Genomic DNA, 575,504 nt, shown 5'->3' with positions numbered 1-575,504 from the left:
GGCATGGCGCGCAAATATCGAGACAGAAAACCCACCAATTACATTTTGGTCTGAAATGTGGAAGCAATCTGGGCTCCCTGTAAAACGTGTGCATGGAAAAACTGTTGCGGCTTGAAAAAAAACACGCAGCCTAATTCAATTACTCCTGGGATAGTTATGGCTACCTGGAATTTACATATGAATTTACGTTCTGCCATTAAAGTTATTTTCGCGAAATGCAACGGACTAACATCACATGCTTTACCGGTTACTGTGATGCAGGCTGTTACTCTCTTTAATACTTAAATATCAGTATTATTAATATTCTTTGTTCATGGTCACATGACATCTTAAATGTATTGTAAAGTTCACTGATAAACTGCTTGGCTGTATGCCGTTTACTTTGCTATTCTGTTTTTCGCTGCTGTCATTTATGATCCATCAAGTTGGCTGTGTATAGCAATAACTGGACGAGGACCTGGGGGCTGGACGTCCCGGACTTGGGTTCGATGGTGAGGCCCAGGGTGATGCCCCCGTTCATGGCCTTCTTCAGGCTCTCCTTGACCTCGGTCAGCTCCAGCTCCAGGTTCACCCTCTCCTCCTCCTTCACTTTGCACTCATCCTCCACCTTCTTCAGCTTCTCCGCCAGCGTTGCCTGGGACCGCTTGCCTGGGACCGGGCATCGGGGAAAAGCGGGTCACCATCCTGCTTCTGCGTGAGTGTTTGACGGCTCCATCAGAGGCCACCCCCGGCCCCTCCCTCGCCCCCACCTGTGTTGGTCTCAATGGCAGCACGCAGGTCTTTCCTCTCCTTCTTCAGCTGGGTCAGCCGGTTGCGGATGTCCTGCTTCCTCTTCATCATCTCTTCCTCCTTGGCCTGCAGCCTCTTGGCGTCGGCCTCTACGCGGTTCTTCCCGTACTTATACTGCTCGGCGCCTTCGGTGGGGGGAGGATCAGGGATGGGTTGGGGGTGAAGAATGAGGATACGCTTAAATTCAGCAGGTGTTTGGCACACATATTTGTGCACATCATAAAACACACATCTTAAAAAAAAACTGAATTTTAGACCACCCATGTATTTCTGAGCCATAACCTGTAAATCTAATATACCCTGATTACAAGCGACACAGACCTATTAATCAAGTCCACTGCTAAAAACCCGACACGTTTTATCATTGTGTAGCTTCTGAAAAGCCTGCCTGTGCAGAAGGTTGGCCTGCGGGCGATGGCTTTACCAGAGTGCCGGCCTGCATGCCACATCCCTGCTCCTGCAAGGGCTATAATTTCACATTCCGCCGTCATCCACATTTCTGTGGATTTTCCTAGAAAGCAATTGGCGGCTCCCTAAACTGAACGCCCAGCCTAGACACTGTGTCTATGCCTCCTCAGCATTACGAGCTGCTTCTCCCCTCGCGTGAACCCGCCGTGGTCGTCATCATTATTATATTTATGAGTGAGGAGGCGCGGATTCTGGTTTAGCACTTACTGGAGTTGGTGCGTTTCACAGGTAGGGTACCGTTCGGCTTCTTGGGCTGATTCTTGTCCAGCTTCTGCTTGGCCGCCGTCCCGTTGATGATTGGGCCTTTTTTTCCCTTCAGCTGATTGGTGGAGAGAGAAGGGCAGATGAGAAACCACACTGCCACCGTAGCGAATCGGGAGTCTGATTCAACAACACGTGAACATTGTGGGGAGGAGCCAAGAGCTGGTACACATTAATTCATGAGAAAAGCTTTGTTATAGTTCTATGTAATGTATAGTTTTTATAGCACTTTTAAAACAGTTTTAGCACCATCAGTTCATTGGTTGCACATTTCTGGAAGGGTCAACTAAAATCTGGGGGGCCCTTAGACCGACTATGGGTGTGTCTGGAATTGGCATTTTTCTGAAGATGTGATGTCAGAGCTTCCTCAACCTAAATTCCTACAGACAGAGTGAAAAGTGTTAAGGAAAGCCCACAGTAAAATGAAGAATCTGGGAATGCTACCCATGGACCGAACTCACTCTCACGTCTCGACCAAATGCGCTCATGCCATTTCTACCGTAGTCAAACCTTAAATGCAAATGTTTGTTTTCCTTCTCCTGCCATCTTTTATCTGGAAATAGCTTGAAATGTCAAGAAAATTTATGGATGCCTTAATCCAGTTCTACCCCCAGACTCTCTAACCAGGCTATTTCAGAATGTCAACACAATTGGTTAAAAGCTGTGTCATCAAACAGTTAATGGGTTTTATGCAAAATGCATGGAATTAATTTTTAGTGGTTTTCAGTAAATCCTATAAAAGCAAAAAAGTATTAAGTCTAAACCGCCACTTTTCTTGGTTTTAGTGCATCTGTTTCTGAAGAAGACAAGCAGTCGTTAGTTCAAAATGAAAGTGTTTTGTGACTAATATCCTCTGCCTCCACAGCTAGTCTTGCTCTGTAATTTATGAAATACAAAATCCACTGTTTTTCCACTGAGCTAAGCCCAGGGAACCATTTAGTTAAGCTACTTTATATTTAGCTAATACCTCTGAATCTAACCAGCATTCCTGTGAGAGTTTTTAGCGTTACGTCGCTAATCTTTTTTAGCGAGCCAGCCCTGTGACCGTGCCGTCATTTACAGTACGTCACCAGTCGCAGTCAACACCAAGCTAAGAGTTCCCAAATGTAACGGAAAAACTAAATAAATCCACTCTGGATTTATCCTATGCTTGGCACAGTGAAGGAAAAACAGCTCCCTTGTACAAGCTCTAGCACCCAGCTCCAGCAACCTCTGCAAAGTACGCTAAGCTTATTAGGTAATGTTTGAGTTCCCGCTCCGAACCTCGCAGGTGGCGTGTGACATCTTTCGCAAAAAGAGTCCTGTCAGGGGTTGAGTAATCGGCGCTGAGGGAGCCCCCTGTGCCAACACGCCTGGGCAACCACACATTAAATACACGCCGCATTCCAAATTACAGCCACCACAGTCTCACGCTAAGGGATTTGCCAAAACCGGGGGGAAAAATCCCCGGGAAATCTCAGGGACGGACATGCTGGTTTTACAGTATGAGTTATGCTACTACACGCTGAACAGTGCGGCAGAGTGTAATTTGTGCATTAAATCTGGGTCCCCCTGGGGGCCTGATAATTCACTGCGCTGTGTCGTGAGGACAGGTAGGCCAGACGCTGTGCTATTGGCAGAGTGGCAGGAGCGTTAATCACCTGAGCGGCCGTGCTGCGCCCAGACATGGCAGTATTAGTGACAGGAGCCAGAGAGGAGGAAGAGGAGGAAGAGGAAGCTCGAGAGGAGAGGCTCCTGGCTGAGACGGGCGTTTTGTAGTGGCTGGCAGAGGTGGCGGTACCACCAGGTTTGGGAGAGGAGCGGGTGGCCAGCTTCGGGGACGGCACATTCTCGTAAAGGTCCACATTCTCATAGAAGGCCTCCTCCCTACCGGGGCGCCTCCCAGAGGTGGGGGAGGAGTATGCGGCCTCCGGCTCCTTCAGAGGGAGACCCAGGAGGAGAAGGTGGACAGGGTTAGAGAGGTGTTAGGGGAAACCAAGCGGGACAGAACAGCCAAAGCTTTGTTAAACAACTGGAAGTTATGAATCAGAGCAAGAGAGAAGGAATGAGAGACGGACGTTGGTGATGTTTGTCAGCAGTGGCACGTTATATGCAGCAGGTGAAGAAATCAGAGGAATGAAAACAGCACACGCCGGCCTTACCTCACAAATATTCATCAACCCTACGACTCCTGGCTGTCAACATGCATTCACTTGTGCTGTCACGTATTAGATCTATCGTAACCAGAAACTAAAGGAAAACCTTCGCTATAATTTCTACACAATGCTCACCTTTATTAAGTATTTTGGGGCCATATGTATTTGTTTATATGATTTTTATTAATACCTATAATCCATAACAAACTAGTATCTAATTATGTAATGCTTGGTAAGACACAGGGATAAGATTAGAAGAGCATGTGACACTGGTAGAGCATCATGGGAAGATGGACAGGTAAGCTTACCGTTCCATTGATGGGCACATCATCGTAGTGTAGCGCCACTCCGGAAGGACAGGCATAGCCATTGACAGGATTGTCCAGGTACGGATTGGGCGACACCGCACGCTTGCTGGTAAAGCTGGTCACACGCAAACAGGATAGGAGATCACAGTTAAACATGATGCCAAACACAAACACTACAGGCAGTTTACATACACTTTTGTACTGAGATTGATCATTCATCAACAATGTTAACTGCCCTCCATGTCACCTCTATCAAATATCCAAAAATACTTAAGTCAGCAGAGGCTAGAAAAAGCCTGACAGCATGATGTACATCCTCCTTGCCATGTAGTCCGTAGCCACTTTCTCCCATTAACTATCAATCCAGCCTGGCTGAAAGGTTGGGAGGGTTGATGTCCTCTGACAGGCACTGAAATAAACACCCCAAAAGGTCCCTTTGGGATCATTCAAACAGATGCTACAGCCCAATAGCATTGGAATAGTCTGGCTGCTCTGGGAAGTAGGTTTTCTTTCAGTTATCTGCAACATGTCCAGTGTGAGCAGGAAAACCTACCCTCTATAAGCCTCAGCAAGTTGGTCAGCCTGCACAAACACTTTCTCCATTCTTTTTCCTCCAAAGGAACAAGTATATAGCAGGTCTACTTTACTCTTTTGAGAAGTGTATGTGGGATTTTCATTCCAAAATATCCATGTAAGTCACTAAATATGCATTAACCTTCACTGGAAAAAAAACAAGCCATACTTCTATAAACATAAAGGCTTTTCTGACTCTTCCACAACTTATCTGAAGTGGTTTTACTTTTTTCCCCAAATGCAGACAGAAAGAGTCACTTGCTCTATAAAGCATAATTAATTCATTGATGAGGTCTGGCCTAGAGCCTGCAAACATCGTGGGCTGGCTAAACAAGAGCTGCTACACCCAGAATTCACTAGCAGTGTCAAAACTTTACTTTTTTTCATTTGAATGAATTTGCTATGCTGAGTGTATATGGTAAGTGGTGTTTCATAGGATTTTTCTTAATAGGTTAAATTCACCTCTTGCAGTAAGACAGATGTAGAAAAAGCTAAAGAGTAAAGTGCAGGATTCGTGTATAAATCAATCATCTGCTGCCTGGGGAGGTTGTCTAATTCCCTCCCCTTCCGCCCCCAGCTCCACGCCAGAGGGATCTGGGAGCTCACCAGAATGACTGCTTGGCCAGCTGGATGACGTTGGCGGTGGTCTCCACGTCGATGTAGTCATAATGCAGTGCAGCAGGATCCGTTGTGGAGCCCGTCTCAGCCAGGAGGACACCCAACCAGCGGCCCATGTTCTCAGAGGACGATGCCTAAGAAACAAGAATTCAACATTCTAGCAATCTAATGCAGTGTCTACACGATGGAATTCTTCCTATGTTCACTCCTGCAAAGGCTACAAAGTAATGAGAAAAATAATGAGAACATAAAATAGCCCAGTAGATACAATACAACCATATAAAATATACATTGGTGCAGGGCTTCGCACTTTTGCCTTGCACCTCTGGGAGCCGGGTTCGAGTTCGGGTTGCTTCCTGCCTTGCACCCATAGTTTCAGGGATAGACTCTGGAGCAAACTCCCAACCCTTATTAGGAGAAGTGCTGACTGAAAATGGATGGATGGATATTCATCATACATAAAAATATTAAAGGAAAAAAAAAGTAGCTAATAGTGTAAAATATACATATGAATATCGATAGAGAATGTGCAGCATCTGGTACATATCAGGCCACTACGACATAAACTATACACATCTAAATAAGAGGGTGTGACAGGGGTTTGTAGGGTGGGGGCAAATGTAGAGAACTTTGGAAGGGAGGGAAGGAGAAGGAGGAAATAGGGGAAGAAGTCATCAGGAAAAAGGGAGAAATGAAAACGGCCAAAGGACTGCAAGACAAAAGCGTTTAGTGGGCTAAAAGTGGAGTTGAGTAAAAGTTAAGAAGAGTGAAACCGGAGTACGAAACAGGACATAGAGAGAAAGCGGTTTAAAGGACAGGGTGAGAGAGAACAGAGGAAAACTGAGAAGGACAGAAAAACAAACTCCACTTCAATGGTGGCCACAGAAACCACATAACTCGAGTGAGCTGTGCTACAAGTCGGCACCAAGAAGAGAGGCCCCACTGTCATTACCCATCCTAGTGGTGGACATCTGCCTCGTCGCGGGTACATTCAGCGCTGCGGCTCACGCCCCTCCCATAATCCTCCAGCTGAACAGCTAAGATTCCTACTGCACGTATCCCCAACCACCACATCTCAACCAGTGGTGAGACGGCACTCGAGAGTCCGTCAGCGAGGTGCAGCCATTTGGCGCCGAGTGGAGAGGGGGGATCAGTGCGGCCGGGGAACATAAATCGCTCTGACATATGCGGAGAAGAATAACCATTATGACACGACTGAAACGTCTGCAGTGTAGTTTTTCAACCCATGGAGGAATGTGGCCTATGTGGTATGAACAGGCTTTCCCAGTCAGAGACAGAACTAGGAGTTGGTGGTCAGGGGGCTTCAGATCAGACCAAGGTATAAGGGTACCTACCTCGAGCACAGCCACCTCCTGACCGTTGCGCAGCAGTCGGAAGGCGAAGGGGTGCTTGGAGTCCAGCCCGGGGATGACCTCACAGCCCCGCAGCGGCAGCGAGGCCATGTGGCTCTTCAGGTCGGCCCGGTCCTTGTGCAGAAGCAGCTGGTTGTCCTTCAGCCGGCACCAGCGCTCCCGCCAGCGGTTGTTGGACAGGACGTTCAGGTACCCTGTCAGTCATCAGGGAAATCAGCCACTTACACGTCTTAGAATGATTTATCCAGCCCACTGGGTGCTATAAATGGCTGACAGCAGCAGAGTAATTGAGACTCCCATATCGAACAGAGCAGTGCAGTGGAGAGGAAGTGTTTACGTGAATAATCACAATGAAAGGTGAGGCAGTGGACCAGTGTTTCCCAATCTGGTCCTTGGGGACCCCAAGTTCCATATTTTTGCTCCTTCCTATGTCCCGGTACATGGACTATCTGGGGGTTCCCCAAAAACTGGGTTGGGACTACACACCCTCCTCAGACTCTCCCAAGGCCCCCTACCACAGGTGGGGACATCTTCTTCTGCTGAGGAGGTCTGCTCGTCGGTTGATGGCTTCTTCTTCCCCAGGCTGATGATCTTGGTGATCTTCTTCCCTGTCACCTTGCCCACGGCACCCTTCTGATCCACCTTGGCATTCTTCTTCCCTTTAGCTGATGCGTGAGACAGGAGCATGTGAAGGACAGAAGACAACCAGGGTGGTGTGTGGTTCAGCAGGTTAGGACAGTCCCAGGTCAGAAGGTTGTTGGTTCAAGTCCTGTGGCCAGCAGGGTGATGGCTGACTGTTGGGCCACAGAGCAATGGCCCAAACTAAACCGCTCCAAGGGTGCTGGATAAATGACTCTGTGATCTGACCCCAAGCTGCTGACCACAGCATTTGAACTAGCAACCTTCCGATCATGGATACATCAGCCTAGCCTTCTGCACCATTTGCCAAGTGGGACATGCAAAAACCTTACACACATGATCCACATCATTCCCAACAAAAGAGTGAAGCTGCTACAGGTACATCCAGAAGTCAGAGCAGTAATGCTGATCCGGTTGCACCATCATTCGGATTCTGTTGCAATCATTCATAAGGAGAGGATCTTCTGGACAGCACTGACCCTACGGGCGGGCCTTTGGGTGAGCGGTGGGCCAATGGGGTGGCAGGATCAACACAGCATTCAGTAAGGGCTGCCTTTAGTCGTTAAATCAGCCATCTCTGCTACCTCACACTGATACCAGTAAAAAGCATGGAGTCTTGCCCTGGGTCTTGTGTTTGCCACATGTATCAAATGGGACCAAAGGACTTTCTTTAGCTTGTATACTTTACTGATTTAAACGACATGCATACAGCTATAATCAGAGGTCTCTGGCTTCTGAACAGAGGGAGATGCTATGGAAGCTTCAGGACAACATATGGAGCTGTGTCAATACATGATTCAGGCCTGGCGGGTGGCTTCCAGGAGCCGACATCCTGACAGGATTAAGCAGACAGGACACGCCTGCTGTCGCCTTAATGTGCGAATCTGCAGCCATTCCTACATCCTCCTCCCATTTCTGATGCCACGCTGTCCAGTCATAAAGAAGAAACCAGACCCACATATGTAAAAATGCTTGATCTGTAAGGGGAAAATGTATGATCTTGCTAATTTAAATCCAACAAATTGGAACAGTTACCAGCAATGGAAAGTATGTCTATAATCAGAGAATTATCCCAACCAAGAGGGGGGTCAGCAGGCCTACTTCTGAACAAGTCCAGGCCCACAGTGTTGGCCTGGTTTGCTGGTGGCATGCAGGTTTGGAAGGCAGGCGCATGTGGTGCAGAGTGGAGATAAGAGATCCGTCATTGGTGATGGAAAAGTGCTACCAGACTCTCTGGAATCTCAGTCTTTACACATGGGGATATAAAATCTTCTCAAACTCTATAATTATCTGCCCAGCTCTAACAGACATGGTATGTCTGTGGGAAAGTCGAAATACTTTCTGAATATCTGAATACTCCAAACAACAAATAATCCAGGCAAACCCTATCCAACTAGCTAGACGGTTTTGTTTACTCGAAACCACAGATCTACCTTCCGAAGTGATAGACCATTATTTTCAAGTAATTTAAGAAAAGTATAAAACACCATTCAAAGTGGATAGATGCAGTATTTTTGATTTAGCGACCCATGCAAGGCTAGATTTCAGTGTAGCTGTGAAATTTACTTCAGACACTGCAAGCACAGAACAGGCCATCTTGATAAGAGCAAGGGCTCCGGATTCCTGAATGCTGAGGACAGCACTTTCAGCCTGTTAAACTAAACTCTAATCCCCACAGAGGACCGCCCCTCGGGCAAATAAATTCTAATGAAATCCCCTGACTTTTCAGTGAGGATCATGTGTGGATACTCTTTGTTTGATTCTGGCACTCCTAGAATAAAAAAAAATAACTTTTTTTTTAACTTGAAGCTGCCCCAAATTCTACAAGAGGATTCAGTCGTGTTACCAGAAAGTGGTACTCTAGACACCCACATGCCAAACACTGGGAGCTACTGACATCAGGAAGTACACTGGTATTTTATACTGGTATTGATAGTTCGTCTTGAAGCAACAGGAAGTGGAATCAAATAAGCCATGAATGGACGTCAGTGCTTTGTAAACTCCAGAGGTTTAATGTATGACCAAACTATCACAGTCCTGTAATGCCATTGACAGGTTTCACCCACGCTGCTTAACCATAAGAATAATCTTTGAGGAACAAAGGACAGCTTACTCTCATCACTATCTCTTACGGTTCTCCATGCGACGCCCTGCTCACAGTCTCGTACTACAGGAATTACCTTGCTCTTTGGTGTCTGTCGTTCCATTTTCATGGTTCCACTCGCCATCAGAGCTGGGTTTCTCACAGGATAGCTTCTACAAGAGGAGCCAGATCTCAAGAATTACAACACTGTCCTTGTGTTTACAGAGTAAAACACCCAGTGTTGAATTAACACCGGCAGTGTTCATGAGTGCAACTGGTTTCAAATGAACACTGTAAGAGCCTAAAAAACATTGTACAAGTTAATGCTGGATTTTTGCTGGACACACACATACAAAGGTAAATGGCACAGGAACTGTAAAAAGTAATTATGAACCAACAGGTCTGGAATCTGAAAATTATTCATTTCTGGGATGTCACTGGATATTTTAAAAGTATTGCTTTCTGTTAAAATATGCAGTTTTACTACAGACATCAATCTAGTGGTCAATATCCTGTACAAATTTTTTGTAATAAAGCAGTATTTGAAATCTTATAAACTGATATTTTAATAGTCAGGCCGCTGGTCGGTGTGGTTTCTAAACCTGGCACATTGCAGTGGATCTTGGGCTTTAGCCGAGGACTCAGTACTTGCCTTTTCTAGCTCAGTTTTGTGGACTGGCGAGCCAGATCCCACCCCATCACAATCAATGGCTCCATTGCTGCACACTTCCTTCATAACCTTGAGCACAGAAAACCAGTGTTACTATGGCGCCTGAAGCCCCTAGTCCTAGTCCTGGTTCCGGTCAGCTAGTGTCCCGGTTTTCACAAAGTCATCTTGAGAACGGATGCAGCTCATGATGCAAATGCAGGAGGGATCTGGGCCAAAAGGAACAACTAGCTGCCCAGGACAAAGACCTGGACCTCCATCCAGTAGAATCACACACTATCACTTTCGCATCCATACTGTGACGACATTCAGCACCACTTTAAGCAGCCACGCCATCACTGGCCAAAGGATTACGCACAGCCTGCACACAGCACGGCGACAGTGGGCGCTACGGGCTATATTAGTAGCAGTCTCATGGGAGCGCAACGGCTAATCATCGCAAATGAATGACTCTGCCACGTTGTGTGGGTGGGGCACAGGCAAGCTTGACTGATGCAGAACTGAGACTTTGAACCTAGAGCCCAGGATTAGAAGTTCAGCTCCTTCCAAAAACCTAACAGTCATCAAGGCCAGCTATGTCACAAGAGGTCAGCAAGGGACAACTGCGCATTCTTCAAAGTCTTGGGCACATCCCAGAGCAGAGCCACCAGCAAACTACAGGGCTGCGAAGGCCTTCTCAGCATTGTCAGTAAAAGCTGCCAGTTGGTTTTGGCTCATATTGATGCTGAAACTAATAGACCTTGCAAGGAAATTACAGCCACTGGGCCTGTGGTTTGGCTGACATCATAGCCAGGCCTGGTATGTACCAGTGCTCAGCCAGTTTGTGGATCTGTCCTCATTCACATGAAACCCCACCTCCTCCACTCTCTAAGTGTCCTCACTATTGATCTCGTGAATTTATCCCCAATCATTAAAGTTACTTTGGGAGTACAGCCTTCTAAGAGGAACCCTTGGCTGAGTGGCAGATTAGGGATTTGGAAAGTCAAGAATGCAAGTCGCCTTGGTACCAAAAGCTGTAGGTTCAAATCCCAGGAGTCGCAAGCCTACACAGACTCATGAAACGTCTGGCTGAACCATGCATAGATTTGATAAGGCATAACCCAAAAAGTGACTTTACCAGAGCACACAGATAACGAAAATTAAAGCCACAAACATGGTTACTTGACGTTGCTCTGAGCAGAATCCACACATGGACCTTCAAGAAACGCCTCAACAACCATTTGTTCCAGGAATTCCTTTACTAACCCGATGCCTCTTCATGTTCCTTGAATGCTCTTATGTTGCACTGTTGACCCTTGAATAGTATTATTAAGTTCTTGCTTTGTTATAAGTTGTTCTGTAGTTGTGCAGTTGTTGTGTAGCTCCTGCTGTGATGCACAACCTAACTGCACCTATGCCTAGTTGACTACTTGACAGCATAAATGTTTGCAATATGTTATGTGCCTCACTTGTACGCTGCTTTGGACAAATGTATCTGCTAAATATATAAATGTAAATATGAAAAAATGAGGCTGATTCCTACTTTAAGCTTAAACTCATTTTAAGCTGACTTAGGTGCCAATTCAGCTATATTTATTTGAGAAGTTCCCACTGGAGATCAGAGAAAGGATGGAAACTGCTTGAATGGACAGACAACCCTGACAGGTTTGGCACTATCACACCAAGAACACTTTCATTGATCTTTGTAAGTGGGATTACCTGGTGCTGAAACACACTGCTCCAACTGCAAACTGAAACACACTGCTCCAACTGCAAACTGAAATGCACTGTAAAAACCTGCAACCTACAATGAACCTAGCCCAGACTGCAAAGCAGTGATGTGGGTAATAATCATCCAGGGACCCCACGGACTGAGAATTACAGATTATGTTACACGGGCAACACAGCACCAGCACAGGCAATGGCGTCTGCTCAGCACAACGTCTCCCGAGGCCACGTGGGTCTCACCGGGCCAGCACGCCAAGCCCCCAGAGCCGGACCCACAAAGAGCGAGAGGAAGGAGGAAGAGGAAGAGGGAGAGAAGGAAACGAGGGCCTCCGTCCCGCCCGTCCCAGGTAGAGGAAGGAGGCCAGGCCTAGATGAAGGGTGGAAGAAAACCGAAAGGAGCATGGAAGGAGGAGAGAAGGAGAGAACACAGAGTGGTGAGGACGTGGCAGAGACACAAAAGAAAAAACGTGGTGGAGATGTAAACAGGAGAAGTCATTATTATAACAGTCTTAAAAACACTTCTTGTAATGTTGCTGTCTTTTATATTATTGCAGAGCATGCAGCACAGCAGCACAGCAATGGATGCTGGATTCCCTGTTCATACACACAGTGCCCAGTCAAGAACTCTGTTGTTGCCTTAGCAGCCACATCCAAACGCCCTTTAATCTTTTAGCCTAATGATGCACTGCAGTATCCCAAGGCCTGCACTGTATTCAGAGCTTGCTTGGAAGCATATTCTTGCTGTACATTTAATTGTACGCTGGAAACACATGTGCTATGAAGTGTACCCCCGTAAAACTGGAGCCAGCTGAACAGTAATTGGCTACCCTGATTGCGGAGTGTTGTTCTGTACAAGAACAGGCACGTGTTTATCCCACACTACCACTTACTGTTTCAATGTGCTCTCAGTAAGCAAGCACCTGACTGAATATGCAAGGCCTTCCTGCCAGCCTTGATGCTTACGGACCATCACTGTTGATCCCTTCCTTTGTTCAGGTGGAAAGTTCAGGTCTAGAGAGTACAAATCCAGACTAAGGTTTTGTTTCCACCAACCAACTGATTAACCTGTGACTGTGATTCTTTATACTCAACTGGTCGGCTGAAACAAGACCTTGGTCTTGGTTTGTACTTCCTGAACCTGACCTTTCCACCTGTACTGCCAGCTGACTTTGGCATATCTTTTACAGATCGTGCAACTTGCAGGTAACCCCAAATCTGGGTATGCACCCCCCCCCCACCCCAACTGATCAATCAATAGACCATCACAGCAGAGTAACAGTATAAATGAAGAGTACACAGAATCCCTAACAGAAACACGAGCGTTTACGAAAGCAAACACAATCAACGCTACGTTCGTCTGATGGCGTCTGTGTGAGGAGTCTCAGAGGCACGCGTTTTCACGGGCTCCTTGGAGACCCATCTACGTGCATCGCAAAGGTTTTTGATGAGGCGGTATGGATCCAGGCAGTGTGTAAAGGTGCTCGGAATTGCAGCACAGGGAATTTCACTGCCACTGCTGTGAACAACGAAACCTAACAGGGAACAAACCTTAAAATAGCACACAATAGGTTCGAAAGATAAACAAAATCTCGACGGAAATCTCTCGAGGGAAGTGAGTTTCCTTTGAGCTCTAACCTCAACACCAGTCCTTCCATTTTTCAAAGAGTAATTCAATATGTCAGAGGTACACGTCTCATGGAAACAAAAAGCGGAACCGAGCTGGGTGTCAGGCGGACAGAACCCTCTGTAGATGTTTTTCTTTTTGAAGTTTTAGGGTACGATTTAAGAAGGCGGTCTGAAAACAGTTCAAACTAAACATCCTAGCTGATATGAGAGGTTTGGGCACCTGTTCCAAATAACCGTGTGACCCTGACATAATATCAGGAAAACAACATCAGTAAAATCGCTGCTTTCTGTTTGATGTTGCTAGATGGTTATATTCAAAGGACTAAACAGCAGGCTTAGGAGTATGTTTTATGTCAACAACTGGATGTAATCTTTACACACACATACAAATGCAGGTTTGTAATTATATCTTTGTGGGGACTCTCCATTAATTTCTATGTAGTAAACTCTAATCCCAACATCATGACCGTAATCCCTACCCAGCCGTAACCCTGGCCAAGCTAAATAGCCAAACTAAATATGAGAATTATGGCATTTTTATTTTTATGATTACAATCACAGATCTTTGTGGGGACCTGAAAAATTGTCCCCACAACATAAAAATAACAGGTTTTTATCACAATGTGGGATACATTTGGTCCCCACAATGTAATATAAATATAATCCACACACACACAAACACGCACACACACACAGCTATACCTTGAGCCACTCCTCTGCCTGCTCCTTGCTCTGTACAGCCAGTACCAGGGCATCTGCCCCCTGGTGGACAATCTTCAGCTCGTGCTTCTTCTTCTTGCCGTCTTTCGGGACATGCGTGATGCTGCACTCAGCCAACGGAAGATCCATTTGTGGGACCTGGTCCTTCGAAGACTTGTAGCACTACCAGGAAAGTGTGGTACAGAGGCAGAGTCAGACGAAGAATTACGAGGCAGAACTGTGCACAGTACACAGGACTATAGGAGCTGAAGATGCACATTAATATGGCAGCCTGATATGAGCCTCTATTATACAGATAGAAGATCTATGCTCACTGAGGGCTGAGGCAGAAGAAGCTCACTCAGGTGTTTATATGGTACTCTCTGAACGAATGTCTGGTTTTGTCACCATTTCTGTAGTCAAGCAGTCTATACTGATGCTTTAATCATTTTTTTATCCAAAGTAACTATCAATCCTGACACTTCATAAAGATAAACATGTTGTTCTAAGCTAAGCCATGTTGCTCGGACGCCCAGCAGAGTCTCCTGTCAGGACCCTGCTGTTGCCCACTGTCTTGCATTAACACTTTCTTGCCTATTGCTGCCTGCATTACAGCTTGTTCTTCCTCATCATACCTCACTGTACCCAGCATGCCCCATTTTCCATGTTCTACCCCATTTGGTCCTACATACCAGGAGCCTGTTGTCCTTGATGACACAAAGAAGCTTGGTCCATTGGCCGAAGCGCTTCTTGCGCAGCAGGAAGGCGCAGATGCGTGCGTCCTTCACCAGGTCCATGGAGGCCTCCTCTGATGGCCATTGGTGCCTCATCTTCTGGCCCTTTCCGTCCTCCTCCTCCTCATCATACGACTCATATGAGCTGCTCATGGCATCCGAGTCGTAGTCTGAAAGGTTCCAGATATTTACACCAGCTGACACTTGCTTCTCAGATGGACAAATGAAATTACGAAACTTTAGAGCTGGTTATACAGACCAGTTACTTAATCCAATCAAAACACTGGGCATTAGGCCATTAGGTCAGGGTGGGGGGAGATTACACAATTCAGGAGACTCACGAGATGTGATGTACTCAGGGGCCTTGCCCGGACCAAGGGGCACTGCCTCTTCATAGTAGCCCTCCGGCAGGGACGAGCTGGGCAGGGGAGGTGGCCCGTTGTCTGGAGGCTGGGGGACAGATCAACAGTAACATCAGGCTAACGTTCATGTAGAACTGCCCTGTCGAAACAAAGACGCAGTTTCTCCAGAGCGAACAAATGATGGTGGATTACATGTTCTGATGCAGGGTTCACTGTAGCATTGCTGACACTGAAAATTTGCAGTATCAGCCTTTAGCTGTTAGGCACTTAACCTAGATCCCAGCATCCAACTAGGTTAATGAATAGAAGCTAAAATTCTTATGCAAGCTGCTGCAGACTAAACATCTGTCAAAAGCATAAATATTGACAGAAGCAGGGACATGAGTGAAACGTACAAATGCTCGGTTCTGTAAATGGTATTGTGACTGCGCAGTGTCAACTGCGGTCAGCTCACTGGCACTGCCGATCTTAGCGGGGGAGCGACGAAAACATTCAACGCGACTGTTTCCAATCACGCATCCCAGACGGAGAGCAGGCCTGCGTCAGCCGAGTCTCTGAGCGCAGGCAGGCTATCAGGGGTGACCATCGGGGGACAAAGTCAACTCGCTAATCAGCCTGGCTGCCATGATCCTCAAAGAGCTAGGTAGCATGCCTCGCGCTAACGGTCTGCTGTCAGGTACCAGCTTGGGGAGCTATTACACAGAGAAGGTAGGCAAAAAGATTACGGAAGGAAAAAATAAACAGCTTTAGCTTAGCATCTCCTGCAATCTGCAATCTGGGACCAAACTTATCGAGTAAATAGACTGAGCTTACGCTGGGTGCCTTGGCTGATGGTTTTAGCCAAATGGATTTACAAAGCTTGTGCAAGTATACAGCTGGATATTTTCAAGGGACAAGTAAAAATTCAGGGTGGCTCAGTGAGCAGTACTGTTGCCTTATACCTTCTGGGATTGGGATTTGAATCCCACATCCACACAGCTCAGTATTGCATAAATCCCAAAAGGTAACAATTCTTTGGGTTATGAAACTGATGTGTTTACAGGTGTTTTTGTAAACTGAGACATTAGCCATCGTAAATGCACAGGGGCAAACTATCATCATGACGGTAAACCCCACTCGGGCTCCAGCAAGTCGCCACCCCCTCCCTCGGAAAGTCCTCATCTCTTCCACATTTATTTTCTTTATGGGCATTATGTGTCATTTTTTCCCGTCTGTGGAAACATGGGGGAAGTCCCCCAAAGGCCACCATTAGGGAGCTGGCACGAGTGCAGCAGTCAGTGATGGAGACACCCCTGTCACCGTGGCAACGGAATACACACGTAAAGGAAAGAACCCCGGACCAGGATCCAAGGCATACAATCACTACTCTCTTCAAGTCCATAATCCATTGAATGCAATGCTTTGCCCTAAACATTCTGCACTTGTTTTACCTTGATTGTTATTTTTATTGTTATTTCATTTTCTTTTTTAGTATTACGTTTTCCTTTGTATTGCACATTTCCTTCAGCACAATCCAGAAAGCAGCCAGAAAATTATCTCACTACAAAGAATTACAGTGTATGATTGCGTATGTGATAAATAAAACTTGACGGAAAAAAATGCATCTCTTCATTACTGCATGATCATTAGAGGAACACAATTACAGATATCAAAATCAGGTGTTGTGGGTTTCGAGTTTCATATGTCACACACACAAACACAGTGCACATGTGTATTATGTTATATAACCAGTTAAATAAAATATGACAGTGAAGTAACCCATGAAAAAGTGTTAAGAATAAAGTGGTAAGTCAGGTCGTCCTGTCCATTTTAAGAAGGGAGGTGGGTATGCTGGTTCTACTTCCAGAATTGGGTCATTGAGCCAGGGCGAGTAACTCATTATACCCCGATGAAAGATGCAAAGATGCTCCGGGCTTTTCGTTGGCAGGCAGTCCTTAATTACCCTGCGTTCCTGTGCCGGCTCCCACCTCCTGCCAAGATTTTCCACCAGCAATGTCATTAACCACCACCACCGCCCCCCCCCTCCCCCCTCAGTCCTGCATTCACAGCTCAGGCTGTGGCTGCACCCCAAAGCCTTATCGCATTTCCCCTGAGAGTGATACTGCTTCGTGAACTAATTCTTGGCAAATCCATCACCCGCCGCCCCCATCGCCAAAGCCCAGGCCTGCCCCCACATACACACAGGCTTCCAGCACCCTAGTCTGCATGTCTAAGAGAAGCAAAAGAGATGGTGTGGCACAGTAATCCGCCGGCCCGGTCCTCTGGGGCCCCGAGACCCTCCCAGCTCCCCAGGGATCTAAAGCATGGACTGTGTGGGGGTCCCCGAGGACCGGCTTGGGAAACAGTGGTGCAGCATATCTAGGGGGTAGGCAAACACTGACGGCTGAACAATGAAGGCAGTTCCTGCTCACTTCCCATCTCGTCTCTGTTTCCGCTTTCTCCCAGTTGATGTTGGAAGGCCACGCCGGTTATCATGCCATCAATGTATGTTTGCTTTCTGTCTGGAAAACTGTTCCTGTACCGAATGCCGTGTGTTCACGCGCCAGGATTTATGAGGCCGTCACAATGTGCACGTACACTCCAAGAGGCTTTTATTTCTTATCTTTAGCAGAAAGATGGAAATTAATGAATCCTGCTTCTCTGCCACAAACTGGAGGCATGTTGTGACCTCACTGGTGTGGCGACGGACCCTGAAGCCTGGGGCTCTGAGTCCCAACTCGGGGGCCTCTGTGAAAAAGTGCTTATCTGTGTTTCAGTGTTCGGGAGGGTCAATGAGGCACTGCTCCCCTTACCCCCTATTGACAGAACCCTGGAGAGATCGATATATCTCCATCAGCTGTCAGCGTGGCTGAGAAAGTCTTGCATCATCTCATAAAGCACATCTGAGCGCATGGCTTTTGGTCAGCCGCCTTCCCACAAACACTTGCAGTTTAGCATCAGTCCGCGTGGTTGAAATTAAGTGTGAACTAGATCCGAATGACAATCCAGAGCCTAAAGTGCAACGTGAAGAAACAAACACAATCAAGTAATGAATCAAGTTGATTTCAGTAATGTATAATAGCCCATTTCCTCACATGGATATATAATGGGGAACAGGTGGCTATTGCAGACTAATCTCACGTAACAAAAACCAACCGGTTAACTGTTCTGGCACCAAGAGTTACGTTTCCAGGTAATTATAACGACTGGAAATGACCCCCAGTTAATGCCGGGTTTTCTGATTGGCTGATTAGGCTGCCAATAACAAGTGCCCATTGCCATTACACGGCAGACTTATGCTGTCAACTTCACTGCATGTTTGGAAAGCTGTTAGAGCTGTTAACATAAACTTTGTTTCCAATTTATATTGCCGGCCAGTTTGCGAAAGGATGGAGGAAGTTATCTGGAAGGTTGATGGTCTTTAATAATAGCTGTTTTGTTACATTCTGGTGCCAGACTCAGGCGAGTCTTACAGAGCTGCAGGATCTGAAGGATATGAAGGTGCCTAGGGAAGAGATCATCACCCTGCCAGGAAATCAGCCTGGCTGCTGTGGATGCTTCCTGGACACCCCAGACAAAGCATTAGGGTCAGGTTCTCCATATCCAGTCCATGATGTTCTCCAAACCCACATGGTCCAGGACACCAGGCCCATCTCGGGCCAGCTGCAGAATCGGCTCTGCCGCCCTTCACCAAGCCCCTTCTGCAGCGACCCTGTTATCGCTTCAAACTCACTTCCCAAACACACATTTAATATTTCCCAGTCTTAAGCATGTTAGTGGTGGCATTCCAGCAGCAGAACCCAGGGTTTATCAGTGCATCTAGATTTTACAAGGGAAAATTCCTTCAGAACCTGAGGTTCTGGAACCAGATCTGAAATTCCACTCCTGGTTTGAAGATTTAAGTATTTATACAATACAATGAGCCGGCCCTGGCCAAGCACAGCAGAGCAGCAGACACATGCACACAGGCATGCACAGCCTGTGACGGGGCAATCTGCTAGCAGCAAAGATAACAAGAGCCGGGACCTGGGGGGGCTGCTGCTTTACCTCTTTGAGGCCCGATCTCAGCCCTCTGGAAGTGACCTTGCCGCCAGAGCTTAGTGAATGAACCATTGTACCTGGAGAGAAAGTCAGCCTGGACTCGGCGTCGGCTCTCAGCAACCCCCAGCCTGGCCAAAAAATAATGACCAGCAGATGGAGTAGCGGCTAAAGAACTTCCACTGTGTATAAAAATTCTAAGCCCAATTGCAGAACTGTATCAGCTTGGCCCGCTTGTGTAAAAACGGCACCAGGCGAAGTCTCGCCCAGCCCAGGGAGCACAAGGGCGGCTCTGTGTCCCGAGGCCCGTTTTCCGAGAGGCACGTCCAGCACTATTTTTATCTGCTCTGCCTTCCCTTCCGCCGCCCACACAGGTGAAACGTGTTCATTTGGCCAGAACAGGAGGCCTGTGATGAGCAGGGAGCAGAGATGCCCCCTACTGGTCCATATGCAGAGCACGCTACTTGTGTAGGTGCACTGACTGTCCGTCAGGGTTATTATCGTGAATGAAAAGCATCACAAAATTGAAAACTATCAGCAAAAAATTCTCATTAACTGAAACAAAAATATAAACAACTGTTTACCAAAAAATTCTAAACTAAAATTAACTGTTCAATACAAAACAATTGTATACAAAGCAAAACCACATAGTCCATAAAAGAGATCCTACTAAAATCCATATCATGCTAGAGATTATAAACACCCAACAGGTGGCAATGAATTTTATAAGTGAAGGTTGAACTCAAGTCCTACTTCAGACTAACCAACAAATTACAAACATACTTTGCATACAAACTGATGAAAATGAGATAAAAAAAAAGAAAGTTCAATATGGGCCTACTTTGATTATGACGTTGTTTCTGACCAAAGCAGGTATCTTATTGTGATGCATTACTTAAGGAGAAGAAGCTTATATGAAGAAGTTTACTTAACGTTCAAAGGAAAGGTGAAGGACCAAGAGAGATTATCCAAAAAAACATTTCTGACCAAGGCATGAGCCCTGCAATTCACTCCCAGCTCTCCCAGAGTCAACACATTCAGCTAACTCTACCTGAGGTCCGTGAAAACAGCTGAACACCGGCAACATGAAGAGGCTTTGCTGTGTATGTTTATAGAGACAGGAATGTCAACAACACTCTTCAATGACAATAGACTCACACAATTTTGCAGCACACTAAAGCCCAGGTGTACAACACCAGGACAGGCCAGGGCTGAATTTCTACAAAGATGAACACAGCAATTCAGAAACTTAAGAGAATTGTTGGTGAGGCAAGAAAGTTAACTTTGTGTGTCTGTGAATGGCGATCCTCTTGTCAGTAAGACATGCTCCTCCTAAAAGGGTCTGTGTGGGTCAGGAACAATGGCTGATGTTTGTAAAAGACTCCGATGCATTTGGTATTCAAGCAGTAGGACAAGTACTGTGCGTCACAGTCCGCCATTCTATTCCCAGCAAAATAAAAACATAATGAAGTGTTCCAGTTAAAGCATCCAGCTGTGAAAATGACTAAAGATACTGTTAGACACAGTATGCCATTTTTCGGGGGTATGGAATTGAGAAGGTGTGTGGTAGGTAAATACCGAAATACAATGGTCAGATCTTTCTGGAAAATACTCTCGGTGTTAGTCACGGTGCCGGCCAGCCGCAGCCTGAGCTCATGTCCAAACGGCGTAGGAGAGCGGTGTCACACATCTGCGCGCGTCCACGTCTGAGAAAGAGTCGGAATAGCTTTCCCATCCTCGTCCGACATTTCGAGACGGTCCCGTCTCACTCCAGAGAAGTTTCCAGATGCCGTGGCGTCACGGGGTGGCCGGCGTGACCGCAGCGCCACGCTCGTGAAGTTATGGCAAAAGGTACGGCGTCATTACATCCTAGTATGACTGCTACCATAGCAACCAAGGGCTCCCTTATGACATACAGTTACTCATTAAATAGAGTCGATTTCCATTCTTTTGTTCTGGGCGCAATGCGAATTAAGTCACTGGATTCCCTGCAGTGGTAACCCTAATATTAGTGGTCGAACATCTGCACAGCGTAGTGGCATAAAGCAGACATAAGGCTTTGTGGCATCCAAACAATTAGACACCTTTAAGGTGTAGTATATTGAATAAATTAATCAAACTGCGCATCCTGTCTTTTTATGAGGATTTTACAGTGTAAACAAAATAAAGATAAACTTGTTAGTATAGGAGCATCTAGCTCAGATTTTTGCCGTAGGGTTTAAAGTCGAACCATGTATAACTATATAAAACAAATGAAATGGTAAGGGGGAGTATTTTTTTACTTCATTATGGGACAGTCAGAGGGCTGTGACATCAGAGTCACACCAGAAATTCCTCAGTGAGGGTGACAGGACTGGCTGTGACATCAGAGTCACATCAGAAATTCCTCAGTGAGGGTGACAGGACTGGCTGTGACATCAGAGTCACACCAGAAATTCCTCAGTGAGGGTTACGGGTCTAGCTGGGACATCAGAGTCACACCAGAAATTCCTACGGGTCTGGCTGTGACATCAGAGTCACACCAGAAATTCCTCAGTGACGGTGACAGGACTGGCTGTGACATCAGAGTCACACCAGAAATTCCTCAGTGAGGGTTACGGGTCTAGCTGTGACATCAGAGTCACACCAGAAATTCCTACGGGTCTAGCTGTGACATCAGAGTCACACCAGAAATTCCTACGGGTCTGGCTGTGACATCAGAGTCACACCAGAAATTCCTCAGTGACGGTGGCGGGTCTGGCTGTGACATGTGACATCAGAGTCACACCAAAAATTCCTCAGTGAGGGTGACGGGTCTGGCTGTGACATCAGTGTCACACCAGAGATTCCTCAGTGAGGGTGACGGGTCTGGCTGTGACATCAGAGTCACACCAGAGATTCCTCAGTGAGGGTGACGGGTCTGGCTGTGACATCAGAGTCACACCAGAGATTCCTCAGTGAGGGTGACGGGTCTGGCTGTGACATCAGAGTCACACCAGAGATTCCTCAGTGAGGGTGACGGGTCTGGCTGTGACATCAGTGTCACACCAGAGATTCCTCAGTGAGGGTGACGGGTCTGGCTGTGACATCAGAGTCACACCAGAGATTCCTCAGTGAGGGTGACTGGTCTTTTCTTTAGAAGCAGCTTCTTGTTGCTTCTCCCCAGCAACAGAATTCAACCTCCCTATGTATCTCTTCTGAATATATATAAAAAAGAAAATGCCTTGGAAGAGTAATTCAACATCTGGAGTGACAGGGGAACATGAGCACTATATGGAAGTAAAGAAGAAAGCCTTAAGTTAAGTACAGGCAATCAGACACGGAGCTCTGGCAGGCTCCTCCAGGATGTTGGCGGGCTGCTGGAGGGAGGAAATGAAACACAAATGGAGCTTGTCTGACTCAGAGTCCTCTGTGTTATGGGTTGGTTAGTCAGCAAGCTGGATAGGCGGGGGTGTATGTGCTGCGGTGTGTGTGTGTGCGTGTGTGTGTGTGTGTGTGTGTGTGTGTGTGTTGGGAGGGTGGCAAACCCGCCAACATCAACACAGATGGAACTCATTTTGGCCTCAACGCCTGGTCACCACAAGCCCTCCAACAGTTCCGATGCTGCTCAGTGCAAATGGGCCTGACCGACCTGTCAGGAGATATGAGCACTGAACTGTACAAGGTCGGTCTTCACTTGGGATGGTCTATACCTGGAATGGCCTACACACTGGATGGTCTACACCCGTGCCTGGACATGCTCCTATCAATTCTGCAGCCTTGAGGCTGGCCAGCGGCCCTTCGGTTTATCCTCATGCTGCTGGTATGCATGAACTCACCATGTTACGTCACCAAAAAACAATGACAAGACCAACAACAATAGCCCGCATGTCACATGGTTTGTATCTTCCACCAAAGGACTAGACTCCTCAACTTTCTCTCAATACCACAGCTAATAAACAAGGTCTAATCAATCAAACTCCTCTTTGTTTAATGTCTACCAAAGAACTCCTCACGTTGCTGTGAAGTTAGCAGGAAGCTACGTGTGATGACAGCTACAGGCACCATGTCCACCTCGTACTGTGGGTCAAACACACCACAGCTGGTACATCTACACCTGAGGAGCAGGCAGTGTCTCTGGATGCCTGTGGAGAACCCCTGGCATAATAGATAAAAGACAGAACTAAAAATCAAATGCATGAGTTTTAATGATCTTTAACTGATATGGACAGATGAATAAACAGAAAGTAACTGTGTCCAAGACTTTTGTTTCCTCTCATTCGTTTGCATTTTAGACCAAGCTGCTTAGAGGGCTGCATTACCACTCCTGTTCAAATCAAAAAACGCCTTTTGTTCATGAACAATGTGTCATGATGTTAACAGCACATCCCCTTAAAAAAATCCTAGCAGCACCGCTTCACTGGGCCAAGAAAAGACAGGTTTGAAAGGGGGAGTCATCACAGAACCTTCCATCAATGACTGTGACCCACCAAGGCAGTATCAAGGATCTGCTGCCAGCTGTCGGGGTCTTAATTCCATCCAGACACGGCGGTCTAGCAGAGCTTGTAAATGGTCCTGAGCTGGAACAGCTCCTCATGTCCAATCCCCATTGGGAAGGATCAGCCTCGAGATAAGGGCCAATTAATCACTGTCCCGATACAATCTGATCCATGCCTGGACTTGTGTTGTGGCAAGTTCACACGAAACGACTGTATCCCGGGTCAAGTTGAGGACACGGCACTTCCTCTTGGTAAATTTGCCAGACAAGCGCTCTTGTTCAATGTTAACAATTTCAACATGACATAAGAGCTTTGAGTACAGTTTGAAAGGCAACCGCTTTAATCTAAAGCCAATTTTATTCCTTCTGGCCACAACTTGAAATTCTATCAGACCATGGGTACAAGGTTCTCCCACTATCCAACGCTTCAGAACTCTTTCTGAATGGATAACGCAAGCGAATCTGCTTCAAAAAAATTCTGTGTGACACATATTGACTAACTGCGGAGAGCAAACACACAAAATTTTGTTCTCCGATTACCAGACATCCTGTGGGATCCTTTGGGTTGATATGATGACGGAGGCTTGAGGAAGGGCCAGAAAAGTAACCTATTTGGTGCTTTCACTGCTTTGTGTTCAACAAATGAAAGAATTGCTCTTATTTTCATATTGGGAACATCTTCCTACAATGTAGCCATGTCCTTCATGTTGTTAACACATTTGTAGGATAAAGTTTTGTGGTGTCAGGGATGACACATGATGCAAAGTCAGCCCTCTTAAAGCGGCGCCACGTGACACAGCATAAGCTTGCGGGTCTGTAGACCCACGCTGGCCTATTGCAAGACTTTCGACTTGACTTTTGACCGCTTCCTGTTCCACCCACCCATAGCCTCCCCTCCCACAGCTGGCCTCTCCACCAGGCCCAGCTTAGATCTGGTCTGGCAGTGAGACAACCTAAAGGAAAGCTTGACCGCTTAAACACAGAGACTCAGACTAACACGAGTTTGACCCAAAGAGTCACGTAACTGAAGAATAAATAAAAACTTAGTGTGCCAGAGGTCTGTTCTGCCATGTAATGATTAGTAATTTCAGAGAGGAGGCCTACCACCCTACATTCCAGGAAAGGAAGCCAAGGTCCAGGCCTCAGCAGCCAGGAAACTCCTGGATCTTTCCAATCAGAAGAGACTCCGCTGCTACACGAGCAAAGCTTATAGCTCCGCTGAGGATTCTGCATAAATACTGTTGAAATATTGGGTGATAGAGGCTCTGTGGGTTAGCTGGAGTTAATGGAATAGAAGCTCACAAACATCAACTGAGGTCGTGCCTCCAGCTCCTTGCTTAAAAACTTGACCACACCACATCCCATGTTTGACAGCTCAGTGTGAAGGCCATCTTTCAAGCTCTTAGTTTATTCAATTAATGTATTTTCTGTTTTATTTGTATAGTGCATTTTCGCCACATCATCTCAAAATGCTTTACATTACTGCCCTACCTGAAGCCCCCAGTGAACAAGCCAAAGGCGGAAATTTCCTCACATATAAAAAACAGTCTTTTTTAGAAGCAGATATGTTTCCTGTCAAATATGAGGGACAGACACAAACTGGTTATGAAGCTCCTGGAAACTGACAGGCATGAAAACATTTACAGCTATAGCTATTCACATTAGTAATTACAGCTAATAAGCCCACCATCAGAAAAAGTAGGGTATGGAAGGAGTAACTTAGCATAGTATAGGATGCCATGGAATCTGCAGTCATATGACACAGTTTGGGGTGATGTAACAAGGTATAGCAATATGGCATAATATCACACACTGCAATGCAATATCATACCAATGACATGCTATGTATCATATGTGTTGGTATGTGACATGGTGTCCAGTGAGAATGCCTTACCAGCCAGGGGTGCGGGATCTCCGGCAGGGGCATCTGTGGAGGGGCCGGAAGGCTGCTGTGGATCTCAGCCTTGAGGGTGGGCTCTGCAATCCCACAAAAGAAAGACGGGGGCGCTGTCACACACTGCACACTGCACACTGCACACTGCACAGGCCGCAACCAAGCAGGACTTTCGTACAGAAACTCGACAGTGAGAAGATGCAGTAGCATTTACGAAATACATCTTGTTCTCAGCCTGCAAGTTTTACATGAAGGCTAATTCTCTACAATTTACTATATAATGGTCTACATGTTAATGTTCTGATGAGAATAATGCAAAATGCCTTTGAAGGTCCTAAGCCTGATACAAACCGGTACTAACATACCATTTCCTTAGTAACCTGTAGATATATAATCTCACTCTTTGCATTTGCACAGTGTTGTGTAACCTTATCAAACATTTGACCAGCAGGACGCATACAGCAGCACTGGAAGGTGTCACTGGATCACTGATCAGTGAGGGGCACGACTGACCTTTGGCTGCCAGCACCCTGTGCAGGATGTTGGAGATGTGTAGCTTCTTCTCCCGCACGCCTGCGCTCAGATATTCCCGGTCCAGCAGCTCCAGGAAGAGACGGAGTTCCGACACCAGCTCCTCCATGGCTGGGAAAAACAGAGAGAGACCATCAGAACCAACAAAATGATCTCAATTAACTGACTCCACGGCCCCGCTGTTCCTCGAGGGACATGACTGTTGCAGTCAACTTGGCGGGACAGACGGAGACAAAAGAGGAGAGGAGGTGTTAGTCTGAGTGTTTGTATGAATCTGTATGTGTCACTTGTTAACGAATGCAGGTTCTTAGAAGACATCCTACTTGAGTAAAAAGTTGTGAACAACCTAAATAACTCCGTTAAAGGGACCCTGTTATGCTCATTTTCACACTTCATGATTTTATTTTTGGGGTCTACAAGAATAGATCTACATGCTTCAATGTTCCAAAAACATATTATTTTATTTTATATATCTATTCACCCTCTGTCTGAAACTCTCTGTTAGAGCTTTAAGCCCCACCAGTGTGCTCTGATTGGTCAGCTTGCCCTACAGGTTCTGCCCCTGTCTTGCAGTCTGTAAACAGATCCTTGCAGGTAGGCAGCCAATAAGGGTTGTGTTACGAGGTGACCTCACCATGTCACGGAAGAGCTAGAATTCCAATGAGGCGTTTCAGGCAGATTAGAAATGAGTGGTTTCTGTGGTGAGAGTTACTCCTTTTGGTGTGTACGTTGGGCCTTAAGACTTTGCAGACCATTTATATACACAAAAAAGCTATATGACACACTAAAGGAAAGGGAAAAAACGGGAAAAGTATAATAGGCCCCCTTCAATCTGAGCATCAAGATGCTTTGATTTATATATTTTTTTTTTCATCACATATTTGCCTGAGAAACAGATCCTTATAAAAAAAATTCTGCGTGATCATTCCAACCACTTGCAGGGTAGTTGCTGGAGTTCCCATGTTGGCACCCTTTCATATTAAATCTCTTATCTCTCGCTTTATCTCCTCATGTTGCAGTGAGGCGTAGACATCAGCGGCACGGATCAGTCCCTGTGTGAAATGCTAGATCTTCAAATGCTCCCAGGGAAACCGTGAACCATCATAAGACATGCAGAGACCGCCGTCCCTCTCACTGCAGTCTAAAGACAGATGTGGTTCAGGGGATACCGACACCAGCGACCTCACTTCTGGCCCTTGACGAGGTGTTCGGGGGCCGTGTGCTGAATCGTAAAGGGGGTGTCAGCAGGAAAACAGTCCTGCTGCTTTCATTGCACCTCGAGTCTCAAACTACCCTGCCCCCCCCACCCGCCCACCCACCACTGCATTTAATACTGCTGCCAAATGCCGTATGTAACCCGAGAACCCAAAAAGTGGGCTGAAATAGTCAAAAACAAAATTGGGAAATATCAGGGGATGTCAAAACAGCATAACTCTCACAAGAACTCGGCCAATGTACAGCCAAGGATGACGAGAGCGTGCAGAAAGGTGGAAAGCGGCAGACGTGTAGAGACGGTACACCTGACATTCCACAGAAGCCCGGCAAGCCAAGGAGCAGAGATGGAAAACAGAAGTTGGCAAACGTACGATTTCAGAAACTAACCAGCGTGACTTATGGCTTTAGATTCTGGATCCAGAAATACAAAGGATACTGTCCATAAATGCATAGTTGAAGGTATACGTAAGGCCCACACAATGAAAGATGTAGAGTACGTGCTGTTCTTTGCTGAAAAAATAATATGCACACAAAGGCTGTAAGCTAAACTTCATGATGAAAGCTTTCTAGCGGAACAAAGACTGAGTGAGAATGAGATTAAGAAGGTTGAGTGTGTCGAGTAAACACTGGTAAAATTTTTTTGGAAATTTCCTGCTTCGGACCTGGTAGGACCACAGTGTGGCCAGTCGCTAGACATAAGCAGAGCAGCTGCCTCTCGGATCATAACCCCTAATGTGTGAAGAGACTCATTTACAAAGCTAAGAACAGCACTGGAGTGAATGTGAGGCTTCGCTTTCCAAGTAGCTTGATCTATTTCTAACATAAATTCAGAAGATCTTTATGATACACGGATCCAGCTGCTCCCAGCTATGATGTACATCCCTGAGCGAGCACTGCGGCACGGTCCATATCCTTTCTGAGACTGCAAAAGCCCCTCCATACAACTGGCTGTGTCAAGATCCAAGATCTTAGATATCTGCACTCGCTGACAACATCTGCATGAGGATGACAATTTATGCAAGCAGTGGCCGGGGGAGGGGGGGGGAGAGAAACCTCAGAATCACCACAAACCTTGAGCGTCTATAGTAAAGCAATACACACGTAATCTGTAGGGTTAAGTAATACACTTTAAGGACTGTCTACTCCACCAACCAGACAGCGGATGACAGCTCAGAGACATGGATCTTTCCTGTGTTCAAAGAGAGTAACAAACACTCACAAGCTGACACACGTAGCCTGACAGCTAAGCTAGTGGAGATATCCTCGCCAATCTCCCTCAGCAGAAAGGTGACGTTCTGACTCTGGTGAGATTATGACAAGCCATTACCTAAATGATGTTTACTGGCCATCCTGTCTGGCAAACATCGAAACACAATACTAAAAAATGCAATGCGTATGCGACGACTGCATTCCTCTGCTCATCTCGAGTGGAAGCCCCTCAGCACTGAAATAACAGGCTGGTTTATCAGCAGGGGTGAGTAATATGAGAGGGAAGTGGCCAACAAAGGAAACAAAACAGAGTCGTCCAAATTGCACCAAATCGTGCATTGTGTGCAAAGTAGTAAAGTGGACCACCCTGAAACCTCCCCGAGGTAAGAACATTAAACCATGCAAAGAAACCTCCCACTTGGTGGGTCGATGACCCGCGCTCTCACCAAGCACAGCACCATACAAATCAATAGCCAAACTCTGGCAGTCACATGACCCCGCATTACTGTGTACAGGCACAAACCTCTCAGCAAAGCAATGTTCACACCTTAGAACAGGCAACCCCTGGACCTGTTAGCATCTGTGGCAAGGGGGATAAGTTACATTGCCCTGGGATCAGCAGAAACAAGGAGATAAGGCAGTAAAGAGATATACAATAACAGCAGGGGGAACTCAAGTGAGACAGTATGTGACACCAATGGTATCCTGCCAGAAAACATCATCTGCTAATGTCCTCCATTCAGAGATAAAACATACATTATTCACAACCTATTTGTTATTATTTCTTTGGCTTACAGCTTACTCAAAATCAGAGCAAACATCACAAGTGACAAAATAATCTCTCCTAGAGTTTATCCAAGGTAAGACTCCAACATCATGACGCTTATTTCTTTAAAGCACAGTAAATCGCTCCGGGCCAAACTTTCCTCCGGAATATGGGTTAATGTTTAAAACTCACTTTAGGAGACAACCTGTCATTGCACGATTTTTCCAAAGGTCAAAATAAACAATATGGAAAAGTGTCGGGTAATTTCTCATGCCTGTGGAGACGAATGAATAGACTGTATAAATGAGTAGGACATTCCACATTCAACTTTGAATACTGTTTTTTTTTTTGTTTTTTTTTAAAAAACCAGCAAAGAAATGTAAGAACTGAATGTCCAAGTATCTGTTCCTCTGTGGTCCCTACCTGTGTTCTGGGTTGGGAGCTCTGAGCTGGAGGAGCTCTCTTACCTGGCACATCTATCTTCCACTTTCCTGCCTGGCTGGACCCACACTCCCCTACCGAAGAGGTCACCTCTCAGCTCCTCAGAAAGCCAGAGAGCAGAAACAGACAGCTGCTCCATCTCCCAGCTCCTGAGAAGCAGGAAGGTTAGGCAAACAGGATGGACCAAAATTTATATGTAACCATAACAAAAATAAATGATCCTTTCTCATCTCCAGCTGTCTCTTAGAGTCTCCTCTGTCATTGCAGCTCCAAACCCATCACCCTAGACTGGCCTGCGCCAGAGAAGCTACTGTCAGTTCTTCCTTCAGTCCACCAAGATGGTCCAGCTTTTGCTAAAACCAATGTCCAGCATTACAGTCTTACCCCTCTAAACACAAGATGCAAATCAGATCCTTATGCTTCAGCTCAAATCCTGAGCAAAAAAACACAGTACATCCAGCAGGGGGGATGTCACACAATTTACACCACTCCAAATAAAGTGGCGAAGAAAGTCCTTTGATCTGTCTGGATGACAAGTGTTCTGGGAAATGCTGCTAATTCTCCACAGCATCCTGGGTAGCAGGGAGAGTCGCACTGTATCTCTGAAAGGTAATTACAGAGCACTCTACTGGAAAACCACTGGGAGGAGAGTGTCAGGGAGCGGAGAGAGGGCAGCGGTGCAGATCCTTAAGTGGTGGTTGGCTTTCCTTTGGAGCAGCCCGTGGAGACCTCGCATGCACTCATCTGCTCATCTGAGCATACAGTACTGAACCTTCTGCCATCCCAGTGCAACCAGGTCTCCCAGTCCTGTCCAAAGGTCTTTGCATCTCAGCGTTAAATTATTCTGACTCATTGCTTTCGACACTTCATCTTCTGCAGAAAGCAAACTCCACGCCTATTAGATCTAATAATGGGTCCCAACCCAGTTTCTTCTTTTCCCCAATTTGGAGGGTGGATGTGGCTGTGAAGGGGGATGGGAGACCATGTGGTTCCCATCATCCTCTGCCCCATTCAGCTGGGCTCCAGGGTCGCCGTGGCACCGGGAGCCACACCCCATATACTGAGCTTGCCCCTTAACCGACACCCTGTCATTTACCCCGGTCCGTGACCAGCCAGAAAAAAAATCACTTTCAGTAATGCCCTGTCTTGGGAATGGGAACAAGGAGGAGGCGGCAGGAACAACACCAAGTCCTAAGAACACGACGGCCACATCAAATACCCACACAGTGCCAATTACGGAGGAACACGACAATAAAGCAGCCATACGCACATTAACACTTCTTCTCTAACCCTATAGAATATATTCTGTGTTATGTATAAGTTGCAGTCATGGAGTAAGATTCACTCAAAGCGGTGCCTCCCACAGAAAAGTCTAGTTTTATTTTGCTCCATTTTTATATATATATAAAATAAAGTCACTGACATATGTGCTGTTCTATACACTGTTACTCCTCAATAAAAGCTACGTACTATTGTACTACATGTAGTTCCATGACCTCAGTTTATGGTGTGGCTCTGTAGGGTGGGTGTCTGTTATCGGAAAGTCACCAGTTCAAATCCCACGGCTGGATCTTTCAACAAGGAGTTCCCCACTTATTCCACTGACACTGACTGATCTTCCAGCTTCACTTGTATTCTTTGAATTAAAGTATCTGCTAGATAAATTGGGTATTTGCCAGAAACATTTATAAATACACTACCTGTTGGGAGAACACAGATTAAAATGTGGGAGCAGCAGAAAATGCGTTGTAGCAAAGAAACATGGGTTACTAAACTAGCTGTTAGTCAATAGTAATTCACCAATGAATATACCGCTTGTCGTTTTGCAGTATAAAGCAACCGCAGCCGTCTCGCGCGCATGCGCAGCACGAACACCAGAAGGTACCACGTGTATAAGCTCAAATAAACAAAACGGCATTCATCCAGCGGCTGGGGGCGGGGTGGAGATGTGTTGCTGTTCCCCCCCAACCTACTGTATGTCAGCAAATGAGTCAGGTGTAAGCTGTGGAGCGCCGGTATTAGATAAAAACATGACACGGGTGACGCGTGTTTTCGGGAAAATCCGGTGACTATGATACGATAACAGACAGAGGAGCAGTATTCATCTGCTGAACGAGGGAAGGGGGGAAGCAGAGAGAGAGAGAGCGGTCTCAGGTTGCAGGAGCTACACCCAAAGTATAACTCCGGCTAAGCACCTAAGGACCCTGCCGATGCCGCCGAAAGGCAGCGGTGCGAGGCTGCCAGTCAAAAGCTCTTTGCGGCCAAAGCTATGCAGACAACCAGATCAGGATACTTAGAATATTACAAATTATTAATGGAAGTTCTATCTTAGTGTTTAAGAATAAAAATGAGCATGAAATATTCTACACCACATGCGAGATCGAGTTTAGGTTTTTATATCCCAATTTCTACGAGATTTTCAATGTAAGTTACCATATAAATAATCCAGACCGTGATGTAAACATCTTAAACTATTTCAAAAGATGTTTTCAGGGAAAGAGATGATATTTTTCAGAAATCAAAAAGAGAAGACTTTGCGAAACGTCGTAGCGCGAAATGCAGCGCGAGCCCGGGCGAAGGAGGGTTACGCGGCACAGCACCATCCATCAATTATGTGAAAAAACAGGCTAAATCAAGTCAGCACTCCGCAATTTTCAAACGGATCCCTGCAGTGTGTATTATTATCACATCAATAAATGTCAAAATCCAAGGTTTTCATCAAAATCCTCTCTAGGATTGATGTCTTTCCCTGTACTTTCCCTCAGCGCCTTTTTCTATCGCTTTTCCTCTGCACTTCCCCAGCTTCAAAAGTTTTGTTAATTCAAATCACAGAGGATGGTCACGCCATGGCACACATAACCGCTGCCTTTATGCTCGTACACACATGCTCGTACCCCCAGGGAGCGCGCATGCGGGCACACTCACCCCTCGAGGCGAAGAGAACGGGTTCACTCCGCATCGTGCGGCGAAATGCGCGTCCTCCGGGGCGACTCAGCGCAGCAGACTACTCAGTCTCATTAACGCCCGGTCTACCTCCGATGGGCAAAGACGGCGACAAACGCGAAGCTTCTGCCGTGCTGAGATCGCAGCTCTCAGCCCCCGTCCACGGATCACAGAGCGGCTGGCTCGCTGTTTCCTCCCGCACTCGTCTTTTTTCCTGCTTTCCTCCGTTCCGATTTCGCTGTTTTCTACTTTTCAGATGACCCGCATCATGTCGGCGCTAAGGAGCGGCTCACGTCTGCCGTGTCGGCCGGTCTTCAGGCTCGCCGTCCCTCCTGGAAGCGCACCGGGCAGGAGTAAGCGCTCAGGTCCCGTGCGGACTAGAAGCAGTGGGCGCTGAAAGCTGAGACGGCGGGGGGGCTCCGCTCGTCAGATTCTAGGGAGGAACTTTGCTGCTGAGTCCAGAAAAAAAAATCAGCAAAAAAGCTGTCCAATTCTCCCGTTCCCAGCGGCAGATGGGATCCCTAACTGGCTCCTCCTGGGAGGAGGCGATCGGGGGTTTATGGTAATGAACGACAATTATGGCAGAACCTGGCCTCGGACGAGGGTGTGTGCGGGGTGGGGGCGAATCTTACGCGGCTGGGTTTTGATGGGAAACAAAGACAACCGTGACACTTATGAAATGGAAGAATGCCGCTTCATGCATCATACGGCAGCTGGACTCCTTATCAAAATACAATCCAAAGAGAGAAAAACCGAGCAAACAGTGTTTCGCCATTTAGCACTGTAATACAAAAAATCTAAATTCAACAGCACAACGAAATCTTGCGAGGGATATGTTATATATCTACGAATCATTTTCATATACAAAAATTGTGTATAGGATGTACCATACCAAAATCAACTAATTACGTTGCAAAAACTGAACATTTAATTTAAAGCCTTGTATGTTTGTATTGCCCAGCCTTTTTCCATCAGCATTATGTATTGCAGCCTAATACGTGCTTTGCATTGATTTTTTTTTTGCCTGTGATGAAATAGGTCTTTTACAACAAAAGTTTATGTAACGAAATATATTTTGTGTTTTGACCAACCATGCATGGGCAAATCCCCTCAGCAAATCAATGGTCACACAATGTTGGTACTTTATAAGTCTCAGGACAGAGGTCTGTCAAAGCAAATGCTCTGTAATCCACAGGAAAAAAAACCTCCAACATTTAGATGACTCACAGCAAAGCCTTTCTCCAAAACAGATACCCCACAGGTACCTATCGGTTTCTCTTGGTACTGAACAAATTGGAGGATGTACTTTTGGAAAGTTGACACTGCAGCAGGTATTTGAAAGAGAGTCTAGACGGGGTCCCGGTGAAAAGAACAGAGGAAGAAAGTGACTCTAAACACTTCAGGCTGGTGGGTAGGGTGGGGAGAGAGATCAAAGGACAGAGTACAGAGCTGCAGATGTGGAGGAGGCCACGGGGGAGGGGGAGGGGGGTGTTGAGGAGTCGGTGGAGAGTTTCCTGTGATCTTCTTTGCCGCAGTCACATCACACCCACATTTTGCATCATTCCCGCAGAATTTTCTCTCAACTGAATCCAAACATTACCTCTTGTGTTGGGCACTGCCCCCTACAGTAAGGGAGGAGAAATGGTGCTGCTTTGTCATTACGGCATGTGTGTTTTGACAAGACGCTTGGCTCTTGCATGATGTATTCCTGTCCATGCGTGTGGCATCCAAATGAGACTTGTGCGCACATGTCGTAATGAATATGTTGGCTTTTGTGGAGGCATCACTCGCAGGTTTTCTTGGCAAGAAGAAGCCAACAAACTAAACCGATTGTACATGATGAGGCCCACTGGGAAATAGTCGTCATAGCATAGGATTTGTGAATTCAACATGAGAATGAACACGTCTATCAACAGATTCTGCTGTTCCAGTCCAGAATAAGAGTATAATAATAATGCACTTGTGACAGCTAGGCTGAGCAGCCCCACAGATTAAGTGTAAAGAAACAAGAGGCTGAGGATAGTAGATGGGACGATCTCCAGTTGACGGCTTGGCATTGGCTGATCGGAGCCATCGACGGCTGAAGCGATGCCAGGTTCATGCAGACTCTCGACAGCTGGCATAGGCGGTGATGTCAACACTGGGATTCCCTGCTGTCACATATTCACTAGGAGACAGACTCACGCCGGAGATTGGCGTCTGTTTGAAAACCCTGACACTGGCTGACGGGAAAGTGGAAACCACTGGAGAAATAAATGAATAAGAATATGTAAGGTCCATCTTCCATAACCAATTATCCAGTGCAGGGTGGCTGATAGCAAGCGGCCTGTTCCAGAAAATACCAGGCATGCGACCGGGGACACCCTGGATAGGATGCCAGTCTACCGCAGGGCATGCACTTACACAATATGGGTGATTTAGCGACACTAATGCACCCAAACCACAGAGGAAACCCACGCAAACCCCAGGGAGAGCACACAAAGTGGATCAACACGGCACCAGCCTGTTTCGAACCTGTTTCAGCAGCGCAGGCGTGCCCCTCACCCATTGTGCCACCCTACAATAGAACATTATCTGTTTTATTATAAAAACGTTTTGCGTTTTACACCATCTAACAAGAGAGATATACGAAAAACATTTGCTTGAATACAGCAAAGATGATTATCATAACCAAGCAAGTAATCAAAAAGCCTTAGTGAACAAAGTGTTTCTGTTTCTGATCAGCTGTCATTGTTAACATGACTCTGGTAGAAATCACGCATGAATATAACTATTGTTAGCTAGTTACGTTGTATTAAATTATCCTGCTTCTAAGTTAAACCTGATGTCAAAAGTGCCTTTTGGTGCCATTGCTCATGTAAATGTAGACAATAAATCATACATAAAATGATGAAATAGCCATGCAACTGTAAAGCCAGGCATCCCTGTTCTAAGATACAGCCGGTGTCTTGGGTATCAGGTTCATCGTAAGTATTTTCACTCATTTGCACTGCAGTCATAATCAGACTGCTGGACATCACACAACAACTTTATCAGAAAGAGCCCCTCCCTTTTCGCAGAACTGAATCAGGATATGTTTCACGGACTTGCACAAGACCGTCCTCATTCTTGCGGTCTCCACGGCAATGGCCGAGTGTAAATCAGCGCGGGGTCATGTTCACACTGCCCCACCCAGACTGACTGCCTTCAGCCCCGAAATCATTCGCAGAGCTTGTCTTAGGAGCAGTGAGGATTCAGCAGGGCCAAGGAAAACGTCTAGCTGGGGTAGGTATTTCTCTTAGGTGACTGAATCCCAAACAACCTTCATAGCTTACAATTCATACAGGCAGACATTTGCCTGAGCTAATTCACGCTTTTATTTAATACGACAGTTTGGTTCCTTTTTTTGTGCTTGGCCTACAAGCCTCTGGTGCAGGGTACAGGCTGTAAAGCTATAAGCCTCCCCGCCTTGAATGGCGCTGAGCTCATCTCCTTGGCTGAGCAGCTCCAGCTGAACAAATGGCCTGAAATGTGAAACATCTCAGCAATGTTGGTAGTTCCTGAACGAGGAGGGGGGGCACCAAGCAAACATACAGGCCTGCGTGGGGGTAAAGAAACACTGACTCCTTTCTGGGGACCAGGTGACCCTTCCTGTTATTCCAGACACGCCTGTCCTAACAGCCCCCCCCCCAACGCCCCCTGGCATCTGGGCCGTGTGGACCAGCCAGACTGGGGGGATGAAGCTCTGCAGTTTAGGAGTCTGTACCCATAAACAGAAGGTCACAGGTTCAAATCCCGTGGCCATCAAAGTGGTCATATTGCTTGCGCGAGACAAACGCCGACGCTGCTCCAGGGCTGCTGGGTAAATGTCTGACCCTCCGCTCTCACCTGTGTCTGTGTGTCTCAAACAGGGAAAAAAATTGGATGTATCCGTACTTGTACAATGGCAACATAAATTGACATCATCCATCCAGCTGCTTATCCTGATCAGGATAAGTCTGGCCGTACACTTTGGCTGGGATTGTGAGGGTGCCTCTAACAAATATTAATTATGATGTATTCCTTCCATCCCGCTTCAAGTCCCTGCTCTGACATAAGGGATGGGTCAAAGGTCAACATGATGTCATGTGATAACAACAAAGCCAGCAGCATTGTGACTATATTACTCACGGCTCCCTGCTGATGATCACATAATGCTGTCCAATCTCACAGCATTAAGGAGCTGCTTACCAGATGGTTTCTTCAAGCATGAAGCATCTTGCAATTATGCAACTGATACAGCTGGATATGCTAACATATCTATTTTATACTCAGGGTTACAACTGCAGGATTTTGCTGAACCCATAACTGGTCACTAGATGAACTGTCAAGCCCACATGCTACTTGCTGTCTCATAAGACGGCTTGGCACAGAGCAGCGGCGCCCCGACGGTGCTGTTTTCACAGAAGGAGTTTGCGGATTTAAGCCTGTAAGTCTAGACTGAATACTTAAGCACGTTGAAGCAAATCCCATTTGCATGTAACTCGGGTATATAGCGAGAAACAGATCCACTGCAGATTATCTCATGACAGAGAAGTGGTGAGTGACTGTCAAGTGCTGACAATTTTTGGCTAAAATATGACATCAGACAAGGCTAAGCGTGGGCATCTCTAGCAAACATGCTCAGTTGTGTTTAAGTTTGTATGGATCCTGGGCTTCATCTATTCACCCACCTGCTGATTCCAATAAGGAAACTGCCATTGTTACAGAGGGACTGTAACATCTGTTCCCAGTATATGTCCGTAATTCCTGATTAGCCAGAGGCTCCTCCTTGGTCCTAATCCAGGCTCTATCCATCTCTAGGCCCCACTGTGAAAAGAAACGGAATCCCACCATTTTCAGGGCACACAATGCAGCCTTCAGCGCAATGAGGATGGTCCAGACCAACTGTCCAGAGGGATTTTCCCATTGCCATGAGGGCATCAAAATAAGCACAAAATCTCTTCTTTTTACATATGAGCTAAAAGCAAACTCTTTGCTCCAGTACTGGCTCTCTCTCAGACTAATGGGTCAGTTTTGCAGTTGGGCTTATCATGTTCTGTGGGGTTTCTCCGGGCCCCCACCAGATGGGCGGGTGGGGATTGTCATGCTCTCTTCATCACACGAGCCACACCCAGAAGACACCATCATTGTTCTCATGAGCTACAAATCCTCTGCTACAAATGGTACAGTCCAATCAGGGCTGAGCTCTCCCCGTGTCAGGGGTTTGAGCACCAGGGTGCTATCATGTCCTTAGCCTGGAAGATTGTGGTGTCCTGGGTGGGGGGGGGGGGGGGCACTGATGTTTCCAATTTACTGCATGCATCAAGGAGAAAGCAAATCATGACTCATTCTCCCCAGGACCGATCCAGTGACACCCAGGACAATGTGTATGACAGAGAGCAGGCCGGCCTTCCAAACTGTACAGGACCCAAGCAACGAGTATGTCACCAAACACAGAGTATTTACCATCATTCATCACTCATACGAAAACACAGATGAGGTTTCAAATCTGAGCTACTTTTCAGCACCAGAAGTCATTTGATAAGCTGGAATATCATGGAGCAAGAATTGTGGTATATGGTGGAAGAAAGCCTTGAAGTCAATGCTGGTGGTCGTGGCATCAGGCGCAGAATCTCCCACACGGAGCCCCCACTCGCGTCACATCCAGAGCCAGCCAGCTGACAGGTTCGGCGGAATGGGGGTGTGTGAGTGCAGGACCCCCTGAGTGTGTGGGGGTGTGTGGGGGGGCTCCCGCACAACAGCACCCCAGCAAACTCCAAATGACAACACCTTACTAACGCAGCACAAGTAAACACTGTTATCCTTATGACTGTGGTGAAGACCGACCACAAAGGATGTCGCATTATGCGCAAAGCCAGGCTGTCTGTCTGAGAGGGTGGTGTGTAGTTCAGCAGATTTGCCATCCACCCTGTCCCTGCTCAGAAGATTGTGGGTTCAAATCCTCTGCCTGGCAGTATAATCATATTGCTGTTGTGACCTTAAGCAATCCAGTCCTTAAATGCTTCCTTATGTCTCTGACATGTAATATCTGGGCAGTATAGTGGCAGGTATGGTGGGGGCTCAGAGTAACTTTCTTTGGATTAATGTTCCTCCATGATGCTTACGGATGTGTGCACCCCCGCCCCTCCCAGCACGCTTGGCCTTGTCTTGCATCTAGCCTACCCCTCCCCCCCACGTCCCCACAGATGGCAGCGAATGGCTAAAGCTGGTCTGGGTGAGGAGCCCCCCTACCCGTTTAAACAGCAGTCCCACCATCTCGCCATCTGGGCCAGCTCCCATCTCTGATGACACTGACCACAGCACCTTCCTGGGTTTCATGTGATTTTTACAGTGCATCTGTTCTGTCGGGGGGGGGGGGGATCTAGACTCATTAAAGATGCATGAGCCTGATTCAGGCGATGATCCCCCCCGGCAGGAGGCACCTTGCCAGCACCACTGAGTCACACAGCTCAACTGGGGGCCACAAGGGGGCTTCTCACTGCGCAGAGACAGGAAGTGACCTCAATGCTGCACTGCTCACTGAGTGCTGTGTTTCATGGAGCGGAAGCTGAGGACTGTCCACCACCCCTGAATGCCGTTCCCTACCTCCTGGCCACCTCTGAGCTTCAGGGCCACCTCTTCACCCCCAGGTTAGTCCTTCTTGTCACGTTGCCCCCTGTGGGCCATCCTTGGAATTCGTCTTCAGCATATTCAGAACTCACAGAAAGTCCTGGGACGCTTACTTAATTCAGTAAAAAATGTTGCAAATTTATTGATTTAATAACGAAAATCTTAACTTTATTTACAAAAAATATCTATCATATTACAAACAATCAGTAGTTTTTAGTAAAACATTTATTTCAAGTAATAATAAATTAAAACCCAAATTATAGTTCTAAAAGAATTGTTCTGATTAAAGCACTTCATTGACACGCAGTCTCACTTGGTGCTTTTTAATTACTGACACCTTTGCAATGACATACTGCGGCAAACTTTGCTGCTTAGTGTCCCTTTGGGAGCCAGTGACTACAATTGCAATTAATAGCAAAATGGCAAGAAAAGAACTGAATGAGTCAATCAAAATATTATGAGACTTAAAAAGAGAATTTCTGTGCGGAAGATGCTGAATGTGCAGATATGTAAAACACCGCTTCTTAATGGACTTCTGTTATGAAACCAATACGTTTGCAGCATTTTTACAGAATTAATCAAACATGCCGAGATCCTCCCTGAGCACAGTGTCTCCTTCAGGAGAGATCATAAGACAGAAAGGAGCAGTTGTTTTGCTGGCCTTTATTCAGGAAAATGAGTCGGCAGTAAGCAGACAGTCACTCTGAATGTTTATACGGACCTATATGGCCCAATGACATCACCATTCTATCTACGGATCTGGCCACTTCCTGAATTTCTCAGCCAAGAATCATAACCATTCACTGCATTCCCTGGACATTAGCAAACATCAACTGTATTGCTACATATAAGCATCGTCTCAGCAGTGTCTTGATCACCCTGCCAGCACACAGAACTTGCCTCATGCTTATAAACCCCACAGCCCATATAGGGAAATCTACCTGGGAAAAGCGATCTGCTCTGCAGACGATGAAAACAGGACTTAGCAGCACAGTCACAATCATTCTCCGATGCTCTTTGTAGCTCCCAGTGACACATAATTCACTTTACGGCGTAAACCCTCCAGTAGGGGGGGGGGCATCCAGCATCTGCAAAGGCTTATGGTGCCAAAGCGTACACTGATGGCAGTGACACACAGTGGGGCAGGGGGCCCTGGTGGGTGAGGTCCAAGGACGCCAAGGTACAGGGTTTTTCGGTCAGCACAGTGCTCACGTCTTACAGTAACGGAGAGCTACAGACGACGTCCATCCTGAGGGACGAGCCTCTTCTCTCCCATGTCGTAAACAGAGCTGGAGCGGATGTCAACCCACAAATCCAGTTTGTTTTGAAAGTGCTAAAGGGCGGAGTTCCAGTTTGGATCTTTAAGGATTATCTGGCGTTCAGTGTCCCACGTTACCTGTTCCTAAAAACCCTTCCTGTGTGACTAACTCAAAATGATTTCAGTCATGTTATACATTTCTCAAGGACAGGCTTATGAAAAAAATGATGTGCCGCATGATTCTGGAAAGGCTGCTGTAGTCTCGTATCAAACAATGTGTTTCATTCCTTTAGTCTTCTCAGTCCAACAGAACCATTTAATGTAACTGTACAGTCACTCTACAGAGGGGTGGGGCGGGTAAGGTTGATCAAAGCAAGTGGCCCCTCCAGAACCAAGAGCTTCTGCTCTATAAGCAGGAATGTGGAACATGACCTCATTCCCCTTCTTCTGAAGGCACTCTGGGAGCTGTGACCGTTCTCCCTATGACTCCATTTTTCCCAGCAGCTTAGGTGGAGCGAGACAGGTTAGGTGTAGAGGGTCTGAAACGGCCCGAAAAGAGCCCAACAGCCGCCCGTTACTAATAACAAACTCCAGGGCATGGAATCATTTTCCTTAGAGAAGTTCCATCCTAAAGAGACAGGGTCGGCTCTGAACAAAGAGGAATAAGCTGGGTGGGACACACCATCTACACTAGGGGCCGAAACTGTGGAAACACCTAGTGTTTCTGGCATTGCACTTTAAAAATCACTGCAGGAATATTGGCAGTAATGTTTATAAACAATCAAAAAAATGGTACATATGTCATACATTGGGCAATTAAATAAGTAACTGGAGCAACAGTTGAATAAGGTTCAGCAATCTCTAAAAACTGGAAGCGTTTCCTCACTTTTGGCCACTAGCGTATGGTACCTCTGTTTGGTAAATACTACTGAGGTTTAATTTATTTATCAGATCCTTCTATGAAAATGATGGACAATTGAGAAGCCAGGGTCAGACAGTCCCTGGGGCATTTGGGGCCCCTCTCAAGGGCCCAACAGTGACATCACTGTATCAAATCTGGGATTTGAACTGATGACCTTTTGCTCACTGGCACAGCATCTCAACTTGCTGAGCCACACCCCCCCCCCCCCCCCCCTTAGTTGTCATTGTCACTCTGAGTGCCTTACCATGTAGCTGGCTCAAGTTTCAGAAGACTTGACCCCCCCCCAGATTAAAACAGCCTTCATAAGCGGTTATGTCATATCTTCTAAGTCATTTATTGGAGGAAGAGGGCAATTCGAACCCATCTCCGCTCCCCAGGCAGCCGTCTGACCACACTGCCTGTCACCCTATACTCTCCCCCCATTCGGCACTAAAACACTGACGCGACCTCTGAGGGAGCGACCAGGCTGGAAAGCTCTGTGGAACATCGCGGGCCTGGGGGAGCTCAGCATAGGACATTCGCAAAGGAAATACCAGAGAAAACGGGGGTCTTTCTTTCAGGTGACAAATAGCCAAAGAATGTGGCTCCAGAGGAAGTGAGAAATCCTGCAGGGGGCGGCCTGAGATGGAGAAGGTGAGCGTGGGGCTGCTGACCGTCTGGCTGTTTGTGCAGGGGGGTGGGGGCGATCCTCCACTAAGGTTTCACTTGTCCCTCCCCAGGATCGCCTCAGTGACATTCCACATGGCATACCTCACGGCAGCTTTCATTTTCTACATTCACCTCCAGCGCTCTCTCTCTCTCCCTCTCTCTCTCTCTCTCTCTGTCTCTCTGCCTTGCATGTGGACACTGAGGTCTGAGGGGACAGAGGGTGGGTGGGTGTGCAGGCCAGCTGTGGCAGAGGCCCAGAACGTGCTGGAGCGCCGCCGAGGTCACAGCTTTCTGGATCTGGTGGGCGTCGTCAACGGCGACAGGCCACGTGTTCTGATAGGTCATTCCGGAGACGGCCTGGGGCCCGGCAACCATCCAGCAGGAAAACAGCACGGAGCTGCGGGTCCGGTCGACAGACCGCTCCGCCACGGCATTCCGAATATCATTTTCCGCATTTCCATGTAATCTGGGGTAATTACATAGTCTGGGGCGGGCGGGGGGTGGCGGTCAGGACACGGAGGCTCTCTCCCCACCCGCGCAACCCCATGACCCCGGCCTCATCCACACTCCCTGCTTACAGCTTCAGACAGACGCCAACTCATGAAGCAGTAATCCTTACCGGGAGGCTAACAGCTCCGGAAACAGGGGACCAGGTCTGGGGGGGGGGGGTGAAGCTGAGCTTCCAAACAGGGCCAAAAATAACAGCTGCAGCAAGGAGCCCAAACACGCAGAGTGACTGGGCACCCAACAGATTCCCGGGCACGCGGCGTGAGTCAGCGGTGGGGGGGTCAGGGGGGGTCGTGCCCATTTCAGGCCAAGAGCAGCGGCACTACAGACCCTCAACAGCACATGAGAGCAGCAGCTCAGGGGCTGCAAAAAAAGTGCATTGTGACACCCCCCCCCCCTTTGGCATTATCTACTTCATGGACTGCTGTGAAAATCAACTGATTCTGGGGGGAGGGGTAGGGAGGGGCTCGTTTGACCAAAAAGCACAAAGACTGCAGAAGGAAACACTGAGCTATGGACTGTTACTGTACAGATCTACACCATCACTGCCCCACGATCCATGGTGTCTGGAAAATGTGACTTCTCTCCTACTGCAATCCATCGCAGGTCACCGCCAAGTGAGCCAAGTCCCCACCAGCCAAAGGCGGGGCACGAGAGGAGCGAGAGCAGGCGATTGGCCGAAACTCTGTTGCCATGACACTTTTGGAATGGTTGCATAAGGACACAGCTACATCAGCCGCCAGCATGAGCTTTATAAAGTAGGCGTCCAGCATACGTGACGCTGGCCAACGGGGGGAGAATCATTGGATGGACCACATTATGTGGTCAGAATGTGGATGCATGTTCATAACCCTAAGCTCCTATTGCTGGGGAAGGATTAAATGGTTCTTTAAGTCCGGCCAGGTAGTTGTAGTCTGCGATATCCAAAGATTCTGGTGCACAGCAGGTAAACTATACTCACCTGTGCTGCCAGTCACACCACACTTAATTTATTACCAATTAACTGCAAGTATGTGTGATTACGGCCCTGGTGACACTCGGTTAGCTCGTCAGCGTCAAGCAGGAAGGCAAGCCGCCCTAGACCTAGACGGCAATGGCGATGATGCAAAGCTGTGTTTATGTTTCGGTGTTTCACACGAGCGCCCTGATGGAAGCAGCCGGCATTTCCCATGTTTGTACAAGGTCTGCTGGGGTGTCTCTCATGGAGGGGGGGGAGGGGCGCCCCAAGGGGCATTGTAAAGCACAAACAGTTTCTGGTCATGACATCTGCCATCGAATGATTCATATTTTCGGGTTTTCTGTCACGGGACAGGGACCTAACTGGGGCCAGGGAGAGCGGACGTTAAAATGTAAACGGACAGAATGGGTTAGAAAAACAGCAGGAAACCTGTATGCAAGAGGCATGATTATGTGTGAAAAGGCTGCCAACTGTCCATTAGCCTTGTTTAAACAAGAGTGGAAGAGCCAGCAGGCAACACCAGCTACGTTATCAACGCTGGAGGAAGACGGGTGATGCAGGGGCCACCAGGGGGCGCTATTCGTTCATCATTTAAACACAGATCTCCGGTGCCCTGGGGCCCCGCGGTCGGTCCCCCAGCCAGGTTCACCACACAATTTCCTGGGCCTGATCCCCAGGATGAAGGCGAGCAGGTCTGTTTCTGCACAGAACACATGTCCTTGGTTTGTGAGGCTGCCCCCCCGCGGGTGGGGGCAGGGTGAGATGTGTTGTGTTGCCGTCTGTTTTCCTGAGGACCGTCCTCATCACCCCACCACTCGCATCCTGTCTCACTCTGTCTCCTGCTTTCAGCCCCTGTATATAACCCCCCCCCCAATGCAACATCTGGTTTGAATAAGTGATGAAATGGGCTTATGCTCTGGTTGGGGGGGGCGGTGGGGGGGGGTCTTTTGAACTCTCGGCTGAATGCGTGTCCGCGGACAACAAGCAGATTTTTTTTCCAGGGCCTAATGTGAGATATTCCGGAATTGGAGGGGGGGGGTGGTTTTGAAACACGGGGGTGACCCTGGGTGTGCCGAGCAAATGTGACGATGACAACGCCCTTCAGGGCTGCCCTGTAGGCACGGCTGTTTACTCTGCTCATACATGGGTCATGAACCTTTCTGCAGGCCCCCTCCAGGCTCCCCCCATCCCCCCACCCGCCGTCCCACACGGAGCGGCCAAGACGGCCTGACCCAGAGATGGACCCCGCAGGCATTCCTGTGGACGCCTGTGCTACATTCCCCTCTGCAAAAAAATGACAGCACAGTAGAATGGATGACCACGTCCCCCAGGGGACAGTGCGAGGGCCGATTTAATGCGAAATGGCTCAGCTATTTAAAGGCAGGCGAGATGGCAGCTCCCCCGGGGATAAACACTGCCTTTCTGCTGGAGGAGGTGGCCATCTGCAGGAAGCATTAGCACAAGGGCTGGGCGTGACACCAGTAAGTCAGGGGATACAGCCGCCCTGGTCCGGACGGCACCTCAAGGCAGCCAGGTCTCTCCCGCCATCGTCATGGAAACGAACAGCAGCGGAATGGGTGCCCAACATGGAGGCCCCCTCCAGCTGCCCCCTTGGGGTCATCGAGGGACCAATCTGCTCCGGACCCATATCTGCATCTAGAGCAGCCGATCGCTGGCCTGCCTCCCTGGGTACCAAACACACAACACCGCTTCCTGTGTTATACTCCGTCTCGATCTCCCTCTATAGACCAGCCTGCACAGGGCCCAGAATCGTTTTTCATTCCTCTTGCAGGCTGAGGTTTCATTTTCCCAGCCCTGTCCCATCTGGAAAATCTCTGCAGCCCAGTTAATGCTGGTCATGCTAGTGCACTGTATCACTGTATCGGCTACCCTGAGCAGACAGGAAGTAGCATCATAGTGCCACTGTCATTCACCTGTATGACACGCCTACTCTCCTCATAATCCCGAGCTGGGAAGCATTTCAAAGAAAAAAAAGAGCTTTGTCTAAATTTCCTAACATATTCCTGCTGCTGACTGGTGACCCATCCAGGGTGTAAGTGCTGCAGATCCTGTGTAATGAAACTGTATTAGTGCTCTGTTATTTGTTACTTACAGGTAAAGCAGGCCTGTCTGAATAAACATGGTGTATCCTGCAGGTAAACATGCATCATGCATGCCTCATAGTGCAATTAACACTCAAGAACAGAAGAGTCTGCCAGATGAATGAAATGTGCAGAGTATGTAGCCAGCTCTTTGTAACTCGCACAACTCATTTCAACCTTTGCAGCTGAACTCCTGAACTGAACGGTAACCCTATGCAGCTGATAGTCCGAACTGAACCCGAACCCTATGCAGCTGAAAGCCCGAACTGACCCCTAACCCCATGCAGCTGAAAGCCCAAACTGAACCCGAACCCTATGCAGCTGATTGCCCGAACTGAACCCTAACCTCAATGCAGCTGATAGCCCGAACTGATCCCTAACTCCTTGCAGCTGAAAGCCCAAACTGAACCCGAATCCTATGCAGCTGATTGCCCGAACTGAACCCTAACCTCAATGCAGCTGATAGCCCGAACTGATCCCTAACTCCATGCAGCTGAAAGCCCGAACTGAATCCTAACCCCCATGCAGCTGAAAGCCCGAACTGAACCCGAATCCTATGCAGCTGATTGCCCGAACTGAACCCTAACCTCAATGCAGCTGATAGCCCGAACTGATCCCTAACTCCATGCAGCTGAAAGCCCGAACTGAATCCTAACCCCCATGCAGCTGAAAGCCCGAACTGAACTCTAACCCTATGCAGCTGATAGCCCGAACCTTAACCTGAGCAAGACCAGAAGAGAGGGAATAAGAAAGAACTGTCTACATGTCCCCATGTGCCTGTGAATCCCAGGTGGCCTACATTTCCCCAGCTGTCTGAGGGCATTGGCCTGGTGTCCCCCCAGGGCCTTCTCCTGCCCCCAATCTCATACATAACCACAAGAAGGACCACCGAAAATTCTCGTAACTCAGTCACTACTTGCTGCGATGCCCACTGTGGCGGATTGGTGTTCCTACCATCATTAACACCCCAGTGGAGAGTCAAGTGGACCTGATGCCTGTTCCAGGAAGCACAAGGCTGCTCCCCCCACAATAACTCGTGTTATTGTAATTGGCGCTTAAGCTGGGGCATCAGAGTGTGCTGTGTTTGGTTCCTAATGACCCGCTCTTGCACGTTAGCGGCTCTGCTCTTTGTGTTGATGTTCACTCCTGGGCACGATGGCCTCGTTATTCACACCGGCCAGACGGGACACTCACTGTCATCCCAGCCTGGGCTTTGTCTGGCTGTCCTCATCGCGGCCCGTTGCTATGGTTGCTGGGGAATGGTTTCCATCAGTCAGAGCTGAGGGGGGGAGGTTACTCCAGTAACGGATCTGGGCTTAATCCTCCGTGACACCCTGACATATGTGGGGGGTGTTCCTTAATATATTGTTGTGCTTATTGAGACAGAAGACTTAATTTCTCCTGGTATGATGCAGTTCCAGCCAAAAAAGACAAATGAAATTTATTGTTGCGGCAAGTCAGAGGTGATGATTAAGGTCCATTCAGGCTGGCTGAAGCACAGAGAAGCTCTCCTGTGCAGGGGGGTCATGCTCTTGAAATCACGCACCACTCACGTTCCGGATCACGCGCGTCCTGCCCACGGCATTATGGGAAAATGAAGCACTAACGATTCAGAAAGCACTGGCTCTTGATGGTCCAACCGTAATGCCACCAGCCCTCATAATTCTCCAGCTCTCTCCTTCAAGGCCATTGTCTTTAAAGTCTCTTTAAATCCAGGCACCTCTACCCTCCTATCTTTTCTCAGGGCTGGACTGAACAAACACAATCATGTGGCTGTGAGATGTGGTCCAGTACTCCCTGTAAACTCCCCAGGCATGTCATCCATGCCCCCGCCCCCCTCGTCAAGAGATGGAGCTGGAACACCCTGTTTACCGACATAGTAATAAAGGTGGGGAAAAAGCAGATCCCCAGAGATGTCAACAACCAAAACCTAACACAGTTCCCACCCTACTTCCTGTCTCCTTCCAAAGTCTCCAACTTGCTTCCTGTCTCTTTTCATTGGCACACCCTACTTCCTGTTTCCCTGCCATAATCTCGCCCAGCTTCCTGCTCAAGGACAACAAGCCACACTCATGGCCCTTTTAACCTCACCCTGACAGTAGATTTCGGTATTAACGCCCAGCAAACCATTTTTCACACTAGCACAACAGTGCAAAGTTTGTTGGGTGTTTCACAGTACGGGGCTCACCTGCCACTGCTCCCAGGGCTGGATCTCTACCCTCCAGATGCGGAAACACCCCCTTTCCTTTACAGAGTGCGTGCTGCTGTCTTTAATTAGCTGGATTCCCTCTCACGGCAGAAATCTAGCTAACCCCACCAATAAAACAGCCCATAAAGGTGTCCCTGTGTTCTTTCTGAGCTGCAAATATTGTTCTATCTAAACGACTTCTCAGGGACTGATCTCGATTTGATCTAAAAGCATCCCACTGAGAAGAGCATTAACTCTCGCCAATTTTCCAACTTGGTGACTCTCATGGTGATGACCAGTGTTCAGCTTGACTTTCTGCCTTACTGGACAAGACAATGGTCTGAATTCCAATTTAATACCAAACCAACTTTAGCTTAATGTTACTGAGTGGATCTTAGCATGCAGCCGAAGCAACAACACCTGCAGACTATTAAATCTTAGCTTCTTTAAAATGATAACTTAATCATTAATTTTATACTACTGTTAATGTGAACACATTTTCATACACCCCGGTCGCCCAGAGGAGGATGGGTTCTCCGTCCGAGTCTAGGTTCCTCTCAAGGTTTCTTCCTGCTAGAGGGAGTTTCTCCTTGCCACTGTCACCTCAGGCTTGCTTGGTGGGGGTTTAAGCCAGTTATATGAAAAGTGCTTTGTGACAATGACTGTTGTTAAAAGTGCTATATAAATAAAATTGAATTGAATTGAACAGAATTGAATTGAATTGAACTGAATTGAAATTAATTGAACTGGTCAAGGTCAAACACCATTGCAGTCACCCCTCCCCCTGTACTAGAACTGGTAAACACTCATCTGGTAGTGAAGAGCCATACACACAAATATGCACCAGCACCTGTCATATTTACAAAGCAGTAAAGAAATACCAATTTCTGTCCCATTTAGGTACAGTGGCAGGGGGGATCTCCCTGCTCTATATCCACAGTGCCTTTGCCTATAACAAACACTTTGGCTAGATCAGCCCAGACAGGAAGTCAGGCTCGGCTCAGCTTCTCACTGCGTTAATGGCTTCCACTTGCCTCAGAGCAATGCAGCCTGACTGTTTTATGGAGCACGACTCCAGGAAAAGCAGACGAAGGTATAAGTCACTCGCACCCGTCACTGAAGTCCTCCTTTGTTGGAGTCTAATGGGATTGATTACAGTAATCAGATTGGGATTCCTTCAGACTGCCTCTTAACAGGACTGGGCATGTGAGAGCAGCATCGGGAGCAGAAGCCAGGCCGCCGCTGGCTTACAAAGGGCTGCTCTGCGCCACCCCGCTGGGCTCCGTCCCTCTGCTTCCTGTCCACGGCTCCTGCTTGGCAGAGCACGGTCGGTGGGCTGCTCCAGTGTCGTTTCTCCAAGTACTTCACGCTTTGACGTGCAGATCAGAAGCATTCCGCATCCCTCTACAGGCCACCAAACGCTTGTAATTCAATAAGAGCTGCAGTCGCCTTTTTTCATAGGGGCACTGCATGCATAATTAAACTGCTCTTATATAACGGGGAATGCACGCACATTTAGAGAATCACTGAGCTCTCACATGTCTATGGTAATCAGTCTGAACCGCAGTGTGTTCCTTGTTCTTACCTGGATCTCCTCCCAAACTCCAAGCACGTGGAAAGTGTGCTGACTTCACTACTCTATGCACAAAGCTACATTTCTCAGTTGGCTGGGTTAACTTAAGCTACAAGTTATGATTATCCAATAGAAATGCTCCTACGTAAACTCTGATTGGATGATCATGACTTCTAGATTAAGTTAAACCAGCTAACTGAGAAATCCTGCTTTCTGGAATACCCCCTTGCCTATGTTCATAATATTTACAAGGGAACCTGAAATTGCATAAATAGATCAAGTATTTTAATACAACACGACATCTCAAAAAAAAAGTCTTTAGGAGAGAAACAGAGTAAGACTGACCCTGCTCATCCATTGTTCATTTCTTGAGAAGCTGGACATGCAGATTTCTGTTTGAGACATGAATTATAAGACAGAATAAGGGAATTTTAACTCAGAAGTTTACAGCACTATACCTCCAGACTGAGTGACTCTCATCCTGGGTTATTACTGTAATAAGGTCTTGCTTTCCTCTTGTTATAGGAAGAAGAGAGAGACTTCCCTGAGGGAATCCCAGCACAGTGAGCACATATGACTTCCCTTAGCCACAGACATGCATCCAGGGGCGTAACGAGCTCCGTCTTGGCTTGCAGACAGTGGGGAGGGCAGCCATGAGGGGACGGCAGATTCGGGACACCCAGCAGAGAGTATGGGCAGAAACAGCGCCACTCAGAAAGGACGGACAAGTCACCGTGCGGCGCTGCTCTCCCACAGCATGAATGGGTAATCTGACCAAGCGTGGGGGGAGTCCACCGTCCCCCCTCCTCCCCCAAAATGGACAGCCAAGCCAGGCACCTCGGGGGATCTGAGGTTCTGTGTGTAGGGTTCATGTCAATTTTGGGGTGGTGCTCCTCTGCTCCAGTCCCTCCTCCGAATGTGTGTAATTATCAGTCCCTTTGCAGTGAGCAGGACACGCCCTCGCCCCTGCACTGTGCTCCGGGGGGTGGATGTGTTTTAACAGTGACCGTAATGCCTCAGCTGGCACTGCTATCACAGGCAAGGACGGGGGGGGGGGGGACAATGGAGGAAAAAAGAGTAAAGCATGAAGTGGGGGGGGGGGCACAGCTGCCCTCACCAGCTGGGCCCATTCCCCATGGAGCTGGGCACCTATCCATTAAACCTGCATGCATGATAAGGGAGATCTATAACCCCCATGTCCCCTCAGACCGGGTCCGGATCACTGACAAGCCAGTGAGCAACTCTCTCTCTCTCTCTCTCTCTCTCACACACACACACACATACACACACACAGGCAGACATACAGACACACAGACAGACACACATACACACAGACAGACAGACACACACACACACAGGCAGACAGATATACAGACAATTAGACAGACATTAGTTGACCCAAATGCTGTTGGCAGTTTATTTTTTCTCATCTTATTTTTAAAAAAGCATCCACATACTAGCTGCAATGCATTAGGTTTGAGGGCAGTGTGTGGCTCTGTCACTCAGGCTCCTGTGCTTGTTACCGGAAGGTTGCCGGTTCACATCCCGTGGCTGGCAGAGTGACCATCAACCTCACTAGAGGCAAATGGCGGCTTGTCTTTCATAGGAGGATTAGATGGAATACTTACTTATAAAATATCGTTTCATTCCAGCCCCAGCTAACCCCATGAATACAATGTGTGCAAAATGCAGCCAGCTAAGTAACGGGCAAGTCCTCACAAGTGATCAATGAATTTGACAGAGAGGATGCAAAATTCCCCCTAATCAACAAACTGGGTGGGAAGAGTAATCCAGGGCTGTACACAACAATCTAACCCCCCAACAAAGGAAGTGGATGATGGGAGTATGCTCGGGCTGAAATACTACCCCCACCCCCATGAGGGAAGTGTATGGGAGGATCTACACAGGGCTGAAAACAGCAAACTCATCTCCAACAGAGCAAAACTTTATAACCCATCATAAAAATGACACATGCATTCACGCTGAAATTAGCAGCGACCCTCACCTCATCCCTGGGAACACAGACGTCCCAGAGCTATGATGTCATTATCGCTCACAGCATCGATATGCTGAGGACAATGACACCAGCTGCCGGGGGCTCCCGGAACCATTAGGATTAAATATCAGCCGTGGTAACATGAAGACTCACTGTACTAGACTCTGGCATCTGAAACAAATCACGCTTACTGATAAGAATCCACTGAGATCACTCAGCTCTGCCCTTGTGGCATACGTTCACGTTTCACCTGGGAGGCCGTCGGAAAGGCCTGCACTCCACCCCTGCTGCACAATAACAATCCATCACTAACTCACTAGTAACAGATTTGTACCTCCAACTTCACAAAGCACTAACAAAACCATACCCATATCCAACACCCGAACTGGACAATGTGTGGCTCTGCAGGTTAAAGTTTTGTGTGTATATTCTGAAGGTTGCTGGTTCAAATCCCAAGGGTAAGAGCAAGACCCTTAACCACAATGACTCCAGGCACTGATTGACCGTGCTTTCTTTATTCTATATCGCTTCGGATAAATGTCTGCTAAACAATTGTATTGTAAACGTATTCATATTTCATTTGAAGTAGGAACATCATTTGCCAGCAGGGGTCGCGACGGAGCACTTTACCGACAGTTGATGTCTCGGCGGTACGCATTGGAGCTTCTACATTCAGTAAAGCTCTTACGGCACCTGCTATTAGCCAGAAAATGAATGGGTATCCCTACGGCGATAATATTTTCAATCATCAAAAGCAGGCTGACGTATGTGGAAGCGACGACCTTCCTCTCCATCAGCTACTATAATTTTAACTCATGTTATCTGTGCAGAGAGGCTGTCAAAACGTGCAGTGTGTGCTTCGGTGCCTCTGTGTCAGTATCCCAGAGGGACCAGCTAAAGGCTCCTGCGTTTCAAAATAGTGCATTTTGATTTTCATTGTTGAGCCAGAACCGTGGCCAGCTGGCTCAGTTTTCAGAGCACTGAGGAAATCCCATACGGTGGCGCGTATTCTGGGAATAAACAAGAGCAAAGGATGTTGTCCATTGTAATAACCCTTTGGATAATATACAACAATGTCCGCCAATTCACCAACAATACACCACAAATCAACATTCTGTTATTGTATCCAAAAATATACGGGCTGCATTTTACAGTAATTAACAATGCCTCCACTCTACTCTGACCGCCCCCCCCCCCAAGTCGGGACAGCCCACGTCACATGCACGCCAGCTGATCTCCCGCTGCTGTGGCTTAATGAAGACTGCCCAGGGCCGGCGGCATCGGAGATCATTAGCATCAACCCATACATCATCACACCGCCACTTTTGTCCCCGTTACATCAAACAGTCTTTGTGTCCTGTTTTGCAACAAACTACAGGTACGCCCTGCACAGCGTTGGTTTAGATAGCAATAGTTTTATGCATGTTGAGATTTCATACTGATTTGAATCTAGACAAATATGCAGGACAATAGCAGTAGAAAAAGGTGCGCACGCAGAAGGGTAAATTATAATTTACCTGTAAATCTCAGGTCAACATGCACGCACGCCATTCAAACCACTTTTATAACCATTTCCTTTATATTTATATGCAAAACCTAACTTTGCTGCTTTTATTTGTTTTTATTTCTAATTGCCAACAACAGTGGACTATTTATCATTATAAAGTCATAATATGCTTCTGAAATCCTAAATTGCTTATTTATATAAGCGCATGAAAACAATACTATAATGGAAGCAACAAACAAAGAAGCACCACTCACCTTTTCCACTAACTCCCATGTGCTTTTAATGCTTCACCCAGCTCTCTGACAATAGAATCCCCTCCGATGTGCGCATCCAGGTCTTGCCACCTCGGGTATTTAAATTCAGCAATGGAACTGTCAGAATGAAGTCTAATTAACATGCGTGTCGGCCAATCACGTCTGAGAGCCGCGTTTGATTGACGGATGGAAAGACCACTTAAAAGCCGTACTGAAAAAAACAAGCCAATCAGTGGCTCCAGTGAACCTCCTTTTCATATTGAGCGTAGAAATTGGAAAGCAAATCGTGTAATAGCTAAGTGATCGCTTTTTTGTGGGCCATGAGTCTATCACTTGATTTAATAAACTCTGAAATAAAAAGTTACTGTGATCTGAATATTTTTATATCGTATTGTGCTTTAACTGTTGAATTACTGTCAGCAGAGTATATGTGCCATTTTGAAACTAGTGTAAACTAAAAGAAAAAAACATTTTACTTCGATGAAAATATCTAATTTTGTTGGCTCCTTTTCCCCCAGACTTTACGCTCTAACAATGTGTGCTATTTATGATGACCGGTTGTGGGAATTCGGCAATACCAAATATCCTAAGCAAGTATTGTACGGTAACTGTGTAACAAAGAATATGATTCATATATTTTTTCAGCTGTAAAATAGATAGACGTAGATATCGGAGAATGGGAGCTGCTATACGGGGGAGTATTGGTATAGAGGTTAACAATAAACGTATTTTCAGAAAAGAAGTAAAGCAAACAAAAGAAAATAAAAACAAAAGAGTTTTTTCAGTTCTGTATCCACTAGAGGACATTATTCAAAGCTTTTGTTTGAGAAGTCAAGGCTGAACCTAATGTTTTTCTATTACAGCTGGAAATATGACTTAGGGCGTTGACTGTAACATTGCAATATAATGTGGTGCTGAAAAAAAGACACCGAGAAGCCTAGTTAAAACTCCTTGTTCCACAGCACAGATTTCACGGCTTAAGTAAAAAAAGATCCCACTACACATACTTCATCGGTTGGTTAATGTTTTCTGTTTCAGCCAGTGGTGTTTATTCAGCGAGTCCTTAAAATTATGGGCACAGACACGAAAACACAAGAAAAGACGTACTGAATGAAACATTTATTTTAAAGATGGACATCAGCAAACCAGCAAAGCAAAAACAAAAAAAAAGGCTTAGTTACAGCAGAACTTGAAGGGTTATCGGCACACATTTACATTAAATCGACAAACAGCGCTGGGCGATGTCGTGGCCTCTTCTCAGTCACGGACTTAACACAAGTACACGGTGCTGCCAACAGCCTTACGTCACCTAAGCTGCGTGTCACTATCGAGAAAAATAAGGCGAAAAATCATTCGCAGTTGGTGGCAAAATATAAAAATCCAGGTAATGTTAGCAACTAGCATCATCTCTCCCTAAGCTTCCATGTGTACCAGTGTTACGGTAAACTAATAACAGAAACATTACAAAAATGTCCAATTTACCATTCACTTATCTTACAACCTAACAGGTAATCTGTAAAAACAAAGCAATGGATATTCCTCAGCTGTCTTTCTGGAAAGTACTATAAAGAATTGTTTGTTTTGGATAGCCGATTTAAAAGAGCAATAAAAACAAAATATGCAGTTGGGGAGCGCGTGGGATTCTTAGTCCACTGAAATATAAATTGGCTTCCTCTAGGGGGTGCCTGTTGTCTCTGGGTGAGAAGGCAGTTTCTGTCAGGGAAGAAGGGGGCTGTCTGGCAATGTGCCAGGCATACAGCCTTAGCATGGAGTGACAGCCCTCTGTCTCTACAGCTGATCAAACAGCACAGCCCCACAGGAATCCAGCAACGCTAGAGACACTTTAACAGGGTATGACAATTAAGGCTTCCCTGATGGAGAATGTGGACGCACACTACGCAGATTTTGCCTCTGTGTCATCGTGATACAGCAGCACCACACGGCAGCATGCAAAACGCCTCATACCCCACCCAGTCAGCCTGCACGAGCAGCCCGAAATGCACTTTAATACTTTATGAGTTATAGCTTTATTCCAAAGGCTGTTTTAGATGATAACAACTGATCATGTTTAAAGAAAAAGATTCCAAAAATCAAAAAAGTGTATGAGCATGTATAGGTGTGTTGGGGGAGAGGGGGGGGGGGGCAGGTGGAGTGCAAATGGAGGCTCATATGTGATGCAGAACCACACGACGTCGTCACCATCTGTTTAACTTCTCCACAGTATCATAAACAGCAGCAATTTCCCCAGATTCTGTCTCAAATTCAGCATCTACTTTCTCTCCATTACAGTTTTATCTGACACAAAGCAAAGCTGTCTTACAATTCATACCTAAATTAAACTGCGAAATCAGGAGACAAATATATGTAATGCAAACTTCTGTATTATCGTTTCTTTAGTAAATAACACCACGAGGATAACTTTGAAGAGATCGCCATCTCTCTTTCATGCAAATACTTGGAAAGGCCAAATTTATTGTAAACTCTACAACAATAAGCATGTCAAGATTACAGACCCTAAAATATTCATTGTTAAAATGGAAACATCCAGTGTTAGTGAATATAACTGTAATCTCTGCCTTCTGCCTGGCAGTTTATATTAAATTATAGGCAGTTGCAGGGGAAATATGTACAAGATAATCCCTACCAGAAAAAAATATGTGAATGATGATAATGTATAACTTAAACAGGACGGAACAGAACACCATGTATTGCTTTGTGAGCAAAATGCATCAACCTAAAAACAAATCTAATATTGGCTTTATGAAATAGATACACAATTGAATCACTTGCTGTCACTGTCATATTGACCTTTTTCTGAAGACAAAAATAGAGTATAAAAATAATTTAGGCATAAAGAATGAAAACCGTTTACCACCAGTGCCTTAAAAAAATATGAGTCATAGGTTTCAAATTGTGACCACCTTGAATTTGACTGTGAACACTGGCAACTGCAAAGTTAAGGCTTCCCTGTGACTGGTGGTCTGCCATGTGACAGGAAGTGTGTCACTCACTCCCCTGTGATTCAATGTCCTTCACGTTCTCCAGCTTAATTGATTCTGTAGTCATGGCCAAATGAAGCTTCATGAACCATTCGCTGTATTTTCCGACCCCACTAGATGGTGCTCTCTGTTCATAAAAGGGCTCAAAGCAAACCAAAAGCGCCATCCAGTGGGTTCAAAAACTACAGCAAATGGTTCATGAAGCTTCATTTGCCCATCACTGATTCTGAGGCCTCCAGAATAGCATGAAAGAGCCCAGTCTCATGCACAGATAGGTTACCTAGCAAAAAAGTGAACTTGCAACATTCATTCAAAAGGTCTCGATGAAGCAAACATAAGGTGCTTTGAGAATCGTTTGCATAAAATAACCCCTGAATAACTGACATCCTGACCAGTTCTTTGGCCTCAGCATGCTGTCCTACAGTTTATCTGGTCTGCAACTGCTCTAAGCTAAACTAGTGTTGTAACAATGATGGATTTAAGCTGCACACGTCGTGTTTTCGTGCTGAGAGTGGCCGCTGATGGCCTGGGCATCGCTCCTGCCCAGGAACAGCGAGAAAGCAAGGTTCAGAAATCACACAGGAGGGAGATGGAACGGGACGGCCAGCCATGCAAATGCAGCATCCCCCAGTCATCTAGAAACGTTTCTGTAACGTTGTCGGCAAACAGAAGCGGCTAGGAAAGCCCGCTTCCATGCAGAGGCAACGTTGCCAGAACGTTCCGTGCCCTCGAATGACTCCTTGGGCACCCCCTCCCTATACATACTACAGGAGGCACCAAACAGCACGGTGGTGCTTTGACATTTCCTCTGCTGTTGTTTATTTTTTGTTTTGTTTGCAACCAAGCTGTTAAAAAAGGTACGCCTTCTTCTTCATGTCATTCCTCTTCCACAGAGCCAGGCGGTCAAACTGCTCGATGGTCATCCCAAAGACCTGAAGGAAGTCTTCAGGAGACAGGTGGCGCTGAAAAGACGACGAGACAGGAAATGGATGCATAAACATGACAGGATGTGGCAAGCGCTTCAATGCGGAGATCCAACAGCCGGAACATTCTAGTATTCTTTCTGCAGAAGTGCTACTGTACCATGGTCAGCAAAAGACAGTCAAACAAAATGTTCAAGGCTATTTATCTGTATAGTAGGTATATATTTGCCCAGGAAGAAAAACAATTTAGCAGTAGAATATACTGTACGCAAATTAAGAGTTAAATAATTCTTCTGTTCTCCAAAAAGTTACTGATTTCTTGTTGAATGGTGAGATGAACACCGCCTCAGTTCCCAAACCTCTTCTCAGAGGCAGCTCAGCCATTCCATCTATTTTTTAAATTTCACCATCAGCTCAGTTAGGTAATTAACTTTATTAGTCGGTCCAGTGAAAAAATACATGTGTGTTTTGGATGATTGCTGCAGATGCTGGGGTGACATTTAAGCTGACATGCTTTACAGGTATAACATCATAGTTTTACACCAACATGAAGATCATTTAAACATCCTTTTCTTTTCTTTGACTTTTGCATAGCACTGTTTTATGAAGAGCTTGCTGGACAAAGACTGGAGACTTCTGGTGCTGATTTTCTATCTTCCGGAAGCCATTAAGGTCCTGGGTGTAGTATCCTAACCACCAGCCCACGCGGGAGGTGTTTCTCCAGCTGGAGTCGGGCAAAACTTAAAGATGCAGTTTGATAGAAATTCTCATAACTGAATAAAAGAAAGTAATTTGCCAACTGCCAGCTGATTTTTATCACAACCATGTACTAGTGAAGTCATGCCCGGAAATGGGGGTTTAAACTATTTTTTAAAACCGTCTTCAATTTACAAAGCGTACTGAATTCAAGAAACATATTGGTGTTTTAAGTAGATTTTTTTCTGGAATACTCTCAGAGAACCATGTGACTCTCCTGAAGGACTAACTAGACCACTTTTCCCAACCACCCTCCCTGCCTATTGCTCCATTTGCCCTACAGAATTTGTAGAAGATATTGTACTGGGACATGTACAGCACTTTGCACAGAAGTATTCCCTGGGTTCTTTTGGGCTTAAACCTCCCTAATGCTGATTACTGTTCGTACAACATAACTAAAGTAATGATGGCCAAATGAAGTGTCATGAACCACTTGTTGTATTTTCTGACCCCACTAAATGGTGCTCTCTGTTCCAAATAGGGCACAAAGCATGTCCTAAAGCAAATCAAGAGCGCCATCTAGTGGGGTCAAAAAATACAGCAGATGGTTCATGAAGCTTCTCAGCTGCTCTTTGAGTGTCAATGAAGAGATCTATCCATACAACTAACACACCATAGGATCCAGCTGGGCTGGAGTCTAGTGCCACTGAAACCAAGGATGGGGGAGGAGAAGGAGGGAATAAGAGAGAAAGGGATGGGGGAAGAAAGTAAGGAAGGGAAGGAGAGGTGAAAAGGAAGAGGGAGAGAAGGCCCTCTCTGACAGAGTGAGTCTGCAAGTCCTGGAAGGCCTCAGAGAGCTATTCTCCTGGAAAATCTGTCTCTGCAGATGGTCTATTGCAGAGCGGGGTGCAGTAAACACACCCTGCAGCCAGGGGGCATCGTACCTCCAGCCTGGTCCTGTCCACGTCCCTGGGCAGCTTCACCCGGGCCCGGTTTGTCACCGCCAGCACGTTGTAGGGGTACACCTGGATACCACGCACACACAAAGAGCTTGAGAAGCAGGACACGGTCGCCGTGGCAGCAGCATGCTCACATCCCGCCCCCTACACCTGACCACGCCTCCACACCCCTCTCGCTCCTGTGAGTGACGTCCCTCACCTTGTACTCTGAAAGAGAGAAGACAGAGATGCCATAGCACATCACTGACAGCCGGAGAGACCGCGATACAAATCCTGTAATGGGTGCCGTGCACACAAATTGGTTTTCAGTTTGTTGTTCCAAAATGTGTCAGAACTTGACAAATGGGAAACTCATCAGGACTGGGCCTTTATCTTTCAAACAAAGCCTTTATGGGCCTAGACCAGAGGTGGGCAACCTGCGGTTCGCGAGTACATTTTGCACTGCCCGGTCAGCACAGTTACAAGTAGTGAAGTGGAGAGTGAAAGCCAAATGACTGCAGAGCCAAATGAATTTTACTCAGAAAGAAGGGGTGAGGGTGACGACTCGTTACAGAACTGAACGATATTATGATATTAGTCACCTTTGAGCTGTTACGCATCCGAGTGATTTAAGACAGAGTCCCCCTCCCCGCCCCGAAATTGTTTTTCTTTATTTTTGTAAGTACTTGAAGTTTTGTTTCTGTGTTAAATGCATATATACCAATATCGCATTAAAAAATCGTGTCTCAAACCCTTTTCTCTATCCATTGCGGCTCTTTGTAAATCTTGTCTCAGACATTTAGGATAAAATGGCTCTTTGCTTTGAAAAGGCTGCCGACCGCTGGCCTAGACAGATTGCTGCTAGACACAGGTGGAGTGTTGGGTCTAAACCCAGGGAGCCAACACCCTACCTCTCATGCCCCAGCTGGAGTCCTGGTCTGGGCTGTCCTCGGCGAGGTCAGAGGCCTGCAGAAGAGGGACATGGATGGTTCAGAGAGGCTGTGGTTCATTCATAAGTTCCCCCTTCCTGAGATCCTTCCTACCCCCTTCAGTTACGCTGCCTAATTGTGTCCACAATTAAACAGACCATCATGTAGAAAACGAGGGACGAAGGATTGGACCTTCATCTGAGCCAATTAAAAAGAGGCATCACATTTCCAATCAAGTTTAAAAGGTTAAATGTGGTGTTGCTTAGTTAGTTAAGGACCTATGTCTATGTCTAGAGTTCAAATCCCAGGGACGCGAACCCTGCATTCCGATTTTCACTCACATATGTCACTTTGCAGAAAAGCATTTGCTCAGTGAGTAAACAGAAGTGTGAGCATTCCAGGGCGTTCACTTGCAACTGATGCCCAGGGAACAGTGAATGATTTGATTTATAATGCCCATATTCCTCTGTAAGAGGTTCACCTGCCGATAACTGAGATAAAGCGACACCTACTGGCCGGCCTGTGCAACCACTCGGGCTTCGACACAGCAGCCATGCAGAAGAACGTGAAACTAAGAAACAATTTCTAAAAAATGGAGCAATATCAAACAAAACATTACATTAGTTCATAAAAATTTATTTTTTATTTTTATTTTGTAAATCTGAATTCATCTGGAACCCTAAAGCCTCAGGGAGCCATGAAAGGAGCAATTATAGTAATTGCGGCATCTTTTCACAGTCCAATAGGGACTGCAGTATTTTGCAGTGTTTTGACTCTTAAGCCACCCGATTTGCAGATGATGTACGATGTACAGATGTCCAGTGTCAGCAATCGCCATCTTGCTTGATTCCAGGCTCCCCGGCCAGTTGGCTAAGGGGCGCACCGCGTGGGGGGCGGCGGAGGAGGCTCCCTGGCACGCTTGGCACACGTGCTCTGCAAGTCTGTGGCGTGCCCGCCGCTCAGTAGCCTATAAAACCCCCTCAGCAGTATTGACGCCATTTTTATGCCCCCCACCATCCTGCAGCTAGACCGCAGCGATCCTCGAGGCCCTTAAAGGCACAGAGTCACTCCTCAGTCATCGCTTTCCTCCATACGAGACGCCCAAACCCAACATGGAGGACATGGTCCGCGACGGGAGACCGTGACGGGGTTCACCTTGTAGATCCCGTTTCTGCCATAACCCGGCAATGAGGCTGACTTGTTGTACGGGAAATCTGCAAACAGGGGAAATGCATGATAAACAATGTGCTTTTTCACATGACTGATGTGAATGAGTCGCCTACAGAGCAGATTAGCAGATGAGAGAAGAGCAGCTGACAAATCAGCTGAGCAGCAGGTGGCACAGCAGTTAAAGAACTGGACTTGTGCAGGAAGTAGCCGGTTGCATGACCTTGATGGAGTATTACCAGCCTAGGAAATGTCAGTAGATCTGTACTTACTGAGCATGGTGCTGTCAGTGGGCTGGTGCTTACTGGGCAAGGTGCTGTCAGTGAACTGGTACTTACTGGGCATGGTGCTGTCAGTGGGCTGGTGCTTACTGGGCAAGGTGCTGTCAGTGAACTGGTACTTACTGGGCATGGTGCTGTCAGTGGGCTGGTACTTTCTGGGCAAGGTGAGGTCAGTGGGCTGGTGCTTACTGGGCAAGGTGCTGTCAGTGGGCTGGTACTTTCTGGGCAAGGTGAAGTCAGTGGGCTGGTGCTTACTGGGCAAGGTGCTGTCAGTGGACTGGTACTTTCTGGGCATGGTATTGCCAGTGAGCTGGTACTTTCTGGGCATGTTGATGTCAGTGAGCTGGTACTTACAGGGCATGTTGATGTCAGTGAGCTGGTACTTTCTGGGCATGGTATTGCTAGTCAGCTGGTACTTTCTGGGCATGTTGATGTCAGTGAACTGGTACTTTTTGGGCATGTTGATGTCAGTGGGCTGGTATTTACTTGGCATGTTGATGTCAGTGAGCTGGTATTTACTTGGCATGCTGATGTCAGTGAGCTGGTATTTACTTGGCATGTTGATGTCAGTGAACTGGTACTTTCTGGGCATGTTGATGTCAGTGAGCTGGTATTTACTTGGCATGTTGATGTCAGTGAGCTGGTATTTACTTGGCATGCTGATGTCAGTGAGCTGGTATTTACTTGGCATGCTGATGTCAGTGAGCTGGTACTTTCTGGGCATGTTGATATCAGTGAGCTGGTATTTACTTGGCATGTTGATGTCAGTGAACTGGTACTTTTTGGGCATGTTGATGTCAGTGGGCTGGTATTTACTTGGCATGTTGATGTCAATGAGCTGGTATTTACTTGGCATGCTGATGTCAGTGAGCTGGTATTTACTTGGCATGCTGATGTCAGTGAGCTGGTACTTTCTGGGCATGTTGATGTCAGTGAGCTGGTATTTACTTGGCATGTTGATGTCAGTGAGCTGGTATTTACTTGGCATGCTGATGTCAGTGAGCTGGTATTTACTTGGCATGCTGATGTCAGTGAGCTGGTATTTACTTGGCATGCTGATGTCAGTGAGCTGGTACTTTCTGGGCATGTTGATATCAGTGAGCTGGTATTTACTTGGCATGTTGATGTCAGTGAACTGGTACTTTTTGGGCATGTTGATGTCAGTGGGCTGGTATTTACTTGGCATGTTGATGTCAATGAGCTGGTATTTACTTGGCATGCTGATGTCAGTGAGCTGGTATTTACTTGGCATGCTGATGTCAGTGAGCTGGTATTTACTTGGCATGCTGATGTCAGTGAGCTGGTACTTACTGGCCATGTTGCTGTCGGTGGGCAGACTCCGTGTGGATGTCCTGGGGTCCATATACTCAGGCCCTGACTGTCCATCAATATCGCTCTTCAGGTTCATCCAACTTGACTTCGCCTGCAGCCAAATCAGGCCAAATGAGGGACAATGAAGCAGCGACACAACATCACAGCTAGTGGATGTGAGACTCCTCATTCCAAACAGCCTGCTCACACACGCCAAACAAGCCGTGACTGGTCCTTTCCCATTACTTGATGACTTTCTGTCCTTATGAACATCAGCTGGCCTGGTGTCCTACATTAACCACGCAAGCAAACACAATCCCTAAACAGCTCCCCTCTACATAAAATGATTTCTGAGGTCTGTAACTATATGTACTTGTTTATTTCGGATATGTGACTACCCTCCCCCCCCCCCCCCCCCATTACCCCCAGGGCCTGTTGCTCTGTATTATCTGCATAGGATTTATAAAAGGATTTATAAATAAACACAACACAGCCAGCGGATCCTCCCCCCTCAACCCACCTTTCTGTCCACCTCGTCCCCATCTTGCCAGGACGCCCTTGACACTGTGAACGCAGAGCAAACAGTTACTGAGCTTCACACCCCACACCACAAAAGCACCATGCTCTATGCAGTGATGCATATCTACGTCCAACATTTAGGAAGTACAGACAGGATCCCATCATGCACCTTGAAACGGGAAACACAGGAACCGCGGGCACCATCAGCGTCACGACCTGCTATGTTAGCGAACGCTACAGACATCCAGGCACACGTCCATCACAGGCGCTAATTACACACTAAATTTACTTATTATCCAATTATTAGCAAGTCATGCATTTCAATACAAACAATATTTACTTCCAATGGCATATTGTATTTTAAAGTGTGAATCTTTTTCTGCAAATTAAAAACACACAGAGCTAGTTACTCACACACTTAGCCATTCAGCTGATACCAGTTATGCTTCCCAGAGCACATCAGCAATACGCTTCCTGGGATTTAGCCCTGTTACCTTCCCTTACATCACACTACAAATTTTGATCGCGTTCTCGTTAAGAATAAACTTGACATTTATTATAGGGCAATGCAATCAAATGTATTACTACAGCACCATTGTGTTGTACCTCCTTTAATAACAGTAAAAACTCAAAAGAAAATTCCACAGAAGATAAGGAAAAAAAATCAGATTAACTGAAAGAGTACCGAGCAGATCATACCAACAGACGCACAATAGTCGCACACAGACCAGGAACACGATGCAAACAGAGCAGGCAAACAGAGTCACCAAACTGTGTCACATCAAAGGCCAGGGAGTGGAAGGCGTGTTCCTCACTTGAGCTACAGCAATTCTTGCCCAAATATAGAGGATGGATGGATATAGGGGATATAGGGGATGGAGCATGGTCTGTACCGTGGGGATCATGGGTAATTTTTTTAAACCTATGAGCGTGACATGTTGACCCGCAAGGCCAGCTAGGCATGAGTCAACGAGGGCAGATCTGGAAAAGCACAGCTCAGGGTGAGGAAACGGAAGTGGATGTCAGAGTCGCTCTTGGAGAAGTGGACTATGGAGGCAGCATGCGGACACAGGCGCGGCGTGCAGAGAACGGCTGGAGAAGGAGAGCGGACTGTACCATGCTGTTTGTAGATAGGGGGTTTCCTATAGATATTATCTTTGACCATAGTTTCTGAAGATGGACGAGAGAAGCAGAGAGAGAGGGGGGGAGGGCACAGAGACAATGAGAGGCAGTGAGTCCACCTGCGTTGGCGATGGAAGGGTCCGCTCTGAGAAGGCGAGGAGACACAGGAGGCGCCATGAAACGGGACACACTCACCACTGTCTATTAATATCACCTTTACTTCCGGGCACCTTTCAGCGAAAAGCGTATTAAAAGACAGGGATGGTTTTTACACCCACTTCCCAACCAAACTGTCCCAACCAGGTTTTTTTGCCTGGAGAATGAGAGAATACATGCGACAAAAACTAGAGCACATGCATCGGGCAGAACCAGCCTGCTAGCAGCAAGTTACAGTGTTTCGAGATGAGCACAGCTCTTAAAATCATTTCCATCGTGAGTTAATGTAATTTATCTCGGATTTCAGAGGATCAAAGCATGATCATAAGCGCTCGGGATGCACTGCCATAGAATACACGAATCTCACTTCAGAAACATGAGTCATTTAAATAAAGACATATGTGTTAATTTAAACTGTGTTTTTTTTAGGGACTGTCCCTCATGGGTGGTGGGCGGGTAGGGGAGGGGGGGCAGACCACATGCAAACCCTTAAGTTACAATAATTAATGGCAAATTAAGAAGATAATGACTTGCTTTGCCATTTCTGTCCCACCAGTCCATGCGGTGAGGCACATCTTAGGGGATGCCGGTTCCGGTAGGGTGTGATGTCACCGCTCGGTGGGACCACACACACACGTCTTAGGAGGTGGTCACATCCAAGCGAGAGAGGTAGGCATGGGCAAAAACGGTAGCCAGAGGGGGGAATGAGCTCCGCGTCGCCTGCCTGACGCGCGGTGGCCGGGGTTATGCGGTGAAAACAGCGTGAGGAGGAGAATTCGGAGCCCTACCAACGTCACACCCAGACGTCACCCACGTCAGCGTCACGCCAGCATGTGAGTCATAAACCAGCAGACTGGACTGGCAGCCCAGGAGAAAGCGGACCGGGCAACGGTCAGGGGTATGAGAGGGATGAAGGCCAGGAGCTCCTACCTGGTATGTGGAAATGTCTGGGAGCCTGCACGTATGTGGACGAGGGCGATTTGCCGTCTGAATATGCAGATAAGCTGGGGGTGCTCCGCCCACTTTCACTACCTCCAGGGGGCGACAGAGAGCAAAGGAGAGAGATAAAACAGATAGAAGGTGGAAGGCAGAGAAAAGCATTTTGTTTGTAAGACATTTCACCATTGGTAATCCAGCCTCCCTGTGAGCAGAGCCTCTGATCATTTGATGTTTTGGCTAAAACCTAACGACGTAACGCCGTCGCCTTTCTTGCGCAGCCAGTGGCCGCTTGCCATTGCAGAAACTCAAGTCAGAAACAGCTGGATTATCAAGCCACGGCCTATCGAGCCAGAGTTAATAAACTACATTCAAGTCGAGCTTGTTATAGAAAGAGAACATAGGACAGAAAAAAAGAGAGAAGAAGAATGTTATTTCAGTGAGTGAGTAGGACTTGCTCTGGCTCCCCCTAGAGGGAGGATGATGTCATTCACAAACACAGACACACTCGCAGTGTTTTTGTAAAGACCGTTTCACATGTGCGGCATGCCGGGGGGGGGCTGGGGGTGGACTCCCACACATATCTGGTGCTGGAGCTCATGCAAATCATCGGGCAAACATAGAACAGAGGAGGAAAAGGAGTTCCGGCCCAGGAACAGACAGGCCTGGGGGGGGGGGTGAACAGGCCCCTGGGGGGGTGAACGGGCCCCTGGGGGCAGCTCCTATGGCTCTGCTGGGCCCCGGGACCTTGACCTGTGGCATAAACAGCTAAATATAAGTGTGAAGGGAACAAAGCCTGCAAGTCAAACAGAGTAACTGTGAGCTGATGGTCATTGGAGTATCATTGGTGTATCAGCGAATAACAGTGTAGGCATGTCAAGTATGTGTACCACCCAGAAGGGGTGTGGCAAGCGGAGCGCAGCGTGCAGATTGGCTGAGACATCAAGCGGAGGCGTGGAGCCCTGCCAGCACAGCACAGGGGGTGGGACAGCGGCCTCAAAGGGCAGCCCCTCCCTCAAACACAGGGGGTGGGATAGCGGCCTCAAAGGGCAGCCCCTCCCTCAAACACAGGGGGTGGGATAGCGCCCTCAAAGGGCAGCCCCTCCCTCAAACACAGGGGGTGGGATAGCGGCCTCAAAGGGCAGCCCCTCCCTCAAACACAGGGAGTGATAGCCATGAGGCACCTGTTATTTTGATGTTATGGGGACCAAGAGGAAAATCAGTTTTATTAAAATCTGTGACTGCGATCAAAAAACTAAAAATGCCAATAGACCTGTATTTTGTTTGGTTATGTATGGTTAAGGTTAGAGCTGGGTTGTGGATAGGTATAGGCTTATCACAGGTAGAATTAGGGTTATGCCCAATGAATGGACGGTCCCCTCAGACATATGGAAACCTAATGTATGTGTGTGCGAGCAATAAAGTACATAACAAATTAATATAAGGGGAAATTCAGCTGTATCGATCTGTAACGTCAGAATTGACTTTTGGGGGTAGAATCCTCCTTAAAGACATGCCTACTTATGTTCCCGTGCTGTGAGGGCACAAAGCTGTAAGCACCACCTGATCATCTTTGGGAAACCCCCCCTACTAGGAAAAACCTATTTTGTAGTACAGAGCACGATCTCTAAAGGTTAAGATAATCTCTGCACTACATTGATGTTGCAAGCTACAGTAGCAATGATCAAGACCCTGATGTAGCTAGCTAGCTAAGTAAAAAGCATGGTTAGCCTTAGAGATGTTTAATAATAACAATAAAAATGAATGGTCCAAAATTCCGCTGTCTTTGTATTCCATTAATACTGTATAATTAACTTCCCAAGCTAATTTTTTATTTTAATTTTTCATAAATTAAAAAAAAACTTAAAAAGGACTTAATTTAGTTTATCAGAACAATCGATTAATCAAATTCAATTGTGGTAGAAGTTACAGATTTCTAATGCGAAGAATCATTCCCTCAATAATTGTAATTGAAACGCCTTGCTGCCAACGATTTACATCCTTAATACACATATGTAATAGAGGTGACAGTTCATGACAGTCAATACACACATACAATATATATATATATATATATATGTGTGTGTGTGTTAAAACACATATATAAATGAGGTGAGAGTCTGCATTGACACACATACAATCACAGTGAGAGTCCATGTTAAAACACACATATAGCTCTGGAAAAAATTAAGAGACATCTTATATATTTATTTTAATCTGTATTTTTATATCCTGGTTTAATCCTGGTTCTGCTGGCAGAGGCTACACTGCGAGGCAGGCTGCTTCCAGGCTCAAAATTTCTAAGACAGCAGTACACAAGAACATTGTGAAACAATGTGACATTCTAATGCCAGAGATGACTGTCATCTTATCCGACAGTTTATCATGAATCGCAGGATGACATCAAGTGACCTTCAAAAGGAATGGGAAGCATTAAGTGCAGGTGTGAAGTGCACTGCTAGGACAGTTTGTGTCAGGCTCCTAGAAGCAGGAGCCCTTCAGTGATGAGAAACAGGGAAGAACCAGGCTGCAGTTTTCCAAAAAAAAAAACTGTATGTTTCACACAGAAGCACACCCATAAATTGAGAAATGAGTGGAACTGAAAATTTTGCTGGGGTCTTAATTTTTTCAAGAGCTGTATAATCAAGGTGAATCCATGTTAAAAACACATATACATAAAATGGGGTGAAGGTCTGCATTAATGCAAATGTAATAATAATAATTCCTATTGAAAATGGTGACCTCTTTCCCCAGGGAGTTCCCCAGGGAGTTCCCCAGGTGGAATCGATCTCAGCCCCTTAAACTGCCGCTGAGTATTTCATTTTCCTCCACAGCTTGGAGCCGCTCCTCCTGATTTAGGGCTCGACCCAGGGTCCAGTTTGCGCGTCCGCCCACAGCGGGGCTGGATGCTGTCAGTGGGAGCCGGCCAGCACCCACTGGGCCCGGCGTTTGAAGTGAAGCCAGTCAGAGAACGGCTCACTTTAGCACCTGGAAAAGCTGCCGTAAATCTCCACGAGGGACACGGCTAATGTCTGCGTTAATGTCACTTACGCTCACTCCCACCCAACGGACGCCGGCCAAACCAGTATCTCCCACCATAATCAGTTAGGGCCAAATGACACCAGATACTGGGCATGCACTCCACAGCATTAACCAATTACTGACAACGGCACAACAGTCCAAGAATGAAAACACTAAGCCCCGCCCACCCAAAAAAATCAGAGGGCGGAGACGTCGGCTCCCAGCAGACCGAAGGTCACACCTCACTGACGGCTGTCAGTGACACATAGGCAACACAGGGGGCGCCACCACCGATCGGCTGGGCCTCGGCTATAAGAGGACGGACCAGAGGGCTCTCTCATGCACGACCACACAACAAGGACTGTGAGACACGGCAGAGTTACGGTCCACGTGCGTACGGACAGGCAGACACATTAGCCATCCGACACCAAGGGGAGGGGGGACAGAAACAACGAATAAGATCCAGAGGGGCGGAGCTTTACCGTGAGCGGGCAAACTGAGATGCAGCGAGCTCCTAGGCTTAATTTCCAGGAGGAGGTCCTGCTTGTAGCCTGGGGGGAGGGAATGAAGCATAGGGAGGTGGTTCCACCTGCGAGAGAAGAGTGTCCCAGGGCCCTGCAGAGGCGGGGGGGGGGGGAGCCCCAGAGGGGAGCTGACCCATCAGCCTGCAGTTTGGTGAAAATGTCCTACCCAGCTGCCCATATGGGCTCATCCAGCACCAGAGGACTCCATGCTAAGCATTATGACGGCAAGCAAATGCTGGCGTTGTGAGTGGTTAGTACAAAAAGTAAGGTTACAAAAGTGGTACCCTAGGCAAGGCCACAAGAGGTGCCCGTTACATCAGATTACAGGGGCCCAGTTTCTATGGGCTCCACTCATCACAGTACAGCAGCCAATCACAGCCTTCGGTGGATCCTGGGTGCACGATTAGCCAGTGGGCACATACTGGATTCACTGAGGCCCACATCCTGCCCATTCTGCGGCCTGCTGAGCCTGGGCACTGCGTACCCCTTCCTCTGACACCCCCCAAGCCATGCGGGAGTCCCTCACCACACTCCACACCCCAGGCAGGGGAGGGGGTGGTACCTTTGAAGTAGGGCACGTAGTTGTGCTGTAGCGTAGCCAGCGTGGTGGAGGTGAGCGGCAGGGAGGTGGCCTGGAGGGTGTTTTGGCCGGTCCCTTCACATGCCGGCAGGGTGGCAGGGCCCTGCTTTACCGGCCCGGACCACTCGGTGGACAAGTATGGTTGCAAGGAGCAGGAGTTCCCTGGAATGGTCGCGTAGCGACCTCCTGTGTATGGCTCTAGGCATAGAGTGACCAGAGCGCTCATGTTGAGAAAGGAGCATGTAGTGACCAGCTGACAGGTAATGACGGCCAAATGAAGCCTCATGAACCATATGCTATATTTTTTCACCCCACTAGATGGTGCTCTTTGCTTTGATGCATGCTTTGAACTCTTTTTTGAACAGAGAGCACCATCTAGTGGGGCCAGAAAATACAGCAAATGGTTCATGAAGCTTCATTTGGCCATCAGTACTAACCAGGGCCTGAGCGTCACGCGTTTATCACCATTCAGGACACATATGCTAGCAGGTGGCCAGTAACACTCATAATCCCCAGCACGCTTTTCTCATCACTGTATGTCGCTTTACTAAGACACAATGGTGAGGTCAAAGGTCAGACTGTGGTAAAATTCACTGAGGTGATCATTCCTTCTCTTAAGTTAACAGAAAGGAAAGGAAAAGCCAGGTCAAGAAAAAGGAAAAGGCGTCACCATCACCATGTTGCTGTTAGGCCAGACATGTAAGTGTACGCGGTGCATTCTGGGAAAAAAATCTATACAGAACAAATGTATCAGCCAAGGGATCAGATGGAAGGGTACCTGGACGACTGTAGGTCTGGGGCGAGCGGGACGGGGTATAGCGCCCATACCCCCCCAGGGAGCTGTTGGAGCTGGGGCTGGATGGCCTCCTCTGCCTGGGCGACTTGTCCCCGTCACCCTGGAAACAAGCGCAGAAAGGGAGGTCAGAAAATAGCAGCTTTCAGTAATGTGGAGGACATGCTGGAACATTTTAGTGTCGGCAATGTTAAGGAACACAACAGCAGAACCGCATTCACATGATCAGGCACCATCCTGGTGTGCTGACTATGGATGTCCAGTACAAGTGAAATTACAGTAATAAACTGCGTGGAAATGTACACCTTCTGGTGAGCATCTGTCTCTAATCACTCAGTTACTAATGCATGACACCTCAGCTGGGTGTCATACTGAGCCTTCAGAGAAAACATCGTGTGTTGATGTCTGCGGAACATTGTTTCTCAATCCGGTCCTCGGGGACCCACAGCCAGTCCATGTTTTTACTCCCTCCGAGCTCTCTGACAGACACAGTGACAGTCCACATTTTTTTTGTATTTTGGCAAAAACGTGGACTTTTCTTGAGTCCCCGAGGACCAGACTGGGAAACGCTGCTATAGAGGGTGTGAGGCGCTTTTTTTGGGAGACCACAGTAGAAAAGCCAGCTGCGTTTTACCTCCGTTGAAGTGGGAGAAAGTAACTGGGGTGACTGCAAGCAGAAGGGGAAAAAAGCAGATGAGTAATGTGGCAGGTCATGTGACAAGTTACACGTGGTGAGGAATAACATGTGACGGTGTGATTTAAAAGAAAAAGCCATTACAAATCATTCATGAAATAATGACTTTGGTTAATACCGTGCCCGTTATTAACCAAACCAAAGCAAGATGAAGCCAGGCGCCCTCCTCCCACCCCCCGGTCATGTGACAGGAAGGGCGGGGCCTACCTCTCCGTGATGTCGCTCGTCGGCAGTGTAGCTGACGTAGGGCGAGTACGTCAGCATGTCTGGCCTGTCGATGTTGTAGATGGCTTTGATCTTCGGCAGTGCTGCCAGGTCCTTGTAGTCGAGGAACTCGTCACCCAGTTTTGCCTGGAACAAAAGACAAAGACCAAACATGGTGAGCGGGGGCCGGTGTGTGGGCTCGGACTTGGGTTTGAGTGACTCCACAGTGAATTATGCAGGAGACTAAAGGGCACGATAAATGGGAAATTAGAAAGGCACCACAAGGGGGCGACTTCCCTGCGCTGGACCCACCCCGTTTCCATCCCCTGTTTTTGAATTTACAGTTTTTAACTTTGATTTCTTTCTTTGATTCCTTTCAGTCCTTTTCTGATTTCTGACTTGTTCGTGATCTTCTTTCACCTTGATGAGTCACCTCCAAACATCATTCCTATATTACTATTAATAAAAAAATTGTAACCCTCTATTAACCTCTCCTCTATTGTAGGTCGCATTGGATAAAAGTTTCAGATAAATTAGTTAATTTTGTACTATTAAAAAGAATTTCATTTTGGCACAGGTTTCTGATTTCCCATGAATCTTTGATGATACACCATGGTTCATTTGGATTTTTATGAAATGGCCCCCTACCAACTATGATTCATATGCCTTGAAACAATCCATCAAAGCTTATTTTATTACTAATTTATTGCGATACGGTGCAGATGTTTTGTCAAGTAAAATGCATAAAAGTGGAAAACAGAATTCTCCTGCATAAGACGATTCGACTGCCCTCTCTGCTGCCACCTGCTGGACACTGGCAGTATGTTGGCACACTTACATAAATGACCTTGCTCGGAGAGCCTGACGCGCTGGAAGCTGGCGCGGAGGTGATGCTCTCAGAGGAGCTCCTGGTCACCTGTGGTGGGAGAGAAGGTGCTGTAAAGCACAAAGATCCAGAGCCTGCACCCTGTGACTTTTACAGACCTTAACAGTAAACATCTAACTTCTCACGTCAGTTACACAAGGCGATCGACACCCTGAGGGGTGCAGAAACAGGAGAAGCAGTACAAACAAGGGTAATTACATCGGACACCTGCACCCAGAAATAGCACTAAGGCCCATTACTGTCTGATGTTAAGAAGCAGTAACAGGAGCAGGATGGGGAGGTGTGTGGCTCTACAGGTTAGGAGCCCGGACCTGTGACTAGAAGGTCATTGGTTCAGCTCTCATGGCTGATAGAGAGGTGCCACCATTCGGCCCTTAACACCGATTCCTTCAGGAAAGCTGGCTGACCCTGCTGTCTGATCCTCACATGTATGTCGCTTTGGACAAAGTGTCTGCTCCGTCAATGCAAAATGCATCTATTTTGAACTTAAGGAAAACACCTCTAATGCGATATTTACAAATCAGGAAGAAGAAGTGGTGATTCAGCAGCAAAACAGCAGAAATAAACCCAAACTGCATGGGTAAGGACATGGAAGAAAAAACACTTTCTCGTCACTAAATCACAGAAGCGCTCAGAAGGCAAAGAGCTCCAGGTGTCAGCTGATAGGTAAGGGGGTGTCAGCTGATAAGTGAGGAGGTATCAGCTGATTGGTGCGCGGATGTCAGATGATCGGTGAGGTCATGTTTCAGAACCTTAAGTCTGTCAGGGCTGTGCAGTTACTCAAAGACTTCAGCATAGTTTTCTTGCTGTCCAGGGGGGGGGGGGAATGTATCTGAATGAAAAAGACCAAGATGGTACGTCCTAAAACAGATACAGATGTCCTACTTTCTCCTGACTTTTGTGTTCTCATCAGCTCTGGTGTTCAGTGGGACAGCACTACTGTGTCACTCTTTTACTACTAAAGATAGACAATAAAAGGGACCATTTAGTCAGACAGTGTATTCACAGTAAGTTCACGAAACCAGTTAGTTCACCCAAAAGAAGCGCTGCATCAGTTTTACAGAAGCAGTCTGTCACCCCAACAGACTTCAGACTGGTGATTCGGACTGGTGATTCGGACTGGTGATTGGTTATTGGTTAAAGATGGTTGGTTCTTTCTCGCATGCGTAGCATGGCAGGCTTTTCAGATGGAGATGTGGAAACACATCTAGCGTTGGGGTTTTCATCCCCTCAGAAGGAACGTATGTGTTAAAACAAGCTGGGATTTTCAGACACATGAAGTGCTGGAGGAGCCGGCAAAACCAGTGGCAGGTCCACAAAAGGTGAGCAGTATGGTGAAGTTCATGTACTGGTTGATCAATTAGGGTTGGTTTTTTTAGGATAATTGACACAGCACACAGTCACACAGAGAAAAGCTGATTTAAAGTCTGATCTAGATCACACTTCAGTCCCAACCTTCTCATATCACGGGAAAAACATAACCTGGGACTGTATATCATGTTTGAGTCCTTAAAAAAGATTTGTCAGTTTAAATAATGCTTTCTTAAATATCCACTGAGAAGGAGCCGGGAGTAAGATGGTTCATCTATAATTAGACTGCAGGTCAAAGTGCTCAGCATTTAAGGGTAGTTTCAGTAGCATCAACAAGGGGTTCAAATGTCACTATTGGGGCTCGGTCACGTAACCAGCTGCTGGGGAAAGATGGTTTCAGTTGGCTTGTACTAGGCACACAGTAAGTGAGATAAGGCAGTGTTTCCCAATCCGGTCCTTGGGGACCACCTGACAGTCCATGTTTTTGCTCCCACCCAGGCAGCTCCCAGGGCAGGGAGCTGGGAGGGAACAAAAACGTGGACCGTCTGGGGATCCCCAAGGATCGGACTGGGAAACACTGAGATAAGGAACCCATGCATTTTGGGGGGTGCCCCCACAGTACAAACCTGCTCTGAGCCTCCATTGAGCTGAATCCGGACCTGCTTCTAGAAGGAACCATGTAAAAAAAAGGGGGGGATTACACTGACCAGACATCAGCCCCCTGGGCCGAAATCAGTCTGCTCAACAAAATCCGATCCTTGCCCACTTCCACCCACACACTCTGCAGCTATCAGTGTGACTGTGCAACTTTCAGCCAAAGAACAGGAGCACCAACAGAGCGAAACACGAGGATCTCAGTAAGAGTTACAGGAGAATGAATTACAGCGCCACATCTACGGAGATACAGGAAAAAGGATCAGAGGTGGAATGGATGCCAGATCCAGTTACCCTAAGACTGGAGAACCTTTGGTTTTGACCATTATACTACAAGACGCAGAAAAGCCATCCACACCCACATGGGGTCACATGTCTGCTCTTCCGAGAGCCGAGGATGCTGGGTAATATAAATGCGCGTCCATAGAGGACAGTGCAGTGCGGTAAGTGGATGATGGGGCTGTGGGGTTGGAGCCCGGTGCGGTGGTGCCGGCCAGGCGGGCCTCTCTTACCTTACTCTTCTCCTCCATCCTCGCCGCCTGCCTGCAGGGTGGATGCCAGATGGAAGAACCTGAGACATGGGAAGAAAAAAGCTGTTTCCAGAGTGCAGACACATTGCTAGGAAGTGTAACTCCATCCGGACGCTGGCCGAGTGAGCTGGATAAGCCGGGAGGCTGAACAAACCCCGGTAAACGTGATGTTTGCGAGACCGTCGACTTTCCCCAGTACGATGGTCACATCACAGTAACAGAGGGGTTAGCCGATTAGCTTACCGGGGACGTCCCCCGCCAGCCTGGTGAAGACTGACTGCAGGGAAATACAGGGAAGCACTGAGAGCGAGATCAGCCCGTTGGTGTTTGTGAAATCAAATGAGCCCACAGTACAGCGTCAGCACCAGAGGGACTGTACCTTTGTGCATTTCCATGGAATATCAGAGATGTGCCTGACTCAATAATGGAAATGCTTTGGGGGACATAAGTGTGGCTTGGATTCAAAGGTAAATACAGCCCCTCCTATAAGTGTGATATCCTCTCTACGGCACCCATGAAAAATAAGGAGAGGAGAACATGATAACTGCACATAGAGGAGGGGGCTCAAACCCACACGACATGGGGAGCACATGCAGACTGCACACAGACACAGAGGAGGGGGACTCAAACCCACATGGCACAGGGAGCACATGCAGACTGCACACAGACACAGAGGAGGGGGACTCAAACCCACACGACATGGGGAGCACATGCAGACTGCACACAGACACAGAGGAGGGGGACTCAAACCCACACGACATGGGGAGCACATGCAGACTGCACACAGACACAGAGGAGGGGGACTCAAACCCACATGACATGGGGAGCACATGCAGACTGCACACAGACACAGAGGAGGGGGACTCAAACCCACACGACATGGGGAGCACATGCAGACTGCACACAGACACCGAGGAGGGGGACTCAAACCCACATGATATAGGGAGCACATGCAGACTGCACACAGACACAGAGGAGGGGGGACTTAAACCCACATGATATGGGGAGCACATGAAATCTGTACAGAGACACAGAGGAGGGGGACTCAAACCCACATGATATGGGGAGCACATGCAGACTGCACACAGACACAGAGGAGGGGGACTCAAACCCACATGATATGGGGAGCACATGCAGACTGCACACAGACACAGAGGAGGGGGACTCAAACCCACATGACATGGGGAGCACATGCAGATTGCACACAGACACAGAGGAGGGGGACTCAAACCCACATGACATGGGGAGCACATGCAGACTGCACACAGACACAGAGGAGGGGGGACTCAAACCCACATGACATGGGGAGCACATGCAGACTGCACACAGACACAGAGGAGGGGGGACTCAAACCCACATGACATGGGGAGCACGTACAAACTGGGGGGACTCAAACTCCAAACCTGAAGCCACCATCCACCCCCAAATCAGCATGGTGAAATTTAACCTTTGCTATGCTATTACTTCACTTTTTGACTTTGATTTATGGGGCGAGATGCTACTGCAGGCCTCAACTGGATAAAAGGAACAAATGAAAAAAATCCACCCAACTTCAGAGCAGGCTATACAGTTTTCCCAGAGGCATAGTCATAGTCAGTGTAGTTAAACAAAGCCTGTTCCTCCCAAAGGCTGTCTTAACATGTGACACACTGGCTGCGATTTACAGGCAAACTCCCAGGTGAAACCCAAACCCCAACACTATCAATGCAAGGCTTTGAAAAGGCTCACCCCCTGAGCTGTGGTTTAGTCCCACTGACCCCAATGACGTAATGCCTTAACAAACAGGCTGGAGTGTGGCTCTGAGGATTAGGATGCTGGTCCTATGAACATAAGGTTGTTGGTTCAAATCCCATGGTTGGTAGTCCATAACCCCAGTTACCCTGGAGACAATGGCTAACTCTGATACTTAATTATACATCTCTTTGGACAAAAGTATCTGCAAAATAAATTAAATGAAGGCAGTGAGGTGACGGTGGCGCAGAGTTGCCATGGGTTTACCTTGCAGGTACATCTCCTCTCCCTCTCCAAACATCTGGTCACACCTAGCACAGCGTGCACATGTTGGGTGGTAGTGCTTGTCACCAGCCTGCAGTGAAACAGAGCACAAGAACAAGCATAATGTACCACGCCCAGGTGATGTCGGAGGGTTACGCAGGCCGAAGCTGAATATGGGGTTTGGCTCAAAGTGCTGGCTGCACTTAGAATCCCCCTGTCACTTTACTATGCAGGAAAACCATTCTACGAAAACAATCTTTGGTCATTGATAGCCATGTAATTACAACAATCAACCAATAGGGGGCACACTATACAAAACAATATAGAGTACACTGCTGCTTGATTTGGTATTTTAACACTAGAAATCATCCCAGAGAATTAAGAGAGAGTGTAATTTTCCCTGCAGAGGTTGTGTATTTTATTGATATTGCTGTTTGGTAAAGCTACGATTACACCCCACTTAAAACGTGTAATCATTTTTGAATTACGAATTAGGCATGACATCATTGAAAATGCAAAAGCTAATACCTGGTTTAACTGCAGTACATTTCATTGTGAATTCTTCATAAAAATGGAACAGGTGAACTGTGCGAATCACTATTTGGAGGACTGTAATTGAAAATTTGAATTTTGAGAATTTATAGCTGAGCCCACAGTCCCTGAAAGAAGGACAGCCAGCAGGAAGAGCAGATCCTGCCCAAAAGTACATTATTCTCATGCTGTTATCTATAAACAACTCCTCCGTAGCACAGCTCTCCTTTGGTCCATCAAGCTGGAGTCAAGCTGTAACTGAGTAGAGTGAAGTGCACAGTTTGTCACATGACGAGGGTGAAGAATCTCATAATGGAAGCATAAAGCAATGGGTCACATGATGAGGGTGAAGAACATACAGCAATAGGTCACATGATGAGGGTGAAAAAAATACAATTGGTCACATGATGAGGGTGAAGACAATACAGTAATAGGTCATATGATGAGGGTTAGAAACACCACATGGGAAGCATATTACACATCATATGAGAAAGGTATATGACACAAAATTAAAAATGTATGTCAATATATATCCACTTGGCTGCTTATCTGATGAGCCCATGCCACAAACTACTACACTACCTTTATGTACAAAGGAGAATATCACCATATGGGAACCACACAACTCCGTACATGAAGAGATTGCAAAAGTAAATGGCAAATACAGACACATCACAGTACGTACTTTACTCCCATCTTCCCAACCACAGCACAAGTTTTCCTGTTTTTTTCTGGGTGAAATATGCTCCCCTTTATGCTATCCTTTATTGGTCATTATTATTCGTAGTACAGTACGTCAAAATTATAGTACAGTGTCCATCTACTTATGTATGTTTTATAATTATGCTGTAAGTATAGACATATTGTTGTTAGATTGAACTATAATTCTCCATTATCCCCTATATTTAAGATATAATTTTACGATAAACGATAGTATTAAGTAGAATGGGTACAGCCAAGAGCGTAAATAGTTGGAGGGTGAGGGGATGTGACCCACCCCTTCCTTCCCAAAAAATACGGGACCATCATTTTATCATATGGATCAGTTATGTTTAGTTCTGAAACTGCACCCCTAACAGTGCCAGTCTTATTTTAAATGTTGAAAACTTTATTGCTTTGTAATAATTATGTCTTATATGAACATGACCCCCCCGTTGGGGCAAATTTGGTTGTCAAACTCCTTCCGACACTCCTGAGTACAGCAGCCTCTTTCACACACAGGGCAGGCCCTCTGCACGTCATGAACGCCACACGCTGGCTGCTCATTTGTGTCACATGAGCACAACGCACCTCTGGCTAAATGTTAGGAGGAAGACGCCAATCGTCTGGGGCGCTGGCTGGGCTGCTCGCAGCCGACAGAGCCCCGCAGTGGCTCTCTCACACCCCTCCTCTGTCTCTGCACCATAAATAAAACATGACAGAAGCTTTTATCCCTCTTCCGTTAATCAGGCTACATCTCTCCATTCCCTCTATTCTCCAGTTGGCAGAGAAGGAGACAGATATTTCCAGTCTCCGTTCGTTACTCTGTTACCCATGAGCGAACGCCCCTTGAGGTGCCCCGCCTCTTCAGTGGAGCGCCAGTCTCCTCCAAGGAAACCCTGAACCATCTTCACTTGTGACAAACGCTGATGAGGTAGAGGTCACACCAGACAATATCCCTGAATGTAGCTGCCATGAAGAGCATGAAGAGAACATGACCCGGCGTGGACAGGGTCACACACTCCGCGTTTATTCTTAAACATTCCCTGCAGCAGTCATCACCTCTACTGTCATCACGTGAACCACAAAGGAGCCTGTTAGGGGCCCTGTCCTCCGCGTCCTCTTCCATTTTTAAAGCAGATTCCTGCTTGTGAGACGCGCACATGCTCGACACCGAAATGCGAGTGACCGCCCATCTCTAAAAATGGGACAGGGCTCCCCTGAAATTGCCACTTGCTGACTAATAGCCATTGTCCTGCACGGTGTGTAAAGGAGGAGTGGATTCCGCATTAAAAGCCGGTTATGACTGAAGGCCCTCAGCAGGTCACCTTGGCCTGCCCACCTTGGCCTGCCCACCTTGGCCTGCCCACCTTGGCCTGCCCACCTTGGCCTGCCCACCAGCAGTGCTACCCACAGTAGCCAAATGCATGCAGCGATTAAGACACAGACTGGTGACCTGAATATTCCTGGTCCAGGAATAGGCATGCAGGAGAGCCTCCCTGTTTACCCATGAGTGAGCTACATCTCCCTTCATTTTAGCCCATGATTTCGGCTCCTCCCTCCCCCAGCTCTTGTCCCCTCTACCCTCTTTTCACATTTAGTGTCTGTATATGTCATTGGCCACTTGGCTGGAAATGATCTTCCTATCAGGGCCAGCAAAGTCACCACACTGCAGCCAGGTGCCAGACTGGACCGTTCTATATATATGAAACATGATAAATAGATGCTTCTTGTCGTCAGGTTTGGAGTTGATGGCTCGTTGGCTTCAAGTGGAAAAACGTGGCTCTGCAGCCAAGCAGGTAAATGTCAGGACCTTATGTCTCTGACTGAGACCCACCAACTTCAAGGTGAGCTGTTGTATATTCTTAGTGCAGCTGGTACATCACGTAGTGCAATATAAATGAAAAAACACATTCTTAAGTAGTTCTAAATCACATGAGAACATGGTAGTAGTTCTCATGGATGCAGCAACCAAGCATGTGTCTCTGTGGGTAAAGTGTCTCTGCTCTTATCCTGAAGGTTGCTGGTTTGAATCCCATGGATGGTGGAGTAATCATTCCATTTTTGTGACTTTGAGTTCTATGCCTGAAAAAATGGCTGCCCCTGGGATCTGACTTCAAACTTCTGTGTGTGATTGTTTGAGTGTCTCAGAGGAAAAGCGAAGAATCCCCATGTTCCTGGGCTTGCACAATGGTGAACTGGAAGGTAAGGGAAGGTGATACTGGGAGCCTGAGTAGGTGGGCCTTGGTCACATTAGGGCTGCCATTACACTCCCTCAAGCTGCCCATACGGGAGATTCCCTGGGGGCGTATCCCATGACCACGGCTGATCCGGAGGAACAGGAAAACCCTTTCAGGAGAAGACCAAAGAACGTTCTCTGGTTTCCCCATACCCCTCAGGTAGCCCTGACAAAGAGGGGATACATCTACAGACAAACAGCTTGCCTATTCATTATTCACCACATCAAATGGGCCATGGATTTAGACAGCTACTGCGGTGCCAAAAAGCCTCTGCTCCACCAAACAGAGAAATATCTCTCTTAAATGTATTGAAGTGATTGAACTACATGACTTATACACCAGTTAGCCATAACATTAAAACCACTTGCCTAATATTGTGTAGGTTCCACTTGTGCCAACAAAACAGCTCTGACTCATCAGGCCATGGACCCCACAAGACCTCTGTAGGTGTCCTGTGGTATCTGACACCAAGACATTAGCAGCAGATCCATTAAATCCTGTAAATTGTGCGGTGGGGCCGCCCCGGATCGGACTTGTTTGTCCAGCACATCCCACAGATGCTCAATCAGACTGAGATCTGGGGAATTTGAGGCCAAGTCAACACATCCAATCCTTTTTCATGTTCCTCAAACCATTCCTGCACAATTTTTGCAATGTGGCAGGGCGCCATATCCTGCTGAAAGAGGCTGGCCACTGCGATTGGAGATTACAGTTTCCATGAAGGGCTGTACTTAGTCTGCAACAATGTTTAGGTAGGTGGTACGTGTCAAAGGAACATACACATGAATGCTAGGACCCAAAGGTTTGCCAGCAGGACATTGGCAGAACATCACACTGCCTTCCGGCGTTTCCTTCTTCCCAAAATGCATCCTGATGCCATTTCTTCCTCAGGTAAATTCAATAGCCGCTAACTAAGAAGTATATTTTAATAACAACAAACCAATAAACCATAAAAATTAGCAAATGCTAATGATAACCACTATCTGCTAACGTTTATTATATGACTTTAGCTTCAGTTTGGTTTTGGGCACTGAAAATCTACAAAACAGCTGAAATTAGCAATTTTGTCATGTGTCACAGGAGTCCTATTCCGTGACTGGCTCATGGTGACATTTTGTCCTTAAGGGAGCCACTTGGGGAGTACAAACATGGTACTGTTTACCCAGAACTAGGAAGAAGGATCTCAGTTCTTTATTAGTCTATAGCTCTGTCATTGAGAGCCAAGAAAAAAGTAAAATAACCAGGGCCTCAAGCAGGATTTCTTGCTTAGCCAGATAACTTGTAAATTTAAGGTAGTTTGGGCTAAATGTAAATGAACAAAGATAAAGTCCATTTAAACTGGGGCACCTGATTTACGACAAGTTATGCGACTGAGCAAAAAATCCAGCTTTTTGATAGACCCCAGTTCTCCACTCAGTTTAAATGGACCTCACTTGCATTTAGCCCAGACTACCTTAAATACGACAAGTTACTGACTAATCATGCCTTGTTATTTCACATTGTCAGTCAACAGTGTACCAGATAGACCTTTGCAGACACGCTCATAGTAGACTGGAACAAATATGTGTGATTTTAGGATTTGGAAATGTTTTTGACCATTAAACTTGATTTGCTTTACCTGCAAAAAACATGTTAAGGGATCTAAGGAAAGCTAAATTAGTGGAAGATTAAGCTTCTGTGTGTGTGCGTGTTTGTGTGTCTGATAGGAAAACTAAACAATCCGTATGTTCCTGTGTTTGCACAATGGTGAACAGGAAGGTAAGGGAAGGTGATACTTTGCGTCTGAGTTGGTGGTGAATCCTTTTTCATGTTCCTCATACCATCCCTGTCTGCTAACGGTTAGCGGAAATGCTAATCCGCTAATGAAAAAGTTAGCTTTGCTAATTAGTGGTTAGCAGATTAGTGCAACCCTGCCTACCACTGGGCAAAGGATGCACACACACCCAGCTGTTCACTTGATGTAACAGAAAATGTGATTCATCAGACCAGGACACCTTCCATTGTTCCATGATCTAGTTCTGACGTCCATTGTATGAGCTTTTGGAGTTGGACGGGGTCAGCCTGGGTACTCCGATCTTTGTGTGGCTACGTAGCCGCATACGCAGCAAGCTATACACAACGGGAAGAAGGCACGGTGTGTTCTGACACCTTTTAATCATAGCCAGCATTGACTTTTTCAGCAATTTGAGCTACCATAGCTCTCCTGTGGGATCGGACCAGATGGGCTAGCCTTTGCTCGCCACATGCATCAGTGAGCCTTGGGCGCCCATGACCCTGTCACTAGTTCACCAGTTGGCCTTCCTTGGTACCTACTGACCACTGCACACTGGGAACACCCCTCAAGGCCTGGTGTTTTGGAAATGTTTTGACCCAGTCTTTTAGCCATCACAGTTTGGTCCTTGTCATAGTTGCTCTGGTCCTTATGGTTGCCCATTTTTTCTGCTTCCAAAGCATCAGCTTCAGGAACTGACTGTTCACTCACCTAATATATGATGGCACCCTTCACATGTGCCACTGTGATGAGATAATCAATGTTACTCACTTCACCTCTCAGTGGTTTTAAAGTTATGGCTGATCAGTGTATGGTTTCGTCTTTGAGATACCGTGCCTATAGCTTGTTCCATTCTTTCTGCTGGCTGAGCTTTCCTGCTAATCTCTCACAATTCAGGATACCAGACATCTTTAGCAGAACCACAGGAGATGACATCGTAAGCTGGCACGAGCATGACACAGACAGAGCGAGTACGGCTCAGCTTCTCTGGATTTGGATGTATGAGAGTAGAAAGGGGAGACATGGGACAGAAAGACCCAGTGAGGAGGCCGAGCTGAGGATGTGTGTAAGGATAGTGACTGGTTTTCTCAAACGCAACAATGACAGCCCACAAAGCATGCCAGTTAGAAGAGCTGGTGTTTGGATAGTTCTAGAACCTGTGCTTCAAACTGTCCCAGGTTGACTGCTTCAAAGTAGGTGGTTGATTAAATTACATGCCTGTCATCTTAGTTTTACACAGACACTATGGAGAACCTCATGGTGACCTTTAGTGACCTCTAAAGTAGCAAGAAGTTCTAGTGGGGAAGTAGTGAATGAGCGCAGTCCAAGCCATGGCAATGATTTGTCTAGGGTCTCCTTACCTCCAGCACCTTCCCAGTAATGTACTTCTTGCAGCTCTCACACTGGATTCCATACATGGCGTGGTAGTCCATTTCACAGTATGGTACTCCATCCCTTAAAAACAAGAGAGCCAACGTCTTATAATGACTCTTGCGGTGACTAAGTGCCTGTAACTGCCAGTAAATCACAAGACAAATGTCAAAAGAAGGGCAAGTTGCACTTACAGTATCTGCTGGCACTGGCTCCCCAGCCTCTCTGTCCTACCCGCGTTTATGAGAGCCTGGCAGCCAGCAGCTGAAATGCTTACACGTTTGATCCACCCCTAACCCCTCAATGCTACGTCATTACAGACGTTCTTGGGAGAGCTTGGAAAAGTGTGAAAGCTCTGAGGCTATCCCCACGGTGCAAAAACACCACGCCTGTGGGTCCGTTGCCACAATACTCCACTCCGGAAGACAGAGATCCCAGAAGCCAAAGGAAGTGTGGACTTATTGTCATATTTTATTTGTCATTGCTCATCTGGTAACACTATTCCTGGCTGCACAGCTGCTGCATTCTGTAAGCAACATGCTCTGCCGCTTTGCCTGGTCTGGTGGTTAGCATTACGGGGAGTGGTTAGCATTACGGGGAGTGGTTAGCATTACGAGTGATTAGCATTACGGGGAGTGGTTAGCATTACGGGGAGTGGTTAGCATTACGGGGAGTGGTTTGCATTACAAGTGGTTAGCATTACGGGGAGTGGTTAGCATTACGAGTGATTAGCATTACGGGGAGTGGTTAGCATTACGGGGAGTGGTTAGCATTATGGGGAGTGGTTAGCATTACAAGTGGTTAGCATTACGGGGAGTGGTTAGCATTACGGGGAGTGGTTAGCATTACGAGCGATTAGCATTACGGGGAGTGGTTAGCATTACGGGGAGTGTGTGCTGCCAATACAAGCAATACCATGGAGATTCTTTCCAAAGTTTCACTCTGGTTTCTATTTAGCATGGATACTCTGCCTAGTTACCACTTGACTGCAAGTACGTTGTATGTCAGCTGTGTGTCTGCTTCAGGCACAGCTAAACAGGTGAAGGAGCCATTTAGGGATGCTTTGGCCCAGAGGGTGTGAGTGAGAGGCCTTACTCAGTTATAGTGCTCTTAAAGTAAAATGGCAGCTATCAACTACAGAAGGGCAAAATGGACTTTTAACAGACTACTACAGGGGTACCCAGAATTTTTTGGCTACTTTTAAAGAGTTCACCATGATCTACTAATCCCCTGAGAGTCCTATTACCATCTCTATGATTCCTTTTTTCGGAATAGCGATGCTCTTTTGGCAGATCAGACACATTTAGAATAAGATACAACCTTCTTCTGACCCTGTATGGAAGTTGTATGTTTTCAGTTTCTTACTTGGTTTTTATTTTATCTGAAATAATTTGTAGCAAGCTAGAAATGATGATATGCATGTACAGCCAACATGTAATCAAATGTTAGCTTATAGTTTGTTTTTCTCCATGTAGTGAAAGCACATAGTGTTAGGTATAGTAAATTCGGTAAATTCAGACTGGCCACATATTCATTGAGAGTTCACAATCAAATCAGCTGTCAGGTAGCTGTCATAAAAGGAGCAGTTAAGAAATGGGAAGAATCTGACATTAAACAGAAGCAGTTTTTTGAAAGGGCGTCTACCAGCATGATCAACGATTGATGCATAGGGCTCCCCTGGGCTACAGCTAACCCCACTATACATCCCTCCACTTCTGCTAGCTTAAGGCTCCTAGCAACAACTCTGACATTATGAAACTTGTCATACTAAAAGTACACAGTTTAATGAGTAATGAATAGATACCAGATTCAGGCCAAGACCTGACCCTGGCCTCCCCTAATGTTAATCTCAGCTTTAGAGTAGTATTTTCTATACTGATTGTTTGTGACACAAAACTTGGCAGGACTCAGCAAGATAGGATGCCAAGCACTTTCTCCTTTCATCTAGCCCCAAGTTGGGTAACAAAAAATGAATCGCCTTTTCGCCCCACGGCCTTCTTCTGACAACTAATTAGCAGGGCTCCACGTTCCCATGAAGCAGCATGACTGTGTCGCATTTTAGGATCCCTCTCACTGCACCGCCGCATGTTGCAGTGGATCGCCACAGGAGTTCACACGCTGCTCCTCATTCTCGCTCGTCATTGTGCCACCTTACGCCTCTATAGGAGCCCTGGGTTTGAGCCCAGCCCTTGCTGTTCTTGACTGAACTCAGTTCCACGTTGCATCAGTAGAGCATGTAACTCTGCCCTACAATACCTACATCTCTGCAGGGTTTCGCAAACCTGCCAAGGTCAGCAAAACGTCCGTGACTAATCGATAGCAGATCGAAGGCTGGCTCCTTACCCTTCCGTCCATCATGACAGAAGATGGGTCGGTGCCAGTCATCTGCCAGTTTGAGTTAGGGTGGCGCTAGCAGGGAATTTCAGCGCCATCACATCTGGTCAGCACACAGGCCGCCGAAGTTTTAATAAGCAGAAATAGAAAGGGCGTGACTGCACAGGTCATCAGAGGTCAGCGGAATAACGAGCTGTTAGAAACACAACGAGGGGCCGACTTCTAACTTTTTCTCTGGATTTTTTAACTTGATACTTCACCCCTACACCTCCCTCATCCAGGACCAGTGCAGTTACATAACCAACACGCCCCAGGTGTCAGGCCGAGCCCTTTCCAAAAACAACATCCAGCTGGCTGTTTGATATCTGAAACATGCTGGACCTTCAGAATTCCTCCCTTCTGACCCTTTGAGTCTTTTTACCATTCGATGGAAAAAAACAAGCCAGCCTGTTGGCTCAGTAGGAAGCACTGTTGCCTCATACCTCCAGAAGTGGGGGTGTAGGTCGTCGTCCCCCCCCCTACCCGCTAAGTGTTTTTAGAGCTTGCATGTTCTCCCTGTGTTGTATGTTTCTCCTCAGACTACTCCTGTTTTGCAGTCCAAATCCAAGCATTTAGGAATATGTGTATGTACCCGGCGACCGTCCAGCACAGTGTTTCCCAACCCAGTCCTTGGGGACCCCACACAGTCCACATTTTCACTCCCAACACACTTTTACCAGGTATTTGTCGTTCTTGATTGTTATTTTTTGTTCTTGAATACTTGGTTCAGGTGTTCTGGAGGGAGTAAAAATGGATTTTCTGGGGGTCCCCCAGATCTAGGTTGAAAAACACTGGTCTAGCATCCTATCCAAAGTGTACCTTGGTCTTGTGCAGCTTGGGATTGGCTCTGGGCATCCTTGACCAGGATAAGCAGTTAAAAAATGGATGGGTGCATAGATAATAACTATGCCTGACTTTCTAAATAGAAACTAGTGACATTATTAGGGCCATAGGACTTGGGTGACAGCTTCGGAGCAGAATCAAGGGAAGCAGAGAGCTGAGGGGTATAGAGGATATGGAACCCTGCGCGATAACGGGAATTGTGTGAGTAAATGCTGGGGAAGCCGTGGCAAGTTCATGCGCATTGTTGGGCTGCCCTGCCCCGCGAATGGGGTTCCTCGCAGATGCGCTGCCGGCGGCTCATACGTACTTGCTGATGTACTCGGCGTTGAGCACCTTGTTGCAGACCTGGCACTTGAAGCAACCAAGGTGCCAGTGTTTGTCCAAAGCCACCAGGGACTGTTCATTCTTAAACTCCTTCCCACATCCACAGCAATCTGGGAAAAAGCAGAGAAGACGTGAAATAGCCCCCATGGTACTATTTCAGTGTGTGGCTCTGTAAGTTAGGATACTTTGGCTACGGATGTTTACCAATTTGAATTCCATGGTTAATAAAATGATGTTACTCTTAGGCTCTTGGGCAAGACCCTTAACTGTCTGACTTGTTTCCTCAGTTGCATGTAACTTTGGACATGAGCCTCTGCTATATATATAAATGTAATTCTATCTGCATGATCTCTCAAACATAATCCATTTGATCAGGAGTGGCCATCGCATATAGCTATTCATTATTGATCATACAACCATCAAATATCTATGAACACACTCATCCACAAACCCCTCCATCATTCACACATTCATCTATGCCACCAGCCCTACATTCGCCATCATCTATCATCCATTTGTGTACCGTACTATTGACATATCCACCAGTCCATTGTTTCTTCATTTATATTCATTCATTCATTCATTCATCCTTTTATTCATCAATCCCTTTATCATAATATTTATTCATATACTTTTCTTTCTGTACCCTTTTTTATAAACCATACCCATTTCCAAGGTTGGCTCTACCTTTTCAGGTACCCTAGGCAAGGATTTATTTAGGAGCCCCCCTACCAAGAACACTGATGGCCATGGTTGGCCAACACAGGTAAGTCAGGGTCCCTAGCCAACTGCCTATGGTGCCTATAGCTGTAGTCAGACCTGGCCATATCAAACATGGAAAACTGATCTGATTCTGAAGGACATCATTTAGCCCAATGCTAATGGAAGAAGCGCCTTGAAATATTTTCCTCATGAAGGGGTAGACTGGTGTTACGCTGGAAGCCGCCCACACCAGTTAAAAAGCCCAGTTGGGGGATGGTGCACCACGCTGAGTTCCTGACTTTGTACAGCTGATCATTATCACCCAGTAGGCGTTCACTGGGAAGCAAGCTGTACCCGGCTATATGGCCCTCCCACTGGACATCTAATTGGATGTTTCTCGAGCCACCGTTCCATCAGAAACCCACTGTCCCATTCTCCCGACCCACTTCTCTTTAACCTGTTCTGATCTCAAATCCACAGCAGATTGTGGATTCCCAAAGCCCCCTCTAGCATGGCCCATCGGTTACAGCGCAACTGCTCACAAGCTATTTAAGTCCAACCACAGAAGACCCTGATCCAAGCAGCCATCATAGGGAATGCTCAGATAGTATCTGCCTACCTAAATTCTCACTGACTTCTCCTCACAAAGAGCATGACTTTTGAGATGCTTGCTGTTCAGAAGGACTGACCACCGCTGCTGTGTTTTATTCAGCCTGAATGTCCGAGAGATTGAACCACCTGGATGTCAGGGTTGACCAGAAGGCCATCTAGCCAAAGGGAGCAGCCCGACATAGCAGGGTAGGTGGAACTCACTGTGGACGGCTTGGATGGGTGCCGGGCTGTTTAGAGGAAGGGGTTGTGTGCACTTTTGGCAGATGCACTCCTTGCCATTGAAGGTCACCCGGTCACCAGCGGGAAAGGGCTGTCTGTGCACAAACAGAGATGTGGGTCAGATTCAAGACTACCCTCGGCCCAGATACCATGACACATAACATCATAACATCATAGCCAGCAAACTGATGGTAAGAGACATGGGGATGCAGATGTCCTGCAAATCACGCTGATGAGTAAGCATGACACATAACATCTCGGATGCTGTTTTTATAACAAATAAACAGCACAAGCTTTCATCGGGACCCGTGACAGCAATTTTATCGTTTACTGTTTATGCACAGAAAGAACGCAACATTCAGTTGACGTTCTAAAGCAGGACTGTTGCAAGGATCTTAAGACATCCAGGGTTTAGCCAGAGAACTAATCTCTCTGAGGGTCATCAAATTAAATTCTCTCTGTTGTGATGATCGTAGCATTACGAAGGGTTTAAGTAAACGCAGCCCTGCACTAGGATTGTGTTGATGAATGGGATTCTCAGCCTGTGAGCACTGTTGATAGAAACAAATCATTGGGGCTCATTCAGAACATTCAAGGCTTCAGGTTCTAAAGCTTGTGGTCTTTATGAGGGTGGGAGCAGAGAGGAGGAACATCAGTGGACCTCAGACATGCAGACCATTTTCCCTTGTCCCTGACAGTGTTAAGCATAGACTGGCGTGTTCTCTTTTGTTGGCCTGGAACCCAACTCTGAGCCACGTCACGTAGTTCTGTCAGTCATTCCAAATTAGCTGATCAGTGCAGTTATCTCAGGAGCAGACACTGGCCACTTTATGAAATGATATATCTTCCTAAGCTTTCAGTCTGAAATGGGATTCTGGCATTTACCGACAGACAGCCTCCATTTCATTTCACGAATTGTTTAGCTACGTGTCGCACTCCTGAGTCACCCTGGCACACTGGTGCTTAGGCGTGTTTTCCCATAAACCCTCACTCAGGTCACCTTGTAGGCTTTCGCTCCTGTTTCAGGCCAAATTTAGGGTCTTACAACCCACCTCCCCCCCCCCCCCCTGAGTAAAACCCGACACCATGTACCATTTCGTAACTGTGGAAATGGAGTATTTGGAGATTTGAGGTACAGTTTAAGGGACATAGAGGCTCCGGAGCACAGCTGGCGGACGACCAAATGAAGACGGCAGCACTTCCCATGCATGAATGTTAGCTGGGAGGGGGGGGGATAACCCATAATCCTCTCACTCAAGATCCATGAGGACACCTGCTAATTTAGAGTATCACATCCGGGGGGGGGGGGGGGGGGGGTGTCGCATTACAAATAAGGTAGGAAGGCAGACAGAGAGAGATAGAGAGAGAGAGAGAGAGAGAGAGAGAGAGAGAGAGAGAGAGAGAAAGAGAGAGCATGCAGGGTACAGGGACTGAGAGGAAGATGGGGAGATGGAGGGAGTCAGACACCACAGGGACTCTGAGGGAGTCAGACACCACAGGGAGTCATTGTGCCGAGCGAGTGATCAGGTTCCCCTTTAGAAAACTACACAGGTACAGAGAGTCTGCAGGGGTGGGAGGGTTGGGGCACCATGGTATTAAATGAAAAGGTGTCCAGAAGGGCTAGCGCCCCCCCCCCCCCCCCCGCCAGGCGTACACAGAAGCACATTTTATGGGTCTCTTTGGACGCGCCGCAAATTCCCAGCTCTGAAAGAGCCCGGTTCTGGTTACCAGTCCAGTTTGGAAAACAAGCCCTCTTTCCCACAGGCTTCACTGTACAGACAGGCCTGTGGCAGCACCACAGAGTAAGAAGGGGACACCCTGGGACAGGCTGCGTTCAGGCCTCCATGTGGCACGGTACAGTACAGTACATCACACACTGGGACTGACAGCCTACTGACCCCGTTGGCTCGAGGGTGTTGTTAGACTACTTAGCATGCCTCTTCACCATTTTTACCTCGACAGCGGCCAGTTACTACTGACTGACGGCTGTAGGGGACGAGGCCGATGGAGTCCATGCTGGCTCTGTGCACTTCAGAAGGTTTCGCCTGGGTCCTCTGGGTTCCGCCCACACACACACATGCAGACAAGTGTAACAAGACCTCTAACCTTGCCACAGTGTGTGTGTGTGTGTGTGTGTGTGTGTGTGTGTGGACGAGCATCCAATCCAGTTATGCTATACTATGTTGTGCTTTTTTCCAAGGGTCATAACTGAGCTGAATAAACCTAAACACTGCCCCCCCACTGTGTTACATTCAGCTGCAGCAAATATGCAATAATGGGACTATTCATGCAATATGATTTTAATCTTATTATTGTTTTAGATGTTGGTTTTTATGTATTTATTACATGCATAGGTATGCATGTGTGTATATGTGTGTACATGTGCATATTACTTTTTATTCAGACTTGGCATAGAAAAAAATTCTGTTGGACTGCAGTACAATGACAATTAAGTATATCTATCTATCTATCTATCTATCTATCTATCTATCTATCTATGCTACATTAGCAGGCTTCCTCTTATTTTTGATATTACTGTCATTATAAATGAGGGGAGGAATGTTATTTCGTTTCACTGTGTATTTTAGATGGTCCACAGGACAATAAAGCTTTACTTCACTTGATATGATACGATACAGCCCCCCCCCCCCCGGTGATCAGCATAAGTGGCTGGATGATGGTTAGATGGATCAGCAATGATTAGTTTGCCCTGTGTCAGTAATAAAACACGGTAGTGATACTTTACTAAGAATCACCCATGGAGATGTTCTTCTCTCTGCCTACCCCATCTTGCTCTCCAGGAGATACACATGCAGGTAAGAGCGAGCTTGGTGTCACAGCTTGGTGTCAGCCAGTGTGTAGCCCCCCTGGAACTGGGGGGAGGTTAAGGGCCTTGCTAAAAGACCCACAAACATGTGAGTATTCTGCCGGGGCTTGAACCAGCAACCTTCCAATCACAAGCACAAAGGCTTAGCCCACTGAGCTAAACACACCCCAAAACACATGTTTGGAGATTGATGAGCAGACCCCCAGGGTGGTGTGTAGTTTTGTGAGTTAAGATACTATGTCTATGTCCAGAAGATCACTGGTTCAAATCCCATGGCCACAAAATAGCCGGTAAGCCAAGTCGAGAAGCTACCCAAGGGACGCAAGATGAGTGTCCTTACTTGCAGAGGGCACACACGAAGCAGCGTGGGTGGTAGGTCTTCCCCAGGGCAGAGACCACCTCCCCCTCGATGAACTGGTCACAGCTGAAGCAACGCGTCCCATACAGCTTCTGGTAGTCCACGGTGCAGATGTAGTCTCCCTCCCGCACGAAGAACCCCCCCTGGGCCAGGTCACAGCCGCACACTGGGGAGGGAGAAGGGGGCACAGTCACAGCTGGGGAGGGACACACATCTTTAACTGCTTCATCCTTTAAGTACCAACAGTCACTTAACTGCCAGATTCATTCAGCTGCAGGATGCCTGACATTTGAAGGCAGTGTTTTGTGATGTGGAGAGACAGGAGACAGGGAGGGAATGGGGAAAAGAGGAAGAGGATGAGATGAGGAGAGGGGAAAGGGAGGAAGCGAGGAGGAGAGGAGGCAGGAGGGCAACAGTCATTAGGATGGAGAGACAGAGTGAAAAACCTTAATGAAAGAGAGGAGAGAACTGAAGAAAGAGGGAAGGAGCATAAGCAGAGGGGAAGGAGGAGAAGGCAAAGAGGGATCAGGAGGCAGTTAAGTGAGAAGACACCAGTAACACAGCCAGTGTCTGTATGGTATGTACCCATTAACATAGCCAGTGTCTGTATGGTATGTACCCAGTAACACAGCCAGTGTCTGTATGGTATGTACCCAGTCACATAGCCAGTGTCTGTATGGTATGTACCCAGTAACACAGCCAGTGTCTGTATGGTATGTACCCAGTAACACAGCCAGTGTCTGTATGGTATGTACCCAGTAACACAGCCAGTGTCTGTATGGTATGTACCCAGTAACACAGCCAGTGTCTGTATGGTATGTACCCAGTAACACAGCCAGTGTCTGTATGGTATGTACCCAGTAACACAGCCAGTGTCTGTATGGTACAGTATGTACCCAGTAACACAGCCAGTGTCTGTATGGTATGTACCCAGTAACACAGCCAGTGTCTGTATGGTATGTACCCAGTAACACAGCCAGTGTCTGTATGGTACAGTATGTACCCAGTAACACAGCCAGTGTCTGTATGGTACAGTATGTACCCAGTAACACAGCCAGTGTTTGTATGGTATCTACTCCGTAACACAGCCAGTGGCTGTATGTTATGTACCCAGTAACACAGCCAGTGTCTGTATGGTATGTACTCAGTAACAAAACCAGTGCTTTTATGTTATGTACTCAGTAACACAACCAGTGCCCGTATGTTGTGTACCCAGTAATACAGCCAGTGCCCGTATGTTATGTACCCAGTAATACAGCCACGTCATGACTGTATGTTATGTACCCGACTCAGCAGCAGTACCAGAAACCCAGTCATTTTCCAAACGCTTTTCTATATGATCACTGCCCTTTGTTTCCCTGTCCTGGTATAACCCCAGGGCTATGGGTCAGGTGTGGTGGTGGGGCACATCCCCTCCAAGATTCACACCCATGACCCTCTGATACCAGGTCAGTCTCAAGGGTACCAAAATCAGAGAGCAGACCTTGGCTCCCACATGAGCAATTAGCTAATGAGTCTGCTGCTATCTGGCGGCACCTGTGTGGGCGTGGTGGGAAACATGCCGGAAACGGGACTCGACCACACACCCCCTTTGTTTTCACAGCCCACTCTCGAGTCCGGGACGCAACATTATCGCCCCACCGCTCACAAGAAAGGCGTTAACCCAGTGCGGATTTGCCGGGCCGACACAAACAATGGTCTGTTTCCAGAGCTCCAGGAAAACACAGAGTGCTGGTGCATGACATCATCCTCCACAGACCGGTCCCTGGGGGCCAATCAGTGAGGACTGACGGGCAGCTCACAGATGAACTCCTATCAGCCTGCCTTTTATACACTTTGTTTTATGTTTTATAAGATCCAAATAAAGACATGTTCCAGCCATGTGAACTAAATAAATCTGTGATTTTGCGGTGTTTCGTGGGTATAATGATGTCGAGTGAATCATACTGACAGGTGAGTGTGTGTGGGGGGGGGGATTACCACACGAAACAGCTACCTGCTGCTATTCACGTTTGCTTCTGGAAAACACGGGTCCAGCTCCGATAGAAACAGCGCCGGAGCCTTTCTCAGGAAATGGCAGCATACTTTCCGACAGACACACAATGAGGCGGGCAGAACATTACAGTCAGGACCCCTGCCCTGTCCAGGGACCCTTGTGGAATGAGCCGGAACCCCAGCTACTTTCTCACACGGACCACAAGCAGACACATGGATTGGTCGGTTACAAAGCCTGACGCGGCCATTTATCTTACGAGCTCTAAGTGACTGAAGGAAATGCCAGGGTCCTGGTGTCAGCGGCAGTGCCGTAACGCGAGCCGGCGAGGGTCCATGGGCGGGACCCGTCCGCAGAGGAGACAGGCTTTCAGTCAGGGGCTATTTATACAGCCAGCAGGTGCGCCGCTGTGCAGTGCCAGCAAGCCTGCAGGGGGCGCTGTCATGTCTGATGCAGAGAGCGTTAATGCAGCTGGCCTTGAGGACTGACGAGGTGGAGGGGGGCATTTGTAGGACTGTTAGGCATCGCTTGGGGGGGGGGGGGGTCACCTGAATCCCCCTGAGCAGAGCCTCTCCATCACTCCAATCTCTAGGTCCGCTTGTAAAGGTGCCCCTCCCCGACCTCCGCGTCAGCCACTAATACCCTGGCAACGCCAGGCCTCGGGTGTCGGTTTCACTGTGATGCCACAGGGCCCGACTGGAGCCGACTTCCTCACACACAAACACAGCTCCATTTTTGGCGAGGCTCGCTCGGAGCGCGGCGGGGCGCCCGAGCCGCTCCCCGGGAGGGAATGCGACCCGGCCCTGATTTACACCGTGGTGCTGCCTTCTGCTGGGAGCCTGGCCCAGTTACCGGAGATCAGACAAGAGGCACGCAAGAGGCAGGGAAAACCTACCCATACCGAAAATACCACCGACATCATCCAAGTTAACCGGGGGATTCTGGGTGCTGTACTTACCAGCTCCCCGTGAATGTACAGCTCAAGCACCAGGTTGAGCTGGAAAACAGCAGGCGCTAACTAATAAACATCTCACGGATCAAAACGACTGCCTCAGGAAGATTAAGTTACTGGGCACGCAGAGTACTGGAAGAGGCGTGGATCTGTTATCATGTCTCAGAAATCTGATGATGGTACTTGCGCTACTCGTTGGGCTAGACGGGAATGTCATTTGGGAAGATCTAACACAGCTGGAAGAGGAATTCGATGGGCGTGGCCATCATTATCACCCACCTACAGAACAACTAATATTTATCATGGAATGGCTCTTCCCATTGGCTCGTGCTGTGGCGGGCCTTTAACCCTCATTGGCTGCTGAGAAGTTGACCGCTTGCTCCTCCAAGTGAAGGTTGTCTCGTATGTTTAAAGTGGACAATAAAATCTTAAGACTTGCGAATTGGACTTAACGAGAACTGCCGTTACTCTTAGCTAACAGACTGACAAGAGCAGGCAGGACATGGATGGCGGTGGGAAAAGAAGTCGCTCGCTCATACGGAAAAGGCATACCACTGCTCTAAGAACGATAACTAGATAAACGGCAGTGACACCACTGCTGGTGACTAAACACCATCACACAGAGAGTGACAGGGACATCAGGAAAAGCCATCAGAAATCGATTAAAAGCAATCCAGGGTCCCCAGCGGGCCAGACTTGAGGGAAAGGCCGTCGATTGTCATTGACACAGACATTTAAGAAGAGCAGCTTTTTCGTTTTAATTAAAAATCGTTTGCTCCTAATTGTCTGTTTGTTGTTGAAATAAAACATCAGTAAAGGAAGTAGCATGAGAAACATCCGGGTTTTTATTCGCTCTGTGGAACAGCAGATAAAACAACCTGGGGTGTGAATAATTGGAGCATGCAGGAGCAGACACAGTGCAGGTGGGGGGCCAGGGGGGCGGGGGCGGGGGGGGGGGCGGAGTAACAGATTACAGTCCTGCACAGGGCTCTTCTACAGCCGGTGCCCAGACACTATCTGGGTGAACGTGTGGCCTTTTCTGGGACAGAATGAATCTTAAAAAGAAACTGAAACAGAAATAATAGTGGAAATGGGGCTTGTAGATCGAGTCGACCGTAGTAGAAGGGGTGCCGCGATTAATCAACATAGTCGACACTGATGATGCATCAATATTTCAAATCAACGCATGTTTTTTCTAAAATGCTTTCTAAAATGCTCCAATTTGATATCACATAGGTTTCCTTTGATATCACTATGTAATTATGGGAGTTATCCCAAAACAAAAGGGTGATTTTATACTGCGGAAAGTGCACAAGCACCTGAAGAGAAAATGCACAGGCGCTATTCTGGATTAGGGACCAACAGAAGAGGCAAAACCACCTCATGTGCTGTCCATTCACGTTTATTAAATGACTGTTTGCATGGGGAGCTTTTTAATACCTTTTGTCCAGATAACTGCTAAATACACTCATTATTAAAGCCACAAAATTGTCTGACTGCTACCTTAGAATTTAAATTGAATAAGTGTTTGAGAAAATGTTTAAGCTACAATCTGGGTTTATTCGTCGCTGATTGATGGTTCCAGTATGCATGTTTATGCAAGTTTCTAAAGGTCTGTGATGACAAATAGTTTGTTCTTGTCAAAATAAAATTTACTTGAATATTTTTAGGAAGAAAATTAATCGTTCAGATTAATCGACAAATCGGTAATAGTCGATAGATTAATTGATAGAAAAATAGTCGTTAGTGGTAGCCCTACTTATTAGTAAATCAATAAATATAGGAATAATCAAATAATCAAATGTAGGTATGTGTATATTTATTGTATACATTTTGATCCATGTCCCATAAGCACTTGCAGTCACAGTGTAGTACGGGATCCATGTCTCATAAGCACTTGCAGTCACAGTGTAGTACGGCAAGCAGACATCCCACCTCTCCTGGAAGCTCCGGGAATCTCCCCTCAAAGCTGCAGCAGCTTCCGGACACTCGCCAGTGATGCTCTATGTCCCGGAAATCCCCCATAATTCAGCAGCGGTAAAAATTAGTTAGCAAGAAACTTTACTGCCACACCCCCGCCCCACACGCTTGGCAAATTTTACCAACCTCAACACCCCTAACCTGCCCCCTCCCCCCACCCAGCCAGCGCTAAGCTTGGGTATGGGCTCATTTTTAATACTGTGATACCGTCCAAACATTACACTGCATTGTGTGGTATTTTAAAAGTATTTTAAAAAGCAACGCAATTCTGGTATTTTAGGAAAAAAAACTAATAAAAATACTGCAGTATACGATATTACCGTAATACCAGCCCATGCCTAGCCAGCACCCCAAGTGCCAAAGGTCATGGTGAAGCTCCTGATATTTCATGTATAAGAAACAGGTTCCCCACGATCAGACACCATCTCTGGGTGTAAGGCTAACATCGCCCAGGCTTCTGTCGGCCTCCCCTTCAGCTATGTGCCATGCTGGTCAAACGCAGCATCATTCCAGCCGTATTTCTGCTAATACACGCACCCTCACAGATCTGTAACACGAGCAGGCCAAAAGACCCGCCTCAGTCCCGGGGGCGGCCTGCGACACTTGGTTCCCACGCGGCGTTAAAGCGAGACGTCTCACAGATTCAGGTAACAGGAACGCAGCCAATCGCGGCCCTAAGCCCTTTCAGTGCCAGCCTTCCCACAGGAAACCCGAGAAGCAGGACATTCCTCAGCCTGCAGGGATCCGCAGCATGGGGTACAGGCCAGCATAGCTGGAGCCGCCCAATCAGATGGGCCGGATTCTATGACATCTGCCCACAAGGAACCAATCAGGCTTCAGCCCGGATGTCTGGCCCTATGGTGTACTACAGGGGTCAAGGTGTATGTGGGGCTCACTGAAGCAAATCACACTCGAGGGGTGTGTACCAGGAATCCAAGAGACAGATCAAGTTACTTTACATTACATCTATTTAGGAGATGCTTTTATCCAAAGTGATGTGCAATTGAGGAAGCAGAGTCAGACAGTCCCAGGAGCAAATGAGGCTAAGGGCCCAGCTCTAGGGACCAATGGTGACATCACTCTGCTGATCATGAGATTTAAGCCCGCAAACTCCAGACCTCCTAACCAGCAGAGCCACACACCACCTCTTGGCTATAAACGCCAATCTGTTCCCACTGCGCATACAGACGCACACGCAGGCCTATTAGACGTCACACGTCTGTGTATGTTACAGTTACTAGGAATCTGTAAAAAGTCATTGCGAAGTGAAGGGACTGGCGTCCCCTACCTGAAGGGGAGGGAATAAGGGATGACGACCACCCAAAGGTAGACCACCACCTGGTAACAGACCCCCTTTTGTTTGGTCTTCCCTTGTTCTCTCAGTAAAGCTCATCGCTTGAGGGGCACCTGTCACCTCTTATCCCATGAGGTCCTGGCGCTTCCTCACCACGCCGTTCTGTTACTGTGCCACCTCAGGAACCACACTGTCCCCCAAGAGAGATGGCATGCGGCGCTGCAGGTTAGATCTCTGTCTCTGGGATTGGAAGGTTGTTGGTTCAAATCCTATGGTCAACTAAGACCCTTAACTCCAGAAACACCCTCGCAAGATGGACCACGTGAAAGATAAAGAATTCCTATGCACTTGTATAAATGACACAATGAAGTATCAACATTATATTCAACTTAAATCATAGGAGTATCAGCTACTTCCAGTTGGTATTTTCCAGAAAAAAGCTGGATCTGGTATCTGCTGTATGCCTGACGTGAATCAAACCGCCTTGTTTTGGGGTGGAGACTCCCCACAGGGAGATAAAGTTATGGGCTGGCTGTGTGGGCGGGGCAAGAGTGTGCTGATGGAATCCCGATGCTGAGCATGTGCAGTGATACAAGCCCCTGGCCCGCATTACATCGCGTGCCTCTGTGACGTCAGGCTGGGACACGTCGAATTCCCCGACATCTACAGGCATATCGAAGCCTCCTCCACGAAGTCAATGAAAACAAGGCAATATTTTACTGCCTGTTACAAAAGAGCCGTGGGCTTCGGAGATCGTCTGCTACACCCTCTAGCTCAAGTCCACAGATCAGAGACACGTATAAAGCAGTCACCCTTGATGCACACCGCTGTCGCTGCCCATAAACGGGGAGGCCAACGCACTTGGTCCAGTACTCCGCTGAAACGAGCCCCGTCGCCAAAAGAAACGCCTTAATTAATTAATTGTCTCTCTTCGTTGGCCTTTCTTCTCGATGACCCAGGCACAGCTATAAATGAGATTACTTGCAATTCATTCACTTTGCCACAGGAATTGTGGGGGGAAAATACAAAGTGAAAGACCGTCAAGTAAATCACAGTCAGATTTACTGACCAGGAAGGATCTTCAGATGCAATCGCAACAGCGCCATCCGTGTTAAGTCAAAATTCTTGAAAGTAACGGGAAATCACCTCGGACAGGCTAAAAATACAAGACGTTGATGGCGGTAGACTGGGCTGATGCTTGAAGCGTTCATAGAAGTTTTACTGGTCAAACAAAGGCCCTACAGCAAAGAGCCAGGCTTCAGCAGCCATTGGCTACACCCTCACATGCCTGGAGGTCACACATCTGGCCAGGAAAACACACATCTGGCCTAAGTGTGGGGGTGGACGCCTGATCTGCTCTCACTCTCGTCGGCCTGCAGCCAGCTGGGGACCTAAAGGCTGCGGGTGGCTCTGAGAGAACAGCAGGAATTACATCACCCGAGGCCCACACCCCCCAGAGCGAAAAGAGGGGGGTGTTAAACCGGAGGCACGGGCCGGTCTCCTGGAGCTCCTTCGGGTTCAGCGGGACATTGATAGGAGTCATCATCCACTAGAAGATAAATCTATAAAAGTAGAACTTGTCTCCTATGTGTATTTCCCAAATGTGACGAGGGATTTTTGTAGATTTCTGAGAGACTCAAACCTTGAAAAAGTACAGCAGACTGCAGGGAAGGACACTTACATGCCAGAGCTGGTAGCATCAGCGTATTCACAAGTTTGAAATCAATAAATCGAGCTATGGCAGCCTCTTCGTTCCCTTTCACATGACCCTGATCTGCTGGGTGGACGTGACTGAGCTCCTCCCTGAGCTGGGAGCCGCTGTACAAACTGGCCCCCATGCTCCAGGAAGCCCCCATGCCTGCCCAGCCCCGGGGCGCCTAGCAACACCATTGGCCTTCGACAATAACAATAACACTCCTTGTCTGTTTTTATGATTTAACTTTTTTTAGCTGTTTTCTGGACACTGCTGCTTAATCACTTCCTGTGGATGCTAGAAATGAGAGCAAACAACTGCTAAATGACATATCCATCCGCATGTGTCTGAGGCAACAGATCTGAGCAACAGCATATAAAGTTTGTGATTGGTTGGGAGGCAGCCAGTGGGCAGGGCTAAGATATAAAGACAGGCTCGTGATTGGCTGCGAGATGGTCAGGAGTGGGGTTACCTTTACAGATGAAGCATTTGATGTGGAAGTGTTTGTTCTGGACGCGCAGTGCCTCTCCTTTGCAGGGCTCCGCACAGGTGTGACACAGGATGGAGCCACTCTGCTTCTGCTCCAGCGGACTGTGCACCGTCTGCTGTTCCAACGCTGCCATGGGGGTGGGGGGGGGGGACGGGTAGGGGAAGAGAAGGGGAGGAAAGGAGAGAGGGAGAGAGGGAGAGGGGGAGGCAAGTAAGGCGGGGGAGGCAGGGAGTGAGCGAGAGATGGAGGGAGGGAGGGAGGAAGAGAAGAGAAGAGGAGGAAGGGAGTGAGGAAGGAAGGGAGAGGGGGAGGCAAGTAAGGCGGGAGGCAGGGAGTGAGAGAGAGTGGAGGAAGGACAGAGGGGTTAAGAGAGGGGAGGAAGAAGAGGAGGCAAAGGGGAGGGATGAAGAGAGACAGTAGATGAAAAGGAGAGATGGAGGAAGCAAGGGGGAGAGAGGGAGGGGTGGAGAGTAATGAAGAGAGAAGGGAAGAGGCATAGAGAGGAAAGGAGAGGGTGAGAGAAGAGTGAGACGTGGAGGACAAAAGGAAAGGAAGGAAAGAAAAGAAGGAAAGGGACAGAAAATGAAAAAAGGTGAGAAATAAAACAAGTGAAATAAAATCCTGAGCCGCTGCCTCACTCACACAAGCTCATCAGACAGCTGCAGCTCGGTCACGTCAGGACAACCTGAATGGTGCATCTGTACAAGCTCCCATCATGCACCACTGCATACTCTGACAACACTCTATCACGATCCCATCATGCACCACTGCATACTCTGACAACACTCTATCGCGATCCCATCATGCACCACTGCATACACTGACAACACTCTATCGCGATCCCATTATGCACCACTGCATACACTGACAACACTCTATCACGATCCCATCATGCACCACTGCATACACTGACAACACTCTGTCGCGAACCCATCATGCACCACTGCATACACTGACAACACTCTATCGTGACCCCATTATGCACCACTGCATACACTGACAACACTCTGTCACGAACCCATCATACACCACAGCATACACTGACAACACTCTATCGTGACCCCATCATGCACCACAGCATACACTGACAACACTCTATCGTGACCCCATCATGCACCACTGCATACACTGACAACACTCTATCGCGATCCCATCATGCACCACTGCATACTCTGACAACACTCTATTGCAATCCCATCATGCACCACTACATACACTGACAACACTCTATCGCGATCCCATCATGCACCACTGCATACTCTGACAACACTCTATCGCGATCCCATCATGCACCACTGCATACACTGACAACACTCTGTCGCGAACCCATCATACACCACAGCATACACTGACAACACTCTATCGCGACCCCATCATGCACCACTGCATACTCTGACAACACTCTATCGTGACATCATTATGCACCACTGCATACACTGACAACACTCTGTCATGAACCCATCATACACCACAGCATACACTGGCAACATTCTATCACAACCCCATCATGCACCACTGCATACACTGACAACACTCAATTGCGCACCCATCATGCACCACTGCATACACTGACAACACTCAATTGCGCACCCATCATGCACCACTGCATACACTGACAACACTCTATTGCGCACCCATCATGCACCACTGCATACACTGACAACACTCAATTGCGCACCCATCATGCACCACTGCATACACTGACAACACTCTATTGCGAACCCATCATGCACCACTGCATACACTGACAACACTCTATCACAATCCCATCATGCACCACTGCATACACTGAAAACACTCTATCGCCACCCCATCATGCACCACTGCATACACTGACAACACTATCACAATCCCATCATGCACCACTGCATACACTGACAACACTCTATCACGATCCCATCACGCACCACTGCATACACTGACAACACTCTATTGCGAACCCATCACGCACCACTGCATACACTGATAGCACTCTATCACCATCCCATTATGCACCACTGCATACACTGACAACACTCTATCGCCATCCCATCATGCACCACTGCATACACTGACAACACTATCACAATCCCATCATGCACCACTGCATACACTGACAACACTCTATCACGATCCCATCACGCACCACTGCATACACTGACAACACTCTATCGTGATCAACAGCAGAGATTATTAAAGGGAGGACAGCAAACTAAACCTTCCAGGACTGAGTCTAAAGGATAGAAAAGGGTCATGGTGGCAGCTCAAGTAAGAACAGTAACACAGACAAATCCATTACCGTCCTACAGCATTTACACATACCAGTATGAACACTGTCCCAGGTTTGCTTTCTCTCTCTCTTTTCATATAGCATGATGCTTCGTGATCATTTCATAAACAGCAGAATGATTTTACAATAACAATATGTGTCCATACTGGACCTAAACACTGGGATCAGCTCTAGTACAGCAGAATCCATTGCCAAACAGTCTCTTTCCCTGGATTTTACACCTTTGGGTTGGGGGCATTCACCAGCCTGGTGTTTACCTGGATGCCCCCTGGACTGGGCATAGCCTTTATTTAGCTCAGGGGCAAATGAAAGCATGTGCCCTAAATCACCGGGATTCTTGCCAGGGACATTCTGCACCTCATCACCTTAGCCGGTCAGAGTGACCACAGCACACAAAGGGAAGCAGTGCATTCTGGGAATGTTTACAACCCCAGTTCAGGCACGGTGCTCTCCGCTGAAGTGCCGGAAGGGTTGGACACAATGATGGAGGAAAACTCTGCGGCATCGGAGGAGTGAGAATTACAGTCACTTTTTGTTTCGATCCATCCAGCTGGCTCTTTTTGCCAAGGCGACTAACCGGACTCACAAATAATGATCAAAGGATGAACGAGACCTTCAAACTCCCCGAAAAAGCCAGGGAATGTGGGATGTGAAGTAAGAGATACGCACATATATTTATAACTGATAAAACACCGTGTTCCAAAACACCTGTCCTGCATGCTCCGGACGGCACGAGGTTCCTGAAGCTTTTTAGAAGCCAGGCCACATGGTGCCCGCCCTTGTCTTTGCTTGCTGATTGGCTGTCAGCGTCGTTTTCCGGGACATTCTTTACATGATTGGCGAGCGTGCACAGCCGTAATGGAAAGGCCATGGCAAGCAGGACCGGGCGAAACCGCGAAGAGAACTACAGAGAAAAATATTACCCTCATTAAACAAAAAAGGAGCCTTCAAAGGAGTGTGCTTTGTTCATAAAACCAATGGGGCTTTCTGTACAGAAGAGGGTCAGCAGTGCAGCACACATGCGCTGGATGTGTTGGCCTCATTTGGACAGAACCCTGAAGCATTTCTGTCACTTCCCTTAGAAGGAGAGAGATCCGGTGTATCACTTCCTGTCAGCAGGGAATGCCTGAGAATGTTTGTTGACAACAGCCTAGCACAGAACATCTATTAGCTCACTGCCGCGTTGCTAAGGGTTACCTGCAATGTTCTGTAGAGGAAGGATCCTAAAATTTCAGCGACAGTACTTTGACATGGTTGTTTTTTTCCAGTCCTTGACGCTCACATTCAGCTGCAGAGATAATAAGTGACACAGATTCCTCTCAAACAGTGGAGGAGCAGATCTGAATTAGTTAAAGACTTTTAACCTACAAGATAAATAGTTAAGAGTGTAGAGCTGCAGTGGATTCTGGTATTGATACAGGAAGCCGTAGAGATGTCAGGATGAGCCGGATTACCAAACGTAGGATTCTGCCAATCACCTCAGCATCCAACAGGGTTCTCAGTGAAGAAACCTGTTGTGACTAAAGGTCACTTGGGATCCATTGATCACATGATTTTCTGCACAAGCCCTGTACATAAGCAGCAGAGGCCTGTGGCCTCTATTTCAGACTCCAGCACCTAATAATAGGATCTCGCCTCAACCCACGGAGATTCCGTACCACTCCTCGGCATTCCAAGAAGGATCCCTCAGCCTGGCTTCTGACAGCAAGAACAAGTAGCACATTCCGCCCTTCTTACCGGCGTGGTGGAATTTTGCTCATCATACATAAAACTACAGACGATTGTACTCGAAGGAAACTAATGAACAGAAGAGCGCACACTGCAAAGCAGAGATTTTTTAGCAACTGAACATGACAATTTGTGGATATGGCTGGAATCATTACAGGGAACCGTGTGTCGGTGTGTGTCTGTTGGTCCTGTAGCTCTGTGCCTGAGGAACAATGGTGATCGTAACACTGGGTGTTGGTGAGTTAAGTAACTGGACTTAAGGCCAATAAGCTGTAGAGTTTTATGGAAGGAATTAATATGTTAATGGTCACCAGCATATTTAACCAGGGGCCAGATTGCCTCAGCTAAATAAAGAACCACCTGTAAATAAAAACCTGGAATAGATGTATACCCCGCGGCTGGGCAAAGATCTCTCCTTGTAATGCAACAGAAGCAAGAAGAGGCTTGTACCTCTCTGCTCCATTTGATTGGCCGACTTTCCCTGTTGATATTGACGAACTGTCTGTATTCAGAGAAGTTGGCATTTCAGCTACTTCCCTCGAGCAGCACTCTTGAGTGCCGACAGCAGACAAACATCTCATTAATGTGATGGAGGAGGGAGGGAGCACGTTCACTCTCCTCGAACCGAAGCAACGTCGCGTGACATCAGCACGTGACACCACGATGATCATGACGGGATCGGAACGCGGAGCGACGCGTTATCGCCAGCACTCGCACGCCAGCTGAATCTCCCAGCGACCTCTGGCCTACTTGGCCACACCGTGTCCTTGGGTGAATCTGTACAGGCCTGCAGATTGCTAATGAGAGGCTTACAGCGAAATCGCCCCAGCGCACAAACTGCGCCGGTACCTCAGCGAGAGAGCAGAAGAGCTGCGATCCAAAGCTCGCCGAGGATACCAGAATGTACAAGATGGCCCACGGACAAGTCCGGCATTATCGCTCGGGGGTGAGGGGGGGGGAGGCACTTCCTGTCCAGCGCGACTCAACATTTCCACGGAAACGGCGGATCAGCGACGGAGCTCCACCACAGAGCTTCTCCATCCTTGAACAGGCTGCATTATTTATCGCACCGGTGTGCCATTACATTCAGGGAGCTACGCTCGTTTCCTCAGCTTGAGCGGGGAAGGCACCATCGCAGTGATTCCGGCGTCACGCCCTGGGTGCACACGCCTTGGAACCACTCGCCCACCTGCAGGGCAACCATCTGTCCCTCCAGCGTGCCCCCCCCCCCCCCCAGCCCCCATCCCTGTAGCCTTACCCAGCAAAGCCATGCATCGCAGTGCTGGTATTTACAGCACATGCACTCAATTTACCCTTCAAGGGCCCCCTAGAAAACTGTCACTCCCGCATTCGTGTCACGGGGCCCCCTAGTGTCCATAATCCTCAGACACACAGTGAACCCTCATACTGACAAGTTGGGGAGGGCAGGTGGGCAAGCAGGAATGTTCTGATGTTGGTGCCTCCCGAAACAGACTCTGTGATAGCCATGCCATGTCACCCCCACCCCCCCCCCCCCACCCCGAATTCCAGCATGTGTCCAATGGCAACACGACACACAACACATACATACACAATTACACACGCATAACTAAAGTATATCTTCAGTAACAGGATACCATCACTGTAAATAGTAATACCAAAATGTCCACCCATGTCACTATAGCATATTCATTGGTGCTACACGTTAAGCAACACATGTTTTTTCCCATCCATCCATCCACCCTTCCATCCATCCACCCTTCCATTCATTCTGTTGAGGATGTTCTGCAGCTTACAAAATGCGGCATATACAACGACATACAACAGGCAATTTTATGAAGAAATACCATCAAATACGGCTTAAGGAGCACCTACTTCCGTATAATACTGATTGTCTCATTATTTTTGCTATTAATCCCAGTTGGAAAAAAGAAAGTTTATCAGAAGCGCCGCATAGAAATGCTGCGCATCAGTTACCCCCTTTTCCGGCAGGTAATCCACAATGTCATCGCACGACGGGGCTGGTTACCTTTTTCCTCCGGCATGGCTGTCCCCTTTCTGGACCTTAATTTCAGTAACATCCAGTGCGAGCGGCAGCGTTTGGCATCGTCGGCCGGGCTGTGCACGGCGCGGGGCGGACAGAGAGAGAGAGAGCGCGCGCGCTGGCGGTGGCGCTCCGTCTGTCACCGGAGACGCCCCGGGAATGAGCACCGGGTCATATGACTCCACAACCGAGTTACAGCTCGGCGATGGCGGCCATTGAGCAGAAATAGAACCTCCCGGTGCTAAAAAAGAAATAATAAACCCCTCGGTGGCTTTCCCGGGGGCGTTTACCGCAGCAGTGCCTGGAGACGGGCACTCAGCGACGCGCACATTGCCGTTTATATGAAGGGCACATGTAACGGACCCCCCCACTCCCACTTGATAAATATTACATTTTCATGTAGCGAAATCTCCTTGGTTTATATGACGATTTCATGTTGCCGATCACCCTACATTTATATAGTTACACGTAGGCTAGCGGATTCCCCTTGATTTGTATGACGGTAACCGCCCCTGATTTATAACGATTCCATGTGGCGGATCCCGCTTGATTTGTATGGAGGTTACATCTAGCGGAGCGCCCTTCATTTATGCGAAAGTTACGTATAGAAGTTCCCCCTAGATTTAATCTGGATTTACGGGGCGGATTTGTGACATGTTATTAATATTTTAGGTAATAAATGTATTATGAAGTGTTCAAAAACAAGTGTTTTACTGAAACTTTGTAGGTTCTTGAAATGATTGAAGTTAATTTGCGAAATATTGGTTATTGAATGTATTGTATGTATTAAAGGTACTTCTTTATATATTATTTATAATATCAATTTATATTATAATATAAGTGGGAAATATATTAACTCCCCTGGACCCAGACCAGGATAGACAGAAGATGGGTGAATAGGTGGCTATCTATTAATTACTGTGATATACTTAATGCAATTGGTATTATCATTAGTTTTCCTTTATGCATGTAGGTATAGTCATAATTAATTCGTAATTCATAATTCATTTTTTTACATTAAAATTTTAAGTAAATCAAGTCAGTTAAGATAATATTTTCAGATTTCCCAGCAGTCCCTGGGGCTTGCCACCTCACGCTGTTCTTCACAAGTCAGACCAGAGCCAAAGAGCCCAGCCAGTTGCTGCAAATAGCTGAAATTTTACCATCCGCATGCGGTGTTCAAGGTCGCAGCCCAGGGTGGCACTAACAAGACCCGGCAAGGCAGAAGGCAGCAAGAGATCGGGCAGGCCTTCTGCAGAAGGCAGTAAGAGATCAGGCAGGCCTTCTGCAGAAGGCAGTAAGAGATCAGGCAGGCCTTCTGCACAAGCCAGGATGTCACACTTTCTAGTTACTTTGTAATGCCAGAAACTTCAGTTCCTTAGCTGACAGTTTATATCCAAACCAGCTTAATCAGTGAAGGCATTTCTGCAGCTGCTTTCTGCTGGAGAAGTTCAGTGTAGGAACTTCACCCAATGGGACCAGAATACGACTCCCCCCCCTACCATATACCATATAACCCAAAACAAGGATAAGGATCTTCTCCCACATGCCAGGTGTGACACAGCTAATGTGGCTACGCCACACTCAACAGCACATCGGGAGGAAAAAAAGATCCCCTCACAATTAAGTCTTTTCATCGCATCCCATTAAGACACCGTCAGCTATATAGTGGTCGGGATCTTGGCTCGTATTTACACAGCTGCATGAGCACCAGTGGTATGCAAACAGGCGGCCTGTCGACTGGGCATTTCGGAGTGAGGCAGCCAGCTGGCTGCGTTGCTGTCTGCTGCGTGCCCGGTGCTGACGTGCAGCATTAAACGCAGTCGAGTGCTGATACCTTTATTGATATTGTCCTTCGCAGTGACATCCCTCCATCCCTTTTCTCACATAGAGCACGCAGCTGAAAACTGCAGTCATGTCAGAGATGTCAACTTAATCACCTGGAAACTGGAAAATGCTTTTGTCCAGAGAACCTTACAGTTCCACAGCCTGTTCATACTGTAGTACCACTGGGTGTCATTGAACAGATCTGGGCTGCATCCCTTCATCAAGTAGATAAGAGCAAAGTGCACCTGGTGCCTGACTATTCCATCTGGTGACTGGATCCCTCACCACTACAACACCTGTTGCCATGGGGACATCCCAGCAGACATGGATACATGTAGGGTATCTGCATAACACCACCTCTCATATTTATAGCAACCTTGATGAAAACGCAAACGCTGAATTGAACAAAAATTCAAATTAAATTATGTGTGAAATTGTACCATGATGTATTAGTTTACGAACAAGTCAATGGATTCAACTAAATGAACAGACCACACCTTCTGTGTGGCTGATTAGGTTAAGGCCTCTCCAGAAGTTTGTGGGTTTAAATCATCTAGCCATCAGAATAATCATAACACAGTTGTGCTGTTAAAGAAGGATCAAAACCCCAACTGCTTCAGGGATGAGGCTGACCTTGGTCTCTGACCCTAGAATGATCCAGCACTTCTCTTCCTAAATACAACAGAACATGAACGGCTGGATGATCCACAAACAGTAGTGACAGAATGTAAAAGGTCAGGAGGAGTTGAAGGGAGGACAAGCGTACAAGGCTGAGTCCTCCTTCTCCTACCTGGCAACCCATACCATTGCAGTCGCCATTTCTCCAGTCTTGACTGACCTTCCTCAGTTCATGGTCTGTATATAATGGCAGGAGAACAACTCAGGGCATGAATATCTCTTAAGCAGTAGCAAGCAGATGGTCAACAGGCTTCATTCCATTTTGGGGGCAGAACGCCATTTAAATGTTTGCTGTGACCAGGATGGGGCATGAAGCTTCCACCACTTGCTGTCAAACCCTCACTACACTCCCATTAAATCCCCTGAATTGTCACCTAACAAATATCCTTATTCTAACCTAACTCCTATTACTTCGAAAGGGATTTGCCCCATAAAGCTCTGGATGTAGTGCAATGAGAAAAGCATTGTACTGCTAAAGCTAAGGTCATGGGTTCAAATCCTGAACAATATACACAAATTGCTCTTCCCTCTAGTATAAGGTGCTTTGGATGAACACATCAGACAGACAACTGGGGAAAAAACCCTCTTTCAGTACAATAACAAGTCAGGCATGCCTTAGCAAACATATCTCAGAAGAAACAGTGTGGGTTAGCAGTCTGTGCCTGTATTTGGAAGGTTGTGAGTTCAAATCCCACAGACAAATATCTGACCCAAAGCTATGCTCTCATTTTTATATCTGTGTGTCTCATAGGACAACAGGATGGGATATGTGAAAATTAAATTTTGGTACTTGCTAACTGCACAATAAAATCATTCTATTCTTTACATGGAAAAATATGAGAATTGCAGAGGTATAACATCTACAAGATAGCAGGCGCATCAGGGATCAGCAGAATCTCTCGCTTTAAAGTGTAAGTTAAAGTTTAAAGTGCCTTTTCAGTTTTTGACACTTGTTCACAAAAGCTTCTCAGCTGATACATTTTCATGTAAACAAAGTATTAAAACACAAGAACCGCTCTCCGTCTTACAAAGGGATGGGAATCGCCCTGCGATCAAAACTCTTCATCTGCATCATTCCACGGAAGCATCTAGAAGATGAAGGCTCTTGGCACTTGAATCCGTATGCAGTCTCAGATCCACTCCGGCCTTTCTGTAGCTGGACCCTCAACAAAGACTTGGCCTGAGCTGAGCTCATTCCTGCTGCTGAGACCCGGGAGAATGTGGGCTGCGGTGGGGAGGCGTCCGGGCTGAGACTCCAGACCAGCCCAGATCAGAGGAACAGACGACATGGTCCTCAGGTCTGCCAGGGAGATGACGCCCCCTCCGACAGCCGGGATGCGTATGGGCTGAAGTCGTTTTACCTCAGGTTTTACCCACCCCAGGGTGGGTATTTGCTTTAGCCTGAAGAGTAAAACCTACTTATGAGATGGTGAGTCCCAGGGAGCCAATAGGAACAGATTTCATGGGAACTGTGGAAGGATGAGCTTATGGGCTGGGGGTCCAGGGGAACGCGGAGAGAAGGAGGTCAGCAGGCAGAAGGAGGGCGGATTATCCTGAGGACCCCGCAGTGGCTTAACAGTCAATGAGACAGCAGTTCGCCTGATAGACCTCATTTCTCTAGGACAGTGTTTGTCAACCCATTCCTGGGAGGGAGCAAAAACATCTCTGCATCTCAGAGACTGCGGATAGCTTCTCATCACCCATATCTCACACTCTAAACTGCAAAGGCCAGTGCGCACTGTGGGCCCTCACTCTCACAATCACAGTTTAACACCTGCAATCACTTTCCGGGCTGAATGGATAATAAAAAGGCGACAGACGCCTCTCAGGGTATAATCAAAGTGTCTGATTTCCAGTATGAGCTAAATTGGGCCGATTAAATGTTATATCCCCGTAACGGGGAAATTCCTATAAATACGAGCAGCGGTTGGCTCACTGCAGACAGATCAAAGGCGCTCACGGAGGATCCAGACATCAAGTGACACCATGACCAAGCTGATCTGAACGCTATGTTCAGATACCCGGATGAGAACTGGAGAACTGCATAGTACATTTCCATACAAAGGTGTGGAGGTTTCCTGATTGGCCAACAGGAGCTTCACTTACCTTTTATTACTTTGCTTGTTTTGTGGGGTTATTAGCGTGGTACCCTGCTTTTATCAAGTCGAGAGAATTGGGTTCCATTGTCATAACATCCATATACAGGTACAGGACATCCATATACAGGTACAGGACATCCATATACAGGTACAGGACATCCATATACTGGACATCCATATACAGGTACAGGACATCCATATACAGGTACAGGACATCCATATACAGGTACAGGACATCCATATACTGGACATCCATATACAGGTACAGGACATCCATATACTGGACATCCATATACAGGTACAGGACATCCATATACAGGTACAGGACATCCATATACTGGACATCCATATACAGGTACAGGACATCCATATACAGGTACAGGACATCCATATACAGGACATCCATATACAGGTACAGGACATCCATATACAGGTACAGGACATCCATATACAGGTACAGGACATCCATATACTGGACATCCATATACAGGTACAGGACATCCATATACTGGACATCCATATACAGGTACAGGACATCCATATACAGGTACAGGACATCCATATACAGGTACAGGACATCCATATACTGGACATCCATATACAGGTACAGGACATCCATATACAGGTACAGGACATCCATATACTGGACATCCATATACAGGTACAGGACATCCATATACAGGTACAGGACATCCATATACAGGTACAGGACATCCATATACAGGCACACTGTGGCATTGAATATCACCCAAGGACCACGGTGCAACATTAAGTGAAAGGGACGTTTTTTACTTAAAGTGCAAAATGTGGGACGGTGCCAGACAGAGGGGCGGGACAAAAAAACCCATAATTTATAGGTTCCATGTAACTGACAGCTCTGCTACCAAAATAATAAATTACCTGTAACTTTCATAACTCCCATTTTCCATAATGTTCCTAACAGCTATTGCACAGGCTGATTAGACACGACTAATGTTATCTCTGTTGTTAAGGCGGTTTTCCTCACAGAGCGCCATGCGGAATAATCAACCACGCTACATTTGATAACTTATTTCCCTTACAGAGACACCAGCGACTGGTCCCCTCTGACTCTCTAGCTACAGTCAATCATCTAGCCTCTTTCGAAGCTGGGTAAAACCCTGGGTGGTTCGGAAGGTTCTAGAACCCAGAACCTTTGTGCTATTCAAGCATCATCAATCACCAAACACAGAAGCCAGACAAAACCTTAGTGACACAGACACATTTTATCACCAGCACGCCCGTTAGGGCGCTGACTGAAGGCTGGTATAAACAGCAATCGCTGCGTTCGCCATAACAGATTCAGTATGTTTACTCTATCAAGCACTTCAACTCCTTTTTATGTGCCTTTACGTTAATCTTAAGAACACAGGTCTTCTAATTCCCGTCTTCATTCAGAGGTATCAAGCAGGATTTGTTGTTTTGATAACACGGCAGATTCGCGTGGGTCCTGCATCTGCTGATGAAAGGGGCCTCTTCTTTCATCCTATAAGGAGTCCTCACGCAGACTCAGGATACGCCTAGACGCAGGTCAGTCACGCGGATCACAAGCCGAGTTCCATCTCTGTCACTGTATGTTACTAAGCAACAATTATGTCGAACAACTATAGTGAGAATGAGTGTGGCAGTGCCCCGGGAGCCAACAAGAAGTAGGTTTGAATCGCCCTGAGTGAGCAGGTTGTAAGTGAGTGGTTACATACAGCTCTCAGATTGTCTGAGAAGACCCAAGTAAGGCCAGTACTTCGCTTGTGAATCCTTCATCCTGTGTGATTTACACAGGACACTAACTCAAGGAATCCCCAAATCTGTGTGCATTCAGCAAGACCTGGCCCTTGTACTGAAGCACATTCTGAACAATAAAATCAGCTTCATACTGCAGTTTTACAGAGTGGACAATGATAAAACTAGGAGAAAGTTCAAGTGAAAAACAAACGTGCAGATATCAGGCAGATGACAAAGACTGTTGGGTCAATAATCTCATCTGGATTCATAGTTCCTACATTGACAAATTTGCTGTGGTTACAGAAGAACCTGAAAGTCCATTGTGTGATTTCACAGAGCTGTCAGGACAGTGGATACAGCTCGATGTATCTCTGGTTGAAAAACAGTCTGTTAAGTGGTATTTTCGAAACTTTTATGCATTGTCACAGTATCGTGTTTCCAGTCAGTCCCACCCCTTGATCTCAACGTTTAAGGACAGAGAGACCGTGAAGAATGAGGTTACCCTGAAGGCTTGTCCTTTGAGGGCTGTGCTGTGTTGCTTTCTCAACATGTGCAGAAACCACCCGCTGCTCACACACACACACACACACACACAACCTCAGTTTTTGTGGGCCCTTTGCCCATTAAATTTGCATACTATTCATCTTCATCCAACCTCAACAATATGCATAGACAGATTAAAGTTACCTAATAAGGCCTCAACTGTATTGGTCCCTAGAACAAAAATATGCAAGTTAAAATACTGCAAAATCTATATGCACACATGGGTGCATAAAAATTTGCATAGAGAAGCACACACCTATGCATGGACAGAGACATAAACACACACATGTTCACAGCATCTCATAAACGTGTGTTAGTCAGCATGTTGACCCAGTTTCTGTGTGCAGAGCTGCTGCAGGGGGGGTGGGGGGGTAAATATAGGCCTGCCGAGGCCCTAAAAGCCAAATGAGGCACCAAAACAGCACATTTTCCACACCCAGCCTCCTCCTTTAATCCTGTTTCAAGGCTTGTCAAAGAGTAAACTGTCACCAAGCATTCATTTTGCTGCTAAGCTCGGCTGAAAAGATCACAAAAGGCACCAATTTGCCTTATCTACCACAGACCCCGCATCTTAAACTGGAATTAGCGCTCTAGCACTGGGAAGGCCGTGCCACATGACCTGCACGCAGCTCGTCTTTGTTGGTGAGACTTAACGGCTGCAGAGAGCCGCTTTTAATGAGTTTATGCTAATGTGACGAGTTCGCTAATGCAAAGCGAGGACAGACTCCATCACTGACACAGTGATTGGCTGAAATCTCACATGCTGAAGAGACGGGCAAGCAGAGCCTGGCAGAGCATGTGTGTTGCACCACCAGCTGTCCGGCAGACCACTTGTTAGGGTTGTTAGTACATTTAGCAGATGCTTTGGTCCAAAATAACATACGAGTGAGGACCAGAGAGGAGGGCCAGCCAGTCTTTGGGGGCAATTAGGGCAATTAAGGATCTAACTCAGGGGCCCAACTGTGATAACCAGGGCATACATGTGGGGGCCACACCCCACACCCCACCCCACCCCACACCCCACCCCACACCCCACCCCACCCCACACCCCACTGAAAATATACCACCCACCTCACCACCCCCTAAATTGTTCTGCGTAATTGTCACTCATGTAACGTTAAGCCTACCAACCATATCAGGAACCTGTATCCTAAAGCCGGGTTTCTTGTCGGATTTAAGGTAGTCTGGGCTAAATGTTAGTGAACAAAGATGAAGTCCACTTAAACTTGGGTACCTTAAATCTGACAAGTTACCCAGCTAAGAAAGAAATCTAGCTTTGTGATACAGGAACCGGGGAACTCAGCTGGTGGACTGTGCGGACCGCACACTCATTCTTGACACGCTGTCTCATCCCTCTGCTCTGCTCCCCCTACTAAGCAAATCTGATCACCAGGGACCCCTTGCACCCCCACCATCCCCCTTAAAATATTTTTGCAACTTGACCACAGGTGACAACAGCAATGGGATTTGAAGTGGTGCTCTTCCAAGCACAGTCACACAACCCACAAAGCCACGACACCCATTCATCACCCATCAGCTAGGTGACAATGGACAGTGTTAAGTGTGCTACAGTGGACAGTGTTAAGCGTGCTACAGTGGACAGTATTAAGCGTGCTACAGTGGACAGTGTTAAGTGTGCTACAGTGGACAGTGTTAAGCGTGCTACAGTGGACAGTGTTAAGCGTGCTACAGTGGACAGTGTTAAGCGTGCTACAATGGACAGTATTAAGCGTGCTACAATGGACAGTATTAAGCGTGCTACAGTGGACAGTGTTAAGCGTGCTACAGTGGACAGTGTTAAGCGTGCTACAATGGACAGTATTAAGCGTGCTACAATGGACAGTATTAAGCGTGCTACAGTGGACAGTGTTAAGCGTGCTACAATGGACAGTATTAAGCGTGCTACAATGGACAGTATTAAGCGTGCTACAGTGGACAGTGTTAAGCATGCTACAGTGGACAGTGTTAAGCGTGCTACAATGGACAGTGTTAAGCGTGCTACAATGGACAGTGTTAAGCGTGCTACAATGGATAGTATTAAGCGTGCTACAGTGGACAGTGTTAAGCGTGCTACAGTGGACAGTGTTAAGCGTGCTACAATGGACAGTATTAAGCGTGCTACAATGGACAGTATTAAGCGTGCTACAGTGGACAGTGTTAAGCGTGCTACAGTGGACAGTATTAAGCGTGCTACAGTGGACAGTGTTAAGCGTGCTACAATGGACAGTGTTAAGCGTGCTACAATGGACAGTATTAAGCGTGCTACAATGGACAGTGTTAAGCGTGCTACAATGGACAGTGTTAAGCGTGCTACAATGGACAGTGTTAAGCGTGTTTCGTTTGTATACTTCAAACGAAAATGAGGAAATCAGTATTGTTTTGGTAATACGATGTATGAATGGTGATCACCAATCCAGCGCACTGCCTGTGCAGGGTCGCCGAGACAAACTTTGTTTGTTCTGATCCCACCCACTGTCCATGATTGGCTGACATAACGCGTCTCCGCAGGGAAAGTCAGCAGGACTAATTACGCAGTTACCAGCATGCTTTGCACCGCACCGTGCGTGTAAGTAGTGTAACCTAATATGTGTGTTCATGTTGTACATAGTAAATATTGCAACTGTGTGATGTTTGCCGTGAAATGTATGTTTTGTTAGCATGTAAGTGCATCATGTAAATTGTTGACTTCCCTGTCTGTGCTGCTGATGGTATTAAACCAGTAGTGGATGTTGATAAAGATATCAACTCTCATTTTAAAAGTAGATCTGCTGCATCAAAATATTCTGTGCCCTCTATGGTTGTGGTGTGACAGAACGGACAAGGTGGCAGCATTGTTTTAAGAATGCGATGTACAGCCACCTTAGAGGAGGTTCTCTCACACTGCCAGAGGTGTGATGGGCTAATGGCTGGTTCTGTTAGTTTGACTGCTACTCCATCCAGTTAGGAGATGGGGGGGGGGGGGTCAGTACTGGGGGGCTATGGGTAATCCTTTCAGCTGGTTACAGCCTAGTTTGATGTCTTGGAACTGAGTAGATAACATTGTTCTGGTGGCTTAGTCTGAGGTTGATTTGGTGTCTCACTCTTGGATTAGTGTTGTGTGGTCCCAGGCCAGCCTGTCACCATGCCGGTTCATTCTCTGTGGTGGAGCCACCTTAGTACTTCTGGTGGCTTTTGTTTGGCCTTAGTCCCAGAATTGAAGAGTCTGGTGTCTGGTCTCAGGTCATTGGTTGGATCTTGGGTTTCTTCTCTGGGCACCTCCCCTTGGAGCGGGGGGGGGGGGGTGGCAGAGCCAGTAGTAGATATACTGTAAATCTTATTTACAAAGCAATGAACACGACCTGGACTCTCCATTCCAGTTTCAGAGGTTGTCAGGATTGGTCCCGATCTGGCCCCGTTCAGTCAGTCATCTCCCTGTTTGGCCAACAGGCGTCGCTGGCCATCCTGGCTCCCATTGTTTCTCAGGTCTGTTCCGTCTCTAGTGGCCACTGATTGGCTGAATAGGCCAAGTGTGTGGTTATTAACCATGCATTCTTATTATTGTGGGTTTGAGGCTGACCAGAGAACAGCTTCAGCTTCTAGTGACCAGTTTTGTTTTACTCCATTTTAATTAAGTTGTTGTATTGGTCCTTGCTTTTGTGTCTGGTCATCCCTGCCCATGTCTAGTTTTGCAGTTATGTTCTGTTTGACATATATTCCTTAGTTTCTCCTAGTGTTTAAGTCCTTAGTGCTTGTAATTATCCTCACCTGTTCCCTGTAGCTCCTTATCCTCTATATGTAATTAATAATGGCCCACACCTGTCCCTTGTCATACCCTCATTATCTGTCTATAGACATCCCTGTTCCTGCATTTATGCACTTCTAGGTTCCTGTATGTCTTACAAACATGTTTAGTGTTAGTTTTCCCTTGTACTGTTTATAGTCTAGTACAGGGGTTTCCCCTCATTTAACACACCTGATTCAACTCCTTTTGCTAATTACCACACAGCTCTTGAGCCGAATCATTTATGGTGGAACAGGGAAAGAACTAAGCTACACTGGGCTCCAGCCCTCCAGGATTGGAGTTGGGCGCCCCTGGTCTAGTACTTAGTTTGTTCCTGTTTTCCACCTGCCTGGATTAAAATCCCTGTTATTGTAAGCTACAATGTGAATCGTCTGTCGTTCCGTCATGCCCTGCCATAACAGATGGGCATCTCACTAAGCTCACCCTCTTTGTGGACGCTGAGATGTGCAAGACCCGCATCTCTGTCCTAATCCTTCTAGACCTGTCTGCAGTCTTTTACAGTGAACCACCAGATCCTCCTGGCTACGCTTAATTTGGCATCACAGGAAGTCCCAGGAAGTCTGACTCCCATCAGGCAGGTCATTCCAAGTATCTGGGAGTGCAGAGATGTCCAAGCCACGTCAGGTAACAGGTGAACCCAAAGCTCAGCCTTCAGCCCCTCTACCTTCCATAACATCACTAGGTTAGATCATCTACCACTATGGAGATCCAGCTGTACCTGGCCTTCCCTCTTAATAACACCATAGTCTCTCCTTCTATCTCCACATGCCTTGCTGACATCACGGCCTTGAGTGATTATCACCTACAGCTGAACTGAAGAGCAAGCTTGTCTTCCCTGCCAGCGCTATCACTCACCATGACATCACTGAACAGCTTGGACCTTCAACACTGCCTCCATCAAAGTCTGCCAGGAATCTAGGGGTAATGAGAGGACCAGCTCATTCACTGACCACATAGCAGGGATCCCAAGGTCTTGTAGGTTCAGCCAGTATAACATCAGGACCTCATTGTATGCAGCTTCTAGCCCAGGCACGTTAGTTTTGGAGATTATGATTCCTTACCAACAAGGCTACCAGCTTGTACTGTCAGACTGATTCAAACTTAAGTAGCACATCTCATATTCCATCTGTCAGAATGCTCAGGTTACACCCTATCGCTCTTCATTGACTCCTTATAGATGACTAGACCAAGTTCAACTCAGTGCTGGCTCAGTCATTAATGGGACAGCACCCATCTTCAAGATGCTGAAGACCTACACCCCATCTCTCCCTCTTCAGTCAGCTAGCTAACGTCACCTGGAAATCCCTTCACCATGTGAAGTCTCACTCTAGATGTTTCTTCTGTATGGTCCCCTGGAATGAGGAATGAGCTTCCAAACCACATCTGGCCATTCCCTCAATCGTTGAGCAATACATCAAACATCTGTTCTGGGAACAGTTCTGTTATCCATACTCTGTGATCTCTGAACACTTAGTGTCGTGCTTCTGAATTGTATACTTGTCTTACATTCCTTCATGTTTGTAAGGTTTTGTATAGGTCTTGTTATGAATGGGCATTCATTGGACGCTCAGCCAAGCCACACTAATGCCTAGATGGACCCTGGCAGCTGTACATCTAATATACTGTCTGCTTTGCTTTGGAGAAAACTCTCTAAAAACAAATACTATTCAGTCATCACTGCTCTTGGAGCTTTGGTTCAAAGTCAAGTTTATGAAGCTGTGTTGAGTTACTCCTACATATTTGTCAGGGTTGTTACCTTTCTCACCAGCAGGCGCGTAGCCAGTAATGGGCCAGGGCGGCACTGGCCCGCCCACATTACTCCCTGGCCCACCCAGGCAAGTTTGATCAAAATACATTTTTAGTTTATTTTTTATTATTCAAATGTATTAAAAAATATATAGACTATGTCTATGCTGGTGGTTTGTCCAGCCTTTATTGAGAACTGTTGAACATGATGGTTAGACGGTGTTTTGTTATTGCCTTTGCCGAATATTGCAAAATAAAGGTGTGTTTTTGCAGTTTGTTTGTCTATTATTTTTTCTACTCTCTAAGGTTTAATTATTATTTAAGTAATATTCTTTCTAGGAAAAAATATAGGCCCGCTCACTTTTTCAATGGCCCGCCCAAAATACAATTTCTGCCTACGCCACTGCTCACCAGCCTGGAGGTTCTGGATCCATGGTTCAGGATGGCTGGTGTCTTGTCTTGAATTTAGGGTCCTTACTATCTGGCCTTGATTAGCTCCACAATGGGTGACTCTTTTAGGCTTATCAGCCCTACCTCCTGCTCACTGTTTCTGTCCCTACAGACCTGTGTTGAGTGTACCTTTCACGCACCTCGTGCAATGGGCAACCCCACGTCCTGCTGGTTGCTAGGTGCGTATCTCAGGGACCGGGGGACAGAATCTGCCATTGTGGGTGGATGGGCCATTTTGTGGGGTGCTGTTGTGTTTTGAACTCTGGGTTTGAAGAGCAATAAATGTTAACTGAACGGAGTCCCCATTGTGACACTAAAACATGGACGCTTAACACTGATACTGACAGCTAGGATAAACTGGTTACTGCCAACCCAGATACCATTAAAGTCATTAATAATTAGATACCATTGGGTTAGGGCAGCAGCAACAGCATTGGCTTAGGAGAGTGTTTAGAGTGACCAATGGCTCTTGGGTGGTCTATCACAGCAAACTATCACGGAACAAGCTTTTCTTATGGGCTGTCCCTTTAGGCTCTATGGCGGTCCTGGAGGCCACAAGGCCCCTCGTTCTGAGCTAAGGCTGGGGTTCTATACTGCTGCAGATACACATTCATCCAGAGTGTTTGACTGCATGGGTATGGATTGAGCACACAGGTGAATTAATCATAAGGTTTGTGGGCTACATTTACCATCACCTGTTACCTGAACCTTTTTGCCCATAGCCAAGCGGGGCTCAGTCAGTGTGGGCCACACAAAACCTTCGCAGGATCATTGTTTTTCTGTTCAGTGCCTGCTACTGATTACTCATCACCGTCGCACCTCGGATGCTGGCTGAAAACAAAATATAATTCAATGATAAGTCTACGGGCCCTGTGCCTGCTCAGCTGCATAAATACACAGAGGTGCTTCCCTAATTAAAGGTTTATGTTGCTGTGGAAATGAGAACACAGTAAACATACCAGTCTGCTGGCCCAGGAGTGACAGCTGGATGCAGGAATGTTTGTAATTCACTGAGCCACAGCGAGAATACCCAGAGTGCATTTCACCACGCCGCTGCCACATTCTTACACCAGGCCAGCCGAACCAAAATGGACAGCGAAACCCGATAAACAATTGGGCCCTCCAGCTAGTGGGTTTGTCTCCTTTCAGTCTTTACTTAAAGTCCAGTCAAATATTGGCATATATTTATGTAAATGCTCCTAACATTCATAGTATTTTTATACTTAGAGGGTCACCTTTGAAATACCTGCTGTTCATGCATTATTTTAAGCATATCTGTATACTACCTATGAGCTGCAGTCAGGGCACAGTGCATCCTGCAGAGGGGCCCAGGATCAGCTCCTTTGTTACATTAGCATTGTGCTGGAGTTCTTGGGGGGGGGGGTTAGCCAATGGGCTTCTGCCCCCTTTATCACCCCAGAGCAGAATCTGCTGAATTTCGATTCATTCCTGCTTACTCCCCCACAGTCTGACAGATGTGCGACCATTCAGGGCCTGAAGTATTTATATTTAGTATAAAATTAAGTGAATTGCTTTCATTTAAAGACGTGAAATTCTTTGGAATTAATGAGCTCCTTAATGAAGTCAGATGTATATATTTAGTTATACTTTTATATAATTGTAGAAAACATGCCGGAACGTTTATTACAAACATTTACATGCACGTTGTTTTTTTGAGGGTTACCACAAAAAAAAAAAAAACTTGATCAAATAAACTGGAAATTGAACAATGACTCTCACTGACAGGAAGGCGCTGGTCCCGCTGAGATGTGCTGACTGTCTGCCTTTCTAAACATCCCCCGAATTCTTCAGACACCCACTGACTGCTCGCGTGCCATCTGAACGGAAGAATCTGACAAAAATCATTTCCGTAAAGTGATTCAACGGCATCTTCCACTTAGTAAGTTAGACCTTGAGAGCAGCATTAATCTGCTTCTGTCGGGCAGCAGAGACACTGTTTGGATGCATTCGAAGCAGAAACTACATCAGGGCCAGAGGACTCTGTCAGGAGCCCATATTTTAGCTGATTATTCACAAGCAGTGATTAACTCCCTTTTTCTTTTCGAGTCAGATATCATTTCGAATGGACATTTTTCTCTGTAGCTAATTAAAAATTAATTTTCAAGAGAGCTATCGGTGTACTGCAATGTCACGGCGACGGTGGGAAAAATGTAAAAACTGGGTCACACAGCCCTGTGGCAGGATTGGTAAGTGCAGTGAAATCGTTGAAGCTCTCACACAAACACATAGATACACAGACACACAGAAGTGTCATTAGCCTAGCTGGCCCCACGGGGGGGGGGGGGGGGGGGCAGTCTTCCTCAGAGAAACCTTGAAAGCATAAGACCCCCGTTTTGCATGCCTGCTGTGCTTAACAGGCTTAATGCAGAAGGATGTTTCCCTCAGAAGAAACAGTCAAAGGAATCGTATGAGAGATCAAAAACCCAGACAGCAACTGAGGGATTTGCATGTTAAAAAGATGTATTCCGTTTATTCTGCTTTTGCATTATTGATGATGAGTAGTAAATGTAATGTCTACTACTACTACTACTACTACTAATTAGTATGCAGTGCATTTCTGTGGCACTTTCATAATGCCCACATCACTTTTTAAAATGTGTCTTGACCCACATTGCTGATTCACTGCAGCCATTTTGCACACTCACATTCAAAACAGCAGAACTGGGGTCCTTCCGGAATCCACTTATAAAACTGGGGAAGATGCAGGTAGAAAGGGAATGAAACAGGGACCATCTACTGGCAGGAAGTGGACACCAGCAAGCAGAGTAGCTCCGAGGTCAGGGTACAATCGCAGGTGGGGTGACAAGGGTCCACACTGGCGCACGGATATCGAGGCGGGGAGGGGACAAACGCCACAGCGAGCCACGTCCCCTCCAGCTGAGCACTGCGGGTCATACACACCCGGGCATCCTGCCAAGATTCACCCTACTCCCGTCAGGGTGATGAGGCATGGAAGGATGCCCACCACAGTGGGGGTGGGGGGGGGGGGTGGCGGGCAGACGACTGCCCTTAAATCAAGGAGAGAAATGCTGAAAAACATGGACTATGTGGGGGGGGGGGGATTCTCCCCAGGGCATGACAGACAGTGTTTGTATGAGTGATGCCAGGTGAGAGTATGTGTATGCATGTGCCTGCATGAGGCATGAGCTGCAGTGCATGCTGGGTAACTGGTTCAGGCATGAGTAAGAACCTGGCAGCATTGCTACAGTACAACACAAGTCTAGATCAGTGATGGATAATGCTGTTGGACCTTTAACACCATGCTTTCCGTGTCTCTGGCATCTGCAAAGTAGACAGCAAGCAATGCGGCAGCACAGAAATCCCATCAGCTGCATAATCAGACACAAACAGAGAACGCTGAGCAACCCACCTGCTCTGTTATTTACTTACACATGCACACTAAGTAATTCACCATTAGTCTCTGCATTGCCAGTTAGCTTCTCTTTTATGACTAACAGTTTTTAGGGTGACTTCCATGGAAGGGAGAACAAAATGAAGACTGGACATTCCAGACCAATTGTCCCAGAATTCTAGAATGTGTGTAAACTTCTCACTCTGATCATTATGCTAATCAAATACAAATTAAATAACTGATATGACTGAGATGAGGCGATATGAAAACTTTGGTCATGTGTAGCAGGTTCCTCTGGGTTGTGCAATCCTGACCGAAATACTGCAACTCAGCAATTTGGTGTTTATTATTACTGCAACAATTTCCATGACTGAGTCAACCGTTTCAGGTCGCTATATTAAGGACACCTGCTGATTGTAGCACCGGATTACCATCTGAACATCAGGCTGTCATTTCTCTATGTCTAACACCATTTCAGCCCCATTTATTTCCAAACAAGAACTGACTCATTCGTAGGTAATAAGCTTATTAAAAATAATAAAATACTCTATTAAATTATTCAAAGAACTATACAATAAGTACATACTATAGAGGTTGCTGGTTTATGGACCAAAACATAGACATGAATATAGCCTGTAAAATCATCATAATGTTGGAGGAGAACGTATCTAACTGTCTGATCTGACCCTTAAGTTACACAGGAGGAGAAATTCAATCTGCATGTTTATATATAATCAGTGTGGTCATGTGGAGGACAGACTCCATTCCTGAAAGGTAATAAGAACCACAAATAAAGAAGCGTGCTTAAGAAATGTCACAAGTTGACGCCACATCTCCGACCTGATTAGCACTGCCTGTAAACACGGCTGGGGGGGGTAGTGGTCTCGGTGACATCACCAGCCCTTCACTGCCCTCCGATCCTGGGCATGCAGCCCTTCCCACTGCTATTCTCAGACACCCACACACTAACACCATCCTAAATCACTGTCTGTCCCCATCGATCAGAATAACGAACCTTCTGGTGCAGTTGCACTAAACGATAAGCTGGATCCTCACTCCCAGCCGTCCATTCCATTTCGTAGCTTTGGTACTGTCAAACTTCAAACAAACTTCAGTCATGTCTTCTTTCCTCCAGTAGCTGATCTCCAATGATGTAGGAAAGAGTTTGATATTGGTGGGACACCACTTATTAATTTAAATACAAAAGTCTATTCATAGGTAGAGCTGGGTAGTTCAGGTCCGGAGAGTAAAAGTCCAGACCAAGATTTTGTTTCAACCAACCAGTTCAGCATAAAGAGTCACATTCACAGAGTACTCAACTGGTTGGTTGAAACAAAACCTTGGTCTGGATTTGTACTTTCTGGACCTGAACCACCCACCTCTGTTGAGAAGGATAAATGAATCCAAATTGAAAGCCGCAGCCTTCTGGCCCAGAGACTCTCCTGTGTGAACAGAGCCGCGGTCAAACTCCAGGCTCTTCAACATCCTGCACAGCAGCAACATTCCCTCCCTATGTGATCAGCAACATCACCTCACTGGGATAACAGAGACTTCCCAGGGTGAGGAATTATGGGGAGCATTTTACAAAGAATTGGTAGTAACTCAGTTAATACTGAAGTACAAATCAGTAACAAATATACTGTAGTAGGTACTTGAGATCATTAATAATGAACAAACATGAGATCAAGGTTTACAGAATTAACAGATATAATAACAAATATATTAACTGCTTAAGATAAACAAAAAAGTGTCATGATTAATTAATGATGAACTAACTTGAGATCAGTATGTACAGTAACTAAGACTTAGTCTGTGGTTAATTAATACGTACGTAATAGCATACATTATTTGTGCCCCGCCAAATAACGTGTTACAGAATTTTGTAGTGAGACACGAGATTAATATTGGTACATAAATCAATTTCAATCACAATAATTCTACCCACATGAACACCTGAGGTATTCCACCCCAAATCACACAAACGCCCTCCGCCAGATACCTTCCCGACTATTCCCTGCAATCAAAAAAGATAGCAGCATCGATCACTTAATACAAATTATTGATAGTTAGCGATCATCTGCACAGTTACCTTAGCGTGAGTGTTACTCCTTAGAGAATTTTTCAGGCTTGTATAAGCTTATTAACATCCTCCTGGAGAATATAGCACCCGTGTGATTCGGTCACTCATAATGTCACACTGGAGCGTTAAAGGGTGACAGGCAGGTGCCAAGATGACCATCCGGGCCACGTTAATCGATAGCGTACGCGTCAGCCATGCAGTCCGCAAAAGACGGAGTGCGGCTGCTAAAAGTGACACCAGACAGAAAGGCGATGTCGCCTTTACCCTTGTTTATTCTGCGTCAAAGCTGTTGTGAGGATGGCATCGATAGCCTCCGGATCGCAGGCACAATCACGCATGACCGCGGGAGGGGCGCACATGCCATCCGTGCGGCAAGGCGCTGACAGCCTGGCCAGTCCCTATATTTCAATCACTTTTAATCCCCCAGCTGATAAAATTCTTTAACACTGTAGCACTCATCTGATTATGCATTATGTTATGTTCCACAAACTGTGCACCACGTTCGCTATCGTTGACATGAATTCGTAGTTACGCAGTCAATATGCTCAGCGTGCATATCGCTGGAACCGTGTCTCCCTCTGAAACCGAATTCGATTTCTGGACGGTTCCACTTACACATGAAATTAAGTAAATTGTACTGCGTACTTAATATTATTATGATTTATTTGTTTTTGATAATGCATGTCGTCGTTAATTAACCCATACTGAAAGATCACCATGTACTATGTGAACAAACACAGTATATATTATAATATTGCTTAAATTCACATTTGTAAATTATAGACAACAGCAAAACATGAATTATTATTAATAATGATAGTCGTAACTGTAAATGAAATCTACATTTGACCGAAATGCTATAGTTAGTATTTGTACTGACATCTTAATTCAGTCCACGCGCTGGTTACTGGAGCACATACAGTATAACTTACCAGTGCTCATTTTAACGGCTTGGGCTGTCAGCGTTCAGAATATGCATTCAGATGTATCCGTCTGGAAAGCAGACATGGGATGCACACTGGCTGTGCCTCTGCAGAAGATGCAGAAAAATCTTCACACATCTAAATAAGAAATATAGATCGGAAATATCCAAACGAATGAAACGAGTGACTTATATGGCAAGTTGACAAGCATAAAAGCACAGGATGATGCTGCAGTACTGTAGTCCAGAGTCAAACGCAGTGCACTTGACATAAGCACAGCCCCACGATGGCTGTCCTACCGCCTCTGTCTCAGCATCCCTGGAGCCAGGTGATAAATAGTGCCTCTGACAGCTGAGCAGTACATATTGCGGGTGGGGGATTTCTGGGATTTCTGGGATATGTAGTTCATAACTGCAGCCACAAGCTTAAGCATCAATAAGAGCCTTTGCTGTATTGCACGTTGAACTACAACTTCCATAAATACTGGAACCAAAGTAAATAAATGCTGTTACAACCTTGTGTGTGTGTGTGTGAGAAATGGATGTTATACATTGTTGCGACCATAAGCTGTATATTCATAACGACATAATGTAGCCTAACTGCGAGAATATAATTACAAAATGCCTTCATTGTCATTTCACAAATGAAATCAAGTATATCTTATCTTGCTCTTCCATTATACATTTGTTGATTTTGGGACTAAAAGCCTAACACCACCTGTTCGATCAGTTGCGGGATTTGAACCGGCAACCTACCGCCCACCTGCAGAGCCACGCACTTTCTCTTTTTACGGACTCATCTATACCAGCTTTTAGCTTTAATCAAAGTCAATAACAACAACGTATACGTTAAAATATTTAACATCCACCCCTCCGGTACTCTGGTTCTTTCCAACCCTCCAGGCTGATTTATATCTAAACTGTATGTACGTGCCCTGTAATGTTCTGGCATCCCGTCCAGGGTGTTCCCAGTATGTGCTGTCTGGGATGGGCACCAGACTCACAAAGACCCTGCTCTGAATAAGCAGTTATAAAAGATGGATGTTTGCTGTATTCCAAAAAGGATATCGTGTAATATAACAATATCAGATTATTTGATATTACATATCATATGTATGGTTCAGCAGGTTTGAACGCTGTACTTGTGATTGGAACGTTTTCGGTTTAAATCCCAGAGTGGGCAGAGCGATTTCAGCGTTGGGTCCTTGAGAAAGGCTCTACACCCCAATTGCTCTAGGGACCGACTGACCCTGCTTTCTCAATAGCACATCGCTTTGGATAAAAGCGTCTATTAAATATTTAATAATGTAAACTAGTGTTGGAGTTTGGCCTCCGCCGGGTCCGTGGATGAGAAGAGATTCACAGCTGAGACGTGGAGAAATTGCAGGTCACCGGTTTATTCTCCGACAGATTATAATCCGGGAGCGACCATCTGACATACATTCAGCATGTACAGGAAGAAGCTCAACCATATGTATCAGCTCTATCCCTTTTAAAGCCCTTTGGGCATCTCCCCCCTCTCTCGGTACCTTCCGTCTACTTGTCAACCACATGTTTGACATTTGCTGTAGTTAGCCGGTTAGTACTTGTCCTTCTGGAAGGCTAAAGATAAGTAAGGGCCGCTGACGTTCTCTGTCTGTCCCCTCTATCTGTCCCGATTAGGTCACTTTGCCGGTGTTCTGACGAGTTGAGCTACTTTGTCGAGTTAGGCTACCATAATGCTAATCGATAGCCCTAACCCTAACTCTTACCCTAACCCTAACCACCCCAACACCCCTAAAACCCCTACCTTAACCCTAACCCTAACCCCTAAAACGTAACCCTAATTCCAAGACGGTGGAACTGCACTTGCGCCGAAAGGCTCGATAGCACGTTTCGATAGGTAGCTCAACTCGTCAGAACACCGGCGCGCCAGTCAGTTCTCGTTTTGATTAGTTACAGCCTTATAGAATCATTCCCTCACTAGGAGGACGCAAGACGCGACGCTTTGCCAAGTAAACATATTTGCATCCAAAACTGAAGTCGTTATAAACTAAATATGCAACAATAGAAAAACAGAAGAGTTTGGTTTAACTGACATAAAACATCCACAAGTATTCGTGGTTTATCCCAAAACAGCGTTTGGAATGAATTTAGAGCCACCTGGCGCTGAAGGAATAAAACTGTAGCCAGTTTTTAAATAAACCGCGACTGACGCGTAAAGACTATATTCATAATATCTCGATAAAATAACTCTTTCCCACGTGTCACATTCTCACCCATATAAGAAACGCCACAACCATCTAATCGCCTCGTTTGATTACTTCTTCTCAGTTGATCTGTGACGTAATTTTCTCGCGACCTCGGCAGTGGTCGGCAGCCTTAAGAAGTTTTATGTTATATTCAGAGCATGATCATATCTGTATGATCATTTATTTCATTGTCGTTGCTCATTACTAAGTAGTTCATACATAAAAAACGTATAGATTTTAAATATTTTTCTTTAACCTAATTGGCTCCTCATAGTAAGATCTGCAAATCATTTGGATCTACGTGAGCCCGCTGCTATGCCTAACGCTTGCCCATCCATGTCTTGTTGAAACTAGTATGACGCAAAGGAAAGCGACGGGAAGATGGCGGCGCCCACAAAGTGCGTGTTTTCCTTTTTCTTCGTGTAATTCATTTTATTTATCACTAAATGGATACTAGGGTAAATATGCCGGACGAGGAAAGCTTTGGAATAGAAGTGATTATTCAGGAAGGAGACAAGAAGGCACCGTCATGCCCTCATGGTATGTCGAACGTAATATTCTTAAATTATTTATGATTAAAAAGGCAGAATAATGTAAGTGTCTCGTGCATACGTTGCATTTAATACGCATTTCACCGCACGATTAAATAAGCATAGTTCTGTACTGTCTGCTCGCTTATTAGTGAGGGAAATGACTATTTTTTAACGCCGTAACACAAGCAAGGAGTAGATATCTATAACAACAAGAAATTAACTGTTGTTCGTCCTTTTATGTTCTGTTATGTGATTGTTAGAGAAAAATAGCTATTTCGGTCATTCCATGTCAAATCATCACACTTTCGAACCTCATCGTCACGGATTTCATCGAAACTTGGAATGCTAATTTGGTCCCATGAGTAACTCATGAAACTGAAATTGGGCGAGTATGGGATCAATACTGAGGGGGATTTAAGCGAACAAACTTGTAACTTTTTTTGGGGGGGGCTATGACTTTGACTGGCTATATTTACCTTAATGTAAGCTGCACAGAAGTGGTCCTCATATTGTTCTAAAGCTCTATAGATTGAATAGATAATATGCCATCCCCATATGAATAATTACTATGTAATGATCTATATTTTAAAATTGATAATTTTTTTACTAAAGCTAGATCATAATGTCATGAACATTTCCAGAAAATTTGGTCTTTGGTTTTTAAGGTGGTGCTGAGATATCTTGACATAAAGGTAGCGTCACATCCGTGACGATGAGGTCCGAAAGTGTAATGATTTGTCATGGAATGACCCATTTGTGTTAACGGTTAATACTGAAACCTTGGGGGAAAGCGTTAGCTAAACAAAGTTAGCGAGATGTGTAATCACGTGTGACTGTTCTTCCTCTGGTTCCTAGGTCCCACATTGCTGTTTGAGAAGGTGTGTCCTGGAGAACCGGCCGGCAGGAGGTTTTATGCCTGCTCCGCTTGCAGAGACAGGAAGGACTGTAACTTTTTTCAGTGGGAGGACGATAAGGTGAGACACCCAGCGTCACTGGGAAAGAAGGTTGTGTTATTAACCAGGTTAAAGGGAACATATGGTTGTAGGTATCCGAAGACAGGCGTTTGGCCAGGGAAGCGGAGAACAGACGTAAGCTGCCTGAGTTTACGCATCAGGAATACTGTGCCAGGTAATAACAGCTGTAGAAGAGCACTTTATTTTTGAAATTGAGTTAAACATTTTAATAAACGGCAGTCTCTGTGGAGCTGTCTAACTGAAAAGACTTGCTTTCATGTTGTTAAGGTTTCTAGAGTTTGTCTCCCTGCCCTTGGAGCAGAAGAGATTCTGTCAGGACTGCCATTTGCTGCTGCTTCCCCCGGAGTGGACTGCGCATTCCTCTCACAGGGCGCTTTCTGATGACATCACAGTGGCCCGCTTAAGACGACCCAGCCTGCTGCTCCGCCCGCTGGAAAACAAGAAGAGCAACGCACAGTTCCTGTTTGCCGATCGCAGCTGCCACTTCCTCCTGGACCTGCTGGCCGGGCTGGGATTCCGGAAGGTTCTGTGTGTTGGGACGCCCCGGTACGTATTCTCTCAGTTCGCCCGCCTCAGGGAGCAGGTGCGCCCCATTCCTTAGTGCGCCCCATTCCTTAGTGCGCCCCATTCCTTAGCACAGAGCTGTGCTTTTGGGACAGCTTTGGTTATTTATGTTCTCCTGTAACCTGCAGTGGCTCTGCATAGAGATTGAGAATCTAGGTGGTCGTGGGTTTAAATCCCTGCAGTGTCCATCACAGTATTATATTCTTATTTGCATTCAGACTTTGTGGCCGAGGTGTATCTGTAATGTGTTCTCCTCTTTAGTGGGTGGGTCATGCAGGTTGAGTGTGGCTGCCTGATTTGAGGTCTCTGAAGCTGCTACCTGACTCTCCTTCAGCGGCCTTCTGTCCTCATCCCATCTGACCTCCAAATGCCTACCATCAGTTTGATATTAAAGGGGACCCCATTTTCCTTCTCAGGCTCCATGAGCTGATCAAGATAAGGAACCTGGAGGGGAAGGAGGCACCAGTAAGGAGCCTCCTGCTGGACATCGACTTCAGGTAGCTTTTATTCATCAGGCTACATGTTATTACAGCTGAATACATTGACACACACAGTCAGTCTGACTCCTAAAGCATAATATTTAAATTCATGTTTATATAACCGCGTTTTTTCAATAAGCTAGGATATTATTATAAAAAACAGCACTTCTGTATTCTGTGGTGCTGTGTGGATATGCACAGGTAGGCGTCATAGAGGCTGAGCTCCATAGTGGGTATGATCCGTTGGGGATCTCTAAAGGTTTAAAGGCCGTAATGGCAGACCTCCATGTAGTTTGGGCCCGGCTGGCTGCTGTCGGCCTTAAAGAAGCGGAACGCGGGGAACAGCGGCTCGGAGAACTGGGGCTGCAGCCTGTCGCACACGGGCGCGAGGGCGGCGGAGAATTCGTGCAGGAGCCGCACGGTACGGGCGTCGTAGAAGGCCAGGCGGCCCTTCGTGTGATCCACGAGCACGCCCACCCGCTGCGGGGGCTCCACGCCGCCCCCCCGGCACACCACGCGGCGGTCGCCGTGCCAGGCCGACAGGCTGCCCTCGCGGAGCTCCACACACCAGGAGTGCCCGTTCCGGCCCAGCTTGGCGGCTTTCTCCTGGCCCTTGCGCTCGATGTTCTTGTAGGTTGCGCCCACCGCCCATGCCGGACAGCAGCGCACGTCCACCTCCCAGTAGCGCCTCCCCGCGGACACCCCGGGGGTGCCGAGGGCGCAGTACACCTTTTCAAACTGCAGGGGGAGCTCCAGGACAGGCCTCGCTTCGGTGGAAAAGCACAGCCTCCTTCCGGCTGCTCCCACAAGGATTTGCTTGTGGCAGGTCTGCTTGTCGACCTGGACTGTTAGAGAGTCTGAAAAGAAAATAGAGGTTAGGAAAAGACAGGAAAAGAGAAAGGAAATTGAAAACAGCCAGAATACTACTAATACTAATACAAATGCTACTGTTTGAATGAAGTCGTTATGGACTATTTTGAGGATTATACTCGGTTAAAAAATAAAATACCCAGCAGAAAGGTCTTTCGATGCAGGTCTGCCTTTAGATTGTCTAAAATATTGCCCAGTATCTTGATGAGTTTTTGAAATTTATCATTGTTCATCTTAATGTCCTCCTCAGCGACAGACTTCTTAGGACAGCTGGAGAAGAAGAGAATTTCCCATGAGAGATTAAAAATGAAGTATCAAGGATGCTTCCATATTACTGCTGTGACATCACGTTTGAATTATAGAAACTGCTACTTAATTTGATGCTGGTTGCAGTACTCCCAGAATTTTAGGCACTATTATGGGATGTCCTAATAAAACGGCAACGCTTCAGGTTGTTTGGCACTGCACACCCCTCTACATACAAAAGCAGATAAGCAAAATGAGACGGTACCTTAAGTCCCAAGAGCAGTCCTGCAAGACAGAGAGAGTGAATGTACGGGGTACCTGAACCTAGCGGACCCATTTCTGCAGCCTCTCTATGGATCGTTTTCCACCGCTGATCTGGTATCAGTGAACACGCCCCATAGCGCTCGGCGGTGAAGCCTGAATCTGATCTGAGATCTGAGCCTCTGGCTGACCTGCGCGGCCTCGCTTTTCTCCAAGGCCTGACGCGTGCTGCCGATGTCCTTCTGGACCTGGCCCAGGTGGCGCTTCCAGGCGCGCTGGAGCTCGTCGAGGCGCGTGCCGGCCTCCTGCCGCTCCTGCTCCACCGCCTCCAGCGCCGCTCTCTCGTCGGCCAGCAGGGCGCGCCGCATGCCGTCGAACTGCTCGCCCACCTGCAGCTTCATGGCCTCGGCGCTGCTCTTTGTGGACGAAGATGGTTGTATTTAGACCCTTGTAGCACTGCTGGAAGTCTTTTAGCCGGTTATGCTAAAGGTCATGATTCTGGGATGTGTCACACGGGGGCAGTCTCGAGCAAAAAATGTACTTTAAGAAAATTTAAAAGTAATTTTATTTGGCCAACAGGAGAATGAGTGAAGTTTATTAGACTGACCCCATCAGATTGTGAATTTAGTGCCAAACCCCCCCTCCCCACGACCCACAGGATGGGCCTCCCATGTGCTTCATTTGATCCAATGAAAACAATTAGTGACAGACAGTGTTTGATTGACAGCCCTGTGTGGGCGTGGTAACCGTGACAGCAGGACGTCAGTGTTTGACAGCCCCGTGTGGGCGTGGTAACCGTGACAGCAGGACGTCAGTGTTTGATTGACAGCCCTGTGTGGGCGTGGTAACCGTGACAGCAGGACGTCAGTGTTTGATTGACAGCCCTGTGTGGGCGTGGTAACCGTGACAGCAGGACGTCAGTGTTTGATTGACAGCCCTGTGTGGGCGTGGTCACTGTAAGCTGACCCAACGCCGCCCCCTCACCATGAGGTCCGCGTTCCTCTTCTTCAGGGACTGTAGGTGGGCTTGCGCTTTCGCTTGCTCCTCCGTTAGTTCCTGCAGGCGTCTGGACAGAACCTCCTGTAGCGATTAAGAGGGGAATTCCCATAGACTGTCTGTTCATGTTTAATCCGTAGGCTCCTGGAGTTTATTTAGATGCAATATGTGATCTGTTCAAGTGATTAGGCAATGGAAATTATCCACAGATGTGCTGAATTTCTTAGCTGAGACTGAAATGTTAATATATAACCCTTTAACCTTTATTTCTTTTTAATGGTAAAGTACTTTCAGTTATTCCTGCCACTTCACATTGCAGTCTAGGTTCTGCCTGCCTTGAGCTATACAGAGCTTGTAATTGTAATTAGGTGCCTAATTGTACTTTGGTTTGTAATTGGGACTGGCTTACCTTGGCCTGTTTGCCTCCTGCTGCGATAATCCTCTTCGTCAGCCTGGGGGAGCGTGAGTACGGCTGGGTGACCTCCGCAGCGGGGCCGTCCAGCTCCATAGCCATCATGGTGTCCGTGTTGTCCTCTGCCATAGTGGGGGAGGGGGGAGGAGATGGCCGTGAACTTGTCTTCTGTTCTTTTTGAGAGAAGAGGCCCGCGATTGTTTTGTATGTATCCATGCATACCTACATTTATACATACGTACATGCAAACATGTCTAATACATGCATACACACATGCAAATATACCTCTATACATACCTATTACAGAAATCCGTACATACATATAAACATACCTAATACATATATACATACCTAATACATACCTGCATGCATAGATGCAGGGAAGAAGGTTATGTTACATTAATGTCATTTTAAGTGGTGTTATAAGTAGCGTTATAGGAATGCAATTTATACTTCAGTACTTTGTTTAAAACTTCGAAAGGAATATTTGAGCAGCAAACAGCGATCACCCAGCGCCTGCAGTGCGGAGACGACCCGCTCGTAAATAAAAGCTGCTTCTGCTTAGCGCGAGGATGTGGGATTCCCCCTGGATAGCGCTGTGACGGCAATGACGCACTCTGGCTCCGACACCCCTGGGTGGGCGAGGGGCCCCCGCTGTGCTCGGAGGGGGTCACTCACCTTCGGCTGGGGCTCTGTCCGGCTGTGCGGGGGCCGCTGTCTGCGTCTCAGGCTGGTTAGTGCCGTGTCAGGGAGGGGCTTGGCAGGGGGTGGGTGCTGCTTGCCCCGACCTGCCCCCCCCCCAGTCCCCCCCCCCCGTCCGCACTGTGGTATGCCAGCCCCACCCCTACACCCACAGCGCTCTCCCCTCTGTAATTATTTTTATGAGGCTGGAATCCCCATGTCGAAACGTGTTTTAACTGCCGCTGGAAAAAATGTGAGGTAAAGGTCTTGCAAAAGTATGATCTTCAGCCTTGCCGTCCAAAGGCTGCAAAATCATTGCCCCCTATGTCACAGTTTCTGTGTTTTCTGAGCTGGACTTCTTGGTGCAGTCTGCACTTTAAAGAATCTCCCTCTAATTAATTCTGCCCCCTCTCCTCCTGTAGGTATGCGCAATTTTACAGCGAAGATGAGTTTTGTCATTATAACATGTTCAACCACCATTTCTTCAATGGGAAGGTAAGAGGAGGGCTTTTTGAAGATCAGAGTTGGGTTTTTTTTACCCATGACCTTTAACAGGTTCTGCTGTACGGTGTGTTGCAGACAGCCAGAGGTGTATTGAATGCCTTTCTGCGTGAGGTGGGCGGAGCCAAGGTCGTCATGGTGACGGACCCTCCATTTGGAGGTCTGGTTAAGCCGCTCGCTCACAGTTTCTCCCAGATCTTTGATGCCTGGAAAGCACTGAATCCCTCAGGTTGGTGTCTGATGGTCACTGCTGCCCGTCAGTCATGCCCATGCCCGTGCCCGGGGCGGGTGGGGGGGGGGCCAAACTCGGAAGGATTTCTCCTGTCAGGATATGTGATCTGAAATTCAGAATCAGAATCTTGTCATTTGCCGTGGACAGAAAGTGCATGTTGGTGCATGTTGTGGCATGAGGTGCACGATTACACATACAATCGAGACAAAAGTACAAAAATTAATAAATGGAATAAAAATAAAATAGAAGTTGAAATGGGGATATGCAGAACAAACGTTGGTGGGAGACGTATCTGCAGGATACAGAGCGCTTTGTGTGTCTGCTTAGGGAATGCCGAAGGGGAGATGCCCATGTTTTGGATATTCCCGTACTTCTTTGAGTCCCGCATTCTGGAATGTTTCCCCACATTCTCCATGCTGGATTATCAGGTATTCCGCAGTTCCTCTCTCTTCGGGATTTTTTTCTTTATTTTGCCTTACATTCTGCTCAGATCTCTATCTGCCAGAAGCCTCACTGAAGCATATTAATGTTGATGTGGCTCAGGGCCATAACGCCCACTGGACTGAGGCAGCCTCCAGCTACCGTGTCGCATTTCTTAACCGCTCTGCCCCCTGCTGGCCCCAAGGTGGACTATGACAATCACCCCCTTTACAAGCATGGGAAGACGGGCCGGAAGCAGTCTCCCGTCCGCCTCTTCACCAACCTGCCCCCCCGTGACGTCGTCCTGCCAGAGCAGGAGGGATACAGGTGAGACCGCGTCTGACCTGCATCGCAGCCATGACCTGTTTTTGCTTCTTAATGCCCGAGGGGCCTGTTTTAATTATCTGGATTTAGTAATCAAACAAGCAGCGGGCGTGATTCACCAGAGGAATATGTGCAAATTAAACGAACGGCAGAGATGAAAGGAACTCGGTGTGGTTTTATACCATGAAAAGTTTCTCCTGAGGGCCCTGAAGTCGGGCTCCCTGGGGGTGGGAGTCCAGGCTCCTTGAGGGCCGCTCATCACGCTCGACTGTCCCTTGAGGCCTTTCTCCGTCTTCAGGTTCTGTGCCGTCTGTGAGCGCTACGTTTCCCCCGGCAACAAGCACTGCCCCGCCTGTGACGCCTGCACATCCAAGGTAGGCCGTTTGACTGGGGGGGGGGGGGGCTGCTTGGGCCTTTTGACGAATGTGTGACACATCCCTCTCCTGCTTTTCAGGATGGCCGCGAGTGGAGGCACTGCGAGCTGTGTAGCAAGTGCGTAAAACCAAGTAAGTGCGTAGCTGTGGATGTGCAAAGCCATGAGCAGAGCTAGTGGTGGTAGCTGAGGTTTGGATGACGTAGACTGTCCGTTTTACGGTGTATAAATACTGTCTGCAGCACCGAATGCCAAGGCGGGTGTTGGCTTAGTAAGACGTATGTGCCTTAGCGTGTGATGGCGTGTTACCCACCTCTCTGTTACACACCCCCTCCCCAGCATGGCTGCACTGTCCCGCCTGCCAGCGCTGCACCCTCCCAGCCCACCCCTGCGGCGGGAGCGAGGTCCAGCCCGGCTGCTTCGCGTGTGGCAGCCCTGGACACAAACGCCGGGCCTGTCCGTGCGGCTCGAGGGCGCGAGGCGCTCGGGGGTGAGTGAGGATGTGTGTCCGTCCATCTGTCTCCTGTCCATCCTGGTCGGGGTCGTGGGGGAGGGGAGCCTGTCCCAGGCAGCACTGGGCCTGAGGCTGGGGGACGCCCTGGACGGGACGCCGCTCCATCATTAGGACATACACTCAATCAGACACTATGGGAACCTTTATGGACTCTAGTTAGCCTGACTGAGTGTGAGTATGTAGGGAAATCCGCAGGCCACAGGGTGGACGTGCAAACACACGCAGAGCGGAGTTGGGATTCGAGACACCGGGGTACCCCGAGTCCGTATGCGCTCACTCACACACTCGCAGGCTTTCTCCCATTTTCCCCACTAAGTACACACTTATACTGCCACACTTGGTGGGCTTGTATCCAAGGGTGTCCCATACCTCCAATAAGCCAAGTGCAGCATGCTCCATGTGCACTTCATCCACATTTTGGCAAATACCGCATGGAAGCAGTATTTTGCAAAGTATATAGCCCACTATGCACTGCATCAGTGACAATTAATGTTTACAGGAACATTCCTCCTAAGAAGTTTCAGTTTAAGTGTGCAAAGTTGTATAACGAAAGTTTACATAGCCTAGGCTGCAGGGAAGGACAACTCCAAACACAGCCAACACAAATGATAACATAGTCGTAACGTGTTTCTTGTTGAGCTCATCAGGTCAAGTGTGTCCCATTGTTTTCAAGAAATCCCGGTGCACTTGGATTCGTCAAGTACAGTTGCTCACTTTGTGTCTTGTGTCAACATACGTGACCAAAGTGTGTAGGATCTTACTGAGCTTGCACTTCAGTGGGGTAAAAGGGGAAAACGTCACACTCTCTCTCGCTCACACACACACACACACACACACACACACGCACACACACCCATACACACACAGAGTCGGCTATATCTTGAATTTGCCTGTGTGTCGGGGTGAGGCCCGTATTTCGCCGGTTGTGCCCTCGGAGCCCCCCCCCAGAGGGTGAGTGCCCGCATGCAGACATGCTGCAGGAATGTGTCCTCGCCTGATCTTCACACCCCCGTTACTCCCGTAGGAGGAGTGAGCCCCCAGCCAAGAAGAGGGGCGGCACCGGCCCGCGGTCGGCCAGCAGGAAGAAGGCATCCGCCCACGGCCCGAACAAAGCCAAAGTCACATGACCCTATCCTGCCATGCGTCACGTGACCTGCGTGCCTTTACTTGTGCATCAAAGAGGAATTGGCTGCAATGGCGGCGTACCTCAGCAGTGAAAACGCAGCTGTACCAAGTGCCTTTACTGGGAAATGGTGCCTTCAGTCAGGGGAAAATCTTCATTCTTATCGCGGGGGGGTGGTGGAATTACATACGTGTCTTGTTTGGGGGCACTAGCCAAATTAAACAATGGCAATGCTAATCAAGCTAACTAGCATCAAGGGCTGAGTGGTGGGCGTGGCACTGCTTCGCATTAGCCTGTTTTAGCTTGGTCCAGGAGCAGAATGGATAACACTGGGAGGAGCAGACAGGCGTCCAGGCCAGCCAGAGATTTAGGTGACGCTGAGTAATTAACACGTAGGTTGGCAGGGAGCTGAATCAGTCGACTGGTTTGTGTGGCCTGCTGGGTGTCGTTGCAATACCTCCCAGAATCCACCAGGGGGCGAGTTTCACTCACGCACAGCTCAGTCATTATATTAACCATACATTTACTGCTAGGATGCTCGTGTGGAAATTCATCCTGGGGTCTGTTTTTTAAAAGGCATCTGTAGATTTTTGACCCCTGTAGCATCAAAAAAAGCCATTCGGATGCCTTTTACTGTCCATACTATCAATACCTTGATATTGAACTGTGCTAACTAGTATAACCAGTTGGTCCGCTGCTGTGATGTTCACTTTATTTTTACCAACTTGAGCAGGGCATGCAGGTTGCGTTTTCAGCGCTTTGGTCCTCCAATGTCCATTATCATTGTCTTTTGCTTAATAATATATTTTAGTGTAGGAGATTTGAAGAAAGGTATGTAAATAAGTGTTATCAGACACGGGCTAGAGGGATCCAACAGTGTTTCCAACCAAGTCGGCCCTAAAATGACTCACATGAGTTTCTGGAGAAAAAGTCTCCCCAAATTGCGTCAAGCCCTCGCTGACCTTCTGTGAGAAGGACCACAGCTCTCAAGGTCATAGCACTGTCGGAAGCTGTGTATGGGCCAGGAACTTTCTGGAACCAAAACGAGAAGTCTAGTTTTATGCAGATGAGCATGAGTTTTAACGAGCATGGTTGCTATCAGATGTTTTTAGCTGGATCTCTGTAGCGTGCATGGAATTATGTTTGTGTACATAACCATCTTGTTGAAAGAACCTCTCCCATTTCCTGAGTCATGTCAGCTCTTGTTCTGTGGCACTGTTCACGCAGTTATGTGTCAGTCACTTTACTACATGTACAGGGTGCTGGGTGGTGAGCGATGTCACCTGTTTACTGGAGGCTGCGTGTGACTCGGGTGATGATGTCAAACTGGCGGCTCCGTCTCTCGTTTTAAATAAACTCAGGCCTCTTCCATTTGTCTGCAGAATGTCTGTTTGGCTTCCTTATGCCCCCCCCCAAAAAAAAAAAATAATAATAATCCCTTGTGCTGTTGGTGGTGAGATGCTCATGCTTGATTCTCCCTTCAGCTGGCACTGGGTGTGACCCCCCCCCCCATTCTGTAAGCTGGTCTGGGAATCCGGGCCCCTACCTCACCAGGAACAATTACTCGATGTATTTCATTCCATTTTCCTGGGACTGTATCGCGTCTCAGGCTCAAGGCTATAGCAGTGTTCAGCAGCCTAACTTCAAAGTTCAGAATTCGGTCACGATGCAGACTTTATTCAAAGCCGTTTTATGCAGGTCACACCTGGACTTCATTTCAATCTTCGCACGTGACGGATCAGATGAAGATCCTCAGGACTATCCGGATGATCCGGAACAGACCAGGCAGTCCTGTCGTGGTGGGCGTGGTGCCTTTTCTTGAAGCGCTGGCTGGAGTCTTCGGAGAGTGCCCCTGATCACATGACCTCTGACGCCGCTCAAGATGCTCCAGCGTGAGGCGCTGCTGAGCTCAAGGGTGCACTTTATTTTCCCAGGTAGCCTCTCTTATCCTCCGAAGGCCAATCAGGGAGCGTTATTTTTAACCTTGGATGGAAAATTGAATCTGCACAAGTCAGATGGCGCTCGCACATGGATTTCACGCGAGGGGCTCCCACTGGGCCCAACAATCACCCTGACTCAAGCACAATGGGCCCAACAATCACCCTGACTGTAGCACACTGGGCCCCGTCAACCACCGTCTTCCTGTTCTGGGGAGCAGGTATGCGGATGGGTGTCAGGCAGCTGGCGTTCACTGTCAGACATTTGCTCTGGGTGCAGTCTAGCAATTCAGTTGTTTCTGTACCAAATGTTGAGTACAAATCATGACTTGATTGTGGGGGCCCAGAGCCACAAAAAGATTGCCCCCCCCCCCCCCTTCTCCAAACCAAAGCTACTATTATCCAGCTGACATACTCATGGGCTCCCCCTAGTGTCTGGGAGTGGAACACTAGGGGGGGGGGGGGGTTGTGTAATGAATCAGCGGACCACACACTGTGGTGTAGACAGCACGCCCCCTTCAGGTGCCAGCAAGCGTCAGAGTGGGCTGGACCTACCACTAAAAATTAGGGGTGACAAAATCATGGGAGGAAAAAGTCCAAAGCCGTGAATTACTTCTCCTTTGTGTTGCCAAATGGACAAGAAGAGCTCTCAGTGTGCTCTCAGTGTTGTCTCAGTGTGGTCTCAGTGTTGTCTCAGTGTGGTCTTAATGTGGTCTCAGTGTGGTCTCGTTGGCTGTCATGTTGAAGACCGTCTCCCCAGATGCCGCAGGGCCGTTGGTTTCCTCTCAGGCCTCTTCAGACATCCTTAAATCTCCGAAGTCGGCGTAGACCGCCCCCCCCCCCCAGCTATCGGTCCAGATGGCCGAGTCGACGTCGCGCACGGCCGCCACGTTTTGTTGAAAAGCCATAAATCTGCTCGGCGTCTGCTGAGCACAGTGACAGAGTGTGACCATCTTGCAGGGACCCATGCTGGCTGTCTGGGGAAGCAGCTAAGATCCCACTGCAGATTTTTTTAGTGCCTCAGACAATCTGAGTCTCCAGTGGCTCAAGCAGTGACGTTTGCTGCAAATCAACAAGCGCAGGGCTTTAAATGACACTGGTCCTCTACCCTTCGCTCACTTTAGGTCCCTCTGCACTGTGCTGTTCTCACTTGCACTTACTCCTCCAACCAGTCGTCTCCCCTATTTTGGCCCAGTGACCCCAGAGTTTGGGTCCCATCCTCATCCAGGACCTGATCCCACACCAGATATGGAGCCTGATACCATTGCATCCATCAGTTCTATGTGACCTGAGCAGTACTGCAACTCACTCCGTGATCCAGAACCAAATCTTGTGAGTGTTTACTTGCAGCAGGACTTCCCGCCTGCCGGAGCGGAGCGGAGCGGAGCGGGGGGGGGGGGGGCACACCACCCGCCAACTCCAGGGAGAGCCCAGCAAGGTCATCCCCCCGGCAGCCGGGGCCATTACGGCCCACTTTCCCTCCCCTTTGGTCCCAAAAAAGGACTTAAATAATCATGTTCCTCCCAGAGCTTCGAGTTTCAGACCAGTGGGGAAAGTTTAACGGAGGAGAGAGAGACGGAATGGGGGGGGGGGGGGAGCAGATAGAGGAGAGGGAGACACAGACAGGCGCCGCACGTCTGGGCTGCTCATCGCGTGTGCGACGTTCTGCCTGTCGGGGACCGCGGGCGCCGTCTTCAGCCATGGGGTAAGTAACGGGGATACCAGGGGGTGTGTCCGATACCTGTGATGGTAGGGGGGCTCTCCCCTCAAGGGAGGAGGGAGTCAAGGTAAGGGGAGAGCCGTCGCAGGGGGCAGAGGGCTGCGGGGTCTTTCCCCGCCGCTGATTTATACTCGAGAGTCAGTTTTTACGGTTGATCTTCGCCACACTGCTGCAGGGCTGTTGGAGGAGGAGGGGGGGGGCAGTACTGTGGGAGATCTCCCACCTCCCCGTCTGAGCCGTGGAGGTTCACATTATCTGATCGCTCTCGATTGAGATTTCCGCGACTTTGTCATGGAGGGCTTTTCTGTCGCCCGCACCGGGTCCTCGCACCGTCATGGCGCCCCCGCTCCAGTTCTCATGCCACGCTGCCACATGACCTCGCGTTGGCATGGCGCTCAGCTGGCATGGCGCTCAGCTGGCCCGGGATGCCGTGTGAGATCGCCACGCGCTCGTAAATCAGCTCGGCCGACTCTGCAGTTGTGATTCCTGCAGAGGGTGGTCGTGGGGTGGTCACGTGAACCCCGCTGCTGGTCCATGCAGTGCTGGTGGGAAGCGTCTCGACCGAGCCGTGCGAATCGGTGCAGACTGCTGGGGGGTCTCTGTACGCGCAGCCTGGCCGGACTCTCCAAGCTTGTGGACCGTGGTCTGTGTTTTCCAGCTGGTTCTGGGTTTCTCAGAGTTCCTTGCTAAAGTGAGCACATGAACATGTGGGCCATAGCTTTTTTTGGGGGGGGGGGAGTTTTGTATCAGGAACTGCATCCTGCTCTGCATGTTCAGGATCACGGTCACAGACTGGACCACAGCAAACACGGGCCAGGAACACCAAGCACACTGATACAGGGAAAGTGTGTGTGTGGGGAGGGGGGGGTAATTGAGCAAAACAGCCCCTCCCTTCATTTTTTTTACCTTCACCATCTTTCTATCTAACGCAGCAGGATTTCCCTGAGGTAGGTTTCGAACGCAGAGGGGGGCGGATTTATGTGTGTGGAGGGCCACCGTTCAGCAGGTTATAGGGAAGACATCTTAACTGACACCTGACTGAACGTGACACAGGTGACTGACTGTCCAGGTAATTGTTTTAACGAGTCAATTAAGATCTGAAGTTCAGCAAAAATCCTGAAGGAGCTGGAGCTCCGGGGCTGAACCTCATGGGTTTGCTGGCTCAGGCAGCGTTAGAGGTAACGGGTGAACACAGTGATCATCACGCATCACGTCGAGATCCTGCCAAGGGAGGAACATGCTCAGCCTCTGTGATGGATGTGGCTTGTGGGCTTGCAACAAGCATGACACTGAAACAGGGCTTGACATTCGCAGCACAGTCCGGCTGGTAGATCCTGTTACTTGCAGCGTGCGTGATGGTAGGATGTGTCTCTGCTGAGTGATGGGAGGTGTGTTTCTCAAGGGTCGACATGTGGGCTGGATAGGTACTGGAGAGTGTAGAGGGCTTGTTGGATAGGTACTGGAGAGTGTAGAGGGCTTGTTGGATAGGTACTGGAGAGTGTAGAGGGCTTGTTGGATAGGTACTGGAGAGTGTAGAGGGCTTGTTGGATAGGTACTGGAGAGTGTAGTGGGCTTGTTGGATAGGTACTGGAAAGTGTAGTGGGCTTGTTATTGAGACATAAGTGGTATAGAAAGTTTCACCTGATAGAGGCTTTTGAGTAACATTGTTTTGTGCTACTTGTGGGAATTCTACTTACACAAAAATGTTCTGAGGGCAGAACGAAAAATGATTGGTTCAGAGAGATAACCAGTCAGATTGTAGAGGAGGCAGTGCCAAGACATCTGATTGGTTAGTCTGACCTACATCTGACCAATATTTAATTGGTTATTTCTCTGCACCAATCACTTTTTGTTCTGCCCTTAGAACATTTTTGTGTAAGTAAAACTCCCACACGCAGTTGTGATCCTTATAGTGTTGGCTTGATTGATAAACCCACGTTTGACTAGTGCTGCGAGTGATTTTGTAGATGTCTTATTAAGCCTCTGTCTCTGAGGGTGTGAAGAGATAAATGCCGGACAGAACTGACAGAAACCATAAATCTCATCCTTAGACAATGAGATTAAACAGACCTTCACCTGCTGCATTAAAGAATTTGTAGATGGATCACTCTCTTTCCTGTTATCACTCTGCACTGTTCCATCAGATTGGATCTGATTTAACGTCTGCAAAGGAAGGGTCTGTCACACATAGGTGATGAAAACGTCCTCGTGCGACGGCAGATCGAGGGTCACCTTTAGTAAAAGACCAGGACCTGCCACTCACTTAAATAAGGTGCCGGTTCTTCAAGCAATATTTTTATTTGTGTTTGTAATTTCAGAGAGAAATAATCTCTAACTCTTATCTGTGCCTGGCTATATTCTCACATGCCTTTCTTCAGGAATTTAAAATTTGCCCAACCAGGCCAAATAAAGTTGGACGACATGCAGGCTTACAGAACATCGCACACAAATATGGCACTGAATGTATCCTGCTCTGCTCCTATCTGTGTCCCTCTGTTTCTCTGGTGAAAGGAAACCCGGGGGACTGTATCTCTTGATTAATGGGGAGGGTCAAAGGTTCGAGCTGGATTGTGCCTTTAAGGCACATTTGAAAACGAGCTCCATGATGGGAATTTACAAACAGAGTCCATATGCTGTTCATCACAACATAATTACTGTCATCAGAAGGGGAGGACGATGAAACTCTCACGTCTGTGTACAGTCAATCCCTGTGTTTGTAAAATATTTGAGCAGCATTTCACAGTACTCATATGCCTTTTCAGTCTGACTGCATTGGTTATTAAAATTGGTTATTAATAAGAAAAAATTACAGGAGACTAAGATTTGTTTGTTTGTCCAAGACGCGACTTCATATTTCAGGTTATTTTTGTGCATTTGTCCTAAAAATATCCCTGTGCCAATGGGAGCCTTAATCAGCCCATGGCCCATACAGTTAAATGTTGCATGTGACATGTGGTCCAATGAGGTGAGTGGCTGGGACCTGACAACCTATCAGGTTTGAGTATTAAAGCTGTTAATTCAGAGAGTGAAAGTGTGCTGTGGATTCATGCCAGAACAAAAGCTATGCTAACATGACGAGGCATTTCCTATCATAAAGTCCCGGTACGCGTCATTGCTGGGGGGTTTAGTGCACACTGAAGGATGTCAAAGGTTTATGTCTCGGGAATTGATGTAATAAACCTTCTTGCAGGGGAGATTAAACAATAGCAGAAAGGAAGAGAATGAATATTTAATACCCAAATATGGACATTCCCAGCAGTGTTTCGTAGCTGTCACGTACCTGACCATAAAATATGAATCCATTTTTGTCTGGCTGCTAGCTCCTCGCAGAGGCTCCGGTGAAGCCTCGTGTCGTAGTGCATGCGTTCCCGGCGATCAGCTTTCGGCGAGATGTCCCTGGCAGTGACACGTGACTGGAGCCCCTTTGCTTTAACTTGGGGAAGAAGAGCAGCTCTTTCCACTAATCGTCTGCCTTCGGAATCGGCTGTTTCCCCGCCGTACAGAGTACAGTTGCTCTCCCTGGCCATGATTGATTTCAGTCAGAGAACGTGGCGTTTCATCACGTTTTATCAGGATTCCAGTCCTGATTGCTATTGGAAAGTGTTTGATGAGGAGCTACAAAGGGCTGGCCTTCAACTCACTGCCTTCCTCTGGCTGTAGGTTAAGATCTTGCGTTAAGATTGGCTGCGAGCTAATTCTTTATGGCATCAGCCCTTTAATGAGAGGCGTTAAAGCGTTTGACTCCTTAGGAGACCCTTGATCAGGATCATTCTCTTAGTGGCCAGAGGAGGAAAATCATAGGATAAACGGGTGTGCTTCCTGATCTCTGGGATTTACCTTTGGTAACCAGGATGTAGTGCCATCTCCCCTGAGCCTTTGCCTCTTACAAACCCCCCCTCCTCTCTCTGCCCTGCCCCCAGAATTAAAATCAGAATACAAACTGTCTAAGACTGAGACCTCCCCAGATGTGTGTCATTCTAAGATCTGTATTGCTTGTAATGACCACAGTGCCAGTGACTATAGTTTTGCACGTCTTCCTCCAGATGAGGAGGATTTAAGCTGTTTGTATACCTCATGCACTTTCAAGAACCCAGACTCTACAGAGCTAAGACCCAGCAAAGATCCAGCAGAGGGTGATTTTAACACCTTCGGGCTGAGAGCTAGCAACGAAATGTCTCAGACATAAATTGTAATTCATAGTTCATTGGCCTATCTTCATAATTCCTGTTTCCTAAATGAAGAGCTTATTTTCCCATCAATTTCACATTCTGTAGATGTACTAGGATCCTGTGATGCAGTTTGTCTACTAACATATAGTGTAGTAACTATGAGAAATGATGTTATTCTGAGCTAATTTGCAGATCTTAGGTTGCACGAGGCCCCAGCCTGCTCAGCCCTGCAGACACTATTGGCCCCTTTGCTCGGGCTGTTATGACAAGGCTGCCCTAAACCTCACGGCTTCGGTGACATGCTCATTTATGTCCTTATCTCCACAGGTTCTGATATTCCTCTTTCATCATCTTCTTCCATCATACTCTTCCTGGTCAGGGTTGGGGGGACAGGTAGGAAACACACAGCACAGGGCACTAGGCAGGATGCCTGTCTATCCTGCGGCACGCACACGCACACACACACACACACATGTAGGGTATACATATCCTTATGGGGACCGCTCATTTATTTCAATGGGAAAAATGCTAACGCTAATTATGACAACCTTAACCCCCACCCTGCCCTAACCATAACCATAAGTAACCTAACAAAATACAAGAGTTTTTGCATTTTTAGTTTTTTCATTGCAGTCACCGATTTTTAAGAGTTTTCCCTTATGGGGACCAGGAAACCGGTCCCCATAAGGGAAAAAAAAATTGATATTTATCACGTTATGGGGACATTATGTCCCCATAAGGATAGGTAAACCCACTCACACACACGCACACACACACACACGCACACACACATACACAAGCATCTGGTTCAAAGTTTTAGAATTAGCTTTATAAAACAGACGAAAGTATCGCCAGCCTTCGGTGAAGTGAACCTCATTTTATTCTGCAAATTCCAGCCATATGCAGTGTCGCCCTGTGATGGGGGGTTAATGTTTGGTCACACGGCGCCTGGGGGCCAGCTGTTAAATTGCTGTTTATTAAAGAGTTTAAAGGATGGTTATTGGCGGACTGATCTCCAGCACAATCAAATACAACTCATACTGTGCGCACTTTCTCACGCCATAATATTAAATGAACAACAAATCTCAGCAGTAATTGTCTGCTTTTTTGGGGGGGGATCTTTCTGTCATTTATTCTTTGGCAGTCAAATAATTTGAATCATTGTTATAACCACATAAGAAGTGTGGGATTATGGGTAATTTCTTCCAGTATATACAGACTAGTAACAGCACACCGTGAAATGTATGTGACCCTGTGCACTAAAATGGTATATGAAGGAATCTGTCTCTTTCAGGTCACATGACAGAAACCTTTGTACCCAGAAATGGACAGCAGGTCTGCCACACACCATAATCAGAGCTCCTGAGTAGCATAGAAACCCCAGTGTATTATGGTATGTAATGCTGGCTCCAATACCAAAAAAAACATGAAAAATGGAGACAAAGTGTTTCCAGGTTTGAGTTCCGTCGTTACATTAAGCAGAACTGTTTTGCACACATATCCGGTTTTTAGGAAGTGGGTCCTTTCATACAACCGTAGGTAGTATAATCAGGTATGATCCCTGGGCCTGATGAGCCGATCCGGCTCCTAGGCTCCGGAGTCCCCGAGATGTATCCGGGGTCTGACACCTGCTGCCTTTCGCCTTTCAAGAAGAGCTGCAGGTCTGACTAACAGGGGAAGCATGACTCTGTCAGAAGAGCAATCAAAGCAAACCAGCCCGATAAATCAACTTAACCTGTTTATCCTTTGATTGATTCGATAATATTGTCTTCTAGTCCTGGGTGCCCTTGCCTCTGCGACTCCCTAGAAAAGGCGTCAGGTCTCCCCATGACCTGGTCCAGGGTAAGCGGTTGGTAGATAGATGGATACAATCGATGCATTCAATCTATATTTAGTGGTCTTAATGAGTGAGGTGCTCTCTGTGTGTAATGAAGGGATCTTCAAGCCAACGTCTCATATAGATGTTTTGCAAACACCAAGCCACTTGAGAGCATCACAGTCACACTCTCTGTAGTGATTTTCCATAGCAACGTGTGCTTGTTTACCAGCTATAAGTCAGGACTGAGCCTGGGGGGGGGGGGGGGATAGGAATTCACTGAAACAGATCCAATGGCTGTTAATGGGCATTACACAGAACACATTCTGATTTTTATGTTTCCGTATGCCAGACTTTCTCCTTGAAGGCTTTAATCAACTCGGCGGTCACTGTGTGAAATGCCTCATCTTGCAAGTCAGATGTCAAATGAGGTGCAAAGCCAGAAGTGACATCACGTTCTGGCACCATGGGAAGGAGCCTGTTCATGGCCCCTGGCCAATGGCCACACTGGGAAATGCCCCCCCCCCCCATGTTTGTTCGCTGCGTGGTTCCTTTTGGTGTCCAATGCCCTGAGAGTTAAGTGAAGACGCCATAGGTCTGAGAGTAAAGAAATTTGAACATATTACTCCCATCCGCAAATCTCTTAATTGGCTCCCTGTTTCTTCCCGGATCGAGTATAAAATTCTTCTGTTAACCCATAAATGTATTTATGGTCTGGCACCTTCATATCTCCAGGATTTGATGAGTTTGCAAACCTCCAACCGCATCCTCAGATCATCAGGTAGTATGCTACTTCAAGTTCCCTCTACTAAGCTGTGTACTATGGGAGGTCGAGCTTTTTGCTCCGTTGCCCCACAGCTATGGAACCATCTTCCTGTCCAGCTGCGAGTTACAAAGAACCTGGACTCTTTCAAAGCAAATTTGAAGACTTTTTTATTTAGGAAAGCATACAACTGCTGAGATATCATATTTAGTAGTAGTGATATTATTTTGATTTTATGGATATTTTTAACTTTGTTGTTTTTAATGTGGCACTTTGAGATTTTGTTAATGAAAGTGCGTTATAAATAAAATGTATTATTATTATTTATTATTAGGTGAATAAACACAGTGAAATCCGACCCTGAATCTGCACCCCTTCGGCAAACATTGAATTACAGCTGCTATACGATCGCAGACAGGGGGCGCTCCAGATCACCGTGCAGACTGTGAACATGCTGCTGGTCATGGCGTCCCAGGTGTCCCAGGGCTCACCCTTATGTGCATTCAGACTCATGCTTCGGGGTGAGAGAGAGTCACTCCGAGTCACACCACTCACCCTCCCCCAGGTCATTTCAATTTCCCCTGCCTCTCGAGCAGCACATGATCTACATGATGAGGAATTTCTGGTGACTGGGGCTTCAGATGGACTGTGACAAAAGGTTTACAAGAAACCCATGAGGTCACACCTAAATGGTACTGGATGGTTTTTACGCGTCAATTTAGAAGCCTGGAGTTCATACTGACGCCATCCACTGAATAACAAACGAGTAACTCACCCGGTCCGTGGGATACGTCTTCGAGAAAATATCTGTGAGCTTAGTGAGTCCTGGAAACTTAATTAAAGTTCTTCATTGGATTATATGACGACTGAGTGAGTTTTGGTTCCCGATACTGTAACATATGAAGAGGAAGTCTGACTGTAGGTCGTTAGCGATCTCATTTCAAAAACAACAAAAATCAGACTGAGTGAGTTTTGGTTCCCAGCACTGTAACATATGATGAGGAAGCCTGGCTTTAGGTCATTGGTGGTCTCATCTCAAAAACAACAAAAATGGACTAAATGAGCTTTAGAAATGTGCTCTCCGTATTTAGGGATTAGACAGCTCCATGGAACTGTGAGGTACGTGCTCTCCAAACGAGTGCCGACAATAGGCAGTGATTCCGCTGGGGCAAGTATCATGTTTTAAGTGAAAAGCTGAGGTGTTTTTCTCGACTTCATCTAGTGAGAGCAGCTACAATAACGTGACACGTGGGCGACAGGAATAGCCGCTGCTCTCCGGCCGTGATTCTCCTCTCATCGCAGAAATCATTATTAATACGGAGATTGTTTTGAGCCGTCCTGTACTGCATATCGTCCCCCAGACGTTAACAAATGAGCGTGTCAAGAGAGCGACCTCTTACGTCGATTTAATAGATTCACGATGGACCTTCTTAGTCATAACACAATGAAAATGAGTCGATTTATATACAAAGGGAAGGCTAAAGACCTGCTTGGGCGTAGCTTGGAGTTAAAACAGAGGTACTCAGAAACACTAAGACTTAGGAAGTGTCCTTGTGTATAGCTAGCAGGCTAAAGGACACGTCCCAGATGGATACACTGTTAGTACAAAGCTATTTCCTTGAAACATCATCCTTTTCACTTTAAAGAATTATAAATATGCCAGTAAATGTGATTATGACAAGCTTCTTTCATATGGGAAAAATGTAGACAAGAGTCTGGAGGATAAGCTGGTTCTCAGGGCTGGTTTCCTACAGAGTGTAGTACAGGGAAATTTTTTATGTAGCGAGGCAGAGAGATCAGCTCAGAAGGAAACAGGATGGAGAGTTTAAGAAACCAGAAGGAATCAGAGGTTAACTAATCTGATCAGTGTTGAGGGTAGGCGATATATTATATATACATTATACTCTAGGTATGTTCCTCACACTAGGGGCGGCGCTAAGGTAAGGGGAGATCCGCAGCTTAGCCCAGAACCCTGTGGATGAATCGGAGTTCCTGATTTAAAAGTGTAAAATTCTGTCTGTCTATTCTATCCAAAATATATTAGTTCCATGCCCATCATGGCTCTGACTTTGGTGGTTCATGGTCACAAAACCACATAAGACATATGATGAGGAAAACTAACTAAAAACTGACCAAAAAAGTTCAGGGCTTTGCTATAAACATTTGGGGCTTATGCCTCAGTAGCCTGAGTCTGGCTCCACCACTGCTACACTCTACATTATATAGAGATGTGACTTTAAGTCCATTGGAATGCTTTTTCCTACCTGTCCCATTTTGCTACCTGTCCCATTTTCCTACCTGTCCCATTTTGCTACCTTTCGACACACACATACAGGTACAGGTGATGCAGGGGGCGTCCAAGCACAGGGTCAAGCTCTTTATCTGGCACCCTTGAAGCATTCTGGGAGGCTAAGGGCCTTGCTCAAGGGTTACACTACTGAGGATGGGATTTGAACCAGCAACCTTTTGAACACACCCCACACCGCACATAGGCAGACCTGCTCTCATAAATTCACACCCGTTACACAGAGCATGAAGTGCCCATTGTTTCCTCATAAACTTGGGTGTACACTGTCCCTTCTGATACCAAGATGGTGTAGTTGCTACACACACACACACACACACACAAGGTCCATTCACAGGTAGGTACATAACCCCCCCAATACCCTCAAGAAACCTGCTCCCAACCATAGTAAATGTCTCGTAACATTTCCAAAGCGTGACCATGAGGTTCTTGTAATATTCTCATGTTACAAGATATCGAGGAGGTCTGGGGAGATCTTTTTTTTCCAAGGCTATTCTGGAACATTCTCTTGATCATTTGTGGCAGAGGTTCTATCAAAGGAAGGCGAGCAGGGACCCCTAGTCTCCAGGTTTATGCCCCTGCTGTCGTGGCTCCCTGCAGTGAGCTACTTAACTTCTAAGTGCTCCTGGTGATCCGTCCAGCTGTATAAATAAGCAAAATGTTCCATTGTAATTCGGTCTATGCGAATAAACATGTCTGCTGAGCAGATGAACGTCACGCTTAAAACACCGTCGAATTAGGTGTTTTGTACTTCAGTGGTCTCGGAGGATTTTCCGAAAATAGCCCAAAATAATAAACTTAGTTTAAACACAAGATATGTTTAATTCGGTTTGCCATTTGGGAGCCTTGTTTGGTTTGTCTTTTTACATGCAGTGTCTTCCTTCTGGTCTTATTGGTCACACAAGCATGTTTTTTCCATGACTGCCTGGATGTTAAGGCAATGCACTCTGCTTTGGGCTCGCGGAGATTATTGGACTAGCTTTTTTGCAGTGCTCAGTTTTCAATTTCAGCCCTCGAAGCTTTTCATGATGTCCTCGTGCAAGCATTCGCCTGTAGAGGCCAAAGTGAAGACACAGGAGTAAAAGTGCGTGTGAGTTCCTATGATGAGTGATCAGTATCCAGTGGGTGCTTTTGGTGCAACGCATTACTAGTGACATAGATCAAATGGACAGAGAATCCTGGGTCATGAAGGTTGCTATGAGTTGTGCCCTCTGTGCAAGGTCAGGTCACCCTGAACCAGACCAAACACGTTCCTCTTTGCTCGGTCCCCGAAGCCCCCGCTTACCACCATAGGACAGCACAAAGGTGAGAGGTAATGGTGACCACCTTCAGCACCCACACATCTGGGCTGGACCATCTATCCCCTCATAATTTTCCTCCCTCTTCCATATTTCCTCCTAGACAAAAATTAGCAGCTCCTCTACAATAGTAATGCACAGCGCATCTCTCAAAAGCTACTGCTTATTTATTTTCTTTGAAGATATCAAACAAAACTGGCTCACACCCTTACTAATTTACTTGGCACATCCTTACTCATATCCTTACTAATTCACTTGGCACATCCTTACTCATATCCTTACTAATTCACATGGCACATTCTTACTCACATCCTTACTAATTCACTTGGCACATCCTTACTCACATCCTTAATAATTCACTTGGCACATCCTTACTAATTCACTTGGCACACCCTTACTAATTCACTTGGCACATGCTTACTCACACCATTACTCACATCCTTACTAAATCACTTGGCACATCCTTACTCACAGCCTTACTAATTCACTTGGCTCACCCTAACTCACATCCTTACTAAATCACTTGGTACACCCTTACTAATTCACTTGGCACACGCTTACTCACACCCTTACTCACATCCTTACTAATTCACTTGGCACACCCTTACTCATACCCTTACTCACACCCTTACTAATTCACTTGGCACACCCTTACTCACACCCTTACTAATTCACTTGGCACACCCTTACTCACACCCTTACTAATTCAATTGGCACACCCTTACTCACACCCTTACTAATTCACTTGGCACGTCTGCCTGAGTAATTTGCTTAATGGGCACTCCTGGGAGGGCACCTCGCCACCGTCAGTCACGTTTAGAGCACATGGCTACCAGCCCCTTCTTTTCAGGAGGGGATCGGCAGCCCGAGTGCACAGTAAGTGGGGGGGGGGGGGGGGGGGGGGGTTCTCTGCCCTGAGGCCAAAGTTCAAACTTTGTGCCAAATGAGATCATTTTTAGCCCTGACTGCTGGTGTTCACAGCAGACCTCAAATTTAAATGCACCCAAAGAACAGCCCTAAAATAAAGGACAGAGAAGGGCAGCGATGGCTGTCCTAACTCCATGGGAAAATGCTCAATGTGCTGAGAGAGATTGTACCCACAGGCAGCCAGACCTTCATGAACGGGAAGACGAGACGTTTAAGCCAATAATAAAAAGCTCGGAGCAGATGAGCATGAAGCTCTGCATTCAGCTACTATCAGATCTTCTAATCTGGTGATCTTGGCACTAGCTTGTTGTTTCTGGTCACCGTTAAGTTAAAAATAAACAGCTCTTTGGAAAGTAGCTAGAAGCATCCTGTGTGGAGCGCAGGGGCGGACTTACCTTAAGGAGAGGGGAGGCAGCTGCCTGGGCCCCCGAAAACTAGGAGCCCCATGAGGACAGAATTTCCAGAAGTTACATTTAAAGATGTAACATAATATGATCATTTAGATGATAGCAACATGTCTGTTATTTGCATTTTAGTGACAGTTTACAGGGTAGACAAAGTTGCCCCCGTCCCAGCTGTAATGGACTATTCTACTTTGAGACTTTGCGCTACCCAGCTTTCTCTTACCACTGGAGTCCACTGGCTGTTCACTGGCAAGCAAACTGGCCAAAGTAACAAGAAGAAAACGGCACAAAGATACAAGGCTGACATCACATCTCCCTCGTCTGATACTGTCTCGCTAGAACGAAAGACGACTGACGTGGAGAGAACACAACTAAACGAACATATGCAAAAATTCAGGACTAGCCTTAGCAAAAGAGGGAATAGAATTTGGCTTCTGGCGTGATACTACCCCCCACCCCCCATCAGCGAATTTTACTGATCAATGAGTTTTACTGCTGACATCCCACGCTTTGATTAGACTATTATTCCTGTTACATTGTTTATAATTCTCTTTCGGCTCCAAAAATATCTCCAAGGACCCACTTGGGGGGCCCCCCACCCATGTCGGCCTAGGGCCCCCAGAGAAGTTCGTCCGCTCATTGCAGAGCGTGACTGCTTGAGGCCAAGGGGAAGAGTGTCTGCACTGGCAGTCAGGCCACACGGGATGCAGAGCAGTAAATCCCAGCCCCGCTCCTCAGTGACGCTTGTTTACCGCAGGCTCTTCCCCCGAAAAGGCCGCGGGGCAAAGTCCCCTGGCCATTTGCTCACCCTGGTGGCCTCCAAGCGTCGCGGGACGACCGCAGGGCCGTTCCCACTGGGCGCCATCGCTACACGTAGCCGATGCGACACATCCACATGCCAAGACGTAGAGGATAAATTCAGATTCAGATTCAGATTCAGAATACTTTTTTGATCCCTGAGGAAATTATGTGGTTACAGTTGCTCCCGGACAGTAAGAAAATTATTAACAAGTTAATATATATATTATTGTTGTATGTATTATATGTAATTTGTATTATATAAACAATATACAAACAATATCCTAATATATTACAGAAATGAACTATACATGGGGTTCAGTTGAGGTGTTTACTTGTAGGGCAGTGTAGTGTAATACTTGTGCTTATATGGAGGCGTGGTACAGACAGAGAGCCACAGGCAGGAATGATTCGGTTCATTCAGTGGAGCATTTGGGTAATCTTAGCCTCTCACTGAACGTGCTCCTGTGACTGTCCAGCACGTCATGGAGTGGGTGGGAGGTATTGTCCAGCATTGTCCAGAACTTGGACAACATCCGCCTCTCCGACACCACCTTTAGAGGGTCCAGCTCCATCCCCACAATGTTACTGGCCTTGCGGATCAGTTTGTTGAGTCTGTTGGCATCCGCTACCCAGCATGCAACAGCGTAGAGTGTGAGACTGGCCACAACAGACTCATAGAAAATCCTGAGCATTGTCTGACAGATGTTAAAGGACCTCAGCCTCCTCAGAAAATATAGGCGGCTCTGGCCATTTTTGTACAGTGACGTTGTGTTTTTAACCCAGTACAGTTTATTGTCGATGTGTACTCCGAGGTATTTGTAGTCCTCCACCATGTCCACATCAAGCCCCAGGATTGAAACAGGGGTCACTGGTTTTCTGGTCCTCCTAAAGTCCACAATCAATTCCTTTGTCTTTGTCACGTTCAGCTGCAGATGATTCTGCTCGCACCACGTGACAAAGGAATCCACCACTGCCCAGTACTCCGTCTCATCACCACCACCGATGCATGCAGCCACTGCAGTGGGCTTTATTATTAGTAGATGTATTATTTCTATACACACATCCATCTTCCCACCACTTATACTGGTCGGAGCTGCAGGGTATTGTTATTAATTCCAAACACATAACATATTTTACATATTTCGTCTTACGTTTGTTTAAACACTAACGTCCTCTGGCAATGCTAGCTGTTTGCCCTGGCAAAAAAAGCAAAGTGAAACTGAAACTTAACTGACCTCTGTCTGGGAAGAAGTTTGGTTTTATAGTGGTTTTTCTATCGTACATTCAGCCTGAGACTGTTTAGTGAGTTTTGTGTGTGTGTGTGTGTGTGTGTGATGTTCAGGGTCTGCCGTGTGTTTGAGACGCATAGTTACAAAAGGAAAGCCTTTCTCTGGACTGTCACAAGATCAGTTCCTTAAACACCACAGAACCCTAATCACAGATATCATTCTCACAGACGAGGGTTCCCCAAAAGGGGGAGAAAGTTAGGGTGATTCCAAGGGGCCCCTGAGTGACAGGGGTCTTATAAAATTTGGGAACATAATTGGATTGGTGTGTTGGGGACCTGACAGGATATGCTTTCACCGGTATGTTCTTCAGTCGGATCCTCGGTTCCTGTGACCTTTTATCCTTAGGAATCATCCGCACTCTGCGGGTCATGGGGTCAGATCACAAAGACAACAAGATGTCATCCGATGTGGGAGGGGGTCCCGGCCTGAGGTGGAGGTCGGCGCTGGACAGGGGACATTGTCTATTCGCATGCACACATTTAGCAGGAGCCCCGGGGGGGGGACACTGCTGCTCCATGGTTTGGGCTTCACTGTTTCCAGGGCCTCTCAGGAGCCAGCAGGAGACGCAGATGCTCTCCTTGACCGATTGTGTTTTCTCAGGGGAGAAAGAAGCACCATCTGTCTGTAAAGTAACACCAAACGACTGACTGGAGGCCAACTGGCAAGACCCTGCAAGGGATTTCTCAGTTCACCATCTAGGAATCGCTCTTCTAAGCTCACATCGCTCTGTTAAGGGAATTATTATGGACCACTCCCTCATTTTCCAGTGATATTTGTCTAAATGTTGTTCGACAGAGGGAAAAATTGTTTTAATTTTCCTGCCAGAGCCTGCATGCATGTCCAAACGCATTGCAGATAATTCTCTTCCCGCTTATTAAGCGGCGACCTGGTGATTTAATCGGCCTCTGGGTTTCCTCATTTTTCCGGTGCCCCTGGTTTGAGGAAATAAATAATAACTTTCAGATTTGAAGCGCTTTTGCCTTACAGCGTTGTAAGCGGACTGAGAGCCTTAGCTGGATCCCCGGGGAACGCAAACAGGCGTTAACTCAGTGTTATTGAGCGTTTCATGTGGGGAAGGCACATTCCGGGCTGTGTTTCGCCGCCGCTCGCCCTTCGGCCCCCATCGCTGCTTGCCAATCGGCCGCCGGGAGTCGCGCCGCTCCGCGTCCGCGTTTTCCCTCTCGCCTGTCAGAAGTGAGAGGAGGGGTACCGATGCGGTCCGATGCCATCTGAAGGCGCCGCCGAGCTCGCTCCGCCGCCCCGAACGCAGCAGGTCCGTGTGTCCCGGTACAGGCAGCTGGTCATTAATCAGGCGGGGATCCGGCGCCGGTATGGAGAGCCGAGTCCCCCCTGAAAGCGAGCGGATAGAGGCATGGCTGGACGACCACCAGGACTTCGCTCATTCCTACTTTTTGAGGAAAGCCACCAGGTAAGCTGATAGGTACGGGACGATCGGCGGGGTTCCAGCGGCTCCCGCGCCCGCAGGGACGCACAAGCGTGTGCAGCGCGGATCGCCGGAGAGGGGAGTCCCAGCTCCCCGGTGCATCTGCGGATTAAAAGACGCCTATAAATTAGCGCTTATAATAACTGGCCGCGTTATCGGTTCCGCATTGAAATCTGTTTTTTCCCTCAAACAATTTAAATAATATTGACGTTGAGTCTATTAATAAATATTTGTGTAGCGTATGCATTATATACAATTTCTGAATGAATAAGTGGTTTCATCTATTATCGTTAACTCTGTGATCGAAAATAATTAATGCACGATAAAAATGTTTGTTGTACTTTACGTTCGGTTAGGGCGGAGTCATATAAAGTGGAACAATTTTACAAAGTGTCTGCAAACACTGAATTTGATGCTGATTTTACTTCGGACTCGTCTCATTTATATGTATTATTTAAATCAGACTTCATATTGTACGACTATAGAATGCGAGCGATTTTAAACCTAATTACTTATATGTTTTGCTATAAGGAAGAAAAGGACTTTGATCCACTAAGAAAATATATTCGTTATAACGTGTAAAATATTTTATTTGAAAAGATTGTCTTTGTCAGCAAGCAAAATGATCCAAAACAGTTGTGACTTGTTTACAAAATCTGAATTTTAAAATATGAAACATCAGTCAGTTTTTACGTAAATTTACCTTTGCCAACCAAACTGCTTTCAAGAATTAAAATCGTTTTCATGTCCTCAAGATGTAATTACCACAACGCCATGTGTGATCGGCTGTTTATGAGACTCTGCGTGGGTCCTGCTCGTCACTAGTCGGTTGTGTTTACGCTGAATTATTAATAGCTTTAATCAAGACTTTTCTTGGTATGAATTTGTTTCCTGTTTCCACTTAATTAAACAGTTCATGGCGTTTCACTGTGCAGGCTCTGTCTGCCTGTGAGTGAGCACAGTGTTCACAGATCATACCAGCAGTTGTTGATGTCATTTCCCATCCTCTCATTAGCAGCAGTGACCTGCACGCAGCAATAACACTGACTGTATACTGGCCACTTCATTCCCGCTTCCCCTCTGCTGTAGCTATGATCAAAACGAAGATGTTGCTGCACTATTTTTGTCACCCGGAAACGTGCGGTCCCTGTAGACCCGTAACACTAAGGTAAACCGTAAAACCGGGTGTTTCCTATCTGCCAGTGAATCTCTTGCATCGGCACTGACCAACGCCGCTAAATATATAACTTAAGCTAAATTCATTTAACTTGCAGTTGCCAATAAACCCAGTCATCGTTATTTTTGAGGTTTAATATTACAGGGGTGCCAAATTTCACGCATCTGGCGTGTGAAACCCTACAGCCTATTTAGAAGGTAATAAAACTGTTACACACATGTGAATGCGTGTGTGCAGACTTGTCTGATTGAAAATCTCACTCCAGCCAGCTGACCACAGTTGGCCACCCTGATGTTACTGTGGCTATTCGGGGCACTACTGCCACTTTTGAGAATAAACAGTAGTAAACTGTTCGATCGGATGCCCCGAACTGTGGGGTATGTAGGCTAGTTCAAAGTTATTGATTGGAAGCCTGCGACTCCAGTTCCAGGTATTATACGCTATTCATGACTACAATGAGTTTTGATTGCTCTCACATTATAAAAAAGATACTTTTTGATTATGTGACTCATTCAGTGGACAGTTATTTAATATGTAAAACTATTCACTGTTGCTTTTCTCACCGTTTTTCATGAAATCTTGATAAAGGTGATTTGTATATTCTCTTAAGTCTGCCTTGTATAAATGATGCTTCTGTCATCGAGTGGTGTGAAATGTGCATCGCCCCAGAAGGTCCAGAAGGCAGTTTATCGTGTAGCTCTTCTAGGAATAAATGATAATTAAGGTGACCGTCGCCTTTGTCCTACTTTTAAACCGAGTTACACGAAACAGGTCAATAGCTGCTTTTTTCTGGGTTATAAATTCTCACCGAAGTTGTTAGTTAGCTGGTGATTCACAGCCAGCGGGTCCGTTTTAGTGGGGCAGCAGTATAGTTGGTTTAAAACAGGCCTGTGACTGACTAACTTCGCGTTAAAGTGCCTTATGACTCACCGTCGCTTTTGTGCAACGTTCGGTTGTATAATCATTAAAAGGTGCGCCCTGAGATTGCTTTGTATAAATCGACTTTGTAAGGATAAAGAATCGCAGGGGGGGTGTGTCACAGATTGCAAACATTGAGGTTTGCCAAATGCAGAATTTCTCCCGTTTTATCATTAGCTTATAGCTAGCGCAGACTTTTTTTAAGCTTCTAAAGCCACCTGTAAATCTGTAGCCCTCACACTGTTTTGCCACAAACATTTTATTATAACCGGTGCTGCCTGACAGATATTCGTTGTGTAAGCCAGGCATCAGCAGGTCTTTGACTGGCGTCAGAAATGCAGCCGTTTGGAGTGTAAACGGTAGGGGAGCCCCGCTCACGTTAAGCTCCGGTCGGCTTGTATCTACTGGCACTGACAGCTGGAGATGGCGGCCTATCACTCACTGCAGCTGCAGGTTTGCTGGGGGACATTGGCGCAGTGGGGGGTGGGGATGGGGGCTTTCTGCTTCCCTAACCTGCATCCCCCCCCATACAGTCCCATGTCTCCAGCTGGATGCATGCTGGGGGCCACAGGTAAATGCAACCCAACAGTCCGTCATCTCGTACTCTAGATCAGGGGTGGGTAATCTTATACCTGCAAAGGGCCGGTGTGTATGTGGGTTTTCGCTGCAACTCCCTAGTTAGTCCTCACAAATTAGAGGACTGATTGGCTGAAGAGTCCTCACACCTGGGTTTGAACAGCTGACCTACAGGTTATCCCAAAAACCTGCATACACACCGGCCCTTTGCGGATAAGATTGGCCACCCTACTGTAGATGTTACCCCACTGCCAGGAGCAGAGGGATGCATGAAGGAGAGCAGAGTAAATCCCCGCGGGTGGTTGTCAGTGACGTGGCAGCTGGATCCCAAGAGGGCGGCTAAATAAGGTACATTGCGGAAATCCAGATGTTTCCACCAGGAGGAACCAGTGGTGCGGTGACGGGGACCTGTGTCGCTCTCTCCCAGCCTCCCTGTCAGACCTGATCGTGCCTCATAAACAAAGACGGACTCCCCCCACAAAGCGTGGCCCCCATCGCTGTGTTTTACTCACTGTCCCTTTAAAGTGATTTATAATCAGTTGAGATCTTACTCCGGATGTTACCCCAGATGTTACTCCGGATGTTACTCCAGATCTTACTCCGGATGTTACCCCAGATCTTACTCTGGATGTTACTCCAGATCTTACTCCGGATGGCTGGGTAGATGCACCGCTGTGGGGAAGGCGGTTGTTGTTACTTCCCATCATGCAGTGCAGTACCTTTCACGGTTGTAGCGAGAGCCGTTCCTATTGGCCCATTTGGGGGGGGTGTCCCACGACGTAGCATGGCCCATTATTAACTCCGTACGCAGTCACTGCTGACGTCTTCTGCTAATTACCATACCGCACAAGGGTCTGATTAGACTACTGACCTGATATTAGCTCGGTAGAGGAGGGTCATTATGACAAGGACAAATGGATGAAGAGTCCCTTAGGGTGGGCAGTGGGGAACAGCCTGGACCCTTTAAAAGTAACATTACTCTTTCTCCTGCTCTCACTTCTCCTCTCTCTCCCTCTCTCTCTCATTCTCTCTCTCTCTCTGTCTCCTCTCCTCTCTTTTTCTCTCACAAGAAAGTGTTGCATGATAAATTTTCACGCACATCTTTGCAATGATGTATATAGCTGTGTAAAGAAATGGTAGTGCTGTCTGTCTGTCTCTCTGTTTGGCCTTCTATCTCTCTCTCTCTCTCTCTGTCTGTCTGTCCATTCCTTCTATGTCTTTCTCACTTACTTGTCCCAGTACCCTCCGCTAGTTCCCTTCTTTACTGGTTGTCTGGTTCCCGCAGGGAGATGGTTAATGCCTGGTTTGCTGACAGAATCCACTCCATCCAGTCCACCCGCGAAGGATCTAGAACCCAGGCAGAGCAGTGCGTGACCCCACCCCCTACCGGTGGCCCCGCCCCAGGCACGCCCACCCGGAAGATCTCGGCATCGGAGTTCGACAGGCCGCTGCGGCCCATCGTGGTGAAGGACGCGGAGGGCTCCCTGACTTTCGTCAGCGACACGGAGCGCGTGCAGATGCCGCTGAGGAACCAGCGCGTGGAACCCAGTGCCGGGGGGGCCCCGGGAGGCGGGGGCGATCGCTGTGGCCAGCTGCTGGAGCTGGTCCGCGAGGTCTCCAGCCACCTGGACATCACCACGCTCTGCCACAAGATCTTCCTGCACATCAACGGGCTCATCGCCGCTGACCGCTACTCGCTCTTCCTGGTGTGCGAGGACAGCTCCAACGAGAAGTTCCTGCTGAGCCGGCTCTTCGACGTGGCAGAGGGCTGCACGCTGGAGGAGGCCTACAACAACGGCATCCGCCTGGACTGGAACAAGGGCATCGTGGGACACGTGGCAGCCACGGGGGAGCCGCTGAACATCAGGAACGCTTACGAGGTACACCCTGCCGGGGTGGGGGGGATGGGGGGTCTGAGGTCATTCCTGTTGGGTTAGGGGTTATGCCACCCCCGACTTTTGTGGTGCCTGTGTGCCGATATGGGACACCAACACGGAGGATTGAAGAACGCAGACCGCAGACATATCAGAGTTATACCACAGCAGAGGCCTGTCAGCCTGTGACTGTGAGGCAAATGTACACACTTACAAGACGGGATAAATCTGTGCTGAGCTCATGGAGTCGCCGTCTGGGAGGTCTGTGAGGTCTGTGAGGTCTGTGAGGCAGTGGTCTTCAGCTTATTAAAACATCCACGCTTTGATCTTTTTTGATGAACATGAATGTGCTTCATTTAAGTGTATAAGGAATTTACAATTACAAGAAAGCTTTAATTAATCTGCACTCGTTTGTCCCCTGCCATGTTCTGTTTTCCATTCCTCTGACCTAAGAGACCATGTGGCTGTTTGACCTCTGACCTCGCCCTGTCCTTATTTGGCAGCATGCTTAATTTTGGTCCCTTCGAGCCTGCAGTGGCTGTTTTTGGGAAGCCATGAAGTGAAATGGAAAGAGTTTCTCAAAGCGAGGATTCGTGCTGAGAAATCAGATCTGTGCTTTCGCTTTCCACGAAGAGACGATTTATATAAGCATGTTGTCTGTAGTTTTCAAAAGCTATTCACAAGGTCAGAATGGTTAAAGCAGTGAAAAACATCTCAAGATCAAATCATGCAGAATCCCCTTCGATGTCATTACACACAGACCCACACTAATGAAAGCTCTACTGTTAAATTTCAGGAAAAACAGAATAATTTAATATAACTGCAACATTTGATGAAAATGTTTAACATACACAACGTGCTTTTCTCCTGGCCACAAGCGTTTTTATTTTATCTGGCAGATATTGCAGTGAGACATACGCACTGTAGCCAGTGGGGATGTTAATGCCTTTGTTTTGAGCTCCTCCACGTCACAGGCGAAGTTTCCCCCGGCTAGTGCCTGGAACGGGAGGGTGCCCAGCATGGTGACTCCAGCCCTGGCCCGCCTTCCCCTTTTCTGGCCTTCTCCATTTCGGAGAGAGCAGCCACCCGCTGACAGGAGCAGAGGGAAGCATGAAGGAGAGCAGAGTAAATCCCCGCGGGTGGTTGTCAGTGACGTGGCAGCTGGATCCTAAGAGGGCGGCTAAATAAGGTACATTGCGGAAATCCAGATGTTTCCACCAGGAGGAACCAGTGGTGCGGTGACGGGGACCTGTGTCGCTCTCTCCCAGCCTCCCTGTCAGACCTGATCGTGCCTCATAAACAAAGACGGACTCCCCCGAAAACACGGCCCCCACAAAGCGTGGCCCCCATCGCTGTGTTCTACTCACTGTCCCTTTAAAGTGATTTATAATCAGCTGAGCGATGCGGAAGCCGCCGGACGCGACGGATCCCTCTGTTCGACTCTGGGATCATCCTGCGGAGATTTATTCATTAGTCTGTGTCTGAGTGATTCCGCCAGCAGCATTTTGGTGTTTAAATCGCTCTCTGCTTGAAAGGCGAGTTCCGCCACCAGCTGCTGCTCTGCCCTCCGCTGTATGAAGGCCGCATGCTTTCCTCCGTGTACCCATAGGCTTGCGGTGCTCACCTGTGCCCGCCCACCTGCCTGAAGCTCTTAACACTTCAATGACTTGGCTGCGATGTACGAGTCCAGTCACATCTCTCCAGCCATCTTGTGGATCCTGCATCTCCCACAAGAAGATAGGATTTTTCACAGCCAGAAGCGGGCTGAAAACCAAGATTTGTGGTCTGGATGAGTGAAAGGGAAACAAAATGCCGCTATAGTGAATCGAGCGGAGTATGTGCGTGTTTTCCCACGAGACAGCCTGTATCCATTAGCATATGTGTCTTGGAGCTCCACTCAGGATGCATGCAAGCCAAAATAATAAAGATATTATTCTGAGCATTGCTGGAGAGCGTGGTGCACAGCAGGTTGTGAGGAGCTTCTGCAGCAGAGTCTGCCCAGGGGGCTCCGGAGAGTCGTAAAAGCAGCGGTCTGACCCCCCCCCCCACCGGTAACCGAGTTGCCCTCTGGTTCTACCTCTTGTGAGTCAGCCTGGCAGCCGAAAGTCCGGCCGGCTCCCGGAAGCGCGTGTCCTGTGGGGTCCTCCTTCCGTGGCTGCGTTAATTTCCCAGTAGACGAGGCGGGTGGAGAGAGGATTATCACCTCTGACAGTCGCCTGGCGTGACGTCAGCGCTAACCTTTGCTAATGAGCCCCTGATGCAGCACTCTGTCAGTCCCCCTCTGGGGCACCACCTGCTTACCTCATTTCTCCACTTCGGGCAGGTATAAAAAAAAACATCCTGGCACGGAAAAAGGTTGCTTGGTGTGCGTGGGCTGAAGGCCGAGCACGTCCGCCTTCCAGAGGTCTTCACGGATCCTCCTCATACGTCTGTACCAGGTTTTGGACTTCCTGCGTTCGAAATTAAAGTTTCATTTCATTCTAATTAAAAAATGATCCATCCTGAGGTATCTGAACGGAGGCCTTACTTCTAACAGTGTGATTATGTGGCTTCTTGGTCGGGTCTATAAAACTCGGGAAGGCGGTTACGACTGAGGCTTTTACGAGGCGGAGGTAATAGCCAAGCTGGGAGCATCTGTTCACTGTGTGGATAATTGTAGTGATCATTTTGGTGGGAATTATTTACTGGAAGAGCATAGACATCAGGCAATAAGGGCATAAAGTGGAACAGAGTCTTTTTCTTTTTGATGAGGTCGTCATGGCGGTAAGATGTTTTCCAAGAGAATTTTCTTAGTTTCCATCCGCAAACAGATGTAACGTGACAGTTCTTATTTGGAGATCCCAGCCTGGACGTTTGTCCATCACTTATCCAACTCGGTGCCTGAGTCCAGGATGAAACCGTACAATAGGAGCATTGAGGATTTCTGGACAGCTGAGCTCACGAGCAGTCCGTGCGCGTTTCATGCCACTAAAGTTGGCCAGTTCCCCTCAGCACAGATCTCATTTCACGAGTTTGTAACTAAGAATCGCGTGCTATTATTTGGGCGCAGCTTAAGTTTTTTGCTAACAGGCTGATACTTTCTCAGTGCATCTCCATGGGAAAACGCAGTGCAAACAGCAGACGGAGGGGTCGGTTAGTTTATCGTTCTCCGCGTGCACCTTTGAGGGGTCGGTTAGTTTATCGTTCTCCGCGTGCACCTTTGAGGGGTCGGTTAGTTTATCGTTCTCCGCGTGCACCTTTGAGGGCTCGGTTAGTTTATCGTTCTCCGCGTGCACCTTTGAGGGGTCGGTTAGTTTATCGTTCTCCGCGTGCACCTTTGAGGGCTCGGTTAGTTTATCGTTCTCCGCGTGCACCTTTGAGGGGTCGGTTAGTTTATCGTTCTCCGCGTGCACCTTTGAGGGGTCGGTTAGTTTATCGTTCTCCGCGTGCACCTTTGAGGGGTCGGTTAGTTTATCGTTCTCCGCGTGCACCTTTGAGGGGTCGGTTAGTTTATCGTTCTCCGCGTGCACCTTTGAGGGGTCGGTTAGTTTATCGTTCTCCGCGTGCACCTTTGAGGGGTCGGTTAGTTTATCGTTCTCCGCGTGCACCTTTGAGGGGTCGGTTAGTTTATCGTTCTCCGCGTGCACCTTTGAGGGGTCGGTTAGTTTATCGTTCTCCGCGTGCACCTTTGAGGGGTCGGTTAGTTTATCGTTCTCCGCGTGCACCTTTGAGGGGTCGGTTAGTTTATCGTTCTCCGCGTGCACCTTTGAGGGGTCGGTTAGTTTATCGTTCTCCGCGTGCACCTTTGAGGGGTCGGTTAGTTTATCGTTCTCCGCGTGCACCTTTGAGGGGTCGGTTAGTTTATCGTTCTCCGCGTGCACCTTTGAGGGGTCGGTTAGTTTATCGTTCTCCGCGTGCACCTTTGAGGGGTCGGTTAGTTTATCGTTCTCCGCGTGCACCTTTGAGGGCTCGGCTGTCCTCTACGGAAGGTCAGGCTCTGACGCCGTTGACAAACTCCAGCAGTGGGATCCCTGTTCTCCGGATCACCGCTTGCTGGCAGTCAGGCTCGATCACACACCACATAAAAATATGAAGGTGTGTCTAAGTCATTTTCGCCTAAAGCATTTCCGTGACTCGCCCGGTTGAACGGTGTCAGTAATGGAGGCTGGACCTCTTGTGTCCTGTGGCTCCACCACGTGGATCAAGGGCGGCGTAAATTTCATGCCACACAGCGCTTGTAAACTAGCAGCCTTGTGGAATCTGCTGTTATTGGTCAGGCAAGTGTTACCTCTCCTGCCCGGATAAGAACAAGACACAGAAACCTGTTTACCAGAGATGACGGAGATTACATGATGCATTACACGCTGATCTCCAAAATAAACAAGTCGCGTTTAGCTAAGATCCTATCACGGACTCGTGCATGTTTAAATAAACATTCGTGTTAATTTTGCTGACTTTTGGGATGGATGTCTTCTGTTTGAGTAAAAGTGTTTACATGCATACTTCTAAATGAAAGGAACACGCACTCCTTTTAGCTGGTGGGCTTTGATGCCGGGGTGACCGTCTGTCCTGCCGTGCGTGTGACACGTGTTTGTGTGAGTTTCAGACTCGGGCATGTGTTTGTGCAGCTACAGCATGACTCTGGGTGGTGGGTGGGGGGGCTTATTTGCTGGTGAGGAGGCTGAGGTAAACATCAGGCACATTAGGCATGACAGAATCTATTGCATGTTTGACTATTGGGCACTCGGGTCATACCCAGTCTGGACGTGCTGTGTAAGGGGTTTCTACCCAGACCTGCGCTCCTGAAATAAGGCTGCCAATCAGTGTAGCTGTCTGAGCCAGAGAGACCGGGGAGGTCAGGAGAGACTTTCGCCTACGTTGGATTGTGTTCAACTTCATATACTCTGCAACCACTTTCTCCTTGCGACGTATCTGTGATGTGATCTTCGTATGCCAGAAGTGTGACATTCCTCCATCCAGCCGTCTCCTATAACTGCTCCCAATGGACACTAACTCGCTCACCCAGAATGTGAGCATGATGGTCACCCTGCCAATCTCCTTCTTACAGGATCCCAGGTTCAACGCCGAAGTGGACCAGATCACAGGATACAAGACGCACAGCATCCTGTGCATGCCCATCAAGAACCACCGAGAGGAGGTGACTGACGCATTCCCCGTGTATCAGGAGCCTAGGTACGATCTAACCTGACACCTGTCTGCTCTCTGTCCCCCTCTGTCATTGGCTGACAGGTTGTGGGCGTAGCCCAAGCCATCAACAAGAAGTGTGGGAGGGATGGAACCTTCACGGAACAGGACGAGAAGGTCTGTCTCAGGATGTTGCATCTGAAACGCTGTCACATCCTCTCTGCATATACTTAACATGCCCCCCCCCCCCACCCCGAGCAGGACTTCTCCTCGTACCTGGCCTTCTGCGGGATCGTGCTCCACAACGCCCAGCTCTACGAGACATCGCAGCTGGAGAACCGACGCAATCAGGTGCAGCCTCCTCCATGGGGGGGGGCGGGGGGGGTGCCGCTGCAACCCTGCTTTGAGTATGAGAACGGCACTGATTTCAAAACAGACATGGCTGCTGCCTGCTGGGAAGGCAGATCGAGGCTTCGCCGGGGGAAACCCTCAGCCCTGCCGGGGAACCCTGTACCGCCGTATGAAGTGCCGATTGTTCTTCTGTCAGCATAATGACAAACCGAGGGGCCGTGAGGAGGGGGGTGTGTGCCCTGCGTGTGTGTTTCCTGCGTGTGTGTGTGACCTGCGTGTGTGTTTCCTGCGTGTGTGTGACCTGCTTGTGCGTGTGCCCTGCGTGTGTGTGACCTGCTTGTGCGTGTGTGACCTGCGTGTGTGTGCCCTGCGTGTGTGTGACCTGCTTGTGCGTGTGTGTGACCTGCGTGTGTGTGACCTGCTTGTGCGTGTGTGACCTGCGTGTGTGTGACCTGCTTGTGCGTGTGTGACCTGCGTGTGTGTGACCTGCTTGTGCGTGTGTGACCTGCGTGTGTGTGACCCTGCTTGTGCGTGTGTGTCCCGCAGGTACTGCTGGAGTTGGCCAGCCTCATCTTTGAGGAGCAGCAGTCGCTGGAGGTCCTCCTCAGGAAGATCGCCGCCACCATCCTGTCCTTCATGCAGGCGCAGTGCTGCACAGTGTTCATCGCCGGCGACGACGCCTTGGTGAGCCCCCCGCCCCCCCCCCCCCCCGTGGAAAGCTCAAACTGACAGTGACAGTGTTTACAGAGACCCCGGGGGCTGATTGTGAAAGTGTGTTTTTGTTTAAAATACAGTCCAAGCAAAAAAGATCGCAAGCTGTTCAGTTCCTTTGCTAAAATATGGAATAGTGCTGCATGTCAGCATGTCAACAATACAGCCCTTTGATGAGCCTGGTCACATGACTCTTTCCGACCACACAAAGAGAGGTCTGTGTAGCAGGGCGTCTGGGCCGTGGCCTGAGAGGGGTGTGGGCTGCATAGGGTGTGGCTTCTTACCCAGCGTAGGTCGTGTTTTGGGTCCGTCGCTCTGACCTGGAACGCGGCGGGTGTCGGGTTGACAGACAGGCCATTTTTCCATCTGGGGGGAGGCAGGGGGTTTGACTTAGCCGACCACTGACGAAATCTCGCTTCACCTCACAGAACAGGCCATTGTGTTTCGGCCGGAAGCCTCTTCAGATATTTCGGGAAGATGGGCAGTGCTTACGAAAGCAAGTCCTGGGTTTATTTTAGCTGCGGAGAAGCCGGCTAATTCCATCCCTAATGGGGACGTGTGTGTGGTTTGGACGAATGGTTTATGTATGCGGGAGTACGGGGTGGGGGCTGCTGGTGTGCTGGGAGGAAAAGGCAGAGAGCGGGGATTTTATTTTCCAGAAACAGCGGAGCCAGTCGTCGTTCGTGGTCCAGGTTGGAGGGGTGGAGGCGGGAATCACAGGTCGGGGGGGTCCATGGCCCCCATCTGTAAGGAACCATGACGACGAGCTCGCCGCCGAATCAACTTCATATTCCTCATCGTGGCCAAGGACACACAGAGTGTTTTCGAAATGTCAAGCAGAATCAGATTTATTACATGGTGCAGACAAATTGGATCAAATCCCCTGCTGATTTATTCAAACTAATAAACTGGTTTTTCCTTCTTCTTGCTGAATTATGACAACAGTGCATGAACATAATTTGGAAGTTTTAAACATCCAAGTTCCTTACACAATTTTGAAAGTTTGAGGATGATGGTTTATAGAAGAATGTAGCCAATCAGAATAAGGGGTTTCGCTTGCCCAGCCTCTCAGAGAGAGCCACCCCCTCCAGGTCATCATCTGGGTCACCAATCACAGAGCAGAATAATTTGCAGTGAGCAAATGAAAAATGGGGAAGGAGTACTTCTACGTATTCCTGCAGTGTCACACAAGAACAGCCCCAGAAATCCTTTTTAAATGAATGGATGGTTTGGATCCAGAACTGGACTGAGAAACATTTTGAATTGTTGTTGATAAAAAGTGTGATATGGTGGACATGCAGGAATTGCCTGCCAGGCCCGGCTGCTCTCGGCTTTTATGGTCATGTGCAAAGGTGACCCTGGATCCATGCTGGGTTGTGTAAGTCATCTGATGGCATGATTGCACCAGGGATTTTGGGTGGGGGCAGTCTTTGGGATAAATAGAGCAGCATAAACTCCTGGCCTCGGCCTGGGGCTGACAGAGGCCCTTAGAGCGGTACAGCCCTATGGAGAGGGGGGTGAAGATCTCAGCTTGTGCTGATCATGTGACCAGTCTGACCCTGACTCGGTTGGTCCTGGTGGGGGTGCGGAGGCACCGTGACCTCACTTCACACTGCGGGCCCTGTGATGCGTCGTTAACTGCACTGCACCGCACTGCTCGGTCGGTTTCCAGCAGCTGCGTCACGTCCTGGCTAAATATTTATAAACAAGCACGCAGTTCTCTCTGGTGGGGGGGGGGTTATCGTCGGCCAGGTGCCCATGGTGTCGCCACATTTCCAGGGAGATGATGTACATGGAGATAAACCAATATCTAATCACCTATAAATATCTTTAAATTAAAATTTAAATCTCCTAAATTTGCTATCAGGGGAAAAAAAAAAAGGACCGTAAGTATATTAAAAACAATACGTCAGTGTGTAACACAGGGGGATGTTTGGCCCTAGAGCTGTCTGGGATCTTTTATGGATGACGATGTGAAGAATCGGAGAAGAATGCAAGAACATAAGTCCTGGTGTTCTCATTGCCATGTAGGAGAAAGTGCAGAGTGACCCGCAGTTCCACCCCTGCTGTGCTTCGAGTCCTGTCTGGGTCTGTTGGGGCGCTTTATGGTATTGTCCAGAGGGGGCGTGCTTTAAACCTCACCGGGGGGGGTAGGGTAGTGCTAGCGTCAGGTGCCATTAATTCATGCAACAGAGGAGCTGTTCATTATCATCAGTTTTACATCCTGTGGTTTCAAAACTCTAGACTCAGTGGTTCTTTCCATCCATTATATCCTCTCCTGAGAGTGAGATATAAATATGACCTCATGGGGGAGCGGTGGAGAAGCAGGAACGGGTCACGGACCAGTGGATGGAACCAGGAGAGCCTTCAGTTGAAAACGTCTCTGCTAGCACATGTTACCCCGACCAGGGACCTCGGCTCGTCCCGCAGCTCAGAGCCGGGTCCAGTACATCCCTACAAGGCCGCCTGTGCGTGTGGGAATCCCGAAGTGACCTCATAGCTTGGCACTGCCCACAGGTGCCGTGTCACCGTGAGCACATCCCCCTCCTTGCCGCGCTCATTCAGCTCAAACGGTCCACACCAAACCAAACCGGGGGGTGTTCACAGCGTAATGGTCACTCACAGAAACCCTCAGCTGTAATGACCGCTCTCCTCCTCTCTGCCCGTGTTACAGAACTCCTTCTCCAGCGTCTTTCACATGGAGTACGAGGAGCTGTGCGAGGCCACCGACGCCCCCAAGAGGTAAACGGCCTCCGGCCGCCACCCTTAATCTTCAGCTGTCCAACAGAAGTGAAAAAGTGAAAGGCAGTGACGATAAACACAGTGAAAGGCAGTGACGATAAACACAGTGAAAGGCAGTGGCGATAAACACAGTGAAAGGCAGTGACGATAAACACAGTGAAAGGCAGTGACGATAAACACAGTGAAAGGCAGTGACGATAAACACAGTGAAAGGCAGTGGCGATAAACACAGTGAAAGGCAGTGACGATAAACACAGTGAAAGGCAGTGACGATAAACACAGTGAAAGGCAGTGACGATAAACTCAGGCTTCCTTACACTTGTGAGTCAGAACTGGGAAGAGACTTTTGAAGTCACTTTGACTGAATCTGCTTTTTAATCCAGTGCTCTGTGTTGGGGGGATATGCATGTATTACATTGTGGGAACCAAACACACACACAATGTGATAAAAACCTCTCTTTTTTTTGGGCCCCTCAAGGGTAAACTCAATTTCATAAAAATCTGTGACTGCAATCAAAACAACTAAAAATGGAAAAAGTCTCATATTTTGTTTGGTTACTTATGGTTAACATTAGGGCTGGGTTAGGGTTAAGGTCGTCATAATGTCGTCATTAGAGTTTCCCCATAGACATGAATGAAGAGTCCCCACAAAGATATAATTACAGACCATTTGTGTGTGTTTGTGAATGCGTCACGTCCTGTGAACGGTTCTGTGAAGCGCTCTTGGTTTGTTTATGTTCTCTCTCTGCAAGTGAAGCGGTCTCACTGGTGTCTCTGGGTGGCTTAGGGAGAACAAGAAGAGTCTGGAAAACATCCGGTGGTTTGGCCGACATTAAAAACAAGACAGAGACATTTTGTCAGTCAAAATGTCTTATGAAAAAAGACCCCTGTGGAATCTGTAGGAGGAAATTCTTCATCAGCGCTCTGCTGCTCACATTGACCTGCCATCATGAACCAGATCATGACTCCACCCACATTTCACCCAGCCAATCAGCTGCCAGAAGGCTGGCCACTCACCACTGTCAACCAGGAAGTGACTCCCCGTAGATTTCCAGTGGTCAGCTGAGGAATTCCCATGTTATATGAAACACCCCCCACCCTCTAGCACAGATCCTCACGGCTCACACTCTCATGCCATCATATCAACCAAATTCCCATAGTGTGAATGACGCAGTTGGGATTTTCCCATGACTAAGTGTCCATCGAGATTGTCAGCAAGTGCTAGGACGAGTCACAGCTTCTCTTCAGCTCCTGTCTGTGAGATCTCCAATGGCTCTTCGTCGACGAGGATGTTGCTCTGGGTCCCAGCGTAATTTTCAGTCCCTGCAAGTAGATGGCGGGACTAATCAGCCCAGGTACCTTGGCCGCCTGCCCTGGGTGGTCTGTCTGATGCCTGGGAGCGGTTGGGCACCAGGGGTGACTGTTATATTGCAGCTCCATGGGATGCTTAGTTGTCCTGCATACTGGGCGATAGTTTGCTGCATGTGTCAGAAGGATGTGGGGTTTCAAGAACTCTGGGACAGGATAAGACTAAAAAATCAACCAAAACACAAGCTGTCAGGCTCAAGGAGAATCTTTCATTGAAACCTTTGAGGGCATATGCTGTGGGCTTAGCAGTTTGGGTTGAAGGATAGAGTCTGAGTTGTAGCGAAGATGGTAGCTATTGATGCTGTTTCCTACACAAAAGAGCCAATGACTGAGTGTTTGTCACTGGACCACCTGAACTTTGAGATGTTTGAAACCCCAAGACAGATCCTTAGGCCAGTGAGGAAGAAGGGCATCTTTGGCAGGGCAAAAAGTCCCCTGTGAATCCTCACTCGATTGCTCTTATTTTGTGTTTCTGAACTGGTAAGCTTTTCCAAACTCTTTTATTTGTTACTTAGGATTCATTTTATCAACCATTGTCCAACCCCCCCCACCCCCCGGAATTCTTTAATTTAGAGGCTGGCCTCTAAACAGAGATAGTGAGGGGAAGAGAGAGCTGTGAATGCTGGCCGGAATCGGTGAAATGAAACAGATGCCGATCTGTAAACGAGTTTCTGCTGTTCGGTTATACTTTCGTGTCTTGGCTCTGCAGGAATGTTTACATTTTTAATAGACGGAAAAGACTCTTTTGTATACAAGAAACCGCTACAGTTTGGAGGACAGTAACTCTCAGCCCTTTTACTCCCGTTGCCGTCTTTCAGGGTCAGATCAGAGATTGCAGAGCGTAAACTCTGGCCATTGTAACTTTTACGATGACACTCCTCTGACAAACCGCGGTCCGCTCAAAGCCCCGAAAAGCCGTTTATTTGCAATCCCGTGATTGTGCTGTGCTGTGTTGGAGTCCTCCTTTTATGGCGTGCTGTAGATAGAATCACATCTACTGTCCTGTTTATGATTTCATAGGTTTTTATATAGCTGTATTGTGGGAACAGCATGACTTGGAAGGTCCCTTTTATGTGGATTTTGCCAGCTCTCGTCTGACAGCTTTTATGTCTGTTTTTATGGCTTCCAGAGTCAAAACCCCGAGAACAAACAGACAGTTAATGTGCTGTGAATCCTACCTTGAGCTCTGCTCTTTCTCTCTTTCCTCTCCCTTTTCCATCTCTTTTTGTCCCTGTCATTCTCTTTTCTCTTTCTTGTTGTCCCTGACTTTCTCTCTCTCGCTCTCTCTCTCTTTGTCCCTGTCTCTCTCTCTTTTTGTCCCTGTCATTCTCTTTGTTTCTCTCTCTATCCCACTTTCTGTGCCAGTTGTCAGGTTACTTTCTGTGCCAGTATCTGGTGGATTACTTGTTGGTCTCACATCCTCCCAGAACATGAGGTCAGAACCGGGCCGTCCTTCCAAAATCCAAGGCTGCGATTACCTCTTATAATTATAATGAGTTCTGCCTCTTTGATTTGCACCCTGACATGCAGTGATCCCAACAGGAAGTGACCTCGGACTCTTGTCATTGGCAGGAGTGTACACCATGAGTGTTTATGAACACCCAGAATGCAGTGAACGTACTTGTGTTCTCGGCACGAGCGTTGTTGCTAGCTTGGGATGCAAGGGATCATGGGATTGTTCTTGTTGGTGAGGATGCAGCCAATGCATCCTTCATATTTGGGGCAGGGCAAGAACGACACCCTGGGATTGTTACCATCCTCCGTACTTCTGCTCTTGAGTATTGGAGCTGTACTGGAGGATGACATCAAACAGGTACACGAGAACACAACGGTCAATTACACATATTAATAAACACCCTATCATTATAAACACATTTCTATCTGGGAAGTTACTGTACTTAAACAATCCCTGGGATTCTATCCTGATGATTTATTTGTATGTTTATAATCTTGGAGTTTCATCATCTGCATCTCTAACCATTGAACCACCTGACCTGAAGTTTAAATCAAGTTGACCCGTATATTAACCAGTGCTCAAAATGATTCTGCCGCAGTTTGGAAATGGTCACTGGACCTGGCCCGCTTCCCTCTCTCCCAAACAGAGACCATGATGTCAGCAAGATCAACTACATGTACGCCCAGTACGTGAGGAACACCATGGAGCCGCTGAACATCAGAGATGTCACCAAAGACAGGCGCTTCCCCTGGACGGTAAGCGTGGGAGCGCGTGGCCATGCCCGGTCTGGCACGTCCCGCTGCGCCCGTTCGCTGCTGACACGCCTCCCCTGCTTCTCTCCTTCTCACGGTAGAGTGAGAGCGTGGAACATTCCAGTGTGTCCTTCAAGAGCCTGCTTGGTACACCCATCAAAAACGGGAAGAAGGACAAAGTGATAGGTACCCTTTGATGGGGCTTTTCGATGTTTGGGGTGTCGAGGAGGTGATGCTGACATTTCCGTAATCACTAGGAGGATGAAATGGACCTTTCCATTTATGAGGGAAGTTACCGGAAAAGGGCACTGATTATGGCTGTAAACACGGCTCTAACTCCCTCTATACATGAGAACCGTCTGACCCTGAGACATCCATCCCCTTTGATTCGATTTTCTCAAGGTCATCAGAATGCTGGAGCTTTGTGACTCATCCATTAAATAAATAACAGTGTATCAGGGAGTGACACGGCATCTGAATGCAGAGTGCTGTTATGCACGCTGGGCGAGCAGGGCCGCTCGCTCGCCTCGCCTCACCTCGCCTCGCCTCATTAACGAGGCCTCACTTTGCCCCTCATTTAAAGCTTTACAGGCCCATGCATAATGAATGACCCAGCAGCACAAACAGGCCCTCACTCTCTACACACACTCATACCTTCCTGTCGGCCGTCTCGACGGCCGTGACCTCCTCATGAACCTCGCATCATTTTTTTCTCTCCGCCGCTTGGAGGTGTCTGCCAGCTGGTGAACAAGATGGACGACGCATCGGGAAAGGTGAAAGCCTTCAACAGGAACGACGAGCAGTTCCTGGAGGCCTTCGCCGTCTTCTGCGGCCTGGGCATCCAGAACACCCAGATGTACGAAACCGTGGAGCGTGCCATGGTGAAACAGGAAGTCACGCTGGAGGTAAGAGGAAGGAGCCGTTGTGGACGTAGGGCATCTATTTCACACATATAACATTGTTTATTCCATAATACACATGCATAACAGTGTGACCCACAAAATATTCATGCAGTTTTGCAAATGGAAAAGCTTTTGTTGACGTAGTTTTGTCACTAGACGTCTTCCATAGTACAAATTGGTCTTCCATTTTTTTTTGTATCATAGCATATCCCATAATGCACAGCAGCTCCCTGCAGTGGAACCCACCTCTCTGTGGCCCCAGCCTTATGTCCCATTGACTTTGTCCCCCCACCACAGCTGTCCCTGTGTCCCTACAGTTAATAGGGCTGCCCCCCCCCCTCCCCACTACCCTCACTACAGCTACTGACCTGATTAATGTGAACACACACATACACTTGTTGTTTTCCTGTTCTGTTCATCCTGATCACTAAAGAAGGGCCAGTGCTCACCAGCTGCAGAAATCATATGGACAATAAGTTTGTTCTAGAATATTCCTTTCTATGTCATGGAGATTCTCATTTACCTGTTTACACACATGACCATGCGTGATAAGTGGTGGATTTATTGGTTTAATGTGTTTTTTCCTTTTCACATGCAAATGTGCATCGCCGGTAACTGAATACATGCCCGTGTGTGTGTCTGCGTGTGTGTGTCTGCGTGTGTGTGTGCGTGTGTGTGCGTGTGTGTGCTTGTGTCTGCGTGTGTGTGCGTGTGTCTGCGTGTGTGTGCGTGTGTGTCTGCGTGTGTGTGTCTGCGTGTGTGTGTGCGTGTGTCTGCGTGTGTGTGTCTGCGTGTGTGTGTGCGTGTGTCTGCGTGTGTGTGCTTGTGTCTGCGTGTGTGTGCGTGTGTCTGCGTGTGTGTGCGTGTGTGTCTGCGTGTGTGTGTCTGCGTGTGTGTGTGCGTGTGTCTGCGTGTGTGCGCTTGTGTCTGCGTGTGTGTGTGTGCGTGTGTCTGCGTGTGTGTGCCTGTGTCTGCGTGTGTGTGTGTGTGTGCTTATGTGTCACCTAGGTCCTGTCCTACCACGCCTCCGCAGCGGAGGAAGAGACTCGGGCCCTCCAGGTAACCGCGGTAAATTATAATTTATTACGACACCTCTGGGGAGTGACAGCACTGTTAGCAACCACGACACAGGCGGACAGAGATGAGGAACCGGGGAGACGAGAGGAGCGAAGATGGAGCGATGGAGGGGAGGGAGGTGCAGGAAGACGGGCCATGCATTAAAGAGCATCTGTCTGCTCTTTATGGCCCAACTGCCAGTGGCTGGAGACGATGACAGATTCTCCTTTAGTGAGCTGCAGAGAACAGCTCATTGATTATTAATGCCTGGTGGGCAGCCGGGGCCTGTGGGAAGGGCTTCCCCTGTGTGTGTGCGTCTGTCACAGAGTGTGTGGCTCTATATGACACTGTCAGGCTGAGAACGTCTTTGGGTGAGCGTGTGTGATACTATCAGGTACTGAGTGTCTTTGAGTGAGCATCTGTGATACTACCAGGTACTGAGTGTCTTTGAGTGAGCATCTGTGATACTATCAGGTACTGAGTGTCTGGGTGAGCATCTGTGATACTATCAGGTACTGAGTGTCTGGGTGAGCGTGTGTGATACTATCAGGTACTGAGTGTCTTTGAGTGAGCATCTGTGATACTACCAGGTACTGAGTGTCTTTGGGTGAGCATCTGTGATACTATCAGGTACTGAGTGTCTGGGTGAGCGTGTGTGATACTACCAGGTACTGAGTGTCTTTGGGTGAGCGTGTGTGATACTATCAGGTACTGAGTGTCTTTGAGTGAGCATCTGTGATACTACCAGGTACTGAGTGTCTGGGTGAGCGTGTGTGATACTATCAGGTACTGAGTATCTTTGAGTGAGCATCTGTGATACTACCAGGTACTGAGTGTCTTTGGGTGAGCATCTGTGATACTATCAGGTACTGAGTGTCTGGGTGAGCGTGTGTGATACTATCAGGTACTGAGTATCTTTGAGTGAGCATCTGTGATACTACCAGGTACTGAGTGTCTTTGGGTGAGCATGTGTGATACTATCAGGTACTGAGTGTCTTTGGGTGAGCATGTGTGATACTACCAGGTACTGAGTGTCTTTGGGTGAGCATGTGTGATACTATTAGGTACTGAGTGTCTTTGGGTGAGCGTGTGTGATACTATCAGGTACTGAGTGTCTTTGGGTGAGCGTGTGTGATACTATGAGGTACTTTGTGTCTTTGGGTGAGCGTGTGTGATACTATCAGGTACTGAGTGTCTTTGGGTGAGCGTCTATGATACTATCAGGTACTGAGTGTCTTTGGGTGAGCGTGTGTGATACTATGAGGTACTTTGTGTCTTTGGGTGAGCGTGTGTGATACTATCAGGTACTGAGTGTCTTTGGGTGAGCGTCTATGATACTATCAGGTACTGAGTGTCTTTGGGTGAGCGTGTGTGATACTATGAGGTACTTTGTGTCTTTGGGTGAGCGTCTATGATACTATCAGGTACTGAGTGTCTTTGGGTGAGCGTGTGTGATACTATGAGGTACTTTGTGTCTTTGGGTGAGCGTGTGTGATACTATCAGGTACTGAGTGTCTTTGGGTGAGCGTCTATGATACTATCAGGTACTGAGTGTCTTTGGGTGAGCGTGTGTGATACTATGAGGTACTTTGTGTCTTTGGGTGAGCGTCTATGATACTATCAGGTACTGAGTGTCTTTGGGTGAGCGTGTGTGATACTATGAGGTACTTTGTGTCTTTGGGTGAGCGTCTATGATACTATCAGGTACTGAGTGTCTTTGGGTGAGCATGTGTGATACTATTAGGTACTGTATGTCTTTCGGTGAGTGTGTATGATACTACCAGGTACAGAGTGTCTTTGGGTAAGCATGTGTGGTGTGCACTCTCTCACACTCCTCTCCTCGCAGGCCTCCTCCATCCCTTCGGCCCAGTCTCTGCAGCTCCTGGAGTTCAGCTTCAGTGACTTCGACCTATCGGACATGGAGACGACACAGGCCACTGTGCGCATGTTCGTGGACCTCAGCCTGGTGCAAAACTTCCAGATGAAGTACAAGGTAGCACATTTCTTCCCTGCCGGACATAGTCCATACCCAGTTTACCACCATTTCCCTTCGGAGTGTGAACGTTACACAAATGCAGCCCACCGTTGAATCAGAAAGAAAGCTAAAGTAGCCAAACAGGACCAGCATTCCTTGTCAGTGAGTGTGTCCTGCCTTGCACTGTTCGCTGTTTATGCCTGTAGCATATTTCATTGAACCGATCTAAAGCCAAGCACATGAAACGTCATTTTGATCTCTACGGTGTCTGGGAAAGGCTTTTGATTTTGCTATTCATCAAAGGTTGGTGTCTCAGCAGGGGAACTACCATTGGAGCCTTCAGCCAAGCACCTGTCCTGCTGTGATTGAGCAGATATTCCACCGTATTACTTGGTGACAGTTTGAAATGATCTCTCACTCTGGACACAAACATCACATTAAGATGCAAATGCTGACAGATAAGGCAGTGAGCCGACAGTGTGAAAACAGCATGCTGGCTGACTGAATTCGTGCCTTTGCTCTCTTTTCCAGAAGCTTTCTCAGTCTCTCACTAAATTCACTATTTAATTCTCACTCATCTCTGGAACGTGGATTAAACACTGCAGCTTGGTAAAGGCGCTGTCGAGTTTGGGGAGCGACAGTGACGTAAAACCGAAGAGAGGCTTGTTTACTGTTCACGCGGGGTTTACTGTGTGCTAAATTCTGCTAGCACGGATGTGAGAATCATCGTGTTATGTTACCATCGAATGGTAGTGGAATTAGCATTCACATGTGTACATTTGCATTATGAATCTATTCAGCTGGTTTGTAATACTTTTTTAAGCAGGGGACCAATCAGATGGCAGTGATGCCACCAGCTTGGTTTAAGCTCACTTTCAGCCCTGCTAGTGAACAGGGCCGTGTGTTCACGGGTGTGGGTGGTGGTGAAAAAGTGCCATGAGTGCTACCTAATGGTGCTTCTTAGTAGTTGATTTTACGTCAGTGTTAGCATTCCATACCTCCCTCTGCTTCTCCTACCTGCTCATCTGCCTTCCTCCTCCTCTCTCTCTACCTCCCTCTCTGCCTGTGTTGCCCCAGAGCCTCTGCCAGTGGGTCCTCAGTGTAAAGAAGAACTACAGGAAGAATGTGGCCTATCACAACTGGAGGCACGCCTTCAACACCTCACAGTGCATGTTCGCCATGCTGAAGTCTGGCCACATGCAGGTCAGTGCCAAAGCCGGCAGGGTGCGGGTCAGGATGCGGGTCAGTGCCAAAGCCGGCAGGATGCGGGTCAGGGTGCGGGTCAGTGCCAAAGCCGGCAGGGTGCGGGTCAGGATGCGGGTCAGTGCCAAAGCCGGCAGGATGCGGGTCAGTGCCAAAGCCGGCAGGGTGCGGGTCAGGATGCGGCTCAGTGCCAGAGCCGGCAGGGTGCGGGTCAGGGTGCGGGTCAGTGCCAAAGCTGGCAGGATGCGGGTCAGGGTGCGAGTCAGTGCCAAAGCCGGCAGGAAGCGGATCAGGATGCGGCTCAGTGCCAGAGCCGGCAGGGTGTGGGTCAGGATGCGGCTCAGTGCCAGAGCCGGCAGGGTGCGGGTCAGGGTGCGGGTCAGTGCCAAAGCCGGCAGGAAGCGGGTCAGGGTGCGGGTCAGTACCAAAGCTGGCAGGATGCGGGTCAGGGTGCGGGTCAGTGCCAGAGCCGGCAGGGTGCGGGTCAGTGCCAGAGCCGGCAGGGTGCGGGTCAGGGTGCGAGTCAGTGCCAAAGCTGGCAGGGTGCGGGTCAGGGTGCGGGTCAGTGCCAAAGCCGGCAGGGTGCGGGTCAGGGTGCGAGTCAGTGCCAAAGCCAGCAGGGTGCGGGTCAGTGCCAGAGCCGGCAGGGTGCGGGTCAGGGTGCGAGTCAGTGCCAAAGCTGGCAGGGTGCGGGTCAGGGTATGGGTCAGTGCCAAAGTCAGCAGGGTGCGGGTCAGGGTGCGGGTCAGTGCCAAAGCCGGCAGGAAGCGGGTCAGGGTGCGGGTCAGTGCCAAAGCCGGCAGGAAGCGGGTCAGGGTGCGGGTCAGTGCCAAAGCTGGCAGGGTGCGGGTCAGGGTGCGGGTCAGGATGCGGGTCAGTGCCAAAGCCGGCAGGGTGCGGGTCAGGGTGCGGGTCAGTACCAAAGCTGGCAGGATGCGGGTCAGGGTGCGGGTCAGTGCCAGAGCCGGCAGGGTGCGGGTCAGGGTGCGGGTCAGTGCCAAAGCCGGCAGGGTGCGGGTCAGGGTGCGAGTCAGTGCCAAAGCCAGCAGGGTGCGGGTCAGGGTGCGAGTCAGTGCCAAAGCTGGCAGGATGCGGGTCAGGGTGCGGGTCAGTGCCAGAGCCGGCAGGGTGCGGGTCAGGGTGCGGGTCAGTGCCAAAGCCGGCAGGGTGCGGGTCAGGGTGCGGGTCAGGGTGCGAGTCAGTGCCAAAGCCAGCAGGGTGCGGGTCAGTGCCAGAGCCGGCAGGGTGCGGGTCAGGGTGCGAGTCAGTGCCAAAGCTGGCAGGGTGCGGGTCAGGGTGCGGGTCAGTGCCAAAGCCGGCAGGGTGCGGGTCAGGGTGCGAGTCAGTGCCAAAGCCAGCAGGGTGCGGGTCAGTGCCAGAGCCGGCAGGGTGCGGGTCAGGGTGCGAGTCAGTGCCAAAGCTGGCAGGGTGCGGGTCAGGGTATGGGTCAGTGCCAAAGTCAGCAGGGTGCGGGTCAGGGTGCGGGTCAGTGCCAAAGCCGGCAGGAAGCGGGTCAGGGTGCGGGTCAGTGCCAAAGCCGGCAGGAAGCGGGTCAGGGTGCGGGTCAGTGCCAAAGCCGGCAGGGTGCGGGTCAGGGTGCGGGTCAGGATGCGGGTCAGTGCCAAAGCCGGCAGGGTGCGGGTCAGGGTGCGAGTCAGTGCCAAAGCCGGCAGGAAGCGGGTCAGTGCCAAAGCCAGCAGGGTGCGGGTCAGTGCCAGAGCCGGCAGGGTGCGGGTCAGGGTGCGAGTCAGTGCCAAAGCCAGCAGGGTGCGGGTCAGTGCCAGAGCCGGCAGGGTGCGGGTCAGGGTGCGGGTCAGTGCCAGAGCCGGCAGGGTGCGGGTCAGGGTGCGAGTCAGTGCCAAAGCCGGCAGGGTGCGGGTCAGGGTGCGGGTCAGTGCCAGAGCCGGCAGGGTGCGGGTCAGGGTGCGAGTCAGTGCCAAAGCTGGCAGGGTGCGGGTCAGGATGCGGCTCAGTGCCAGAGCCGGCAGGGTGCGGGTCAGGATGTGGCTCAGTGCCAGAGCCGGCAGGGTGCGGGTCAGGGTGCGGGTCAGTACCAAAGCCGGCAGGATGCGGGTCAGGATGCGGGTCAGTGCCAGAGCCGGCAGGGTGCGGGTCAGGGTGCGGGTCAGTGCCAAAGCCGGCAGGGTGCGGGTCAGGGTGCGGGTCAGGATGCGGGTCAGGGTGCGGGTCAGGATGCGGGTCAGTGCCAAAGCCGGCAGGGTGCGGGTCAGGGTGCGGGTCAGTGCCAAAGCCGGCAGGGTGCGGGTCAGGGTGCGGGTCAGTGCCAAAGCCGGCAGGGTGCGGGTCAGGGTGCGGGTCAGTGCCAAAGCCGGCAGGAAGCGGGTCAGGGTGCGGGTCAGGGTGCGGGTCAGTGCCAAAGCCGGCAGGAAGCGGGTCAGGGTGCGGGTCAGGGTGCGGGTCAGTGCCAAAGCCGGCAGGAAGCGGGTCAGGGTCAACTGCTAAGATTCCTGTGGAGATGATCTAACAGACTGGAATAATGTTGCCTGTATCACTCTATCTCTGTTTCTAGTGTCTCTTTCTCCTCTTTGGTACACAGGGCAAGATGAGTGACCTAGAGATCCTGGCGCTGATGATCGCCACCCTAAGCCATGACCTTGACCACAGAGGGGTCAACAACTCTTACATCCAGAGGTGGGAAAGGCCCCTGAACTGCTCATCTTCATTATCTGGGTGGTGTCCTTACTGTGGATCCATGGAAAGCTGTCTCCTGGTCCTACTCTGTGCTCCAAAGGGTCTATTTTGGGGGCAAGACTGAGGAACAGTGTATGTTTGTGTAAGGATGCAGACATTTAGTAAGTCTGGAGTGGGTGAATATTGCACTGTGGGTCAATGAAAGTATGTGTGGTAATTATAGCACATCTTGGTATGGTACACATTTCATGGAAGTATGGAATTATGTGTGATAGTGGGAATTACTACAGGTCCGAATATGTAACAATATCGCTACTGTGTGCCCTTTTAGTGTATGTGAAGTTATTTATGTATGTGAGTGTTAGTATATTAGATACTTGCATGGCTGATCGTGTTTATGGGGATTAAGTGTATGAATTCCAGCATTAGCCACTTGCATACCTGACAGTGTATATCATGTTATTTATGGTGTGCATATGTGTGTGTTTGCCTGATAAGAACATAAGAACATAAGAACTATACAAACGAGAGGAGGCCATTCGGCCCATCGAGCTCGCTTGGGGAGAACTTAACTCATGCTGTATGTGAGCTTGTGTAAGCGTGTGAAGGTTAGCATTAGCTGTGTGGCTACCTGATGGTGTCTGTGTCTAACCCTGTCAGGAGTGAGCATCCACTGGCTCAGCTCTACTGCCACTCCACCATGGAGCACCACCACTTTGACCAGTGCCTCATGATCCTCAACAGCCCGGTAAGTGGCGGCTGGGGTCTGCATTCATGCACCACCACCCCCAAACCTTCTACACCCCCATGGGCACCGCGCCTGGACACTCGGTGCCGGCTGGATTAGTGAGCCAGCGAGCTAACTGTGTGCTGGCAAGTAAGAGGAGTGTGTTCCTCACATGCTCTGTGTTGGTATGTACAGTTAAGTGCACGATCCGCCTCACTGCACGACCGGTCTTCGGTCCCGTTTTTAGTCCAGCCAAGAGATAGGCGAATGACATCGGTTAAGCGCACGATCCGCTTACGTGCACACACTCATTCGGCCCGGCCTGCATGTGGCTAATGCATATTGAGTTCGGATATCTGCACGCCTAAAATCTCTCAAATTTGGCTACAGTTAATTAAAGTTTAGTGAGACATCTCGTACGACCAAAGCGTTATCACTTGCAGAACGAATCGACGGTTTAAATCGACTGCACAGAAAAGAAAGTCAGGCGGCAGTCGCGAAGCATTTTGACGTTCATCCTAGCCAAATTTCACGCATTCTTAAAAAACAAAGAGCAGCTGCTCCAGAGATGGCAGAATAACACCAACGCTGACAGAAAACGCAACCGAACAGGCAAGGCTGTTACTAAATCGTAAAAACAGACGATTAAGGACTACTTTTCGTAGCGTTAAACAGAACATTACGTGTTATGTGCTTGGACTATATTATACTGTCATGCTTGCCGTCATTGCGGTATGTACAGAACATGTTTTGCTGATTGAGATTCAGTGTGTAGTTCTTGTAGCGTCAGGTTTGTAGCGACGGGTACGGTGGGGGTGCACTTGATAACCACGTGGGTGGGTCAATACGGATAAGCGCAAGATGTAGTCTGGACCGGAGGCCGCGCACTTAACCGGATTCGACTGTATATCATTCCTGGCGGTTTAAACATGTCAAAACTGTACAGCTCTGGAAAAAAATAAGAGACCACAGCAAAAATTTTAGTTCCACACATTTCTCAATATGCGGGTTTGCACCTGTGTAAAGTGTCATTTTATTTGCTCGACGGCCATGATGGCAGCAGAGGTGGAATCACAGACAGTGTTTAGCAAGTCAGTCTCCTATCTAATCGACTCATTATGTATCTCCTTCCATCTTTCCATCCTTCCATCTGCTGTTCGGCTCGTCCGTTTAAAGGGTAGAGGTGCTGCACTTTATTACATAATTCATTTGCTAAGCATCACCTGTATCTTCTGTAGTTTGATAGATAATCATTTATAATAATTTAATTGCTCCCAGTTTTTCCCAAGGGGCATGTTTTGGTGCGACCTTTGAGGGCCCAGCAGCATGGACAGGTTGTTATTTTATCACGGTTCAGTTCCTTAATAGTATACTGCTTATTTCTTCCTTTTTAGATATTCATTGTTTTCCCCCCAAGCGGTCTGGGTGACAGAGCCCTTCCCGTTTCCTTTGCTGTCACATATGTGCTTTAGGGTAGGGGATGGGTGCCATTACTGTTTATCTAGATTTTGGAGACCTACAGAAGCCTTTTATGGGATTAAAGGTCACACATTTTACTTAGAGGTCATTACATTTATATAATATTAAATGGCAATATATAAAATTGACTTTCATCCATCCATCAATCCATCCATCCATCCAACCAAGCACTCACCTTTGTGCCTTTAAATTGATCTAAATCAATTTATTGTCACAAAACATGAACATAAATAAGGGACATTACAAGCCCTACATATGTGTTAGTGTTACAGTATAATCCCTTCCAGCCATGTCACAGCCCCGTTACAGTGTAATCCCTCCCAGTCATGTCACAGCCCCGTTACAGTGTAATCCCTTCCAGTCATGTCACAGCCCCGTTACAGTGTAATCCCTCACAGCCACGTCACAGCCCCGTTACAGTGTAATCCCTACCAGTCATGTCACAGCCCCGTTACAGTGTAATCCCTCCCAGCCACGTCACAGCCCCGTTACAGTGTAATCCCTCACAGCCACGTCACAGCCCCGTTACAGTGTAATCCCTCACAGCCACGTCACAGCCCCGTTACAGTGTAATCCCTCACAGCCACGTCACAGCCCCGTTGCAGTGTAATCCCTCCCAGCCACGTCACAGCCCCGTTACAGTGTAATCCCTCACAGCCACGTCACAGCCCCGTTGCAGTGTAATCCCTCCCAGCCACGTCACAGCCCCGTTACAGTGTAATCCCTCACAGCCACGTCACAGCCCCGTTGCAGTGTAATCCCTCCCAGCCACGTCACAGCCCCGTTACAGTGTAATCCCTCACAGCCACGTCACAGCCCCGTTACAGTGTAATCCCTCACAGCCACGTCACAGCCCCGTTACAGTGTAATCCCTCCCAGCCACGTCACAGCCCCGTTGACAGTGTAATCCCTCACAGCCACGTCACAGCCCCGTTACAGTGTAATCCCTCCAAGCCACGTCACAGCCCCGTTACAGTGTAATCCCTCCCAGCCACGTCACAGCCCCGTTACAGTGTAATCCCTCACAGCCACGTCACAGCCCCATTACAGTGTAATCCCTCCCAGCCACGTCACAGCCCCGTTACAGTGTAATCCCTCACAGCCATGTCAAAGCCCCGTTACAGTGTAATCCCTCACAGCCACATCACAGCCCCGTTACAGTGTAATCCCTCACAGCCACTGTTAAAGTGTAACTGATCACAGCCATGTCACAGCCCTGTTACAGTGTAACTGATCACAGCCATGTCACAGCCCCGTTACAGTATAATCCCTCACAGCCCTGTTACAGTTTTATCCCTGACAGTAGTGCAGGGCTGCCAACATTGGGCAGCTGGCTGGAGTGAGATTTGAGACAAGTGTGCACATACATACACACGTATGTACATGTATGTAACAATTTTATTACTTCTTAAATAGTTTGTATGGTTTGCAAACTACCCAATGACTTTTATGTAGCTAATTTTAGGTTTATAATGGAATAATAATGATTTGCCATAAGATTTCTTGTGTGAGAAGTCTGAAAGTAGAAGTAGTGTGAGAATCTGAAAGTGTGAGTGTCACGCCAGATGTGATGTGTGAGAGTTGACAACTCGGCAGTAGCATAATTACTGTGTTAGCATTTAATCCCTGACAGTAACACTATAGCTGTGTTAGCATTTAATCCCTGACAGTTACATCACAGCTGTGTTGCAATTAATCTCTGACAGTAATATTATAGCTGTGTTAGCATTTAATCCCTGACAGTAACATTATAGCTGTGTTAGCATTTAATCCCTGACAGTGACATTATAGCTGTGTTAGCATTTAATCCCTGATAGTAACATTATAGCTGTGTTACATTTAATCCCCGAGTAGCATCTTAGCTGTATTGGATGTGCAATCCCACTGAACACTTGCTGTGAATTGGACTCTTTATGTACCTTCAAGGGAGCTTTATCAGTAAAAAAAATCCAAGAATACTAAATTGCATCAAAAGCAAACATCTTCCTGAATAGTAATTTTCTTATACTGATTGTATATTGTCTTTTGTTACACATCACACTAATCTATCCCTGTCTGTCTCCGTCTGTCTATGTCCTGCCTTCAGGGGAACCAAATCCTGAGCGGCCTTTCTGTAGATGAGTACAAAACCACCTTGAAGATGATCGAGAGGGCTATTCTGGCCACTGACCTGGCGCTCTATATGGAGTACGTACCCGGTGACAGAAACAGCTGAGCGTTGGAGGCAGGATCCACTATTAGAGGCAGGATGACCCAGAGCCCACAGGGTCCGGTACACCTCAGTGCCGTCACTCTCAAGTGTTGTGTAAAATGAATGTTGTTGAGGAATATGAAGCTGGTTGCATTCATGGTGGGTCTTCATATGTAAGGGGGCTTATTCCAAACCTGGGGATGGAAACAGAACTGATAACAGGTAGGACCAACCTGTCCCTGTGCATCATTCTCAGGCAGGGGGAATCCCCAGCACTGTGGGCCCCTCCGCTGACGAGCAATACTAGGGTGTCACATCACAATAAGTGTGCATGTGCAATAATCACCAGGGCTTTAGTTGACAGGCGTAAAAATTTGTCTAGACGCCAGCATTTCGGTATTTACTTACACTCACAGTTTATTAGCTTTTAGGTATCACAATGCGCCGCTCAATATTGTATGCGTACTACTAATCTGCTTATTTAATCGTGGGGCGTAAGTAAACGTCCGTATAGTACCGAAAAGCTGGCGTCCGAACAAATGTTTACACCTGTAAACATCGCATTTGTCGGGACTGATTTCTGTCTGTTAGCACAACTCATGGCAGCACTGGAAACTTATTTGACTCAATCTATTGGTAGATAATAACAGGTTCAATTTCGGGTAAGTTTCATCTCCTCTTTTGTTTTATAGATGGTGAAATATTAAGTGCAAATATTTCAAATAATTGCCATGACATATTGTGCAGCCCTAATAATAACATCTGCTAGGCTCTGCTGTCAGGAGCAGATTTGTATGTTTATGCTTGAGAAGTGGAGCAAATCAAGAATACGATAATGGCTAGAAACTAGGGTTTTAAAGGGAAGAGCCTCCTGAATGTTTTACCCTTTTCTTGTTCATGTCTGTTAATGGTTTCCTAAGGTATGGTCTCGAATAAAAAGCCATGGCTGTGTATTTTTAGAAGCATAGTCCTGTCAAAGTCGGGAGCTGGATGTCAGACTCGTTTAGTTGTGTAGAACAGCATTTTGACATTTTGCTTCTACAGCAATGTGACATTGCTTCAGCAGTTTAATCCTTCACAGTCATGTCACAGCCCTGTTACAGTGTAACTGATCACAGCCATGTCACAGCCCTGTTACAGTGTAACTGATCACAGCCATGTCACAGCCCTGTTACAGTGTAACTGGTCACAGCCATGTCACAGCCCTGTTACAGTGTAACTGGTCACAGTCATGTCACAGCCCTGTTACAGTGTAACTGGTCACAGCCATGTCACAGCCCTGTTACAGTGTAACTGATCACAGCCATGTCACAGCCCTGTTACAGTGTAATCCCTCATTCATATCATAGTCCCGTTACAATGTAATCCCTCACAGTCATGTCACAGCCCTGTTACAATGTAATCCCTCACAGTGATATCACCGCCATTACAGTTTAATCCTTCACAGTAATGTCACAGCCCTGTTCTGTAAACATGCTTATAATAATAACAATAATTTCACTTCCATCTGCTTTCAGAAAGCGAGGCGAATTCTTTAATCTCACCAAAAACAGCCAGTTTCTGTGGGATGATGAGTACCACAGAGATCTGCTGAGGTGAGCCAGAGCTGCCTGTTAGCACTTGTCTTCTCCCTGACAGCCCAGGGTGCTCCGCATGCTTCCACCAGCACCTGGTCTTTGTCTGCCCAGTTTAGTTAAACTCCCACAGGGTCTCCAAGGTGACGTTCTGATCCGGCCCATGTGATGCCACCCTGCAGGTCAATGCTGATGACAGCTTGTGACATCTCCGCCATCACCAAGCCCTGGCCTGTGCAGAAGAAGGTGGGTTTTTAAATCGTCTGGGAGCAGGAACATCCCACTAACATAGAGCTCAGTCTTATACAGAAGCAGGGAGGTGGGGTGCTGCACTGCTCAGATTATACATTAGGATTTTCCCTGTATTCCTATGTACTCAGTTTGAGGGCTCACTTGCATCTTCAGCCGTCAATCTACTTTAAAAATATATATTACTTTATTACATGTAGCATGTTTACGATAGTTGCTGAAAAATGCTTCATGGTAAATTTCCAGACTGAAAGAATAACTACATTTTCCCATTTGTGGAAAAATGAGAATTCCATGCACGTGTTACAGAAGGCAACCAAGTAGTAGTGGGAGAGGCAAATAGGTGTTCCTACACGTCTGAAGCACCTTCTGAAATTTCTGCCTAACTGCGCTCCTGGTGGACTCCTCACTTCCATTTTCGCAGTGCGTGGCTGAAAGGTTGGCTGCTGTTGGCGCCGCCTCAGGACAGTCCATGTAACCCACATGATAGTGGATCACATGAAAGAAAGTGTTAAAACGGTTAGTATTTAAATAGTTAAAAATAGTAATATTAAAAAAAAAAATATTACAAATAGGAAGTTTTTGAAAGGAAAAAAAAATCAATTCATGTGCTGTTTTGCTTTTATTTTGCCAAAGAGTCCATTTGGAAATTTATTGGAAAGCAGAGTTACATGAGGCTCAACCAATCAGAAAAATGTGCACGCTAAGTAGTCCAGCCCACCTGCTGCTGGGAGGAAGTTTGGGCGTGCTAGCGGGAAAAAAGTTTTGAGACGAGAGCGAGACCTTGGCGTTGGAAAAAAACTGGAGCTTAATAACGACGAACATTAATAAAAGTACGGAAATATTTACAGCATTTCCATAAGTTGACGATTCGGTTGCGAGTTTGGACGGATTTTGTAGGCTTCATGTAACGCTGCTTACATCTTTAAATTTTGTGGATGCATTTGCCACGGCCATTTTTCGGCATGTATTCACTCATACGGAGATCGGTCAGGTTTTTTGATTGGGCTGATGTCCTGCCTCTGGACTGTGACGTTTGATGGCGAGCCTTCCCACTCGGACCCCTTTGAAGGAGTGATTTTTGCCTGAATTAACTGGACAGACCCTGTTGCACTCTCCAGTGTGGTAGGCCCAGCTTGTGTCACCACAACAGCTCTTCAGCAGCTCCACACACACACACATACACATTCATTCACTCACAATCAAAAGAATATTATTTTTTTTGAGACTCTGAACTGGACTTGAACTTGATTTAGCATAAAACCTTATTTTCCTGAATTGCATATTTTATTTTATTTTTATTATTATTATTTGCTGATAATTTGCACCAGAAGTTTTCTTTGAGAGGAAAATTTTAAATTTTGAAAAGAGGTTGTTTTATACCAATATTGAAATATTGCTGTTGTTAAGTTTGTAAATTAACTTTTTGGGTCAATAACTACTCATTCATTTGTCTGTTTATTTATCTCTCTTTTCCTCTTTCTACAATTTCCTATTAGATATTAAAAAGGGTTCTTGTTAAAGTCTGGCTTCTGATGTCTAATTTGAACGCTCCTTGTGCTCCAGCAGCTGAACCTACTGGCCCATCCTCCAACTTCTTCCCTTGATTTAAGCTTATTGTTTGTACCCTTGAGAGTTGGGTGTTACAAGTATAATTTGGCGAGCCAGCCAGGAGCACATTGAGGGTTTAAATGTGAGACTCAGTTTTCCTTGAAGTGACATTACCAGCTGTTACATATTAAGTCCAGCAAAATGGAAATTGTAAGGCAAGAATCAGTTAAGATTCCCAATTCTGTAGTTGTTAGTGGGCTATCAGATGCAGACAGTGACGAGGAAGTATCCGAGTATCTTCAAAAATATGGTTCAATTAACCGTTATCTACGTATAGATGATCCTAGTTCAGATTTCCACAAACACATGATAGTTGAATTTGCATTTGGCACTGCCATGCAAAGGTTAGAGCCCTTATTGCCCCTTAAGCTTTATAGCTCCACTCAAACTGGCATCATGTATGAAATAAAAAGCTTGGGTAGTGTTTACACATTTGAGGCCCGAAGCAGGATTACCAAAACTTATGTTGAACAACTACGTGAAATTGCAAAATTGGGTGGGAATTCTTTGGAGCAAGTGCTAAAAGAAGAACTGGCCAACCTTGTTTCTCCTGTGGCAAGTCAAGATTCCCCTGCAGATCAGAGCCCACTTTCCCCAACATTGTCCTTGGACCAGGGGAATGTTTCATCTCCTTTGCACCTGCACTCTGGGGAACCTTCTGTCCCCACCGCTTTTGAATCTTCGAATGATGCAGTTCAGCCCTCTAGCCCCTCGATTCCCAATAAAAACCTGATCGATCTCACCCCATCTACCACTCCTCCAGTTATGCCTAGTGGCACAACCCAGCCCACAATTAATTTAAATCCACCAAACGTTCAGCGAGTTGTGGTGGAACATGTTGTGCGCAGTAGTGAGAGTTTGCCCCATTTTACCACCCCAGGTAGGCTTAGAGCTTTCTCAGGGAAAACTCCACGGCCCAATAATGAAGCAGACTATGACACATGGCGCACTAGCGTGGAGGTTCTCATGAAAGATCCTTCTGTTTCTGATTTGCACTGCACGCATCGTATACTTGACAGTCTTCTTCCTCCTGCGGCTGAAATGACTAAGCATTTGGGCCCACATGCTAGCCCTTCCGCCTATCTCAAACTGCTTGATTCTGCCTATGGAATGGTTGAAGAGGGCGATGAACTATATGCCAGGTTCATGAGCACATTTCAGAATGAAGGGGAGAAGCCATCTGTTTTTCTACAAAGATTGCATGTTGCACTGAGCACAGCGATGAGGCGTGGTGGTGTATCCCCATATGAGTTTGACCCGCGTCTCTTAAAACAGTTCTGCCGGGGTTGCTGGGAGAATGCTTTGATAGTTGATCTCCAGCTAGAGCAAAGGAAGAAAAGTCCCCCATCCTTCGCTGAGCTATTATTGTTGCTAAGGACAGAGGAGGACAAACAGGCTTCGAAAATGAGTCGAATGAAACAGCATTTGAGCAACACCAAGTCTACCCATAATGCTGGTAAACAGCGTGTCATGTCTCACGTACAAACAGCACAAGCTGCAGCAGAGATGGATCATGGCACTGAGTTTGAGGATCTAAGGAAACAAGTGGCTGACCTTAGTGCTCATCTTAACAGCCTAAGGGCGGCAAGTCACAAACCAAGACCCACTAAGCAACAAAGAGCAGAATCTCTCGCTTCCAGTGTCCAAGCTGAGGCCCATGTAGTTAAAAACAGGATAGTGACTCGGCAGAATCCTGAGACAAAGCCGAGCGGCAAACCACGTCCTTGGTATTGTTTTCGGTGTGGAGAAGATGGGCACATTGCCTCGTCTTGTGATAATGAGCCAAATCCTTCCCTTGTGATAATTAAGAGAAAACAGCTGAGAGAGAGACAGGCTACCTGGGAAGCCTCTGTTGCTCGTGGGGATGAGAAACATTTAAACTGATATCTGCTTCCATAGTGGGACGTATGGGAGTGACATCTGAAAAGTTTAGTCCCAAATCTGAGAGACCTGCCTTAAGGAGAGCCCACCCAAAGAGGTTATCGATTCGACTTCCTCAGGGGCTCGTGGGAGCTAAAACCACCGCACAAGTAACAATTGAGGGAAAAGGCACTAGTTGCCTTTTAGATACAGGGTCGCAGGTGACAACTGTACCCCAATCCTTTTATGAGCAGCACCTTGCACATCTGGCTATTCATCCACTAAATGACTTTCTTGATGTGGAGGGTGCTAATGGCCAGTTGGTTCCCTATTTAGGATACATCAAGCTCTCTATTACTTTCCCTAAAGACTTTGTAGGGTCCAAAATCGAAATCCCCACTTTGGCTCTGGTTATTCCCCACCTCCGTTCAGCAACACATGAACAGGTGCTTATTGGCACTAATACTCTTGACGTCCTTTATACTCATTTCCAGCCTTTTTCCACCTTCCAGCCATCTTTCTATGGCTATAGAGCTGTCCTTAAAATCCTTGAAACACGCCAAAGGAGCACCAGCAGCCGTACCCTGGGGTGGGCCAGAATGATTGGAAAAATGCCTGAGATGGTCCCTGCAGGACAGACAGTTGTTTTGACAGGCTTAGTTAATGTCCCAAATGCTCATTCTGGGAAGTATGGCATTGTTGAGCAGCCATTAGTGTCTACCCTACCAAATGGTCTGCTGGTCCCTGCTAGCTTAGTCAGCTTGCCAAATCGAAGGCCTTGGCATTTATCGGTTATGTTGAAAAATGAGACCGAACATGATATTGTTATTCCGCCCAAGACAGTATTAGCAGATGTCAATGCTGTAGTGCGAGTACTAAACAAAGAGCACCTGATGAGAGAGCAACTCTCTGCTGGGATGCAAATGGAAACCCTTCAACCTACAAACTTGAGTTTTGATTTTGGAGACTCTCCCCTACCAACCAAATGGAAAGAACGTGTGACAAACATGTTGAATTCCATGCCTGAGGTCTTTTCCCATCATGACCTAGATTTTGGTCACACGAACAAGGTCAAACATCATATTCGGCTTAGTGACGAGACACCCTTCAAGTACAGAGCACGTCCAATACATCCTTGCGATGTCGATGCTGTGAGAAAGCACTTACAAGAGCTTCTTGACTCCGGGATTATAAGGGAGTCTGAGTCCCCCTTTGCTTCTCCTATCGTGGTTGTTAGGAAGAAGGATGGTTCTGTTCGTCTATGCATAGACTTTAGGAAGCTAAACCTCCAAACTATCAAAGACGCATATGCCCTCCCAAGGCTTGAAGAGACATTCTCTGCTCTCGTAGGGTCAAGATGGTTTTCTGTTCTAGATCTAAAATCAGGGTACTACCAGATTGAGATGGAGGAATCTGACAAACCCAAGACAGCTTTCGTGTGTCCACTAGGCTTTTGGGAATTTAACAGGATGCCACAGGGGATCACAAATGCGCCCTCGACCTTTCAGCGACTCATGGAGAAGTGTGTGGGCGAGATGAATCTAAGAGAGGTTTTGGTATTCATTGATGATCTGATTATCTTTTCCTCGTCCTTGGAGGAACATGAGGTGCGGTTGAAGCGTGTCTTGGAACGATTGAGGGACTACGGACTGAAGCTGGCACCAGAAAAATGTACATTTTTCCAAACCAGTGTGAGATACCTTGGCCACATAGTCTCAGAAAGGGGTGTAGAAACCGATCCAGAGAAAGTTAAGGCCCTAAAGACTTGGCCTATTCCTACCAACTTGAAAGAACTCCGGTCCTTTTTAGGTTTTGCCGGATATTATAGAAGGTTCATTCAGGGGTACTCCCACATCATCAAGCCGCTTAATGAACTTACTTCTGGTTATCCACCTCTTAGAAAGGGAAATAAAAAGCCTAAACAAGCTACTAGGACAGGGTACTACAATCCGAAAGAGCTCTTTGGGCAGAGGTGGACATCCAAGTGTCAGGAAGCGTTTGACTCGATAATTGAAAAGCTGACTTCAGCTCCTGTGTTGGGTTTTGCAGACCCCCAGCTCCCATACATTCTGCATACGGATGCCAGTACGGTTGGGTTGGGGGCTGCATTGTACCAAATTCAAGATAGTCAACCAAGAGCCATAGCTTTTGCCAGCAGAGGTCTTTCAAAGAGCGAAAGGAAGTACCCTGCCCATAAGCTTGAGTTCCTTGCCCTTAAATGGGCAGTTACTGAAAAATTCTCTGACTACTTGTATGGCACAGCCTTCACAGTAGTGACTGACAGCAATCCGTTGACCTACCTCCTTACATCTGCAAAGCTTGATGCAACCGGTTATAGGTGGCTTTCTAGTCTTTCCACTTATTCGTTCCAACTCCAGTACCGAGCTGGAAGGAGTAACTTGGATGCTGACGCACTATCTCGCCGGCCTCATGGTCCACCAGAAGATGATCATGCATCTAAGAAAGAAAGTGAAAGGATTCGACAATTTGCTCTTCACCACCTGAGCGATGTTGAAGCCTCACACACTGTTCCTCAGGATGTGATTCAGGCCATATGTGACCGGCACCTCACCAACATCCTCAAAGACTCAAATGCTGAAACCCTCAGCCCTGGGTTGACGCTAGTTGAATCCCTTGCACATCAGTCCACAGCCATTCCAGGCTGTTTCCAGGAAGAACAAGCAGGTGGATTTCCCCTTATCCCTTCGTTTTCTGAAGAGGAACTAAGAGATCAACAGAGATCTGACCCTGTAATCAATGCAGTAATTGATCAAATAGAGACTGGTCAGTCCCCATCGTCCAGCCTCAGAGAAGAGTTGCCAGAGTTACCTTTACTCTTGCGTGAGCTTAACCGCCTACAGTTGCGGAAGGGAGTACTTTATCGACGACGGCAAAATGGACCCAATGTCACATTTCAACTTGTGCTCCCTGAAAAGCTAAGAGCAATAGCGTTTCAGAGCCTCCACCACGATATGGGTCACATGGGAGTCGAGCGAACGGTGGATTTAATAAGGTCAAGGTTTTATTGGCCAAAATTGTTCGCAACAATAGAAAGACTGATCAAAACCTGTGAGCGTTGCGTTCGTCGTAAGACTCCGCCTGAAAGGGCTGCTCCACTGATGAACATCAAGACTTGCAGGCCACTCGAACTTGTGTGCATGGATTTCTTATCCTTAGAGCCAGATCGCTCCAACACAAAGGACGTATTGGTCATTACTGACCACTTTACGAAGTATGCAGTGGCCCTGCCGACTCCCAACCAGCGAGCACGTACTGTAGCCAAATGCCTTTGGGAACACTTCATAGTACACTATGGGTTCCCAGAGAGACTTCACAGTGATCAAGGCCCTGACTTTGAGTCAAAGACCATTAAGGAGCTCTGTGACATCACTGGCATAAAAAAGGTGCGTACAACCCCTTACCATCCTAGAGGGAATCCGGTTGAAAGATTTAATCGAACTCTTCTCCAAATGCTTGGAACACTAAGTCAGCCTGATAAACTCCACTGGAAAGATTTTGTGAAGCCTCTTGTGCATGCTTACAATTGCACAAAAAATGATGTGACCGGGTTCTCCCCTTATGAATTGATGTTTGGCAGGCAACCAAGACTCCCGGTTGATTTAGCTTTTGGGCTTCCGGTTGATACCAACACGCAGTCCCACTCTCAGTATGTTAGTGACTTAAAACATCGTTTGGAAGAGAGTTACAAAATCGCCACTGCTAATGCGAAAAAGAATGCTGATCGCAATAAGATTCGGTTTGATAAACGAGTTGTGGACTCAACCATAGAAGAAGGTGACAGAGTTCTTGTCCGCAATGTTAAGCTGAGAGGAAGGCACAAGTTGGCAAATAAGTGGGAGGATGATGTCTATGTTGTTCTTAGACGAGTCGGTGACATGCCTGTTTATACTGTTAAGCCCGAGGCCAAGGATGGGCCTGTGCGAACCCTACACCGTGACCTGCTTCTTCCTTGTGGATTCCTCTCAGCAACTACGACAACTGGGCCGGTCAAACACCTTTCAGTCAGGAAACCAAGGACAAGACGGTGCCCCTTCAGTGAGGGTGAAGAGGAAGATAATTCAGATTCGGAGAATCCTATTTGGATACCCCCTCCTGTACGGACACCATCTGATGTATTCATCACAGTCCATGATATCCATAGGTCGAAAAATGCTCTAGACAAGATAGATGTGTCAACTGCTCCCGTTCCTTCTGACCCTCAGGCAGTAGGAGATGGAGGAGAGCTATTAATGCAGAATATGCCTGATACGGACACCCCACCTGAATGTGACGCTCTACTTGAACATGACACCCCACCTGAATGTGACAACCAACCTGATAATGATAATCAACCTGATGTTGACAGTTTTCCGGATCCAGTCCCATTGCTTGAATGTGATTTACCAGATAATGTCCCTGTTGATACAGATATGCAACTGCGTGAAGAACAGTCGCCTAGTGTGGATGAGACACGTCTATTGTTAGGTGTAGATGTTCAGACCAACAAAGTATCTGAAGATCAAGTGGTCACTGAACAGCCTAAAAGAGTACAGGATCAGAGTGATAGACCCCAAGATACAGAAATCACTCTTCGTCGCTCTCTTAGACAGCATGAAAAGCCTGAGAGACTTCAGTATTCAAGGCTAGGTAGTCCTATGTTAATGGTGGTGAATGCCCTCTTTCAAGGCCTTAGTGAGGCTTTTGTTAATTCCCTTCATGGATTGGAGGATGTAGATCATAGTCATGGTAGGGACATGGGAACAGTGTAAGTAATTTAGTAATAATTTAGTTGATACTGTGCAGATGCCCAGGGACGGGCATATAGTCAAGAGGGGAGGGTGTAACCCACATGATAGTGGATCACATGAAAGAAAGTGTTAAAACGGTTAGTATTTAAATAGTTAAAAATAGTAATATTAAAAAAAAAAATATTACAAATAGGAAGTTTTTGAAAGGAAAAAAAAATCAATTCATGTGCTGTTTTGCTTTTATTTTGCCAAAGAGTCCATTTGGAAATTTATTGGAAAGCAGAGTTACATGAGGCTCAACCAATCAGAAAAATGTGCACGCTAAGTAGTCCAGCCCACCTGCTGCTGGGAGGAAGTTTGGGCGTGCTAGCGGGAAAAAAGTTTTGAGACGAGAGCGAGACCTTGGCGTTGGAAAAAAACTGGAGCTTAATAACGACGAACATTAATAAAAGTACGGAAATATTTACAGCATTTCCATAAGTTGACGATTCGGTTGCGAGTTTGGACGGATTTTGTAGGCTTCATGTAACGCTGCTTACATCTTTAAATTTTGTGGATGCATTTGCCACGGCCATTTTTCGGCATGTATTCACTCATACGGAGATCGGTCAGGTTTTTTGATTGGGCTGATGTCCTGCCTCTGGACTGTGACGTTTGATGGCGAGCCTTCCCACTCGGACCCCTTTGAAGGAGTGATTTTTGCCTGAATTAACTGGACAGACCCTGTTGCACTCTCCAGTGTGGTAGGCCCAGCTTGTGTCACCACAACAGCTCTTCAGCAGCTCCACACACACACACATACACATTCATTCACTCACAATCAAAAGAATATTATTTTTTTTGAGACTCTGAACTGGACTTGAACTTGATTTAGCATAAAACCTTATTTTCCTGAATTGCATATTTTATTTTATTTTTATTATTATTATTTGCTGATAATTTGCACCAGAAGTTTTCTTTGAGAGGAAAATTTTAAATTTTGAAAAGAGGTTGTTTTATACCAATATTGAAATATTGCTGTTGTTAAGTTTGTAAATTAACTTTTTGGGTCAATAACTACTCATTCATTTGTCTGTTTATTTATCTCTCTTTTCCTCTTTCTACAATTTCCTATTAGATATTAAAAAGGGTTCTTGTTAAAGTCTGGCTTCTGATGTCTAATTTGAACGCTCCTTGTGCTCCAGCAGCTGAACCTACTGGCCCATCCTCCAACTTCTTCCCTTGATTTAAGCTTATTGTTTGTACCCTTGAGAGTTGGGTGTTACATCCATCATCTGTGGCACCCAAGTAAAGTAGCTTTTTATTTCCCAGAAGCACTGTTTGGCTTGGCTGGCGGCAGAGCTCTGATTGGTCGGCCGCGGCCATGCTCCCTGTCACATCCCATCCGCCGTTCGCTTGGGTTCTCATGGGAACCAAATGCCGAGCCTTTATTGTTGGCTTTAGCATATGAACGTCTTCGTCATGCGGTATGATTCGCTCTTCCTGAATGGCAAGTGGCCAGTCCAGGTGGGCCTGCTCTCAGCTGCTGAAGCTCATGCCAGGCTGAGCCACTTTGCTGTTTTAAGGCCGGTAGAGGGCCATGCTGAATCGGGCTGGGCTGGATGCCTCCGTCATGCTAATGTTCTTCCCGCTACACTGAGCTGTATACAGAGGGATTTACTGTAATAACAGAAGAAGGCCTGTTATGTGGTTCGGATGATTGATGTGAGAGTGTTTGTTCCTATGGGAAGGCCAAAATGGCAGGCTTTTGTTGCTTTGGTTAAACCCATACCTTCCTGTTGCTTTGGTTAAACCCATCTCTGCCCCTGTCACCAACCTCGTGTGCCATGATCCTGTTGGCTATCCTTCCCAGAGAAAGACTTGCAAGCACATACCATGGTCACGATCGGGTTAGGACCATGTAGACGTTAACCACAGTCCAAGCCACAGTGCTGCTTCTGGGAACCTTTACTGGTTTGAAAGAATCACTTGGAAGGTCTTGGGTTCCTGTAATAATAGTCCTGGAGTCCAGTAGTATCTTCAGCTAGGACCTTTTTATAGTGAGTTTGAGATGGCTCCACCAGTCTGCAGATGAGGATAACTCTTTGGAGAATGAGCCACAAGCGAGTCTCCTGACGTTTCCGTCTTACATTGTGCCGGTAGTCCCCGTTCTTGGGTTAAGGGGAGTAACTCTGCCTCCATTCTCCCTCCTTTTGCTACTTCTCTGCTGTCTTTCTGCAGATCGCCGAGCTTGTCGCCACGGAATTCTTCGAGCAGGGAGACAAAGAGAGGCGAGAGCTCAACATCGAGCCCATCGTAAGCCGGCGAGGGTCTATTTCCAGCACTCTGATGTATTTTGGGTGCCGGTTTGAGCTATTTACCCACGCTCCCCTGGAGAGCGAGGCCGGCCGTGGTCGGGGGGCCTCTCTATGTCCATGATGCCTTTCTCAAAACAAAACGTCAGTGACTCACTAATGTGCCTGACTTCAAAGCGCCACTCACTCCCCACCCACCCTCTGTCGTAATGTACTGATGTCCCCGCATGCACTGACCCCCATCTCCTCCCCCCATCCCTGCCTGCCCCCTTGTCATCTCGCCTTTCCCAGGACCTGATGAACCGGGAGAAGCAGGACCAGATCCCAGCCATGCAGGTGTCCTTCATCGACGCCATCTGCACACAGCTGTATGAGGTGAGTGACCGTCCACTGCACTGGCTTTCTTTTTCCATTGATTTCAGGTCAGGTACCAGTACCAAAACTACCAGTATGAAAAGTTCCAAACCAGCTGATGTACTCCCTCAGTACTTTGGGGCGGAACTTGCAAATGTGTTTATTGCATAGCCATAACCTGCCTTGAAAGACAAAATACATCCGCCAAAAATACGGTACCCGATGCAGTGAAAAAGCACCATTAGATGAATAACAGCCAACGTCTGGTGTACATGTGTTTGTGCATGAGATAGTTACTAAAATAAAACAAGATGTTTATTGATTGGACTGACTTTATAAACCCTGTCTGGATGTACTAATGATGAATTGGTCCAGTCAGTTCAGGGTCATGCTATATTATGTAGATCTAATGGATATTGCTAAGAACCTGCAAATGCATTGTTCCATCTAGATCAGGTTTGAGGAACCGTGGTCCATCACAGAGGACCAGATGTGCAGGTTCTGTGCTCCCTAATTTCTTTGATGACATCATCGTATGGAAAGAAGCTAGTCTTACTAGATGTGTGGCGATACCTTATTGCTGCTAGTTGCTGAAATTCCACTCAGAATCAGAATCGAGTTTATTGCCAAGTACGTTCACACATACAAGGAATTTGCTTTGGTGGTTGGTGCCAGACTTTGAGAGATGAGGTGGTTAATATATAAATATAACAGAAGTAGGAACTGCAGCCTTTGATGGACCAAGGTTCCTCTCCTCCAACCGCAGCTGTCTGCTAAGCGCTCGCATGCTCTTCATTGTCGTGCTCATGAGTGTAAAACACCCCCCCCCCCACCTCAGACCCTGGCAGGGATGTCCGAGTACTGCTCGCCGCTGCTCGAGGGCTGCAGGAAGAACCGGCAGAATTGGAAGATTCTCGCCGAGCACGGGGACGAGATGATGGTCAACGGAGAATCATAACACCTTCCACCCTCACTTGCTGGCCGGGCGGCTCCTCGACCTCTATATTTATTACTTCAATCTGGTTTATTTTTGCACATAGGAGATGCTTCTATCAGAAAAGAAATCCCTCTCTCTTTATATGTGTATATATATATATATATATATATATTATAAATATATATATCCCTCACAATAATGCTGCAGACACTGAAAAGCAGGAAGTCCGTGTGGCTCCTACCTTCGCTACTGAAGAGATGCGGACAGTTTAAACACAACATAGATATATATGAGCTCAGCCAGACTTCCACTGTGAGGGTATAGGAACTACACTTTTTAATATTTCTACACCTTCTAAGCATCACATCTATATATTTATTTGTTGTAGCATATTTATTAATTTTATAAGTTTAATGTTGAAAATATATATTAAAAAAAAACTTTTAAAGGTTAACACTGATTTTTTCCCAACATACATTTATATATGTACATATGTTGCCTTACGTAAAACATGCAATCAGTACCATAGGACAGGACATCTGACCCATACATCATTTGCAAAGGCTACCTGTGGGCTCTGTGATGTCTTTACTAACACACGATAGGTGAATGAAGGCGTAGAAAAAGTACAAACCATCGCAACATTGTTGCCAGTATAATCTGTGACATTTTCACTGGTAGGTTTTTTGGCATATCAATGAAAGGGTCTGATTTAAATGCTTCATTTGTGCGCATTTATTGCGAGACGAGCCACATGCAGCCAGCTAACAGCTGTCTGATTAGGCCCCGTGCATCTGAAGTGTTTGAGAAGGTTATTGTTTGAGCGCGAGGCAGGAGGCCCAGCGAGGCTGAACGTACACTTACCACTGACCGGTACGTTTGACACACAAACCGATTAGCTGATAGTTATGGGAGAATGTCTATAACAGCGAAAGCAACTGTTCACGTCTAAGCATCACTTTTTATAGATCTGTGTAGTATGTAGATCCTGTTATTGCTGTGATTGTATTTTAATGAAGAGATATCCTTCTTTCTGCGTCAGACAGAGTGTTGTGTCTCCGTGTTTGCAGAAACCAGGTTTAAGCTGTCAGATGGGACTTGAATGTTCGTAGGAGCCCAAACACGGAAGAGCTGAGATAGCGTGAAACGGTGTGCGGTAGGGTTAGGGTGTAGGTGAAACATGGTGTGCGGTAGGGTTAGGGTGTAGGTGAAACATGGTGTGTGGTAGGCTTAGGGTGTAGGCGCACGGGACTCTGTCCCTGGGCAGGTAAAACTGTACTGTGCAAGAAATTATGTGTCCTTTTGTATTTTTCAAATGACATTAATACCTCTAAAACCCGTGGTCACTAACTAGTGGACTCCGGTCGGTATCCAGACCGAAATACAATTGAATCCAGAACATGCAACCGACCCCCCCCCCCCAATCTGCACTGTAATGGCTTTGTGATACTGATGGAATTTGGCCCTCAGGGAAGAATTAAGGGCCGCTGCCTTAAACAGACCACTTATCTATATAAATGTACTCCTTAATAGTAGGATTCCAAGTATCCTCATGCTTTGGGTTTTCCTAGGGAAGGCAGGGTAACACCAGGTCAGTGTATAACACTAGGTGATCTGCACTGTGCCCAAGCACGTTTGACCCCCAAAATCAGGTCATGGGAACGGTATGCATCTAGCATGATCTCTAACCGTGCCTAACAGACACAATGTCAGTGATGCGACAGGCACACACATGCACACATGTACATTATACATGAACTGAACCCTAAAGGAATGGATCGGGTAGGCTGTTCTGATGGGGTAGTGACAAATATTTAACAAACATGGCAGTAAAAGGATCACTTTGGTCTCTGGCAGAGGTGCAGTGTTTGCAGGAAATTTGGGGTGATGAAAATACCCAGGAAAAACTAGATGCAACACACAAAATATTTGGTAAAATACAGGATATCTTCTTATACATGCAGAATGATTAAATGAAAATCCCTGTTTTGCATACTTTGTAAATTTTTAAGAGGGCCGTGTGGTATCGCACCCTAAACTACTCCAAATAAGCCACAAAATAAAGACATGAATCATGAAGTCCATTGTGCTGTAGCAAATTTCTACCTATGTTTTCTTCAACACAAAAAGGCACAGAGTGATGACAAAAGCCTGCTTGGGCCTGGAGGGTTAAGCGCAAAGTGAGCGCAGACCAGCAGGGAAATGGGGAACATTCAACCGGGCCAAGTGTGAGTACGGCCTTAAGGCTCATTCCACCAGCGAGCCAGAACCGTACCAACAGCAGAAATAGAGCCACATGTTTAGCAATGGTGACTGTGCTGTTACTACTGCGGTCGCTGACCATCACCGTGATACAAGCTTGCAGCAGGTGCCAAAAGCTGCCATTCTGACAACTAGCAGTAATTGTTGGTCATACTTCAAGATGCCTACATACTTTATCTAACATTGACGAAATTGGCTTCGTTTTAGCGATATGAGGTCATATGAGCAGCGAGCACCGTTGCGCCGCACTGCCTGTGTAGGGCACCCAAAGCAAACTTTTTTTTTGTTTTGTTTGTTCCGATCCTGCCCACTGTACACAATTAGCTCCACAAAACATGTTCTCATGTCACTGGTGCCATGTAATATTCCAGAATACAAAAGGCTTTGCAATCATGGATGCCTTTGAAGGAAGATTTGCTGAACTGCAAAGTTATCCACATTTATGATGTGACATCAACATTTTAAAGATGTTGCAGCCAACCTGCAGTTCATGGGTAGAAACTGCAAAGAATAATTTATTTGCACTCTCTGTGGTCCCACTGCATTGAAAACATTGTACGCCCTCTAGTATTGTGTGTGACACAGAACCACCACACTCCCTGTCACGTGCGTCCAGATGTCGTTTGAAGTATGCGGCCACATTTAGAGTTACTCACGCGATACATCAGTACAGCACATAGTTCTTGAGCGTCTGACCGTGAACAGTGTGCACCAGTTCTGAGACTGTGCCAGAGCTGCCTTGAGGATGGTTTTTTGACTAGCAAGACAATACCTTCAAAATGCATAAATACCTTCAAAGTACATAAATTGTGATGCTGTCTTCCAACTGCTCTTCAGGTCCAGGAGCCTGACCCAGGTTGCACAGGGAACAAGGCTGGGGTACTACGATGCTAAAGACATAGCAACTAGACTAGCTAGCCTTGTTGTCGTCTTCTGACATTCACGTATTCAGATAGTAGTAGATAATACATTTATAATAGTCAACATTAACAGCACGTTCCCTGGCTTTCAGTTACATTTAGCTTCACCAGTCCAGGGCTAGACATAAGCCGCGGCACCGCGGCCAATGGCCGTCGTGCCTTTCAAAATTGGCCGCACGCCTCCTCAAAATTGAAGTACCTTACGGCCAAGATTGGCCTGCCTTTAATGTTTGTCTGGCCGTATGCCCCCTTTTTACCGAAAGTAACGTTCATTACACAAAAGACTTGCGCACGACACGGTCCACTTTACCTCGTCAACAATCGATGCATCTGTACTGAACCCGAACCCAACCCTCGATACGAGAAACGAGGTCGACCCGCATATCTCGTAATTCCCAACTACTGAATGAACCGCAATGAATTCTGGACTAATACGATCATGTGTTCGTCGCATGATTGGCTGGTACGGTATGTATCGTCCAGCCTACTATGGAGCCACAGCAATGACAATGGTGCATCATCGGGGGTTTTGATTGGAAAAGCCATCCGACGGTTTCCGAATAACAGATAGGTGTCCTCTTCGGTAATCATCGTGTAGTTGTCGTCTGCTGCTTATGCTGTCACCATGCCTCGCAAAGATCGAGAACGTAAAAGAAAGCAAGCTGAACTCGCGGCTACTGCCGCAAAATGTTGCAAATTATCTACTTTGTTCATGTAAGTGTCAGATGGTGTTGTAAAAAAACATTTGCCGAGGCAGAGGATATAGGACTGGTAGCGTGCAGTGTGCAAAAAACGAACGTCAAGTCAATAATCATGTACACTAAAAGAATACGGGTGTTCTGAGCAAACAAAATACAAAAATATTGACAGCTCCTTTATTGTTGGATTTTGTTTTTTGAAATAAAGCTATATATATATATATATATATATATATATATATTCTGTCTCAAATCGAAGGTCGTATTGCGTAGGTTGTCTAAACTTGGTAATTACAGTAATTGGTAATTAGTGACTCAGTATTGGCCCAATGCCTTTTTGGAAAGTTTCTGCTTTTTTGAAAATAAAAAAATGCATCCTTTATGGAAATAAAATTCCTCCACAAGGCCCGAGGTGTCCTATGAAATTTCCAGATTTTGGCCTTGTGCCCTAGAAAAAATATGAATAGCCAAGGCCAAAGTGGCTGTGCCCTCCTAAATCCTTATGTCTAGCCCTGCCAGTCTTACCATTTTAGGGGACGACACTGATAATTCTTGAGTAACAGAACTAAGTGCTATCCTACTGAAACTGTGCCATATCATCTGGTTACCCTGTAGCATGAGAGCGAAAAATTTAACCCAGCGGCGGCCAATCTTATCCAAGGGCCATTGTGTATGGCGGATTAATAGAGGAGCGATTGGCTGAAGAGTCCTCACACCTGGGTTTGAACAGCTGACCCCAAAAACCTGCACACACACCGGCCCTTTGGCCACCCCTGCTTTAACCCGTGGTAGAAGTTAACTTGCTTTTCCCCAACACCCTTCTGATACACGGTACTCTTTCATAAGTGATAAGGCTCAGGTATTACCCCATAATGCAGTAGCCACTAAATTGTGCATGGTTGCCTGCCTATGCCTAAGATAATTTTGATTAGGTATTGAAATGCAGATTAAATTGAGGCCAAAGACTGTCATATAGTATGTGAAAATAAACACATTGTTCTTTGATGGTATAATCAGATATTGGAGTATCTTTTTTGCATATTTTGTGGCTGCTACAAGTCCATCAGAAACTTTCTGAATGTCTGCCCATTAATTAGTTTGAACAAGCACCATTATCCTCAATACCATAAAATTTTAAACAGTTTAGTATGAAGTTTGACACTTTGGGCCTTATGAGAATGCAGAAGTTGTGTTTTTCTGCCACCTTGTGGCAGTCTTCTGTAAATGCAGCAGAAAAGTACATTTCAATCTGCAAGTTTACACCACACACCACACACCACCAAGGGACCAGATTCACGGAGTTACATTTAATCCAGACGTGCTTCTTAAAAATACAATACAGAGGACGTTCGATTCTAAAACAGGTGAGAACAAATACAAGGTTCTTGGTATTCAGGTGAAATGACACTATTTACACAGAGTAGGGTGCTGGGAAGAACTAGAGAAACACTCTAGTGGAGAGGAGAGGACAGGAAAATGAAAGAGGATGGATGCCACAGGACAGGCAGTTTGATTTGGGAGGGAAGGTGTTATATACAGGGCTGGGCAGCGGCAGGCCGCCTAGATGCAGTCGGTCCTCTTGTAGGCCACCATGCTGCTGACCTTGTGGATGGTGGTGGTGAAGGTGCGCAGCCGCACCTCCTCCGAGTCGGCGATCATCTTGGGGCCTGACTCCTCCCACTTCTCAGGCACCACCTGGTCCTTGTCCGTGTAGATGAGGAGGTCGAATGAACCTGGTGGGGGTCAGACAGCACAGCGGGAGGTGAGTGGGAGTGGTCACGCTTCCAGGTTGGTGTGTAATCAGTCAGAAAAAGGGCCAGTATTGAGTAATGAGATACCGCACTTACACGCAGTCTCCAGCAGGGGCAAGAATGTCACTGTGGCAGTAATCTGTCTGATAACAGAGCGGATCTCCTCCTGAATTGCCTTGATTGACTTCTCCCTGGTGCCACTGTCAGGCAAAACAAAGACTTCTTTTAATGTCTCCAACAAGATCCACCCATTTTCTACAATAGCTTAGAGCAGGGGTCTTGAACTCCTACTGGACAGTAGCTCCCCAGAACCGGTTTTCTATCATACCTGGCTTCTGATGAGCCACCCCTGTTCTGAGGTAAATACCAGCAACAGGTGTGGCTCATCAGAAGCAGGTAGAATAGAAAACCTACTGGATAGTAGGTCTCCAAGACCAGAGGTGGAGACCCCTGGCTTAGAGTTTGTCCCAGGAAGCAGAAGGCAGGGACACCCATTACAGGACGCAACATTCTTAAGTGTGGGTGGCTCACGATGATGGCCACTACCTGCTCCCTGTGATGGTCTTATCACACTCGATATCGAACTGCCACCGCTCCAGCACCTCGTTGGTTTCCAGGCACGTGATCACCAGCACCAGCTTCTGCACTGTGCAGTCAAACAGCCACCCTGCAGAAGAACATAAAAGTTCCCAGAAGATAAATCCATCCCCTCCCAGCACCACGTGCTTGCGAGCAGCCGCATAAGGAGGATGTGATACCTTTGAGCTGAGTCACCACGTCGTTCAGGTAGGTTTTCAAATTGGGGTCAACGGTGAGGTAAAGGCTCATGTCATACTGGGTCACTCTAGTAAAGGTCTCGGGGGGGTAGATCCCTCGCTGGTACAAAATACTGTTGATACCAAAAGCTGCAGAAAAGGAGAAAGCATTTACAAAAAGTATCCCAGGTCTCCATATTTATTCATCTTAAGTAAGGTATGTAAGCTCAATGCCCCCCATCTGTTTGCTACTGAATCCTAGGGCTGCTTAATTATGGCAAAAATCATAATCATGATTATTTTGGTCAATACTGAGATCATAACTACTCACTGACTTTGGAAATCTCATGCATTAATTGATTAAATGAACTATATAAAATATATATTGTCTTTTTAACAGTACATTTCCATTAGCCCCAAATATAATTCAACTAAGAAACAAAACTTGGCTGGAAAGGGGTGCCCTGATCTTATGACAAGACAAAAAGGGAGCGTCATTGCAAAACAAAACGTGGCACAATTATTGTTTTCTCTCATTTTCTTTTGATAATCGTTGGAAGCCAAAATCACAATTGAATTTAAAATTGCCCAGCCCAACTGGATCCACAACTTTATGTCCAAGAGACAACAGTATGTCAGGGTTGTTGACCAGGCTTCTGGCCCCTTTTGCTCAGCATCTGTGCTCCACAGAGCTGTGTGCTCTCTTCCCTGCTCTAAGCTCTACACCAGTATTTACCAGTCTGCTCCTTGGGGACCCACAGCCAGTCCATGTTTTTACTCCCTCCGAGCTGCCAGAGATAGTCCAAAAACTTTGCCTTTCTGTGGAATCCCAAGGACTGGACTGGGAAACACTGTTTTTCACCAATGACTGCACATCTGTGTGTGACTCATTAAAATTCATTAAGTGTGCAGATGACACCACTGTGGTCGATCTCATCTCAAACAACAAGTCTATGTACCGGGAGGAAGTGACTGATATTATGGTGTGGAGCTAACAACCTGGAGCTAAACACATGCATGACTGTGGAGCTGATCACTGAATCTGGGGAAGAAACCCCCCACACTGCCTCCACTGCAGACAGACTGCTACATTCTCAGCAGAACAGAGTCTGACAAACTCATGGCCACTAACATGCAGCAGGATCTTGGATGGGACAGGCACAGTACTGCGGTTATAAAGAAGGCCCAGCAGTACTTGAATTTCTTGCAACAACTCAAGAAACTTGAGTTGTGTCAAGCACTGCTGGTCCAGATCTACACTGCCATAGCAGAATCCATCATCACATATTCCATCGTCATTTGGTTCGACTCAGCCTCTTCACACACCAAGCGAATGTTGCAATGTGCAAAGAAAACCATCAGCTGCAGGCTCTCCGCCACCAAAGACCTCTACTCATACAGGATGAAGAGGGTGGGGAAATCATGGCTGACCCCTTACACCCGGCTAAATGTCTCTTCCCAGCGTCTCCCATCTCAGCGGAGACCAAGAGTGAGAGCCCTAAAGAAGCAGACTAAGCGCCACCTCCCCAGGCCATCATACCTCTAAACAAGAATGCTTCTGATATCCCTCTGCTACACCAAGTACTGCTGTCCATCCCATACCATGCTCTAACCCCTCTGAGTAAGAATCTGTCCCAGTTCCACTACTGCAAGTTTGCATCGCTGATATGTATACTTTTTTATACACTTACATTGCACATCCTTTCATTAGCAGTTTTTTATGCATAGTCTATGTGGTTCTATATCATTTGTACATCTTTCATCTTGCATTTTGTACATCTTCTTTTAAACTTATATTGGCATTATGTTGACACCTGCACAAAGAGGAATTCCATCTATACTTGGAGAATTATGAAGATTCTGATTATATATACACACATAAGAGAAACAAGTACACAACGGGACAGACCAAGTTGTTTTTACCGAAACATAAGGCACAATAAATTCATTCAATATAACCTGAAAAAAATACAAAGGTTTAAAAACGTACAGATTGTATTAATTGATCTTACAACCCATTAACCAGTACAGGGTCAGGGAAGGGCCTAAGGCAGGGGTGGCAAATCTTATCCACAAAGGGCCGGTGTGTATGCAGGGATAACCTGTAGGTCAGCTGTTCAATCCCAGGTGTGTGGTCTCTTCAGCCAATCAGTCGTCTAATTTGTAATCTAATTAGAGAGTTGCAGCAAAAACCAGCATACACACCGGCCCTTTGCAGATAAGACTGAACACCCCTGGCCTAGGGTATATCCCCAGCCGCAGAGGGTACAAGGCAGGGGACACGCTGAACGAGACGCCAGTACATCTCAGGGCCCAGATATGGCCACATTGTCAGCAATTTAGAGATACTAATTCATTCACGGACTTATTCATGGAGGAAACTGGGGTACCCGTGCAAGGTTGGGGGACGTCAGCTTCACACACGATGTACATCAGCGTCGAGGTCATTAATAATGCTGACCATTTTCATCACTTACAGCCACGTCGTTGTCAAGTTTAATTCTGATCTTTCGCTCCGCTGCTAAAATGTATCCTACAGGGGTGTTTTGATTCTGGCGATTTGCTGTTGTAACACTAGATGGCAGTAGCTACTACCAACTCAAACATGTATAAACCACAGCGAAAAAGTAACCATATGATTGTAATTTCATCATGACTGGAACTTAAAGGTGCATGTAGGCCAGGTCTCGTATTAAAAAAAAAAATCTTAAAACTTAACTTCAAATCTAGAGTTATAGATTGAGTCTAACACTCAGCCCCATGCCCTGTGCCATGGCCCACTCCTCTTAAAAATCGCCCAGCCGTTTAAAATAAATGCACACCGGATTGCTAACATACTCACAGAAAAATTCGGCTACAAGTTCAGCACTCCCCTTAAGAGTTATTCCTTTCAGAGTACTCGACATATTTCTTCACTTTTACTTCACGTTGTATATCCACTGCTTTCTTCCGAAGCGTCTTCAAACCGCCGTTAAGTTTGAAATCATCGGCGCATGCGTATTACAGTGTATGGGGAATGACGCCTTTCGATGACGTTAACATTGGCTTGCAGCCAAGTTTTCCAACAATAAAAAAGAAGTGGATAGATGACTAAGATAACTAGGATTTTTATGCTTGATTCAGGCTGTATATAAGAATTCAGGAGGTTAGTTCATTTTCTTCTATTGTTCTGTATTTTTATCGAAATCTCTTGCGCTGTTTTCGCAATAATAAATAAATATCTGTGGTTGTATTCCATAATATTGTATGATTCGTTTCTATCAGCTGATTATTATGGTTAGAAATATGATTATTTGTAGTTTTTTTATTTATTTATTTATTATTTGTGCCGGTACCAGCCCGGGGTCGGTGACGTCAGCCTGAAACTCATCCTCGCAGCGAGGTTTGATCATTTCCCTGATAATTTGCCTTGTGTATGTTTAGTTAGTCCAAATATGTGTGGTGTGTTTGCGATTAGTGCATTCATATTTTACATACCCCCCTCATGTCGAGTGTGTTACTGTAATAATTAATTAATTAATTAATTAATTACATCTATTAAATTTCTGGTTAGTACACGGGATGGTGCGTATGCATTTCCACGCATTCTCTGTCGCTATACTTATACGTAACGGTTTCGGGTTTTGCTTGCAATTTATAATTTCAGAATTTTCGCCTCTTTTTAAATTCCCAGGGAACCAAAGAAAGTTGAGCGTTGCGCTGTCAGCGTTTTAAAATCAGTCGTTATATGACCTTTGCGATGCACCACGTGTGAATCTTTATGGGTATGTTCAGATCCACTTTATGTCGATTCTTTTATTCGTATCTTTTTACGTTAAAATAAAATAATCAATTTTTGAACTTATCTCGAATATGTGTTTATATGGAGCAGAAGAACAGATGCACTTTGATACCGATGAGAGTCTGAACTTTTTTGATGTCGCCAGAGTATTATAACAAGCATCTCTATGCTGTGAATAAGTCAGCAGAACTGTGACAGATACGTAATGTGATACATAACGGCTGATGCCTGCTGGAATCTTTCGCGGCTTTTCTGCAGCTCCCTGGGAGTTCGGAGTTACGTGATCACATTTTCTTTTCAAAGGATTGTTTCACAGCATTTCATTTAAACCAGATGTAATGTGAGGCGTGACCAAATCACTGTGTTTGTGGACAACGTGAAGCAAACGGCTGTTCTGGCAATCCTGTCCCAGAGAAAATGCTGCATTTCTCTTACCTTCCCGGAGGTAATGGACTTGTGTTCGGGGTTTTGGGCCCTTGGCTCATAAGGCTGACAGCTGAGGCTTAGCTTAACAAATGAAGCACTGCAGCATAGATTTTGCTGGATGCTTGGCAAGCACGCAGCCATTGCCATTCGACCCCTGTCTTTCCACCAAGATTGTTTAATGCTTTAAAGCTCATGTGATGTATTTGGGAAGGTATTGTTTTCGTCAGCATGCTTTATGAGTGGACACAGGTCATCGAGTGTGTGTTTAAGCTTTATATGAATTTTTATTCTGCGGTTAATTAGTTAATCCTTTTGTTACTGTAAAGCTAGATTGAGACTTTGTGTATAGACCGTGGATACATGCCTCCAGGTTTTGCTGTGCTTGTATGGGTTTCCTCTGGGGACTCTGGTTTTTGCCTGCAATTTTTAAATGTTTTAGGTGAATTGTTGTGTGTAAATTGCTCACATTGTGTAAAACTGTGTACTTTGCTTCCTGTGACAAGGGGCACAGTGGGGGCATGGATACCCTGGCAGATTCAGGGGGCCCAGCGCTTTACAGGGGCACGGTGGGGGCATGGATACCCTGGCAGATTCAGGGGGCCCAGTGCTTTGTAGGGGCATGGATACCCTGGCAGATTCAGGGGGCCCAGCGCTTTGCAGGGGCACGGTGGGGGCATGGATACCCTGGCAGATTCAAGGGGCCCAGTGCTTTACAGGGGCACGGTGGGGGCATGGATACCCTGGCAGATTCAGGGGGCCCAGCGCTTTACAGGGGCACGGTGGGGGCATGGATACCCTGGCAGATTCAGGGGGCCCAGCGCTTTACAGGGGCACGGTGGGGGCATGGATACCCTGGCAGATTCAGGGGGCCCAGCACTTTACAGGGACCCTTGAATCCATAAAAATGTATACTTGTATTACAAGATCATCCCATATTTCAGAATAATTTGTGAGTTGTCCTGCATTGTCATACCCCCCCCTCCCCTGAATTTCTAGCTACACTCCTGACCAACAAGACAAACATACTAATCAGCAACTGCTTTGTCAAGATCAGCTGAAAGTGTGTAGACATAAAAATTGTAGCAGAATGACTCTTTTATAGGTTGTGTTCAGTCGAGGAAGAGAGCTCACATGTGTTGATAATTTACACAACTATCTCAACCTGTCACACTGGTGAATATTTAATACAGACATTACTGACATACTCATGTACATTGACAATAAGCAGAATGCTTTCTAAATGACTGAGTCTTCACTATCTCATGGGTCTTTATAAAGATCAGTGTGGCACTTTTCTAATGTCTGTCTCTCATCTCACAGTCTTTGGCCAGTGGAATCATTAAGTGCGGTACAAGACCTTGACCAGAAATGCAATGTGTATAATGAATGATGTGCTGACTAATTAATCAATTAAATCACATTGCATTTTACATTTGAGATATGGACCTTTCTGTTATATGAAGTCTGGCCGTTAAGCTGCATCCTCTGTTGCATGAAATCTCTGCAGGGACTTCCTGGTCGTCTCACAATCCAGCTTTTGCACTGAGTACAGAGCTGTTGGCCCTTATCGCATCAGTACAATCCATCAGGTAAAAATTGAAAAATAAGTTTGATTTTAAAAGTCCATCCATCCATCCATCCATTGTCCAACCCGCTTATCCTACTGGGTCGCGGGGGATTTTAAAAGTCAGTGTTTTATTTTGATTCCATATAATACATTAAAATTTCAAGTCATTATCTTAAATGGTTTTGAGATATGGGAGTACCAGCTGACCCCTGAGTGGGGACCTCACATTCATTTCCTCAGCAGGTTTCCGCCTTTGTGGGATTTTGTTACGAATGTCCTTGAACTTTTTTTAGCCTTTATTTTGGTACTGTTTAGTGCAGGCTTCGATGACCAAACTGAGGGTGATATTAGCTGATAATTTAGCTGAAGCATTTCTGTAAATCAGGGGTGGAGAGCCTGATCGATGGAGGGCCGGTGTGGGTGTGTGTTTTTGGGATGACCTCTCAGCCAGCCAATCACAGGGGGCCTAGGACTGAAGTTGTGAACCACTGCTTCATTATTGGCTGACTGAGAGGTCATCCCAAAAACCCACATCCACAGGGACCCTTCATGCGCTAAATAATGTTCGTGCAGTTTTTGTAAGAAATAATGCATAATTGATAGGTTGGAAAAAATAGTAAGAAATATCTTTTATTATTGTGGATTTTTTTTGACATTTCTGAACAGAAATGATTAGATGAATCTGAAGCATTTTGTGCCAGTTCTCACACTTTCCCCGAGTCGATGTGCTTACCTACCAGTACCTAATGCCAGCATCAGCCAATAGGGGGCCCCGGTCTTGAGGTTCTCACGGGTCTCCTGACACATGAGAGCTGTTGTGATCGCCTTTGCTTGCTGGCATTTCGGCCGCCAGTGATACACTATGATATGCAGCTCTGGAAAAAATTGAGACCACAGCAAAAGTTATAGTTTCACTCATTTCTCAATTTATAGGTATATGCTTGTGCAACCTATACATTTTTGCAGCAAACTCCAGCCTGACTCTTCCCTGTTTCTCATTAATGAAGGGCTTCTTCCTTGCTTTATGGGTCTTTCTAGGAGTCTGCTTCTAGGAGCCTGTTCTGAACTGTCCTAGCAGTGCATGTCACACCACTTAATGTTTTCCTTTTTTTTTGAAGGTCAGTTGAGGTCATCTTCCGATTCATGAGGAACTGTCAGATAAGTTGACAGTCATCTCGGCCATTGAAAAGTTGCTCCTGCCCTTTACCTGCCTGGTTCCTGGTCGTTCCCAGTTTCTCCTGCTTAACATTGTTCTTGTGTACTGCTCTGAGCCTGTAAGCAGCCTGCCTTGCAGTGTAGCCTCTGCCCGCAGAGCCAGGATTAACCAGGATTTTAAAATGCAGATATAGAGTGGTCTCTTAATTTTTTCCAGAGCTGTAGCTTGTCCAAAATTCTGCATCTCTGTGGTTTGAGAGTCTAAGCTGAAAACTCGACTGTCTCCCAGTCCATCATCAAACCATTTAAATCTTCAGCCCCATTAGCAAACTAGGCAAGAAATCAGTCATTCTGCTTCTTTCACCATAATTTCTTCATTTTCTATTCAAGACTTGGTTGTATTAAGCAGTGGTTTTATGCTCTCTCTAGGGATTGTGTCCTTCTCCATTTCTTTCCAAACTAAGCAAAATACCAACTCTTTCTCCTTACATTACCTTTTCTGTTGATTGTAGATCTGTACTGAGATCTTGGAATCTTCTCTACCTACTGCATATCTGATAATGAAGTTAGGCAAATATAACACACTCTCAATTAATTCAGTAATAACTCGCAGCGATATTCACAGTGATCTACCTCATCTAGGCCTTGTGACTCTTGTGAGTCGTCAAAGATTCTTTCAGCAGGTTTATGTATGCTGAAAGAGAGGCCCTGTTCCTGGGTAAATCACTGCCTGTTCACCTAGTGTCCAACGAAACAGCTGTGATTGAGCTAGCTTTATGATTACCACACTTCTACATCTTAGTTCCCAGCATGCACCGGGGCACCATAAATAGCAGGACTGAATCACTGTGAGCCTTCTTTGTGTAGACTTCTGCGAGGAGCAAGTAACTGCAAAAGCCATGTGTTCGACCTTCTGGCTGGGCCTCCACAGAGGGCGGCCGTTCATTCTGCGACCTCCGCCTTCACCGCAGATCTGATTGGGTGTGTTCGTAGCACAACACCATGTCTGTGCAATGACGTTGGACAGGGGGGCTGCAATCCTCTACTAGGGAGGCTTTCACACCCTGAAAGCCTGTAATCCCATGGGTTCAAATAGCCACGTTCCACCCCCCAATCGAGAAAAAAGGACACGCAGCATCCATATTGCCTGCTTCCCTTTTGAATCTCTTTGATGACCACAGACTATCAGTGTGGTGCTAGAGCCTCATTCCGGAATGCTCTGCTGCTCTGTGACCTTTGACCCGTGCAAAGAAAGAGTGAACAAGCAAGCCATGACTAACAGCTAAAATTCTCTGAGTTTCAGTTTATGGGGGTCTGGGAGGGGGGGGTATGTGCTTGTTTGGAAGCCATGAACTGAAACACATTCAATTTCCAGCCATACCAGAGTGAAATTGAAAACTGATGACAGGCCGGAGTGGGGAAGGAGCAGGCCGACGGGAGACCCGCTCAGGGGAACAGGCCTGCTTTATAAAGGGCCCGCAGGTGGTCCACTTCAGCTGAGAACACAAGCCGCACTTCACAGTCCCCAGAGAGGCCATGTTGTAAATCCCATAAGCCTGAAAACATGAAAGAAAAACACTATGAAAGATACATGCAGTACCCAAGTAGCAATGCCAAAACTTTTCATATAAGTCACTGTAGATCTAATGTTCTGTTAATATGCAGAATGACTGAAGGTAAAGGGCCATGTGCAGACACAGCTACAGCAGCGAGGCCTCTCTGGGGGGTGGGAGTGGAGGAGACCTGCCCTCATGGTGCAGACAGGCCTGCCTTTACAGCTGCTGTCCAGTGACCGGCATACCTTAACCATGATGTCATCCTGCTGAGCAGCCCAGTGGTCTGCGTCTCTTGGCCTCGCACCCGGACCCGCCTGGCCTCAGCAACACCCCCATTCAAATCTGCCTGTGTTACTGATACACAGGCTGTTTGGTTTGGTATCAGAGGGGCAACAGGCACGCACTGTGGTGTGGCAGACCGAGAGTGGGAAATACTTCTTCTGGGTGAGAAATGTCAGCTTCTGAATTCCCTTTCTGTTCATGCCTCAGCTCTCCTTGGTCAATGATTGACATTCTCCACCTACTTGCCTCTCCACATCCCTGCGCTTTATTCCTCTCTTTCCGCCTTCTTGACCTTTCCTCCCTATCTGCTCCCCCCTCGATGGGGGGAGGCCCATCTGGATCTGCAGCAGGCAGTGAGCTTATGGAGAAGGCCTGCCAGCTTTCCCCCCCTGTCTCGCTCCCCTCTGTGTGTGCCCAGGATCTTCTGTTTGATTGTTTGTTGGTTGGTTTGTTTGTAATGACTTGCCTCTATATGTAGAGATTCAGTGCAAAGGAAGCGCTTGATCTAATCCTGTTCAATATGGAAGGTGTCTCAGGCCAAAGATCATCAAATTATACACACACACACACTGCTCTGGAAAAATTAAGAGGCACTCCATATTTTTTAAGAATCTTTTTTTTTAAATCCTGGTTTAATCCTGGCTCTGCTGGCAGAGGCTACACTGTGAGGCAGGCTGCTTCCAGGCTCAGAGTTTCTAAGTTAACAGTACACAAGAACAAGGTGATACAGGAGACACTGGTACCAGTCAGGTAAAGGGCAGAAGCAACATTCTAATGCCAGAGATGACTGTCAACTTATCCGACAGTCTCATAAATCAGATGACCTCAGGTGACCTTGAAAAGGAATGGGAAACATTAAGTGGTGTGAAGTGCACTGCTAGGACAGCTCATATCAGCTGAAGTCCCATAAAGCAAGGAAGGAGCCCTTCATTAATGTGAAGCAGGGAAGAGCCAGGCTGGAGTTTGCAAGAAAATGTATGTTTTACACAGACGACTTCCGATAAACTGAGAAATGGGTGAAACTGAATTTTTTGTTGTGATCTCTCATTTTTTTTTACAGAGCTGTATATACAGCATACATAAGCACTGGTACTTTAATGCACGGGCTTACCCAGGCTGAAGCCCAGGGGCCGGTGCTAAAAAGTGGTCGCAACTAACCATTTAAACCTCCTTGTCTCCGGTCAATGACTCCACCATCACAGAGATGAATAATGCCCTCAAACAGCTGCAATAGCCCAGGGGCCTCTGACCATCATCATGCCCCTATGTACACAGAGATAATATTCCTATTGAGATTATTAAGATACCCAACCCTCAGATCAGGTAAAGATCAAACTCACAGAGTGATGTTATCATTACCTTAGCAAGCCTTGCGTATCACGGGCCACTTCTGCCATGTTTCTGTTATCGTACCCGGTGATAAGAAGAGATAAAACCAGACAGAAGGAGGATAAACCAGCCTGCATGTGTTATTATTTATAAACCCAACCAGCCATGTGACAGCATGTGTTTACCTGGGGCACTTGTATCTCATGTTTCAGTCTGGTGTCAGTCGATCTAAGTCCTCCAGTAATCAAATGTGTCCAGGAATAATCCGGTTTAAATAATAATTCGCTGTTTAAGTTTTAAAATGCAGTCTCCCTATTTATTGTATGAGAAAGAAATCTTTGACTAACATCCACTCTGGCATCTATCCATATTCACAGCGCAGACTTTTACATGTTTGTATGATTACATCAGGTTCAGCTATTTGCTATATTTGGTGTGATTTGAATGTGTCTGTGAGCAGCCCAGTGGTTTAGTGCAGCCTTTTCCGGCCCGGTCCCTGGGCTCCCCCCAGACAGTCCACGTTTTTGCTCCCTCCCAGAAAATGAGGAGCATCTTGGGGTCCCTGAGGACCAGGTTGGGAGACACTGGTTCGGTATGTAGAATGGTGGCCCCAGGGGTAGTGGGTGCAATTGTTTCTCCCTGCTGTGTGTGTGTGTGTGTGTGTGTGTGTGTGTGTGTGTGTGTGTGTGGGTGGAGCTTACACACGCTCACATTTGTGTGGGTTTGCTCCCATATATTTAACTTACTTGGGGTCTATGCGTAGACTTTGCTTTACTGATCCCCTTGGGTGAGGGAATTCCTTCGGTCCAGCAGCAGGTGAACAGATATAAAGACGTTTCAGGAACTGCTGGACACTGCTGTCACTTCTGGCGCCATCTTGGTTCGCAGATGCTTTTCTCCAAAGCAAACATACATGCTGTCAGTCAACTAGACATGAGCGCAGCCGGGCTGAGCTTGAATGATGCTTTGAACTGCCTGATACACAATGTAGTCCTGTAGAAGATAAGCAGTATTGAGAATGGAGGAAGTCTTTCATTCATTCAGTTTGGTCCTGTTAAATAAGCTGACCTCAGAGGATATGTATTTTGTCATTATGCTCAAGATTCAAGGTTTATTTGTCACATGTATAATTATATAGATACAACTCACAGTGGCATGCAAATCTGGCGACGACTCAGACTGAGACAAATAAATCAATTAAAAACACAAATAAAAACAAAAAAAAATCCTTAAATAATACAAGTTATTCATTTTCCAACCCACTTTATCCTACTGGGTCGCAGGGGGTCCAGACCCTATCCCGGAAGCAACGGCCACAAGGCAGGGAACAACCCTAGACAGGGGGCCAGCCTATCGCAGGGCACACTCACACACCATTCACTCACACATGCACACCTATGGGCAATTTAGTAACTCCAATTAGCCTCAGCATGTCTTTGGACTGTGGGGGGAAACCAGAGTACCCGGAGGAAACCCCATGACAACATGGGGAGAACATGCAAACTCCACATACATGTAACCCAGGCGGAGACTCGAACCTGGGTCCCAGAGGTGGGAGGCAACAGGGCTAACCACTGCACCACCATGTCACCCTAATACAAGTTAAATAGGACTATACAGTATATACTACATGTACAGAAGTGATATTTAAAGCATTTCAAGGTGGATAACAAAAGTTAAGTAAGACTATATGCATCTATAAATATAACAGTAGACAAATATACAGTTGACAGTGCAAGACGTACTTTTTCTGAAGGTGATCTGGACTACAGTGTCACAGCAACAGCACAGCTCACTGGGGTCTTTGATAGCATCCAAATCTTGTCCGCTTCCACGATGCAGGTTCAGTCAGCGGTGCACAAAAAGAAATGATACGGGACTGAAAGGGGATATCGCGGTGTTTCTGGTGCCGGCCGCCGCAGCCTCGTCGTCTCGTCCATCGCTTGGATACAATTCAGCTATTTGTCAAAATAAGCCTGTTGTGTCTGTGTACTCAGGTTTCCCCACCTGAGGTTAAGATCAGGTAAACAGATCAAATGAGCCTGCAGCAGACATCAGCATGTACATCAGAGCGGCTTTGGGTTAATGGTGGGGGTTAGAGTAACCCGAGCAGTGCCTGGAACAAAGGCCATTCAGGAGGTGCAGTTGTCTAAATATACCTTTTGTTTTATACATCATAACGCACATTCAGTTCCACTGTGCTGATACTTGGCCATTATTTAAACATTTTTTTTTAGTACAACACCCTGATTGCCCCAAGAAATTATCTTTTGTATGTCTTTGATATGTATTCAAAGTAAAGAGTAGGATAAAATGTTGGTGTTAAGTGGTATATTCTGGAGCCTAGTATAACATCACGGGGTACAGTATGTTGTTTTGAAATCACTTAAAGAAATTATGAGCAGTAATAATAACTGTGTCCTGGCCTTTAGCAAAGCAAACGGCAGTCCAGCTCTACATTCACTGAGAGAGGGTTACACTTGGCCTGAAGGAAGATTCTGCTTCTTCCAATTTCCAATTGACTTGTGAGGTCTCGCTCTCTTGTTTAGCGTGGTGGGGCAGACAAAGGCAAACATGCACTCTTTTAGACATGCCACCCCAGAGCTATTGTGAGTGAATGTAAACAGAGTCCTCCATAAGCCCTCTGTGCTGGGGCACGTTGGACATACTAAACTAACAAATTAATTGAGCTGTTGGGACAAGAATGCGTCTCAGCTGCTTAGTGGGAAACGTTTCTGAAATGTGCCCATTTCTATCAAACAGTTAGTAATCCTTTACCTCAGTGGTTATTGGCTTTAGATGGTTCCTCCCAAGCCCAGTAAAGCCTTACTTCATTTGTTATTAGATCTGAATGGTTCTGCTCAGTCCCAGGAAAGACTTTCCTCATTTGTTGTTAGCTTTAAATGGGTCTGTCCAGGTCCAGTAAAGCGTTACGTCATTGGTTATTAGATTTGAATAGTTCTGCTCTGGCCCAGTAAAACCTTATCTGATTGAAAGGGTTGGAAAACATCCGATAGGAGATGATTTCTAAAAATAGCCAACAAAGTATTACCAAAATCCAAGGATGCTTGACCCTAATTAATTATGACAGTTGAGTTTTCTTTTCCAAGTGTTTCATAAGTCCTGGTGTTTCACGTCCTACGTAGATGTTGGCATTTCCTAAAGTTCATCGTGATAATTCAATGCAGAGAGAGACTCAAACCATGGGAGGATGGAGATCATCGCTGGGAACTGGCTGTATTTTGTAGGGCTGCATGCCACTCTTGCCAAGGAAACTAATCAAGTAACTATTTTCCATTCATTTTCATGTCTAGGTGCCCAGTGGGACTCCAGGCCAATCAGACACACGGGCACCTTAAAGTCGGAACATCCAAGGGGGGAATTCTGTCTTAAAGCTGTTGTCTCTAATGCTTCCTCCATGTCGTGGCTGCTGCTCATTTTGACATTAGGGGAGTCGGGTTGCCAGTGGAGTGATTAGATTCAGAGGTCAGGGGCACGACTTGCCCAAAGTCAAGGGGTCACATGGCTGCACACACTTTTCCAGATGGCTTGTTTAAAGCACATTTTGACCGGGCTACTGCAGTCAAGCTGATTATGAGCCGCTTAAAAACACTTTACACATATCCCCCCTTCTGTCTGAGACTCGCTAATCGCCTTGTCCATTACTTTTCATAATGGTCCACTAATACCCACCAGTGTCAAACTAATTTTTTTTTTCCTTACATTTACAACCATACATTTTTTGAGAAAGTAGGGTCAGACACTTCCTGGAGCAATTAGGGGTTAAGGGTCTTGCTCAGGGGCTGAATGGTGAAATCACTCTTGTGCAGGGGCGGACTGGCCCTCTGAAAGTTCCAGAATTTTCCTGGTGGGTTGATCTTTCTTCCCCAACTCCTGCATTATACAGCCTATATATAGCTTTTTATTATATAGGCAACTGGTTGATGGCGATCTGCAAAATGCCCCCACCCCCTCAAAGTCATTGGCCAAATATACCAAGCCCCCCCCCCCCCCCCCCCCACACACACACACACACACACACACACACTATTCCCAGGCTGCTTTTTGTTGCCAGGCCGTCCTGCTCTTGGGCTCCTGAGCAAAGCAACTTCAAACTCATTTTCTTACCTTGCATTCTGGCATCTTGATCAGTCCACAGCAATGATAAGTAATCGTTTCATTTTCAGGTTTTATTGACAGTGTGAAATGTTCTGCCACACTTTGAAGGAGGTATAGGAAGCAGGTGAATCAGGGGACAGTGGGGTAAACAGCACTACAATGCAGGACAAGGCAGTGCAAGCGTTATATTGTTATATGAGAATAAATGAGCCTTATAAGCAATGCGGTATGGGGGTGAGGCTGTGCAAAATGACGACGGTACAGTGCATCATTTTTTTATCATTTTCAATCAAAAACGAACATGGCAATCGATTCTGATGAACGTGTAGTAGCCGAGCATTCTGGGAACACTGCAAATAACCCTTGTTTATGTAATTGTTAATGCTTGCTGTGTGCCCGATTGTCGTGTTTACCATTTGCCTGTGTCTTGCGTGAACCCTGTCCGGTCCACGCGTGTCTCTTGTATAAATAACCCATCATGTGTGTGCCTATTACTGTCTGGTGTCCGACCTCCCTGTGCTTAGGATCTCGTTTATGGGTTCCTGCGTTAGTCTTTATAGGAGTTTAATAAAAAGGTGTCGTTACGTCATTGGAAAGTCCTCTCTTCACATAGGCCTACTACCACTGCAGTGTGCGAGACACCCGTCAATATTCGGGGGGGTCCCCATCTCCCTATTGTTGCGCAATACCGATCTTGAGACGCCCTTAAAATGTTGCTTTTGAGGCTTTCAGGGGGTCTCATGGGTTAATCGGGGGTGTCGGACCCCCCCGTGTTTTACTGTACCGCTGCGATGCCTCCGTTTGCCGTCCGCTGCAAACTCACATGTGCAAAACAAGACGACGGTTAAGCTGTGACCGGAACAATGGTGCTTCGGACAGCCACTGTAGCAAATAAGATTGCCAAGTGTGTAAGGAAAACAGCACATTGTAAAATGCAGTTTACATCGTTTTTCCGGGGCTCATTTACCCGTGTTGGGATTGCATACCACGTCAGGCCTGGACAGAGTTTGTTTAAACACAACAACATTGCATGCATAATTTGCATTAGCTGATGGCACCTTACCATTCTCCACTTTTCAATATATATTTCCTACGTTACATATTACTGTTTATATATATTTACTTAAACGTTCACAGCTGGTCAAACTGCATCTTCTTCCCAGATACCCGTTTAGTGGATATATCTTCCAAACATTGTGCAAATATCCAATCGTAAAATAAATCAATGTGATTCGATAAGATTGGAGATCACGTCACTTTCTGACTTGATCGGTGAATTTTTACGATTAACATTTAAATGAATTCGGGATTGCATAATCTCAGCAAATGTTTCACTGTGTTGAGATTTTTGCCCTAACGACAAACAAGGCTCTGAAATTAGATTAAGTTTCATGATGGCAGACCTTCCTCCGTGCATAACCTTCTAAACTTAGTAAGTATAGTTGGCACCGCTTGGTACCAGCAGAGTATGGGTCAGACCTCATTCTGCCTGCATAGCTCATGGACGGAGGGGGGACGGGGAAAGGGGAAGAAGGGAGGGATGAAGCGCTCCGCGTTACGGCGATCGCGCCCAGACTGGCAGGCAGCGGAACGTCAATCCAGAGACAAGCGGGACGCACCTCGCTGTTCGTCACCTCGATCTTCGCCTTTTATCGAGAATAAAACATATTTTTTGCGCTGTGGTATTTTGGATTTATTGCAGCGATGCTCAATCGGGAAACGAAATGCGACCGTTTACATGATGCGGGGAAGATAACAGCAAAGAAGACGTGACAGCAGCGGTGTCGGAACGCGTCGGGATTTCATGTCGAGAAAGGAAATGCCGTGTGCTGGCGTGGGTTAAGATTGTTATAGCGCTGTTAAGAAGTTTAGATGCAGCAGAAACAACCTGGGCATTGAATGGATGAACAGAAGTGTCGTTGTTACTAGAATGTTTCCTTTTTAGGTAGAAGGAACAATGCAGGATGTATTATTGCTGATCTGATGGAGATGCCTGGATTGATGCCTGGATTGCACAATGCTTAAAAATATTGTGAAGGCACTCTCAAAGCGCTTCCTCTGCCCCCCGAACGCGCGCCGCGTCAGTGCGCGCTCCCGCCGCCAGCTCTGGTACTCGGTGATGCTGCGGACACGTGCGATCGCTGTGACAGTTTTTCAGCAATTTATCGAAAGCAGTAAGGATTCGTGAGGCTTGCTTTTCCACCGTCCTGGAAAATGTTCGTGCTTGGAGTTCTGCTTAGCATATTCCTCCTAATAAAGGGAAACTGCAGTCGTGTATCTTGGGAAAATATTTATGGCAATTTGCACAACCGATTGAACGAAGTCGATGAGGCGGATTATAAGCCACACATCATTTTCATTCTGGCCGACGATCAGGGTTACCGAGATGTGGGGTACCATGGGTCTGAGATAAAAACCCCCACCTTAGACAAACTGGCGTCGGAGGGCGTCAAGCTGGAGAATTACTACGTCCAACCCATCTGTACCCCCTCCAGGAGCCAATTTATGACAGGAAGGTGAGTTTTTACCTCTTAGTATTAAGCAAAGGCCCATTGTGGGTCTGCTTAGAAATTCGATCGAAATTCTTGTTGTTTCCAGCAACAGGATTACTTAATTGGACAAATGCTGTTTTTCCGGTTAGTTAAAATGATTTCAGTCATTTGTTCCTCATGGCCGCGAGAGCTTTGCATTTTAACATTTTCTTTGAATGGAATTCCTAAGAAGAAGCTAAGAAGTTTGTGGAGCACAACCTAAGTATAGGTAAAATAGTCCATCCATACCCCAATCCATTTGTACCTTCTTATCCTGGTCACGGCAATATAAAATGATTAGTAAATTAAATAAAGTGTTGTTTTGACATGCAGTTAATGGACGATGCAACCTGTACACTGCCCCCTATCCCCCCCCCCCCCCCGAGACAGGGGACCTTAAATCACAAAAATGTTTTCATTTGAAATCGTATAGACAACTTTAGAAAAAAAAATCTAGAAGAATGGTTCTGTACCATCAGCACCAGCGGAGTACGATATTGAGGGAACGCAACTTCATTTAAATGTTCACTGGGAGATAAATGACGCCGAATGAGATGATGGGGGGACACGTACCCCCGTTCAGCCGAAAGCATCATATCAGCGGCATGTTCTGGCTGGCAGAAGGGAAGCATTCGGATATAAAAGTGAGATTAATTGTGGCCTGGTTGCTGGTTTTATTATCTCCATGTGAGTTTTTACAGGCGCTCCACGTGGATGCCCTGCGGAGTACTTTGCCATCTGCTTTGCTCCACGGGAAATTGAAATTTTGGGCATTTCTTCTACGAGTCTCCGGCAAAAGATAAAAAACAAAACGTCCGGGACAGTCAATGGACCTTAAATTTTATAAATAGAAGTTTTGAAGGTGTAATGAATTTGGATCAAATATATTTATTGCATTGCGTGTAGTGAGGATGTCTTTTGAATTGGGTCAATGGTCCGTAGTAAAACATTGTCTAGTTTTTGTATGCGTTTCGGGATCGGTCGTAGTCACGCCTGTTGATCAGCGCTGATCGATGGCCAACATGCTTATCAGGTGGTTTTTCTATCCTACCTGGAGACACCCCGCGCCGTATGCTTTAGTGCCCAGGATAAATCCCAATCCGCGCTAAATGTTGGAGATGGTACATCTAAATGCGCGCACCCTCACCACAGATGGTAAACCTAAATGCGCGCTCTCTTAAGGGAGATGTAAAGCTTAAGTCTCTGTCCGCCTGGAGCGTGATTTAGTGCTACTCTGTAGTCCTGCAGCTGTAGGGTTTGGGAGAGTAATTCCCGTCAGGAGTTTCAGTACCCAGCTGAGGATCTGAATCTCACACTCAGACTTTCCAGCAGAGACTCCGTTTGCAGGTGTTGATTATGAATCCTGGGCAGTCACATTATTTTGTTTAAGCTGTGCTGTTTTTCCCTGCAATGTTATGCAGATGCAGATAATTTGTTTGAGGAGTGATGCCAATAAGGCAGTAGAAAGGAAGCTAGGAAATGAGTTTCAAACCAGGGTTTGGGGCATTCCTCATGGTTGGGTGAAAGGTTTTGGGCATTCCTCGTGATTGGGTAAAAGGTTTGGGGCATTCCTCGTGATTGGGTGAAAGGGTGAGTTATGCACAATACAAGTGTCTGGTCGGCTCTCCTCCGGATCACTTCTGATCCCCTGTCTTGACGTAGCTGATTCTGGGCCTCTGCCATCAGCTGCAAAGTACGATTTCCTGCAAGACAATATTGGCTGATGACTCATCATGCAGGTTCCAGAACCGTCACAGCTGGTCCCAGAACAATAGAAAGGTATTTAGGTGGTACTGGTGACATGTCAAGGGTGGGGGAGTGACACCATGAAGGTTACTTTGCTCCTGAAGGATATGGCATCTCTGCTGTCCGACATGGCGGCACACGCGTAAAAATATAATAATTATTAGTCACATGGTTAGAGAGTCTATTTTGTACACTGTTAACAACTTTATAGTCACACATATATTTTATATGGGGATTTTAACTGTAGTAATTCTGGTTAAGTGCCTTGCTTAAGGCCACAGCAGCAGAACCCTCCTGGGTGTTGAACTAGCACAGATCCAGGTTCTGAACCATTAAAAACATTGCTGCCCAGTTTAACAGCACAGTGGCAGCCCGCTGGGGAAACAGACTGCGCTGGCACCAGCTCTGCCTTGAGGTCAGCGGCCACCTTGTGAACTTTCCTTGTGGACGCACAGAAATGATCCGTACGAGAGGCAGATTCCCTCAGGCGGAGCTGAGAGGGTGTTTGTCTGGGGGATGCAGGTAACTCTGATCGCAGGACAGAGTACCCTGGCTCGAGAACGTGGGAGAAGGTCCAATGTGCTTTACTAGACTTGAAAGAATGCAGTGGGGATTAGCTTATCAAGCTTATCGTGACTATAGTCATTTTAGGCATTCTAATGTGCATGCTTTCAAAGTATAGTAATGCAATAAAATTTTATGACCAGAAATGCAGGAGGGTCTTTATCTGTTTACATCGTGAAGAACACAGGCTTGCCTGGGCTGTGAACATTGGTCTCAAGGTTGTGGTTCAGTATCTCAGGTTCAGGCTGGTAAATAGTACATGGATGTCAGAGGGCAGCGTTCCTCTTGTGTGCAGGATAAATGGGAACCAGAGGTGGATAGTTCAAGTCCAAAATGTAAAAATACACCAACCAGTTGAGTAGTCTGTGACTATGACTCTTTATACTCAACTGGTCGGTGGAAACAAAATCCTGGTCTGAATTTTAGCTTTCAGGACATGAACTATCCACCTCTGATCGGAACTGACAGAATCCACCAGAGATCATTGCATCGAAGACCTTCTGTCAGAGACCTACTCCGTCTCCTTCCTGATTTCCAAGAAATCTTTGGTCATGGGAAGAAGAGACATAAAATCAAATGAAATCAGCTATTACACCCAGTGCTTCTGATGTGTTGCAGATTTGCAGATAGTTATGGATCTGCTCCAGTGCCCTTCGCTTTTTGTGCTAATCCCAGAGGGACAGGAGTCATTATGTAGTCAAATAACCTTTTTCTTGTCTTGGAGGAACTGGAGTATCTGTAACTGACAGATGTGGTTGGTCCCCAGCTGGTGCCTTTGTCCTTGTTCACTGTGAGCGAGTTAGCGAGTGAAGCAAAGTTTCATTACATGTGTAACGAAAGAGTCATTTTATAGGAACCATATGCAAGGAGGATGGAGCAGAGCAGCTGGCCTCATCAGGCATGTGTGAGGATCTCCTCTCTGAGAGCTTAGCAGGTTTATACGCTCTCCATGTGCCAGTTGTTATGATGTAATGATTATGCCTTGTTGGAGTTTGAATTTGTGTTTAGCTGCCATTCCAAAGGCCTACGCCCAGGGTGTAGTAGTTTTATAACAAATGCTGGACCACAGGAAAGTCCCAGTTTCATGGGTGGAGGAGCATGATTTACAAAAAAAAAAACTTGTTAGCAATCATATGAAAAGCAGCCCAATGCTTTCATTCATGATGATATGATGTATAGCTGACCTGTGTACTGTGAGTTTTACAGAAATATGGCAGTTTAATTTTTTTTTTAAATCACCATTAGTTGGACCTTGCCCCTTAGGATATTCTGTATCTGATATGGGAAGCATACAATCCCACACACCAGGGGAATGAGTGAAAGATGGATACTTCACATGCCAACGAATGAGTGAGGGATGAATATTTCACATGGCATGATGGATGAGTGAGGGATGAATATTTCACATGGCATGATGAATGAGTGAGGGATGAATGCTTCAGGCTATCAGCAAGAGCACTGGCACTGTTCTCAGACCAGGCATTATCTCTCCATGACTGTCTGAAGTTCACCAGAATGCTTACAGTAGCTGCACTTTTCTTGGCTGAAGCAGTAACACTTCATCTTGTTCAGTGAAAATTCCCTCATCCAAAGCACATGTCTTATTCAGCGCTACAAGTTCCCTGCCCAGAATCATCTGTGCCATCAGCTGATCGTTGCTGCAGCCATTATTTCCGAGAACAGGTTATTATGACCATGTGAGGGATATTTAGTTCTCTTTTCAGTAGTACATCACAGTGCTTGGAGATATGGCTCTATTGACTAGATCCATTCTGAGAGGTTTAAAGCGGGAAGGAGTCCCCCTCAGATGATCCACTCGCGCATTCCTGACATTCCCATTTCCTCCTTAGTGCAACATTATGCTTAAGTGTGACTCCGTTAAAAAAATCAGCATGAATCCATTTTGTTTTCTGTTCTTTCTGAAGGAAATGAAGAAAACTGTTTCACACTTTAAAGTCCACACAGTGTCTTAAAGATACCAAGGTTACCACAACATGCCATAAATCTGAAGGTGGCAGTGATGACTGGTCCAGCTGGTCTGAGGGGTGAGGCTGTTCCTGTGTCGTGGGGCCGGGGGTACGGGGCTTTGAGGCTGCAGTGTGTTTAAATACAGTATTTATCTGGTTGCTTAGCAGACTTTGCTAATTTCTGCAGTACAATAATTCCTGAGGAACCTCCCACTCTGTATTTGATTATAGGAGAAGAGAGGGGCCACTTTCAGAACCTCATGGTCCACTTTTATCACAGTAGTGCAGCCATCATGCCCCCCCCCCCCCAAGGGCTGAGATCGTGGGTGGTTTCCGTACCTTCTGCCAAAACCCAGCGTTTTAATGGAGATGGTGGCACACGATGGTCCCCTGGTGCCCGTGCCGCTTTAAGCGAGGCAGGGTGAGCGTCCCAAGCCATGACCCCCTTCTCCATGACTCAGCCTCTCTCTCGTAACAGGAGGGAAGGTCCTCTTTAGGCCTCTTTTTTCCATACAGCTTCTAACCGGGCCCCCGTGTGCCTGCTGAGACCTTGCGTAATGTAAAGACCCTTGACCTCGGAACGCCCCGTCACATAACTGAGGCTTCTCTGGTCATCTACCAGCGTCTCCTGCTCCTCCTAACTGTGTCCCTCCCCATGTGCTCCACAGATACCAGATCCACACGGGCCTCCAGCACTCCATCATCCGGCCCACTCAGCCCAACTGCTTGCCCCTGGACAACGTCACGCTGCCTCAGAAGCTGAAGGATGTTGGCTATTCTACGCACATGGTTGGCAAGTGGCACCTGGGCTTCTACCGGCGCGGGTGCCTGCCCACGCAGCGCGGCTTCGACACCTTCTTCGGCTCGCTGCTGGGCAGCGGGGACTACTACACCCACTACAAATGTGAGAGCCCCGGCAATTGTGGCTACGACCTCCACGAGGGCGAGGCGGCCGCCTGGGACCAGGACCGCGGCCTCTACTCCACCCTCATGTACACACAGAAGGCCACAGACATCCTGGCCTCGCATGATCCCCGGCAGCCGCTCTTCCTCTACCTGGCTTACCAGGCGGTGCACCTCCCCCTCCAGGTCCCCGCACAATACCTGGCCGGTTACCACTCCATCGCCAACCCATACCGCCGCAAGTATGCTGCCATGGTTAGCTGCCTGGACGAGGCCGTGCGCAACCTCACACTCGCGCTGCGGCGGTACGGTTACTATGACAACAGCGTGCTGATCTATTCCACGGACAACGGCGGGCAGCCCGTGGCCGGGGGCAGCAACTGGCCTCTGCGGGGAGGCAAGGGCACGTACTGGGAGGGCGGTGTGAGGGCAGTGGGCTTCGTGCACAGCCCCCTACTGGTGAAGAAGAGGAGGCGCTGCCGTGGGCTGGTGCACATCACCGACTGGTATCCCACCCTGGTGACATTGGCGGGTGGGTCACTAGAGGAGGAGCTGGACCTGGACGGATATGATGTCTGGGAGGCCATCAGCGAGGGACGACCCTCCCCACGCCAGGACATCTTGCACAACATCGACCCCGTGTACATCAAGGCCCGCGCGGGCTCCTGGGAGGCGGGGCTGGGCGTGTGGGACACGTCGGTGCAGGCGGCACTGCGCGTGGGCCGCTGGAAGCTGCTCACTGGCGTCCCGGGTTATGGCGACTGGGTGCCACCACAGACCTTCTCCACCCTGCCGCTGGCGGGCCGCTGGCAGCAGGAGCGCGTCCACTGGGACCGCGGCAAGTCCGTGTGGCTCTTTGATTTGGCCGCCGACCCATATGAGCGCGTCGACCTATCGTTCCGCTACCCCCGCGTGGTGAAGAGGCTCCTGCTCAAGCTGGCCCAGTACAATCGCACGGCAGTGCCGGTCCGCTACCCGGCCAGGGACTCCCGGTCCAACCCGCAGTTCCGCGGGGGGGTCTGGGGCCCCTGGTACGAGGAGCAGGGGGAGCAGGAAAAGAACCTGCTGCCCAGATATGTGGAGGACAGGCTGAAGAAGGAGCAGAAGAAAAACAGATTTAGGGGGAGGTCCAGGCATTAGAGCTGCCTTCCTGCACAGGCGGGGCGTGTCTCAGGGACTACAAGTCATCATGTGACTCATTTAGCATTTAACATCTTTCTGAGGCATTGAAACTGCATGACTGACCTTCACTGAGCCTCAGATCATTAACGGGTTTATTATGTTACTGGAGAAACTAATCGAGTTGCAGACAGTAAATGTTTGGTGCCAAAAGACAGTTGTACTGTATACATTTCAGAAAGTGACATATAATTAAAAAAAACTTTATTTAATAGCAAAGTGAAATTTGCAGTCCTTTTCTGAGAGGAGCCTCGGGTCGTCGTAAACAGGGTTGGCGCCACCTGATCTGGCATCAGTTCACAGGGAATACAGCGAACGAAACGTAGCCCTGAAGTTTTTCTCCATCTGCAGTCTCCTCTGTCCTTATCAGGCCCTAAAACATTTACATCCTAAAGCTCTGCGAGGTGCTTTCATAACAGGAAGCATCACACCCTTCTCTTCTTCATGGGCCTATGACTCATAGTTGCTAGAGAGCGGCTGTTTCATAAAAATATATTTAAGTGGAAAATACTACAGCGCTAAGTCTGGCCAGTGGGGCGGCATTAACCCTTTAATGTGCCAAATCTCTTGGTGGGTTTACTCGTCAGACGTGAGCTCATGACTGTGTTGACGCGGGTTGCCCGGCTTGGGATGCTGTGGTCCGTCTAGGGGGCGTCAGTGAAGGCAGAACCCCAAAAACAGTAATTAGACACACACATAGTGAGGGCCGCAGGCCGACTCCCGCGTTATAAACAATCCAGGAACAGCTGCCGCCAGATACTTTCGGCCGTATTTAACAGCCCGATCTGTCAATTTGATGATGTGAAATCTCTCGACCGTGAACAGCACTTATGGAATCCCCCAAGAGTGTTTCATACATCATGTCTGTGTTTTCTTTCAAAGTCCGGACTCACAGGGGGCTGACAGTCAGCGAGTCTGCTGCTGTTTGGCTTTGGTTGGAATCCAGAATATACTCAAGTGATGGTTTCACATTAGTAACCCACCAGACACCGAAAAAACACAAATTCTCCTGCGTCGTCATTTATTTAATGGATTATAATCATATTGTTTATCTTATTCATTTAAAGGGCCTTTCAACACATAATTGAGGAACAAATTTCCAAAACTCACTCAGGATGTGAACATTGGTACGAGTGCTGAATGACACGAGCTGGGGTATTTTGTACTGAATTTGTTAAAATGACTGTAGTATATAGAGATGGGTGCAATATTAATACCAACAATGCATGTTATGCACATTAAGTCTTCAAGTACCGCAATAATCAGCTGGGTTGAGATCAGGCTTTTTCATACTGTCCAGTGAGTTTAAATTTCGCGAAAACATTTTTTACCTGTCATATGAAACAAAACTCAGCTTTGCAATTTTAATGATTGTTCCTTTTCAAGATTGTCAAGTATATGTTTAAAAATCAGTTTAAAGTTTACCTTATGCTGCATGCATTCTCTGAGGCAATCATATTCACTTTTATCCTTGCTGTTTAAATCATTCCTAGATGGGTTTGTCAGATATTTATTTATTTTGAACTTCATTTTTGCTTTATAAATATTCCAATATTTTCCGCAACAAAATCACATTGTGAATTTTTCCAGTATTATGCAGCCCCAGTACCTTTTTATTTTTTGTCATGCCGTCCACATTTTGTTTAATCTGTTCTTTCAACCAGATTGCACTTTGATGCTTGGGCCTCTTCTTTTGTCCATACATCCATTATTACTGTTTTTTTTTACGTATCATTGTTTTGTTTGGTAATTTGCATAATCAATCTCCAGTAAATACGTGTGCAAATACTGAAGTATCGAAAAAGTACCCAAGCTGGTTTGGTATTCTTGGTACTGGAACTTCTGGTACTGCCACCTGACCAGAAATCAGCAGAAAAGGAAAAGAACCAAATTTATTGTACCAAAAATACGGTACCTGGTGTAGTGGAAAAGTGACCTTAGTCCTTTTTTTTTGTTGTTTTTGATCACCAATGACCTAAAGTCGGACTTCCTCATCGTATGTTACAGTATCAGGAAGCAAAACTCACTCAGTCACCTGGTAATCCAACAAACTTTCATTTAATTCCCCAAACTGACTCACTCACAGTCCATGGAAATGGTACTTACTCGTGAACCTATCCTGTCCATATGTCCCGTGGAAATTTGGTGCTCTGTTACTTCTCTTGTAGAATTTGAATAATTATTTGCAGATTAAAGCTGTGTTTGTTCGCAGTGGCTGGGCGTGGTGGGAATGGCTGGCTGCTGAGATCAGGCTGTGTCCTCACACGCTTCCGGTAAGCAGTCACCCCGGGGTGTGCGGGCCGCGTCCGCGAGCAGCCCAGCATCGCGGCTCACTGACACCCACCTCCGGCCGCGGCCTCGTCCCCGGTGTCCCTTTCCCTTCCCGCCAGCAGCCACGCGGTGTTTCTCAGCGAGGAGGGACGCGTGTGGGCGTGGGGGTGCAGGCAGCCCATGAGGCGTCACTCACATTAATTATTTGCAGCTGTTACCAGAAGCCTTGCGCCGGTGACGTCTGCGGCTTCAGCGCTGGCACCATAGGTGGCCGAGCGCACAGCCGCAGAGTGGAGACGGCACGGATCCAACCAGATTCTTTGGCAGAAGATGGAGATTCCAGACAGAAGGACTCATTTCTTCTGGAGTGTTTTACATAATGTATATGGCCGCATGATATTCTGTGTTATTACTGGCTTCTGCAGTCCCTCAAATGCTTAATGCAGCAGGATGGTGTAGCTACTGCCAAAGTGAGTATTAAATAAGGCGTGTTCCATTCTATGGAGACAGACACCTCCACCACCAGCCCCCCTGACACACCTACCAACAGACATGCCCCACCCACTCCGCTACAGACACACCCACCGACATGGCCCCACCCACTCTGCTATAGACACACTCACCGACATGGCCCCACCCACTCCGCTATAGACATACTCACCGACATGGCCCCACCCACTCCGCTACAGACACACCCACCGACATGGCCCCACCCATTCCGCTACAGACACACCCACCGACATGGCCCCACCCACTCCGCTACAGACACACCCACCGACATGGCCCCACCCACTCCGCTACAGACACACCCACCGACATGGCCCCACCCACTCCGCTACAGACACACTCACCGACATGGCCCCACCCACTCCGCTACAGACACACTCACCGACATGGCCCCACCCACTCCGCTATAGACACACCCACCGACATGGCCCCACCCACTCCGCTACAGACACACCCACCGACATGGCCCCACCCACTCTGCTACAGACACACTCACCGACATGGCCCCACCCACTCTGCTATAGACACACCCACCGACATGGCCCCACCCACTCTGCTACAGACACACCCACCGACATGGCCCCACCCACTCTGCTACAGACACACTCACCGACATGGCCCCACCCACTCTGCTATAGACACACCCACCGACATGGCCCCACCCACTCCGCTACAGACACACTCACCGACATGGCCCCACCCACTCTGCTACAGACACACTCACCGACATGGCCCCACCCACTCTGCTATAGACACACCCACCGACATGGCCCCACCCACTCTACTATAGACACACCCACCAACATGGCCCCACCCACTCTGCTATAGACACACTCACCGACATGGCCCCACCCACTAGCTGAGACCTCTACTGGTGGGACACACAAACCTGCCTCTGGACACCCCTACACACAGACATAAACATAGAGCTGTACTGTTAGCAGTGTTGTCATCTATGAGCTTCATAAAACCAGGTCAAAGCCTACCCAAGATCCTGAGGGTGTGCATTTGTGCTGACCTGGGGGGGGGGGGGGGTTTACACGTCCAAGTTTCTGCATGGTCTGTTGTTTTGCCAGATGAGATTTGCCCTTCTGAAGCTCTCAGTGTTGATGGAGGGCTGCTGTTTCCCCTCATACCAGCTTTACCCATAATCCACCTGGCAGAGAACCTTCCGCATCCCCCATGTCTCCCTTCCATCACTGGGCTCTGTGGAAGCACTCAGGCCCAAGTTTGACTTAATGCTTTTGGGTGTCCCCAGGAGCCCAATCCATCTTTTAGTGACGGTTTGTGTAACGAGTCTCAGCCAGCCCCTCCCTCATACCCAGGGGAGCAATGGACTCCTGTACTGCTTTAAGGCCCCCATCACCATATGACCCCCCCCCCCCCCCAAATCTGCACCACAGAGACGATCTGTGCAACCACTGGGAAGGAGGAATAGGACAATATCCACTAAGCTCACCAGTGACCTTTGACCCTTCTGAGTCTGGTTGTGAAGGCCCGAATGCTCCGGTACCATTTTCCGGTGCAGTGTCAGGTGTGAATGTCCGTGATGGAGAAGAGAGAGAGACTCCAATGATCTTCTCAGCTGTCCTCACTATCTGCTGTAGGCTCTTACGATCTGAGGCAACAACGTTCCCAAAGTAAACCATGATGCATCTGCTGCTCATGATGCTCTCAGTAGTTCTCCTGTAAAATGTTGTGAGGATGGGTGATGGATGATGGGTGATGAATGATGGGTGATGGATGATGGGTGATGGGTGATGGATGATGGGTGATGGATGATGGGTGATGGATGATGGGTGATGGGTGATGGGCTCTTCTCAGCTTCTGTTGAAAGTAGAGGTGGAGCTGTGCTTTCTTGACTATGAGGCTGGTGTTGAGGGACCAGGTGAGGTTCTCCGGCAGCTGGACACACCAAGGAATTGGGTTCTCTCGTCGATCTCCATGGATGTGCCGTCGATGTGCAGCAGAAAGTGGTCACTCCGTGTTCATCTGAAGTCAACGACCATCTCTTTTGTTTTGTCTACATTCAGATACAGGTTTTCGGATCTGCACCAGTCTGACAGTCGTTGCACGTCCTCTCTGCATGCTGACTCGCCGTCTTTACTGATGAGACCCACCACAGTCGCATCATCAGCAAACTTGATGATTGGATTTGAACTGTGCATTGCTGCACAGTCGTGAGTCAGCAGAGTGATCAGCAGTGGACTGAACACACAGCACTGGTGGGGGGGGGGGGGGGGAGATCCAGTGCTCAGTGTGATGGTGCAGGATGTGCAGCTCTGAGGTCAATGGCAGGCCCTCCTATCACTGCTCTTCTGTTAGGATATAAGGAATAAAGTGCAATGGAAGATGCACACTTAAGCATAGCAGGTACCACAGAGGCTCACCATTGCGGTTTGTGTTGCTGTCGTGAAACATGCTGGTGGCCCATTGCTCAGGGATAATTAGCATCTGCTAGGCTAAGCTAAGAGCACAGCCTCTAAAATAGCAGTGAGTCACGCAGAATTTACAGACCCCTGCCAATTGAAATAAACCCTGGGAGACAAAGCCGGGATACCAAGGAATTCCCCTCCCTTCCCTGCTGTAACAGCGGTACAGTATGGTTTAACGAGGTCATTTCCTGTAGGATGGAGCGGCCAAAAAACCTCTCAGCAATGTTTACCGGGCCATGTGGTGTAGCCCTGAGCTCCGCACATCACTGTATGGGCCTGAGTGGCCTGTCGGGAGCAGTCTGTCATTCACCCTTTTAGAGTCCCTCTAAACTAGAAAAGCATACATTAGAGGAAGTCATTCTTCACTAGTGTTTTGCACATGCATTTAGCACGTTAGCAAGACTGTAAATGTTTAAGTTTCCCTGTTACTTTTGGCTCCATTTAGCCAGCGACTGGAATGGCATAGATGCTCTGTGATACTGTGGAGTCATTATCTATTTAAAAAGTATACAAATATTTATCGCTGTGGATAATCTCCACGCCAATGTGTCCATCAAACTGTTCCTGGAGTCTGACACAGAGCGGCTGGCCCACGACTGCAGGGATAAACATGTGTCACGATTGCAGAGAATCAGGCGGTTTTCGTTAACCAGTTATGGGGGGGAAAAAAGAGTTCAAAGAGAAGAGGTGAAAGTAAAAGACACAGTGTTTACATGAGATGGTGGTTTTAGGTGTCCCATTCAAATTCAACAGCCTGAGTCCCTGCAGGACTGGAACCTATAACCTTCCGGCATGATGCTGATTACTTCACCGCTATGCCACCTGCTGCCCTAACATATTATCCTTCATCTGTGGGCATAAGACAGTGAGATTTTCTGCTGATTCTGCACATCAGAAAGCTCAGGGAGGCTTCGTATGACTGCACATTGAATCAGTCTTTCCATCTGTAACCCCCCCCCCCCCCTGACTGCAGGGCCTGTGGAGCCAGCCCCCTATCTGATGGGGAGGGCTTGCTCAGAGAATCCCTGATTCATAGTGGCAACTGTGCAGCTCAGAACACACAGGAGACAGCGATTATTTGAGGGAGAAAAGTGTGTGCGTGAGAATAGTGAGGTTAAGAGCAGTATGATATCAGACATGATAGAAAAAAATTATGTTTTTAGATACAAGTAACAGATGGAGAATTCTGGAATCCAAGTGTGTCAGCAGACAGTCTGTAATCCCTTATAGACCCATCATTTTTATTTCTTCATACATTTATGTCCCTAAGTTGTCACAAAGAATATCTCCACCCATGAACCCTTTCCTGCGAATATCACGGCTGTGAACGTCACCGTGCCCCAGTCCATTACAGTCCGTAAAGTACTGACAAGTAGCACAGTTTGTAATGACAAACATTAATTGCTGTGTCAGATATAAAATTCCATGTTTTATTTCCAGACTAACATTAGTCACTGCAAACAGCTAAATACTTAATGAGAGAGTTGATGTACATTATCGTTCACAAAAACACTACAGATCAATATTAGCTTAGACAGTCTACATTTGTACACACTTTTTAAAAAAATTATATAATTTAATAAATGTAGCCATTAGTCTGAGTCAATTTAAAATACATTTAATCTTTTTTATCTGTAGGTTGTTATTAATTATTTAGTTTCATTTTTTTCTGGGTGGGGGTTACAGTCTATCAGAGGACATGTGTACTCACAAATATTGTTGCCAATTTTGAAATGCCAGCTTGCCTAATTAAATGCCTTTGGACTGTAGAAAAATAACACCCTTCAGTATGGGAGGGGCATGAAAATTCGACACACAGAGTAAGGGTGGAATTCGAACCCATAACCTGTGTGAGGCAAAAGTGCTTAATTACTGCAAGTTTCAGAGCCATGAGTATCATATACTGATGTCAAGCTGTGGCTCTCCAGACATCTTCATGGATGCAGAAGATAATCTTCATCACTCCACATGGTATTATCTACGGAATCAGAAATTTTCATATATTGGTGGATTTCCAAGTTTTAAGTTAATTGAGAACGCATAAACAGTTTAATTCTAACAAACCTACCGAGGGCCTTCAACCAATATTTTAAACACGTCATACGCTTTACGTGTGTTCTCTATGTTAAATGGGTCATTTACCTACTGGCTCATTTATTTCCTCGATAGCAAATTTATGGCGGTGTTAAGAATAAACATACGAGGACAGTGCAATATATGTCCACTAGAGGTCAGTGCGAACCAAAAAAATACAGATGTGGTTCTAATATTAATACTCGTGTGTTTATAATTGTTTATACCTAAATTAACGCTTCTTCTTTGATCTATAGTTTGTAGGTGCTTTATTGCTATTTTTTTTAATTATGGTTCAACTCAAACCATAATTGCACACCCACCCCTCACGAAAATCTCGCAGATGTTCTCTAGATCTCGCGTGGCGTCTTACGTGTGATGAGAACAAATTTGAAAGCTGATCACGAGAAAAGCCAAAGGTGTCGTTTGCTCGATGACGCTGTACTCAAGGATTCAGGACGCGCTTTCATATTGGAAACTGTAATTTCAGCAGCTACTTGGCTAATAAAAAATGCATCCGGTTCAACATTGGCAACCAACTCAGTTGTGTTATTCTATCGAGCCATGTCTGATCCATGACCCCAGTGCAAAAAAAATCGAACAGAAATAAAGTAACATTCCGGGGGTGATGGAGGGCCTACTATTAAACACTGATTTCATTCGACATTAGACATATTTCCGTTCTCTATGATAACCGTGTTTTAAACGCCAAAATGATATATATTCTCAACTGATTGAGCGTCTGCACATAAACACAACACGAGAACGTGCCTCAGGTACAGATTAAAAAGCACTGCAGTTTCCGTCCTTACCGCCAGAGGTCAGTGTCGCACAGGCTCCTGCGCCGGAAACGTCAGGTAGAAATAGGGCAGGAGGAGCGCGCGGCGAGGTACTGGCGACCAGTGGAGGCTGCAGCCGCTCAGTCTGCGCTCTGACGGCCCGGCGGTCGGACGCGAGTTGCCTGCCTTCCTGACAGTGCTGTTGCCGCTGTTCTCTCCCCGTTTATGTGGAAGGAGGAGCGTCTGAGAAGAGGGCAGTGTCGCTGAACATCTCACACGTCCAACCTGCGGTCCTTCATCTCCTCGCCCGGCACTTTCCCCAGCATGGCTTCGACGACCTGCACCCGCTTCACCGACGAGTACCAGCTGTACGAGGAGCTCGGCAAGTAAGAGCCGCCGCCGTGCGCCGGAGCCTCCCTGACGCTGCCGCCTCCTTCCCGTTAAGTGTGCGGCTGCTTGTTAAACCCATTTGAACGCCTGTCTGGCTCTTTAGAGGGGTTTTCCCAGTACGTTTTGCCAAAAAAAGTGAGTAAATATAGTTTAACTTCCAGTCGCGTAGTTGGGAGCGTGGGGAGCCGTTGCGACGGGATGAGCGTGAGAGAAGCCCCGCGGACGGGCGGCGGCAGTCCGTCCACCCGCGCGGACCGGACCGGACCGGACCTCAGGCGGCCCGTCGTAACCCCGCCTCGTAAGGTGACCCGTGTGTCTGCGGTGTTAGTGAGCGGCGCCGCTGCCATACGCGTCTCATTATTAGTCCTTTAGTTAAGGTTACAGGTAAAGCAGTGCGGTGTGGTGGGTGCATTTAATACGTGTGTCAAAGGGGCGGGGGCGGATAGGATTAGGTGGTTTGCACAGCAGACCTGTAACGCGCAACAGCCCTGACCAGTACAGCAGGTAAGGCACTTCAGCAGGTGAGCGTCGACTGCATGAAATCTGCGGCGTCCCGGCGCTCTCGTCACGTGATACCGCCGTCTAGCGGCTGCGAGGTTCTCCCTGCTCTCGGGGGTCCTGGGTCCTGAGAGTAATTAGTGGCCTTTAAGCACACCATCCCCTTTTTAATTGGCTTGCTATGACTTCGGAGGTTGCCATACATGTCTCTGTGGAGCGGATCCTGAGCTTGGTGTGCTTAATCCCTTTAAAATGAATGCCGCTGACAGCCTTTTCATCGGGTTAATTGTTCGCTTAAAAAGTGCCGTCAATATGGGTTGTAATAAAACATCAGGTGTGTGTATTCTGTAGCTGTCTATGTACTCAGTGGTGACCAAAGTCTTGGTTTTCTGTGCTTCCTCCCCCCCCCCCCCCCCCCCCCACATGGCAGGGGTGCTTTCTCTGTGGTGAGGAGGTGCATGAAGATCTCCACAGGCCAGGAGTATGCAGCCAAAATCATCAACACTAAGAAGCTCTCGGCTAGAGGTATGTACCTGCTTTGACATGGTGTGTGGCACAGCAGGTTAGACCCTTGTATCTGTGACAAGAAGGTCATTGGTTTGAGTCCCAGCCTCGGCAGAATAGTCCCATCTCTGTTACCCCCAGCTTCAGTCTCATATATATATATATATATATATATATATATATATATATATATGGGAAAAGAAGCTCTCCAGTGTACATGGCCTATAAAGCATCGTTTCAGTTTCAGTATTGTCATCAGTGATATGCCCCTGAATGTCCCCTGATAATGGCCACGTTTCAGTAGGATTAGGACACCAGGTCACAGCAGTTCCCTCAGCTGTGTGTGTGATGGGATAAGATAGCTGCCGTGCCCTGTTAGACTGCATCTGCAGGCTACTCTCCACACGTCAGCTATAGTTCCTCCCATCTTGTATCGGTCTGCTAGCTTCCAGACCCGTGCATCTGCTCCTCTGCAGAGCCGCCGGTTGGGCGCCCATGTAGGGTGCCTTTGTCTCTGTGCTCCTCCACTGAAGTTCACTGGTCAGGTGGAAACCATGCTGAACCCCAGACTCATGAGGGTCGGTGTTAAGGGTGGGGGGGGTGACTTTTGTAAGGGGCAGGAAGTAAACCGTGGTGATAGTTAACAAAAACAGGGGTAACCAAGTTGGCTCCTAATCCATCAAGTTCTTGAGGCAAAGGTGTAATCAATCTATATTCTGTTTTTGTTTGAGTGTTGCAACAAAATTAATAAGGTAAGTTGCAGGCAGTTTGGGCCTCTGGGGGGGAAACGAGCAAAGCAGAAATGTCTACATCATTCACGTTCAGCTAAGACCGAACCTTGCTGATTTTCTTCTGCATGGTGTGCACAGTCTGTGGGGAAACACTGTTCTAAAAACATCATATGGGTGGAGCTGCGACTGTTACTAGGTGTATGTGAAACTCGTTAGCAGTTGGCTGATGCTTTGTTCTTCTGAGACGCTTTTACTGATGTTACAGGTTAACCAGTATGTTAACTGCTGTGTGACCCATTTAAGGATAAGAGTTACGAGCTCTCATTTGTGCACAGTAGGTTCTAGGTTCAATTGACCAGTTTCCAATCAAGCTTTGTGGCCTTGTTTCCACTCCCTGGAAGTGAGTAGTAAAGTTGTGTAGAGTATCCTCTGTTTATGGGATGGGCTTATCAATGTTATTTAAAGGGTTGGCCTCAGATCTAATGCTGTAGTCCATGTACTGTAGGTATTTGGCACTGTCTGGAATAGATTGGAGTGAGTTTTAGCTTGGCAGCACCTCATAAAATGGAATTTGGCCTTTAAACACAGCATAATCTATTCTGCTCTGTGAAAGTCAGAATGAGCATCGGGCCCTAGCTGCCTTGTAGGTCGCTGACATCACAAGGGCAAACTGAGGCCGTGTGTGTGTGTGTGTGTGTGTGGGGGGGTCATTTTCAGAGAACCACATACTTGGGAAAGTGGGGTTTTTTTCAGTTCTGCTCACTATTCTGTGGAGCTTTTTAAAAATATATAATTCATTTATTTTTGGAGGGACATGGTGTTTTCAGTTGGATGTTCATCATACTTGTGGTTTGGTCTTATCTAGTAGTCTGTTCATGGTGTGTCTGACAGCAGCTTATGACATCCGTGCGTCTGTTTAACCCTTATTGCACAAAGGTAGCAGTGTTCCCACAGCTTGCTGCTCAGCTGATTATTTGCTTGTGTGGATCTTTGTCGCTTAATGCACTCATTAGGGTTGACCTTTGTGTCCCTGTGGAGAGACTCATTTTGCAAATGAATGTGAATGAAGTGTCCACCCAGCCTGAATCATAAGGCTGCTTCTTAATAGGTGATGGGTGCTGTGTGGGCTTTTTGGGGATATTTTGCATAGTTTTGTGAAGCGGTAGGGAGGGAAGTGGACTGTGAAAGATTATTGTGAATTCTAGGAAATGTAGATGTTATCAGCCTGTTTGGATCTGACAGGAGGTCTAGATGGTGTTCATGTCTCCCAGTCAGCAAGCTTCTAACTGCCAGTGTGTAAAACTCCAAGCCCACATGGCTTGGCAGTGGTGACCCTCAGACTCTTGGCTGGTAAGATTACTTCTCATCACTCCTGAAAGCAAGCTGCTCCCTCGTGAGCTTGTAAGAAATTCTTCACAGTGACTGTTAGGGAGCCGTAAGGAACTGTCTAAAACGGATACTGTTTGTGTAACTTTGCAACCACTCTATTACAGACCTTCATTTCCATCAGAGAAGGTCCCAGCGTGAGGTTTTCAAGCCCCCTCTGCTTTTGTTCATGAGGTGCTGGTTCCCTCCCCCTCATAACATGGCTGTCATCTCGCTTGGCTTCCCTCGTTAGGGAGGAAGTCGGCATTCCATTCCTTGTACATGAGTGTCCCTTGTGTTTGCGTGCAAATTCCAAGGCCTGCTGTGACAAGCTGGCTCTGCTGGAGTAGCTTCTGACATTCTCTGGAAGGAGTTGTTTAGAAGTGTTTGGGATTTTCCATCCAGGGTTTCTCATTAATGGCCAGCCTCTGTCTTGTGCTCAGTTTTGTAGGCATTTCTGATTGGCTGGCTCCAGTAGTTGGTGCATAGGGTGCAGGCCTTTGAAAAGCAGGAAGCCGTCTCCGAGGCCACGTCTGGGGGCTTGGCGTAGATGGAATTCTCTAATCTGATGACCCTGAGCATGGCATGTGGACTTTGGGGGGGGGAGAGGTGCTTGTTGCTTCATCTGGGAGCTCTTTGGTGTTGTCATAGATGCATAGAGGCTGTCGGTCAGTACTTTGGTGCAACACGCTGAGTTGCAGGGTTGTGTATTTGGTGTCCACTGTGCTGTTTCCATTTCTGTTTTTCCCTTTCTGGTGATTTTAGTGTGTAACCTCCTCTTTGTGATGCGGCAATACCTGGGGTCTCATTCATCAACCATGTGTACACACATTTTTACACACACAACGGTTTTTATCGGTTTCTTCCTGTGAGAAGCGAAATGTGCCTATATTTACGGACACTCCCGACCTATTCGTATGCACAGTACCCTAGCAGCAGAGAAGCGTAACTGAATCCAACCGATCAGAAAATAGAAAACAGACTCCCTCAATTTTGAACCTTCATCGGCAAATGGAATGGTCTAGTTATGTTCGCACATGAATGTGCAAGCAGGTCATGCTAACGTCACGGAATCATTCCAAAGTCATACAAAGTCCATGCCCAAAGCAATATCACTCTCACTAAATATCTGTCAAGACAACTAAAGTTTCCGGCATGATTTCATTTTCGCCAACATTCATTTCTTAGTCTGCTGTGTATATGACACACATTACTTGCTGCAGACAGTTAAACTCAACCATAAGAGTGTCTTGCCTGTTCCTGGTAGCCTCTTCTGTGGGTGATGGAGCTGGACTGTCAGTGTCACCACCTGCAATGAGTCCTGCTAGGGACGTTCTGCCTATGGTGGCAGCTATTCTACCATCCGGGTTCTTGGGCCGCCCACTGTGGCACGGCTGTGGGATCTGTGGGCTGTGATCCTTTTTTTGTGGTCATTTTCAAAATGAACCACTTCCTCACCTCTGCCGCCGTTCTCATTATAGGTGATGTCACCAGTTCTCACGCCAGGTTCTTTTTGTTTGACAGGCCTCTGGTAAAGTTTCAGAACAATACATTAAATGTTCTGTGCTTTTCTGATTCTTGGGAAGTGGTCACTGTGAGCGTGGAGGTTTTGTGTGCCATGCGCTCCATTCCCATACAGGATGGGCTGCAGCTTTTGCATCTCCTGCCCTCAATATCACTCCTAGGGCCTGGGTTGGGCTGTTGTCGCACTCTGAACGTGGCCTGGTCCTCCTCACTCCCTTCCTACACCATAATATGTGGCTGTGTCCTTTGCCAAATCCCGTAAGTCAAGCGGCAGATGTGCCTCCATGAGTCGTCATGTCACTGGCTCACTGGAGGCACTGGCTCACTGGGTGACTTATATACCCATCTTTAAATACTATTTCCAGAGAGACTGAAGGACTCCCAGGAGCTGCGGAGGTCTGTTTCTTTCTGTTCCTGTAAATTGCTTCCACAGCTCTGTCTCACACAGGCTGACCTTGATGTCTGCAAGAACCTGTCTGCATGTTTGCTTTAATGCCCCCCGGACTGGATGTCCATTTCAGACATGCCCCCTGAATTTGTGTCCCTCTGGCTGTACTGTTACCTAATTGCAGTGACACTTAAGCCTCTGCTCCTCTCGGTGTCCTGAACATGTGTTGTCGTGCTGTGTTGTGGGAGAGGACGGGTTTTTCTCCCGCTCTGAAGGCTTTGTGCCCTGTGTCTCTGTTAGCATTGCTGTCCCCCATGGCCTGTGTTGAGTCATAAACACTGCCTGCGTGTCACCAGGGACGAACAGATGGAGAATTGTGTGGGTTTTTTTTTTCCTCTCCCAGTTTATCTGCATGTCACAGTAAATCTGAATGGATTTCAGTAAAACCAGAGCCTGTCTGTGTTCTTCAAGCTGTCCAGGAAACAGCTACACAGGCATAGTGTGCTTTTGTATGTGTGGGGGACCGTTTCCGTCCTGTCCCTCTGAGGTGTGGAACGCTTTGGTCCATGTGCCGATGAACGTGTCCTTGGACTGCCAATAACAGTTGACCTTTCTGTAAGGTGCCTGGCGACCGTCCTGCCTGGACATGCCCTCGTGACGTCCCCCTATAAGCATAGCTGAGGCTCTTACAGTGAAACTCATGTTGCGGTCAGAGTCGGACGCTAACATGCTTAATTTGCCCTTTGCACAAGCTTTTCCCCCAATCCTGGTTTAACAAGACCTTCCCTCCCATGTGCCCTCCAACGTAGTCTTACCCATAATCTGTCCAGCTTTGACTAGTGCTGCCCCTTCCTTTTAAAGGCAGACATGCCTGCAAAGTGAGTGCATAAGTATAATGGCAGACTCCCCTCAAAACCACATTGAGATGTTACACTGGCTCTTTGTCCATGGAAATTACATTAGCAAATAGTGGAAAACTGCGGGAGCCCAGACTCCTGCTCGCTTTCTCCCTACCAGGCCACACCCTTGCCATGTTTTCTTCAAGTACCTTTTACACTGTTATAAACTTAGATAGTCCTTCCCCACTTAGCAGAAATCAGCCGTCCAGCCATGGGCGTGACAGAGGCCTGTGGTGACTGTGACTGTATATCTAGACACCATATTTAAGCCAGTGTCACGGGTCAGTAGCTGACCTAGCATTGATTGTAGACTTATTTTCATGCTATGACTCCAAAATAAAATATTGCTGCTTTCTTTTTACTTGGGGGAGGGAGAGCTGCCAATGACTTGGGAACATTTCCCCTGTAGATGTACTGAAAGGTGACTCTTCTATTCTTTCTCCCTGGTTGGTGAAATTTGTGATTGGGGGACGTCTGATAGGCTACTTAGGTAATGTAATGCTGATGGCTGCTCATTCTGCTTGCTAGTCCGGGGCAGTGTGTGGCCTCTATGCATAACAATGCAGTGCTGACCTCAGTCTTGCTTGGTGCCCAGGTGCTTTCGGATCTAAATCGCTGGGTGTCCTGTGATGGCGCCTCGTGCCTGATGTGCCCTGTGCTTCCTGCTTGCTGGGACCCTGTCCTCGAAGATGGCTGTCATAGCAGTGCCTTATGATGGGCCCAGGCATAAGCTCTGAGCTTGCCTGATGTTTGGTTTTACCTGGTAATTCTGCTTCCCCGTCTTTCATCGTAAAGCCTTTTTTCTTTTTTTCTTTTTCCTCCTCTCCCCCACCGTAAGCTGGTTTGTGTCGGCTTTATTGCCTGGGTTCTTCTGTCTATTTTTGTTCCTGCCGCGAGCTCCCTGGGGAGCGCTGCCGTGGCTTGCGAATGACGGGGCGCCCGTCCGCCTTATATAATGATTAGAGGGAAAAAAAAAATCAATATTTATCCAAGAAAAGAGGGATTACCTTTTTGTGCTGCTCTCAAAGCTAGCACAGAATCTCTCTTGGCTGTTTTGGAGGTGTGTGCTTTGAAGGGGGGGGGGGCGGGAATACAGCGCCCTCCAGGCAGGGTGGGGTGTGCTTTTTCTGGCATGATCGCTTGATGTGTCATTTAGCACCTAGTCAAACCCCAAAAATGGCTGCATGCAGATTGCTCCCTGTAGGTAAGTGTTGGTGAAGCAGAATCCTGTGCTTTGGAAGGCCTAGTTGAATGGGGCAGCGCAGCTTGGCAGAGGACACAGCGGGGAAGCACTGTAGGAAAAATAACATGTCTACTAGATCAGTGTTTCTCAGCCCGGTCCTCGAGCTGCCCCCAGACGGTCCTCATTTTCACTCCCTCTCAGCTGAACCAGGTATTTGGTTTCTTTGATTACTTGTTTGGTTCAGGTGTGCTGGGAGGGAGTAAAAATGTGGACTGTCTGGTGGACTGTCTGGTGGACTGTCTGGTGGACTGTCTGGTGGACTGTCTGGTGGACTGTCTGGTGGACTGTCTGGTGGACTGTCTGGTGGACTGTCTGGTGGACTGTCTGGGTTGAAAAACACTGGTAGATGGCATGGTGGTGGGTGCTACACTTACCTGCTGTGCCTGCTGACCGTGGGGAGGTGTGCTGTAGCTGTGTGGGGCCTCGCTGCCCTCATCAAGCCAAGCCTGCTGACACGGTGACCCACATCCTGTCTCCTCGGGTCACTAGACATGGGTGTGGATTCGGGAAACTGCGTCGGCCTGGCCCGGTCCCGCAAGGAGACGGGCGGTGCGATCCCCGAGGCGTCACATTGAGTCCTAATTTACCAAGTAGGGCAGTCTCTGCAGGGAGGGGGCACCCTTAATTAGTGTCTCCCTCTCCCAGTGACCGAGGAGCACTTGGCAGGAACACAGGGGCCTCATTCTGACCTTAATTAACGACGACTCCGCTCTGGATTGATAGCGAGATGGAGGCAGCGGGCCCAGTCTCTGACTTTGCTGAGTGTCTGTTTTTGGCAGGGCGGCTCCCCGAAGGGGAGGGGAGAGGAGGAGGGTGGGATGTCTGCATGGCTCAGCTCACCTTTAAGGCCCAGTAGTGTGGCCGTCTGCCAGTGAGGAACACGCACTGCTCTCCTAGCTGGGGGTCTCCTCACTGCTCTGCACCTGCCAGGCGCCTCCAGCCCTTCGCTAGTTGTTTAGGTGGGATGGCTTCACAGTGTCTGTACGGTTAATGCATCTGCCAGCTGGGGGCGCTGTTCCCTCTAACCCACCCCGGTGTGCAGGATGTTGGTGTTTAGCTGCTCTCAGCTCTCAGGTTTTCCCCTGCCTGGCTAGCCTTTGAAGGCTGAGCACGCTTCTCCCAGTCTGGCGGACAGTGGCAGCGATGAAGGTCTTGTTATAATTCAGCCCATGTTCTGGTTTCCCCGTCAGACTGATTGTCTGGGAGACCTGGGCAGAGGGAGCGGCTGAGAGCGCGGCCGCTATGGCCGGGACCGGCCCTGAAAGGGCTGCATTCCTTGCTAGTGAAGGAGCCAGCGGCTCTGCGTGTGAGAGGCGAGCAGATGATGGGTGGCAGCACGCTGCCTTTCTTCTGCTTATCGCTGTGCTGCCAACGAGCTGCTCTGTAGAGTGGAGTCTCCCTGCCGGAGAGCAGGCCCTCGCTGCTTGGAGCTCTAGGTAGTGTCGTGTTAAGGCTGCCGCCTGTGTGCAAGAGTCATTGGGGGACTACTTGGTGTTACTGTGTATCTCGGTGTTTATCAGTGTCTGGTGAATAGGTTTCTCCAGTGAATTTCTTGCATGTGTTTTGAGTTGGAGGGAAATCCCTGAAAGATGACAATGGAAAGGTATGTGCTGGAACAAGCCTGACGTCAGTCTGTGTATCCTGGGGTCACCGGTTGGTTCTGCAATGCAGTTCAGCTCTAAAGCCAAAGCTCTTCATGCAAAAGAGCATCAGCCTCTTAACTCCTTCAGACCCAGGCTGGGCGGTAAACGGCGCCGCCATGCAGCAGTGAGCCAACGCGCATGCGGCTCCAGTTAAGCTGAATCCATCAGCTCGGCTTTGTAATAAACACCCCGCGATGATGATGCTGTACTTGCAGCTGATTACCTTCTGCCTTCAGATGGTGATTATTTGGCTAAATGAGGCATCCTCTCATAACGAGCCCCACATAGGGCTGAGTGGCTGGCTGCTTGCTAGGCTGTGAAGGTGGAAAACAAGGGTAGATGTTCCCAAAAGTGTCTGCGTTTTGCTGCAGTGCTGATGGTCCGGGCTCCTTGTAAGGGGACGTGCCTGTGTAACACCAGACGTGTGTGAGGTGATGCGTACAGTTTGGTGGTGTGAATACTTTGCAGTTTTGGCCGTTGCCGGTGTGGCATGGAACGGCTCCCCTTTGGAAGGGGCCCGTTCTCTGCCCCTCCGTGTTTCCCGTGCTGCTATCAGCATGGGGAAACTGGCCCGGGGCCACCTCCAAAGCATGCCTGGGGTCTGACCGGGCATGCAGCGACATAAGCGACATTGACAGGGAATGCTGAAAGCTAATGGCTCCCTGGGTTAATGCCTAATATGCTGTTGCTCGCACGAGCCTGCAGAGATCACGGAGGATGTTCTAATTGTGCTGCCGAGTCTGGGGTTCATTCCCGGTGCTGCGCAGGACGGAGTGTTCAGGATCTGACCTGTGTTTAAGTAAACTAAAATGACCTGCATGACATGGTTTTTTTTAGCTGGCTTAGGAACGGCCTTGGAGTGACAGTGTGAGTAGGTGCTGCGTGTCCACCCAGCTCACTGCGTGTCCTCCCTGGCTGCTCATCCCAAGGCGTTTCCTCCATGTGCCGCCTGTTCCCTCAGTGCCAAATCCGTGAGGAGACCCAGGCCTGCCTCTGCTCTCCAGCAGTCTGCTGGCACTGTTTATCCTCCAGGTTTCTGCTGCTAATGGCTCATGCCTGCAAGCCAGGAGCCCCTCGTCCTCCCCTGAATGTGCTGAACTCCAAACCCATACCCCGATTGACCTATCCTGACCTGACACGCCTGGTGATCCGTGCCGCTCCGCGCTGCCGCCGCCGGTGGTGAGGAAACGTCTAGATTTCATGCAGAGAAGGTACACCTCCGGTAACATGGGCACGCGTCACTGCAGGAATGTCTGCTCTTTAACTCGTTTTTGATGGATTTGTACTTCCGTGTTTTATCTGCCCGCAGAGCTACTTTTATCTGCAGTGTCATGCCTGAACTGCTTCCCAGAGTGGGTTATTCGGACTATAATTCATTAGATCAGTCTGTTGAATAGAGGCTGGCCAGTTTGACCAGCATCCTGTTGTGTAATTAGCCTGTGGACTTAGGTGTGTAACAATCTCAGTGTATGGGTAGAGTGGTACGGACCTGAGAGCAGTAACTGTCTTCCTGTACCCCCTTTATTTATTTGACCTCAATTCTGGCCTTCAATCCACGGCTTTATCGCAGCTGCTGGTGATCTACCACAGAAAATATTTTGAGCACGAAGCGTTTATCTTCACCTGGATGTATGGGTTCCTCCACAGGAACCTGCTGCCTCTACTCTGAGAGACCAACACCTGCTCTCCAATCATCCTCTGCTTCTCAGTTTGCCCCCCGGTCTCATGGCATGGGGGTGACTCGAATTTGGAGCCGCTGTTGCCCCCCCTTCATAGACCTGTGTAGTCCTAACTCTTCCCTGCATTCTGTTCCCATCTTTACTTGAATCACGCAGCCTGAAATGTCTCTAATCTCATACGGCACTGTGCTCCTGCTCTCCCTGCTTGTTGCTGGGTGGGATGTAGTTTCTCCTGAAGCTCAGCTGTGTAATTTTCTATTAACGTTGGTGTGATTTTAATGGGGTTGCAGTGTCTGCTGGTCAGCCCTGACTGCGCACGCTGTGTCTGTAATGTGATTGAGCCCCCTCCCCGTAACTCGGCCAGACAGCCGGCTATGTTAATGGGGCGGGCCGCCACATGCCTGGGAATCCTCCGCATCGCAGAAGCACTTCTTGGCGTGACTAAACACGTCGTTGTCGCCCGTTTGACACCCTGCACCCAGAATAGCGGAACGCGGCAGCCGCTGGCGCGATCAGGAAGTGGTTATGTGGGGAACCGGCCTGCAGAGCATCCTCATACTGCATCGCAGCTTAATTCCAGGCATCAGCTCTGGGCATTTAAGGGCGTGTCTTCAAAATATCCCGTGATCAGTCTTCGCCCCGTTCACCCCGGCTCCCCAAATCCTGCAGATCTCTGCGCCATTCAGGGGTGGCAGTGAAGATCCAGAAACTAATGCTGCCCCTAGCTGGCAGCTGTCGCTGTGGAAACGAGTCCCCACCCATAAACAAATTTCTTATTTCAATGTGGTTAGAGATTCTCAGTGTGTCTGTCACAGGCTGTGCAGATGGAAATCTGCACTTTGAATAGAGTAATAAAAGAGCAGCACAGAAAAACCTGAAGGTTTTCATTTTGGGAAGCGGGTCGTGTGGCAGTTAAGGAGCTGGGCTTGCCGGAGTCAAACCTCAGCATCGAGGAGCGGAGGAGCGGTCACATGGTCACACGGGAGAGCCGAGGGGGAGGACTGTGCCCGCTAGTAATGTCCCTCAGCTGTCCCAAATTCTGAGTCTTGTTTTCCAGAGTATCCCTAATTGTATTTGAGTTTTATCCTGGCTACCTCAGACACTTTTGTGCGGTTTGACTCTGCTTGCTTAGGGAAGAGGAATGGGACATGGTGGATGCCGTGTCTGGATTTCTGTCCTTGGTTGGGGGGGTGAGGGCTGTTTTGGCTGTTTTGGCTGTTTTGGCTGTTATTCAGCTCATGTCAGGAATGGCTGCAGGGCCCTGAGTGAGATGTGAGGCACTCGACAGGCTGTCCTCCAGCGTGAACCCAGGCAGAGTCAGAGCCGCTTATTCTGTGCATGCCCCCCCCCCCCCCCCCCCCCCCCCTGTCCCCAGCTGCTGCAGTTCGGGGACTAGAATGTTAAATTCAGCCGGGGGCGGGTTCAGCAGATTGAGAGGCTCAGCAGAAGTGAACATGGGAGGCATGTAAACAGTTATGTCTGGAAGGATAGGGATGAGCTGGGTGATTATAATTGTAAATCAGTGGCTTGAGTGGGGGGTTGCTGTGAGGTCACTTTCCATGCTACATGCTACTGTGTGTGTGGCCGTCCCCTCCCGCCCCAGTTGTGCAGGAGGAGCGCCTGCCGCAGAGTCTGTGCGGCACTGCCCGTGTTTCACAGGCAGATGCACTCGGGCCGGCGAGTCCAGATGGTGAGATCAGGGTGCCGAACCGTGCTGCTGGGAGGCCATCATGTCTTCCTGCCGCTGTTGACACATCCTCAAATTCCTGCTGGAGATCAGCAGCCAGTGCTTTGTGAAAGGTGCCTAGGGACTGGGGCGGCCCTGCTATCGCTGCTGAAAGGTGAAAGGTTATGATCTCATGGCAGCAAAAGCCAGAGCCTCATTGGCTGCTGAAGGCCCCCGCCTTCCTCCCAGCCAATCCCGGGCGGCTGGTTCGGCATTAGTTTGCATACAGGGCAGCACATCCCTGCTACCTGACCCTCTGTTGGCCTGTTACTGTGTGTCCGGTCATCACTGTGGGCTCAGGGTTTTTCCTCCACATTAGCATTTGGGGCGGGGGCGGGGGGGGGGGGCAGGTTCCTGGCCTCGTAACGGTGAGACCGTTATGTCGTTTGTGATGCTGACTTGGAGCAGATGATTGGCTGTCCCCATGTTCATGTTCCTTGGGTCCTACGGAGCCAGCTGTCCTCGATGCAGATAGCAGTCATCACCATGTTTCTGCAATAATCCATTTTCATAATCTGATGGATTTTAATGATGCTCGAATATTCATCTAGTCCTTAAAATGTAGAAGCCTGGGTTCATAAGTGACTGTAATCGAGACTCTGTGTACACAGCAGATGTCGCCTACGGGGATGGTGAAAAGAATTAACCAGTTAGTGCCTTGGGTGTAAAACATTGCAAAAAAGGCAGAGCTAAGTAATTACCTGGTACCTTCCTGGGGGGGGGTGCCATCAGCATAAGGAAATGACATGATGTGCCAGCCTCAGCTTTGACAGGTCCCTTTGTCATCTGTGGCTCATTCCTGTGCTCTGGGTGGCTGGTGTGTCTCTCCCCCCCGGAGCTCACTGCGGACGTTTGCATTTGCTCCCGGAGGGGCTGAATGACGGAGCCGGGCTCCAGTGTCCCTCGTGAGAAGGGCCTGGATTATTATTTAATGTGCAGAGGGAGACGCAGTCGTGGGCCAACTGCAGCCACCATGGACTTTATGGTAAAGAGAATAACTTCACGGCACATTATCTGGCTGTATGATGTATGCTTGAAACCATACACTGACATTTGCAGTGCAGCCAGAAGGCCGCCAGGATCAGCTTACGGTGCTCAGCTTAGGATATGAGGGGTCTGCAGTAAGACAAGCACTTGCTGCAGTAGCAATGGGTCCTGCAGGTTTTAAACCGGCCCCGAATTCAGGAGGGAACCTTATGCCTCCAGCCTGCCTTGGTTTAGTCCGACCCTGCACGGGCCTGCCTCTGCTCACATTCTGCACCATGCACTTTTTATATACACACACGTCATTAAAATTGTCCTTGTGGTGTGGAGTCTGCAGGGCCGCTGCCGTTCTCTCCATCCCGTCACCCTTCTCTAGGTGCAGCTTCAGTGCTGATATGATGTCTCATGAACAGTGACAATAGACACTATTCAGGCCCCTAAATTGGCTGCAAAGTTAGTTTTGGAAAGTGGATGAATTAAAAGGATTGAAGCTGCATGTGCAGTGTGACCCTGTGCACAGTCACAGCGGAGTCCCCCTTACCTTTTATTACTCTAAAGCGTACTTTTTTTTATTATTTTATGAGCTGTAATGGACGGAGCTCAGTGTGGGAGCGTAATTCTACTGCCTTGCAGCTCCTGGGGCTGGTCTTCTGGATACAGGATGCCAGCAAGAGGACATTTGCATGCAAAGGTAGTTCCACTGCAGCGAGTCCTGGAAAGTGTGCAGTTGGCTCATCAGGCTAGATGGCAGGTTGATGGGTGGGGCTGCTGTAGAGGATTCTGGGTAGGTTAACCTAACCTTAGCTGACCTGGGCAGACCTGGCTGAACTCCTGTCCTGGCTGCCTGGATCTCTCTGCTCTGCCTTTAGGGGTTCTGGAGAGCCGCTCTCCTAGTTGTCGCACTGATATTCACTCCCCGCCATGTTTAGGCTCAGCACAGGCTGCAGTGTCCCAGTGGGGTTTCTCACACGGGGCACTCAGGATCTGCCTGCGGTCTCAGCAGAATGTCCAGCTCTGAGTAGAGCTGGCTGTGGCCGCCTCAGCTGAGGGGTGGGGGGTTGGGGCAGTGGGGGAATCCCTCTGGGGGGAGGTTAATCATGTAAACCTCACGTAAACCCAGGGGCTGTCACACTCAGGTTTTGCAGTGCTTGGGATTCCTATTAAATGTCAGATTTCAGTTGTCAGGGATCTGACTGGCTGCCTGGCTGTCGTTGCTTACCCCCACCCCCCCCCCCCCCCCCTTTGGTTTTGGCCTGGTCCCATGTCTGAAGGCCTTGCTCTCTGCTCATTCACTGCCATATTTGTAGCATCTGTGCTGGGGGTGGGGGATAGCCTTATAGTTTTGCTCCACAATGCACTCAAATCACAAAGGTGGGGGGGGGGGGTGGGGGTATGAAGCATTACTGTTAGCGATGGGGGAATCCTCTGGTACTGTTGCTATGGAGACAGGGAATGCTGCGGACATGGATGAGCCCCATCGCCATGACAAAGCAGAGCTGCTCCAAAGCTCTGTGCACAGATCTCAGAGCATTTGTGATGTTCCCTGTGCAGCTCTCAAACCCCTGGGTGGTGGGGGGGGTGCCGTCTGCAAGCTGACGTGTCACATCCACCTCTGTCTAGTGCTGGGCGACACGAGGAAAAATATAATCCCCCCCCCCGAACTTAGAAACGACTCGCGATAGTAACTAACGTGTTTTACATAGACCAGAAATAAAAATACAAAAATGCCCACACAAAGCCTGCCATATTCACAACATTATTAATATGCTATATAATTCACAATGACCGCTTTTTCTCCTTGGGGGTGGCACAGTGGTTAGCACCGTTGCCTCACAGCAGTGGGACCCTGGTTTGAGTCTCTTCCAGTGGTCCTTGTGTGTAGAGTTTGCATGTTCTCCCCGTGTCGTCGTAGGGTTTCCTCCGGGTACTCCAGTTCCTCCCCACAGGCAAGTTACCGCATTGCCCATAGGGGCAGAAATGTGATGCATGGTGTGTGTGTGTGCTCTGAAATGGGTTGGTGCCCCATCCTGGGTTATTCCCTGCCTTGCACCCATAGCTTCCAGGATAGACGCTGGCCCAGAGTGACCCTGCATTGGGGTATAGAAGATGGATTGATGGAGATTTTACTCCAGCTAAAAGCAGCAGTGCATATTCCAGCTAAAAGCAGCAGTGCATATTCCAGCTAAAAGCAGCAGTGCATATTCCAGGTGAATGACGAAAGCACCGCCGCCAATGTTGGTGTGGAGTGTTTGTGCTGCAGGTGTTGGAATAAAACTATTGTACTGCCATGGTCTTTCTGCAAACTTTGCAAGTCACAAGGTCTTAAGTGTCAGACATCTCCTATCCAAACCTGTTCCACACAACAGACTTCACATTACTGCCCATCTTTGAGTTTAGCTCATCAGCTACCAGAGAATCACTGCTTGCCTTCATATTTGCTTAGCAGTGCAGCTTATCTAGCTAGCTGCTTGCTTGCCAAACGCACAAACTTGCCTGGAGCAACTTAAACCAGAATGCCATGTCTGGTTGGTTTGGAATTTGGAATTGTTGGAATTACAACATCACCATCCCTGCAACACTCTTTGTGACTCAGGACAATTGACTGTCGTCTCGGTGAACTCATTCAGTTCTGCTTGGTTTTCTGAAAAGTAGCTGGTACAGTTTAAAAATCCAGTAATGAACTGGAGTGTCTGTTGCTTGTGAGCTGTGGTGTGTTGGGGGTCCTTCTGCCCGCCTCCTACAGGATGTGTGGTGGCAGCACCAGGGCGCACCCTAGGTACATGCATGTTTGGCCATTTTAGAATCTGTTCCCTGTATCACTGATGGTTGGCTGTAAATCTGGGGTGATGAATGCCTGCCAGCTGCACGTGATCCACATCTGTCCCTCTGGGGTGATGAATGATGAGGGAGAGCAGGAGGAGTGCCAGGACAGCTCCTCTTTGCTGGATCAGACCTCTGTGTTGACGTCCTTGTTTAGAGTCCCCAGAGGGACCGTTGTGAGCTTTGGTGCTCTGCACTGTTTTGAGATGAGGGCAGAAGGTGTGTGGAGGAGAGCAGGAGAGCGACAGGCTCTAGGGAGTCTGTACCTTGGCTGTGTGCCTGGCTTCTCCAGACACCCTGAGCCAGGGAGCAGCCGCGAGGAGAGATCCCCACGGCAGCAGGGAATCCACGCTCCGCCTCCCCCATCATCGTGGCTCTGTGCTGGTCCTGTTTGCCTCCTGTGGCTGTGTTTTTGGCATTTTATTGACTCTCCTTGCGTTCTCATTATCATCAGTTAGGGATCAGTGGCCCTGTAGCCACTAACTCCCCATTTTAAAGTTAAATTCCCCGCTGTGGTGGATGTGGGTCGGTGTTCGGCCTGCACACGCTCTCCTGCAGATGGGGGCGTCTGTCTGGGACCCATGCTGAGTCCGGCCGTCTTCCTGCACCGCTGCTGCCTGCAGGATTCCTCGAGACACCTACACAGTCTGTCCTTCCTGAACGCCAAGGTCCTTCCTACGAAACGTGCCTGTCAGACGCGAGCAGGCCTGCCATGTGCCGTGCTGGCTCTGCTGCTGATACGTCCTGGACCATAGAGAAGCTCCTGGGCTCCTCCACCGCCTCCTGGCAGCTTAACCTCCCCTGTGACCTTAAAAACGTTGCAGCTGTACAGGAGCCAGGGAGCAGCCTCCCCTGAGGTTTGAGATGCTGATGTCATGCAGACGGTTTCATTCCTTCCCGAGCCCTCTTTGCCCCCAGGTAACACTTATCCCGGTGTTTCTTGTCCCGTTTGATCTGCCTCTATTCTTAGTGCTGCTAAATCTCGTCCCCGCTGGTCGCTCTCTGGGGCTGCATTTGTTCCTGTATTATACCTGAAACGCAGTTATTTGCTCAGTGTCTCTGACTGTGTTCCTCGCTGAGCCATAGAATTGCAAAGCAAATGTCAGATCATACTGTGACTTTTTATCCCGTGCCCTTCAGAAAAAGCATGAAAATTCGAGCTCCCTGCAACTGAATGCAGGCCGACCCCATGGCCGCGCTGTTAGGGTGCACTTTTAGAGGCATCGCAGTGCCTCAGGCCTCAGATTGACCACAACTTTTTTGTAAACAAGCAGTTTCCTGTTTGAGTGCTAGTGTCCTCTCCCAGCTTACTTCCTGTCTGCTCCTTGGGGTTGTCGGCGACCCCTGTGGGGAGTGTCCATGGTGTCTCTGCACTGTTTTTCTCCAGGCATCCCCGTTAATGCATCGTGCTTCTACCACTGTTAGGCAAACCCCCATTGGCAGCTGGAGTGTGTTTGCACATTCGCTGAATATTTCTGTATTTCTACGTGTCAATTTGAGATGAGATGCACGCGCTCAGATGTGTTAACGGCTTTCGCGGGTGCCAAGGCTCTACCAAAACGCCTGTGTGTGAAGTGTGCGGCGCGGAGCTCGGTATGGGTCCATGAGCGTGCCAGCTGAGCCGCACGGGCTGAGGAGGCGCCGCTATCGGCCTGAAATGGCCTGAGCAGCCCACTAATATTCCCGTAACACACCTGTGAATGCCTGCGGCGTTCCTGTGACGCATGCCCGGTGCCCTCCTGGCATCAAGCCCCCACCCCCCCAGCAGCGGCACTCGCTGGCTCTGATTTCTGCGAGCCCCTATTTTCAGCGCCTCCGGCTTTGCAGACGCCCACGCCACTCTATTCCTGCACAGCTATATTTAACCCGCCCGCTGCCGTCAGCGGAGTCCCTGAAGGGGCTTGATCCTCTGGCTCCTGCCTTTCTCCTTTTCTGTTCCTCCTTTGTTGCTTTTCAGTTCTTTCTTTCTTCCTTCTATGTGTGACTGGCAGTGTTTGTTTGTCTTTCTGTTCCTTTCTTCCCTCACTGCTCCTTTGGGTCCTCTCTCTCGTCCCCTTTCTTTTGACTCCTTTTCCTGTCTGCCCATCTTGGGTCTCTCTCTCCATCTCTCACACCATGATACCGGTCAGTTGGCACAGAGTGACAGAGTGGGCGTTACAGTGATGCTGGGACACTGTCAGCCCAGCACTCAACTCGGAGGCCTGCTTTATCAAGGCCTGCCTGCTTCTGTGAGGTGTGCCCCTCCCATCATTCACTTCTGCTGGCCTGAGTACCGGAGCGCTCGGCCTTATGGGATTGCTGTTTCTTGATGTCTCACTTGCTTTGTCTTCTCTGAAGGCCTGGGGACCTGCTCCTGCTGGTTTGCTGGGGGCTGCCTCGGTGTTCGCACACCTGTGAGGCCTGCATACTGTGCGTGTGTGTGTGGCCCGAGGCCGTGGGCTGTGTGACGACCTTTAACAGGGTGGCCGCTGCTCATCCACCGTGTCTCGGTTCCGTAGGCCCACTGTCGGTTTTGTTTTTTGCAAATTCTATGCAAAACCCCAGGTCTGCCATGCAATTCAGCGCCCCTCGGAGGGTGCCGTCCTCATTGCTCTTTTGATGGCCTTTTCCAGTGCAGGTTACAGAATGCGGCTCCTCCCTGGTGTTCATCTCCATATTGTTACATGTTCCTCGTTCAGTTACACCTAAGCTTTAGCTTGATGAAGGTCTGTCTCCTCATAAATGTAGCACACTTGCAGGCCCAGCGAATACAGGATGTTCTCCGTTTAGGGTCCTTTTTGCACTTTGTTTTAAAGCACTTTGGTTGGGTTATCTGTCAGCAAGGGTTGAGATTGAATCTTTGACACTTGCTGGAAGGGAGAGAAAGTCAGACAAAAATGACCGAGGGAGGGGGGGGGGGGGCTTGGTGTTTATGGGGAGAAACTCTCTTTGCAAACTGCTTTAAAGGTTTATTAGGTGACCTGCTTGGGCAACTGCAATGGGGTCCTCACTTTCTCATGGTGGTGGTTAAATCCAGTGGAGGGTGCTTCCTGCTCTTTGCATGAGGTTTTCTTTTTTTTTTAAGTGTGCAGTGAGGTTCTCAGAAGTAATTGGTTTCTTCAAATTGGAGACGTTGGGGGGGGGAAGTGATTCTGCCAAGCTGCTGACCGTGTCCCAAGCACTTCTCCTTGTGAACGACACCCACCACCCCCACACATGCTCGCTCACAAGCAAATGTATAAAGCTCACTGTCCCCCACCTTTCGCTTTACAGTGTTTTACTCTCTTCCTTATTGTTCGTGGTGGGTTTTCACTTTCACTATTGTTTGGTATGTAACTTGCTGTGTGGTATGGGGTCAAAGGTTCAGGAGTGCTGTAAGGCTGTGCAGTGGCCTCCTCGTTTTTGTGGGTTCCCTGTAAGTGCTCCATCTGCTGAGTGGGGACTCGTATCCCAAATGCAACTGTCCCCATTGTGGCTCTAATCACCTCAGCCGCGGTTGAGTAGTTATTATGGATGGATGGATGTCCACAAGAGACTGAAGATGGAGGACTAGCGTGGCAGTGTAGACCACAAATTGCTGGGTTCCTTCTTCAGTCACTTGAAAACAGAATCAACATGAAGGTACAACTTGATCTACATTTCAAGTCTGACATGGGGAAGATGTCATTTAAAATAGCCGCCCCATTTTAAAATCTCAAAGCATTATGTTTCTCATTAGGGGCTGTGTCGAAATGGGTCAGTGCCATATTAAATCATAAGGTCTCTGGAGTCCTAAAATGAAAAGACCGGAAACTTCCAGAAAGGTCCAGAAAAATCTGTTCTCCATTCTTATCGGGAAGTTAAATGAGCGGCGTGTTCACGCTGAGCCTGTGAGGCTGTAGCCGCCAGTGTACCTGCCTTGGCTTGCAGACCCACTCTGCTGCGCCGCGGTCAGCGTGGTTGTGGTTTCCGGCTGGTCGGTTACCTGGCGCGGTGCAGTAATGACATTTCGGAGGATAGGTAAGGCTGTGCTTCCGAGGCATCTGGCGTACACAGGCTGTAACCGGCGTCTGTCATATGCGTCAGCCACTTTAGGGGAACCCTACCCAGCGCCAGTGTCCTCCTCGAATATCATAGCGTGGTGGAAATGGTGATGTGCCCTCAGACCTGCGTGGAGGAGCTCTGAAGTTTCTCCTGGTTTCGGGGAGGGGGCAGGGCACTGGGGGGGGGGTGGCTTGATGTCAGGAGGGCACCGGGCATGCGTCACGGGAACGGCGCAGGCATTCACAGGTGTCTTGCGGGAATATTAGCTGGCTGCTCAGGTCATGATTCTCGGTACTGACGTGACACGGACATGGGAGGGAGACTGGAGCTGAAGAGGTAAATGCTGTGAGATCATGGAAATGAGGGACATGTTTATGGAAATTCTGATGACCACTGTCCTCCCATCACAGCATAGCACAATGCCCCCCCCCCCCCCCAAAAAGATTTAATCCAATGGGTGTAAGAGCTTCCCATACACTGCGTCTAGCAGCAGTCCCAGAATCGCGGGGCTCTGTCCTCTTTGGTACCCGGTCAGAGCTGCACGACGCTGCCCTCGGCTGTCGGCTCATTATCCCAGCCTCAGCTGTTGGAGTGAATAAATGGCATCATTCAATTTTGTCATTTAGAAAATGAATTTTGGAATAAAATGAGAAATTGTGACCAGAGCATAAGTAGAGGTATTTGAAATTTCTTCAGTTTCACTATTGCAATTTATGTAAAAGACCAAGAGATTCATCAGGGATTAATCATCCGTATCCCCCAAAGGAGGCTTTGGCATGTGTGGCCCCTGATTATTAAACTTCCCTCTGTAATTGAGCTCCAGATTGCATTGTATTGGTCTGAATGTAGCTCTGTGTCATTTCTGTGGTGTTAACCTGCCTTCAGCTAAAGGGGCATTAAGGGCTCTGCTCTGAATTTTCTGCTGCGTTGTGATGCGTTTGCTCTCCCAAGCAGCCCTCTGTCATGGGTGGCCTGCAGTGTCCCCAGGACCAGGGTGAGCTTTACCCTGTTCAGGTAATTGGTGTTTATCACAGAGCTCCGCCTGTAATACTATAGCTTTAGGACCAGCAACCTTTAGATCTGTGGGTCTGAATGAGAGATGGGGGAGCTTTGTCCTGGGGGGAAGTTGGATACAGTCACGTGATCACCTACTCGTCCTCCCTAACATGCATAGACCGAGGTATTAATTTTGCGTCCTGCCCAGGAAGGGCTGAGTTTCCCTTAACACACCTGGTCAAACACCCCCACCCCCCATGTGTGTAATTAAGCTGCCATCCTCAGAGCTCTACAAACCCTGGCCACTGCCAAACGCGCATAGTGGGGGGTGGTGGGAGGGGGGCAGGTGTCTTCCTTCATGGTTTATTCATGCCATCCCACACTCGCCTGACCTTTCTGGGCCCGGCTCCCGGCCTCTGGCTCTCATAAGAGGGCCTGGCGATGCGCCCCGGGCAAATGAAATATTCAGATGCGCTCTGGGTGCGTCACGCGTCGCCCTTTGGAGCTTGGCTCACTGCCAGCATCTAGCTAACGTGGCACGGTCCTGCTAGGGACGGTCCTCATGCCGGGAGCGTGTGTGTGTCTGTGTCTGTGTGTCTCCCACTCCCCTCCTGTTACATACAGTGGACACTGAGTAGTGAGTGTCAGTAGTTCTGCGGCAGGTCTGTGTCCCCTACGGTGCAGAGGGTCCAGTGGAGAGTGACTCATGCGAGTGTGACTCCTGTCTGGATATCATGTGTTCCTGGATCCTCAGGCGAGATGCCTGGAGCTGATGGTGCTGGAGGAGTGGCTGGGCTTTTTTGAGGCTGTCTGTCCCCTAGTTGCATCTTGCCATTTTTTTTTTTTTCTCTCAGTAAAAACACACATTGTACCGGATTGGTACAGTATCATACTTCACCTGCCATGCCATGGTTTGTGAATGTACCACGGATTTACCTGATCTGTACTACCTGCCCGATTTTGTACCTCGCATGTCTGCACTGGATTATGTTTTTTGACACTGCCCGATCTGTTCGTTCTGCCATTTTATGGCAAATTATATTGTCTATATTAACGGCAAACCTAGAGGGGTTGCTTTGTTTATGGAGACCTGGTTATGATTCTGCTGACCTGAAGAAAATCTGTTTGCTTGTCATTTGAAGTGTTCATTCTGATTTGTCAATTTACAGTTTTTGGATCAACACTATTACCCATGTATCCCATATCTGAAATATTAGCATATATGTCCATCAGTTGAAATTGCTGCTACCCAGTGATGTGGTATTTTGGTATGCTTATAACTTTGGTTCCCTCTGAACTGAACATGGGATATTTATGGTCACCCCACCGTGACTGAGGTACCTAATGAGACCCATAAACATGCACTCAGACACAAGTGCAGGTGCTGTGTAGAACTTTTATCAAACAGCCCAAGAACACAAAGAATCCAAATTTGGAGTATCTGGCTTAATATCCCATTCTGGGATGGTGGAGAATGCTTGCAAATAGTCCCTAAAATGATGCAGTGAAAAATAATGGGATTCGGGTCGTGAAAATGTTGTGAAACGAAGTGGTACAAATTGGCCACATTTGTAAAATTTCATAAAGTATAATGTTGCACATGCATAAGGCACAAATCGGGCATGCACAGCCAGATATTTCACAGAGCAGTTACTGCTGTGTTCCATTACCTCAGAACTGGAAGCTGGGAATGACCTGAGTTAACTGCATTTGTCGGGCCACGGTCTGCACTTCCGGAGGTAATGCCACAAATCTATTAAACCACAGTAAAGGAAGCGTTCACCAACTTTGAAATAAAGTTTAACTCGGGATTTAATTTACCATTTTGAAAACTGTCATGCAATTTTGTGTTTTTAAATGGTGCTTACAGAAGATTTTAGGCTCATTCAGGTCTGGGTATTCTTGACAGTTAATTTCAAATTTGGGAAGGGATCATAATTGACTGGATTGTCATTGTGTGTTAAAGATGGTGACAGGACTTTTTGGTGATCGCCCACACCTACACCTACGGTTGTCACTGGGGAAGGTGGAGGGTAGATGTACATTTGTGGTGTGGTGTAGCAGAACCTTTATGGAAGTGGTTAAGAGATGCTAACATCAGGTAACTGCTCTTATGAAGTAACAATGCCGCTTTAATGCTGTGAACACTGAGGCCCTACGTCGGGCTAGTCGGCTTCTCCGGGTGTCGTATGACATCTAACACGTCGCATGTCTGCTGTCTCCCTGCAGATCACCAGAAGCTGGAGCGCGAGGCCCGCATCTGCCGCCTCCTCAAACACCCCAACATTGGTAAGCCCCGTACCTCCGGGTCCCTGTCACCCTAGGCCACTTAACAAGCCAGTGTAGCGCCACCATGGCCTACAGCTAAATCTGGTTTTGCTGATGTTGAGTTGGCGCACCCTACAGTTGTGGAGGACCAAGCATAATGATTAGTATATATTTATAGCAATAATGAAAAGTGATGTTAAATGGAGTATTATTTCAGCCCTGGGTGTGATGCCAGACAAGGAGCTTGTGTTCCTGGTACCCAGCCAGAGCTGCACGTGCCCAGTAGAAGCTCTGATATCTCCCCGGCTGAGGGGGTGTGGGCTGCTTTGCAATGTAAATGACTGCTCCCCCCCCCTGCCGGGCATGACGTGACGACAGCTCCTTATCTCCCAAGCGCATTCTGACAGACACCCAAAGGTGCATACCTAAGCTGTGGGTGGCTTGTCCCAGCGTGTCTTCCTTTGCAGCGCGCCCCCATCGTGGGATCCGTTGCGTGGTTCTCGCTGTCTGCTGCGGCGCTAAAAGCCATTTCACGCATGGCGTACTGTTACCGATATGGGTGCTGCATGGAAGGATCAGATTAATGAATGAACACATGTACCTTTCTCTGAGCGATTTCACAGGCCGCGGACACGTTTACCGTGGCATGCCACCAGGTTTCAGCCAGCCTCTAATTTGCAGAGCCCCCCCAGGCCCACCCTGCCCCGCCCCCATTTGTCCAGGGCTCCTGTTGATTGGATGGATATCCAGCAGAACGAGCCTGATTGGAGGCTGGGGCTGAGCTGGACTTGAGCAGAGTAGAATCCAAGCCCTGCTCCTCCGCGTCGCTGGTTTTCTGACTAGCTGCTCTTAATTAGGCTTGATCAAGCTCTTGATTGAGTCATTTAAATTCTAAAGATGCTAATTAACGCAATTGGTCGAACCTGATTTCTTGCTGCAGTTTCCTTGATTAGACCACACTGATCATGGGAAAATAGTGACTTTTCTTTATTTGCAGTTTTTCCAGTGTATGACTGATTACTGCTTTGTAGTTCTTAACTAGTCCTGATTAAAAAAAATTGTGTTCTGTTTCACAAATGATCAAAGCTGCCTACCACTGTTTCGTGAAAAGGGTCGATTGTGTGATTTGCGTTGGTGCGTTTTGCTTGGCAATGCCAGGCCTGGCTGCCTTGTCCCTTTTGCCATTTAGCCTTCCGGCCCCTCTGTTGTGCTCTTGCGCCCCCCTAAGGCCAGCAGATGCCCTCTGCACTGCTCCCCAATGTGGCCCATTCTGTTGCTCTCAGAAGCCCTTTGTTGAGTCTGCTGCCAGGACAGGAGCTGAAGCTCAAAATCCATCGTCTTCCTCTCAAGTCAAGGGTCAGAGAGGGTCCTCCATGCTGCTCTCCTGATACAGTTCTCCTCTGTCTTCATGCACTGAACTGTGACCATCAATCCCCCTCCCCCTGTGGAGTGTGCTTTTTGTCAGTGTGGGTACTTGTTTTCATCTGTAGCAAAATGAAAATAACACATTTCACTTCCTCCAGAAGACGAACATGTTTCAGATGTTTGTGGTATGTTCTGGAAGTGTGGTCACAGTGTCCCTCCTGCCTCTTTCTGGGGGAGTCTGAGCCCGCCGTTAATTAAGTATTCTATCCTTCGTGTTTGTGTGTCTGCGGTGGGGCCGGTTCCTACTGCTTTAAGGTTGCTATGGTAGCTTCAGCAGCTGTCTGTCACAGTGCTGCTGAAGATGGAGGGGGAATCCTGTGGAGGGAATTCACTCTCTACCCCGTCACACCTTCTCATCCCGTGAAAACAGAACTCTGTCATCCAGTGTCGGCTTCAGTGAATCTTTTATTAAAAACGCGTTTAACATTAGCTCTGCGGGTCGACGGCGTCTGATGTGTGATGCGGGCGCGAGGCAGACCGAGGCGGGTCGGTGGGGGCCGGCACCTCCGTCAGCGGCCGTGGACATGGGTGGCGGTCCTGCATATGTATTATTCATGTGGCCGTTTGATGGGCGTAAAGTGAGACGTTAATCTGGGAACAGGCGCGGTGTTAGCGGCTCGTATGAGGCGAGGTTGGCGAGCGTGAAGGCCAGCTGTGAGCACGGCCCTGTCAGGGTGTCCCGACTTCCTGCCTGTCAGTCAATCCCCCCCCCGTGTAATCACACCCTCCTTGTGAAATGGCCGTGTCCAAGAGGTCACACTCATATCTGCATTGCCCATTTCCTACTCTTTTTAATTTAATCCTATTAGACTGTGTGCATGTAACTGTAACTCCCCCCGACTGCCCTTCCCCCGCAGTCAGTAATGGAGGTCAGGCAGTGTTATAAGCAGGATCCCCCCCTCCGCCGTCGGCCGCCTCGCCTCTAACCGTCTCCCTTCTCCTTTGCCGCAGTGAGACTCCATGACAGTATATCAGAGGAGGGATTCCACTATCTAGTCTTCGACTTGTAAGTATCTGGGTTTCTTTTTTCTCTCTCTACACACACACCCCACACACACAGTAAAATCCCATTATAATGGACTTCAAGGGACCTGGCAAAACAGTCCGTTATATCCAGAGTTGCTGTATGCCCAGAACACAACAACAGGACACCATTTACTCATGCCACACCTCAGACGACACACTTGTGGTATAGATCATTATTTTGTACATGTACTAATCCAACTTTACCTGACCAGATGCGTGACTATTAATAATCCCGACTACGTATCACGATATCACCAGCATGCCAAGCGCCTTGCAGGCGGAGCTGCATGTCCGTTATAGCCAAACAAAACTACAGCTAAAAGCAGTCCTACCAAATTGTTTGTCCGTTATATGCGAGTCCGCTATACCCAATGCTTTTTCCGCATGCCAGGACCAGCGGACCTCGTCCGTTATAATGGAGTCGCTGATAATGGAATATCAGCTATAACAGCATTTTACTGTACATATAAAATGTAATACAATATATTGTCTAATCTTTTTCATCAAGCACCTTTTCATCTTTACCCACTGGTTTGTGTTAGGTATTCGATAATATCATTTATTTAATAGTTTTTGTAGTAAAAATATAAATGGATATAGTAATCTGTCATGAGAACTTTTACAAATTTACATAATGTAACCCTGTGTAATGTCATAGCAATGCCAAAGTACTGCTGTGGCGAGATGAGGGTGAGCTCAGTAAACACGGTGGTGTTTGTGAGCAGGGCTTCTCGGCAGTCGGCCCCGGCTGGAGCTGGGGCGAGGCTGTCAGACGGCTGCTGGCTCTGTGCGTTAAGGTGAAACCCGGTGTTAAGGTGAAACCCGAGCGTGTCCATCCTGTGGGAAGGCCTGCGGGACGCTCCTGGCCGCACTCCAACCGCCGGCGCTTGGAGGCCATGAATTGTGGGAAGTGAGGAGGCACGTCACGGATAAACAGCTCTAATCATTTTCCCATGCTTAGTGTAGCTCGTCCATTTAATACCCCCAGAGCCGGGTCACAGGAAGCTGGCCGTGCTGCAGGTTGTTTAACCCCGCATGAAACACAATGGAAGTGGCGAAACGGGACGGGCCGTGACTTCTGGACGCATTTGGCAGGAAATACTTGTTGATGCCATTCAGCTGCTCCTTCATTCAGAGCCTGGTAACTAGAGGATGAACCCATCTGAGTTCAGACCCTTGCGGGCTGTTTGATCGCGACTCACTGGTTTGAGTCCCAGGAGCCCTCCTTCAGCCGTATCCTTGAACATGGTTTCACATGAATTGCCCAATAAATGTAAATAGTAGTAGTAAAAGGGTGATGTCAATCTCCCGCTCCCTGTGATGGAGAAGAATGATGAAGAACGATGGCCAGCTTCAGTGAGTCCTCATCCTCATCTCTGAAGGTGTCCCACGACTGTTTCTGCCAGCAAAAGGGGCTTAGTGATAGTAAACGAAGCACCTGATATTGCGGTAAGGTGGTAATGTGCCGATTCGCAGCGGTGTGCCGTGTGGGACTGTCTAGGCTCTGCAGCAGATGTGATGCCCACTTGTCGCAGGGAAACCTCCCGCCCCCCTCCTCCCCGTCGCTCCAGTCTCACCACCTGCTCCATGAATAAATTAAAATGCATTTCGATGACACGTGCGTAGTTGGCGACCTCTCGTACGCAATCTGTCAGTTTGCCAACAAGCGAGGCTTCTCTACCTGGTAACGAATTTGTGTGCTGATAACCTGATCAGTCTTTTTCTGTTTCTTTGTAATTAAGGTTTAATGATGGTCATGGCTGGCCGCCTGCCATTTTTGATTATGTCATTCAGCCTGTGAGATGCACCTGGTCTGGTTTGAAGGCTCCAAAGTGCACAGCAAAACTACAGGTCTCTGCCCCTCCCGCAACCTCATCTTCTGGTGGTCTGAAACAAGCCGCAGGCCCCCTTCCCCAGCATTTTAAGCTGTACTCTGGTGGTAACAGATTCTAGGTCTCCCTATCTGGCTCTCCCCCAAACGTCTCCTTGCCTTGATCGTGTGCTGGTCTCTCCTCATTGGCCCCCATCACTGTCACTCTGGTAATGGGAATGCTGCCAGTGACTAAGGAGTGTTTCATTAGTAACCATACAATGACATTTCAGGTTACATTAAACAAAGCTCTCTAGTTTTGCACTCACTCTCTGCTTCTTCCAAAATTATCTGTCGGTATGTGGTTTCCTTTGGGGTTCTGGCTGGCAGCCTCAGCCGATAGTGTGACTGCAGTTTTGGGAAGACTTTCGGCTGCTATGCCATGCAGAGATCGATATTGCTTAAAAAAGAATCTGCCTCAGTGTCTCCCTTTCACCTCCCTGAGCACAGGGCTTAATTCCAGCGTGTCTCTTGCTTTGCTGTTGGAATAGACATCAGGTCCAATTTATTTTAATCACAGCCTTTAATATCATGCTGTCTTCAACCCCCCCCAAGGCAAATCGGGAAGCTTTTGCTTCATTCACCCACATAAAGCCACCAGGAATAATTCTGATAGAGAAAATGGGCAAAGCCGGTCTGTAAATCAAGCTTTCCCCTGTGATCAGCAGATAAAAATAGCCTGTTTTTATCTTGTGGCTCTGTAGCTTAACATGTTGCTCAATTCAGTATATTCAGTTGGAATATTGGAGCTGAAATCTGTGTCTGGGAATGGCTGCGCTGGCCTGAGTTGTACAGCTCTGTGCTTTAGTAGATGGGATAATGTCATGTGTTCCCTATCTTGCGGGTGAATGCATAATAACTGGACCGAGGACTGAGTCATGTGGAACTCCAGCTAAAATAGCTGCCAGGCCCTCTGTCATTCATTAGGTAGGACGACATCCTTCTATAAATATGCTGCTTATGAGGTATAGATGGATGTGCTGTCAGAACAGGTAGGCTGAGTGAGTCACTGCAGAGTTGGCCACTTAAATGGCAATGTTTGTTTGCAGAAACCCAGAGTACTGGCCAGGTAGCACTGACTCAGTCTGCAGCGGCCCTGAGGAGAGGGCTGTTATCCCCCACAGATGCTCGATTGTAGTGCTATCAACAGAGGCTAACTGTTAGCTAATGGCAGCACTTAAGCCTGGACTAAAATAACTAGACTTTTTTTTTTCTTTTCCTTTCCATTCCTGGGTCTCTCCAAGAATAATAAGGGTTGCTGTAGGCCATGGTAACAGCCATGTCTCTGGATGTGCTGGAGGGGAATGCTGTGGCCTTCAAGGGCTCCTGGTAGTTGGACATAAACCTTCTCCTGGGCTTGTTTTTCTTGGTTGTCAAATGTGTTTCCCCAGCTGATGTTTGTATTGTGTAAGTTTTGAGTCATGGGTTACCAGCATAACTGTTGTACTTAGCCAGATCGTTTCCAGCCATGTGTCATCGAGTCAATGAAGTATGAGTGCCAGTTGTCCCTCTCCTGAAGAGCTTCAGTGGCATTCTATGTAGTTTTTGATGTTTGTGGCCCAGGGTAAATGTGCTCCTTCCGTCTCCTGTCCCAGGGTCACTGGAGGGGAGCTGTTCGAGGACATTGTGGCCCGGGAGTACTACAGCGAAGCAGACGCCAGGTCGGTACCACTCTGCTTTGGGCCCGCAGTTTCCCCTGCAGCGTCCTTCTGTGTTTTGGATATGCTAATTTCAGCCCCTAACAAAGTCCATGGAGGTGTGCTGGCTGTGGCCTGCTCCCCCCCGAGACCGCAGTACTTGCCCCTAAATGTTTCTGTAGACTTTCCAGGTGTTCCTTTAGCCCCAATGCTAGAAAGACACCCAGCCTAGCAGAAGCTCAGTATCTCCACAAGCTTGGTGATGCGTGTGAACAGTTACAATATCGAGGGGTACAGAGGATAAACCTATGACTCACGCAGCACTAGGTTAGGGCACAGGTAGCAGTGTTAAATTCCAGCCAGCTTCTCACAGATGGGCCACATCTGTAATATTCTGTGTAATATATTATCTTGTTTGTTGAGAGCTCATTGAATGTTCATCCGCAAGTCTGACGCACGTGACTTTCTGGAACGCTTTTAATCTGCTCTCTGTTCTCTGCTTTCTGATCTTCAGATGGTTACTAATGTCTGTCACCCTGCTTGTTGCTTTCTGCGTTTAATGTTTTTGGAGCCGTACATTTTGAACTGTACCTTTTTGGCTTCTGTTGTAACAGTGATGGGTATTCGGAAGGTATCGTGACTGCGGTTGGCTTTTGTTTGTGGAACCCAGAGTAATGTCTGAGCTGCTAAAAATAGCTCCCTCCAGCTTCTCTCTGACATATAAGACCCAGAGCAGAGGTTTACTTTTACAATATGCAGTAAGTGTCCCTTGGACAGATCACCTAATGCTTGCCGTAAAACCATTATTTACACGTCCTCCTCTTGTTTCAAAGCAGCTAATCTTACATACTTATAACTGTAGAGTAACTTTCCCACCTCACTCTTGCAGTCTTTAATTCCTAAATCAGTTTCTATAAATGTAACGCTTTACATTAAGTGCACCTTCATAATGCATTCATAGAACATTCATAAGCAGCATGCAAGTACACCTTAACATCCTAACATCCCTTAACAGCTATAATATACATTAATAAAAAACATTATATAATAATAATAACAAACATAATTATATAATCATGTAATGTTTGTTATTAATGTATATTTAAAGCTGTTAAGGGATGTTAGGTTGGTAAGGTATGCATAAACGATGTTTATGAATGTTTTATGAATACTTAATGAATACATTATGAAGGGGTACTTAACGTTTTATGAATGCAATGTAAAAACATTATGAAGGTGCAGTTAATGTAAAGTGTTACCCTATAGAATATTTGGTAACACTTTATATGAATACATTATGAAGGTGTAGTTAATTATGCATTCATACAACTTTTATAAGCAGCATGTGAGTATCGTAACTTTATATACATTAATAAGCATTATATGTTTTACTATTGATGTACAATAAATCTGTTAAGGTATGTTAGGATGATCACATGCTGCTTATAAATGTTTTATGGATGCATAATGAAGCCATTATGAAGGTGCAGATATTTTTTAAGTTTACCTTTGTCAGATTTAAGTGAATCCGCTAGCATCTTTGCTTTAGGTATTCCTTGTTCTCCTGTCTGCTTTCGGGGGCACTCGCAGACCCTGGATGCTGTAATTGGGACACCACTCACAGGAGCCCGGCTGTGCTGCCAGTACGGGGCAGTGCTTGACCGGGTCAGTCGTCTCTGCCCCCGCTGATGTGACGGAGTAGCCAGTGACCACTGTGTGTAGCGTATCCGTGCCCTGCAGATCCAGGCAGGCCGACGGGGTACACTGTAACTGGCAAGCGCCCATGTGGTTCTGTGCTCTCATGATGACGGCCGTCCAGGTGCGGCGTGTTGGTGCAGCAGCATGAAATAGGGGCGGAGTGGCAGGTGGCCCTCAGCCGGCCGCAGCCTGTCGTTAGGATGCACCTCCTCTGCCGTATGATCTCTGCAGGATAACCGTAGCGATACCCATCCTTGTTTTTTCCACCAGTCTGCTGTTACTGAATGGAATCGTCTGCCCTGTTAAAGCTCTGTTTGAGGCTCCCTGGATGAATTTGGCACCTGTGTTTTGTGTATATTTCTCCATCTTTGCTGTACCTGAATTGTTCTCTCTCTCTCTCCCTCCCCTGCTTCGCTCTGTCTCTCCCACTCACTGTATTCCAGCTGCTGTTGAATCTGGATCTTGTGTGTGTTTTTTGTTTGTTTTTCCGCCCGCCCGTACATTCGTTTGTTTCTGCTGTACCTCTGAATTGTTCTCTCCCCTGCCTCTCGCTCTGTCTCTTCCAGTCACTGTATTCAGCAGATACTAGAAAGTGTTAATCATTGTCACCTAAATGGCATAGTACACAGGGACCTGAAGGTCAGTATACATGCATAGATCTGATTAACACCCACTCACCTACCCCACCCCACCCCCCCGCACCACCCCACTCAGCCAGGGGCTCAGCGGTTTGCCCCAGAGAGGGTGGGGGGAGTGTCTTCACCTCTCCCTCCCTCTTTGTAGCCCAGGTGACATGCATGTGACATCCAGCCGGTCCGCCTGATGCGAGAGCGGTCTCCAGGGGTGGGGTTTCGGGTGCCGTGGGTGGGAGGCGGTTTTGAGGCAGAGGAGGGGCTTAGAACATGTAACACCCCCTGGAGCTGCCTTCCTCGCCCAGCTCCCCCACCGCCTACCCCCACGGGCCGAGCTCGCTGCCGCTCCTGGACTGAACACCACTTCTGTTTTGAGACCGGGGGCGGGTGCTGGTATTGGCATGGTAACTGGCACACCCTATACAGCTTTAGTGTGATCGGACAGGATGCCCCCCCCCCCCCCCCAATTAACCAGTCAGCAGTTATCAGTGCAGCTCTATAAGCCGAGGTTTGGTGCTAAACCAGCAGAAAGCTCACTAATATGGAGACTTCTACTGGAGAGCAAGGGAAGATGGTATTCCCAACTAGCAACCCCCCCCCCCCCCAACCAAATGGGCCACCAGGTCACCTGCCATCGGCATAGTGCCCCCTGCAGCACCCCCCGGTCTCAATGAGGATGCACAGAGTGAGTGTGAGCTTGTCACTAACACGCGCCCCCTGGTGTTTGCATGCAGTCATTGCATTCAGCAGATCCTTGAGGCCGTGCTCCACTGTCACCAGATGGGCGTGGTCCACCGGGACCTGAAGGTAAGAACCACACAGGAACCGCAGTAGAACCTCTGCCGCTCTGTATTTGTGGGGTATGGGGCTGCTTATGCTGGGCTCCGTTCTCGCTGGACCCTGGCTGTTAGGGCACTGATAGCCTGTTGGGTTTAGCACGAGCCTGGATGTATGGCTCGGAGCACGAGCACGAGCCTGAGCCTGAGCGCTGTGTATCTGCACTTGGGAGGAGGCCCAGCAGAGTGCTGAGCAGACGCCCGGGATTCGTGGTCAGATGGCCGGCCGGCCGGACGCACCGTCACGCCTCCACACGCTGATGTAATGCGAGCCGGCTTCTGCCAACGTGGCACTCTGCCGGCAGCACCCACGCAGCCCCGCGCAGCCCCGCATAGTGCCCTCGCAGCCCTGTTCCCGCAGCCCTGCTCCCGCATTTGCCATCCAAATGAGGCCGGCCCAGTAGCAGCGAGCAACAGGCAGGCGCTTTGCATCTGTACCTGCGCTCTGTTGGGTGGGGATCCCTCTGTTGTCATGGCGACTTGCAAAGAGAAAGCAAACCCTTGCCAAAAAGAGCAGATTTTTAAAAAGGGGGGGTGGAGTATTTCTGGCAGGGTCTCCAGGTGTGCTGATGATGCCACCTCTACACATCAAGCCCTAATGCTCTCCGTGTGCATGGAGTGTTAGTTTAGTGATCAAACCAAGGATGTAATGCTGGTCTGCCAGGGCATGGTGCTGTGCTCTGTTCAGTGGACAGGGGGCGCTGTTTGCCCCTTGTCTCCAGGGCGTGCCGCTCTGGGCCTGAGCCAGGCCGCCGGGAGCCAGAGCAGCTCTTTGTTTTGGCAGTGCTCCCCGTCCCAGCGGGTGTTGCCGGTTTGAGTCGCTCTGTGGCGTGGGGCGGGTTGTGGGGGCGGCGGGTTGTGGGGGCGGCCGCCACGTCCCAGCGCGAGCAGACGCTGATGGGCGCCCCAGTCACACCTCACACACCGCCTGAGTCACTCTGGTTAAAAAAAAAAAAAAAGATGCATATTGCGCTGGGGGTAATTGCGGCAGTTTGTGAGTCACTGCAGCAGTGTGATGGATTAACACGCCGCCCAGGGGGGTCCGAGGTGGGCTCCCGGAAACCGGCCTCCCACCAGTGAGATTTGCTCTTCAGAAAGTGGCTTTTCGTAACCGTGACTGGCCTGTTCGGGCCGCTGTGAGCCCTCCTTCGGGGAATTTTCTCAGTTTATGAAAAGCGTCTCTGTTGTGAATTTTTCCCGAGTTAGTTGGCTGTTCGGGGTGGTGGGTGTCCTGTGCAGAGCTTCCCGAGAGGTATCCAGTGTCCAGCCCCGCCCTGGGGGGCACCCTGTCAGAGGCGGGGGCAGCACCGAGAGCAGATAACTTAAGGACACCACGTTGGGTATTTTGTTACCATATGAGAAATTCATTCCATTTTCTACTTTTTGTTTTGGTCCTTTTCCCACTGTTAAAGTGATGGATACATGTATTTGTCGCATAAGTAAAGCGGTTACTATTTGTAAAAAATGCTTTTTAAGCTATTAAGCGTGATGGTCTGCACATTTCCTGGGAAATATTTAATGGTAAATAAGCAAAGTGGACCTTGGTTCATGTAGTTATGCATGGAAAGGCCTAAAAGAAACTGCTTTTGAAATGTCAGCAAATACATTATTCATTTTAACATGCCTCTTTTTTTTTTTTTTTTTGTTCCTCTAGCTTGATTGAGCATGCATAATTGGACTCCTCCCACCGTGACTGACAGGGCTCTGAACCAATCATTCAGAAAACTGCCATCTGACAGCTCGTTTAATTGGATGCCCTTAGAGCCACAGCAGAATGCAATCTTATCACGGAACAATCTGTTCCTCCCAAATGCTAAATGATTCTTAAAGTACTAACACGCATAAGCTTTAGCCACGGAAGGTGGGCGGGGCCGGCTGCCAGCATGTGCCTGCACCCGATGGCGCATGTCCTCGACCTCCCCCTGAAACCTGACCTCACACCCTCGCCGGGAGCGAGTCGCACATCCCCTGGATGTGACGCGGGGCTCCAGGGCCGCGCTCTATGGACGAGGAACGCTGACACTGTCCCAAACTCTTTTTGTCTTTGAATCGAAGCCGGAGAATTTGCTTTTAGCCAGCAAACTGAAGGGGGCAGCGGTGAAGCTGGCCGACTTTGGCCTGGCCATCGAGGTCCAGGGGGATCAGCAGGCTTGGTTTGGTGAGTATCGACATCTACACTTCTGAAGTGTGTGTGTGTGTGTGTGTGTGTGTGTGTGTGTGTCTGTGTGTGTGTGTGTGTGTGTGTGTGTGAGATTCAGTCCCAGTGATTACTCGCTCCCTTGCAGGTTTTGCTGGCACCCCGGGTTACCTGTCTCCCGAGGTCCTGAGGAAGGACCCTTATGGGAAGCCTGTGGACATGTGGGCCTGCGGTAAGCACCAGCCTGCCCGCTTCCGTGCCTGACACCGTGCTCTGCTCCGATATCGCTTGTCCCAAATACATATCTTGGCTTCCCGTACATCTAGGTTGCTACCGCGGGTAAATCCCCCTGCCGTTGACATGGTTACCGCCTGCCGCCCCACTCTCCATCGGCCTCTTTTATCTCCCCAGGTGTGATTCTCTACATCCTATTGGTGGGCTACCCACCCTTCTGGGACGAGGACCAGCACAGGCTCTACCAGCAGATCAAGGCTGGAGCCTACGATGTGAGTGCCCCCCCCCCACGGAGGCTGGAGTAGTCAGTGTTGATGGGAGTTGGCCATAGTTACATGGATCCACTGCCAGGGAGCCTTCATCCTCAGAGGGGCCCTGTGACTGCATGTGATTGTTTTAAGCCTTTTGGTGCTGTGCTCCCCTTGTCCTGTACAGAGTCCCATTTGGCAGGGGGTCTGTCAGACTGGAGGTGCCCCCTCCATGTTTAGTGACACTGCCGTTTCTGCCTCAGCTGTTATTAGCTTCCCATAATGACTCCTTCCCGCTCCCCATCTTCAGCCGTGTTCCTTCACCTTCACATACTCCTGATAATTTGCCTTTCCCTCCCCTCGTATGTCTTCCCCTGGCTCACTGCGGAATCCTGCTTTATGTCCCTCACAGCCCCCCTTGCTTGCCCCCCTTCTCTGGTTACTCCTTGCTCTGGATGTCCCCCCCTCGTGTGCCACTGTCCACCTTTCCTTGGTCACACAGTGACTCCGGACATCTCTCACAGTCCCCCCTACGTGCCCCCCCCCCCCCCCCTTGCTGTATGGGGGCTTGGTGGCTCTTGACAGATGTGCCTCACAGCTGGCCACCTGATCCTGGGTCAGTCCCCTTATGACGCAAATAAGCCGCTGGGCTCCAACACTTGATGGGTTGATATTGCTGACCAAACCTCCAAAATGGGAGATAATGCTCGTTATTTAAAAAGTGTTTAACATAAAAAATGTTTAAATTTTATTAATGAATAGTATTGCAGATGTGGATGATTTAATTAAACCGTCCTTGTGGGTCTCATTACCAAGGGGACGAATTAGTATCTGAGGAAGTACTTTCTGGTTGATAAACTCAATTAGGCAGGCAGTTAATTAGTGGGTGAAGTGTATTAATCAAACATTATACCTGTGCATTGACCTGGGGAAAGAACCCAGAATGCATTGCGGCACCTCCCTGCAGCCGCTTGTTCTGTCATGCTGCTGCGCTGCCATTTTCCTGTGGAGGGCGCTGTCTCCTCCCTGACGTGCAGGCGCACAGGCTCAGCCCTGCGCTAGTTGAAGGAAGCACACTTATCTGCTCCTGAGATGACTCATCCAGTCGCTGTGGTGATGGAACCCCCCCCCCCCCCCAAAAAAAAAACAAAAAAAAATTTGTTATAAAAACCTTGCTGAAATCCAGCCTCATTTATTTTGCTTTGTTCTGTTTGCTTTGGATATGGAGAGAGATATGAGGGGGAGAAAGAATGGTGATAATTAAACATTGTGAACTTTATTTGGGGTAAATGTCTCTTTAAAATGCATGTTCCCCTGTTCGGAGGTGAATCATTCTGTATGTCCTTCATGGTTCGATGGTTTATTTTCTAGATGTGTGTTTATAGAAGTTTTCCACTGTTTTCTCCTGGTGTGCGGTACGCTGTATGTTACAAATTTTATCGTATGTGAAGCGCACTGAGATTCCCCTCCTGTTACTGTGCAATCCCCGTCCATGGCAGATTCTCTGTGCTGACAGCCTCTCTCAGGGGAGGGGGATATGGCCAGGGGGTGGGAGGACACAGATGTTTGGCCCTGGCTTAACTTGACTCAAATGAGCAGCGGATCCTGCTCCACAGCTCCCTCCAGTGGCAGAAGACCATTTGTGAACATTATGGCATGGATTAGTCTGTGCTCATCGGCTTACCAACTGGTTTTTGCCTCATTCTGGGAAGGTGGTCGGTCAGATCGTGGTTTAGCGAGTTACAGTTGAGGCCGTAAAGGACCGAGGTGAGACTGGGCGTCTGTAGTCGGTGGGTGACGACCTGTTTTTTCTTTGCAGTTCCCGTCCCCTGAGTGGGACACCGTGACCCCAGAGGCCAAGGACTTGATCAACAAGATGCTGACCATCAACCCAGTTAAGCGCATCACAGCCAGCGAGGCCCTGAAGCACCCCTGGATCTGCGTACGTACCCATAAGGCTTTGCTGTGCGTGGCCTCTCCACCTCTCCACGCTAGTCTGCAGTTTGTAACCCCCATCTCCCCCTCTGCTTCTCCAGCAACGCTCCACTGTGGCCTCCATGATGCACAGGCAGGAGACTGTGGAGTGTCTGAAGAAGTTCAACGCCAGGAGGAAACTTAAGGTAGGTCGATGGGAGCAGAGACTTTTAGCCAACCCCCCTCCCCCATCATCACCACTCAACTCTGCGAAATAATCATTACCCCTGGTAGGTGGGGGTGTCCGGCATTTAATGCCTCACTTCCGGCTGGACTTCAGAGCTGAGTCGCGCCTGATTTCCTGCTCTCTCTCTCCCCAGGGTGCCATCCTGACCACCATGCTCGCCACGCGGAACTTCTCAGGTGGGTCTCAAGCTGCTCTCTTTCCCCAGACAGGGTAGCCTCGCTTCCAGATGGGCCCGTCAGTCTCGCGGAATCAAACTCCTCGCCCTCGACGCAACCGCAGGCCTCACATGGTCGCGGATCAGATAGGCGCAAGAGAAGCCTTGAGGATAGGGGAACGGAGAGTTTAATGGCCAGCCCACCTGACCTCAGCTGGTAATGCTTAACCTGGCAAGAAGAACTGGTGCTTTCTTTGCTAACCACGACAATGGTGGGCAGCCATCTAAGGGAGAACAAGAGTGTTTCCCTGCATGCTGGGGTGCGGGCTGTGGGGGGCGGCTGTATTTTTAAAATGTCTTGTTTGCGATCTGATGTTTGGGGTGAACTGATGTATAATTCATGAGCGCATTATGCGCTTGTTTGAAGACAGCGAGTCGTTCTTGGAACAGCGTCATGTTGAAGGATGGATGGCTATTTTTAGCCCTATGATTTGTGGAGCCTTTCAGGTCCAGCCCTGCTGCATAATGACTCCAAATGTGATTTTCATTTAAATGCAGCCACCTTCATCTCTGCATTCAGCTTACCTGGGGGTTGTGTGTGTGCATGCATGTTCGTGACTGTATGCATGTGCATTGCATTCCCACACTCGCCACGGCAACATTCAGGTGGCCGTCTTTCAGCACGTCCTTCCTCGCTGCAGCAGACTTAACGCGACGCACTGCGTGCACAGTGACATTTATGCAGCGAGGTGGGGCTGCTCTGCCTTAGGCTCAGCTTTCATCACCAGATAACCAAGAAATGGCGATGTGGCCAATCAGGCTCCTCCTCCTGACATCACATGATTCTGATATCACTCCTCCTTTTCTCACAAATGTTATTGAAACAAATGTTCAGTGTCAGAGCATGTTAACCTGCGTTTTCATTTTGAGACAGGAGCGGACAGACCAAATTAGCATATCTACCATTTTGCTGCATTTTTCTAATTGTTCCTGGTTTATCATAACCTCTGGGAACAAGGCAGAAAATTTGCCAAAATCAGTAATCAGACACCTCTCCTATCCCTCCTTTCGCTCTGTCCCTCCCTTCCTCCCTCCTCCTTCCTTTCGCTCCATCCCTCACCACCTCCTCTCCCTCCTTTCACTTCCTCACCTCTCCCTACTTTCACTTATCACTCACCTCCTTCCCTCCTCCACCTTTGTCATCACCTTATCTTCCTCCTCCCTTCTCCATTCCTTTTTTGCTCCATCCCTCACCATTTCCTTCTGCCCTCTCCCATCCTTTTTCTCATCACCTTCTCCCCTCACTCCTTTTTGCTGTCCCTTCTCCTTCCTCCTTTTGCTCCATCCCTCCCTTTCTTTCTCCACTCACTACCTTCTCTCCTCTCCCTCCATTTGCTTTGTCCCTTACCGCCTTCTGTACTCTCCCTCCTCTTCTCTGCATCCCTCATCTCCTCTCCCTCCTTTTGCTTCACTCACCTCCTTCTCACTCCTTTCTCTACATTCCTCCTTTCTCCCTCCTTTTGCTCATCACTTGCCTCCTCTCCTCCCTCCTTTTGCTCAATCTCCTTGTCCTCCCCCTTTTTCCACTCCTTTTTTCCATCCTCCCGCCTCTTCCTCTCCCTCATTACTTACATGCCATCTCTCTTCCTCCATTCTCCCCTCATCACCTCCTCCCCTCTTCCTTCTTTTGCTCCATCCCTTACTACATCATTTCTCTCCTACCCTCCCTGTGATTTTACACGTGCATACAAATAAATGCTACCAAGTTTTAAATTACCATTCATAGAGCTGGATTAACATAACAGCTGAGCATTAAGCCCTTTATTGTAAGATTACTAAACCTCATTTCTGTACTCTCACCTCTCCTTTCCTCCCTTTCCTCATCTCCTCCTCATTCTGTTCTTGGAAGCATAATGAAAAGCCCCTGTTATGTTTCACGTTTCTTACTCCATGAAATTGCAGTCATTAAGATGAGCCCTGCCTAAAGAGCTCTCGTATCTCTACCTCCTACGGCTTTTGCCATTTCCCATTCTGTTATTCTTTCAGCTATAAGGGAACGTACTGCCTTCCCCCTGTAAAGGGGTTATAATCAGTCATTTTGCTGTGTTGCATAAATCATCATCTGGTACCCATAATCCACTGCTGTCAGGCCTCAGTTCTGTTTGAAGTATGATGGCAAAGTGTTATTTATATGTATCTTTTCTCTCTTTCTCTTGCCCTTGTTTGGGACATCTTACACTTGAGGTAAGCTTACTGCCTCATCTTCTCTGTGTTGCTTGTGTGAACAGCTCAGGGTGTTTGGGGGGGTGGAGGCACCACTCAGTGCTCACCTCTGCTCCTGATCCCTCACAGCCTTTTGCTCCCTAAGTTTTGTTCTGGGTGGCTGTGGCACTTTATCACTGCTGCGTGTGACCAGTTGGTGCTGCCCTTAGCTCGTCTGTCCAATCGTAGCTTCCCTTACTGCCATGTGTGACCAATCACTGCTGCCCTTAGCTTGTGTGTCCAATACCAGCTTCCTTCACTGCCACGGGTGACCAATCACTGCTGCCCTTAGCTTGTGTGTCCAATACCAGCTTCCTTCACTGCCACGGGTGACCAATCACTGCTGCCCTTAGCTTGTGTGTCCAATACCAGCTTCCTTCACTGCCACGGGTGACCAATCACTGCTGCCCTTAGCTTGTGTGTCCAATACCAGCTTTCTTCACTGCCACGGGTGACCAATCACTGCTGCCCTTAGCTTGTGTGTCCAATACCAGCTTTCTTCACAGTCACGGGTGACCATTCACTGCTGCCCTTTTGCATACGTATCTCATCCCTGCATCTGCTTGGCAACTTGGTAGCATCCGTTAGTGTCAGACTACCTTGTGGTCCCTGGGCGTCACCTGACCGCCTCTCCCCCTGCTCTCTCCCCACAGCAGCCAAGAGTCTGCTGAACAAGAAGCCGGACGGTGTGAAGGTGGGTCTCCCGTAGCTACACACACACGTACACACACCTCTGGGGCCCCCTGCCTGCGCGCTGACGTCAGTGCAACTCCGGGCACAGGCTGCCCACACCTGTGCTTCGCTCCCTCCCTCTTGTGTCGTGGCCGGCAATATAAAGGTGGGGGTGATTAGCCGCACTGGGGGCCTTGGCATCCTGCCCTCCCCGGTAAAGGTGTGCACATGCCTTTATTAAACACCCCTCCCCCCTGTCCTGCTCGCCAGCCCTAATCACTGCACAGAGCAGTATTTAATGGAACAGCACCCCCCGCCAAGGATGTGGCCCAGTTTCTCAAAACCAAGCAGATCGATTCAGTCACGCAGCCACTGACGGCCTGGGTTTCCTTTCCTGTTGCCCTTCCAGAATATTCACCTTTGTTACTGTTTATTTACTGTCGCTGGGTTACAGTCCCCACATGGAAGGTTTCAGGAAGGATGCTCATCAAAATCTGTTGGTATCTTCTCAAATCTGTAAGAGACCCCTCAGCTTTTACGGCTTAAGCTATTTTCCCAGTAATTTTTGCCGTCCTCGTTGCTGGTGCCCCTGTCACGATTTCTTTGCTGCTCTTTGCTCATACCAGTGTCACCCTCTGTGGCAAGGTGTCCCACTCAGTCCCTCCCAGTACCGATCCATATCCACGACTGCATCCTGGCCCCTGCAGACGGTGCTGTCCAGACTCTGGCTCGAGTTGCAAGCACGCCTTTGCACACACAACGTGTTCCATTGTGCGTAGGCTGTGAATTAGGTCTGATTAATTGGGAAGGTAATTTTTGAAGTTCCCTATGGGACGCAGCCCCTGGGGACACGCGTCCTGGGGCACAACCAGCTAATCAGGTTAGAAGGAACAAGCTTTTTTAAAGGCACGGTATCACTGCCACATAAATCCTGAAGAGGAGGAGGGCGGCTTCTCAGAGGAGTCGCTCCCAAAACCACTGGCTCTGTGTGGTTGGGTTTTACTCTTTGGGGTGAGTGGTGTGAGGTATGCTGTGACTTCTGTCTGAAGTGGGGCACGCCAGGCTGCCCTGCTCTCCCTCGCCAACAGCGGGGCCTGTCCGGATCGACCCTCATGCTGGACTGTTGGGATGAGGCTGAGGCGTCCCTCTGCAGGTCCCCCCAGCCTTAGACTGGTGCCTCGGGGTGCCGTGGCCTCGGTCGTACTAATGCTTTCCTCCTGCAGCTTTGGGAACCCTGCGAACTCCTCATTCCCTCCTCGCTCCCTCTTCGCTCCTGGTTCCTGAGCTCTAAGGTCTTTCTCTTTCTCTTCTGTGCACACCTGCAGATTAACAACAAAGCCAACGTAGTAACCAGCTCCAAAGAGCCTGTCCCGACTCCTGCTCTGGTACACGCCCCCCCTCCCCCCTGCATGCCTCTCTGCTTTCTCTGGATGTGCCCTTCCATTAGTCTCACTCCTGTGTCCTTTAGTTTTTGTGCCGGTCTGCATGCCTTTTGTGAGATTGAGTTCAGATCCTCGGATAGACGTGGCTGGATCGGAGATCACCTCCAGCTTCATTGTGATGTGACTGACATACTGTAGCTCTGGCTCTCCACTGCCTGACCTCCCTGAACCTGCATGGTGACCACGCCCCCTGGTGGCCACGCCGCACTCAGCCCGTTTACAGCCCATGCTGTGTCATGACAGGAAGCTTTTCCCTTCCCTCGCTCTCTGGTTGCTGCCAGCCTATGCCTGTCTCTCTCCCCCACACCTGTGCCGGCCTCCCTCCCTCCTCTGCCTGCTGGATAGTGTTCTCTGTCTCACCCTTGTTTATCTCTCCCTCCCTCCACCCGGTCAGGAACCTCAAACTACCGTAATCCACAACCCAGCTGATGGAAACAAGGTATTCGGAGATGAGTGTCTGTGTGTGTGTGTCAGTGCTAGGAGAGCATCTGTTCAGTTGAAACCGCGAGTGCGATTGAGTGCGTGCACACACACACGCACACGCAGTCGCCGTGTGCACTGGCGGAGTGAGCCTCGCCTTCATATGCCAACCTGCTCCTTGGATGGGTGCAGTCACGTGGTGATGGTTTGTGTTAAGTGTCCTCGAGGTCCTTGGCTTCCCACGGCTGATTTGGTCTCCCTGTTAAACTTCATTCTCATAGTGGCTGTGATGTTACCGCTGTAATGTTACCAGAGCAACATCCCTGCAGGATTATAGTAACATTTCTCCGCTTCGCTCTTTGAAGCTTCGCGATGAAGTCCAGGTGGGAAACTGTCTAACAGCCGGGGGCTGGGATGTGAAACGCGGCCTGTAGGGCCTCTTTAACAGGCCCGCCTCTGACACAGTGGCATATGTACAGGTGTCCGCTTTCCCGACGTGATTGGCCAGCAGAGTGCGGAAAGCGTCTCATCGGTTTGGAGATGGGCACACCACACTGCCTCCTGGGTAGAGGTGGGGGGGAGGCGGTGGGTCTGCTGTAGCAGTACGGGGCCCCTGCTCGCTCACACCTCTAGCCATGGACTGATCCCTGACTGTCTATCTCCTCCCCTCTCCCCTCCCCAGGAGTCCTCGGAGAGCGCCAACACCACCATCGAGGACGAGGACGTGAAAGGTAATGTTACTCTGCTGACCCCTGCTGGTGGCCTGGCTTCAGTCGCTTCCTGTAATGTTTGAATGCTGCAGACTGTACAGCTCCCCTGCAGTGTCCTGTGAACAAGCTGGTTTTGGTTACGATAACATTAGAATAATGTTACAGTAGCATCACCCGTCTGGTCGACCTTCTCTGCCCTCGAAGGGCTTCTTTCCCCTCTTGCTATGCCATGATTAGCGTATTTGGTACTGATTCTCCCATCTCGGCAATTGCACTTAACTAGTGGTTTTTGTTAATTATCTTCGTATTAGTTCATGCACTTGGAAAAATGATCCCTGGTTCTATTCACCGGGTGCTCTTACATAATCACCCTTCCCTTATGTCCGCATGCCTGCTGCTGCTCTAACCCACAGTGTCCTGTCCTTCTGACCTTCGCTTATTTTGGAAATATTCACTCTGTTTACCTTTGCAGTGCGACGCTCCCCTCGACCATGTCTACAGTGTGCCTCTCGCCTCCGTCTTTGTTCATATTTTACCACTGTGGTCATTAACGACACTGCAGTGTTGACTTTGATAGCTGGCTTCATGGGGATCCCTATTCGTTCAAGTGTGAACACTTCTTTTTCAATTGGCTGTCATAATTACAGCATACTGGTGCCCCCTGGAGGCCAGTAAATAGACTGACTGCCTTGTTCCACCTAACAGAGCAAGCAGCCTTGTCCTTTTAACTCCACACCTATGCCTGTCATCTCCTCGATAGTGAGGTGATGTGGCATTTGCCTCACTTGTACATTGCTTTGGACGAGTCTCTACTAAGAAGGGAAAAAAAGCAAACCCTGCCAACAGTCCAAAGTCCTTGCACACTATCTAGTGGACACTCCCTTTGTAAAATAGCTTTCCTCCTGTGTGTCTACATGGACTTTCAAGTCGATACGTGGCAATTTTTGTGTCGTGTGTTTGTGAGGTTTGTGATCTTTGAGGCCTCTAAGGTTCTCCTGAGATCATCTGAGCGTCCTTAGGCACACAGCCCAGCTGAATTCAGTCTACATCCACATCGTTTAGCAACCAAGTTCCCTTCCAGCGATCAGGTTTGATAAGTGAAAATCACTTTAGCCTTTGTGTGACCACAACTGTGCTTGCAATTTCAGTCTTTTTGTCTTTCATGAAGTGGTCATTTTTAATGTTTTATACGTTCTACTTCAAAAATCTTTCTGGCATGCATTGTGAGGCTTATGAAATGTGGTCATAAAATGCATGCGTTGGTCAATTTTATTTAATTTTACCACAGTCGTATTTTTAAATGGCCGCTGAGTGAGTGGCTGTACTGTACACACCTTCTCTCTGTTAGAACATAGCAGGCTTAGACATTTTTATATCCTTCTGTGCCCCACGTGTCGGGGTCCTTTGTTGCTTAAGTGCATTTTAATGTGCTGCTCTATTAATGCTATTTGGCAATTGTATCCTCCAATCAGTACTTTGTGGGATGTTTTTAATAGTGCTAAACCAGAGGCAGTTCTGTGCGTTTAACTAAAGCCGATGTGAAGCACCTTGTTTTATAATTTTCTAGGTAATCTTGTTATTGCAGTCTGTGTTTTAAGGTTTTACTTTGTATGCACCATCGGTACTTATTACACGGCTCTCTGGAATGCTTGATTCTGATTGGTCAGTTGAGACATTTGCAGGTTCGTTCTTTTCAAATAATAACCGCTCCAAAGTAATAACGCATAGCCGGTACTACTTGTATGTTTAAAATCCCTTCGCGCCAACAATGATTACCGTTTAAAAATGTTAATTTTAAAACAAATATGCCAATAAAATGTTTCAAATTCATATTCGCACTGTCGGGGCTTATTTCTGCAATAACTACCGGCTGCCTGTACATTATCCCTTACATAGAAGTCCGTCCCTCGTTTCAGTGGCCATCAGTCCATAGAACTGGGCGTCTAGTTACATTAATTACATTGTGTGTGTGTGTGCGCGCGTCCCTAAATTGACAGGAGACCTGTTCCATACTGTAAAGGCCTATATACACGCGGGTTCTGCTCTGCTGACCTCATTCCGGGACTGTGCTGTGGTACAGAAAGCGGCTGTTTCTTACCGCCCTGCTTGTGCTCCTGGGCCAGCTGTGCAGTCGCCCTGCTCATAATGCTCCTCAGTTATGTATTTATCGCTGTTGCAGGTTCTCTGTCGTCTGTGATGAATGATCAGTGTGGCTGGACCCCCAGCCGTCCCGGGGAGGGTGAAGCTGAAGCCAGTCTTCATTCTGGGGCTGATTTGTGGAGATGGGGGCTCCACATGTCAGAACTGGGCTAAAACTAGATAAATTGGGTCAGTATAATTAGATTAGAGATAAAGATAATGAAGTCGGGGTCAGGTGATTGAATTGTGTCATTTAAAAAAGCCAGATGTAGTGGGCTAATGACACAGTTTTTACAGGTTTAATAGGTTCCATGAGCCCCTTAAATGGTGTTAGAAAACAGTCCAGATGTTCTGAGCTGGAACTGGGTCCCTGCAGCGTGACGGTCTCTCAGGCCACAGGGCCTCGAATGAGCAGCCGATACCTCCAAACGCATCCTGAACCCTAATATCAGCTCCTCATCTGAGTGGCAGCAAGTCCCAGAATGCACTGGGGCATTTCCTCCATAAGGTGCAGTGAGCTTGTTCACGCACTCCTTTCCAAGTCGAGCCACACTGCTCACCCAGAAGAGCCGAGGTCCAGTGGTGATGTTAGTGTCATGTGGAGCGTCGCCCTCCCATGGCATGTCGCGCGTCTGACTCCCGGCGCGGCCTGGCGCAGTGAGAGTCAGGCCCTTCGTCCTCCTCTAAACCTCCGCTAGTGTCTCAAGCCTTGGAGGGGGCTGGATCTGGCTGGCTGGCTGGAGACAGCAGTGTGATGCTGTCTGACATCAGCAAGCTGCCCCCCCCCCCCCCCACATTACAAGGTGACAGCCTGCTCCCTCCCAGCCTGTGAAGGCTTCCCTCCGGAGGCCCGGGAGCTGCTCCCTGACGCCTGATGCCATTTATTAATCTGTCTGTACAGCATAGCGGTGCTGATAATCCACACTGTGCGTTACTCTATGATCACTGCTGAGACGCTCAGTGTCAGGCCTGTCGTACAGATTTCACTCGTTTAATCTAAAGCTTGTAACTGAGCTAATGGAAGATAATCTGGAATTTGAGTTTGAGCACAACCTGGAATCTGTAGGTTTCACTGCATGGATATTTCCAAGCTTGCCAGGCCACAGTGCACAAAGCAAGTCTCATAAATGTGCGTTTAAGGCGAGTCCGTTTTAGCTGGCGCTTGTCATTTGTAGGAGTCGTCTGTGACTGTGAGGAATTGCGGCTAGCAGGTCAGTCGCCATTCCAAGAACTGAGGTTAAAACCATTCATGCCTTAGTTCGTGTTTTTTCAAACTACTTCTAATGTTAAACGTATCTAACATGCAGCACTTGCGCATTTGTTTTAAAGTTCGGACTGGCCATCAGGAACTTCGGCAAATTTCCCGGTGGTCCTGTGTAATGAGAGCTTGGGACCCCCACCCCCCCCACAACCCCAGGGACAAATAATCTAATTGGGGCTACCCCCAATTAGGGCTGCTGTTTTTTTTGTTGGTATTCTACTCCTGGTCACAGTGCCCTCCCATCCCCCCCCCCCCCCCCCCCCCGAACCCAACAATGAGGTCGGCTGTAGGATGCGTTAGTGGCAGGTTCCTCAGCTGAGCATTACGTGCGCAGACCTCATGTAACAGGTCCCCCCCCCCCCCTCTTCCTTGCAGCCCGCAAGCAGGAGATCATCAAAGTTACGGAGCAGTTGATAGAGGCCATCAACAATGGGGACTTTGAAGCCTACACGTGAGTGTCTTCTGCCTGGGGGACCCAGCCAGGGCCCCACCTTTGAGTTTGCCAGCTAGTTTGACCCCTGACCTGCAGAGTAGATGTGCTCCTCTGCCTGCCTCATTTCCCACAGTGTGACTGCTCAATGCTTGTAGACGGTATGGGATGTTAGCATTCAGGATTGACAGTTTTCGTGCACTGAGCAGTGATGAAGTTGACTCTCTGCCCTGCAGGAAGATCTGTGATCCAGGACTTACATCTTTCGAGCCCGAGGCCTTGGGCAATCTGGTGGAGGGCACGGATTTCCACAGGTTCTACTTTGAGAACGGTGAGGCCTCCATGTCGCCTCATACAACATGCACGATGGCGTCGATAGCGCCGTGGTTGGTTGGTTGGCTGTTAGCGCCGTGGTTGGTTGGTTGGCTGTTTAATGGGATAAAGTGGCCAATGAGCTCACTGTGGCTTACCCCCCTCCCCCAGCACTGTCCAAGGGTAACAAGCCCATCCACACCATCCTGCTGAACCCACATGTGCACCTGATTGGCGAGGATGCGGCCTGCATCGCCTACATTCGCCTGACGCAGTACATGGATGGCAACGGCATGCCACGTACCATGCAGTCAGAGGAGACGCGCGTGTGGCACCGCCGGGACGCCAAGTGGCAGAACATCCACTTCCACCGCTCCGGCTCACCCACCGTGCCCTCCAAGTAAGGTGAGGATACCCCGTCTGCCCGCTACCGTGGTGCTCGGGATGTTGTGGGACTTTTACTTACACAAAAATGTTCTGAGGACAGAATGAAAAATGATTGATTGGTTATTTCTCTGAACCAGATTGTAGAGGAAGTGGGTCCAAGCAACTAGAAGAATTGGGACCAAGACACGTGATTGGCTGGTCCCACTTCCTCTAGTTCTTTGGACCCACCTCCTGTACAATCTGATTAGTTTTCCCTCTGAACCAGTCTCTCTTTTTCATTCTGCCCTCAGAACATTTTTGTGTAATACTCCCATGAGCGCTATAGGATCCTGATTCTCTATGTATGTATTTGCCCATATGCTTAGTCTCACTCCCAAATTTTAAAAGTGTGTGTGTGTGTGTGTGTGTGTGTGTGTGTGTGTGTGTGTGTGTGTGTGTGTGTGTGTGTGTGTGTGTGTGTGTGTGTGTGTGTGTGTGTGTGTGTGTGTGTGTGTGTGTGTGTGTGTGTGGTGGTTATGAAGCCGCAGTGTCTACGCTCACACCTTCTCACTCTCTCACAGTTGATACCTCATCCAGCTCTGAAGGCCGCCAGCTGCCCCCATCCTGTGGCCTGGTGTGAGCCACACCCAGCCCCACCCCCGCCATCACTCTGCCGTGACCCTCGAGTGTTTACACCTTATTTACTGGATGAGATCCAGGCCGATAATTGAGACACCTTTGTTTTTTTATTAGGGCGTATTGTTTTTAATCACCTAGGTTGATGTGTGTAGCGCTTAATCATTATGGGACATTTGTCAGACAATCTTTTTTTTTTTTTTTATGTCTTATGATTGTAAATCTTGAGTAAAACATTTTTTATTAAGCGATTTACATGGAAATGTACACCTTGTAGAGTTACTGAAGCAGTTCTGTAGAGTGTCTTGATAGTTCAACCTTTGGCCTGCCCTTCACTAACCTGGTGAATGGATCGGTCAATGGTTCTCAGTCAGGCCTGTGAAACACCACTGGTATGGAAGTCCAGAGCGCCCCTATGCCATTGTGGGGAAAATTAAATACCGGGCCCATCAGGGGCGGTCAGCAGCACATGCTTACTGGATCAGAATAACAAACGCCGATTCAGTACATTTATTTAGCTGGTCTGTGTCAAGCTGAATCCAAGTTAAGATGACAGGTGTTGGACAATAATGCAGGCATGAGAAATCGCTGGTTCTCACACATGTCGGTTTCTGTTCTGCGGTTTTGTGTGAAGTCGTTTAATTTCCATTATAGTTGTAATAAAGGTGAGCTTGCTTTCGTTCTGGTGCCGTGCAGACTTTGTGGTTGAGGTAATCGATATCTGCCTATCTTTGAAGTTTTTTACGTGGACTCCATCCGTATCGTCTGGCTGCTCTAAACTGGTTTATCAAGTTTACCTGGATTATTAAGAATTTGTAATGTCAAGAAAAGGGGAAAATGTATTTTTTTTTTTTTTTATTTCTTTTTTTGCTATGCTGTTTGCCTATCACTCAGCCTGTACTGATTATAGAACGTAACGCCTATCTGTAAGCGTACTCCTAAGGCCCCTGGGAACATAGAGCTGTATTAATACCATCTGTGATCTTATTCTTGTGAAATTCTGTTGTATTTTTCTCCATCCCGTTTATAAGCCTAACGTGTAATCAGTAGGTTACCCTGCGTGATCCTGGGTTTTCTTTGGGTCTTTGGTATTGATGGACATTTTCCTGGGTTATATAACTGTCTGCTGCATGACGCCCTTATCATCCTGGTCGCTGTAGCTATGGTGTCTGATTATCCTGCACATGAATTGGACCTCTGTGTTAGTTGCTCATTTTAAGACTAATACTCAAGGCTTTGATGTTTTTATTGGGGTTGGGGTGGGTTATGGTTAAATAGTTCAGTGTGAATAACTGTTTAAATGTTTTCTGTTTAAATTTGTTCCCCCCACAGTTTAGCTACATAGAGTACAGCCATGTCATTTGCCAACAAATCTATGGAGAGGGATTTTCCTGTAAATGGCATAAATGATGTGGTTGAGACACGTATAGATGGCATTTTACTATGTATGAGGTGATATTTTTATATATGTATCATCTGTATATGTATATATGAGATGTATGGAGTGGAGTAGGTCTTCCGCAGAGGTTGTAGTGACGGTGCCGTTGAGCTTTCTTTCCTTTTCCTGCTGGGTTTTCTTGCATTATGGGACACTGTACATATCTCTGGCCATTTCTGCTCAAGAACTGGTTGACATTTAAAAGGGAGAAATAAAGTGACTTCTGCTCAGCTTGTTTTAGGTTATTCTGCTGCAAGTGCAGTGTGTCCCTGAGCAGTGAGTGAATGGGAACATTGTCATCAGTGTGTGTGCGCTTGTGTCTGTAGCGCCATCTGCTGACTGTCAATGATTTTCAGTTTGAGCCATCTACCATCTACCATCTAGCAGCTGTTTTCCGAAGGGACATCTTCATGGGTTTTGTTTCTTTTGTGCAGTTTGACATTTATGTTGGTTTCATATGTAATGCAGTGTCCCATGTGCCATGATTGACATTAAAGACTTCAAATCATACGTTAGAAGTGAAAGTCTGTGTCTCTGACCATTGTTTGGGGTGACTGAATGTATGTCTGTCATTCTGTGAGAGATGGATTCTTCAGTGGGTACAAGAGGGATGACTGCCATGGGGGGGGGGGGGGGCGCTAGAGTTGACAAACACCTGCTACTGAAAGAGGAGACAGGCCTTTGTTTTACATACAACACTTTATTCAGTCTGCAGTGACTATGCCTTGTTAGTGGTTTACATGTTCTGTTGAATTACTAATACATGCCCTCATAAATAGTTGTTGTGGATATAGTTTACACCATAGAAACAAGATGCTCATTCATCAACTGTGGACACCTCTCAGTAGCTTGTTTGATTACACTTAAACAGTTATGTGGGGAAATAAAACCATAATATCATTACATGGATATATAGTCAGCACACCACAGACACTGTGCACCTTGCCCAGACCACACCCACACACTCATTCACTATGGTTGCAGTCTGCTTGGAAACCCCCCCCCCCCCCCTGGAATTGCCAATCCTCCCTTGGCAGTCGGGTGCCCCTCAGCACTAACCCTGCACCTCCTTTCAGATGAACAGTGGGCACATCAAAGGGTCACAGCGGAACCCTTTCTCTGGTTGACACAGTGCAGAACAGTGGATTTGGCATTTCTGCTGTCAAATGCATACACTTCTCAGGGCAGGAATGACATTGCTTGAGCAAAGTTCATCAGGTGAGCTGCATGCCTACGGTCCTGTCAAGGAGAATGAGGGATATTGCCTTTGGTTATATAGCTTCCAAGACAATTTCAATTAGTTACTAAGATTACAAGGCACAGTGAAGCCTGCCAATTGAAATGCTATTACAATATGGGAATGAATTGGAAGTGATCATAGGACTTGGCTGCACAAACACATCTGCCAGTATGCCGCCCTTCCTTTCTCTGGAGTCGACAGCTCAGATGTTGCCTTACAAGCCATTACACTCTATATGTAGTGCATTGCCAGTCAGTCGGTATGTTACATGTCAGGCCACTATAATTGCTCTAACGATGTGATTTTGTACAAATTTAAGCACTAATTTTTGCAGCTATTCTAGGGGTGGCAGCACAGTTAAGATATTTCTAGAAAGACGGCAAATCTAAAACACATAGTTATGAGGCTGGTAAAAACCTATCTGTCATGCTGTTGTGCAGTGGCAACATCAGTACTATTCACGTGTTAAAGACGTAGAAAAGCCACTGTGTTTCAGATCAAAAAGGGGCCGGGACCTGATCACCTCTGAGGAGAGTCACAGCACTGGCTCACACGATGAACTTGGCTCCTGCAAAGTCAGGAATGTTGTTGATGGCCTTGCCTCCCACTCCGCTTGCCGCAAAAACTCCACGGGCTGCTCCACAAATGACCTTTGACTCAAAGCTGCATAGTTTGTGTGCTACTGATCAACCGAACAAGCCATGAGGAGGACGGGGGTGCTGCACTTAACACCAAGCGAAGGAGGATACGTGAAGTCTGAGTGACGACTGCAGACCAAGAGGAGTGCAGCTGGAGATACAGCTGTCTCTCTCTCTCTCTCTCTCTCTGTCGGTGCCATGGAGACACCGGCGAAAGCAGAGAGACACGAAATGGCTTCGGGCTTACGTGACAGGACGGGCTCACAGACCACCACAAAGGCGAAACCTGATCACACACAAAAAAAGGACGTGCTTCTGTGAGAGCATGCAGAATGGGACAGCCGCAGAGGACCACGATGAGAAGACGAATCGGCCCCCCGGGACTGGGATGCGGCGGGGGCTCTGTCAGCCACGGGAGCAGTGATGTTACCCTCTGCAAAAGCACAGGTCCACAATGACGAAACGCACCATAGCAACAACCCTTCTCATCGGACAGCTTGGAAAGGGGCTCGGTGCACATGGCAGGGTGTCAAGGTCCTGCCCTCTGACTGCAGGGAATAAAGGGTGAGCAGATGAGTACTTCCCCCTCCTTTTTTTGTGTGTGGCTGCGTAGATACAGAAGGCAGTGTAGTGAACTTCCCGGTGAATCCAAGCATGTAGCTCATATATACACTGTTTACAAGAAGTCCTCGAGCGAAGAGGCCTGTGGGCAAGGATGGCGATTAACCTCTTGCTGGTTATCGTGGTGTTTCCCCCCCCCCCCCCCCTGTTGGTGTGCATGATTTTCTTGCTTTTTTTTTTAAACCACTGCAACCCAAAAAACTACATAATTAAAATAAAGTTTAAAAAAAAATAAATAAAAAAAAACCTTCCAAAGTCAGGAGCTATCTTTGGTCACAAAAAGAGCACGACAACTCAAACGTGAAGATTGAAGGAGGGGGGAAAAGGAAAAGGTCCATGAGTCAGATGGGGGGAAAGGAGCCGTTACCTTCCAGGCGGATACTGAGGGGGGGTCAGCTATATACACAGTCTGGGGCGGGGCAGTACGGGACAATGAGAAGGGGGGGAGTGGCTGGGCAGGGCCAGGATCACTCCTCCTCATCGTCCCCCTTCAGCTCCTCCTCCTCCTGCTCGTTCTCCACCTCCTCGTCGGTGCAGTAGTGGCGGAGCAGCTGCTGCAGGTGCCGCTGGAGCTCGCCGGGCGGCAGGGCCTGGGGGACACTGTCCAGCTGCTCCAGGTGGACCTGCTTGCCCTGGGCGCCCCTCACCACAGTCCTCTTCAGCGTGTGTGCCTTATGCATCCGGGTCCTTCCGTAGGGGTGGGGGTGGCGCAGGGGACATGGGAGCAGCACAGGATGGGGGAGAGAAACACAAGGAAGCCGTCAAGCGGGGTTGGCGTGGGCAGATAAAGGCGTGGGGCTGGGAAGGACTGCCTCTAAACATGGCCGCCCATGGTTCCTGTGCTAAAAAGCACTAGACCAGTGTTTCCCAACCCAGTCCGCGGGGAACCCCGGACAGTCAGGAACACTGAATACCTGGTACAGGTGCAGAGAGGAAGCAAAAATGTGGACTGTCTGGGGTTGCCTGTGGACTGGGTTGGGAAACACTGCACTAGACAATGCATGGTTCCTCTAATCATTAGCGAATGGACTGACCACAGAAATACTGGGTCAACGGTCTCATTATTATGATCATTTTAGATTGGGGGGGGTGCTACCCATAGAAAGCACATACAGGCTGTTAATCAAAAAAGGGTGGGACAACCAGCAGGGGACGTACCACAGAAACGGCTACCTGAACAGGTAAGCAGACAAGAGGTGGCAAAGACACACAGACACAGCCAGAACAATAAGCTGTAATGCCAATCGGCGCCAGGGAACAGGTATTCAGAAAAGCCAACGGGGCAGTTATTCAGACAGAGAAGAGACAGAGACAATTTTTAATGCTACATGCACTAGCCTCTCTATCGGACAACCTAGTTTAGTCCATTATTGGAAAGGACAGGAAGGAGAGAGTGCGAGGATCCAACAACCACTACATGCTGAATGTTGCACCTATTTCTGATGCAGTTAAATTTCAGAAATATACACTGAAGCCTTGTGATCCAGGATAAGGTTATTAAGACCTAAAATACTTCAAAACTTTACAAGCAAGCAAAATCTTCAATTTAAAGAGGAAGAGAAGAACCTGGTGCCTTTTCCCTTCCATCATTTCCTAAATTCACTGACTTGCTTTAACACTTGTTACTGGTAAAAGGCTTAAAACAGTCTGAGCACATATATAAGACAATACAAATATAGCTCACTGATGCTATGAAAATACCACAGACCAGTGAACAGCTGGGCCTCCCAATCCCTGCACTTTTTTGCACAACAGCTCAACCTCTCAAGACTCGTGAGTTTCTGGAATGTACTTATGCATCATATCCTAATGCCCCCCCCAAGCATCACAGGACTGAACATCAAATGGCAGTCCTCTGCCTCCCTGACTGATGTGATGGAGGCAAAAGCAGGGCTGTTAGTGTGGGGTGGGGGGCACACGGTGCTCTTCAGCCTCGCTCAGTCCCCGGGCCGGGCCGGGCCGGGCCGACATGCCGCTCGTCAAACCTTTTGATGACCGATCCGTCGTCTTTGACAATCTCCTGCTCTACTAAACGTGGGAGGTACATCGTTCCAAAGCTGCCCACATAACTCAGAGCCTACACATGGTGAGACAAGGAGAAGCACTTTCACACGCTCCAACTTCCACACAGCTACACATGACACCCTCTCTGCTCTTCGGGCTGCACATTGTCCTCTGTCAGCTGCTGGCCTTCGGAATGAATTAATTGTTTTTTTAAATAATTAGTAATAATAATAATTATTATTATTATTCCATTGCCATACGGACTTGACCTTCAACCAGATAAAAAGCCTGCTAATCAAGCTATTTTAATCTGGCTCAAGGGCCGACACTAGAACCCAGAACCTTCTGTTCTGAAGGCTCCCCCGCTGGGCCCCTCGCCCGTACAGCGTGAAGCTGAGTCTTCTCAGCATGCCTGTTCCGCGCCAAGCCTGACTGACCTGTTCAAAGTCGTCTTTGGCTGAGGGCAGACCGGCAGCCAGCGTGGGGTCCCCTAGCTGCTTCTCCATCCTCTCCCCTTGGAGCACCGTGGTCTTCACCACCTGGCTGACCTTTCGGCCCTGCACGGGCTCGGCCTCGAACTCCGAGGCTGTAGCCCCGGCCAGTGCCAAGGGCTCGGAGAAGGTGACCTGGGTAAGGTCAAGAGGCACCATTTCACCCATCAATGAAGACGACCATTAAAAGGTACCGTGGTCACATTCAGCCGTTCTTCACCTAGTCGGCTCAGCTGCAGGCAACCATGGCTACATGAGTTTGTTTAGCAGCTAATAGGACCTGCTATTTAGAATGTGTCAGATGATCTTCCACATATTTATTGTTACCCTGACTGCACATCTTTGGGCTTCAGAGGCTGGTTTTGAACCCCCCAATGCCAGAAGTGTGAGGTAACAGCACTAGTCATATATGGACTAATTACACCAAACATATTACCCCCCCCCACACACACACACACTTGCACTGTATAAAAGAACTGCACTAAGCACATTATTTTATATATGCAAATAATTTTCTTGGCCAGAACAGTATTAATTGAGATTAAAGTCAAAATAAACTTCCAGGAGAAAAGTTTAACAGTAGAAACCTGTCTGTGACTGATATCTGCAGGAGGTCAGTGGTCTTACACGATAACACTGTACAGATGCCTTACATCCCACTGCCTTCTGGGCTCATTCCATGAAAATGGACACAGATTCCCAAACTTGTCTGCCCACGACCCCAGAATAACAGCGACAGAGATTTGTGACTGCCACTAGGTTAATATTGGTGCAATTACACTAATGACTGCATTTATTACAGTGCAAGCTATCAAGTCCTGATGGGATAATTTGCTGACCGAGGGGCGGGGGAGGGGTGATAGCCTGGTTGCGGTAACAGTTAAATGGGATATTCTGCATATCATCATGTGACCCCCTACTTTGGGAACCATTGTGCCAGAAGAAGCTATCTGTAGACTTCTGATACATCTCCTCTAAAATAACACCTAGCCTAAAATTATGACTTTATTCTCATACTATTATGCCTTTTTTCTTGCAAAGTTATGACTTTATTCTCGAAATCTGTTCTTTTCCCTCTTAATGTGGCCCTAATACTCCATCTTATTTTGTCTTTTGATATCTAGAAGTAAATTCCAAGTTTGTATAAAAGTACTTGACAATAAAACAGTTTGGCAGAGACATTATTCATTTGTTCTCCACCAACTGACCTCAGTCTGGCCTCCGTCGCTTTTCAGCACAGTCCTCTTCACCACCTTCGAATAGCCTTGTCCTTCCTCAATGCTGATGGGCTCTTCCTGCGACCCCTGCGTTATCACCTCCTGCCGCTCCACACCGTCCGCTGACACATACTTCCGGATGATCTTCCTGCTTACCTGGGGAATAAAAATAAGAATAGATTTGCATACTGCAAATAATTCAAACAAAATCCATCCGTGGTCATTTAATCACCTCTGTGGCAAATCCGTAATTAAGTTTGATAAAAGTGCAATAGGCCGATTCATCCTTTGAAAATGTAAAGACACTGTGTACCTTTTTGGTGACCATGTTCCCATGCTCATCGATGTACTGCTCCTCTGTTACTCCCTCCGCCGATATTTCTGGCACGTCGTCTCCCTACAAAGAACATTGTGATTAGACCAAGCATATAGAAAATCTGGACGAGATCCACAAAGGCCAATCAGAAGTGAATCTGGGCAAGCTGATATCCATGCTCGCTCTAGCTGTGCAAAATTCAGACTCATTATTCTTTACTTCCCCATTACAACACTCAGCTATACTATCCTTAATCATCTCTTCTGTTAGAAAAGCTGTATGGTAATACCGGATAGGATTATGCAGCATGACATAAAACCAAAACAAAAGCTTGCATTGTAGCATATTCAGGGTGCTTCAAACTGTTTCGCATACACCTGTTTGGGAGTCGCACCAATCAAACAGCCACGACAATCACATGGCCACGGGGCCAGCACCGCACTCCATTCATTTCTGTGAACTGTATTTATTCACTGTTAAACGTGGTGTTAATTCCTCATTCGGTGGAAATCTGGGTTAGGTAAGAACATCATAAAGTGCCAGGAAGCTAAGTCGTTTTAGGAAGTGATCCAGGAGCAGCATTGCAGGGGGGTATTCCACAAAGCAAGATTGCTCACCTAGGTGGGTTAACTTAAGCTAGGAGTGATGATTGTCTAATAGGAATTCTCCTTACTTGAACTCCTATTGGACAGTCATAACTTATAGCTTAACCCATCTAACTGAGAAATCTTGCTTTGTAGAACACCCCCCAAGTCTGCACATTAAATGCCCTAGATGCAGACATAACATTCCTTCAGGGGCAAATCCAGCCCACATGCTCACAAGGGGAGGGCCTCTGGCCAGTACCTGAATGATTACTCTGCGCCGAACCACCCTGGTGGTCAGCACTTCCTCTTCCGAGCTATCTGACAGCACACCAAGTTCCTGTGATATTTCCTGAGAGTTGATGGTGAAGTGGGGTGTCAGTCATGGGCTATAGCCAGGAAACATGCCCCAGTCCAAACGGAAAACCATTCAGAAAATTCATCATTTGACAGGTCCAACGGACATGCACTTATTTCCAGTGATCCTTAATCAACCTTGTTATAATTTTGAAGAATGTGGATCAGTTTAAGGAACAACAGTTAACAAGAACACTGTAGGTGATGCATGAAACCCGCAATCAGCCAAAAGAAGTCAAATCATTTGCAAGCTTCAGCACAAATGTCCAGAACTAAAGTCCACTTCACACAAGAAACCTGAAGAGTGTCACAGCAGTCTGTCCTGCAGGAATGAAACTCACACAGCTTCATTTGATCTCTTCAGCTACCATTTACCATTCTATATAATGTTTTAGTTTAACACTTGTATTGAGGTTAAGGACAACACTGTGAATCCATGCCTCAGATGAAAATCCATGCATAAAACCCACAAATTCTGTAACACTGAGTATACAAGTGTGGACATTAGAGAAATAAGTCTTGGATGCACCACTCCTGCACTAAACTGCACGCACAAACTCATGCTGAAATCCTTACCCTGCCTAGAAAATCATCTTCATCCTCATATTGAATCTTTTCTCTCACTGGAAGCTCTTCTGGAGCTTCTACAACAGAAACAGTGCCCTTACGAGAAGGCAAGGCCTCCTCTTTCCCATGTTCCTCTTGGCTCCAGGCCACCTCAGCTGGCCCAAAGACAATGGGGGTAAACTGGTAATCTTCGCTTTCTTGGTGAAAGTGATCAAAGCTCTGTGTGGGCTTCAGTTGTAACACTGGGCTCTCTTCTGGGTAGTCAGGACTGCTAGGGCAGGAGACTGGTTCTTCAATGTAGTAAGGTAAATCTGGTACACTTCTTAGCTCATCAGCTTCAGGCTCAGAAAAATCTGACAAGCCCTGCTTACAGTCATAATACTCCGAGCTTGAGTCATGGTAGGGTTCCTCTGTGGAAAAACCCTTGAGCCTCTGTTGGAGGACCGGTGTCTCATGCTCAGTTAGGCCATGGAAACTCACATCCGCTTCTCTTGCAAGGCTTTCTTCTTCTACAGTGCTGGTGGAGGCTTTAGTTTCAGGAGATTCCAGTGAACTGGGAGAGTCCAGTGATCTGTGCTCATGACTAAACTTTTCTGATTCCCTAAAGGATCCAATATCACCGGCTGCAGTCTCTGAGTACACTTGGTGGGGGAAGCCACACACTGGTTGTTGTTTCGATTCACCAGATACTTCAGACAATATTGTGAGATCTTGACCCTTTTCAAGTAAATGCACTGCATATGATTCAGGAGTTAATTTGGAGGATGGGTAAGAAGTATGAGGTAACTGTAAATCACCCTTCTTTAGATCAAATTCAAAGGAAGACCTACTGGATCCAGGAGACAATGATCTCAATTCGCCAGATGATCTACAAAATGCAGGTACCTTTTCTGAATCAGACTCATCTGAACTGATTGGAAGATTGGATCCCCCTAAATTAGGACTTATCATTCTGTGCGTCTTCAATGTTGAAAAAGGGTCTAGGAGACCGAACTGAAAGGGACCTAATATTCTTAACTGGGATTCAGAAGGACTTCTAAGCTTAGAAGAGATTTGACTCTGTTGACCAGGCAAACTCAGAGTGGACTCTGAAATAGTCTGTTTTATTGGACACGGAGGGTTTCTAGTTAACTGAGTAGAGAAAGCCTGAACTTGACTCTGAGTATTATAAAAATCACACGTTGTTTCTCTCGATTCAGAAACTAAGTGCTTTTCCATGCTTGTTTTTGGTGGAACCTGTAAAGACATTACAAAGATGCCTAATATGCACCTTTTTCAGGACAGCTGTGACATATGCTAGATTAACAAAGAAATCCCTAAAAGTAAGAAAGGATCTAAACACTCAAAGGAAGCAAGACGGCATCTATAGGGTCACATCCATGTCAGGCCATCAGAAGCTCCCCCACCTGACCACCTCAGATTGAACTAAGAAATTCCGAGGGGGGGATAAGAGGAAAAGAATATTTCAGGTCTGTATTGTTTTGGCAAATAGAAAAATTAAGGGACTGGGCAGAGGGTGTTTTGGGCATTTCTCTAGCATTGAGAACTGAGGGGCCATTTACACCTGCAATATCTAGAAATATATTTGATCTAGATCCTTGTAATTATGTAGGGTAAATATCTGGTACTGTGACTCTATGAATATGGTCTATTCATATGGTTAGTTATAATATCTCTATAATATATGATTGGGTCTGCCTTTCATGTTTGAATTTACCTAGTATATGAGAAGTACTTTATGAAATGTACTATCTTGGAAATACTGATTTTTACAAGTGTAATACACTTTAAGGCCACTGTATACAAACATAAGAGTTTTTAAAAAAAATCATTTTGGAAAAAGGAGAGAGGACACCATATATAATATAACAGAAACTTACTCTTCCAATAAATGTCAATTTGGATTTGGCACATGGTGTCATGCTTAGGGAATAACAGTTTGGATGAAAATGTGTGTTTTTTTATTTTGATCTATACCCTGCTTTTATATATATAAAACCATTAATCTGAATAGGACTCTTTCAGGCTATATTGCATCTTACGTATGTGAAACTGTATATAAAATACCAGTCCCCTACCTTTAAAATTATGGTTTCTGCTGCCAGAGATGACTTTTTAAGGAAATTCAGGCACCCATCAATCTCTTAAATTACATTTCAGAAAGTCCATATTCATAGAATTATAATACCAGATATTTACTTTATACAAATAGAAAGCCCTATATCAAGTATATTACTAGATATTGCCGTTTTAAAATCAATTCTCAATAAGGCCCAAAAAAGGCCTAAAAACACCTGAGCCCCATTCCTTGAAAAATGTATTTATTATTGTAATTTTCCTATTAGGAAGAATATCCTCCACCTGGATTTTCTTTAGGCAAATCAGAGGTGGTCAGTTGGGAAGTTTTTCTTAAATCTGATGGATTGAGATGGAGTAAACCTATAGAAGATAATAGGCTGCCCACAGATTTTGGAAAATAATTCAAGCAACATTCACACCCAGCACCTCAAAAGTTGTGTCCCTGTTAACTTAGTTAGTGGGTCACCAACATGCCGACAACAGAATCCATAAATATCGGCCATATTAGTTGAAAGTAGTAAAATTAGACAACAGAAGACCAGAAATTCTGAAGTTTTGCAAATCCTTGTTCTTCTCTTCTATGAATGTGTTCAGGTGACAAAAGCTGGAAAAGCCACAGGCATGCTGAAAATCTTACCCTTCTTATGAGTTCTTGGTTCCTTAAAACATCAGCATTCAGAACATCTTGTTTCCTGTCTTGATCCAGGACCTCATGTGACTCACAGACAGGCCTGTCTCCAAAAATGTTTTTTCCCAAGGGTATAAATCTTCCATAACAGTCTTTTTCCAGTACAGGTTGCATGGTATAAACTGGAGCACCAGAAGGCTCATATGATAGTTCTATGGTTTGAGTTTTCTCTGCAGATATTTGGCCGAAATTAGGATTAGCTGTTATAATTCCAGTTGATGTGCTTTTCACACTTGGTGACTTGAATGATTCTTGATCGAGCTGGATCCCATGAAGCGATGCAGCAGATTCCAGAGATGCAGGTGGCACTTGTATGGATGTTTGTCTAGATGACTCTACCCATAAGCCTTGAGAATCAGCAGTGGTTTCACTTGTGAAAGAGGAGCATAAAATAGATTCTTGTTTTTCTGCGTTATATTCAGATAGCATATGATCCAGTCTCGCTGCCACTGGTTGAACTTTATTAATTTGAAGAACCTTTTCGGAAACTGATCCTGCCTTGCATTCGGTCCTTCTCTGTAATTCTGCTGTAGTGACTGACTCTAATGATAATGGCCTACCTCTATGGTTTGGGTCAAATGCCACTGATTCAGGTGATCCTTCACAGTAATCATTATCAGACACTAAAGAGGAAGGGGATTTAATATCTGTTTCTGAAAAAACTGAATCTACAGTGACTTGATATTGTGGCATTACTTCAATGACTTTACACTCTATCACACATGGTACAGGTGATGATATTCCATACTGAGCTACTGAGCAGTCAGGGGAGCAGTCAGCTTTTGAAGATATTGATTCAGGTGACAATGGCCTATCCTCAGTCTGTAGCATTGATGGCTCAAATTCGGAGGTTCCATATTCAAGTAAGGGGGAGTCAGGTAATAGTGACCTTAACTCATCAACCGATGCTGCTGATGCAGGTGATGGCTTTGATGACACCGGTCGGCACTCGAGAGATATCGGCCCCTGCTCCATTTCAGTGGCCTGAATTTTGCCTTGTTCACACAGCAAAACCTCATAGTTGGGTGTGATGTCAGACAGAATTGCAGATGCAAAATGATAATCTTGTTTGGGAATTTGAGATGTATCTATCCATGCCAAAGGTGTTCTAGGTAGTTTAGTTGTTTCAGTGTCCTCTATGTATTCAAAGATACCTGGTTTATCCCAGAAAGTCTCTCCTTTGTACATGGGGTCATACACCTGGGAAATAAATTTCCATAACACTGGCTTGAATGTGAGTCTGTAATCAGAAACTTGCATAGCCAGTTCTGGTGTTGACCATACACATTTTGGTTCTGGAGGAGACAATTCACTTATTAATGCTTTGTTTTCAGCTACTGAAATATTCAGTGGAGCAAAGCTAGAAGCTATTCTATCTTTGGAGATAACTTCAGGTGACATCAGTGTACGTTCAGTATCTGAGCTCATGGGTTCAGGTGATTGCCCTCGACATTCTTGAAATGAGGTTTCAAAACAGGTTTCACATGCGTATTCAACATCAGATGTCACTGATTCAGGTGAGGATGATCTGTCCGCTACAGTTGAAAACAATGATTCCAATTTTAGTGGTCTAAATTCTGGTACGGGTGAGTAAGGTGAGAGCAATTTGAATTCATTAACAGATCCAGTTGATTCACGTGATGCTGATCTATCATCAAAATGTAAAGGTTCAGGAAACAATTCAGAATCACTCTCTGACAACTGTGATTCAGGTGAAGCTGATCTATACCCTGCTCCTAATTTTGCAGATTCAAAAACTGACACATTATACTGAGGTACAGGGGAATCTGGTGAGAGTACCCTGAACTCATTAATAGATCCTGTTGATTCAGGTGATGCTGGTCTATCATCACAATGTAAAGGTTCAGGAAACAATTCAGAATCATTCTCTGACAACTGTGATTCAGGTGAGGCTGATCTATACCCTGCTCCTAATTTTGCAGAATCGAAAACTGACACATTATACTGAGGTACAGGGGAATCAGGTGAGAGTACCCTGAACTCATTAATAGATCCTGTTGATTCAGGTGATGCTGGTCTATCATCAAGATGTAAAGATTCAGGAGGCAATTCAGAATCATTCTCTGATAACTCTGACTCAGGTGAGACTGATCTAAACCCTGCTCCTAATTTTGCAGAATCAAAAACTGACACATTATACTGAGGTACAGGGGAATCAGGTGAGAGTAACCTGAATTCATTAATAGATCCTGTTGATTCAAGTGATGCTGGTCTATCATCAAGATGTAAAGGTTCAGGAAACAATTCAGAATCACTCTCTGACAACTGTGATTCAGGTGAAGCTGATCTATACCCTGCTCCTAATTTTGCAGATTCAAAAACTGACACATTATACTGAGGTACAGGGGAATCTGATGAGAGTACCCTGAACTCATTAATAGATCCTGTTGATTCAGGTGATGCTGGTCTATCATCACGATGTAAAGGTTCAGGAAACAATTCAGAATCATTCTCTGACAACTGTGATTCAGGTGAGGCTGATCTATAGGCCGTTCCTAATTTTGTATAATCGGAAACTGAAACATCATACTGAGGTACAGGAGAATCTGCTGAGAGTAACCTGAATTCATTAATAGATCCTGTTGATTCAGGTGATGCTGGTCTATCATCACGATGTAAAGGTTCAGGAAACAATTCAGAATCATTCTCTGATAACTCTGACTCAGGTGAGGCTGATCTATACCCTGCTCCTAATTTTGCAGAATCAAAAACTGACACATTATACTGAGGTACAGGGGAATCAGGTGAGAGTACCCTGAACTCATTAATAGATCCTGTTGATTCAGGTGATGCTGGTCTATCATCACGATGTAAAGGTTTAGGAAACAATTCAGAATCACTCTCTGACAACTGTGATTCAGGTGAAGCTGATCTATACCCTGCTCCTAATTTTGCAGATTCAAAAACTGACACATTATACTGAGGTACAGGGGAATCTGATGAGAGTACCCTGAACTCATTAATAGATCCTGTTGATTCAGGTGATGCTGGTCTATCATCACGATGTAAAGGTTCAGGAAACAATTCAGAATCATTCTCTGACAACTGTGATTCAGGTGAGGCTGATCTATAGCCCATTCCTAATTCTGCAGAATCGAAAACTGACACATTATACTGAGGTACAGGGGAATCAGGTGAGAGTACCCTGAACTCATTAATAGATCCTGTTGATTCAGGTGATGCTGGTCTATCATCAAGATGTAAAGATTCAGGAAACAATTCAGTATCATTCTCTGACAACTGTGATTCAGGTGAGGCTGATCTATAGCCCATTCCTAATTCTGCAGAATCGAAAACTGACACATTATACTGAGGTACAGGGGAATCAGGTGAGAGTACCCTGAACTCATTAATAGATCCTGTTGATTCAGGTGATGCTGCTCTATCATCACGATGTAAAGGTTCTGGAAACAATTCAGAATCATTCTCTGACAACTGTGATTCAGGTGAGGCTGATCTATAGGCCGTTCCTAATTTTGTATAATCGGAAACTGAAACATCATACTGAGGTACAGGAGAATCTGCTGAGAGTAACCTGAATTCATTAATAGATCCTGTTGATTCAGGTGATGCTGGTCTATCATCAAGATATAAAGATTCAGGAGGCAATTCCAAATCATTCTCTGATAACTCTGACTCAGGTGAGGCTGATCTATACCCTGCTCCTAATTTTGCAGAATCAAAAACTGACACATTATACTGAGGTACAGGGGAATCAGGTGAGAGTACCCTGAACTCATTAATAGATCCTGTTGATTCAGGTGATGCTGGTCTATCATCACGATGTAAAGGTTCAGGAAACAATTCAGAATCACTCTCTGACAACTGTGATTCAGGTGAAGCTGATCTATACCCTGCTCCTAATTTTGCAGATTCAAAAACTGACACATTATACTGAGGTACAGGGGAATCTGATGAGAGTACCCTGAACTCATTAATAGATCCTGTTGATTCAGGTGATGCTGGTCTATCATCACGATGTAAAGGTTCAGGAAACAATTCAGAATCATTCTCTGATAACTCTGACTCAGGTGAGGCTGATCTATACCCTGCTCCTAATTTTGCAGAATCAAAAACTGACACATTATACTGAGGTACAGGGGAATCAGGTGAGAGTACCCTGAACTCATTAATAGATCCTGTTGATTCAGGTGATGCTGGTCTATCATCACGATGTAAAGGTTCAGGAAACAATTCAGAATCATTCTCTGACAACTGTGATTCAGGTGAGGCTGATCTATACCCTGCTCCTAATTTTGCAGAATCAAAAACTGAAACATCATACTGAGGTACAGGAGAATCTGCTGAGAGTAATCTGAATTCATTAATAGATCCTGTTGATTCAGGTGATGCTGCTCTATCATCAAGATGTAAAGGTTCAGGAAACAATTCAGAATCATTCTCTGACAACTGTGATTCAGGTGAGGCTGATCTATACCCTGCTCCTAATTTTGCAGAATCGAAAACTGAAACATCATACTGAGGTACAGGAGAATCTGCTGAGAGTAATCTGAATTCATTAATAGATCCTGTTGATTCAGGTGATGCTGCTCTATCATCAAGATATAAAGATTCAGGAGGCAATTCCAAATCATTCTCTGACAAATGTGACTCAGGTGAGACTGATTTATACTCTTCTCCTAATTTTGTAGAATCAGAAATTGACACATTATATTGAGGTACAGGGGAATCTGGTGAGAGTAACCTGAATTCATTAATAGATCTTGCTGATTCAGGTGATGCTGGCCTACGATCAATCATGAATATAGAAAGCTCAGGTATTAATAGTCTGCATTCATCAAGAGATTCAGTGGCTGGTGGTCTCTCTGCTGTGGCTAACAATAACGATTCTTGTGATGATGGTCTCTCTTTAGTATCTGATGTAACTGATTCTGGCGACATTGATCTACATTCAAGTACTGATTCTGGTAATACTGGTCTACTTGTTTGTTTCAGTTTAAACGTCACTGATTCAGGTGATCCAGAGCTAATATTAATTTGTGAAAAAGTTGAATCTGTAATGACTCTATATTGTGGGAATACTCCAGTAGCATCAGGTGCTTTATACTCTATAACAGACAGTATAGGTGATGAGATTCCATACTGAGGTACTGGGGAATCAGGGGACACTTGCCCATATTCTGCTTTTGAAGAAATTGATTCAGGTGACACTGACCTATCCTTAGTCGGAAACATTGATGGCTCGAATTTCGAGGTTCCATATTCAGGTAAGGGGACGTCAGGTGATAGTGATCTGAACCCATCAACCGATGTTGCTGATCCAGGTAATGGCATTGATGACACCGGTTGGCACTCGAGAGAAATTGGCCCCTGCTTACTTTCAGTGACCTGAAATTTGCCTTGTTCATACAGCAGAACCTCATCATTGGGTGTGATGTCAGACAGAACTGCAGATATAGAGTGATAATCTTGTCTGACAGTTTGAGATGCATCCTGCAATTCCAAAGGTGTTCTGGGTAACAAAGCTGTGTCCATGTCCCCTACGTATTCAAAGACACCTGGTTTATCCCAGAAAGTCTCTCCTTTGTACATAGGGTCATACACCTGGGAAATGAATTTCCATAACACTGGCTTGAATGTGAGTCTGTAATCAGAAACTTGCATAGCCAGTTCTGGTGTTGACCATGCACATTTCAGATTTGGTGTAGATAACTCAGTTTTCACTGATGTGTTTTCAGGTACTGAAATATTCAATGGAGCAAAGCTAGAAGCTAATCTACCTTTGGAGATAACTTCAGGTGATATCAGTGTATTTTCAGTTTCTGAGCTCATGGGTTCAGGTGATTGTTCTCGACATTCTTGAAATGAGGTTTCAAAACAGGTTTCACATGCGTATTCAATATCAGATGTCACTGATTCAGGTGAGGATGATCTGTCCGCTACAGTTGAAAACAATGATTCCAATTTTAGTGGTCTAAATTCTGGTATGGGTGAGTCAGGTGAGAGCAATTTGAATTCATTAACAGATCCAGTTGATTCAGGTGATACTGGTCTATCATCAGGATATAAAGATTCAGGAGGTATTTCAGAATCATTCTCTGACAGCTGTGACTCAGGTGAGGCTGATCTATACCCTGCTCCTATTTTTGCAGAATCGTAAACTGACACATTATACTGAGGCACAGGGGAATCTGGTGAGAGTAACCTGAATTCATTAATAGATCCTGTTGATTCAGGTGATGCTGGTCTATCATCAGGATGTAACAATACAGGAGAAAATTCAGAATCATTCTCTGACAACTGTGACTCAGGTGAGGCTGATCTATACCCTGCTCCTAATTTTGCAGAATCCAAAACTGACACATTACACTGATATACAGGAGAATCAGGTGAGAGTAACCTGAATTCATTAATAGACCCTGTTGATTCAGGTGATGCTGGTCGATCATCAAGATGTAAAGATTCAGGAGACAATTCAGAATCATTCTCTGACAACTGTGATTCAGGTGAGGCTGATCTATACCTTGCCCCTAATGTTATACAATCAGAAACTGACACATAAAACTGAGGCACAGGGGAATCTGGTGAGAGTACCCTGAATTCATCAATAGATCCTGTTGATTCAGGTGATGCTGGTCGATCATCAAGATGTAAAGATTCAGGAGACAATTCAGAATCATTCTCTGACAACTGTGATTCAGGTGAGGCTGATCTATACCCTGCTCCTAATTTTGCAGAATTAAAAACTGACACATTATACTGAGGTACAGGGGAATCTGGTGAGAGTACCCTGAATTCATCAATAGATCCTGTTGATTCAGGTGATGCTGGTCGATCATCAAGATGTAAAGATTCAGGAGACAATTCAGAATCATTCTCTGACAACTGTGATTCAGGTGAGGCTGATCTATACCTTGCCCCTAATGTTATACAATCAGAAACTGACACATAAAACTGAGGCACAGGGGAATCTGGTGAGAGTACCCTGAATTCATCAATAGATCCTGTTGATTCAGGTGATGCTGGTCGATCATCAAGATGTAAAGATTCAGGAGACAATTCAGAATCATTCTCTGACAACTGTGATTCAGGTGAGGCTGATCTATACCCTGCTCCTAATTTTGCAGAATCAAAAACTGACACATTATACTGAGGTACAGGGGAATCTGGTGAGAGTACCCTGAATTCATCAATAGATCCTGTTGATTCAGGTGATGCTGGTCTATCATCAAGATGTAAAGATTCAGGAGACAATTCAGAATCATTCTCTGACAACTGTGATTCAGGTGAGGCTGATCTATACCCTGCTCCTATTTTTGCAGAATCGAAAACTGACACATTATACTGAGGTACAGGGGAATCTGGTGAGAGGAACCTGAATTCATTAATAGATCCTGTTGATTCAGGTGATGCTGCTCTATCATCAAGATGTAAAGATTCAGGAGACAATTCAGAATCATTCTCTGACAACTGTGATTCAGGTGAGGCTGATCTATACCTTGCCCCTAATGTTATACAATCAGAAACTGACACATAAAACTGAGGCACAGGGGAATCTGGTGAGAGTACCCTGAATTCATCAATAGATCCTGTTGATTCAGGTGATGCTGGTCGATCATCAAGATGTAAAGATTCAGGAGACAATTCAGAATCATTCTCTGACAACTGTGATTCAGGTGAGGCTGATCTATACCCTGCTCCTATTTTTGCAGAATCGTAAACTGACACATTATACTGAGGCACAGGGGAATCTGGTGAGAGTAACCTGAATTCATTAATAGGTTCTGTTGATTCAGGTGATGCTGGTATATCATCAGGATATAAATATTCAGGAGACAATTCAAAATCATTCTCTGACAACTGTGATTCAGGTGAGGCTGATCTATACCCTGCCCCTAATGTTATACAATCAGAAACTGACACATAAAACTGAGGTACAGGGGACTCTGGTGAGAGTAACCTGAATTCATCAATAGATCCTGTTGATTCAGGTGATGCTGGTCTATCATCACGATGTAAAGATTCAGGAGACAATTCAGAATCATTCTCTGACAACTGTGATTCAGGTGAGGCTGATCTATACCCTGCCCCTAATGTTATACAATCAGAAACTGACACATAAAACTGAGGTACAGGGGACTCTGGTGAGAGTAACCTGAATTCATCAATAGATCCTGTTGATTCAGGTGATGCTGGTCTATCATCAAGATGTAAAGATTCAGGAGACAATTCAGAATCATTCTCTGACAACTGTGATTCAGGTGAGGCTGATCTATACCCTGCTCCTATTTTTGCAGAATCGAAAACTGACACATTATACTGAAGCACAGGGGAATCTGGTGAGAGTACCCTGAATTCATTAATAGATCCTGTTGATTCAGGTGATGCTGGTCTATCATCAAGATGTAAAGATTCAGGAGACAATTCAGAATCATTCTCTGACAACTGTGATTCAGGTGAGGCTGATCTATACCCTGCTCCTAATTTTGCAGAATCGGAAACTGACACATTATACTGAGGTACAGGGGAATCTGGTGAGAGTAACCTGAATTCATTAATAGATCCTGTTGATTCAGGTGATTCTGGTATATCATCAGGATATAAATATTCAGGAGACAATTCAGAATCATTCTCTGACAACTGTGATTCAGGTGAGGCTGATCTATACCCTGCCCCTAATGTTATACAATCAGAAACTGACACATAAAACTGAGGCACAGGGGAATCTGGTGAGAGTAACCTGAATTCATCAATAGATCCTGTTGATTCAGGTGATGCTGGTCTATCATCAAGATGTAAAGATTCAGGAGACAATTCAGAATCATTCTCTGACAACTGTGATTCAGGTGAGGCTGATCTATACCCTGCTCCTAATTTTGCAGAATCCAAAACTGACACATTACACTGATATACAGGAGAATCAGGTAAAAGTAACCTGAAGTCATTAACAGACCCTGTTGATTCAGTTGATGGTGACCTGTATCCAGTCTTCAGCAATGCAAACCCAGGTGATAGAGGTCTGTATTCATCGAGAGATTCAAAGGATTGTGGTCTCTCTTCTGTGACTGAATATAAAGATTCTGGTGATGCTGGTCTTTCATCAATTTCCAATATAACTGAATCTGAAAGCTCTGATCTACTTTCAAATATAGATTCTGGGGATACTTGTCTACTTGTATGTTCTAGATTAAATGCCATTGATTCAGGTGATAGTGTCCTGTACTCATTGTCAAACGTCACTGACAAAGGTGATACAGATCTAAAATCTTTTTCTGACAGAGCTGAATCTGTACTGACTCTATACTGTGGGAATATTTCCACTTCAGGCATTTCACATTCAATTACAGGTGGTACAGGAGACTTGGATAGATATTGAGGTATTAGTGAGTCAGGGGAGAGTCTCTTTTGTTCTGTAACAGATGCTATCGATTCAGGTGATGAAGACCTATATTCAGTCAACAGAACTGATGGGTCAGGTATTGAGGGACTATATTCAGGTATAGGAGAGTCAGGAGATAATGACTTAAATATAACTGATTCTGCTGGTGATAGTCTATGTTCCTCACATAGCATTATTGGTACTTCAGGCAATAATTCAAAACCACACTCAGGTGAGAGGGATCGGCATTCACTGTCTGAATTCAGAGATTCAGTTGAGGAGGATGTGTACTTAGTTTGTGGTGCATGGAAATATGGTACAGTTGTATTCCCAGGTAATACAGATCCTGGTGACACTAGCTTGCTTGCCATAGTACCTGGCATGTTGCTTTCTGTGTCATGTGTAATTGCTTCTGGAAATGCCTTATGATCATCTAATAGAGGGGCCTCAAGGGAGACTGGATACTCACTAGCTGGATCATATGACATCTGAATATCGCCAGTTGTTGAGACTCTCTGTAGATTTATCTTGTGTTGGTTCTGCTGTAATTCAGGCTTATTGGGTTTACCCTCCAATAGCCTAAATTCAGGAGTCAATGGATTCAATTGAACAGGTGCGACATGAAGCTCAGATGGCACCTGAGCAATGCCAAGCATTTCTTCATCCATGTCACCTTCCGGGCTATTGCTTGGTGATTCACCCATGTACGGAGGAGAGGCCATGAACATCCTCCTTTTCTGTCCCAATTCAGAAGACATGAGCTTGGAGCCGTCTTCAAGCTCTTGCTGCCCATCTGTGGGCTTTGGTCCCACTTCTTCACCAGTGGACTCAAGTAGCACCACGTCATACCCAAAAATGGTTCTGTAGAACCTGTCTGATATTTCATCGATATGCTGCCGCGTGAATACATCTCTTTGGGTAAACTGGCTTGGTTCTGGCACATCCTGGGGGGCGTGGCTAGCTTCTCCCAGCTGGATTGACACAGGGGTCACCTTAGGAATCATTGCAAAGGAAGCAGTCGACACATAAGTGCGTTCATAAGGTGGCTGTTTCGACTCCCTTGGCAACACCCGAAAGTCTGCTTCTGCTTGGTCATACCCTGAGGGTAGGAAGTCCCCAAAATCTGTGCCCGGCCTAGGCAGCCCATCTGCAGCAGCCCCAGCAAACCCACGCAAGGCTGGGCTTAACTCAGCACTACGCTTCCCGACAGCCAATGCAAGTTCAATAGAGCTGGAGTGTGAAGGGTCAGGGTGGCTGGCACAAAGCTCTTTGGAAGCAGATTTCCCTTCGCACACTTGGTACGACTGTGGCTCGAGATTCAAGGGAGCTGTTCTGTACACTGTGAAAAAGGGACTTACTTGTTTGGTTGTTCCCCGATGAGCCAATGCTTCCTTGACATTTTCAGATGAGAATATAGTAGCGCTGTAATCTGCCCTGAAACATTAGAACAGATAAAATAAGTCCATTCAGAGGAGCAGTTTTGTCTTATATTTAGACATAAATTCACAAATCAGTAAGCAGACTGTTCACAGTGTTTTAACACTTAACTAGGAAATAAAACCAAAATCATCTCTCTGAGATGATGCCACAATGTCAAATTCAAGATGAAATTATGTACAATGTAATTTCTTGCTCCTTCTGTAGGTCACATTTCCCCTGCTGGTCAGGTCCCTTGCTGGGATCTACACGCGGTGTGGTCTCATGAAGAGAGGAGATGCTGGCAGAAAGGTCCTCCTGTGACACCATGGGAGGAGGCTGGCCAAACCCTTGCTGTCTGGACAATGTCTCCACCCGCCTGACAGTTCTGGGACTGTCAATGTCCTCATGCAGTGCAGAGAAACCTAGACATACACATGAACAAACCATAATCTTCACAGATTCTTAGCACACCAAACGAGGAAATTTCCCAAATTTAAAGTTTTACTTATACAGCAGTACATGCAGAATTCTGTATCATATCATACTTTCACTGTGATCCAGTGCAATGGTCTTCTCAATGTCCTCATAGGTCCGTGAAGATTGCTCCAAATTGTACTTGATTTTTGTTTCAAAAAGATGCACAATGTCCATTCTGTTGATCTTAGTTAGCTTTTTAATCAGGATGCTCTCTGTTTAAAAACAGGAACATGTAAGATTTTACATATGACATTCAGGTAATGTAGAGTATCCTACCGTTTACATTTCGATGGCAGATGTCATATAAATGTCTCATATAAAGGATGTCAAGGTGAAGCTAGTAGTCTAATAAATGACTTTCTTAGGGAATTTCTTGGTCACTTTCTTCCACAGGCATATCTATGTATCTATGAAAAGCCATTTCAGCCATTGCCATTGCATATATACAGTACATGTTCTCAGACAGTGTTTCCTGGAAGGAGACCCACCTGTGGCCTCATCTCCACCCCTGTCCATCCAGTACTTCAGCAGAGCATGACTTTGGTCTTGCAGAGAGTTGGGGTTCTCAGCTCTAATCTGATGGATCTGATCTTCAGTGAACTCCAGCTCCTGGGCCAGTTCTAGATTCAGATTTGGGAACCAAAATTCAAAACTCTGCATGAAATAGATTAATTCAAATTTAAACACCATCGCCATCTTAACACTGCCTTAAAAGTACATTAAGATGGTCTATCTAAGTATTTCTCAAACCAGTCCTCGGAGACCCCCAGACGGTCTTCATTTTTGTTCCCTCCCAATTCCCTGAGACTCCGGTGGAAGCAAAAATGTGGACCATCTGGGGCCCCTAAGGACTGGTTTGAGAAACACTGGTCTATGTCAGGTCTCAGATGACAAAGATCTCATATTTTGAATAAAATTGTACACACTACAAGTGATATTCAGTTTTTTGTAAAGATCATTTAAAATGACCTCTGCATACTATTATTCAACATTTAGAACTGGGCTGTACTTTATGCTTTGGTGTATTGTTTACACATATTGAAAATCACATTCAGGTTTTAAACTTGGACACTTGACCATATCCAGGACAGCTCTTGAATCTGGTGGTGCTACAGAAAAAACTATGTTGTTCTGTTATTAATTCTACGCCATGCCGATGAGGTGTGAGACTTCAGATGTGATCCCACCATAGGGGTTACAGCCATCACTCACCCGTCCAGCTGAAGCCTAAGTGGTCAGCAATGATAGCCAACCGCTCCTTCTTCCTTTCCATATCCTCCTGTGGATCTACTGTAAATATTAGCAAAGCAGGAGAGCTTTCATCAGTGGGACAGCAGGATGGGCACATAGGGTCACATTCAGGTGGGCAGGGGGCAAATGCATTCCAGGAAAAATACACCTTCACCGGCTTTCTTGTTATTGCAGGATGAGTCCTTAATGGGGAAATATTCTGAATGCTTTGGCAAGCAGCCTGCCAGGAAACAGCAGTGCAACTACATACTGTATGCACAAAAGAGTAATCCTTACATTTCTGAGTGCGTTTCAGGCCATTTCACTGCCATAATACCATGTGCTGCCATTCCTCTGATGTCACAATGCCGAGGCAATGAAAACTAAATGCCATTCCAAAAAGTTAACATGCACTCTTTTAGCAAATAAATCTCAACAGCTGTTCAACAGAAATGAAACCAGGCTACACTGCATTTAAAGGAGTAAAGGGGCACTTCAATTTCTTTCTTTGAATTTTGGTCTTCCAATGAGAAGTATATTTTTTATACAATTTGGGATTTTTTTTAAGGTAACGAGTACCATTTTATGCTAGAGTAAGATGTAGCAGGATTCAATGTAAAGTAGCCGCCAAAAAGAAACCAAAAAGCAAAAACAAGATCCCCATATACTTTGATAAATATGCTGGCAAAAAGAATTTTTCTCCATAACAAGCATCTGTCAATCTTGAGATTTTCAGAACACATACGGGGAAGAGTGACAATCACAAACAAAGCTCAAAACAGCACAGAGGCAGTCACAAAAGCTAAGGCCTTAGTTCAGAGAGAGAGAGAGAGATGCCACTTAGCGGCAGAGAGAGAGAGACCCCTAAGTAGGGTGGTACCTTGACTTCGATCTTGGACATTTTCGATGGGCATTCGCTGCATCTGTGTCTCGACAGAATCATCCCAGTGAGGTCTCACGTCAAAGACGTCTTCGGGGGGAGGGAACTGCATTTCAGGAAAACTCTCACTCTCTATTACAGAGGCATCTAAGGTACTGCTCTCATCATCTGAAACTGCAGCCTCTTGCTCTTTCTCAGCTTGCGCTAGCCTTTCAACTAGCTTTGTGGCCTCATCACTTATCTCCTCAAAAAACTCAATAGAATGGCGATACATCTCAAGGAACTGCTCATCGTTCTGATTGGCTGGGTTTGATGTGTGGACACTTTGTCCAGGCTTACTCTTAACAGGAAGCCTGGAATAGAAGGTCTTGGGTTTAGTTGAGGAATCCACACTCTCTGACCGACTCATAGTGTCCTTTTTGGCAGATTCCTTAGAGGAATCTGCTTCACAATAACTCTTCACTTTAGAAGACCTTGTGGTTTTGGCATCCCCAGAGGGACCTGCATCTGTCTCAGATTTACTTCTTGGTTCTGATTTTACAGGCAATTTACATTTTTTGTCTTTGATGGATTCTGCATGCCGAACTGAGGGGTCAGAACCACACTCAGACTTCAGTAAGCTGGCTTTTACTGGTATTCTGGATTTAGGTTTTGTTTCCTCTATCACCGAGGGAATCTCCTTCGTAAGAGTGGAAGAAGCCTGAGTTTGAGAGTGAGCTGCTTTTTGAGAGGGAGCTGGGGAGGCATCCTTTGTGCCTTCAGAGCCAGCAGAAGGAGCTGGAAACTTTTTTACCTGATTCTGGAGCTCAATGACCGAGTGCTGGTCCTCAGGGGAAGAGTCTGAAGACTCTGCATCCTGTTCAGAGTAAACTGATCTGGTGATAGTCGAATAACCTGTCTGGTTGCTGTCTAAGGTTGAGTCTGGGGAGCTAGGTTCTGCTTCTGTTGCACTCTCACTAGATATTTTCTCAGGATGGACTTCTACCATCTCTTCAGTTGTTGAATCTTTCTTTGCAGTCTTAGCTGAAGCAGAAACTCCCATTTTTATAGGAATTCTGGATTTTGTTTCTGATTTCATGGCTGCTGTCTGCTCACCACCCACTTCATCATCTTCTATTGTTGCACAATTAATGGCCTCAGTTGAAACACCTGTTTGTTTCTCATCTTCATCAACCTTCATTTGCAACGACAGATTAATAGCTACTCTGTTTTCATCTTCAGCAGCCTCACAATCAAGAGGATCTTCTTTTGCCTCACCCAAGAGGACATTTTCTGACAGTTGCTCACCTATCTGGAAAAAACCGAAGCCGCCTTCTTCTTCTTCATAGTTCCGCTTAGTCATATCAATCGCACCACTTCTGGTCATCTCAAACAGCTTCCCTTCTTGGAATAGAAAAGGGTTTGGTTCACTGGTTGGTGTTCCTTCTTCTGTTGGGGTCCTTCCAGGAGTTGTATCTGGTGTTGCACCTTGTGACTGTCTGTCCACCATCAAACCTAGAATCTTCTGCTCTTCTTCCTTTACACGAGCTGCAAAGGCATCGTCATCCTCTCTCATGGCGCTCCAGGAGTCTGCATCTTTCTTGGTTCTTGCAGTGACACCCTTAGATTCTGTTTTTGGCTCTTGCTCCTCTTCACCTTTGTCTTCTTCAGTGTCATCATAAATGCAGATTTCGGGTTTGAGTTGTTCGTGCGTACATACTGTATCGGTAGAGGACAAATGAGTATGGGAATGCTTATCTGTGTCCGTCTCTGGTGCCCCTGAAAGTTTCATATGTTCACCTTTTATTTCATCTGTTGCATTGCTTTCTACGTTCTCATCTATCACAGCCACACTAGAGGAACAGGACACGTCTGCCCCCTTTGAATCAACTGCAGTGCTTTCTCTGGACTTTCTCAAGCACTCTTCCTTTTGCTCATCTGTAATATTTGCGGGGCCATTGATGGACCCTGTTGTTGATTTCATATGAGAGCCTTGGATTCCAACAGATGACGCCTGAGTGATTTGGTCTTCTATAGCTCGAAAGAATTTTGATATCGGTTCTGAGACAAGATGAGGTCCCTGTCCTGGTTCTTTTTCTGCTTCTGCACAGCTCTCATGCAAACCTGCTGAAAAAGGAGAAGGAGGTCGTACTTTATTAATGTGTTCAACATAAAGATCTATTTCTGAGTCCTGCTTGGATCTGGTAAACACTGGTTCACCTTCTGAGCATTTCTCATCAGTGGAGGCTACTCTTATTGATTTGATGCTATCATCTCCAGCCTCAGATAGTACTGAAGAATCTTTTTGGCCATCCTTTTTGGTTTTAGCATCCTGTTCCATTTCATCAAAAGTTTTAATTTTGGCAGCCATTTTAAACATTTCTTCCTCTGGTGTGATTTTTTTGGGGGGCTCACTATTTTCCGATTCATCTTCCTCCACGTCTTCAGGAATGGCAGGTGGCTTTGAGGGAATAGACAACAACTGCATGTCCGGTGTTTTGGGATTGACCTCATAACTTACCTCTTCAGAGCTTGGGGTGTCCGGCGAGAGGGGGCTCTTACCCGAACTTTCCATTTGTGATGTCTGCTCAAAACTGTCATCATCGGCACTGCCCTCCGGGTCTCTGAGAAGTCGACTACGAACTGGGTCAGGGGGAAGGTCGGTCTTGGCAAATACAGCTTGTTCAGTAGATCTCCCTCCCACTGGGAGGAAACCAGTTTCGGTTTTCTGTTCTACAGGACTGCTCTCTAAAGAGTCACGGCATGGCGATTCCTTTGTTGGGCTTGGTTCGATGGAATCTGGGGTTTTATGAGAGGAGTTATCCTCCATGACTGGACTGGCCTCCAAAGAATCCTTGTGACTAATAGTCATGGAGTCATCAGCTAAAGGACTGGGGGTCTCTGAGTCCTCTTGTTTAAGAGGCAGATCTAAGTTGCTATGACTCTGTGCAGAAGGCGTATTAGTCACTGAACCAGTGGACACTGAAGATCTCTGGCTGTGAGGGGCCTCCTTGATGTCTGCAATGCTGTCTATCGTTTTAGAGATTCTCGTTGAAAGCTGTGACGGATCAAGCACATTGCATATTTCCAAGACCCTTTCCTTTTTAACATGGTCCTCTGCTAAGTTCACTGCCTCACAAGTAAGAGTGGACACAGACTCACTTGTTTTCCGACTGTCTGCCTCTTCAGAGCTTGCTGCAGTGAGAGGTGCTCCGGTTGGCTTGTGACCATCAAACAACACAGCCACAGAGTCTCCAGCACTGGATTCAATGACTGAACATTTAGACTTGTCTTTTGGAGTAGACCCTTGAAGAGCTGCTGCATTTTTTGTGGCTCTCTCCAGTATAGATTGGTCAGTTTTCTTGGGTGAAAAAGGCAAGCTGTCTGGACTTGTTTCTGGGGTCTCTGCTAAGCCTTCATGTTTGTAACTCTCTTCAGAGCTCATCTGAGGGGTACCGTCACCCAAGCTGGCGCTGGGAGAGTCTGCCGCACCCTCATGTTTAAGGCTATCGGAACTGTCATCAAGAGCTGTGTTTTGAACAACATCTGGGAGGAGGCCTTCTTCTTTATTTACTGAAGGGAAAGTAATAGCCAGGCCAGGCTGAGTGGCAGAATCTGCAGCTGCTGCTGAAACATCTACTATTGCTTCTGCTTGTGTTTTTCTGACCTGCTGATTCTCTGCATTGTCCCCCGATTCTGATTTGATACTGGCACTAGAATCTTTGGCATGTTTCTTGTCCGGGGTTCTTCGTGTGTCTCTTTCTTTGATTGACTTGCTGGACTGTATGGTATCCAGAGATACTTCCCGTCCCTGAGAGTGACGAGTCACCTTTACTTGTTTACTGTCTTTGGATGAAATGGAGGGTGATGCTCCTGTAACTTTTGAAGTAGATTTTTCAGTTTTTGAGGTGGATATCTTATGCTCAAAAAGGCCAGACTTTCTCTTTGAAGGGTCCTGTCCTGTCTGAAAGGCTCTCATTAACTCACGTACAGACATGGTCTCTTCTAGCCTTTCGGTTTCAGATTTGGGAGACTTTGGAGGTGCCTGGTGTGTTTTAACGGCTTCCTTTTTAAGTTGCGGCAATTTGCTCTCAACACGCAGCTGAGAAGGCTTACTGCGTGTTTGCTTACGCCCTTTCTGCTCCTCTTCAACCTTCTGCTGAAGGGCTTTCACTTTGTCTTTTATCGACCCGATGGGGGTCTCTTCCACACCTGGTGACACTGGCCCCTGAGACGAAGCTCTGGGAGCACTTAAGTGAGCATCTCCATTAACGGACTCTTCGGAACTTTCCCTGACTATCTTTGATCCAGAATCAGTGGCCTGAGGTTTTTCCTTACTTTTATCATCCTTTAATTTCCTTCTTGCTGGCTTTTTTATCTCAGCAGGTGATTTTTTACTGTCCAGCCCTCGAGGGGCATCTTTCTTCCCAAATCTACTCACAGCAACTGCACGAGACTTCTCTTGGACTACATTTGAAGCAGCACTGGCCTTAGATGCTCCAGGAAGATGTCCCTTTCCTTGTCTGGTCTTTGAGCTTGAAGCTCTTTCAGTTGTCACCTCCTGTAACAGTGGCTCCTGAACTAAAGCAGCCATTTGCTTGGCTTCCTCAATTTCACCGTCGCTGAGGTAAACCCACTCTTCGTCCTTAATGACCGAGTGGCTTTCAGCTCTTTCAGCTCTTTCAGCTGCCTCTGCCACCTTACCTGAGTATGTCCCACTTCTCAGTATTTCACTCACTTTCTCCAAATCTTCTTTGACTTTCTCAACAATCTCAAAAGGCTCTCCTGGCTCTTCTTCTGCACCTTTTACAAGCATTCCCCCTTCAATGGGGCTAGATTTCTCTGTGGAATCAGTGGTTAAGATGGCTGTCATTTTTATCAAGTCTTGTTTCATCTCAGACACCTCAGATAGCAAGTCCGGGCTAGCAAGTGCAGGAGAATCTCTAATCAAGTGTGTTTTCAGAACAGAAGTTTCGGTGGATTCCGTCTCGTCGTCGTCTTCCATTGTAAAAAGGATAATTAACGTAAAAAAAAATTAAAAGGGAAATTAAAGGAAACAGAGATTGGAAAATGTGGTCAGGACAGGATCACTGAAAAGGTCTCAGGTTCAAAGGGCAGCCAGGGGAAGGTGATAACTGAAAAGAAAAGGTAGATATGGCTGGTGGACCCAAAGTTTTTAATCAGTGCTAGAGTGGCAAAGCAGGTGCCAAAAAGAAACATAAATGGGAGGAAATGGGAAGGAAATAACTTGCTCATACACAGTCTGTATAACGGTACTTCCCACACACACAGTATGGAAGGCAAGAGTGGAAAAGAATTAAATCAAATTAAATAAAATGTGATCAAATTAAATTCAATGAAGGAGATACCAAACAACAAGCAAAGGAGAACACAACCAGGAACACAAACAGACTAAGAAAAGGCCACTGGGACGTACTGAAGCAGAGATTGGCAGACATCTCAAGATTGTTCACAATATAAGGACATTCACTATCTATGCAGAGATATAAAAATGAAAATATTTCACAAACAACAAAAAGTGCCATATTTGCTCCAAAAGAAAGCCAATGATAGCAGAGTGTCGGAGGACAGGTCATGCAGTCTATGCACGGAATTCAAGTAGGGGAAGAAGCAGAATTCACTTCCTAAATAGGTTTTGCAGCAGTGGGGAGTCTGAATCAGCAGCAAAGCAGCCTTCCAGCTAAAGGAATCTGTAAGCTCTAACCCTAAAATGGAAGGAGGTGGGCTAATATCAAGGGGCTACATTCCTCCTTCGATAGACACGTACAAAAACATCAATAAATAATATACGTTTCACAAGACAATAAAAACAACTGAAAACAACTAAAAGCATAAACTGAGAAATAAAATGAATGTAGTCAGGATATCACAGGAAGCAAAGTAAACAAACACGCATATATTTACACACAGAGCGTATGTCAGCAAAGTTATTTCCATGCAAAGCAAGGCACCAATCCAGTCATGCAGCCTCAAGCAAACAGTGTGCTCTGACAGTCAGACGGAAGAGGAAATTCTGAGAAAGAGGGCTAATTGCATTCATTCATTTGCAGAGGCTGCCCGATGTCAGTAAAAACTACAGTGTTTGTATTCCAGCATGGTTGGACAAACAAAAATATTAAAATATCTAAATCATGCAAACGGCTCACTGCAGGTTATGCAAGTTTCAAGTCGCAGCACGTCTGCCCACAAACATACGTTTTATTTGCATACTGTCTGCTTAGCCATGGTATGCACATCTACAGTGGATAAAAAAAACTGAGCCTGTTTTCCTTACAGTGCAGTACAGTGCAGTGCTGTGCAGTGCTGTGCGCTCAGCCACGCACCGATTCATGCACGTGATTCACATGAGGCTACAGGACCTTGGTGGCCATTAGAGAAGAGGCAGGGGGGCTCAGGATTAAAGGGGCAGGTATGGGGGAGGGGGGGCAAAAAAGATAGTAATGTAAAGAGGTGGAAAGTATCCCTTTGGGTCTTTTATGGAGTGAAATGGACATGACGTTTGATTGAGGAACTTCTTTTTCGTATGATGACTAAAATGCATAAAACTTAAAGGGATGTGAAACTGAAGCCGCGGCAAAGCAGCTGAGAATTCACTCACTATATTACTATATTAGTAAGTCATCAACACACAAAATATTTTAAGTTAAGATTGCTATTATAATACAGTATATAGACAGTCATTGAATTTACTGGTGGTAACTACATATTCTGTATCATAGGTTAGTGGTTACCAAAAGGAATTAAAGACACTATAGCATTCATAAAAAGCATAAAGCTTACATTTATCATGTGTCCTGTTGGTCTGCAAGAAAGAAATTCAACATTACACTTTAATTGCATTAATATAATTGCAGAATTTGCAATACTGTCCCACGGCTGAGATGTGTCACGTATTCCAAAACCTGGTCCTTAGAACCCCACGGTCTATGCCTCAAGAACTTACGAGGTAGTACTTGACCTCATGTAACCAAATATTTAAATGAACTGTTCCAGAAGTGTCGTCATCACAATGAAATCAGAAGGAAGCCAGGAAGCGCAAGACCAACACACAACTTGGGACCAGGACTGGCAATCCACAGTAAAACACATGGTAAAGAATCCACCTGCCTCCATAAGTACGCATGTTCTTACACAACCCCATTAAAAAGGTCTTTAAGCCTGATGTCATCGATGCTTCCCTGACTGCACTGGGGATGATTTAAATAAGACGTTTAAACAGTAAGAACAAATCCGCACTTATAAACGGCACTGAGACCCCAAATTCTTATGTAATTATCTAATTAGAGGAAAGCATTCAGCTGCAGTTTGGAGTCCGAAACTTCTGAGCGTTGCCATGGTGATGGTGCACACCATTTGTCCTGAAGCAGTGAGTGGCTGTTACCCCTGGCGAGTGCAGACCAGCTGCACAGTGGCATTTCTATTAAAGAGGAGCGGTGAGTGTGGGTGCAGGTTAGAGGGGCAAAGGGTTACCTCTTCTTCTGGGTCCTGGTCTGAATCTGATTCCTTTGGGAAGCAAGGGGTAGTTTGAGAGAGGAAAGAAAGAGTAGGCGAAGCAAGGTTACCATGGCAACAGAATAGCAATGGGGCAACCAATAAGGTGCAGGGGGAGGGACTGAAGAGATATTACAGCTGTAAAAGCGAGGTGTTTGGCACTTTGTAAATGAACTTCATGGCCTGCGTTTTATGTCGCGCTCACTGCCAGCAGTAGTACGAACACCAAATAGATGTTAAAATTCAAAGCAAAACCATGGAAGAAAAATCACCAAGGAAGAGGATGACAGTCCTCAATAAGAGAGGCAAAGAGGGTGATGGTGGTTGGGAAGGGCCAGCCCCCACCCGGCTCACACAGCTGTACCTTGTTGTACACGGGTAGCGTGATGTTCAGGTTGCATATGGCACTGTGAACTGTGCTCCTGTACGACCTGGGTTCCTTCATGAAGGACAAGCGACCGCACGGCTCCTGCGTGTTGTCTCGAACCTGCAACATAATTCAACAAGCGAATATATCGATTCTATTTATTCTCTGTGTTGTTGGCTACCGAGATTGAAGGACTCTACCAGAGCTTTATATTGATGACATTTATGAAGAATAGGAGGACACACCTACTGACAGAACTCAACTCCAAGCTGCAGTGATGGTGACTCTCCTGAACCATGAAGGAAATTCTTAGTCCAGAGGTTTAGCTACTATGTTAATTTCCATGGCTGAATGTTACTTAATGACGAAATGATTCTCTATTTTGCATGTCTTATCATGCGCTCCTCTGAGACACACACAGAAAAGTTTGGGGTCTTAGGGCAGGGTCAGGGCATTTGCCCATCCAGGAGCATTTCAGAAGGATAACGGCCTTCCTCAAGGGCCCAACGGAAGTGTGACCATTCTACTGAGAGAAGCACTCCGAACAATGACCTTTTAATTGGGAGGTCAGAGGCAGACTCACCTTAATGAAGAGAGCAAGCCGGTTCTCCTTGAAGGCAAAGAAGCTGAAGAGGTGGTGCTGGCCGCTCTTAGTCAGCGGGACCAGGTTCCCGAAGCAGTCTGCATAGATGGGCTTTCCCTCTAGTACCTGTGGAAGCATGTCTCCTCTTAGACTCCTCTCTTCAAAGTGTCTGAGATACAGCATGCCAGAAAAGGGTCTAATGGCCTTGCACCACTTACCTGACGGCTAAGGTCCTGTCTCCCATCATCCGGCAAACCCCACCCCCACACTAACCCCCATCCTGGGCTTCTCCACACAGCCCAGCACCCTCAGGGTTGTCAATTTTAGTCAGCTTGCTGGCGTTAGATTTTCAATTCAAGACAATTCTGCACTGACGTGCATGCACATTTATATGTATTTAACAATTTTATTACCTTTTAAATAGTCTATAGGGTTTGCAAACTACCCCAACACTTTTGATGTAGCTAATTTTAGGATTATAATGGAATAATACAGATTTGCCGTAAGATTTCTTGCGCAAGCATCAGAGTCTGATGAGTGACGGTTGGCAAACCTGAACCCTGTAGCCCCTCCCAACTGACTGTCCCCAATTGCCTAATTCCCCTGACTGTCCTCAGCTACCCTGTCCCCGTCAAATCCCCCTCCCCCATCTCACCTCCACATCTCGGCTGCGGGCCACCTCTGTGAAGTTCTCCTGCTGCTCGAGGGTCTTGTCCATCTTGTCATCCGTCATGCAGAAGCAGCGGAGGCGAGCCTCGATGGGGTCGTGTGTCTTGGCGAAGATGACAAACTTGGCCATGTAGGGGACGCATATGATCTCCCTGTACACCTGAGTGCAGAAGGTCACAGACTCCTGGATCTGTCTGCAGTCTATCAGCCAGAACCTGAGGAAGACGGCAGATGAGTCAGACGAACAAAACCAAATCAGCAGAAAAAGCACCATGTCATATAAATCAGCTCTCTTCCGTTATATAATATGTACATATACCTAGCTGACACGTTCGTGGTAAAGGAGACACATTCATTGACGAAGGTAAGGGGCGTGGTTCCAGTTATGTCCTCCCACTGTGCTGGTGTCGTCCCACCTTGAAGTGACCAAAGTGGAACAGTCGTTTAGAGGTCAGAGGTCACATAACATAAGGCCCCGCCCACAATGAAAGAAATCACATTCGCTGTCCGATATCAGCAGGCAAACCTGGTGAAAGTCTGACTCGTACATAACGACAAATCACTCGTGCTTCTTTAAGTATTTTCCAGGTCAGACTGCTCTCCTGGAGGAGAGGAGGACCTTGGTGAGGGCAGGTTCCACGCACCTGTGATGCTGCAGAGTAGTCGCAGAGTGGGCGTGTCCCCTCCGAAGCCGTTCGTCATAGTGTCAGCTGAGCTCTTGGGGACAGGGATTGTCATGGTGATGGGCTTGTGGAATTTCCGTCGCCGTGGCTCCAGGGTGACGATGGGGCTAAAGGTGGCCTTGTTCCCCATGATCTTCCTGATCAGGTCTGTGTTTACAGGCTGGGCCTGCAAGGCAGGGCGCACCAGACTGAGACACATGGCCTACACCACCACACACTCACAGGTCACGCTGGTCAAACAGCACAGGATCAAAATCATATCACGACTTCGTCATTCTGAATTCAGCGTAATGTCAGATATCAATCATTCCTACTGGTAGTCTATTATCGTGCTACAATATGGCAAATATTGTAATCTGACAACATATAGAACAATTCAAATGTCTTGACACACATACTTTTAATACATTTGTCTCTATTGTAGCTATGATATTTACCTTAAATAGTAAAAGGCATAGAGGCAATGAAGTGAATACATATCAATGTCCAAGAGAAGCATTCAACATTTTCTCAGATTTTAGACTCTTCAAAACAGCCCCCTTTTGCTGTGACGACAGCATTGCAGACTCTCTGCATTCTTTCAACCAGTCAGATGTAGCCACCTGGGATGCTTCTCCAACAATCCTGATGGAGTTTCCACAAGTTCTGTTGGCTACCTTGCTCTAACTCTTCGATCCCACACCAGCTCTATAGGGTTTAGGTTGGGGGATTGAGGGGACCAGACATCTGTCACAGAACTCTTTCCTTTCTCTTTCCTTGTTCACAAGATAATACTTTACTACATAACCTCAAGGAGTGCTTCAAGTTGCTAGATTTTCTGTAGGTGTGTCTAGGCTGGTACTGTATAACTACAGTTTTAGGCATTTTTCCATGTACAATGTTGCCAAAATAAAACATAAAATCATTCTATTAACAAAGAGCATCCAGGTGGTAATGACTGTGAGAACCTACGGTCATGGTTCTTGCCCAACCCAGGCCGACCCGTACCTGCAGGCCGACCCGAATCCTCTTGGTGAGGGCGCCCTCAGGGAAGACGGCTTGGACCTGAGGGACCACGGTGCTGCTCAGCACGCCACCCTCCGGCCCAATCAGGTGGCTGTCCTGCTTGATGCGGGACACCACAGCAAAGTACTGTGGGAAGTCGCGGGTGATGATGCGGCAGAGCCGTTTCCTCTCCAGCTCCTCGGGGGAGTCCAGCTCTGCAGGGGAGCGCACGTGTAACGACACAGAGGGATCTTTATTAAGTCACTGACAACACAAGAAGAATTGACTTAAAATGGTATAAATACCAAAAATTACTTTTATAAAATTAATATACAGCCCCTGAGGTACCTGATCAAAATCTTTCCAGAGTGTGCCACAATTAACCAAGGCTCTCTCTTACATATAGTTACAGAAGCTGGTACTCCTCCATCCCTGCCGTCGAGTACCCCCTGACAGACCCCCCCGACACACCTCCATCCCTGCCGTCGAGTACCCCCTGACAGACCCCCCCGGCACACCTCCATCCCTGCCATCGAGTACCCCCTGATAGACCCCACCCGACATACCTTCATCCGTGCCGTTGAGTATCTCATTGAGCTCCTCCTCCGTGTACTCGCAGTGGTGCTCCTTCCAGCTCTCCCCAGTCTCACTGCGCAGGATGACCAGCTCCCGCTCCCTCCCCCGCAGGGCCGCGAAGTGCGGGATCTCCACGACCACCGGCCTGCGGCACGCGGGATGAGAGCACACGTGTCGAGCACTGGTCCACCATACCCCCCTATCCCTCTGCCCTGACGTCACACCTCAGGTGGTAAGGCCTGACACGCGGGTTCCTCGCAAAAAGAATGTGTATATTCTGAGTATATTCTGATCATTGTGTGTGTGTGGGCGAGGTATGTCTGGGTGTGTAGACCCAGCCCTGTTAAATGCATGTGTGGTGTTTTGTACAAATGAAATACTTTTTTGCCTTAAGTTTCTACCTTTACATCACAGGCATATTAAGAATTAGAGGAAATATACTTGCTATCAATTCCTTAGCTTTGACAGCTTTGCCCTTAAATTGTTCATCATCTCTTCTATCCTGTATAAGCACATTTTGATTTTAGCTGGGAGGGAAGTGGTGGCCTAGTTTTCAGACATCTTAAAGCAGACACATAAGAAGGTAGTCACTAGGTGCTACTTAGATCCTTTGGGAACTTGTGGTACTCAGCAAAGGCTGCAAGAGGAGCAGCCCTCCCCGAAATCAGCTTTGGGGGTCTGTGTCTCTGTGGGTATAACTTTCTGTGTAAATCAGGCTTGTGGGAGTTTTATTTACACAAAAATGTTTTGAGGGCAGAAGGAATAATGATTGGTTCAGAAAGAAAACCAGAGATTGGTTCAGAGCGATAACAACTAGAGGAGGTGGGACCAACTAATCAGATGTCTTGGTCCCACCTCCTCTAGTTGCTTAGACCCACCTCCTCTATAATCTGATTGGGTATCTCTCTGAACCAATCATGTTTCCTTCTCAGAAGATTTTTGTGTACGCAAAACTCCCATGAGCGTTAATCAGTACAGGCATTTACTGAATGCTTTAAAGTCTTAGCACTGAATCTCTGTATTTAATCTGGTTTGAAGTGAACGTATATACAGTGAGAGAATCCTGGCAGAATTGTGAACGTGGAAGGCTGGAAAGAGTGACGCTGAAGGACAGACTGTGGTGTCTGACTCGGCGTTGAGCTGTGGGTCTCAGGCTTTACGACCGTGCGATGTGCAGAGCACACGGGAACGGGAATGAACGTCCATGTGAGGAGCGGCATGCTGGATGAAAGGAAGGTCACCAGTGGCACGGGGGAAAAGGAAATAAGAGTGAAACCCGTAAATAAAAGCCATGAGATGAGAGACCGCACACTGCAGAATTCACACACAGCAGCAATCCACATGAGGCAGACATTACCAGGGCTGCATACGTCATGGACGGTGCCTATGGGTTTGGAATGCCGTGGAAGGGAGAACAGGAAGTGACTTAAAACAAAACAGGAAGACGGTACAAGCACCAACGTACAAAAAGACACACACAAGCCCAACAATATCACAGCGGGAAAGGGTGGGGGTGTGAGGCCAGCATCCATGGATTGTTTCGTTTGTCTGTCCTACCCAAGGAATTTGGTTCCGGGAGGCCCGAGCTGGAGGATTCGGCTAACCAAACTCTCGCCCTCGTTCAGAGGGGGGGGCGCAGTGGGCAGATGCAGTTTACTGAACAAATCCATAGCAGCAGTGGGGAAAGAGAGCACAGATAGTACAGTTCTGCGCAGTTGTTCCGTCGAGGCGTCTGACCCTGCAGGAAGCGGTGTGTTACAGTGCCGAGCATGCTGGGAGTTCAGGGGAGGAAGTCAGACTCAAGCCCCTCCTCCTCCATAAACAAGAACCTCATTCAGAAATATTACAGCAGTCAGTTCGGGATCGAGGAACGGCCCCCATTCCGCCTCGCTGGTCTCATTGACACCGTCTTCGCCCAGTAATGCAAAAAGCTTGACATTAATGGGCAGGTAAACTCTGGACACACGTGGCTGGATCCGTGAGCACACCTGCAGCTGACGTAAGCTCGAGGCCTACCCCTGAGTCTATTTCTAAAGAATGTAGCAGGAACATGACCCAGAACAGAGCATATAAATACAGTTACACTAATTAGAATAGGAAGGCTGGTTTCAGGCTAGCTGTAAGAGTCCTTCACTTCATCTCAAAGGGTAGGGACACCTTGAAAAAGCAGCAAAAAGGTAAATCCAGCCCAGGAGAGACCTGATAAATGTTTCAATAGCACAGCCTGGCTTGAGGGGAGCCCTACTTGGTGAGGGGGGGGGGGTACGTTTGATGATATCACATCAAGATTAAGAGAACTGCCATTAACTGGAGGGTTACAGAAGAATCGCAATAACACAGGTCTGCCATTGTCATGCTTGTGTGTTAAAAGGCAAAAAAAAAATAGGTCAATGCAAGCAAATGAGAACATCGGCTCTGTTGTGAAGATCTAGTCTGTTTTCATAATTGTGTCAGTCACCGACATGAGACTAAAACAATGGCAGCAAGTATCAGGGAATAAAAGCAACAGAAAGGGCTGGAGGATGTATCCCTGTGAGCGCCAGCTGCTCTCAACATGCACTTCATACTGGATGGACTGTCAATTTACAGCCAGTTCAATCAGACGGCCTCTCAAATCATAAGGGTGTCATGGTAGGAAATGACACCCGATGGGAATGCAAGCGAGAAATGGAGGCGGGCCCAAGCAACACAGGCTGAAACGCACTCCTCTGAATCGGGGCGCCATCACAGTCCTCCAAGGCACCTCTCTTGGTCCGTCTAGGGTTTCTCAGCTAATGTAGATTTCCACAAGCACCGATACAAACCAAAGCAATGCATATTGCTTTTTATGATGAAGCCCTACTTCAAGCTGGTCACGTGACCTTCAATGGCCTATCGCGGCAATTCCTCTCTCTTCCCATGTTTCCCCCTCGAGGCACCAGATGCAGATCTTACCCTAGGAACTGTGCTCCAGACGGGCCCACCTCGATGAGCCGGCTCGCCAGGCCCTCCCCCTCCACCATGGGTGGCATGGTGGCCAGCCGGTGCCGTTTCACCAGGCGGCAGGTGACCCGCGTGGGGGCACTGCACTTGCGTGGAGGGATGATAATGCGCAGGCCGTTCTGGCGGCACCCCCGCATGGCTCCACCTCTCGCGTCCACCATGAAGCTGACCAGGAAGCTGAGGAGGAAAGGGGGCGGGGACAGATGCAGACGTTTCAAATGAGCTCTCATGAAAGGGGAGGGGCATCCTGTTTCAGCAGGAATAGAGTGGGGAGACAACATGGTGCAGTGTGGAAATTCACACTGAGCTCTACTCACACTGAGCATTATAAATGATACATCTGATCATTATTTAATGCTAAGTACATAGCAAAAAAGGACTTAGCAGTTTTTGGACTTAACTGGATTTAAGGGGATTTAATTATTACTCTGAATAGCAGAACTAGCTTAAGCTGTTTTAAAAATAAATAAATAAATAAATAAAATTAATAATAATAATAATTATTCCTATGTAAATATAAGACTACCACTGGACGGGGCTGTTGAAATTGACTGGATATATATGATTTAAAGGTAACCTTCAGATGCACAAGAACATTTAAAGACCCAGCAATGAAAGGTTAACAGGAAACCCTCCTTTTGCTCACGTCTGTTCTGCAGTATATTTGTGCCTGGAGTTACTCCAGCAGCTCATATATAAGCAAAAAACAGGAAGCCTTGGTTCCTTACAGATCTTCATGCAGAGAGATGAGTGAGAACCAGCACAGGAGGGGCATGTGCTGGGGGGGAAGGGAAGAGGTGAGGGGGTTCTGGAAGCACGACATGCGGTGAGCTGGAGAGATGGAGAGAGCTCACAGCTGTCAACGTATTATGGCAGAAATGCACTGAGACATGCAGATCAAGTGCTTCAGGACAACACACCGTGTCAGCGGCTATACTGCTGTTTGACAACCACAGACACCCGAGAGAATGTAAAGACACAACTCAGTGGCGCCCCCTAGCTGTGGCTGTTACCCGTGCGACCGGAAGAGTATGATTGCACTGGACTCCACCACGACAGCCAGGATGCTCTGCGATGAATGGAAGTCAACGCGCAGGCCGGGGATGCTAACTGGATTCTTTAATGCCCCTGGCGAACGCCCAATCTCCCACGGAAGACCCAGCTGCTATCTGCAGAGTGCTAATTGGCTGGGCGGGTATCTTTAGCTCCTCCCTGCTGGGTGTTACCTTGCTGGTGATTGGTCAGGGGCGCCATGGGGACATTAAAGAATTCCGGCCGAGAACAGAGGGGTTGAGAAGCGTGATTTTTATGCTGTTCTTTAGGATATGCCGTTTGTCACAGGACCCAAAACGGAACAAGTAAAAGTAGGACAAGGAAGCACCAGTTAGTATTAATGCTCTGCAAGACATGAGGTAGTAAAAAAAGACACCCATCCAACACAGCTCTGCTTCGCATGCTTCTGGGCTCCCCAGGGACCCCCGCATTGCAGCTTTGTCCACCAAATGTTATTCTGTTACTGGAGATGCCCCCCCCCCAGTATACAGTAGTCAACACTTTATGGACACAAACCCATCTGTGGGGCCATATACTAGTGTCTTGTAACCACAGCCACATTATCATTTTGGTCAACCAGGGCGCCGCCCTGCTGGAGGTATTTAGCACCACCATACTAGATCAGTAAACCTATAAACTAATGTTGCTAGATAACCAAGGAACTAGATAATAAATATTAAATTAGAAGTATAAGATTTCTAGAATGCTTATAGGCAGCCATTAACCTATCTACTACTCTGTTCATGTTTTTCTTAGTATGGTGCAGATTACACCTCGTGCCATTTTCAGTTAGACTGCTGTATGCACACCAGTGGCCATCTGTGGAACTGCAATAGGCCCCACTATTTTTTTTTCTTCTGCCTGCTGGACCAGAGCAAATGGGAGAACCATGGGAGAACCGGGAAGCATGACCAACGAGGAGGGTCACAGAGATGGATCTCCGTCAGGAGCGAGCACAGAGGGCAGGGGCGGTGGGGCGGTCGGACGGGGGGGGGGGAGTGATATCAAGGTGCAGTGCGTCACCTGCTGTTGTCATGATCAAGGCACGGAGAGGAACGGCTGAAAACAGAAATAAGAGAGTCAGGAGAGAAGACGAGGGAGACGGAGAAAGAACGGTAGTGATCTGCGTGTCATCGTGTATTTCCGGCTGAGACCGTCAGTGTGCAGGCTGTATACAGAGTGTGGTCACTATGTGCAGAAACTATACTACCCTACTGACCCCAGGGGGTAAGAGAGACAGGGACTCTCAGGGTCACGGAAAAGACCGGAAAAACAGGCTATGAGACCCAAGATCAAAAAGAGGCTCCTAAGATGGACATGTCTCCCCCAAAAGGCAGAAATTACGGTGACTCTCATCAACCAGGAGTCTGAGCAAACTCCTCACACGTGACTACAGGGACTGAAGACCAGGTCGGCGGCAGGACCGGCAGAGGTCACGTTGGCTCTTTCCGGAAGGATGCCTTTACGCCTTGGGAATAGACCGTCTGCCTGAGTCTGGCGGTCTGCCAGCTAAGCTGCACTCTGCCATGAAACACCCCAGACTATCACTCAGAAATAAGCAGGAAATAAGCAAGAATGGAGCAGGGGGGCTCAGGGAGATGCTAGGGGGGGTTACATCATTTACATCATTTCCTGTTTTGTTGTCTTTCAGCCATTAGTGAAACAGGAACGAGGAAACGGGTTGTGCATATTAATGAAAGAGAGAGCGTGTGTTTGTGTGTGTCCGTGAGAGAGATATAGGGACAGGGAGGAGTCTAATCTGATCTGGAATATTTATTTAGAGTGTGTGTGTGGATTATATTTATATTACATTCTGGGGACCAAATGTGATAAAAAAACTTTTTTTTTTGGTGTTTTTCAGGTCCCCACAAAAATCTGTGACTGCAATCAAAAACGTAAAAATGCCAGAAGGCTTGTATTTTATTTGGTTACTTACTGTATGCTTAAGGTTAGGGCTGGGTAGGGGTTAAAGTCGTCATGTTGGGATTAGAGTTTTCCCCTTAGAAATGAATGGAGAGTCTCCACCAAAATATGATTACAAACCTGTGTGTGTGCGTGTGTGTGTGCATGTGTGTGCGTGTGTGTATGCGTGTTCCGGCAAGCGTAAGGCACCCACCCGGAGTGGACAGGGCTGGAGGAAAGTGCCACGTTGTCCAGGTTGTCAGCAGCCCAGCCCAGGCGGTACACGTCCTTCTCTATGTCTCTGCCGAGAGTGGACATCTGGCCGGCCCAGACAGAGTGATCAGAGACGCAGCGCGGCGAGCGGTTAGCGGAGCACTGAGCTGAAGGCTGTCACACGTGTGCATATACAAGCTGCGTGTCACCTCCCCTCTGCATTCACACGGCCACGGTGCACATTTACGGCGTTACTACCCAGAGGGGCAGGCCTTTCAGGGGGGGGGGGCGGGTTTACCTGATGGCTGCCGATCATGTCCTCCACCATGCCGTGCCGCGGCGAGTAGTAGCCGTGCTGACTGGGGGTGTGCGACCTGTCGGAACTGAAGGACGGCAGACAGGTGGGTATGGGGACGAGACCCACCACGTTCACGAGGCGGCGATAATGCAGAAGGGTGTGTGGAAGTGAATGGGGGACAGGGGTATAATCCAGGGTTATTAAGCTATGAAAGAGGAGTATTAAGCTAATAATGAGGAGTATCAAACTGAAAACAGGGGTATTAAGCTATAAACCAGGGTAGTAAGCTATAAACAGGGGGTATTAGCTGAAAACGGGGGTATTAAGCTATAAATGGGTATATTAAGCTATAAACGGGGGTATTAAGCTATAAACAGGGGTATTGAGCTATAAACAGGGGTATTAAGCTATAAACAGGGGTATTGAGCTATAAACAGGGGTATTAAGCTATAAAGAGGGGATATTAAGCTAAAACTGAGGAGTATTATGTTATAACTCTCTGGTGGGACAGTGCGGCATAAGCTAACGGCAATGCCAGGCTTCAGCATGGGCTCCCGCTAACGCTCTGGCCCCATAAACACTGAGGCTGATGCTAGATGGGGGGTTACTGGGGCTGCAGCACAAGCCAAGGCCTGAGGGGGGCTCTGTCATTTGGGCCTTGGGAGCGCATGTGCTTATTGAGAGCAGTATTACATTAGGTAACCTTTACTGATCCCAGAGAGAATATGTCAAAAATGAAAAAGTCCTGCAAGCTAGGGCAGCAAGTAATATCGCATTTTATGATCAAACTGCGTTCCCTCCGCAGTCTCTTATAAAGGGCCTGCCCCAGGGGGGTTTTGGGGGGGGGCAGGGGGGACATAGGTACAGTATGAGGAAGGAGGCAGAGGTGGACTTGGAGCAAAGGCAGTGGTACAGTTGGACACATTATAACACGTAGTGCCAGTCACAGCCATATTAAACACATCACCATGGCGACAGGGGAAGCATACACGGGGTACAGATGTAATATGGCGGCAGGTGTCAAAAGCAACATGGCCGATAGCATTAAAAAAAGCACAGCAGTAAAGCAGCATGAAGCCTAAGGGTTATCCCACATACCTGTGCATGCGGCTAGTTATGCGTCATGGGATGGAAATCGAAAAACAGAACAAGTGGGTCTGTTAGTTAAAATGAGCACAGCACTGAATGAATCTGTTTGACCTCTAGAGGAAGAAAGTACAGGAAAAGCCCCCTGGAGGAGTGTTGGGGAAGGAAAGCCACAGTCCAATCGGCACACACTGTAAAGGCGCGCTCCGCCTCACCTGCCAGTCACACTACCCAATCATTTCCCCAGGCTATAAGGGCAGTCTGGGGCCACACCCCTGACCACACCCACCAGCCACACCCCCTCCTCTGCCCAGTCCCCTGGGATGTGCAGGCGTGCTGCTTTGGGTATTAAAATTAATAAAAAACCAAATCAAAGACTTTCACTCTACTTTCCCCCGCCGGAGCAGTCAAGCCGGATATGATGATGACCACGCAGAAATGACAAAGAACACCGGCTTTACTGCTACAGGCCACAAAGTTGAGGTCAAACAGGCCCCACCTGTAGGTGGCGCTACAGAGCTGACACGAAATGAGGGTGCACCATACCTATCGGAGCGCCCCGCTTCCAGGTTGAAGCGCATGTAGTTCATGCCGTCCAGGTACTGCCCCGGCAGCGAGTCGTCCCCCAGCTCCTTGAGGTCCTCCGCCCTCAAATACTCACCCCCATCACCAGTCATGGTGTCGTCACCTGGCGGCGGGGGGATGGGGGGGGGTGCAAGTCATGTGACCCGGGGGGAAACACATATACATACACTCATCCTGAATTTCTACCAAAGTACTGGCAAAAGCTCACACAGGGTCGGAGACGTGAGCAGCAAGCAGACTAATGAAGGTGCATCTAAGATAATCCGCCAATGGTGGGTTTAAGGGTGAAATCACTACAAAAGTGAGACCAGCGCCACCTGGAGTTCGGCCAGGTTATGCACACACACGTGCACACACAGCCCGGGTCAGATTCTGCTCACAAACAGCCCGGGTCAGATTCAGATGAACCGCTATAGCGCGTCATGGTCGAGATTGTGATGTTAACTCATCCCGAACAAACCCTCCGCCCCGCAGCTCTGACACTGGGCACAGACCAGGGAGCAAACAGGCGCCGCGAGATACAACAAAGCAGCTGGACCTGCATTTTGAAAGCATGACATCTAATGGAGGTTCTTGTCCAGTTCTGGGAGGTTCAGGAACCCCTGCAGACAGATGTCTGTGGTCCAGTTCTGCTCTCCCTTGGCATTGTGTTACAGGTGGATTGAGTCCTGACGAGTTCTCCTGAATATCGGATGTGGCGGCTGCCCGATTGGAGAATGTTATGTCAACATTAAGTAAATGTTAACAGCTGGAAGCTGAAGGAATGTCCACTTCAGAGTCAGAAGCATCTGTCCACACATACATACAGACGCAGACACACGCAAAGCAGGAGTTCAAGGACGCACACTCCTCATCCTCTTCCAGAGACAAAACCAGTACAGAGAGCATCTACAGGTCTGCTCATACACGGCCCTCCTAACAGCAAGCTTCCTCAGAGCAGGGGCCTACATGCGTGTATGAAAGCTCTACAGCTGCTGATGCCACTACAGTCCAGCAGGGGGTGCAGAAGCAGAACTGAACACAAAGAATGGAGGACATACTGTAGAGAAACAGCGAGGATCTGACGTCAATATTGTATTGGCTGCCTGGAATAAGGAAAAGCAAACAAAATAAAAAGATGTTTATGCCTATGAAGCTGAAAGGGTCACCCAGTCTGACACAGCTCACCGGCAGAGTGACAAAGCAAAGGGCAACACACTCTGATGCCAAACACAGTCAGCGCTAATATCGCATCTTCATATTAGTATCTGCAAACGTGCAAACACACGGCCAACGATCCTCAGGGGATTCTGTACTTTATACATGAGAAATGAGAATCAGATGTGCAGCCGCATCTCCATAGATGGCCCACAAGCGTGCAACCATCTTGAGTGGAGAAGGACCCCATGACGTGGCTCCCCCCTCTAGCCCTAAGCCTGCCTTCTGCGGTCCATGTGACCAGGGCCCACTAAGTGCCTGCTTAGGGCCCAGCAGCCACCAGGGGGCCCCCTATCTGTCCAAGAAGGAAGATGACAAATGACAAACTAGGTTAATCAGATTTTACTCAGGGCCCAGGCAAACCAACATGGCCACTGTTCTCCATGCTTCCTTCACATCAGTCTATTATTTCCCACAAAACAGTGGGGAACATCCGATCTTTCACCAGGCTGCTGTGGTCCCTCCGCACGGCATAAATCTGCCCTGTGGAGACAGGAACACCGACCACGGCTCCTTCTGGCCCGGTCACCATGGTCGTTTTCAGTTCCAATTTAATTCCCTATTCCAGCAGGCAGAAAAAAGTAGAATGTCAGCTTTCCCCATCATAGGGCGTCCAAATAAACAACGATAAACATGATGCATACATCCACGTCCAAAGCTCTCCAGCTTGGGTTTAAAAATAGAGGTGTGAATCACTGTTTGTTTTGAAGGCCACCCTGTAGTGAAGTCGACCATCACACACTTACTCACACTGACAGCTCAGCCTTTGACATCGCGGTCATAGCCTGGGCTTCCAGAAGCCGTGGGGATGCGGGAGCCGGAAAGGGGTCTGGATACAGCCCTGTGTGATTTAGGGACCCGGGAGCGGAGATGGCCGCCGGGATGCGGGAGCCGGAAAGGGGTCTGGATACAGCCCTGTGTGATTTAGGGACCCGGGAGCGGAGATGGCCGCCGGGATGCGGGAGCCGGAAAGGGGTCTGGATACAGCCCTGTGTGATTTAGGGACCCGGGAGCGGAGGCAGCCATCGGGGTACTTTACTGTACTTTAATTTACCTGTCAGATCAGTTCTGCCTTATAGTAACTGATTTGCTTATTATTATTACCACTACATTTTGAGTTTATTTTTCTACCTGTTTTATGTAACAACAGTGAAGATGATATGTTTTCTGGCTCCTTTATTCTGTGCTTTATGTAACTGGGCACCACTGAAACTGAAGGCTGGCTCTCATTGTGTTTCCTGAGACTGAAATAAAGGGTCACCACTACTGTGGATTCATTCATTCATTCATTCAAGGTTACTAGTACTATTACTACACTACTTGTTCAGCAGCCTAGAACCACCGAATAGCATGTGCTCGCTGAACCGATACCAGAAGAGACATCAATCAGGCTTTGGATACATTACAAATATCAGAAACAGCCACCGGAAGGTCACTCATTCATTCAGGGTTTTGCAATGAAACTGTAATCCTGTTAAATTAACAGCATTATAACACTGTGCTGCACCATAGCAGGGCCCATCCCTCACACTCAGCCGGAAATCTTCTAGAATCATTCAGGTGAAGCAGATTTTTCACGGGTCCAAACTGACCCTTAATGGAGAGAGCATCGAGCTATTAGAAAGCTGTAAATTCACACCAGAACTCATGCCATTAGTTCAGTAGAGGGAATCCAACATGGCTGACTCAGGGGTACCTTCCAGTTCCATGGAATCATCAGTGAGGGGCTCCTCATCAAACTGTCTGTGCACTGCAGAGTGAGCAGTACAGGTTCTACTAAACAGGGGCACTCCCCAACAGAAAGGCCCTCTGCTCATCACTATAAGAAAACTACATTTCCCAAACTGCACTGCTTCAGACTTCACAGGTTTATACACAAGGGCATGGACTGGTGAGCTAATGCCGCACCTACTGAACGGTTGGACTCACCTTCCTCGTCCGATACGTCCAACACCTCTGTCATGGTCTCTGGCACATTTAGCCTATGTTTCTCTGTCACCGTCTGTTAAGAGAAAAAAACACCACAAACACACGCACACACATAGAGGGGTCAGCCAAACTGCATGTGCACTGAAAAAGCTCTCGGCAAGGCTGAGGCCAAGGCTCTCTCCAAGCCCCACTAATGTTTACCCAATCATACAGATTTATGAGTTACCGGCACATTAGGTAGCTTTAATTAGGTAGTTAATTGAGTTTTGATACCACACAAGCAGCTAGGGCTATATTCATAGTGAAAGCCAGGTAATGTTAAAATATTTATAATTATTTTTAAAAATACTATAAGTAAATACCATTCTGAACAGGTAAAAAACTTAAAACACACAGATAGCAATATAGAGGTTACCCAAAAAATTATATATTATAAAATTGTAAAGAAAGTGCTTTTGTATAAAAATCTAGAATTGCACCTGATTTAATCCTCATAATGACATCTAGCAGAGTACTGACCGGAAGAAACATTTGCCTAATAGAATTAAAAGAGCAATAATATATAAAAATGTGCTGAAGCGACGAAGGGCTTTGACATGTGGGACACCAGTCTGCATTAGATGGGCGGTGATCCTGTAGTCATTAGTCATTTAGGCAGCTGCACTCACGGTTGTCGTGGTGATGGTCTCCTCGGTGACGACCTTCAGCGTGTCCACCACTGAGATGTAGCCCAGGCGACGGGCGATGGCCAGAGCCGTGTTGCCGTTCTGCGGGGATCGTGAAAATAAGGCTCCAGACTGGGAAGTACCATCACCACACGTGTGTGGTCTAACATGCGTGTGTGTATGTTACAGGGCACGCGTGTAGTGTGTACATGGGCACACCTGAGGTTGTATGTGTGCATGCGCGACTCACCATGGTGGTTGTGTTGGGCTGGGCTCCATGCTGAAGCAGGACATTGATGATGTGAGTGTTTCCTTGCTGAGCAGCCTGGTGCAGGGGGGTGTAACCATTCTGTGGAGACGAGGGGGGGGGGAGACACGATGTCAGTGCCACATTCTTCCCCTACAGCCCCCCCCCCTCAGCAGTTGACCCCTCACAGGCCAGTCCTGTCCTCCCAGTGCGGCCCAATCTCTTTTCTCAGATCATCCCCTCAGCCTGGGTTTAGGTCACCAAAATAGATTTTACCCACAAAGGGAAGGAAATGACCAGCCTTCTGAACAGACAGTGTTAAGCTGATCACCAAACGTACGGAGAAATCAGGATGAACCTGAGAGAGGGTCAGCACCCAGCAGTCGTAAAGCATACAAAATCCTAACTGTTAGGATCCCGGAAAATGTATTTCTTATATATAACATATTACATGGGTAGTGAGATAAAACCTCCTTATTTGACAATGACCAGCATCGTGTAAATGTAAGGTACAGCTGCACCTCAGCCTGTTACCGTGGTCACTCTGCGGTTCCTGCATGGGTTCAGAGGCCAGGCGCACGTTTACCTTGGTCTTGCCATTGACGTTGGCTCCCTGCTGCAGCAGGAAGTTCACCATCTTGGCGTTTCCATAGTGACACGCCACGATGAGCGGAGTGTATCCCAGCTGCAAGAGAAAACGCCTGTCATGATCAAGGCGACCTCCCAGCAGCCTACGAAATGCGTCTTGGCGGACATAATGCCTGGGATTGGAGATCAGTGTCATGTGACCTTCACCTTGGTCTGCTGGTCCAGGTTCGCCCCGTGCTTTGTCAGGATTTCGGCCACGTTCACCTTATCCTCCTGAGCCGCGAGATGGAGGGACGTCAGGCCGCTCTGTGAGGAGGAAGCAGAGCGGGGGGGTGTCACCTACCCTGCATCTCTTTAAAGCAGCGTTTCTCAACACAGTCCTTGGAGACTCCCAGACAGTCCACATTTTTGCTTCCTTTTTTGCTGTGCCAGGTATTCAGTGTCCCTGATTGGCTGGATGCTGCGCGGGAGCTAAAATTTGGACTGTCTGTGGGATGGGGTCCCCGAGGAGCGTGTTGAGAAATATCACTTTTAGCTGTTCACAGATAGCTTCTAACCCTGAAACGAGGGAACACTTTGAAGTGGTGATCACCTCACATCTAAGCAGGCATCCGGTGATGAGTAACCCGTCCGTGTCTAATGATGGTGTGGAGAGGAGCTGTTACTAGACATATAAGTGAAGCCACCGTGAAATGAAGGGGGCTTCATTCAAGGCAAGAGCTGCAAACTCTCCTGTACACTGGTACCTTTGTTTACAGTGACACTGGTTAACCAATAAGAGCTCATGTTTAGCTTAGCCTATTAAATAACTCCATAAATTGTAAACGGATTTCCAAAGAATTTAAACTTGTCAGCCCATGCAAAACAAAGACTTGCTGGGATCACGTGATGCGGTCATGTGACAAGGTCGTTTGACAGGTGCCCACCTTGGTGGCCACGTTGACGCCGGTGCCCTTCTGCAGCAACAAGTCAGCCATGTTGCCGTGACCCTCCTGGGCGGCCAGGTGCAGGGGGGTGACGCCCTGCTTGGTCAGGATGTTGGGCTGGGCGCCGTAGTTCAGCAGAGTGCTGGCGATGTCCATCTGGTTCTTCTTGGCGGCGATGTGCAGGGGAGTGTATCCGTTCTGGGGGCGGGGCGGGAGGGGCACGCGAGAGGGGGGAGGGGGGGCGTGAGATTGGGCGGGACAAAACGACACAGAGGCAGATACTGGCGGGAGAGCCAATCGAGCCAGGAGTTAAGATAAGCTGTTTCTTCAAGAGGATGTTTAGTATGTTATCCTCTGTGCCACGCTGGACAAGAGTGAGCCATTTTTTTAAGCATGATAGTTACTGCACATGGCCTGTAGAGGGCACCACAGCTGTCCATTTTTACCTAAGCAGTACAAATACCTGCTGAAGATGAAATATGAGCAGTACAGAAGCCTACTTCTAAATCAAGATCAAACCAGGCTGGGATCTGAACCACAGGTCTGCAACACTGTGCTATTGGAAACGTAACATCCATTACCATCTGCCAGCTGGGCACCCCTGTTACAGTGCAGGTCACATATTACAGGGGAAAAGCATGATTGCGTCAGCTTGGGTCTCTATCAGCAGTGGATTGCAGCCTGAGGAGAATGTGCATAGCGAGACCCCTAATTAATTACTGCGGGGGGGAGGGGGCTTCCACACGTCACAAACAGGATCCTTAATACACCAAAGGCCTGAGACGGAAACCTCCAGACTTCAGAGGAAGAGGGCTGTGGACACAAGGGCAGATTAATCTGAGAAGAGGCTGTTTGCTCTTGGTTTGCAGGAAGTCCGGAGCCCTGCTGCCATGGTGGGCGAGGGAGAGGACGGCTGGCTGCGCGCGTCTCACCTTGGCTGCGCCGTGAGGGGAAGCCCCTTTGTCCAAAAGCAGGAGCGCCACCTTCTGGTTATCATAATGAGCGGCGACATGGAGTGGCGTGAGGCCGTTCTGTGGGGGGGGGGGGAGGCGTTGGCGCAGAGAGGCGGGGTTAATGGGCCGTAAGCAGGCAGCCGGTGCAGGACAGAAAGCAGCATTATGGGTAAAATGAAGAGCACATTAAAAATGGTTAGGGCTTAACATAAAACACAAGCTGCTGAGTGCCTGCTGTGTGGATCCTTATCAGAGAAGAAAAAGAACAGCTGCTGTGACTGGTTTATCATCATCATTATTATTATTAATAAATGGCTCAAAAGTGAAGTAAAGGATTAGCGTACCTAGGATTTCATAGTTTGAAATAAACACATCTTACCGGTATTCTTGCTGTCAACATCGCCTCGATATGAAAACACCAATAAGCTTTTTAATTGTACGTTCATGCATCTGCACAGAGCACTTATGGTCTGAATGAACATCTGGATGCATCTCATCCGTACAGCTGCAGGAATGCGGCCCTCACCTTCCCGGAGGAGTCCGGCGGGGCCCGGCGCTGCAGCAGGAGTTTGGCCACATCCAGGCTGCCATACTTTGCGGCCACATGAAGAGGAGTGAAGCCTTTCTGTGAGGAGAAGGGAGAAAGCAGAAAGCAGATCAGGGTTGCAGACATGAGCTTACACTGACAGAAGTTAACAATGGCAGGAGTTAATGCTGACAAAAGTTAACACTGACAGGAGTTAACAGTGAGAGGAGTTAACACTGACAGGAGTTAACAGTGAGAGGAGTTAACACTGACAGGAGTTAACAGTGAGAGGAGTTAACACTGACAGGAGTTAACAGTGAGAGGAGTTAACACTGACAGGAGTTAACAGTGAGAGGAGTTAACACTGACAGGAGTTAACAGTGAGAGGAGTTAACACTGACAGGAGTTAACAGTCATTGAGGTAATCGAAAAAAAAAACACCATCCTGCTTGCTGGCTTTGCTCAATATCTGTCAGCAAAACATTGATGAGTCTCACAAGGAGCAATTTAATAACCATCTAAGCAAAACTAATCAGTGCCCCCTCGCCAGTGAGCATACCGTGATTGTAATTCTTCTCACCAGCAGGGGGTGATATTCAGCTGTGTTTACACCCTGCATGCCTCCCTCAGGCAGTCTGGGCCAGTGCCATGATTAAAGGACAGACAGGCAGTGCACAATGTCATGGGATCGATGTCTTCACAGGCCCTGACTTTTCTATTGATGGCTAACAGCATGTAGATGAATGCTGCAATACCACAAAGAGCACTGAGCTTTAAGAAGGCAGCAGGACAAACGCAAACATGGAATTGCAATAAAGCAAATTTATGGTCCTTATTTGTTGGAAGGCAATTTCACTGACTGCTGGGAGTGTCTCTAAAGTATGCTCAGGAAAGATAGACATAAATATTTCTCATTCCACACACGTTCTCCTTAAACGAGACAGAGAAAGCGTGGTCTATTTTTGCCTGCACTCTCTAGGACCAACTCTCCATAAAACATCTGCGCTGCAGCATCGTTCATGCTGGTCAGGTGCCAGGATGGTCAGCAGATCCGTGTACGTCATGGATGCCCAAGAGCGGAGGCACGGCCAACAAAAAATCATTAAGGGATTGGGGGACGCCATTTTGAAGTGTGGTATCACAGAAGGCATGGGACACACTTTATTCACAGTCCTGAGCCTTAAGGACCAGTCTGAGCAGAGTAATATGAGAAGAGAAAATGGACCCTCTGATTAACAAGGAGGAAAAGCAGTTCTTTAGTTTGAAGCTGGCAGCCAAAGAGGCGACCAGCAACTCCGACATGTCGGAGTCTATAAACGATAAAATTCTAGATATCCACCATTACCAACACTTTCTATTAATGCAAAAAATGCTGAGCAACAAGTTTAAAAATGCATGTGGAAAATACTGGATTATTTCTTCCAAAGAGACACGCCAAAGTGGCTTTGACCAGTTTAGACAGCTGCAGATTATACAAAATACCCAAAGGTACAACAGCAGGACACAGCAGAGGGCAGCAAAGCCCAGCAGCACAGATACAGTACTGTCATCTGGTGAATATTTAAGAGAAGCTGCGATGTAAACAGGCCCAGATAAGGAGGAGAGCAAGAGTGATGGAGGGGGTCTTAACCTACAGTAACCCCCAGATGGAACATGGTATGAGACAGTTGGTGTAAGAGTACGACAGACAGGGCTAAAGGCCGTGGGACGGTCGTCACCTTGGTTGCTAGCGAGTGCGAGGCCCCCGCCTCCAGCAGCACGGCGGCCACGTCCACTTGGCCCTCGCGGGCGGAGATGTGCAAGGGCGTATAGCCGTTGGAGGTGGCAGCATCTGGGTGGGCCATGTGCTGGAGAAGTAGCTGCACGATCTCCGTCTTCCCCAGGCGGGAGGCGATGTGCAGGGGGGTCTGGTCCTCCTGAGGGGGGGGGGGAGACGATAGAGGTCCCGATAAACACTCCTACTGAGGATTCAGGCATTGTCAGCAGGACACCCTGTTCGAGACATTTTGTGAACACCAGCATCCCCTGCTATGTGTAAACTCTTTTCTGGAAGCTTCCACAGGTCGATGATTTTACACACAATGCCACTGAAGTGTTCTTTTGTCAGAAAACTGTATGCCCCTGTCCATTTTAGAGCAGCATGTCAGTGTGGATCTGCATTAGAGACTGCAACATATCACATCTAGCATGTAGCATTAGCTTTATTAAAAGCATTGGGATAGCCTGCAAACCCTAAAGACCATAGGTAATAAAACTGTTACATACTGTACATGTAAATGAGTGAGTAGAATTGTCAGCCAGCTGACCAAAGTCGGCAACACTGCTGTAGCATATCACATATAGCATGTAGCATTAGCTTCTGCTAAAAGTTCCTAAGACCAGGCTGAAGACCAGAGGCGACCGAGCCTTCAGGGTGGCTGCCCCTAGACTTTGGAATAGCCTATCTTGGCATGTTAGATTTGCCTCGACTCTGGACACTTTTAAATCTTCTCTTAAGACATCTTTTCTCGATGGCATTTAATTTAGGATGAGTCTGTTTATTGTTTTTAATGATGTGAATCTGAACAGAAATTTGGTAATCTTTGGTTGTTTAAAAGTGCTTTATAAATAAACTTTGATTTGATTTGATTAGAGGGTGTAGCATATAACATTTAGCATGTAGCATTAGACTGTTGCATATCACATCTATCATGTAGCATTAGAGGGTATAGCATATCACATCTATCATGTAGCATTAGAGGGTATAGCATATCACATCTAGCATGTAGCATTAGAGGGTATAGCATATCACATCTAGCATGTGGCGTTAGACAGCACAGCAAGTCATATTTAGCATGTAGCATCAAGAATGTAGCATGCTGGTCTGCTCACCCTGGCCCTGGCATCCACCAACGCTCCATTCCTCAGGAGACACCGGACCACCTCCACCTGTCCGGCCCGAGCTGCCATGTGCAGTGCTGTTTCACCACGCTGTAAACACACACCGTTAGCAACACCTTATCCACACGCTGCAAACACACACAGTTAGCAACACCTTATGCACACGCTGTAAACACACACAGTTAGTAACACCTTATCCATACGCTGCAAACACACAGTTAGCAACACCTTATCCTCACCATGCAAACACACAGTTAGTAACACCTTATCCACACGCTGTAAACACACACAGTTAGCAACACCTTATGCACACCATGCAAACACACAGTTAGTAACACCTTATCCACACCATGCAAACACACAGTTAGCAACACCTTATCCACACGCTGCAAACACACAGCTAGTAACACCTTATGCACACCATGCAAACACACAGTTAGTAACACCTTATGCACACGCTGTAAACACACACAGTTAGCAACACCTTATCCACACGCTGTAAACACACACAGTTAGCAACACCTTATCCTCACCATGCAAACACACAGTTAGTAACACCTTATCCACACGCTGTAAACACACACAGTTAGCAACACCTTATGCACACGCTGTAAACACACACAGTTAGCAACACCTTATCCTCACCATGCAAACACACACAGTTAGTAACACCTTATCCACACGCTGTAAACACACACAGTTAGCAACACCTTATCCTCACCATGCAAACACACACAGTTAGTAACACCTTATCCACACGCTGTAAACACACACAGTTAGCAACACCTTATCCTCACCATGCAAACACACAGTTAGTAACACCTTATCCACACGCTGTAAACACACACAGTTAGCAACACCTTATGCACACGCTGTAAACACACACAGTTAGCAACACCTTATCCTCACCATGCAAACACACAGTTAGTAACACCTTATCCACACGCTGTAAACACACACAGTTAGCAACACCTTATCCACACGCTGTAAACACACACAGTTAGCAACACCTTATCCACACGCTGTAAACACACACAGTTAGCAACACCTTATCCACACGCTGTAAACACACACAGTTAGCAACACCTTATCCTCACCATGCAAACACACAGTTAGCAACACCTTATGCACACGCTGTAAACACACACAGTTAGCAACACCTTATCCACACGCTGTAAACACACACAGTTAGCAACACCTTATCCTCACCATGCAAACACACAGTTAGCAACACCTTATCCACACGCTGTAAACACACACAGTTAGCAACACCTTATCCTCACCATGCAAACACACAGTTAGCAACACCTTATGCACACGCTGTAAACACACACAGTTAGCAACACCTTATGCACACGCTGTAAACACACACAGTTAGCAACACCTTATCCTCACCATGCAAACACACAGTTAGCAACACCTTATGCACACGCTGTAAACACACACAGTTAGCAACACCTTATCCACACGCTGTAAACACACACAGTTAGCAACACCTTATCCTCACCATGCAAACACACAGTTAGTAACACCTTATCCATACGCTGCAAACACACACAATGAATACTGTGTTATCCACATTTGACACAGTGGCTCAGTCATGCATACACTGGAGCCCCACGTGTGCGTGTGAAACAGCTTCTCGCCCGACCAGCGAGCGCAAACAATGCTAACGACTCACAATGTTGCTAACGTCCGGCGAGGCTCCGTTCTGCAGCAGCAGCAGGACGATGTTCAGGTGGCCCATGAAAGCTGCCACGTGGATGGGGGTGAGGCCCGACTGTGGGGGGCAGCAGCACGTTAGCCTCAGCGGAACCACGCTTCCAGACCCCCTCCCAGGGCGGGGCTGCCTTACCTCTGTGATAGCCTGGATGGAGGCTCCGTATTTCACAAGCAGCTCCATCACCTTCACACGATTCTTTTTACAGGCAATGTGCAGGGGGGTGAAGCCATTCTGTGTGGGGGGCACAGTGACCATCAAACAGATCCCCCCCCCTTTCCAATACATTCCATAAACCCAGGGTGACCTCTAGGTGTGACCTAAACCCGCACCAACAATCAACAATCACGTTTGGGTGCGTCACAGCTGACTCAAGTAACACTGCACTGACTTTCATTATTTATCCTTTCAAAGACAGTTAGACTGCTTGTCACTCCATAGCAGGGCTAAGACTAGTGGCTGAAACACTCATCTACAAGAATCCAACCGACTCTAACTTTGACCATTTTCAGTTGTCTAATAACAACACAGCTGCAGTAAAACTTGAACAGGTCTACAAAGAAGAAATAACTGTCAAACATGGTGTTTAAGATACAAAGACACCCAGGTCTCCTGCAGGATTTGCAGTTATTAGTTCACTGCTGTAAAGCTGGTTTGACGTAATCCCCCTCCGGCCAGGCAGACGCACCAGGGCGCGGGCGTTGGGGTTGGCCCGCTTGTCCAGCAGCAGCTTGGTGACACGGTAGTGGCCGCAGTGTGCTGCCACGTGCAGTGCTGTCAGGTAGTCCAATGTGACATCATCCACCGGCGCCTTGTGCTGCAACAGGTGCTTGACACACTCGACATGGTCTCCCTGGGCTGCCATGTGCAAGGGAGACAGCCCATTCTGTGGGGGAGGGGATGAAGAGAACGTGGGCCACTGGAAGTCAGCAACAAGCTATATAGAGAATGGAAAACTGCACACTGCACAATAAATGTACACTGTACCCTACACTGCATGCTACACTGGAGGCCAAATGTACACTACATAGCATGTGTGTGTGTGCCCAGGCAGGGTGCCGCAGTACCTTGGTCCTGGCTAGCATGGGTGCCCCTCTCTCCAGGAGCAGCTCCACAGCTGGATCGTGCCCACTGCGGGCCGCGCAGTGCAGTGGGGTGAGGCCATCCTGGAAGGAGAAAACACACACACACAGAAATCAGAACGCAGCTGAGATGAGCACAAGCATAGTAAGTCACATGGGTATGTGTTCAAAGCCCTTAGCAGAGACTATAATATGTGGCATGCTGATTCAGGCTGGCCAACATGTCTGACACATAGTACAGATCTTCTGGAAAGCTCATGGCCCCCCCATTATTCTGGAAAAATGCCGAGGGCACTCACCCGGGTCTTGGCGTCGATCTGGGCTCCTCGGTCCAGCAGGAGGCGCACCATGTTGGCATTTCCTCGCTTGGAGGCCACGTGCAGGGGAGTGATCCCGTTCTGCAGAGGAGGGGCATTACTGACATCACAACCACAGAAAGCCCAACTCGCTCCCAGTACCATCCCAGTAAGGTCATAGCGAAAGGGTATGGCTAACCCCAAAGTTATCCCAAGAGAGAACAGGAGGGGGAAAAGGAGAACAAACTGTGCCTGTAAGCTTAAACCAGGAAGAATATCTGGGTCTGAGGGAGATCCACACGGCAAGTTACACTTCAGGACGTGTGATGTGTTCATTGAGCTCTTGTGTACTGTTACTGAGAATAATTAAAAGCTGATTTCTCAGCTGGACTCTGGGGTCACTAAGGGCTCCACTGGCTAACATTTTGCTCACGATGTGCAACGGCGCTGCTGCGTTTGCAGTGAAAACTGCCTTATGGAACGACGGCCGCCGCAGCCGGGGTGGCCCTTTGGTGACAAAAAGCTGGTGGCGGGGGCGTGATCCTGAGTCAGCAGAGAGACTCGGCACGGGGGTGGCCACAAAGCATGACTCAGCGGCGAGGCTGAGCGAGCAAACGGCACGAGTTAAAGGAGAGAAGTGAAATGAGGCATCCTGCTGTGATGCCCTGTAGGGGAAGCGAGGTGCAGGGGAGCACGGACCCCGGCAGTGCAGAACCAAGCAAATTGGGCCCCGACAGGGCCGACAAAACCCCCGACCTGTAACCAGACTCATAGATCGCCGAAAGGAGGCAGCATCTACTGCTGGGACAACCAGCAGGGGGCAATGTGATTATACTGTTTTAAAATGTCATTTTATTATCGATTTTCATTTAAAATCCAGTTTAGTTTAGTTAGTTTTCAGTATTGTTTAATTAATTTTAATTTAAAAGATATGTTTCTATTTAGTTTTTATATGGTTTAGTTTCAGTAATTATATTTGCAGAGACAGATCTATTTTTTTGTGTCTGATCTTTAGAGAATGAAACATGATCAGGTATTATTAATGAAATTTAAAGATAAATAATTACTGTAGCTAAAAAGTATTTAAAAATGTTAGACACTGTATGACATTCGCTTTTATTTTGTTTCAGTTAGTTTCGGAAGCGATATTCATAGTTGTTGTTTAGTTGTAACTTTTAATTTTATTTTGGCATCTTGTTGCATTCTAGTTTATGAAAATGTTTTCTTGTAGTTTTCGCTCGTGTTAATGATGGTGGTACCCTAGCAGAGGAGTGGGGGGGCACAGTGAGGGACGTACCCGGGCGGTGAAGTCGACAGCGGCCCCTCGGTTCAGCAGCAGCGTGGCCACGTTGACGTTGCCGTAGTGAGCGGCGATGTGCAGCGGGGTGAACCCGCTCTGTAACACACAGGATGGGGGGGTGGCGGCACAGTCAGAAGAGACCCCGCCCTCGCAGCAGCCAATCAGCAGCCAGTGACACCCCCCCGCATGCAGCACTCGCATGGAGCATCACAGACCGCAAATGGGAAGGCAAAGGAAAGCAGTCTTCTGGATGTCGGCGCTCAGAGACTCGAGGATGGACAGAAAGTGGACACACGCACACACACACACACACACGCACATGTAGGGTAAACATATCCTTATGGGGACCGCTCATTCATTTCAATGGGAAAAATGCTAACGCTAACTATGACAACCTTAACCCCTACCCAGCCCTAACCATAACCATAAGTAACCTAACAAAATACAAGAGTTTTTGCATTTTTAGTTTTTTCATAGCAGTCACCGATTTTTATACAGTAGAGTTTTCCCTTATGGGGACCAGGAAACCGGTCCCCATAAAGGAAAAAAAAACGGATATTTATCACGTTATGGGAACATTATGTCCCCATAAGGATAGGTAAACCCGCTCGCACAAACACACACATGCACACGCACACGCACACAGGTACACACACGCGCACACACACACACGGCACAAGACAGACATCGCCATGCAACAGACTGTAATCCTACAATCAGAGGGGAAAATAATCTCCATTCTGTATAAGTACTCAACACAGACACAAGACAGGACCAGGACGCAATGGCACTAACATCTTCTAAGGGAAGGGGGAGGGGTGTAAGATCGGTTAATACAGACACGGGGGGGTGGAGTAGACAGAAAGACGTCCAAGTAACCAATCAACCAACATGGAAAGTGCACTATTTCACTATATGTCATATCAGTTATCAGGTTAGCTTCATAACAACTTATATAAATAAATCAGAGCAGTTTAGGGAAAATATTTTTCCTTACCTTTCCATTCTGACAGACACGGTCCGATTTAATATGAAAACATCGTTTACAAAAATGTGAAGAATACTGTGACCATGATATGACTCAAGGTACATATTAAGAGTAAAGTAGGGCAACACTGCATGCTCTGTAGAGGAGTGTCAAAGGCAGGTTGAAACACGACTTGACCGGGCTGTTCATGGTTACTAACCCGTCTTTCTGTAAAGGCCGGTTACGATCAATACCTACACTATACAGTAATTACAGAGGATCGATCGTATAATCATCTGTTACATCGTTATTATATATTTATATATAACTGCATTAACAATTGTATATATAAATATATGTAATGAATGTTCAGTCAGGATGTAAATGGAAACCTTGTAATTACTCATTAAGAGATTGTAATTACGGATTTAGAGAGCTCTGCCTTTTCTACTGAGAAAGACTTGCTATTTTGCTCCTGTTAGTTTTATTGATGTATGTTTGCTCGTCTTCCCTGCACCCCGATTAATTGTCCCTTTGTTTGCCTCTGAGGCTGTGGAGACGAGGCACATTTAACAGTAAATGGAAACTAGAACGAAAACTTAAAACAAAAACAGACGAAAGACGAAAACATTAACATGCGCTTGTTTGGGGCATTTCCCATGATCCTTCTCTGCCTCAGAGACGTGTAACACGCCGTGTGGTCTGTAGAGACGCACAGCAAACAAAAACTAGAACAATAAAGGAAAACAAAACAGACGTGGTTCTTCTGACATTTCCCACAATCCTTTGCTGTGAGCCCTTATCTGGAGTGCAAATGCTACTTCAGAAGCTTACGTCACATTTACTAGCCCGTTTCAGGCTGTGATTAGACGACAGCTGACGATCTGGTGGGACCACAAAGCTCACTGAGGCAGACTTTGCTTTTATGGAGCCGAGGAACGGCGGAGACATCAATAAAACTGCAGGAAGCCAAACGTGAACATTCATGAAGGTGCGACGGACAGAGACGTGCCACCGTGAGAGACGTGCGGAGACACAGCGCGGGCGCCACGAGGCGGCGCAGTGCGGCAGGCGTGCAAGCGAGCAGCGGAGGGACGGGCAGGCCATGCAGGCAGACACGATGGAAGACACAGGAAGCGGCCTGGGGCCGCTGGTGACGAGCCGGCATGCAGCGATGGGATGGACACGGCGGACGTGGAGGCCGGATTTAAGGGTATGTACCTCAGTAGTCCTATTGACCATCATCTGCTCGAGCAGCAATGAGAAGGGGGAGAGCTTAGTTATGCCATGTGACACACCGGAACACATCCCCCCCATACCGGTCCACGGGGCTCCTAGGGTGGTGTGCTTTTCGCAGTGGGGGGAGGGGGGGCATCTTCCAGCCAGATGCACACAGGAAGGCCCTGCAATCAAGTACCTGACCAGGAACACATCACTACCATCTTCAGAAAAGCTTTCTATCTAAAATAATTCATATTTATTTATTATTATGGCTATCACCAGCGATATATAAACTCACACAGCCATAGGACTCTAGGTGGTTAATTCTTTATTATTTATTTTTCATGACAAGTATGTTTCACCATTACCACCTACAAGTGGTAGCAACAAGTGGCAGCAGATAACTAAGATTAATTAGATACAGATGTGCTGCAAATAGAGGAGAAATGGTTATGCAAATGCTGATTTATTTACTTTTGTCTTGACCTGAGTAACTGAAGAGCGAAACCCAATATAGCAGCATTTCAAGCGCTGACACTCTGGTCAGTGTGTGGATCACGCTGTGCTGGGAAGACAGGCCCGCTCCTGTAGCACCCCACTCTAATGAGAGCCCACCCCGGCCCCCCCACGGCCCTGAGCACCCCGCCCCCACCACAGGCATGCAAACACGGAGGCAGAGCCAGTTACACGCACAGCCCGTTAAAACCGGGGGAGAAGAGGGGAGCTCCATGCCGCAGTATTAAAACGCTGGGGGAGGAAAGCAACACCGAGAGCACAGCTCATGCGGGTTGCCATGGGAACGGGGAGGCGGGGCAGGGGGCGGGGTTAACCCAGTTAGAGGAAAAAAAAACAGACAAATAAACAGAGAGAGCGGCAGGCTGCTGGGGGGCTAACGCAGGAGGTAGCGTGTTTACCATCCGAGACCCGGATACGAGCCCGAAGGCAGGCCGCCGCATGCCAGACGGCCGGGACACTCACAGAGAGGGCACCCACAGCCCAGAAGCAGGCCCTCACCTTGGACTGCACGTCTGCGTTGTGGTCATTCTGTAGCAGGAGGGCGGCGGACTTGGTGTCATCCTTGCGGGCAGCGATATGCAGGGCGGGCAGCCGCACTTTGCCCTTGGTGTCGTTCTCCAGCAGGATGGACACCACCTGGTTGTGGCCTTGCTGGAGGGCTATGGCTAGGGGGGTGAAGCCATCCTGCGGTAGACAGGGGCAGGGGTACGGTCACATCCTGCCCATATCGCAGTCTTCCAGAAACACACAGGGTACCATTAACTCCTCTGCAGCCAGACTTATTAGACCAATAAAGTGACATATCGAGCATCCCGGAATACTCCATAAAGGAAGATGGCCAGTCCCACCTAAGGAGCATCACAGAATGTTCCAGACAGGGAGAAGGCCAGTCCCCTCTAACGAGCGTCCTGGAATGCTCCGGAAAGGCAGACGGCTGGGGCCTGGCTACGCTGCTCACCTCAGTAGCGGTACTCTGGTTGGCGCCGTTCTCCAGCAGATATCGCACCACGTTCAGGTGGTTCTCCTGGGCAGCCATGTACAGCGGGGTGAAGCCATTCTGCAGGGACGGCGTCCATCATGTTCAGGTCAGTGGGAGGCGAATGAATGTGGTCAGCAAAGCTATATACTGTAGTGCAGCTTGGGCAGTCTGACCAAACCTACGATCCAGCCTCTGCAGGTAGAGTAACGTAGGTGCTCAGACAGTTACGTGCTTAGAGGGCGCATCGGTCTCACCTGCGACTGCGCATTGATATCAGCGCCCCGCTTAACCAGAATCTTGACCACGTCACCTTGTCCTGCCAGGGAGGCAATGTGGAGGGCTGTGTTTCCTTTCTGTCCGGGGCACAACACACACAATGTGAGATGACTGCCTACCACCCAGTATCTGTCACCCGTGGGGTGATGTGTATGGCTCAGTGTGTATGTACTGTATGTGTCTGTGTCTCTGGCCCTTTTTACTTAAAAGCTTGCAGCAGAAAAGGCACCAAAACACCCAGCCCCTCTTCCATTACCTTAGTGGCTGAATCCACCGCAGATCCCCTGTCCAGTAGCTCCTGGACAAGCTCCACATGGCCCTCCTTGGCAGCCAGGTGCAGGGCATTGAGCCCATTCTGGAAGAGAGGCACAGGGGATAAGGAGAGGCCCGGGGGATAAAGGGAGGCACTGGGGATAAAGAGAGGCCCGGGAGATAAAGGGAGGCACGGGGGATAAAGGGAGGCACGGGGGATAAAGAGAGGCACGGGAGATAAAGGGAGGCCCGGGAGATAAAGGGAGGCCCGGGAGATAAAGGGAGGCACGGGGGATAAAGGGAGGCACGGGGGATAAAGGGAGGCATGGGGGATAAAGAGAGGTATGGGGGATAAAGCGAGGCCCGGGAGATAAAGGGAGGCACGGGGGATAAAGGGAGGCACGGGGACACAGGGACAAGCACACAAGTGGACACCTATATCCGGCCCGTCCCACCTGAGGGGATCCGGCTTTCTCAAGTCTCACTCCTCATGACTATGATGCAAACCGCTTCATCATCAAAGGAAATGGGGCCCCCATCAGGAGGAAACAAGTATCACAACAGGAAGTTGTGGCCACCTCGACGGTTCATATGATTGGCTGGGATTTTGGAACATTAATCTAACGAAGCAGAGCACAGAGCACAGATGCACCCATCTATATACACATGATGTCCTACAGTTTGTAGGAATAGAAAGAGCAAGAACATTACAAATGGAGAGCTTCTTGTCGGTTGGATTCATCTCCTGAACCCATTACGCAATTTATAGTCATCTCTGACTGCGACGACGGGACTATTTGCATCCTCACGCTTCCGCAATAAGTGAAAATGTAAGTAAATGAAAATCAACAGAAACACAATAGAGCTGCAGAGATTAAATGGCAATAGCACTCTTAGAGGATTATGGGGGAATATGGAGCCCGAGTGCAGTTTAATTCCCATGTCGCGCCCGCCCACACCTCCGAGCTGCAGCGTTTCCATTAGTCATTTGACAAGCCTGTCACATCTTCTGACTCTGTATTGGCTAAAAACAGAACATACAAACAGCATCTCTGTTATGACTATGTAAATGCGCCTTTTTCTTATATAAACATTAAGAAAATTCACCCATACATTCCATATCTGCCAACCCCGTACAGGGTATTTTTTTACCACTACAACTTCAATACAAGTTAAAAAAATTTAACTATATCTATTAAAAGAACATTACCCACATATACGTAGAAGAGAAACTGTGGACATGGTCCACTTTATGGCTCTCTTCTTCTGATTCTGCCTCGTCTCAGCAGGGACCTCACAGGAGAGATTCAGGTCAGCCTAGGTGGTGCTGTGCTCGTTTCTGCTTACAAGGCTCTCAGATCTCTAAACATGCTCCTGAGCAGTGAGCAATCAGCCAAAGGCGGGACACTCTGCAGCGGTCAGCATATCACCAGGAAGACCAGACCTTCACCCCGCCGCCAAGGACAGCCGGGATGAGGACAGACATCCCTCAAGTGCTGTGCAGAATTCCTGTTTTTGTCGCTGGTATTTTGAGTAACAAACACTGGATTTTAAAATAGCGTTTAATTTCAGATATCTCGTATTGCGCTATATTCACCAGCTGCTTTGTAACCTACTTACAGCTTAGCTAGTGCAATTATCCTTTTGCGAGACATGAGGAGAACAGCGATGGAGATAATTCACAGCCGTTCCGTACAATGAAACATTATCAATAACGAACAAATGCGGTTCTCGGTGGTCGTTCGTTTGAACAAACGGTTCTGACGTCCTGCGTGTTCCTCATTTACCACTCAGACGTTCCGCCAGCCTATTTTTACCCTCCTGGCTGCCAAGCGAGTCACATGGCAATGCGATCACGGGGCAGCATGCCACCCGAGCCCCCCCCCGGCACGGGCCTCGGCCAAACTGCTGTCAAATTCTGCTCCCTGCCCCTCCCCCACAACAAAAGTGACTTCACCAAGGTCGAAGGCTCCACTCTAGGGTTAGGCTGCCCCACAGCCCGGGGGAAGGAAACACCCCCCCCCCCCCGCCTCTGACACACGCCACTCAGTGGCCAGCTGCCAGGAATGTGAACCCAACACCAGCTACAGGATCTACTCAGTTTTTATAAGCAGACATTAACCAGTAGGACACAGTTATGTTTGAAGTATCAGCGGCCCCTTCTGTGGAGATCAGCATGACCGTGTCCACCTCATACACCAATCACCTTAAAGGGCGGCAGGGCTATCAGGACTGGCCACATTCTCAAAACGATTCATTTTTCTAGATAAAAATATTATGTCTAATAAAACCCTCCAACTGACCTGATAGTATGTTTATGCCCACAATATTAAAAGGACATCTTCTCTAATAGTGGCCTCCAGGAAACATATCTCAGGTTCCACATGACATTAAAATCTCCGCCTCTGCACATAAGAGGATGGGATCAAACACGCAGCTGAATCTGAGCCCAACCACCTGCGTGGCCGTGGGGGTCACTTTTCAGACAGAGAGGGCGACCGGTTGCACCCCCAACCTCAGAGTGGTGCCTGCCTGATTCACATCGAACAGCTGGTCTTCAAATCACTCTGATTCCAAAGGCTCCAGCAGATGCAGGAATTCCGATCGAAAGGGGATCACGGGCGCTGACAAGGAAGCAGACTAGACCCGACAGGTCACCGAGTGAGCAAGCCATAAGCCTAACCCTAAGCCTAACCCTAACACGCAGCAGCAGTTCATCTTCACCTGCCCACCCTGGTGACAGCAACTCAACTCAACCTAGAATTAATATCAAACCCAAGGTCAATTACCAGGCCGATTAATCTCCATTAGACAACGGGCATCTGTGACAGACACAATCTGCACTCCAGCAGGCAGAAGAAACCACCCTCCCCCAAGAACAACACAGTAAGAACAATCAGGTTAGACCTCCAGTAAGATGGATCACTGAAGATCCATTTGCTTTCTCTTTAATAGGGTTTGTGTGAGCGAACAGGATTCTGGGTAAGCAGCCTGATTTCAGAAAATCTCTACAATCAACCATGAAAGGTCAACTATAACTTAGTTAATAATCTGATTTCAGACAATCTCTACAACCAACCACAATATGTGAAGCCCTAATTTGGTTAGTAGTCTGATTTCAGACAATCTCTACAGGCAACCATAATAAGTCAACAATAATTGACACATCACCCCATCCAGGGCATCCCCTGTCATACATCCCATGTTTCCTGGGATACACTACAGGCTTACCATAACCCTGTCCTGGAAAAGCTGCTATGCAAGGAGAAATGCACACCTTATGTCCCAAGCAGAAGAAAGGGATTAAGACCTGGAAGACTTCAACTTGCTGCTGTCATTATGAGTGATGGGGGACGTTTTGTACCAAGACATCCTCACCTGTTAGTACCAGGGCTGCAACTCTGACCACAGACCTGCTCTACAGGCTGCCATAGAGCAGCACTCCCTCCCTGGGCTCGATCCATTGTCGGAAAGAGCCTGGAATAGCCCTGGCTTCCCGAAAGTCCAGGAGGGGAGGAATAGCCGGGATGGTTTTGGGGTCATGTCCGCTGTGTCCTTTACAATCGGCTCCAGTCCCATTTCGGCCACAGTGTTGAACAAGAGAGTTGGAGGCAAGAAAAATAGAAGTGAAACAGGAGCTTCTGGACCATCTTCAGGTGGTGCACTTTGCAGCCACACATTCGTCACACACGGTGTGACCCCGTCCCAAGCACACCCCCACCAGCCACTGATGGAAGTCCTCATCCTGCAGTGTGTATTGCACATAAGCAACCTATCTTCTAACAGGTAGATATGGCTGGGGGGGGGGGCAGGGAGGCACACCATGGATATGGTGCGAGTGCATTTGTGCATCACAAACACACACACACACACACACACACACACAAAGGTTTGTAATTATATTTTTGTGGGGACTCTCCATTCATTTCTTCATTTGTTACATTGTGGGGAACATTTGGTCCCCATAATATAATATAAACCTAATACACACACACACACACACAGCACGGGCAACAGTGCTACCAGCTTAGACACCATGAGACCCAAATACAGCCGCCTCCAGTAAAAATAAACAATTAAAAATAAAGGTGTAAATATTATAGAAACGGTGAGAGAAACAGAAGTGCGAGCACAGAGAAGATTTAACATGTGACACACAATCTACTTTTCCAGACCTTGTGACTGTTGTTAATCATCAGACTCACGCTGAGCCCAACTAGGTCGGGCCGGTCCGGCTGCTATCAGCTTTCAGGGGCTAGGCGGGGGAAGGGGTACTATGTTGACAGAGCTGGAGGCTGGTTCATGGGCCAGCCTTAACACTGCATGGTAACTCCCTTGCCGAATAGTGTGCTAATGATGGCACACGATGACGATGTCACAATGACAAATTGCTGATATGTAACCTGTTAGGGATCCGGGCAGATTTGGTGCAAGTCTGAGGCATGATGCAGGCAGATAGGAAGACGGACGACCCACTAGCGGCTTCATGGGACAACAAGGGTTTTTTTTTTTTAACAGAACTGAATACAGGGAAACAGTAAAAAACGAAATGAGACCACGAGCGGTCGAAACTAAAAAGGGGATAAAGTAAATAACAAAACTAACTACAAGGGGAAACAAGCAGAGAATCAAAAATAGCAGCAAGACTATCAGCAACAAACATCAACAATCACAATCAACAAACCACTAACAAACTGAACAGAGGTTGGGACTTAAATAGAGAGCCTAACAAGGGGCAGGTGAGATTAATCAACAAGGTTGGGAAAACAGGTCACAGGTGAAACTAATTAACTCAAAGGAACTACACAGGGCAACTAAGAATTAACCACGAAAACAGGAAAAACAGAATCTAACACTGGGAATAACAAAACCAATGAAACATAACTAAGGCTCAAAAGAAGAAACCAAAACCGAATACAAAAATCACCAGACACAGGAACTAGAAAAACTCACACAAATGAAACACTAGGGAACAAAATACAAAAACAGAGGGGGCAGGATTCAAACATGCAATAGAGGGGATCACAGACAGCAGACAGGGAACAGGGGAAAACACAAAGACTGACAACACGAGGGACGGGATGACCAGCAACACCTGCTGGCCAAATGGGGAAGGGACACAGAGTGGGACAGGAGCTGACCCTAACACAACCCAAGTCAATCTATGTATGTACAAGTTTAAGCAAGGAGCAGAGGCTAAATACCAAGCACAGTTCAACCAAACACATCTGATATACTGTAAAGATGTTTAATTAGAGTAAGGTGGAAAAATTCTGATGCAAAACACTACAATGATGCTTGGCTGGATCCATTGACTGCTGCATTTTTAACTTCTGGAACTTTTAAGAGTTCCAGAAATTAGATTTTTTTTATATAAGAAATCTTACTGTTCTGGAAGTGTCCTACAAGGAGGAGAATACGGACACATCACAGTAGACCACAAAAGTCCAGACAAAAAGATACGAATTACATCCTGTTGTTTGGGTAGAGATGAGGAAGGTCACTGACAAAGAACAGGTCAGCTTACAAAAATTGACAAAAATAATAGGGAAGCAGCACTGTGCTGCTCCGCTGCCAACGCTGGAATACAGGAGGTCCCTGCTTCAGAAGGTCACCTGGTCCATTGCCCATCATCTTAGGTAATCTTCCCCACTGAATGGTGCCCTGACAGCAAGCTGGACCCCAGGGGTCCTTTGGGTCTGCATCACACCCCACCTCACTCACTGCACATCCACCCTGGAGCCCGGCGAGTGATAAGCGGCCCACAGCCCCATCCTCAGAAACCCCCCTTTCCATAAATCCCATCCTTTCTTCTCTCCCTCCCCTCTTAGTCTTTGTCACCAAGACCCCCTACACAGTACCACACAGCGATGGGCTACAGCCTTTGGCCCCAGTAAATCACCCAAATACGTCATTCCCCGAACGGAACTGACCAAGAAGGCCGACATTACGGCACTTTATAGCTACATATTGCTTAATCCATAGCAAAGTGAACCTTATTTTTCAGAACTGCATATGTACACACACAGACACACACACAGGTTTGTAATTATATCTTTGTGGGGACTCTCCATTCATTTCTATGGCGATAACTCTAATCACAACATGACGACCTTAACCCCTAACCCAGCCCTAACCTTAACCATAAGTAACCAAACAGAATGTGAAGACTTTGGCATTTTTAGTTTTTTTTTTAATCTTTGTGGGGACCTGAAATATGGTCCCCATAATGTCAAAATAACAGGTTTTAATTACATTTTGTCCCCACAATGTAATATAAACATAATTCACACACACACACACACACACACACAGGCAGTACCTTCAGCTGCCCTCCTGGATTGCATTGGCCTGTGACTGATTATTTACTGGAGTGACAGGAGTTCATGGTTTGGGTCTCCTACCCCATAAACTACTGCCTTTGTTACTGGGGTTTATGATGAAAGCCTGTACCATAGTTCAAAATGGGGGGGGGGGGGTCTAGAGAGTACAGGACCCTCAATAAGCCATAAGGGACCGCCCAGAGGAAAGGTTTATCATGCATGACAAATTCACCACCATGAGTGACAGACTGTCTGTTAAATCCATCATTTACCTGAAGAACCACAGACAGGAAATTCAGGCAGCAGAGGTGAGGATTAGGTTACTTTTTGGGTTAAAAAATTACACTCATTTAAAGGTTTCTTGCTTAAGGAACCCTTGAGACCCTGTTAGATAAAAGCTCATCTTAGTTAGTTAAGTTTCTCCCTAGATGGACTGTTTTCTATACCAGACTCATATGTGCATAAAAACAACCGAAAATGAAGTCTCACTCATCTGCACACTGAATTACGGAGCAATTAAAATGTACTGGCTCAGTGGCGAGAGGCTGAGCTGTAAGTGTCATCATGGTAAGAGGTTGAGGGTGTGCTGGGCCAGACTGTCTTTAAATACCACAAACACTGCATATGGAAATGCAGTGGAGGGCTGATGCGTGACCCTAACCAAGCTAGAGAGCTTTGGACACACCTGACTTCCTGTCTGTCAGGAGCAAGGGCGGGCCCAAACGCCACCTGACACTTCTGATTGGCTGGAATGTGTTAACCACCCCAGTGTTCCTAAAGAGATCCACTCCAAACGTCTGCCCCCGTGTCACCCTCATACCCGCGTGTCACTGGCTCACCTGGTTGCAGGTGCTGATGTCCACACCACCTTTCAGGTACTCCAGCACCTTGTCGATGTTCCCCGCCCGCGCTGCTCGCAGGAAGCTGGTGTTGCTGTCCGACTGGAAAGCAGAATAAGAGGGAGAGGTGGAAACGTTAGGGGGGACTCTCATGCAGGGAAGGTGATTCTCCGAAACACCCAGAACTCTTTGTCATAGCAAAGCAGGGGCTTGCTTCGTTATCCTCATCACCAAACGAGCTCTGCTGGAGGTCCCGTGTGAAGGATAGTCTCGAACAACCAAAATGACCTACAGCACCCATACTTAATGCCATAACAGCTCTGGGGACACAAGCGCCTAGCACCCCCACTGGCCATCATCAATGCACAAAAAAATGCTGCTTCGCCATGAGAACCTCGCATGTGGACACCAAGGGCACAGCCCCGCAGCTGACTGGGATGGCCCAAACCAGCAGGGGCCACATTTAGCCCCCCCCTGAGAGCGGAGCAGGCAGAACTGGGCAGCAGCACACTCAGGGGACTACACCTGGGGGGTGGGGTGGGATGGGTTTAGGAAACACACAGAACCTCAAAAAATGCTCCCAAAAAAAACTACCGATCAAAATAAAGACCATGACCACAGCAGTAAAAATACCCAATAGGACTGTGGAGCACTTCTCAGCTTTATATAAACTCCTGCTTCCTCCGGTGTGTGACCCAGGGCTGATGGTTACGTAAGGAAAACAAACGCACCTCCACTGCAATAATCCCCTTGGACATGTTCGGGAACGTCACCCTGGGCGATGGGTGTGATTGGTGTCACTGCACAGGCATAGGAGCGTGACATCGGCTGTTCGTGCAAGATCGCAGGGATTTATAGGTGTGGGAAGATGGAAGGAAGCAGAATGGTAGTCCTTGGTGGTCAAGCCCCACCCACAGAGCCCCCGGTCCTTGGTGGTCAAGCCCCACCAACAGAGCCCCCAGTCCTTGGTGGTCAAGCCCCACCAACAGAGCCCCCGGTCCATGGTGGTCAAGTCCCATCCACAGAGCCCCCGGTCCTTGGTGGTCAAGCCCCACCCACAGAGCCCCCGGTCCTTGGTGGTCAAGCCCCACCCACAGAGCCCCCGGTCCTTGGTGGTCAAGCCCCATCCACAGAGCCCCCGGTCCTTGGTGGTCAAGCCCCACCCACAGAGCCCCCGGTCCTTGGTGGTCAAGCCCCATCCACAGAGCCCCCGGTCATTGGTGGTCAAGCCCCACCCACAGAGCTCCCGGTCCTTGGTGGTCAAGCCCCATCCACAGAGCCCCCGGTCCTTGGTGGTCAAGCCCCACCCACAGACCCCCAGTCCTTGGTGGTCAAGCCCCATCCACAGAGCCCCCGGTCCTTGGTGGTCAAGCCCCACCCACAGAGCCCCCGGTCCTTGGTGGTCAAGCCCCATCCACAGAGCCCCCGGTCCTTGGTGGTCAAGCCCAACCCACAGAGCCCCCAGTCCGTGGTGATGAAGTTCAGCCCTCAGGCCTAGCCAGGGAGGGTGTCCAGCAGGCCAGTGGCCCAGCAGGTCAGGAACGATGCCCGAGATCAAGAAGGAACCCAAATAGGGTGCCACTATCTGAGGCAAGGACCGGAGCCAGGAGAGGGTCACGGCCCGGTCACAACAGCCTGAATTGAGCTCCAGTCAAAACGTATCTCGCACTCTCACACATTCACACACACACATTTGTATTCATATCTTTGTGAGGACTCCCCATTCATTTCTATAGGAAAAACTCTAATAGCAACAATGACAACCTAAATCCCTACCCAGTTCTAACCTTAACCATAAGTAACCAAACAAAATACAAGATTTTTGGCATTTTAAATTTTTTCATTGCAGTCACAGATTTACATAATTTTTTTAAATTGAGTTTACCCTTGTGGGGACCAAAAAGAATATCCCCACAGTGTCAAAATAACATGTTTTTATCACATTGTGGGGACGCACCACACTTTGTAGACCAGCAGATCTTCCATGATGAGCATGAACATTGTATATCAAGAGCTCGAGAAGTTAGTCAGCTTAACCCCCTCAGAGTCTCTGCTCAACCCGCCATCATCATTACTGCACAGAGTACCCTGAAGAGGAACCTGACAAACATGTTAGGAGACCGCTCGGAGACAGAATACACCTGTCAAGGCCTGACTAAACGATCTGTAGTGCCACTGATCGAGGGCAGTTTGTACTGCTCCCAGACCTTACATAACAATCCGCAGTACCACTGATTAAGAGCAGTCTGTACTGCGTTCAGACCTTACGTAATGATCCGCAGTATACCTGATTGAGAGCAGCCCGCTCTGCGTTCAGGCACGATATGACGAGCAGTGCAGAAAAACACACAGAGACACAGAGAGAGCTGCAGCCAATCAGGGGAAAGGAGGCAGCAGGGGGACGAATCGAGCTCTGCATTGTACCTCTAGTGGGCGTGGCCAGTCGGAGTGTTCCCAGACACGAGCCCTGTGGGGAAACCCCGTTCATGCACGTCACTCACACACCTCAGAATTCAGCCTCCTGGCTGCGTATTTACACAGACGCCAAGCAGAGGAGCTGATCACGGCTCACCTCCCAGATCGGCACGAGGAACAGCCATCTGCTCACCAAAATGCCCACCACAAGCGCCTAACGAAGTGTGCAGCTGTGACAGCACAAGTAAATGCACAGGAGTAAAAGCACAGGAGTAAAAGCACAGGAGTAAATGCACAGGAGTAAAAGCACAGGAATAAAAGCACAGGAGTAAATGCACAGGAGTAAAAGCACAGCAGCACAGGGATACGCCCGATATTCACAGCACGCTTACAGGGGGAAACAGGGCCCCTCGTGTAACATGCGATGAGTCAGGACCCAATTTGCACCTCCACAAGCCACCACACCCACACTCACAGCACAGGGACCCCCCCACGCACACCACGGACCCAGGGGGAAACAATCCTGCTTAAATATATGATAGGTGTAATCCCCCCTCAGTTCCATGACAGCCTGCTTTAAGTAATAAATCATGCAGCGTTCTCCACATATTACAACCCCCACCCCCCACCAGAGAGGCGTCATGCCGCCAGACCGCCTGTCTGCCCTCAGAGGAGCCGGGAGTACTCTGTGTGTTTTGGAAGGAGACACTAGCCGGATTGTTCTGGGCCACACTCCCGCCTTGCCTTGGTGACATCATTATACATAACCTTGTTTTACAGTATTAACATATAAAATTAATTAATATGAATTCATTAATTATGACAACACAAAACCCATAAACACAAACTGGAAAATGTCCTTTTGTTTTGGAGGCGTCCCACGCGAATAGCTCTCCGGATTTCGGGGACCTCAGCCCCAGACGGGCACCTCGCCTTCACCACAAACCATTTTGTTTTCCCTCGAGTTATTTCTGGAATGTGAGACTCACAGGCACCCTGAGACGGCCTTCCTTGTGCCATCATGTCAGACCCACTGAGAGGCACAGAAGCAAAGGCACTCAGGCTTAATTACTTCAGGCAGGTACTTCAGTAAGAGTACGTTACTAAATTGCACCTCTTAACCCACTACATACAGCGGGATTTCACTCAGTATTTCTGATTACACACCAAGCCTTGTGCATGCTATCAACCCCTTAATGCAGGGGTGGCCAATCGTATCCGCAAAGGGCCGGTGTGTATGCAGGTTTTTGCTGCAACTCCCTAATTAGATTACTAATTAGAGGACTGATTGGCTGAAGAGTCCTCACACCTGGGTTTGAACATCTGACCTACAGGTTATCCCAAAAACCAGCACACACACCGGCCCTTTGCGGATAAGACTGGCCACCCATGTCTTAATGGGACTCTGACCACCTAGTCGTTGATCCACCCCTTGCTATCCACCTCCAACATGGGGAAATCATGGTGGGATAAGGACGTATCAAGTCATAAAAAGAGAAACGGTATCCATGACGTTTCCTTTCATTAGTTTGTGAAGAGATTTTTCTTCAAAGAACAGATCTCACTCCTTGGTGAATTTGCTAGCAGACAAAAGAAGGAGAGGTCTCACTCATTATCTGGATGCGAGACATGATTATCCCCTGAGCACGGAGCCTGAGACTGATCACGCGTCTGAGGAGCACGGGGCAGAATCTGGAGCTCCAGCCTGCTGGCTTAAAGATCACTTCCCAAGGTTGGGGGATAACAAGAACTCGTAAATAATGTACTGCGGCAAGATGAGCCAGGCAACCACAAGCATGCTTGGCCCCACCCGTCACCATGGAGACAGCCAATGGAGCCCCCCCTGCTTTTCCCTGATTACCTGCCCTACCCTCTGTCCTTGGAGACGCCCAACAGTTTCCTGTTCTGTACATCCCACGATACCTGGCTCTTTCCAGAAAGCGCTATGGTAAAGAGATTAAGGGAAGTATAAAACTGGTGTATTTTTAAAAGGTAAAGCACCGACATTTATGGGTAAACGGGGAAAATATTGCACATTGTAGTGTAGAGCTTCTGCAGGAACCTGAAGTGCCGTGTGTCGGTGAAGCTGCGGACACACCCAAAGATGGTCTCGGCTGGAGCTGAGCAGTGACACAACAGCCAGCCATCCGCTCACAGCAGCTGAGATGCGTGGGCACCTGCCTTAGGGCCGCGGGGTCCTGCCCCCGGGCGAGGATCTGATGGGCACCAGATGCTCAGAACTGTCTCTTATAGAGATCTTCTGGGGAAAGCTTAGTTAGTGGCAAGCTGGTGAATAATGCAAAACACACAGACACACAGACACACACACACACACACAAACTACTTTATCAGGCTTTTGTTCATTAACACACCACAGAGCTCTTAGCCAACACTGTTCCCTAACCATAGACTTCTGAGTAACAACAGATACAGTCTGTGCTAATAAAGAGGATTTCATACTGAGCAGACATGGGAATGAAGTCGCTACATGGGTACCCCCAGCGTACCCAGCATGCACCACTCCCATGTGCAGCAGCTCCCATGTGACCACACCCAAGTGGAGGAGTGCATCAGGCCGTTTTCAGGAATGGGGCGATCAGAAAAAGCATTTCCAGGACAAAAACACAGTGCTTCCTGATCAGCATTAGGAAAAAAAAAAGAGGCAAAAACCACCAAACCGCCAACGACAGGGGGGTCAGTGAAGGACAAACCGTGTGATTTCCTGTCTGCAAACTCACAGATCAGACACACACCCCTGCAGAGAGAGATGGGCACTAGGCGAGCACCGGGCACAGAGATGGACACCAAGCAGGCATCAGACACAAAGACAGGCAGCAGGCGGGTGCCGAGGACAGAGACAGGCACCAGGCGGGTGCCGAGGACAGAGACAGGCACCAGGCGGGTGCCGAGGACAGAGACAGGCACCAGGCGGGTGCCACCGACAGAGACAGGCACCAGGCGGGTGCCGAGGACAGAGACAGGCACCTGGCGGGTGCCGAGGACAGAGACAGGCACCAGCCGGGTGCCACCGACAGAGACAGGCACCAGGCGGGTGACACGGACAGAGACAGGCACCCGCCAGGTGCCGAGGACAGAGACAGGCACCAGCCGGGTGCCACCGACAGAGACAGGCACCAGGCGGGTGACACGGACAGAGACAGGCACCAGGCGAGTGCCGGGGACAGAGACAGGCACCAGGCAGGTGACACGGACAGAGACAGGCACCAGGCGGATGCCGGGGACAGAGACAGGCACCAGGCGGGTGACACAGACAGAGACAGGCACCAGGCAGGTGACACGGACAGAGACAGGCACCAGGCGGGTGCCGGGGACAGAGACAGGCACCAGGCGGGTGCTGGCCTGGAAAGGGGTTTGAGTGAATAAGTACACAAGCATGTAGGAGGGTTGTATCAGAAGAGGGACCAAGCAAAAGTCCCAAAGAGCCTCATCCCTTGCCCACTCTCCTCATTGACACACATTCGCATCAGGATATCAGACATAGCTTTTAAATACTGGTGTCGTAACTTCAGGCCCAGTCCATGACCATCCTTTAAGCTTATATGGGAAGGTGATCAGCTGAATGGCACAACACAGGAGCAGGTACAGTGTCACCGAGCCCAGGTATGTCAGACTGCCCCACACCCGGCCCTAATCCCACACGCCAAAATGCCTAACCCTAACGTTAAGCCTAACCTTAACCCTAACCCTAACCCTAACCTTAGCACAGGCCTGCATGTCCAGAGAAACAAATGCCAGGAAAGATGATAAGCATTATAATTGACAGTAGTCCAATTTCCCAGTGTGTGTCATGTGCCTGTTCATATCATAGATTGGTATGATGGATAGTAAATACAGGTAGTAACCTTCCCTCTGTCTCCCCTCCCTTTACATTATTGATTATTTTACAGAACTTTTCACACTATGCAATTTACTCTAGAACTCTGTCTTCAGCACTGTAATGTCTGTCCTGTTATGAATATTGCTTCGTGAGTCCAGGAGAAACATTATTTTGTTTCAAAGTATACTGAATAACATAATTGGGACAACAATAAAGCTTTACTTGTAAGCTAGCCCTTAGCTCACCAGCTACTTCAGCACTCAGTGGCCTTTTCCGCGATGTGACGATCACAGATGCACTGTGTTTGTGAATGAAGAAGTCACTGGTGTTCCTGGTGCACTCATGCTGCCACATTCCCATAAAGGTCTGGATTGTGCCTTTCGATCATGCAGCCAAAACAAGCACCGTGTGTAAACAGACCTGAAAACGCAACAGCATGGAGGCAACGATCATAATTACAACCCAGTTTAACCGCTTCTCTGCTGGCCAACTAACAGCTTCAATTTCAATCCTAGCACTGCAGGGTAAGAACTCTCAACAAGGGTCCACCAGCAACTCCCTGCCCAGGACTGTGGCTGCTGTAGCTGAATTTTGAAGTTGAGTTTCATAACAACAAGACAGGTGACTCCAAGATGACTAAAATGTCTCGCAACAGTAGACCCGTTCTCCATGTCACTGACGGGCTTCGGGAGCCGCCGGATCATATTTGGCCCAAAATAACATAAGTGTCTGTTGGACTGTGTGGACCAGGCAGGTCACATGACCCTCTAGAACACCACAACTGGGAGATGTTCAGTAAAATAAGGGGACACAGCATTCTGGCCTCAAGCGCGGGAAAATGCTGGCATGTAAGAGTGTACGGAGCCACGGAAAACAGAGGTTCCCTAGTGCTACCAGAACCTGCAAGTCCCAGACGTACTAGAATCCACTGGTCCTAGTCCTATTAGAATCTGCTAGTCTTACCCCTACCAGAATCTGCTACTCTGAGCCCTGACAGAACCTGCAAGTCCCAACCCTTCTGGAGCCTGTGGGTACCAACTCTAGCAGAACCTGCAGGACCTGGCCCTACCAGTGCCTGGAGATCCCAGAAGTCGTCAGAGCCGTAGCAGTCAGGGTCGAATTCGCTGGACTCCAAGCCGCCGGGCAGCTTTCCCTGCTCGGAGCCGCACATCTTGCAGGTCACCGCATTGCCCATCTTGATGGCTCGGGACAAGCTGGACGGGCCCAAGTCAGTCCCAAGCAGCGCAGGTCCCTCGTGCCGCCCCTGCGGCGGTCCAAACGGCGCGAAGCCGCCCCCAGTCGCAAACTGGGATCCTCTGCTCCTCACCGCTGCCACAAAACTACGCCTGTCGCTAATCCAGACTCCGGACTCCGGCTATTTTTACACCCACTGGCCCAGCTATGTGCAGCAGCAGGGGACGGGTCCAAGGCTGAGGGGTCAGGGTGGGACGCCACCCCCTCCGGAATGTGACAGCCTGGCTCCGCAGGGACCGGTTACCTGTGCAGACCATGCTAGGTGATGAAACAAGGCGCAAAGGTGACCCTGACACACTGGTCTTCACCTCAAAGTCCTTCCAAACACAGTGGGCAATTTTATGGAAGAACATAAAGCTGTATCTAACTTGGGATCTAAGGTTGGGATAAACAGGCTTAGGAGACAGGATTGTTTACTGTACTGTGTCACATTCATTGACTGGCCAAGCCCAGGAAGCATTAGATGATCAAATGCATCTATGTTTTTCATGCATATTGATTTTCTAGAGACTGTATACGTCAATAAGATGCTGTTAATCCACCCCGATTGACGGAGGTGACCAAATGAGAGAGGGAGCTTTAGTCAAACACGGCAAGGCCTCATTTTCACCCTATCTAATGTCCGGAAGATTCATCATCTCTTGACTAAAAAGAAGAATTTCCCAGAAACTTGGAAGTGTGGCAATTTTTGGCCAGAGCCCATCTGCTGCCCCCTCACCCGAACACGCTAGACACCCAGTTAGATTGCAGTGACGGACACAAGCACTACAAGTTCCCGTTATTCACACAGGCCATCGGCGGCATTAGGCACATCACTCGTTATTGTGAGAGTCTGGACAATGGATGCCTTGTTTGGCCTGAATATTCCCCAGTCATCTGCACGCGTCACTCAAAAACACAAATGCAGTGCATTGGGAATCAGTGATCGGTGCCAGGAGTCTGAGGAGGAGGAGCACACCGCTGCTGCTGGCATGGACAGCAAACTAACGAGAGCGCCCGATCCCGACAAGCGCGTCTAAGAGACGTGGTCTAAACCAAAGCAGTCGCCGATGCTGCAAGACGGCGGCCCTCTGATTCAGCTTCACTGCTCTCATCCATCCAGGGTGTCCCGAGCCTGGGGCCTGCACCTGTCCTCACTTTCCAGTTGGTTGGGATGTAGAGGCACGGACGCTATCGCTCGCTATGTGGTCCTTGAGAAGAACTGCCCCAATGCTGCGGGGAAACTGAGCTGCTGTCTTGCCCATGCTTCTTAGGGAGGCGCTGAGGAGCACATCCTGAAGAGGATGAAGGACAGGGTCATGTGCAATTCAGCTGCTGCTGTTGACGGCAGCCGACACTGAGAGGGGAAATGGTTTTAGCTTTCACTACAATAACACATGGTGACATAACCTCTTCCACAAAAAGAAATCGGACCCTTCCGGACTCTGCGGACAAAATGATTACCACACGGCCCTTGTGACTTAAGAATCAGAGGGAGGCTAAGCAGTGAAGGACACTATGGATGCCCATCGGTCGCGACGTCCCGATTGTCCTGAGTTGGACTGGCATTCTGTCCAAGGTTTCTCCTGCCTTGTATCCTATCCTTCCTGGTTATGGAACATAGACTTCAAGATTTAGGTCCACAGCTCTTTGGAAGGGAGTTCTGCTGGAACCAGATCAAGTCTCTGTTCAGCTATGTTCCTATGCTAATACTACGACTACAGGGTAAGCACAATTAAAGGTAATTTGTTTATTTCATTGTCCCAACAGTCCTCAGTTACAGGTTATATTCAAAAGTCACCTTTAACCACACTGGCAATTAAGACTAAAACATGATTACATCACTCAATAAAGCCTGTGTTGATCTTAGTCTGAGAAATGTGTCCTGGGTTCCCAATAGGCATGACTGGGAACAAATGTGACTCCCCAGCCCCCCGTACCAGCATCCACATTGGCACTGTGTTGACTTGGCGCATCTACAGTAGGCACAACGTGATCTTCATTATGGCCAAGACCTTGCTTAATACTCCTTCATACAAGCTGCAGGCACAATCCCAGCGGCATGTGTCGATCACCCTTGTCCAAGTTCAACAGGAGAACCGTATAGACGGAGGAGGAGGGTCCTGGGGTCTCCCCGGGTCACCTCTATCGGCAGCCTGGACCGCAGAGGGCAGGCCTGGGACCGAGCCACCAAGAGAGCCCAATGGTTTACTGGAAGAAACCTGATCAGGAAGCCCAAGTCGAGCCCCCAGCTGTTGGCCCAGGGTCCCAGGCTGCTCATTTAAACAGACTTCAGAGGGAGGAGCAGCACACCCCCGACTACACGCCTCTGCCAGGCCCCGCTGTCCAACACGGCTCGGCTGGGAAGCAGCAGGGCTCAAAGCAAGGAACCCTCTGAGGGCGTCCAGGGATGGACTGAGGATGCAACCCATAGGCAGGAGAAGGCTGCGGACTCATAGCGGAGAGTTGCTGTTTCAAGTCCCAGAAGAGGCTTTTGCAGCTTTCCAGTAAAATATCTAAACGCTATGAGGTTTGAAGAAAAGCTTTAGCTAGCAAGGTAAGTGCAACCTCCCCATTCTACTCCTGCTGTGTGTCACTTTCCAAATACAGAATACTGACATTATTTTTGATTAGCAAACCTTCTTTTTCAAAGTGACTTACACTGTAATGCTGCACACTGTAAAGATTCAAAACCGCATCGTCTGATGTTACGACACCTTCAGCGTGGAGACTAGTCAGTCGCGAACACGGTGCCGACGTTGCCATGGTAATGCAGACTAGTCCACACTTTCTCCAGTCGGTTATGAATGCTGGACGCAGAACCTTCATTTGTTTTGAAGTGGCTGAATTATTTATACCCCAGAAGAGACACCCACACCCAGGGCGACTTACAGACTGCTCCTTCTCGCTCCTTATTCAGTCTCAGTGGCAACCATCGAGGTTTGCTGTGTGTTCTCTACTCAGCAGTGGCTTGCAGGAGCCCTCAAAGGCATACATATAACATAATTCTAGGCTAAGAGAGAACCAAAAACATCCAACTGTGTTCTTGCTTTGCTCACCCATTCCTCCATTGCTGTGGCCCCCTTGGCAACGAAGGACATGCTGATAATCTTAAGTTGGTTAAGGTTCATACTGTGAAGAGTATTAATACGTGATTGTGCCCTGTACTGGCCTGCAACATGAAGAGTTTACATCACCCAATCACAACTAGGATGGAGGTCAGGTAATGTATAGAGTTAGGGTTCCCCTTTCGGTATCTGAACCTGGTCATTTTTAGGCTACGTTAAACTATCCAGCTACACTCTCCTCCAGCATCCTGCCAGAAGACAACAGAATTGGAAGGACAGCAACATGTCCTGATGTGCTGCAGACATGGGACCGCTTTGCTGCTGGGGACAGGATCTCTCCAAACGGCTTCTAGGAGCTTCGAGTCACTCAGAAGATGTGAAGTCATGCAGCTTAGGGGCAGGATGAGACTGAGAGCCTCTTTACTGGCTTCGTCCCAATCCTGTCTGAGAAAGAACACACGTGGCTTTCTGACAGCGCAAGGGAAGCCAAGTCTCAAATTCCCGGAGGGGACCAGTGACACATCCGAGATCAATACTTAGCAAGACAAGGGCCATTTCCAGCTGCATTTGAGGGGGGGGGGGTTACAGAAACACACAGCTATCCCAGAGGTCCTACTGCCCCAACCAGGAAGTAATGATGTCAGCTGTGATGTCAACGAGAGGGAACGCCCCATGACAGAGATGTGCCAATTCCTCCGCATCCAGCTGAGGGAGCCCAGACAGCGATGAGCTCTCTGCAAGGTCTCCATGTGCTTGTCGCCATAGCAACCAGTGAGGAGGAGGGTCTGCGGCATACCATCCCTCAACTAAAACCAGTAAATAATCGATGTAGGCAATCGCGCTGGGCATGAACGCCACAATCAGCAAAATCTCACGGGTTTTCACAAGGCATGGACCAGGACATTATGGATTTGAGTCACTGAAAAGTACTTGATCAAATCTCAGGAGCTATTAAAATCACTTGAGCGTAGGAATAATACCCAGCTATAACAATAATAATATATTAAAGCACATTTCCCTGCCCTCTGATCTCATGATTTATGGGTATACCTCCTACGTACATGCCAAACTCCACTCCTACACATTAACATGCTTTTAACACCCAAACAAGCAGGCTCACCGCAAGGCAGACCCGAGCAAATGATTTCATTTCAATTTTACAATGTGGGAATGGCTCCAAGCTGCAAAGAGAGGCCTGTAACACGGACAAGCAATTCATGGGCGAATCACCTACGCTCTCCAAATGGTATGCTGGTTTCAATAAAGGCATTTATGTAGATACTGTACAGGAAACAACAATTTGAAATTCACCATAAAAACACACCAAAATCATACATAAAACCCACATGACCACTGCAGTTGGGTGTGAGCTAATTTACCTCATCTGCCTAGAAAGATATTCTTCAGGTCACATGACAGACGGGTGATGAATCTGTGGGCAGGAACAGGACCGGGTCAGGCCTGGCAGGCTGGCTCAGCATTAAATACAGGACCCCGGTCTCACTAAGGAGAGCGGCCCGATATTCGGGGAGGACATAAGGCCGGATCCTGAAAAATGACTCTGACTTCACCTCCTGACGGAGCAGGTTTCAACACCCAAACACGGGCCACCTTTTCCTCCATCACCACAGCAAGGCGAGGCCCAGAGCTGAAACGGGGGCAGAGGGCACCCCTGGCGGGGGGCGCTCAGGACGCCACAGGGAGTATAACCTGGCTTATCAGATTAAAGAGCCACGTGGTCTGCATTTACCATCACCCAACTGAACATAAAATCTGCCCTCTTTTGCAGTGCAGGTCCCACAAAAACAAGCAGCCCTGCCTTCACCCCGCCGTCTGGGGCTGTTAATGGGCATCATGACTGTCCCTAAAGGCAAGCCCAGGGATGCTTAACATTTGTTTTGGAAACAAATTAGTGCAGCTTCTTTGTGCTGCCATAGCAACAAAATCACTCCGCTGGTTTTGCTAATGCTCGTGCATTTCTAAATTAGATATATTTCTATAAACCCCGTTTGGGTGTCTGTAGCAAAACAGTGCTGCGGGCTGTACTTGTTATTTCAGTATGATATTAAGAGCTACAGTCATCTGGATGGGAAAGAAACCCTGCATGGAAGAACAAGACACTAAGGACAACATTATCACCATTACCGTGTCCATGAGTTTAATGACCTATTTATAGGAAAACCCATAATGTGTTTTTCTTTATAGTGAAGCTGTCAGTGCACTTATGTCAATGAGAACTCGTACAGAAAGCCCTTAATCACCAGATTACTTAATTTACCCACTGTCATTTCATTCTGGCACACCCATTCACTCAATCACTCCATTTCACAATGGTCTGAGGAGCTAAAAATCCTCAGAGTGTATTACTGCGCGAGGATACATTTGTCATTTGGACTCTGAAAGCATTTGGTTAGTGGATATGTTTATAGCCGAAGTAACACATCCTGTAAATAGATGTTGCAGTACAAACAGATGATACGGGCTTATGCTCACAAGTCAACAAAACAAAGCAAGAATGAGTTAGCAAATATGACGAAAAAGAAAATGAGTTAATCTGGACTAAAGCACTCCCTGTGTCAGAGGGTATGTGGCAGGAGCCGCTAATAGTCTGGCCTCACGACCACAACAGCACAAGTAGCCAGAGCAGCCCTGAGGTCTTCAGAGAAGCCACTGAATATCACATAGACCGGTGTCAATGTCAGCAAGACGAGTTCTGAACGACTGAGACCACTGCTCTGGATAGAAGGGACTGGGCCCCCAAAGAGAAATTGAAAAATAAATGGAGATATCAATATGCTGGGCATTAGCCAAAGAGAAGAGATGTGTAAAGCGTAACTGGAGAAAATCGCTCTGCGCTGCACTGTCTAAGACTGAGTGCGGGTGGGGGTGGGGGTGGGAACCACGCACTCTTAATCATTCATTAGCTGAGCCAAAGCTGTTATTAAGACAGACTGCACAGCTTGGTGTACTCCAAGCCTGGCCACCTGATGTAAAACAGCACTTTACAGAGGTCATTTGAAATGAATTGGGTCCCAGAGATATTCTGGCCAGCTGAGTTGCCAGGTTGCAGCTTCTGTCTCATGCAGACCACGTCAGGGACACCACTGGCCACAGCCAGCAAACGCCGGTGACCGGCTCGAGACTGAGGGGGAGAGGGGGTGAGGCGGACAGAACGATGGTGGGGGGGCGGGCACCCGAACCCACCCGACCCCACCCGACCAGCTGTGCTGCTTTGCTTGTCGCTCTCCACGCTGTCGAATCTCGGCTTCAACAGACAGATGGACGGGATGCTGCTGAAGATCATGCAGGGGTCAGAGGGAGGACAGAGCCTTCATCAAACTGCCCTTGGATTATAACCCCCCCCCCCCCCCAAAAAAAAGGGGGAGCTAAAGGGAGGGGCAGCAGCAGCACAGGCAACGCCCACCCAGTCAAGCACATGCACTTCTCTCTTCTCCTTTGAAGTCAGCAGGTAAGAGAAGCTATTTCCAGAACCCTCCCCCCCCAATACACACACACACACACACACACACTGTTATTACACAAACCGACACCTTTAGGCTGTACAGAGATATAGGGTAGGGTGCGGTTTTTCAAGCCAGCCCGCAGGACTGGATCAGGTCACTGCAAATGGACCCCTGGCGGACAGGTGTGTTAATGGGCCAGGCTTCCCGACCAGATGCACTTGGTGACACTCACACTTCCCCTCACACTCAGACTCAGGGAGGGAAAGAGAAACGTAACAGTACAGCCCGTCTGGTGGGCAGGAACATGGGTAAAGCAGCAAAAAAACACATGCTTAAAACAAAACTTAAAAAGAAAAAAAAATACAAGACATGAGTACGATGCACGGCAGGTATCAGTGTTTCACGGCCAAAACGATTTAGCGAGTGGTACAGATTGGGGGCTGCGTGCATTAGGCGGCAGTCTGACAGCTATCTGCGGCGCTACGTCTCATTACGCCACCCCGGCCGTCCTTTACCCCCCGCCATCTGCAGTGCAGCTACACCCATGCATATCCCTGTGTTCTTGGGACAATATTGGGGCCACATTTAAGGATGATCAGCAACACAAAGCAGCACAACAGGATATTTTTTCAAACGAGATCCCAGATGCGCTCTCTCACGCCTTAAACAGACTGCCGTTTCGTGCGGAACCGCCGCGACCTGAGAATTAATAAGCAGGCTTGTTTAACTAAAAACCCCAAATACGCTTTTTGTCTTTTTTAAATGAACCTCAGTGATCGAACGTAGGTACTTATCATTACGATCACTGTCGGATCGCATTTCCCCTCCCTCCCGTCAAATGGCGGTTGCCCTGCACCCACCCAGCCGGCGTCCCCCCCTCGTAGGTGCCTGTCCGGAGCTGCCTATCCACTCGGTACCGCTACAAATAAATGCCGATGCCGCTCGGTGAAATGGTGGCTGCGGATCCCTGTACCGGGAAAAAAGGATCGTGAGCATCTGCCTTCGTCCGGATTACGGGGTTTAAAACGTTACAGAGGACCGGGGTGAGTGAGTGCATTACGGTCCCCCTTCCTCCTGTATGCTAAACCTAAACCCAATATCCCTAACCCTCAGCAATAACAGGGAATTAACACCGATCGTCGCCCTTTTTGAATTTATCCGTCCGAGATTTAATCTGTAAAGCACTACGTAGTGAACCTACTGGAGTTTTATATTTAACCTTCAACCAGTGCTTGAAGTGGGGCGGTACTCATCGGTGCGCAGGAGTACCGGGAAGCTTCATTGCGTGCCGGCATCCTTTATAATCTCACATGCAGTACTGATACCGGTATTTTCCCACTTCAAGCACTACCTTCAACCTTTGATAGCAAAAATATGTAAGGTGTGTCGACTGGTGATTTGCGGTTTGCTTCTTTACTGCTGTGGGGTACCGGTTTCAACGAACAGTTTAGCTTAGATTGGCGTCCTCCATCAGTCCATGGCTCACAAACAGCAGCTACACATGCGGCATGTGTGCACCACAACCGTGCACTTCTGTGAAGAAGTGAACCGGTGTCAATGAGAGTCGGAGGTTCAATAAATCTCCTGGACAGTGCATATCAGGAACATCATTCTGCATTCCAAACAGTGAGAGAGGTTTTAAGGTGATAGTTGGTGGGGGGGGGTAACGATTTTGGGAATCTACCCCAATGACAAGCTCCAGATCAGGAGAGACCCCTCGAAACAGCGCCAGTGTCTTCATTAGTGGGAAGTCCCCTTTCATAAACATCCTGAGGTAAATGCCCCCACCCCCATGCAAAGGTGAGTCTGGGAGCTGTCACACGCTGTTCCTGATGGTCCTCACGCACGACCTTCTGAAATAGGAGTTCTTGTGGATGGCCTCAAGTAGATCCCCAGATAACAGGCAATCGGCTCAGTACATAAAGGAAACAGCGAAGGGGTCACAGGGTTGGGGGGTGCAGTAATGTGGACGACACCCCCCTCCAGGGCCTCAAGGGGGATCTGGAAAATGCTGCCTGGGGGACCTTGGAGGGTTCGAGCAGTGGGACAGGTTGTTCCCAGCTGGAAGCAGAATGGGGGGGGGGGGAGAGAGCGGTGGCTGGATGGCTGATGGTTGGTGACGAAGCTCGGAGTGTCGGAGCTGCTGGTGGCGTTGACATGGCGACAGGTGACCCCCTGCGTGCTCGGGGAAGTGGGTAGGCGGGGAGGGGGGGGGGGAGATGGCAGTGCAGGAAGGGGATGGTGGGGTTCCTCGTACCTTGCGCTTGCGTTCCGCCCGCTCCCTAGACCGCCGCCTCCGCTGCCGAGCCTTTTCCTCGGCCGCCTTAGCAACGTCGTCCTGCTTGTCCAGCACACGGGACTTCTTCAGCTGTGATGCCGCATGAGCCATGGCTGCTGTGCTGGTCTCCGACCACCAAACTCAATAGAAATCCGGCTCTAAAATCACCCAAAAGCCCCACAGGGGGGACAAGGGATCCTGGCAGAAGGAGGTAGGGAGGGAGTCGTGGGTGTTGCCTGTTTGCGAGCAGTGCCGGCTGCAGAGGCTGCTGCTGGGGTGTCGCTCTGCCGGGCTGAGCTGCGGATTCTGCCTTCACAGACTCTCGGCTAGCGCCGCTTCTGTGGAATGCGTGTCTGAGTGGCGGTGGCAGCAGGCGGGAGGGAGAAGAGAGAGGAGGAGAGAGGGAGGGAGGGAACGAGGACGGACGGGTCCACCCCCGGCCACAGTCAGTCAGACGACGGGTTCAGGCGTGCGAGTCTTTGGCCGTGACGTTTCTGGTGGCCGAGAAATGCGGCCGCCGCCACGAATCAGGGCCAGGGATGCTGAGGAGAGGCGGAGTCGCCGGCACCTGGAGGAGGATGACGATGAGGCGAGGGAGGAACCAGGCAGGCTCCAGGGACGGGGGAACGCTCCTCTCAGTGCAGCCGGCCCCCTCAGAGGAGGAGATGGCGCAGTCCGTGCCGCACGCAGGCTACAGCCACCGCCGCTACGGCTCCCCGACGCAGGGTACGCAGCGTCTTTCCACAGCCTCCCGCCTCCGCCATTTCCCTTTCCAAGGCTGCTCGATGCAGTTCTGACGTGTTCTTTGAAATACGCAGTCTCTCCGTGCAGTGGGAATACGGCAGTGAGCGTGAGGTGGTTCATGTGTGTTTCTGCCTGGAGGTCACTGCTGTACCTACTGTCAGACGCTTTAGCTTCGGCTGGGGGGGGGGGGGCATGGTTACTTCCCCAAAGCCAGGACACACAAACATACACACTCATGGATCAGGTGTCCATACTGCTGAGAAACCGGATCTGGCTGGTGGCCCACTTCAGTAATGAACTGAGAGAAAGTAGGGCAAATAAACGACAATGCCCCCCCCCACACACACAGCACTAATTCCCACCATACTTACTTCCTCCCCCCAACCAACCAAATCTATAGAGGTCTCCCGTAAAGCCCCCTCAGCTGGAGAAAATCCTTCTCTTCCAAAGAGAAAAAGCAAAACCGTGTCGCCCAGAATCCACACGGCCTGCGTTTCAGTTATTTAAACAGCGTAGCACACGAGTTCTCCGTGTAAATGCTACTCGCTCAGAAACAACCAGGAAAATGTGGCTCTGTCCTCTGTAATACGGGCAGGTAACGCTGAAAAATAGGTGAGGCTTCCCCGACGTCAAATGGCACCAGCGGGACAATCACAGTTTGAAGATGTGAGGCTTGGAAGCCCCATGTTCTTTTGAATCTTTCTGCTTTTTGTAATATGAACAATGTCACAGACCCATATCAGCCTTCTAACTAACTGAATGGTGAGTCCAGCTTCAGCATCAGCCAGCAGAGACGGAGAAGCTGTCAGGAACCCATCCTCACTTTAACCACCTCCCGCCTCGCATATCCTCTGTACCTGCATGATCTCCTATCACATTGCTACTCCCTCCCGCACCCTCAGATCATCTTCTTCTATCCACTAGGCTGTTCCCTCTGCCCCTCTTACCACCATGGGGTACAGGGCCTTCAGCCGCTCTGCTCCACGGCTCTGAAACTCACTCCCACCGGATATCAGAAACATCAACTCACTTTCACTTTTTAAATCTGCTCTCAAAACCCATCTTTTCCAATTAGCATTTTCTCTCTAATTTTCTGTTTTATTTATTTTAATCAGATGTTCACCTTGTGGTGCAGAAGCTGCCTTAGGGGCGGAGTCACTTATGCAGCCAATCAGGCGAAATGTGACACGCCTTGCATGCTCTGGGATCGTGTCCTGTTTCAGCACCATGGACAGGGTCACACATCAGCGCTTTCTGTACTGAATGAAACCGTCCATAAATCCCTTTTCAATGCAGCTTATCCGGCTACAGCCATGATGCTCAAATGAGCATGGTGTGGAATGAGGGACACAGCCTGGAAAAACACATGACCCCAGAGGCGTGAGACTGCAAGGCTATCTGATGGGAGAAACTCTGAGAAACTAGAGACCCTAGCAGCAAGAAAACAATATAATTTTACACATGATAATAAAGCATTTACATATACCAGTCCTATCATCATCTTATTGCTAACTTCAGCACTGGCATTAGACCTGCATCACCTACAATATTATAAACTGACTGGCTGATCCGCGATCTGAACTGAATCCATCTTACTCCAATCTGAGCAGAACCTCTGCAGTTTGCGTATAGTTGTCCAACTAAAGAATTCCTCCTCCAGTAATAACATGCACCTTCACCTCACCCTATCAGAAATTGTACCCTTGAGGGTACAGATACTTGTCACTGGGGCTGTACCCTCAAGGGTCAGCCAATCGTACCCTAGCTGTAGTTAAATTTACCTTTTAGTGTATTTTAAGGCACAGAAATGGACTCGGAAGAACACTCTTGTACCATTGGGGGTACACTAATGTTGACTGTACTTTGGGGTACAAATCTGTACCAGGGCTGTAGCTCTTTAACTCCTGCAAGGGGGGTGAGTTCATGAGCACAGAGGCCAGAGATATGACCAATGAAATCAATGAGGTGTCCACTGCCTATGGAACCAATAGTCCCATTATAATTCCTGGCAACAAAACAGAAGCACTTCTTACACCGTGGAAATGCCGCCTAGTCTGCGTACGGCTCCTAGCCTGCGGTTTTACTGGAGGATTGGCAATGCTGCTCGCCGCATTAGAATCAGTTCTACATGGTTTCTGCGAGATCCCAGGCAGACCCTTCGGTTTGTCGCCTGAAATCAGCTGCTGGGCACGCGGCGCTAACAAAGCCCAGCACTGATGACCCTGACTTGCAGTGAGGGGCTCTTTCTGCTGCTGATGAATTACATCCTTCATCAGAAGCGGCTTTTGAGACCAAGCACAATGCCCTTGACAGGACGGAGACTCAGTAAACACTCAGGAACAATTAAATGCCTAGAAATCGCATTTCTTCAATGTGGAGTGTCAGAATACATGTGTATGTGCATTTTCTAAGCACTCCTGTATTGTGTCCTCTCATAAAAGGGATAATATTTTTCCACTGACCATGACCCTTTTGTTGAGCTTGTGCCTCATCGTTTGTGCCACACTGCCATCTGCTGGCAGCATTCAATTCTGTTTAAATTGGCATGAACTACCTGCAGTGCAGCCTGGTGGTATCTCTCCAAAGCATTTCCAGGAGTGCTCTCCTGATCTCAGCTGAAAGCATCCATCATTCACTCCTCACTTGACATATGACTGCGCCCTATTTTGACACAAATTTCTAGGGATTCGGAGGCCCAGAATGATCATTCTCAGCCAACTAAATCAACACCGAAATACTGGGATTCAAACTTAGTATGGATCACACTTGAAAACATGAGCACAATGACCATTTAGCTACAGTTGTGTTCTGTGGTCTGTTTGTCTGAGTTATAAACATGGTGTATTAGGTAGGTATAAGGACTCCCTGTCATGCTGGACAAACAGCTCAAATACTGAGCACAGTATTCTAAAATAAATTTTGTAACAGCACAACAATGACATGCAGACTTGTGGCCAAAAGGTGTCACCAAAGAGCCTTGGAAGGACTGACGGGCAATCGATAGGTGCAGAAGCTTGTGGTACCTTTCCAGGCCTCATTTAGCTATCACTGCTTCAGCAGAATGTGAACATAGGACAACAAACAAGCATGAATCCTATGCGAGTAACGCCCAAACGAGTAACGGTTGATGGGTTCTACGGGTGGATACCCCATGGTAAAAGCAGAAACGTGCACAGGGAGACACACGCACCCATCAGTGCTCCGTATTTAGCTGATGGGGATTAGCCATCCAGGGCAACGTGCTGCCACCCCGCTCCCTGTAACGTCCCGCCCATTCTGGGAGCCGACGGTGGTCTTGACCGAGCTGAGGTGGCTGTCACGTGACAGGACCCCTGTACGAATGGGAGCGCACCATCTGGGTTTGTGTTCTTAGGCTGGATTTGGGGATTAAACCATGCTGGCTGGATTTGTCCACACAATCCTTATTACTGCGTGTAGGGCAGCTCTAAGGCTTTACACACACACACACACACACACACACACACATTTTTATTCACATCTTTGTGGGAGGTGTCCATTCATTTTTATGGGAAAAACTCTATTTCCAGGTATGACAACCTTAACCCCTACCCAGCCCTAACCTTAACCACAAGTAATCAAACAAAATACAAGATTTTTGGCATTTTTATTTTTTTCATTGCAGTCACAGATTTACATACTTGTTTTTAATTGAGTTTACTCTTGTGGGGACCAAAAAGAATATCCCCACAGCCAGTGTTCCCTGCCCAGACACACGTCACACGCAGGCCTGTTTCTGCTGCTGCCTTCCCGGGTCTACACATGTAAAACGTGTAGAAGCACACCGCGGTACTTGCAGGAACACTCTACACCTACGAATTATGGGTGACGGTCTGTCATTACTGAAACATGATAGAGGGGATAATCATATCACTTGTTAAGGTCATCTATGTAGTTACCAGGCACGCTCATTCGAGCCAAGAAGCAGCTGGAGATACCAGATCTGAGCTAGTAAACACTGGACCCTTGATGTTGATCTTGATGGTGATTCTGACTGGAACAGCACAGAGCAGTGTTTCCCAACCAGATGAGCCACATTTTTGCTCCCTCCCAGCTCCCTGCCAGACAGTCCACATTTTTGCTCCCTGCCAGACAGTCCACATTTTTGCTCCCTCCCAGCTCCCTGCCAGACAGTCCACATTTTTGCTCCCTCCCAGCTCCCTGCCAGGCAGTCCACATTTTTGCTCCCTCCCAGCTCCCTGCCAGACAGTCCACATTTTTGCTCCCTCCCAGCTCCCTGTCTGTGGTTCCCCGAGGATCGGAAACACCACCCTAATGGGAACCCTGCTGATAGCATCATAAACACACAGTGAGGCCGCTTTGACCCGGCCATGTGCCCCGCCCACACTAACCCACATCCTTGTGCAAAGCCCACGGCCCTAAGACACCTCTAAATGACACCCCCCACCCGAGAGCAGTAGGACGCTGGTTAACGGATTAGGCAGCGGGCACCATCTGGCAACCTCCACTAGGCTGCACATCCATCCTATGGGCAGCCCCACCCCCCTCCCACATTTCTATCAGACAGAACCTAAGAGATCTGGGCCTCACTTCCCAAAGCATGTGCCGGCCCCATTGACTGGGTTTCCACGGTGACATCTTTCAATTTACTCCCCTTCACACTGTGTCACGTGGAGCCCTTTGCGTCACATGACAGGGCTAGTACTGTTATGTTGTTTTATTTGTCACATACACAGTTATACTCTGTACAGTATGCAGCGAAATGATTGGTCGCTTAGATCCTAGGCGCTGAAACAGGCCCCCCCCCTCCTCTCGGAAAATTTAATCACGGGGGGGTGACGCCCTGTATTTCATCAGGGGGCTGAGCCCTCCCCAAGGGTCTAATTCTATAATCGCCCCTGGACACAAATATAAAAAGACAAAACATTAAATATTAAACATTAAACAGTAATCATGAATATTGATAGTGTGCAATTTGCAGTATAGTGACAGTATATAAGTCAGCATTTACATATGTAAGCTGCTCAGTGGGTGTACTTATGTGGCCACTGGTATACGCAGTACTGGTGTATATCCAGAGTAGGCTGATGACTGAATGCAGAGTAAGACCAGCTTGCTGTGTAAGGAGCCCCTGCTCACACTCGCTGCCTGTTTTTATTGTCACACAGTCTATGGGGATAAAAATGAAGGATCCCCGTTTTGTTCAAGCTATAGGAGCATGTCTTGTTCCCCCTGATAAGCTGGACATCACTGCTGAACGCTCATTGGATGAAGATGCAGCAGAGAGGCGGAGCTATCAGGCGCATCATCTGGGCTTGTCATCTGCGTGCATTCCTCCCTGACAGCCTGATCTCCACGTAGTAAACAACCCCAGTTCCAGGCCACCTGCCACTCACTGATGCCAGCCAATCGGTGTAGAATCCCCGAGCAGCACTCCGCCCCCTCCTCAGCCAAGCTGCTAGCTCGTGGCAATGGATTCTGGGAGGAGCTGACTGGCGCTTTCCATGCTTTGGAGTTCCACGCTCAGCATCGGCCCAGACAGCAGAACCTCCTCCCCCCTCGGAAACATCGGAACGACAGTTCTGACAGCTCCAGGGCCTTGGGCCACCTGTGCCGGCCCGGCTGAGTACTGCGCCCCCCCCTAACCCCCCCGTATCTGTCATGCCTCTCCTCCGGCCGGCCAGCCTCACGACACAGCCTCGCACCCGCTGGGGAGCCTCACACACAGAGCCGGGGAAGCGTGACGGCTGCAGCCACCCAGCGACCAGCCGCCGCGGAACCAGGCTGCTTCCAAAAAAGAAGATATGCTATGCACAGACTCTCCTCTAGAGGGAGCCATTGCTCACTCAGGCTTAGCCGGGAGACTGTAGTCACACTTCTATTTAAAAAGCCCCTAAATCTAACGTGCTCATATTTCCCAGCTACATATTTACTTTCACTTCTACATTTCTGCTTAATAAAACATTAATGATTGATTTGATCAGGCTGCATAAACACCCCAACTACCTTGTTATTAAGGATAGAGCTGAATATTCTCAGAGAATTCGGATTTTGAATCAAATACTGCATTTTCAAAATGTGCTGCGATTTCACTAAACTGGACCCCTAAATGGCAGCATTCATAAGGGTCTGTTTCCCTGGCAGTCAGACGACAGGACACATGAGGCTGGTAACAAACAGCACGCCCTTCCCTTAAACCCGAAAGCGGGGGGGGGGGACTCCCGCTGCTCACGGTGTCAGGGGGAAGTGACCCTGGGAGACTGTGGGACTGTGGGGGTATAACGAGCTCGACTCCACTGCCTTTTGTTTGGCACTGTCTCTCCTTCATCACCGCAGCGCTATGTCGCTTAGCAACCAGCAAGGGCGTTGCCAGAGGTGACATCACCAGGAAGTAGGCCAGGGTGAGGGGGGGGGGGATTCCATGCCACTGGAGAAGGCAGTCATCCCCCGGGTTTCATTATAGACCCAAAGTCCTCTGAGCCTTTAATGAGCCCCTCCCCCACACTTAAACACGAAACATGCCTGCCCCCCACGGGTCATTGACGGCCCCTTTCCTCAGAACCGCCCCCCCCAAAACACGTTATGTGTGCAGTGGGGCGTGGACAGCTCCTCAGAGCTGTTATTGTGCGAGTGTGCATCTGTGTTTTTTTCACGCGTGATCACGTGCACCTTGCTCGCGGGGCGTGTTCCCTGTGCATGCGGATGAGGAGTTCGCCTCTCTCGGCCTGCCTGAGCCATAATACACCTCACACAGTACAAACTGAAACAGCGAACCCACACCCCAGCATGCAGACAGATACCCCCGGCATCCGTCTATGCTAATGAAATCATCCAGACAGCCATATTTCTTTTTAATGTTCCTGTCTCATCCATGTCCCTCCCAGCCCCCAGAGAACAAACACACACCCTGCTCTCCTCGGCTTTTTAATCGGCAGTTTCACTTACATTTCTGAGTATCTGACACGGGAAAGATCAAACTGCTCGTCATGTACATTCTTTGTGGTGGAAATGCTTTGGTCAAACACGTAACAAAGAACATCTGCCGTGACAGGGAGGTGTGACATGCCTGAGCTAACATCCTTTAATTCCCATTCCGGCATTCTGAGCGAACAACAAAGCCCTCCAATCCGGAGAAAAGTCCGGAACTGCCCAGAGATCTGCGATGTGGGTGGATCACAGCATCTGGGGCTGGTGCTGTTGCGACACATGTCCTCTGGGGGGAGCGCTCATGCAGAAAAGCAAGGTCCACGTTTGAGCCACTTCATAAAAAAACCAACCCCCCCCCCCCGCCACTGTTTCCACCCTGTCGCAGTCTGAGCACAAAATTTAAAAAGAGCCAATGGGTGCGGCTGCATTATGCACTTTCTGCAGCATCTTCTCAGAATCATTTTTCCAGCAATAACCCTAAATGAGGAGATGAGGTCGGCTTAGCAAGTATGTACAGGATCGTGTGGAGACCATGACAATAGCCTGTCCCGCAGTACGCAGACCCGTACCGCAGTACAATAGCCTGTCCTGCAGTACACAGACCCGTACCGCAGTACAATAGCCTGTCCCGCAGTACACAGGCCCGTACCGCAGTACAATAGCCTGTCCCACAGTACACAGACCCGTACCGCAGTACAATAGCCTGTCCTGCAGTACACAGACCCGTACCGCAGTACAATAGCCTGTCCCGCAGTACACAGGCCCGTACCGCAGTACAATAGCCTGTCCCACAGTACACAGGCCCGTACCGCAGTACAGGGGCCCATACCGCAGTACAGGGGCCCATCCCGCAGTACAGGGGCCCATACCACAGTACAGAGGCCCATCCCGCAGTACAGGGGCCCATACCACAGTACAGGGGCCCATACCGCAGTACAGGAGCCCATTCCGCAGTACAGGGGCCCATACCACAGTACAGGGGCCCATACCGCAGTACAGGGGCCCATACCGCAGTACAGGAGCCCATTCCACAGTACAGGGGCCTGTCCCATAGCCGAGCTCAGAAAAACTCATAAATCAGATCTGGACAGCAGAGTGGAAATAAATGAGCGCAGCAGAAAAGCAGGGGATTCACTGAGGGCAGGAAACATAAAGTGACCCTTCCACCTGCCTGTCCCACCACCCCCGCCCTCGCAGCCCCCCCCTGTCCTACCTGCGGCGAGGCTCCGCTGACCCTTCTGCCACTCATAGGTGCTACGCCGTCCAGGCCAAACACTAAAGAATGGGCCAGACCACAGGTGGGTGTGAGCACAGGGCAGCAGGTCCCCGACGTGGTGTTCAGAAGCAGCGTGTGGATTACCCAGACATCTCAGTGGCCGGTATTAGCATGAGCCAGTGATTCAGACCAGATTCACACGGCTCTGGGGGATTAGCAGACCAGAAATACCACAGGAGCCTTCACTGACTGACCTGGAGTCCTGAGAGGCTGGACAGATATACAGAGCAAAGAGGGGCAGATATACAGAGAGAGTGGAGGGGCGGATATACAGAGAGAGAGGAGGGGCAGATATACGGAGAGAGAGGAAGGGCAGATATACAGAGAGAGAGAGGAGGGGCGGATATACAGAGAGAGTGGAGGGGCGGATATACGGAGAGAGAGTGGAGGGGCAGATATACAGATTGGGGAGGGGCGGATATACAGAGAGAGAGGAGGGGCAGATATACGGAGAGAGGAAGGGCAGATATACAGAGAGAGAGGAAGGGCAGATATACGGAGAGAGAGGAAGGGCAGATATACAGAGAGAGAGAGGAGGGGCAGATATACAGCGAGAGAGGAGGGGTAGATATACGGAGAGAGAGGAAGGGCAGATATACAGAGAGAGAGAGGAGGGGCGGATATACAGCGAGGGAAGAGGGGCAGATATACGAAGAGAGAGTGGAGGGGCAGATATAAAGAGAAAGAGAGGAGGAGCAGATATACGGAGAGAGCGGAGAGGTGGATATACGGAAGAAGAGGAGGGCCGGATATACAGAGAGAGAGGAAGGGCAGATATATGCATATGCAGATATTGTTGTGAACCACTTCTGGACTAAACCAACAGGGACCACCATGGTGCCCAACAGGAAGTGGGTTGAACCACTAGATGATTGACAGAACGCCAGCTCCGCCCACCATGGTCTATAGCATTCATCGAGGGCACTTCCTGGCAAGTTTGGTGTTAATGTACCTGCAGGCTCAAGGCTATGGTATTACTATGGTAATGCAGACTGACTGGACATCTCCTTTTTGTATTGGTTCATTATTTAGCCAGTATACCTCTCAATGACATGTAAAAGCATCAAGCTTTTCTGAAGTTCTTTTAGCCTGGAAGAAAGTACCACTTTTTGCTGAGGTTATTTTTTTCAAATGTTCTTTCCTGAGAAAATTGACCTGTCCGACAGTTAAAGGAGGCAGGAGACAAATTAACGGAGAGCTACAGACTCATTCAAATCAATCCCCATTCATCTGCACCACAAGCCTGAGCACCCACCCCCTGCCATTGGCTGGTTTGAGATGGATTTAGAGGAAAGAGGTTAAACAGAATGTGCAAGGGGGTGGGGGTAGGGGGCCTCCGTGCCATTCACTACGCGCAAGGCAACTCATCAAACGCCTACATGGAAACTCCAAAAGGAAAAACAGCAAGAACCCTCTCTCTGTCTCTCTCTGTCTCTCTGTTTGTCTGGCTTTCTGTCTCGCTGTCTGCCTGTGTGTCTGTCTGTCTCTTTTTGTCCCTGTCTCTCTCTCTGTCTCTGTTTGTTTTCCTGTCTGTCTCTCTGTCTGTCTGGCCATCTCTGTTTGGCTTTCTGTCTCACTGTCTGGCCATCTTTGTCTGTCTGCCTGTGTGTCTGTCTGTCTCTGTCCGTCTCTTTTTGTCTCTGTCTGTCTCTCCCTCTCTGTCGGTTTTCCAGTGTCTCTCTGTCTGTCTGGCCATCTCTGTTTGGCTTTCTGTCTCACTGTTTGCCTGTGTCTCTCTGTCTGGCTGTCTTTGTCAGTCTGCCTGTGTGTCTGTCTCTATCTGTCTCTTTTTGCCTCTGTCTCTCTCTTGCTTTCTCTGCCTGCCTGTCTGTCTGTCTGCTGTCCAGTGAGGCGTTGCAGACAGAAGCATCACTCAGACTGAGTAGAACCCAGTTACACTCCATCACACATCAACTGCCAGCTCTAGTCCTCTCTGTATTTTTAAGCTGAGATGTTTGTGAGGTGGTGTGTGTGTGGGGGGGTGCAAAACCAGCAAAGATACGTCACCTGTTCCCGTATGGCGAGCCAACGGGAGGGGGGGCACCTGCAGGATTTCTTTCCTACAATGCGTCATGTGGCCTATGAACAAGGGTGTGAAACACACTCTCTCTCTTCCAGTTCAACTTAGACCAAGCTGCTTTACCGCTGTGAGACAGAAAGGTTTGGCACAAAGCTGTAGGGAAAAAATACAAGAGAGACACGCAGCGGAGTGCAGGAAGGCGGAAGCTGAAGGAGGATGCTGAAGCTGAAAGCTTCTCTACATGCCCAGATATCAGACGTGAGTCTAATAAAGATAATGACACTGAATCAGAGTTACAGCCCTCCTGAAGACACGTCATGGGAAGAAGATGGCACTGCCGTTTGGGTGCATAGTCTCCCGTGTTTCCAGCGGGATGGTGAGAGATAAGCACAGAGAGTAACGATAACGATCCCAGCAGCGGGGAGAGAAAAGGAAGGAGAGCCAGAGGGAGGCCTCTCTCCCAGGAAGCTCTGCGGTGACGGATTGGGTATCCAGGGCTGCTGGCCAAACCACACTCCCTCTGGCCACTCAGCTCCGCCCACCATGCAACATTACGCTGCTTCTTCAGCTCAGGTCTGCATTATAACCCAACATGACCTGCTGTCAGAGCTTCAGGTCTGACACCCCAACGAGCAGGAAGGGGTAAAACCATCCATCCAGCCATCCATCTGTCAATCCATCCTGCCATGCTTCCATTCATGACCCACAACACGTTTGTCTAGCACAGAGCCTGGTGCCAGTGGGCAAAGGGCCGGGGGCATCCTGGTGGGGTCCATTACGGGACACACCCACTCACTCACTGGGGGTTATATAGAAACAGTAGTTAGCCTGTTTGTTTTAGGAGAGTGAGTGGAAACTGTTGTGCCTGGAGTACAAGTGTGTAAAACAGGGAGAACCTGCAGAGTGCACGCACACTGAGCGTGGTGCGGGGAATGAACCCCCAGTGCCGCAGGTGCGAGGCTACAGCCCCACCTAGTGGGCCACCGTGTTAGCTTCTGGCTAACACTGCATAACAGCAGATAAACATTAGCAGTGTCGCTAATTAGGAGCCCAAACGTCTGTCCATCGAGTGGTATTGAGCCTCGTACAGGATGCCATGTCGACTGACAGACTGTGAGTGACAGGGCTGCTCCTGAGCTCACCTTCCAGGTTAGCCTGCACTGGAGGAGTTGAGCCGTGAGCTCAATGAGCTCATTTTTCATAGGTATGATGCTGGATATTTGGTGAGTAAGCCTTCCGTAATCACTGTTCTGCCCGGATCTATTTAAGGCATAACAACTCGGCTCAGACATCAGCACCACAAAGGCTGATTTCTTCTCTCTAATCAGCTAATAAATAGATTTTTTTCTTAGTTAAACATTTGCTGAAATGGGTTGCCAAGAGTGCCCTTATTTCTGTGTGATGCCACCAGCCTCCCGGCCACGGGCACCGGGCGGCGGGCTGCCACAGTGCTGGAGGAGGCCCTGCCTGGCCGCCTGCTCCTTCATCTCCGGACAGGCATTTGCTGGCCCAGCTCCACTACTAGGGCGGCTCTGGAGGGTGAAGATGGCTGACAGCACGAGCCCCGGCTGTTAATGCCTGCAGAAGACTGCAAGTGTGGGTATTCATCTTGTAATCATCTTATATATTGATGAATATATAAGATGGGTTGTTCCCTGCCTTGTGGCCGGATCCTCCGGGATGGGCTCTGGACCCCCCGCGACCCTGACTAGGATAAGCGGGTTCAGAAGGTAGATGGATGGATCAATGGATGGATGGCTATTTAAGCACCTTATACATTTAAGCTTCCACAGACTCAAAAAGTCAATTTCTGAAAACTGAATCTGCAGCTGCACAGTGGGTACCTTAACCACCCCGCCACCTGCTGGCCGATGCCTCTAGCTGCCGCATTCCGTTTAAACTTCCCCACAGCAGCAGAGCCGTGGATGATGGGTGTTTTCACAGCCCGGCCGCTCAGAAAGGTTAAACACGGGCAATGCCGTAACGATCAGAGGCTGGGCCCGCGCCATAAAAACACACACACTTTATGGAAGGAATCAGCCCGCCTGTGACATTTACCCCCGTCATGCCGGCCCCCACCTGCCAGGCATGTCAGAGGCTAAAAACCATTGGCCCTGCCACTATGGATTAATTATTGATATGCCCTGTGGGCAAAAACACAGTAGCAAGCCTCCCTTCATGCTGGCTCGCACCATGAGCTCATTAAACCCGACCCGATCCCCATATTTCCTATGCTGAGACACAGAGACCCCCCCCGGGGACACACGTTCCGGAGGGTCACGGGGTTGATGGACATCCGAGCGATCAGTCCCTAAGCCACACCCTGAGGTGACCTTTGTTTGGCTGAAGCCTGCCCCCTGGTGGCCTGCCGGCGTCTGCTGTATTTTGTTTCCGACCCTCAACCCGTCCCCACTGCTGCATCCAAATCAAGTCCCTGTTCCTTCCCACCCCCTGTGGTCACCCTGTGGTTCTGTTTCCTGCCCCCCCTCCCCCGAGAGAGCCTGACTGACCCCCTGTCGCTGTTTCCTCGCCCCTGCAGAAATCAGCTTCCAGCTTCACAGTTACTGCTTTATATCACAATCAATGGTCCCTATTTTCTCTGTAGCAGGAACAGGCCAGAATCCAGACCAGACCCTGCGATTCCAGCGGCGCCAAGGCCACACGCACAGCTACCCCGCCCCCCCCCCCCGCCCCAGCCCCTTCCTCCAGCATGACCTTTGCTTTGCCCTGTTCCTGGCCAGCTGTCAATGGGACCTTTCTTAGGACCCAGTGCTGCGTGTTTTTGGGAGGAATATGTAGCCAACCCTGAATATTGAGTCTCTGCTGACACCCTCTGTGTTCACAGAGTCTCAGTGTTGACAAAGTCTCTGCGCTGAAAGTTTCTGTGCATGACAGAGTCTCAGTGCTGGCAATCTCTGTGCTAACAGAGTCTCAGTGTTGAAAGAGTGTCTATGCTGAGGGTCTCTATGCTGACAGAGTCTCTGTGCTGAGAGTCTCCATGCTGACAGAGTCTCTGTGCTGAGAGTCTCTATGCTGACAGAGTCTCTGTGCTCGTAGTATTGGACCCGGCAGTTTCACACCCGTCCTTAAAACCAGAAGAAAAAGCGAATCAGGACTTTGGAAACACCTACTTCCACATGAGGTAAGAACACAGCCTGCATCAAATTTTCATGCGGGACGCAAGCATTTAGCAGCAATCCATATACAACAGTGAGCTCATCCCAGTGAGCCGCAAAAACAAAAGGCCTGATTTCAACAGCAAAACTTCTCAGTCTGAATCCTAGGATGTATTTCAGCTCTTTGTCTTCCAGCAGGCTGCCATTTACAGTGAATATCATTAGGACCTGAGCAAAGACCATATGAGAGCTTTAGGGAAACTGGGTAAGATGAAGGCGGGTTTAAAAAATCAAGTGTTTCCACGCAAGTGACACTCCAATAATTGGTGGATCTTGTGGCTCAGGATCACTGTCAGCCGCCACCCCACCTCCGCTGTCCCTTAATGGGACGGGTCCCGTGCAGACAGCATAAAGAGGGACACCCGCCGTTCGGCAGCACCGTGGAATCAGCTCGTTACACCAGCTAAGGGGATTTAACCGGCAGCGCAGAGCAGCGATAGCAGCTAAGGGCCACTGCTTTGATAAGGCTCCGGGATAATGCTCCCCCAATTCCCCCCTCCCATCAAAATCCTGCTGTATGCCAGATTAGATCAAAATCCCTTTGGCAGGGGGGACCGTGAGTGAATTCGAGCCTCCAGGAGGACAAAGCCGGGCAAAGAAAACAAGCAGCGTGGCCGAGAAGCGTCCTTTAATCTCCTCAAAACCGAAGGACGTCTTTGTTCAAAACGAGCTCCCACTGGCTCTCCGAGGAAGCCCCCGCGGGCCGTCCGCTCAGAAGCCCGATCCGGCACCTTCATTACGGAACCTTCACACTGCACACTCGCCAATAAGTAAAAATAAGGAGGAATTATTGATGAGGGCAGAGGGATCTTTGGGGGGGGGGGGGGCTGAAGGGTGTTTGCCCCGCGGTGCTGGGCAGATTCGTGCCGACTGACTCTTCCAGCTGAACATTTACACGGTCGAGTCACTCGAAAGATCTTTCCACAGGAAACTAGCGCTTCTGGAAGCCGTAAGCAGATGGCAGAAAACGCTGCGCAGGGTCACGCATTTTAGGCTCACGGGCCAACGGGCGGCTGCATGCGGCGCCCCCTGTCTTTACTTAGCGGTCTGCAGAGCGAGAGAACCTCGGCGAGATGGTAATGGGGCAACTTCTAAACATGAGACGGTAAATGATGCGGCGAGGAATGCGCATAATCATGGTCCGTGGGGACTTCCAGCGTTCAGCCGAACAAAGTCCCAAGCTCTGCCCCCCGTGTCCAGCTTCATTATTCACATGGGCAGCAAGGGGGGGTGAAACTGTGACAATAAAGGGGGGAAATACCTTCCAGTGTCATCACCCCAATTCTGGGGCTTCTGGGTAATGTCACACAACAAAGGACAGAGGCCAGACTCTACAAGGCCGGGAATGCAGCCATCAGCCACCCCCATCTGATATCCATCATCCTGGAATCGCATCGTGACACATCAGGATGACATGCCAGCAAGCCTCATAACAGGCTCCGCACTGACCAGGCGGTGACCCCACCCACCCCACCGGGGCTGCCGAGTCTCTGAGGGCCTCTCTGTGCCCCGGGACCCCTGCCTGACACTTAGCCTTTAAACGTTCCCCAGGAAAAGAGAGAACGGCCCAGCAGAGCCTACATTCATCACGAGGAACAAGAACCAAGAGGGTTCCGGGTGAGACACCTGCCACGGCCTCTCGTGCTGCCTGAAGGAAGCTGCCGCCGCCCAGTTCCTATAACCCTCACCAGCAGGGGGTGGCATGGAGACACCTTCCTCACCTCTAAACAGGAAGGCATAACGTCAGAAGAGCCGGCACAGATAAAGCGGAGCGATGAGTTTATTCGCGTGAATGGAAGCTTAAATTTGCCCTTTCCAGAAGCAATGGCAAAGAAGAGAGTTTGAGAATGGGGGGATTGACTAATAGTTTAAATATAAAGGTCTATTTATTGGGGGATGAAATTGAACATTGGGGGGAGGAGCTCTGGCAGTTTCCACATCCCTGGGTCCCTGGGCGCAGGTACATTGGAATGCTTCTGTTTGCACATCCCATCTTGCTCTCGGTTTTTCTGCATATATATATATATATAAGTTTGGGGTGTAAATGCAGGATCAGCAATTCAACTGGCACCTTTACAGCATTTCAGGGATTAAAGGGCCTTGTGACCATTGAGCTGTGGATGAGACTCAAACCAGCAACCTTCTGACCACAGGCACACAGTTCTAGGCCGCTGAGCCACACAGCTCTGTCGAGTGACACCCTTCCGCCCATCCCTGCCAGGCTTTGTTTTTCTGGATGACTGGGGGCCACATCCCGCATATTCACGGGAAGACCGAGCGGAGCTCCCGTGGCTGAGCTCTCCCTGAAACTCCTCCGGTGAGTTTTTTTCCGCTCTTCTTCCCAGGACGGATGGGCAGCGGGGTCCTTGTGCAATGAGAAGCAGGGATGAGGGCACCGTTCACACTTCCGTCAGTGCCAGGGCGACACAGGTGTGTGAACAACCACGGGAGGGAGCGGATGCAGGGAGGGGAGCATCCGGAGGCACCGGGCGTGAGTCGGCTCTGCTCTCCCTCCTCACGGCATGCCGTCACCCCAAATGTGCTCTCCACCACGTGACCTTCACTCTCCACGCTTTCCGCTTCCCTCCCATTCAGCCAACCCTGCTGTGGCCCACTACCAGACCTCCCAGGAACAGCCTCACCTTCCTATCGCCATGCCGATGCTGGTACCCGCCTGTCCTGCAAGCCATACCACTCGCAGTACCCAAACTGAGCCACACAGAGACACAGAGCGTTACTCACACAGAGCTTCTGCGTCAGTGCTGTAGTACCCGACACGGTCTTGGTCTTGAGAACACTTTTTCACTTACTCAATTTTGTCTCGATATTGAAAACATGTCTGCTTGAACTTGGGCTGGAGCGTCTAGGTCCTCATTATATTTACAGTGAGACGCAAAACTCATTTTTTTCCTCACCACAGTGATAAAGTTTTTAATATCTCCTACTCCTCTGGAAATAACAATACGTGTTAATAAAATACAATTAGTAAAATTAAAATTCATTTAATCCAAATTTATCCACCTTCATTTTATTGGCTGTATGTTGATGTTATTTTATTTATTTTTGAGAAGACGGTCACCGGGTGCAATGATACCTTGGAAATCCCTTCAGAACAGACAGATGTCAGCTGATGTTGCCGTTATTCAGTTTGGCAACGTCCATCAGTATAACCAATGAAAACTCACATCTTTTTGTACTAGAACTCCTACATACAGCCTTTTACACATCTCTCACCCTGATGAGTGGCTCTCATGAATATTTGATCAGGCTAGCAGCAGTATACTGTTGGGTATTTCCATCCATCTTCTGAAACTGCGTATCCTATTCAGTCATGGGGGCTCCAAAGCCGATCCTGGAGGCTATAGGTGTGAAGCAAGTGCTGGGTATTTGTGATTAAATACTAATGTTTGAGATCAAAGGATTGTCTTCCTTCTGTCATTAACTGAAGTGTATCTCTTGAATGTGTATGACCAATAGAGTTGCCATCTATACCCTATAAGATAGGATTGTTCCATATTGAAAAATGAAACGCCCATTTTGATCCAACGTGGCACGTCTCTTCTCCTATTATTTGACATGCATTACTGTACATTGCTAATACCAACAGCTCCACACCCTTGGCAAATGTTGTCGTTGGAGGGGGTTGACGATACAATAATTAGTGCTTAATTAGTGTTTAATTAATATAATTTTATTTGTAAATATTAGCAGAAGTGAAAGTAAATAACTATAAAGAAAACCAGGGTCTTGAAATAGACGATTTTTAGACCTCAGTCTTGGCTCAGTCTCGACCCCTCTAAGGTCTCTGGCTTGACTTGGTCTTAACCCCCCCACAGTCTCAATCTTCCCTCAGATTCGACCCCCCCACAGTCTCAGTCTTCTCTCAGTCTCGACCCCACCAAAGTCTCAATCTTCCCTCAGATTCGACTCCACCAAAGTCTCAATCTTCCCTCAGATTCGACCCCACCAAAGTCTCAATCTTGACTTGGTTTTGACACCCCCCCCCCCGCCTAAAATCTCTGTCTTGACTCAGTCTGCGACTCCAAAGTCCCAGTCTTGAATCAGACTCTCTCCTTTAAGGTCTTGGTCTTCAGTTGGACCCAATATAGGTGGTTTAGTGGGTGCAAACAGACAGGCCAGATTATCTGCATCGCCTCCCGCTGCCTGATTTATGCAGGTGCAAAGGTCAAAGCCTGTACTTTTTCATTAGTCCGGATTAGTCCAGTACCGTGATTCCAGCCTTTTCCTGTTAACAACGCCGCGTGGCTGTAGTACAGGCGTGCAGAGCCGTCTGCGCTGCACCAGAGCCATGCAGTCCGCAGTCATTTAGCTAAAATCCAATCAGGCTTTACAAAGCTGCACTGCTGTGATTTAAGTCATCAGTGCCGCGGTGACAGAGCAGCCACTATTTACGAGCCTCGGGCAGGTGCCCGTGATCAATACCGCAAATAAAAATCACTGCTGCTGGTCTGCAGCTGTCATTACGTTAGACTTGGTTAAGATTGAAAAGAATAGACTACGGTTACTAAGGTGTCCCAGTCCTCCCCTCATAACCCGCAACACTGCACTGGGTAAACGGTACATGTGGGCGATTGATGAATGACTGGACTGTATTTTTCTTGTTGCAAAAATTCAATACTGAAGGACAACAATAACTCCTGAAATATTAGCACTGCTGTATTTTCCAGTTACATCTCACACTTTAGATGTGCACAGTCTCTCAAGTGATATTGTAATTGTATCGTAATGAGTATTTATTCAATACTTTCATCTTTCGTGTTCGCATACGAACACAGTAAACATGGCACCGGTGGAAGCACATGAACACACTTACCCACGTCCTGACGATTACATCATACTCATAATTGCTTCCAGATAACACCCAGTCCCACACAACGGTGAAACAATTTGTTTTGTTGCCTTTAAATAGCTCAGCTGAATGTGTGAATTACATGGAATAAAAAGAAAGCGGCTGGCAGAATGTTCTGGGAAGCTTCGCTCCGTGGGTACCATGGTAACGTGACAGCAGCAGCCATCCATGTTAATCGGTGTGTGATGGAGTGTCAGAGGTCAAGGTTACTCAAAGAGATGCTGATGCACATGGGTGACCATTGACCTCACAGGAGTGTGTCTCCTCAGCATGTCCCCTGGCTCGTGCCCCGTGATGGACACGTCCTTAGCCGACTCGTGGCTCAACGCGGGTGTGACCGTGAGGTTCATCCCGGCCAAATAATATCAATGGTCTCACACACACAGCCACCATCTACTACTCAGGACGTAAGTCTCAGGCAGACGGGGGACTCCTCAGGAGGAATTCCACATCGCCTCAGCCAACAGGAAGTATCTGTTAACTCTGCCTACTTGGGGTATAAATAACAGGACGAAGCACTGAGTTTCATTAACGGCAGCTGGCTTTCACCCGTTGGCTTTGATGCTGTCAGATACGAAGTTCCTTCTCATTAGTGCCTAGTGGGGCAAGACTCTGTCGACCGGCTCAGCCCTGGGTCCTAAAGCCTTCTCCTAAGGCTGGGAAAAGTACTTTCCTCACCTGATCTCCTCTCTCCATCCCCCACCTCAGATCCCTGATAATCCTCCCTTTAGCTTGTTCTCCATCCTTATATATAAGGATATTCAAAAATTACACGATAAATTAAACTGGAGTTTAAGTTTAAATTTCAATAGAACCTCTCCCCTCATCTCTCCCTGACTCTCTCCCCCTATCGTTCCCCTGACTCTCCCTCATCTCCCCCTGACTCTCTCACCCCATCTCCCCCTGACTCTGCCTTCCTATCTCCACTGACTCTCTCGCCCCGTTTCCCCCCTCCTACCTCCCTCTTACAATCTTCCCGGCTCTCCCCCCTTCCCTTCGCTTCTCTTCCCTTCCCGACTCCGCCTCAGACAGCACACGCATGCCGCAGCGAGTCCCTATGCTCTCGTGGGCCCCGCGGGGCGAGGCCGCCGACACGCTCCGCTCACCCCGGCTCCAGGAGAGGTGGCACTGCCATCCCCAGGCAGCCTCCGCACGCTCAGCACAGCACAGAGTGTGCGAGGCCCAAAGGGGCCCGACGGAGACGGCGGCGGGGGGGGCGAGGTGCCACTCCGGGGTTACACCACCCCTCCCTGCAGCTCAGCTCAGTCCAGCTTAATCCAACTCAATCCAATTCAAGTCGATTCAATTACACCGAACAGCACATCATTCATTACAGCATTTCCAGTGGCTTCCAGACGTATAACGGAAGTGCTACCACAGAGTACTCTGAGAAATTAGCACTGGCAATTTTGATTATTCATTTTATTATCACTATTGTTGTTGCGAAAACCAGCCTTTCTAACAAAATCAGCATTAGTGCTGATTGGAGACGGAGATGTAAATGCTTCAGTGATCCTTCTCTTCATCTAACCCCCCCCATGGCATTCACAGATGCAGAACAGCATCTCCTGTCAGGGTGGGAGGTGTCTGGGGATTTGCCCCCTGTCAGTGCCTACAGAAACAGCCCCACCTGCCCCCCACCCCCACCAGTCAGTATAGACGAGCACACCGGCCCCTCCCTCAGATATCTCGCTGACTTCCCGAGCCCCGGGTGTGAACCCCCCGTCACCATGGCGATGGCTGGGCCCGATTATTTTGCCTTGCGTCAGCCACCGACATGGAAAAGTAAGAGGTCTGAGAGAGGGTCTACTGTCAGCGTGCTCCCCCCCCCCCCCCACCTTCACAGGAGGTCTCAGCTGGATGGGGGCGCTCCTGTAATTACCCACAAGCCCCAGCTGCAATCGTTCCCTTCCCTCCCACCCCCCATTACAGCACTAACAAATAAATGCTAACAAATAAGTGGCTGATCTTGGACTTGGACCAGTTGACGACTCGCAGGATAGTCGTTACCTTTGGCAAAAAGAGCGATTCGATACGCGCAGGCTGTACAGGACCAGAGACGTCCTCCCCCCTCAACGCAGAGCAGGCCTGGCCCAGCCCTGCAGGATTAGTGGGCCTGGCTCTATGAGTAAAACCCCAGGTGTGCTGGTTCCGGAGCCACGCCATCAAGCGTGGGCCAACAGAACGGGTGTCCAAGAACCCGCGGGCAACGGTGTCGCATCGTGGCCACTGTGGCTCTGCCGGAGCGTCACGGAGCAACATCGCGGGCCAGCTAGCACCCAGACACGCCGCCGCGGCCGCTAGGAGCACGTCCTCCGTACCCTGAAACACGACACAGGCAGGGAGCTTCAGGCCTACGGCAAACCTGCCGCCGATTCCAGGCCGCCTCGAGGAGGGAAACTCACGCGAGATCAGATCAGGTAACGAGAGCCCCGGGGAGTTTGTCCGAGACCATGATGGGCGAGGACAGCAAGACCAGCAGTACCTAGAACCTTGAGGAACATCGAGACAATCAACAACATTAATCAGTCTAGTGGCTCTGAAGCACTTTGAAGTACCCAGCACCCATCCTATGTGGCGCCACAGGGTGATGCTGCAGGGAGATCCGCAAGTGTCTCGCGGTCACCGGCCGGCACGCGAAGGGGACGTCCCGTTTGGGGTGTCACCCTCAGTCCGCCGAAAGCTTCCTGAAATTGTGCTACAGGGAGTGACAGATTCCCATAAATATAACTTTAAATCTGGCAATAACAGGTTATTTACATTCTACATTTACATTTTATTAATTCAGCATTTTACCCAAACCAATGCTCATTTTTCAGAAAGCAGGGTCAGACTGGGAGTCAATTACTTATGTAACAGTGCAGAGAAATGAAAAAACTCTGAATCGCACAATAAAAATCAGGAATATTGACCCCTATGGTCCCCCCCAGCGACGGTAACTCTAGACCGCTATTAATGCAGCACGGCTGTGTGGGGCAAAGTTCTACACAGAGCTGTGGGGAGGGGGCAGGTATGGTGAGGGGGGGCTTTTAGCACATCAAAATACAGGAATCCCATTGACAGCATATCTGTCACCTTGGAGCCGCATGATGCTTCACACTTGCCCCCCCAAACACTGTCCCCCTCTCCAGATGCACAGAAAAATTATGCTTGCTTCAGCAGAACCGTTGGGAATGAGGCCGGCTGTACCCACAAAGGAACTGTGGGAAAATGCATGAAACCATCAAAACGCATTAAAAGGACTCGAGCCAAGTTCAACCCAAGTTCCTGCAGACCCCAACAAGAAGGCACCCGCCCAGGTGTGATCCGAGTGGAGGGGTCAAAGGGTCTTCAAAACTGACCAATGAGGAGCATGTTTACCCATATCGGAACAGACACGAGGTGGGCAATGGGACTCGCACTCAAATGCACGCTTGGCACATTTTTCGAGCTCTGCCAGGCAACAAGGAGGAAGTGAGGGATCCTGGGATATACCTGTCCGTCCCCCAAGCAGAGCACACGCAGGAGGGTACCCGGGTGGTCTTTTCCGCATTCCTAGGAAGACGGAGGGAGGGATCTTGACAGGGACTCCGAGATCCTGCCAGCTATTAGACCGCATCAATAATTCAGGCATCGATCAGGCAGCGGTGCTCTCATCCCAGCTCTTTACGACTTGACAGAAACGCTCAGAGCCGTTTAGGGTGACTGGGAGAGACATCCCTATGCATTATGGACAGGCAGGGATTCGACGGGATGTTCGCACAAAGTTCCCGGCCAAATTCCCTCACCTTAGAACTACGAGCGAAACATTTGACGAGCTGGGGGGGGGGGAGTGACCCTGGTGACAGACACTATGCACAGTGAAATGGTCGCATCACTTTCATGTGAGGAGCTTGCAGGAGGATCTGCTCCTGGCCCCAAAGACAAACACCCACCCCCCCCAAAAAAATCTGACGATATTATGATATGAACTCACACACGTGCAGCCCAGCCACACTGAAACTCACGACTAAGCGTGCAGAAGTGTATGCACCCCTCATCACACTGACACACACAGAACCCGTTGGACCGGACACCACCCATGGGGGGGGGAACGCCCCCCATCAGCACTTTCAACACATCCTACAGAACCTGCCAGCATCCAGCATCCCTCTGCACCCCCCCCCCACTCCAGGTACTCATAAAGCCCATTAACGGTTCATCCTCTGAAAGAACCCCCCCCCCCCCCACCACCACCAGCCACCACTCCCAGTAAAGCCAGTAAAGCGTCGACTCGGCGGGTGCGTATCACGGCGGATCGCACATCCACGCCCAGCGGGGGCGCCTGGAAGCTAGGAGGGTGGTGGGGCAGGGAGCACCGGAGCAAGAGCGAACGGGAACCATCTCACACGGCCAACGGACAACCATCACGTCAACGACCACAACAAAGCCTCCAGTGATCCTCTAGAAAGCAAAGCGTGCCTTGGAGGAACATCTCACAACCGTCAGCGCTCCAGGAGGAGCACCTCAGCCAGACCTGCCTCTCTTTACCTTTCGGGGGCGCTTCCTCTTCTGGCCAAGTCCATTGAGCTTGTCTCCGGTGTCCAGCCGGTGGGGCTGCGATTCCTCACTCATCCTCCCCAAAAAACCCTCGCAGTCCCTCTCTCTCTCGCTCTCACACACACACACGCTCTCTCTGTCACTCTCCAGAACGTCTCAGAAGGTCCTCAGCTGTGAGCGCGGCAGTGCCACGCGTCGTCGCCACCGCCTGTCCTCTCTACAATACTCCCGCGATTGTGGCTTTAAGCGAGATCAAGGAGGGAAGAGGGAGCGGCTGGGAGAGGAAGATAGAGAGAGAGAGCGAGAGCGTGAGAGTGAGAGAGAGAGAGGAGGGGAGGGAGGGTGAGGTTACCATAGCAACAGCTGCCACCCGTGTTTATCTGAGGACACCACGGAACCCGGTCCCACCCAGCGGTGGGGTTACTCCCGCGGTACATTCACACAGAGCCCGGTGGGGCAGCCAGGGGCCATAGGACCACCCCCCCTACCCACCCCCCGCCCCAAGGGAGCAGCGGCACGGGACTGTTTACCGTGCAGAGGAGACAATGGAGCTGAGTGGGAGGGAGAGCACGCCGATTTGCCGCCAGAAGCACAGAGGGGAAAAAAACACCCATAATTACCACAAATTGCATGTTTAATGCTTAACATGGAACAAAACAGACTCAAGCGAACTATCAAGGAAACAAATTGAGCCGTTCCTGTATTTCTGGCCCACGACCCCCGTCTGGTCAGAGTCATCGCACTGGTGTCAGTCCTCCTTACTGTGTCGCTCCGGCTGCCACCCGAAAGCCCCCTTTTCACCAGGGACAAATATATACCATGACACGTCACTCAGATTAGGGATGCTATTGTCTGACGTGCGATATCATCCTCACAGAAGCAGCGAGTCACTAATGAGACGGACAATAAATAAACCATGGGCTCACGTATTATAGGAGTATAATGGTGTAAATGCAGGGCTGTAAAAATGGCTGCACGCCTTTCACACCCGACTGCTGCCTGCCGTCCCCTGGGTCAGTCTCACACTCTGTGCTGCAGGTTACTGCGAACACAGCAGTCTGACTGCACTGCAGCCGGAGGGGCGACAGACGTTCAGGAGAGGGAGCGAGCACAGCATCCTGGGACAGGCCGAGAGTGCACTACATAAATTTAGTTAAAAAAAACATATTAAACGGGAAACATATTAAACAATCAAAACACCTATAATACTAACAAACAGCAAGCCTCTGCGCAACCATTTAACTGCTCAGCCAAACGCATGGAGGGCGGGGTTTAACAGCCAAGGTGGGTAAAGCCAATGCCATGTAATAGGAGGCGGGGTTTCACTTCAGTAACAGCCAAGGTGGGAGGGGCTTCCAAGTCGAGGGGGGAGTGGCCAACACTTTGTAATGGGAGGGAGGAGTTTCACTTCAGTAACATACAGATGGGAGGGGCTTCTAAAACCAGATGGGAGGGGGCAAGGCCATGTGATGGCAGAGGCTGCTAACTGGTACTCCAAATATCCCAGAATGTCGCCATGGAGACAGGGCTGCCAGCCAGTTAGCAGCCCATGGCCCTGTTGCGTCATCGTGCTAAGCAGCGGGGAGAGAAGCCAATGGCCAGGCTCCTTCATCAGGTTCCATGCCCAGTGCACCTGTTCCCATGAAAGTGCTTAAAAACCAGTCTTTCCAGTTCAACACCATGAGAAAAGATGGCCAGAGCCCACAGCTGCAGACATTACTGTGACGGCGCTGTACCTTAAATGACACCTTTCTCTCCTTCTGTTCAGTTCTGTTTAATCAATGTCACCAGCTCCACATCAAAGCCTGGACCTCCAACAAACAGCAGAGGCGCTGCGTTTGATTCTGAGCTCACATCCATGATGGCTTCAGGTCTTTTTTTTGGGGGGGGGGGGGGGGCTATCAGACAAAGTCAGAGCATTAAGCAATGCTGCCAAGCTGTTCTCAAAAGCCCCAAACATCCCAAAAGCGTTCTACCCTTCAAAATAAAACCAAGCCCTCACCAAATGCCCTATGGAACTTATGCATGGGAGTCTATCAGCCAGTAAGACATCACAATGACCTGCTCCAAAGCCCAAAAGACGGAGAGATAAAGATCACGGCTGTAAAGCTGCTCGACAAGCACAGACCATGTAGAGGTATTATACAGAGGGGAAGAGAGCACAGAGAGGAAGAGAGCATTGAGAGGAAGAGAGCACAGAGAGGAAGAGAGCATTGAGAGGAAGAGAGCATCGAGAGGAAGAGAGCACAGAGAGGAAGAGAGCGCAGAGAGGAAGAGAGCACAGAGAGGAAGAGAGCACTGAGAGGAAGAGAGCGCAGAGAGGAAGAGAGCACTGAGAGGAAGAGAGCGCAGAGAGGAAGAGAGCACAGAGGAAGAGAGCACAGAGAGGAAGAGAGCACAGAGAGGAAGAGAGTGCAGAGAGGAAGAGAGCACTGAGAGGAAGAGAGCGCAGAGAGGAAGAGAGCACAGAGGAAGAGAGCACAGAGAGGAAGAGAGCACAGAGAGGAAGAGAGCACTGAGAGGAAGAGAGCACTGAGAGGAAGAGAGCACAGAGGAAGAGAGCACAGAGGAAGAGAGCACAGAGAGGAAGAGAGCACAGAGAGGAAGAGAGCACTGAGAGGAAGAGAGCGCAGAGAGGAAGAGAGCACAGAGAGGAAGAGAGCACTGAGAGGAAGAGAGCACAGAGAGGAAGAGAGCACTGAGAGGAAGAGAGCACTGAGAGGAACAGAGCACCGACGGTTAGGGAGCACCGAGAGGAAGAGAACTCTCCCCCTTTCAGTTTAGTTATGTCCCTCTCCATACGACAGACTATATTTTCCTCAAAGAGGAAGACAGGGTTTTGCAGTCATTCAGAACTGTTTTCTCATTAGAGAATTAACAGGTGTCCCAAGGACCCCCACCATGCATCTGTGCTTTAGTTTACTTCCTGTATTTTACGAAGGGGGATGTTGTGGTTAATAATGGCTTCTAAAGAAATGTTTTTGGATGAATTCAAAAGGTCAATAATTTTATCAAAAGTTACATAATTTAGAAACAGGCTGTGTGCTAAAATCTGTAGAAAGATTAACAGCTTAAGCATCCATCTTCTACCTGCTTATCCTGGTAAGGTTCACAGGGAGAGAGGCTGCGGTGCCCCCAGGGCACACACTAACACACGCCCGGGGCGCACACTAACACGCGCCCGGGGCGCACACTAACACGCGCACACTAACACGCGGCCGGGGCGCACACTAACACGCGCACACTAACACGCGCCCGGGGCGCACACTAACACGCGCACACTAACACGCCCCCGGGGAGCACACTAACACGCGCACACTAACACGCGCCTGGGGCGCACACTAACACGCGCACACTAACACGCGACTGGGGCGCACTCTAACACGCGCCCGGGGCGCACACTAACACGCGCACACTAACACGCGCCCGGGGCGCACACTAACACGCGCACACTAACACGCGCCCGGGGCGCACACTAACACGCCCCCGGGGAGCACACTAACACGCGCACACTAACACGCGCACACTAACACGCGCCTGGGGCGCACACTAACACGTGCACACTAACACGCGCCCGGGGCGCACTCTAACACGCGCCCGGGGCGCACACTAACACGCGCACACTAACACGCGCCCGGGGCGCACACTAACACGTGCACACTAACACGCGCCCGGGGCGCACACTAACAGGCGCACACTAACACGCGCACACTAACACGCGCCCGGGGCGCACACTAACACGCGCACACTAACACGTGCACACTAACACGCGCCCGGGGCGCACACTAACACGCGCACACTAACACGCGCCCCGGGGCGCACACTAACACGCGCACACTAACACGCGCCCCGGGGTGCACACTAACACGCGCCCGGGGCGCACACTAACACGCGCACACTAACACGCACCCGAGGCGCACACTAACACGCGCACACTAACACGCGCCCGGGGCGCACACTAACACGCGCACACTAACACGCGCCCGGGGCGCACACTAACACGCGCACACTAACACGCGCCCGGGGCGCACACTAACACGCGCCAATTGTTAGATACACCAGTTAGCCTTTGGTCTGCAAGGGGGAAATCTCAGTTACACTACAAGAAAAACTCCATAAAAGCTCCACAGCCACAAAGCAGTGGCAGGATTCGAACCCCCAACCTTGGAGGTATGAAGCGACAGCGCCCCCCTCTGAGCCTCAGCTTGAACATCATAAAATAGTATATAAAATGGCACAACTGCCCAGTTTCTGTTCCAAGTGTAACAACTATAAATCCATCAAATTCTGACATTAATGCGCACACTAGTAAATAGGTTGCTTTCATTGCAGGGTAGTGGAGGCCTGTGTGTGTGTGTGTGTGTGCGCGTGTGTGTGTGTGTGTGCGCGTGTGTGTGTGTGTGTGTGTGCGTGTGTGAGCGGGTTTACCTATCCTTATGGGGACACAATGTCCCCATAACGTGATAAATATCCGTTTTTTTTCCCTCATGGGGACCGGTTTCCTGGTCCCCATAAGGGAAAATTCTATTTTATAAAAAACGGTGACTGCTATGAAAAAACTAAAAATGCAAAAACTCTTGTATTTTGTTTGGTTACTTATGGTTATGGTTAGGGCAGGGTGGGGGTTAAGGTTGTCATAGTTAGCGTTAGCATTTTTCCCATTGAAATGAATGAGCGGTCCCCATAAGGATATGTTTACCCTACATGTGTGTGTGTGCGTGTGTGTGTGTGTGCGTGCCTGTGTGTGTGTGTGTGTGTGCGTGTGTGTGTGTGTGCGTGCGTGTGTGTGTGTGCGTGTGTGTGTGTGTGTGTGTGTGTGTGTGTGTGAGTGTGTCCCATGCCTCGTCAGATGCACTTCAGAGGAATTCATCCCCCGCACTGTGTCCTCTCTGGGGCTGGAGTGACTGCATTTGTCAGGACACTGACCTCTCTGTCTGCAACCCTCTTCAGACTGTGAGTAAGTCTCCCAGGAGGAACAGACACCCTCTCACATAACATATTTCATAAATGATCAATATTTCATTGTTGTCCATGGTGGCGATCTCTAAAACTTTCACAGTGAAGGGTTTTAAGCTGGTAAACTGCATTAAGATTTATGATACAATTCAAGGCCTATTCTGCAAGAAGGACTGAAAACACACACACACACACACACACATATTTGTAATTATATCTTTGACAGGACTCTCCATTCATTTATATGGGGAAAACTCTAATCCCAATGACAACCTTAACCCCTACCCAGCCCTAACCTTAAGCATAAGTAACCAAACAAAATACAAAGTCTTTTGGCATTTTTAGTTTTTAGACTGCAGTCACAGTTTTTTTTATAAAATTGAGGTCTATATTTGGTGACCTGAAAAAAGGCCCCACAAGCTGAAAATGAACAGATTTTAACACATTTTGTGGACATTTGGTCGCCACAATGTAATATATACATAAGCCCCCCCACACACACACACACAGAACTCATTGTGATTCTGCACATCAAATGCAGGCTTCCTGCAGAAAATGGTACAGCAGCCCCATCTCATTTGCTGAGGATTAAGGCAGCAGCAGGGGGCAGTGGGGGCTCAGCACTGCATAAAGGTGAGCCCGACCCCCCCCCCCCGCTCCCCCACTCCCCCACTGGCCTGATGAGGGCCGGCTGCCTGGTAGCCAGTCATGGCATTGGGGAGGGACGGATCTGGCTGAGAGAGAGCTGATGGAGGTCTATCACCGTGCACGGTGTGTGGGGTGGGGGGGGGCAGCTGGAGCAGGAGCTGGACAAAAAGTCCCCCACAGCTCTGCTACTCGGCGAGGTGACTGGACCCTGACCACCCCTCCCCCCAGAAAGACCTTCCGGCAGCCACACACACTCACTCCTGCGCTTCATTAGACCGCCAGCCAGCGCAGTGGGTCTGTGAACAGCCTGGGGGGCGTCTGTCCCGTCCCGAGTAAGTACCTGAAACCGATCACTGGGGGGCCCACAACCCCCACCCCGCTCCTGAATACTGCATGAAGCATTATGCAGCAATACCCAGGGCTGGCATCTGCTCCGACGCTGAGCGCTCCTTTATTTAAATACCATCGACTAGTTCTGCAGGTCTGGGGAATTACATTAACGTCCCAGGTTTTACGCTTGGTTTATAGGCTCTTCAACACACACACTTCATAAACAACACTGTCCCAACCTTGACCAGACTCATCCGGTGAAATTTGCCAGACTCAATTATAACGTAACCCATCACTGCGTCGTTAATAGCTTTAACCCTTAACAATTACTACAAGGAGAGTCGGAGCTGTTTCTGGAGGCGTGAAGCATATCTGCACAGCATGTCAAGGCATAGTGAGGCCTCTCATTTGCATTTTATCATGAGAACGTTGGCCTCACAATAAGACACGGACGCAGGCCGAATCTGTGCGAAGGGACCCTTTGGGATGCAGCTCCGCCTAATCTCACAGGCCTCAGACAGCAGAACAAAGGCTGTCAGACGCACGCTCTGACAGCTACCAAGATGAATTAAGCATGCCACTACACCCAGTGCTCCGAATTGTTGGCATCGCAAAACGCTGTGCCCACAAACCGCCCCACCCCCCAGAGTCGGACAACACGTGCCTCCCTCCCCCGGCACCAAGACATCTGAACCAGGGCCAAGTATAAATATTTCATGACCAAGTGGCACCATCGCTCGGTTATGTGCTCTCACCACCAATCCCTTTCAAATGCTCTGCATCCGAATGACATCCTCAAAATTCCAGGCCAGCCCACGCCCTGTTTAATATTCTGGAACACCCAAACGTTCCATATGATTTCCTCCAATATTCTGGAAATCCCCATACATTCCATATGATTTCCACTGACATTCTGGAATAGTCAAACTTTCCATATGATTTCCCCCAATATTCTGGAACTTCCAAACTTTCCATATGATTTCCTCCAATATTCTGCATCTTCCAAACGTTCCATGTGATTTCTTTCAACATTCTATGCAGTTTCTTTGATTTTTTTTTGCCATATTGATTTCTGCATGTGAGATAATACTGAAATGAAAAACCAGCCTTATATATGTTTATTCACAGCCATTCATCCTGTTAACATTAAAGTTCCCGAATATCATTGTTATGTGCTTGACATTAAGTGCATTAGACCCTTAAAGCTATGTATTAACTATTCTGCAACACACTGTTACCCTCCTAATCTCTAAACACCCTAAAAGGACTGTAATTGGCTCAGTACCCCTTGACCCCTCCTCCGCCACCACCGCTCGCTCGCTCACACATGTGCACACATTCCCCACTCAGACCTATCCTGAAGGTGCCTTCTGTGATAGTCCATGACTCCTTGGGGATTATAGAAAAAGGCTACCGCCACAGGGAGCCTGCAGAGATAAGCAGACCATGCATAACCAGTCCCATGTTTTCACGCCATTTTGCTTCCTCCCTTAGCCCCCCACCCGCATCCTTTCCGGGGTGGGGGGGGGGGGCAGAGAACAGATAGGGCAGCTCTCCCAGTGTGAATGCGAGATTGATCACAAAGCGAGCAGATGCACGCTCATACTGCTCCGGCTTCTGTCGCGCGCTAACTGTCCCCGGCGCTGACTGATGATGCGACATCCCTCGATCCCATCGATCAGCTCTCTGTGGATGGGACACGGAGCCGGGACTGAACTGCGGCAAAGTGCTGCTTACATCTAGAAGACCCTCAAGCAGCCGCCGTCCGGAAAGATCCTGCTGAATAGCAGTTTTCTGGGCTGTTAACTTGCTGACAGTCGTCCAGCAGTCGCCACCTCCTAGCGTCACTCACTGAAATTCACAGGCAGCTTAATCATCACTCATACGGGACCCTATTTTCTGCTCTAATTACATTGAATATTCTTAAGTGACGCTTTGCAAAGACACAGCTGTCCGTGCACGACCACATGTCATCCTGTGGTTCTCAAGGTGACAACTGTCATTCATTTAATGGTCAAAAAAAAGCCAGACAACAATCTGACATGCTGTGAAAATCCTTCTGTTTTGGCCTGATTTCATTCTGCATCTTTTTGCATGTTATTCTCATGTCTGATTCTCTGTGTTTAGCAGGCATCTACTCTCACCCAACAGCATGAATATGACCATAACTATGGAAACAACCACAAGTAACACCCCCAAAAACACGCTCCCTTTGAAATCGGGGGTTTGCTTTTCTCAAACTGGGAAACATAGGGGACGGCACTACTGGTGCAGGCAGCAGCAGGGACATGTGCCCAGTGCTGCCCGTATGCTACTACCTGGCATCCTCCAGGCCGACACTTGAAGGCTCCATATCTATGTTGCTATAGCAATGCAATCTGAGCGGGTCCCCATGGCAACCAGTCTCGAGCCAACCTTCCAATTTCAGCAGCCAGGATCAACACACTGGTGATATTGGGAAAATATCACAAGGGGAGGAATGTGTATGTTTAGACAGGAGTACCAAGGGGGGGATGCAGCGTTTTCTGTCAGATATGGTGTGTCTTTGTGTGGGGATCCCAAAAGCCATACAACAGAGGAGTAACTGCTATTGGTTTTACATGAGAGCAATGAAATCGTTTATATGAAGTGAGTTTAATCGTCTGGGGATAAAGCTCTACATTTAACAGCAGGTTTCAGCCAAGCTTGGAAAGTTCCGGAAAAATAAGGCGTGGCCCCAGTCCTGATTAATAAACGGATATACAAGACTTGCTATATTTAGCTCTAATTTGACAAGCTATTTCTTTTTAATACAGAGTGTGGTTGTTCTTCAGCAATTAGGCGAGAAGTACAAGCATCGGCACCAAAATAACAGCACAATAAATCAATGAACGGAAGGGGAAAAAAGCATTTTCTTCCTATTACCACAAGAGGGCAGCACCTCAGAAACCAAGGCAGCAGTCAGATTGGAAATAAACAAACACATGCAAAAACACAGCGCTCTCACAGGACTACGGTATGGAGACGATAGACAGAAACCAGGGGGATTCTCCTGAAAAGCTTCCAGCCAAATAGATCAGTTCCAGGGACTCAAGTGGCAGCCTGTAGATTTACATGTGAATCACACGGCCTCATCATGCTGAGCGCCCTATCGATCAAGCTGGCTTAATGAGACTTCAGAGGCGGGGCAACGTCTGGCCGGACCACAACTCGTCTCCGAGAGACCTCATCAGTCATGTGATCATCTCCTGGGAGCTGTTGGCCCAGGTGTCGGTTGCCAGGGCAACGGTACAGAGGATGCTGGGAATATCAGCACTGCCTTCAGAAGACAAAGGAGCACGAACCCTAAAGAAGAGATCACCTTTAAATCGTGATTCCATTGGTCTTAGATTATCTAAAAAAAAAAAAAAACTTACTCTTAGAAATAAAAATGTCCAGTCCAATATCTTATAAGTAATACACATGAGTTCGGTAACTGGAAGGCATAACTAGTTGATATTGTCACAAAAACAAGAAAATTTATGTACCCAATTAGCAAAAAAACAACACGCATCGCTGACCAACAAAGCGTTTTTAACTTCCCAGACATCAGAGTTTGTCAACCAAGCGAATGCAGTTTGCTAACAGTGTTTTCGTCACATTAAGAAAATTATGCAAAATATTTCGCTTCCCCTATTATACAATGCTAGTTATATATTTCAAACAGAACTGTGACCTCCACAGCTTTGTCCTGGCTGTTTCTCCAAGAGCTGTTTCTTGTGTGGGGAATGTTGACAGACGTGGGGAAATCTGAATAAACCCATCAGCAGCCCCTAGGGTCCGGGCTGTTTACCTCAGCCCTCCGTGTGTGCTACAGGTGCCATCCAGCAGGGGGCGGCAGCCCCTCCCTCAGTCCCGGCGCACAAGGGCCCAGCGCTACTTGAAAACTTTGACAAACGAAAAAAAGAAGCCTGAGACATTCATGCCAAAAGCCCCACTGTCAGAGCGTGGCCTACTTTTACTTTTAAGGAGGACCCAAGATGCGGTGCGACGCAGAACGGCAAAAGTCACATACGTGAGGCACAGAAAAACCGAGCCACCTTAACTAAACATTAAAAAATCCATTCGTAGATATCATGACTCATTTTCAATGTGGATTGGAGGAGAGCCGATTTAATGACAACATACATCGGTCAGTCTCTAAACGCCTTGAATGATGGAAACAGAACTGCAGCACTGATGAGATTCAACCCTTCCGATGCAAAATGCGCCAATGCAGCAGCCAAGGCGCATGCCGCAGCCACCCAGCCTCGCAGCGGGTCTGCGCTTGTGTCCCGAGATATTAGGACAGACCTGGGTTCGGGTTCTCAGAAGAGAGGAGCGAGTGTGGTGAGGAAAAGGGGCGAGGAGGGTGGAACGAGATCTGGGAAAGCAGGACACACACATACGGAAGGGAGGGTGGGGAGGCATCCTGGGAAAATACCACCCCGTCCCTTTAAGGAGTGATGTCATCATGGTATATCACTTAACCTGGAGTAAAGAGTTAAGAGTCTCTGACAGACGCCAGATGTGGAGGAGGAGTTCGGCTTTGTAATGGACATTAAATGGACATGAGTGTCCTCCAGAGGCCATTGTATCCAGAATACTGCATGTAAAATCTAATTGAAGACCCTTCAGGAATGATGGATCAAAACACAGACAGGGACAGATGCATTTATTTCTAATTTACTGGTCAGTTTCATAACCATCATAATGCACCAAGGGATACATTTTAAATGTAATTAAGTGTCTCCATAAATCCATAAATATCTCAATAAACATCTCAATAGCCATGCAGCTTACATACCAGTAGTATGAGTTACACTCTCTTGCACATAAAATTGAATATGTTAGAGTAGATTATATTCAACTTTATTATCACTGCGCAAAGTACAAGTACTCAGATAATGAAACGCAGTTTGGCATCGAATCCAAAAGTGCAAAATAGTGCAAAAGTGCTAGAAACTGCTGTACAATACATGCTTGTGTGATAATTAGAAAATGTAGCGTGCATCTATACAGTGGTATATATGGTACGCATGGTATGGTATAAATGTAGAGTACATCTATACAGTGGTATATATGGTACGCATGGTATGGTATAAATCGGTTAATTATCAAAAATTAAAGTGTGCATGTGTGCACAAACTATTCGACTTGAAATGTAGAGGATAAATAAATACAGCAGATATTCTCACTGGGCAAACACCCCCCCCCTTGATCAGACCACCTGCATACACAGTTGAAAGCACTGGTGGGAAACACATGATAAATAATTTAGCAAAGGCAATTCCATGGTGGCAGATCGGGCATGGGGAGACCTGCCTGACCACTAGGTGTCAGTATTCAAAAGACACATGCCCTGGGGTCTGTGACGCAGCCATCCGTCACACAGCCGCTCATCTGTAGGCCACAAAAGGGCACCGTTCAAAGGCTTTCTTGCTGTTAAAGAGATAAAAGACCAGCTGCTTTTATATGGAAAGGTGCAGGTCAGGATCTGACAGTCATGCCTACATCCTGATAATGTGATAATTTTTATTGCCCATTTTTACTCCATCCGTTTTACACAAATGGATTGTTAAAGCTATTCATGGTCTTCAGCGTGGTTATTAAGGCAGGAGACATTTGGGTTAACTATGTCAGCTCTGGTAGCTCTACGCCACCTACTGGTGGCCGGATGCCAGTGTGAAAATAACAAGAGCCAAGCACACCGGGGCGGACTGGAAGCCGAGGCGCCAACATGGCTGCCAAATGCATACGGCTCACTGGCTGCCAGCCTATGCTCTGAACCCAGCAATGCAAATGGCTGGAGCACGGGGCATCTGGAAAGCAGGATAATGAAATATGGAACCCGAAGGTACAACAGGAATGACCCGGCAAACTTTTGAGCCCATGGCCTTGAAATATAAGCCACCAAGCCACCTGGTGCAGGCTGGGAGTTAGCCGTGAGCTTCAGCGGCTGAAAAGGCCTCTACTGGCCTCTGCCGCCACCCCGTTGGAGCCACTGAGGAACCCTGACACCGATCCCCTCCAAGGCCTCGTCCGGACCGCAGCCAGGTCCGCATGTGAGCAGCACCGAGATCATTTCCACAGACCCGAAACTCAAAACCTGCTGCGCAAGGAAGTTCAAATCCCGCGCTGCAATAAAGCACAGTGAACATCATTAGGGAGGGACGAAAAGCCGTGGCATTCCCCTGCTGGGAGCGCGGATTCTTCTGGAGGGTCGTCCAGATTTCCAGGAAGAGTAAGATGGGTGACGTCACTTAGAGGGGGAGGTCCGGCTCGGGACGTATGAAAACATGCGAATGAGTCACGCGTAAATACATCCTCCTCCTATTTCACTCGCGTCAGCAGCCCTCCCAGAATTAGATGCACCAAATTCATCCAGACCCCCTGCAGTGACAAGGAGTGGGAAGCTGTGGACCAGATACAGTGATGCAGCTATGGTTACATAATTGGGTCAGACCAAAACGGAAAGGGCTGAGGCCTGGGATGGCCACTAATTACAAAGCTAACGGGACTGGTGGACACCACAACAATAAGCTGTTTTTTCAAAGACCTATGTAGGAGTGAAAAACAAATACCATCCCATATGTGTTTCCAGAGTTAGCCACTAGAGGGCACCATTAGCTCAGAGGACACCACATAATATGAAGCAAAATAGAATAAGGTGACACAGATACCCATGTACCTATAAACAAACACACACACAGCCATACCGTTCATTCTTCCATCACATCCATCTATCATTCCACATATCAGCCCCCCCTCCTCCAAATGCCGCCTGTCTCATGTCACCCATACAACGCGATGCCAACCTTCAGCACAATCCACACAGGGTCTACTTAAGGTGGGCTGGACCACAGCAGCAGCGATGACTGCACAAGGCGAGCGTCAACTGCTGAGAAGGCTGGGGGGAGCGAGGCGGGAGGGGCTCACCCGGCGCAGGGGCGGCGCAGGACTCACCCGCAGAACGTCCCAGAAAATGCCAGCCAATCAGGGGACTCCTGCCCAATCTCCACCACAGAATACCACACCCCAGTTCCTCACCTCAACAACTAATCTCTGTGCAACTCCACATGCGGCACGTGTCAGTCAACCAGCAAGACCGAAAGGTTCATTAGCTCTGTGCAACACGCATGTTTCCAGGGGAACACCTAGTGCATCCCTGGGTGAATGAATAACAGAGACTATGAAACGGTAATTAACACAAGAAGGCTTGGGTCCACTTGCCTCAGTCTCCTCTCGGTTAATGTAACAAGACAATCGCTTCGGGTTTCATTCACTTCCGGCAGAAACCTCGAAGCCTCTTTCGGAAGTGTGCTGTTATGTTATGAAACATTTCTATGAAGCCACAGGAACTCCCAAGTGGCCTAGTTTTGGTCTGGATGGAGGGACAGCGGGAAAGGCTCGGAAAGAACCTCATCTCACAAAGAGCTGCCTGGAAGAGGGCAGGGTGGCTATTCAGGCCACCAAGTGGTTGTTGGTTCAAATCCCAGAGGGTAAGATGGCAGTACTTCATCAAACGGGCTGTTATTTTCCATCCATACAGATAGATAAACTGGTCAGCTGTATACCCATCATTGTATTATAAACAATTCATGAAGGGCTGGACGGCCATAACCATGTGATCCACACAGCAGATATATGATACCGATGAATTAATAAACTGCCATCTATTATGTACTTTTACTGTAACTGTATGACCTCAGCTGTAATAACTGTATCAGGAAACTGCCTGTGAGACTGACCACCCAAAATCAGTACAGGGGGCGTTTAAACAATCCTCAGCGTTGCTCTTTTAAAAGTGATGACGGTGCTTCAGGGACAATTCCGCCTTTCTGCCTTTACGCCGTACTCTCTGCGGAATGTTGTTCCCTTAAATGAGTAATCGGCATTGAAACGCTTATTCATCATGCCACTAAAGTCACTCAGGAACATGACCGGGCATTAATCAAACAACGTATCACTGAGCATACAAAAGAACTTGCACCGTAATCTTACAGCACACGCATAACCCTGCAGATTTAACATATGAATAAAATGTTCCTGATCACCGAGCCAGTAATTCATAGGACCGCATATCCGTACCGCTAGTGTTCAATCAGGTCACGTCACACTGACTCCAGCAGAAAGTCTATCTCAGAACCCGCAGGCAAACATTGGCCACAAGATCCGGAGAACAGCACTGATTGGTCAGTCAAGGACCATCCATCTACCCAATGCACAGGCTATGAATAACAAGGAACCCAGTGGCACTGCGGGTAATACTATCAGCAGGCTCAGTGCCCACATCCTGGAACATGTTCTCCTTGTCTGAATTCACAGCAGTTGGATGTCCAACCATCCACAGATGAAGAAGATGGCAACATAAGCCAAAGACCTTACCTGGGTGAATTTAAAGACTACAAGACGACAGATGAGACTTGTTTAAACTACAATAATCCCATTGTGCTTTACAGACTCTGATGGGCCACCCCTGCTCCTAAAACAGCAAACTGGAGAAGCCCTGTTACATGTCAGCTGGCATCCGCTGTCCTACTCAATGCAACAGTGATTGTGCAGAGAAGAGTACTGGGACAGGTACCTTCTGTAACATTGAGGGTCACTGGACGTGTCAGCCTTCCAGAGATGAACTTACCTAAAAAGAGAGATAAGGTAACAGGTTAACATGAGAACAGATTCTCATCAGATCATGAGCAGATATTAACAAAGATATCAAGCATTAAACTAGATGCTTTTAGAACAACAATTATTAGTTGGATGAAACAAAACCAGGTGTAGATCTTCATCTATATAATATTTTTGTAAAGTGGTATTAAGATCCATCACATACTTTTTGAGTTATCACGCTCACAATGTCAAGTGTGACCCTCCCCTTTACTGTCACTAAGGAAAATTGTTTCAATTTTGATGCAATTTATCTCAAAATGTGATAAGAGCTTCACCCATAAAATTTATCTGCAAAGTCTGAAAAAGTTCTGACAAATACTCTCAGTTATCATGCTAATGAGATCAAATCTCAAAACTGCCCTTCTCCTTTCTATCACTATTTGCTTCATATTTGGTGTGATCTGTCTCAAGATCAAACAGTTCCAGATGTGCAAATAATCCATCAAATATGTTTTTATCTCACTAACAATAATGTGTCTGAGATTGTGGCAGACCCAAAAACCCCTCTGAGTAATACAAGTAGGAAATACATCTAAGCCGGTTACACACCAGAGACATGGACCCTAAGTCCCCCATGTTGCAAAGCATTCCACACTACCTGCTTTTCAGGATTTGCTGAATAAACCTGCCCACCTACTAATATGTGTGTACACAGAAGTGGAAACACTCTGAGAGTTCATTGGCTTTTATATAGTTTTCAAGATTTGGATGGATAAAACATATGATTTTGGACCTGTCAGACATTTTCTGGTTAGTGCAATAACTCAAAAAGTATTTAACGAATCTTTTTCAAACTTTGCCAATGCATTGTATAGGTGAAGGCACATGGGGTGTGCCACAGGGGGTGGCATGTTAGCTCAGTAGGCGGTGCTGTCATCTTGTCCCCCCCAGTGGTTTGTGGGCAATAATTCTGTCCCTGCTCCATATGTGGAGTTTGCATGTTTTCCCCCTCCTCAAAGGTCTCATGTGCGCGTGTCCTGTGACAGACTGGCATACCATCTGACGTAGGGCTGGGCGATAAAACGATTACGATATGTATCGCGATAGACACGTGATCGATATCAATAAAAAATGTGTTCGATAAAACGTTCGATATTTTTTATTCTTCGTCGGAAGAAAACAGAGGTTGCGAAGCTAGTTTGGATCCGAACAGGTGTTCCGGGCAATTCGGTTTCCCTATGTTTCCCCTGTCTATCGGGAAATAATGTTTCCCCTAATATTAAATCAAAGAGGTATGTGAAATGTCTGAAAATCACTCAAGTACATTATTACATGTGAATACTGTATTGTTATTAGTACCGAGGCCCAGAGTTGCTGTATACCTGTTTTAACAGGGGGGAACCAAATATCCTGGATGTCAGGAAATAATGTTTCTCCTAATATTTAGGCAAATATGTATGTGGGATGTCTGAAAATCACTCAGGTACAGTATTACATGCGAATACAGTAGTTCGTCACGCATAATATAGTCTTATAAGAAATACTATACCGTTTTCATCAAGAAATATCTCTATCCAGCGAATTAAATACTTTCATTTATTATCAGTAAAAACAAAAAACATGTGATGTTTTAAAATATGTGGCTTGTTTACCTCAAGAGCTTCGTAAAAAGACATGAAAACAACAGCGAAACCGTGTACAAATCAGCGCGCGACAGGGGAAACATAGGGAAACTGAATTGCCCGGAACACCGGAAACGCAGCTGTCATAAATGGTCGTAGCACAGCAAAACAACTGCTTTATACTCTTCATCAATAAATGTTATTAATGTGATACTGCTGTTAGCCAAATATCATATTCACTGCTGTAAGTGGAAGGGGAGAAAGCCATCCTTCATTTGTTTTATGAAAGAATTTAAATTGTATTATGGCTCCTTAAGGACTTTAAAAGATTGGAAAAATGCACGAATCCTTAGTCACCGAATGTCTAAGTTGCTCCTATTTTGATTTTTGTTTGATATGTCTTTTGTTGCTCCCTAGCATTGTTTCGTTTTGTTTTTATTCTCCTCTATGAGAGTTTGTATATGTTTGTATTGTGTCTTTTCTTGCAATAAAAAAACAAAAAAAAAACAAAAAAAAAAAAAAAAACCAACTGCTTTATGGAAGTTCTGCCGGTTTTTTGTGAATCACTGTGACGGTCGCCTCGCCCTTCCCTAACGCCGCTCGCCCCCCGTCTCCTGAATATTAAGTTATAGGTCTGTATCCTTTCGGTTTGTATGTGTCATGTTGTCCGGTTTTTCGCGTATCCCGTGTTTCGTTTCGAGTCTGCCGTGTCTTTTGTTTCCCCTTCTCTCTTTCCTCTCTGTGTTTACGGCGCACTTCCGGGTTCCGGCTCCCTACGTATCGCGTCTTCCTCGTTAGTGTTTGCATGTGTGTCTTTTCCTAGCACAAAACCTGGACTGAAAATATACTTGAATAGTTCAACTTCAAGTATGATTAGAGTAAGAATAACTTGAAGAGTTACTTTTTCATATTTCTGCAGGTTTTATATTTCAAACAATGTTACTGTACTGTATCAGGTTTGTTTTTTTATATTACAGATGTACTGTATCTCAGTCTACGTCAGTTTTATTTATGTTTACAAAACACTGCACATATTTTAAAAACACTTTATTTTCCATGGTTGTTGACATGTTTAAAATAAAAATGTTTAAATGTAATATATTTTTCTCCTGGTCTTTATTTTAAATGGGTCATAAAAAATGTCAATAATTATCGATATCGACCGATATGAAACACTCATATCGTGATACAGTTTTCAGTCATATCGCCCAGCCCTAATCTGACGTAATCCAAATACCATCATGTACTGGATACCTAAACATCTACACACACCCAGAAACTGAATATACACAAAGATTAACACTCACACCACGACAGAAAGAGAGATGGGTTCCAGTTACTGCTCCCACAACCCTAGATGTGCCTGACAGGCTGAAACCCCCCCCCCCCCCCACACACACAATAAGACAGAATAAAAAACGTCCCTTCAAGGACTCTCGCCAACCGTAAATCCCACCTCTGGCCTGCAATATTCCTGTCAGGAGGTGATAATCAACTGAGCTGGCTAGCTGAGAACATCACAACAGCCCTGAAAACCACGGAGAGGCGGAGGAGGGACCTTCTTCAGGGAGAGCATATGGGGTGCTGTAATCACAGAGACTGGAGATGAAGACTTGCGGATGAATCACAGCTACACAGGAGCGTGATAATCTCTCTCTCACACAAGCTAGCAGCTCTCCTCCAGACCCATCTGCAGTCCAGCCTTGATCAGCAGAGACCCAGAATGGATGGATGGTGTACAGTTCCTCCTAGTGTCATCTCCATCCATCCATCATCCTCAAATCCCTTTTCTTACTCAGTGCGATCTCCAGTTTCACTTAAACATCAGTGGTATTATTTTACTGGATTTTATGGAATCTGGAATAAACACGCTGGTTAATTACAATACAGCTTAACTCTCATGTGAGGCTAATCTGCGTGCCGGTAGCTTTGGACCGTAAGCTGAACCACACAGTTCTTCTCAGGACTGAAAATGATCTCAGTGGATCATTATTTGCTGGTGCAGCAAACGTATGGATTTACAGCAGCACCTATTAATGCAAGCAGATGCTGGACAGTGGCCTTCTGAGATCTGAGATCCTGCAGCCAACGTGAGATACGTCTCCTACTCACCACAAATGGGCTCAGAAATACCCTGATCTGCTCTGAAGGTCCCTCTGGTCTGGTACCACTTGTATTCGCCCGGTGGTAAGATAATATAGGGAAAGCAATTTAAAATGCAGAAAGGGGCTTATAGAAGATCGATGAAATCAACAAAACTTCTGGTATTCACATTTAAGACTAAATAAATCGCTCACAGGGCTTTGGATGGCATTGCTTGGGAGTGACTGGCCCAGCTAGTAGGTGAGAGCGAAGTTTCCCCATTAATACTGCGCGGGGAGCATCCTGGTTCTCTTCTCTTCTCATTTCCCCCTCCCCCACCAGGCATGCTGAGTCAGGGTCCTGACTGCTGGGGGCAATGTCACCAGAAAAGTGACATTGTCCATGGCGGCCCCAAGCACAGATTCAGGAAAGTTCCCCAGTAAGGAACAAACGCCTCTTTTATCTCCTCCGCACGCACTGAGAGAGGATGGGGCACGGCACTGTATGACGAGGGCAAAGGCGCCCGTCACCACGGCTGACCCCCTGGGTCGCCATCGACTCGCCACCATGGAATGGACCCTCACATTCCCCTTTCTCAGGAGGATGGAGTTACATGGTGACCCATCCATCCATCATCTACCCGCTCATACTGGTCAGGATAATTGGAGGGTTGGAGCTTATTCCAGGCAGCACAGGGTCAGTACAGGATGTCTGTCCATCACAGGGCACAGAGATACACACCCCTAACCATCCACTATGGGCTGCTCAGAGAAGCCATGTAGCCTGACTGTAGCAGTGGCAGGTGCAGCCGGTGTCGGCTCCATCTCCCTGCTGTGGAGATCTCGCATCACAGCCGCTCCGAACGGACTCCCTCCCACTAGTGCACCTCTACACTCATCACGGGACTGAGAGGTCCGCTCTCCTCACGAGGTTCATGTTCACCTTGAGGACGAGTGCTTTGCCTCACTGCAAAAGAACATATCGATCTCCTCCTTTTCTTAAAGTTATTAATAAAAACCTAACTAATTCATAACTAATTTTAGCAACCCGTTTGTCTATAGAAAGCAGTTCTATTGTAAGCAATGACTTGGCAGAATCAGTCACAATATCGATTGGTTTTTCTTTTAAAGTGTTAAGGTGTGCAGTCCTACATCAGGCTGTTGGGCTGGAAGTGGATCTTTAAATCTTTTATAAACAGAACAGCTCTCATAAGTCCTTCACCTCTAACCGCTCCTTAGCGATCTGAACCGATTGCTGTACGGATGGGTACAGACACAGAGTCATTAGCTGCTAACCGGCTCCAGTGGAAGACCCAGCTGTGCAGGATTTAGAATACAAAAGAAACAGCTGTTTAGCAACAAAATTATACAAAACAGAGGAGCAATGGTACAAAATACTGTACAGTTGACAGAAACACCAACAACCGCACAGGATGTGACGCTGAGAGATATAATCAACGGCACATTACTGGCCCTGGGGGTGTCGTTTCTCAGTTTTGATTGACAGACCACAATCCTCCAGAACAGCCCCGCCCCCTCGACCTATCATGCCCCCGATCCAGAATCCTCCATCGTGCACTAAAGGGACAGCAGTGCTGATGCTGTCTGTACTCCGCAGCTGCAGCCTGTAACAAGCCCTGTTTGAGTGTCATTTTGATTGGGTATCACCATGCGGCAAACCTGCATACCCAGACTGTCATCCAACTGGCAGTCATCGACCCAGATCGTCACAGATGGGCCAATGAAACAGATCCTTTGACACACTCATCCTTATTGTCCCAGGAGGATTTGCTGCAGGGTAGCAAGTTTTCCTGGGAAACCCCACATCTGAAAACTCTCTGAACAGCTGACAGAGATGAAAACAGCAGGAGAAACGCTGGCGCGACGTTAGCCGATAGCTGAAAGAGACCCGCACAGCTTTGGGCAAACCAGCAGGGGGCGGTGAACTGAGAGAGGCCTCAGGAGGCTATTATCAGAATATAAAGCCAGCTATAAAATTCAACAATTATACCCTTATAAAATCAATCTTCTTCTGATGAGTCTAATGAAACATGACGATGACACGATGATTGATTTATTTCAGATATGCTCAGTAAAGGAGGGAAAAAACACAAAAGTCCACATGAAGGGGAAAGGTTAGGGGATGGCAGCCTTTTCCGGAACATTCAGACTGTCACATGACAGATGGATGTGGCACCCCCGACATCAAACGGAAGTTTAGCGCCATTCATCACAGGCACAATTGGTCCTCACAAACGCTGGGGTTTCTGTGCTGCCGTGCCGAGAGCAGGGCACCAGCTGCGTCTCCGAGCCCCGGGGGCCCGGAACATTCTGCCCGGGCGAACAGCAGAGCTTTGTGCCCCCAGGGGTGTGAGTGGAGCCACACCCCAGGGGACTGGGAGGTCCTCACGTATTTCTCACGCAGGACTGGAAGGAATGGGAGAACAGGGCCCAGAGACAGGAAGAGGGCAGCATAAAATGGAGGGAGAAAAAAAGGGAGGACCATGAATCATCTTCTGGAAGATTCCTCAGTTCACTTCCTGGCAGGAGGATGGGGCGTGGGGGGAGATACCGGAATAGGTAAAGGGACATCCTGAGGAGCAGGGTGCCAGAGACAAACAGCAGAGAGGCCAGGACTAGTCTGGAGTTCAAGAGGAGCAGCCAAGACTGGGAGCAGATGGATTGGATGTGGAAGATGTCAAGTAGGAGAGAGGCGGTCAGGTTCAGATAGATCCCTAAACACACTGATGTGAACCGGGTTCTAACACGATTCTAAAAAGCCAGGCGATGTTCTGGGGTCACCTTCTGACCCAGAAGCCTGACAGCTAAATCGACCTATCAACCCCACGCCTTCAGTCGGCAGTGGCATCGGCACGTTACAGAGCCCCAAGCATCACAAACCCCCAGCGCATTTACAGAATGCAGCTGCAGAAAGCGCAATTAGTCTGTAATGCGATTTGAAGGAGGAAGCCTGCCTCTCATCCTCTGTAAAATTTATATAATTCAGCCTCTCAAAAAAAGCAGCATCCCTTTACGCCACCCCCCCTCCCCACAAGGCCCCGGCAAGGAGCGTTGGGTTACAGCAATGAACATCAGGCCATTAGACAACATTCAGCATAACACAGCGAAGGAAACCGGCATCGATTTCTCATCATCGGCCTCTGCCAGCCCACACGGGCCCCGCTAACGAGCCGGAGCCCAGCCGTGCTCAGATCAAGATTGAGTGTCTCCCAGCTGGCCACGCCCAGGCCCCTGCTCAAGCGTGCAGGCCAGAGAGTGGACCAGTTATGGAAACCCAGCCAGGGCTCAAACAGGAGTCAATGTGCCTCAAACAAACCACAACAAAGGCTCAAACAGGAGTCAAAGTGGCTCCCACAATCCAAACCAGCAAAGGCTCAAACAGGAGTCAAAGTGGCTCCCACAATCCAAACCAGCAAAGGCTCAAACAGGAGTCAAAGTGGCTCAAACAAACCACACCAGCAAATGCTCAAACAAGAGTCAAAGTGGATCCCACAAACCAAACCAGCAAAGGCTCAAACAGGAGTCAAAGTGGCTCAAACAAACCAAACCAGCAAAGGCTCAAACAGGAGTCAAAGTGGATCCCACAAACCAAACCAGCAAAGGCTCAAACAGAAATCAAAGTGGCTCAAACAAACCAAACCAGCAAAGGATCAAACAGGAGTCAAAGTGGCTCAAACAAACCAAACCAGAAAAGGCTCAAACAGGAGTCAAAGTGGCTCAAACAAACCAAACCAGCAAAGGCTCAAACAGGAGTCAAAGTGGCTTACACAAACTGAACATATCTCCAGGGTTCACAGCAGGCCTAGACATCCCAGCTTCAATGAAGCCCATGCCTGCCATGCAAGGTTCATCATTTGGGGCTCACCAAAGATCTAATATTTACTGACTTATTTGCTCATACACGAGCTACCAAAGGAGGGGTCACTGTGACCCTGACCAGGAGAAGTAGCTAGGAGATGGATGGATGGATGGATATCAGTTCCAAAGATATTCCAATATTTATTATGCTTAGGGCTGTTGCATGAATATTAATAAGGTGAGATGTAATCATCAGTCTTAAGCTAACCCTGTGAACCTATGTGATTTCTGAAATCGTGGCCACACGGTGGATATGAGGGTTGGCTTATGCCTCAGACAGCAGTCGTGTTGACACAGGCAGATGTACAACAGCTACATTGTGGTGCTCCGCTTTGTGGGATGTCATCCACCTCTCGGTGTCACCACGGTGAAGACTGTCAACGCCACAGCGGAACAGACATGCTGGAAAGCAGAAGCGCAGACCCCAAAAAAACACTGACTTCCCTCAGCATCAGCAGTGTGCACAGAGTGGGGTCTTACTGACGGCTTGTAGGGACCTAAAGGGTCAAACTGGAAACAATAATCCCAGGCAGACCCACACCAGCGATGTAGCTGCACAGGAGTAACATTGGCCCATCAGAAGGTCGGCCAAGAACAGCCTGGGACGCCAGTGTGATTTGGTCATTCCAAAAATCCCCCAAATAAGGATGAGAAATCACCGCCCGGGCCGTGTCCACAGGTACTGTACCGCTCGAACAGGTACCAGCTCGGCCATCGACACGCCAGCCCACGTCGTACCAGCTGGCCAGGCCGCTCCAATACCCTTTGTTACCTGAAGGGGGCAGTGCTAGCCCCATTACGGGTTAGGATCTGGACTCCTGGACCAGCGGTCGAACAAGAAGTGGGCGTCCCTGAGGCCACATTCCTGTGAGCGGTGAGGGGGCGGCTTCCAGCGCAAAGGAGACATCACAAGGAGGTCGAGTTCTGATAAGCTGACTCAGGCAGAGTCTGTCAGCAGTCCAGTCCTGCTGGGAGTCACAGCATGGGGGCAGACTTACCCACCGTGCTTACGAGGCTCTTACCGTGTCCCCGTTCCGCTGAGGGTGCCTGTCTGCTCTCCCACACGGCCATTACCCCCACTCTCATTACCCTCACTCCCATTACCCTCACTCCCATTACCCTCACTCCCATTACCCCCACGCCCATTACCCTCACTCCCAATACCCTCACTCCCAATACCCTCACTCCCATTACCCTCACTCCCATTACCCTCACACTCCCCTTCCCCTCACACCCCCCCACCCCCCCACACTCCCCTTCCCCACACATGCCCCCCCAGCACTCCCCTTCCCCTCACACACCCCCCCACACTCCCATTCCCCACACATGCCCCCCCCCGCACTCCCCTTCCCCTCACACCCCCCCCCACACTCCCATTCCCCACACATGCCCCCCCCCGCACTCCCCTTCCCCTCACACTCCCCCCGCACTCCCATTCCCCACACAAACCCCCCCGCACTCCCATTCCCCACACAAACCCCCCCGCACTCCCATTCCCCACACATGCCCCCCCCCGCACTCCCATTCCCCTCACAAACCCCCCCGCACTCCCATTCCCCACACAAACCCCCCCGCACTCCCATTCCCCACACAAACCCCCCCGCACTCCCATTCCCCACACAAACCCCCCCGCACTCCCATTCCCCACACATGCCCCCCCCCACACTCCCATTCCCCACACATGCCCCCCCCCGCACTCCCCTTCCCCTCACACCCCCCCCACACTCCCATTCCCCACACATGCCCCCCCCCGCACTCCCCTTCCCCTCACACTCCCCCCGCACTCCCATTCCCCACACAAACCCCCCCGCACTCCCATTCCCCACACATGCCCCCCCCCGCACTCCCATTCCCCTTACACACCCCTCCACACTCCCATTCCCGACACATGCCCCCCGCACTCCCCCTCCCTCAGCACCATCCCCAGCGTCACCCCCCCCCCCCCTCAGCAGAGCAGATGGGTGACTCACACTCCCCCCATGACGCCATTCACAAAAACAGCCAAAAAGGTGCGGACGCTTCTGCATTAAGGAGCCCCCAGGAGTGCAGACAAATGTAGCAAACGTCCATTTTCACAGCAGGTGGGGCCCCAAAGACACAGCGTGGAAACCGGAGGGTCCGGGAGACCTGTGAACTCCCCCCGCACCCAGCACGCAAACTCCAGTGACAAGGACACGCAGCCCTGCACACCAAACGAAATACCTCCATACAGACATGTGTACACGTCTGAATGAAAAGGTAAGACAAGGATGATACCTGAACCACCACTTTACTCTCTGCATCTTACCTAATACAACCTCTATGCTGCTTACAGAAATAGCATAGATTCTTAAAAGAGAACTTTGCATGAGGCAGTAACAATGAAAATAATCTCTCAGTGCAGTTTCATATAAAGCCAAACATTGATGGGTCGTTGAGGGTAGCCAATGAGATTAAGCAGCCAAAAGGGTGTGGCCCCTCCCCCTGTGTTATCTGAGCATGTGCAGTAAGGGAGAGGACGCTGATGTGACGGCAGCGCCTGACCAGGGCCAGCTGTCAGCGTTCTCCACGCTCTCCCTCCTCACACCACGACAGCCCGGATTCATCTCCACAGCAGCAGGGCTGCTCTCGCCTAGCTCCTCTCCAGGATAAAGGCCTCCTCCCTTCTGCACTCAGGTCTCTGACAGCGAGCCTGAAGCAGTCAGCCCTCACGTACAAGGCCACGCCCCCTCTGACTGCTAAACCGCTCCCCAAAGCCAACACTATAAATTGGAGCAGCACCAAGCCAGCTTAGAACAGCCCAGTGTGATGTGCCACAATACACATGAAGCTGTGTCTTCATGATAAGAAATTACATCCCGTCAAAGCGGAGCAGAACTCGCCTGACTCTGCTCTGACCAGTACAATGACGTCATTGACAATCCGACATGCTCTCTTGGTCATGTGGTAAGTCCTGTAAGCTCCTCCCCCTGCTAGCACCCCGCTCTGCCTTTCAGGAAGCTGCAGACAGTCAGAGCCCTATGCAGGGTTAACCTCTGCCAGTGAAAAGCGAGCCGTATTAATCAGGAGGAGTTTAAGGCCCCAGAACAGTCACAGCCCCGCCGTGCCAGCGCTGCGTAAAAATAGCCATTTCATATTCCACAGAGTGCCCCCCACCCTGCCCTGCTAGCAGCTGGCAGTGTCCACAAACTCACTGCAACAGCCCTACCCCCCAACTCCCACCCCAAATCACACACACCAGGTCCCGTACACATACTGTCTGGCACAAACAGGCAGATTCCAGTCTGCAAAGCCAGGGAATGCGTCTAACAGAGCTACGGTCAGATAAAAATACCTAGAACGAAAGCAAACTGGCTCCACTCTTTCCAGATGTGTCAACAAGGAAAGGCGTGTGCCAGTGTGTCTGTAGGTATGTGTGTCTTTTCACACACATCTGCGCTGTCGTGTGCATGTTTGTGCTTGCGTTTCCGTGCCCAGACTGATAACCAATAGGAGGAGGCGTGATCAGCTGACCGGAGCCTCCGTAGCCAATAGGACGTCTGTGACTAGCTGAGCCTCTGACCAGGAATGTGGCGACCAGGAGCTGGCTGACCTTCTGCTGGCCTGGCACAGACTCCCCGCACTCCAGGCCCACAGAGCTCCAAGTCAGCTCTGGGCTTTCCAGATGGATTCAGAATAATCTGGAATGCTGGAAACGACATGAAGCAGAAGCATCGAACACCTCTACCCAGGCACAGAATCACTAACGTCACATGCAGAATAAGCATATATGGAATCAGGGACGGCATGTTAGAGTAGGAACTCAACTACTGTCCAAGAGCTAACCCCAACTCACCTACTGCCCAAGAGCTAAACCCAACTCATCTAATGTCCAAGAGCTAACCCCAACTCACCTACTGCCCAAGAGCTAACCCTAACTTATCTACTTCCCATGAGCTAAACCCAACTCACCTAATGTCCAAGAGCTAACCCCAATTCACCTACTGCCCAAGAGCTAACTTCAACTCACCTACTACCCAAGAATTAACCCCAACTCACCTACTGCCCAAGAATTAACCCCAACTCACCTACTGCCCAAGAGCTAACCCTAACTTATCTACTTCCCATGAGTTAAACCCAACTCACCTAATGTCCAAGAGCTAACCCCAATTCACCTACTGCCCAAGAGCTAACCTCAACTCACCTACTACCCAAGAATTAACCCCAACTCACCTACTGCCCAAGAATTAACCCCAACTCACCTACTACCCAAGAATTAACCCCAACTCACCTACTGCCCAAGAATTAACCCCAACTCACCTACTGCCCAAGAATTAACCCCAACTCACCTACTGCCCAAGAATTAACCTCAACTCACCTACTACCCAAGAATTAACCCCAACTCACCTACTGCCCAAGAATTAACCCCAACTCACCTGCTGCCCAAGAGCTAACCCTAACTCACATACTACCCAAGAGTTAACCCCAACTCACCTGCTGCCAAACAGTTAACCCTAAATCACCTGCTGCCCAAGAGCTAACAAAACTCAACTCAGGGCCCCTCCGGGACTGGAGTTTGACACCCCTGCTCTAAAGGTTCGCCACAACTATAAAACACTTATGGAAGTGTAGCTCAACAAGTAGGGCACTGTGTGAGCGATGCAAAGGTTGTGGGTTTGAATCCCAAAGATTCTCTTGTAACTTTCCTTTACTGTAAGTCCCTTTTGATGAGAGAGTCAGGTGAATGAAAGAGCCCATCATGCTTCAAAGCGTGTGTTTGCTGGCAGTGCACATTCAGCAGCCGGGATCCTTTTAAGCTCAGGACTTAAAAAGTAGCATGAAGCCTACAAATGGTGATAAGCAAATCAGACCCCGCTAACAGCTAACGGTCTATATCAAAAGGCCCCACAAGGCCAGAGATTAAATCGAATGCTTGGCAAGGGGAAAAGTGTGGCTGAGGACCCCTGTAAGAGTGCCCCTTGACAACACCGGTAGGTCACGCTTGACGACGCCATAGCAACACCCTCTTGATAAAGAAGCAAGAGAGATAATAAGCACTGAAGGTCCACTGCCCACGTTCCAGCAGCGGCAGCGTCGTGGCCCCAGTTAGCCGACGTTAAATCTGATACATCATCATGCAGAAATGACAGATTATAAAAAGCCTGGAAGAAAATTTATTGAGACTTTTCAAGCCAATTAGACATAGATGTCAGAGTGTAATGTCTCCCTTCAGAGCAGGTCATTAAATTAAACTGGCTCTGCGTCGCTGCTGTAGACAGAATCGGGCCAGGAGGTGGCACTGTCATTAAGGAGCCAGATGTACGACTCGCTAAGTCAAATGCCTGCTTAACCTTAACCTTACAGAAGTTCACAAAGCTTCATGATGACATCAGAGCCAGTGCTAGAGTTTAACAGGGTTTTTAGGTAGCATTGGTGTATGTGGGGGGTCCGCTGGAGGGGCTGCACCTGTCCGCTTGGACGGGGGCCTTTACACAGGAAGATGGGCGCTGTGAGCAACTCATGCACGAAGGCTCACATTCATCGCGCTTCAGTCACCAGCTGACCACACCCCCCCCCGGGTTCCCCCTCCCCTCCACGCCAAGGGGCTTCTGTTCCTCTCCTTTCCTGTCTCCCATCTTCTCCTGTCTGTGCCTGTGCCATGGGCACTTCTACATGTACAGTACTGGGCAGAAGTCTTAGGCAGTCAAAAGAAATGTTTAAAGCTATTTATCTGGGCAATGCTTCTATATTCACTGAGGGGGGGGAAAACACGGTTTAACATTAGAACACATGCAAATTAAAAGAAACACAATGAAAAACAAGAATTTCTTCTGTTCTCCAAAAAGTCACTGATATCTTGCTGGATGGCGAGATGAACCCAAACCTCTCCTCAGGGGCACCTCAGCCATTCCATGAGTTTGTAAAATCTCACCACCAGATCAATTAATCAATTAATTTCATTTGTTTATTAACTCAATTAGGTTTTGATTAGCCAAAATAGGTGTGCTAGGGGTCGGGTCAAAAATGCATGGGTGCATTGGGTGGCTGCTGCAAATTTTGGGGTGACTTTAGCAGAGTTTCTGAAATGGCTAAGCTAACACACTTTGACAGGCATACTATCAAAGTTTCACACTTACATGACTATCATTTAAATACTATTTTCTTTGACAGCCTAAGACTTTTGCACGGTACTGTATATGGGAAGAGCTTGGGGGCAACTACATAAGGAATGACGCTTTATAAAAATATACTGAACTGAATTAATTGGTGTCACATTAAATTGACCTCAGTGAATCGTAAGGGTGAGCCGTTGATTAGTAAGAGACTCAGTTAAATTACGCTGTTCTTGATCTTGGGAAAGCAGCCCGACAACCAGCTCACCTTCAGAACCTGATTTAAAACATCCCACCTTTACGTAAGAACATCAGACTCACAAACCACAGGGAGTTGCAAGATCGGATTCCTGACAGAACCCATTTATAATCACAGATGAGAGACCCAGTTACTGAACTCAGGCGACAGACTGCCCTGAAAGACGGGCATATAACAGGGAGGTAACGCGGCGTCCATCTTCTGCAGGGCAGCAGGACAAAGGAGGAGAAGCTTCCCTGAGAGCAGGAGGAACGTGCAGTGTGACGTGCAAGCAGGGAGGCACCTCCTCCCCCGTTTATCCACCCCCTCCGACGGGAGCCTCGTTATTTATTAATGTAAGGTCTGACAGATCCTGAAACAGGGGGAGGGACAGACATATGGGACAGGGATGGTGGGGGACTGGTTGGCTCACTGTCAGTCTGCTACAGAGCATCACGGCCCCCCCCTGAACCGTGGCCCATAATGCAACATTACGTCAATGTGTTTTTTTCCCCCAGACTAATGTAATAAGACCACAGAGCCATTAGTGAAGCTTCCCGAGAATCAGGCAACCTTGGGACCAGCAAAGGAGATGCTCCAGAATCCTGGAAAGGGAGGGAGTCCGATACGAGGTCATAAACACAAGAGTAGGGCTTCAATGGGACGGCATTATGTTTTGGGGGCCAAGGGGCGCCATTTAAATATGGATTAAATATGGACTCTTCTCTTCTCCCCTTCCCCGACATCCTAGAGCGCCCCCTGGAGGGCAGGCAATGTCTACTTGCTGCTAGCAATTAGCAGATGGACAGTTCAGTTACTTGGCTTTGAGGTCCAGGTTTACGGTCACCGCGCTCCCAAATCTGCCCTAATCCTGCATGGGAGTCCGCATGGCAAGCGTCCCTCCAACCTGTTGGCCAACAGCGCACTCCATCCTGCAGCCAAGTGTGCTGATGGCCTCGTGTAACCCTGCTGAGAGCCACATTGGCTGGGGTGGGGCATCAAAGAGGGCCGTCGCTACCCTTCCTGGGTCTTTAAACCCAATATACACCAGCTTTATCAACCTGCCTCGAGTGCGACCAGCTTCGAGGTCCTCGCCGGCGTTCTACCACCGGGACCGTCACGTGCTAAGTGTCAGAAACACGACAGCGGTCTTTATTACTCGGATTTTTCGAGGTGCTGCTGTGGCTGGTCACGCTAGGCTCTGATTGGCCAACCTCCCATCCAGAGACCTCAGGAAACCTGAGAGCGCAGCTCTCACTGACACATGGTTTCCATTTCTGAATCTGAGAGAAGAGCTGTAAGCAAGCATGCAGGAGGGTAGCACCCTCAGATGCATTCATGCATGATGTCACCCAGAACAATAATTAACCGGATCAGATTACAGAGTCTGGCCTATGTCCAGAACAATCCATTGGGGACAAGGGTGGGGGGAGTGGGCGTGTCTCAGTATCTGAGCATAAACACTTCATGTATGATCAGGACCGGCACACACCCATCTTCAGAGACACCATAGTCAGTCCCGACTATTATCAAGCAGGCATGGAAACCTTACAGCAAACCAGTATATCTGCCCAGCCTTCAGCTCCTTCGTAACGCATCTCTGGGAGCTGGAGCACAACTAACAAGTCCTGCTGCACTCCACAGATGGAATGAGCAAGGATAAAGGGGTGGGGGGGTAGAAACCTCCTGGCTCCATGGGGGGGGACAGCATGCTACAACCGGGTCCAAAAATGCTGTGCGGAGCTGTCGATCTAATAACCATGACAACCACAAATGACGAGCACCGAGTGTATATCTGTTATTATGACTGCGAGGCACATCAAAGGGCATCGGAAGAAGACAGCACAGCGTCCCCATGGGGACGTCACTCATCACGGGCAAGACGCGAGGGGGGATCTGTCACACGTCCTCGGGACAGCTGGACGGAATCGAAAAGAAACTGCCGGGTAACTTGCCAGACATACCAGAAGAATCACAAACCGCAGAGCTTTTAAGCGCACTCTCCGGTGGGGCCGGGTCATCACCTGCCCTCTGGGGGAGACAAAGCCAGGAAGATGGATAAAAAACAGACGGAAAACTCTCAGGGAACGTGGCACGCAAACAAGCAGCGAAAACCCAACGGGCTCAGGCAGGTGGGGGCGTTTTCACACCTGACGGGGGGTGGGGGGGGTACTCCCCAGCTCCACATGCAGTTGCCCAGAATTTCCCCCCGGGATCAATACATTTAATCTTAATCTTAATACGGATATGAGCCCAGGAACAAGTTCAGGGTCTGTCAGCAGGTTCAACTTTCCGCACCCCCTCCGATACTATCTGAACACTTCCATTCAGAGCCGGAAGTCAAGAACAGGCGAGAGAGGAAGAATGAAACAGCCGTCCCCTGCATGAGCAGCAACACTCACGGAGGGACTGGGTCTCCCAGCTCACTAAGCCAGCATCCTGCTAACACCAGACACAACCTGGAGTGCAGGAAAGGATGCACAGAACAGCAGAGAAGTGTACAGAAGCCAAACTCTGGTACTTACTAGAAGCAACTCAGACGAGATTCCCCGGAGGTGAGAGAGTGCTGGCGGAGTGAGGCGAGAGTGGACCGCCTCTGTGTCCTGTCAGGTCCCGTACACAGCCTTCCTACGAGGGCGGTGCCAGATCCCGGCCTTTCTCCCTCACGCGCCATGTGACCTCCACTCCACCAGTCAGAGGCCGGTGCCCGACCGATGAGTCAGCAGGAAAGGTGGGCAGTGGCAGCAGGACCGGTCGGAATGAAAAACAGGGGCCACTGCTGGAGACCGCGCTGGCCAATCAGAACTGAAGTGGACTTGGCACATCCTTGCAGACGCATCATGCCCATCTGGGGGCAGGCCACTCTCTAATTCTGTGTGGATTGGGCCAAAAATGCCAGTCTGATTTCTCTTCTATTCTTCATCAGATCACAAGTGGGCTCTTATTATTTGACTGGGCAGAATTCTCTGTGTCCATACATTTTCTGAATGCTTACGCTGGTCAGGGGTGTGACAGGGCCTGGAACCTATTCCAGGCGGCCACGGGTGCTGCGAGAGATTGTGGGCCCCTTGAAAGCATATCAGTCATCTTCCAACCCAGACCAATCCAATTATGCTCCAAATATTTTGAAGTCCCTGTCAGTAAGGGGCCCTTGGAATCATGCTAACTCCCCCCCCCCCCTTTACAGCACCCCTGCAGGTGGCACAGGGCAATGCAGGTGGAGTACACTGTGGACAGGAACATACACACACAATCTTACATTACGGGCAACTTAGGAGCTCCATGTAAGTCCTTGGACTGCAGGAGGAATCCCGAATAGCCATAGAAAACACAAACGCCAGGAAGACAGAGTCAGACTCCCCACACACAGCAGAGGTGAGATTCAACTCAAACCTTAGCGGCATGAGGGAACGTGCCGCCCGCTGAGTCACGTTACCAACTCTGCCAGGGCACTAGGGGTCAAGAGACTGAACTAGCAATTCACCGATAAAGGTGGAGCCCACACCACTCCGACCAAAACCATAAAACCTGACGAGCTTATTTTACCTGGACAGAATGTATGAATTCTGCTTATCCTCTTATATCCACAAGATTCCAAAATTAGAGTAAGAGCAGCAATGCATCGTGACAGTGCATACACCGAGAAGCTGAGGCCGCCGGGCAGAGAGCTGATTCGTTAGGAAATCTGCTAGGCCTCAGTGCCCAATCAGAGGCTGACAGGCCAACTGTCTGAGCCTCAAGGTTCAATTCAATTCAATTTATTTTTATATAGTGCCTTTCACAACATGGTTGCCCCAAGGCAGTGTGCCAATCTCTTACTTCATCATTTATATAAAATGGTTTATAAACATGGAAGCAGGGAGGATGGAAAGGGTTCCACAAGATAACGGAGGAGAGGAATCAAAGATGGCTGATGTACCAGCAGGTGACGCACACCTTCAAGGGCCCCCTTACAGTGAGTGAGTTTATACAGCAAACAGCCACTGCAGCAGCTGAACGTCGCTAATGATTCTTCCCTTACAGGACGCTTCCAACCTAGAAAATGAAACATCCAGGACCTGCTTAATAGGTCAGCGGTTCCCCATCTTTCCCACATGCTCCATAAATTTTACTCAGCTGCGCCACCAGACAGCCATCCATCTATTTCCAGTACCTGCTTGCTCTGTGCAGGGTTGCGGGGGTCTACAGGAGGGGTGGGTAATCTTACCTGCAAAAGGCTGGTGTGTGTGCGGGTTTTCACTGCAACACCCTATTTAGATTACTAATTATAGGATTGATTGGCTGAAAAGTCCCCAAACCTGTGTTTGAACAGCTGACCTAATGGTTATCCTAAAAACCTGCATACACACCGGCCCTTTGCAGATAAGACCGCCCACCCCTGGGTTAGGGCCTATTCCAGAAACCAAGGGTGCAGGGCAGGGAATAACACAGGATGGGGCACCAACCAATCACAGGGCACATTGGTAACACCAATTCACCTTAGCAGACTGCGGGGGGGAAACCAGAGTACCTAGAGGAAACCGCACGGCAGCACAAGGGGAACATGTAAACTGCACTTGGCAGCCATGGCAGAGACTCAAACCCGGGCCCCAGAGGTGTGACACAACAGCACTAACCACCGTACCACCATGCTGCCCCGCTAGACTGGCTAAGCTGGAAAGGATCTCCAGTCTGGACTGAGGCGAATCCCTGCAGTGGACAGAGCTGCTGTATTGAACGTGCTGGTGAAGAAGCAGACACTAAACAGAGAGGAAATTTACCCAAAGCCCACAACGGGAGCCGGACACAGAGTCCATGGGCAGGGCGGGAGGGGTCCTCGACAGCATCAGGGCCCGTGCGGCTGCACTGTTTGTGGAAAATGTCCCTGAATCAAGGACATTTTGCACAAACAGTGCAGCCGCACTGCCAGTGGGGGACCCCTCCCACCTCCACCTGCACTGCGCCCTGCTCCCGTCTGGCAGAAGGTAGAGCAGCATCCAGCCAGCTCTACCGGCTTCTACAGTAGCTTCTTTCCTCCGGCTGTCAGGACACGAAATGCCCTGCTGCCCATCTCACCCTCTACCCCCCCCCCCCAAAACTGGCACTGCTCACTTTCACTTATTATTATTTATCAATTCATCCAAGCCACCCACTGTAACTGTTCTGCTGTATCTCTTGTTCACATACACACTGCACTATGCACAGTGCTCACAGAAAGTCTTGGGACGCTTCCCTAATTCAGTAAAAATACTGCAAATTCATTGGTTTCATAACAAAAATTATTGCTTTATTAATTTGTTTACAAAAATATGCATCACATTAGAAAGAACCAGTAGTTTTAAGCAAAACATTTACTTCAAGTAGGAATAAATTGAAACCCAAATTAGAGTAAAGCTGTTCTGAGTTAAAAAGCTCATTGACACGCAGTCTCACTGGGTGCTTTTTAATTAGTAACACCTTTGCAATGACATACTGCGCCAAACTTTTCTGCTTAGTATCCCTTTGGGAGCCAGTGACTACAGTTGCAATCAATAGCAAAATGGCAAAAAAAAGAACTGAATGAGTCAATCAAAATTACAACACTTTTAAAACAGCAGATGTGGAGATTTCAGGTCCAGAGAGTACAAATCCGGACCAAGATTTTGTTTCAACCAACCAGTTGAGTATGAAGGGTCACAGTTACAGAGTACTCAACTGTTTTGTTGAAACAAAACCTTGGTCTGGATTTGTACTATCTGGGCCTGAAATCACCACCTCTGAAAAATATTAAATGTTTGTGTGGAAGATATGTGAGGATATGTTAAGCACTGCTTGTCAATGGACTTTTGCTATGAAATCAATAAATTGGCAACATATTTACAGAATTAGAATTTCTGTGAGAACTGTATATAAACCGTTTTGTCCAACCCCCTGTTTCACACTGTCCTGTGTCTGCACTTTAATTCCTGTAAAAACCCTCCCATCACTTCCTGTTTGTATGTCACACTGTTCCTGGGGGAACAATATTTCATGCCGCAGTATACCTGTATTTGGATAGTATGACAACAAAGCCCACTTGACTTGGCTTGACCTGCTATGGAGGACCCCAGATGTCCCCAGGACAAACTCAAAACACAGGCCAGAAACAATTTAGTTCAGTGACCTTTGCCAGTAATATGGGAGACGTGAGAGAGCCACAGAGCTGGGCCACAATCTCAGTGGCTGCATGGGCAGGCAGTGCCTAACACCACTACAATGGGGTTATGTACGTCCCGGGGGCGGGGGCAGACATGGGCTCTGAGGCTACTCTGTCACTGTGCTACCAGAGATATAAGTTAGACTGCGGCTCAGTGTCTCAGGCCCTGATCACAGGCCTGGTTATATCCTGTTTGTAGTTGCACTGTGTAATTCCTTTACGCTGAAGTCTAATGTTTGTTTCTTTTCCTCCCCACCACTTTATTAAACTCATACTCAAATAACATAATTATTCCAGAAAAGTATTGCGTTTTCAAACAGGAGAGGCAAATGCCTCAAACTTCTTGGTGATGGACTGATAAAAAAGACCCCACGTGTGTCCAAGGAAATGCCTGTCTATAAAACAGGTATATGCACCACACTGCAGGACTAGATTAAGTTTACAAAATATAATCTATAATCTGCTACGTCTTCTATCTTCAGTGATATCAAAGAGCACCATTAAGGAAAGCAGAGTCCTGTAAAATAATGCCAAAAGCCTTCCAGTCCATTTTCAGGCATCACCGCTTTGCTGATATTCACATTAACAGGCATATTGCAGGAACAGTCACACCACAGGACATTTTGCATGAAAATTTGAAAATAATTCAAATGACATATTTCCCTGAAAGTAAAGTAAACATAAAACACACCCTGACCATCACAAACCCAAGGCTCACTTGTGTTTACAAGGTAAGGGGTTATATAAAACTTGTGTTTATATGCTATAAGACTTATATAAGGCTCATGTTTATAAAATATCCTTGCTATATACAATTTATTTTGCCTTTAACAGACTTATTCCAGCATGTTTTCTCAACTGCTTCCTTGTCCGCTCTCAAGAGAACAAATTCATCCTAGTAATGGCTGAATTAGTCAAGGGCTCAGACCACAAATCAGGAACCATCTTGGAGCTGAAGGAGCAGAGCAGACGTCGCACCCTGAGGAGCCTCACAAGCCGTATTCCAGCTTGAGGTACCCTCCCTCCTCCCGGACACTGATCCTGGATCAGTTGTTAATCTGTTCATCGTATCAGCCGCTCTGCACCCGAGCAGCTGAAAAGGACACACAGGTAAACAAATGGCCTATGTGGGATTTGACAGGAGAACCATCCAGCTGCGACTCCAGGTCCTGGGCACCTAGCGCTCCCCTCCGGATGCAGACCTCAGCTCTGCCACTAGCTGCAGGTAGCGGTCTCCAAATTTAGAAGCTGCCCCAAGAGGAGATGACTGAACACCGGAGCTCGATTCTGCCCCCTCCTCCCAACGCAGTTTGAGATTTGAACTGTTTGCATTCGGAGGATGAAATTTCCAACCGTTTTCTTTCAACGGAGATACAGCCCAGTAGAGAAGGCTTTGAAGATGGAGATCCGAAACGACTCGGGATCTTAATCGAAAAAGGCACCAGACATCACCGGCCTTTGTTTGCCCTTTAGGGTCTGCAATATGTCAAAAGGAGTCGCAGCACATAACCAATGCGTGTACAGCATGGTGCATTCTGGGTAGGCCAAGCTATCCCCACAAGTATCGTGAAGGTAGCATCTGTAACAGGCGAGGGGCAGGTCTGATTTTAGCCCAGCCCCACTTCTGACCATGCTGGAAGATTCTAGGCCGGCCACAATCTAGCACATCTAGCACAGAAGCTGTTCGGCCTTAAATGAGTGCGATTGTGTTTCAGCCTTGAGGAGAGCAGCCCCTGGGGATGGTCTCTCCACGGGGGAACAGGCGTCTCTTTGTGCCGCAATCCCGTGGCTGACCAACGTGGACAAGGAGGCATTGACTCCCAGCGCAAAAACCTCAAGGGGTTCGCAGCACAGCCTCATGTGCACCCCCCGGTGGTGAGGCTCTGGAAAGCGGGGCAGTCAAAACACTGAAACACCAGGTACGGCTGACCCCTGCACGCGACCTTTGACCCTACCCCTCCAACCTCAGGTCGTCTTTTAAACCCACACAAGAAACGTCACGGCACACAACAGTAACAGTGACGTGATATGTTCTACAAATCAGGCAGACTAACACAGTGTCAATCCAGACAGGGCCAGTCCAGGAATGATCACACCTCCATCTTCACACTTCCATGTCTCCATGTGGGACTCAGGTTCAGCTCTGCAGAGGCCAGAATAAAAGCTTTCCTCTTAAATACAGAAGCAGAGAGAGACACAGACCTACAGAGGGAAGCCGTCTCCATTTCTGCAGGCCCGCAGAGGTTCCCGTTCCCACCGTGTACAACCTTCTTCTCTCGCTTGGACAGTGCAAGTTCACGCAAGAATTTCACGCCGTTCCGGGCTCAGCCCGACCTCCCCATCTGCTCCAAAAGCGCATCGTTTCCGGACGAGCCGTGAGAGCCGTCCTACGGGCACCTCCTGCCGGACGACGACACCCCCGGGGCTGAGGCGCGGCCACCCGTGAAAGACGGCCAGCCGGGGAGCCACGGGGGGGCCTGACAGACACGCGGGGGCGAGTCGATCCCCAGACGGCGGAGGTGCCACCGTCACACTAGCGCATCAGTACAAGTAAAAATCAGAAATAAATGAGCAGATAAGCTGGCAGGAAATGCCGCCCTGATTCACTATGAAAAACATAGTCCCATAGGTGAATAACTTCTATTTTTTTCATTATTCAAGTTAAATCAATACTGTTTGTGCCCAGATGACTATAAACAGCACACAATAACACACCCTGTCCCACGGAAAGACTACAAGGAGTGCAGTCAGAGAACGGCTAAAAACAGCCAGAAAAGAGCTAATCCTGACATGAAGCCATTGGGTTATGAAAATGCTTTTTTTTTGGGGGGGGGGGGGGGGTTGGGGGCGCAAATTTGCCAGCCCTGCAAAGTAGGTCTCCCTGCTGTGAGGGCTTTGGCTGTGGAAGTCGGTATGGCTGGGGATAGCCATGTATCGCAGATGATGATCAGACTGGCCACACGCAAACACACACACACACACACCCCCAGTGACTCACAAATGGTACACTCCATCCTGAGACCACTGAGTCTGCCTCACCTGTTCAGGGGGCCCACAGCCCAGCAAAGGGTCCCTGACAGAGGGCTAAGCAGGACCCACAGGGACGAAGCCGGGGGTGGCCAACGTCAGCAAATCCATTCGCTGGATAAACTACACAAAAATTACAGCTGCACCTGGGCATTCATCGGGAAGTCAGAACAGCCGCATTTCTGCCTGACTGACTCCTTGGCAGAGCGTATGTTTGTACGTCTGTAACGTGCTATTTGCCTCCTTGTATGTCACTTTGGACAAAAGCGCCTGTAAATGAATATAAAGCTGGCTATGGGAGAGGGACACACCTTTATAAGTTCGCAATACTCTGAGGGGCTGCCTGCCCACACAGACTGCGGAATAACGATACTGCTCTGTAAACACACTCATCCATCCATCCATCCATCCATCCATCAATCCACCATTATCCCATAATTGCACAGGGTCTCAATGGTGGGGGAAATAAGTATACCCCATATCCCTCCCTGTAAAGTGTGATTTTCCACATTATGTTTTACTGTCAATGAACTTTTTTTCATGACTATTTGGGGAATTATGTAATTCCTTCATGAGCAGGAGAAGTATTTTTGGCAAAATCATAAATGTACTTAAAAACTCGGCCCTATCTCCCCTCTCTCTTTCCCTCTGCCTTTCCCCTCCTTGCTTTTCACCACTTCTCTCTCTCTGTCACCACTCTTCACATCACTATTATCCTCTGAGGAAATGCTGGTAAATCTGCTGCCATGGCAACCATAACAAACAGAGTCTAATTGATCTGGTGCAGCCTGGAGGATGACATCACCGACCCCTCCGGGCAGGACAGCCGCGGCTCTCCCGCCACACGTCATCGCCGGCCCTCGTCATTTTGTCACAGATTGACCTTAACTGGGCCGGAAAGAACGGCAGATGTCTTCCGAAGGGCAGACAACAAAAACAGCTTTTATTGGCTGTCTTCTTCCATTTCAGGCTTTCGTTTACAGGGAAACGACGACCCCAGTAAGATTTCCGTATGCAGTCCATTAAGTGTTTCGAAAGGAAATGAATCGCTGTAACCAGGTGGTCTTCTATGATTCCCCAGAAATGACAGTAGTAAGCTGGCACACAAATGACAACAAAAAGTCAGAAGACGCCCACGTGTGAGATGGACGACGTACATATTGCAAAGGCCATAATCCTACCAGAGGGATCAGTGCCAGAAATCTGTTCCGACTGAGCGGGGACACTGCACTGTCTCTCTGATACAAATCGACTGCAGTCTACCCACAACATCGTCTTATTCCCTTCCTGATTATGCTTGTTCACTGTGCAAAATACGGGCCACAGCCCCCCCATGAAAAACATTTTATTCCACCTACTATAAATATACCACCACTCCCACTTAATGATAAAATATGTGACTGCCCTTACAACGCCGTGCACCAGTTCCTGCAATGTAAACGTGTGGTGCTTGCTTAATAAATATGTTTTAAAGACCAAACATAAAGCCATTTCCGTACTTCACCGCAGACAGCCTCCCAAAGTTGCCCCAAATTAAAGGCATTATCTACCTTTTGCAGGGTCTCTTCACTGCACGATTTGATACCATGACGTGCTAATTTGATAACAACGTCGTATCGATCGTAACCGGCCACCTCTTCCATGAGTTAACTAACATTTCCTGTAGCCACCCTGCCAGTGGATTACATCAGTTGTGTAAGCCTGCACAGCGGGTTAAGCAAAGGTTTATAGTAACCACACTAACTACCAATGAGCGGTAACTACAACTTGGTGCCGCGTTTAGACGTAGCAGGTGCATCGCTGCCTCTGCTTCAGTTTCGTTTTCGCTCGTAAATTATAAATATTTTACAACGATGTCAGGTAACAAAACGCTCAGCGAGACCATACATCTTCATGATATATCTTACTGTATTCATGCTGATGATTAACGGAGCCGTGTAATCGTCGGTGTTTCATATTTAGAACGATTCTCAATACCGTAAAGTATCTGTACTGTCGTATGAGACGCTCACGATCCCATTTCATTACATGTTCTGTAGTTTCACTGGTATTAAGGCAAAGCTTCGGTTATAAAACCATGACTTGCAAAACTGCGTGAAGGTTATCCTGTCAATGCGAGGGCAAGGGCGCTTTCTCCGGCTTAAAGGACCGGGCCGATTCTGGGAGACAGCTGCGCCCACAAACCTATAATTAAACGCGCAAGAAGAAAGAGAAATATGTTGGAAAGACAACGGAATATGAATATAAATACCGCTTCTCGTGATAGAAAGTTGCCGCCGAAATGCACTTAATTTATGTCCTTTTATCAAAAAAACCTATAAAATATTTTTGAATGGCAAGCTGTGAGGGTGAAAACAAATAACTGAACAGGAGCGCGATACAGATGCAACACTTGTTTAATCAACACGACCATATTATCATATTAAAGAGATCAACGCTAAAGCATTGCGACTGATTTTTAAACTCTTGAGCACCATCCGAAAGCGGTCTGGACGAGGAAAGGAAAACGCGCATCGCTCGTAAAGAAAGCGTCTCTGTTTTTGCGTCGGTCCGCGAATATGTCCTAACTTTGATGCAATGTTTGTGCACTGTGCAGCAGAAATTGGCTCTGACTACACAGACTGCATTGCTGGCGAAGTGAGGCGAATACGTGCATGCCATTAATTGAATCCGCAAACTGCAAGTCATTACCACCTATGGGACAGCGCGGTGTCCCACGCGCTTGCGGGATAAGGGTGCGCTCGAGCGCAGCACCTTGACGGCTTGGTAACCACGGCAACGCCTATAATACTGTCCCCATGTGTCTTTACGGGGACCGGAGGACGGAGACGGGTCCCCATAGCCCTCTTCACTGCTACGCGCTGTCACTTTCACCGACCTGCTAAAACTGTACTTGCACAACTATGAGACCCCTAAACTGCACACTGATCGAAATTCCCTTAACCCACCTGGCAAAGGCGATCCTCATTTGCAGAGGGGGACGGGGACCCTCCTCCAAGCGATGGGGAGGTGGGGGAAGAAGCCATGTTCAGTGTCGCTTTCTCCGGGGTTTTCTTTAACGTTCACTCTCGCCGCAGCGAGAGCAGCCGCGGCTGCGGTGACAACCTGCCAGGGCAACCGCGGGAGTTTCTGTCCGGGCTTACGGTCCGGTGCCGTTTCAAAGCCAGTCAGTGAGTGGCCACTCGAAAGGCGGAATGACCTTTCCCCAAGTATGCCTGTGGATGTGTGAGTGAGTGTCTGTGTGTGTTTGTGTGTGTGTGTGCGATCCAGCGCCGCTCCGGCCGCCAGAGGCTGCAGGACGCCCGTGCTTCTCGCCGCAGCGCTCCCACCGTCTCCGGGATCGTGAGCAGAAAGCAGGCGGGCAGCCCTGAAGATGAGATCACACAAGTCCCGTCTGATCACGCACAGTGTCACCGGCACTGGGTGGAAGAGCTGCCAGTCTTAAGACGCTAGTTAATAATCCCGTTGTGGCCGCATTTCAAGCTCAAATATACGTATAATAAATATGCACATTTTATCCGCCCACATTTAGGGTGGACCCCAAGGTAAATCACTTAGATGCCTCGTCAGCGTTTGTAAGGAAGGAAGTTCTTAACGTCCTTGAAATATCACGGAAAATACGAACGTTCGTTGTTCATATTTTTATACGGCATCTTCACAAACAAGTATGACTAGGCAAAGGCGGGATGATTTTTTTGTCATTTAAATGAAACCAGGGGAGGTGTGTCTGTTGCCCTGGCAGTGCTATAGCCCGGGGAGTCAACACAGTACCTCTAGAGGGAGGCAGGATCGGCTATACCCGACAAATGCGGACATTTCCGTGCATCGCAGGACTGGGGCAAAATCAATTTGCACCTTCTGTAGGGGTCGACAGCAGGGGCAGTGGGGTGAGGAGGCACTGGAGCCACCCCAAACACATGTCCATGTCTGGAGCGGTAGCCGGCGTTTGGTCAGGGGGCCGCATGGCGATTGGCTGCTGTCTCCTTTGATGAACTCCAGGGGGGTTACCTCTAGAATGAGGTCACGGAGGGCCCATCTGGGCTAATGGCCATAATAACGGTACTGAGCCTGAATGCCGTATGATTCTTTTACAAATTAAACCAAGGTGTAACAAAGTATAATTGTTATTTCTGTTTTTCTTACAATCTTGCTGTTTTTCTCAATAATTTAAAATGTGCTTGGCTTGAGATCTCGACACTAATGAGGCGGTTTTAGGGATACTGAGATCTACACTCTGGGTATTATTCCGGGGTGTCTCAGAGTCCCAGGAGAGACGTGATTTAGGAGCGCATGGGTTATCGGTATTCTCGCTCGGGGGGTGGAGACGCAATGGCTCCCATTATGGCCACGGCTCCTGCAGACTGTAGCAATTCTATTACATGATGCCTGACCTTTTGCAGTTGCTATGCCTAACGAGATTAACGAGGAATAAATATGGTTTCCCTAATGGAGACTGGCACAGTGCTCCAGTACTACAGATGACTTCCAGTTACAGTCTGTCTAGAAGGACCCAAAGATCCTCATACCCAGTGGCAGTACAGTGAGAAACGTCGGGATTGGAGAGTTCTGGGTGGGCGGGGCCTGCAGGCTGTCACACCCAGTGGCAGTACAGTGATAAAGGTCGGGATTGGAGAGTTCTGGGTGGGCGGGGCCTGCGGATATCACACCCAGTAGCAGTATAGTGAGAAACGTTGGGATTGGAGAGTTCTGGGTGGGCGGGGCCTGCGGGCTATCACATCCAGTGGCAGTACAGTGAGAAACGTCGGGACTGGAGAGTTCTGGGTGGGCGGGGCCTGCAGGCTGTCACACCCAGTGGCAGTACAGTGATAAACGTCGGGATTGGAGAGTTCTGGGTGGGCGGGGCCTGCGGGTATCACACCCAGTGGCAGTATAGTGAGAAACGTCGGGATTGGAGAGTTCTGGGTGGGAGGGGCCTGCGGGTATCACACCCAGTGGCAATAAAGTGAAAAACATCCGGATTGGAGAGCTCTGGGTGGGCGAGACCTGCGGGCTCTCATGTCCAGTGGCAGTACAGTAAGAAACGTTGGGATAGGAGTGTTCGGGGTGGGAGGAACCCACAGGTCCTCACAGTTTAGATACTAGGGCTTAGTAAGTGTAGAGTTAGCCCAGTTCGAGAGGAGGACAAAATTGTTTCATTTTCAGCTCATCCTGGGGGTGGATGAGGAATGAGAGGTTGACCCGGCATTGAGGGTTAAATCTCATGGCTTCTGTGTCTCTCCAAGCCTGTCCGGCACCCATCCCTAGGCCTTCTGGGCCAGCCCATCTGCAGTGGGACATGAAGGCTGTACAGTCTGGGGGGGTGTGGCCAGCTGAAATGGTGCAGTCGGAGATGGGTGGGGCACCAGCATGGAAGCCGGAATACTAAGATATAACATTGCGGCTAGTTGGCAGGTTCATGGTCCCAGCAGCATTATTCATTTACGTAGCAATTCATTCATCAACCAACCTCTCTGTATTTAGGGCTGATTTTATTAAAGTAATTCAGGTCAGGCACCAACAGCAGAACTCCCATGAGACTGCATTGGATTTGGAAAAAACTGTGCTAGATGGGGTTCATTCAGGGTTGGTCCAAATGCAGCTCCAGCGGCCCGTGTGCGGAGTTTGCATGTTCTTCATGATCTGCAGGCTACCTACTCCGGTTCCTCCTGCAGTGCAAAGACATGTGGATCAGGTGAATTTCAGGGCACACTGTTTAAGGAGAAATCCCTGGTCAGGATTTAACATTTTGAGGAGAAGGGCGATATTCTGACTTTTTGAGCACTCCTGATTTTTCAGCAAATTGCTCAAGTCTCCTGAACGTTTCTCCATGGCTTCATGCATCTCCCCTATATTTCTTAGAGGCTGGATGTAGAGTCTGGTCTCTTATCAGTCAACTTCAGATCAGTACAAGATACAAGATACTTTATTCGTCACATACATGGTCATACAACATGTAGTGAAATGTACCCTGAATGACCCTTAGACTGTACAAGATAAAAACAGAATTTGAGTGAGGCAGAACAGTTACAATAACCAAAGTTACAATAACTAACTAAAATATATACATAATATGGAGAAGTATAGAATAATATGCAGTGCAGTATGGAATAATATACAGAAGTACAGAAGTTGTTCTAATATAGAAAATAATCAAGGTTAAAAACTGTACATGTGCATGTGATGCTAGAGCTTTGTATTTAAAGTGCAGTGTGTCTTGTATTTAAAGTGCAGTGTGTCGTGTTGTACTTAAAGTGCAGTGTGTCTTGTTGTATTTAAAGTGCAGTGTGTCGTGTTGTACTTAAAGTGCAGTGTGTCTTCTTGTATTTAAAGTGCAGTGTGCCTTGTCGCAGGTGACACAAGTATAAATATAAATGTAAACAGCAAGGGTGGACGTGTGGAAGTAAAATTGGACATTAGTAGGCCCGGGAGGGGAGGCATATTGGGTCTGTTATGTTTTAGGCCTTAGGCAAGAAGAGATTGTTTTGAATACTGTGTGACCTCGCTTTGTGATAGCTGCCTGCAGTTGGCTCCGCAGAAGCTCGGACCTTGGAGAGGCAGACAGTGGAGCAAAGGGGGGGAGAAACCACTTGCAGGAAGAGACTCGAAGCCGCCCCAACTGGTGCACAAAGAGTTATAGCTTATTAAAGTAGTTGTAGTAGTCAATATATAATATGTTACGCAATTGATTGCATCATGTTAATCATACTAATCATATGTTAACCATGTATTTTCAGTGATTCAATGTCATATAATTAATATCTATATACATATCTCATGTAGAGTCTAGAAGCCGAGGCTGTCTCCAGTAAGTTCCGTACAATGCGTGGACTTTATCTTGCTACCAAGGTGAACCAATGGAGCGGGAGAATTGTGTTTGTTATACGTTTCAGCTTAGTTTGTTGATGTTTCATGACCAATCAGGCCTTAGAAGTCCTGGGAGTTATGGTTTATCTACTGGTTGCTCTGTGTGCTGGGTGTGACTTGGTACCAAGTGCCAGAGTGTGATGGGAGAAGAATTTTGCCATGTCCTGTTCATTGAGGAACCAGGAGCCCGACAGGCTTGAATTTTAATTAATGAATTAAACATGTTGATAAAATTCAGGTTTATTGTACAGCAAAATGTTCTCACTGGAAAGTCACTTCAGTGTGGTTCAGTGTCATCATTGTGATCAAGGACGAGTAGCCCGTGCAAGGCGTAAACAGTCAAATCACGCCTGACACACAGGACGCACCCTGCAGCGTAATGCCCCCATGGCGTTCAACCAGGGTTGTGAAGACCTTGTCATGGCTTCACTTGAAAGCCAGCTATTAGTTTTTCCAGTAAGAAGGCGCCAGGAAAGGATGGTGTTGCTGACATCTATCTGGATGTCACAGGGAGCACATGGAGACATCGGAATACGCTTCTGGATCACTCTGAGATTTATCGGCCCTTTAACGGTGCTACTTTCCACTGTCGATAACACCTGCTGTCTTGCAGAAAAAAAGCGATTTCCTGTGCAGCCCTATCATATTTTGAATATCCTCTAACAATAAAGGAAATAAACAATTATCAGCCTTTTATTATGAGAGAATGTGACCCCTTACACTGCAGGAGAGTCTGTCCTTTAATGCAGAGGAAGTGTTTGCTCAGCAGGTACAAGGAAGGTGGTGAATAGATGCTCTGTAATCTCTGTGTCTGCATCACCAAGCCTGCCTTCCACCTCCAGCTTCCTGCCCCGCGTAGGCAGCACACGTTTGGAGGGCTGTTTGATGTCAGCTCACTGCTCAGTTGTTTTCTGCGACTGGTCAGAGGGGGCCGGGCCATGGTAGTGGGGGTAACCTTCTAGAAGAATGTGCCCAGTGTGACGTCCCGTCACTCTGCTGGGTCACCTTCACCTCTCAGAGTTTCCACTGGGCCTGTGCTGTGGGATTAGCTATGCAGTGTAGCTGTTCTAGCGAAGCATGCTAGTCACCGTACTTTGTTAGGGAGCACAGTAGTGCATTGTTTCTATGTAACATAACTGCATGAGGTACTGTATTCCAGTGTTGTTGCACTGGAATTTTTCTCTGGTATGTCTGTGCTATATACGTTTTAACATTCTACAGCAGCAGTCTCTGTGTGCATTCTGTGGTACATAGAATGACTCCATACAGGATCGTGCTAAAAGTAGCCTATTTTATGTCATTGCTAACTGTGCTATGTTTATAATGGTCTAAAACAGTAATAATAAACCTTCACTTAAAATGGGTCTTCCCACTGGCCACGAAAGCCATGTCTCTCAGAAAAGAGTTCAGACACAGTAGTTGAGGAACAATCCCAGTGGACACCATGTCTAGGAAACTATTCTTCACCATGCCTCAGTGCGAATCAGAAATATGACTTTTGGATCTCCAGCCAAAGGACCAGGGAGGAGTCATCGGTATTTTGAACGCAAAGCTCATGGCGCCAAGCCCAGCTCCCAAAAAATGACAGAAGGACAAGAATACTTGAAAACCCAGTCAAGTAGGGGAAAAAATACTTTCAATAGCTAAATTGTTAGCAGAAGTGCAACAAATTTGCCCCCTCAAAAAACTGTAAAATATGGGGGCGGAATCCAACGTCTGCCAGAACGACAGGAATACATCAAGATTAAAGAATGTGCGTGTTATTTTGGAGATTCCGGGCAGAATCCAGCTTTCCAGTTGTGTGTTCCTAATTAGCGGCCGATGTAGAGCAGAGGGTCCAGGCCGTCACCCTCTGAGCCAGGAGGCCAACCAAAAGCAGCTCCTTTCAGCCGCTCGGAACGGAGAGGGCTGAGATTCAGACATCACTCATGGAATTTGCACCCTGTTACTCTCCCATTTGCAGTGCGGTTGGCCTACTCATTACCTATCCATTTTCTGTAACCACTTGTCCTGTTCAGGGTCATGGGGGGGGGAGGGGGGGACGACATGCCAACTCCACGCACATTGAGCCATGGCGGGCACTCAAACCCAGGTCCCAGAGGTGCGAGGCAACAGTGCTAATCACTGCACCACCATGCCACCCCTGGCTACTCTTTATATTGCTGTTAATAACCTGATGGCTATCGATTCATATATTGATTCAATATCAAAATATGCGATCATCCATAGACATATTTCCAAAACAGCTGGTCCCCAAGGACCCGACTGCAAAACACTGCAATACAGGAAGCACAGGGCACAAGGCAAGGGAGACCCTGGATGGGGTGCCAGTCCATCAGGGCACACACTACCACTAAGGGCAATTTAGAGGCATCAAGCCACCTAAATGCATGTTTGATTTTGTGAAGAAGCCCATGTGAAGATCGACATGTACACAGCCGGCACTAGGAATCAAACCCACAGCTACAGAGGTGCAGGGCCACAGAGACACCCAGCAATTAAAATATTTTCCTATTCACGTGTGCACACTTTACTACAAAAGTCGCTCTGTAGAAAGGCGTCCGCCCAGCACTTTCATGAATCCCACCGCCCTTTGGCTGTAAATGTCAGCCCGTAGGAATGAAAAGACATCACAGAGTAAAATCATTTAGCCCACTTTGCTGTTCATTCCCATGCTCTGATCTTGGAGCTGAACTATTTCAGTTCTTATAATATGGGAATGGCAAAGTGGGCTTTCTGACGGATTGTCCTTAAGGAGACATCTGCCCAGAAGCACCGCATTCCCTGTCACACCGGAGTACAGAACTTACGCAGTCCTGCTTTGTGATCATGTGGGGTAAAAGCTTTAAGATAATCAGCTAGAGCCCGATTCTATGCACTGGTCAATCCCTTCACTGTGTTTCGTTCTTATAGCTACAAAGTTGATGGCTCCCCTGTGGAGTCACTAGAAGCAGGAGCACTCAGGTGACTAACAGATGGTTTAAGGGTAGGTGGCCGAAGCAGCCAGACCCAAATACTGCAACACAGTGCGGCTCCATAGCAACCGATCATCACAGGTTTGTCTGACCAAAAGTATTCCCATTTGTCGCCCAAATGAGACTAATTTTGTTTTCTGTTTTATTGTATCAGAAGTGTAATATTTGTTTACTGAGGGGAAAACACTGTTCAGTTAATTTGCAGCAGGTCTTTGACCACAAGGGGGCAATAGAGCCTGTAAATTTACTTAACAGATGGTAGCTCTTTTAATAACCACGTAACTAAAGACATGGCAGGGGACGGAAATGTGTGCCTGTCAAAAATGTCTGTTTTAGGGGAAAGCAGATCTTTCTTTTAATGCTTGTTGTTCCATATTAAGTGAACTTTGGGCAAGGAAATTGATGTAGCAATAAAATAGGCACAGACAAATTAGACTAAGCATTCCCTTTAGTTCCTCTGCAGGGCACTGGCTGCGTGAACCTGCCATAGCAGAAGAATGTACAGCTGCTATTTCAAGGAATGGTCAAAGGTTACTCCACTACGCGAAGCTCCGGAGACATGCGGAAACTAATTAAGGATATACTATTTTTATAAAAAATGAAACCCAGGACATCCATTTTATTTCTCAAGTCTAAAAAACATTGTAGACGTTTGCCTTACACATCTACGGACGAAGTATAAGGCCGACTGGGAAATTTAATGGGCTCTTTTCACACAACTAGCGGTGCCAAAGGGTAGTACGCTGTGGAACCGACCACTCTAGGGGCTGCTGACTGGATGGATAATTCCATTGCGAGATGTAAGAGAAGCAGACTTAAATAAAGATAACATGGGAAACCGAGATCAGGAAGCAGGAAACACGCACAGGAAAAAAAAAATCACAGAGATATATTTTTTAAAAAGATGACTCCAGCTAATTCAAACAGCCAAACCAGAAATGAAACACTGCTCAATTAAACCCGCAAACCGGAAGTGACAGGCTGCTCAATTAAACCCACAAACCGGAAGTGACAGGCTGCTCAATTAAACCCACAAACCGGAAATGACAGGCTCCTCAATGAAACCCACAAACCGGAAATGACAGGCTGCTCAATTAAACCCGCAAACCGGAAACGAGACACTGGCCAGTTAAAATATCAAAACCGGAAATAAGACTCCAGCTAATGAAAATCGTGAAACCCATAAAACCTGATACGAGACGCCGGAATACGGAAACTCAAAGCAGGTGAAGAGAAGCCGACAGAACACAAAAATACCAACAAATAAAACTCAGCTCACGAAACCGGGCTGGAAACCGAACCGAACGCCCAGAGACTATACTGAACACAGCAGCCTAAATGGGCTTGAAATTTAGCTGCTTCCGGGTCATAGAGAGGCCACCTGGACTGGCCCTAATTATCCTGGTTAAAAGCATCAGAAGTATATTGGATGTATTTAAAATAAAGATAAAGACAGTATATTTGTTATTGAGAAAAGACAGTGCTCTGCTGTGGAATAAGTGTAATGAAAATTACTGTATAATAAAAAGCTGAGGTATTACAACAAGAATATAAGGCATTGTGCCATAACCGTATTCAAGAAGTGACTGCTTTGTAGCCTACTGGACATTCTACATGGTTAAAAAGATAGATTACATAGACAGACGTAACCTTAACAGCGGTATTTTAACTTATGTTGTCCTGTAGGCAACGAAAATAATAATAAATATATATATATATATAACCAGTACATATGCTTTGCTGCAAAAGCTCTACGTTAGTCTCAACATGAGAACATATACGTAAAAAGAGTTGTTTTTTTATTGCCCCGCCAAACTAAAGTTTATCATTCCAACCCCCCTCGCCTCCCCCGGATTCCGTTCCAGGTATGGTGTATTTTAAGAACAAACTGTCATGAGCTCGCAATATTTCCAAAAGACAAAATTAAACAGGTGTAGCAATGTTACCACATTCCTCTGTCTGCGATATTAGAAAAAATAACTGAAAACAATAGTTTGAACTGAAAATAAAATATTTACGCAAAAGTGTGAATACTTATTACATTCAAATATGTAAACTTAAATCCATGAAAAATAACTGAGATGCAGCCCATGTATGACTATGAAAATGACAGTAGAATACTGAATTTAATTCACATTAACTAAATAAACAAACGGCGTTTTAATGTCATGGCGTCTATTATCAGTAAATAATAATTAGGAATTACTTAGACAAGCGTGTAAATAGACAGAAACGCGCGGAACGTTTATTTCGGCCGTATTACTGCCTCCACACTTGCAGCCTTTGTTAAAATTACGGTCTAAAGCGCCACCTGGTGTGAGGTGACGAAAACTACAACTACATCTCTCATTCTCTATGTAGGTGTCATTGTCCGTAGATACGTATTGTGGCGTTAGTTTCCCAACTGACGGTCCCCATTGTGGTCATTAAAAGAAACGATTAGTCACGTGGCAGGAAGTGTTGTCACCTTACACCTCTGAGGTTCAGGGTTTGAATCCTGTGTGAGTGTGTGTGCCCCAAGATGGACTTGTGCCCTATACTGCTTGCTGCTCCAGACTAACTGCACCCCTATACTGGATAAGTGTATACTGGATGGATAGACATACACCTATGCATTAAAAAAAAATCCACACAATAATTATCAACATATTGATTTTAAAACAAAATTTATTTTTACAGCATTTTTTTCAAATGTACAATTAAACCATCGACGTAATCATACACAAAATTCTTCATAATGTACAACTCAATGCTAATATAAATTAAAAAAGGAAAAAACATCGATTGGTATTAAATAGTGTTAGGCAACACCACGTTAACGAAGACAATGCATTCTTCATTAACCAACAGCAGTACAGTCACTGTTATACAAAGAACGCGGCAAACACCGACCCCCCCCCCCCCCCCGCACCTCACACACACTTACCCACATACACACTCTTTCAGCTCTTGTTAGCAGGTAAAGTGCTATGCATGTCGCTATAACAACAGTGGAATGAAGGGAAGCAAGATGGGGGAAAATACAATGCTGTAATGCAGTAATGGAGCCAAGGGGGCTGGAAATTTGTGTTCTACGGCAGGCAGGGAGGGACATAAAAGGAAACTAAATGCCATGAGAAAAAGAAATTGAAAAGCGCAAGCCAAGGATGGCATTCAGTTCTGGGACCAGTTCATATGCTGAAGTCTGCAACTGGCCACAGGATGGTAATGAAGGAATTACAGATGCATGGTCTGCTGATCTGGAGGGGGGGATTCCTCACTGCATCATGCCTCAAACAGGAAGGTTATGGAATGGAGGGAGAGGGGAGGGGGGGGTTAATATCCAGGACCGTTATCCCTGTCTGATTACTGAAGTGGTTGGTGACTATGAAATCACTTGAAGTCCCTCAAAACCGTCAAAGAAAATCCAGTTCACTGTGAGGGTGTTTTCAGTAATCATCATAAGCATCGTCCTGCTTCAAATTACTAAGACACTTCAAGAAAACCTAAAGGAAGAGATCTCTGAAAAAGGTAACGATTTCAATGTTCCAGTCTTTGTTTTGAAATTAAGCAGTAAGAAGTTACTAGTTTATACATATAATTGACACGACTAGAAGTAGTATCAGCCATAAGAGACGTTTAAAAAATAAACACAATGTAGCAGGAACGCAACGCACAGAGGGACTCCGCTTGCACAAGCTTCACACTTCACTGGTGGTTGACAGGCAGGTGGAGCCCTGGAGCCCATTCTCAGCGAAGGACTGCACTCTCCTCTGTGGTTCTACACCACGTCCGCCACTTGGCTCAGATCAAAGGTATGCACAGGTACTGTACACAAATCTCCAGCAGGCACGCACACTAGCTCCCCCTGCTGGGTGAGATCCACATTCACATTCACTCCTGGATGATGTTAGATCTTTTTACAGTGATGAGTAAGCTCCCCTATGTCTCTATATTACAACAGACACGTGTACCCAGTTGGAACGGCCCCTGTTTGCACGCAACCACGCAGAGTCGTTTCAGGAATGGGATCTCGACATGAGAAAAGGGCCACTGTGACCTGGCGGGGGAGAGGGGGACGCGTTTCTGGCGCTTTCCTTGACAGCCTGGCTGGAATGTAAATGTTTCACGTTCAAAGCGGTGGAGGGACAGCCCCCCCCCCACTCAGGCAGCATCCCAAGATGAACCCTTGGGGGCTGGTGGTCCACGGCTGGCCGAGGGCTGGGGTGAGAGGGAGGGTGTCGGGTGCCGGAAGGTAGGACGGGATGAGGAGAGGGTGAGTGTCGATTTCTGGAGGCCTAGAGTAGCGCAGCATCTTTGGCAGCCATGGCCGTCGCCAGCAGTGGCGCATTCTCTCCACTAGGCGGCTCCTAGGGGTGCGTCAGGGTGGGGGTGGGGGGGGGGGGGCGGTCCTCGCGTCAGAGATCAGAGCCATCCAGCAGGCACACCTCCTCCTCATTCTCCAGCCCATCAAGGAGGGCGGGGACTAGTTGAACATGATCGACTCGGGGTCGAGGTTTGCCATCTGGGCCATGTGACGCAGGATGTCTTTTTTGGTGACGATGCCGAGGAGGCGTCTGCGGAGAAAGAACGGGGGGGGGGGGGCGTAGTCAGAATGATGGCAAATGGTGGTGAGAGGGGGTGGGGTGGGCACATACACCAACACAGCCTGGCTTTTTATTATTTTTTTTTTGCTGGCCGTCATAGTAAGAGGAAAACACCCAGGGTCCGGGGTATAGCCTGAAGCAGGTGAACCCGAGACAGTTCTGTCTGGGTCACGCATGATACTGTGGGACACAGATACCATCAGCCCTGCAGCTTCAGCCCAACCACTGGTCAGTCGCTGCCACCGAGGACAGGGTTCACTGATGGGAGTTGGGATTCACTGTGATTTAATGGGATTGCGTATAATCATCAGTATAATAACTGGGGAAGGAGACCCAAAATAAGGTATCTTGCAGTACCTCTACTTGTCAGGACTGTAACTTTAACGTGATTTTGAGGAAATGCTGCTTGGACTTTGGTTTGGGGTAAGTACGTGCCAGCAAAAGAAAAATAATAAAATAAAAACGGGGGTGACAGAACAAAGAGGAAGCCATCTTGTGTGGTGAGAGAAAGAGAGGGACTGAGGAGAGCGACAGGCATTGGAGTGAAGAGGCCCCCGTCCAGGAGTGGAGCTGCGTGTGGGACAGGTAGGGGGTGACTAGAGCGGCAGCCCCCTAACCAGTCCAGGCCCCCAATGCTGCCAGTGGGATTAGATCGCAGGGAAAGATTAAAAGCGAGGTGGTTCTGCTCCAAGCGTGTGGTGACATTTAGCGAGACCTGTAGGCGTGGAGCGGGAGGAGGTGAGAGAGAGTGACCATAGGAGTGGGAGGAGGTGAGAGAGAGTGACCATAGGAGTGGGAGGAGGTGAGAGAGGATCGGCGGAGGGCGGATGAGGCGGGTCGGGTCGGGATGGACCGAGCTAAGAGGTAGGCGTGTCGGGGAGATCAGGAACCACTGCAGGGCGGGTGGGTGCAGGCATGGGGAAGACAGCCGATTCTAGCTAATGTTAGTGTCACTACAGGGCAGCCTCAGTACCACTGACTGCCGGTTACAGCCGAACCCTCCCCAATCCCACAGGGAAAACACCGAAACACCAAACGGTGATGCTACGTTCACAGCAATCTGCCTTCTATATCCAGCTGGAGATGCAGACTCTGGCGAAAGGAGGTGAGAAGAAACAAAAAGAAACCTCTACGAAGCCACGCAGCCACATCTTTACTACACGTACGCCACATATATGGGCACCTCGCAGGTACCATATATAAACGCAGAGCAGGCAAATCAGCACAGAACCTGAGGGGCTAAGTGCATTGTGGGATATCCTGGAGCGGTGAGGAATGGAGGATCCACAGACTAGCACAGCTCCACCCAAACACCTAGGAGGAGGGTCGACTGACAGCTCCCGCTTCAGTGCCGTTTCGCCATTCGTTTACCCAGAAAGCCAAGCTGCATGGTCCCTGGTGACACGTGCGCTACCACTATGCGGAGTGTCAGAAGTGCCTATTACTAAAACCACATGGAGAGTAAGAGCAGCACGAGTCGCTGCCTGGGAGGGCGGCGGAGTCATATGTTTACTCCTGAGGCTTTGGTAACATTTCAGAGAAGTGTTCACACAAGTTTCATGGGTTCCTGCCTGAGAGGAAGTGGAGGTGGCGCCTGAAATGGAGTGCAGGTGGGGCCTAAAAGGCAGAGGGGCTGTGGCAAATCACCCGGGGATCCACGTGTCGCTTTGACGCCTCCAGATGCTCTAATATGTTCTTCTTAGTGATGATTCCCAACAAATTCCTGCAACACATTGTTACTCTAATGACTGTGTTTGAAACGAACAAAAGAGAAACAAAAATAGAAGCACAACATCTTAAATTATAAGCTTATAACAGAAATGACAAATTATAGAACATATGCATCCTTTGAAATAAAATGAAATGTTAAAAATTAATTAGTGAAAAAAGTATATCCCTACACTCCTATTTAAATTAACTTTATATCAGAGAAATGGTAGAATGAGGATCTGAACAGACAGCATGAGGGGATTGTATAAGATGGGTTTAAGTTTTAGCTTTTAAAATACATGACAACATTCATCCTCCACTGCAATATTATCTATTAATCACAGGATGAAAATGAGAAAATGAAGAAATGTGATATGAACTGTAATGCAAAATCTTCAATTTTCTTTAGGCAACACTGAGCAACAGCTAATAACTTTCTTGTCATACCATTCGTATCTGTATATGTTCTTACGACCAAATCACATTTTTTTTTACTTTGTCATTATTTTCTGAGTTCGCAGCTGTTTTCAAGCTGGTGTTTGTATTGTGTTTCAGAGGCAGGCTATTTGTATTACCAGTCGACAAAGAAAGCATTTCAAGTCCCAACCCAAAGTACTGAAGTACCAAAGAAGTACTCCCACTGGATTAACAATTTCGATATTGGAACTTTTGGTACTGGTACTCAAACGGAAGTCAATGGAAAAGCGAAAGTACCATACCAAAAGTACCGTACTTGGTGTGGTAGAAAAACGCCCATGATGTATGCCCAACCACAGAAGCTCTATGCTGCAATGCCTGCTTTCAACAACAGGGGGCAGTAAAAGAACAGAAAAAACCTGCAAGAGACCAGCTGCTTCTCTCCATGGACCTAGTGTAGCAATTTCAGCTAAAACAGGAGGCCTGAGGGTGAAACCATCCATTGCCTTCCTCACATTACTTTTTAGATGGAGAACAAAAGTGTTGTATGTTTCAGATGCTCATCAATAAGGCACTTTAGTCTGCTCACGGAAAGTCAGTAATACACCATTTATGTGACAACTTATGAATGCCACAGACAAGGTGTCATGTTTCAGTGACTTTTATTATGAAAGCCACAGATGAGGTATCATGTTTCAGTGACTTTTATTATGAAAGCCACAGATGAGGTGCTGCATTTTAGTGAATTTTATTATGAAAGCCACAGCCAAGGTATTGCTTTTGGTGACTTTTACTATGAAATCCTGAGACAAAGTCGCATTTTAGTAAGGTTTCACAGGTACTGCTTCCTGAGTAGCAGGGCTGAGGAAGTCTGTCTTCCATTTTAAGAAAGATTGCATCTTTAGACACTGGACTTTGCATGACTAAGCTGCCATTTAGTATAGATGATATCTGTGTAAAAATTACATACATAACTTTTAATTTAAAGATTTAGCTGCATGTTATCACTTCACTGCCTCCTGGTAACCATGACGACCCACAGGCAATCGCAGGAGGCTTTGGGCTTTAGGAGAAAACCAAAAACGGGAAAATCCACATTTAAAAAGGAAAACACAGGTCTCGAGCAGACGGCACAGGGTTCTGCGTCTGCATCATGAAATCAGGGCCTTTTCTGGATCTTTCCGAAAAGCTGCTACAAGTTTCTGATTGTTTAATAATTACTGAATTTGCAGTTAAATACACGCAAGCAATAATGCTATTGATACAGCTCATTACTAACTAGTATTAGGCCTATTAAAAACATATAAACTATTGGAGCATCTTCCTTCACCATGAAGTCCCTCATGCCCCCCCCCGCAACCCCCCCCACCCCACCCCTATGCATCCCTGAGGTCCCAGTCGGCAGCAAAAGCCATGCGTGTTACAGCAACAACACGGTGGCATGCTGGTACTGGAGAGGGCAGCAAACTGAGGGGATTAAGGAAGAGCGCCGCCCTCCTGGCCACCCTCTCTGCTTACCCGTTGTGCGTGACCAGGCACTGGCGCAGGCCCAGTTTGCGGAAGATATCCACCACGATCTCCATGGGCGTGTGGTCCGTGACGGTGAAGGGGCTCATGTCCAGTATGCTGCGCAACTTGAGGGGCCGGGGGCTGTCGGCTGGCAGGGTGGGGGTGTGCTGGGTGAAATACACCCGCGAGTTCCACATGATGCCCTCTTGCTTGCGCCGGGCATTCTCTGCACACAATAGATTGCCGTTAGTACCAGCGGATGGGAAATCGCTGGTAAACACCTCTAAATAACTGCTCCTTTATTTCTGTAAGTGATAATGTAGCTGGACATTTCACACCTGAGTACTTAGATCAGTGTTTCTTAACCTGGTCCTCGGTACCCCCCCCAGATGGTCCACACAGACCAATCAATCAAAAACACCGAACACCTTGTACAGGTGTGTTGGTAGTTGGGAGGGAGCAAAAGTGTGGACTGTCTGGGGGTCCCCTATGACAGGGTTGAGAAACACTGATTTAGATGACATCATCAAAAAGATTCATGGGAAACTGGATTAGAGAGCAGAAACGGCAGGGTTAACCATCATCTCCTGTAAATGCTGCATTGTACATAAATAAGGTGATGAAGACGACACAGGATGAGGAGGGGAGAGCAGGGATGAGGAGGGGCCCCTCACCAATGGCGATGATGATGTCCCTGCGCAGCGCAAAGCCCACCAGCCGTTGTGACTCCTTGGATACTATGACAGGGAAGCCGTTGCAGCTGGTCTCCACAATGATGTTCTGCAGATCTCTCACGGTCATATCGTCCTGCGTGAGCACGGCCAGCGGCTGGTTGTCCTGCCGCGGGCGCATGACATCGGACGCCAGTGTGGTGTGCGTGAACTCTTCCTTGGCGTCCAGGAAGGGGTAGCCGTTGAGCCGGATGTGAGCCTCATAGATGCCCTCGCGGCCAAAGGCATCGCCCACCCACTTGCTAGTCATCACAGCAGCCATCAGGGGCACGATGTACTCCAGGCCCCCCGTCAGCTCAAACATGATGACCACCAATGACACAGTCATGCGTGTCACGCCGCCTAAGGAAGGATTTGCCGTTACCCACAATGCCAGCGCTAATGCTAACCCAAACGCTAATGCTAACTCTGTCCGCCCTACTTCACTGAGTGGCATGGAGAACAAGTCCACACTGTGTCTGAGTGTTTGTAGAGACTGAGAACCTCTAGTAAAAGTACTTCACCATCTTAAACGAGGTTAAACATGACATGTTAAACTAATTTAATCTACACGACGAGCTCAGTGAAGGGAGCGTTAGCTAATTCGCTACAGGGATGGGGGGAGGCTCACCCAGGCAGGCGGCAGCCCCAACCATAGCATAGAGGCCCGGGGTGATGCAGCCGGCCCCCACCTCGCACCAGTCGTGGTGGTTGTAGGCCAACTGCTCCATGGTGATGCCCACAATGCGCCCAGCAATTGCCCCAATTGCCATGCTAGGGATGAAGAGCCCCGAGGGCACCTGTAGGGTGGGGGAACGAGGGTTACATCAGAACACCAAGAGAGGCCCATATGCATGCAGCGGAGCCAGGAGCTGGATGCTGACGAGCCAGCAGGCCATTACCTTGAGGCCAAAGGTGAAGATGGTCATGAAGATCTTGAAGATAAGCGCCAGGCAGAGCTGCCACATAGCGGAGTAGACACCAGGCATGGTGGGCGCGGAGTCCTCAAGGAGCGGCCGGCTGCTGTTGGCCTGGCTGCGGTACTGGCAGAGCTGCGAGGACTCGAGCGGGCCGCAGTCCGTGAAGAGCTCCTTGACCAGCTCGCTGGTATTCTGCCGTGTGTACGGGTTGGGGTAGGCCAGCAGAGCCGTAATCACCGCCACTGTGATCACCTCCAGGACCGGGTACTTCCCCAGGTAGGTGGACTTGCGGCGCCGGCACCAGGCGATGTTGGCGCGGATGAAGAGCGCCCCCCAGAGGCCGCCGAAGACCCCCAGCAGGATGAAGGGCACAAGCTCGAAGAGGTACCATGGTGTGTGGTACTCCACGTAGAACAGCACCAGACGGCTGTTGCCAAATGGGTTGATGGAACGCAACACAAAGGCGGCTACCAGGGCGGCGAAGAAGGATCGCCAAAGGGTCTTCAGGGGGAAATAGTAGCTGACCTGTGGGTGGAGGGGGCGACCGGTCAGGAGCTTCGAAAGAGACACACCCAAAAACGCAAACGCACATATAGCAAAAAACACAGACCTCCTCCAGGCTGAAGAGCACACCACCTATGGGGGCACCAAAAGCCACAGATACCCCGGCTGCTGACGCCGCAGACAAGACCTGTTTGGGGGTCAGAGGTCAGACCTGTGAAAAGGCTCACAGATTCCTGTGTTTTCAGTTCATCCCAAAAGGTCAGTTTTGATTGGTCCTACTGATGGATCGTGTTTGCACGATGAAGGTGACCCACATGACAAGTACGACCAGTAAAACCAAGCAAGTCAAGACAATGTGAACAGCTAATCCTGACCAGCATTGCACTGTGAGGACACTAACATTCCCCAAGGTCAACCTAGCGGAATCCTCGACTGACAGCCGTGGGAAAATTAGAACATTAATAAGTCAAGTTTCCTTTGAGATTTTCACTCACTATGTGACCACAAACCCCACCCACTTATTCACCTGCCCCACCCACCTCTCTCTTCTTGGCCTCGTTCTTGCTATACTTGGGGAACAGGTAGGAGAAGATGTTGCCGCAGCAGCAGGCCACGTGCACTAGTGGGCCCTCCTTGCCCAGGCTGAGCCCCGAGGCTACAGCCAGCACCAGTGTGATGGTCTTGATCATCAGCGTCCACTTTCCCAGGTACCCGCGGATGATAAAGCCACTCAGGATGGTCTTGATCTGGGGGGCAACAGAGTACAACTGAAACCTCGACAGCGGCTCCCCAGCCCAGAGCTACTGCTAGGACTATGATCTACTACCATGGTGCTACTGGACTGGACTGGTGCTGGGAAGCCATACTGCAGCCCAACAGTCTACATCAAGCCTCGGAATGGCATTATATTTCCTGTGGGGGGCCAAATCCAAACCTCACCGTGTGAGTTGGGGCCGCTTTTCAATGAGCATTTTCATGTCCCATGAAAGTTACAACAGCAGACTCGTTCATGTTTTGAGAAGGCTCATTTTTGCATGCTGGTATAGTTACAGTTGTATTTGCAATTATTCATGTGACTTGAACATAAAACTTATGAACTTATTGAGTCGTATGGTCCAGCAAGAATAGGTCCGTGGGCCTGGCTTTTGCCCAGGTCTGGTCATGATAATATGAAAAGTCCATAGCCTAGGTGAGGGTCACAATGTCTCTGCAGACTGGCCAAATGCACCAATATTTCTGACTCATCCATCTACACATCCATCCATGACCCCTTCATATCTGACTCGATTATATAAATTTTGGTTGTCTTTCGAGCAGAGGCCTCAGCATTTAAGAGCATAGAAGGACACTGTGACATTGCATGGCAACATTTTAGTCAAGCCCTTAAGACAGTTCACTTTGTGCGATGAAGCTTTGACATGGTTTTCCCATCATTAGCAATAAACAGATGGTGGCCATCACTCCTAGCTCAGTTTCTCAAACTGATAGAGAACGTGCCCTCCTGCCACCCACCCCCAGCAGCCCTCGGGACATTCCTGCCCCCACCCACCTCGGGAATCCCTGAGCCGCAAGCGTAGGGGGCAAACACCTTGACCAGCAACACCGCCACAAAGGCGAAGGTCAGGGCCCAGAAGGTGTACATGAAGTAGTTCATGATGTAGGATCCGGGGCCCTGCGGGGAACAAAGAGCCCTCAAGGAAGTGCTCCTCTCACAAGGGCCTTTGGGCCAAAGCAGGCAGGTCAGCAGAAAGCACAGTATCACCATCAGTCCTGATCTGATTACTTATGGTATAGAAATGGTACACGCTAACGGGCTAAAGGGCGTCAGCACAGGTCACCAGGTCCCTCACCTCAGCCTGACCCAGGATCAGCTCGGCCCAGGTTTTCCACTGGGGGCACTTGTCCCGCTCGGCAAACGTGGTCTCGTTGGAGGCCCAGCAGCACTGCTCATGGTTGAACCACAGAGAGCTCAGGCACACGCCCTCTTTCAGGTCGTTCATCCAGTCGGCCGCGATGTCGATCAGGCCCGCCAAGGCACCTGGGGGGCAAAGAGAGGAGCGCCCGTCTCAGTCTATCAAATTATGGGCTGAGACTCAATGCATCAGGACCACAGGAGGGATAAAACAGAACTGAAAAAGCATGAAATGGTGAACATTAGATCTACCCCAAGCAACTACAGCAAGCAATCATTTTAAGCAACATACAGCAACTTATTTCTGGAAGAGAATTCCCTCTCGGAGACAGCCGCCAACCCGTCTGCGGTGTTACAAGAGGAAAAAACACAAGCGAAAGAGACGGACAGACAGACAAAGACCAGGGATCATTCCTTAATCTTGTGTTACACCGCCACCTTGTGGCTTAACAGCAGATGAGCAGTTAGTGAAAAGAGAGCGGCGGGAAAAGTACAGGATGACATGGGGCGGCTGGCCAAGGAGGCGGGGGGGCAGGGAGGAGGCGTTCCGGCTGTCTGTGTGTGACTCAATTATTCAGTAATATACACCTGTTACAGTCAATTATGTATAAGCGCTACAACCAAGAGAGCTTGACGGGAGCCTGGATCGAGGGCACGATGGTGAGAGCTTCAGACATCATGTACCTCCCCTGGTTAAAAGCGGCTTCAGCTGTAGAGCAGGGCTAGCGATCTGGATGATGTACCCAGCTCAAAGGTACAACAGCGAATCGCGCGGGAGGGAGACGAGTAACCAGAAGGTCCCTAACCGCTCAGACAGCCGACGGCCAAGACTGCACACATACCGGCACAGCGAGCAAAATCGCATCCTCCTACGCGGCAAACGCAGGCTGCGAGATAAAGACGGTAAAGATTGCTCCGGTCCCTACAGGAGCTTACAGGTAGTACACAGGCAGACCGGAATCGAGGACAGGGCTCATACAGACTCGGGTTACAGCCCACCGGCACGGGGCGGGGCGCCAGGAACAGCTCAGCGTTACAGAGGCGCCATACAGCTCGTGTATGTGATGTCGGGGTGGTGAGGCTGAGATTACAGGGTCTGGGGAGAGGAGCTGCGTGCTGAGGGAGAGCCCCGTGATCGAGACGGGGTCAGGTCAGTGACCTACCAGCGGCCAGCCCGGTCAGGGTCACCACCAGCCAGCCCGACCAGGCGTCATACAGGCTCTTGACAAACTCCCACGCCGACTCTTTCTTCTTGCTGTTGATCTGAGGACGGAGGACAGAATTCAGGACACACACACACACACACACACACACAATTCACTGCAACTGAAGAACAGATTTCCAATATTCACTCAGTCCATGGGATGCATTACTGAAGATTTAGTTAGAGTTTTGGAAATTAAATAAAAGTTTTTTATTGGATTATATGAGGATTGAGTGAGTTCTGGTTCCCGATACTGTAACATATGATGAGGAAGCCTGACTTTAGGTCACTGCTCATCTCATCTCGAAAACTGTCTGGGAAATTTGTTTCTCAATTTTTAATTGCCAGCACAACCCAACGTAAACTCAAAAAATGAGTGCTGGCTGCTTGACACAGAGTTTTTTCTCCACTTCATTTCACATCCTTGCAAGGATCGTTACTCTAAGTCTACTCCTCGGAAGATCTTATGGTGACATTTTTCTCAAAACGGTAAAATCCTCCCACCCAGCCACCTTGCCCCAAACACACACAATTAGCCTCGATTCAGAAGCGAGTGGAATTAATATCACAATTCAGATCCAACGGCGATGGTCAATGTAGTTTCTTCTGATTTTATTTATTTTCTCGGACACTTATTTCATTTATTTAGTCATTTATTGTAACAAAACTCTGACCTTCAATTTTAAGGACCAAAGCTTAGATTTAAGGTGATTTGTATTAAAGGTACGTGAATAAAATTACCCTCTTACACCAGGTAACTGACTGCGTTACAAACAATTCACGGTTTTATAGTGAACTTATGTATACGCCTGTATTTTTCACTGAAACCAGCTCAAGGGCCCTAGATAAAGGACCCAGCTGGAGTCTATAACCTGCAGCCGTTTCAGGCAACGTCCTTTAATCTTCGGGGGCTCACAGAACAGAGCCGTTGCCTTGGTGACAGGCCTCCCCCAAGGCTGGGGCCCAGACGTGTGTTACAGCACATCGCAGTTTCCAGGATGCTTATGAAGCAGAACCACGTCCCACACGCTAAGGAATTCCTGACCACATTCCTGTAGGGCTTCCCTGTCTGTACCATATTCATACGCATCTTCAAAGGGCTATATATTCAGTTTATAATTTCTCTTCCCCTCATACCTGCCAGTAATATTTAACTGCGATTAAATTCCGACAGCGGAGATACAGAGCCGGCCACACGTGTGGGTGATCGTGATGGGGGATGCGGGCAAAGGGGCGGGGACCCGCTCCTCCAAGCAGCCGTGACAGGGAGAGGACACACCAACACCGTCTAGGGGACGTCCGGGAGAGTTCCAGAAATAACACCCAACAGAACAGAAACTATTATTTCATACTGTGAATGGCATTATATTCCAAGATGGCGCCCTCTACTACTGCCTCTTGTGTTTGCAGTATTTTGTCGTGTTTCATTTGTTAATGTAGTTTTATTACATTGATTGTGATACTCCTTGTATCTGACAAATAAATGGTTCTGATTTTGATTCAACGATTCCAGAGGAGACAGACGCTCGGTTTTCAGCTCCACCTTCAGTATAGTCTACGAGTAAAACTGTGCTGGGCAGTAGACCTTAGAGCTGAGTGAGGGATTGGCGGGTCATCAGGTAGCGTAACAACACCTCCAGGGGGCGCCCACTCAACAATAAGTGGCAGAATCGAAGCCCAGACTGGACTCCACTCAACAATCCGTCACGATTTTATTACTCACTGTTGTAAACTACAGAACCTGCGGATGTGGTTTGATTTGAACTTCATAGTGCTAGACGCTCAGCAGAAGGAGTCGCTCACACCAGGAGAGCATCAGAGACTGCCGAGATGGACCCTGCGTACCGCCACAGCGCCCCAGCTGGCGGGAGGCCCCAGGTGCGCGCAGGTAGTGTACCTTGCGATGGCGCTCTCGGTCCTTGCACTTCTCGCGCACCCAGTCGATGGTGTGGAAGTCGTCGTAGGTGCCCACACCTGGGATTGGCTCGTCCAGCAGGTCCAGCAGGTGGGTGGAGCTGCTGGGCGTATTGCCCCCATTTACCATGTTGTAGTTATTTCCTGGTGGGGGGGGGGGACAGGAGGGGGATCAGTGAGCTGTATGCAGAGGCAGATCCAGGCAAACTAGGCAGCTACCTAGAGCCCTATTAGCCCAGGACAAGGGGACCCAGACAATGCACTAGAAAAATATATACATTATATATATCCATACATGTAATTTAAAATAATAATAATTACCAGAAAAAATAAAAAAGACAGAAAAATAAATAAAACCCACCCACCCATCCATCTTCTATACCCGCTTCCGCTACGCAGGGTCGCGAGGGACCAGATCCTATCCCAGAAGCTGCCGGAACAAAGCAGGGAACACCCAAGGCACACACCCCAAAAAAATCCATATACCTCAAATTAAAATGTTTAAGTGCAGGTAGAAACAAAGTCGGCTCTAGCTACAGGCAGAACAGACAGCTGCCTAAGGCCCCCAAACGACCTGCACTGCTGGGGAAGTGGAACGCTCATTGATTTTCTTTTTAGGGGAGCCTCCCAAATAAAGCTTTGCCTTGGGCCTGAAAAGGCAGAGCCAGGTCTGGCTGTATGCTAATTGCTAACTGGCTAAAAAGGTGCTTCTGAACCATTTCTGTGGACCTGACAATGTAGAACAATATAGGACAAGATGCGATACGAACCATGGCAGGAACAGCATGAGCAGACAGACTCGAGCCCTAGGCCCTGGGGGCCAACACCACGTGCACGTGACGTGACGGCCAGTCCCCAGGGCACCCTGGACTAGGTGCTGCCCACCACACACAGCCAGGGAGGCTGCCGGCCGGCCCAGCAGGATGCCCACGCTAAGCCCGGGCAGGTGAACCAGACCCAGCGCTTCTCCGTGTCACTCCCAAACAAAGCGGTTCCAGCCTCTTTCACGTCACGCTTAGGGGTCCGAACATAAAACCTTTTCTTCCTGAGCCCTCCTCTAATTACATTCTGTATGGAGAAAGTATCCCTCTCACTCCCCCGCCAGCAATTAGGCTTTACTCTCTCTTCCTCTTTTATATTCGCCCACCCTGAAGGAAGAAACACTTCACCGGCTCCCCACGGTGGCTGGAGTAAGAATTACAAAAGAGAGCAGGTACCCAAACCAGGAGTTTCTCACAGCACTTTCATGCAAGCTTCCCCCCAGCATGGAGCCGACTCCCCTTTGGGAGACGGAGCAGCCCCACGCCAGCTGTTCTAGAAAGCTCTGCTAGGTTAATGTCTGCTTATCCATCCCGGAAGGGATAAAACATGATTGAGAAATTCAATCCTATTCCAGCACAAAAAAGCAACAACAAGAGAATAAAAAAAACAACCTTCATTCTTCAAAAGACACTTCAACTCCCTCCAAGCGCTGCAGGGCAGTCCCATTTAGAGAGTCCTTTTAAATTCGATAATCATTAGGTAATGTGCCATTTACCCAGAACCATGAGTTACAAGCTGAGAACGGCCTCTTTGTTTCATGATAAGACGGCATTTCTGAGCTCTGCGGTCTGTAATTTCCCCGCCACCCATAGCCTTGATAGAAGATTTAATACTCACATTAAAGAATGTCACCTTTACTGTTCTAGGATTCAGGCTCCCTGGAATCCTTGCTGGTATGCAAAGGTAAGTCACGTACGCTATGAAGCCGGGAATCCATCACAGCTTCTCTTTGACTAATACAGAGTATATTTACAAAAGACCTCTTGGGCCAAACGCCTGGCACTGAATCACCTCTACTCTCCTCAACGCCACGTCAGGCACTTCCCTGTAAGGCCACACCCTCTTCCCTGTAAGGCCACACCCTCTCCAGAGCCGCCTTACGCAATCGCTCCACTTCTGACGAAACTCAGGTAACTGCAAACAAAGACTAGCAAACTGTTCTAAGAAGACAAAACAGACTAGCAGGTGACCGTGAGAAAGGAACACAAATGCAATGAAATCTGTCAATCAGAAAGCAGTGAGAAAAGCAAACAATCACAGCGTTCCTTTGGCTGAGCTGGGAGGAAAACTAGCTGACGGAGCCATGTGAGCCACTAGCTTCTCAGCCCCTCAGTGTTAATCAGCTTCTGGGCACGGTCATCCTCACACTGACTACTGCCGCCCAGCAGGTGCACGCCAGAAGGGGGCAGTATCGAGTCCCGCCTTCAGGTCAGAGCTCTTGGACACATTCTGTAGCTACTACTGACGTAGGTGAATTAGCCCTGAAAGGATGCATTAGTTTTTAACCACCAAGGGTGAGTGAGAGGACAGAAGCTGGTCAGACAGAGGAAGCATCAGCGCCACCATAGGTGAGGAGGTGTCAGGACAGTGGAGAGAACGGCAGATAGGAGACGGATGGATTTTGTGAGCCTCGGGAAGCTGCTGCCTCACACTACCAGGGTTTGGGGTGTGAATACCCCTCTGCTCTACGTCTGCTGCATGCTCCCCCGTGTTGCGTGGGATTCCACCCACAGTCTAAGTCCAAAGACACGCAGTCAGGCTAACTGTTGACTCTAAACTCCGCAATAATGGACTAGCTTCCTGGCCAGGGTGTCCCCAGCCCATGCTGCCTGAGATAGGCTGCAGGACCCCTCAGCAACCCTGACCAGAGCAAGTGGAGGCATCTTGCTAGTTTATCGAACGGCGCTTTTCCACTGGCATAAAGGAACCAGGCCTTTCTCTATCAGTAAGCAAAGATAGACTAGTTACAGTGCAGCTCACTTTGGTTTTTCCAACTGCAGAAAGATCGGCTCAGTAAAGGTGCCGCCGAGTTTGGGGAGCGACAGTGATGGACGGCCAAAGAGACGCTTGTTTACTGTTCACACGGTGTATGTTATGATTTATCATTTTCTAATTTCTGTTAGCACATCTGTGAGAATCGGTGTGCTATGTTAACAGCGAACGGTAGCGGAATCAACATTGTCTTGTGAAAATTTTCATTATGAATCCATTCCATTCGACCTTTCAATAGTACTTTTTAAAATAGGAGACTGGAAATTCCTGAGTTCCGAGTTATCGGAGATGCATAAATATATCATGATGTGCGATACTACTAATAATGAATAATGTCGCTTTCCCTTCACATAATCTGTGCATATCGATGCTAGGGTTGCGAAGTTCTGGGAATTTTCAAAATTGGAAACTTTCCATGGGAATGAACATGAATTTATGGGAATAAATTGGAAATTTGCAAAACTGCAGGTTAGGTCCAGATCTAATGCAAATCCAGCTGAATTTCTACCCTGCACTGTACATTCCTCCATCACATGCACAGATAATTTCTAGAATCCTGCTCACTATAGCCGGACAACTGAAGCCACAGTACTGCATTTGAGCCCAGGATTACATCCTGTCAAATAAGTTTTGATGATGTTACTAGGTTAAACATATTTGATCTATAGTATTAAATTTATCTAGCAAATACTAAATCAAAACTCACAAAGCCTTCGACACACAGAAATCATACACGCACCGTTAGAATCACAAGACGCCGAACTTGACGGCGCTAATCGTGATATTATTGTGTAACCAAGCGCTTGTGAGTAACTATGTGCATAATATAAACCCCAAAATAAGCATCTAGATCAAAACGCACTGCTTATAAGTCATATTCTGTTGTATTATTGATGAACTCACCCACGTGCTAAAGCGCTGTTCTGCTATTTGTGGCTAAAATGCCGACTAAAAGGTTCTCAAATTTCACATTTCCATCCATATTGATACTGTTGGACAAACGATAAACATTCAACATTAGACACCAAAATGCCTCGCTACGTCTGTATGTCTATTTACCCATTTGTGTACTGCGCTTGGGGCGCGTGCTGATGTTTATCTGCTAATGTACATACGTCATCAACAACGGTCAGTGTGGGTCACAGGCATGCAATATATCCAAAATTCCCCAGAATGGAAAGTTTCTGGAAATTTTCTGCACCTTGGCAACCTTAATCGAAGCAGATCACTGGTGCATTTCGACCAATCAGATGGGGGCGACGCAACCAGCTTGGTTTTGTCACGCTTTAGGCTCTGCTATTAAGCAGGGCTGTGTCAGCACGGGTACAGGTGGGTGCAGCTCACATGCTTTACAGTGTGCAGTGTGGGTCAGGTACAGCTCGGTTCCCGGTGACAGTGGAAAAGCACCGTAAAGGGGCTCCTGCTTTAAAAGGCCTTCTGCTGAGTGTGTCGCTGCTGTACGCTGGCTCACAGAAAGCCCCGAGGCTAATTAGCAATAAACAATTATATCAAGCCATAATGGGGGGGGAGAGGTGTCAACCTTCAGACTAACCAGATCATCTACCAATGAGGAAAGCAGAGTGGCAGTGTAAGAGTGCAGGGTCCCAGGGGTCGATGGAGTACATCCATCCATCCATCCATCCAACATGGCAGACGCACATAGCCACAGTGGTGAGAAGCCAATATACCCCCCCACCCCCCACCTCAGGGACGCAAGACTATATTAATGAGCGTTAATTAGGCTTATGGATGCTGACGTCATGCCATCAGCAGCGTGGAGTACAGCTGCCCATCCCAGCGTCTCCATGCTAAGTGCTGAAAGGCAGTCAGTGTCCACACATCACTCGTACTTCACAGGAATGACGCACGTCTTGTGAGAAAAGGGCACAATCTGGCCTGGGGGGGGGGTTCTGCTGCTCACCTGCTCGACAACGGCTGCGACCTGGGGCCCCGACAGGCTGCCAGCGGCCATGAGAGGGCGCCCTTTGCGTACGGTAAATATATCGGCATGACAGGACGGCTACCACTCCCACAAAGCTCTGGAACAGTTACCTACCCATAATGCACCGTGATGACAGCGGAAAGTTCCGGATCAGGGACTGAAATTATGAGGATAAAATAAAACACTGCAGCCTGACTCTTGAGCCTCTCTTAACCCTTCTGGGGTGAATATATCCTCACCTGTTTCCCTCTTTTTGCAGCAGCTCATATGTTTGTATATCACTGTTATTTCCGGACTGACTGCTACATAGACAGTGTCTTTGCACTTTGGACTTAAAAGATTAACTAGTGTGACTATGTTCCATACAGACACACGCAGAGCAGGATAAATAGTTTGAAGACGGATGGATGGATGGATGGATGGATGGATGAATGGACGCTCTGCAGGAGAGGTAGCCGCCCTCAGAGTGCTGTCACAGATGTGCGCAGTTCTCAGTATATAGGCGGTCTCTTCCGCAGATGTGCGCAGTTCTCAGTATATAGGCGGTCTCTTCCGCAGATGTGCGCAGTTCTCAGTATATAGGCGGTCTCTTCCGCAGATGTGCGCAGTTCTCAGTATATAGGCGGTCTCTTCTGCAGATGTGCGCAGTTCTCAGTATATAGGCGGTCTCTTCCGCAGATGTGCGCAGTTCTCAGTATATAGGCGGTCTCTTCCGCAGATGTGCGCAGTTCTCAGTATATAGGCGGTCTCTTCCGCAGATGTGCGCAGTTCTCAGTATATAGGCGGTCTCTTCCGCAGATGTGCGCAGTTCTCAGTATATAGGCGGTCTCTTCTGCAGATGTGCGCAGTTCTCAGTATATAGGCGGTCTCTTCCGCAGATGTGCGCAGTTCTCAGTATATAGGCGGTCTCTTCCGCAGATGTGCGCAGTTCTCAGTATATAGGCGGTCTCTTCCGCAGATGTGCGCAGTTCTCAGTATATAGGCGGTCTCTTCCGCAGATGTGCGCAGTTCTCAGTATATAGGCGGTCTCTTCCGCAGATGTGCGCAGTTCTCAGTATATAGGCGGTCTCTTCCGCAGGCCGGTGTTCACTGACCACTGCTGCCAAAGGACATCAATAGATGCTTGGGAGAGTTCAGGCCCACAGATCTAAGGTTATTACCCCCCCCCCCCAATAATTTAAGCTTCCCAAGTGATGTGATACAATGGGGTGGGGAGGGGTAGGCTCTCTGCAGCAAGCAAGGAACCCTAATGAACTTGGATTAACAGCATATCAAAGGGGTTTCATCGGGGGGGGGTGAGCGGGTGGAGGACACACAGGCATGACACACCAAATACACCGAGAGCATTTATCAGATTTAACGACAATGACGATGATGCAGTCCTGCTGGGTCCCGGTCCCCTAAATACACACCCATGTCGCTGGGTGACACAAGGTGCCCCCGGAGAGTGTGAGGGTGACCATGTCCCTGCGGCTGGCAGCACGGCGGCCCAGACACGTACGCGGAAAGCCCCCGCCCTCCAGGAAAGCCCCCACCCTCCAGGAAAGCTCACGCGTCACTGAAACGGACACCGGCGCTGGGGTGTCTGCACCGCCGCGCGACAGTGCGCACGGCTGCACACAGCACGTTTCTGACATATCGCCGGGGATGATGGGGTGGGGGGGGGGGGGGGGGCGGGCGAGCCAAGAAGCCCCTGGTCCCCCCGGCACAGAGATACCCCACCCTGAGGTGTGGGACGAGCGTAGAAATATGGAGAGAGTGAGAATCATGGGGGTGAGACGGCGTCAGACGGTGAGGGACACTCGCCGTGCACAGAGCCCTGCTCATCTGCCGTGTGAGGAGAGACAGTGGCCTGTGTCACGCACAGGCTCACACTCACGCACACACTCACGCACACACTCACGCACACACTCACGCACACACTCACACGCACACACTCACACGCACACACTCACGCGCACACACTCACGCACACACACTCACGCACACACACAGATTCGTCCCCGAGAGCCTGCACCGACCCGCCACACACGCACCCCCACTCAAATTTCCACAGCAACGTCGAATACGAGAATAGCCAGGCAGGTGGGGGGGGTAGGGGTACACTAACAGGGGGGGTGGGTAGAATCGAATGCGCCGTACCTCGTTTGGGCAACACCTCCAAGGGAATGTCCTGCCCTCCCCCATCGTAGGGCAGGTAGGGGTCGGCGGGTGCGTCCATGGCGATGCCGGTGCGATTCGGCGCGGCGGATCAGGGCGCGGCTGGCCTGCCTCGTCTGTCGGGGACAGCGGGGAGGACGACGGCCATGTTCCAGCGCGGCCCAGAGATCCCGGTGTGTGTGTGCGCGAGGGCGCGTGTGACTGCGCAGGCGCCTGCTGCCTCACTGCGGCGGCTCACTCTCTCTCTCGCTCGCTCGCTCACTCACCGCTCCCAGGCGGGGGGACGTCACCGGGAGGGGGCGGGCCCTGTTGCCAAGGACGACAAGCCTGCCCAGTCAGCCCGGCGAGCAGATAGAGCCGACAAGCAGCTCAGGGCGGCTATTCTTAGCGGGGTCGGGGGTCACGTGCCACACACATGCCGCGGGATCGTGCCCCCCGATATGGGGGGGGTGCAGAGATAGGCCTCGGAGAATAACCCTCTTTGTTTACAAGCGGGTCACTGGCCACACGCATTTGGGGACAGGATTTAAAGGCACAGCGTCCCCTTCTTAACCCTATAACTGAACGAGCCTGACCGCAGAGGGCAGAATCACATTAACCCTTAACCCTAAACCCAACCCAAGGGCCCACACAGACCCCAGAGGATCCGCCCACTGTCGTCAACTGACAGAGCTCCAGCTGACCACACTGCTGTATTCTTACAAATGCTGCCCGAGGTTTATCACTCATCTCTACGCTGCTGCCCTGCTGGTCACACTGTGAAAGAACCAAAGAATCGAAGTACTGCTGTGAAAGAACAAAAGAATCGAAATACTGCTGTGAAAGAACCAAAGAATCGAAACACTGCTGTGAAAGAACCAAAGAATCGAAACACTGCTGTGAAAGAACAAAAGAATCGAAATACTGCTGTGAAAGAACCAAAGAATCGAAACACTGCTGTGAAAGAACCAAAGAATCGAAACACTGCTGTGAAAGAACAAAAGAATCGAAATACTGCTGTGAAAGAACCAAAGAATCGAAACACTGCTGTGAAAGAACAAAAGAATCGAAATACTGCTGTGAAAGAACCAAAATACACGCTCGGACTGCATAGCACCCTGAATCTCCACCCCGGACCGAAGGTCCTCCCAAACACACTCTCTCCGCTTGGTGGGGCCCCCAGCTACCGCATCTTGCAGGACGGAGCCGTTGCCAGGTTACCACACAGTTACCGGGTGACGTCGTCCATGCAGCTACACACTCTGAGACCCAGGAGGCTTTGATGCCAGGGCCGGCCCAGTTTAGGAGTGTCCAGTGACAGCCGAACCCCATGGGCCCCCACTGGCCAACCCCCAAAATAAGAGACACCTGAGAGCCAAAACGGTCAGTCAAGATGGCAGCCTGGGGGACTGCCACCTCAAGGGGGCGACAGAGACGCACGGGAGCGAGCAGAAAGCTGCTGCTGATCACCTGTATCATAAGATGGGCCAAGCAGTGATGAACGACAGGGGAGACAGGAGAGATATTAATGAAAAACAACCCCCGCACCCTCTGCTCTGCTCCCCCAGGGAGAGTGAGCGTTTCATTTCTGAGCAGAGCGGAGGGTCCCTGATGCGCATCTCACTCTGCAGCGGGTCACTAATCCACCCGCAGGTTCAGCCACCTTCTGTTTATGCCGGGAGCAGCTGACAGGAACAGATGAGCTGTGATAGCAGCTGCGGCGCCGCCATGTGTCCTCGTCACAGGCGATTCCCCGTGTCGGACACGACTGGAAGCGGGGACTTTCCCTGGGGTGAGTAAAATTAGCTACCTAGCTGTGATTCTCACCTACGACACACTGCTATACACATCATAACGTTAGATGACACCAAAGTCACTTAGATTCAGGCAATTCTTCAAAGGTATAACGGCCGGACTGATTTTAACTACTGCGCCATCTTATGGCTACACCCTCCACTGCAGGTCTGTGAGGATCAAAGGCAGCGCAGTGCACCATGCTGCGCCACTAACCCCTTCCCTCCCGTTCTGTCCACTCAGCACAGCTGTCAGTGCGACCAGCAGGCCGGCCCCTCCTCCCCCACCCTAATACTCTCCACGGCTCAGTGGGGAAACCGCAGCATCCGTGTCACCGCACTGCGAGTTGCAGGGGCTCCTCTCCCAGACAGAAACAGCACTGGGCTACATGCAGTGAGCCCAGCACTCCCACAACAGGCAGCCTTCCATTTAAAACCTCACCCCCCTCCCCCCTCATTCATCTCTCACGGTTTCTGGCTGAAAAACATCACGTTTTATTATAGCATCACAGCACGGAGGATGTGTGTAAGTACACACCTTGGAAAGGAAGAGATGCAAGCCCACAAAAAGCTGCTCCACATGCAGAGATGCGGCCAGTGCCCCCAGTCAGCCACTGATCACTCACTACAGCCGTCCCGCAGCTGGGGAGGCGTGTGCAAAGGCAGCTGGGGAGGCAGAGCGCACGGGTCATACGAGCCCAAAAGGCGATACGTGCGTCTCGTAACGGGGGCCGTAACCCGAGTCGCTGAGGCGTGACATAAACAAACGCGTCGCCGTCCCCGCGTCACGCTTACCCACCAACAGCTGGCTCCCATTACCCATGAATAATGAAGGGTCCAAATGGGCCAAACAGAAGCTACTGAATAGGCTCTTCGCACATTGGAGGCACCGGCATGCTACATGCTAAGTGCGTAGCTGTAGTATATTAGTATATTGTCTCCTGCACGCTACATGCTAGCTATCCATTCATGTAGTATAGAGTCCCCTACATGCTACATGCTATCCACACATGTAGTATATTGTCTCCTGCACGCTACATGCTAGCTATCCATTCATGTAGTATAGAGTCCCCTACATGCTACATGCTATCCACACATGTAGTATATTGTCTCCTGCACGCTACATGCTAGCTATCCATTCATATAGTATAGAGTCCCCTACATGCTACATGCTATCCACACATGTAGTATATTGTCTCCTGCACGCTACATGCTAGCTATCCATTCATGTAGCATATAGTTCCCTACATGCTATCCACACATGTAGTATATTGTCTCCTGCACGCTACATGCTAGCTATCCATTCATGTAGCATATAGTTCCCTACATGCTAATCACACATACTAACTATATATGTATAGTATTGTGTCCCCCACATGGTACATGCTAACAATACAGGCGTTTTCACACCATTAGAATTTTTTCTGGAACCAAAACCTTTTTCCGAAACCAGGGACTTTTGTTGTGTTCACACTGCAGAAACTCAGAAAGGCCCGATTGTAGTTCCTCGGAGGCAGATCCAGAACCCTTCTTCAGTACCTACTCCAGACTCGGTACTTTTGTCTGAACACAAACTACTGGGGAGGGGCCTACAGTGATAGCTTTCTGATTGGCTGGCCACAATAATTCCATTGCTAACTTGGAAGTTAAAGATGCAGGAAAAAAGAGATAGGAGCAGTAGAGCAGATGCAATTGCTTTTGTACTTCAATTACATGGAATGCATTAATGAAAACCTTTTTTGCTAGATCAATAACCAACACAATTCTGTCTAATGTCGCTGATGCTGACGGTGAAACTCGACAACTCTTATTATCAGAATAACTTACATCATTTGTTATTCTGTGGGAAAAACATCGATCTATTGATCAGATTTAATAATAAGTCATAAACTTGTTGTAGGATGTGTAAATAAAATGCTGTGTCCTGTTTTTAACCAATACGGAACATGATTTGTCCTGGATCTCGGAAGCTGGAACTAGGTTCCTGAACTTCGATGAGAAAGGCCTATAGATAGATATACATACATATATACATACACATATATATATATATATATTATGCCCTATACACCATATGGTTACTATGCATACATGTAGTATAGCGTCCCCTGCACACTACATGCTAACTAGAACAGCCAGTTGGTCACTGGCTGGTTTAACCCAATGAATACATAACCAGAATCACATTCTGTTCATGAAATAAACAGTGAAAGTCAGCAGGATCCTGTTTATCACATATATTTAAAATATTCTCAATAATTAATTTTTTTTTACCTCCTTTTGTCCACTACCCAAGTACCCGACAAACCAGAGCTCACAAACAGAACAGAGCAGTCAGCCAGCCCCGCCCCTCCCCCCACGAATCAGCCTGATTCACAAACACTCCAGGACTGGCAAACGCGGGGCCTCGCACTGGTAACCAATGGCGGGCTGGCCCTGAGTGGAGCGTGTCCCACCCTCACGCTGCCACAGCCCACGCCTGCGAGCTGCAGACAAACAGGCACTTACTGGCCACCCCGGGGGGCAATTAGGAGGCCCAGCGCAGGCGGGATAAAGACGCCTTTGTCGGGCCCTCAGAGCGCTCCCTCATTCTCTCCAAATTCAATTCAGAGGATGAAAAAAAAATTGCCCTTCACAGATTATCAGAAGCACAAACTTTTGCTCAAGACTCAAAGACAGACAGATGGAGCCGGGGGGGCAGGGGGGGGCAGCCGGCGGGACCCACCTGGGGAGGCGTCCCCGTCCAGCAGGCTGTCATCGTCCGTGGTGCGGAAGTCCATGATGACGCCGGCCCCGTCCAGGAGCTCCTCGTCGCTGCTCCCGCTGGCGATGCTGTTGTAGCTGCTCCTGCCGTAGCCTCTGTTGAAGAGCTGCTCCGACTCCATTTAACGCCACGCCACCCTGTGGGGGGTCATGGGGGGGGGGGGGGGGATGCTCAGAGGAGGGCTCTTTCGGGGACCAAACACTAACATGCACCTGTGCTCTGCCGGACTTCGTGTCATCCCCAAAAGAGGCACCCTACCAGCACAGCCCATCAGATCAGTGGTTTTTTTAAAAACACGGCTGGTACCAGCCATTGGCGTCACCTAAAAGATGAACGGGACTGATCGAGCGCTCAGATAAAGCTTCTCTCTTCTCAGCTCCGCTCTGGCATCTTAAATGCAATAAACAGTGATGGAGAGAAAGAGAAACAGCTTCATTTTCTAATCGACAGAACGAGCTCAGGTATCATACCGCATCTCTGCGGAACACTGACCGTTCTTCCGGAATCCTCTCTCACACCCCCCACCCCACGCTGCCAGGAGCCCCCTGAGTACAGAAGGAGGCCTATCTTTCTGACAAGGATCTGGGTTGCAGGTCCAGCGCTGGCCTGGGGCAAGCTTCCCAAGCGACCCCGTTTATACAGGGTATGAGGAAACCTTCCCAAAGGGGATTGTCAGTGACCCTTTATTACAGCAAATGCATGACCATTTTCTATCTTAAACAGCAAGTATCTGAGAATTACTATCTTTAAGAGGGTTGGTGTTATTGTACTTTGGTTCACCTTTCAAGAATTACTAAGCAATGCACCTGTAGGGGGCGATGTCAGCCTGGAGTCTTACCCCATTAATGTCAATGGGAGGTCTGCTTTCACAGCTGGCCCCGCTCCCTTCCCCTGTGATCATGTGAGTGCCTTGTGCTCTTCTCCAGCTCATAGCTGTGACAGGGCTGGGCAGTGGGAAGGCAGTTTGTAATCTCTGAAGTGCCGAACAGGGCATACAGTCACGCTTTAAGCAGGATCCCAAGACTCAAAGACCCTGGCCCCCCCCCCCATTCCAGTGTAACTCAGGGATCTGAATAGGACTCCAGGTGCCACTTTACAATAAGGCTACCCTTATAAGGAGTTTATGAATGGTTCATAGTCTGGTTATTAATTAGGCTGTAACACTTTGTAAATCATTAATAGACAATTATAGACAAGTTATACCACAGTTTTCTTTTTATTAATGAGTTACTACCATTTACAAGCGGCAATAGGGAGACTTATTGTGAAGTGGACACCGGATTCCATTTAACAAATGAAATCATCTCTGCTGGTTTAAGCATTTAAGGAAACAAGTGGGCTCCCGATTCCACACAACGCTGTTTATAAAGCAGCACGGACAATTGTGCATGCATTCAAGGTAGGAGAAAGCCAGGGAAAACAGGGAAAACGGGGAAAACGGGGAAAGCTCATCACTCAGGGCGGAATCTCTGATCCCTGCCTGGGAACTCACACCTCCACAAACATCAAGGGAAATAACTCACTGGGTGTGGCCCCTGCTGGCTGACCTAGGAAGTACAACCACGTGTTTAACAGATGACAACCTGGCAGGAGAATCAGAAACGGAGCCAAGCTCCACCTCCAGAACGAGTTGGAGACACGCCAAGAAAAGTGAAAACAAACCTGATATATAAATGTTTAATTATCTTACGGTCACTTAAACTCATTTTGGTTGTGTGCTTTCCCCAGAGTGCAAAGCCAAAATCCTACAGTCCCTGTTAAAAAGAAAAGAAAAAATTGAAAAACAGATAAATCAGCTGTGTTGGGAGCGTGACCATAAATCAGTGTGGGCTCACAGAGGTCCACAGCGAAGATGTGCCCCCTGGAGGTCACAGATGGAACCGCAAGGGTGTGTATCTGTGTGTGTGTGTGTGTGTGTGTGTGTGTGTGTAAGCTTATTCACACCTCTGTACAGGTTCCCATGAGGCCGTTATTTATTAAACAGTCAGGCACAACAGCAGCGCATCAAACCCCTGAAGGCGGGAGGGCTGTCCGTGTGACCCAGACCCTCGAAGCTTGTGCCTCTCACCTTTCGTCTCAAACCCAACGGGCATATCGACCCCCACATACAGCCTGGCATCTGGGGGGAGGTGTAACCAGGCCTTGCTTGCCATTTTGCTTTGCTGGATCGTTTGACGGACACATGTTGTCGCCAACCGTAGCAAAGGGTTTAGGAGATGGGGGCGGGGCCATCTATCCTACAGATCCCACAGGGGGCATTACTGAACACATTTCCCCTTCAGAAGCTTTCATTTGCACTGACTGGATCGACTCTGAGGGCCAGCAGGTCGATGAAGCCGCACGTGTCAGGTGTGGATGGGTTCAGAGACCCACAGACTCCACAGAGTCACTGCAGAAAGCGACCCGTCAGGACTGGAGACACCAACAAGCGACTAACAGGTAGCACAACACAACCACTCCCCGAAGGAAGATTCAGAATGAACACAAGTACACTCTGGGCCCCCGAAAGCTTTATTCAGTAAAAACAAACAAACAAAAAAAAACTTCATAATGTACCCAAGCTCAGTATAGTCACAGAATAACTCAAAATTCACACATCAACAGCTCTCCACCTGTGTCCATAATTAGCTAAACCAGGACATTTATGGTTTGAATTGAGTTCTTCTATATCCCTACACAGCCAGCCGCCCCCCAGGAAAGGAATTTGGTGTTCCCAGATAAGGGGAACATCCCTACTGGCCCGGCAGGCTCATTACTGGCACTGTTCACTTTTAGCTGTCTGGCTTCTTCTTCACGGTTTCCTAAAGGATTCTCGTTTATTCCTTTATTTATCCCGCGAATATACCACACGGGAGAGTATTTCGGCTTGATTTTGTGAAAGGTAAGTCCTCCTGCGCACATGAAACCATCTAAAGGTGCTTCAGCAAATGGTGCGACCTGTAACCACGTCTACCCGCCTATTACTGACAGGAATGAAGCGTATGAGAGGCTCCTTCACGTTTCGTTAAAAGCACGTGAGGGCACAGATTACCAAATAAAAGGTTATTCCAACACAAACCGGCTGTGACACTGTCATTATTCAAGCATGGATCAACCGACCGAGGGAACTAACGCTGGTTAAGGGAAAGAAAGACGCGCAATCAAGTTTACTGTATTCTGCACGGTGATATTTAACGTACTGCTCACGGAGGTACTTACTGTATTCTGCACGGCGAGATTTACTGCGATCGCATTTCGTCAAGCACTTAAAAGGACGCCGAGACGGCCAACTCCAGCCTTGACAAGCGTTCCAGGCTTTAGAGAACAGGATGCGGTGTCTCACGATGATCTTTAACTTGGAGGGAGGGAGCGCTTATAATCATATGATTTGCCAGCTGTGTGCCCTGAAGGAAGCGAAAGTGACACGTGTGTAAAGGAGACCCTGAGCTTACAAACACAACGTTTTGGTGACGCCAGCGATCGGTCTGCCCGCTGTCCCCGGGTGGCACACTTTACTACCCCACTTCCACAGCATCCTTTGGATCCGGGCCCTAGCACCGTTTACCGACACAACTCTGCAGTTCGGGTCCAATCCGATGCGTCCCGATACGTGTTTTGAGACCCGTCAGCGATGCGATCCCGCTATCGCGCAGAGACGAACCCGAGTCGTAAGGGGGGTAAATCTCACCCCGGAGCACCTGCCACACAAGCTGGAGAAAGGTCAGAAACCTGTAATACACCGCAATCGCTCGAACCGAACCCGCCCTCGGCTACAAAAACAACAAACCGGGCCTGATGGGCACGGAAACGGCGCCGGGGATGCCATACCTTTCCAGTTCCGCACTGCTGCCTTGGGTCGTAGAGACCATCCTCCTGGAAGAGCAGCGAGGGAGCCTTTAGGAAGGAGCCCGTGACATGGTGCGCGTCACTCTGCCTTCCCGGCCCGTTCCCGTGTCATAGACGTTCACTTCCGGTCTCGAGGCCCGGCTCGTCCACGTTAAAATACAAAGACGGGAGCGAGCGGGGCGCGAGCCTGGTTCGCGCGTTCACAGTCCGACGGCGCTGTGTGCTGGGTGAGCGCTCGCGTGTCAAGCTGAAGACGTGACCGTGAACTATGCATTAATTACAAAGACATCATTAATCTAGTTAGCAATAGGAACGTTCAGCAAGGCGTGTTTTGCATCCAGTTTCGCAACTTAAGTTATTTGGTTACGAGACTTTGCCTATTTTGATGGTCTCTTGCAAAGTAACAATAGCACCCACGGTATTTTCGGGGGAAAAAATCGATATAGCTATTTAGCTTGAATCCAGGATTTTTCAAGGATCAAGATTTTTTTATTTGTTACTGTGCAATTGAGATTACACAAGTAGGCTACAATGAAATGCAGTATCTGCAATAACAAAAATACATAAATGACATACAGTAAGGTCACGTTAATGATTTACAGATAATCATAAAGGCATTTTGAAACTATAGTTTTACATTTTATATAAATTGGTAATAAATGCAATGTTTACCCCATACAGCCTTTTGTAATTTTGTTTTTAGTGGTAATATATCAGGTATTCAACAAGCTCTATTCGCTATTTTTAAATAAAGTATTCCCTCTGGTGTACAAAATATAGCATTGCAAGGACGTTTCAAGAAGGCGCAATTGTAGGTGACAGTACTGTGGACTATTTAAAAAGCGACATGTCTTTGCATTGAAGATTGCATTGCACGTTAAATTAACCCTCCACGTTAAATTAACCCTTAAATTATCCACTGATTTTACGCATATGGGATATTGGGAGTACAATTATTATTATTATTATTATTATTATTACAACAAAGGAAGTAGTACCGGTGGTATGTATCTAAAACGCCATACCTTGTCCGTGGCTGTAATAATAACAGTCACGAAAATGTCCTATTGCGGACTTTCGGTGAGCAGATTGGAGAGCCCTAATGATGGATAGCTGAGACATGCAGCACTGTGTTCTCCTTCTGAGGAGTAATGTGAGTAAGGGAATGGACGCCTTCACCCTCTACATGCCCACTTCCTGTTTTCACTGAAATCGCTGCACTGGGTGTCATGGAGAGACGCAGCTGGTCTCCTGCAGGTGTTTCCATTCCGGCTTCGCGGCACGGAGATTTAACATACATATATATGTACAGACAAACACCAAACCGATAATACTAGTCTATATTTAAAAAAATTTATATTGGTCGGTTGTACTTCCCACCATGTCACACCAGGTGGCGCTTTAAGTCGTCATTTTAACATACGGACAGCAAGTGTGGAGGACAATGAATGTCACCCGTGTCGCCGGCGAAAACGTACCGCACATTTGAAGCTGTAATTTACATACTAATCCGTGAAGTAATTCCTAATTAAGAATATTTCTGGTATCAGAAGTTATTAAATTAAGAAACCGATCACTTAAGTGTTTTTTTGCGACCTTTGCCTCAAAAAAGCGCTTAAGCGCTAGGAGTCGTGGAACGCGCGTAGACTCACTGGGTTGGTCGGTATCGCCTGTCAATCATCCGGGACTTCAGCTGGTTGGGCAAACGGGCGGACACATTGTGCAAAAAGCCCACGTCGTCATGGAAATGACGTCCTGGGCACAAGTCGACCGCGGAAGCCTTAGGAGCGGAAAGTCCACGCAGAACAGTAGGCAGTATCGTCTGCGTACTCAGAAATATTTCATTGCATTTATATTTACATATTTCAGGAATCAAACTCGCTTGTTTAAACTTTAAAAGCGCCTACGTGCATAAAATTATTTAAATGTATGCCTGTGCAGAAATAATCAGTACCCTCCATTTTCATTCTGACCTTCAAAAAAGATTTTATACAAATATAAATATTGATCTAGATGTTAAACTCAATATACTGTACATTTATATCTAAATAATGCAATGTCATATCACAAGCCCAGTCCTCATATTTGTTTTCTAATAAATATTCACACGCCTGCAGTAAGTGTCACTGGTAAGTTTCTTTCTGCGAAATCATTGTTCTTGAAATTTCAACATATCCTCCCTGGATCTGTCTCGGGGGATTAACTTGTGCTTTCTACACGGCCGGGTATTTGCTGTTCCAGCAGTTAAGTTTATAGCAAAAAATATTTCACACTTCGCTTCTTGGAATACCTAACTAGAGGCAAATACATCTTTCTTTTGTTGGATATTCTCTATATGGCGAGCATGTGACCCTTGTCACACACCCCCAGGAAGCAAGAAATTATTGGACACCAACGACACAGTTCCCTAAATTGACAATACCATTTATTAATGGGATTTTTTTCCATCATCAATTTTCCAATGGCTTGTCCACTAGAGGGTTGTGTTGGGGGCCTGGAACCTTTCCCTGGCAGCATAATGCACAATGCAGGAACAAATTCTGGATGGGATGCCAGTCCAACACACAGCAGGTTCACAAACATGGTCCCACAGCATGGGCAATGTCAGGATGCTAATTTGCCTAAGTGCATGTCTTTGGAGTGCAGGAGGAAACCGAAGTACCCAGAGGTAACCTGTGGAGGTGGAGGGGCACGCTGCAGTGACACAGTGGTGTCGGGGCTCGAGCCCCGGGGCTACCCACTGAGCCACCAGGCACCCCTGATGGGCTTACTGCTGAGGTATATCATTTGCCAATTTGTGAACAGAAAAGCAAGGAAATTTACTTTTCCATCCATCCAGAGAGAATGTCAACGTATCTCTCACACACACACTCTCTCTCTCACACACATATACAAACATACACACAGCCAGGGCTGGGATCGAAGCCCCCAACCCTGAAGGTGTGACGCTACACTGTGACCCGCCGGGTCACCGTTCTGCCCCGTGAAACTTACCAAAGACATAAATGACGAGGGGAACGCTAGGTTTTTTGTTTTGTTTTACATTAAACATAAAAAAATATTTTTTGCAGAGAACACCAACTTTTTCTGAAATTGATTACCTGCAAATGAAAAACTCCAAAAAATATATACAGGCAATTGTGACATTTAACCTTAGGTATTAAATCATACTTTTGTCGTCTTTCAAAAAATGTACCTAACAGTTGTACATCTCTTTTGGTGAAATGTAATGAAAATCTGCAGTGTAAATACACAATCTATTATATATATTTTTTATATATATGTACGTAACAAAAAACTACAAATCTCTAGACATTACATAATACAAAAATGTAAAAACTGAACATCTGTGGCCTAAATATACAGGAGAGGGAATATTTCGCTGCTGGCACACATTCCAATAGGCTGCTGTTACAGGTACCGATCTGTGTTTCACCACAGGAACCAAACATGTCATTAATGCTGAATAAAGACACTTTGCATCCTTGCACTAAACGTAGTGTTATACAACAGCTGTCTTTGAGCTAAATCCAATCATGTAGTGTTTAAAATCAAGATTATCAGCCGTCACAAAGAGCATGTGACTGTGAACTCAACACAGATTAAACGTAACCATGCAGGTCCCATGAACACATTAAATACTTACCTACTTGGTTTTAATCGTTTATTTCCTTGCACATTATGCAATCTTCTCCAGCATACTTCCTAATTGGGGTAGGCAGCCTCAGTTTTAAATGGTGTCAGTTTAAATAGTCCAGTTTCTTCCTGGGTGAGAGATGACCATCTCCCAGCTCTGCCCAAATACAAACAATGGATAAGAGGCTAAGACAGGGCTCTTCAAATCTGGACCTCAATTCCTAATTCAGGCCTTGTTTTCAGTTCTCCCAGGTAGTTAGTTTATTAATTACTGATCCTGATTGGCCAAAGGCTTCACAGCTGGCTCACAGGTAAAGGGAGGCTGGAAAATCAGCAGGGCTCGGACTTTGAGGACCGTGATTTGAACAGACCTGGGCTAAGACTGAAATCGCAAAGACATTCACTCAACCCTATTCTAGCTTACTCTGCGTGAATCCGCTGGTGCATCTTCAGCCCCGACGCCCGGGCGTAGCTCTTTCCGCACTGAGCACAGTGGTGCAGCCGTTCTCCCGTGTGCGTTTTCCGGTGTCTTCCGAGGTCCGACTGCTGGGCGAAGCTCATGCCGCACTGGGCGCAGGTGAACGGTTTCTCTCCCGAGTGCACCCTCTTGTGATTGTTAAATTTGGCCACGTCGGAGAAGCTCTTGCCGCAAACCTCGCAGATGACCGGCTTGTCGCCCGAGTGCTGCTGCTGATGCTTCCGGAAATGGGAGGCATCGCTGAAGCTCTTCCCGCAGAAGGAGCAGGTGTACGGCTTCTCTCCTGAATGGATCCTCAGGTGCGTCTTTAGGTTACAGGCGAAGGAGAAGCGCTTGCCGCACTCGTGGCACCCGTACGGCCTCTCGCCCGAGTGAGTCCGCTGGTGCGACTTGAGGTCGCCGGATTGGGCGAAACTCCTGCCACACTGGGCGCACTTGAAGGGCTTCTCGCCCGTGTGAATCCGCAGGTGAATCTCCAGTTTGGGTCCGTAAGGAAAAGCCTTCCCACACTGGGCACACTTGAATGGATTCTCGTCGGAATGAATCCGGAGGTGTGTCCTCAGGTACGACTTGCGGGTGAAGCTCTTGTCACAGTGGGTGCAGCTGAATGGTTTCTCCGACGAGTGTATCTGCTGGTGGCTCCTTAAAATCACCGCCGTCCTGAAGGTCTTACCGCACTGCGGGCAGCTGTAAGGTCTCAGTTCCATGTGGACTCGTCGGTGGGACTTGAGGTGGCTCGGGTTCTTGAAGGTCTTCTCGCAGTCTGTGCAGGGGTAGGTCTTGTCGGCGGCGTGGACGTGCTGGTGTCTCCTCAGCTTGCTCGCCTGGGGAAAGCTCTTCCCACAGTCGACGCAAATATAGCTGCACGACGCAGGGTCGTTCTCCTCGTGGGTCTCATAGTGTTTCATGAGGTTCGCCGCGCGCCTGAAGAACCTCCCACAGTGGGGGCAGATGTGCCCGCGGGTCTCCTCCACGTCCAGATGGATGGCGGACTCCTCCTTCAGATCTTCTGCTTGCTCACTGGGCTCGGCTGAGCTCTCACCCTCGTAATCAGCACCTTCTGGGTCTGCATGCTCGTCCACCAGCCTCTCGTTAAACTCGCACTTAATGATGCTGAGCTGCATGTTCTCGGCATTGTCAACGTCATCCTCGTTCTCCTCAGCAGAACCGGAATCTTCGAGGTCGGTTCCACATTCCGGGTCTCCAGGGCTGGATGGCTGGCTCTGGATGAGCTCCATGTCCTGCATCGAATCCTGGTTGGGCTCTTGTTCCGTGTCTTCTGACATCACTCCTTCGGGGGTCAGTGCATTCCTTTCTGGTGTAACGCACCCATCAGACTGTGTTTCAACACCCCCATCTTCCCCTCCAGCCCCACGGCTGCACTCCTGTCCGCTCACTCTTCCTGGATCACTCTCTCTCACCGTGTTCTCCATTTCATGCAAAGTGCAGATCCTGGGGTGACAGATATTTGAGGGGAGGGGGGAACTGAAACCCAACATGAAGAACTTAACATGGAAAGACAGCATTAAGAAAACACCAATAAACACCAATAAATCAAAATACTGATATTTGCACAATTCTATACAGTCAGTCTGTAACCTTAAGTTCAGGGGATGTGCAGATTTTTTGATTTGGCCAGATAAGGTGCATCTTTCAAGCTCGGCTGAATCATAACATAGTTAAGATTTCTATAAGTAAAAGATTATGTGTTTCTTCACAATGTAAACCCATTCTGCTGTGAAAACAGCAGCTTTAAGTGATAGAATAGAACAGACTGTCTAAACGAACCGGGTCCAGCCGTCATTCGACGTGATTTTTATCTTTTTAGCCATCATTTTACACGTGTACACTTGCACAACTTTTATCTCTCGGCATTTATTGCATTCAGGCTGTATTTTGGTTTAAATAGAATAAGACAAACCCCTGTCCATAAAACCCCCATCTTATTTTAAAGGGCAGTTTGAGCACTGATCAGTGATCCCACTAAATTTACCCTCCGCAATGGGCTCCCGGTCTTCGCTTTCGCCACTGTCTGGGCCCTTTGTAGCGGTATCTTTAATTTATACGGAGACATTTCAGTTACACTGCATGCGCGGCACAATGACGCGGTGGCTCGCCGGTGTTCGGTGCACATATCAGGGCTGCGAGAACGCAGTAAATGAGACGGGCCCATGGCCTGCGATTAACCGGCTAGCTAGCGAGCAGAGATCGGTCATAGTCACGCCAGGAATCTGGACCTCGTACCCGCTGTTTAATACTGTGCATGCTCACCGACCGCCCCAGTGGGTCTCCCCATCTACGTATGGTGCAGTAATGCTTGCACACGCATGCACGGCTTTTGTTAAATTTAATACTTACAGATCCACTGCTGCCGAGCCCAGTTCAGCGATGCAGACCTTTATCAGCACATCTGTCTTGCAGACCTTAGTCTGGCTTTTTTTTCGGCGTGTTGCCTGCAAACAGCGGACGACTTACCGCCACCTGCTGGTCTGGAGTGTGTAGCGTCCGGAGGTGTTACAATACTTCACGTCTTAAAACAGGCCTTTCCTGTATTTTGGACGGCCGCTTTCTCCCTAGGTGTTTTGTATCTAGAATAATGTCTTTTCAACTTTGCATGTAACAGATACTGTGATCGAAGTTCAGCTAGTCTCTGTCTCTCGCACTGTGGTAGGTCCTTATGGGTCGTTACCCTCTAAAGCGCACAAGCTGGCCTGCTTGTAAGATGCAGTCACAGCCCAACCGTTACCAGGACACACAGATGTCCTACAGACTTTCTCAAATGCTAAACGGATTCTTCCGGCCATCTGTAATATTTTGTTTCATTTACGTGGGGATGTTTGTGTGACGTTAAGGAGCGTGACAGTGAAAATAGTGAATCGACCACCAGGGTTGCCTAATCTGTTCAGCTGGCTAGAGTGGGATTTTCTCTTCGAGACAAGTATGCACACTCATTTACATTTATGTAACAGTTTTATTACACTGTAAATAGTCTGTAGGGTTTGCAAACTACCAAAATGCTTCTGATGTAGCTAATTTTAGGTTTATAATGGAATAATATAGATTTGCCGTAAGATGTCTTGCGTGAGAGCTGGCAACCCTGGCTCACAATGACATGATCTTCTAAGAAAGGTCTGACTGATGTGCAATGGATGGTGTTTTCGGCTCTGAGATTTAGCCTTTCGTTTCTACGCATTTTCCAGCTTCATGACCTGAATGACGCCTCTGGTTTGTTTTAGAGACGTACGGATCGCTGTAGTCCGTCCCACGCGGCAAGCAGCTGACGCGCTCATCAGATCGTGTTCATGACTGTAGGCAGAATAGCGCGCGCCTCCCACACGGAGCACGCATGAGCGACTTTCATCAGAACGAGTCTGCTGCTAGATTCAGGGCTGTTGGTTCGAATCGACTCCGATTATAGTTGGTGGGAATCTATGGAGTTAATTGCATACAGTGACTTTCTCGATTCCAAAAACTTCAACTTCAAGGAATGAGGTCTTGTAAATTAAAGAATACAATAATGACAGGGTAAATGACAAGGGATCTTGATAGTTTCCAATAAATCAAATTTATTAACTTCACGTGCTCCCATGAAGCACACCATTTAATATTACATACATTGGTCTATTGTCTACTTCATATCTTATACGTGTAGTTTATTAAAGGGAAAAAGTACTTAAAGAATTATTCCAGAATTTTTCAACTTCTTTATTTAATCTGGATAATATTGTCAATAAGCACAGACAATTATGCTGTCACATCTCTCTGATTAGGAAGCATCCATCCATGCATACATTTTCTGAAACCGCTTATCCTGTTCAGAGTCACGGGGGTCCAGAGCCTATCCTGCAGGCTACGGGTGCAAGGCAAGGAACAACCCAGGATGGGGCAGCAACCCAGGAAACCTGCTGACTGAATGCTTAAAATGTCAGTTAATGTATAATTACAAAATATAATACAATAACATTATTGGTTTGACCTGAGAGCACTTCAAACAAGTGCGTGGTTTTGATACAGGCATGCCAGCTTCAGAAAGTACTCACTTGCTAGGTACAGTTTTTGCCATTATGTCATGGCCTTTCTTTGCCAGCTTGTGTAAGGTGGTAAATCTCCTTCCTCGGGCTCTTGATGCATGTGAGGTGGGTGGCAGCCAAATCTGACCTGACTCTCTCTGCTACCTCTCTGCCCACGGTGTCTGTGCTGGGGGGAGGGGAAGCTGTAGAGGGCTGGGGGGCAGGACAGGCTCTCTTGCACCAAATCACTTTACTGTGTACAATCTGTTCTAAGGCTTTGTAGTCGACTCTCGATTCCAAGCCACCTGGAATCGAGGAATTGATTCCTTTCGGAATCCCAGCCCTAGCTAGATGCTCAGACAGATGCTGTGACACACTCCTTAAACCGGTTTGGCTTACCTAAGGAATGACTTGTTTTCGTCTTTCCCACACTGTGCACACGGCAAATGCATAATCATTTATATGGACACATTAATGTGTTTACAAATAAGTGCCATAGAAAACCCTCTTCCCAAAACAGGTGCAGAGAAATTGTCTCTTACCTGAATGAATTAGCTAATGGCTCTGAAATTCCCCCCAGTCCTAAAACACTTTGTAGATTCTGTGGAGGCCTTTGGTTTTCTTTCCAGTAAGAATATGCATTCACAGTGTCCATCAATATTAGCAAGCATATAAATAAGCAGGCCCCACTGGAGTAGGTGTGGCCCTGTGCTTGTGTCTAAATGGTCTGGTGCCCCATTTAGTGTCACGTCATTTTGGAGCCTACCGGTCTTTTCCAAGCTTTTGCCCTCAGACACACCCCCGCCCCCGCGGGTGCCCTTCCAACCTTCATGCGCGTGTGCTGACATGCCGCACCAATGCCGCCCCCCTTTCCAGCCCGGTCACCGTCTCAGGGAGCCGTTTCATTTTCAGAGCAGGGCTCCCCCGGGGCGGAATGTGGCCTCCTTCTCAGAGGCGCTCTCTTGTTTTCGGGCAATCGGACACCCCCTCACCAGAGGTCAGGATATCAATTTAATATCTCCGGTCTCAGTCTTCTCGCAGCAATCCCGGGAGCCGATCCTATCTGCTTTCTGTCCCAGATTTTAGATGAAATTGACTTCATTTCCTCCTTCATACTCCCTCATTTCGTACATCATACTTATATTTTTCCTGGTTGATGAGTTCACCCAGACCCTGCTAAGCAAACCTGCTTTTTTAAGCAAAACCAACTAAAGTGCCCACACATGATATTTAATATTAAACGTAACATCTGTACAGGACTAACATAAACAGAGCATTTTGATCATTTATTTTATTTATAAAACCATTACAAATGACGTTGAAAGACATGCTATTATGTAGAAGGTTGTTCCTATACACAAGGGAGATCTGAACATAATGCTGGCCTCATTGAAGGTCACCTGGCTGTCAGGCAGCCGGAAAGGCTCCACTTCCTGTGGACACCGGCGGGGCTATGCTTTCAAAATAAAAGTGCAGTCAGCGTTAAAAGAAACAATGTGGCCAAACTGCTCTGATGAGCCTGAATTCACAAATTGCACCAGTGGTTCAGGAAATCCCAGGGTGTTTGCTGAACATCAAGGTCATATTGTCCTAATGTTCTTCCCGTGTCCCCTTCAAGTCGCCAACTTTCCTCCTACAAGCTTTGCAGTATGAGTTCTTACAGAGGGAACTGTGGGTAAGCTTTACGTCGAATGGGGGTGCTTTCAGACTTTGCAGTACGTGAACACTGTGGATACGGTGGCCAGCCAGCAGGCCCCCTTTTCCCTAAACTTGACCGATTTTGGAGAGACTGCAGGTGTGTATATCACCCCCCCAGCCAAAGAGGTTTTGTCCTCAGCCCAATTCCTAGTGGCAAAAGGCCAGGCAGATGCTGAACATGTGATGGCAGCAGGAATGATCCAATCAGGGTGTGAGTCAAAACTGGTCATAATCCCTATTAGCCATTCAGAGTTCGAGGACCGGACACACGATGAACTGGTGCAGGGAGGTTGTTTCATTAAGATGGTAAAACACTGTACTGGATGGGAAAAGGGATGGATAAGAATTCTATTGCTGAAAGTCATCCATCCGTCTTCCATAATAGCTTCTACAGTGCAGGTCGCAGGGAGTCTGGCGTCTGTCCCGGGCAGCTCAGGGAAAGGGCCGCCCCTATGATGAGATGCCTAACTGTGAACGCGGGGAGGCTGCTTTCAGCATGATAATTCGCACCCTGTGCCATGGTACTCCTGCTGCCAGAACAGGCTGGTTGGCACAATGGCCAGAAATGCAGTCGGGCTCCGACGGATACGGACTTCCTACCAAGAGGCTGGGCTCACCGCGCTCTATGGAGCGGCGTGTGTGAACGGGAGCCGGACAAAGGGAAGCCATTGCCATGCGGCCCAGCACTGCCGGCGTTCCCTGCCAACTCTCACCACCCCCCCAGCACCCAAAAGGGGGTCTGACTCCATTCCAAGCTGCGCAGTGCTGCTGAATGTTCACCTGCGTGTGTGTCTCCGCATGTGCGTGCATGTGTGTGTGTGTTTGTATGTGTGTGTCAGCTGGCTAAGGGACTGCGGAAATTCGTCGGGAATTCTCCTACTATACAATGACTACCGTATCCATGGTAACTGATCGCAAGGCTCTCCCACCGTCCACAATGGAAAAATAGGAAGTGAGTTGATCGGATTTTTAAAAAAAAAAGAAGAAAAAAGGGAATCAGCAGATTCTGCTAACGTGAAAGGGGAAATTCAGTCCGTTGAGACGCTTTCGCTCAATTCAATGATGGCCAGGGTGACACAAAAGACAGTGTTTATTTTACTACAAAAGAGTCAGTGAGGACACTGCTTGACCAACCGAGCCTCATTAAGCCGGACCAGGACCCCCCCCCCCCCCCACACACACACACACACACACACACACACACACTCAGTCGTAATGACAGGAAATTGGGCGGGAGGCTGGAGTTCAGGACTCCACACAAGAAACCAAAAGAGGTTTAAAAAATTATAATTTAAATTCAGCTGACATGCTCTTTCTATAACAGAACATTCTTTGTACAAGGCAAGAAAATCACTATATCTAATGGTGAATCCAACAAAACCCTTGAAATAAGAATGACAATAATAGTAATATAATAATCATAATAATAACGGAAGTTCCCTAAGATGTTCGTATGTAACCATGCTTTCAGAGAAACATCTCTAATTTGTTCAGACCTATGCTTGAAAAGGGCTGGTATCCCAAAGCTCAGAATGTTCTAGGCTGCCCACGCTATTAGGCTTCCAGTACTACCACTACGGCAAACTGCCCATGGTTTGAAGACAGCAGCAATATCTCCCAGCATGCTCTACTCAGACAGAAACTGTTTCACTGTTTTACTTACAGTCATGATTGAGCTCCATTTTGGAGATGCTGGAGAGCCCTCACAACTACACATGACTCTCGTAGATTGCCATGTCAGGTTTGACTTTGACCTCTGCCTCTGCCTCTGGCTCTGGCTCTGGCTCTGGCTCTGGCTCTGTGGGTCCATCCTGGGGTGGAGCTGTCAGCGGAGCAGGTGGAGGAAGAGCAAGATGGGATGAAGGCAACGAGGTGGGTGGGGTATCCGGTGAAGGACCCTCCATGCTGCAGTACCCAGCAGCAGCCAGTGGGGGGTGCACTGAGGCCTGGATGGCGATATGCTGAGGCTGCTCTTGCAGTGAGGCATCGTCTGAGTCGGCGGCGGGGGATTCACTGCGCCGGCGAGGAATGGTGTAGACATCTCCGCATGCCCCCTCCTGGCCCTCAGGGGCCTGGCGGACAAACGTGTGCCGCATCTCCTCCACACCAACCACCTCCAAGATCTCTTCCATGAATGTGCGGCAGTTTGTGATCAGTGGGGGCAGCGGGATGCTTCTGGCTAGCTCCTCGATATAGCGGGCCAGCTCCATGGTCTTGAACTGCGTGACTTTGGCCAGCTCCAACGTCTTGGCTGAGGTGATGATGGGGATGCGCTTGGCGATCTCGAAAGCCTTCTGCAGCTTCTCGGCGCCCTCCGTACGGAAGAACTCATTGATGGCCTTCTCTGTCTTCTTCAGGTGGCTACTCATCATGCATAGCCGGGCCACGTTGAGCGTCATGATGATGGTGAAGGTCACCAGGCACACGATCATGTAGTAGAGACCCATGTCACCGCTGATGAAAACCACACGCAGGGTAACCGTGTGGTTGCTGCTGCCGTGAACGTTGGATGCCATGCACGTGTACCTGCCCCGGTCAGAAAATGTGATGCTTGTGATGTTGAGGACTCCATCCTCGATCAGCCATTTGCCACCTGGGACAGAGATAAGCCTGTTGGTCATCGTGGATACCCTTAGAATAGAAATACTACCCACAGACAAAGTAAAGGACCAAAAGTGATTTAAAACCTCCCCACTGATGCTCTCAGCAGCCTTATGCTTACCAAAAACTCTGAACAGTATAGATGTACTGTAGATGCCACCACAAAGAAATGCCCCCCATTCCAAGGCATCCTAGTCAAACCAGAAGGTGGCAGTCAGATTCCCACAGGCATCAGGTTGCATTAAAATTAGTGGCGGACTCGCACGCAAAACCCTGCGTCAGGAAAGGTATTAGCGAGAGGCTAAGAATCGGCACAGCCCAAAATGGTCCCGGTGTCCTCCCGGGAAGAGCCTGGAGATTCCAGGATCTGGGAAATGCTGACACCAAAGTTCTTCCTGGTAAAAACACTGATCCCTGGAAAGGTCCTCTCTTAGTGATAAGAAGTCACGATTTATTAATCCATTACACTCCCACTATTCTCTGGAAGTGCAATTAATCTGCGGTCGGCCTCTGCGTCTACGAGTCCCTCAATGGTAGTTTACTCGACTCGGGGGGGGGGGGGGGCAGGAGGCTGACACACAGCCAACACGCAGCCTCTGATGATCGAGTCTCCATTTGACCCAAGTGTCAGTGTGAGCCATGTCAGACGCGGTGGGATTTCTGACACTCCGCTCCACGGGGAGGGCGTTCACACTGGCGGCTGCCAAAGCACCCCTCTCTTGTGAGGCTGGACTTTTCTGATCATTCTATCTGAAGCCAAGCCGACTGAACTGAAGAGCCCATGCTGTGGCTGATATCATCTACCCGGGTAACTCTTTCTACTAGGTAACCCTTTCGACCTGATGACCCTTTCGACTAGCTTCCTGCTAACACAACGGAATTGAATGACTCCTAACTGTAAGCTCAGCCTCACGCTACTGCAACATGTGACAGCATCTGGAAAACAAACACCATCCTGTTAAGCATGCCTGTCCTGCTCTTCTGGAACACCTGCCTCCGATTTTAAGCTCATCCAGTCACAAGAGCCCCCCCCCCACCGACGGACACCTGAGAACATGGAATTGAGAAACGCAGTGAAGCAGAACATCGCGTGAGGAAACAATGAACGAAGAACTTCACAATTACCACCCCCCCGGGCAGTACAGGAAAAATGGCTGACAGGAACACCCACCGCTTTTGTGAGAGCTCAACTAGACCTATTCTAGGTTTTGGACAGGAGTGGCCTTGTTTGACGTCAAAGAACAACCCAAAAGTGTATTAATGAATCCAATAGTCAGTATTTACTTTCACACTGAGATCAAGCCTTCCACCATGAGGGCAAGCTCCATCAAGTCGACATTCCTGTAATCCTCTGCAAACTGAACATCCGTCCTTTCTTTGCCACATGAATGCCCTGATGATCCTGAATCAAAGTCCTGCCGCGCTAACAGGACTGGTTTTCACGTAGACCTTGCTCAGGCCACTTCCACCACTCACGGCACCCCATCCCCCCACAAGTGCACAGAACTGTGCCTAAACTTGACCTAACTCCTGTTAATGACACCCATCATGTGACAGGATTCCCGGAGGTAACTGCACCCATTGCAGCAACATAAACAGAAAAACATTCGGCGCTAATCTGCGGTTTCCAACTAAGCTTCTCCAGGGAGTTTAGGTCTAGGAGCCACTGATCTGGTCCCATCATAAACACCACACAGCCCCCCTCCCCACCCCCCTCACAGGTCCCACATAGATCTCCTGCCCTGTGACTGACTCCGTCATCTCTCCAGTTCCCTCCATTCCAGGTGTTCGGGGAGCACTCGCCCCCAGGTGTGAGCCTGTGTGGCTCCTCGGAGCGGTCTAAATGAGCTCCCCCCACGGGCCCAGTAAAAGGCTGCCATACGGCATGCTTCAATAAGCATCAAGGTTCGACTTCGCTTCACAAAGAAAGTGAGTCATCTGACCTTGCACAGATTTCCTCAGAGGATAGGCTGTGGGGAGGTGGGGGTGCGGTTTCCACATCTTGTTTGTGCAGTTCAAGCTTCCAGTGAAAACTGCTCACTGTTCCTCTGTGTACCACAGGCCAGATGGGCGCAGGTGTGCGGCACTCAGGCTGTCCTGCTGCCGAACCAACCCTCACCCCCCCCGGCTGACCCACAGTTCAGCCCAACTGTAATTAATAAAGATGGGACATTTGCTGGGCCTAAATGCAGTGCAAATCAACTACAGGATAATAATATTTACATTTCCACTGTTAACTTCATCATAAAGCACTGAGTAAACACGAGGACCTGGATGAGATAACCCTGATCTGTACGGGTCCAGGACTCTCAAGGACCGCGGAATGAGTCTGAACAGGGGGGCTTTAAGTCGCATACACTTGTCTGTTTGCTTTTGAAAGACTTCGATATAACTTTCCATGTTAAAAAACAAGGACATAATACAGGCTTTTAAATCAAGTCTAATCAGTTTACAATAAATTATGTGTAGGTAATTTTTTCATGATTGTTATTAATGCCCCAAAAGCTACCTGGGCATGGACCCAAGTCGCCGTCCCCCTCACCCATGTCGCATGATCCTTCTGAAAGAAGAAAGAATAAGGAATGACGGCCATGCTGCCATATCATTCCTTATACCAGTGTTTCCCAATCCAGTGCTTGGGGAATCACAGTTGGTCCGTCTTTTTTCTCCCTCTGAGCTCCCTGCCAGACAGTCCACATTTTTGCTCCCTCCCAGCTCCCAGTAAGGAAGGAGCAAAAATGTGGACTGTCTGTGGATCCCAGAGGACTGCATTGGGAAACACTGCCTTTTACTGCTGATTAATGTTCCGCCCAGTCCCCCCCCCACCCCCCTCACCCCACCCAACGTACCGCTGGCTTCGGACTCCAGCAGAGCACCATGCGAGTTGAACCAGCGCACACTGGGCAGGGGGTCCCCGCTGGCGTTGCAGTCCATCACGACGCTGTTCCCCTCTCGGGCAATGATCTGCTTGGTCCTGGCCAGCAGCACCGGCACTGAGCCTCCGAGCCCGTCCGCGGTCCAGTTCCCAGGGTCCTTGGTCCTGTTTCCATGATCCGCGGTCCCGTTTCCATGGTCTGCCATCTGATTTCCTGTGCCATGGGTTGGCCCGGCGGCGGCATACAGGGCCACCAGTGCCAAAAGCAGCACCCCGTGTCCGTTCGCCTCCTGTCTCATGTTCCCCCTACGATGTGGCACCACCCAAAGACTCAATAAGAGACAAGTCAAGTCTTCAGACAAGTCGAGTCTTCATGCTGTGCGAGGACCCGCCGAGGCTATCTGAGAGCGTGTGTCAGGGCGGGGGTGCGGCAGCCGGCCTCTGCATTCACAAGCATCACTCTGTAAAACAGATGTGCCACATCGTCCATGAGGTGGGGAAGAGGTACACACACGTTAAACTTGGCATTACAGCAACCCCCATCACAATGTCCCAAAATGCATTCAATACCAAAGCTAGATGTCCCAGTACAGTTCAGGAAGGACAGGGGAAAAAAAAAAAATATATATAGCAAAAAAACGCCCTTGCTCTGAATGACTAAATAGTTAAGAGTCTGTTTATTGAAAGCCTTTTAACACAAGCAGCATTTTACTTATCCCCTGACGCAACCTAAGGCAGCACTAAGCTGACACCTCACTGCAGTTACTTAACTAGCTGGCCACTGTCCTGGCACGACCGAAGTAATGTTGACCCTGAGCGAAAGCTAAAGCACTGTACTCGTGTGCCATCCCTGCATGAAGAATCTAATCACTAAATTAAAGCATAAAAACCAACCCCGAATCACCACAGCCCTTCCTACAGCCCACGTACCCACCAACATCCTGCCGCTGGCCGGCAAGAAAGGATCCCTTTGAAAGTGTGATCGTGGTTTAATTCGATCGTCTAAGCAGATTAAACACAAGTTAAACGGTAATGCGTTTTTCCTTTACATTCCGGTCGTGATCGCGGGTCCACATCGCCGCTAAGTGAACAGACACGAATACCCTTCATATTTTTTCTTGTTATGGTTGACTAGCGGAATAGAGTGGAAACACACCCGAACTTATAACAAAATCAGCCCCGTGCACAATGAGGTCCACTTCCGATCCACTCGCATCACCACCTCCCTCCGAGCCGCTAACAGAACGCAGCTGTCCCTCAAGGTGCCACACCAGGCTTTACAGAAACGCCGTTATCCGTATGCGGCGGTAGCGGTCCCGGCCACGCCGCCTCCATCTCCGATCCCCGACTGCTAAGGCAGCGGAGCTCCGTCGCAGAGCTCGCCCGGGTGAAGCAGTGCGCATGCGCGGGGCCGGGCCGGTGTGCCTGAGACGCCGGGTACGACAGTATGGGGGATGGGAACCCGCGCCGTGTGCCATTTACCGGATCGACCAGGGAAAGTTTAGCATGGCCATTTTGTGCATATTGCACGAACCCTCTAGTGAAGTATGGCAGAATGAAGCATAATGAACAAAGAGAGTGTTCATTACAAGAGCTATATTTTGGCGTCGTTTTCGTTAGTAGCTAGTCTTCTTCAATAATTAAAACAGGCTCGCTTATTTTTACTCCTGCTATTCAGTTATATTGAACACAATGCTATATTAGTCTGATCTGGCTGGAAATCGATTTGTTTTCTACTTAACGGGAAGATCGTTAAAAATGGGCAAGGTCAGGAATCACAAATGCGGGTAAATCCAAGCGTAAATTCAGTACTGCTGAACTTAAAACGCTTTCTTTCATTGAGTCTGACTATGCTGCAGCATTTGCCAGACTTGCATGGACGAATTCAGTTGCATTCAATAACTATATAGGCGGATACTTCCACTGATGCAATCTTCCTCTTCGAATCGCAGCAAATTCAAAAATTTATTTTCTATTGTAGCTCTACGAATACTAGATAAGTTATACGCATTTGCATTGTTTTAATTATTTGTATGTTACATTTGTCTGGTGCTGTAAAAGCCATTGTTCTGTGAAACCCACCCTCCAGCTACACCGTGCACTTACGTGGCCCCGGTTGGCGGTAAAGGACGCTGTCCGCTCACCTTCTGTCAATCAGGCCCGCATCGCCTCTCACCCGGATACGACTTTTTTGTTTGGATGATTTTTCTCTTGTACTGGACAACGATTGTTTAGCTGAGGGGACCTTTGGTCTTCGGAAGCTGCACCTGACATTTATCTTTTCCATATTCTCACCTGCACGGTTTGATGTTGAAGATTTTTACACATATCTATATTATATAGATATGCACACACTTCCACAAACAGACACACATTCCTTTTCAAGGGCTGGGAAAAACCAGCGCTCCAGTCTCGTGTAAAAGCCTCCATTCCATAATTAGGACAGATTAAATAGCACAAAGTTTTTTTGTGTGTGTGTGAAACGTAATGCAAGTCTTGTAAGGTATACAGAAGTGCCTAGTTCCTGCAAGTGAAATCTCAGAAGTTCAGTTTTAAATTACATGTACGCTATGAAGAAAATCCAGTGCTTATCATCTTACCCTTTTCTTTTTGTGCTACTTTAAATAACAAACTTAAGTCAGCTACATCCGCCAATTTAGCTGCTCCAGAATACTTATACTTATGGCAACTGTTAGTGTATAAACTAAGAACAAACAAGCTTTTTAGCCCAGGAGACTCAGTTCGCTCCGCCAATAATACAAACAGCAGACAAAACTTCTGTAAGATGTTTCTGGAATAACTGCATGCATACTGCGGTCAGGGGCGTTGCTAGAGATTTTGGGCCCCATGAAAGCATATCATATTAGGCCCCCCAGTCCAAACCAATCCAGTTATTTTCCTAATTTTTTAGGGCCCCTGTCGCTCAGGGACCCTTGGAATCGTCCTAGCTTTCCTCCCCCTTACGGCGCCCCTGACTGCGGTTACAAAGATAAAGAGATAATAATCACTGGAATAAAAAAAACTTAGGCTATTAACATTTTAAAAATTAACTACTGATCTCTACACGGGTCTAATGTCGATTCAGAGATTTAAATAACACAGCTATATACACATCAATTTCTATTAGTTACAGAACAGCACAAATTCTCATTATGCTGAATAATTAAAATGCAGTAGGTCCACTGATGGATTTTGTCCAAGTTTATGAACTGCTTGAAAAACAGATCATAATTAAAAACTTAAGTGACATTTATTGGTGGTCTCATGACGCATTAAAAATCTAGGCACACAAAGATATTAATGCTTATATATCCAAAGTCAACCTTGTATTGGAAAAGTTGTATAGAAGATGGATGGATGGATACAGGACATCACTGCCTTCCGTTATGTGTAATTAATGTGTCTACAAGCCCTTCAGTATGAGGGCTTTATTCTGAGGTCATGTGATCACCTCTGATAGACCATCTTAAGCTCAACAACTTCAAGTAATTTAACAGAAAATTTAATTACACCTTTTTTTATGAAAAAAAAAACTGTAAACATTCAAAAATCAGAAAATATTCCTAATAAACCATTTGAAGTTCCAGGCTGCATGGTTTGCAGTGTAGTGACTAGTCAGCACACTTGGCCATGTGACCCAAACAGGCTAATATCCAGGGCCATACGTGGCTGTAAAGTACAGCTGTGTTACCAAAGACTCTTTAATTCCCATTTCCACATCTATCGTTGACATAATTTTTATCACGACGATTTACAACGACTCCTTGATAAGTGCAGACAATCTCTTGAAAGCCTGTGGAAAAAAGAAACAGAGAAGTGTTCATCAATATTAATACAACACTGAAAATCACTTTAGTTACAATTTGCATGAAAAGCTAAGCAGGGAGGGGTTCACTGGCCCACCCCTGTTCCTCATTTTGCCTCATTAGTTGTGTTTTTAACTGCCTGCCTTCTCTGTTTCTTAGTGGGTCATTGTGGTTGTTTGCATGTTTGTAGATACTACCTGATAGTCATTGTAGATATTACCTGATAGTCATTGTAGTTATTACCTGATAGTCATTGTAGTTATTACCTGATAGTCATTGTAGTTATTACCTGATAGTCATTGTAGTTATTACCTGATAGTCATTGTAGATATTACCTGATAGTCATTGTAGGTATTACCTGATAGTCATTGTAGTTTTCCTTAGTTCCTCCCTGCCTTTGGTATTACTGTTCCTGGTATTGCTCCTTGCCTTTGTTTCTGTTTTTCTAGTTTTGTTTTGACCCCTCACGGTCCCTTTGTGTCTTAGTTCTCCTTTTCTGTTTGTTTTGTTAAATAAAACCTTATTTTTTAGAGCTGCTACATGGATTGTCTCAACTTCGTGACAGCTCACCATAACAGAAGGCAGATGTATCAGTTGTGTGGTTACTCGTTCACTGTATTTTGTATTATAGCTTAAAAAAAGGAATCAAGGCTCTTGCTACCTCATCGATCTGCTGCGGGGTAGACAAGGAGAAGGCGGCCCGCACGTAAGGACAGGGCAGAGAGCTGTCGATGTTGAAGACCCCGCCAGGAACCAGGAGAACCTGGAGAGCCAACAAACCATCACCAAGAAATACACGCCAGGAATATAATCAACCAACATGGCACCATTACTGCGGACATATGCAGATCAAAATTTAATTAAAGCAGGCATGCTTTCGTTAACTGTAAACACGGATATTCTAGGGATCTTGCTCAACCAGACAATCCATTATGATCATTGACTCTAACTCCTGATTGGCTGGCTCCTTTGTGGATCACCACTCCCAGCCAATGGGGGCCGTCCATCCGTGTTCTCTCTCTAGTTGCAAGTCCCTCTGTTCCAGGAAGAAAGGAACAAGGAAAAAAAGCAAACAGAAAAATCCCACGAGAAGACTGGCAGGACGGGTAGCCGCCCACCCCAGTCTTTCGTACGGAAGCAGCCAATGGGAGCAGAGTGCTGGCGTGGGAGGAAAGGCAAGCTTGTCCTCAGACAGCCTCCCCAGCATTCCCGTGCAGTGCCGCCCTCTGCATTCACATTCAGATTAGTGGGGCTCTCAGTAGTTCTACAAACCCCTTTTTTTTGTCCTCCAGTGCTTTCAAATGCAATAGTTCCTTTAAGCTGAATGCCCAAGCCGTGCAACTCAAAATGAACAATATAACAGCACTAAAACGGGATTCTCCCTTCTTCCTGTCCTGGCTCTACACCAGCCTGGTGCCCCCTGTGCTTGGGTTAGGTTCCAATCCCCTCCCATGTCTCTGACTAAGATAACTGGTTAGAAGAATGATAGTGGATGAAAGTAAATAAGCCAAAGTTTAATTTTATACAGTGTTCCCCATGTTTAATCTTGGTACCACTCCTGACCTAAAAATTATGGCTTAATAGCTAAATTTCTTCACATTTTATTCGCAGTGAGCAATTCACTGCTATCTGTGATACTTTCCCCACCACTGAGGACTCATGGGAGATTGAGGATGATAAACCATAAATGAACACACGGTGTTACAGTAACAGGATCGTGGTTCACAGCGGAGCCGTCGGGTTTTGAGACCGTGCGTGTGATTTCCAAGGAGCGCTGACTCTGCTAGTTTCTCCGGGGTGAGAAATCTATATGGGAAACTGACTCAGCAAATAGAACACGCTGGTCAGGCTCGCGTTCCCTGTCTGTGTGGGACTGGCATCCGTGTTTATTTTTGCAACCTTATGGTATATTTATTTAGTCTCTCTGCAGACACTGTTATCCAAAATGATTACACAGCTTACTGTGTAATGATCAGCGGCTGTCAGTCAGCACCGGGATGATGAACAGACAAGCTCAGGCTGCCTCCCCATCAGTAGGGTGCCGAATTACACAAAACGCCCATTCGGTGGATTCAGATAAGAATCGGAAAACCATGTTTGCAATCTTAGCTGAGCAGGCCGAGGGGTCACTGAGGAGAATGGTGGGAGAAACGTTGGCCTTCACCTCCTTCTCCAAAGCCTTCTCCATGATCAGCTTCTGCGTGTCCGAGATGCCCTTCAGCTTGATCCACAGGAACATGCCCGCAGTGGGAGTGTGCCACTCTGCCACATCTGCGGGGCAGGGCGGGTAATGTAGGGGGGCAGGAGATGGGTAAGACTGCATCTGAGATGGTGTTGTGAGCATCAGCATTGCTATGTGCTAACCTAAGGCTTCTTTTCCATCAGTTCGACAACAGGAAGCCTCTCTGCCCGTCCTGGGGGATGGTGAGGGACAGACAGACAGCGCCTCCTAGAGACTGAACACTGACCTTTGAGCCACCGGTCTGCTGAGGAGATCATGGCATCACGCTGCTTTCTGTAGAACTCCACCACGCTGTGAGAACGAGTGGGGTGCGTTACTCTCCAGGGTGGGGGGGGGACCAGTGGGTTAGCTGGGAGCTTCTGCGCTGACAGGACTCACCTGTCCACGTGTCTGAGGAAGCCGTCCTGACCCCAGTCCTGCAGCAGCTTGGAGACCATGAGCTGGAACGAGCCGGGGGTGGGGGGGGGGGGGGTCGGTTTGGTGGACATCATGGCACTGAGCAAGCCCGTCCATCACGAAGCGATCAGGCAGGTGACCCATGTGAGTAGAGGCTGCCTTTACGTGGGGGACTCACCTGAGTGAACGTGCTGGTGTGCATAGTGGAGGCCTGGATGTGGAGCACCACCCTCTCCACGAGCGTCTGGGGCCCCGTCATGAAGCCAATCCGCAGGCTGGACGCACACGCAAACATACACACGCAGACACCAGACGCTGAAGCCCACCTTACAAATTCCTTATGTCCTCATACATGCTCAGGGACGCCATAAAGCAGGGGAAAGTTAGGGTGATTCCAAGGGCCCACGAGTGACATGGGCCCTGAAAAAACTAGAACTTACTTGGATTGGTTTGGGGTTGGTGCCCAAAATCTTTATGGTATAGAAAAATGAGCTTCACTACTAGTGCTATAATATAATTGGACCGCATTAAGAAAATCAATCAAGGTTAACAAAAAGAGGTTGCCCTTTGCTTCAATATGATTTTACTGTAAGTCTGCACATAACACAGACACGTTTCGGCGTGATGCCTTCCTCTGTGTGCATCTGTGTGCAGACAAACAATAAAATCATACTGAAACAAAGTGCCACCTCTTTTTGTTAAACCCAGCATCTCCAGCAGGGCCTCTGTATGTTTATCTCTGGGAAGCCAGCAGGTGCCTGTTACCCATCCTGCCCTAACCCCAATCCCCAGGGTCCAGCTGGAGCGAGGCACGGCCCTGCCATCACTCTGCCGGCACTGCAGCAACTGGGGCGAGGCACGGCCCTGCCATCACTCTGCCGGCACTGGAGCAACTGGGGCGAGGCACGGCCCTGCCATCACTCTGTCGGCACTGGAGCAACTGGGGTGAGGCACGGTCCTGCCATCACTCTGCCGGCACTGGGATTTGAATCAGCGATCTTCTGATGACAGACACAGCATCTAACCTGCAGAGCCACATCCAGCAATGCAGGTGCTGCTACGGCATTGTGACAGCGATATTGGCTGCATGTGGGGCTGAAATCTTGTCCCAACCGGTTTGATCCGACTCACCTGGCCCTCAGGCCACATAAGTACAGGAGTGTATTATGTAACCTCAGGCGGAGGCTGACAGGCGGGTGTCTCCCTCCTCCAGCCGGCCCCTGCCCCCTGCCCCCAGCCCCCGACTCCCGGCCCCCAGCATGTCACCAGCGAGGACGCACAGCCGCGACATGCGTCGCTGCTCTCGGCCCAGAAACGCCGCAGTAATAATTAACAGGCCGGCATGCAACGCACGCAGTGGAAAAACCCTGCTGCCAAAAGCCCCTCCCTGGAGAATAAGTACAGACACGGCATATAAGGGGGGGGGGGGGGTAACCAGGGACATCGGAGTGGCTTGGATAGAATCAGGGGGCCCGGCACTTTATTGGGGCGCCTGAATACAAAAATAATAATTCATACATTAACACAATAAATTATACTGCGGGAACCCCCCCTTGGTAAATTCTATCTACCATGAGGGACCTGTCTTTCTTCAAGTGGCAACCCTAGCAGGCAGCCCAAGGTGACATTTTTTCAGGCGGCCCAGAATGTCTAGCTACCCCCCCCCCGAGTGTAACAGACACCACTCTCCTGGTTTCACTCGGGACGGCACAGACCATGAAACGGGTCGACTTAACTAGGCGCCAAATTCTAGGTTGGCTCACCCCGACGACAGGATCTTCGAGAAGGAGTCCATCCGGATGATCCGTCCATCCACGTCCATGGAGAGGAACGTGGGAGCCCAAGGCTATGGAGGAGGAGGCGGTCACTGAATGGAAAGCTCAACAGGAATACAGGTAACTTCCCTTGTTTACAGAATGCAGGACAGATACTGTACGTACTGACTGTGCCTTTTACGTAAAAACACTCATTAATAATAGCTTAGCTTTCTTTTTTTTATAGAAACACTCTCGTTATTCAGAGCATCACTCCAGCACAGCTAGGGGACACAACGGCAGAGATTAAACGCAATCCACAGAGCGGGTTTACCTTCTGGAACTGCAGGAAATAGTAGGGATCGTCCTCGACTATCAGGAGGTCATACTCTCTGGCAAGCTTAACGAGAAAGAGAGGTAATTAAACTGGAGACAATTTAATGAACGGGTCCAAAAACACTACTATGTGGCAAAATGAATAAATCACACAATTCGTACTATTTGTTAGTTTAGAGAAGCGTCATAAAGTGCGGTCTGGCACCTGATAGATCTCCCTCTTCCTCTCAGCGGTCAAAGAGGCCCCCGTGGGATTGCCCCCGTTGGGGATGGTGTAGAGGACCCGCGGGACGGTGCTGCCGGGCCTCCGGACCTCGGCCGGGTCCCACCGGGACAGAACCCTCCTGAGGGCTTCCGGGATCATCCCGTGATGGTCGCTGGCGATGTTGATGATGTTACAGCCCAGCGGCTGGAGCTAAGGTCAGGGGGTTTGGGGATGGTGGGGGGAGAACAGCCTACTCAGCCTTTCAGACAGTAGGGGGCAGAGCCGTTAAGGAACCAAGCTGCAGAGAGTCTAGGTTCGAGTCCTAGGAGGGGGATCGTCATCCTGGGGGGGAGGATACCTGAACCAAACCCCTTCGACAACATATTCAGCTGTAAAAATGGATACGCCATGTTAATAATTACAGAGAGTCACCGATATAAGCAAAGATGAAAGTGCCTATAAAGTGTTTATAAAAATGATAAGATAAGGGCTTCTTACCGCGGCAAGCGTCCCGGAGTACGTAGGGGCATCCAGGAGCACGTTGTCCCCAGGATTAATTAGCATCTCAAACACCTGGAAGGGTGAAGAAAACAGGAAACAACAACACCGCTGAAGATCAGGGTATGAGTCCCCATCATACCCCTGCACCAGTATTTCTCAACCCAGTCCTCGTGGACCCGTAGACAGCCCACATTTTTGCTCCCTCCCAGCTCCCTGTGGTGTTCCTGATTGTTCAGTTTGTTCTTGATGGTTTGGTTCATCCTTGATTGTTTGCTTTGTTCTTATTTGCTTGGTCCAGGTGTGCTGAGAGCAAATATGTGGACCATCTGTGGTCCCTGAGCACAGGCTTAGCAAACAGTACCCCATGCAAAGCCCCTTTACAGAAACGTTTACGTTTCTTGCTTTAACACGTATAGATGGGCAGCGAAGTATTTTTACTGCAGGACCTCCAAGTGTATGCAGCACACATAAGAAGGTGATGGAGACACCTTGCAAAGGCCCTCTTGGCTTCCCGTCGTCACGCACATCTCCATGCGGCCCTTCTCCGCCGCGTACGCCACCGTGGGGGGGCTGTGCAGCGCCCTCTGGAGGTCCTTCATCCAGGATATCAGCTCTGGGATTCTGAGAGCAGCACAAGTATCCCCTCTTTACCTGACTGGTGGGAGCTGTAAAGACTGAAGGCCTTCGTCCATTTCGTTAGGGTGTCAGCTGTTGACTTAGGGTGGTTTTACAGAAGATCACTCTGGTTTGAAAAACGTCAGGAACAGTTATAATTGTAATTTTAAACAGAGACACAGAAACTTAAGGAGGACCCTGATCCAATGCAAAGACCCTTATGGAAGGTGGTGGGGGGGCGGGGGGGTTTGCTGAGCACCTGGCACGAACAACTGAAAGTACCTACTGAATCCCTGAAACCTAATGAATTTTGCCCAATATACAGTGTCTGTGTGTATCTGAAGTCCTTAGAGACGCATACAAGTTTATAATAAATTATCTTGCGCGCACAGTATAAAAAAATCACCTTATAGGACTTCAGGGGCTCTGTAATCTGCAGTCTTTGTGAAAGCTAAGTTTTGAGAGGTGGGAGTAGCGTTTAGTAACTCCTACTAAACAAAGCGCACTGCAACACCAGTAATATGAAAAAAGGAATGGATGATTTGGGAGTCGCTAGCTTGGGCTGTTTTACGGACTCATCACAGCTTGTAATACAAATGTGGCTGCTATCGCAACGGAGTGTAAGCGACTCTGTGGCCAGTGGGATAAAAATTGTAGGATTTTAAGCCTTCGCCTTCTGCGTATGCTCACTTGGAAGATATTCAGATTGAACTACAAATGCCTCAAAAACGTTTAAAACAAGATATACAAACAAAGTGGAACAGTATGTTATGTGTGTTTCTCGTATTCTGATTAAAGATTTTTGGGTTACATTTTTTTCCTTTGTATTTACTAATTATAAAAATAATACTATATAGGGTATATTATTTATATACTATATTATATTAAAATAGTATCGGAATCTATATCACTATCGGCAGTTATGGAATCGGATTAGAACTTAAAAAAAATGTGCATCGGCCCATTCTGACTTTTTCCATACCACTGATTCAGTACAGGCTCACAGATTAACCTATAAGGAGGACTGAGGCTATTCCGGGAGATCCGAATTCTCTAGTGGCGGCTGTTCTATTGGCCAGTGCTACCTATCGAGCCTTTCTGTGCACGTGTAGTTCCACCTTCTTAGGATTAGGGTTAGGTTTTAGGATTAGGGTTAGATTTTAGGGGTTAGGGTTAGGGTAAGGGTTTTAGGGTTTTTTGGGGGGTTAGGGCTATCAATTAGCACTGCGGTAGCCTAATTCGACAAAGTAGTTTAACTCGTCAGAACACCATGACTCGCACTGACGTCCGGGCCCGTCGGCGACCCACCCGTAGGAGCCGGAGTACTGCAGCGCCCTATTCATGGATGCCTCGTCAAATTTGATGCTGCCCCCATTCTTCAGGGTGATGATGACCGACTGGAAAGGGAAGGTGCTGGGGTTTGGAGCCCCCCCTGCCAGTGAGATTAGCGTGGGGGGGGACCTCTGCTGAAGTTCCGCTTCAAAGAGAAGAGTTGAGGGGTTCTGGTGTGACTGCCACAGAAAGGCGTACCGACTCTGCACCTTCATTCTTACAGCCTGTTTGATGTTCATTTTTCATTATAAAAGTATCCATCCATCCACTACACCCACCTATGCAGGGTCATGGGGGTCCATAGTCTATCACAGATTCTATGGGCACAAGGCAGGGAACAACATAGGATGGGGCACCAACCCATCACAGAGCACACTCACACACCATTTACTCACCATGGGCAATTTGATAACTCCAATTAACCTCAGCATGATTTTGGTCTGTGGGTGGAAACCCCACGATGACACAGGAAGAACATGCAAACTCTATACACATGGAGCTATGGCGGAGACTCGAACCCAGGTTCCAGAGGTGTGAGGCACCAGTGCTAATCACTGCACCATCATATTATATCATCCTGGAATATTATTCATCATAAGGGTGGTACTGTGACCTGATTCTTCCAGGGATGTATGTTTAGTTCTTACTCCTGGCCTTTCTCCTGTTGCTCATGTGGGACTTATCCAGGGACTCCAGTTTCCTCCCAACATACAATTACTGGCAGCCTGGGTGGACTGGTGTCTGTAAATCAGCCTGAGTGACAGCATACCTGTGTGTGGATTGGCATCCCATCCATAGTGTCCACTATCTAATTGTCTGTGTTTCCTGGCAAAGACTCCAAGCTTACTGTGACACTGCATTAGCCAAGGAGTTTTAGCAGGTAGATGGATCTGATTTGTATTTTGATTACGGCCATTATGTACAATGCCAATGTGTGATTGTTACAATGCAGAAAAACAAGTAATCAATGTCTGTGAGGTTTCGACTCACTCAGTATGCGAATTGGAGACGGCTTCCGAGCGGCACTCACTGCTGTTAAAAACCGGGAGTAATTCATCGTACCTGTGACAGAATGATCAAATAAATCATCACAATAAAACATAATAATAAAACGCTGTTCAATCGCAAATTGATCGTCTCTCAATACATCAGCAAGCATGGAGATCTGAATGACGAGTACAGTTTCTTTTGAAAGTAACCAGACAGCTCCACTTTTTCCAAATTTTGTTGTAAACATTTTGTAAACGGTTTGTAATTTAAAAATTCCTAAAATATGTTTTCACTTCGGTATTGAGTGTTGCGTTTCAAGAGATAGCAAGAAGTATCCATTCAATCCATTATTAGATAACTCTACAGAACTGTGCTTTAACGATGTAAATATTATAAGGTTTTAAAAATGCCAAAAGTCTCGTATTTTGTTTACTTAGGGGTGAATTCAGGTATTGTGGAACATCAGGTAATGTGGGACAGTTAAGCTATGACAAGTACACTCACCTAAAGGATTATTAGGAACACCTGTTCAATTTCTCATTAATGCAATTATCTAATCAACCAATCACATGGCAGTTGCTTCAATGCATTTAGGGGTGTGGTCCTGGTCAAGACAATCTCCTGAACTCCAAACTGAATGTCAGAATGGGAAAGAAAGGTGATTTAAGCAATTTTGAGCGTGGCATGGTTGTTGGTGCCAGACGGGCTGGTCTGAGTATTTCACAATCTGCTCAGTTACTGGGATTTCCACGCACAACCATTTCTAGGGTTTACAAAGAATGGTGTGCAAAGGGAAAAACATCCAGTATGTGGCAGTCCTGTGGGCAAAAATGCCTTGTTGATGCTAGAGGTCAGAGGAGAATGGGCCGACTGATTCAAGCTGATAGAAGAGCAACTTTGACTGAAATAACCACTCGTTACAACCAAGGTATGCAGCAAAGCATTTGTGAAGCCACAACACGCACAACCTTGAGGTGGATGGGCTACAACAGCAGAAGACCCCACCGGGTACCACTCATCTCCACTACAAGGAAAAAGAGGGTACAATTTGCACGAGCTCACCAAAATTGGACAGTTGAAGACTGGAAAAATGTTGCCTGGTCTGATGAGTATCGATTTCTGTTGAGACATTCAAATGGTAGAGTCAGAATTTGGCGTAAACAAAATGAGAACATGGATCCATCATGCCTTGTTACCACTGTGCAGGCTGGTGGTGTAATGGTGTGGGGGATGTTTTCTTGGCACACTTTAGGCCCCTTAGTGCCAATTGGGCATCGTTTAAATGCCACGGCCTACAGAGCATTGTTTCTGACCATGTCCATCCCTTTATGACCACCATGTACCCATCCTCTGATGGCTACTTCCAGCAGGATAATGCACCATGTCACAAAGCTCGAATCATTTCAAATTGGTTTCTTGAACATGACAATGAGTTCACTGTACTAAAATGGCCCCCACAGTCACCAGATCTCAACCCAATAGAGCATCTTTGGGATGTGGTGGAACGGGAGCTTCGTGCCCTGGATGTGCATCCCACAAATCTCCATCAACTGCAAGATGCTATCCTATCAATATGGGCCAACATTTCTAAAGAATGCTTTCAGCACCTTGTTGAATCAATGCTGCGTACAATTAAGGCAGTTCTGAAGGCAAAAGGGGGTCAAACACCGTATTAGTATGGTGTTCCTAATAATCCTTTAGGTGAGTGTATATTTCCCGGCTAAAGTAGATCCAATTAGAATAGTTGTTATCGGGCAAGCATGTTGGGGGAACGTCCCTCAGGAATCACAGTCTAAGATGAATGACATGTGCTTTTGATTGTATTGATATTAAGGTTTTTAATGTAATTATGTCTTTGATATACTACTGCAGTAAATTAAATACTTTAAACTGACAAAGTTCTATTTAGGGAAAGTGGGACAGTATGTTTCAGGTAATATGGGACAATTTTACAGGCTCTGCCAAGAAGAGAGTAAGTACATATGTGACAGGATGGAGTATCAACTCCTAAATATATTCAGTAACTATACATAATTATATTTATTTATTTATGAAATGGGGTAAAAATCTCCAACTTGAATTTGTTAAATTGTTTTAGCGTATGATGGCACCAAGGCAGAGGGAGGCCGAAACGAAGGTTAGAGAGGTGAAGAGGCAGGAGGACTAAATGGTTACAAGCAACTGTACTGTTTTTACTGTTAGTATAAGCTTTACATGTATTGGTTTAGGTATTTTCTACAAAACAAAATCCAAAATGAAATGAAATTAAATTGACTTTTTTAAATTACTATTTTTCATTAAAAAAAAATTATCAACAATTAATGTTCAACTGTTCCTTGAACTGTTTAGTCTATTAAACTCGCAAAACCCTTTGCAAATTATTCAGTATTGATGTATTTCACCTATATTCAATATTGATGTATTGTACCTATATTCAGTATTGATGTATTAAATAAATGCCTGTCCCACATTACCTGAAATGCGTCCCACTTTACCTTACGGGTGCATGGAGTGTATAGACCTGAATCACGGCCCCCATAAGCAAGAAATTTAATGTTTTTATTTTGATAAGTAGACATCTTAAGGATTGCAGAAAAGTATCATATGTGGGTTAAGTAAATTAGGTTAATGTTTCAATGAGCACTAGAAATCAAAATGGCAAAAAAATGTCCCACTTTATCTGAATTCACCAGGTAAAATCTGTTAATTTTTAGCTTGTGGGGCCTTTTTTCAGGTCCCCACAATATAAACCTCAATAAAAATCTGCGACTTGCATGCAGTCTAAAAACTAAAAATGCCAAAAGACTTCGTATTTTGTTTGGTTACTTGTGGTTAAGGTTACGGCTGGGTAGGGGTTATGGTGCTGTTGGGATTAGTTTCCCCGTAGAAATGACTGGAGAGTCCCACAAGGATATAATTACAAACCTGTGTGTGTGTGGGGGGGGGGGTACTATCCAGACATTTAAGGTGAAATATAATATTGACACAAAATTAACAAAACGTATCATTGACATTGAGCGATCACCTGTCAGTATGCCGGTGTCCTTAAACCGCTATATAATATAATTCAAATATCCAGCATAATGAAGGGCATAAACACTTTAGATTCAGGATCCTCCAAAGCGATTTCGGATCAGTCTAAAACATACGTGCATTAAGCAGAGAACATCGACAGGAGCGCCTTATCAAGTTACGGCACAGAAAGCATATCACCCGATACAGCGTTAGATAACTGTCTACCATCTGCAGCCCCAAATATATGGCACTAATGGACGATGGCCTTAAAATAATAATACTCGAGGTTAAAAATGGAACCGACCTTTTATGTGCTGGTGCCTACCGATTTCCAGTATCGTTATGTCTTAGTTTAGAGTGAATAGTAGGCTTTCCTAAAGACTACACGCCCCAAGAGCCCCTTTCGCCTCTCAGATCTTGCGGCAGACGCGTGCGTATGACGTTGGCTCATGACGCATAATAACAGGCGACACTTAAGGAAACATGTCGCTACTTTTGTGACACTTACCGGACTTATATTGGATAAAAATATAAACATTTAACGATCGGTTTGGTAACGGTGTTTATTACATTCTCAAATCAAGCAGTGACACGACACGCATCGGTATCTTTTGATAAATTGGTTTCCCGCCGTGATCCAGGATTGCCGTGCGGCCATGGCTGCTGTCCCGTGTCGCCGAGTCACCGCCTACCGACGCTGGGATTAAGGCGGCCCGCTCGGGCATGTAGCTCGCTTTTTATTGTCTGCTCTGCTTCTGGATAGTGCTGTCAATGGGGAAGAGGAAAGACATGATTCATCAAAAGTATATTTCGGGTAAGAAGAGTCATTTTCTCCCAAAAGCTGTTTAATCTCTAGGTAAAACCCGTAGGCCGCGGTCCGAGCGGACCCGGGATATCGGCGCTTGCGTTGCCTGCAGAAATGTGGCATAAACTGCGGTGCATGTGTTTAAAAATAGTCCCAGATAACCTCGATTTGTGGCCGAAACCATTGATCCCCTTTACCGGGGCGGATGACTGGTGGCCTCGTAGCTAATCGGCTTTCTCTCCCTCTCCCACGGGCGGAATGATGCGCTGCTCTCCTTAGGCTAAATGTCGGCTGATCGTCATTTTTAATATGCGACCAAATTATCGCGGGAAGCTGACTGTCTGAGGAACCCATCCAACTAGACGACGGATGGCTAACTAGTTAATTATCAGCTGATACTAACTAATTAAAACGGTCTTTTCAACTTTAGCTAACCAACACTAACAAGCTTACCCGATGAAGCGCATATTACCGGTTTCTTCGATACCAGTGTGTTTTTTACGTGTCATACGTGTGCTGTAATATTAATCCATCCATCTTCCGAGCACTTATCGTAGTCAGGGTCCCGGGGGTGGCCCTGGAGTCTATCCCATTTATGCATTCGTTAATATTTAGATATTTAAAATCAAATCCTTGTTTTAATGTAAAACATTAGGGGGAAACACACACACACACACACACTATAGTTTAGAATCTTATCTACTCTAAAGGACAGCAAGGACTTTGAAGATACTCGGTCTGTAGTGGAGTTATAAAAAGTCAGTCAGTAGTTCTGTATATTGTAGGTTGTAATTCCAGCAGCCACTCTGCAGTACTCCTAGTGTACCACACTTTTAAAAACTGCAGCACCTGGATTGTTTTGGTGATGAGAAACCAAAGGTCCGTCTCTATATGTTGTTGCAGGAGATGAGTCTGGGGGACATAAGAGGAAACACAAGAAACATAAGAAGCACAAGAGGAGGCACCACAGAGAAGACGGGGTTCACGCCTTCCCTCCAGAGGCCCTGGAGTCTCATTCAGGAGGGGGCCTCAAGCCTCAGCTCAAGCTGAAGATCAAGCTGGGGGGACAGACCCTGGGCACCAAGAGGTCAGTCTGAGCGGCTGGGGGGGCAGAAGGGGCTGTCTGTAAAGGGGATATGTGTCAGGGTATATCCACTGCAGACTCCTCAGCAGAGGTGGATAGTTCAGGTTCAGGAAGTAAAAATCCAGACCAAGATTTTATTTCAACCAACCAGTTAAGTCTGTGACTGTGACTCTTTACTGGATTTTTACTTTCTGAACCTGAACTACCCACATCTGTCCGATAGGCCAAAGGCTGTCTCGTATTATCTGTGGGGTCTGCTTTTAATGCCCTGTGGGGGCCGCTCTCGCTTCGACAGTGTTCCGACGTTCACCGTGGTGCCAGAGGCGGAGCGCTCGCTGTCGCCACTGATGGTGGTGGATGACGTGGATGAGGAGGAGCCCACGGAGGGCGTGCCCATTGAGCAGTACAGGGCCTGGCTGGGTGAGCGACCCCTGCTGGGAGAAAGTGGTAATGGGCTGGCCTCTCCAGCATAATCACCCTAAAAGCCACTAGCTGAGTTATCCTGGCCTCAAAGCTTTTAACTCTGTCATGCTCAGATTCCTGCAGTGTCCCTGTAAATCTGCGTTAGTAGTCATCCGAGGGCCCAGGGGGGGAGGTCTGGGAAGGGGAGGGTGTGGCCTCATTTGCCCAGCATGCATGTGCTGTGCTTCAGATGAGGACAGCAACTTGGACCCTTCCCCCCTCCCTGACATGGACACGGACTCCCTCCTGGGGGGGCCCATGGACGAGGAGGAGAAGTGGCTGGATGCCCTGGAGAAGGGAGAGCTGGACGACAACGGGGAGCTGAAGAAGGAGATTGACGAGTCTCTGCTGACCGCGAGACAGGTACAAAGGGGGAGGCAGGCGTAGCGGTCCGAGAGAGAGCGGGCACACCGTGTGACCTTCGAGGCCTCATTATGGAATCCTTACAAAACCCAGCTCTAAACAGTCTACATTCCAAAGGGGTTGTTTCAAGATCTTAAGCATTCCTGAGATGGAACCTGGTGATCTTTCTTTGGACCTGATGAACAGTGGGCGGCTGTCGGTCGGGGTGTATAGCAAGGGTGGCTAATCTTATCTGCAAAGGGCCCGGTGTATGCAGGCTTTTGGGATAACCTGTAGCTCAGCTGTTCAAACCCAGGTGTGAGGACTCTTCAGCCAATCAGTCCTCTAATTGGGGAGTTGCAGTGAAAACCAGCATGCACAACGGCCCTTTCTGGGAATAAGATTGCCCACCCCTGGCATATAGTGTTTGTATGAAATTGGCTGAAAGCTTTAATATTAGTAGCTAAACCCCGGCATTATTATACGCTACAGCATGGTCTCATTACATTAACTCATTTATCTGACTCTTTTATCCAAAGCAACTCACAGTAGACAGAAGGGTTACAATATGTGTGTGTTTCCTGGGATTTGAACCCACTGCCTTTCTGTTGTTAGCATAGTGCTGTACTTGAGGTACAGGAGTTAATGTGCCATAGCTGCATGTCCCAGTGCGGCTCAAAGAGCTGCTGTCACCAGGGTGACGAGCACGTCATCTGCATCTCCAAAGGAACCAATCCAAACCGTTCCCAGCAGTCTACAGATGATACTTTCGTCACGCGAGGACCTGTTGTCCTGAACTGTGCCGAGCAGATTGGCCTGTCCGGTCAGGGAGACCCCCCCCCCCCCCTCCCGAGAGCTGTGGGAACATTTTGTCCATCTGCCTTGTTAAAAAGATGAGGACTCAGTGTATTTCACATGGTTGTGCAGTTCCAGTGCGTACTACAGCATAATGTACTAATTATGGGCTAATGATGTCATTTGTTTTGGTGGCCCTGTCCCCTGTGCTGGTTGATTATTGTCCTTTGGCTGGGAGTGAGGTTTAGATGGTTGCTGGGTTTCGTGGTGTCAGATTAAGCAGCAGCAGCAGCAGTCCTTATGGACGTGGCTGAGGTCATCTGCATGTGGTGGGTGCATGACTTGTCCCTGTCTTGCAGAGAGCCCTGCTGCACAAACAGCAGAGCCAGCCCTTGCTGGAGCTGCCCATGGGTTATAAGGAGAAAGCCATGACGGAGGAGATGATGCAGAAGCGGGAGGAGCGCGCTCGCAAGCGCCGCCTGCAGGCCGCCAAGAAGGCCGAGGAGAACAAGAACCAGACCATCGAGAGGCTCACCAAGACCAGCAAGGCCAAGATCAAGAGCATGCGAGAGCGCAAGGCACGGCAGACCCCCTGCCCCATGGTCCGCTACTGCGACTCCGCCCACGGCACCACCATCTCCTTCCCCCAGGGCGTGCCCACCCCCGTGGTGGCTGCCCCCAGGCCCCTGCCCGTCCCCGTCAGCTGCGGGGTAACCGGCTGCTCCAACCTCAAGAGGTACTCCTGCTCGCGGACCGGAATCCCTCTGTGCAGCCTGGACTGCTACCGGAAGAACCTCCTGGTGCTGGGGATGGCGTGAAAGATGAGGCTTGACCCCCCCCCACCACCACCAGACGGGACTGTACTTACCACGTACCCCCAAATTGGGGGGGTTAATGAGACTGATGAATTATCTAAAGGAAATGAGGCACATCGCTGAGAGTGACCGAGATCGTGTGTATTTATTGATGTACGTTGGTGTGGTGAAGCCCACTGTCACACTGTTTGAATTATGGCGACTGGTCTTGTTTTTGTACATGAGCAGAGTAATTGGATTGTCAGTAGACGGGTCAGTGACCTGAGATTAAAGCCTCCCCATGTGGGACCAGTAGGATGTGTGTTTTAGCCCCACGGTGAGAAGCTTCAATTGATATGATGGATGGTGTCACAGAAAATGGCTTTTCCAGGACCAACCACTGGAGAACCCGTGGGTCAAGGACTAAGTCAGCGAGGACCACAGGCAGGAACCCGACGGGGTGTGTCTGTATCTGCCTGTCTGTCTCTCTGACATACACGCAGCAGGTGGCAAAGGAGAAGGTAGACGCAGGATTAGGGTCCAGGACGTTACAGGGATAATGCAACAGATTTGTTTTAAAGCCATTTAACATGGTACCACACCACTGTTTGAAACGTCACAAGTAAAATTTTATTTTTATATTTACACTGAATGACTGAAAATTTCTATTACAAACTCCAAATATATAAAACATTTCTGAAATGCATCTTAAATAAAAGGCTGCCGCTCCCATTTGCTCATTGGTGCTTTCGTGCAGGCGCCTTCTCCTCCCACCACCAGGGGGCAGGTATCTGCGCTCAGTCAGCACCCACCAGCGGCACAGTCTGGCCCTGAAGCTGAAGTCAGTCCACGACCCTTGAAGAGTGGCATCACAACGCCAAGCCAAAGGACAGCCTGAAGGCCATCTCCACGGGCAGTTCGGTCACCGAGTCGTGGAAGCACACGTAGAATTCCTGAGGGACGGGCTCCAGATGCATCCGCCTGGACGAGGAGAACTTCCAGTGAGAGCCCATTCAGATACAGGCTCACACACCATACAGATACTACACCGCACTCACAATGAGCGTATCATCGCCCTGACTGCCGCCTCTCATGGTGACCTACCCGATTACCCAGTAGGTCATGGTGGGTGCTGGCTTCTTCTGCTCGTTCCAGTTCTCTGGCTTGCACTGGAACAGGACACCGTGCTCCTTCACAGGGCCCAGACCCCGGGGTCCCTGGTGCCCGTCTGTGCCCTGCCTCTCCTAGACGGGGGGAGCAGACGTGGGTCACATGGTATATGTACACACACACGCCTGTAACAGCAAATCGCCGTCATACCCACACAGCTGGGCCTGCTTAACCCAAGGCTCACCTCTAAACCCAGATGTGCTCATCCGTACATCTCTAGCTTATCTGTGTGTATATACACTGTATGTGGGTATATATGTGTGATGGCATGTGTGTGTTTGTACAGTGGAACCTGGTTATAGTGATCAACCGCTTATATGGCTCAAAAAGCTTGGGACAGAATCATTCCTGTACAAATGCTGTTTAAATAATTTGCTTATAGTAATCAAGTAGTCTGCTTACAGTGTTCATTTTGGGTCTTTTTATACATGACAACATACAGAAAAAATTAAACTACGCCAGTCCTTTACTTTGCTAAGCCTACTTTGCTTTGTGGTAGCCCGTCTGCTTCTGGCTAGCTACCCGAGGCTAATGCTGCGTCCACAGAAAACATGACTGGTAAGTCAGTCATTTTCTCTCAATGACAAATACAGGCTTATCCAAGCTTATGATAAACTGCCAGAAACGAGCCACCGAGATGCAGCAGCGAGACTACAATAAGCTCTATTTTATGCACAATACTGTACTGTATTGAAGCATCGAGCAGACCAAGGAATCTCGTTGGCAGCGAATGAAAACGATGAGGCGGACGGACATGAAGTTGTTCTTTATGTTAATCCTTAAAGAGACCACACAACAAGCAACAATAACACAAAAGCCATGAATGACAGGGAAACACGGGGAAGTTACACTGATAGTGCAGGTGCTTGTTGTCCTGTGTAACAAACACAAACAGGGGCCATATACACGCGCTTGCAAGGCATGCTGGGACATGCAGATACCGCCGGCGCTATGGTATTATAGCGTATTTGAATTATACATAGTTCAGCAATTTAATTTGTACAGTATTGTAATTTGAAAAATGTTTGTACTATATTTTGAGTCAATAAAATTCTTTAAATACAGACGCTGTCCATTTTATTACCTTATATTCATGTAATAAATATACAAATGTCAATTAGATGGTAATCTGCCTGAGACAAAGGGGAAAAAAAAAATCGGTTATAATGATCATCCACTTATAGTGGTCAATTTCATATCGACAGACGTGATCACTGTAAGCGGATTCCACTGTATTTGTATATGCCACATTGTGGGGACATTTGGTAATTTTACTGTTACTTTTTAGCTTGTGGGGGCATTATTGAGATCCACACAATATAAACCTCAATTTAATAATAATCTGTGTATGCAATCACAAAACTAAAATAGCCAAAAGTCTCATATTTTGCTTGGTTATTTATGGCTGAGGTTAAGGCTGGGTAGGGGTTAAGGTCGTCATGTTGTGATTAGAGTTTTCCCCATAGAAATGAATGGAGAGTCCTCACAAGGTAATATGTGTGTGTGTGTGTGTGGGTGTGTCCCTCGCTCACCCAGGATGTCAGGCTCTGCTGAAAGGCAGCCCGGATGGACAGGCAGCAGCGGTGGAAGTTGCGGATAAGCTGGGGGTGGATAGAGCCACTGAGCTGGGCCACCTCGCGGTGCGTGGGCGCGATGAAGATGCCCTGCACCGTCTCCATGCACACGTAGTGGAAGAGCGTGTTCTCGGTGCCGGAGCTCAGCCTGGGGGCACAGACACATCAGCCTCGGCCCACAATGCCACGCAGTCTCAGACTCCAGCGGCACTCAGCGTACTGTATCGCCAACCCCTGTAAACCGCCCACGTTGGCCAGATGTGGCACCAGGCACTGTGCTGGTGGCCCCCAATTGGATGGGGGGGGGGGGGGGCACTGCTCTTTGTGTGCTGTAGGACTGTGTTCTTAATTCCCTTCCTGAAGGTATTGTCTGGGAAGTAATTCTTCCGGTGATGCTAACATTGCACGCTAATTAACACCTTAGCTGTGAGCTCAGCGCCCAGGTGTGGACACCCCAGGACTAAAGGGGTGTGAACATTCCTTTCCCCCAGCCCGCACAGGATCAGCACAGAGTACCTCCTTCCCTCATCTACCCAGGATGCCGTGCGGCGGCGCCGCTCACTTCATGGTGCTGTAGGCGGCCTCGGCGTCCCTCTCCGACAGGCTCCTCTTCAGTGTTCCCAGGTAGAAGGGGTTTGGGTGCTTCTTCTTGGGCATCTGGCCACACAGCAGCAACACATCAGTGAAAACCATGTCCTTCTAATATCATATTCCCCCCCCCCCCCAGTAAAACTGATGGATCATTCCTATTGGATTAACCCTCACACATATTAACAGAGGATGTAGTTTTGCAAGGGGCCGCCTGGGTGGTACACGGCTGTGATTCGTCAAGCTGTCAGATTGCCGTTCGGACAACGCGTTTGTGGGTGTGATGGAGTGTTGGGGGGGGTCTGTGAGTTTCAGTGTTAGCGGGCAGAACCAGGCAAACTGTGTCTGCACACGGCCATGTCCCTGTAACCTTGCCCGTGCTTGACGTGGGGTGATACACGTTACCGTCAGAGGAGCGTCACGTGAGAGTGCGTGGGAGTTTAGGCCTGGACACGCTACGGTTGCTAATTAACACACACTATGGGCGCTAATTAAAAACAGAACACAGTTATAAACTCTGACAAGCCGTTATGGAAAACAGATGGATGTTGTTAATTCACGTCGATGAGGACAGATTACCCATTAGAAAGAACCCAAACACTGTAATGACTTTCGGCTATTAATAACTCCATATTAACCATGTGCGTCACTCGGAACATTAGGAGAGACTAGCCAGAGATTCCTGGAAAAGGAGAATTGGAGAGTGACTGTGGGGGTGGGGGGTGACAGGAAGAGGAAGTGGAGAGCGACTGTGGGGGGAAGGGTGACAGGAAGAGGAAGTGGAGAGCGACTGTGGGGGGAAGGGTGACAGGAAGAGGAAGTGGAGAGCGACTGTGGGGGGAAGGGTGACAGGAAGAGGAAGTGGAGAGCGACTGTGGGGGGGGGTGACAGGAAGAGGAAGTGTAGAGCAACTGTGTGGGGGGGGGTGGTGACAGGAAGAGGAAGTGGAGAGCAACTGTGGGGGGGTGACAGGAAGAGGAAGTGGAGAGCGACTGTGGGGGGGGTGACAGGAACAGGAAGTGGAGAGCGACTGTGGGGGGGTGACAGGAACAGGAAGTGGAGAGCGACTGTGGGGGGGGTGACAGGAACAGGAAGTGGAGAGCGACTGTGGGGGGGGGGGGTGACAGGAACAGGAAGTGGAGAGCGACTGTGGGGGGGGGGGTGACAGGAACAGGAAGTGGAGAGCGACTGTGGGGGGGTGGGGGGGGTGTGACAGGAACAGGAAATGGCCTGTTAGTACCTTAAAGAGGCCCCCGCTGCCACTGCTGCCATCTGACCCCCCCGAGCCCAGGGAGTCCCTGCGGCCTGTCAGCTTCCGTGTGGAGTCCGGGGTGGAGTGGGGGCTCAGCCCCAAGAAAGGGGCCCCATCTGGGGGCCCGTCGCTCCCGCTGTCGGACAGGCTGCGCTGAGGGCTGGGCCTACGGGCGCGCAGCGAGGGGGCACTGTCCCCAAACAGGCCCCGCCTCCCCGCAGGCGAGGACGCCCTGATGGAGCCCACCAGCTTGCCGAAGACGGGCGAGCCGACGGGGCCGTCCTGACGCTCGCGGCCCGCCGGGAGGAACCAGTCGGCACAGGAGAGGCAGGGGGCGGGGGGGGCGGCCAGGCGCTCCTCCAAGGCCGTCTGCAGGCCCTCCAGCTGCAGCAGCGTGGCCTTTACCTGGTCCACGTACACACAGTCGGGCCCCGGGGAGCCCAGGGCGGGGGCCGCACACCCCCCCGCCTCCAGCAGCACGCACTGCATGAAGTGCCTCTGTGGGAGGGGACACATAAGGGCCATATATAGCTTTTAAAGTCAGTACCTGACAGCATACAGTCAACCTGTCAATCATGTCTTGGGGGGGGGGGGGGTTCCTACTGCTGTGCGTGCCTTTTCTCCTCACCTATGCAGGCCAGCCCAAGTCTAGATGCAAGGTCACATGGTCACCTCTTATTTCCATGGTAGCGGGACCCAGGGTCACCTTTGGCCAACAATGGTAACCAGTAACCAAGTAAACAGCACTGTGTACCCCAATGGGGGGGGGCGGGGGAGGTAAGCTGACAGGAATGTGCACTACAATAACAGCTGGGGGGGGGGGCAGAGACTAGCAATACCTGCCAGCTTATGCCCCCCCCAGTCAGAGCTGCACGCCTTTGTTGGTCTGGCAGGCGGCGGCATCCTTACCACCCCCACGATGAGCAGGAAACGCCTTCCCTGGGGCTCGCTGTAGCCCTGCTCCACCCCCGAGGCTGCCGATTGGCTGAGGCGGTGGGGAAACACCTCCCTCCAGATGACCAGCTGGCCAATACGCTGCTCAGAGGCCAGGGGCAGGAGGCCGAAGTGCTGGCAGTACAGGGCCACGTCCAGGAGGTCCTCCTTAGGCAGGTGGCTGGCTAACAGGTAGCCCTGTAGCACACAGACACACACACAGACACACGCACAGACACACGCACAGACACACGCACAGACACACGCACAGACACACACACACAGACACACACACACAGACACACGCACAGACACACGCACAGACACACGCACACGCACAGACACACACGCACAGACACACACACACAGACACACACACAGACACACACACAGACACACGCACAGACACACGCACAGACACACGCACAGACACACGCACAGACACACGCACAGACACACACACAGACACACACACAGACACACACACAGACACACACACACAGACACACGCACAGACACACGCACAGACACACGCACAGACACACACACACAGACACACACACACAGACACACACACACAGACACACACACAGACACACACACAGACACACGCACAGACACACGCACAGACACACGCACAGACACACGCACAGACACACACACACAGACACACACACACAGACACACACACAGACACACACACAGACACACGCACAGACACACGCACAGACACACGCACAGACACACACACACAGACACACGCACAGACACACACACACAGACACACACACAGACACACACACAGACACACACACACAGACACAGACACACGCACAGACACACGCACAGACACACACACACAGACACACACACAGACACACACACAGACACACACACAGACACACACACACAGACACACACACAGACACACACACAGACACACGCACACAGACACACACACAGACACACACACACAGACACACACACACACGCACAGACACACGCACAGACACACACACAGACACACACACAGACACACACACAGACACACACACAGACACACACACACAGACACACACACAGACACACACACAGACACACACACAGACACACACACACAGACACACACACACAGACACACGCACACAGACACACGCACACAGACACACGCACAGACACACACACAGACACACACACAGACACACACACAGACACACACACACAGAGACACACACAGACACACACACAGACACACACACACAGACACACACACAGACACACACACACAGACACACGCACAGACACACGCACAGACACACGCACAGACACACGCACAGACACACGCACAGATACAGGTTTGTATTCATATCTTTATGGGGACCGTCTATTCATCTCAATGTGGAAAAACCCTAATCTCAGCAATGACAACTTTGACCCCCACCCAGCCCTATCCTTAACCGTAATTAACCCAACAAAATACAAGACTTTTAGCATTTTTCGTTTTTTAAATGGTCAAAATAACAGGTTTCTATCACATGTAATATATGAAATATATACATAACACACACACACACACACATCCATCCAGCCATGGCTGCAGAGAGACGGCCATCACTTTAGGACAAGTTACCTCATTATAATGATTATTCCACTGGTTAAGTAACATACCAGGGGCACCACAGCAGAAAGATGTGAGGTAAACCTTTAAATATTTGTCAGAAGTTCCCTTACATGTCTACACATGTACACAAAGACAGTTCAGTGGTCTGTGTATGACAGGACGGGCCTAAAATGCAGATATGTTGTACATTACCGTTTGGGTCACAGCGTGTCACCCAGAAAAGCAGCTGTGGGACAAGCAGCAGCTGGCTCAGGGGCTCTGCTGGGCACTGCCAATCGGGGGCACCCGGCCACTGCCTAACAACCCAGAGCGCGGGACGTGGAGCCGGCTACGTTAAATCATTAACAGCTACGGACTACAGCCGTGAAACACTTTTCATTTCACACTGATGATTCAAGGTCAAAACAAAGATAACTCTACAAGGCCCCAGTCATTTAAGTCTATGATTTAGCTTTTACGATATTCACTGAAATAGCACCACAGCGAGCATTCGGCACACCGAGTTTTAATCAGGCCAGATGAGGGCAGTCTTGAGCCCTGAGGATTTTTCGAACATGAAGTTCAGTCATACTAACTCTGTCTTGGATCGTCAAAGTCCAAAATCAACCTTCTCAGGTATGTAGAGATTCAGCTCCATAACGGAGCAAAAACATTTCCCAGCTAATCGTGGCCTTAAACCGGCATTTCCGGGAGATGGGTACTGTATATCTTTATCTTAATTTCAGTGTACTGACGTTTGCAAAACTAAGACAACATTTACATGGTCCTTCAAGATGACCTTCCTCACTGGATAACAGCAGTATTTTATCTGTATGTTCTTCAGAGGGAAACATCGGAGAGCTGTCAAGTATGAAACAGCTGGGATTTTAAAAAGTAATAATAATATTAACAGAAAGACAGAAAAAGTCAGGAACACACACGTGTGGCACCGAAGTATGATGCTTAACACACAAAAGGAAAGACGTTTTCCCGTCCCAGGGTGTCCGTGATGATGGGAAACAGCTGGCCCGTTTGGCTGCTTTTCGCAGATCTGCAAATCTGAGCGGCGGTCTGGATTCGACCTGGGATGTAGATTACATGCATTATGGCAGCCGTGTATTTTTAAGCAACGTTAATCAGAGGTTTCAGCAGAGCCAGACGAGCGGGAGCCCAGCCACAGGTCTGCACGGCTCGCCGAGTCACTGCCAGAGGAATCCAGCCGTCCGCACATGCCTCCATTAGGGCATCTAATGACTGCTCATTACCATGACGTGTGGCGCCACCTGGGGGCCCATAGGGGGCTCAGCCACGTCGTCCTTCAGTGCGTTTCAGTTTAGAGAAAACCCTGAACTAGCCCCTTCTTGGGAGGTGTCTAAAGCTAGACCTCAAATTCAACCTCTCTCCAAAAAAACCCCACATCAAACCATGACTCGCTGAGCTACCTTCCCGCCATTTCACTCTGACGTTCTCGGCGTGAGTAAGAAGGCCATGGGGCCCACAGAAGCCGAGAAGAAAAGGCAGGAATGGCTCCTTCATACACACACTGGGATTCTCGGTCCCTCAAATCACATGATGGCGGCTGCTCACTTTGTAGAAGAGACAGGAGCCCAGGATGACGTACAGCCGGCGCAGGCCGAAGTAATCCTCAGCCTGCAGATAGGGAGAAGGAAAGAGGGCAGCGGGGTCAGAGCGAGGGTACGACCTGCCGGGAGACACCGGCCCGGAGGGAGGAGGAGACGGGTAGGGGGTCAGAGCGAGGGTACGACCTGCCGGGAGACACCGGCTAGGAGGGAGAAGGAGACGGGTAGGGGGTCAGAGCGAGGGTACGACCTGCCTGGAGATACCGACCCGGAGGGAGGAGGAGACGGGTAGGGGGTCAGAGCGAGGGTACGACCTGCCGGGAGACACCGGCCAGGAGGGAGGAGGAGACGGGTAGGGGGGCAGGGCGAGGGTACGACCTGCCGGGAGACACCGGCCAGGAGGGAGGAGGAGACGGGTAGGGGGGCAGGGCGAGGGTACGACCTGCCGGGAGACACCGGCCAGGAGGGAGGAGGAGACGGGTAGGGGGGCAGGGCGAGGGTACGACCTGCCGGGAGACACCGGCCCGGAGGGAGGAGGAGACGGGTAGGGGGGCAGGGCGAGGGTACGACCTGCCGGGAGACACCGGCCCGGAGGGAGGAGGAGACGGGTAGGGGGGCAGGGCGAGGGTACGACCTGCCGGGAGACACCGGCCCGGAGGGAGGAGGAGACGGGTAGGGGGGCAGGGCGAGGGTACGACCTGCCGGGAGACACCGGCCCGGAGGGAGGAGGAGACGGGTAGGGGGGCAGGGCGAGGGTACGACCTGCCGGGAGACACCGGCCCGGAGGGAGGAGGAGACGGGTAGGGGGGCAGGGCGAGGGTACGACCTGCCGGGAGACACCGGCCCGGAGGGAGGAGGAGACGGGTAGGGGGGCAGGGCGAGGGTACGACCTGCCGGGAGACACCGGCCCGGAGGGAGGAGGAGACGGGTAGGGGGTCAGGGCGAGGGTACGACCTGCCGGGAGACACCGGCCAGGAGGGAGGAGGAGACGGGTAGGGGGGCAGGGCGAGGGTACGACCTGCCGGGAGACACCGGCCCGGAGGGAGGACGAGACGGGTAGGGGGGCAGGGCGAGGGTACGAAGGCTGTCTGGCGCGTCCTGCGGCTTTGTTAGCAGTGATGGTAAATGTGAATAATTCAAGGCAAAGTGTGTCTCAGAGGCAGAGTAAAAAAGGGTTCTAATCTGTTTAAAGAACATTGCTGAAATCCTGCCGGTGAGAGACCGGGAGGAGAGTTACCGGTGACTGGAACTCGCTTGTGTTTACAAACAGCCCCCACATCCCCTCCACTCCACCCCAGGGCAGGGTGCACACTCACCATCTCTCCAAAATCGGACGACTCAAAATCAGATAGAATCGTATCGATGTCAACCTTGGGAGAAATTACCAAGAAATAACATGTCAGTAAGACCGTGTCTCAGTTAAACATGACAGAGAATAAATGGGGCAATTAGCAAGTTTTAAATATTTCAGCCTGATCAGCCTAACTTTTATGGACCCACACATCAAATCTTACTTTTCCTCATAACCATAGCAACAGTGCTAGACAGGACACACATCCATACCAATCAGTACATTAGGGGTCTATTAAGGAGCCATTAACAATGAGAAGCTACCCTGAGCAGAATTTCTCAGTGGAAATGTGTGTAATCAGGAAATGTGTGGTTTAAGTTTCTGGCACATTGGGATCAACAGAAATGTACAGTACAGCTAATGGGGGCCGACCGCCATAGGGAACAAACCACAAAACGGGTCTATTTGGTTTTATTAGGAGCAGTTTAACCAGCAGGGGGCAGCAGCATCACAAAACGATTCGTCTGGTCTTCATTCTCCTTCCTGGCAATTTTTGTTTTTGTTTCGTGTGGGAAATTAAACCAAAACTATGAAGATGTTGTGCAAATACCAGAAACAGAAAGGCTGCCAATGCGATTTGGACGCCGCCGTTTGTGAATCTCACCTTGACCTCAGGGGGCAGTGTGAGCCAGCGTACGGCCGGCAGCCCATCCAAGAAGAGGGCGCCCGCCGCATCCGGAGTTGGGGCCCCGGGGCTATCGATCAGCCGCTGGAAGAAGAGGGAGAAGAAGCAGTCCAGCCGAGGGCAGTGCTCCTCCTCGGAGAAGGCCCTGTGGACAGAGAGGAAGTTACAGTCAGGGGTGCAGGTCACATGACTGATTAAAACACCCAGAGAGGGTGCCAGCATCAGGGGTCAGGGGTCAGAACTGACCCGGCGACGCCCTGCAGGCAGATTCCAGGCCGAAAACCACACCGATCCCACAATCGTCAGTGGAAAAATGACCATTTTCAGCATCTTCCGTTCCAAGTTTCAGTCAACACTCAGCAGACACATACAATAGCCAGCTTCACAAGAGAGTCCTCATGTTTAACATTAGCAGGGATTTACAGGAAAACGAAAAATGGATACAGGTGACACGTCTTGTAAGATATGCACCAAAGTGTAGAAATGTTACACACAGAGAAAATGGTAATGAATACGAGATCAGGCAGTCTGTAAAGACAGCAGTAGATCAGAGGGATACTGGAGAGGCCAAAGGGTGAAATCTTTCAGGGGAAATTAATGCAAGCTCTGTTCAAGGTAACAAGTCTCCTCTGTCATTATGTAGTGATGAGTAACATTAAAACACCACCGTTTATATGTAGGGCTACCCTTTAATGCTGCCATGTAAAACCGGGCAAAATTGACAGGAAATTTCATTGGATTGCCCTGGATCTGAAGCGCTCTGGTTAAGTTTCACACAGTCAGTGGAATAGACTTGCCTGTCTAATGAGCCGTACATCACCCTGAGGGTCCGCACCAAGTTGGCGATGACGGTCTTCAGGTGCAGGAGGGGGACCCTGGGACACAGGGACACAGGGGGGATGAGCTGCCGGTACACGGGGACGGCCTTTTCGGGACGAGAAGCAAGCAGATGGCAGGACGAGGCCTCCGCTATGGCCTCCCCCTAACGGAACATTTAGAGACAGGCCGGGGGGGGGGGGGGGGGGTGACGTCCTGCTGTAAAGGACCGGGAGCTAGACGGGGACACGGTGAAGCTCAGAACACTGCGCCACTCATGAGGGCTCCGCCCACCTGTCTGCGGGCAGGCCGACGACCAGCAGCCTCTCCCCTTCCTTCCAGTAGCCCACGTGCACCAGATGCTGACTGAGCAACAGAGATGAGCTGTGGGGGAGAGGGGGGGAAATCAGGCATCATAGGCCTCCTGATTGGACCAAACAGGCGGAAGACGTTCCACAGTAATGGGGAGTCAAACGTCGCACATTATACAAGATAAGATATAACTTAACCCATGACATCTTACACAAACGTATACAACACAGGTCAGCGCCAGGGCTGGGTGATACAAGATAAAAAATCTGATGTATTTGATACATTTTTACATACAAAATGGCTTTATAATGTATCGAAATAATATTCTGGAAAATTTTCACAGGTTCAGAACAGACCATAGTACTGAGTCAGCTCTTCTTAGAGTGTCCAATGACCTTTTACTGTCTGTCAACTCAGGTAGCCTTGCTGTTCTTATTCTGTTGGATCCATGCACTGCTTTTGATACAGTTGATCATGCTGTTCTCCAGCTTGGTATCCAGGGAACTGCATTAGAGTGGTTTAGGTCCTTCTAATTGACAGATCTTTCTCAGTTAAGATTGGAAACTTCTCCTCCTCTGTGGAACCTGTCATCTCTGGAGTACCGCAAGGTTCTATTTTAGGCCCAATCGTATTTTGTATTTAAATGCTTCCTTTAGATCAGGGCTATTCAATTCAGGCCCTCGATTCCAAATCCAGGCCTTGTTTTCAGTTCTCCGAGGTAGTTAGTGTAATAATTACTGATTCTGATTGGTCAGAGGCTACACACCTGGCTCACAGGTGAAGGAAGGCTAGAAAATCAGCAGGGCTCGGCCCTTGAGGACCGTGAGTTGAATAGCCCTGCTTTAGATCAATCTTTTCCAAACCATAACATCTCATCACTGCTACGCTGACGATACTCAGTTTTACCTCCTACTGAGATCAAATGATGACGGTTCCTTGGTGTCTCTGGTTAAGTGCTTTACAGACATTAAAGACTGATGGCAAAAAACTCTCTTCAGTTAAATGAGAGTAAGACTGAAGTGAGGTTAGGAGGGCCAAACAGTATAACAGCCAACTTTAGGAAGGAGATAGTTCCTCTATCCATAAACAAGTACAGATATGTGAAAAATCTTGGTGTCATTTTTGATTCTGACCTAAAATTTGATAAAAAGACAAACCCAGTAGTGCGAGCTAGCTTCACATAAGGCACATAAGAAAATGTAAATATTTTCTCTCTTGTAAGGATTTGGAAATTGTCATTCATGCTTTCATCTCTTCAGGAATTGGTTATTGCAATGCCCTTTACTCTGTTATCAGTCAGTCATCTCTCTTCCGCCTGCAGCTCATTCAGAGCGCAGCCACAAGATTCCTAACTTGCTGTGCCAGAAAAACTAACGTGGTGTACACATGCTTAAAGATGCCACCCATGAGTAGAAATGGGAAGTACACATCAGGCAGGTGGTAAAAGTCAGGGGGTGACCACCCCCTCCCCCACCACAATTTTTCTAAAAATTAAGTTTTTATCTATGTTATGTTATATTGTTACGTTCAGCAGAGACACTTTTTATGTTTTCCATTTGGGAAACATTGATGTGAATAATTAAAACCTGTCCTGACTTTTAAAAAGTATTTTAGAGAAATTTTATTCATTTTGAAACAGTGCCCTAAAATTTGGAGATACTGATTTTCAGCCCGAGTCAGCGCTGGCTATTTAGGATATAGCCTGTAGCCCTGCACATAGGCACCCCAGCACCCCCCCAGCTCCCCCAGCTCCATACCTCACGATCCGTCCCCCGGTGACGCTCCCCAGCATGTCGCAGAGGGTCAGGAACACCCCCCTCACCCCTTTGAGTTGTGTGGATGCCTGAGTCGTGGGGAATTGGTACAGAATTTCCTGCTGTGGGTGGGGGGAAGGGTGAGGGGGGCAGAGAGACGGCAGATTGATTTTTATCCAACCGACATGTCTAATATCGCAGCTGTGACAGTCAGAATGATTGACAGTCAGGGGGGGGTGTTGGCCCGAGTTCAGACATGACCTCCTCTGTTCACCTCTAACTGATATTCGATAATATAAACTGTGCTGCTTCTCTGTCTGCACCCGGACCTGGAAGTCTGACCCCATGCCTTTGGCTAGATACCCCCCCTTTTACTGAAGCAGCCAAGTTGGCTGACTGTTAAACTCCAGCAAGTCTCCACCACACAGACAGAGACCCAAAATCAGACAGACATGGACAGAGAGACACCCACACACACGCAAGCACACACACACACACACAGATATAGAGAGAGAGACGCACACACACACAGATATAGAGAGAGAGACGCACACACACACAGATAGAGAGAGAGACACGCACACACACACAGATAGAGAGAGAGACACGCACACACACACACAGATAGAGAGAGAGACACGCACACACACACAGATAGAGAGAGAGACACGCACACACACACAGATAGAGAGACACGCACACACACACAGATAGAGAGAGACAGACACACACACACACACACACAGAGACAGACACACACACACACAGAGACAGACACACACACACACACACACAGATAGAGAGAGACAGACACACACACACACACACAGATAGAGAGAGACAGACGCACGCACACACACACACAGATAGAGAGAGACAGAGACACACACACACACAGATAGAGAGAGACAGAGACACACACACACACAGAGAGAGAGACAGAGACACACACACACAGATAGAGAGAGAGACAGACACACACACACAGATAGAGAGAGAGACAGACACACACACACAGATAGAGAGAGAGACACACACACACAGATAGAGAGAGAGACACACACACAGATAGAGAGAGACACACACACAGATAGAGAGAGACACACACACAGATAGAGAGAGACACACACACACAGATAGAGAGAGAGACACACACACACAGATAGAGAGAGAGAGAGAGACACACACACACACAGATAGAGAGAGAGACACACACACACACAGATAGAGAGAGAGACACGCACACACACACAGATAGAGAGAGAGACACGCACACACACACAGATAGAGAGAGAGACACGCACACACACACAGATAGAGAGACACACACACACAGAGATAGAGAGAGAGACACACACACACACACACAGAGAGACACACACAGACACACACACACACACACACACACAGATAGAGAGAGAGAGACACACACACACACACACACACAGATAGAGAGAGAGAGACACACACACACACACACACAGATAGAGAGAGAGAGACACACACACACACACACAGATAGAGAGAGAGAGACACACACACACACACACACACACAGATAGAGAGAGACACACACACACACACACACACACAGAGAGACACACACACACACACAGATAGAGAGAGAGACACACACACACACACACACACACAGATAGAGAGAGAGACACACACACACACACACACACACAGATAGAGAGAGAGACACACACACACACACACAGATAGAGAGAGACACACACACACAGATAGAGAGAGACACACACACACAGATAGAGAGAGAGACACACACACACACACAGATAAAGAGAGACACACACACACACACACAGAGACACACACACATTTCAGAGTCAGAGTCACTGAGCTGAAGCTGAATGGCATCAGGAGGCTGAGATCTGAAAGGAAGTGGTTTGTTGAGAGAGCCGGACCCCTCTGGGCTGTGGCTTCCCCCGCCTCACCCCTCCCCGGCCCGCGGGCTCTGGCTTCAGAACCGGGAAAAGGCCAAAGGTTCAGAAAACAGCAGAAAGCCAACACAGAGCAGCGGGGCGCATGAAGCTCCTTCCCGAACGCGAGAAGGTCCAGCGTGACAGACACCTACACAGGCCTGCAAACTGAAAGGTCTCCCATCACTGACTCCCATCATATCCACTCACAGGCTAAAGAAAATCCATCATGAAACTCAGCAGAATTCCAGGTATTTTCCCCTTTCACTTAACTTCTTAAACTGCTGTTACATAAACCCTACCGAATAAAATTTGGCTGGATTGCAAGTATCCCACCCAAAATCGGACTCCGGTGCCAAGCAGTCCGTCTCAGCAACAATCCCACAGGTTCTGTGACTGTACCATCACTGAGACACCCTACAACAATCACATCCACTCCCACAGTCAGAGAACACACAATAAAACCTGCTGCAGTCAAACCCAAAGGACCTGAATCACCACCGAGAATACGGCCACCAAAATAATCCCAAATTCATCTCATAATTACTAAATTGCACTATAAATCCTGGCCAGACAGGCTTTCAGGTGTGCTGCTTAGGATAATCTACCTTCAGGGATCTCGCTAAAACGTTTATAGGAGCCACATTTCAGCAGGACATGTACCTCACTAATGGACCAACTTCATTCTATTATTTACTACATGATTTTACATGAAACAAAATACCACTGCAGGAAATACCAGCGAAACGTGGAAGGTGCATGTTAAACGGCGTCGCAGGGAGCCTGGGCGCAATCGAAAGACCCCCTCTTAGTTTGTCCCGTGAAGTTAAAACGCAGCAGCTCTCTTTCATGTATTCCAAGAGACCCATCTGATAACCTTGAGCCAAAGTGACTAACAGCTTACAGCTTCTCCCATCCGTACAGCTGGACATATTTAACACAGCAATTCAGGTTCAGTCCAACAGCTGATTCCCTCTCGGGACTTGAGACAGACAAATGAACATATCCAAAGGATCATTTATCACAGGGGACAGGCCGCCGTCCCGTGGGAGCGGGGTGTAGTGGGAACGCACCTCGTCTTTGGCCGACTCCGAGTCCAGCTTGAGGCTGAGGTACATGACGATGTGAGGTATGTGGCTGATGGACATCTGCAGCTCCACTAGATCCTCACCCCACAGAAGCTTCACCAGCTGGCTGACAGGCGGCGAGGGCCGGCCACTGGGGGGCTCTGGCTCCAGGCCCTCCCCCGGAGAGGCAGTCTCCAGCGTCAGCTTCACCTGGACGAGGGAAGTAGGCGCTCATCGTGAACCATCGTCGGCACCACATAACTATCATGGATGTTCTAACCCTAGACTGCATTCTCAGTCACCTCATAGCAGCAAAACCAAGAGTTTACAACCTATAATGAGCTCAAATTGCTGAACGATTCAATTTGTCGTCCAAATGTCTGGTTTACTGACATTGTAGGCTGTTCAGCACTTTGAACCGAGAGAAACCAGCTGGCAATCTGGATATCTGTAACTGTGGGACAGGGAAGGCTCACAAACCAATCTAACCATAAGACCAGGGCTACTGAATTTAGGCTGTTCCATGGACTTGACACATAGGAGTCAAAATGCTCTTTGGACACCAGTGGGACCAAGTTATTGGTCAAGGGTCTGACTGAGTCAAGAGGCCAACCAATGACAGTTGTTCTCCAGGACAGTTGATGCCCACAGAGTTGGCCTATGGCATCATAAGCTCCAATGACAGCTGGTTATAAAAATGATGGACGGGTCAGTCAGCCTGTTATGCGGTTTCCTCATCATGTTTCTGATACCGATTGGCTGCACCCTATTATAAATAATAGTGAGTATGCTCTCCCTGGCATGAAACTAGGGCACCGTCCTAGAGGAATGTAGATTACATCAGAGAGTAACTGGGGTGCCCAGGGACCAAAGGGAGGTTATGTGAGGTTATATGGAGCCTGGACCAGACGGATGACAACACCACAGCCAATCCACATGCTCCTGCATGTACAGGCATGGACAAGACGCACACACACAAACTCAAACACAGTGACCCGAACCATTAGTGCAAACACACACATGGACAAATTCACTCGCACTTAAGCTGCAGTGAAGCCTGTCAACACATGTTAGACATCAGAGCTACTCGTCGACAACTGGTGAGATAAACCAGCGACAGAAACCAGCTGGGATTATGAAAAGTTGTAGAGCTCACGACCACCAATCAGCCGAAGAGGCAACACTCACATGATTCTCTCTCCACCAATAGCAGCTTCGCGGGGCACAGAGGGAGCACTGCAGGGCTGCATCAAACTCGGATGGTTTACGATTCTATATAATAAACATTCCGGTCTTCTAATATTTCCAAGATCATGTTAAGGAACAATCAAAGGGGAAAAACAGATGCAGGCCTTACAGACGGCCATGTTTTATACAGGAGTGCAGATGACAAATAGGCATGATCCAGCTGTTTAAGACGTACAGTCACAGGCATCGAGGAGCGAGTTAAACAGCAGACCCTTGTGCTCCATACATAACAGGCTTCCGCTCTCAAACCCTCAAAGCTTTGCTTCTGGAACCTTCCGTCCACCATTCTGATGACACTGACCCTATTCTTAGTAAGTCAATATTCATTTGCGCCCATTAGCAGATCATTTTAGGGCAGATATGTGTTAAATCACATGTGACGTGACCATTCTCACACCTGGTATTTTACTGCCATCTCCCCATTACTTTGTACTGGTGTCCAACGCTGGTCTGCATCTCTATTCACTCACCATAGGGTCTAAGCGCCAGAATTAAGAGGGTGTCAAACGGGATCCCCAAGCCAGAGAATCTGCGCCATTGGCCCACACCAGGTCTACAGCGGTACCCCAGTGTAAATCGGAACACCCTCTCTCACCACTGCAGTGACACACTGTTCATTAACACTCCTGCCAGGCCTTGTCGAATCCCGGGGAAGCGCAGAGAAAACCCCGAGTCACGCAAGGCTGGGGAGCGACTTAGGCGACTGAGTCTGGGCAGGCGGCCATCTTGGCTCCAGAAGCAAAGTCAGATCGCTATTAAACGGGGCTTAACACCAATGAAGATTTCGACTGCCACTCCAGCACACGGAGATCCTCGGTCACACGATTAAAGCCCAGGGCCCTGGAAATGACTGTCTGCTGTAGAGCAGACGGAAACCAGGACAGCAAACTGGACATGGGGGGGGAATGCCATGGGGCAGATTAACGGAGACTGGGCAATGGAGTCAGCAGTTCCATCTAGGAGCTTAGAGTGCCATTTCTTCTTAAAATTGCAGCCAAAGTTTGAGGGGAGACCCTGCAGACTGAGGTGCATAAAGTCCAGGACCACCATCCATCTCTGCAAAAAAATTAATAAAAAAGGATGAAGTTGATTCAGAGAAGCAATTCCTTCCTGGCATGAGACGGTAAGAATCTGTGTAATTATACTGTTAAAATACTGTAACTCACAGAGGGGCACTCCTGAGCTCCAGACGCCGCCGCCACGTTACCGAGGAGAGGCTGATACCAGTAAGACCGCGCTACTGGAAATGGGAAACCTGCCCATCGCTGCCAGAACAGCATGGTCTGTTTTTCTCTGAGCGTGTGTGTGTGTACGGTCCTCCCCAGGCCAGGAGGCCCTGGGGCCCCCAGGACAGCAGTCCCTCTCTCACACATTAGATGGCGCCGGTGGACCTGCTATGAATGAACGACAAACCCCTTCTAAAGCTAATTTCCTCTCTGATCACACCATCCAATCAGGCGCCCCGCTGGAGCCACAGCCCAGCAGCCCCCCCCCCCCCCGAGGTCATCACTCTGCGGTCCGGCATTGCCGCAATCTGCCCCCCCCCCAGCCAAATTCCGGGTGCAACTGTGTCATTTTCAAATTCCTCTGCTCGCACAGAAAAAGGCAAACCCAACTGCTGAAAGCAAAGAAATCGGAAATGCGTGACATTTCCCGGCCGATGGCTCTTGGCCGCGGCCCGGCAGGTTGTCTCCGTGTCTGGCTGATGGATGAAGCGCCCGAGTCAGATGGATGAGTAAAGCTTTTCTCCAGACGAGCGCCTCACTCATTCTTCCACTGGGCTCCCTCATTAAGCCAATGGACAGAGTAAACATCTTCAGCCCCTGCGGGTGCCCAAAGGGGTCCTGGGGAGCCGTCAGCCGCCTGGGTGACCCCTAGCATCCTGTGTAGCGTCACCCACAGTGCTCCTGATCTCTGTCCTTATTCTTAAGCAATTTAGAGGGCTGGAGCACTTTAACAGAGATGATGTGGGTGTCGTGTACTTTGAGGGTCTTGCAACATAAAATCTCAGCTACTATGAATAATCAATGAGAAGTTAACGCAAGGCAGGTTTTGCATTTCAAATTTATGCAGTTGTTTTGATACTGTCCCTCATTTGGTTTTGAACTTAGCACGACAGTTCTGCACCGAGTTACAGACTGACTTCAGAAAATCTTTCACAAAGGTTTGATACAAATCCCTCCCATTCACATGTTCGAGTGCATCTACAGCCACCGCCCCCCCCCCCCAAAACCAGCTGCCATCTCCAGAGTGACATCCTCAACTGCACTGCCAATCCATACTCACTGCCACCATCGCCACAAAAGAATAGAGTAATGCTTTTATAGCAGCATACTGAACGTGTAGGTCATGTGATAAAGTCCCCTGTCCCACAAAATCAACAGTACACTAGGATGCAAGCCGTTCTCAAGCCCTCAGAAACAAACCAGTTTATAGTATGAATTTATTAGCCCTTAAGCCAATCAGAACATTCATCACTTATTCTGTTCCAGTTCTCAGAATCATCAGTTGCGTTATCATCTTGTAATTTATAAAGAAAAAACTGATACCAGCTCTTTCTAATCAGCCGATTTAAAATCTGTGTTCCCATTTGTTTCGATCCTGAAATAATATTAGCTAGAATAACGAGGCGTAATGCTCCAGTAGACTAAGAAACAAGATTGGATCGCTCCCCCCCTTGGAAATTGTGAACAATGATGCCCAGCGAAAGTTCCGATTGGGGCAGTGCGGCCAAAAGCATGCCTGCGGGCACGACTGACGGCCAGTGGGCCCTTTGGTGAAGCTGCCTTTGGTTACACGGCTTCTCCAGGGTCACACTTTGTGGCTCCAAAGACGACCAAAGTCGACCAAACAAAAAGAAACAATGTTCCAGCAGAAACATGTAAATGCATCTCAGATGCCAGCGCTGGGTGTGACAGGCACTGAAATCACGCCCAAATTAAACGCGGCTGTGTCCTCAGCGTTAGCCCATATTTCAAATGACCTTACGGGCAACATGAACGACATTCATGTGCACTCCACACTGCAACGCTGGCAGGGACGGATTACGGAGCGGGCCAGCGGGGCCGCTGCCCAGGGGCCCTTGGGGTGCAGGGGGCCCGTGGGGCCCCTAGGCCAAAACAATTTGCAACGCTTATCAACAATGTATTTTCGTTTGTCTATTTTAGAGGGCCTACATTCTTTGATCCTCTGCCTACAAGGGCCCCTGACCCTATAGGGCCTCTGATGGAAACATGGAGGGAGGGCGTTTGGCTGCCAAGGGCCCTTGAATTGTGGTGGTTGTTGGTGGTGGGGGGGTCGTCGGTGCTTTCAGGGGGCCCCCGGCCCTGCTATAGGAACTTACTTACTGTAAGTTGATACTTACTTACTTACTGAACTTACTTACTTACTTGTTGATACTTACTGTATCAACTTAAGCCACCTTCTTTTCACTTTTTCCGAGGTAAAAAGCGGCAAAAGATAGTTTTGTCAACATCATTCTGCACGGTACGCCGCACTAGTTTGGACCCACAAGTGGCATGATGACGTAGCAACTAGCCATCCCAGACAATGCTGGCGTTTTTGTTTTTTTGTTTTTTTTTTAGGGGGGGCTCGCGAACGTTTTGCCCAGGGGCCCACACAACCCATAATCCGTCCCTGAACGCTGGGGCTAATAAGCGAACCGCACACAGAACACTTCAGACTGCAATGCAGAAACTAATAAACTAACTGCATACAGTGAGGCTAATAAGTTAATCGCACACAGGGCGCTCCACACAGCAACACTGTGGTTAATAATCAAACCGCACACAGAGCGCTGAAGCTAATAAGCGAACCGCACACAGAGCGCGGAGGCTAATAAACTAACCGCACACAGAGCGCTCCACACTGCAATGCTGAGGCTAATAATCAAACCGCACACAGAGCGCTGAGGTTAATAAGCGAACCGCACACAGAGCGCTGAGGCTAATAAGCGAACCGCACACAGAGCGCTGAGGCTAATAAACTAACCGCACACAGAACGCTCCACACTGCAATGCTGAGGCTAATAATCAAACCGCACACAGAGCGCTGAGGTTAATAAGCGAACCGCACACAGAGCGCTGAGGCTAATAAGCGAACCGCACACAGAGCGCTGAGGCTAATAAGCGAACCGCACACAGAGCGCTGAGGCTAATAAGTGACACACTGCAACGCTGAGCCTAATAAACTAACCGCAGACAGGGCGCTCCACACTGCAGTGCTGAGGCTAATAAGCGAACTGCACACAGAGCGCTGAGGCTAATAAGCGAACCGCACACAGAGCGCTGAGGCTAATAAACTAACCGCACACAGAGCGCTCCACACTGCAACGCTGAGGCTAATAAGCGAACCAAACACAGAGCGCTGAAGCTGATAAGCGAACCGCTAGGGGTGTTCGGTTCCGGTTTTTTTGGAGTCGACTCCGACTCTCGACTCCTAATTTTGGAGTCGGTGGAATCGACTCCTCGACTCCATTTACTTTGAATTAAAATAGGGTCAGGATTCAGAAGGTGCGTCTCAATATGCTTCCTCGTTTCCTCACTTCTCGCTCGTATGTCCTACGACCCTGAAACCGATCGAGCTCCGCTCTCATGTAGGACATCTAAATTCTTTAATTCCACCGGGAGGAGGGCGAGGAACGAGGAGGCTTCCTGAGGAGTCAAGAGCGAGGATACAAATGTTTCCTATACTAAAATGTTTAATCAACTAAACCTTATAAATCCCCCTCCTTTTCACATCGCAGCTTCTTCAAATCATATTTAAGTGTGCAATATGTTAGTATTAATCATTAAACTTGTAAAAGCAGACTTGTTTTAGACAGTGTATTTATCTATTTATTTTGTATATTATTTTATATAATTTTAATGTAGTGAAGCTATGAACTTTATCTTAAGCATGTTTCGTTATAATGAACTGTTGCTGTGTTGAACTTGAAAAAAACACTCGACTCGGGGAGTCGATTCCTGACCTGGAGTCGATTCCGACACTAGGGCTAGTGAGAGTCGAGGAATCGACTCTTTTGGAGTCGACTCCCCATCTCTACGAACCGCACACAGAACGCTTAGGCTAATAAGCGAAACGCACACAGAGCGCTGAGGTTAATAAGCGAACCGCACACAGAGCACTGAGGCTAATAAGTGACACACTGCAATGCTGAGGCTAATAAGCGAACCGCACACAGAGCGCTCCACACTGCAACGCTGAGGCTAATAAGCGAACCGCACACAGAGCGCTGAGGCTAATAAGCGAACTGCACAGGGCGCTGAGGCTAATAAGTGACACACTGCAATGCTGAGGCTAATAAGTGAACTGCACACAGAGCGCTGAGGCTAGTAAGCTAACCGCACACAAAACGCTGCAGCGCTAAGGCTAATAAACTAACCGCACACAAAGCGCTCCACACTGCAGCACTGAGGCTAATAAGCTAACTGCACACATAGCGCCCCACACTACAGTGCTATCACCTCACAGGCCAATGGCATCCCAGCACAAGCAGGAAACACAGGGGACAGCGGTGCATGGATGATGGGTAAACAGAGAGCTGAATGACTGACACACAAATGAATGGCGGGATGATAGATGGTAGATAAACAGACAGATGAATTGATCTGTTGATTAGCAGGTCAGTAAACATAAAGGAAAACAGGCAGGCAGACAGAGCTTCAAATGTGACACTCAGTCTGAAGATGGGGTGGATCCCTCAGCCTGTAGCGATAACATCAGCTAGTGTGGTCTCCTCAGCACCACGTAAATACCAGCCAGAGGGTTCCTGAGGTCCATAAGTGACTTCACATGCTAGAGAGATGGAGCTTCCTGACGAATAACCTCAGAGCATGTGGTCCCTGTGATACGCAGCCGACCAACCCTGGGATTCAAACCCACCCTGCTAATCTGATCTACAGTCAGGCCGCTGGCAGCAGGAAAGGAGGAGCGAGAGCTGATCCAGCTGTTACTCAGACCAGGCACAACAATTACACTCCGTCTCACGAGAAGCTAATGGCGTTTAAATGCGACTGCGAGATGAGTTTCTGGCTAAGGGCATGTTTCACTGATTTGCGGGACAAATGTTTGCGTCAATGTAAAAAACATGTAAAAAAGTTATGGAACTGATGCAGATAACATTTAAATGAGTTTACACACACACACACACACACACACACACTGGTACCTGAGTTGGACCCGGAATGCAGGAAAGGACCCGCTCGATGTTCTCTGATGTCACATCCACGTCGTCAATAGCAACCAGAACATCCCCTGTGGGTAAGAAGGGGCCGCGTAAGTCCTAGCGAGGCAGACATCTCACGGCCTATTGTGTTTCTGAGCTCTCATCCAAGCCAGTGCTCCAGTCCAATAGGGGGCTGTATCCAGCTGTAACACAGCTTGACTGAAATGGCATTCCACCAGTTCTCCACTAGGCGGTGAAATGAGCAATAAAACCTGTTTTAATGTAGTAATTATTATCTCAGACTTATATTATGTGAAGTATATTGACTACTGAGCAGGTGATAAATAACGGGTGTTTTTCTGACCCAGCAATAAGCAGACTATAAAAGGAGGTTCTATGCTAAAAGACACAGCTCAGCACACATTATCTGTGAGCGGGACAGAGGCAGCCTGTACCCTGTAACTGTGACTGGAACGCACACCTCCGCCGATCGCAAGGATCTTGCGTCTGCCGTTTCAGACACTTAACCGGGGTAATTGTTTTAGCATGGAGCCGTGTTACTTGAAAGCCATAGCTAAGCACTAACTTATGTGGATGCTTTTGGGGCCCGTGCCTGCTGGGCACCTTGAAGTGTGAATGTTGGGCAGAGACTCCGACTGCAACCGGAGGTTCTAGACATGTTCTGGACAACATTACTAATGTGGAGAAAATCTAAATCACAAATCTTAGCCACCAGGATGGATAATAAATTAAGAATTAAAAAAAAACTCTGATTTTAGCAAATTAAGGTCAATGAGGAACACATATAATGGCACTAATGGCAAGAGGCTAGTTATCGTGCATTCCATTTGCCCTCGGAACCTCGGATTTCTCGGAGATCCGAGAAATATCTCGGACAGCACAGAGGATCCCGAGTTCAGAATCCAAGATGGCTGTGCCCTTTATCAACAGAAGGGAAAGTTGTAGTTTTATCCTGTTTAAGCACTACTTCTCATTTGTGGCTCATTAAATCGGTCGCACACACTATACCGTCCAACTTATCTGTGGACATGTTGCTACGGAGTTTTATATGTGAAGCACCGCACGTAATGTGTTATCAAGTGATATTGCTAACAATGGCTACCAATTAACCATCTAGAATTGGATTTAATGATTAGTCGGATTATTTGTAGGATTTACAGTAGTTCGGGCTAATTGTAAGTGAACGAAGATAAAGGCCATTTAAACTGAGCTACCTTAAATCCGACAAGTTGTCCGGCTATGCAAAAAATCTTGCTTTTTCATCCATGGTATTGCTACTTCTGTGGCAAATGGAACGCATCCGACTCAGTTTTCCCGAGGCAAATGGAATGCATGATTAGTAGGTAACCAGTGTCTGCTGCTATCAGCGGCTGATTGGCTGCTGAAGAAATGGGAGCTGGCACTCACCAATCAGAACCTGCCCGCCCCTAATGGCAGGGCTGTTGGGTAGGAGGCCGTGGACGGTGAGCCGCTCCTCCCTACGGCCCTGCGCCTCACCCCGCCCCCAGGAGGGCCGGTGCACCACCCCCAGTAGTGCCTGCAGCAGCCCGCCCCTCTCCGGAGAGGGTGAGCGCCACCCCAGCCGCTTGGGATTCAGATAGACGAAGACCTCCTTCAGCTGCTGCTGCTGCACCACGAGCCCGGCCCGCTGGCCCGCCTGGTTCTTCAGAATGGAGGCGGGCCGCAGGGCCTGGGGCGTGTCCATGCGGCGCTGGGAGGGCCGCTTCTTCCTCAGGATCTTCACCAGCTTCTTCAGTCTGGGCTCCCTTTTATACCGCTCCTTGTTCTTGCTCCCGTCTGTGATGATTTCTGCCTCCTTGTCACTGAAGCGCACGTGATTGGTGCTCAGCCCCTGAGTGACGCTGGAGTGGACCATTGCGGCCTCTTCCTCTCCCTCACTCAGCTCAAGGTAGAACAGCTCCCCGTTCTTCTGGACATCATCCAACCACTCAGGCTCGAGGTCACTACCGCCACACAACATTTCAAATGAATCACTTTTGTTATGCCCTGTTGGGCTTTAAACACCAACCAAAGCTCCTTAAACCATTCCATTTGAATTGAAACATTAGCTAGTACCCTACTCCATCTTTGAATGATTTACTCATTGACAAGTGGACACCTCCTATGCACATGTCCTAAAGCCTGGATGAAAAGCAATCCAAACAAACAGACAGCATTCAAACTGAAGTACTATATTTAATTCAGAGGAACGGATCTGATTTCTTGTAATCTTCCTAAATAACCAAGAGAAAAAATAGTTTTATGGAAGCATTATATTTAAAGAGCTACTCAGAGGTGTAAATCTTTAGGAATTTAACTGCCTTGCAATTTGCTGGGCCCATAAAACAGTTGGATCTCATAAATCAGTTTCATTAAATTCCTCCATGGGGGATTGTTTTGTTGTCTGCCTCTACAATGAAGGACTTGACGAGATCAAAACAGACCAAAAGAGAGCAAGGAAGACTTAAAGGACTGAGAGGGAACTTTACGAGAAAGAGGAGAGTGCAGAGAAAACCCACACCGCTCCTGAAATAAAATGTTCTAACTTAGCAAAAAATAAAACCAAAAATATGGCCAAGCTTTTTTTTTTGTCTCCCTAAATTAGGCCGAACCACTTCTGTGGTCGACTCTTGGAAACCGCATCCATAAATTCTCTGAAGATGGCGAACGGCGTATAATTATTTACGAAGGTTAACTTTCCAAATTGGAAACAGAAATTTCCTCAAACCTTAAAAAAAAAAATATGAGGGAGCTGAAGGCAAAGTACAGTTTCAACGGCCAATTCTCTTTCTCCTCATGTCAGAATCACAGATTGTAGAGCGGACGAGTCTTCTGAAGGCAGAGAGACCCAGAAGCGAAGGCGACAACGATCTCCTGCCCACTCAAGATGCGACTCATTTGAAAGACGAGATGCTTGGATCAAAGAGCCAGCCTCACAGCTCGAAAATGAAGAACAGCCACTCGCCTAAGCGGAAAACACAACATTAAAAGACAATAATAACCCTAAATGGTATTTGTTTTGGTTGGCCGAAACACACATATTGTGACAAAGTGATCTTTTGTTTTTGTTTAATTTGGTATATGCATAGCAGAGTAGCAAAAGCCCAGGACTGCTCTCGGAACGCATTTACACACGCTTACATCACTGGCAGTTTAACCCCTTCAGGACCACCATGGCCCGAAGGGACATTAGCTCAGCTCACAGTGTAAAGGGTCTGTTTCACTCACTTTACCACTTGTAGTCAATGTAAAAGAACTAATTAGCATTTTAAGTTTTTAACAATATACTGTAGTGACCCTCGATAAGAGGCACTGCCCTACCAATGACAGGGTATGGTTCACTCGAGTCTCACCATGAGGTGCCCCTAGTGGAAACGACAAATTCGGTGTAAGTGGTGAGATGAACTTTACTTGAGGGGGCTTAAATAATGCAGGTTTATGCGATTACTTATGTATTAATTTACCACAGACTAAGTCTTAGTTACATACTGATCTCAGGTTAATTCATCATTAATGAATCATGATGCATGTTTTTTCTCAAGCAGTTAGTATATTTGTTACTATATCTGTTGATTCCGTAAACCTTTGTGAACTAATCATGGAACTATTGAAGGAACGAGTCATGAAAAACACAAGTGAAATACTGATTTCATGTTTTTTCATCATTAATGAATCATGATGCATCTTTTATCTCAAATACCTAATACTTTTGTTCATGACTATTGTTCATGACTATTAGTTATCACTAAGTATGTGTGCCCCGTCAAGTGAAGTGTTACCTGAGAAACTAGGTGTTCTGACCGCAGAGGTGGAAAAAAGTCTGACTCGAGGTTCCATATTTCCAGCCCATGGTTTGATAGCTGACCGATCAAACACAGGGATCTGCAGTGGGTGAGCAGCACAGTGATCCAACAACCCTTGACAGCTACTGATGGGGTCAGGGTCACTTCCTTCCATTTAGGAAACTGGGGTCTTAACACGAGTTCCCCCACCACCTGCGTCATTTGGTACCATGCAAAACACTGATCATATTTCATATCATCTATTTCTTTGCATCCATTACAGATAAAAGAAATCCTGTGGCTTCTATCATCACATTCAAATATTACACATCTCAAAAAATGAATTAAAGCAACTGCGGTCCAGACCACAAGAAAGGCTGGAGCCCAAATACAACAGGCAAATGTGAAATAGAGCTGAAAAACATCTCAAAGAAATTGTCTAATAAAAAGACGATTGTGAAAGTACTGGTTATTCATCAAAGCCTAGGCACTGAAAACACGTTCAATACGCATTTTACCAATCCCGATTAAAACTATATTTTCCAGTGAGAGCGACCCTACACCTTCGCGCTTCCTTATGGACAACTCACTGCACACTTCCAAAGTCCTTCCGCTGAATTTCTGCAACCACTGATTAACATACGGTGCCCGCGAAAGGATCAAACAGCCGACGCTTCACTTCTTAATGCATGCATTTTTTAATGATGCACTTTTCTTCCCGACTGCCTGCTGTGCCTTACTCGGAGCAGTCGGAGTTACTGTAACTGGACGCCGTGGACTCCGTGTCACTCTCCGTCTCCCGAAGCGCATCCCCGGCTTCCACATGATCGCGGGTAGAGGGAGACTCCGGGTCTCCGTTAAACTCCATGGAATCCATACTTCCTCCTACATCCGTAACACTAAAAACATATTTTTATTTTTCTACCCTTCTCTTTAAGACTGCACGTTAGCCCGTTTCGCCATATTGACCACATACGGGTTCTCCTCTTTTCCACGTGACTCAAATAGTCCCGGCTGATTGGACGCTCTGGACGTTGTCCTGACAACGGGGAAGCTTTCAGTTTGCGGGATGGTGCGTGAACATCAGACTCAACAGACGCACTTGTTAAAGCGCTTACACGATGATGTGTGACTACTAAACTAAATCTTTTCAAAGTACCGACGTACCTTGTTTGCCTGTGAAACAGAAGCCCATGAAAGCTTACGATGGTGACAATTATTATAAATTACTTATTACATGGATCACTTATATTTAGGGTTAGTGCCAAGTCACTCGTGGGTATTTAATATGTTTTTTCATAAGATGCCCCTAGGATCGACTGGCATCCCCGCCAAGATGAACTCAGCTTCGACTCTTGCGCTTCGTGCCACAGTGTCTATAATGGTTATCGAAAAAGAGCAGAAAGACATATTTTCATCGAATAAATCTAAATAGCGCTTAAATATGCTTGCATGCGTCATCAGTGTGATTTTACTAAGTTGATTGTCGTAAGTAATACTAAAATCAGTTTTACTATTCATGACGTTAAATCTGCAGATAGGTCTCTGAGTAGCGTCTCTCCCAGCAGCAATAATGCATTAGCACTAGGCTGTGTGATGGACTTATCTCCGTTTAAGAAATAAATACCCCCACCCCGGGCACACACCTCCCAAAAACACACATATAAACTAAATCTACAAATCCCCCGAGGTATTTGGGCTGTGATTAAAATTATACAGCTAGGACGGTATAATAAACTAGACTAATAGACTGTAAGACTTACAAACAGTTACTGGTTCGTGAAGAAAGCAGCACATGGTCGGGAAAGAATCACCATCTACTGACCTGTAGAGAAGAACGCTGCGAATTGAATCAAAGTCCTCTAAGTTGTTGGAGAAGGATGCAGAAGGTCCTCCATGAGTGCCAGCGTTAAACATTCTTCATGCACGTACCATGTTTTCATCTCTAGCACAGTTCATTCAGAGTGAAATCAATGCATGTCCTCGCCAAACCTCCGCAGGACTGCACGCCGTCTCATACCCATCCAGTGTGGTTCTGCGCAAACTGCTCGACATTCCTCCTCCTTGCCGTCATGCGGGTACATTATTTAACATCACTTTAAATGTTTAAACGCGTACATTTAGCCGATGCCCATCTTTTGCATGGCATCTTGCAGACTTTGCCTCCGCTTTTTTCGGTACTGATGACTGTGCTGTTTCTTTGAAGTCTAAGCCCCAGATCCTCATCCTCACGTCAGTCATAAACACAAAGCACCTCCTGCCCCGCAGCTGCTTTGAAGGGGAGGGGACGCGGTCCTGCTTCTTTTCTCCGGACCCAGAGTGCAGTGCTTTCGCTCGTAAGCCGATTGCAAAGAAGAAGAAGGGATTTGGTATGGCAGGTGGGGGGTGAGGCGCCTCTTCCAAACTTCCAAAGCACTGAATGGGGGAGGTCTGTATGCCCGGAGCTCTGGCTGTTGTGGGCAGACTTCACGAACGGCTGGGATGCCTCTGTGCACTTCAATGCGCCTTTTAAAGCAAGACCAGTGTTGTGGTTTATAGTGGAAACGTGGCCAAGTTTGCATTAAAAACCATTAAGTCAAGCCTGTTTTCTCGTTTTCGCAGGGGTTTGGATAGCAATTATAAGAAAGTAACTTAACCAGCTGGAATCGCTTTCTTGTTTTTAGTTATATGTGTTCATTGATTGACGATAGTTATTTACATTAAATTACATTTTACATAAATTTACATCAATCCATGTTCCTTCACGCTTATACGGTACATTTCGCGACGGGAAGCGATAACATTACTGTAGTCGAAATATAACAAATTCCACAGATATATTAACGGTAAAGTACCGTTAATATACCAGTACTAACCTTGTGTTTCGCATTTCCAGTACAATAAAATACGCTTTTAAAACATTGTCATATTATGCTCTCTTGTTTTTATTGGTGCACTAAATATTTAAAATACATCAATATACAAGAAAAGAACAATAAAATATACATAAAAATATAGGCAGTTCGTACGGTTCGGACATCTAACAACGGAGTCTGGATATAGTCAATAGTTGCATAAATCTCAATACTGTTACATTTGGGCTCATTGCAAATTATTTAGAACTTGGTTAACCCTACTCATGGGATTTTACTGTTTTTTGTTTTGTTCTCATGATTATTGCTAATTTGTCTCGGACTTCTAAATGTGATGCTAATGGACACTGCAGTTAACGGTCTGTTGTAGGCTATTCCTATAGATAAAGATACCCTGAGCCGGTTTTGACCTACAAGCGACATCTTGTGGCAGTTTAATAGAATTGCTATCCGCCACACTACAGACAAGTACAATACGCTTTTCGACAAGCTACATACAGTATTGTTGTGGTTTAAGACGCAATAACACAAAAATGTGCCATAATCAATTGGCCCTCTAATCATAAGCACTTCGACACCCTTACAAAAGGATTATGAACATTTTCAACATTTTATTTTGTCATTGGTAGTTTGGTGAAGACTTAAGTACACGACAGATACAGCAGTAGAGGGCTAATTAATGTGCACACATTTTTCCACGCACAAGTCATGGACACGCTGCATAGCTTAGGCGAGAGACTGGAGACTCTCTTACAAAATAGTACAGAACACGCCAATTACACGGGATACCACAGTGTCAAAAAGGCTGTCTGCGATACGGCATGAGGTTGATATAACCCATAAAATGATGATTGTGGTATGCAAAGTCCAAGTGGCTAAAATTCTCTGGTGAGCTTTCCTGAGATGATCCTGTGCTTCCAGTATTGCATGGCTGTCGGATGGATGCAGTTCCCCTCTGGTCAGGAGGGCCCTTTAAGGGCAAAACACAGACAGGCCCAGAGGTTACACAGCACTTTACAGTCACATTCTCTTTCCATTGTTCCATCTTCTTAAGAAATTTAATAAAATAGTGTGCATAATAGATATCACCAAAGATGTTCTATCTTTTGAAATGGCTGTTTGCAGCTTAATCAAACCCCCTTTTTATCCAGGGCTTTCCATCACTAAAGTCCCGCTGCATCCTTCTACCTTGAATCGCTTTAATAAAACATCCTTAACGTGGGGCTGCCTTCGTGTGTAAACGGATACAGATTATTGCTGATATTGTGGCATACGTTGGTCTTCACAATCCGAGACTCTGGAGGTTGAGGTGAAGGCTCACAACAAAATACAGGCTGGTCTTTCGGTTGCGCGCGAGGTTTCACATTTCAGGGCTAATTTCAGCGTAGCGCGACTGAAAGTCACATTATGACGTCGGTGTCTGACAGTAATAGCTACGTGTCTGAGCCAACATGTGGAGCCTCCGGCGGAAAAACACAAAAACCTCGAGTCTGAAGTACGAGCTCACAAAATCACAGCGACCTTGAACAGACCCACAAAAATGGTCTAGCTGCATATATATATATATATATATCATAAAAATAAGCAGAATAACTGAAAGCTTGGCTTATTCAACATGTATAAAAATACACAGACGGTCGAGTTCTCGTCCAATCAATGATGGCCAGCATCTCCTTTGTCCTTCGCAGAGAAGACAAGGGGGACACTGGCACAGAAGGTAATGGGGATCAGGACCGGGTGGCCAAATTCGCCCTCCTGGAAACTGGCTACCAGACACTCTCTCACCCATCTCTGCTGGGACAGTCGGTACCACACCAGCGTCTATGTGCATGTTTACCATAAAGTATCATGTATTGCATAGCATTGATCACTACATAAAAACCACGCCCCCCCCCCCCCAAAAAAAAAAGGCTTGCAGAAAAATACAGGAGATCAGGTCAAGCTGCTCACTTCCACGTCGCCCCACATGGCCACTTCTTCGTCCTGTGGCTCAGAGACACGTCTCCCACACAGGGAAGCCCATCAGGCGGATCTGCTCCTCAGTGATGTGAGTTCAGCACCGGTCAGATCACCATGAGCCGGTCCATCCCGAGAAGCTCGTCCTCCCCCAGGGGGGGCACCAGGTGGAAAAACTCGAGCAGGTTGAGCAGGGGGCCGCGGTCGAACGGGGTGAAGATGCGGCCGTCCTCTTCCCGCAGGTAGCTGTACCTCTGGTGGTTGAGCCTCTCATTGGTGGTGGTGTTCTGCACCGCCATGGACAGCTGGAGATGTAAGGAAAAAAAGAGTCCTGTCTTTGACCAGAAGGTGGCGCTGCTGCGCATCATTAATTCTGCCCTTCAGGATCACAGCAGAGGTACAGCAGTCAATTTGACTGCTCAGTAAAAATGGGAATTCTACTCTATAGAGCACACAAATAAAATGTTAATATCTTAGTACTCCTCCTTGTTAATAGAGCTATGAGCCTCTGACAGTCTAAGCACCAATCAGCTGCCAGTGCAGTAGGTAATGTTACATCCTTCACTTTTCCAGTCTTCCCATGTCTATGTTTATACTGGAAACGTGTCACAGTGCCACACACGTGCGAGGCAGGCAGCACGCCATGCTGCGCCGGCCCCCGCCTTCAAACGCCACGATCGAAGGATTCCACTCAAAAGTAATCCAGATAACGTCACGCAGTGCAGTGATATTAAAAGAGCTGGAATATTAATAGAAAATTAATAATCAGGAGAAAATCAAACTGCATCCCAGGGGGCGACGTCCTCGGGAAACAGTTATGGGATCTTGACTGGAAAAGCTTCTGAACTAGATATGAAAAGGCTTTACACACTTTGAAATGCCTCAGCAAACCATTACCTATAAAATCATAGGAAAATGGTGCAGTGCAATTTCCAGACCACAGTACCGACAACCGGCAGATCTGTAAAATGTAAAAGCTCTATTCCTGGCCTGGCAATTAACTGGCCATTTACAGTTTGGTGACACATGCAGCGTTTCTTTTAGCACCAAGACTAGACCAAGATGCAGCAGTCAGTAATTTGGTTTAACGAGCTTTTCCTTTTCATTTATTTATTTTTTTGTTAAAGCCAATTCAATCGCCATAATTCAGCCACAAGAGGGCAGCAGTCCCACAATTAGCCCAATATTAATTCATTCCTGTCCTGTTTACTCAGTGAAATGACTGAAAGGGAATGATTTACTGGAGAGAATTACGTTAAGAGTAGCTTTTGGAAAAAAAAAAATCCCTCTATATCTGGGACAATGTTTGTAATGTCACCATCATTCAATACTCAATACAAAAATGACTACAAATGAATTTGCTAAAACGATTAAAAATTACATTAATAAACCCAAAAACGTGACAAAGGGAGGCGGGCACATGCTAAATCAACTGCATCACTGGGTGCATCAGCAATAAGCAAATGGTGCTGACAATTAGCCAAAGGGATTGTGGGTAGAAAAGAAAGTGGGTCAGCATTTACACAGATGCCCGCCATGATGCCCGATATCACCCCGATCACAGCCATGAAGATGAAGCCGATGCCGATGAAGAGGTTGCGGCCCATGGTGTAGAACCAGTCCACACAGAGGTACAGGCCCAGGAAGCAGTTCACACTCATGGCGCTCAGGAACCCGAAGAAGTAAGCCCTGCAGAGCAGGAGGTCAGTGTGAGAGCAGGCAGAGGTCGCGGTGGGCTGGGGGGAGGGGGGCTTCCATCATGCAGCTTTCCTGCTCTACTTAACTGCAATAACAGGACAGTTACTCCCTTAACAGATACTATTATCCAAAGTCACCCATGTAATTAGCAGTTTCCAAAAAAAAAAAAAAATCAATTTACACAGCGGGTAGCTGAGATATTCCCGTCAGGGTCACACAAGCACATGTGTCCATTGTCTGACACAGTACCAGGTCCACATTCTTTGTTCACAATGCATGCTGATTAACAATCACACCCCCTGCTGGCCCGACTGAGTTTTGTTCTGAATAAATGATAGTCGGATGAAGCGTAGAACCCCAATGAGTCTTGACAGAGGTACCTGTTCCTGCGCCCCACGGTGTTGTAGACGTAAGGACAGTAGTGGTCAAAGTGCTCCACGCAGCGGTTAGTGACGCGGCAGTGCTTGGTGCGTAGTGGCCGCACCAGGTGACAGCTGTGACACAGACGGAGCAAGAGATTCCTGTCCCGCTGCCAGTCCTGGGAGAGCACCGCCTGTAGTGAGACAAGGGAGACAGGAGGGTGCCTGTGACATATCTGTGTGTGTAACAGGTATATCTGTGTGTGTGTAATGGGTATATCTGTGTGTGTAACGGGTATAGCTGTGTGTGTGACAGGTATATCTGTGTGTGTGTAATGGGTATATCTGTGTGTGTAACGGGTATAGCTGTGTGTGTGACAGGTATATCTGTGTGTGTGTAATGGGTATATCTGTGTGTGTGACAGGTATATCTGTGTGTGTGTAATGGGTATATCTGTGTGTGTAACGGGTATAGCTGTGTGTGTGTAATGGGTATATCTGTGTGTGTAACGGGTATAGCTGTGTGTGTGTAATGGGTATATCTGTGTGTGTGAGACGGGTATATCTGTGTGTGTGACGGGTATATCTGTGTGTGTGACGGGTATATATCTGTGTGTGTGACGGGTATATCTGTGTGTGTGACGGGTATATCTGTGTGTGTGTAATGGGTATATCTAAGTGTGTAATGGGTATATCTGTGTGTGTGACGGGTATATCTGTGTGTGTGACGGGTATATCTGTGTGTGTGACAGGTATATATCTGTGTGTGTGACGGGTATATCTGTGTGTGTGACGGGTATATCTGTGTGTGTGACGGGTATATCTGTGTGTGTAATGGGTATATCTGTGTGTGTGACGGGTATATCTGTGTGTGTGACGGGTATATATCTGTGTGTGTGACGGGTATATCTGTGTGTGTGACGGGTATATCTGTGTGTGTGACGGGTATATCTAAGTGTGTAATGGGCATATATCTGTGTGTGTAACGGGTATAGCTGTGTGTATGACAGGTATATCTGTGTGTGTGACAGGCGTATCTGTGTGTAATGGGTATATCTGTATGTGTAATGGGTATATCTGTGTGTGTAACAGGTTTATCTGTGTATATCTGTATGTGTAACGCACATATCTATATTTCTGTGTTACGGTATATCTGTGTGTGTGACGAGTATGTTTGTGTGTATGTATGTGTGTTTGTGTCAACCATCTCAGCTGACTGTCTACCTGTCTAATGACCTTCCCGTATTCCTCACTGTTTCTGGGAAGAAACCCCGGATCCATCAGGGAAGCTTTTAGGAAGAGGAACCACATGAGTATGTTGGCGAGCAGGAAGATGACGTGGAACTCCCACAACTTGTTATAGGACACAGAGGCAATCTGCGCAGTGGAGACAGAGGAAACGTCACGGGTTACCTGAAGGGGGCGCCAGTCATCTTAATGCTCCCGGCACTGCACACACACGCAGACACACGCGCCGGTCAAAATGCTCTTCTACAGCCGTTTAGACTAATGCATGCCATATCCATCCCAGTCTTACTCAGGCATGGCCATACTAGAGATATTTAAGGGCTACTTAGGACCCTCAGGAAATAACAGGCACCTCCTGTGATGTAATGGTGAGGGTGATCAGGAGTGGGGGGCACCTTACCTTGAAGAAGTAGGTGGGGTATCCCCATAGGAGCAGGCAAGCATACAGGAAGAGGACGGGCCCTTTGGATTTGCCAGGCGGGCCGAACACAAAGGTGCTGTGAAGCCGAAAGCACGCCGTTTAAAAAGATAAAAGCGAGACTTTAACTCACCATGCATGAACAAAAAAAGGACATTGATGAAGGATTCGAAAAATGCTTGTCTGTCTTCCTTTGTCAGGAAGACTGGCCACGGAATAGAGGTTCACAGCTTGATCACACGGTCTCCGTATTTTATGGACGAGCTACGGTGACCCCAAAAACTGAACGACTGAACACACCACTGAACAGATTTATCCCATTTGCTCATATTGCATTCAGTTAATCACCTTCTACTTAATTAATGAACTTTAGCAGCATTAATTACGGCATTAATTTAAATGAGTCAACAACAGCAATCTGCTGTATGTTCAGACTAAATGTGATGAACACCCTCACAGAAACGTGGCAGTTAGCATGCGAGTCTGTGCCTAAAGAGCTTGGAGACCACACAGAGGGGACCACAGTGAGATCTCCTGGACCGGGGGCTGAGCCCTACCCAGAAGCAGCAAACAGACCTGGATCGTATCCAATCAATTGTCTCTCCCATCGCAAACCAGGAAAGGACTGACCATTCCGGTAATTTGTATTCAAAGAAATCAATTGTCCATCTCTCTGCTGAAACGTACTGCGAAGGGGAGTCATGCCTGCACTTAGGACACATCAGCACGTGGAGCCGAAAGACTCGGGTGTCGGACTGGGGTGTCCCGCACCCTGCTCGGCTCCATTAGCATCCCAGCATTCCCCTGGGCAGCAAGTACGACGGCTACAGGGTGTAACCTTAGAAGAAGGGCAACTGAACCGTAATCACAGGAGCACACGGACAGATGGACGACGGCTTAAAAACAGTCAGGTACGGGAAATTGGGAGCTCAGTCCCACCTCCAGTCAAAGCAGGGGAAGCGCCGACTCGCCTGCAACAGCGCCCCCTCCAGGTAGGTGGATATGTCGCGATGCTCGCGTCCCCGCGACAGTTGCAGGGGTGTGCTCCCGTTCCCGTCCTCCACCTCCAAAGAGACACCCTCCTGTAAGGGGAAGGAGGCAAAAGGATGCCCTGTCAAGGATGTCCTCCTTAGTGACATGAAGATTCCTGACGATCCCTCCAAGATTATCTGAATGGGGCCCTATCACGTTCTTTTTCACTGTTAAAAATGTTATTTTTAGGGTCTACTAGAACACATTTATATGTTTCAATGTTCCAAAAACACATTATTTTTCTCATACTGTACATCTCTATTCACGCTCTGTTAGAGCTTTAAGCCCCACCCCCATCAGTGTGCCTGATTGGTTAGCTTGCCCTACATGTGCGACAAGGTGACCTCACCATGTCACGGAAGTAAGGGCTGGAATTCCAATGAGGCTTTTCAGGCCAATTAGAAAAGAGAGGTTTCTGTGGTGATAGTTACTCCCTTTGGCGTGTACTTTGGGCCTTGGACTTTGCAGACCTTTCAAACACACATAAAGCTATATGACACACTAAAGGGAAGGCTGTGACTCCTGACACTGGAAGGGCGTCTCTCCCGCACGCCTTTCAAACACACATAAAGCTATATGACACACTAAAGGGAAGGCTGTGACTCCTGACACTGGAAGGGCGTCTCTCCCGCACGCCTTTCAAACACACATAAAGCTATATGACACACTAAAGGGAAGGCTGTGACTCCTGACACTGGAAGGGCGTCTCTCCCGCACGCCTTTCAAACACACATAAAGCTATATGACACACTAAAGGGAAGGCTGTGACTCCTGACACTGGAAGGGCGTCTCTCCCGCACGCCTTTCAAACACACATAAAGCTATATGACACACTAAAGGGAAGGCTGTGACTCCTGACACTGGAAGGGCGTCTCTCCCGCACGCCTTTCAAACACACATAAAGCTATATGACACACTAAAGGGAAGGCTGTGACTCCTGACACTGGAAGGGCGTCTCTCCCGCACGCCTTTCAAACACACATAAAGCTATATGACACACTAAAGGGAAGGCTGTGACTCCTGACACAGGAAGGGCGTCTCTCCCGCACGCCTTTCAAACAGCCTTGCGAACAGCAGGCCTCACTCTCTCACCTGGGGCTTCAAACTCACTGTTAGTGAAACACACAGCAGAGGTTCAAGCAGATGGATGAATTCTGAGTTTTCGGGGACCTTCGTGAGTACGATTTGTCCTGCGGGAAAACTACGATACACTTTTTTGTGGGGGGGGGGGGGGGGGTGGAGTGGGAGGTCATCCTGCAGCATCGAACCACGTCGGGCAGATGGCTGAGGACGTGTGAGCTGATTAGCACGGGGAGCAGAGAGGATAGAAGCCGTGCAGGCAGTCTGACCGGAGCGGAGTTAGCGAACATTAGCCCCCAGGCTAATCTCAGTGTGATGCTCTTCCTGTGCCCTTTCCTCTGGGTCAAACGCAGAGCAGCGGGAACTGCTAACTGGAGGGGGCCTGTGCATGGAGAGCTATGTGTCTGTATGCTTTTATTCCAGCCCATAATGCAGCCCTAACAGGTCGTTATAAATAGCACTAAGTACAGCTATTTATACCCTCTGCCCCCCCCACTGACACGAAATACAAGCGTAGAAAAGCTGCGATGATCAGGTGCGATTTCCCGCTTTGAAAAACAATGTGAAATAACAAACCGAAAGTAATTTGGGGGGGGGGGGGTGTGCAGACTGGCTTAATGTTCTAAACACTGGCTCTTTTCAGCGGGGGGGGGGGGGGGGACAAAACTTACTGATGACAAATCGAAATAGAATGTAGGAAGTCAAGGTCACAAGCAGGAAGACCTGGGTTCGGTTTTTAAAAAAGCACAATAATAGGGTTTTAATGTAATTTGGAGAAAAAACGATTATTTTACATTGACATTGACTGTGACGGATTGGCGCCCCGTCCTGGGTTATTCCCTGCCTTGTGCCCATTGTTTACAAAATAGGTTCCGGACCCCCATGAGCCTAAGTAAGATAAATGGATATAGAAAATGGATGGATGGATGGATGGATGGACGGACATTTACATTCATTTATTTAGCAGATGCTTCTGTCCATCACTGCGGTGAGCACTGAGCACCGAGCACTGAGTACTGAGCACTGAGTACTGAGCACTGAGTACTGAGCACTGAGCACTGCCATCCCCACCTGTCTGTTCTTTACACATTTAGTTCTTTGACTACAAGAAACTGAACCCGGGGCAAAGAAACCACTGTAATTCAAAGGCAGTCCCCGGTGAGGGGCGCGGGGGACACAGAGGTGACACTGAGAGCACGGAGAGCCCGTCTCTCACAAGCTGAGACACCCCGGCTTGAGCGGGGTCAGACCGAACCCGAGGCCAGGGCCCGTGTTTACAAACACGGCGTGCGGCTCCGCGCAGCCACAAGGGGCCGTCGGCGAGGCTGCCGCTTTCCGGCTGTCCGAGCGGCTCGCCGAGTCCCCCCGCGTCTGCCACTTTAAAACAGCGAGGGGCTCCACCATCGGGCTTTAAGAGTCACCTGCCGGTGCACGTGAGGCGTTTTTCTGAGCGCTATCGCCCTCAATCTGTGCCTTCTGGAATCGCCACAGAAGTGTACTGGCGGGGGGTGGAGAATGTGGCCCGGAAATGTAATTTCCTGTTGGGCGACTGGGGTATGGGGGGGGGGGGGATAGAGAGATTGAATGACGCGCTTGGCCCGTCACCGGATAGCAGAGTGAGCTGCCATCGGGGAGTGAGACGGGCCGCTTCACCAGGACACACTCGCACACGGCACCCCGCTCACTCCGGACCACTCATTACACAGCCTTTGCAGTATGGCCTTGGCAGCGTGCGATTTCACACGGTCTGTTTGTCACGGTGATGGGTGGACTGGTGGCAGTGGGGATTGGGACAGACGCGAACAGGGACGCGAACGGGGGGGGGGGGGGGGACTCACCTGCTCACAAAGCAGCTTCACGGTCTTCATGTCACCACTGAGTACAGCCAGGTGCAGGGGCGTCTGTCGGGGAGAGGGACACCTGCTGTGAGTGCTGCCCTACACACCGCCCCCTACCTTCACACGCTGGTACTACACCCAACTCACCTCAAAGCCACAGCAGAGCAGTCCTGCTATTCTGGGAACGGTCAGTACATTTTGCCATCTATGCGGCCTGATATTTCAGGTCAATTCCGGTTAAGTACCCCCCTCGGGGGTAAAACAGGAGGCCCCCCCTACCGGGACGTGAGCTCAGCCGCTAATGGCTGGAGGCGAGCTTTTGTAAGCATCCCCCTCCTGTCATTGTTCTGGAAAAGCTTAGACAAACAGAGCCGGCGCAGGAAATGATTAGAAGGTGACCCGCTAATCACCTCCCAAAAAGCGACGGACCGAGAGGCCGGGGAAACAGGGCTAGCGGGGCTATGCTCACCTCCCCGCCTCCTGCTCTGCATAAAGCTGACCAGACCTCATTTCTCGAACCGAAAGCCCCATGATAAAATCTAAAGCAGACGGGGAATATAAATATAAAAATCTAACGTGTCCAATTAAAATGACAAGATGGTCATTTTTGCTTCAGGTGGTCGGCAGATTGTGACGTCAAGGCGGGGGGGGGGTGCAGATTCACTGTGGTGCCCTTCACACCATCCATCTGTCTCTCCTCGCACGCACGCGTGCACGCTCCCACACACACACACACACACACACACACACACACGGGCGAGCGCTGTGTTTCAGCCGAGCGCGTCTCATCCTCAGGTTGCCGGCACAGATGACACATTTAGCGGAGGCTCCGGCTCTTTGTGCTCAGGCTGGATGGATCCTATGAGCTAAACGAGACCCTGACTCACTGCCCGGGCAGCCGCCCCTCCCGCTCGGCGAGACCTGCATCCCCATCGAAAGGCTTCGCTTAGGGTGCTGAAGGAGCACCATAGATCAGAGAGCGCAGTGTCGCGGGGGCTCAAGGGGTAAAACACACTGGAGCCTCGGACCCCCAGAGCTGCAGGTCTGACCCAGGGACACAGTGCAGAGTAAATGTGGGCGCTCATGGGGGTCAGCACCAGACGGAGGGAGAGGGGGAGGGAGAGAGAGAGAGAGAGAGAGAGAGAGACGGGGACAGAGAAAGAGAGACAGACAGAGAGGAAGAGAGACAGACAGAGAGAGAGACAGAGGGACAGACGGAGAGAGAGAAAGAGAGAGAGAGAGACGGGGACAGAGAAAGAAAGAGAGACAGACAGAGAGGAAGAGAGACAGACACAGAGAGAGAGACAGACACAGAGGGAGAGAGAGATAGAGAGAGAGAGAGAGAGTGAGAGACACGGGAGCAGAGACAGAGAAACAGAGAGAGTAAAAGACATGGACAGTGAGAGACTGAGAGACGGGGAGAGAAAAAACAGTGAGAGAGAGAGTGAGCAAGACAGAGAGACTGAGAGAGACAGAAAGAGTAACAGAAAGAGAGATGGAGAGAGACAGAGAAAGGACAACTTGCGAGCGATTCCCGTTTGTATCCCTGAATCCCAGAAAGCTCCTTACAATCCCACCTTAGTTACGTAACAGAACACTGAACCTCCTAACCTCACAGCCTATGCTTTTATATTCTGCCACATGTCACTTTGCAGTACAATCCCACTTCTTAGGCTTTGGCTGCTATCTGGTTGTCTGTTTATGTATATACATACACACACATACATATACATACACACACATACATATACATACACACACATACATATACATACACACACATACATATACATACACACATATACATATACATACACACACATACATATACATACACACACATACATATACATACACACACATACATATACATATACACACATACACACAAACATGTCCCTTCATACTCTGCTCTTATGTTGTGTGTATTCTCTGATCTTGTCTATAACTGCTGCTGTAATGCCAAAATGCCCCTTGGTGGGATTCACAAAGTCCATCTTATCTCACCTTACATTAGGACATTCAGTACCATCCAGTCACCACCGTAATTCATTACTCGCTGCCACTTCAAACCGCAGCATCATATTCTGCTTGTGTGATATTGCATTTTGCTTGGATTCTGTACATATTGTATGTTTATTGTATGTTACTCTTCACTATTCTATCATATTGTTCTTCACCGTCATATGTTGTTTACATCTGCAGGGAGGTACACAAGCAAGTATCTCATTGTACACATGCTTGTAAAATTGGCCATAAAGCGTTTGAATCTTTGAAATCCTTGAATGCTCGAGACGGATGGAGTGAATTCACTTTACATTGGGCCCACAGGGGCTCACGCAGGCAGACGCAGGTACACACCGCACTGGTGCCAAATGCCGGGGCAGAGGGCCGGAGCGGACTGCAGGCGCTGGGAGACTTTGCTGAGTGTGCAGCCACGGGCGAGCAGGTGGTCTGTCCGCAGACGTCAGGGAGCAGGGAGACGTCCTTGGAGCGGCGGCATCAGGCGACGCACGCGCAAACGCTCCCGCGCTCGCACACATGCTCACACGTCCACGCACGCTTTCTCACACTCGCGAGTGCACAAACGCACTGACACGCACTCTGCCAGGAGAGACTGAGGAAGTCCAGCGTGGTCTTTATTTAGACCAGCGAATTTGGGGGTGGGGGAGGTGCAGAAGTCTGACAACACGCTGCCTAACAACCTCACGCCGCCCTGCCAAGGAAGCAGAGGGATCCAGACCATCATTCATGACATGCGTGAAACACTGATATGGTCTCTCATCAATGCATTTGAGAAGCTCACTGGTTACTCTCACTGGTTACTCTCACTGGTTACCCCCCCCACACTGTCACGCATGCATATCTGCACCTGGCGTCATTCAGGTCAGGGTTCCTCAGTCACAGAAACATTTATTTAACTTAGAAATATTTATTTAACTTAGAGGGATGTGGATCCCTCAGAACCTCTGGGATCCACATGGCGTAATGTGAGATATTTCAAATGTACATTTGAGGCACTCTTACCTGCCCAAAGTCATCGGGCTGCCTGGGGTCGAGTCCTGAGTAGAGTAAGAGCTGGACCAGCTCCCGGTGTCCTGTGCAGAGCGAGAGGCATCGGGCTCAGAGCGGGGGCCGTGAACACGCGCGTGTTCAGGTCGCACTAAGCATAAGCAGGCTGCCGCTGCCCTGACTTAGCGCCTGTAACAATGGCTGCTGAGCGGGCAGAAGCACAGCTGGACCGAGGCGTGCGGGGAAACAGGCCTTCCGGCAGACAGGGGCCGCTACACACGCGACCCCGGCGCACCGGCCTGCGTAATAAATCAGGAGGCGTCAGAGAGCAGCCGCGGCCCGTGGGAGAGCCATTAGCCCGGTCGCACGCTCACGTGAGATGAACGGAAAGCAGCCTGGCTAACGCTAATGGACCTCTGAGGAGGAAAGCGGAAGGGGGTCAGGGCGAGTCCCACGAGCTGGGGGGGGGGGGGATGGGGTGTCTCCGCCATCCCGCCGGCGATTGCCGGCCTTCCAGCTCGAAAGGGGGTCAGCCAGCGACCCAACACTCATTCTGTCTTCCAGTTCACTCTCCCGCCTGGAGTGTGTCTCGGGGCCCCTACAGGAACCTGTGCATGAAGAGTTAACTTCTTGCCCTGGACAGACACCCTCTAAGGGGAAGCAAATGGCCTCATTGCATCTCTACGCCACGCAGATCTCCACGAGCAGGACTGCTCACATCCCAGTGGGGACTTGCTGTTGTACCGTTGAATTTCTTGAATAAATTCCTGTTGTAATAATCCATCCTCCATGTCTCTTATGTATGCTTTGATTCATTTAGGAGACACAGTGCCAGCCCGTCCCTGGAGCAACCAGGGGTTAAGAACCTTGTTCATGAGCCTAACAGTGAAACCGCTGTGCCAGTCCTGGAATCTGAACCAGCGACCTTCTGCTCACAGTCGCAGTGTCCTAACCTGCTGAGCCACCCCGTATGGAGTACAGTGCATTCTCTAAAGAAGTGATTATTCTCTAAAGCCAGAGGTGATTCTAGGGACACTGGGGGCCCTGGAGGCAAAAAATGCCCTCCAGCCCCACCTCCCCTAGCATGGTGAAATTTATGACAATTATTTTTGCGTGAAGTCCAAATTAATTATATCAACAAAGAATTTAATTATCACAAGACCTTTGTTTTCACGTTACTGTGAAAAACAGAATACACAAATAAAGCAGATTTGTTGTTGCAAGGTACTATGAAATTGGCCCACCTTAGGGGCCCCCTCCCAGCTTAGGGGCCACCTCCCGGCTTGGGGGCACCAGGCAATTGCCTGCCTTGCCTGTCCTCTCCCTACACCCCTGACTTTAGCTGTAGAGTTTTGCTTATGAGGGCAGCATCAGAACCCGTGCGGGGACTTGAAGCGCCGTCTGATCACAAAGAGACCCACACGCTACTTCAGACACACAGTGAGGGGGGGGGCTTACCTTGGAAGGCCGCCCAGTGCAGGGCGTTGTCCCCCTCCACATCACACAGACTGGGTTGGGCCCCACTCACTATCAGGTAGCAGCAGAGCGGCGTGTGCCCATTCTGAGCGGCCAGGATCAGCGGGGTGCAGCCCCTCTGGTCCTCCACGTTCGGGGCGACGCCGGCCTCCAGCAGCAGGTGCACCACAGCCTCATGTCCGTTTGCCGCGGCCCAGTGGATGGGTCTCTGGGACAACTCCGCCTTGCTGGGGAGGTCCACTGGTGCACCAGCTTCCAAGAAGAAGCTGATGACCTCCACACTGCCGGCAAGGCAGGCATAGTGAGCTGGCGAGTGGCCCCAGTCGTCGTACCTGTCCAGCAGCCCCGGCCCCTCGGCTGACACGATACGCTTACATTCCTCCAGAAGGCTGCGGTCGGGTCAGAAGGACAAGCGCCTTACTGTTATAAATATGGAAACCTACTAATACGACACACTTTAATAGTGGCGAAACAGTAGATCACTTTACAAAACGCAAAGATATTTACGTGCGTAAACCCGATTTCACACGCGATCTATTTGACTTGGGACACTTAAGTGAAAAGTAGACTTTTAAAAATTCATCAAAACACAACCAAGAATAAATAACAGTTAATACATATTTTTATAATTATAGGTCTATATATTTTTTAGACATCAAAGGAATCTCATTAAATAATATATCAAATTTACATTATATAGTATGCAAAATAATACATAATACGTCAATTTAGCCAATATATAGACATTTTTTTATACTAAGGTCTTCCTGTTGCCACTTACCCAAATTTGGCAGCTTGGAAAATGTCACCTTTACTCTGAGTCTGCGGTTCGAAGCAGCGTCGGTTCGGCTTGACGTCCGCATACTGACCCGGGAGAGGCAGCGACGGGGGACGCGGAGCGGGACCCATGGCATCTAACTCCAAAATACTTTTCCGTCTCTACAACCAGCGACTCATATTTCTAAGGCAAAAGCAGAGGAATCAGATCCATATGGCAAGAAAAAAAAAAATTCACCAAAAAATTAAAATCTATTAACATAAAAACATGAAACTAGGCAGACATATTCACGTGAGATCAACATGACAAGTGCCTTAGTGTATAAGACGTTTTGAAGGCACTCGTTCTAAACAGCTGACACTGTTAAAAACGAAGACTGATGGCGAATTTAGTAAGGCTTTAAAAAGCCTGATTCTGCTCCCGCGCCGCTTGAATCAGAAAAGCCATACCGGGCTGAGAGACGCGCTCCTCCCGATCGCCCTGCCGAAAGCGCTCGCCCGTGCTTCCCATGTCAGCAAGCCGTCCCGTTATCCGCACCATCCAGCGCTCGGGATGTAACACCCGGTCCGCCCTTTACCGAAGGGCGAGCAGCCCGAACCGCTCCGAAGACGCCGGCGCCTTTCGCTGTGCGATGCCGGTGTGGGACCGCGGCACACAGCGCTTGTCCTTTACACGGGAAACCGACTTATTCCCTGCCGGATTCCCAAAAAAAAGCAGGAGCACGCCGAAGGTCTGCTGGATGCCGCTCTGCTTGGTTACAACTGGGACGATAATAATAAGGGGCGCCCGTCAATTCATTATGAAACACAATCACCCTAAAGTGCTCGTTTTCCTGTCTATAAAGTGAATGAGAAGTTCTGTGAGCTGCTGAATTAATTTGTTGTGCTCATTAAAGGCTTGAATTCCCATGCATCTAGGTGGCTGTTAGTTTCGCAAACAGCATCTGGCCAAAAGTTGTCCGCGATATGCCTTTTTGTAAGTAACAGACGTTTTTCAAGGTTAATATATGCGCATTCTTTTCTTAAAGCTGCTTAAAAACTATTGCTTCTCCATTCCATGTTCAATATTCAACGCATATCTATAATTATATATAATTACCGTAGCGTATGAACAAAAACAGAATTTAATAAACGGTTATGTAGCCGAACACTATTGAAAATACGTACTTGACTGAATAGTTGATATGAAAATAAACAAAACACTTATAAAAGGTAATGTGTCAAAATATTGATCCAGCAATTTCGACATAAAATCGAATTCGGTGAGCAGCTGACAAAACGATCAATTAAATTACGAAATAATAGATTTGAAATGTTTGTATTTGTATACAGTATTAAGCATTATCACTACAAATATAAGTACTGACAGTTTAAAAAGTGATACAATGTCCACAGCTTCCCAAAATTACAAAATCATCATCATTTACTAATAGTAAATCAAAGTAAAATAAACAATTAGCTTGGCTGTCAAATGAAATCTTATTGTATTAGCCTATTATTATTTTGGTCCTCCGAAAATACACGAAAAGTCTCGAATAACCCCGAAGGGGCGCAGCACAGTGATGATGTCATACCAGCGACGCAAAACAAGCCCCACGAGGTTTTTATGAACTTCTTATGAGTTTGTCTGCCTGATCTCTCCATTTAGAGACATGGTTATTAAAAAGATTATTGTATTTATGTATAACGTCAGTTCTTTGCCTGGCCGATTGTGTCTTTAGAGAAACTGCACGATTTACTCGGTAAGACAGCGAAACATCTAGGTACCTGTTTGTGTTACTCGTTTACACTTTTTTGCGGGCTTGAGTACTAAGGGTAATCTAAAATCAGATACACTGTAATCGATAATGAGGAGCTCACATGTAACCGTGTTATTATGGTCTTTGATCACACACAGACCATGAATTGGTCCCGAGGTGTAGGGCAGGAAGCCGCGTCCTCACAGGATGGCGATCGCCTGGAGGACACGGAGGAGTCCGGGCTCTCTGACGCGCTTGGCTTGCTGCACATTGAAATTGACTGTGAAACGGCCGGGAAATTCGGCGGTGATGGCGAAGAAATCTTGCACTCTGTGAGTGATGTCGCAGCGAAGTCTGTCCCTAATGGAAATTCAAGTACGCGTGCAGATTATCTGGTTTTAGATGGTATGAATTGGCATGGAGATAAGTCCAACAGTATAATTCTCAAAACGGCTGAATGAAAATACCATAGTAGAATAGCAACGGGATTTTTAAAAGGGTGTCACAGGGTTGATTCGTCATAAACGTTCTTTACGTGACAGGGATTGCATACTGGCTCCAGAGCTGCTAGTAGCAACAACAGCTGCTGAATGAAGCGGGCAGCTTGTGACAGAGGCAGCGAGCTGGCAGGCTGTCGAGTGTCCGGTCTGACACGTTTTTGTCGAACCAAACAGAAAAACGTCTTGCGCAAGCAGAGGAACTGGGAGCGGAAGCTGGCTGCCAAGAGGAGCAAGAGGAGAGGAGAGAAGCTGAGGAGAAGGCAGAGGAGAGCTGAGGCGTCAGGTGATCACGGCGCCATTGAGATGCATGGGAGCCAGTCTGTCCCTATCCGTAGTGTCCTCAGCACTTATGTGTGCCTTACTCCGGTTTTCCTGTTGATTCCCTCATGCTTTGCATTTTATTCGTTAGAATTCATTAAGTTACCTGCAGCTGGGAAACTGATGCATAGATCTGATTAGGACAAACCCCAGAAAGCAGATGGTAATTGGTAAGCGTCGCCTTGGATACCTTGCTTGGGCAGGTGATGCGGGCGCTGCTGCGGACAGCCTTCAGGACAGCAAACGGGTGCTGAAGGTCAACGCCAGGGAGCGGCTGGCACAGGCCCGAGTCACGGGACCGAGGCTGTGTGTGGACCTGAGTGTGGCGGTTTGCATGTCTCCCAAGGCAGGTGGTGGCCCCTTCAGCAGTCGGCTTTTTCCTCGCAGCGCTGAGATAGATTGATATTCTTTTTTTAATCCTGGCTGTGTAGGAAATTAGCAGGCTGGCAGGCCAGATTGGGAGGCTGTATGGGTCCAACCGGAGGGCAAGGAAGCCGTTCCATCTCTTCCTAACCGACCTGAAGGAGGACAGCCTGCTGTATCGGGAGTGTCAGAGGATGAACGATGGCTTCCTTCGCTATGCGGTAGGAGTATTGAGACAGGCGGGGTGGGGCAGGGCATTGAGCCCCACCAAACACACCTCTGGACCTTACATAATGAGCCTGCGTTGCGTCATTCAGATCGACATCACGGAGGACAGCTTCCTAGACCTTTTCCCTCAGGAGAGTGTCATCTACCTCACACCGGATGCTGAGCAAGGTGCGATCCTGCCCGTGTCACGGCAAACTGTGTACGCTGTGCCTGTGAACATGTCAAGGGCGCCCCCTTGTGTATCACAAGGGGTACTGTGGCAGAATTTCAGACAGGCTGTTCATTGTTCACCTTAGCTAAAAGTCTACCTTCATTGGTGTTAGATGAAACATATGAAAATTTAATATCGCAATTATAGTGACCAAAATTATTGCAGTTATCAGTATTGTTAAAATGTGCTGAAAATGTTCAAAAAGTACTGATACAAAAACTGATATAATATCACCAAGTTTTATATTGAAAACCACAAATACAATTAGCAGCATTGTGCACTTTTTGTTTAAATAAATATTGAAATAATAACATAGCCAATTCATTATGTTCATATATGAGAACCATATCAAATGTGTATTGACATTAAAAATCTCCAGAGCTCTGTCACTGCCTTCCGCCCTGTTTTCAGTGACGCAAAACAAGGCCATGTTGCATGTTGCTGGGTGATGCTGGTCAGTATTTAACGTGAGCATTTCAAAGTGAGGTAATCAACCACAGTTTTAATGAAAATTACACATTGAAATGGTAACTGGTAACCATGTCACCAGTAACTGATGTTACCTAAAGTGCTGTAATTGTGAGTGGCCTTGGACTTGTATGGGAATCCACTCTTTCGATATGCAGTATGACAGCAGGTATGTTTTCAGATAATACACATTCTTGCTCCAGCCGTGTGAAGCAGTGATGAGGAGGATGAGGGTTCGGTCCTGATCTCTGTGTCCCTTTGTGTACCTCTGGGGTACTCGCCTCGTCCGTGTCTTCTGGATTTTTCACTGTTTCATTTTTTGAGTCCCCCCCCCCCCGTTTATCTTGTTCTTGTCTCAGCTCTGGAGTACGTGGAGCCGGACAAGGTGTACGTCCTTGGGGGGCTGGTGGATGAGAGCGTTCAGAAGGTGAAGTACTGTCAGAGCATGTCGAAATCCAGTATTGGGAGTGCGTGGGTCCTCCACAGATCTGGTTGATTACAAATTGTACAGGATGTTACAGCCATTTCCCGTCTTGATTACCAAAGAATCACAAAGGGAGGTAGACTGGCTAAGAGGTGTCAAATATCAACTCCATCACTCCTTTGCTCTCCAGTCATATTCCAGATAAGCTAACAAACCATAGCAAGAGTTCAGCATTTGTCTGTATATGATTGGTTATCTGAAGCTGCTTCTCCATTGCTGAACTGCCCCCTGCTGCTCTGCATAGAAAATCACATACCTGAGGGCCAGAGATGGTGGGGTGTCCAGTGCCAGGCTGCCCATCAGTGAGTACATGGTGAAGAAGACCAACGCCAAGAACTACCACTCCAAAATCCTGGCCATCAATCAGGGTAAGCCGTGCCGCCTATAATGGGCAATCTCTCCCGTGTCCGTGATAGCCTATACGATTTTCTGTGTTAAAAGCTACACGTGTATAGCGGGAAAATACTTATTATTAATAATAATAATAATAATAATTTGACATGGGGTGACATGGTGGTGCAGTGGTCAGCACTGTTGCCTCACCCCTCTGGGACCCGGGTTCAAATCTCTGCTCAGGTTCCCTGTGTGGAGTTTAAGTTGTTCTCCCCATGTCATTGTGAGGTTTTCTCTGGGTACCCTGGTTCTCCCCCCCCCCCCTCCCCCACAGTCCAAAATCATGCTGTGATTAATTGGAGTTACAAAATATCCCTAGGCGTGCATGTGTGAGTGAGTGGTGTGTGAGTGTATGGTGTCTGAGTGTGATTGTGTGTGAGTGTACCCTGCGATGGGTTGGCCCCCCATCCTGAGTTGTTCCCTGCCTTGTGCCTGTGGCCTCCGGGATCGGCTCCGGACCTCCTGCGACCCTGAATAGGACAAACAGTTTCAAAAAATGGATGGATGACTAGATGATAATACATTGGAGTCTTTGGCTGACTGGCTGCCTACTTTGTGTACAGTGTTGGGCTGGTTTCTTGTAATTAAACACAGTGTTATTTTTGACCACTTTCTTGCCATATGATCTGATGTATAATAACGATTTTGCTGTGTAATACCTAATGACATTGGCTCATTGGCTGTTGTTCACTGAATGCGTTCTGTAATAATCGCAGAAATTAAAAACTAGCCACCAGCACCCCCCAGTGGCTGATACGGTCATTGAAAGTCTTTTGGTGCAACCTTGGCTTTCCAGAGATCTCATACTCTGTTCCAAAAAAGGAGCCATGGGGGTCAAAAAGACCAAGAAATGCTGATCTGCTGGAAATAGATAAGTTGCACAGCAGAGTTGTGTAGCAAGGCGTGCAACTTTATATATAGGTGTATAGAGGACTAATAGATATTTGAACAGTTTATGTAGGCATGAAATCTCATACCTATGACCTTTTCCGAGTTGTTCTTTGCAGTCCTTTAATTTATATACGATTTTCCACATTGCTCATCCCAGAAGGAGTCACAGTGAGTCTGGAGCCCATCCCAGGCAGCAGGGGGCGCTCTGAATGGGATGCCATTCCAAGGAAGGGCCAATCCCACAACCCACAAATATGAGACAAATGTCTGTGGGTTTGCATAATTCACCATTTAATTGATAAGAAGAATTTTAACCGCTTAATAGTGAAAGTTAATAATAAGAAAAGAATGCTTATAAAATTGCTGGTTATAAAATAAGTACTTCTGCGAGATCTCCCTAAGGTGGTAAAGTCGGGATGGACTTTGCGATCTCCCGATACCTTTCCATTACTGATAATAACTACTTTGTCCATTTAAAGTACAACAGACAGAATTAATGGACTAACAAGTACAAATCTAAACAATACAGATATATCAAGTTAAGTGTGCTTTAAACATTAAACTACGAGGACAATGCACACCATGAATATAAAGCTAATTTTACTGCCGTGTCATAGTCCAGGTTTAAACCCAAACCCGCTTTTGGGTTTAGCTCCCTGATATTCTCGCTTGAGGGGATATGTAGGTCTATACCGAAATATTCCAGAAAGCCAGTTCGAGCAAGTTGGCTTTATATGCAGTTTTGTAATATATTTCGGTGTTTGCGTCTGCACTTCACGTTCAGTAACCTGGCTGTCTGGCTTACAGTTACTGACGTTGAATGGACGCAGTGTGATTATTAATAAATACGTATAAAAACATAATATGAAACTTGCATATTATGGGTAGTGATGGCCTAATTGTTAGGGAAGCGCACTTGGAATCGAAAGCTTGCTGGTTTGAATCCCCGACCAGCAAAAGTACCACTGAGGTACCCTGAGCAAGGTACTGCCCCAAGCACTGCTCCCTGGGCGCTGAATTAGATATAACTGCTAGAAATAATTTCTGAATTAGAAAACACCTCTAAAGCATTTCTGTATCAGTACTTTGGTATTTGGTGATTGACAGACACTCATTCATTCTGAATAGTAATTTTTACCTTATCAGTTAGAGGTTAATAGGCGATTAATGAGTGTTAAAAAAAATCTAAAATGGACATCCCTAATTCATGGTAATTTAGTTGGTCTCTCTCTCCCTTTCTCTCCTCCCCTGCAGTCTTCGATATTCTGCTCACTTTCTGTGACACTGGAAGTTGGGCAGTCGCACTGGGGGAGGGGATACCCCCAGGGAAGGGCTACATAATCAGAACGGACGACACCCCCCAAATTGACCACTGAACATCATTTCCTGCTGCCTCAACAAGGTTCATCAGTCAAGACCATAGGGGGGACGGGACCAAGGCATCACCTAGGTCCTCACTGGAGCACCAAATCCCCCAATGGGAGCTCGCTGTTGCTTTCTGCTGGTTGGGCTCCACTGCCCATTTCCATGGAAATGACCTTTAAGGGTCCACTGAGAATTCTGTGTTACACTTGGAATCATTACACTGGAACGAAAACACAGTTCACTGTATTTTTTTCAGTAAGAACTACATTGAAGGTTTTTTTTAATTGGAAAATGATTTTAATATGGTGTTAGCCTGGGAAGTCCCAGCTGAAACAAGTAACCAGGTGAATGTAATGCTGAAGAATTGAATAAGAGCAGTGTTTCTTGCCCTGGTCCACGGGAACCCCAAGATGTTCCATGTTTTTGTTGCCTCCCAGGTTGCGGTGGGTGCCAAGGGTCATACATATCTGTTTGTTCAGCTCTAAAAAAACCAGTAAAATGTGTTGAGATCACTGAAATTGTTCTTTCACTACATAGTGTTATATGGGGTTATTGTATTGTGCAATCAAAGTCTTAGGCACCAGCAATGAGGTCCTGGTTGCACAGCTGTTTTTTATTTTTGCGCAAAGCAGACATCAGTCCATGTGTTTTTAGCATTGGGTGTGTTTATGTTAAAATAAACACACTTTTATACATTATGTTTTGCACATATACTGTTAAATAATTCACGATGTTGTATAAGAACAGAGATAACACGGTAACGTACAAGTTACACTAAAGTGGCCATTTAGTGTAGTAGACCGCACGGCGATATAAGTGGTGTCATTCTTCGCAGTACCAGAACTGGCCAATAGGCGGCACCGAAAATCCGCATAGCACTGACGATCGACACTGTTGTCACAAGCTAGGCTAAAGTTATCAGCGAACCTGAACGATGATGATGCGATGCAGCGATCATTAACCTCACCTGATATCGGCAGTATTCCACACGAACAGTCTATGTAACGTTAGTTTTACCCCTTTTGATCAAATGTTAAAGTACGGCCCCTGCCCGTGTTACTATCACGCTGCTAACAAGACTAACGGAAACAACAGATAAAAGCTAAGGGACACCTATATGCAGATGGATAATACTGTTGTCTTTAGCTGTACCTCTCTGCTTAAGTTACAACACATAAATTAATATAAGAATAAAACGCATTAATTTCCAGTAATAAGCTGGAAAACTAGTTCACATGACGAACTCACGTAGTGATCACGTACCATTCCTGAATCGTTTCTTTAATTGAATCGGTTCTTTTTACTTAATTGATCGAACCTGTTTTCAAATCTAAAAGAACCGGTTAGTAAAGTGCCGATACCAATAGCCTTTGCGAACAGCATTTGTTATATACTTGTATGTTGTGGCTTTGGTGTTGCTTTCTATCCTTTAATTAAAGCATTTTATACAATATGTTTGCAAATTTCTGAGAGTACTAAGATTTTATCAGGCTTTTGGAGGCTGACTATATATTTTAAAAGCTAAAACCTGCTTACATGATTGTTTTTCATTTTAATTAGACCTGGGGCGATCGATATACATGGCTAATACAGTAACAAACGCCGCTGTCCTGGCAATCTGATTTTGTTGCAAAAATGTCGGGGCATTTCGGCATTTATAAATCAATAGGAGTTCATACATTTCTCATAAACCCGTCTATAAGTGATTTAAACAGCATGGATGAAAGCACGTCCTCCCGCCCCACAGATTCTTTGAATCGACTGTTCGAATCATTTAAACGAACAATTCGACAGAATCTGTTCTGTAAATTGAATCGAACTTCCTATCACTACTTTCAGGCGCAGAAATAGGCGGAATCACGTATTAAGAACCGGACTGCTCCTGATTTCCAGCATCATTACCCGACGACCTGGCAGCTCACACGTGCGCAGTGAGTGTGCAGGTGGCCGCAGAGCTACAAGCCTTGGCTGTGTCACGCCCAGCTCCGTACGATCCTTGTGTGTGCCACGCCCACCTCGTTACCTCGTGTTTATGCCTGCTTGTTCTCCACTGTTGCTCGTTAAACTCAGTTTGTCTTGTGTATTTAGTCCGAGTCTCAGTCAGTCTTCAACCGAGATTCGTCATTGTATTGTTATGTTTTGTTCCTTGTCCGCTAGTCCACCCGCAATAAACCCCGTCTGTCCGTCTTTACGGCTCTGTTTGCATGCTTCGCCGCTCGCCCGCTTGCCAAACGGGACAGGCTGGAGCGTGATTATCAATTTCAGACAAGTTTGAACACGCATTCACATGTTTTTAACAGTTGTATTACCTTGTGAACGGTGTGCAGGATTTGCAGTCTACCCTAACGCTTTTGATGTAACATATTAGTTTTATATAATGGAATAATATAGATTTGTCGTAAGAACGGTCACATCTGTGGGTCCTTGAGCAATCCCTTAACCCCCAGCTCCATGAGCGCTGCTGCAGGTGGCTGCCCTTCACTTATAAGCTTGGTCTCACCTACATATGTGTCTGTATGTCATGGAGAGCAAGATGGGGTAGGCAAAATGAGAATTAAATCAATAAAGTGCAATTCTTCTTCTTCTTATCATTATTATTAATAATGATAATACTAATACTAGATGAGTGTGCATGTGTGTGCAGACTTGTCTCGAACTGAAAATCTCACTCCTGCTAGCTGACCACAGTTGGCAACACTGCGTTTATAATTACTGCAGCAGTACGAGCACTTTCATCCATTATTGTCAGAAAAAGAACATAAGAATGTACCCATTGAATATTTGGGGTCGTTCTGAAATTAATCATGTCATGGAGCTTGGCAGATCTACTTTTACCCAGAGAGATCTGGGGAACAAAGGGTCTGTCCTGCATCAGGTCATACTGGTAGTTTCCGCAAGCCCAATCTTCAGGACAGCTGGGCCCATTGTTCAGAGTTTTATCAGGATCAGAATCATCCTGATTTGGAAATCTCATGTTTTCTTATCCAGGATCAGATACTCCGTTTTACTTTTGTGCTAATTTTTCAAAGCAATATTGCTTTGGATTATGCAATACTAATACTAGATGAGTGTGCATGTGTGTGCAGACATCCCTGTGGGGAAATGGTCTATTTGCCTATCCCATCTCGCTCTTCCTAGCACATTCACCTCAGTCAGAGCAATTTAACATTAGAACCTATGAAAATTAAGAGTGACCCATGGAGCTGGAGGGTGAGGGTCCTATTCTGACTCTGTCTGTTGAGGGCAGGCTCACATTGGGGACCTCCTGATCACGGGCACCCAGGCTTAGCCCGCTGGGCCACTTGCTGCCCCTTAACGTGTCACACAGATCTTTCAAATAACTTCATGTAGGCACTGTGATTTTTTTTCCCTCCTAACTCAATGCAATGTTTGTTAATGTTTCACTGAGTCACCCTGGCACCCTATTCATTCTCACAATGTTTCAAAATGTTTTCTTTGTCCTGTCCAAAAATGGTTTTCCCCCAGTTCCCATCGATATCTCAGTTTTGACAGTCCTGCTGCCTTCTCTGTGTCGCCGTGTTGCCTTCCCTTTCTGCAGCTCGCCAGGACGGATAAGTCCCCCGATTTCACACATTTCCTGAGAATTCCGTTGACTTTGATAGATAACTCAGTCATATGACTCACTTTTTGTGGGACTGATCCAAAGAGCCCAGCTTTCCCTGGTCCTTTACTTCTCCAGTGGTGGGGTTTTCGTGAGTTGGGGGTGTAAGCTGAGATGTATGGAGGCCCAACTTCATGTTGTGACTGCAGCATCCCAAACTAAACTGCAACCTGCTGATAAACATCTAAAAATGAATGATTATCCACAGCAGCTTCAATATGTGTTCTGTGCTTTGCAGCAAAGTAACTTTCTCTAAAAGGTTCAGTTCAGCTGCGCCCAAAGAGCGGTGTTGCTTTGGAATAATTGTCTCTGTATTAGTTTCAGTGGGCAGTGCTGTTGCCTTTCAATCCCCTTCTGCTCTGTATCTGCGGAGTTTGGAGGCTCTCTGTGTTTTGGTGAGTGATGCACTAACATTGTTTGTCCTTTTTCGTTTTAAATTGTTTTGAGTTATTTGCATCCGTGGTAGCAAATAATTAAAAAAAAAAAACCTATCACACATTGTCATTATTATTTTTCCATTCAATTGACTTACCATTATCTGAGTGTTCATGTGAGTAACTGGGATATATTTAAGGCCCTTCAGGGGTCTGTATCATGAAGCAGAATGTCTTGCTTTGCAGGATATCTTATAGGATTTATGGTACACCAGTTTAAATGGACTTTATCTTTGTTCACTTACATTTAACCCAAAATGCCTTAAATCTGACAAATTATCCAGCTAAGCTTTGGGGAAATATTTAATCTCACAATATTTAATCTTTCATTTGGTTTCATACTTGCATTGTGTCTTTTTAAGCAGTGAAGCTGTGTTGCTTACGCCTGGCCTTTTCAGTCAATATGCTTGTGAAGGAACAGGCTGATATAGAAGTGTGCAAAATGTGTGCAAAATGTGTGCAAAATGTGTGCAAAATGTATTTTTTAAATACAAAATATTGTAGTTCATTTTGATGCTTTACTTGGTGGCTGCATTTTGCAGTTTATTTTGATGCATTTACAAAGAGGGTATTAAATTCATTTTGGTGTATTTTTGTATGTATTTTATATGTTTCCCTGTGATGCAATAGGCTACACCCCCATAATTCCGATCAGGGTAAGAGGTTAGCAGATGGGTAGACTGTTTTCAGGCCTAGAGGAAGATAATTTTGTTTTGCAAGCTCACAATAAAATTCCAATGGTGCATTTATACTAGAAGGTAATGTTGACTGACCATACATTGAGTTCTGGTGCTGATGAAGAGTGTATGAAAAATGTTAATTACTTAATTAAAGTTTGGTCCTGGGGCCTCTTATGCATCCTCCCACTCAGTTGTATTATTTGACAGTTCACAATAAATTGTTCCCCCCCCCCCCCCCCCCCCAAATCAAAGCATGCCTGCCTGCAACCAAGACCTGGGTGTCTCACATCCCTCGAGCATCAGCTGCTATGGCTCTCATGGCACAGCCCTTTGTCTCTCTTGAACCTCAGTGAAGTTCCGGACCTTTCTCTCCCATTAGACACCACATGTCATCTATGAGCAGGAACTTTACACCTGCGTAATATCACCCACATCCCAACCAACCACAGAATCCTCATTTCCAGCCGCCTCACTTTCTCTAACTTCCTGCTGATTGGCATCAACTCTACATCCATCTACAACCTTTGAATTGTCCAGAGCTCTGCACCTGAACTCCCTTCTCTCTGATATCTTATTGTAACTGTTACACGTCTGTTTAACTTTCTGTTCCTTATTTATTTATTACGCTTTCATTATGTTCATTGCAGCTAATTGACTAGGTTGTATCCTGGCTTAATACATTATCATCCATCCATCTTCTGTAACCACTTATCCTATTGAGGGTCATGGGGTCTGGAGCCCTATCCTGGAGGCACAAGGCAGGGAACGACCCAGGATGGGGCACCAACCCATCACATGGCACACTCACACATGGATACACATGGATAACTCTAATTAGCCTCAGCATGTTTTGTTATAAATGAATAATTTGTGAAACTGGGCTGGCCACATCCCACCATCAGGGTGATGTCGCTGTCTAAGCCCATGCCTGTTTTCTGTATTGACTGAAATGAGACCCATCACATCAATGTGTCATAAACAGCCTGTGCCCTTTTGGCAGGATCTGCAGGTTTGGAAAAGATGACATAAGATAAGGTGAAACAATAATAAGACTGTGATGTCTTGCCCTTTGGAGAGATGCTATCAGAGATTTTCCATGCCGGTTTCACTCCGTTACGTAAACACAGAACCACACTGTGAGGGGGAGGTATCCCTAATCATGCATTCCAGAAGTCGCTGGCACTCTGATGTTGCAAACGGGTCGTCTCATGCTGTAAAATTTATGAGTATCTCTCCAGTCCTGACGTCTCAGAACTTTTGGGGTGTGAAGTGAAGAGCCTTGAGGTGTGGAAGCCAAAGCAACACCTTGCGGAATTCGATGCCTGTAATCAGTTTTTATGACGAGGCATCATAATGCAGCGGTTCACAGATTTATTACCGTTAATATCTGCTGTTTCACAAAGTAGTAAAAGGGCTGAAAAATACTGAAAAAAAGAAAACATCCATTTTATAGCTTCTTTTCTCCATGCAAACAACAGGTTTCAGATACTTTGGAAAGCATAATTATTTTTCAGACAGTCTGATTCCTCTTCACTGATTACAGTTTTACATACAGCACCGTACAAAAGTCTTAGCTTTAAACATTTCTTTGGACTGCTTATTTACCTGGGTAATAAGTGCACATTTGCTCAGAACAAAAAACACAGGTTAACATTAGAGCATATGCAAATAAAAAGTAATGAAATAAAAACTAGTAAAATTTTCTTCTGTTCTCAAAAAAGTTACTGACAACTTGACGGATGGCTAGATGAACACCGTTTCAGTTCCTAAACCTCTCCTCAGGGGCACCTCAGTCATTCCATGTGTTTGTTAAATTTTTTAAAAAACGTCAATGAGATATTGATTAGCTATACAAGGTGGGGTTGTGGTCGAGTCAAAAAATACATGGTTGTATTAGATGGTTGCTGCAAATTTTGGGGTGACTGAGGTTCTGAAATGCCTAAGCTAATACACTTTGTCAGGCATAATAGCAAAGTTTTATACCAACATAAATATCATCATCTTTGGCTGTCTAAGTCTTTCGCATGGTACTATATATGACACAAATAATGCAAACACGTTAGTTGATGTATAAAACAGGAATGTAACTTAAATGGAGGCTGATTGGACAGGGCAAGGGTGTCCTCTATCCCCCCTATTGTTCGGCATTGGCCATTGAGCCACTTGCCATTTTTCTGCGATCAGAGGAGAAATTTGAGGGGATTTCCCGTCAGGTCGATCACTTTAAACTTGGGGTCTCTGTGGGGGTGAAATTTGGAAGGGGGGTGGGGTCGGGTGAGTCAGGTCTATCTAAGAGGATCATTCCAGATACAGAGCTGCCTGCCTACGTGTTTATCCTCAGCTGGGAAGTGCACAGGGCTGAAGTGAAACATCCATAACCTAGAGGGATGGTTTACCATTGATTGTTTACCAGGTTCATTTCTGTTTCCGCTTCTCCAAGACCTTCTGTATGACCCTCTTCACCCATGGGACCCTGGGATTCAAGCAGACCTTCTCACCTCCCACCAAGGTAGCTCTGACAAAGCAAGGACAGACACCCAGCAGGTTTTCATGGGCCGGGTTTTAAGAAGCGGGGGTGATGTATAAACGGAGAAGACCACTGTTTCAAATTCAGAATGGGGAAGGAGCGAGACATCAAACAGACGTCGAGTTTGGGGAACTACGCTAGAGTCCAACCAGAAGATCTTTCATAACGCGGGAAAGTTAAGGGGGGGGGGGGGGGGGGGTTGTTCATCTGTCCACCAGCTTACATAAAACTAAATTAAAGTGGGTCTGTAAAAGCTAATATTACACATCAATGGAGCATGAAAGCAAAGCTGAAAATATGACTAATCAACAGCTATAGCCATGAAATAATAAGGATTAAGCTGAAAGAAGCCCGATACTCACAGCACTTCAGAGGTGAAACAGTGGGGTCCCCTGGGAAAGATTTCCACCCTCCTCAGTTTCCCTGCTGGGATGAGTCTGGATTCGTACTTCTGGCACATGCAGTCTCTGATGTGGCCCATCCCCAGGCTGTGTGTTTCTGAAACAGAAGTAAAAGTGAAAACTTTACGCCGACAGGGGAAAGAATAAACCATCAGCCTGGACTCGTCAAGTGCTAAGAGAAACACAGCATTAAATAAATATTTGGTACAGCTCTAAAACGTTGTGGGTATCTTCTGCTCTCTAATGCAGTATTAAATCAACAAAACACACACGATGTAGGAATAATCCAAATGCAGAAATACACAAACATTCTGTCCATTTCCTGTATACTTCTCTGGTGATATTCAAACGGCTGGACTTTTCTACATGTTGCTGAAATGCAGATTGGAATAAAAATTATTCCCAGAACCCTACATCTAGTGGAACTGCACTGGTACGGCCCATTGGTTACATACACTATATGGACAAAAGCATTAGGACACCTGGCCATTACACCTACAGGAACCTTTATGGCATCCTATTCTAAATCCATTGGCATCAGTATGGAGTTGGTCCCCCCTTTGCAGCTACACTATATTGCCAAAAGTATTGGGACACCTGCCTTTACATACACATGCACTTTAATGACATCCCATTCTTAATACATTGGCTTCAATATGGAGCTCTGTGATTTTACGTGACCTACCACTTCGTGGCTGAGTTGCTCTTGTTCCCAATTGCTTCCACTTTGTTATAATACCACTAACAGTTGACCGTGGAATATTTAGTAGCAAGGAAATTTCACGAATGGACTTATTGCACAGGTGGCATCCTATCATGGTGCCACACTTGAATTCACTGAGCTCCTGTTTGTATAAGCATTCTGTATGCCTAGGTGCTTGATTTTATATACCTGTGGCTATGGAAGTGACTGGAACACCTGAATTCAATGATTTGGAGGGGTGTCCCAATACTTTTGGCAATACAATGTATAAATGCTGCAATCTCTGTTCTAATTCATCCCAAAGATGTTCCATGGAGTTGAGGTCAGGGCTCTATGGGGTCCAGTCAAGTTCTTCCACACCAGACTCAGCCAACTATGTCTTAATGGACCTTGCTTTGTGCACTGGGGCACAGTCATGCTGGAACAGAAACGGGCCTTCCCCAAACTGTTCCCACAAAGTTGGAAACCAAAATGTCTTGGCGTTTTGAAGCATTAAAAGTTCCCTTCACTGGAACCAAAAAGCCTAGCTCAGCCCCTGAGACACAACCCCATATCAGTATCCCTCCTACGCCAGACTTTACAGTTGGCACAATGCAGTCAGGCAGGTAATGTTTTCCTGGCGCCCGTCAAACCCAGACTTGTCCATCGGACTGCCAGTCAGAGAAGCGTGATTGGCCTGAATGTGAACGCTCAGATCGGAATTCATGTGGCTTTTCGCTTACATGCATGCGCTGACATCAGCCTGCACAGGCAGCGCAGGAAGGTAAAAACGGAGGAGAGCTGCGATAACAGTCAGCGGAAGGATGGAGAAGGTGGGGATCTAATTGATATTTTGGGAAATTAATCTGTTCAAGCTAAACCGGAAGGAACCTATCGTAATAGAGTAGTATTTGAAATAATTGACAGTGTGGACACGAATGTGGCTACAATGCCAAAGAAAAATAAAGAGCCTGAAGTCAAAGTTTAAAGAGGCAAAAGACTCGAATCAGCGCAGCGGTCATGGCTGCACAACATGCCAATTTTACGACCAGCTTTATACCCGTGTAAAAACGTATCAATGTGCTCATGCGTGACGTTTCAGAGGACTGATGCGTTCACATTACAGTCAGATACAGGTCACTTGTACTTATGAATGTGAACCGTAAAGATAGACAAATCCGGTCTGAACAAAAAATCGGAATTGAACGATGTAGCTGGCAGTGTGACCGTAGCCTTAGTCACGAGAGCGTCAGCAACTTTTACACACTTGGCAACCGCACTCTGTTACTTTATGTGGTTTGCCACATTGTGTTTTGTGGGTGAGTTTCTGTTGTTCCTAAACATATCCACTTTGCAATAATACCACTTACAGTTGACAGTGGGTTATCTAGCAGGGAAGAAATTTCACAGACTGACTTACTGCAAAGGTGGCATCCTATAACAGAACCATGCTTGAATTCACTGAGCTCTTCAGGGTGACCCATTCTTTCACAAATGTTTGAAAATCTGACTGCTTGGCTTAGTGCTTGATTTTATACACCTGCTGCAATGAGTCTGAATGAAACACCTGACTACAGTGTTTCAGAGGTCTGTCCCGGGACATTTTTACATATAGTGTATAAATGGCAAATAAGTTCAAGAAATGAAGCTCGAGGAAGCCCACATGTAACTGGTGCTATACAGTCATCAGTAGTTATCGAGAATTGGTTGAACAGCAAGGGGATATTATGAAATGGAAATTTCATAATACTCTTTATCACAAATTTTCTTATCATGCTATAATGAATTATTAATATACAGCTCTGGAAAACCACTCCATGTTTTTTAAGAATCTGCAACCTTAAGATCCTGATTTAATCCTGGTTCTGCTGGCAGCAGGCTATACTGTGAAGCAGGCTGCTCCCTGGCTAAAAGTTTCTAAGACAGCTGTACATAAGAATGAGATGAAGCAGGAGAAATAAGTGAAACTAAAAATGTTGCTTTGGTCTCAATTTTTCCCAGAGCTGTATATTATGAAAAAAATAAATCATATTTGATACCAAAGAATACATATTTACATACATATTTAGTCACACACAAGTATGACTAAATTGGTCAAGTATGATTGTGATCGATGATGTCTTTCATTTTGATTGTTTGGCAATGCCTTATTAGTGTGTCATTACAGAGTTGCTCCATACATTGTCTCACATAAGCTTAGTAATACTGCAGAAATCCTTTGTTGAATTACACAAAACCATTTCTGAATTATCTGTAAACTGGGTGCATTCTTTGCAGATTAGTCGGGACATAAAGACAAGAATTCCTTGTGAAAATCAAATAGACACAAAAATGACCAAACACCTAATTTCAGATTGTTAATATAAAGGTCGTCGGCTGTGATATGCTGCTGACTGTAGGAACCACGGTGTTCTCAGGATGCAGCACACAAGCAGCAGGAGAAGGCTCACCGTGCACAAGCAGGACGGCGGCGCCGAGCAGCACCAGTAGCACGCGTGTGTCCATCCTGAGGTTGCAGTCCTGGTCTCCCTAGCCGTCCTGGTCTGCCTAGCCGTCCTGGTCTCCCTAGCCGTCCTGGTCTGCCCATGGTACTCGTTTGACATTTATATATACATACAAACTCAGGTCATGTGCTTGTCAGGCAGTGTGGAATTTTACAAAATCCCAATAGCATCTGTTTCAGTATGATGTGTGAGTGTTGCAGTGTGTCTCTGTTTGTGACTGTGAACTTTGTTTGTTGTGTGGTTGGCATTGTGGCTTGGTGTGTGATATTATCCGTAAATAGGAATGTGTGTGTGAATGGTATGTGTGCCCTGCAGTGGGTTGGCACCCCATCCTGGGTTATTCCCTGCCTTGCACTTGTAGCTTCTGGGATGGGCTCCAGACCCCTGAGACCCTGAACAAGAGAAGTGGGAATAGAACATGGATGGATGGATGGATGGTGTTTGTTTATATACTTACCCATGTGCTTCTGTATGTGTGTGTCTTTTCCACGTGTATTGGTGCTTGTGCGTATTGTGTGTTCATGTCATCCATATTCTTCCTTTCAAGCATCTTTGAAATTGCCGGGCATTCGTCCTAATTTCAGTGCGAGCCTGTTTTTGCTTACGTATGTACAGTATGAGCTCACCTGCCTTTCGTGCTCCTCGTGTTTCTGTGTGCCTCTATATTTCTGCTTGTGTATGTGCATTGAAATGTCACATCTTGTGGGGACAGTCATGAGCTTGCCCCACAATCTGCGTGTCACGAGAAATGGCACATGCTGGGGGGGGGGCGGGGTGCGGAGCAGGTCAGCCGGTTCAGTACCACACACCCCCCTGCGGCTCCCTGTCCCCACGGGCCAGGGCAGAGCTCAGACGAACGTGTGTCATGATTCTCATTGTGGGAATTCGCTTTGTACCTACAATAGGTCCCTTGTAAAAATGTCGAAAACACTGCTGAAGTAAGACTGAAAGCAGAAACGGGAAGTTGAGCATCAAAATTTCATGATTGGCAATCACATGGCAAAAAAAAAAAAAAAAATAACAAGAAATGCTGGGAAAGACCATGGAATTTAGAAAAACATTATTTTTAATGTCATTTAATTGTTCCCTGGAAGAAACACTGTGGGGAAAAAAACATGTATGAAACATTGACCGCTTCCTGTCATTTATCACAAATCGTACAACAAAGCTTGGCTATTGTTCCACTAATGCATTCAACACATCAGGGAGCAGCCCGGATCTATCTGTTGAGTGCAGTTAAAGGTGCTGTAAGAAAGGCAGAGTATAAAGCCAACACTCTGCACAGTGATCCGTCAGGGAAGGGGCAGGGAGAGCTGGCGAATGTCCGGCTTCTGTCACGCCCTGGGTCAGGTCTTGCTGAAGGATTAAACTGAAACGTAGTGATACTTTATTTGCCATTTGTACACATACTTTGGAATGCTTCTTCTCACGCAGTCCCTCATTCTCTCCTTTTGAGGCATATGCATACATAAAGTGACGAGAGCATGCTTGGCATCATAGTGCAGGGAGAGCTGGGAGTTAAGGGCCTTGACCACAGACCAACAGTTGTATCACTCTGTCAGCCCTGGATTCAAACCAGTGACCTTCTGGGCACAGGCACACATGGCACCTTTCCACTGCACCAGGTACCGTACTTTTGGTACTTTCCCTTTCCTACTGACTTCCGGTTGAGTACCAGTAATAAAAGTTCCAGTACCTAAACTTCCAGACCGGCTGGGGTACTTTTTTGGTACTTTGGGGTGGGACTTGAAACACTTTCTTTCTCAGTTGGTTATGCAAATAGCCTGCCTCTGAAACACAATACAAATGCAGTCTTGAAGAAAGTTGCCAACTCGGAAAACAACTATGAACTAAGTAAAAAAAATGAAAAGTTATGATGCGTGGACATATGAAGAGACCCAAGCTTATAAATCTGGTCGGGAAACAGATACAACAAGATCAGGATGGCATGACAGGAAATATAAAGTATTTTGTATAATATACTAGGGCAGTATGGTATTGGAAAATTTTCACATAGTGTGATGTGATTTTGTTGTAATAAACACTGGGGCATTTAAAAAGCAAAAAAGGAGTTCTTTCACAAACCCATCTAGGAGTGATTTTAAACAGCAAGGATGAAAATGCTTATAATTTGATTCTCGGAGAATGCATGCAGCGCTCATGCAAAAGCAACAGAGGTAATCTTTAAACTGATTTTGTAAACATACACTAGACAATCTTGGAAAGGAATAATTAATCATTAAAATTTCAAAACTTATTGCATTTTTGTTTTCCATTGACAGATTAGAAATGTTTTAGCAAAACTTAAACCCCCTGCCCATACAGTATCAGAGAACCTGATCTTTGGATGCTTTTCCATCGCACCAGTTAGGGGAGACCAGGGAAAGTCTATTTTTCATATCAGGAATGAGGTACAAATCACATAGCTCACGCTGCACATGCTCAGTTTAGCCTTTATTTTACATGTGAAGAAGGAGCACTCTGTAGCAAACACACTCAGATTTGAAAGGAAAAACTAAATTTGAGGTAATAAAGTAATTTGTCTTTTTTTACATCTATTTTTGTGATAGCACTGCAAGTTTTGTACTTACATTATTCAAATTTAAATCATTTTTATTATGTGCCTCTGCAAATATCTTTTATACAAGTTATTTGTGCTAATATTGCTGGTTTTAGATGCAAGGTAAACTCATGGCTTATGGTTCATGGCAACCACAGTCTGGGATTGTTGTAATGGTATTTCTCCAACTGCCCACCAGGCCACTTCTCAAGCCCAGGAAACGTCTGCTTTGTTCTGCATATTGGAACATTTCAAAGTAGGTGAAAATTTGGTGAAATGCATAGACCAGGGGTGGGGAACCTGATCCGTTGTGGGCGCGGGTTTTTGGGATTACCTCGCAATCAGCCAATCATACTACAAGCAGGGGTGGAATGTAACAAAGTATTTGTACTTCGTTACTGTACTTAAGTACATTTCTACGTATCTGTACTTTACTTAAGTAAAAATAATAATGCATACTTTTTATTTTACTCCATTACATTTTGCGGTAATTATCTGTACTTTCTACTCCACTACATTTCAACAATTTATGCCGTAAGTCGTTACATTTTATGAACACAATTATCTCAAAATCTTGCATGAAAAAATAGTTAGCCTATTGCGTTCTGGCATTGTTTGCCATTTCCTACCAATCAGGTGGCTTTATTAGCTCCAATGATGGAAGATGTGTTGAATAGTTTTGCAAGTACATAAATGATTTAAAGATATATCATGTCCTGATTGGTTTATCTTAATGGTATATTAGTGGGTAATACCTAGTACTGTAGATAACTTGTCATCCACATAATTCTAAGTTAGGGTACACACAGTATTGCAGAGTGCACGCACAATAAGCACACCAAACTTTCCAGTACACATATGCTGCATAGTTGCTTGTAATTATTACGAGTAATGACATCGGTAGAGGTGTAAGTCAGTATATCTACTATTCTTTTACAAAATGGCACACCCTAGACATTAAGACAAACCATTGTGTGAGTACTTTTACTTAAAAAAATACTTTAAAGTAAATTTAAAAGTAAGTACTTAGTACTTTCACTTAAGTAAGATTGTTAATGTAGCACTTCTATTTTTACTTGAGTACATATTTTGCAGGATATTTGTACTTTTACTTAAGTACTAAGCTTCAGTACTTCCTCCACCAAGGAACAGGGCTAGGAAAAACAAGCAAGGTAACAAACATGCAGTAACAGGAACAGCGCTCAAACATTACCACAACTAACATATGCAATGACTCCACAAGAAACAGAAGGAGGGCAAGCACTTAAAAACATAGGTAACAAGGACTAGCAAAAGGCAGGTGTGGACCATCACAACATCAACCAATCAACAAAGGAGCAAGAGAACAGGCAACAGGTGGAATAAACTACACTACTACAGTAAACGAGCACCGAACTAGGGAACTCTAATAAACACCAAAACTAGGAAACATTAACCACACAGAACTAGAAACTAGACAGCATAACACAGAGGGCTGACTACACCAGAAAAAAACAACAAACAAGTAAAACCAAAATCTAACAGGACACAACCAGGGCAAACCGAATCAGGGAAGCAGAGGTAACAAATAAACACGAGGGAAAAACAGAAAACCAAAAAGCCAGCAAAACTGGTGAGGTTGGTCTCTGGCCAGCTTCAAAGTCCTGACCAAAGAGTTTCAGCATCTGCACCACATACTCAACCCATTGAGCAACATGGCAGCCTGGGGAACAGGGAAGCATGCTAGGGACTAAGACTACAAGACAGAGCAGAGAAGCATGCTAGGGACTAAGACTACAAGACAGAGCAGGGAAGCATGCTAGGGACTAAGACTACAAGACAGAGCAGGGAAGCATGCTAGGGACTAAGACTACAAGACAGAGCAGAGAAGCATGCTAGGGACTAAGACTACAAGACAGAGCAGGGAAGCATGCTAGGGACTAAGACTACAAGACAGAGCAGGGAAGCATGCTAGGGACAAAGACTACAAGACAGAGGAGGGAAGCAGGGTGACAAGC

General features: G+C 47.9%; 18 protein-coding genes and 4 long non-coding RNA genes across 115 annotated transcripts in view; 8 read left to right on the top strand and 14 right to left on the bottom strand.

Moving 5' to 3' along the window:
* The window catches only part of afap1 (actin filament associated protein 1), a 56,317-nt gene extending 3,166 nt beyond the window's left edge, over positions 1-53,151 (bottom strand). The window contains exons 1-16 of one of the 5 annotated variants that reach the window (XM_023825426.2): positions 32,497-33,076; positions 25,923-26,051; positions 25,410-25,492; positions 15,022-15,130; positions 14,639-14,850; positions 13,950-14,129; positions 9,900-9,986; positions 9,345-9,420; positions 7,041-7,190; positions 6,508-6,719; positions 5,141-5,286; positions 3,962-4,076; positions 3,159-3,434; positions 1,465-1,576; positions 750-914; positions 458-648 (exon numbers count right to left, since the gene is read on the bottom strand). In XM_023825426.2, coding sequence (XP_023681194.1) covers positions 458-648; positions 750-914; positions 1,465-1,576; positions 3,159-3,434; positions 3,962-4,076; positions 5,141-5,286; positions 6,508-6,719; positions 7,041-7,190; positions 9,345-9,420; positions 9,900-9,986; positions 13,950-14,129; positions 14,639-14,850; positions 15,022-15,130; positions 25,410-25,492; positions 25,923-26,051; positions 32,497-32,530 — 2,277 coding nt within the window. In that variant the 5' untranslated portion in view covers positions 32,531-33,076. Of the gene's footprint in view, positions 1-457; positions 649-749; positions 915-1,464; positions 1,577-3,158; positions 3,435-3,961; positions 4,077-5,140; positions 5,287-6,507; positions 6,720-7,040; positions 7,191-9,344; positions 9,421-9,899; positions 9,987-13,949; positions 14,130-14,638; positions 14,851-15,021; positions 15,131-25,409; positions 25,493-25,922; positions 26,052-29,553; positions 32,442-32,496; positions 33,077-53,057 lie in introns of those variants that run through there. The other 4 variants (XM_023825423.2, XM_023825422.2, XM_023825424.2 and 1 more) reach the window with 4 other exon arrangements.
* Positions 53,152-54,161: 1,010 nt separating this feature from the next.
* Positions 54,162-125,074, bottom strand: ablim2 (actin binding LIM protein family, member 2). 18 transcript variants are annotated; one of them, XM_072718761.1, is made up of 23 exons: positions 124,768-125,074; positions 99,481-99,624; positions 91,079-91,262; positions 87,894-88,006; positions 86,362-86,488; positions 82,829-82,922; positions 76,230-76,317; positions 74,214-74,272; positions 73,674-73,712; positions 71,689-71,766; positions 70,854-70,997; positions 70,587-70,619; positions 69,938-70,055; positions 69,142-69,357; positions 68,538-68,606; positions 65,029-65,130; positions 63,937-63,990; positions 62,822-62,865; positions 62,302-62,413; positions 60,698-60,756; positions 59,525-59,579; positions 58,620-58,841; positions 54,162-57,018 (listed from the first exon to the last, which is right to left on the bottom strand). In XM_072718761.1, the coding sequence occupies exons 1-22, from the start codon at positions 124,775-124,777 to the stop codon at positions 58,765-58,767; spliced, it is 2,019 nt and encodes a 672-aa protein (XP_072574862.1). In that variant the 5' UTR covers positions 124,778-125,074; the 3' UTR covers positions 54,162-57,018; positions 58,620-58,764. The 18 variants fall into 18 exon arrangements, with proteins under 18 accessions (XP_072574862.1, XP_072574859.1, XP_072574860.1 ...); XM_072718758.1 differs by lacking the exon at positions 124,768-125,074 and adding an exon at positions 105,504-105,744; XM_072718759.1 differs by lacking the exons at positions 70,587-70,619; positions 124,768-125,074 and adding an exon at positions 105,504-105,748.
* Positions 125,075-126,850: 1,776 nt separating this feature from the next.
* On the top strand, positions 126,851-137,875 carry zcchc4 (zinc finger, CCHC domain containing 4). 2 transcript variants are annotated; one of them, XM_023825464.2, is made up of 13 exons: positions 126,851-127,386; positions 128,377-128,495; positions 128,567-128,649; positions 128,763-129,041; positions 129,476-129,556; positions 133,427-133,499; positions 133,584-133,734; positions 134,065-134,165; positions 134,363-134,484; positions 134,780-134,855; positions 134,936-134,987; positions 135,194-135,344; positions 136,393-137,875. In XM_023825464.2, exons 1-13 carry the CDS (start codon positions 127,344-127,346, stop codon positions 136,493-136,495), a joined length of 1,434 nt encoding a protein of 477 aa, XP_023681232.1. In that variant the 5' UTR covers positions 126,851-127,343; the 3' UTR covers positions 136,496-137,875. The 2 variants fall into 2 exon arrangements, with proteins under 2 accessions (XP_023681232.1, XP_023681231.1); XM_023825463.2 differs by having other exon boundaries at positions 126,866-127,528.
* LOC111851010 (RING finger protein 39) lies at positions 129,547-133,060 on the bottom strand. The gene is made up of 7 exons (XM_072718757.1): positions 133,002-133,060; positions 132,321-132,445; positions 131,900-131,995; positions 131,107-131,331; positions 130,920-130,939; positions 130,548-130,678; positions 129,547-130,395 (listed from the first exon to the last, which is right to left on the bottom strand). The coding sequence occupies exons 2-7, from the start codon at positions 132,426-132,428 to the stop codon at positions 129,800-129,802; spliced, it is 1,176 nt and encodes a 391-aa protein (XP_072574858.1). The 5' UTR covers positions 132,429-132,445; positions 133,002-133,060; the 3' UTR covers positions 129,547-129,799.
* A 2,124-nt stretch (positions 137,876-139,999) lies between the features above and the next one.
* Positions 140,000-200,304, top strand: pde5ab (phosphodiesterase 5A, cGMP-specific, b). 4 transcript variants are annotated; one of them, XM_072718754.1, is made up of 21 exons: positions 140,000-140,133; positions 159,321-159,915; positions 164,957-165,046; positions 165,139-165,210; positions 165,295-165,384; positions 165,931-166,068; positions 168,770-168,837; positions 172,308-172,416; positions 172,515-172,599; positions 173,143-173,318; positions 174,324-174,374; positions 176,218-176,364; positions 177,424-177,549; positions 180,107-180,201; positions 180,862-180,949; positions 184,494-184,594; positions 186,116-186,193; positions 186,355-186,418; positions 196,861-196,935; positions 197,226-197,309; positions 198,127-200,304. In XM_072718754.1, exons 1-21 carry the CDS (start codon positions 140,009-140,011, stop codon positions 198,244-198,246), a joined length of 2,577 nt encoding a protein of 858 aa, XP_072574855.1. In that variant the 5' UTR covers positions 140,000-140,008; the 3' UTR covers positions 198,247-200,304. The 4 variants fall into 4 exon arrangements, with proteins under 4 accessions (XP_072574855.1, XP_072574854.1, XP_072574857.1 ...); XM_072718753.1 differs by having other exon boundaries at positions 140,001-140,133; positions 174,324-174,383; XM_072718756.1 differs by lacking the exon at positions 140,000-140,133 and adding an exon at positions 154,641-155,349.
* Positions 200,305-203,397: 3,093 nt separating this feature from the next.
* mad2l1 (MAD2 mitotic arrest deficient-like 1 (yeast)) lies at positions 203,398-207,613 on the bottom strand. The gene is made up of 5 exons (XM_023825397.2): positions 207,454-207,613; positions 204,615-204,761; positions 204,403-204,523; positions 203,953-204,056; positions 203,398-203,838 (listed from the first exon to the last, which is right to left on the bottom strand). Exons 1-5 carry the CDS (start codon positions 207,515-207,517, stop codon positions 203,666-203,668), a joined length of 609 nt encoding a protein of 202 aa, XP_023681165.1. The 5' UTR covers positions 207,518-207,613; the 3' UTR covers positions 203,398-203,665.
* Positions 207,614-220,351: 12,738 nt separating this feature from the next.
* Positions 220,352-227,929, top strand: arsj (arylsulfatase family, member J). The gene is made up of 2 exons (XM_023825396.2): positions 220,352-221,342; positions 226,303-227,929. Exons 1-2 carry the CDS (start codon positions 221,041-221,043, stop codon positions 227,675-227,677), a joined length of 1,677 nt encoding a protein of 558 aa, XP_023681164.1. The 5' UTR covers positions 220,352-221,040; the 3' UTR covers positions 227,678-227,929.
* Positions 227,930-234,338: 6,409 nt separating this feature from the next.
* Positions 234,339-235,948, bottom strand: LOC140593648 (uncharacterized). Its single transcript, XR_011994068.1, has 2 exons — positions 235,815-235,948; positions 234,339-234,907 (listed from the first exon to the last, which is right to left on the bottom strand). It is a non-coding gene; the product is annotated as an uncharacterized lncRNA (long non-coding RNA).
* On the top strand, positions 235,892-286,097 carry camk2d1 (calcium/calmodulin-dependent protein kinase (CaM kinase) II delta 1). 12 transcript variants are annotated; one of them, XM_023825381.2, is made up of 20 exons: positions 235,892-236,167; positions 237,100-237,194; positions 259,403-259,462; positions 261,818-261,872; positions 265,358-265,423; positions 267,664-267,736; positions 270,621-270,723; positions 270,851-270,934; positions 271,114-271,208; positions 273,004-273,126; positions 273,221-273,304; positions 273,479-273,521; positions 276,415-276,455; positions 277,759-277,818; positions 278,270-278,314; positions 278,978-279,026; positions 282,781-282,856; positions 283,072-283,166; positions 283,319-283,552; positions 284,095-286,097. In XM_023825381.2, exons 1-19 carry the CDS (start codon positions 236,106-236,108, stop codon positions 283,549-283,551), a joined length of 1,542 nt encoding a protein of 513 aa, XP_023681149.1. In that variant the 5' UTR covers positions 235,892-236,105; the 3' UTR covers position 283,552; positions 284,095-286,097. The 12 variants fall into 12 exon arrangements, with proteins under 12 accessions (XP_023681149.1, XP_023681148.1, XP_023681151.1 ...); XM_023825380.2 differs by lacking the exon at positions 267,664-267,736 and adding an exon at positions 268,464-268,536 and having other exon boundaries at positions 235,893-236,167; XM_023825383.2 differs by having other exon boundaries at positions 235,893-236,167; positions 276,418-276,455.
* Positions 286,098-286,267: 170 nt separating this feature from the next.
* Positions 286,268-435,955, bottom strand: LOC111850983 (ankyrin-2-like). Of its 38 annotated transcripts, none has more exons than XM_072718727.1 (55): positions 425,677-425,808; positions 409,235-409,288; positions 354,911-355,012; positions 347,753-347,851; positions 347,475-347,573; positions 347,200-347,298; positions 346,740-346,925; positions 345,726-345,749; positions 343,535-343,633; positions 342,241-342,339; positions 341,927-342,025; positions 341,548-341,745; positions 340,995-341,093; positions 340,821-340,919; positions 339,131-339,229; positions 337,978-338,175; positions 336,260-336,358; positions 335,713-335,811; positions 334,781-334,978; positions 334,062-334,160; positions 333,853-333,951; positions 333,270-333,368; positions 333,023-333,121; positions 332,355-332,427; positions 332,122-332,175; positions 330,269-330,313; positions 329,190-329,331; positions 327,558-327,642; positions 327,261-327,364; positions 326,168-326,203; positions 324,044-324,268; positions 322,667-322,765; positions 321,100-321,254; positions 320,537-320,748; positions 319,511-319,715; positions 319,186-319,282; positions 318,853-319,081; positions 318,198-318,323; positions 317,612-317,734; positions 317,227-317,259; positions 316,537-316,558; positions 309,757-314,733; positions 308,859-308,936; positions 308,135-308,266; positions 307,715-307,858; positions 307,369-307,591; positions 307,109-307,184; positions 296,339-306,742; positions 293,632-294,858; positions 292,961-293,050; positions 292,112-292,195; positions 291,790-291,954; positions 290,528-290,716; positions 290,072-290,163; positions 286,268-288,773 (listed from the first exon to the last, which is right to left on the bottom strand). In XM_072718727.1, the coding sequence occupies exons 2-55, from the start codon at positions 409,244-409,246 to the stop codon at positions 288,554-288,556; spliced, it is 22,569 nt and encodes a 7,522-aa protein (XP_072574828.1). In that variant the 5' UTR covers positions 409,247-409,288; positions 425,677-425,808; the 3' UTR covers positions 286,268-288,553. The 38 variants fall into 38 exon arrangements, with proteins under 38 accessions (XP_072574828.1, XP_072574835.1, XP_072574836.1 ...); XM_072718734.1 differs by lacking the exons at positions 409,235-409,288; positions 425,677-425,808 and adding an exon at positions 371,186-371,573 and having other exon boundaries at positions 309,757-311,862; positions 312,298-314,733; XM_072718735.1 differs by lacking the exons at positions 409,235-409,288; positions 425,677-425,808 and adding an exon at positions 371,186-371,573 and having other exon boundaries at positions 309,757-311,859; positions 312,298-314,733.
* Positions 435,956-444,820: 8,865 nt separating this feature from the next.
* clcn3 (chloride channel 3) lies at positions 444,821-473,019 on the bottom strand. 8 transcript variants are annotated; one of them, XM_023825404.2, is made up of 14 exons: positions 472,817-473,019; positions 468,971-469,146; positions 457,541-457,701; positions 455,603-455,702; positions 454,378-454,565; positions 454,077-454,199; positions 453,067-453,273; positions 452,634-452,714; positions 452,006-452,548; positions 451,735-451,903; positions 451,068-451,466; positions 450,403-450,619; positions 448,405-448,480; positions 444,821-446,727 (listed from the first exon to the last, which is right to left on the bottom strand). In XM_023825404.2, the coding sequence occupies exons 2-14, from the start codon at positions 469,128-469,130 to the stop codon at positions 446,569-446,571; spliced, it is 2,583 nt and encodes an 860-aa protein (XP_023681172.1). In that variant the 5' UTR covers positions 469,131-469,146; positions 472,817-473,019; the 3' UTR covers positions 444,821-446,568. The 8 variants fall into 8 exon arrangements, with proteins under 8 accessions (XP_023681172.1, XP_023681173.1, XP_023681177.1 ...); XM_023825405.2 differs by lacking the exon at positions 472,817-473,019 and adding an exon at positions 472,208-472,347; XM_023825408.2 differs by having other exon boundaries at positions 446,599-446,727; positions 448,329-448,480; positions 472,817-473,009.
* A 2,218-nt stretch (positions 473,020-475,237) lies between these two features.
* LOC111850967 (uncharacterized) lies at positions 475,238-479,629 on the bottom strand. 2 transcript variants are annotated; one of them, XM_023825378.2, is made up of 3 exons: positions 479,307-479,629; positions 476,895-478,433; positions 475,238-476,627 (listed from the first exon to the last, which is right to left on the bottom strand). In XM_023825378.2, the coding sequence occupies exons 2-3, from the start codon at positions 478,379-478,381 to the stop codon at positions 476,540-476,542; spliced, it is 1,575 nt and encodes a 524-aa protein (XP_023681146.2). In that variant the 5' UTR covers positions 478,382-478,433; positions 479,307-479,629; the 3' UTR covers positions 475,238-476,539. The 2 variants fall into 2 exon arrangements, with proteins under 2 accessions (XP_023681146.2, XP_023681147.2); XM_023825379.2 differs by having other exon boundaries at positions 476,895-478,400; positions 479,307-479,626.
* An 865-nt stretch (positions 479,630-480,494) lies between these two features.
* On the bottom strand, positions 480,495-490,577 carry mfap3l (microfibril associated protein 3 like). Of its 4 annotated transcripts, none has more exons than XM_023825430.2 (3): positions 490,239-490,577; positions 488,107-488,593; positions 480,495-485,249 (listed from the first exon to the last, which is right to left on the bottom strand). In XM_023825430.2, exons 2-3 carry the CDS (start codon positions 488,429-488,431, stop codon positions 484,366-484,368), a joined length of 1,209 nt encoding a protein of 402 aa, XP_023681198.1. In that variant the 5' UTR covers positions 488,432-488,593; positions 490,239-490,577; the 3' UTR covers positions 480,495-484,365. The 4 variants fall into 4 exon arrangements, with proteins under 4 accessions (XP_023681198.1, XP_023681197.1, XP_023681196.1 ...); XM_023825429.2 differs by having other exon boundaries at positions 490,277-490,577; XM_023825428.2 differs by lacking the exon at positions 490,239-490,577 and adding an exon at positions 489,289-489,525.
* Positions 490,578-491,357: 780 nt separating this feature from the next.
* aadat (aminoadipate aminotransferase) lies at positions 491,358-503,757 on the bottom strand. 4 transcript variants are annotated; one of them, XM_023825427.2, is made up of 14 exons: positions 503,629-503,757; positions 500,310-500,381; positions 499,296-499,464; positions 497,861-497,993; positions 497,370-497,444; positions 496,872-497,081; positions 496,665-496,730; positions 496,340-496,422; positions 494,755-494,851; positions 494,559-494,620; positions 494,407-494,471; positions 494,103-494,209; positions 492,600-492,701; positions 491,358-491,925 (listed from the first exon to the last, which is right to left on the bottom strand). In XM_023825427.2, exons 2-14 carry the CDS (start codon positions 500,374-500,376, stop codon positions 491,884-491,886), a joined length of 1,278 nt encoding a protein of 425 aa, XP_023681195.1. In that variant the 5' UTR covers positions 500,377-500,381; positions 503,629-503,757; the 3' UTR covers positions 491,358-491,883. The 4 variants fall into 4 exon arrangements, 2 of the variants coding, with proteins under 2 accessions (XP_023681195.1, XP_072574814.1); XM_072718713.1 differs by lacking the exon at positions 503,629-503,757 and adding an exon at positions 501,372-501,427; XR_011994064.1 differs by adding an exon at positions 501,372-501,428 and having other exon boundaries at positions 491,879-491,925; positions 492,600-494,209.
* LOC140593647 (uncharacterized) lies at positions 495,803-497,007 on the top strand. The gene is made up of 3 exons (XR_011994066.1): positions 495,803-496,471; positions 496,578-496,747; positions 496,898-497,007. It is a non-coding gene; the product is annotated as an uncharacterized lncRNA (long non-coding RNA).
* A 112-nt stretch (positions 503,758-503,869) lies between the features above and the next one.
* LOC140593646 (uncharacterized) lies at positions 503,870-504,466 on the bottom strand. The gene is made up of 2 exons (XR_011994065.1): positions 504,327-504,466; positions 503,870-504,089 (listed from the first exon to the last, which is right to left on the bottom strand). It is a non-coding gene; the product is annotated as an uncharacterized lncRNA (long non-coding RNA).
* ino80b (INO80 complex subunit B) lies at positions 503,999-508,338 on the top strand. 2 transcript variants are annotated; one of them, XM_023825433.2, is made up of 5 exons: positions 503,999-504,138; positions 505,033-505,216; positions 505,509-505,633; positions 505,866-506,038; positions 507,172-508,338. In XM_023825433.2, the coding sequence occupies exons 1-5, from the start codon at positions 504,096-504,098 to the stop codon at positions 507,628-507,630; spliced, it is 984 nt and encodes a 327-aa protein (XP_023681201.2). In that variant the 5' UTR covers positions 503,999-504,095; the 3' UTR covers positions 507,631-508,338. The 2 variants fall into 2 exon arrangements, with proteins under 2 accessions (XP_023681201.2, XP_023681200.2); XM_023825432.2 differs by having other exon boundaries at positions 505,509-505,660.
* Positions 508,214-537,786, bottom strand: intu (inturned planar cell polarity protein). 2 transcript variants are annotated; one of them, XM_072718712.1, is made up of 16 exons: positions 537,217-537,786; positions 533,017-533,573; positions 531,592-531,677; positions 524,181-524,384; positions 521,165-521,283; positions 519,390-519,479; positions 519,077-519,154; positions 518,259-518,424; positions 517,620-517,673; positions 516,311-516,373; positions 513,100-513,321; positions 512,179-512,688; positions 510,913-511,007; positions 510,309-510,498; positions 508,711-508,850; positions 508,214-508,587 (listed from the first exon to the last, which is right to left on the bottom strand). In XM_072718712.1, the coding sequence occupies exons 1-16, from the start codon at positions 537,306-537,308 to the stop codon at positions 508,476-508,478; spliced, it is 2,778 nt and encodes a 925-aa protein (XP_072574813.1). In that variant the 5' UTR covers positions 537,309-537,786; the 3' UTR covers positions 508,214-508,475. The 2 variants fall into 2 exon arrangements, with proteins under 2 accessions (XP_072574813.1, XP_072574812.1); XM_072718711.1 differs by lacking the exon at positions 537,217-537,786 and adding an exon at positions 536,132-536,392.
* On the top strand, positions 533,390-534,617 carry LOC111850990 (uncharacterized). Its single transcript, XR_002839915.2, has 2 exons — positions 533,390-533,518; positions 534,413-534,617. It is a non-coding gene; the product is annotated as an uncharacterized lncRNA (long non-coding RNA).
* A 1,048-nt stretch (positions 537,787-538,834) lies between the features above and the next one.
* LOC111850973 (uncharacterized) lies at positions 538,835-554,060 on the bottom strand. 4 transcript variants are annotated; one of them, XR_002839910.2, is made up of 12 exons: positions 553,588-554,060; positions 553,142-553,321; positions 552,343-552,749; positions 550,900-550,970; positions 547,873-547,935; positions 544,862-545,004; positions 543,905-544,001; positions 543,481-543,633; positions 542,278-542,450; positions 541,723-541,888; positions 540,194-540,504; positions 538,835-539,213 (listed from the first exon to the last, which is right to left on the bottom strand). XR_002839910.2 is itself a non-coding variant. In XM_023825398.2 (11 exons), exons 2-11 carry the CDS (start codon positions 553,267-553,269, stop codon positions 540,307-540,309), a joined length of 1,599 nt encoding a protein of 532 aa, XP_023681166.1. In that variant the 5' UTR covers positions 553,270-553,321; positions 553,588-554,060; the 3' UTR covers positions 538,835-540,306. The 4 variants fall into 4 exon arrangements, 3 of the variants coding, with proteins under 3 accessions (XP_023681166.1, XP_072574810.1, XP_072574811.1); XM_023825398.2 differs by having other exon boundaries at positions 538,835-540,504; XM_072718709.1 differs by lacking the exon at positions 553,588-554,060 and having other exon boundaries at positions 538,835-540,504; positions 553,142-553,476.
* Positions 554,061-554,703: 643 nt separating this feature from the next.
* Positions 554,704-564,213, top strand: trmt10b (tRNA methyltransferase 10B). 2 transcript variants are annotated; one of them, XM_023825395.2, is made up of 9 exons: positions 554,704-554,737; positions 555,035-555,208; positions 555,551-555,659; positions 555,898-556,040; positions 556,126-556,278; positions 556,375-556,453; positions 557,324-557,391; positions 557,693-557,816; positions 559,987-564,213. In XM_023825395.2, the coding sequence occupies exons 2-9, from the start codon at positions 555,038-555,040 to the stop codon at positions 560,106-560,108; spliced, it is 969 nt and encodes a 322-aa protein (XP_023681163.2). In that variant the 5' UTR covers positions 554,704-554,737; positions 555,035-555,037; the 3' UTR covers positions 560,109-564,213. The 2 variants fall into 2 exon arrangements, with proteins under 2 accessions (XP_023681163.2, XP_023681161.2); XM_023825393.2 differs by having other exon boundaries at positions 554,708-554,879.
* A 1,974-nt stretch (positions 564,214-566,187) lies between these two features.
* LOC111850975 (alveolar macrophage chemotactic factor-like) lies at positions 566,188-571,045 on the bottom strand. Its single transcript, XM_023825399.2, has 3 exons — positions 570,894-571,045; positions 567,723-567,858; positions 566,188-567,348 (listed from the first exon to the last, which is right to left on the bottom strand). Exons 1-3 carry the CDS (start codon positions 570,946-570,948, stop codon positions 567,249-567,251), a joined length of 291 nt encoding a protein of 96 aa, XP_023681167.1. The 5' UTR covers positions 570,949-571,045; the 3' UTR covers positions 566,188-567,248.
* Positions 571,046-575,504: the final 4,459 nt, after the last annotated feature.

The sequence above is a fragment of the Paramormyrops kingsleyae genome, chromosome 12 (assembly GCF_048594095.1).
Source record: "Paramormyrops kingsleyae isolate MSU_618 chromosome 12, PKINGS_0.4, whole genome shotgun sequence".
NCBI classification, from domain to species: domain Eukaryota; kingdom Metazoa; phylum Chordata; class Actinopteri; order Osteoglossiformes; family Mormyridae; genus Paramormyrops; species Paramormyrops kingsleyae.
Note: the sequence above shows the minus strand (reverse complement) of the source record. Positions and strands in the feature narration are given on the sequence as shown.

Bases quoted from the DNA above. Each gene is read 5' to 3' on its own strand.
- aadat (XM_023825427.2), bottom strand. From the start codon at position 500,376: ATGAATTACTCCCGGTTTTTAACAGCAGTGAGTGCCGCTCGGAAGCCG. The intron at 494,472-494,558 runs GTGAGTCCTGTC...TCGTTCTCACAG, and splicing joins TTCCTCAGACACGTGGACAG to CGTGGTGGAGTTCTACAGAA. The intron at 492,702-494,102 runs GTGAAGGCCAAC...TTGGCTCTCCAG, and splicing joins AGAAGGCTTTGGAGAAGGAG to GTTCTCCTGGTTCCTGGCGG.
- zcchc4 (XM_023825463.2), top strand. From the start codon at position 127,435: ATGGATACTAGGGTAAATATGCCGGACGAGGAAAGCTTTGGAATAGAA. The intron at 129,042-129,475 runs GTACGTATTCTC...TTTCCTTCTCAG, and splicing joins CTGTGTGTTGGGACGCCCCG to GCTCCATGAGCTGATCAAGA. The intron at 134,166-134,362 runs GTATTCCGCAGT...GCTGGCCCCAAG, and splicing joins TCTCCATGCTGGATTATCAG to GTGGACTATGACAATCACCC.
- LOC111851010 (XM_072718757.1), bottom strand. From the start codon at position 132,428: ATGATGGCTATGGAGCTGGACGGCCCCGCTGCGGAGGTCACCCAGCCG. The intron at 130,940-131,106 runs GTCAGCCAGAGG...TCTGTCTTGCAG, and splicing joins AGAAAAGCGAGGCCGCGCAG to GACTGCTCTTGGGACTTAAG. The intron at 130,679-130,919 runs GTACCGTCTCAT...CTTCTTCTCCAG, and splicing joins GACTGCTCTTGGGACTTAAG to CTGTCCTAAGAAGTCTGTCG.
- arsj (XM_023825396.2), top strand. From the start codon at position 221,041: ATGTTCGTGCTTGGAGTTCTGCTTAGCATATTCCTCCTAATAAAGGGA. The intron at 221,343-226,302 runs GTGAGTTTTTAC...TGTGCTCCACAG, and splicing joins AGCCAATTTATGACAGGAAG to ATACCAGATCCACACGGGCC.
- mfap3l (XM_023825430.2), bottom strand. From the start codon at position 488,431: ATGAGACAGGAGGCGAACGGACACGGGGTGCTGCTTTTGGCACTGGTG. The intron at 485,250-488,106 runs GTACGTTGGGTG...TCTCTGTCCCAG, and splicing joins GCTGGAGTCCGAAGCCAGCG to GTGGCAAATGGCTGATCGAG.
- mad2l1 (XM_023825397.2), bottom strand. From the start codon at position 207,517: ATGTCGAGTACTCTGAAAGGAATAACTCTTAAGGGGAGTGCTGAACTT. The intron at 204,762-207,453 runs GTGAGTATGTTA...CCTTTTCTGCAG, and splicing joins ACTTGTAGCCGAATTTTTCT to CTTTTGGTATCAACAGTATT. The intron at 204,057-204,402 runs GTAGTGGCCATC...TTTGCCTGACAG, and splicing joins AAGACCATCACAGGGAGCAG to TGGCACCAGGGAGAAGTCAA.
- LOC111850967 (XM_023825378.2), bottom strand. From the start codon at position 478,381: ATGGAGAACACGGTGAGAGAGAGTGATCCAGGAAGAGTGAGCGGACAG. The intron at 476,628-476,894 runs GTAAGCTAGAAT...GTATTTGGGCAG, and splicing joins CACCAGCGGATTCACGCAGA to AGCTGGGAGATGGTCATCTC.
- clcn3 (XM_023825404.2), bottom strand. From the start codon at position 469,130: ATGGAGTCGGAGCAGCTCTTCAACAGAGGCTACGGCAGGAGCAGCTAC. The intron at 454,200-454,377 runs GTGAGGGACCTG...TGTTCCCCGCAG, and splicing joins TGATCCTGGGTCAGGCTGAG to GGCCCCGGATCCTACATCAT. The intron at 451,467-451,734 runs GTGAGCCTCCCC...ATCCTTCCTTAG, and splicing joins TGGGGCTGCCGCCTGCCTGG to GCGGCGTGACACGCATGACT.
- camk2d1 (XM_023825381.2), top strand. From the start codon at position 236,106: ATGGCTTCGACGACCTGCACCCGCTTCACCGACGAGTACCAGCTGTAC. The intron at 273,305-273,478 runs GTAGGTCGATGG...CTCTCTCCCCAG, and splicing joins ACGCCAGGAGGAAACTTAAG to GGTGCCATCCTGACCACCAT. The intron at 282,857-283,071 runs GTGAGTGTCTTC...TCTGCCCTGCAG, and splicing joins GGGGACTTTGAAGCCTACAC to GAAGATCTGTGATCCAGGAC.
- ino80b (XM_023825432.2), top strand. From the start codon at position 504,096: ATGGGGAAGAGGAAAGACATGATTCATCAAAAGTATATTTCGG. The intron at 505,217-505,508 runs GTCAGTCTGAGC...TCGCTTCGACAG, and splicing joins CAGACCCTGGGCACCAAGAG to TGTTCCGACGTTCACCGTGG. The intron at 506,039-507,171 runs GTACAAAGGGGG...CCTGTCTTGCAG, and splicing joins CTCTGCTGACCGCGAGACAG to AGAGCCCTGCTGCACAAACA.
- LOC111850973 (XM_023825398.2), bottom strand. From the start codon at position 553,269: ATGGGTCCCGCTCCGCGTCCCCCGTCGCTGCCTCTCCCGGGTCAGTAT. The intron at 545,005-547,872 runs GTGAGTCCCCCC...TTCCCCTTACAG, and splicing joins TGAAGCTGCTTTGTGAGCAG to GAGGGTGTCTCTTTGGAGGT. The intron at 541,889-542,277 runs GTACCTCTGTCA...CCTGCTCTGCAG, and splicing joins ACCGTGGGGCGCAGGAACAG to GGCTTACTTCTTCGGGTTCC.
- LOC111850983 (XM_072718714.1), bottom strand. From the start codon at position 371,317: ATGGCTCATGCGGCATCACAGCTGAAGAAGTCCCGTGTGCTGGACAAG. The intron at 332,428-333,022 runs GTGAGTGCAGCT...TTCTCTTAACAG, and splicing joins AGACCATCACCACGACAACC to ACGGTGACAGAGAAACATAG. The intron at 307,185-307,368 runs GTACATAATTTC...CTAATGTTTCAG, and splicing joins AAGGAGCAAGAAATTACATT to GGCAGATTACAGCGCTACTA.
- pde5ab (XM_072718753.1), top strand. From the start codon at position 140,009: ATGGGGGGGGGGGGGGAGCAGATAGAGGAGAGGGAGACACAGACAGGC. The intron at 173,319-174,323 runs GTAAGAGGAAGG...TGTGTCACCTAG, and splicing joins AACAGGAAGTCACGCTGGAG to GTCCTGTCCTACCACGCCTC. The intron at 180,202-180,861 runs GTGGGAAAGGCC...TAACCCTGTCAG, and splicing joins AACAACTCTTACATCCAGAG to GAGTGAGCATCCACTGGCTC.
- LOC111850975 (XM_023825399.2), bottom strand. From the start codon at position 570,948: ATGGACACACGCGTGCTACTGGTGCTGCTCGGCGCCGCCGTCCTGCTT. The intron at 567,859-570,893 runs GTGAGCCTTCTC...CTTCTGTTTCAG, and splicing joins CGCCGTCCTGCTTGTGCACG to AAACACACAGCCTGGGGATG. The intron at 567,349-567,722 runs GTGAGTATCGGG...TTGCTTTGTCAG, and splicing joins TGTTTCACCTCTGAAGTGCT to AGCTACCTTGGTGGGAGGTG.
- intu (XM_072718711.1), bottom strand. From the start codon at position 536,268: ATGGATTCCATGGAGTTTAACGGAGACCCGGAGTCTCCCTCTACCCGC. The intron at 513,322-516,310 runs GTGAGCAGCCGC...TGTGTGCTACAG, and splicing joins GCTCCTGTCTCTTCTACAAA to GGCTACCTGTTAGCCAGCCA. The intron at 512,689-513,099 runs GTAAGGATGCCG...CCCCTCCCACAG, and splicing joins TCCTGCTCATCGTGGGGGTG to AGGCACTTCATGCAGTGCGT.
- trmt10b (XM_023825395.2), top strand. From the start codon at position 555,038: ATGAATTGGTCCCGAGGTGTAGGGCAGGAAGCCGCGTCCTCACAGGAT. The intron at 555,660-555,897 runs GTGATCACGGCG...TTGCTTGGGCAG, and splicing joins GAGGAGAGCTGAGGCGTCAG to GTGATGCGGGCGCTGCTGCG. The intron at 556,279-556,374 runs GTAGGAGTATTG...TGCGTCATTCAG, and splicing joins ATGGCTTCCTTCGCTATGCG to ATCGACATCACGGAGGACAG.
- ablim2 (XM_072718758.1), bottom strand. From the start codon at position 105,555: ATGTTACTGAAATTAAGGTCCAGAAAGGGGACAGCCATGCCGGAGGAA. The intron at 82,923-86,361 runs GTACGTATGAGC...CTTGTTTTTAAG, and splicing joins AACGCCGAGTACATCAGCAA to GGATGGAGTACCATACTGTG. The intron at 58,842-59,524 runs GTAGGGTGTTGG...TCTCTCTTTCAG, and splicing joins CTCCAGCTGGGGCATGAGAG to AGTACAAGGTGAGGGACGTC.